The sequence below is a fragment of the Oreochromis niloticus genome, linkage group LG7, assembly GCF_001858045.2.
Source record: "Oreochromis niloticus isolate F11D_XX linkage group LG7, O_niloticus_UMD_NMBU, whole genome shotgun sequence".
Lineage (NCBI taxonomy): Eukaryota > Metazoa > Chordata > Actinopteri > Cichliformes > Cichlidae > Oreochromis > Oreochromis niloticus.
The window spans coordinates 42887637-43427261 of NC_031972.2; the positions used below are offsets into that span (position 1 = coordinate 42887637).

Sequence of the window (539625 nt, forward strand, 5' to 3'; positions counted from 1 at the left end):
CTGCATGACAGATAAGGAAAAAAATAAACCCTATATTCTGATAATTGAGGGGGGTGATAGGTTGAGGGTTGATTTGTGGGGTTGGTTTGGTTTTGGGGCTTTTTTCTCAGCAATAATCTTACAATCTCACTATGCCAATGAGAATAACAGTCATAATGGTATGCAGCTGCTTTTTAATGGGGCCCTTGCAATTGGAAATTAGACAGTTCATATAAGAAAACCAATCATTTGGCCCTCTACTCCAAAGAGAGGATGCACTGCTCGTCCAATTCCAAGAAATCTACACCACAAACCAATTTCAAAACCTGGGGTTTTGGACGATGCTTCGCTTGAACGATTTATTGGAATAGTTTGAAATTTGTGGAAAATGAGTCATATTTCAATGTATCTTTTAATCCTTGTTATTTCTTAACAATGTTTAATAAAACTTTGTCAGCACATACAAGCAACCAGAAAAATGTAGCTGCCTGGCAGAACTATATTTCCACCACCAACGAGGTTAGGTTTTTGGTAGGATTCTCTCTGTAAACATGATATCTTTAAAAGTTTTGAATGAAAACTAAGTAGGGGTGCAGAGTGGGGTCATGTTAACAATTCATCATAATTTGCCTTATATCCACCAAGGTCTTCAAGGTCAGCTTAATGATTTATCGGTCAAAAAATTGACAAAAAGTCTTAGAAATTAGAAACTATGATTCCCGTGTACTATCAACATATAGAAAGTACCGTATAAGGATTTTAAAAAAAATCATATTACATTTGACCTTTGACCTCTTATTCAAAGTGCGTAGAAGTTTTAATAATGCAGAGTTATTTAAAACTGTTTCTTACTGCTGTTGATTGTACTGAGGGCTTTCTAAATATCTCATTATTTTCATTATTTTATTTTGACTTTGTTATGAACAATACAGTAGCAGGTTATAACTGTTATATTATATAATGTAATATGCTACTCATGTACTATGTCCACATAAATAATAATAAAAAAAAACAATTGTACTCAAAATTATGTGAAGTATTTTAAAATGGGTTTCAACACGGCAAATAACAAAAGACACACATTTTCTGACTGCACCACAAACTCAATATTTAAAAAAAACAAAGAAAATAAATATAAAGAAAATACAATTTACTGTTTCATTTTTGTCACATTGAATTCTTTTTTTAGTATTATCATTGATGTCTTTTTTTTTAATATAGTAATGTGATTTCCTGCACGTATGTAGCAATAGCATCATAACATCAACAGTAATCACTTAGAAATATTTAAATCTTTAGGTACATATATCAGAAAAAAATGAAGGAAGTTTAAAATAATGGCTCTGATGTGATTTTGACTATATTTACAATTAAATTGTGTCTGGCTGAGGATTACCTTCACACATCGCAATGTGACTCTCAGTCTGCTTTTGACTCTCCTGATGGTTTTGCCAGGAAATGAGGTAAGATTTCTGAGGAAATTAGGTGTTTATGTTCAGATTTCAACTAAAGCTAATATTTATCAACACCCTAAAGTATAACAGGCCTGTGTTGTGGGCATGGGAGTGCGTGTGTAGTGGTACCCGCTTCATAAAGTCACATAATAATTAGTCACTCAAGAATACGTAGCAACACTAGTGGCAACAACCCAGACCAGCTGAGTCTCAGTTGTAATGGGAACCAGCCGACAGCCGTTTATATTTTCATTTTCCTTCCTCATTTTTAAAGCCTCGAGTTTTTCCATAAGGTAGTCATTTCCAAGGCTGACGTGAAACCAGACACCCATGAGTACTCATGGTAACGGTCCAGAAACAACATAAGGCTGGGCCCAACATCCTTTCACCTTCCCCAATCCCCCCATACCGTCTTGTGAGACTGCTCCTGAGAAGGTAAACACCCTTTCACTGCGTCAGAAATGAGATTTCTTTCTGCTGCGATGGCAGTTCCTTCAACTGGCTTTCTTTCTTTCTCCCCCTTGTACTTCTCCTCCCCTCCCTCCCTGTGCTGCCACATCTGGAACCCAGCTCCTCATTTATTTATGTGGTCTGTTGTGTTTCTCTTTTTTTTTTCCAAGAGCCTTATTTTAAAGTCCTTTACCTTGTCTTGTTGGCAGTTTCTCTATATCTGATGAGGTCTACAATTACATCCCACCATAACTGGTCACTCTGCAATTACATGCTCCACCACAGAATCCCCCCCACCTCCTCTCTCTGAAAAGCACCACTGCTCATATGGCAGACCAAAATAGACTAGTTTCATGTCTGTTTGGATGGCAGCCCAGCTGAAACTATGCTCAGCTGCTTGACTGACAGTGGGATGTGGGTTTGTTCTCCTCAAGAAAAACCTTTAAGGCCAGTCACGTTTACACTCTGAGCAGTCTTACTGCAGCAGGCTTCAGAGGTGGTTGGTCCAGCTGGGCTCCGAGAAGGAAGACAGAGACTAAGTCAGCGTGAATGAAAGTGAAGACACACAGAGAGAGTGTGCTGAGAAGTACTACGAGCTGTAACTATGAACCCGACTGGACACGCTTAAAGCTTTCAGTTGCTGACAAAGAGAATGGGTAAGTTTTGCAAAGAGTTCAGTCTGATCTCAAATTCTGGGAATAGTGAAACGCTTCTGTCAAGGAACTTTGGGAAACTTTAGCTTGCATGACTTAGCTGTGAAGCATTCAAATACAAAACTTAAAAGAGAATGCAGGGCATCTGTGGCAGATCATCTGGTTTTTTCCAAGCGCTCACAGACTTTTCCAGTTGGCGATGCTGTTGCCGTGTTGAGTAAGGTGCAGCTGGAAACTCATTAGGGATGTGAATTATTTAAATCTCATAAGCACAGGAGACGTGAAAAGCAACCAAGCTCAAAGTGTCAGATAGGAAAAGGACACAAAATTAAGTTCGGATCTCTAGAAGTCCTACAAAAGTGTAAATACTTTTGAATATGGTTATTAATGATCAATACATAATACTCACAAGTCGTCAGCATATGCGCTTCCTGCTGTAGGTTTTTCATTACCTTGGAACTTAAAATGAATGTTATTGGAATTTTGGTAAGTCCAGTGTTTGCTCCCCTTTTGCTCTGTTTTTGGTCTCTACCAAGCTGATAGCTTTAGCTGCTAAATTCTGCACTATTTTCTTCAGTTTTAACATCATATTATTTTATAGTGCTACTTAGTCATAAAAAGAATCTACAGGATAGAACTTTTTTGCTGAATCAGCCTTCATACATGCGCTACAAAATGAATCATCAACATAACCAAAGAAAAACTCCTCTCTTTCAAATAACAGTTAAAACCATCATCATAGCTGACTGACTCGTACACTTTACCCCGTCTTCTAAATGCTTTTGTTATAATCGAATTAAGTATGAATGGTCCTTTTGGGATACAGCAAAGTTTTCTCAGATGCGAGGTATTCTGCGCGTTTGTGTTTGAGTCACATTGGAGTTGAACTCCACCGTGTTCAACTCCAACTTTCTGCTATAACTGTTTAGAATAGGCTGACCTGGTTCGTGTGGGAATGATGGAAGCTCAGACTCTGCAAAACAACAAAGATTACAATGAGGCCGGTGGTAATGATGAGGACACATGCCTTTACTACAGGCTTCTGTCTGTTTGTGATGTGGTTGTGAGCAATGTGTGTATGCATGACAAAGGCAATTAGTGACTACATGAGAGATGTGTCATGTTTTTTCATATGAACCCTGAGAGTTTATAGGCGCTACCACGCTGGTCTGTTCACCATATCCATTTTAGGAGATGTTACCTGTGTTCTCAGTAGAAATGTATGAGTAGAAAAAAAGACCACTGACCAGCAATATTCAATCTGAATCAGAAGCATTTCATGTCCAAGCAAATCCCTGTGTAATTATGTGCAAAACAACAGCACACAAGACCTAACGGTGAATCTCTGTAGATTCAATACATTATGATAATGCAGTGTTGTAATGGTGCACTCTTAATTTATGCTCCAAGCAAACGATAAACACCCAGTTTTATAAACCATGACACAAGTTGACTATTCAGCTTAAAATAGGCCAGCAGTATTTGTGGATGATGATCGAACCTAAGCTGTTTGTCATTGGAGAGTAAACATTAATATGAAGTCAAAGCTGAGGTGCAGATTTTTTAATAAGTTCTTATCCACAGACTATAGACTGAGACAGCTACATGATTATTCATTTTAAAGAATGATTTCAGCTTCCGTAATGTAGGCTATAACCCAATGTGTTCATTAGGACTGTCACGATGTTAAAGATCAATGTCAAGCATTAAGAAAAAGTACTGAAAAACTATAAACTCATATTTAAATTTAACAGAATGAAAGACGTTCTCATCAGGTTATAGCCTGATGAACATACTAAGCACGTGTTTTTTTTAGCTAATGTTTATGACTAGCTTGGCTCCCACCTCATTTTCATTGCTAAGCTTAAGTGTGTTGATACTAATAAGTACTCTACTGCAGTGCACAAGTACCTAAATGAAAAAAGTCCAAAAGTTGGTTGCCTACAATCTGTAATTGTAACAGAAAGGAAGAGATTGCTCATCAGTTTTCAGAAACATGGCGATGCCAGGTCTCGCTAGCTAGCTAGTAGCATCATTCCCCCCATGTTGAATTAAATAAGTGCATGGTGTACACTGTGTACTTAAAGTATCTAAATACAAGTAGACAAAATGAGACAATGTGCAACAATTCTTTCCTGTGGTTTGGGCCTCATAAATTCTCTTACTGGAGATGAATTTAATTACATTAATTTAAGTTGACTGCCATTTTTACATTTAAAATTTATCTATTCGGAGAGGCTGCAGTCTAAACAGAGCTCAGACCTTCCTCTTCCTCATTTTATATTTAAGCAGAACATTATCAAACGTTTATTCTCAGATGACAGGTTACGACTGCTGTTTCCCTTAATATCTGTTTAGCACTTCTTCTAATAATACAGTACATGGTTGCTTAGGGATAAATCTGCCATGATTCTCCTCTTGCCTGTCTGATGAACAGCTTAGGAGGGCGTGTTGTGGTCAGCATGAACCGCACATGCAGGTGTGGCCCTCACTGTGCTGCCACGCTGTTTAATTAGGTTTTCGGGTGTGGAATATCAGGGTTTCCGCTGTAAAAAATGTCGTCTCTCCACAGTCTCACCCCCACACATTGTCCTGTCACATTAAAAGAGTGCCAGTCTAGATGAACAGTTACTGTCACTGAGGGTGTGGCTGCTACTAAATCTGGAAACATGAAGCTGCACTTGACTCCACGGAAGTCTGGCTTTTGAGAGCTCATTGCCAAAGCATTATGCAGTCAGAACCGTGTCTGTGATGCTGAAGTGGTTTTTTATACTGAACATGAGAACTTCTTTCATCTATCAAAAACTGTCAAACCCTTTCAGTATATTTGCTCCTATAATTAAAGGCTCCTTAAAGTTGCTGACAACCAAGTCATTCTCTTTCAAGACTATATTACATGCCTGAAAGTGGACTTGGTCCAGTCATTCTCTACGATCAGCTTCTTTCTTCTGGATAAACTAGTTTCTTTCTTTGTAATTTATTTCCATTTTCCAGACCCTCATTCATGCTTCTGTGTGGCCTTGCTGGAGTCAAGAACCGGTCATTTTTGTTCTCCTCCCACTAGTCTGGTGCTTCCCCAGAAGCTATTTCTCATAGAGCCAGGACTGCTTTCTCACTCATGATTCAGGAGCCCAGGGAATTGCTTAGTACAATTCATTGGTTGCAACAGTCTTATATTTTTTGGCTCATATTTTTAATTCATTCATACTGTTCTTCGGTAAATAGGAAAACATAATGAACCGTCTATTAGAGAGCATCTGGATGGCTAATGCTTGTTGTCATAAGAGATGCTGTTATAAAACTCACATTTTAATGCATATTTTGCAGAAGCTATGGCTCACACTATTAGGGAATAGAGTTATTGGGAATTACTACAATTTTTTGCTGATATTTATGAAAATAAAGGGAACAAAGGAGGAAAGCAGGAAGAATTATGACAATACTGCATTTTGCAGAAGACTATAACTTTGTGGGAAAAAAAGGTTGATGTCTCTGGAGCAGCTGGGTGACAGCTGCAGGCGGCAGGAGCAGAAGGAAGAATATAAGCTCCAGGAATGGGGTGGAAGGTGGAGATATGAAGATATTTCTCATATTAGATTGTCTCAAGCTAAGCTAAATTACTGAAACATAATGTATAAATCAAACATGACAGAGCGACTACTTTGTTCAGAGTCACCGTTCGACCATGGAGAAAGAAAGATATATGTAAACTGTGATAATTGCAGTACTACATTTCTGGCAACATGGATAATGTGGTATATGCTGCCTTCCAGTTACCTTGAAGTTGGATGTTGGAACTCGGGAGGGACAACAATAGTGAGTTCCGGTAGTAAAGTTGGAAAAGCATGAAAAAGAGGATTTGCTTTGCTTCTTAGCTAGGTAGAGCCATTCATACATCACTAGCAAAACAGACTGTTCTGACTTAATCCGGGATGCACTGTCTTCATGCAATGTGTTCACTTGTCCTTTTTATTGCCAAGGAGCTCCTTTTGTGTCTATCTGAGCTTGATCAATGAAAACTGTTAAAAAAAGTAGAAAGAAAGAAATTCTCTGCAAAACTTCTTTATTTAATTTAAACACAGAATTCACTTCTTGAGATTATAAATATTTTGCACATTTTATGCACTAAAATGTGCAAAATATGTATGAATGTGCAATTGTAACAATTTTGAACCCACACCATTTTTACTGACTTCGTGCTGTTGAAAATCCACATGTGGCACATGTACCTCTTTGACGCTGCTTTATTGTGGGTAATGCTAACTGTTGACACATCACTGCAACAATGTTCATGACTCAGTGGAGACCCTCTCTTCAAAGTATGGACTCAATTAGAAGAGTGCAGGTATAAATTTTTGTGTAGGTGGGCCCAATATGGCAGACACATGGGGGCCCAAGACTGAAAGATAAATCAATATGAGACTGGTTGAATTAGAGCATCAGTTTGAAGCTTCCCTTGAGTTAACCTCTTTTTCTTTGCTCTGTCCATTTTTTTCCCCTCATCTCCATCTACTAATTGGAGGAAGGTCATGGCTTGCTGAGCTTTAGGCTGCTTTTTCTGTCTTTAGTTCAATTGACATGTGCTAAATCTGCTCTCTGGCCCACTGTTTTGGTCCACTGGGGAGATCATGAAAGGAAGTGGAGGCTTCAGTACATCTGTTTGTTGTAGGATTCACAAAGGTTACCGCTCACTCCTCTTTGTGAACAAGCCTTGGTGGTGTTTGGGAAAACCTTGGGGAGTCTTGACAGCTTGCTACTCCTTCGGTCTAGCGGTGTCATTTTCTGTTTAGATAACCCCTGCACCCACTCTGCTTTTGTCAGCTTGTGGCTTGCATTGATTTATACAACGGAGACAGAAACTCAGCAGCTTTCAGATTTGAATTTTGAAATAAAAGCCATTATTATGTCCAAAATGTTTGCGCTGACTGCACTGATCTTATACCCATTTCAAAATCAAGTATCTCATACCCACAACTGAATCAGTGGTTAAGAAAATTGACTAACGTTAGTTTGGGATCTTTCATAATCCCCACAAACCCTTTTTCTTTTATGTTCCTTTTAATTTGAACTTTTAAAAATAAATGAAAAAATGAAAAAAAGAAAGAAAAAAGAGGGTGAGGTTAAATGTCCACAAGAATTCTACCAGCGGTGGTGTTACACCTTTCTAAATGATGCATATCTCATTTTAAAATCACACTTTTTTATAGCATGAGAATACTTTTATATCTTAAATGAGAGTTAGCTCTAACTGTTTTTCAGCTCTAATTACGCAGAAAACTCTGCTGCGTGTTTACTTTTCATGCCCAAAGTGCAAAAAACAGCACTGAAATGTCTTTTAGAGGTGCCACATGTGTGCACGGTGGGTACACATGGAGCTTTTCCTGCATACCTTGAGATTTTTGCAGCCGATATTTACTTATCAACATGACCACTTGTGTCGTTCACTCTGCACTTTTAATGCAGTGGTGGAATAACCGTTAGAGGAAAAACAGTCTTGAAAAGTTCCACCCTACCCTGAAGTGGTTCTTGTGTTCCCTTGCTTAGGTCTGGGCAGCAGACCTATCCTCCACCCGGGATTCCTAGTCTTCTCTTCCTTTCTCCCTAAACCCACACATGGACCCAGCCCACCTAATTTACTCCCACCTCCTAATGTCAAACAGCTGTAGCCTTGAGTAGCATGGAATTACTGCTATTGCAGCCCTACTCCCATTCATGTGTCCATTCTTTTTCTCAGCCATTTTGCGTGTGGTCCCTAATATCACATCACTCGCATGCCCAAATACGGTGTGTAACTCAGCTTTCCTTTCATTGGTTTATTTATGGTCTGGGCACTGGATACATAGGGCATGGATTTACATTGCAGGTGGCTGTGGGTGGAGATAGCTGAGCTGACAGGTGATGATAAATTCTTCATACAGTGCGCTTCACTCATACCTTCTTGCAGCCGCGTGGTCTCCCTGACATGTAATGCAAAGTCATAACTGGTCCAATGCCATTTCCACGGCACTCCATCTAGCTGAAGGAGCTGTGTGACATAACTGCCATGAGGTCACTGTGTTTGTGATTGATAGCAGGAGACTGGGAAATGATGCTGAGGCTTGAAAGCTCTTGCTGTGGTTGGGAATCTGCTTCAAAGGAATGTTTTGGCCACATGTCAGAAGTCAAACGTGGCAGCTGATTTTCAGGGATTTTGTTGGTCTTAAAATCTGTAGCTTGATGCACCTGTATATTTTTTTTCTTTAAACTGCTACACCCCCATGGTAACTTGTTCACTTATTATTTTATAGAGTTTTCTCCTTCGGCTTGTTGCTTTACTGAGATCTCGTGCTGAGTCTGAGTGGCTCCACAAAGGCAGCTGAGAGTTCAGTGAACCCTCACGGTTCCACATGCACACTCTGCTCTTTGAGTTGCTGTGTTGATGTTCTGCACATAGTTAATCAGGAAGCGATGGATGGTTCAGGATTATTAGGCAAAAAATCACCAGGTTATGTTCAATGTCACTTTTGTATGCCAGACGCTAACATTAAGAGCTTCTTCTTTCACAAATATCTGCTTGTGTAAAAAGCGTATGGTAAAGATATTAGATCACATAGATAGATAGATAGATAGATAGATAGATAGATAGATAGATAGATAGATAGATAGATAGATAGATAGATAGATACTTTATACTTGTTTTACAGCAGCAGGACAAAGAATAAAAATAGTACAATCTACAATAAATAAACAACAAAGTTCAAGTAAAAGTGATTCTGTTGGCATCTCTGGCACTGATGATCTGTCTCTGGAAGTAGTGGAAAGAATGAAACGTCTTCCCATGAATGCTGACAACATGCTTGAGGAGGTCTATGAGAATGGAATTACTGGCACTGTCTCAGGCAGCAAAGAGCTGAAAGTAGGAATTTTCCATAATTTAAATACAATTCACTCTCATGATAGCAGACTCTGTGTTACAGTGCCATGGTTCCTAATCCTGATGATAATTTGTTCAGTTAACTGCATAGCTGTGATGGGAGATAACCCGTGAGAGCTGGACATACCACTACTCTGACCTACACACTCTGTATGTAGGAGGTAGTAGATTCTGTAGAACTGCAGCACCCGAGTTGGATGTAATTCTTAAGGAGACTGCGCTGAGTGGAAGCTATGGCAATTTTATGTCATATTACAAGGATTAGGGCTACATATGTACAAGATATGTACATATGTACAGTCAGATGCTAAAGTTCTGAACTTCTCCTTAAAAGACATGTGGATGAATACAGTAAAGTCATAGCAATAGTTAAAGACACACTTAAGAGGAAAGAGGTACATTCAAAGCATATTTGAATAAAATCATAGAATCACTAAGAGTTGTAAAAGTGATTGAAAAAACGTGGTGAAACCCAGAAGGTGTACTCGTTACTACAGGGATTTTCCAAGCCAGTGACAAATAAGAAAGTTATGACCAGGATGTAAAAACTAGCATGTCCTGAGTTGGTGGGCTTGCTGTCTTGCACTGTGTACATCAGATTTATAGATTCGCTGAGTGAGCAGCATAGCACTGATGATGTTAAGGTATGCAGTTCTCCGCAAGTTAATCGAGTTAACTGCTGCCAAGTTTTGTTTTATAAAAACAAAAGGCACATATCTAATGACAATGTGGTTCCATTTGATGTTGCTTTTGGGTTTCAGTTCTGGTTAGGTGTTCTGTGCCCACTTAATCTGGGTTTTCAGGACCCAGCCAGTCTGACCACACTTTTCAAATGGATTCACTTCTGTCTCCTGCCTTTAACCTCAGTGTTTGTCAGTCTTCTTGGCTCTGAGGTGACTCAGCTGATGTTTCACTGGAAAAAAACAGGTTTCCACTTTTGTTTCTTGAAGCAGTCTGCAGCTCTGAATTGGTTTTCCCCTCTCCTTTGCCACAAGAAATGCATCTCAGCCAATCAAAGGTTGTTTCTGAGGTGGGTGTGGTTGGGGTTAAGTCATACATGACAACACCCATCAATCTTGTTATTTTGAACACCACACTGGCCTGTAACTGAGTGATCTTCCAGTTTTCCTTTCTCCTGCTTTTGTCCTTTTTATTTTTTTATTATGCACTAAAACTGAGTAGAGAGGTGTGTAAGTTTCTTTTGTACTTAAACTTATGTTATAGACACGTTTGTGGTCCTTTCTGCGTAAAGTGGTTGCTGCCGAGTGATGACAGACTACTTTGTTAGTAACATGTGTCAGGTTGCTTCGACTGATTATAGTCATATACCCTGCTTTTACCTGACCACGCTGTAAGCCTGTCTTCAATTATCTCAGTGTGACTCTCTATTAGCCATGTGCTGTGTATGTGAGTGTGGTGCCTCTCTACAGGCTTTGCTCATTCATTATTAAGAAGCTCCTGATGTTTGCTGGCCGTCACTGCTCTGGTGTCAGGTACCCACACGATCCTCTTTACTGAACCAGCCTGACTAGGGATCCAGTTCCAGTCTCTGGCCTGTTGGAGCTGCTCCCAGAGCTGCTGAGCTCTACTCTAAAGCCTTTTGTTAGCTCTGGATGTTGCCTTTTCTCCGGCTGATTCCCCCTTGTTATTTCTTCGACTAGCTGTCAATGGAACTGGGAAGCTTAAAATGCATTTGGATATTTCTCTTGGCGTGATCTTGAGGCCATTTCATCTCTCGGGAGGTATGGTGCTGCTGTCATCTTTTTTCCCCTCTGAAAATGAGAATTATGGGTACTTTTATAGCTTACCATAAAGTATCCGACCAAGAAGATGGTGTGTTCACTTTAGCAGACTTGTGGTGAAGCAGTGTAGTTATTTATCCAGCTGAATGTAATCTTTTTGGGAGGCAAATGGCTCCTTTGGTGCCGGAGGATTGGGAAGCTGCTGTGATTACTGCTGCTGTGACGTGTAGGAGCTATCAGTCTCTGTCATCTGTCTACATTTATTAGCATGACATCTAATGGGGTCGCTGTTCTTAGACCACAACTCTGGCTACAGGTCTGCGCAAATGTGCGTGTGCAACTTGACCCCATCTGAATTCTCCATAAGCCACACGGTTGCCTAGAAACATCAGGAGGGCAGCAAGTTTAACTTCCATAATATTATGCCAAAGGAAAGAATGACCTCAGGCCCAAACATACTGTTCCTTTCTTTGGCCTTACAAGGGCATCTTCTCATTTAGTCCAGTCAGAAGTATGTCCTTGGGGAAGGAAGTTTTCATATCTCATACTCATGTATGCAGAGACTCCTGAGGATAATTATGATTTACTACACAAAAAAATTGACCTAATTTCCAGTTAACTTTTTATGGAATGTTTTTACTATATCAATTGCTAACAGTAGCTTTAATGGTAACTGAGGTTTAAGTGGGAAAGAGCCACACTGTTCTCTGCCATTAATACAAAAGGATTTTCCCCCTTCTTTTCTGAATATCCTTTAAGTTTTTTGCTCAACTGATAGTTTCTTGAAAAAGTAAGAAAACTTTTTTTTTTCCGGGTCTGGGTACAGTATGAGTGACGGAAGTACAATGAAGCAAAACTGTGGTTCTCCTGTCAAGCCACGCCATTGAGGGAGAATATCACATGCTATCCAAACTGATCTTGTCTGTAGAAGCTGGTGACAGAAGCTAAACGATATCCCAATCGTTCCTGCTCCAAAACGGATTTTTAAGTTACAAAGACTTGAATGACACACTCTAATACTTTCCAACTGCTGTCAACTTTCTACTACTTGCATTATGCAAAACTATCAGTAGTAGAACTGCAGTTTATATGTCTGCTATGTAAACTTTCTATTGCCTCTAATTCTCCCATCTTTTCTTTACATATCAGTTAGAAAGCATATTCTTAATATACCCAGTTAACTGATGAAAACCTTAAAGATAACTCTTATTGACTTCTCGTCAGCATGTTGTATCAGTAAATCGGCTTGTTTATTCCTGCAGTCATTCGATTAGTTGATTACCTTGATTACCAAATCACAATTCAACTTCAAAACAGTGTCAGTACATCACATCTGAATCATTTGAGTTTTTCTCATTGAAGAAGTATTGAATCAGAAAACTCTCTTTGGCGAGCAGGTTTGTAGCAGAAGTGTTTTTACAGCTCCGTGGCGGCACCTGTTTTACCCACAACCTATCACCCATTTTTCACCATCCCCACCACTTTCTCAACTCTCTTCACTCTTCACACTGAATAGCCACTTTTTGTTATAAAAATATATGGAAAGGGGAACGGTGCTTCCTCTCTGTCCTCCTACACATTTATTTCTGACATCACGGTGTGTCACACTCAAACTTGTGACGCTCATGAAGCCCTGTCACCGTCCCCTGAAACATGTCAGGATGTTGACACTGTTTTTCTATCATTAGCACAGCAACAATAGCTCTGCTGCAGAACGGGGTCTTGTGTCTTTAAAGGCAAATTTCTCTGCTAGCCATCCCACACTGATGCTGTGTGTTGCATGTGTTGTTACATGCCAAGAACACAGTTGTTGAGGATAGTGGAGTTAGATGCGGTAGCTGCTGAAGTTTTCAAACGTGCCTCCCTCAGCGTGAGATTTGGCTGATGCAGAAATCAGTAAAGCCGTTTCATGTTGACAGAGTACGGGGACGACAATGCCTAAAGACGGTGCAGCCTAAAAACCTGCAGCTCTCTTTGAGTTCATAGACCTGTATACAGTTTCTGCTTGTTGTTTATGTTTTATGCACAGCAATAAAAATCTTTTTCAGGAAGAAAAAGCTCTAAGATCCCTCCGTACACTAGCAGCTACTCAAAGTTAGAACAGAGACTAGAGCTAATTGGTAAACATGTCGCTAATCTGTAGCAGTTAGCAGTGTAAGACCTACACATATTCTCATTGTTGGCCGAGAACAAAATGATCAGAAAATTCTGGTAATATCAGATTTATCTCATGGCACATTACTCCCACATTATTGCTAGGAAGTTGCCTCAAGTGACCACTCTTGTTGTGTTTGCAGTTTCCAAAAACTACGGCTTCTAAAGACAAAATGTTTCCACGGTGGAAAATGTAGGATCCACTTTGGTTTGTCATCCATCTCTGTATGTTTCAGAAGAGACATTCCTCTTGGTTCTGGCTGTGAGCTTTTCTTTGAACAGTGCTGAATGGAGGAACAAGGTTTGGCTTTAGGCCAGAATGCTTGCTGAGAAGGTCATTCAGATCTCTTACCCGAAGTTAGCACTGTCAAGGAATGGCTTTAATGCTCATTGTGCTAAACAACTCTCAGGTGTCAGTGGAAGCTTTGTAGTGAATGATGCGGGACGATATCAAAGGGGATAGATTAAAGTTTTATCTACTTGATATTAACGACAGTGGAAACCCTAGTTTATTTTGGTAAGGTAAAACCACATAAGTAAATCAAGTACTCATAAACAGAAAAGCTCTAAAGTTGCTCGTACGACGAATAGATCTTAAAATCTGGCATCCAGTTAACTTTAGAAAAGAGATAAAGTCAATTTTTCTTCTCTTTGTGCAATTCAAATGACACCTCACGTCATAACAAGTCAAACCAAATAAACAAATCCCTACAGAGATGGAACACACACACAAAAAGGTGTGTGTAAGCATACCAGTAGAATCACTCAAGCTTTCACAAAAATAAATCCTTCAAGGTAAAGACCAAAGCTGGACTTTATGGATCACTTATGAGTAGCGTGACCAGGTGTCCCTCTGTATGTGTGACTGAACCGCATTTTTATCCCTTGTCCCACATTTTGACTGGCAAGTGCAAGATGTGCACTTTTTTTTTCAGTTAGTTAATTGTCAGTTACGGCTCAAAGAAAGATGATCTATGAATGTATTCCTACTTAAATCTAACCAGGCAGAGCAACAGCAGAAATAACAGTGACATAAATAAAAATATAGGAGTATATAAAGACTAATAAACACGAAACCATGAGAACAAACTTTCATTTATCACAAGAGAGCTGGAAAAGTTAATTCAAATAATATTACTTTGACCATTAACGTGTTGAATGAAAATTTGGTAATGTGCACAGTTTGGTGTATTTTTATTTTTAAGTTGGATATGAAAAAATTCAGAATTGCTAAGGTTTGCCACGCTGCCCCAGAAGAACATGCTTCACATTTGGATTTTTACAGAATCCACATTTAAAATAGGCTGCTATGTCATGCTAATGTTATCTGTGGAATGCCCTGCATTTAGACTCAGACTGAGATAGCGGACAAGAGGGTTGTGTCTGGAGAGTAAAGTATGCAGTTTCAAAATCTGCTTCATGTAAAAGAAACAATAGTAATACTAATAATCATTATTTATAGAATGCTGTGCAAAACAAATATACAAGTTTTCTTACATACTTTACCCCAAAGAGGACAAACTGGAGGATAATTTGCTATTTATGAGCTGTGAAATCCTGTCAAATTATTTAGACAAGCTTAAATTACTTATTAGATCACGTGGGAAATTCTGGTTTTGTGACTGTTGTGATTCCAGTTTGTATAGATCATTTTCACAGAACAGAGCACAGGAAGTCATGACTGAAGCATTTTCAGCAGACAAACATACAGTTCCAGTTGTGTTAAACAAGCTATTGCTGTTCTCTAGCTCCACAATTGTTCCAAAAAGTTTTACTCTACTCTGTTGGAACAGTTTAAGTCAACTGCAGTCAAATTACTCTGGCATAAATCTCTGTCTGATTAGCTCAAGAGTTTGAGCATGGCATTATCACTACCTGGATAATGAGGTGGGGGGTTTCTTAATGAAGCTTAAACAAATCTTACTGTAAGATTTAAAATATGTGTGAAAAGAAAAAGAAAATACAACAATATACATACACACATTAGTAAATATTTCATTATTGATAGCAAAATAGTGTAATGTAGTTAAACTTTGCAATATACTTGCTAACTCACCAAATGCCTAGTTCACATCAGACATTCTCCGTCACCCTTTATGGATTTCTCTCTGTCTAAAAACAAGGGTCCACTTTAAGCCTGCCCAGTGTGTGTGGGATGGGAATGTTGGGCCCATGGCTGAGCACAGCCAGCTTCCAGTTTGTTCCCACCCAGCCACTCATACAGTACCCATCCTGCTCAGTTTTCTTCTCCACATGACAGCTCTGTGGTGAGACTGTAACCGCTGTCTCCTCCTGTGAACCCAGTCTTCAGCTCAATGATAGGACGTGAGCAGGACGGCATGGCTGACTTGCTGATACAGAGCATGTCCACTGTATTTAAAGACCAGCGTCCAAAAGAAACTCACATATTATATGCTTTCTTCAGTCTGTGAGTTTCCGAGAGCATTGGGAGAAGAAGCCAGAGTGTTTAATCACTGGCAATTTCAAAATAAAGCCAAGCCATAAGGAACAGGCTGCACAATGACGGATCCCTGAAACATCATGGACATTAAATTTGGATTACGCAGCCTGACTCAGTTTGTCCTGAACACAATCACATTGAGTCAAGCTGGTCTTGGCCTCTCAAAATGGTGAGTGGCTTTGCTCGTTTCTTCTGTTTCTCCTCAGAGTTCAGTTTCTTGTATTTGCGTCGAACAGAAATTCATTGTTGTTGGCACAACACCGAAGCTAAACCGCAGTGCTGTGGTATTTTGTTTTCTGCAGAGCAGTTTTTGTATTCATTTAGTGGTTTTACCAAGAATCTGGCAAGAGGCATTCTGCTTTACCACAGTATATTCTAGAAAGACTGGAAATGTATTTTTAGTCAGTGATGTAGAAGTTATAGAGAGCACACAGGGAGAAGTTGGTATACAGTGATATCTTACGCTGCACATATGCTGAGTTCATCTGAGTCAAAAAACGTGTTCATAGCTGTAGTTGTCAAAAATAAACTACACATCATTGCTGTTCTTAAAAGTCATGCAATACGTTACATTACTTTCATGTCAGTCAGTAACATGATCTGAACACGGACACATATCCCTAATCCTAGTGAGGACACACGGATGATATTTCTTTTGACGTTCACGTATGAACACAAAACTGACAACACAAAATAAAGTTGACAACCAACCCAAAGAGACATGAAAGTGATCACCACAGTGACTTAGCTTTAGAAACAAGTACATATAAAGGTTTACAAAGCGCTTTATTTTCTTGACATCAAATGATAAATGTATCTGTATGGCTACTCTTCTCTTCCTCCTAAGCGTTGACATTTTATCGAGTTTCCATGAGAAATGAGGGTAGGAGCTAGTTGTACTGCTTCCAAAAAAAAGCTGTAGCTCACTCCACAAGGCGATTAGCTCTGACTGGATCAATCAGAACTAATAAATGAATATTTTCATCTCATTTTTAGCGTCAGTATATTTCGTTGTCATTTTTGTCGTTGTCCATTAGTTTTTATTTAGTTATCGTTTTATTTTCATCCAAATAAAAGGTAGTTTATAAAAATTACGATGAAAATTATTGGTCATAGAAATTAACACTGCTCTGACTTCTAGTCTGGTGTCCGTATACCCTCAGCTTTAACACCACCTTGGATTCTTTGCTAGTGTGTGTGCTTGTGCAAAGAGCTTAAGTTTTATTTTCCGTCCTGACAGTTTGCACTTTACTATCACGCCTTTTAAAAGTAAAACTGATGTCCATATCCCCACTCCTCAAAGGTTTAACTGGTAACACAAGCAACAAAATAACCTTTAGCTTTATGTACTGTAACACGTTACTTTTATAGGTGAACTTCCGTTTTATAGGTTACTCAGAAAATAGCTCAGGTACTAAGATTTATTTTGCAAAATCCATTAACTGTAGTTTGTAGCTAGATCAGCAACTATCAAACACTTACATTACATTGGTCTAGACAAATGGGAGGAACCAGTACTGACTTTGAAACTCAGCTTGCAAGTCTTTACACTTTGGAAAATTACTTTTGCCCCTTTTAAGCCTTTTTCCCAAGCTTTGTCAACTGGTTTTATATTCACAAACAGAATTAATAACGGCTCCAGTGTGCCAGTAACAAAGAATCAAGATTGCTCTCGCTAGTACAGATTTGGCATGACATTAACTTGAAACAGATACAGGACTGGAAAACTGCAAGTGACAGAAACATGCACACAAGCACAAACCACATTTAAAAGTCCTCTAAATTCCCACACATGCAAAGAATAAATACGAATGCTGCAGTAAATCTGAAAGGCACACCCTAGTGAATTCTCTTACACGCACAAGTCACTAAGTGGTTGTTATTTTACCCGGCATGTGACATGAGGCTGAGACAGAGTTGTCCTTTGTTTGGCTTACCTAAAACTGCAGCTGAATGGGGAAACTCGTTGGGCACTCAGGTTTCAGCTCAGACATGAAAAGAAATGTCCACCCCAGCAAGAAAATTAGCCAGGATACAGTCAAACCTGACCATCTGCTCACAGAACTCAAGTTTCTGTAGCACTTGCAGCATCTGTGCACTTGGGCATACTTAACCCACAGAAATATAAATCTTATTTATTTTATTTTCAAAAAAGACATGTAACAAAGATAAATTTGTTGTAAATACAAAATGCAGTTTTTAAATAATTATTTTTATTTATTAAGGGGAAAAGGCTATGCAACCTGACCTGCCGCTATGTGAAAAAGTAATTATTCCCTTTGTAAATCATGAATTAATTGTGACTAAACACATTTTTTGGAAACCTGAGTTCAATTTTAATAGCTACATCCAGGCCTGATTACTGCCAGACCTGTTCAATAAAGAAATAGCCTAAAGAGAGCGTGTTTGACAAAGTGAAGTAGGTTAAAAGATCTGATTTAAACTCAAGAACAAATAAGAAACAAAGTCACCAACATCTGTCAGTCCAGAAAAGCCATTTTATACCTTTAGCGAACCACAGTGAGAGCCATTATCCACAAATGGAGAAAACCTGGAGAGACTTCCAGGAGTTCATAAAAGAACCCAGGACAAAATCTAAAGAACTTCAGGTCTAACTTACCTCAGTTATAGTCAGTGTTCATAAAATGAAAAATAAGAAAGAGGAAAAAATGTGATCCATGAGAGAGTTCCAAAGTAAAACGCACTGCTGACAACAAAGAACACAGAGGCTTGATGATCGCCAAAACTAGACAGTCCACGGAAAGTTTTATTGATCCCATTTAGATTAGTCCACATCTCATCGCTCTCAGTCCACCTTTTGGAATGTCTGAGTCCTGTAAAATTAACACAGCATTTCATCAAAACAACATCAGACCAAAAGTCAAACATGGTGGTGTTGGTGTGATGGTCGGGAACTGCTTTGCTTTGGAATCCAAAACACACCAGCAACTTCACCGCTGAATAGCTCAGACAAACACAAAAAAAACAATTAATCATGAAATCATCATTTAAAAGCGGCATATTATATCTATTCAGGTTATCTTTCTCTAACATTCAAATTTGTTTGATGACAAATAAACAAAAAGAAAGGAGCCAATGGGTTTTTTTCACCGGACTGTAAATTTCTAGCATTTATTACAAGATTATGTAAATTAACAGGGAACTGCTAATAACAAAATGACATCAGTCCACAAGGCTGAAAGGGAGATTGTCTAAAAACAGCCAGTGGGCACTCACAGCAGACAGCAATCACTTTCAGTGCAATGGTCCTTAACACAGCACTTAGCGGCACACTCCAATTGCTCAGGACAATTGCTTGATTGGACAACTCATCTCCATTTGTAGGGTAATCCACTGAAGAGCACTGGAACAAGCCGCAAGCACATGTAATGGAATCTGCTGGAACTGTGACTTAATGGCTATGACCCTGTGCTCAATTATAGGGTCAATAAAATTCATCTACACCTCTATTGTAATAGCCTAACGGTTCAATTATATCAGCACTCATTCTATGATATTCTATTCTACTTTCATGACTCACTGCACCAAGTGTAATAGATGTGGGCTTTTCCCCAGCACAGGGTGCTTACTGTCAGTAGATTTCCATGGTCCTGGCACAGTATTGGTATAATTTCTGATTCACTGTGATGCTTTCTCTGAAAATGGCCCTAGAGGAGCCATGCCAAGACTGCAGTTAAAAGACTCCCCACCCCAACCCTCCTACCACTTTCCCCCCTCTCCTGCATCTTACTCTTTGTAGGTTTTTTTTCCTCCAGTTTTGCTTTGTGTCTGTATTACAAGTCTATCCCTCCACCCATTCATCCGTCTGCCTATCTCTTTATCTCAGTCGCTGACTCGGTTACTGACACCCAAAAAAGAAAAAGTACTCAACGGTAATCAAATATTTCTCCGTTTTCGAAGCAACTGAAGCAAACAGTCAAACGGAGTTGGTGACCCCGTTAATGTGCAGCCACTCGATCTTCAAACCCGACTAAAAGCAGCAGATATTCTGTAATCATGGCAGTGCAGCACTCATGAAGCAAGTCGACGTGGGATCCAATAAGCGACGCTTCACGTGCATCGTACATCCCTCTAGCCTCAATTACTTTATTGTAAGCGTATGTCTATCGATCCCGTCGCTCTCTGTAAGCATTTAATAAAAGGCAGAGCAAAACAGTTGAAATCTGCTCCACAACTCACAACATGGGGTAGTTGTGTATTTGTGTGCGTGAGAGAGAGCTCGTCTCACATTGTAACTACCTGCTAATTATATCCCCGCAGTAAACACGAAATTTGTAACCACACAACTGCAGGATATCATTAACTAAAAGGATTAGAGTGTGGTTCAGGCGGGAGGGCATCTGTGGCTTCTCCCGATTGAAAATGGACTAATCTAAATGGGATACATCAATAAAACAGCAGAATAAAGTTCCGGGCACTTAAGCCCTCTTGCTTGGGCTCAAAGAAGGGAAGAGAGTCACTGGCTGGCAGCCAGCCAACAGATTAGAAGATAAGAAATATTATTCCATGGCACACCATCAGCTTGAAGCTATTTAAAACAGTGAGGTTTATTGATAATTGAATTACTTAGGGAGGGGGACAAGAATAGAAAGCTTAGAGGTAGATCAATAAGGAGATACTGTAGTGGATGACAGTGCGGTGGTCAGCAGTACAGCTAGGGGGATGCAACGTGTGTCATCATGTGATAGCATATTTACAGTGTGTATGTTGAATGGTGCTGTGCAGTGGTGCAAAGGAAGTTTCCATTTCCAGCGCGACATTTAATGAAATTTGATATTCAACTTGATGGTATGACATATTCAGTATTGGGAGGGTTACTTTTAAAATGTATTCCACTACAGATTACAGAATAAATGCCCCAAAATGTAGTTTGTAACGTATTCCGTTAAGTTACTCAATGTGAGTAACGTATTCTGAGTACTTTGGATTACTTAATATATCGTAATGCTTTTTACAACTACATGAATGTACTATTGCTGTGTGAATTATTACTATTACTGAAGGCTACTCGCCACCGAGCTAACATTGTTAGCTGGCGTTAGCTGAGGTTAGTTCATAGGCTGCTTTCAGAACTGCACGTGATCATTTGCAGCTAGCAGGTTGTTAATGCTATCCATCAAGCCTAACAGTCTGCAGCCTATTAAATAACCTCAGCTAACGCCAGCTAACAATGTTAGCTCAGTGGCGACTAGCCTTCATTGATAGTCATAAATCACACAGCAATAGTACATCGAAGATAATGAAGTGGCACATAAGGTAGCTACCACAAGTAAAACAAGGTAGTTGCAGTAGGCTAACGTTAGTTTTTAAAAAGAACTTACTTCCAGATGGTTCTTTAGGTTAAAGTCTTTTGGAGTCTGTTTTGCTGGCAAACAGAGTTTGCATTGCACGGTCAGATTTCTCCCATCCCTTTCTTCTTTAAATGTGAAGTGGTGTCGAAATTTCCAAGTAAGAAATGCATTCCTGGCCTCAGGTCCATTGTGTAACTGACGCCACCAACATTAATAGGTCACTTACATTAGAGCGTCTTATTGCATGTTTTGTTTGGGTTTCCGGCAATGCATGGAATTACCAAAATTAGAGAGGGCATAGCCTCACATATGAAACAGGAAAAGACCACCATGTAATCCATTTATTTCAACAAAGTAACTGTATTCTAATTATCACCTTTTTAAATGGTAACTGTAACGGAATACAGTTACTTATATTTTGTACTTTAAATACATAATGCCGGTACATGTATTCCGTTACTCCCCAACACGGGACATATTGATAAAGGTAGACGTCCAAATTCGTATTCATTCATGTCTTGGTGTTTACGGTGCACATGCTGTATTTCAGGTGCTGAGCTGAAGTAAGATGGCCTCAGGCAGGATGGCAAGTCCTCAGAGCAGCTCCAGACAGAGCAGCTCGCTCTCTTCATCTCCAATGAGGCAAGTAACAACCCAGTGTGCACACTCTGGGTCTGTACCTCATGTTTAACAAGTAATGTTCTCATGTGTGCTAACAACAGGTCTGGTCGTTGAAAGCACAGATACACTTGGTTTATGCAGGTTAGGCTCTGATGTTTGGACTTTGAACAAAGGTTACAATGACACCAGTAATATACCCAGTCCATGTGTCACTTCTTTGCCTTAATAAGAATAAAAAATACACTCATTAATATTAGCTGTGATTCCTTGGGTGGTTTTTACTTTTTCTTCCAATTTACTGCTGAAAGTAAAAAATAAAATGCGGAAAAATGTGAATATTAGGAAAATACGTTGTAAGAAAGACTTTTTTTTTGTTATGCTTTTTTGTTTTTGTTATTGCTACTTAAAAATACATCTCTTTACCTGACCAAATGTTCAATGAATAATAATATTAATAACACGGTTTGTAGGCTACACCACCAAACATATGAACATATCTTTCAAATGACTGATTATACAAGACAGTGAATGTTAGATGAGAAGCAGAAATGACCTCAGTGTTCAATGCAGGCCTTGAATTCTGTGTGTTATCTGGACCAGCTGTTTAAAGATCATTGGAGAAAAAAGTCAAATTAAAAGAGGTTTGACAATGTGATAGTTCCACTAGACAATTTCCAGAGATCAGAGAGAACAATTTCCCAAACATATGGTTTGTTATTAGCAGTAGTTTATAGTCTCTCAGCACTACTCATGTTAATATTACGGCCACCGGTGAAGATGTGGAGAGTACTGTTCACCTTCATGCACAAAATCACAGCTAAACACCAACCTGATAGCAAGAAACTACCCTCCTGTTTCATCTGCAAATGGAACCTCCAAAAAAGCAGAATACTTTGGCCCCTTATCTTCTGCAGGTAATGCAGTGTAATGGTGGTGGTGTGAGAGATGTGTGCCACCTCTCATGGAAGCAGGGATTAAGGTTTGCAGTAGTGACAGGGTGCAGTTGTGTCATTAGTCATTCCCAGTAGATGAATGTATGAGGAGCTGTTTGGTGACATTATTATTATTTTATTATTATTATTGTTGTTGTTGTTGTTGTTGTTGTTGTTATATCAGACCCCTGAGTTGCTGAACTAATCCTTCATATCTGCCTTAGGATATATCTTCCACTTGATGTTTGATCATACTAGTATTTGCACCTCAGTGAAGATCCTAGATCAATATATTTGAGGTACTCAATTACAGGTAGTGCAAAGGTCAAAAACCTTCCCAACAATGCAGTCCCATGTCTGGATGGGTTCAGAGTTCCTGCCCACCCATAATACTGAGGCTACATGAAAAATGAACTTTACAAACTTTACTGATAAACACATAAAGCCAGAGCTCAAAATCTAAAATCCTGAACAATCTGTAGGACACATGTGGCCAAGATGCTAAAAGAGACGTCCACATGTAACAAGCAGTGACAAACTGAGCTGACATGGAGCACAAACCCACTAGCTGTTCTCAACTGATCACTTCTCACTGTTGAGACACCAACAACACAGAGTTCAGCTGGAGATCTGGTCTTTTTAAATGTAAAATTGGCAACTGTCAGTTTATTTAGCTTCTTCTCTTCTCTTTTCACATGTTTTAACTGAACTCCAAAGAAAACTCAAGGTTTTCAAACCTTTACAAAACTCTAAGTAAACTGCTGTTCTTGACTTCCAAAAACCCCCACCACTTTTTGGTCACAAATGCAAATCAGCTCTTATCACACACAGTTTTGTCTCACAGTCGACTGACAGTCACACATGCTGATCCTTCTTTCTTTTAACAATTACAAAAGCCGCTTTGTCAGCATCTGTGGTTTAGAATATTTCAGTCACTGAAAATAAATTTGAATATATATCTTCTGACAGTTTGGTGTTTACTAATGTTCGCAAAGCGTCTCAGAAGATGCGCAGTGAATGCACTTGGATATCAAATCAGGGGAACTCACACGCCATAGGCACACACACACACACACGCACATAAATAAAGGACAAAACGGTCTCGTACTTATCTCTGTCTGTGTCTCATGTACACACTCAAATATAAATTGGATTTGTGCTGCGCACGGTGCACTAACAGTCAGTAAATCAGCTGATGAAACGAGCCAAGTGGCTGAACTGCATTAAAATAAATTGCAAACACAGATGGAACACGTACATGAACTCAGCTAACAAACATCTCCACAGCAGAACCTTTTCCCAGATCGGCTTGTCTGCACATTCAGAGCCTCGGGGCGCAGTCTGAAAGTGGTTGGCGAGTCATTACACTGCAAACAGGTTAGCCAAGTGTCTGTCTCTTTATATTTGTTTGTGTGTGTATATTTCTAAAGTGAGTTGTGGCTGCTCACTTAGGAAAATTGGAAAAGTTGTCAAAAAGTGTGGCTTTAGTAATGTGGGGGAAAGTGTGTGTGAGACTAAGAAAAATGAGGAAACAAACCAAAGTGTAAGATGAATGGACTGGAGATGGTTTGAGACAGAGAGAGAGATGGATCATATTCTAATGCATTTTACATATGTCTGTATTTGTATGCGTTGTGCGCATTTAACACGGCGTGCTTAGAAGCCTGAGATAATTAAATTTGAGGTTAGAAGTCGGCTGAGACAAAGAGAGAGAAAAGAAAGGAGGAAAAAAAGGCTGTGTTTTTTGTCTTAGGAGAATCTAGTCTTGGCTACACATAAGAGGCTGTCTGAAGCATCTGGGAGTCAGATGTCTGCTTCTCTAGCCAGGATTCAGCTGTACCAGTCAGAGGCCACAATATCCCCTTTCCATGTGCTACTTCAGGAGGAGCACATGCTCAACCTTCACCCAGAAAATCGAGGCGTGACTTGTGCATTTAAATGTGCCATTAGCCAGATGCCTTAACCATTTTCTTTGCTCATCTGTCACCTCTTGCCACAGTGAAACTATATTATATAGAAACCTCCCCGCGTTTCAGTGAAGCTGTTTCTGTGTAAAAGATGATTCCTTTAAGCAATATTCTGGTTTTTAAGCTAAAGAGGAATGCATTAACATCGTACTTGATTATATGCCTCCATATTTAATTCTGTTTGGGACAAGAGTGTCCTTGTTTTCTCCTTCAGCTGAAGCCAAAGCCACAATGGCTGGGTCCTCAAAATCTAACAGCTCATTCTGCCCACATTTCCATTCCCTCTGCCCAGTTGGACTGTGGTTCTGTTGTGGTATTTAAGAAAGATTTCCATTTAGTTCCATTACATCAGTCATCAGATTGTGATATCCATGCACCCCAAACACTGGGTGACAGTGAAGACCTCCTTCCTGCTTATACTGTCTTAAATGACTACCATATCAGAAGAATATGCAGCGAATAATCTGAACTGAATGCAGTCAGATCCGAGACAGACGTAATGACACAAACCAACACATGTTGCTGTTTCTTTTCCAAGCAAGAAACACAAAGGATGCCAGTAATACTGCCTGGAGTTAATGGACAGTTCCAGATGTTGGTTAATCCTAAATTCCTTCTTGTACCATGAGAGTGTAAATTCATAACATTTTTTTTTTAATATAGAGAAAGCAGTCTGTGTGTTATCAGGTACAAATTATTTTGTTTTAGATGATTTTTTTTTAAGAGAAGTTTAAGACACAAAAAGCAGATTTTGGCAAGTAAAACAGCTTCATGAGAATGATACAAAGTGAGGAAAGATTTTTGTATGAGCATTTATTACATTAACCTCCTAAGACCCAAACTCTTTCATGGCATGCATTTTTAATTTCTCTTTGCTATTTGGGCTGATTGGGACCTGATGAATGTAAAAACAAAGAAATATCTTTTTACCTGATTTTGCTCTAAAAGGGCCTGATATCCACATATGAGGACATTTGTCTAAAATTTCGATAGAACAGTGGCAGTATAATGTCCTCGTAAGTGGACATCAGGCCCTTGTAGAGCAAAATTTTGTATTTTGGTCTGGACAACCCAGAATGTGATTTCCACATATGTGGACGCCAGGTCCTAGGAGGTTAAAAAAAAGTTCAAAGAACACAGTCATTACTTATACTGAGCTTTGTGATTAGCAGTTGTCTTATGTTAGCTGCTAGCTAACAACTTGCTAGTCACTGCTAGCAAATATAGCCTGGTATAAGTAAGTGTATAACTGTGGTTGTAGGTAAGTGCTAACGTTTCTAATGAGGTCACTATATGAACAGCAACTATTAGTTACCCACTAATACAACAGTACAAATTAAACAAACTCTCAAAGTTAAGTTGATATCGCCAACTTGCAATTGGAACTCTCTTTTTATTTTTATTCTGACACGACAAGAAGTCACGGCCGTCTGGAACTAGGGCTTTCATAGCATCTTTACTTGGAAACTTATTCGAAAGATGAATGACACATCAAAGGAAATGGAGATAGCAGTTTTGTCATTTGACTAATCAGTTGTCAGTGTCTGTTTGTGTGTTCGTATAACTTCATTCAGTCTCTTGTGATTTTACCCATAAAAGCAGAGGAGACTTATTTGTCTGTATTTTAAGACATGTTGATGTAATACACTGCCTTTAAATGTTCCTGAGCCACAGAGGACGTCTACCCTTTAATTCAAAACATCCGCGTGGGATCCTTTTGCATCTGACAGCAGGGTTACTCTACGTGTACGAAAGCCATTCATCAAGCAACGAGAAGCAGACATTACTCAACCTGCGGTCATGATCTGTGAAGTGTTGTACATAGTACCTGAATCACTTGAAGCCTCTAGCGATATGTGGAACAAGCCTTGTAATAGGCTTCCAGCCCTGAAGAACAAATTAGTTCCTGCTGTACAATAACTGCTATACTTGAGTGACAACAGGTGCTCCCATGCTTGAGTTCACACCTGCCCGTCTGCTTCTCACTAACTAGCAAGCTCTCTGTGAACTGATACAGCATTGAGGGGGGGAAAAATTGTGGCTCTCTGTGATTTGGAGCACATTTATATTATCTTTTATTGTAACCAACTTCAAGATGCAAGTGAAAGACCCACAGACTGGGTGCAAAGAGTTTAAAGTTTACAAAGTGCTTTCATGTGGATATGTCTATTTTTAGCCTCAAACAAAATGACTCACAGCCTCTAATGAGGCGAGAGTCCATACGTGTAAGTGATGCTTTTGTCATTTTTCACTGTGGTGGGTAATGATGTACCTCAGCAAAGCGTAGCTGTCAGCAGAACATTCCTTCTGCTGGGATGGTAGAGCGCACAGAGTGAGGGTATTTTAAATGTTATGACATGTTATGGCATATGTGATTGGCAGCTGCTTTGACTAAAGTTGTATAGGCACTGACCTTTGTATGAGAATTTGGCATAAAAGTTTGCCACCAGAACTCAACTTTCAAAGGCTAATATAGTTTGAGCAACACTATGAAACTGATATTTTTGCTTCTGGGTGCCCCCTACTGTTTCTCTGTAGGGGGCCACATTACCACCCACTGTCTTGTGTTACTTGCTGTCAGCAGGAAGATTGACTCAGCTTGTGTCTTGCCATCTTTGGGCTGATAAATCTTGTTGGTACAAGATTTGCTCTTACCTGACTTCTTGCTTATTTACTTTTTTTTGTATTCTTAGCTTCTTCAGTCAACTTCCTGTTTGGTCTCCTAGCAAATGCCATGCTGTCAATAGAAGGAGAAGCTAGAAGAAGCTAGGTCTCAATTCATGACAATAGAGTCCTAGCTTCTCCTATAATTAGCTCGGGTCTGTAATCTTAATCATGTGTGGCACTGTGCAGTTTTAATATTTTGGGTCAATGTAGCATCAAAAATGGCTTTGAAGCTGCTCATTTAGGTAAAATATTCATATAATTCTCAACTTCTTGAGAAGTATCCTTGATGTCTAGCAAGCAAGCCTGTTAACTAATATTCAGTTTGTTTGTTATTTTCATAAACTGATCGTGCAGATGATCAGAAAAAGATGGCAGCCTTTATCACTGGCATCATGTTTGCATGAAAAAAAAGTGTCTTTAAAACAAAAACATGCAAAAAACCTTCCTAAAAACAGTACATACATAATGCATTTTCTTGCGTCAACACAACCCCACTTTTCAAAACCAACACTATGACATTCACACTCACTTTCATGTGAAGTGGATATGTGGGGTTTGATTTTTTTTTTTGTCCCTTTCTATTTTTGTCGCTTTTTATTTCAACAACCGAGTACCACGGCGGCTGGCTTTTCATTCGGCCTTTGAGCATGGCAGTGTGGAACGTCCATGACGATTTTCCTATGTGCGAGAAAACATCAAACACACTGTTTGTGATTGAGCGTAGCCCAACTCTTACCCTTATCTTAATCTAAAGTCAACATAACCCTTCAAATAAGAAAAGCACAAGAACACACACTCGCAAACTGACTCTGCGGTCACAAGCTTCACTGTTTCATAAATCTGCAGTGGAGCTAAGGGATAGATCATTATGGGGCTCAACAGACAGCAGCAGCCTGACAGTGACTCATGCAGCAGAACTCCATGTGCCTCAAGTACATAAAAAGTTTAAGTGGGACTAATCTAAAAGCTCCGGTTATAATTCTCACCTGATGTGTTACAGGAAGAGTGAGTTCACTGTGGCGCACCAGCTCAGCACACCAGCCCGAACTCCTTCGCAAATCTATAGAGGATTCGCCCTTTTTTTGATGAAGCTCGGCTACTCATCTTAACATTCAGAGATCGTACTGCTCATTTTTTTTTACCAACTACACTTTTTTAAATAGATTATGCAGTCTCCAAGTTTACCCTCGTTTTAAACAGCAAAACCTGTTGATACTGCATGTTTTTCTATCCTTAAAGATGCATAGGTTGAAAAATGGAATTAGCACCATTGGACAGTAGCCCATGTCCCGCCTACCTCATCATAATGCAGAATGAACATTAAAATGAAAAACCGACAACAGCAGAATCGTGTAACAAAAACGCAGCTATCTCCTTTTAACCAGCTCCTGTCTCTTTCGTTGCCACCATCGCTCAGTTTTCTGCCAGCCAGCTGCTAGCAGATGAGAAGTACTGATGCTTCATCACTGCAGAGACATCCTGTCTGGGATAATAGAGTTGCTGTCGCCTGACCCTCTTTTGGCCCCACATGTAAATATTTGTCATGCCCTGCAAGCTGAAGTGCACCGCTTCCCCTCCTTTGGAAAACAAACCTATTATTATCTGCTTTTTTTTTTAAACATATGATGACGGGAGTGTTTCGGGGCTTTATTGGTTGTGTAAATCCAGATGGGTTCATCCTGGTGTGATGCTATGATATAACCGAGCAAATGGTTTTAAAATGACATTTTTGGACTGATAGAAACCAGGAGATTCTGGAAACAGTTTCAAATGTTCACATTTTATCATTAGGCTTTTTTTTATGCTTCTTTGTCATCCAGTAAATCACAAAAAAAAAAAAGAATTAATAATTAACAAACCTTTAGCTTTGTGACTAATCTGCCACTTGGGTTGAATCACTGTGTTATTCACCGCTGCCTGACAAATCTCCAACAAAGGACATTTCAAGAACTAGAGTGGTTTTTAAGAGGCTTTCAAATAAGCAGAAAAAACAGGAAACAGGATTCAGTAGTATTTTAAAGATATTAATATCTTTAATTGCCTAGGTAGAGTCAAACTAAAACTCATATCTTATCTGATGATCACTCTGAAGCTTTTTACCCCACTTAGCAGAGTAAGCGCCATATTAATGCTTACTATTCTGTGCAGTTACTTATTCCAGTTTAAATTTATAGCTAATTACATCTCCATTCTCTTACAATGAATGAGATTTATCTCTGCTTCAGAGTTTCGAACCACTAAGCTGCCTCTCTCTACAGCCTGCACATTTTACATCTTTCGCCGCGATGTTCCCCGTCCTCAGTTGGCAGATGACTCACTGAATGTATATTTATCAGCACATACATGCTTTGTCTTTCGTAGCCGACTCAATATTTAAATAAATGTGATATAAATCTGCTGTTCCATTCCCTAGTACACAGCTGCCCTCCAATCATGTTTAATATCGGATTAGCTATAATTAGATTTGTGGCTTGCTAATGATTTATTCTTGTGTAACCGGCTATTGCTAAAATACAAAGGTCAAAGCATAGCTCGAAGACGTCACTTAATAATGATGGCTGCTGCTGTTCAATGACAAATCTTTGTTCTAAATGTAAACACAACAGTGCTTCATTCAGATGATATCAGCCAATACTCAATACCAGTGCAATATCCCAACATGTCCCGCCAGTTGCCATTTCAAACTGCAGTGCCTGAGAGCCAAGAGGAAAATATTCATCTTCATACCCTTTCCTCTGTGTTCCCTCAAAGCAAAGGTGGCTGTTGTAGCCATCGACCCACCCTCTTTCGGGGAGCTTTGCCTCGTGGGATGCTGGCCTCTGGATTGCCCCCTTAAGCCTCCCTTCATTAGGGTCATTGCTGGGAGAGATTGAAGTGGGGAGAGTGTTTGCTCAGTAAAGCTGCTTCTTAAAGCCATCACAATCCTGAGGGGAAATGAGGGATTAGACTAACGAGGACAGAAGATGGCTATTATCTGTGAATAATTGACCTTGACAACACATTATTGATTTGGGTATTTTAGAATTAAATACTGTAGTCTCCAGTGACTGATTATCATGATACTGTGATGGAGTTTGCATGTATAACCTATATCAGTGGTTCCCAAATGATGTTTGAGCATCATTATTTTTCATGCTTTTTTATTTATTTCAATGCAGTTCAGTTCAATTCAACTTTATTTATATGGCGCCAAATCACAACAACAGTCACCTCGAGGTGCTTTATATTGTATGGTAGACCCCACAATAATAGATACAGAGAAAAACCCAACAATCATATGACCCCTTATGAGCAATCACTTTGGCGACAGTGGGAGGGAAAATCTCCCTTTTAACAGGAAGAAACCTCAGAACCAGGCTCAGGGAGGGGCGGCCATCTGCCGCACGGGTTGGGGTGAGCGAAGGAAAACAGGATAATAGACATACTTTGGAAGAGAGACATTTATGTGGAACACACATGTGTAGCAATCATTTCATTGTTTAGTAAAATACGTTTAAATGTTTAGTAATGAATATCAAGTGAAAAAAGTTTTTGATAACACATTTATTTTGTACATGTACAAAATTGTTATGTAAACTGTTCTGTATTGAAAGAGTTACTGTAACTAACATAACAAGTCAGAATAAGATATTTATGGTCCCCATATATCATTCCCTATATACTGATATGTTGTCAAAACAAAAACATGGGACTGAAAAATATAGTTTTAAACAGCTACTGCAATAGTATCGCTTTTAGATCAACCTAGTGACCTTCAAAGAGAGGTCAGAGGTCAAACGTAACATGATATTTTAAATCCTCATATTTTAAATTCCTGAATTGTTAACTTGACCCCACTCTGCATCCCTACAAACCTTTATCGGAATTCTCCAAAAGTTTTCAACCTATCATGTTGTATGAAATAAGTATGCATAAGTATGAAATGCACACACGCAAGTGCAAACATAACAAAAACTCTTTGCCGGAGGTCAGTTTTAGCTAACTAAAATTTAAGCTATCAATTCAAAGTCCAGCTTCAACAGACATGCACTTTTAGGGCGACCGTGGCTCAGGGGGTTGGGACGCATATCTGCAACCGGAAGGTCGCCGGTTCGATCCTCGGGCTCTCTGTTCTGGTCGTTGTGTCCTTGGGCAAGACACTTTACCCTACCGCCTACTGGTGTTGGCCAGAGGGGCCGATGGCGCGATATGGCAGCCTCGCCTCTGTCAGTCTGCCCCAGGGCAGCTGTGGCTACAACTGTAGCTTGCCTCCACCAGTGTGTGAATGTGAGAGTGAATGAATAGTGGCATTGTAAAGCGCTTTGGGTGCCTTGAAAAGCGCTATATGAAATCCAATCCATTATTATTAGGTTTATTTTTCACATTGCTTAAAAGAGCCTTTGTTAGACCTCAGCTCACCTTATATTTATTGCAGCAAGATTTGCCAACAGGAGCAAGAGCTCCAACTCATGCCCCGTGGCGCTGTACAGTTTGTTTGTTAGCTAGATAATTTTCTGACTCACGAGCCAGGTGGCCAGTATTGAAGTGAGCAGGTTCCGTCTTTGACTCAGACACTGTCCTCTCTTTTATCCAACAATAAGTAGCCTGCATCAGAGCAGATACACCTGCCATGATGGGATAAAAACAATTGATGTTTGTGTGAGGGATTAGCAGTGGCCCTGTTGGCAAACAAGTGTTTGTTTTGGCATAAAAAATAATGATATATCATGTACTTTTTCCAAAGAAAAAATGAAAAAACAACAGGAAAATTATATAGAGATGACAAGGGTGGCACAGGCGAGTAAGCTTCCTAACAACCAATTTGAATTTCCGTAATTTTCCACTGATTAACCATGTTATTTCTTGTGGAGGAGGCAAAGATGATCAGACTTTTCTCATATAAATGTGCTTAAGCTACAGTGTAGCAGGGAGGACAGTCAGCATTAATGAAGTCCTCTCTAGCATGACACTGCCCTCGGTACATAGTAACCGGTGCACACTGCTACATCCATGAAATGAATGTTTGTTTAGCAATATGTCTTCGATTTTCTAATTAATAATGAGAAACCAAAAAGCCAGCTCCTGTCGATTTAGTCTGCGCAAACAAGAAAGAAATTTTCTTTGCATACCGCAATCAATAGATGGCAAATGAACCCTGGTCTGTGGCATCTCCCTTCATTTTGTCTCTGCAATGGACCAGATATACACAACAAGCTGAATAATGCTGTTGTATCACTAACAAAAATACAAAAATTGGGACACCGCTGTCTTCAGGATTGCTGACTCACTTTTAGTCGAAACTGGAGTTATAAATGAGAACATACAGCATGTAAACATGGGGAAAACAGGGGGATTCCTTGAAATTGTGTTAAATCTACATCTCTGCTCTAAATTCTTTTGCCTCTGGCTTAAGAAAAAGTCCTGTTCACACTGAGACCTTCACATTAGATTACATTTTTTAATCTATTGTTCTGTTTGTTTCACTCACAGTACCCGTGCGCAGTCTCTTCAGGTTGACTCGGTCCAGCGCTGGATGGAAGACCTCCGTCACATGACGGAAGTAGAGTGCATGTGTGTCCTCCAGGCCAAACCCATCGGGGTAGAGGAGGACTCTCAGCAGGGAGAGCTGATTGTGGGCTCTGGGGTTGGTGCAGGGGACCACGTGGCTAGAAACAACCTGCAGACGCTCCTTCGCCGAGCTTTGGTGGTCAGCACAGAGCTAGGAAAGATGTTTCAGCGGCTGGAGAAGGGGCGCTGGCAGAGGGTCCACAGCACGGCTGTACGGGCAAACTGCCATGTTCGCTCACTGGTACATGAGTACAGTGCAGCTCGAAGCACGCCACCGGAGATGCAGAAGGTGATGGTCGACTTTGAAAATTAGGTTTGCATACATAAATAAGTGCCCATTTTACAGTAATGAAAAAAACTGAACGATGTTTCTTTTTAACTGGAGCTGTTTGACATAAGCTGAGCTTGCATTACTGAACATTATTTCCTTATCTGTTATCTACAAATACCTGAAGCTATACCCCACTGACAGGCTACTTGGAGAAGAATGCCATTTATGTTTAGAACTGTGGAGGTCTGACCACTTAAATGTGCATGTTTTGTTGTAGTATGAGAAGTCTTTGCTGGAAAAGTGTATGGAGCTGACTAATATTACAGAGAGGTAAAATCTACAACGTTAATATGCAATAATTAAAAAACTCCCAAACAAATGCTTTGTTTTTTAAATCAAACATTTGATTTGCACCCACAGGTGCCTTCACACTGACGATGAATTCTTCCTGAAATCCATGAGGGAGGCCATCCATGAGATCCTTACAGATGTCAGTGACTCGTTCAGCAACATGATTGACATGGCTTTAGCCAATGAGATCCGGGTATGTAGTTTCTGTATTTGCGTATATTTCATCTTGTGCTCTGCAGTGTTATGTGTTTATAATTTTGCTTATAGGTTGAGGTGTTGCTTTGCCTAATTTATAAGAGTGTTATAATCAGTGGTGTAAATAATTTAACTCTGAAGTAAGAGCCAAACAGTCTCAGGGTTGAATTTAGCAAAGTATGTTGTTATGGAGTGATCAAAAGAAAGAAGAGACTTTTGGCAATGGGGAAGACCAAGATTTCCACAAGGAACATACATAGTTTGTGACTTATAGTTAGCACGAGGAGCCTGATCACCACGGCTACTTTCAACAATAATCTGGAGAAGAATGTGAGCCTGAGCTGGTCCTTAAGTACTGGCTGGAAATGAGTGAATCCTAAAAGGTGTGTTTGTTGAAGCGTGGGAAATCGGTAGGCACCGCCAGCAGGCGGAGTCCCACAGCAGAACCTGCCCATCTCCACCTAAGAGTAAGAAAGGCTGAGAGGAAAAGAACCAAAGCAAAACAAAACCCTAAATAGTCCCCGATTATGATATCATCTTTACACTGTCACATAGATAAATCATTTTTGTATAACTAGAAGAATTAAAGAGAACTAACAGGCTTACACTTTCATACAATTTAAAATACAAATGGAAAAAAATATTGATTAAAGTAGCTTACACATACCTACCCACTGGTAAAATGCTTCCACCTGGTGGTCAAGGCTTTCATTTAAATTTTGCAGAGGGTAATTGCAACAAATGCCTTTAATCATGGTGAACAGTCCTGCAGATACTGCTGGCTACTCTTAGTTCTTTTTTTCTAGACAGAGAGTTAGGGGCAACAAGAAAAGTTGCCAGAAATATTATGTCAATCAACCAATCAGTCAATCCTACATATGCAGTCTATTGTTCTCTATCCCACTTTAAGCAACACCGACTGTGATGCCGTTAAAACAGATACTGTGTATAGTAATATTTTGGATCCAAGCACACATATATAAAGTTACACTCCACGCGTGGGTCAGATAAGAAGGGGAGAAATTGCCCCTTGATTGTTGCACACATGTAGAAATAGACTTAGAAATGTCTGTCATGTTTGTGCTATCCAGTGGTTGTATCGAAATAAGATGACACAGCTGACACCATAACAGTATTAATGAGCCACTAGAAACAGATTTTTGCATCATGTCATCAAAAGTGATGATTTGAAATGTGTTGATTTGTGAATACAATGACAAAGATTTCAATTTCCTTGCAGGTTCTGATCAAGCAGATTGAATCATCAGACAGCCTTCATACCATTGGTAGTGCCATTAGCAACCTGCTGTCCCTAACCCAGGATGGACCTCAGCTCTGCAGCATCATTGCCAAGGTACTCGGGACATAAAAATAGACTCTATGCTATCCTTCTTACTGCATTTAGAGAGCAGATTCACTTTACAACTGGGACCTTGCTTCCTTTTATTCGCTCCTGTGGAAAGTCCACCTATACCAGTGTTTGTCATTCTAACCAGCAGACCTGCGATTGCCAGCTATCTTATTATACATGCCTCTATAAAGCTATTTCACTGTGAGATAAGAAAAGACAGACTGGACAGCAAGTCTGTATTGGCCATTAGTTAGCTGACCGCTTTCAGGATGCTTTTGATAAGACACTTCCTGATGGCCCGCTCATACACACACATACACGCTCTTTGCAGCCAGATTGTAAGATCAATACTGTCAGCTCTCATTAGCCGTAAGTATTGATTACACATTCAGGTTGCTCAGGTGTCTTTACCTTTTAATCCACTCTCGCTTTTTTAACCAAGTAGCAAGCTCCAGGGCTAAGTAAGACCATGTAAAAATGAGGCTGTTTCCAAAAGCAAGTCAGTCCCCATGGATATTGTTGAGCTTTGCAGAAACAAATTAATGTTTACAGTGTGGTACTCTAAAACGCTAACAGAGCCTTAATAGCACTCATACAGTGGTACATTGTCAACCATTTATATCTAGTTTAAAGATGAGGTCGCCTTAAGTGACAGGTTACAGGTCATCTTCACTTCACTTCCACATAAATTATCTGAATATGTGGCTTGCTTTGTGCTTAATTATACCAACAGCCTGTCAAGGAAGTCTGTGCTCCTGTTTCAGTGCTCAAGGACCCCAGTATTATTTTTGCAGTATGTTATTTTTGCAGTATGGCACATATTTTTGTCTGTGCAATGATCGCATGTAGTCTATTTATGCAATTTGCTAATTAAGCTTAGTGATCATTAAATAATAACTTAGCACTCCACTCCCCTCCAAACACCAATCTCAATGCTTCAGAACTGGGTTTTACAAACCAAAGGATGATGTCACAGTGGCTACATCCATCCTTTTAATACAGTCTATGTTCTTAACTTGGTGTGTAGCAGAGCTGGACGAACCATCTCAGAGGAATCCTGAAACCAACCACAGCAAATAATTAGCTTTCAGCTATCTGTCTATTACACTTTCTCACACACCCCTTTGATGCATAACATCAGCTCATATTTGAACATTTTGCTCATTACAAATTTTCCACTACTGCTGACTTCACTCGCGCACTGAATAACAGCAATTAGCCATTTAAATGTCTGGGTGGGGACCTGATATTTCCACCCTCTCCATCTCTATGCCAGTCTTTGTTGATGGGCTGATTTTAGTGTGTTAGATAGAAAGGTTAAAGAAACAGATGGGTGGACTCCCATAATGTTAAAAATCATTGTAGCTATCATACAGCTTGAGGCAGTGAGGTACCTTCAAAGAGGAAATAGTGTGATAATGATAACTTGTAATTTACATGACAACAGGAGTGGATATTTGCTGGTTTTGCTTAGTTATTGGTTGTTGATGGTTGTTCTTGTTATGTCAAGTGTCATACTCTAAGATTTGTCGTGGAAAAATCACATCACACATAATATAAAGTAAATAATCGGGTTGTAAAATCTGATGTGGCGCAGGGGTGGAGTCTAGCCTTTAATGGAGGTCCTGTGACCCAACCCATGATTACACAAATGACTTGACTACACAGTGGGAGCGGTTGTGGCTCAGGACTTAGAGCAGGCATTCTAATAATCAGAAGGCTGGTGGATCCAGTCTGCATGTTGAAGTATCCTTGGGCAAGACAATGAACCCGAGTTGCCTCTGATGTGTCCATCAGAGCGTGAGTGTGTGCAAATATTAGACAAAGCACTTAGGTACAGAAAAAAGTGCCTGCATGAGCGTGTGACTGGGTGAATGACATTTGTAGTCAAAAGTGCTTTGAGTGCAGTTAGAGTAAAAAAAAACACTTTATAAGTACCAGTACTTAAAGTGCTGGACCTACAGGGTCAGCACAGCCAACCAGTAAATCACTGTGGGTTTTTCACTATGAGTGAAAAATGACTTTGACACACAGAAAATCATTTGATCAATTGTAATATTTTAAGTTGATTATAGAAGCTATAAATAAAATGTACAGTGTTCAGTACAGTAAGTAAATCACATGTAACTGCGCGTTTCCTCAACTTGCAGATATTTTATTAAACCTACACGTGAGCAGGGTTTTTAAAAAAGCGAATGGTTTAAATTGAAAAGATTAAAAAATATGTGTCAACAAAATATTGTGAAGTCTATCAACTCTCATGCCCTGATTTTAATAACCCATTATTTCAAAACATGTTAAGTATTTTTTTCTCTTGTGATTTTAAATCCTTGTAGGTGATGTTTTTCCAAAGCACTTCTCTGTAATTGACAGCTTATCAGACCCTGAGTATTCACGCCATCATGGCTGACTGCACACATCTGTCATACCAAACAGATCAGAACAAATCATACAAATTATCGCTGAACACTATTCATGCCTGCCTTTAGCTCGCGACCCACTCAAAATGACAAAACAAACAAAATAAATGCCCAACATATTCATCTAAAAGCATAATTTATTCTTTAATCCATCAAATTCAAACTATTTTCTTTTCTTTGGTCTTTCAGAGATGAACCATAGTTATACATGTCTACCTTTTTATGGTCATTTGCATTTTTCATATTTATATTTTCTGCATGTCTTAGGAATAAAACACATCAACCAATACAGTAACAACATTCAGCAGCCAGGCAAAAAGAGCAGTTGTCATGGATTTAGCAGTGTCTGCGAAGCTGGATTCAAGAAGTGTTTAAAGTTGACGTTTTTAGAGCATTTAAAGCGCCATCTTGTACCAGTATAGAACGTGACGTCACTAGGTATATTGGTTGGTTGCTGCTAATCCTGTCTATTTACACTATTTCATGTCATTTCTGTGCTGGTTAAGGTTAGGGTTAGGGATAAGGTTAGGTTTAGGGCTGGAATACATGGCTGGAACGTATATTACCACGGGACCGTCATTCCACTGGAATTCAGCCATAACCCGGCGCGTACCATCAGAACGCAGAATGTCACCTTTCGCGTTCCTCAGGAACGCCGCAGGACGTGACAAAACGTCGGGATGTTACGCCTCGGGCGTGAGAACGGTCTGAAATACACAGTGGAGTAATCAGGGAATAGGAAGCAGGAGGGAGACACAGCTGGGAGAAATTATGGCTAACGAGACAGGGGGAAGTAAAACTGAATACACTGACATAAGACATGGACCTTTAAAGTAAAACAGGAAACAAGAAACAAATCACAAAGACGTAGACTTGACACTGAACTAGACCTACACTAAACACGAGGGCACAAGAACAAAACCTAAGAACTCATAACCCGGACCAAACTGAAACCTAGAATAATAATAATCAAAACAGCACAACTAAAGAATCAAAACATAAATCATAATACAGAAGAATACCAAAACACAAGAAACTGAAAATGCTGGGTCAAAGTGACCCAGAACCGTGACAATGACAGCATCCATCTCGCCACAGAACAACTAAACAGCTGATACACAAAATCATTCACAAACTTTCAAATTTGCGCATTTTTATTTCCTTGAAATCAGTTTGTCCTCATTTAAATGCCTTTATATACATTCATTCAAGTGGCTCCAAAGTGTTTCAAACACTTGACAACGAAAAAGTGTGATATTTAACAATATGTTCACATTTAATAATATCCAGAGCACCTCTAAGTTAGAATTACTGCCTCAGCCAAACAGTTAAGTTGTGGTTTACATCCATGTCTGTCCACTCATGATACAGTACACACATGTAGTCAGTTATAGCCACTCACCTTTGAGTACTGACATTGCATTCACTTCATCAATGAACTGAATGCAATTCACATTGGTGTGAACATTTTTGAACTTTTGGGGGTCTTTACCTTACAATATAACATCATTTGAGTCCAGATTTGTTGACTGTTTAAGTGGTGCTACATTAATAAAACTGAACAGATCTAAAGAAGGTATTCCTGAAATTTGGCTTTATTAGAACAGGATGGATGGATGAGCACAGCCCTCTCAGCACAGGGTTGACAGGACTTATAAACTTATAAACCATAATATACATAAAATACACAGTGACTTAAAAGAAATCAATAAATACACAAACATTTCAACCGGTGCTTCCCCAGACTGCATGAGTAACAGGAACCACTCACTGTCGGATCTGTGGGTGCTAAAATTACACTGTTACTAGAGCCATCCAGTCGTTCTCTAAAAGTGAACATTAACTTTCTTAAAAGTGCTTTAAAAGTCCAAACACCCACAGCTACAAACATCTGACTGGCACTACCCCCTTTAGGTATCCTGATCACAAGGGGGCAGTATATAACAGTATGCAACAAACATAAATAAACAAAATCACTTAAACTGCAAGTGAACAAAAGCTGAATTTGTGTTAAACAGTACTTGCCTGCACATAGAGCTTACATCATTGTCTGTATATGTCATCATCATCATTTATTTGGTCAGTAGCAAAGTAACCGAGGTATTTCCCTTTTTGAAATAAAAAAATGTGTTAACCCCTGGACTAAAAAAAAATGTTCCAAGTGAGCTAGGTGCTAATTTTCAGATGGCAGGTCTACATCTAGAATCAAAATGAGCACAAACATCAACAACCAAAGTGAAGCATTAAGACAAAACATAGCAATGTCAAACAGGATCCACACATTTGGGCCACAAAATAGATGTAAATTGACTAAACTAAGACACAAATCAGACAAAAATAGATGCAGCATGATCACAAACAGACACATATAGCCAACATGATTTTAGTCATTTTGCATCAATATGTATACATATTGATGCAAAATGACTAAAATCATGTGCAACACTTTCTACATATTTGACAACAGAAGAAAAACACAAACAAAGTTGGAATGTATTTTTGATTGAGATTTTTTTTATTTCATGCCAAATTAGATATTTTAAAAATCAAGCGCCAAATCACAAAGTCTCCTCCCTGTGTGTACTGTAAGGTCAAAACCCTACAGTACTACAGAGAACCCCAACAATCAAATGATCCCCCTCTGAGCAAGCACTAGGCGACTGTGGGGAAGAAAAACTCCCTTTAACAGGAAGAAACTTCCAACGGAACCAGGCTCAGGAAGGGGCGGCCATCCGCTGCGACCGGTTGGGGGGGATGGAAATCAAAAAGGAGACGAGATGGCGCGAACTACAGTTGTTAAAATTTGGATTTGGTGCTAACATTCTGCTTCAAGATTTTAAAAGAAGCAGGGCAGTGGGGAAAAGCCAGAATGGTCATTTTAATCATCTCTGGCTTTAGTGAACCACCTAAAGGGTTTTCGCAGAGCTTTTCCCACAGCTGAAAACAACCTGGAAATTTTGGACTTTTTGGGAGGACTGGGGATGACTCCAAGGCGGATTTTTAGATGCCTTATCAGAGCCTCATCAAAAGACGAATCATTTGCTATCGCAGCCTTTAAGACATTGTCTGGGGAGCCAAACTCCTTGATGAGGCATTTGGCTAGTTTCTTGATGAACTTTTTCTTGTTATTTGTCAGACTTGTGGCAGACTCTGTGCTGCTTAGTTCAGGCTGTATCAGATCTCTCAGACGGTTGATGACCGTCTCTAGTTCTTCTGACAGAGACATAAACGGTTTGGGCTTAGATTTAGATTTTTTGATGACTCTCATCATGAGGAAAAAAGCGAGGTCATCGGAAATTTTCTCAGCATCAGAAGATGACACTGACACAGAACGCATCTCTGACATGTGAGAGGAATCCTTGAGAGAGCGTGAAATGCTAGCAGAGCATTTTTGCGGAGAAATGCTCCCAGGTTTTGGTGTTTGAGTTGTTTGATCGGGTGCAGGAGAGGATCTTTCTGGGGAAATGCTCCAAGGTCTTGGTGTTACAGGCTGATCAAGTACCACAGAGGATTTTTCTGGGGAAATGCTCCAAGGTCTTGGTGTTACAGGCTGATCAAGTACCACAGAGGATCTTTCTGGGGAAATGCTCCAAGGTCTTGGTGTTACAGGCTGATCAGGTACCACAGAGGATTTTTCTGGGGAAATGCTCCCATATTTTGGTGTTTGAGGTGATGAAACAGATTCTCTTCCACTGCCATCTGAATCTGTGCTTGTTTCCTTTGTCGGCGTCCTTGTTCTTTTAATAAAGTTCTGGATGCCTTCCAGCACCTCAGAAACCTTGTCCTCAATCATTTGATTTTTGTCTTCGTTCTCCACCCAGAGTAAAAGCTTTTGTAAAAACTTTTCTACTGCGTCTTCTACGAGGACATAGAGGACTTCAGCAGAAAAGGGATGCTTTGAGCCATGTGCTGGTTGTGGAGTCCTGGAGATGACTGTATCTGAGAGGGATCTACCCATTAGAGGTTCGGGGATTTGATACAGTCGATCCGTCATAAGTAGATCAAATACTTTTCCCGTCAACTCCACAGTAAAATCTCTGGTTGCCCCACTATTTCTGAAGTTGTCCAATGTTTTATGGATGATGAAGAGTTCTTCCTTCTTTGTTAATTTGTCAAACAACTGATTAACGTCTGACCTAATGGTGTCAAAGTCGGCTGGAGAAGAACGTATGTAACGAAGCAGCGTGTTTCGGGAAGGGGCTCGATGAGCCTCTTTACTCTGGGGACGAGTTTCTGGGACTGACCCTGGGAGGCTACTTTCATCGGAGTCCACTGTTTCATACTTGTGGAACTTGCAAATGTTTTGTAGATAAACAAAAAATTTCCTGTTTGTCTTTATTACTTGTCTCAGCTCTTTTTTCATTTTTTCAAACTGTTTTTTCGCAAACATGGAAAAGCGGTGTTTGCGTGCTTTGAGCCCTGAGTGTGAGGTGGATGGCAAACATCTGGAGAAGAAGTCTCTCACCTTGTCCATGATTAATCCTGCATTAAAGGCAGGTTTAGGTAAGCTACAGCTCTCACGGGGCTCTTCACTGCTTGAATTCATGTTCCCAAGTATCTCATTTACGATGTCAGCTGCAACCACTTCTACTGGCGTTGGAGCTCGGATACTTTGGCTCTCTGCAGTTGTTTTTATTTTGTCTTGTTCTGTTAGAGCTGATTCGTCTGGGAGCTCAGTTTTTTCCTCATCCTCATCTTTATCTTTTTCTGTCATCTCTCCATCTGAGCTGCTTGATGACAGAATCGCAGAAATCTCTGCGATTGCTGATTGCACTGATATCTTTGAATCCGTACTTTCTGTACTGGAATCAGACCCGCTTGACACGCACCGGGAGCGCAGCTTACGTATATGTATTTTAAGGAACGAGGCAGCGTGACAAACCATGCGGTGCAGCTTTTTAATATTACTACATTTCCCGCTAACATAAACGGCGGGGTCTTGCGGGAGATCGGGGCTTTTTGTAATGAGTTCAACTGTTGAGCTGACCTTTTCGGAGATCTCTTCCTCAACCATCCGTGTCAGCTCGTCAGCGCTCTCATGTCGCTGTTTCGGGACATTAAGAGAGCTGGCGATGGCGGCTGAGATCGAGTCTCCGAGGCACGGGATTATTTTCCCTGCATCTAAAGGCTCTGGATCTTCCTTCGTCATGCAATCCTGAGTAACAGGAAGGGCAATTTTGAGGATTCTGCTAGAGGCGATCTGAATGATTTCACAAATCATATCAGCGAGCACCGCTAGGGTCCCCGAGTCGCATGTGCCATTTTCTATCATGACCCACTGAAGTGCATTGAGCCTTTCAAAGCACCTGTTGATAGGTGGCATGATCTGGTCTGGTGTGACCACAATCGAATTTTCATTTTCGCTGCGTGTTGACATGGTTGTATCACACATTTGATTTTCCGGGTTTGAGAGAACAGCGGGAGAATTTTCTTGTTTTGGAGGACGCCGACTGTTGAACATTTGCAAACAGATGAGCAGTAATTTTTCTGTGTGAGAGCCCCTATTTATGGGTTTTGGCTGCCTGTCACGTGGCTGACGGATCAAAGCAAAAGCAAATTCCTTTGATCTGCCAGTGACGTCAGAAACGCACGCGCACACGGATAAAAGCCCCTAGTGCGCGCTCACAGCTGCGCAGCAGCAGATTTGAGTTGGCCCACTATATCCCAGAGTTCATAGCGCGACCCAGCCAAATTTCAGCTACCAACAATGGCGGCCGCTACTAAGTTTTAAAATTAGTCTTATTAATCTTTCTGGGTCACAAAATAAACTTTTAACATATTTTCAGGCTAGAAAGTAGCTGTGTAAACTTCAAATATCTGCTTGGTTTATCAAGACATCGCATATTTGCAAAAGTGTGCTGACGTTTTCGGAGACGTCTGTTACCCAACCGCTCGATAGCAAGCTGGGGGGTTCAATTGGTCGCTCGAGCCGGCGAGAGCAGCAGACTCCCGGCTTCATCGTTTTTAGACCCCCGCTCTTTCGCTACTCAGGTTAAACATGATATATAAGTCACTCGGATAACTTAAAAATGTAATTGTTTGCCTTTTTTCGGAGTTTTATTTGTTCCGGAGTAAATCGGTTTGGCTGAGATCAAAGTTATTAGATTAAATAAAACTTTATTAATCCATCGGGTCGGTTCTTCCGGGATTTTCACACAGCTGAATAAACGTCAAACAGAAAACTGATTAAACCGAAGTGTGAGACGGTCGAGAATTTACGCCAGTGTCCTGTTATATTTTAGATAGCAAGGAGCAGACGGCCGAGTTTATTAAACTCCACCGACACAGCGGTGACGCAAATCTGAAGGCTAGACCGTCCCATTTCACAGCCTCGCACTTCCGGCCTTCTCGGTCTTCGAAGGACCCGGCCCACGTAGACCACGAAGGCCGGGTCCTCCGAAGGATGCAGCCGACGTTTTGGGACACAGCTAGCGTGCACGAGAAAATGCTAACATCCTGGTTTGAGGCCGGATGTGGGGTTTAAGTGATGAGGTGATGAACCCTGCTTCTGGGTTCAAACTACTCTGCGTTTTTTAAGGCTGTTGTGTTTTTAACAGTGTTGGGACTAACGCGTTATTAAGTAACGCGTTACAGTAACTACGTTATTATTGTGGTAACGAGTACGGTAACTAGTTATTATGCCAAAACCAGGAACGCGTTACTCGTTACTGGGATTTAGATAGGCTCGTTACTCGTTACTTCGTGTGGTGGATATCGCGGAGCTACCACAGATTCAATAACATTAGCAAGTGGTGGAAGCCAGCAGGTGGATGAGGGAAAGGGAGGTAAGAGGAGAGACCCGAAGCGGCCGCCGGTCCGCGTGTCAGGTGAACTGAACTTCAGGTAAGAAGTTATGACCTGCAGTCTATCGGAGTCAGATATAAACCAAGTTTAGGTGGAGTTTATTTTCAGTATGCTGACATTTTCGTACTGCGTGCTAGCTAGCATGACGGAGTTTCTATACAGCTGGGTGGGTGCTATGTTACTGATGTTGAACTTTATTTTGTTCATACGGTTAATTATTAGAGTTGCCAACCGTCCCCTAAAAAACAGAATCGTCTGGTATTCAGAGAAAATATTATGCGTTTCGTATTGAGGTGAAAAGGAACACAGTTTGTCCCGGACTTCAGCTACAATGAAAAAGACACAAAGCTGAAGCTGCACAGCTGCCTCTTCTTCTCTCATTCTCTCCCGTTTCTACTTCAATCATGAAACTGATCAATGATCAGCTGATCGGCTTTTCTCTCTTGTTTATTTATCGCCCACTTTGCGCCAGAAAGAGGAAACCAGCGGATGTCGCGCTAAACAACAGCAGCACGTTTAAGCTTGATCAGCTGTTGTTAGAATTTATTTAATATTAATTTCTAGTATCAGCTGATGTTTGCTGGAGCCACAGCTGTAAAGCTGCTGGTCATGATATCGGTTTGGTTATCTGGTGAGAGGGAAACATGCAGATGAAACCAGGAGATGTCCTTACTGAATCATCAGAGCTGAACAGGTGATGGAGAAACAGGTTTACCTGTTAGGTGACATGGATGAGTTGAAGGGAAGTTATGAACTGTTTCTGAGAGACAAATAACAGCAGCATCCTTTTCTACGTAGCTGACAGCTGGTAACTGTGCAGGGGCGGGTCTAGCAAAGTGTTGCCAGGGGGCCAGGTAGGGCATTAACAGGGAAAGGGGGGCCACAAGGAAATACTTTTCTTTATTATTCTCATTTAAAATGTCTCACTTTTAAAAAAATAATTATCTGAGTCTTACAACAAACAATTGATAGATTGATACATATATACCATCAGAACAGTGTACATCACTGTCACAACAGTGTTTATTTTCATTCAAAGGCTTTATGATTTTTCCTATAATGGTGGGCCGGTCTCTAGTCAAGATGCCCGGGACGATTGTTTTGTCCCAGTCCAGCTCTGTATGCAGCTCATCTGCAGTCTGGTGTTACCTACATCTTCCTATTCAGAAGGCAGAATTTCCAAGTTCTGAGTACAATCGAAAGCACCACGACTGCAGTTTTTGTGTTGGATGTAAAAAGCAGGCTAGAATCATGGCGGCGGTCAACGATGGTCCAGGCGTGGGATTTCTCTCGTGGAAATGTGCACATTATTTTTTCCTTTCTATTGGTAGGTGGCACAGTGCACTTGTGGCAAGTAAGCAAGCTAGAAGACTGGCAGTCTGGCTGGGTATCCAGTTACGGAAGCAACACCTTAACAAGAGAATTCTGAGTAAAACCAAAGTTACTTTCCCTAGTAACTAGTTACTTTGAAAGTAACGAGTAACTTGAAGTAACTGAGTTACTTTTTTAGAGAAGTAACTAGTAATGTAACTAAGTTACTAATTTAAAGTAACTTACCCAACACTGGTTTTTAACATGTTTTAATGCTTTGTATCTTGTTCTATTTAATCTGAACAAGCCCCTAAAAAAGGCAGCGATCATTGTTGGCCTCTCTTGGTTTTTATTACCACTATTCAGTTTAAAGCTCAGTTTTTAAAACCTTACGATATAACTACAGCCCAGCTCATGCAGCAGTATATTAATGACTAACCTCGTATTGTGGATGGATTATCTCAATTGTTCTCCTGACTTGGTCTGTTTACAGCATCCTGCCATGCAATTGTGTAACCATCGGGAATCCGCGTATTAACTTTTATTGAGTGGAATAAAGTTAGCGTTCATCCTCCAGCTTCACTGTGTTTACATTATGCTAACATAGCTGGGTCGCTAGCGACCACGTAGCACATCAGCTAGTCCAACTTCAGTAACCCTACAAAAGTCACTACTGTTTAGTTTTCTGTCTTCATTTCTGTCAGAAGTGATAGCAGAGCTGTACGTTTTAATTTTTTCAGAAATCTCTCAGTCAGAACATGGTATATCATATTTAGGTGGAAACTGGCGAGCTAACTTCCTGCTAACTTCTAACTCTGTTAAATTTCATAAATTCTGTTTTCATGGATGCCTGGATTTTAAACTTAATTGTGACACCTGGTAGAGCAGCCACACTGATCATTTTATTAAGGATGAAAGAATTTAATCAGTTTGTAATTCTCAGTGATGGCGCAGTATTTGACTTTGGGACCTGAAGCAGAGTTTGGACCCGGAAATAGCTAATGATGTCAGACTTAGCTAACTGACAGCACTGATAACTCAGTGGAAAAAAAGGCAATTAAAACTGAAAAGAAGTCTAAAGAGGTCAGTTTTGTAATCCCTTTGGCTACAACAATGGCTTTTATGTTAAAAAAAGAAAAGGATACACCGTCCACTTTTACTTTCTGTCTTTAAGGCAACAAGTTTTTCATTCTTTGCTAGCTGCACTCAAACTGGAAATGTTTGGGTGTGATGTTTGGGTTTCTAGAGCACTTTATAAATGAGGACTGTATGGAGGAGAACCTGTTTGAGTCAGGTGCGCTGTGTCAGAGTAAGACTCCATGGTGTAAGTTAGCCGTTATAAATGTAGTGTTTCATGTCAGCTTTAATACTGAGCCATGTGCCACACCATAAATCAAATAGCAGCTGGAATGCTGGAGAGTGACTGTGTCATGATGTGCAAGGGAGTTTGCGTCCTTGGTGTTTACCTACTGTCATGATAGATTTCGATCTAAATTTGTCCATGTTGGCAGACCTGTCATATGTGTGTCCTTGCTCTGATAGCTGTAAACTGCAGGGCGTGTAGAGCATGAAATGGCAATAACTCAGGCCTGGTGAGAGCCAGTGTGTCATCAAAGCTCTGTGGGTAGAAAGAGGGCCTAGAAATACTGTAGATCCCACGATGCTCTCTAATTTGACGCCCCTTTTAGGATCAGATGGCTGAAAGACACCTGCCAGTCTCCCTTCATTTTCATCTTTCTCATCCCTTAAATCACAAAGTCTCTATATTTCTTTCTTTCTTTATTTCTTCTTCTTTTCCTTTTTTTTAACAAACCCTGCTGAAAACTGCCTGTTGCTGCATGTTTGGTGTTAACAAGCAAAACAAGACCAGAGAGCACAACTCAGGAAGTTATAAGATGGAAATAAATTATACACCGTGTAGGGTTATACATGCAAACACACAGATAAAGAAGCATTTTCCAGTGAGTAGTCAAGTTTCACTTGATGTTATTGCAACAAGAACCAACATGCGTGAGTGTGAGAACAAATGTGTTCTGTGGGCTTAATTTAAGAGATGGGGATGAAGTCAGTGGAAGCAACAAGTGCAAGTTGTTTGTCAGAGGAAAGAAACAAGCCAACAAGCCTAATAATCTGTGAAAAGAAAAGTCTGTGGGGATGAAATAATAGAAAGGTGCTTCCACCAGAGAGTGAAGATTGTCTGAACAAATCTCTGTAGTCTGTTCCTCTGAGCCATTTCTACCATTTCTATTTTTTTTTCTTTTTTTTTTAACAGTATATTAAGTAAGATCACAGAACTATGAATCTTCATCCAGTTATGGTACTTTGCTTGAAACAAGACTAAGGCCTACAGTATTGTGTATTTTTGTAAGTAGGTGCTAGTATTAAAAAAATTAAGAAATATAGTTTTCAGTTTTATTAAACCTGCTGCCCTACAATACACATATTACATTCAGTTAATTTAAGGTAGATTATATTTTTGGCAAGATGATGCAGGGGATACAGTTTAAATATAGCTGAAGCTTAAACAAAGGGTACATTTACAACATCTCATAACAGCTGATCTAGGCATCAGCCAATGGCACACATCCTATGGGAAAATGTCATAAAGGGCACGCCATCTAAGCTGATTTAGTTTAACTACAGTTGCTGCTGTCTCTGTAAGTCGCTTTGCAACCCACCTGCACCCCAGCTCCTCCTTTCCAAGCTGCATCTGACTTCAATTGAGTTCAGTTTTATTTATATAGCAGCAAATCCAACACACAACAGTCACCTCAAGGTGCTTTATATTGTACATGATAATAGGTAAAAACCCTTAATACTTATACATAATAAAATGTATTTCTGATGCTGGCTGTGGCACTGGGAGTCTTGATATTGCTCTCCCATCCTAAAGCTTTGTGTGCTAATAGAAATGCAGGAAGTTCCTGGACCATACTGCCAAATATAAATGACTGCAGATTAAATCATATTTTTTTACTGCAATGGCCTTGAGCGAAATTTGTGTATAAATACAAAATGTCACTGAAGACATAATTCGGTTGGTTAAATACTTCTGGACATCAAATGTTTTTTTAAAAAAATAAATAAAAATAAAGCTAGCTTTAAATAATTTAAACCAAAGAACTAATGCTCGGTGTTCAATCTTTCATCACCACAGACTCGTTTTGAACATCAATTTTAAGTGAGATTTGCGTCACAGTGAAGTAACAGGATCAACAGGCTCTCCAGCACCACCCAGGCATTTGGAATCAGCATGTAAGCCTCTCAGTGTTTTAGAGGGTTTACTGAAAACTGTCCGTCAGTATTGGTAGTTCTTCCAGGTATGGTGGTCCGATACAGCGTAGGCAGCAAGCGGGGAAGTAGCGGTCAGGCTGGAGGGCAGGATGATTAACCACTCCAAGCCCTGGCAGCATGGCCTTAGCAGCATATGAGACATGTCAGCCCAGTATAATTGCCTTATTAGGATAATGGTGGTAGTTACAGGCTTCATCTTCCTCCAGGTAATTCTAGCTATCTGCACAGTGAATAGAATTCAATACCTGCAAGTGTTTTTTGTCAAAGGGGTCCTTTAAAGTGGACATGCAGCCAATACAGGAGGATCTGTTTTTGTTTGTTTACACCAAGCATACGCAACAGAAAATGCTCAGTTATTATGGCTAGCAAATCATCTTTTTTTCCCTTCAGTGTTTTCTATTCATGAAATATATATATTTTGGCTGTTTTAACCTGACATGATAGATTGTGTGAGCTATTTGATAGGTTCTGTGGTTGGCAGGCTCACTGAATGAAGCTGGCCAAGTCCATCGGTCATTCCGGGTCTCTTGGACTCTTTAAAACCAGTATGCTGCTGTTGGCTTAAATGTGTAGGGATAGTTGGCTCTCATAACACAGTCTAGCAAGAAGTAATTTGATCCATTGTTTTGCACAGTAATGTGTGCTTCAAGGCAAGAGCTGACAATGATGCATCCTGAATAATTTGGCGTTGAGCAAACTAATGTCAGGCCTGTGAAAGTTTCAAGTTGGACTCTAAATGAGTCTTTTACCAATTTTTGTCCCACATTCACTAATGCTTTGAAAAATAGTAAAGTGTCCCATTGACAAATTTAGAAACTCAGGACAGACTTTAAGCAAAAGAAAGGATAAGATTAGGGAAAGACATGGTAGCGTGATGGTTAGCACTGGGGTCCTTGTTTTGAATCAACTGTCTATTAAATAACAGCACACATTTAGCCTAGAATTAACCAGAGTTAGGATTGTCTTGTTGAAATATAAAGTTTATCCCAGCCGTCATGTGAACAGCTTCTGCATTTTCACTTAGCAGAAATAAACCAAGTGATAGTGTTTAAGCCCTGCGTCAGACTGCCACCCTGTCCAGGGTCTACCCCGCCTTTTGCCCTAAGACAGCTGGGATAGGCTCCAGCTCCCCAACCCTGAATTGAATGAGCGGAAGAGAATGGATGGATGGATGGATGATAATGATTAATAATCATAATGATCATACTGTCTCACATGAGTCTAGATAAACAGTTTTTATTGTTTATATTGCTATTCTTGTTTTGCAGCTTTCACAAAGCATTTGTGAAACATTGGTTTTATAAATGTATCACATTTTTTAAAGTTCTTTTTTGCAATGACTTAGCAGCTTTAGCTTGTTCCCCTGATCAAGACTCGCAAAACAGATGATGCTATTGTGGGACCTGAATGTGACACTGAATAATATGAGTGCACATTACTGATACAAGTGTGCACTTTTCTCCTTAGGCTTAAATATTAAAATGACACGTTTTCTTTTCCTACAGGAAGGAGCTGTGGTAGCCCTGTTTAAGATCTGCAGACAGGACCGCTTTAGAGATCTGTACGCACACGCTTTAAGAACAGTGGCCTCCATCTGCTGTGTGGAGGAAGGCATTAACCAACTGGACAAGGTAAAGTTCTCCGACTTACACACTCAGGTACACACGTATGTGTATAAGGGTGCACAGCGATTTACAGATAAACTGTGAATAAGTAAAGGTGGCCCCAAAGGAAATTTGTCATTAGTTTGTGGTTAGATGGAACAAATCAAATAAAGTGGGGAATAACAGTGCGCAAGGCACTATTTCCAGACTTTCATGTAATGAACAAAAACAGGTACATGTACGTATTTAAGATAAAAGGGGAATGAGAGATGACATCAGTCTGGAGTAAAAGTAAGTCAATAAAATAAATCCAGTAAAAACCGTGAGTAGCTCCAGTCCAGCCAGATTATGTTTGGCTGAAGTTGTAGGTGAGACGCTTGATTGTTCCTCTTCCCAGCAGCTCATATTTTAGCCAGAATGAGCCATGTTTCCGGTGTTATGACTGGAAGGTTATAGTTTATTTTCACAGGTGAAAAAGAGGCTCAGGTACATATAAACAAAGTGCGTAATCATGAAGGGGCAAGAACAGAGTATATATATATAGTCAATGCTTCATGCTGCTGATGGTCCTAGTGTTTAAGCGGTAATTAAAATTACATTCCCTAAAAATGTTGCTCATTACTGCCGGGCCATATTTGAGACTCCCCACAGGTAAAGAGTATAAACATACTGCTGCTGGTTTCTACATTCGGCTGCTCTCAGACTCGATTGCAAAATGAAATGTGGAAGCTGTCAGTCAGTTCCAAATTTAACAGCAACAGCATTGTGTCTCACAGTAAATAATTGATATTCATGTGGCAGCTTTACATTCTTCACAAGTCCATTTCTGACTTCTGAACAACTGCCTGTATTTTTAGGGAGTAAACTTTCAACAGCGGTAGCTGAGCTGCGCACTTTTCTTATTTACTTGATTAAATTTTCATGAATGAGCTCACTAGGTCCAGTTACCTCAGAGCCGAGGACCTACTATTAAACACTGCTGTGTAATTTAAAGCTGAGGAAATGCTATATTGCGTAGGTGAGGTAGGTACAGAAGTGAGGTACATGTTTTGCTCTTCTGGAAAAATTATATAGTGAACAGACCAAAATATAACTCATGAATGTGCTTGTGTGTGTGTAGGTGTGTGTGTGTGTGTGTGTGTGTAGGAAATAATATGAGACAGGCAGAGGAAAAACTAACGATACAGCCATCTTTGTTCGTCCTTGTTCATTCTCTATGGAGAATTCAACCAAAATAAACAACAGACGCACCTGTGTGGGATCAGCGTTTACAGAAAGACAAATATAACCTGATTGCAGTGAATAATGATGCCACAATGGTGTCTGTTCACATATAGAGCAGCTGGGACAGCATGAATCATCCGAGCATGAAAACTCTTTAATGGGAACCAAAGTCCGCCCCAGATTAGCAGCCTCTTCCAGGGGGAAAAGCTGTCAGGCAAGTCTATGCTACCAACCGCTCACTGGCGATTCACTCAGGCTTGAGAAACACAACTGTCACCGTTGAAGGATCAAAGAAAGGGGGCCCATAACGCACCTGCAGTGCTCACTGGTGGCTATACTTCTTAGTTTTATCCCCAGCCGGATCATTATGTAATCATAACATTTCCAGGTGAATTCAGGAAAGGCAAGGTTGCTTATTGATTCAGAAAAGATATGCTCAATGAACAAAGAAAAGGAACAGCTTCACATAGTGGGCAGAGAGCATGGGTCAGTGCGATATTTAACTGACTTAAAGTGAAGGTTTCAGCCCACACTTGTAAAATTTCAAATAAGAGTTCAATAAGCAGTGGCCACACTCGGAAAATATTTTATACCCAAAATGCTGACTTTAACTAATCTGATTACATACAAATGTTCCATGTAATTCTTTTACATAGGTACCATATAAAGTGTTAAACTTAATGGAATTTGGTAAAATGAAATTTACTTGATTGGTATACATTTATTTATACCAAGCATATTTCCTTAGTGATGAGTTATTTCAATAAATAACACTTTTATTTCAGTTGCATTTTACTCAAAAGTATTCCTTCATCTTTATTGATGGTAAAGAATCTTTTCAGTGTGTAGGGTTGTACCGGGAGATTTAGCACACTCCAGAAATTTCATCCAGACAGAAGTGTCATGGTACTGAAGTGCAGCTTTCGCTTCTGTGCCAAGTGGGCTATTCATGCAGCACCAAGACTTTATGAAATTCTCTCTGTTCTACAGTGTGTCCTTTCCGTGATCTCAGTCACAGCAGGGATCTACCACAGAAAAACTTCAAACTGTGAGCAGGTGTCTTAAACTGTCTTTTTAGTATTCCTAGTAAATTTATTTGTCATTGATCCTGATGATAAATGAGACACATCCTCTGGTCTGATAGACGAGGAGCTGGGGATCATCCTATTTTAGCGAGGAGGAGGAGTTAGGGAAGAGGGGACAGGGGAGCAGTCGATGAACGGAGGTGTAGAGAGTAGATTGTTCCACGTCAGTGGGCCGCGCTGGCACAGTGCTGCTGACGTCCACAGAGACAAAAATAGGGAATTGCCCTGTGAAGCTTGGTGCGTTGATGCTCGTCAGCAGATATGACTGACAGGTGTGGCTGGCTGAGTGCTCCACTCGAGATGTGCGTCTGCAAACTTGTGTGAACTGTTTTCAGGAGTGACGGCTTGGTGACGGCGAGCAAATATTTTTTCTTATCATAAATGGCAATAATAGCTGTGATTGAAAAATGACTGCAAACTCTAAAGTAGCTGATGTCTAGAATACTGCATTTTTCCCATGCATAAATTCAAGTATGATTAAAACTTTTAACTTGTAGTTCTGACTTTTTTCACAGTATCTTCTGACTTCCAGCTCTTACAGATATGAAAAACTTGATCAAAACTACTGCAGAGATTTGCGGAGTAGCCGATAACATCAGTAGCAATGTTTGCATGAACTGATCAACACTGCCCCCAAGTGGATAAAAACCTGTTCTACTCCTTTATTTCCTCGGACCTCTACAGTCTTACAGTCACGTACAAACAAATAAGCAAACACAAATTCATTAGAGCACACATTAAATCAATACATGACCTCATGCCCACAAGAAAAGTTTTGTTTATAGGGATGAGTACTTCCTTCTCTCCTATAACTCTGAGTTCCTCCCTCGCTTCCTCACCGATGATGCACACGCTCTGGGTCGATGCCAGTCAGATATACAAGTTTCTCAGCGGCACATTAACTCTAGTAGTTGGCCATTAAAAGGAAGTGGTGTTTTTAAAATATTGATGGCTTTATGGGCAGAGGTGCTGGCTTTAGTCAAGCTGATACCATGGAAACGTCACTGTCCGTCTGGACAGCCACTGCAAATGTGTTGTTAGTTGAAGTTGTTCAGCTTAGGAATCAGAAATGTGCTTAAACAACCACATTCAGGATTGAACATGTTTAAGTTTTCCTTACATCTGTCTTGTTTTGCCAGTGCCTGATCCTGAAACAAATTCTATTAAATAGAATCTTTAATGAAATATTAGTAATGAAATGACAATGCAGTCCACATCGTTTACATTTTGTTAGTCTAAGCTGTTTGATCAAGATTAACAGTGCTAACATGCGAGACCAACGATGACTCGGGCCAATGTATATCATGTGACGATAAGCCATCAGTTAAAACCTCTTGTCTCACAGTGAAATAAAGTACATGTACATAGTTTCCCCATTCTCCGAGCAGCTATATTTCTGTTTGCGCACAATTTTGGAATAAAAGAAATAAGACAAATAAATGAGTATGAAAAGAATATGACCGCGTGTTTCCACTGCAGCAGTAAAACACTCCCTGCTGTATGTCTAATAGGTGGACGGGATCCTGTGCCTGGCAGACATCTTGACTGATGAAAGCAGCGTGGAGGCAGCCAGAGCTGAAGCGGCAGCTGTTGTAGCTCAGATCACTTCGCCTCACCACACATCCACTCAGCACCTCGCCAGCTTCCTGGAGAGCATGCACGACATTGTCACGGCGCTCATCAGTGAGTGGACGCAGTGGTGATGATCTCACCCTGACCACTGATTTATAGGAGGAAAAAGTTGTTTTTATTTCATAGAAAATTATGATTGTTTTAGCACCAGGCTAAACTTTACTACCTTACTGAATTTCTTTTAAACCTCTATAAAACTCTAAACAAGTGAAAGAGAGGGGGTCAGCCGTATATTTTGTGGTTTGCTTTACTTGCATTTTGGATGTTACGGTGTATTATTAAAACCCCTGCAGTTTGGTAAGTTACGTCTTTTTTTTTTTCTCAGAGTTATGTGAGACCGCGTCCTGTGGTGAAGTGTTCCTCCTGGCGTCGGCTGCCTTGGCCAATATCACCTTCTTTGACAGCATGGCCTGTGAGATCCTCCTGCAGCTTAATGCCATCCACATCTTACTTCAGGCCTGCAAAGACCGCCAGAGAGTTGACACACCCTACTCCAAAGACCAGGTACACGTTTCCATGTATGCAATGTTTCTCTTACCCTAAGTGCCACATAAAAGCAAACATGCAATATAATTACACTATTACTAACAATAATGCAAAAATCAACCTGTTTTCAAGCAGTGCTCTCACTCTAGTTCTTTGCCAGACCTTTAATCATTTCATTTTTGTTTAAATCGTAGGTGGTGACGATCTTGGCAAACCTGTCTGTCTTAGAGCAGTGCGCATCTGAAGTCCTGCAAGAACAAGGTAGTCTGTTTTCTAACTATGGCTTTTTATTCCTTTTTACCCATATTTGGGATTTTTTCCTGGCTACACTGCAGTTTAATGAAGGTAATACACTCACAGGCCTCTTCATTAGGTACACCTGTAAAATCTAATGCCCGCTATTACAGCAACTCTGAAATAAACTCTCCTTTATGAAGCCTCTACATTTTCAGTTTTTGCTAATGTTTTCAAAAAGGTGATAATTTATACTGGTGGGTAGTGTTGTTGTACAGGACTGGAGCATTCCTACACATTTGTTTCGCCCACCTCTTGTACCTAAGAGGGTTCAAATATTAGGAACTCCTTTAAACCTAATACTCCATTGTGACCTCCGAAATGAAGATAAAACTTTAAATTAAATTAATAGTAGTGGAAACTATCAAACTGCTGATTAGATGAAAGTAAAAGTGAGATGCTTCAGTGTAATTCTTTTCTATTCCTCAGGAGGGCAGCATCACTTTAATTTCTGTGAACTAGCTTAGAAGAGCTGAAAACATCAGACATTGAGCATAAAAATCTTTTTTTTTTAATATAGAGGTATTTTTTATTTTATAGAGTTAGGTAGAGGTTCAGTAAAAGGACTCGATGTTACAGTCCCTAATAATGTTTTGTATCATTCTGTAATCCTTTCATCATTCCATTTGTATTTTTTCCAACTTCATTTCCTTTTTCTGTTTAACATATTTCACTGGCTCCATGCTTCTTATACTATAAAAGAATGAGATAGATGGGTATGTGTGCTTTCACAATGTGTCTGAGTCACTGTCTCAGTCTCACACTATCAAAATGTTGACAGTATCAGTCTGTTCCTGTGCCCACTAAGACCAGTTTGATTTTATTTTTCATAATCTGATTTTTTTTTGTTACAAAACATTTTATCATATATTAAGTAGCTAAACTGATTGATTGATTGATTGATTGATGATTTATTATGTCTCAATGTCACCTTATAAGTTTTGTCCTTTGATTTATACAGTTGCCCTTAGGGTGTTAGCCTTATAACTTAGGGTTATTTTACAGAATAATTTTGAATAACATTATTTAACAATAACCGGCTGAAGGGCTGACTGACCGCCTTGTGTAATTTTTTTCTTTATTATACTAACTGTTTCTAACTGCACTTTTTCTATATCATTTCTCACAGGCATGTGTAGAAAGTTTTGCTTCTTTCTTTTCACTTGAAACCTTGACTCTTGTGTAACTTTTTGTCTGGAAACTCTCAAGTCTTTCTAAATGTGTTGTGTTGTTTTGTTCCTGCTCTTATATTACATTTTACATTTTGCTGGTTCCTGTGTGTTATTTTCCTACCTAGCTAACCTGTACTGAATATTATATATTCAAGGTATAGAAAGACTGCTACTGTTGCTGGGAGAAAAACCATCCTCTTCCAGTCCATCAGAGGGCGCTGCCTGTGAGCGTGTCCAGCAGAAAGCTGCCGTCACACTGGCCCGACTGAGCAGAGACCCTGATGTGGCCCAAACAGCTATCCAGCTTAAAGGTAGTAAGCTTTTGTGTCTTTTGGAACAATTAACAATTATCTTACTTATTAAATATCACACTGTACAAAATGTACAAAAAACTTTGTAAATGAAATGCATTTTGTACAAGGTGATATGTGTATTTAATAAAATAATTGTTAAATGTTCCAAAAGACACACACGTACAATCCACACATCTGGCATAAGTAAACTAATATATGAAACACACACACACACACACACACAGATATATATATATATATATACATATCTATCTATCTATCTATCTATCTATCTATCTATATATATATATATATATATATATATATATATATATATGTATATATATATATATATATATATATATATATATATATACATGTGTGTGTACATATATATATATATATATATATATATATATATATATATATAGATATATGAACTATGTGCTGTAAGTCTGTCTGTGGCCACTAGAGGGTCACAGACAGACAGTAGGAAAATGAAAGTATTTTGTTTCCGTTTTATCAGTTTTGTAGCTTTTTTAAAAAAATTGTCTGGTTTTTTTGGGTTTTGTTTTTCCCTATATTTTTGCAAACATCTTAATACAAACATATGCATTTATCCAATTCAATGAAATCTATTTTACATTGCGCCAATTCACAACAGTTTTCTCAAAGAGGTTTATATTGCAAAGTAAAGCCACCACCGTAATCAGATGACCAGCTGGTTTTGACTGACATAAGTAAAAATGATTTTGGCCACATAAAGATATTAGTTGGATATCAAATCCTCATTATCAATCCTCTTTAAAAAATGTCTGATAGACCAGAGGGAAATATTTTAAGAGTGTTGATTGTAGGTATGTTATTCTGTAGTCCTCTTTGTCTCATGGAAAGCTAATTTTTCTGAATCCTTTAATTTGAATTGGAAAATCTGACGTTTGGAAATTGACATGTTTCATAGTCTATCAGAAGGGATAGAGTGACAGAATCTCTCTTCTTTTTTAAAGGGGTGGTACTCAATTTATTGATCACAGAATACTAAAAAAGACTTTTACCCAGAAGTCTACAACACTCAGCTACAGTTGCGCTGTTTGACATCAAAGAGTGGGACAAGCTGCTAACTGAAATGTTCCTCTGTTGTCTTTAGCTGTTCCTCGCCTTATTGAACTGTGTCGCTCCCCTACTGAGAGAAATAACAGTGACTCTGTGCTGGTCGCTTGCCTGGTAGGTGTAAACCGTGTGTTTTTATATGTGTGTGCGCATGCAGACCTTTACATATGTGTAAATTATTCTGTGTACTGAATACAAATACATCATTCAAACTCACAAACTGCCTATTTAAATGTGACTCCTGATATACTATATGTATTCAGCGGTAAAAGTAAGCGCATTATACCACAAGCCCACAACATCAGTGCTCCAAATATTGTCCTATTTAATTACATTTACAAGGCAATTTTTAAAAAGCTGAAAATATATCAACCTTATCCTCTCTAAGCCACGTTGAGAAAGCTGACCGGTTCGTACCATTTCAGACGCTGCGTGTTTAAATATGTACATATCATGAATAATATCTCTGTTCATACATTATCATTCTCTCATTCTGACCATAATTATTGAGACCAGATCTTGGGGCTGATGAGGGGATTTGAAGCACATAATGGTCAGGAGCTTAATTGGGCTGCCTCGCCGCGCTGAGAAATGCCTTCTTCTTTACTGTAACCACACTCGTCAGTCTATTCAAATTAATGCGATTCCATCTTATCCTTTTAGCCAAGGGTTAAGTAGCGCGTTTGTAGATGTTGAAGTTTTACCTTCAAAAGACGCCGAGCTTTCACAGATCATTTGTAATTTTCAACATAAATGTCGGAGGCTCTCGTGGCTGAATGGATTCGAGGCATCATGTGTAAAACTTGTACGCTCTTCAAACAAAGCGAGACACTGGGAAAAAAAACAAAAAACAGGGTGATTTTAAAGAACTCCTGGCCCAGTAAAGGTTATAGGACTGAATTTGGTATTTTCATTACAGTTTCTTGCTGATAACCAAAGGATGCATGATTGCATATTTACTGTATGTGTGCAGTACAATGATGAGATATGATAACATGAATGTCTGTGTGGTACTTGTGTTTGCTAACACGCTTACTGTGTCTGTGTCTTCAGGCTGCTTTGAGGAGGCTGGCAGCAGGCTGTCCAGACAGCATCGAGGCAGCCGACCACCAGCAGCTGATCAAACCACGTCTAGTTGACTCTTTCCTGCTGTGTTCCAACATGGAGGAGAGCTTTGTATGATCCCCTGCACACCGAATCACTGAGAGTCAAGAACTCTCATTGTCAGTACAAAAACACACGTGTTCTGAAGGAGTGTATCTATTTCATGACTACAGTCTAAATTTCTTGTTCAGTTAATAGGAAATAGCTGAATAGATGCAGAGAACATATATTAGTAAATGTGTATAAATGTGTTGCATAGTGCAACTCAATTTTCAGATTAAATGCAACAAACATGTACGCTGTTTTAGGAAAAAGTGGGTCATTATTTCATGTAATTCCACAGAGAATTTCATTATTTCATTAATCATAACAGTAAGTGTTTGTATAAGTAGGTGAAACTGTTTGAAAAAAAATGCAATGAAATGCTTTAAATGTTACCACTGTGCAGTTTTTTTTCTTATATGTTGATATTGTTTCCGAAGCTTTTTGACTCTATCAAAGGAAAACTGTCAATCTGAAATGTTTAGCATTTAAGAACTGAGATTGAGTTCTGGTTAATCTTTTCTCAACTGTTTAAAATAATAAACTTTTTCAGTGAGCAACCATTTTTTAAAATAACCATTCACAAGTAAATTATTACCACTGTTTGCATGTTTTTGTTTGCTTTTGTTACAGTCAAAAGACTGTTTTTCTAAGTACGTAAACTAAGCAACCCCATAATTTAATAGCTTAATTTAATAGGAAACAACTCTAGCAGCAATAACTTAAAAGATGATTGAAATATGACCTTATCGGTCTGTCAAATCATTGTGGAGGAGTTTTGGTCTATAGGCATTTGTTTATACACGGCTCTCTTAAGGTCCCCCCCACAGTATTTCATTTGGGTCGAGGTCTGGACTTTGGGTCACTGCAAGACCTTGAGCCATTCCCTTTTGAGCCATCCTGTTGCTGATTTGTTGCAGCGCTTGGCATCATTGTCCTGCTACATGAGCCAATCTTGACCAAGCTGGAGCTGTCAGATAGAGGAGTTTTTGATCAACTCAGTGAATGCAAGGTCATCGTTAATTGAGGATTATGGTGAAAACCACACACGTAACTAACAGAGAAAATAAAAAGTCCATTAATTAATTAAGAAAAGGGTTAACCGCTAACAGTCATGGTTAATTTATCTTTCAAAGCTCCCAGACAGGCAATGAAAAGGAACCCAATTCTCCTATCTTCATTGTGTCTTAGTTAAAAGATGCCAAAAAGATGCTTTAGCCAGTGCCTTAGTGTAGGTCATTTTGGTATTTTTGAATGCTGTCACTTATTGAATGCTGTAAAATCTTCTGTTTTTTTTTTTTTTTTACAAAGGAATAAATTGTCTTTGGTCAGTGCCTGTTATGTGGTATGACAGTACATGGTAGCACAAGAGTGTATACCACACAGAAAGAGAGAAATGTTTTAGCCCAGTAGTTGAGAACAGGAGAATAAGTTATGAAGCACCACAGCCTGACTTTTCATCACATTTTTCTGAGGTCAAGAGCAAGATTCTGTGAATTTTAGGGCTGTTAAGAGTGCTCTGTATTTATAAGCTCTATCATTATAGGAAATTAAATCACTAAACAATAAATACAAATGTCTGGTTAACAGCCTATTATTGAAGACTACAATGCTTACTGTGTATTTAAATCTTAAAGCAGCTTTAATAAATATATTTATAACAATAATAAAAGCTTTTCTAAACCTAAAGAAAAATGTCACCCCTGGATTTAAGGTGTTTATCCAGTGTATTGTATTCCCAGTTGTTTTCATTCAAAAGTCTGTACACCGCCTGCTCAGCTACGAACTGCAGCTCAACACAACAGATAGCTCGCAAACTTTGTGGACTATTTAACAAGCCAGATATTTCCCCTGTAGTTGGTAAAGAGCAAATGCAGAGGCGGAAGAAGGTAAATATTAGACTTTTACCCACCAGATGACACAAACGTACCTGAAAGAAATCTTTCGCACTGGTTGGGCAAGTGAGTAACTGCTAAAAATGTAGCCAATTAAAATAGTACTGGCATGCCCCTTTTAATTAATTGGTTACATTGTTAGCAGTTACTTATTTGCCCAACCAGATGACAAAAATATACCTGAAAGAAATCTATCACACTGATGATAATTAATTAAAAGGGGCATGTTAGTACTATTTTAATACAGTACTTCCTATTGCTGCTAAATGGGCAGAAAACAAAACACCATTCAAAGTGGGTTTAACTCTTTCTAATTACTTACTTTAATCAGCTAAAGAATGACAGGTGAAGAGAAAAACATTCACCAACATCATTTGTATTTAAAAGTTTGACATCACCTTTATAACCAAAGCTTGGAGCTAACTTTAACAGACAGCTAGCTGTTAGCCTAAACAAAATCCATATGTGTGCATGTGTTTATCTACCTTCAATCTTTGACTAGTCTTAAAAAATGTTCGTGAGGATGAAAGTTAAAGTTAACTATTTTACATTTAGTCTAGAAGTAAAACAGGCAGCAGTTTCTGTTTATGGGTCAGTGCATGTAGTTTCCCAGTAGCTAAAGCTCCCACACTCAGCTTTACTCAGAGAAACAACACTCACTCAAATATCTGTGTTGTCACACAGATATGTGAAAAGCTTTTGAATGAGGCTCACAGGGAAATATCGAAGTGACGAGACTAAGAGATGGTGGATCCAAAGATTTACCTATTGGTCCTCGGTGCACCACCGAGTTCTCTCAAAGAGAATTTTTCCCAAGTTGGAAAAACTGTCATCAAAAGTTTGAGAATTCATTCATTTACAATAGCGTTAAAAAGGACCTAACGCCTCCCCATTATTGAAGAGTTTAACATTAAACTTTCACTAATGATTGGGAAATACACCAAGTAATAGGAAAAAAGATGTCTGAGGGTCGATCTGCAACATGTGTCCTTTGTATTGCTATCCCTTTGATAAAAAACACTCAGCTTTTTTCATAAGCCTTCCTCTCCTTGGAGAGACAATTGAGGGTCTTCTTGCTTTCACTGTAGCTTCTTTTTCACCTAAGGGCACTAATGCTGAGCCTGGACTTGTAACACTCCAACTCAGCACTGAGACAATTGAGTTGCTTTGTGTGTGCGCATGTGTGTTGTCCAGCATACACGTGGGACTGTGTTCACAGGCTTTTGTGATAGAATATGCTCCTGCCTCGCTTTGTTGAAACCTGATGAAATATGTATCAATAAAGAGGAGGACTAAGCAGACGGCCTAAAAAACACAGGTTCTTTTGATATTATTTTGGTTTGACCATGATCATGAGACCAAGTATTGTAGCTTGTCGAGTTTTTCTCAGCTTCTTAGCTCTTGAACTTTCACTTTCCTCCCTCTACATCATCTTCAGTAGTCTCTGTATGTTGTTGCCATTCTTTTGTTTTCTTTCAGTAGCAATTTGAACATATTTAAGGGGGTAATTACCCCCTTAAAAAACTAATAAAAAATCAGCAAACCATCCATCTCTATTTTCATCAAAAATGGAAATGGAAATATTTTTACCCCAAACTATAGATATATATCCCAGGCGTTTTGGGAAGGAAAGGGATCAGAGGACGTCTAATGCAAGAAGACACTTCTCTCTGGCTCCCATGAGACCTGAATACTTTATGTGTCACATCTTTTGCTTGGAAAACTTTTTCTCTGTCTTCCTCTTTTTACTTCAGCCAAAAATGATTGAAAATTCTGCTTTCAGAAGTTGATATGTAGAACTTCACTTCTCCAAAACGCACAAATTAGGAAGAAATAATGTGTCCAAACTTTGTAGATAATTTCTTTTGGTCAAGGGATTAAAATGATGCAAGTCTGCATATTTTCAAGATGCAAATAAAGAAAGGTGAAATCTTGTTTCTATTGTTAGACAAACTGTATTTTATGCTATCTAAGACCCAAGGTCTCCATCTTTAACATGGAATAACGTGTTTTTTTTTTAAAATAATTATAAGATTACTATAGCAGTAGGTGCTTTTTAATAAGGCTTTGAAAATAATAAAATCAACAGCACAAGAGCAGCAACTACATCTTGAACTAACATGCTTGGCTCAGTTACAACAAACTCACATTTACCTGTAACGCAAAAGATCAGCTGTTCAGTCCTGGGCGGAGACAAAAATCCCTTTAGGGTTGCATCATGAAGGGCAACTGGTGTAAAAACTAAAATCAAACATGCAGTGCAACCTGCATCTTAGGACATATCTTAGGAATAAGAGAGCAGCTGAAAGTAACTCTAGAAATGTACTTTTATTAGGGTGTGTTATTTGCATATTGTTCCGTTGCATCAATGAAAGAAAAAATGTACTTGCACTTTCAGCAGATCGACCCGTAGTGTTTCTAATTGTGGTCACATTTGCTGTCTGGTTTACACAGACTTTCGTTTCCTAAATCTTTTACTAAGTGTCTCAATAAAATGTTGGGAACATTAAGTTATTGCTGTTGACAGCACAGATAATGTATTCACCTTTTTTTTAAACTCAAGAGATGTAATTTACATGACTTGCAATTTTCCAACAGCGACAGACTTTAGCTTTAGTTCTACATTCTTTCCATGATTCTTCCAGAGTAAAACAAGCTGCTGTGGAGAGACTTGTACTTTCAGACTGGTTTTGCACCATTCCTTTGGTTGAATGAGCTCATTAGAAAAACCTAAATCAACAAAAACCATTAGTATCTGTTTATTTATCTCAGTCAATGCACTGTTAACATTTCTGCAAATGGTGGCGTACAATGATACACGCACGCACACAGACCCACACACAATCCCACATTAGTATCATCCTGCAGCACATATAGACCTCAGAGTATAACGACTAATTATGACTTAAGTGCCATCACTGTTGGACAGCCAATTAAAGAGTAATATTCCTGTTTACTGATAACTCCCCAGTTGGCCTCTTTTGATGACCCAGTGGGATTTTAATTGCTAAAATACAACCACAACGCCGAGAATAATTAATATCTGCACTTGTGGTTCCAACTTTTGGCCAAAGGCAGTGGAGGGTAAAAGCTTAATGCCATAAAAATGTCCAAGAATGTGTGCAGTGCAGAAGCTCCCTTTCATAATTTTCTTCTGTGTCTTGAAACTGCAGAATGAATGTAAGAATAAATGTTATGCAATGAAAACAAATCACGCGTGGGCGAATGGCATTTTCTTCTCTTTCTTTTTGTTATAAGTACTTTGTCAGAAGGTAATTGACCACTAAAAACATTTTGTATGTCAGCGTCTGTTTTTGTTGGTTTTGTGATTGTGAATTTACTAAGAGTTTTACATGAGCGAACACTTGGATCTGCGTGTTATTAATTTCACAGTAATCCATTAATCAGTCTTTACAGTGACTGATCATGGTTGCTTTTTTTAGGGGTACTTTGGGAGGCAGAGTCCCATCACCAAGTTGTCTTTAAATGAAATCTGAGTGGTCCCTAATATACATTTTAATTCAATCCAGTTCAATTCCATTTAATTTATGTAGCATCGAATCACAACAAATGTTACCTTAAGGTGCCTAAGTATTGTATGGTAAAGACCCTACAATAACATAGAGAAAAGCCCAGAAGAAGATCCCCTATGGGCAAGCAATTGGTGACAGTAGTAAAGAGAAACTCCCTTTTAACAGGAATAAACCACCAGCAGAACCAGGCTCTAGGAGGGACAGCCATCTAACACAACTGTTTGGGGGTGAGCGGACATAAACATAGGGGCACCACTACATGTATGTAAAGTAAGTCTGTCTGAGGCACAAATGACAGCTGTGTCAAATTCTGAACTTTTCATAACAGTTTAAATAGAATCAAAAGAAGAAAAGACTAAAAGCCTTTAGACTTCAAACCTGTTGCAAAAAAACTATGAAATTCCACATTTTTTGGATGCAAATGTGTCGTCTAATGTATACATACACCTAAAGCGTTGAAATTTTGTGAAAAATGTGACCCAAAAAACACACTACAAAAAAAATGAAGTCAACATTAAGAGATGATGAGTTGCGCCTGATGTTTCTAAACAAATTCACTCGTCACTCGAGTTTGAGATACTTAAACTCGAGTTTAAGTATCCCCCAGGGTTCCGACCCGGAGTGGGCACTGACCACCCAAGCGGAAGCCTTCTGCCACTTGTCTACACCTAGGAAATTATGAACAGAATTGGTGACAAAGGTCAGCCCCCGGCAGAGTCTATCACCCACCAGAAACGAGTCCGACTTATTGCTGGCTTTTGCGACAGTTGTATAAGGATCAACTAGCCCATAGCAATGGGCCACACACGCCATGATCCCAAAGCACCTCCCACATGACACTCGGAGGGACACGGTCGAATGCCTTCTCAAAGTCCACAAAACACAAGTAGACTGGTTCAGCAAACACCCATGCACGCTCAAATATACTCAAAAGGATAAAGATCTGGTCCAGTGTTCCACAACCAGGACAAAAACCACATCGTTCCTCCTGCATCCAAGGTTCAACTAATAGATGGACTCTGCTTTCTAGCACACTGGCACAGACTTTCCCAAGGAGGCTGAAAAGTGTGACAAGAAATGTCATGAAATTTTTATTTGTCCAGTTCTAGGTTTTACACTTTACTTGTACCTATACTGATCTTGTACTGTATTGAAGGATCATATCCAAACCATTAAAACTAGGTGTTTATCTTATCAATGAACAATTTGGTACAACTATCAACCACTTTGTACAACTGTCAGACGTTTGACGTATATTTGGCGATGTTTAAATAAAATTGAGTTGAATTGAATTGAATTAAACAAGTATTCCCAAAATTGCATCATTTTTACCAGAGAAGCAACAATTGATAATAACTAAACACATTTTTTATGTGGCTTATGTTGTTTTGTTTTGTAATTTGCAATCACTTGTCTAAAAGCTTCAGCTGAGTTTTAGAAAAAATTTCCATCCTATGTAAAACACACTGTAGTTTTTCCCTATTTTTTTGCCCCTTAATAGGACAAAGAAACTTTACACTGGCCTACCACTTTTAATGTAGCATTTTTTAGTGAAAGAAACTTTCCATTGCGCCATTCAAAATTCAGCTAAATGAAACAGAAGAGGTTTCTTAGGTGCAATAGCAAGGACCAAAGAACATGAGGCAGTATGTACTGTCAAGCAAACTTTTTTTCACCGGCCTTCAAGGTGAAACAAAACCCTTTTTTTCTTTTGTGTTCTACAAAATGATTGGTGGATCACTGTGTTTCTGTTCAGTTGTTGCCTGAGTGTGCCTTAATTTGTGCGTGCCAGGTGGCACAGCAGGAGGTCCCTGTGTGGGTCATAACTGACTCTCAAATAAATACACCAAGCCAAGGCTCAAAAAGCTCCTTTTTCTTTTTTCTTAAGACCTGTGGCCTTGATAAAATGTTCAGCATATTCAGTCATGTAATTTATTTTCCACAGTAAAAGTAAAAGATAAACAAAGGTGATTAATTTTCATCAAAAGAAAATTAACATTTTGAATCTTTTTCTTTCACTAAAATCACTCTTCAGCGGAGTTTACAGTAGGTCATTGGATGGAGACCAGCATGCTTCTGGAAAAAGGAATGAATTAATGAAATGTGGTGATTAAAATTTGAGCAGCTACAGTCTAGTTTCAAAGGGTGTTTTTATTAAGTCTGTATTTATGCATTTGAGTGAATCTGTGTGTGTGTATGTGTGTGTGTGTGTGTGTGTGTCTGTGTGTGTGTGTGTGTGTGTGTGAGAGAGAGAGAGAGAGAGAGAGAGAGAGAGAGAGAGGACGAGAGAGAATGAAAGAAAGACACCACTGGTCTACAGGGACTGGAAAAACTCCAGCAGAGAGAGACTGCCTTGAACATCCTGTGTGCAAACACATAATGTATGAGCAAACATGTTTGTACCTCCAAACTCAAGAGGACCCTCACTGAAACTATTAATTTTATGAAATTCACATATATATATATATATATATATATACACATATATATATATATATATGTGTGTAGCGAGAGAGAGAGAGATACACACATAGCTGTTTTGAGTGTACCCTACCTCCTCCTATGACAGATGGGACAGGCTCCAGCCACATTAGATGGGTGGATGTTTTAAAAGATGTTTGTCAAATTTATCAGATATTGCAACTCCAACAGAAGAAGGTAATAGGAGGTAAGCGAAATTCAGTGAGCAATTCTTATTGGAAGCACCTGAGAAACAGAGCTAATGTTAACTGCTGACAGCAAAGTGCAAGTTGACTCAGTTGTTTTAATTGCAGTTTTACAAACTACTATAGTGTAACATTTTCTCATAAAACAGTTTCTCTGTTTGTCTCAGACTATGTGTCATGTTAGGTGTGTGACAGGCAGAGAGAGGGCCCAAAATGCAGGACTTGGCAGACTGACTTAACGGACAACTGCTTTATTGTAGGTTGAAGGTTGACAGAACAAAATAAAGAGCAGAACTAAACTGGAGAAAGCTACTGAAATACAAATACAGACTAAGGAGCACATATAACATGAGGAGAAGACGTGACAACTTGACAGCGTGACAAGGAACTGACACAATCTGAACCGAGGACTTAAATAGGCATGAGGTGTATTGCGACACAGGTTGCATTCTCTGCATTGTTCTGCACACAGAGGAAAACTTGCTTTTTTTGGTTTTAGTTTTTTTTGTCATTTGAAAGACAAAAAAACTGAAAAAGTCGATATATGTCTTTTCTTTCTCATAGCAGTATGCTTAAGTTAAAAAGAATATAGGGCTATTCACTGGAGGAACATAAAACTCAGCTATATTTTCTTACATACTTACAAGTATGTGAGTGGTGAAACACATTTGCCATAAAGTTGAGGAAAAGTCTGTTTTTAGTTTTACTCTGACTGAAATGACTAATTAGCGGTGTACCATCTCTCTGGAGAAAATGCGCCTTTGGTTTGCGAGACAGACACAAACACAGATTGATTCCAATCAAAAGTTGTTACTGATCATCAGCCCCAAGCAGATATAAGAACTGAAACAAATTTCGAGATAAACATCTGTACATATGTACACCATGGTCTTTTAATACATATTTAATCAAAGGTATAATTCAGAAAATTCAGACTCAAGTTTGGCTTGCATAGTGGAAGCCTTGTTCCTCCTGACCCCATGAATCTCTGTACAGGCAGCATGCACTGGACAGCAAACACTGTTACAGCAATGTTTGCTGTCCAGTCCACTGTTATTGTGAAGCAGCCAGTGACGTCAGAGTACAGCAGTGCTGTCGTTGCACTGTATGTGAAAAAGCCACTCAACTCACTAACTGCCTGTTTCCATGACTAGTCCTCTCTCTGATAGTATGCACTAAGTTTCTAGTGACTTAGTCAGTGTAAAGTCATAACTGCATTTTTGCTCATCGTACTCTTTGTTACATCAACATGGGTATGAAATATGCTTTGAAGATTACAGTATGATTTTCATGAGTGATTAAAAGTTTGTTTCAAACTATTTCCTAATCAGACTTGGAGCCATTTACTGTAATTCTGGAGGAAGCATGGATCAGAAACCCTTATTTTGTTATTATTTCTTAAGTTACAAAGTACCCTGATTAAATGTGCTGCTTTCCACCCCCATTGGTGCTGCTCAAACACTTTTGAGGCCTAATAAAACTGCTGAGTGCATTTTCTATCCCCCAAAACACTTTTCTTTTTTGCATGTATGTTTACTGGTTCTTGCCACATACTTGAAATTAAAGCTTTAATAACAAAAAAAACATCAGAGACCCGCCTTTCAAAACTGTAGCATGATGAGGGGTCATATCTGTGAGAAAACTTATCCTTAATCCTGAGAAGAAGCAGCCAAAATATATACTCTATCACTCTTAACTCTCAAACTGGTCTTTACAAAGTATTTCATTTACACATGAAACATACTTTGATTATTGATTTCTTTTTTCATTCTGTCTTCACCCTTACAGTTTTTGATACACTCAGCTGTGCTTCAGCAAATGATTACTACACCCACTTACATTCATTGGCTGGAACCCTAAAGCTAACTGACCTAGAATCCACGATCTATGCTACCTACAATTATAAAACTGAATGTAGTTGAATGTCAACAATGTCACCCTGCAAACAGACTAATGTCCTCACAACATTAGAAATACATATAAGTACATGAACAAATATAAGTACATGCGTTCCTCTCTTTGGTCCTGTGAGCTCCATTCAGCATTTACAAGCCACCACAGCACGCTCTCTCCACTTAGGTCTTCCATTCCACCCAAACCCACACACCCCAACATACACACACCCACAGAGGAGACCCTTCTTTTCTCTTTCTATCCAACACCTCTGAGAATTTGTGGAGAGATTGTTTCTCCTACAGACGACCAGGCAACAGAACTGTATTTGTTTTTTCTGTATCGCTGCCCATAACTGCAGACAGTAGCAAACCGCCGGGCCGCGTTTGTGTAACTGTCTGTGTCCACAGTTATGACGGAGCATATCATGTAACAGCCTCAGAATCCATCGCCTTTAGTTTTTATATGTCTAACAAGGCAGAGTTTGTTTGACACTGCTTTAGACTGGCAGCAGGCGCTCTTGTTCTCTTGGGTATTTATATTTTGAAGAACAAGATTTTTTTTTTTTAAACTTCCATAAAAACTATGGTAGTTATGCTAACAAAGTTTATATAAAGAAATAAGCGACCATAGCTTTTTAAATTTACTTTATTTAGATTTTGGTAGTCATTTGAATTGCTTTTTGATGTGCTTTAAATCAACATTTTCCAATTATAAACATAATTATATGACAGCGTGCCAACTAAGACATTTGCCAGCTGATTCCCGAAACTTTTCCACAAGCAGAAAAGTAAACTTTGCCTTATCTACTGTAACCTCCTGTCCCCTAAAATGACTCATCTGGTTAAAAATTAACAATGGTTTGTTGATTGAGTATGACTTCTTGGAGGGCACATCTGATCATGTGTGACTGTTGGTTTATACAGGTGTGTGTACAAGTATTTTCACACATGTACTGTATAAAACAGAGCTTTTGGATTTGTTAGACTGTGAATATTGACACAATAGCAGTATATTAAGAATTTAATGATTAACCCACTCCTATATTACATTTATTCTACTGCATTGCAGGACAGGTCAGTTTCTAAGAGACAGGTTTTCAGACAAATAGGGTTTGACCATTACATAACTGAACATTTGTTTTTTATGTCTTCTTTTTTTTGTATTGAGCACTTTGAGTTTTCATATATTGAAATGTGCTACATTAATAAAATTTCCTGTGTAATGAACCAAATCCAGCTCAGTGTCTGTGTGTGTGTCTGCGGATTTCCACTTCCTGTGTTTAGATGTGCTGGATTCCAAAGCCCCTCTTTTGCTCACTTTATTATGATGAAATCAGCAGCCAACAGACCCCTAATCACAGGTAACAGCAAGGTAAATAAAATAAAAGAGAAGAAATTAAAACAAGACAAAGTAATTTAACCATGTTAAATTATTAACTGAACTCACTGAACTGGATCTTTGTGCTTTTGTGACATTTTTATCAAATTAGCTGATACACAATAAAAATACACTTTGCTTTGTGGTACAGCCTATGCTGAAAGTTTTAGATAGTGAAATTGTGTGTTTTGTTTGGCTGTTACTTAGTACTAATTAGCTAGCATGTGTTTGTGCAGCACACATAGCTTGCTAACCAGGCTTGCTAGCACTGGCCAAATATTGTATCTGGCTTCAAAAACTAACATATTTGTAGCCAAAACAGTGATTTTGAGGCTTCAAATTGCCCAAAACCAGTGGGTGAAGTCATCTAGGTCCATCTGTCATAGCGGCTACATATATGTGGTTGCTCTGGCTAGAAGTCTAGGTACATTTGCAATAACAGAGGTAAATGCACATATTTTGTGGTTAGTTTCTTGTTCTTACTTTTGTTATAGACTTCATACTTTTATTATATTGTTGTGTGTAGTTTTGTGATTTTTTTAAAAGTGATAGGATGGCATAATGATGGCTGGGGCTTCAGTTGGTGCTAACCCTAACCAGGAAGTATACACTGCCTTTTGGTTTATTAGTCATGCCAGAATTCACAGAAGTATAACGTCCTTCCAGCAGAGCATCCCTTCTATCTTCTGTCTTCTCATAATATCTCAGGTTATCTCTATCTTCCACCGTTCCTATCTCTAATGCTTTTATTTTTCTGTTTTTCTCTCCCTTTCCCTTTAAAATGCACTCATGCAACTTAATTTTGTTTGTTGCAGCAAGAAATAAATAAATAAAAAATTGCTTTTGACATCAGAGAATTGAAAGATGGCACCAACAGGGTAGTGACAATGCGATTTGGGTAGACTGCTCTTTAGCACAGAATAGAATAGCCTTTTATTGTCATTGTACATGTACAATGAAATTGTGGATTTTGGGGGGTTTTTTAGAATAGAATTTATTAACACACAGATGTGGGGGGATGGGGATAACAAGCCCAACCTTCCTCCTGCATCCTGACAGAGGAAATTATAATAGCCTCTTTTGAAACTGGCTAACCTTTCCTTTAAGAGATACTGTATGTGTCAATGCACCAGTCTAAAAATAAAATCCCCACTTTCATCGTGCTGTCTGGAGAATTTCTGAATGCCAAAAAATGAGGAAACACAAGAAGTAAGAGTTACTGCGTGTGTCTGAGTGCGTCCCTTAGAGACGCTGCTTTTTTTGTATAGTTTTTTTTAAAAGATGGAAATAGATATACATCATTAACCATTCATCATTCATGAAGCTCGTTATATATCCTCCCCACCCCATGCCCTCCTCCCATTTCAGATGTCTTCTCAATTAAACAAGAACAGCGCTTGCATCCAAAACAGGTAAGAACAAGTAGATATTAATAAGACGGGGCTCCTGACAGATGTTATCTTATTTTATTTATTTTTTAATACAGTACAGTACTTTTCCCCTCCATCAAAAGAAACCCAACAGCCACATTAAGGACAGATCTGTGTGATTTTCTAACAGATGAAAGTGAATGTGTAATTAACATGCTAGATTTGCGGGCAGTCTCTCTTTTTATTTCAACATGAAATGATGCAAGCTTTTTCCTGAGCCAAGGTCAGAGGCCCAAGCCCATGTAATACATATTTAATGGAGAAAGACAGAATGTGAAGCTGTGTGGCCGGATACTTGGGTTATACTGTCTGTAAAATATCATTCACAGCTGCCGTTGCTCATTTTGGGTTGTGAAACGAATTATGTTTAATAAATTATTGCATAGCATTCTTACACTGCATTATTTATTTTCTGTGTCAATAACATGACTTTTTTCAGTTTGCTTTAGTCGAAATCCAGAGATGGATTGTTCATTTCCTCCACTTCCAACATAATTCAGTAGCCAGACCACAACTAGAACACACTCTACTTAACATAAAAGTAAATGGGCTATCTTTGCCTCATGTGCTGACGTGTTTTGGTGGCTCCTTCTCTTTTTCTATATTGCTTATGCCATTCCACCACGCTCAATAAACCAACCGCCATACAGCTCTTTGGAAATGGCATCACAAGAACAAGCTTTCTACAGACTTCAAAGGTATAAACTGAGAATAATTTAGCTTTACGAGCAGATCTAAGGATCTACGAAGGCTGAGACAAGACAGCATTGTTGGATGATGAGCACCCCAAAATAGTGTGGCCAGAAATGGAGCTGGTTAAGTGTCTCGCTGCCAATGATATCAGATTAAGCAGAGCTTTCAGGGACCGGTACTAGCTGCATGAATGACCTCATCAGCTGCGGCTTGGGTGGTTTGGCAACGAGGGAGCGTGTATAAGGTATGGCAGGAGATGACAGAAAATACAGCAGAGACACTTTATGTGAAAACGGGACGGAGTGCGGATGCAGGGAAGGCAAGCTTTGGGACTTGGATGCTTTGTTTGGTCAAATTAAGGCAAAAGTAATGCTTCTGAAGACATTAAACACATGAAATACATTAAATACAGTCGTTTTGCTAGAGATGGTTAGACTTGCATAGTCCTTAAATAACAAAGCAACCTATTAGCTATCCAGCTGCTGGCAATCAGCAGAAACGCAAGCAACCTTTGACACAACTTCCGAATCCATTTCTGTATTTATTTACAGAAATATAGAAAGTGTGAGAATAGCAAACCTTATTTTTGTGTGCTGTGTGGACTATTTGTGAAGGTTAAAAAATAATGAGTAAAAACAAGAAGGACATTTTGACTCAAATATATCAGGAAATGAAACTAAGACGGGACTTTATTATTCTCCCCTGGACAAAATCTGATACTGTGAATGCATGATGTCTTCTTGAATAGATTAGGATGTGGTCAGTTAACTAACCTAAAATCAAAGTTTCATCTTCAAAATGGAAATTATGCAGTATTAGTAATTTATGAGCAAAAGTCCCCAAAACTATAAAAAAGCTGCAGTATTATGCGGTGCTGACAGCAGTGGTGATTTTTAACTTCACAAAACTGCAGCAACATTTAGAGAAGGCCCAAAGTACGGCAGTAAAAATCAACAAATTTCTATATGTCTGCAAGCGCAACTCTCCTGCACATATATACATGCTACTGCAAAGAAAACTTAACATAAAGCGTCGACATCTCTGATTTGTCAGCAAGATTTGACAACAATTAATTGCACTTGCAAAGTCAACAATGTCTCAGGCAATTAGCCCATCACCCTCCTCCCCCTGAGGACTGAGACATGAATTCTGCATGTCACCCTCTTCACATAATGAAGAGACAGCGGGTGTCATGTCTGGACTTGGCAATCTGCTACTGACATGAGAGTTAGAGTATTAAATGGACTAACTGCCGGCTTTACCGCAGAGGAACACCGGTGTCTGAGCCCAGTGATTACCGCGGCCCCAAACAAAAATGACATTTGTCTGACAATAAAATTGGATACTAACCTGTCTGAAAGCTGTCTCCATTTGCCTAGAACAAATGTTGGCGTTGGAAAACAGTTTGACACACTTTTCCCCTTGAATGCATAGAGAAGGCGAAGCCATCCTTTGGCTCACGGTAATGGCCCTTCATTGTTGGCCACAGAGGATGTGGCGCTATTCATACCGGTGGATGATTGAAAAGAAAATTGAATCTCTTTTGATGTGATAAATGTGTCTATTACTGCATTTGCACACAAAATGTCGGTGGAAATTATAGTGGGGAGGCAGGGCTCAGAGGGGAAAATACATAGTGATGGCATATTGGCTAGCTTTGATTGGAGCTGAAATATAAATATACTGTACCGGTAGTGAAATGAGTCCAAGCTCCCTGATTTTTCCACAGGATCTTCACAAATGAAAGGCCTTGAGAGCCCCAATTGTAAGACTATATAAAAAGGTTAAATGTCTGCACAACGCTCTCTCTCTTTTTCTCTCCAAAGAGCTGTTTGATAAAGGAAACCAACAACTGTTTGCCTTGTAATAAAAGAGAATTTTCTCTGACCTGAAGAAGCCCAGGGAAGAAAGGAGACGATACATTTAGTGTTGCGTGAAGTCTTGTGCTGCGATCGACGATTCATTTGAAAATATTAAGATGGCTGGTGAAGTGCTCTGGTGCACACATGCACTGATATGTGCTCTTGGTGGAAGAAACAAACACACCTTTTTTCTAATATTGGAGACATCTGAAATGCAGATATAGTAATATAATCATATTTACATGTTTCATTTGTTTTATTCATCTACATTTAATTTTCAGTAGACAATGTGCAGTATTACTAAATACAGCGCAATCTCATGCACATGTTGTGGTATGTTTGGGAAAATTCTAACAAAGGAAAATAGAAAAAACAGAGTAAACATTATTTCAACAAGAAAAACATCCCTGCACTCTGCAAGATATTATTAATCCTAACTGTCAGCAGTACTGCAGAGGGACAACCAAAACTTGTGTTCCAGCTGTAGTACAAAAATATTACATATACAAGATATTTGCATGTTTTTTTTAACTTGATAATATTTCACCATATTCAATAAAAAAACACAATTTATACATTTATAAAACATTTGTTGCCTATTTGCAACCCAGTATGTTAAAAATGTTTGCTCTTACATTATGATGATTTCCCCTATTAAGTTCATGTTAAAATCAACTTCTCTTGAACACTTGTCCCCTATCACAATAAGTCATTTAGAGCAATGTAAATACATTTTTTGGTATACTGTGGAAATTTTTTTCTAAAGAAAAATATAGCATTATAGTCTTCATTTTAATCATTTCATTAAATCACAGACTTACCATTTGATTTCTTTGAAAAAAAATCAAAACATATTCTCCACACTGTGAAAGCATGCGCGTGATTACCATGTGTAGGACACACGTAAAGCATGGGACCAGGTTTGTGTAAAATTGTTACAAATGTGTACCAAGTCATGGTCATGATTTTTTTTTCTGCTAATTTTTTATAATTTGTTGATGCAACATAACAATCACTTCCTTCTCCTTTAATTACAGGTCTTAACGTTAATAAGCTGTTTGGTATTCATCAAATTTGTCATCTTCAGGCATTTGTGAAATTCAGTTAACATACCATACACTTCCGTTTATTAATTCAAATTTGTGAAGATCTTGCAAAACATTTAAAAATGCTACTGATTGAAACATTGTAAAAATAAATAAATAAATAAATTGAGCCCTCCTGTAAAGTTCAGGTCAAATTGAAGGTCACTGTAGGAAAAACAGTAACATGGAGAAATTTCAAGAACAAATCCCTCCCATTGCACAGATCCTTTCAGTTGGGATATGCTAGAGACACATAAATACCAGTCACTAAAGTTCTTAAGGAAGATGAAACATTTAAGATTTAAGAAACTTGAAAGAAGCTGGGGCCAGCATACTATTGTTATTCTGTTATATTCCATTTTTTAATCCAAAATAAAGACAATGGTGATTGTGTCTGAGAAGATGTCTTTTCAGATATTGAATATATTGCTATGCTACTTAGTGCCCCCCTAATTTCAAATCACAATAATGGCATGGATTGAGCTAATATTCGCAGCATTCATGCTTTCCTCAGCTGTACTTGTATGTAAAGCTAATTAGCAAATGTAGCCATGTTAGCCTAGCCAAGATGGGAAATATAGCAAGCATTACGCCTTCTTAGCATTAGCAATTTAGCATATGGTTCTTATCAGTTAGCTTAAAGCACTCATTATTTTTTGCATATAATTACATAATATTCTGAAATTAGCAGTTATGAACAATATGAAGAGCTGTCCTTTTCATTTGCATGACCAGCTCGTGGTAATCCTTGTTTTTGTATTGTTGTTAATTCTAAATGCTGCTAACAGGGAGTTTTTTATGCTTTTTTTGTTTGTTTTCACAAAATGAATCTTACTTTAAAGTGATCTGCAAGAGAAATTAATGTAAATAAAAGTCAGAAAGGCTGACAAATTCTTGGTTTTGGTTTTTTCACAGTTTTAGTGACAGTCGGTTTTACTGTTCACCTTCTACTTATTTCCAGATTTTTAAAAAGCAGTCTGTGGTTCTATTGCTTTAATCGCTTAAGTGAATCTGTTTATGGTGCCAAGATGTCAAAAGATTTCTTCAACTCCCAGATTCTTTTTTGATTCTTTCATAAATAATTAGTTTTCAAGGTTTAATGGTGAGGAACAACAAGATAATGAAGCTAGACACATAGTCAAAGAAACTTTTCTACAAAATGTCATAATTGTATATGTATGGGTTAATATATCACATCACCTTTTTTGTGACTTATAAAAAATGCATATTTGTACCGCGTTTGAGAGGTACAGCCAGTAAAGACACACCAGCTCTATTACTCTGTTCTACAGCCTGACCCTTACATTTTTAATCAAGTCACTCATCTCTCTTTCAATACACAACATCTTTGATGATGAGATGCGCTTTGATGGCAAGCGAATTTCATTTGCGTCTAAAAGCTTGCAAAGTATTCGGTTCAAGATGATCACCACATTCGTGACTTCTAGGCAATTACTGTAATGATGCTAAATGGTAAACATTGGCCCAACATCTAAATAATTTAACAGACTGAAAACACGCTGCTCCAATGTTTATTAAATTCATTTTGTGTTTACAGAGTGATCATACTGAAATGTTCCATGGCATTGAGCGAGCATGAGAGGTCATGTTTGAATGGACTAATTGTATGAAATTTAACATAGCTTGTCTAGATTACATGATTACATCAGTCAGACAATAGAGTCAACCCTTTTAAAGTCTTTGCCGGTGCACATGAACTAAAAGTACTACATCTGCAAAGTATTTAGACATTCAAATGCAATATTATTTGCCTGTTCTTGGACATGTGGCTATTTCTTAGCTGGTATGGAGCTCAATAAAATAATTGTGCATAAGGCCAGGGGAAATTTTGCAACCCTGTTTACTGTGTGTTCAGTTTTCATGTTAAAACACTGAGGTTGGTTATCAAAAGTTGTGCTGAAACTGGCTGCAAGCAGAGCTTAATTTGGTATATGCTGAGCTTAATTTGGACAGAAATGTCACAAATATACATTTTTAAAAAGTTTTCAGTTCAAGTGTTTATTACAGTTTTACATGCAGTGGTTATTTTACATCTTACATCTTACAGTAAATCTTATTCGAGTCCTTATTTGATCCATCTGTATTTGATATTTAAAAACTTGCCTTTGGTTTATTGACGTGTGTTTAACAAATGCATACTGCATAGCAGGAGCTTCCTGTGGTTAATATGTAAACTACAGCAGAAGGGATGAAGATGCCCACAGGAACATTGGACCCTGATAAAGTGCTGAATAACTGGACACGTAAGTAGACAGCTTCAGTGACTGGCAAATACCAGACTGCTCTTGACTAGATAGTTTTACATCATACTCATCAAGAAATTTGCGTGGACCTTAATTTTTTTTCCTTTTGCTTTCTTTTGCTTGGTTTTTTTTTTGTGCCTTTTTTCTTTTTGATGGTTTAGATTTAACTTTGACTCTGCCTGCACTCTGTAGCACTGGGCTTTGCTGAAACTTAACAAAACTGGCCCAAGTCTAGACATAAACTCATATTTACTACTTTAATCCTTGTCAGTGTTCAAAGTATAATCCATTTGCATTGGTGAAAATGGACAGTGGGCTTGTTGGTGCTGGAAAACAGCTTCTCCATGTGGACGTCTATATTGATGAACATCAACCTTCTAGAGGAATCCTGGCTCTTCTGAGCAGACTTCGTCCCAACTGGAAGGCACAAGACATTCAAATGAAGGCAAGTGAATGTTTGTATCTCTAAATGTATGGATTACCAAGGACTGATTATTATTTTTTAAGAAAGCATGAAATTCACACATTTTCATTTGTATTTCTAATCTTACTCTCATGAACTTTCAAATTTAACATGCTGACTGGGGCTTGCAGCATCTGAGACGTAGCTTTTGTTCTTTGTAAAGTTCCTCAGGGCGTTGCATGGTCTGACCTTGGGATGAATTGGCTGGGAAATCCACTCCTGGGAAGATTGTGGCATTGCATTAACATACTCCTAAATACACCAGACCAGCAAAATGAAAACATCTGCTTTTATAGGAGTAGTCTAATAGCCCTGGGAAACCTTTTGATTTTCACATGTCTGTTTAACCTGTATTCATCATGTGTTAAAGCGTATGCATAAACTATGATTTATATCTAAATGTATTGCCTTTTTATGGCAAAAATGAACACATCTTATAAGAATAGGGAGCAGGTGGAAGAGAACCTGGAGCAGTGCTGGTATGAAAGTCAGTAGACGCAAGACAGAATACATGTGTGTGAATAAGATGGAGTCAAGTGGAAAGGTGAAGCTGCAAGGAACAGGGATAGTGAAGGTAGATGAGTTTAAATATTTGGGGTCAACCCCCCCAGAGCAACAGACAGTGAGGTAGAGAAGAGAGTACAGGCAGGAGGGGGTGGGTGGAGACAGGCAGGAGGGGGTGGGTGGAGACAAGTGTCAGAGGTTTTTTGTGAGAGAAGGATAGCAGCAAGAGTGAAAAGGTAGATTTACAAGACAGTAGTGAGGCCTGCTCTGATGTATGTTTTGGAGACAGTGGCACTGACAGAATGACAGGAGAAAGATTTTCATCCCATTCGGGAGTGACCTGAATGGACAGGATTAGAAAATACACATACTTATTAGGTTAATTGGAGATTCTAAATTGGCCGCAGGTGCTAATATCAGTGTCTGTCTCTCTGTCTTAACTGTTTGATAGACAGGCGACCTGACCGGCATGTATCCTGTCCTTCACCTTATAACAGCTGAGATAGGCTTCTGAAACCCCATGGCCCTGAACTGAAGGGGTTAAGAAAATGGATGGATGAATGAAAAAAAATACAGAGTGCAGTATAAATGCAGTATCAAATTTAAATTCACACATAGTGATAAAGTTGTGTCTTGTTTTGGCTGGGCGCCATATTCCACTGTACTGTAAACTGTAGAAAGACACATTTCACACATCAAAATGAAAAGAAACCCAAGGTAACTAGACAACAAAAGTAGACTTTTAGGAAATTTCTTTTAGTAGTGCTGTCAAAGGGTCTATTCACAACAGGATAATCCCATTCTGGTCCCATGTGCAAACACAAGGTCCAATATTTCAGAGAAATAGGGTTTATGTTTGTTAGGTGACCCCACATTGGATGGATGACCTCTCAATCCTCACCAGGTCCAGTAATGTACACAAGAGTAGATGTTTCTCTTCAGCTCTCGCACTGCAGCGGCTCCTTTAATGGTGTATTGTGTTCGGTAAGGAATGGATAGACAACTTCTGCTGTTACATGTGAGCTTTAACCCAGTATACATAGCACTCCTTTCAAATGACTGTCATTGTTTTGGGTTTTATTGTTCTTGACCCCAAAAAACTTCAACATTTCTATTTTATAACAAACTAACAGAACAAGATAAAGGCTGATAAATACACATTAAATGATTTACATAAGATTTTTTGTAGAAAGTGTGATAAAATGTGTTTCAAAGATGGAACAAGAGCACATTTGTAGAATTTTAAAGGCATCCCTGGAATTTGAAAAAAAAAAACCCCAAACAAACATGTTAAAGCGAACGCAAATTTCATGTCAAAAAGAAGTGCAGATCAAAGCATGCAGATTTATCTCGTGTGTTTTATTTATTTATTTTTAATAAATTTTGGGGGATTTTCAAATGAATTGTAAAAATTCAGCACAAAAGAAAATGTAAGATACAGAGGAAGAAAGAATTTAATGAAAACCAGCCCTGCATCCATATAAATACTGGGTCAGATGTCAAGGTGGGCATGTTTGTTCATTTTCCATTTAGATGAAAAACTGTGTTGTGTGCAGGTCCCATCTGATGCTCAGAAAGTGCCTTGGGGACTTTGACAGAAATTGAGAGACTGAGAAACCACAGAATGACAACAAATGTCAGAAAAAGCCGTTGCAGTCAGTGGTCTCTGCGGAGTTGTTGTGTACACATACTGAGGAACAGAAGCTGTTCCAGAAGTGGGATTTTCAATGTCACCATACTTTATACAGCTGTGTCTGTAACTATGTATTCATCTACCTGTTGTTGCATTGACTCTACACAACAAAGATGTATCCATACCAGTTTAATTTTGTTTGTTATTTTACACTGGATAAAATGGTAACCAATATTCCAAATTAATATGGAATATTGGTTAACATTATTGGACACAAAAGAAATCAAACCATGCCAAACCATACCAGCACTGCTCCATGTTCTCTTCCACCTGCTCTCTATTCTTGTAAGATGTGTTCATTTTCCAGCATGTATAAGGGTGATCACCCAAATCTTGAACTCTAATATATGCTATTAACAGAAACTGGAAAATACACAATACACAATAATGCAAAGACATAAAAACAGACAGGGCAGCATATGAAGAACAGACACAAGGGTCATATCTAAAGTAAAACCATAGCTGATGCTACAACAAAGACTGGGGGGAACAAAGGATTAGTTACACAGATTAGGATTAGGAAATGGGAAACGGGATTTGTAACAAGACACAGGTGCAAACAATCACACAAAAATGAAGCTAGTCATGGAAATCAGGGGGAAAACAGGAAGCAAAACTAACCTAGGACACAAAAGAAATCAAACCTTCAAAGTAAAGACAGAAAGTAAAGTACAGCAAAATCAGAACACAACACAGAAACTTTGTACTAGGAAAATCTATCCACACTTACAGATTTTCCAATCACCATTTCACCTAACCCCACTAACTTTATGTCTTTGGCCTGTGGGAGGAAGCTAGAACGAACCCAGACAAACTCGGGGAGGATTTCCAAACTCCAGATCTCAAGGTACTGAGTTCAAATCCACCATCTGGCCAGATGAACTCTTTATTGCTGTGAGGCAATAGGGATAATCACCAATTCTAAACTCAACCTATCAGATAACAATCAAAACTTCAAACTCTTAGGAAAACATTAAAACTAAAACTCTAAAGCTCTTAACTCAAACATATTCACAAAGGATTAAAGAAAACCCTCGCACGAATAAAAAAAAAAAAGGACCATGACAATATTTGTAATACAGTAAATATATACATTTCTCAAATTTCTGTTAAATTACACGCACTTCAAACAACATACAGTACATATGTCATCTTCATTGTATAGACAAAATAAGAAAGACCTGTAGTTGATCAGCAAGAGTTTATGAATCTTTATGATATTTTGCAAGATACTCTTCTACTCAAAGATAAGAACAAGCTGAAACAAAACACTAAAGAGAAACTGGAAACTTTGACACAAGGTCCTTTTACAGTAGATGTCCATGATACAGATTAATTCAGAACCCAGCATGAATTATCTTGCAAATAAACATCTGAAAAATTAATATAAAAGACCTCTGCCAAATGATTCTTTGACTTATATGTCTCATCTAGCTGCTACCTGTTGGTTGTCTAAACTTGTATGCTATGATAAAATCATTTTAACAAAAAGCTGTTACTTGAGTAACCTATTTGTAAATGTAAGTATTCATGTGGCAACACGTCACAGAGGATTTTCACATGCATTCTAAATTTTGTATTACACAGGTATTTTCTCTAGTTTCTTTTTGAGTGTACTGATGTGAATTTGCTCTGTTTCTGTGGTTATATTTTTCCCTTTTCTCCAATAATGTGCATTTAATGGAAGGTTAGTGAAATTTTTAAATGAGCTATAACAGCGGTAAATTAGTGGCCTGTAAATCAATATGGTACTGAAAATGTAATCCAGAATCCTGAAACCAAACTGGGGTCTGCGAGTTGTCTGCTATTTACCTTCACAATTAATGAAGAATAGTATGATTTTCCAAGATTGTTATAAATGTAGATGTTTTAAGGAAAGTAACCAATTAAAGTTATAGTTACAGAATAATTATATGACTGCCTGCTGTATTGACAGATGGTAGTGAAATGTTATTATCTTTTTTTTTACAGTAGGATTTGTTGTGATGGTATAATTATGATAACCACCATCCTGGGTTTTATGGGCTCTTTTGACAATACAGAATGCTAAAATATGGTATAGCAAAATGTTTCATTTGCTGTGTTCTATCTGTCCAAAACTGCATTTTTCTTGTTCTTGCCCTTTGGATTTCTTTTCATTCCAGACGTTCACAGAAGGCATCACCAACCAGCTTATTGGCTGCTACGTGGGCTCTCTCCTGGAGCCTGGTTGTGTCTTGGTGCGACTATATGGCAAAATGACAGAGCTCTACGTGAACAGGGACCATGAGGTGGAGATGTTTCAGATCCTCCACGCCCACAGATGTGGTCCTGAAATTTACTGCAGCTTTCAGAATGGCATCTGCTACGAGTTTGTAAGAGGAACCGTGCTGGATGATAAGCTGCTTCGGCAGCCGTCTATCTACAGGTCTCTGCAATAACACACACACACACAGATAAACATTATGTAGTTATATTTGTATAATTTTTTGAATGTCTTTGCTATTTTAATGTGTGTGAATGGAGAAAGCTTTACAATCTGTATATTCAAGTTAACAATAAACCTGCCCTAATTTAAGAAAAATGAAAGAAAATAATGACAATGCTGATTATTGTCTGGTATGCAAAGTTCATATCCTGAGTACAACTACTGTGTAGGTTTGTAATTATTTAATATCATAGTGTAAGGTGAGATGCTATGGGCAGGAGGTTTATTTGTTTATTTATTAGTTTATATGAATAGAAGATTTTTGGCTTTTTTGCCTCAACATGTTCTCTTCAAATCTTTTTTTTCAAACTAGTACAAAAAGGTTTACAAAATTATCCACTGTAAATAATCAGTGTTGATATTTGTTATCCCTTTAAAGCTAAGTGTCAAATATGATACTTTGCATACTTAATTTTAAGGCAAGAAATAACAAAAAAAAAAATGGCAGATCTGGCATATATGACAGAAATCAAAACTAAAATATACAAATTAATATTATTTTTTTAATTATTTTCTTAGAAGGTTCAATAAACACACTAGAAAAATAAAAAATAAAAATAAAAGAACAACATTTTGAACTTCAGCAGCACTTACGTCCACAAAAGTCAATAATCTGGAGCCTGATTTGTATAACATTTAGCACAAGTGGAGTCTATCGTCAGTGAATGCTACGTCCAGATGAACAGAATCAACTTTTTTGGATTTACTTACCTGGATGATTGAACATGCATCAAGACAACATTTAGCGCTAAAAAAAAGAAGCAAAAACACATGTCTGGGCAGGACTCGCGGAGTGATAAAGAGAGATATCCAAAATCTCCTGAATTAAATGTAGTATGCACATTTTTTTTACATAATTTTATGCAACTTTAACTTTTCTTTCTGAGAAAGTGAATATTTATTGATAGGACCTCATTTACACATCATATCATGAATTTCAGAAAACTTGTAACTCAAAAATATTTTTATTTTTAATTGAAATAATTAACTTTGGACATTTCATTTGAAGCCATCATTGTACATCATCATCACTTTTTGAGTTCAGGTGTGTACATGCAAACCAAACAGTTCATTTAATATGTGCCAATGTGGGAGTTTCTTATTAGTAATTAGAGTCATGTTTCATGTTGAGCAATGATGTTTGTTCATGCCCCCATTACATTCATCATTCCCATGATAACAGCCTGTCATCATTATTCACAATTCGGGACAGTAGAACTCAACAGAGCCAGCCAAGGTTTCACATCCAGGGCCACAATAGACATCAATCAACTGCTCTGCCTGATACCCTGTGTGGGGGATACCCAGAAAACTTTATGTCACCATTAAGATGCCTTGAGAATGAGCGCTCAAATGGTCAAAAGGTCATAATCACAACAAGGTCCATTTTTTGAAAAGAAGAACAAGATAAGAGCACTAAATGTGGAGGGAGTTGTGTTTCTGCTCTGATAATGATTGTTTGTGCAATAACAGCGTCAGCCAGGCTCATCTGAGAAAATGTTTTCTCTCTGCAGATTGATCGCCGCAGAGATGGGAAAAATCCATTCGATCCAGCCAAAATCCGGTCGGCCGGTCGAACCTGTGCTGTGGACAAAAATGTCTCATTTCCTCAAACTAGTGCAGAGCAGTGTCAGCAGCAGTCCAGCTGGGCAGTGGTACATAAGCAGGTACAAGTCATGATAGCCACAGAGCACAATATAATATAAAATGCATAATTTTTACAATACATCCACTTGTGATTGACCCATTAAGCAGCTGCACTGGAAAAAGACAGGAAGATTTGCACTACGCAATAACATATGGGCGGTAGCTAAAAAAACGCAAACTACACTTTTTGTTTTGCCAAAGAAATATGCTTGGAGAACGGCTTGGTTGTTGATCACCTGGTGGGGTCATTCAAAGTATTGTTGTGTTGCTAGAGAAAAAGACGAATCCCCAAATGACATCAGATCTCACAGATATACTCAAGGAGTTCTTTGGTATCAGGTGACAGCAGGTATCATTCCCATATTAGTGACATTATTAATATATCCTAGTAATAATCTATTAGCCGTCACATTATTATGAGACACTCTCTCACTCACTGATATGGAGAGCTACACATTAATGTTACCTATCATGCAGCAGCTGCACAACACTTCAAAGGTAAAACACGTACTGTAACAGCAGCAGTCATTTTCCGATTTTCCAATTCAGTTAAGTATAGGAATACACACCTCTGAAGTGCTGCTGGCTAAATCGTTTTCAGACTGTACAGGAGCAGACGCACACGAATGCTTGAGGTCACCAAAATGTCACTAGCAGTTATTAGTTAGGCTAAGAAATGTAGCATGGAATGATGTGTCCAGCGATAAATGGACCATTAATATGCAATTCTATATTTCTTGTAAAAAATCAAGAGAGGTGAAAACCAGAGATGACTTGATTAGTTTAATTAGTTGCTTATGTGACATCCGTTATTACAACAATGTCTTATAGCAATTAATCTACTGCTGTAATCATAATAAAGTATAAAGTACAAGGGCTGAGAGCTTGACAGCTGTAACAACAGTAACTAAGGGGGTGGGGCTTGTGATTAGTCAGTCATCCTGTCAGGAAGGTTTCAGCTTAATGTGTGTGTGTGTGTGTGTGTGTGTGTGTGTGTGGCTGTCAATTACCTACTATACTGAAAATACAATGTTTAAAAAACAAAATACCTGATGAGTTTGAGACAGGAGGGCACGCCGATGTTTAATCGTGCTGTCCTCTTTGATAGAAACCAGCTTCATTTTCAACTGTTTTATCTTTTAGGCAGCAGCTCTTTCGCTGATGTCTTATCATTTTCTCACATTGCTCAAACCATCCTAAAATGCTCTTGTCCATCCAAATGTTGCCTGGCTTAACGGGCAACAGGCATTTACCCCTCCTTACGTGTATGGAAGCCATCACTGTGAGCTGTCATTGGTCAGAGAGATGAGGCGGGGGAGTGGCCTCATTGCCACTGACAGCTCTCATGGGTGAAGGGGTGAGAGGTAAGAGGGGTTACAGGCAAAGACACTACAGAGAAACAGACTCTTGGCTCTCCCTTATCGGTCAAACGCTGAACCTTATTTGTGTTTGCAGCAAAGGGGTCGGAAGTCCATGCAAACAGAAGCTGGAAGGCCCCAAGGTTTCTAGTCACTTTTCTTTTAGCGTGCAAGGCAGGTAGGAACTGAATGAGTCATCCATAAAGTAGAGGCTTGGAAGCAGAGGGCCTTTTATGATAAGAGGTACTTTTAACATCCAGGATTCACAAAAGCAAATATCCGTAATTAAACATCATCATTTTGGGGTTTGGGGTTTTTTTTGCTAGCTAGCTAGCTAATATGACAATGTAAGTTATAAACTCCCTAGGATAAGCTGAAATTTATTTATTTATTTTATCACAAACTGCACAGATAAAAAAAATTGTGTTAACACAAGACACCAAATTATGCATGGATGGGTTCTCTGCTACTGAAAATTAAGGCCACAAAGGAGTAATAACCTACTATTTAAGTCCTGCAGCTCCACACACCGAAACATTTTTAAAGTTCACTTTTGCTAAAGTTGCATGCATAACCTGCTAAACTTCAGTTTTCAAGAGAACACTGAGAACATTGTGAGCTTTTCCATTTTACCCACTAAAAGCAGTGAATGCATGTCTGAATGTGGCTCACTCTGCAATATACAATAGGAGACTGCACCACATTTCCAGGCCCAATAGATGGTGCTATATTGTGAGACATTTTTGAGACTTGACAGCGCTGTGCAGCTCGCGCTCAAGTAGATACGGAGCAATTTAAAATTACCTGGAATGATCAGTATTTAGGAAATGTATCATAACAGTGTGGGAAAATAAAATAATGGAAGGAACACTACAAATGACTCTGAGGTGTCAAATACTAAAAATTAGAAATTGGGTTATTTTAATCTTACCTAATGTCTTCTGTGTGTGTGTGTGTGTGTGTGTGTGTGTGTGTGTGTGTGTGTTTGCACGTTAACTGGTCTCTTGAGTGTGAAAACTGCGTGCAAAACATGGCACAGAGACAGAAAAAGAAAAGACCAAAAAAAGGGTTTTAAACAAGCATCAGAGAAACTTTTGTACTTGAGACTGTATGAGTGCTGATATGAATGTGATATTCAGAGGAAATGGTAAAAGAAAGGCAGAGAAAGAGAGAGAGCAGGAAGAGGCTGCACCTGCAGAGGAGGTCTTCAGCTCTCAAGCCACCCGCTGTGCAGAGGGAGAGAGAGGGGGAGAGAGACAGATCGACAGAAGGAGAAGCGAAGGAGACGAGGGAAGGGGGAGCGCAAAAGAGGCTGCAGCAGCTGCAAGGTTCAGAGAGAGGGAGCACAGTAGAAGTCAGAGCTGGGAGAGAAAAGAAAGAAAGGCAATGGAAAGCAAGAGTGCAACCTCTTTTTCTTCCAAAGCCCCCCTGCTACGTCTCCCGTTTGCACTCCTACAAATTGCATAAAACTGCAAAAAGAGAAAGAGTGGGGGAGAAAAAAGACGAAAAAGAAAAAAAAAATCTGCAGTGCTCGGCTGGTGTTTGAAATCATATGTAAATAAGGCACATTGATAATGAAGCGCCAGAGGAGGAAATTCCACTAATTACCTTACAGAGACTTGACAGGGAGCAGGAGGCGAATGTACTTGACGCACTGTTTTTCATGAAAAGGACAGAAAAGAGAGAGGAAAAGATCTGATGGCAAGACGACAGGTTTCCATTTAAAGTCAATGTAAGTCTTTCATTTAGCTTTTGATTCCAAGTAATCGTGGGTTCCTATGTGAACGTCGGGTTGTTAGGTTAAAGGAATGGGTTGGTTGAAAAGGAATCAGGGTGATTCACCATTCAACTGCATGTTTTATTTCATATTAGAGAGGAGATAGATAAATTATGCATGTCAGAGGGGGTCGATTTTAAATAAAGCTGTCACCGGCAAGTAGCTGTGAATCGAGTGCTCTATTCTGGGCCTATATCTTTTTTAAAAAAAGGCAGTTTGGTGTCAAAATGTAAATCATTTGTACACTGATGCTTGAAAATAAAGTAAAATAAATCTTAGTTATTTTATCAAAGATCTTGTAACCAGGAAGTTGGTATTTTAAAATACTGCATGTGCCACACTTGCTTGCAGGTACGCACGTTACAATTTAGATTGCAACCTCTTTTTATTCAATCCATGTATTTATCTCAGAGGGAAGCGAGACTGACTGAACAGAGCAAAGAAGATAACATACAAAGTGACTTGTTGTGTAGTGGAGGACATGTAGACAGCAGAGCCTCTGTGCCGCGGCTATAAACACTATAAACAAGGCTCATCCTCCTCTGCTTTTATTGTGCGTTCCTTGCAGGCCTCACTAAATTATGTCTCCAAGTGTGTATAATACCGGAGCATCTGTTTGTTCCCTTTTCGAATAAATAGGTAGTGTTTAAATTACACTGTTTAAAGTACCCTCTTGCCGTGGCAGTCGTGGGGACTGGATAGGAAACACAAAAATTAATTAGGAGACGGATGCTTGCACAGCATTTCTTCCAGGTGCATTTTGCACTGACGTCCAAGGACATTAGTGCCGTCTTTGATAGATTGAATAATCAAGAGAGTGAAAACAAGGCATGTGACCTCTCAGCGAGGCTTGCTGAACCGTGTCAGTTTACAAACAAGTTCTACTTTCTTGTCTCAAACTCTCTTGCTCCTCTTACCAAGTGTACGGAAGACTCTTATACAAGTTTAGTTCCGATTTTCATTGGGAAAAAACAATCCCATAGACAACTTCCATCTATCCATTTTCTTCCGCTATTTAAGTCAGGCCTGCAGGAGGGCTGGAGGCCATCTCAGCCATCATGGGATGAGATGCAAGGTTGCACCCTGGACGCCAGTCTGTTGCAGTGTTAACACATAGAAATAGGCGACCATTCACACTCATATTCACACCTATGGTCAATTTAGAATCACTACTTAACCTAGCCCGATGCATGCTTTCTTCATGTTTGATAAGACAGATTTATTTTCATAAACCGGATGCTCTTCTTGATACAACCCCAAGTTGATTTTGTGTCTCCTCCCAGTGTTAAACTGGGGCTCTTTTGCTTGTTAAGCAAGTGAGTAAACCTAAAACACTAGAGAACCATTGACTTAGCTCTAACAAAAAAAGAATAACAGTACCACTTTATAAAGGCAGACAAAGCACTTAAAACATCTCATATAATAGCTAAGCATGTCTTTTCTCTGATTTTCACTCGATTGCATTTTTTAAGGAGAAAGACTCCTCCCATGCTAGACTATCCCAGTAGCAGAATGTACAAGGACATGTGCTAAAGTGAGTTGAATAAAAGTGTGTTATTGTCAGACTGTGAGCATTTTTACCCAATTATACATCAGATGAATTGGGAGGGTTGTATTTCTAAATGGAAATCAAAGTATTTTTCAACTTCAGTGATTAAAGCTAAATGCCGAAGTTCTTTTTTACAGTATTTGGTGTAAAACATCACACAGCGTTTATGACTTTGGGTGTTCAACTTACTACGCTTCTTTACCTATTTGCCAGAGTTAAAGACATCACTCATTCATGGGAAAAAAGAGCCCTTTTCCATCATAAAAAATAAATAATTTCAACGTTTTACCTCTTGCAGTTCTGCAGATCTACAAAAGTTGCCCAGCTTTAAGACTTTGTCACAGGAAATGGAGTCACTGAAGAGACACCTCTCTCAGATTGACTCGCCAACTGTCCTCTGCCACAACGACCTCCTGACAAAGAACATCATCTACAACGAAAAAGAGGGTGAGGAAAATTCTTTGGTTTTTAGAATTTTATCAACCTGAAAGCAGTAACAAACAAAAGAAGGCCTAATGCTAAGCTAACTTAATTCTAGCTGAAAAAGCTAATGCTAAAATAGATAAATGTGTGGCAATATTCACATTACTGAAAATGCATTGTCCCTTATTTAATATCTTACCTTATTTGAAGTTATTCTGTTATAATTTTTTTTAAATATTCTTTTTTAAAATATTGCCCAGGGTAATGTTCAGCAAAAGAGACTCCCTGTTCCTTTGACTCCCGTAAGGTTCCTCTACTTTCCATAAAAACACGAAGGCTCATCAGTTGTACATCTATAGCTGAAATGTGTTTATCATGTTGTCCTAGTAACTGCTGTTGCTTTTTTCCCCCTACATCCATCAGGAATGGTGAAATTCATTGACTACGAGTATGCCGATTATAACTACCAGGCCTTCGATATCGGCAATCACTTCAACGAATTTGCTGGTGGGTCTTTCAAAATAGCATCAATTTACCCCCAAATCTTTTTCACAGCCAGGACATATAAGATTCCTTAATGTGGAATATATGACTGCAGTAAATATTGTAAATACAGGATGTGATATTTTCAACGTTGTGTTTTCTCTGACTACATCATGTTATGTGTCTGATATAATGTGCTGTGAAACAATCTCCTTCTTGTGACACTGCTCAGAAAAACTGCTGCATTCAGTATGTATTCTGCACAGTGATAAAAGTGGCTTTGACGGACCAGCTGTGTAAGAGCAAAGCTCGACAAGGACTGTCCGAACAATCATCAATGCAGTAATTTTAGATTATTCAGCTTTCAAGTCATAACTTGCAAATTATCCACAATTCTCAATGATAGCAGCTGAAGTTATGTCTGACAGTCTTATGCAAGAAGGGGCAGACTGGAAGGGGCAGACATTCTCCACATGAATCACATGCTGGAATGAAAGATACTGCACCTTTTATTCAAAGAAACAAATATTACAACTTTTTATTGTGTTCTTTGCTTTTTTTAATCCTGATTATACCTCAAGCAAAGTTTGAAAATTAGCCGATGGCATGGTCTTGAATGATACAACTGTCTTGCAGACATTTGAACGTAATAGTTTATGTATGGAAGCTTTTATACTGGCAACATGAAAAACCAGTCTAGCTGAAATAAAGCGTTTCATTATTGTCTGTACAATGTACTTCTAATCAAAACCCAGATGTTATACTATTGCTGATGTATGTAGAAGTCAATTTGTCTAATTGACAGGGTGCTTATTTACACTTCACAACATTTTATGTAAATCACGTTTTTTTTGTTTAAGGTAGACTTGTCAAATAAATGCAGTGCAGCAAAAAGCACAATACTTTCTCTGAAATTTAGTGGATAACATGTTATCCACTAAATTTCAACATATTGTTGTCAGCATGTTGTCATCCAGTTTCCATGCTGCTTTCTTATAACTTGTCCATTTGGAGCAAACGTTTCACACTGCTTGAGTGGATCTGACAAGTGTTGACCAAAGAGCTGTTGCTCCACTCAGAGTAGATATAGTTCACTGGCACGTCTTCAAAACAAACAGTTATTTTAGGCATTGTGTTGAATTTTAGCACCGACGGTAGTTCCACTAATGTGCACGTATATATGTGTCGCATTTCAGGTGTGAATGATGTTAACTACAACCTCTACCCGAGCTGGGAGCTGCAGAGGGACTGGCTGACGGCCTATCTGGAGAGTTACAAGCACAGCACAGGACGTGAGGTCACAGTCACGGAGGCAGAAGTTACGCAGCTCTACATTCAAGTCTGCAAATTCTCTCTTGTAAGTGTCTGCTCCCACTGACTTTGTTGAAATGTTGAAATATATCATTATGTAGTGCCTCAGCTCTTTGGAAAGACTTTGGAAAGTGACAAATCTCTCAACAGTTATTTCCTTTTCTTAGGTTTTGCTCTTGGAGGGACTCGAATATCTCAATATTATGAGATTAGTGTATGCATTTCAACAACATCCATATGTCTGCAGAGCTCTGGAATGGCGGGGTGGCAACACCTCACCATCATATTTTAACAATTTACTTTTCCAGCGCCCGCCCCCCCCCAACCCAAAGAAAACCAAACCATCCACAGCTGACCCACCACTGTTCAAACTTTGATGGACTCCATCTGAGTTGATTAGAAACTACCGCAGGGAAAAATGAAACACAGCAGCCAAAATTATTTTTCTTATGACCACAATTTTCATTCTTTGGTGGCTCAAGTGGTGCTGGACTATCTGTCTAAAAGTGCTTTCATAGCTCAACACAATATGCAGAATTGTCCAACCAATTTTGGGGTGGTGTAAATGTCTCTTGAAATAGCACAGAATTGATGAGAAGGCATATTACTTTTTAAAATAACTTGTGCTTCTGCCAAAAAACCCGAAAGGGAAATGTGTGTGTGTGTGTGTGTGTGTGTGTATAAGGGGTAGAATATAGCCTGGAACTGAGTGATAGAAGTGATAATATCACGTTGATTGAAATCAGATTTTCTGCAACAAACCGAGGCGGACTCTTGAGGGTAGTAGGAGAAATTGATCACTGACGCTTAACAAGCCAAGTTTCCAGCTCAACTCGCTTTGACAAGCTGTGTGTCAAAATGAAGCATACAGGGCAGAATACTGATATGTTTCTGCTTAAAAATATTTACAAATAGCCGCATCACAATTAAATAAATTGATTACGTCTGCCTTTAATGAAATCAATTACAAGTTTATCAGTTTGTATCACCTTAATATAACTTGGTAAACTGGTGAATTAACAGTATGTTAAAATAATAGCACGCTCCGTAGTTTATAATATAGACAAAAAGTGACACTGTAGGAATTGAGGGAAGCCATCCTGCACTGTGTGGCATCGACGATGCCTGGCCAGTTGCCAGAGCTCTGCGGCGTGAAGCTGCCTCCTTCCCATCTTAATCCTGGCAAACTGTGCCAAGACGCAGTGGGGTCCTTACAATTCGTCCTCTCCTCCGCAGGGATCCCCCATGATGTTGAAGCTGAAGCCTGTGGCTTGATGATGTCACTCTTCCCACACATTTATCATCTCCGTTTTTCTCAATGGCTCCCTGTCACCGATAGTCTCTGCTTAGTGTTAGATTAATGCTTTCTTAATGGAGAGCAGTTATTAATCATAATGGAAACACGCTCAATCTCCATCTCCAACTAAGGACAGAGATTAGAGATGAAAATCTGCCAGGGCGAAGGAGAAAAGCCAAGGGAAACCGCACATTGCTCTTCAAGTATTTCATTCCACCCTTTATTTGATTATCAAATAAAAATGTGATTATATCACTGGGCCACAGAACAGAGGCCCTTCTGGATCTTATTAAGACTTGCTATTAGTGGCCTTACCATGAAGATTTACAATAAGGGTGGAGAACAACAGAAATTTATGGAGGCATGGAAGTCTGCAAGACTAAGTGAGCAAAACCATTAAGGAGGGAACCATTCAATACAGAGGTTTGTCATTCTGACTAAGCAGCGTGCAACTGGCATGCAGCGGGAGCAGCGGCAGCAGTTATGGGAGCAGTTACAACATGACAACTGGAGGTCACTGAAGTGTGTTTTCACAGTTGTGCGCTATGGCAAAGGGGAATGTTGCAAGAACATAAAAATGCAGCACCTGCGATTCTGCACTGCAAACACAATGCGCAGTTTTACACTTCTCCTGGGACTGGCTGTGTGTTCTTAATGAGCCTGTCATTCAAAGAGATTCCTTCAGTTCATTGTCTCAGTGAGCACACCCTACTGAAGTGTTCCTGAGCAAGGCATAACATTTGACCTCACTGTGGCCTCTGTGTAGGAGGCAAAGAATTATGCTTTTGAAACTTAGTTGTTTCAAAAGGGCGTTTGAGAATCTCATTGTGGTCACATTATGCTGTCATGTTGTCATTCCTTTGATGACAGAGTCCAATATTGTACTGACCGTGTGAGCTTTAATACCACATGTAGGCAGTACAACAGATAACTGTATTTTGTTAAACGGTACAGTCCTTCAGTTATTTTTCCATTTTCCTATGATATTGCAATGTTCTTCTTTTTTCAATATTCAATCTTTTTATTTTTTATACACTGGCTCCGTGTAAAATCAATTTAAATTCTACAGTTTTGTAAAATACCTAAAAAGTAGCACCAAATCAGCTCAGACACTAATATGAACCAGTGTTACGCTTTTTGAAACTTTACTTAATTAATTTTTTTTTACTTCCACCAGGCATCCAACTTCCTCTGGGGTCTTTGGGCCATCCTGCAATCACGTTTCTCCTCGATTAACTTTGACTTCCAAAGGTTTGTCCAACGTCTGACAAAGACATTTAAAACTCCCACAACTCAAAGTATCACTCTGCATAAACAATGCTCAAGTTTCATAAAATGTCCTGGGTGAGATGTCCCATCCATCAAAAACATGTTGAGTTCATTAGTATTTAAACTGATGTTCTAATTATGTTAAGTGACACCTTCACATTAAAACACTCTCAGTAAATGTTTAATAAAGGAACCAATGTAACCGCAAATAAGAATTATTACTTCACTGCAGTTTTTTTCTTCAACACTTAATGTCATCATCCATCACTTGAAATACTCTGAAAAAGAAAAATATTTATAGGACATTGAATTTAGGCTCTCTGTATATTAGTGCAATGTTTAGACAAGCAGGATCTTCATTAGAAAGGAATGACAAAGAATTTGTTGGCAGAGAAATTGCAAAAAAAAAAAAAACGGTTTAGAAAACTAAGCCTAGAATATAGAAATATTTCATTCTCCCCCCCAATGCTCCAAGTCTTTGTGTATTTAAAATCTGGCATAAAAAACAGGCGGGACAAACACACTTCTTCTACTCTTCATGTCACAGACAAAATATTTACACATGAAATTCTCTGCTTTTCTTCACTGATAAACCGCAACATCATAAGATGAAAGCCTCGGTTTTCACAAAGACTTTCAAAGGAGATCAAAACCAACGTCTTTTATTTTTAACAGTGATCACCATTGAGGACTAGTTATCTTAAACAAGTCCAGGAGACATTCCTCACCAGCAGCAGCACTCAGACAGTTCAGGAGGGCAAAATGTTTCCCTCAACCCCCACTTTTTTTCTGCCTTTCTCCTTTTTCTGCATGCCCCACACCCACAACAGTTGTGATCATGATCCTAATCACTATTGACACACGGCACCCTCCCCTCTGTGTGGCTTTTTCTACTCGCTTGCAAGATCAGCGACAGGGCCCCCACCTCATTTCAATCTAGACCTTGGAGGAAATGTGATCCAGAGGGGTGCTGAGGCACAGAGGCACTATTGTTCCAGTGCCGTCGTTCCTGCCTTACATATACATCTCTCATCCCCGGCTGGGCCACATGTGCCTGCTGAACATCTACTCCTTTAAGCTACCGGCTGAGGTTGTCCTAAAGTGGATGGTGAGGGTTGGGTTACCTTTCTTTAACTGGAGGGTTAAACTGAAATGAGCTCTGAGTGCAACAACAACAATGGAGAACCAAGTCTAATGTTTAAAAGCAGGAGGCTACTACCTAGCTAACCTCTGCTCCACGCCCATCCCTATCATGCAAGACACATTCATACACTTAAGCCCCCCTTTCAGGCAAGAGATACATAACGTCGCTGGCTTCATCCATCTGTTAAAGTGACAACATTATTACATTCAGACGTAGATAAACTTTGCCTTAGTGCAGACGTACACACGACAGACAGCCTCAGTAATTGTGCAATTTTTGTACAATGAGTTTTGTTCTTCAAGAAGAAAAAGATAAGAAACTATTTAAACCTTGAGCTGTTGCATGGGTGTGCATACTTGTCTGTGTCTGTGTCTGTGTGTGTGTGTGTGTGTGTGTGTAATTTCTCCCACTGCTATCCCCCTGAGCCAAATCTCCAATAACTTCCCAACGAGTGACAGGCGTCACCCAGGCCTTGTGCTCTAACCAGACCCAGATGTAGATGTGACAATAGGGAGCCACAAGGGGAACGCAAACCCGCCCTCCTTTTACCATCCATATTTACTTTTCTTATATGATTTTATTCATGTGTTGAAAGTGTCTGCAAGTCAGCGGTCTAGATTTGTGGACGTGCTGGCAAGGCGAGCTGTTATTTGACAAAGACATTATTATAAGGAAATGAACAAGGAGGAGGCCCACTGTTTGGAATAGCTTGACTACAAAATTGAGGGAATTGTGCACAAAAGCACATTGTGAAATGGAATACCTGCATTGGCAGGAGATCATTTTCCCCTACTCTTGCTAAATATAAAAAAGCCTCCATTCATTTCTGATGAAGATAAACATTAAGTATGCTAGTCTTAGGTGTCACCCTTAATAAAAATAGGGATAAAGGGGATTGTCTGTGAAACTTGCTGTTCTTATAGGAGGGTGTCCTCAAATAGATTCTACCTGTGGAGGGTGTAATAGGCAATTACATTAATAGCATAAACTACTGGAGTGTGTGTGTGTGTGTGTGTGTGTGTGTGTGTGTGTGTGTGTGTGTGTGTAAATTGAAAAATAACGCTGATTTTTTATTGACTTGCTTTTTCTTTACTGGATTTTGTTGGGAAAAAACTCATAAGTGTGGATAAAAACAAGAAGCTGCTGCCTGGAATTCTTTATTGAGGAATGTTTTGTATAGGAATGGTAAGCGATTCAATAAGAGAGCAATTAGTGTTCAGGTATTCGGTCAGTCTGTGTGTCTGATCTTGCCGGATTTTTCAGATTCACATAATTTTCATTTACACACATCCAGTGAAATGAGTGCATTCAAAGAATAGCAGAGAAAAAAACAAGGTTGACATTGATTGCATTTGTTTCCCAATCCTTTTCACAAAAAAATAAGTTCAGGACCGCTATAGGAAATGAATGGAAATCCACTACCCCTCCCCACCCCTCCCCCACTGAATGAATGACCCCCTGAATGGCCCACTGAGCGACCCACTGAATGACCCATTCAATGACCCACTGAACTAAATTTGGTGGTGAAAAATGTTTGTTATGCTAATTTAAGAGCTGTTAAAACTGACCGGCCAACTACAGTAAGGGTTGGCGGGGTGACCACAACTGGAGGGCTAGAGCAACATACGCTGCCATCTAACATATCATGCCATAGGAAATGAATGGGAATCCATTCCCATTCAGCGCTGTGCAGTTACGTGTTACCCACCGAAAACTTTTTGTGTCGTGTGAAACATCAAGCGTGTTCCAGCAGTTGTGTTACTGGCATCCAAAACATAACCTAGTCATTAACATACACTGGGCAGCAGGGTTTAGTGGTGCCACCCCACAGGGAGCATGCTAACTGCTAATTCTAAATTAGCTGTATTTCACCACATAATATATGAAAGTCATGTTCTGATTCCATTCGCAGTTTATACAGCATCCAAACTTGTGTGGAAAGCAACTTGTTCATAGCTGTACAACCGCTCTACCTCCCCCACCTCCTGTATACAGAAAATGCTGCTATAGCAGTCAGCAGAATCTGATTCTAGTGGGTCATTATGAAAATATGAAAATGAAAATGATGAGCAAACACTTTACTTTTCTGGACCAATAAGGATAAGGGAGGCTTCATTCTGCTGTCTGAGTAAATGAAAGAAGTGTCAGTTATCAACTGTAGCACGACTTGCTTGAAATTAAGTCTGTCCAGAGAAAACGCCTGTTGAGGCTCGCCAAACCACAGCGAGCGAAGTGAAAATTGTCTGCTGGCCTCCGCCAATGATTTCTACTCCCCAAAATTTTATTATTAACTTTTTTCTTTCTTTTCTTTTCTTTTTTTTTTTTTTTTGCAGTGGCAAAGGTTATACACACAGTGTACCACCTATCTCTATCAAACATCTACTGGTAAATCTAAAGGTCAGCCTTCAGCAAAGCAAAAACCAAAAGAAAGGAGAAAATGATGAACAAAAGCAGACAAAAAAAGCCAGGCTTTGACACAATAATTAGAGTGTAGCTTTACCCAGAGATGCAGGTGGGAAAGAATAACTAAAAGGCATGTGACTAAATTATCGTTTTGTCTCACAACACAAGAGCTTGAAAACTGATTTGGCATTGAGGAGTTCAGTGAAAGCACTGATTAAAGGACAAACTCCTCTCTGTGCCTCCATTTTCTGTGCTTTTGAAACTTCACTTTATTTCAAAGGGTATAGTATAATGGCCAAGGGCAACAGCGTACTCAGACATCAGATTTATTGAGGCGTTCGATAATACGGTTTGAACAAACACAAAACCACTTCTCTTGCTGTTAAGTTCTGAGATGCGCTGAAGCTTTGGCACAGCTTTCAGACTCATTGCTTCATTTGAGTGTCTTGATGCTATTGTTATGCAAGATTGACAAACAAAAAAACAGTACCCACCTATAAGCCAGACAGAAAGAGCGGCCAGTAGCGAACAGTGAAAAATACATTATGGCCACAGATATATACAGAGGTGGGAAGCAACAAAGTACAACTACTTTGTTTTTGGACTTCTGTAGAACTTCTAGGTATGTGTACTTTACTTACTTTTGAGTTTTACTCCCTACAATTGAACAGAAATACCTCTATTTTATACTCATATATTTTCAAATGATGGAGTAGGCAGGACAAAAGACAGGGGTCAAAGTGGGCTGCAGTGATCCAGAACAGAATCTTCAATGTAGATGTGATCACTACATATCAGCTTCTAGCTAGACTATAGAAGAGAAATGAGCATAAAGGGAGCATAAAGTGAGTAAAGTGGCAGCTAATTTCAGCTGAGCTAATATCATGCAATTTGTCTCAGAGCATGTCTGCTAGCTAAACGTGCAGCTGCTGTATTTCGCAGGGAGAGAAAAGAGTGTGAGAGAAGCTAAGTCAGAGATGGAGAAAGACAAGGCTGACAAAGACAGGACAAGAGAGTAGAAGACAGATTTCTGTTAAAGCTAAGGACTAGTCAGTGAAACCTGATAAACTGGAAATTTAAAGCCTACAAGTAATGTCCACTTTCATTTTGTGAATATATCTGATCTGTACACAATATCAAGTTGTGTTTTTTCACACTGTGAAACTTTTTACAACACAAATTGTAAAATGTTTGAATAACTGTCTGTTATTCAAAGGTTCAGTGAACATGCTAGGCAGGCCAAACAGGTTAGTTTGCAGTGCTGTGGTGAGGTTTCAAGAGATGGACTAATGCAGTTGGCTGCCATGTTCATGGTCAATGTTAGGTTACATCAGGAGCAGCAGATATCAAAGTCAGCTTAGTCTGATGATGCTGATTAGATTCACTCAGCCCAGCTAATCTCAGGATCCCCACTCCTGCTGAATCCCACTTTAACCCCTGATTATATTCATTTTTCTGTTTAAATGTAGAGGCAGAACCTGCCATTTACAATGTAGGTAACCACAATTAGAACTTCCTCTTTTTTTATTTCCCTTTGTTTTTCTCTGTTTCTGTTCTACATAACAGATGTTTGAGATATTCATTAGAATAAGAATTTACAGTGCATTACAGCAGTCACAGCACTTCACCTGATCCACGTTTGTCTCATTTTGTTGCAGCCGTGAACCAAAATGGATTCAATTCATTTTTCAACTCAAAATTCTACACACAATATCCCTTATTGACAAAGTGAAAAATGTTTACTTGATATTGTTGCATTTAATTAAATGTAAAAACAAAAATATAACATGTGCATATGTATTCACAACTTTTGCCATGACACAAAAAACAGGTACGTATCCTGTTTGCAGCTTGATTTGAGTCTACCTGTGGTAAATTCAGTTGTTTAGACATGATTTGGAAAGGCACACACTTTTCTATATAAGGTCCCAAAGCTGACAGTCCATGTCAGAGTGCAAACCAATTCAGGACAATGATTTCAGCACCGCCCCACCAATCAGCCCTGTATAGCAGAGTGGCCAGGCAGAAGCCACTGCTCAGTAAAAGGAACATGACAGCCTGCATACAGTTTGCTAAAAGGTACCTAACAGATTCTCAGATCATAAAACAAATATTGAACTGTTTGTCCTGAATGCCAACAGGGACACCGTCTAGTCAGGGTCAAGGGAAAGATAAATATATAGCAATGTAATGACACATCTTTGATGATGACCTGGTCCACAGTGCTCTAGACCTGTGGCAGGGGTGAAAGTTCATCTTCCAACAGGACAATGACCCTAAGCCTGCTGCCATGATAACAAGTGTGTGACCTCAGGACCACTCAGCGAATGCCCTTGAGTTACCTAGCCAGAGCCCAGACTTGAACACAATGCTGAAAAAATATGAAAATGGCTGTTCACTGATGCAACCCATCCAACCTGATGGAGTTTCAGAGGTTCTGCCAAGCTTGTAGCATCAAACTCAAAAAGACTTCAATACAAAGTATTTAGCAAAGTCTTGTAAATACTGTTTGTATTGTCATGAATGAATAGTTGAATTGTAAAGCGCTTTGAGGGTCTCGAAAAGCACTATATAAATGCAATCCATTATTATTTTTATTATTATTATTATGTACTTTTTACTTTTATGTTTGGAGCACATTTCATGGACTGTACTTTTTCAGATGAGTAAGAAGTTGAATCAGTTATTCAGCTTTTACCACATAATCTTTTTAAAAGAATCTATAATTATATTTAGTATATAATCTTATTTATTATAATCTGTATTAGAATATTATATTTAATATATCATATATTATATAAATGTAATAATTATATAATAATTAAATTACACATTTATAGAATTACGTGGAAAATGTCTGTAGTTTTGCCCCTCTGGACGTATACACTGCATCTTGAATAATGATTTTACATTACAAGTATGTTTCAAGTGATTAAACAGTTTGCAAGTTGCCAATATGTCAAAGAGGCTTCAACCAAAGAATGTTAATAATATTATGAATATTAGATGTTTACTACAGGCAAGTAGGGTCAAATAAAACTGTCTTGTTGAGTTGAATTGTGGAACTGTAGCCTCTCAGACACCTTTTAGATGCTGTTTTTCTGTCAAAGCCAGTGGTTCACAGGTATAAACAAGGTTTCCATTGTGCCATGATGTCATGATGGGTATTGTCAATAGTACGACAAGTCTTTTCACTCCCAGTTTGTCAATATGAATTCCAAATTGTCCCTGATGTTTCATGGGTGTGTCTGTAATTGGAAAGTACTGTGTCTAATATTAAAGCACTGTACAAATGGGTAAATTTTTCTTATCATGTAAACCATACAAGTGGAGAGACTATATTTAGATTTATTTTTTGTGAAACACCAGCAAAGTTACTTAGTAAAACATACAGCTACGGTAAAGAGTGATCTTAAGACAAAATTTGCCATGAGTCATGTATGCTTGACTCGTCATATATAGAAACGGACAAGTCTCAGTTATTTGACATACCTGCCTGAGCACATTGGATCTAATGTTGACACATGCCACCCTTAGGCAATGTGACTTTCCAGCCAACAGATCAATGTACAACAGTAGTCTTTAAGGCCCATTTAGTTTTTGTATAGTGTGTAAGATTTTTTTCTGTTATCTAATCATGTGTTTTCTGTCTCCTGCTGTTTTTTCAGATATGCCACTGCACGACTCAACTACTATTTTGAGAAAAAAGAGGAATACTTTGGACTGGCAGTGAACTAATTAATGCCTCTACTTTTGCAGAAAAGTTTTGTGTTTCTTGTGTCAAGTGATGTGGTCCATATGTCAGATGGTGGAAATGGAAAAGCATAGAATAACCTTATAAAGCCTTATAAAAGTGCTCCCCATTGTTTGTTATTTCAGGCTGTATAGTGTGAGTTAATATGTTTTGCTATCACTGTGATTTTTAAAATATTTGTTTTACCACAGTCAGTATGCCGATAAGCCGATTTGGCAAATCGAGAAGAGGCTCATGCCAGAAATGAATTAATTGTTCCCACATTTAGCCGAGTCACATAAAGCCACAAAAATTGAGCTTGATCATAAAACACATAAGAGGGTTATTTGCAGGCTTATTCAGTGTGTACCACAGCTCTGGTGGAAAACAAGCTTTCATTTCAACTTATTTACTGTAGCAAGGGCATTATTTTAATGTTTCTCTGCTGTAAAACTATCATGTGTGACTTACAGGGTGTTCGTTAATGTTGCCATAAAATGAAAATTTAAAAGAAAATATTTTGTGTTGACCAACATTATTGAAGCTGTCACTGTGTGAAGACAGGCGAAACCGAATCAGGAGTTATATATAAAAGTTTTATGCACATGAACCAAAATGCAACGCTGACTGATGTCAGTGCTTTAACAAGTAGATTTTACTTACTCTCTTCATTTTATAAGGTGAAAATGTACTTTAACTCCTAATAGCGATCTCTTTTCCTGCAACTCTGAATTGGATACGTAGAAGAGCATGGATGGATGGATGGATAGAGATCTGTTTTTTAAAATTATTCTTAAAAATTTAGGCCCACAAAGATTGTATGTTCTTGGTGTAATCTCCTTGAATATGTCTCACAGGATGTTAAAAAAACCAAAAAACAAAAACAGATTAAGGGCGCACACACTAGGGCAAATCTGTAAATAAGCAATTTAAAATTGTCATAGCATAACAGGCACAGCTGTAATTATTGATATTTTATTAGGTTTATCTGTCAAGAAGCAAGTATAATTCTAATAGACTGTGCCCACAACAGAGCTTCCCTGGAATCAGCTGACTACAATTCAGCATTTTATTGCAACAATATTCTTTTTTTTGTCATAGAGATTTGTAGGAATAACTAAGCATTCACCCTTTAACTTATATTTAAATGCCATGTGCCATGCATACATATAAACAATGAAATGATTATGATTGACCAACACCAGGGGATTTAATTGCAATACTTTGCTGTTTGCTTTTCGGCTCAATTCAAATGCACTTATATAGCTCCAAATCAGAATAACACTCACCTCAAGGTGCTTTATATTGTGAAGTATAGACCCTACAACAAAATAGAAATAGAAAATAAATAAGAGATGTTAACAAGTACGCTAAAGCTACTAGCTGAGGACATTTTATTGTAAAAATACATTCTGTCATGGATTTAAGTGCACTTAAACTGTAATTATGAGGCAGATCGCTCACATCTTTATGCTTCTAAAGTATATAAATAACAGAACATAATGATATAAAGAGGCAGAAACGAGCAGTCAGATCCAGATTCAACTTTGTAACTGTAAGAGCTTTTCAAATTAAAGCTTTCTTTATTTCTCTGTTTAAAGGAATCTGGTATTGATCAAAAGTGCTACACTGATTGTTCATATAGGTAATGTAATTCAGTGTTGTATCATATGTACATGATCACATGAAATAGAACTTCAATTGTAGTTCAATTGTAGTAGAAAACTGAGTAATGGCCATTAAAACAATAACTCTGGCCAATATCAGGAAGATGTTCCCCTTTCTTATGTGCAGCATAAAGCAGCAGATTTGTCCTCACTACTAAAAATATTAGTTTAGTGAGAATACAGCCTAAGTAGAGCGGGCAGGAACTTGCAAGAACAGAAATAGTTACATGTTAATAAGACAATTTCAGCTCTTTGTAGCCTTCTGCACAGACAGCACGCTAATACAAAAGTAGCAAAACACCTAGGATGTTAAAGTCATTCTGTAAAATGAAATAACATACTGATTACTTTTAAGAAAAGTAATTGGTTATGTGTAACACATTACCTTTGTTGAGTAACAACAGCAAAACTGAGCAGAGTGATGTAATTCTGTTGTGAGTATTTGTTTAGGCTAAAGCAGGGTGGATGGCAGAGACTCCATAGCTCATTAGTACAACTGTCTGACTCTTTAAATCAGCAAATACTTTTTCAGTATTCTACCAAAACCACATTTTATTTTTCTCAAATGTTCACCAAGTGCTTATGGCCTTGTGATATATCTCCCACTGCCACAGCATTTTCACAATTGTCAAAACAGTATTTCCAGAATTGTCAAAACAGTTTCACCACAAGCTATATTTAATGGCTGTTCTGAAGTTTTTGATCCTATCACAGTATCTTCGGTGGATGGAGCAGCTTAGATGTCATGGAATTATCGATTTTTCTAAGCACTTAAAGGCAACTCTAGAGAAGAATGTCTGCATTTGGATGATTCACCAGAACCTCAGACTACTTTGTTTTCTAACATTTGTAATGTCATTGCTTGGATTCTGTAACAGCATCTGCGGAATAGCTTGAGGGTAGAGATAGCTTGAAGTTATGGCACATAAAATATCATTAGGGAATGGTTAGGCTTAGGTAAGTCAAAGCTGGTTTTTATGCTTTGGCTCTGTGGTCTTACATGTTATTTAGTTTCAAGGTACCCAAAAAGTGAGTGACCTGTAAGCAGTGTAAAGACATATAAAGCTACTCTGATCACTGCTGTATGTATTCTCTCCAGACACAGAAGGTTTGAGAAAGACATCACATTATGATTAATAAAATAGTGAAACTTTGTAGCTAAGTGATACCAAACTCCTGTACTAAAGTTGGTCTGCACACCACCCCAGCTTCCACACCCTTGTAATGTGCATTATTGCATAAAAAGAAGAGTACCTCCTGCAGGGGCATTGAATGATGGCATTGGGCCTAAATTTTATAACGCAAAAGGCATTGGCCAGTATACGCATATAAACGCTTGAGATGAAAAGCTTTGCAGCAGAGAACAAAAAAGGGTTGAGGGGTCAAAAGTCTTGAGACTGATTGAGAAAATCAAAAGCAGGAGGCAAATATGGAATCTACAATGGAAGAGATTAAAATATGACTACAATAACTGGAAATGTTATGTTAAGTGAGAGATTTTATCCATAAGACTTTCTTTTTCCAACGTTGGTTCCTTGTAGGATAAATGGTAGGTAACTTGTCCTTCACACAGTTTTGATTGGTAAATGATATGTTTGTGTGTACTCACAATCAAACACATCAGTCTTTACAAAGTACATGTGACATGCTCAGAAATGTCAATGAGTCCTTCCACTATATAACTGCTTCTACTGTCTTTATCTGTGAAGGGAGCACAAAAGGGAATGTGATTGTAAAATCAGTAGAAAGGATTATGGCGGGTCAAATGAGGGGAGGACTAGCTACAATGGCGTTCTTTACCTCCTCATGGTCGCGCACAGTTCCGCTCATCAAGGCTGCAGCCGTGTCTTTGAGTCAAACAATCCAGCTGCTTTCATGCTGGCATTTTTCGTTAAACATATAATATTTAATTAGCGGACTAATGCACTTAAAAAGACCCAAGGACTTTGGATCAAAAAGAAAAAAATTGGCCTTTTGTCCATTGCCTATTTTCCTGAAAAAGTGCTGTAGATTTTTTCTTTCACTTTTAATTGCATTAAAAAAGAAGTATATGCTTTTATGCAATGTTTCAAAGACATAGAAACCAGGAAAAAAACTGTGAAAGCAATTCCTTTCAAAGGGCTTTTTTGTATGATTCTCTTTTATTCCGACATTGCATTTAGCTTTTTAGTTATTGTTAAAGGACTCACAAGGCTGTTGACCCTTGGAATTCTAATAAGTACCCAGTTTGCAATTGTAATCAACTTACATTAGCAACAATATGCTCAAGGGAAGGTTTTACTATAAATTCACTTGTTATACATGTTACATACAATGCACAATGCATGCTTTTTGTTCCTATATTATATAGAGTCCTGTCGCTTTTTCAGTTCCATTTATAAATTCAGAAAGGAAGTCAAACTTTCTCCTGTTTTTTCAAAACACATGAGCCACATCACCAACTATTCAGTATAGCAAGTTCAAAACTAAAGGCATTTCCATCAACCCCAGCTGTTCTTTTATTTTTTTCTACCTGTTTGCAAACAGTATGCTAACAGGCTAACTTGAAAAGATGTCACTTAGCGTTTAGAAATCCTTATTATTTAAAATCGAATCAAATAGGTTGCAGCTCCCTTGTTCACAAAAAGTTATATTTTAAAGAGTTATGTGAGAAAAGTATGAAAATCATATTGCTTCTTCATCTATGACTTCCACTTTCCCTGTTAGTTTATCAGCTCAATTGCTCGTTTGAAGTGTTGTTAAATACCGCCTTATGTAGATTTGTATATTAGGGCCCCAATTAGGATCCAAAAGATAACACAGGGCATTGCGTTTGATGAGTAACTACCTCAGTTTCTCAGTGAAGAACCATAGCTCACCCATGATAAGCTTCAAAAAGAGACCCACTGATTATCTCATGATGGGTATGACCATCTTCTTTATACAGTCTGTGGTTTTCCATCAAGACCTACAAGACTGCAGATGTCTGATAAAGTGTGGAATTTGTGTGTTTTGTGTATGTGGAAAAAATTTAATTTAACAGTAAAGTGCAAACATATATAGACTATAAACTTTCATTTGTGTCAAATTGAGGGGAAAAAAGCCATGTTTCTGCCCCAAATACCCTGAAATATTTAAATTTATTAAGACATTAAAAAAAACTCCATTATACTGTCTTTTTTGTTTTGTTTTTCAGTTGGGAAAATAAAAACTCTGGTGTATGTAAAAGCAAAGGCTTGTTTTAGATATCATATTCATGTGACCATACAACCAACTACACCACTGCGCCGCATTAGGTGACGGAAATGCAGGAGATCAAAAGCCAGGCAATATCACAAAAACAGTGAGCATGGAGAAGATTCAAGCTGTGCTGTTGTTGATTGTAATTTACTGTTTTTTATGCTATTCTTGAGTTATTTCAAGAAAGGAGCTTCCTCAATCTAAACACTTACCAGCTTTTTACAAACTACTGCAGAGAAATAACATGAGAGAGATAAAATACTGGACTCGGAAATGTTCATGGCTGCAAACCAAACCCAAGTGCACCTGAACTTTCAGAGAAAACAACTTTCCCCCTGACAAGGAATTTTTCTTGGGGGGAGTTCCTCTTTTTGCCAAAAAGTGCAGTGGAAATATACCGAGTTGCTACAAATGCTTGTAGTCCATGAGGAAAGTTTTTGCAGGGGAAACGCTGCTGCCTAATTTCACAATGTAGTTAAAAGAACAGTTAGGAAAAAACAACCTCTAAATCAAATGTAGACTTCTAGACGACTTTTTACCTGATACATCACACAAATGGCACCCGTTGTGAAACATGATCAACTCGACAGAAGTGAAAGGGTCAATTTGTCTCCTTTAAATCAAAAGCATTTCAATGATTAAGCATCATAAGCTCAAAGAGGATGTAGTGTGCTGCAGCACCATGACCATTCTGTGTGCTTTAATGAGTAGTGGAGCCTCAATGATCATAAACGGGGTGGCTTTGATGCCTCATTGAAAGAGCCTCTCCAACACGTCTGAAGGGGGCTCCTCCTTTGTAATAACAATTTATAATTCTCTTGATCTAAATGCCCAATTGGTGGGGAGGGGGAAAAAAAGAAAGGATGTGGTTCTTTCTAGTCTTCAAGATGGTTTTTAAAAATCAAAAAGTGAATTTGCCTAGAGGGCCCAACAGAGACCAGGTTTCCATGAAGAAAGCATCTCAATGTGTCTCATCATCCCCCACACTCGAAACCTATGAGAAAAGAAAGGTAAATTCAAAGTCTATATAATCACACACTTTAAGTTTACTAATAAGTACATTTCTGCCTTATATGAAAGAAACGGTTGCCAATGTTATTAGCCAACGTGTAGAGCTTTACTACAAAACATCTAGTTTTCTTTTGGTGTAGCTTGTTTTTACAAGTCATTTTTGGTTATGTCCATAAAGTTCTTTGATTGATATATAGTATAACTGATCCTGTTATGGATGACACAGTTTGTGCAAATGACCATAAAAAATATATCACTGCAACCCACTGCTGCTAGTTGTGCATTTAGCTACCAGTAGCTACAACAACTGGGAAAAGTTAATGGAAACAGAGGATTACATCATTTTCCTTCAGGGATGAAATGTTAAGGGATAAATAAGTTTGTATACATTACTGCAGGCATGTACTTGAAATTATAACTGTGCTGTAACAAGCTACACTAAGCTTTGTTGAGGTGCTGAAAGCTTTGCTTATGCTCACACCAACTGTGCACATACGCCAAAAAAAAAAAAACCCTGTCAACTTGAAAACAACTAAATGTTCATCTTGAAGAAAGGAAAAAGGAAATGTAAGTTATGATGACTTGTTTAAAAAGATTAACATGGCAACAGTGCAAGTATGATTTCAAACACCCCTCCCAACTAAATGCTATAGCATAGCACACACACACACATGCTCACGAAGGAGTGTGTGACAAACTTGCCGGCGCCCCTCGCTGGGTGACGCTACAGTTGATTTGGGAATTACAATTAGATTTATGATGTGGCTGCATATGGCTAAGCTCTCTGTTTCTCTCTCAGAAATACTGGGATTGGCTGCAGCGAGCACCGGCGCCGTGGCGTATACACCACAGCACAGTCAGAATGTGTGGCGTTACCTCACACACGCACGCACGCACAATGGAACAATAGGCCACATTTACGGTAATGGGCCACCAAAATATAAAGAGCGAGTGGAATAGCTCAACTTTGGAAACAGACAGCCTTGTGTTGGAAATTATTAGATCCCTGGAAAGTAAGGGTACTATTTAGAGCAATGGAAATAAAAATTCATGCAGCACTACCTGTAAAGTTGTGCACATCACTTTCATACGCAGAACACAATATGTTGGTGGGGTTTTTCTGCAAATGAACAATTTTACAAAGCATTCAAAATATTTTTTTCCCAAAAAATTAAATAAATGAAAAAAATAAAAGCAAAAATCTCAAGTCTTTACTTTTTTTTATTTATATATATTTTTTGATTGTCTTTCTCACCAAGTTGTACTGACACTTTTTAGAGCCAAAGCTGGCTAATAAATACAATGAAATGTTAAAACGCACAATTGGATTTCAAATACAATACTCATCACAAAAAAAAAATAAAATAAAAATGTGTGTGACCAGGAAATGTTATGTTCTTCCTCTGCGGGTCACAACTGACAAGAGCATGAGGTTACCTTTCCAAAGAGAGGCGATGAGACCCCTTCAGGTGATACTAGAGCTGCGGCAACAAGATCTGCTTAAATAAATGAAATGCTTCCAAAGAAATGGCAATTTACTGGTGCCTCGCATGTACCAGGCTTCAAAAAATGTGACTTTTAACTGACTAATATATCATGTTTAAAAATCAAACAACAACTTCACATTAGTCAATACTAAAAAACAAAAACAAACAAAAAAACAGATTCATATCCAGTGCTTAGGATGTGTATGAGACTAACAGAAATGTCTATGCACGAGGCTTTTTTTTATGTAACACAAGCAAAAATCAGTGTTCAGTCCCAGCTTGTGAAGCATTTTCCAAGTAAAAACCGCCAGATATGGTCGTGAAGAGAAATTTGGGATCAAGATGACCGAAGCAGCTGAACAGAGCACCCAGAAACCACCCGAGGTCACACGTTTTAAGAATGGAAACATTAAAAATTTCAGAGAATGCTTTGAAAAGAGTAAAAATAAGATTTGTCTGCAGAGACATTTGAGTAAATCAGAGACTGCTGACTGCTGTGCTGCATCAAGACAATAGAGAAACATCTCGCTTCAGATGAGTGGAAAAACTTGTGTGCTCTGACTGGGGCGGTGGTTACTGAGAGGCAGACTGGTTAAGCACCTTTCCCCTTCTCTAATGTTTTCCTAATAATTTGCTCATGTTCAAAATACAAATGCACTGTAGAAAAAAAGGTACCCTTTTGAAACAGCGGACCTATTAAACCCATTTTTTTTGTAACTATATAAATAATTTTTTAAAATACAAGTTTGGCATATATTTCCAACATAATGCTAAGAAGACATTTAAAAATTAACAAGCTAATAAAAGAAGTAATATTTGTTACATTTTTGTACCAATGCTAAACACAATACAGTGAAGGGATTTATGATATTACAATTTCTTATCCTACAGTAGGGTCAGCCAGGGGTGCACCTTCATCTTCCTATTCCAACTGAATGAACAGATCCAATGGTACACTTTTAAGACTAGGGGGATTCCTACAGTGAAACTAAGCTAAAGGCTACCTTTACCTTTAGCCTGATTTAAAGGGACAGAAACATTTCTAATACTGCACTGCACTGCACTTAATGCATTTGGCCTCAAAGAACATTGGGCAGTGTGGTTTATGGAAGCATTAGTGCAGTGGAATAAAGCAATAGGCGCCTTCGATGCTGCTCTTCTAACTATGTCTCAGAGCCTTAGGGTCTGCCAGAGAACGACATTGTGTGTGTCTGTGTGTGTGACTAAGCAAGTGTGATGAAAAAATAACCTCCCTGAGCACTGTTTGTGTTTGGGCCAGGAGGGGAGCCAGCAGTTGATGAGTAGGAACCCACTTCATCAAATAGAAAAAATTGATTGTATAAGACTTTTGCAGCATTGGAAATTAAGACTACAACATCCCAAGTGAATGTGAATGTTTGGCACATTTGAAGAAAATCTGTACAATTTATGGGTACTTACTTATTTAATAATAATAATAATAATAATAATGATAATAATAATAATAATAATAATAATAATGTAAGGGAATTTGCTCCCTTTATTTCATTGACAGTCTGAAAAGTCCTACCACTCTTTTTGTATGAAAACAAACAAAACAAATAACACATTCACAAGCTGGCACATCATACCTGAGCTGGGATATTTAAAAAAAAGAAACAGTAATGTAAGGTAAGCAGTTTGTCAGAAAAAAAAAGTGTGTAGCACTGTAATCGTAAGAAACAAAAGTAAGACTATAAGGTTACAAGAGCTAGGATTTATATTAAAAACTTTCCAGATTTCAAGTTCTGACAGTCTAGAGTTTGTACAGGCAGTGACCTGTCAGAAAAAAAGTCTATAGAACAAAAAAGCAAAAAGGAAAAAAAAGACAAAAAGTAAATACATAACAATGAAAACTAAATCACTCCTTAAACATTTAAGACCAAATAGCTGTTGAAGACCGATTCCTAATTCTTCGAAATCCATGCATGCCCTTTTACAAACCACACAGCAATGTGTTCGTCGCTCATTTGTTCTTTGTCCCATTCTCTCTCTCTCTCTCTCTGTTGTCTAACTCATTTTTTTTCTCGCTCCTGTTAAGATTGTCAAAGTAGAGGAAACTGAAGTTCATTGTCAGCTGGACGTCTGAAGATTGATCAGACTGTATTCTTGGGTCACGTTTTTCCTATTCCTTCGTTTTTCCATTTCTTCAAATGGGTGTCCATCAAAGATACTGTCCCAGAACTTTCTGAGCATGTCTGAGCTGATCTGAAATCCTGTTGGGGCATGCTCAGTGCATGACCCAACATGTCCTGAAAGGTTTCACTGAAGGTCTCAGTAATAAAATGTCTTTTTAAGAAATGTCTCTGACTATAATGGGAGTTGTTCTCTTGTTTTCTCTTGTTTTTTTGTTTTTTTACATCTGACACCCTGAGCTTACTCAGTTGGCACTGACAGCCTCATGTGTCTCGTGGTCGCTGCTATAGTCTGACTTGGGCTCATCCTCAAAGTCCTCATACATGTCCATGTCATTGTCTCCATTATTGTGGTCGCCGGGCAGATCCAAGGCTCCGATCCCACCGCCATTGCTGCCTCCTCCACTGCCAGGCTCAGACTTTACACCGTACGTGCTCTGAATGACGGGGATGGCAGGATCAGGACTGGCCGAGTTGCTGGAGCAGTCTGAGGTCAGATGTGGGGATGGTGTAGCTGCTGTTGCCATACTTATGGCACCCGGGTAAACTCCTACACCTCCAGGACTGTTGCCCAGAGAAATGGGTGGCTGAGGCCTGAGTATGAAGGAAAGAAGATAAGGAAGAATTATATTATGTAGACAACATAAAATACGCTGCGTGATCGAAAAGCTTTGTAACTTTCACAGTGAGATTTAAGTCTAGCAGCAATGCTGGAAGCAGTCAAAAGGTGCACAAGGAGATGACCTTGAAGGGGAGATTAGTTCAATGAATTTTTTTTATTTATTCATTTAAGTCTCAACAAGCATGATCCAAAAATTACAGCGTTGAAGAATGTTAGAAATGATTGTCACTTCGTAATGAATGATTGGTCCTTTAAAGTTAAAGAAAAGACACTAAATCCCAGAGCCGCTGAACATTACAAGAAGGACTACTTGTAAATGATAAAACTTCTAGCTGACTGATAGAGATCCATTTGTATTCTTCTGGGAGGCCAAACATGGCAATGAATCTTTAAACCAATAAAAACTGACCTAACTCGGTGTTCAGAACAGAAAACTTAGGAAAGAACCAGTTTTTAAATTTTAAAAACACACAATTTGTTAGACTGGCATAAAACAGTATTTTTGTACCAATAAGGTGATTCCTAAAGTAATGATATACTCCACAGTATGCTGTGTGCCCTTTAAAAATTAAATGGACAAGTGGAGAACAAAAAACAGGCAGCATATGGACAGTATCTGAAAGTCTGAAAGATTTAAGAAATAGGGAAAAAAATCAGCCAAAGACCTGATACAGAACTTGGGAGATATATCTGTTAAGCATTTTAGACAAAGGCTCATCTGTATGCATGCATGTTTGCTCATACGAGTATATTTCTGCACCTATTTCTTTGTTTTCCCTGCAAAGTATAAAGAAACAGGGGATGGCTCAAGACCTTTGCACAGTTGTGTTTTGGTACAAGCTAGACAGATCAGACACTGACTCGTTAGCCTTTGAACAACATCTTTGAACAAAACATGAATTCTTAAGCCATTTAAGTTCAACCACAACGCTTTTCATCTGGCTGAGCATGTCCTAACATAGAGCTCTACCTGCCATATCACAGCAGCATTAGCATTGTAGATGGGGGGGGGGGGGGGGGGGGGGGTAAATGCACATCATTCAAACAGGCCCCTCAGGCTCCTCAAATGAACCGCATAAAGTGGGAAAATTACTGTCACCTTTTTCACCTAACAGTTTTCTCTCCTCTGTCTCCTGAAACAATTACTGCCGTGTGCTCTGACAGACTCATTTTCACATTAAGCATTTTAAAATAACACTGGTTTAACAATCTGGAATGTGCCAGAAACTAGTTGTGTACTGGCTCCTGTAGATGTTTGATTTAGCAACAATTGAAAACCCAGGCCCGGAGAATCTAAGCTTTCCTGCTTAGCGTACTTGACCACACACAGTAAATGTGGCATTCATCCTGTGACGTGTGCCTTGCGCTCATTCCCTCTCAAGCATGTGCTTACATTTCATATTCCACTGTGTCTGTCTGTGTCCAATTTCACTGCCCGCAAGCGCCCAGCATTGTCCTAATTTAATAAATGACAAGCTATTAAAAATCGCTCCTATTCAAAGCTGTGGCCTCTGGTAAATCCATCTCACTCACAGGCCACTGTGATGGCTTTAAACACATCCATGACTGGTTCCCATTAAGACAATGCCACCGTTTTTCCCCTTGCTGCACCGACTGCAGTTGAAAAAAATATATCAAGCTCTTCAGCAAATGTTTAAGAGCTTTAGCAGATAGAACCTCAAGAGGTTCCCAACCTTTCATAAAGGGCCCATAAACCTTGATGATCACTCCACTAACATTAAACAAATGGACGCGGCTAAGAATTCTTTTCTATTCACACTGAGACACATTAAGGAGGGAAAAAAAGGCCTCTCGTGAAACGCAAAGTTGGTTTTAATATATTTCTATACAATCAAATAAACTAAAAGAAGATAGATAAAATTACACAATGATAAATTATCTTTTTTTTCCTTTTTACTTGGACATATTTGGGGAGAGATGTCTGCTGGCTTGAGAGACAACTTTATCGAAGGCCACAGGTGCATTGTAAATGACTCAAATCCATCTACAGTGAGACACAAAGACTGTCTGTTATCCAAGGCTTAATAGCGTCAATGGCTTGTGGTTCTTGATGCAAACTGACCTCTTTAAAGTTTTAATCTCTCAGTTTTAATCAGTCATAATATACACTTTAATGAAGATGTAACAGTGTGAAATTACCCTGCAACCATGCCAGCATTCCTGTCCTAGTAATGGCCCAGTATTAGGTCATGAGGCCAAGCTAAATAGCGACATGACATGGCTTAACCTATTTGGGATTATAGGACTGAGGAAGTACCACCGACAAAGTCCACAGGGCTTCAAACAACAGTCAGTCCAGGAGAAACACCACCATGTTAAATTATGTGGTTTAACTTTTCTTCAAATAAATTTTCTTCAAATAAGCAACAAATCACACTGTTATAAAGCAAAGTTATGTCAAATTATACTATCACTGTTATAAAATCTAAGTTCAACATAATTTGGTATAATGCTGTCTAATATATTTTGGATCAAATGACACTAATTGCATTTCCTAGTCAAGCCATAATTCACACATCGTCTAATTAGAGTACGAGAGCGTTTGTGTGCTGTTTTATTAAATTTCTCTCAAAATATGGTTTGTTACATCTTACTAGTGTTCCATAAAATAAAGTGTGACCACACAACTCTCCTCTGAGCAGCACTGAATGCTGCATGACCCTGAGGGCGCCAACAATGCCAGAACCTTTTCACCACCTCGATTCCTACCAGTCACTCAGAAAGAAAAAAATCTGTTCAGTGAGAGAAGGTTTACTTTTGACATGTTTAAGTATTTCTGGGATTTAAATCACAATTACACAGTGCTGCCGTCTGAAGGTCCTTCCATGAAAAAAAAACTAATTCGAAATTCAGTTCTAAAACCACGTAACTCTCGCCGACACGCTGCAGCTTTCCTTCTAACTCGTGCGATCACTCACTTTATAGCTTTGTACTCACCCCACAAAGAACTGCCTCATTTCCTGACGTCGTGAACGCATCATCTGCTTGTACTCCCCGATGCGTAGCTTCTTGCCATCAATGATGCAGGTTCTCTTGGGCCGTGGCTTGTACTTGTAGTTGGGATATTTCTCCAAGTGGATCTTGCTTAAGCGGGCCTGCTCCTCGTAGTATGGCTGCTTTTCCTGGTTTGTCATGGCTTTCCAGCGAGAGCCTGAAGCAAAACAAAATTTAAAAAGCAATTGACACTTCAATTTAGGTTATATTTAAATATTTTAGTGTTACTAGTTAAGAGAGTGACTGAATTTAAATATCTGTACATTATCAAATTTTAGTGAGTGACTAACGTGATTTCAGTGAGTTTTTTCAAAATAGTTTCAGTGTAAGTGGTGAATCAAAGTTTTTCATAAAATTCCTGCAAAGTAAACATACTGTCACAGCTACATTATTCAGTCACACAAAAGAAGCACAGCTTTGACAATTCTGGTGTCTTCCTGAGGTTGGATGCCTTCCTGTGAGCAGGCTCCATTGAGTGTTTAGCCTAGAAGGCTGTTTAAAACCAGGAGTGGATTACACTCTGCTCCCTCTTCGCTCAGGAAGAATGATACATTGTGTATGGCTTGTTTTCCTCTGTAAGAGGACCTTCTGAGCAAGTGAACAGGGCCATTACTGCGGGAACGCAGCACATCTGTGAAGCACTTTGACAGCTGATTATACACACTCTTCCTTGCTCTTCTGTTTATCAAGGTTTATCACAAACTGTTCTTGTACTTTTGTGACACAGGAAACACAGAGACGTTTTTCTTTCTTTTTTTTTAAACTTGCCACCCACCTACTCCCTTAAGTCCAGCTGTGTTATTATTTTAGAGATGGATGCATTGTATACATACAGTCATATACACACTCATAATTCCACTTTTCCTTCTCGACTTGTCACTGAACCCTAATAAAAATCCAGCAGGAGCGCGCGATTAAGCAGTATACTTAATCAAATGATTTTCCCCTGTAATATGTTTCCACTGTAATAAAAAAACAAAGAAAAAAAACAGGACTTTTGAAAGCAAAAAGATTAATCGTCTAAATTCAGGATGCATGTTAAGAGCACAAAACATCCATTTATAGGACCCCTTTCAGAGACGTGAGTCAATAACACAGATCCACCTTAGAAAAAGCAATTCATTCACAATGCTCAGAAGTAGCATTTACGGCATTCAGCAAGCCTCAAGCTCACTTGAACTCTGCATTGTATGGTAGAAGTCTTAAGAACATTTCAGGAACAACCGTTATGCTCAGCATCATGTGAATGGATATCTGTGTTGAGGAGGTATTTTAACTGAATGCATCCATCACACTAGTCAGGCTGACACAGTGGAGCTCTGTGTGTGGAGTGTTCCAGGCTGAAAAACACACTAGTCATTCTTATAGTACCCACTTGACAGTAAGAAACCCTGTGAACTGCAGTATATAGCGGTAGGGTAACCTAATGAGCAGACAAGCTGACCTTAAAAAAAAATCTGCCGTGTCACTTTATAGTCACTTAGAAAAAGAAAATAAAAAATTAAATCAAACACGGGCGTATTCTTTTGTACAAAACTTAAAGGAAAGCATAAGTATTCACCCTTACAACACCAGAACAACATATCACCACAATATTGAGGTTTAGCTTTCTCACTCATCAAACATAAACCCGCAAAATCTCACCAAGGATCTTGCTGATGTTGGAGTTGTGCATGTCGGGGAAGGTCTGCAGGATCTTCCTCCTCTCATCTTTTGCCCACACCATGAAGGCGTTCATGGGCCTCTTGATGTGGGGCTCGCTGTTGTTCCTGCCTCGTGTCTCTCTGAACACCCGTGCCTCTGCGATGTTACTCCCTAAAAACAAAGAAATCACTTTTGCTGTATGTTCACCATTAATGAGTTCGCTGTTCATACTTTCACACTTCAAATGCAGTGTATAACAAGGTGGCTGCTTCTTTGACTGAGGCTTGGTGGAGTATTCCGGGCATAATGTCCTTCATATCATTCCTACACACAAACACACGTGAACTTTGCACATTATGCTTAGTTTGCTTCCTCCTGATATTATCTCAGTGCTTAAGCTCCTGTGTTTACTCCTCTGACTCTAAACTAAACCACGATGAGCACTCCTTGGTGCCTGTAAACAGAATTGCTTTATGAGAAACAGGTGGGCTAGAAAAAAATCGGAAAGACTACATTACAAGGAAGTACTTTAAAAGAGCGCGTTTAATGACTACATTTAGTTCATAGTACATAAAAATCAGCTCTTGTGATAAACCGATTCATAATTATCTCTGTGACCAGTCGCTACAGAAAACTTACCGCCCATTTTTGGTTTGCATACTAGGACCGGGTCACAAAAACTAGTGAAAAACATGAAGACAATTCATCCTCTTTTCCTACACTTGCAGTAATATTGACATTTGAAATTTTCAAGTGCGCAGAATGTTCACCGTAGTGTCCTAACGTCCAAAATAAATATTTGTATTTTCTGAATACCTGCATTTGTGAGCTTTCTGGTAGATGACTTATTGAGTATTAGTCTTAGTAGGAAGGCCCACAGAGGTAGGGCCTCTTCTAAATTTAACTGTGTGAGTTTTCCGTCACTGGTATCAGTTTTATCTGAACAGGATGTGACTCGCTCTCTATTTCTGAAAAAAAAAAAACATGCCATATTGCATGCCAGTAATCAGAAATGTAGGTAAAAGAGTAGCAAAGGGGTAAGAGACAGAGGAACGTACCATCTAAATCTTCTGGTCTTGTCAGGTCAATGACTCGATGGACCATCTTCCCAGCATCCTCTCCGAGCTTCCCCAGGTGCTGGCTCAGTGTCTCATAGTGCAGCCGCTCCTACAGTAGAAAAAAAATGCAGAACTGCTGAAGTCTGAGGAATACTTTAAAAGCTGCAATTCTTTACTCTGCATTCAGTTATTATTATTTAACCACTAGATCAAGTTACCTGCCATCTTTTGAAATGGGCAGCCATTGATGGCTTTGATGGTAATGACAGTTAAACTAATTGCTGGGTTCAGCTAGCATAAAGGAAACGTCCAGCACTTTTAGCTTTGCTTTTTTTAATGGAACCTGAACGAAATAAGTGATGATGAGGTTTAATTCATGTAATAAAGTAATAGGCAAGGCAGAACACCTCGAAGGCTGCACTTATCCTCAGTGACTTGCCCACCTTATGTTATCATACGCTCCTCATCTGTCACTCCACCTCTAAGACAAAAAACTCCTACAAGCAGCTTGCCTTGGAGCCTTACAGCTAAAATTACCCCACCACGCTCTCAAACTGCAGTGGAAAACATGGTACGCTCCGCACGGCTACCATACATCCACACTCCTCCTCTTCTCCCTCTTCTCCCTCTTCTCCTCCTTCCCTTCCTCCCTCTCAGCTCTCCTCCTTTTTCTGGTGACAGAGGCATTTTGTTTGACGCAAGGAATGGTTGCCGGGTGAAGTCATGCCGCGGTAGCCGCTGGCAGCGGTGGTGGAACTTAGGGGCCGCGTGTATGTGTGTGTGTGCATGTGTGTGTGTGTTTATAGACAAGAGTCAGTGCGGGCCAATGTCAGCACTACAGCAGGGCTGTAATCAGGCCTACCACAGAACATGTGCCTGGGCAGTGCCATGCTCACCGCAGGAAGCAACCGCCTAACAAAGGACTAAAGAAAAGAAAGAAGGAGGGAAGGACGGAGATAGAGAGAGGGTCAGAGAAAAATAGAAAGGAGGAGATGGAATGGAAAACGAGTGTTGAGACAAGAATAAGATCTCAAGTCCCCTGAGAGCCATCCTTTGAGCCCAAAAGACCTCGAAATGAGTCACAGTTTGACTTTCTGTTATTTGAAGGCCAATGTCCTACAGTACATAATTTCTCTGCAATCGAAGTGAAGATTTTTGAAATGTTCCCGGTGATTAGATGAGACCAAATGGAAAAGTAAGAATAGAGTTGGGGATTTGGAAAATGGAGTGGGACAGCATCAATAGAGGCAGAATGATCCAAACTACAGATTAACAGCAGATCTGGGTCACAATTTGCAAATATTCCCTGTGGTTGGTCTACTTTTGGTCTTCTTAAAAGTTCTTGTGGCAAATGCAATAAGGAGCTGTCTTTCCTTTGTTTAGTCAAGATTGAAATAGGTTTGGCCCGTGTGCCTGCTGGTTTCAAACTGGACTGCTGCCTTTTGGAGCAATATTACAGACTTTCTTTCCCCCTCTCTTTAATTGGACTCCATTTGTACTTTGTAGAATTAAACTGAAAAAAAAAAATAGCAGAAAATAGGCAACAATCACTTTTAAACATTAAAGCTGTGCAAACAACTACCTTAAAAACAAATCACATTAGTGCTGCCACAGTACTTTTAACGCACGTTTGCTTTCGCTGGTCTCTCAAAGTGTTGCTGCTGGATGTATGCTTCTAAATTTAAGAGACACCCGACTCTTTTTGTTCTGCTTGGTCTGTTCTCTTCTTGGCATCCGAGTCCTCGCGTCCCTTCACTGTTGCTAAGGTAACACTCCAAACATTTTTTTTTTTTAATCCATACCGTATTGAGCTCATTACCACAGTTACAACTCGCCTGCTGCCAGGACGGCCTGCCTCCAGCTGACCCGCAACCGTTTACTGTCTCCTCCCGGACCAATCAAGTTTGGCAAACTCCTCAGTAACCCCCCCCCCGGGGTTTCCTCTCTACTCCAATTTTCTTCATCTTTCTTCCTCTCTTTCCTTCTCCATGCCGATAGAGCTGTCAGTCAGCCCCCTCTTCTGTTTTTTTCAACCATCCCTCCTATTCATAGCCCTTAACACCCCTCCACCAGCCCTCTACAACTTGAGGCTCCAACCCCCAAAGAAGTAGACACTTAACAGTCTATTTTGCAGGTGCCAGACTCAGCTTTATAATATTTATTATAATGTATATCACTCAGACTTCAATAGCAGCAAGATTATGTCGACGTTTAATCAAAACTTGGAACCATCTAAGCTTCTGGTTTCACAGGCTCACTTCCTTCAAAGACCAAACTAACCGACAGCGGAGCCAATATAAACTTCTATACAACCATTTCTCTCCTCTCTTTCTCTTTCTTCCAGACTCATTCAACGACAGAAAGCATGCTGACCAACTTTAACTTTGTGTAGACAAAGGGTATTCTTCTATAATGGGATACTGTTAAATTATAGTCTCCAAAATTTAGATTTCTGGTCCATTTCAAAACTGTATAAATGCTATGTGAAAGTGTCCAAACCTACGAGGAATGTGTGCAATAAGTTAAAGGGTTCTGAACCATTTGTGGAAAAATACACATAAAGAGTGTACGATTGATATAAAGTATTTTCAAATTAGCATGCTAGGAATGATATAACTTCTTTAGAAACTCAATTTGACTGACGTTGTTTTTGTTCACTGAAATGTGTGTATATTTATTTTTGAGTACTGGATATTCTAGATTGTCCAGTCTCCAAGCCCACCTTTGCATAACTGCTCACAGATCAGCTTACAGCATTTGACTCTACTGGAGTACAGCACAGACTGATGCCCCTTAGCCCATCAGCCAATGTAGAAGTTAAATTATACTAGCACCAGGGACACTAGAAGAGTCCACATTATTTACATCATTATCTCTCCACAGCATCATCCAAACAGAGTAAAAAGGCTATTTGTGCTTCTTCTAATGTGACCTGTACATTTACCATTTCTTTCACCTCCACTGGAAACATAGAAAAGGAACTGCTCAGAATTCAGTGTGTTTTTTGTACTGTATATCTTGTGAACGTTACTCTGGTTTTTTTTTTTTTTTAAGGCAACTGAGCAATACTGTAACTAATGTAACTGTGTAGAGCTTCTACATGTTTTCCTACATATTGCAAAGAGACAGATACATGATTTGGGGGTTCATCATGTAATATGTACGCTAAATAACATGCTAATCTATTACTGTTTTTCTTAACGGCATGTGTTGTGCCTATTCTGATGAAGAAGAAAAAAATCTACATATATATATATATATACATATATTTAAGTCTTAAGCGTCACACACACACACACACACACACACACACACACACACACAAACACACACACACCCACATGGTTATACACAGTGGCTATTTCAGTGAGCTTTGGCAGCCGCAGGCCAGCTGGAAGCAACGTAAGCGTAAGGTGATACTCAACAATGCCACTAACTGGCCAGGCCTCTCGTCTGTACACCAGCTATAATGACATTAACATGGCCAAGGCCAGTGCAGAGCCAGGACACGCACGCACACACACACACACACACACACACACACACACACACACACACAAAAAGGAGTCTAGGATCACTTTCAGCTCATAGCGAAATGTCTGTGTCGCTTATGTTTGAAATGAATGCTGTGGGACAAAAATACACAAACAAAAAGTGAAATACAGACACAACACACACACTTAGACGTCACCGCGACTCTCTTTTGAGTGGAATCAGTGCGGGCAATAAATAGCTCAACATTCAACATTACACTGAGATACCATTCACAGCAGTTGCCTCATTCCCTCCAAGGAAGCTGAATGTGTTGTGTTAGTACAGTGTCATAAAACAAAAAAGATTTGGGAAGCGCTTCAAAGTTTCGAAGGGGAGGATTTGAGTAACAAATTTATCCATTGAACTGAAAACTACCAACAAATCCAAGGTAAAGAAAAAGAGCTGGTCTCGCTGCCTCCTGAGGTGGAACGGTTGAGTCACACTTTCAGTATCCAGCAAGTTCCATCCATGAATTGTTTAAGACAGAGCAAAGCTTTTGAGCACTTCAGGAGAAAAAAAAGCACACACAGATGAAAAAAATGTTACGTCCCAATGAAAAAAATTATGCATTCAAAGCAAAGAGAAAGAGTCTTTGAGCTCCTGTTGTTAGGTAACGAATAACAAACTGACAACAAACAGCGAGGCTTGCTGTCGTCCTCGAACCGGAAACAATTACTTTGAGAGTTTCCAAGTGAGCTTTTTATTAGGAAGCATGCAGCTATAAACCAAATTACTGCATTGCTTTGGTTTTGTTCTTCTAAAGTTGGAAAATATAGAGCTTTAGAAACATGGAGGGCTCTCCTTGCAGCGCACTCACCTCAATCTGTTGAGCGTTTCAAAGTGAAATTTGTGCAAAAGTGGTTTATTTCGCTGGACCTGCAGCAAGCAACTCATATTAAATCTTAATAAACAATTTATCAGTATAGGCTGTTGTATAATTTATATTTATGAGTTTCTCAGTGTTTACTAGTATAATGACTTATAAAAAACAACAACTTGGGACTGAGGATAAGTAAAGCGGAGATATATTTTGCCAGATTTTGAATGTTTTCTTCCTGAAGATGCAAGGCAAACAAGTCCAAAAAGAAAAAAAAGAATCAAAACAACCTATCCTTGGAGTGCACCAATCATGACCTACTTGGGGTTGGTGGGTTCAAAGTCTCCCCCCCTAAAATATTAATGAGTTCTGCTCCTCCTCATTCTCCTTGTAAGCAACATGGGATCAATTGCACAGCAGAATTGGTCTAATCATGTTCCGTATTTTACTTAATGTTTGATCCTCAGAATTTATGATTGGTTGATCAGACCGATTGAAGATGTTTTGGAATATGAATTTCCCCCTGGATCTTGGTACAAAGGCCCTGTCTCCTTTCGCCCAAGGGAAAGAGATGAGCTGGGCAAGAGGTGAGTGTGGACAGGGGAATTCTCTGAGAAAAGGCCTTTAATTGGGCTAAAACCCTGAGGCCGGGATCGCCCCTCCAGGGCAAGTGGAGAGCTGAACTCCATTAAACACACATATACACGCACGCATGCACGCACGCACACACTTACACATACACACTAATCATCTCTCCTCTTAAAAAAAAACACCCACTCAGTCAAGGCAGGCACACTAACACGCCAAAACCATCACTTGTCATTGGCCCAGCTGCTCCCTCTTCAAAGCTGTTGGCTTCTGGGTGGCCGTGGAGATGAGAGGAGAGAAAAGAAGTTCTCAAGAGCTGCAGCCCGAGCCAAATGACACCAAATATCATCCATGAATATTCTTCAGACTCATGTACGAGCTGAGAAGAAACCTTGAACTCTGAGCCAATGAAATAGTAGAGAAAATGTGACACAGGAGCAAAGAGTTTGCAGACCCACAGAGGTGTGTGTCTGTGTTTTCAAGTTTGTGTTAAGGAGCAGAAGAGAATACTTAATGGATCCTAATAGCTAGTAGGGAGCAATACAAAATATTGTCCAGTTCCTCCTTACCACCTTGTCTTTCAGGCTGTTGCTGGCAGTTTAAGAAGACAGGTTCACATCTTTTAGTGAATGAAAAAATACAACAAATTTAAAAGTGTGTCTGTTCATGTTGCACCATGAGTGATGTTATGTGCATTGTTAGTAATCTCCATTGGTGGCAAGGTATCAGTATGTTGTTCACGTGTTCTGGATAGTTAATAAACAGTATTTGAACCCAGAGTCACTGTTCTAGGAAAATAACTCTTAGATTCTTCCAATATGATTTAACAAGACTACTAAGCTTTAATTGTATTTAAACATAAATTGACTCACAAATTGCCCTTTTTCTAATCATTTTTGAGTTTTAGTTTATGATGTTGTAGAGTTTTTGATTCCTATTTTGATTTTAAGCCAATGTATTCCTAGGGCTGGTCCTAAGCCCGGATACTTGGGGAGGAGATCCGGCGTAAAATCTTTGCCAAATCAAACATGCAGATGATTAAGAATGAGATTTCCATACTGGGTCGGTCAGGGCCTGGTTAACAAGTGCCTCAAGTGTTGTTCGCCAACACGGTGCCAGAAGAAACCGCTACTGTTGGCCCAAGACAAAGAAAGAGGAAAGGGGGAAGGCATGTTAGGAGGCAGTGAGAGACAAGGAAAAGCAGGAGGTGTAAGGATAGCTGGCAGTGGATTTAACCAATGGAATGGAAATGGCTCTTGTGAACATGTATATCAAGAAGAGGGCAGAGCATTACAAGAGTAGAAGAATGTGCACACAGGTGGGACAACATGCTATGCAGAAGAGATGCAAGAGATAGCAGAATGCAATGTGTTGGCAGGGTAGAATGTAGCTAGACACCGTTGGATGGTAGTTTGCAGGATTACTTTGGAAATCAAGAAATGCAAGGAATTTTTAACCAGACTGCTCAACACAATCTTTTAAATATACTTATTTGGCCCTTTTGGACAGATACAGTGAAGACTGACAGGAAAGCGGAGGGAAAGACATGCGGCAAAGGGCTGCAGGTCGGATTCCAACCCGGGCCAGCCACACTCAGGCATCCAGCATATGCCCACCTGCTCATCCAACTGAGCTAAAACAGCACCCAGCTTAACACAATCTTGAAGAGTCAGAAGATGCCTTGGAAATAGAGAAGAAGTGTACTTGACAGATGATGTAAGGGGTGGAAGGGTGGAATATGATGTTTGCAGATGATAGTGTGATCTGTAGTGAGAATAGAGAGCAGGTGGAAGAGCCTTAGAAGAGAAGAGGACTGAAAGTCATTAGAAGCAAGACAGAATATATTAGTGAATGAAATGGAGAAACACGAAGTGATAAGGTGAACATGCAAGGAGTGCAGATAGTGAAGGTAGATGGGTTTAAATACCTGAGGTCAACCACCCAGGCAGGGTGGAGTGGGTGGAGACGAGTGTCAGGGGTGATTTGTGACAGAAGGATAGCAGCAAGAGTGACAAGTAAGATTTACAAGATGGTAGTGAGGCCTGCTATGATGTACGGTTTGGAGACAGTGGCACTGACAAAAAGCCACGAGGCCGAGCAGCAGGTTTAAGATCCTAAGATTTTCACTGGGACTGAACAGGATGGAAAGGATTTAGAAATGAGTAAATCAGAGGGACAACTCAGGTTGGAAGACAAAGTAAGAGAGGCAAGGCTGAGATTGTTTCAACATATGCAGACGAGGGACCGTGGGTATATTGGACAAAGGATGTTGAATATGGAGCGGTCATACAGGAGGAAAGAGGAAGACCACAGAGAAGATTCATGAATTCATGAAGGAGGTAATGAGAGTTGGTGTGACAGAAGAGGATGTCAGAGATAGGGTGAGATGGAGTCCCATACTCCTCTATGTCCTTGGTAAATCATTTGTTGATGCTTGTAGTTGTGCTGCTTGTGGTTTCTGTGTGGTCCTTGTTTCCAGTTTGTTTGTAGTCTTGATTCCTATTTTGTTTATTTCATTTATTGCATTAGCCAAAGACCGCTTTGGTCTTTTTGGTTTTTTGATTTATATTTGTGTTGAATTAACAGTGCTGATTTATAACCTCAAAATCTGAAAAGGCACGACTGGAATTGTAGCCAAAAATATTGAGTACTGAAAAAGAACTGAAAAGTTTATTTAGTTATTTAGCAAATCTTTATGTTATTTATTTGACGGTATTCTAGGACCAGAAATTCCTTTATTCCTTTATTCCAGGAGCCAAAAATCCTTCTTTAGAAGAAAAGTAATCGCTATGAAAACTGCATTCAGTTCATGTAACTCTTTCAGACCTTATCAGTAAAAAGTGTGTGTGCATCCTCTTATGCATCCAGATGTGACCCGCCTGTCCTTCTAACCTTGTTGCCGTTGTTGAGGTTCATGCTGCTGAGGGCAGATAGCTTTGCTTCCAGACTGTGGTGTCCTGGCTGCTGCTGCTGTTGGTGGAGCTGCTCCCTCTGGATCTGCTCCCTCATGCTCCTGGCCTCTTGGATGGCCTTCATCACTGCATCCTGGTCCCCAAACAGTGCTGTGGAGTTGAGACTGGACAAGATGTCTGCAGATGGAGAACAGACGAGAGACAGCCATATGTCACTTTGACTGGCAATACAGCAGTGGGGACATGTTTGGGTAGCATAAAAATGAATTGCACACATTTAATACTATTCTGGCTCTGATGTGAATAACCACTGAAAAGAAAAGGTTATGTTCTTTTTTTGACACTTTGTGTAGGGAAAAGGATTTGCAATCACGCATACATAAATAAACAGAAAACCTTTATGAATATACCATGTGTACAAATGTACTGGCCTACCTACAAATTGCCAACAAGAGCTGCTCAGTCATGGAACTCCATGCCGTGAAGTTCCCAGCTCACAGATTTTGTGCTGACGTTAATGTCAGAGGAGGTTTGGAGCTCTGCAGTTATTGAGCAGGCACCCAAAAACCCAGATCTGTAATTTTACATGGTCTGCCACTTTGTGGCTGACTTGCTGTGGTTCCTAAACACTAGCACTTTGCAATCATACCACTTATAGTTGATCGTTGAGTATCTAGGACTGAAAAAAATTTCACAAACTGGCTTGTTGCAACGGTGGCATCTTACACACATTACCACATGTGGCTAGGAGCTTGACTCTATACACCTGTGGAAATGGGACTGAAAAGACCTGAATTCAAAGATTAAGAGTTGTGACCCAAGACCTTTGTTCTTATAGTGCGTTCATATTTGATCTGTGCTATTACCCAGTGCTACAAATTTCTATTTGAACAAACCAGGCCAAACTTTTTAGAACTCAGTTTAGTGCTTTTACTTTATTTAGTAAGAGTCTCCTGATACTAGAACAGAAAGTGTAAGTCCTTATAGTCAAACGTTCAGAAAGGCTGAATACAAATTCCCATTAAATAACATTTCAACTGTATAAACATGAGATTTCCAATCTTATATCAGCTCCAAGTGTTGTTCAAGTTTTGTTCCAGGCCATTTGTGTCAAAACATGACTGAGCCTCCTCCCCCTTGTTTATGCACCACGCTTCACACTTTTGAAGCCGATGCACATTTGAAGAATAAGGGGAAAGAAATAAATAAAAGGATGCAAAGTTTCCGTCGCCCTCCTCATTTAATTAGCAGACAAGTAGGAAGCACTGTATGCTTGGGTGGCCGTTAAAATGGGCAAAAAATAACTTTGCAGGAACACAAGCGTCGCGTCCTCAAAGCCACTCCAGACGAGCTGGTGAAATTGTTTTCTGGGGGGATATAATGAGAGGCTTTAGATTGGCCTTAATAACAGATAGCAGAGGTAGGGGCATAAAAGGTCTAGCGCGGGCAGACAATGATGTGAGGAAGCTCTTAAAAACCAAATAACGTGTGCTGGGTTTCACTGCTTCCGCTGCCAGGGTTTTCATTGGGGCTAAATACAGGGCTTTGGACTCCTGTAAAATACAAATACACACACAAAACGCACACACACACACATACACAGGTCTCCTCATGGGGTTTAGGTGTCTGCAGTCTATCAGGCACATGCGACGCTTCTTGGTTTGTCTGTGGGTGGCAGTGGGAGTGGGAGGTGTTTGGGTGGGTGATGTTTTTGTTTTTCCGGCTAAGTTGAAGGCAAGGCTTTTGTTTTTTGCTCGACGTGTTTGCTTTGGGCGGATGTACACTGCAGATGTGAGCGATACATTCGTGCACAAATGCATATTAGTGTTGGTTTGTGTGTGAAAGAGAATGCATGAGCAAAAGTACATCAGTGTTTCGCCTCAGCGTTTTTTCTTTGCAGCATTTACTCTGTGTCATTCTAATTGTAGATGAGTGTAAGGATAGTGTTAATGAATGTTAATGAAACGTAGCAGTGCTAGTAGACTGGGTGGCCCACCCCAGCTAGCCAGTGGTAAATGGTACTCTGGTGTTAAAGTGCATGTTAGTGTTTGTTACCTACCCAGGGAGGTGTTCCGGCCCATGCTGGGAATAGGGCTGGGGATGCGGCCTTTGCCCATGCCTGTAGGGCTGGTCTTGTTTCCAGAGAACAGGCTCTGTGTTGGGGATGTCGGGGAGCGAAGAGGTTCAGCTGTCTTGGGTCTAGCTGAGAGGTTCAGTGGCTGTGTGGATCCTTCCTCCTGTTAGTGAAACAGGTGCAGCAACCATTTATACAAAGCCCTTCCAACAGGAGCTAAATTACCAAATGAAGGGTTAATAAAAAGGCTATAAAATAAGAGTTAGAAACTGATATAAAGATGAGCAAACCTGCTGATGTTGTGCAGTGTTACTTGTAGAGCCTAGATCCTTAAGTTTTTGGCCTTTAATAAATGAATTCTACCGATCAGCTCTTTAAGCCTCCTTACTGTATATAAACAATGGCACATTTGTTTGTGTGATTTCTTATTTCTGATCAGATCTTCATGACCACACTAATCCACATAAAGAATTCTTGGAAATGGAAAAATAGTAGCATAAAGTAAACTTCAGCACGCCAGCACAGTCTGACTGCGGCTCTTGTGTTGGCAGAAAACATTTAATGAACGTGGCTCTAATTTGGAGTTGAGCCGCAGCTGAGGAAGTTTTGAGAGGGGAAGGAGCACAGAACGAGCTTTTCCATGGGGAAAGGGGGTACGTTAGGATGCGGGTGGCGTGCTGAGGGTGGGATGAGTATGCGTGGGGTTTACTGTGGAGGATGAGGAGTTTGGAGGGCACGGCACTACTGTTTGAGTGCGGTGAGCTCTGACGCCGGTCTATTGTGACGCCGGTTGCAGCTGTGCCCCACACACACACATGGCTTCCATTACTGCCTCGTCACCGAGTAAAGATCAGGCGTACGCTGCCAAACAGCAGCCAGCGCCAGTGTCAGCTTGTGAGTGCGCATGTGTTTGTGTGTGCATCAGCCTGTGACATTTAAATAAGCTGTTTCTAATTGACAGTGAAGAACACAGGGGCCAATGTGCAGCTCATTGTTTCAACAAATTCCATATTTCCAGCTTTCACTTTTACTTGCAGTGACCATCAACATTATTATTACAACATTTGGAGTCCACTTTGTACTTCTTCTATTATGTTGTCTGCTAATTTATCACCATATTTTCCTGCACATACCCATAACATGAAGAGTCTAATTCACTATTGTAGCAAAAGTCAGCAAAGCCATTCACACACATTTAAATATAACATCATCAAGAGAACACACAAGAAGCTCTCGGTACATCTAGACTGGCTCCATTCTCTTGGCAGGGCGCACTCATTTAACAACATTTGAACAAAGTACCTACCTTAATCTGAGAGACAGGGCTGGATGCTCGCTTCTCGCTCTTGAGGGTGGAGGGAGAAAGGGGACTGGAGGAGTTGGGAGCTTGTGGGAGGGGAGCCATCTTGGCTCCTGGTGAGATCTGCATGCTTGCCAGCTGGGCGGCATACAGCTGCTGCAAAAAAAGGGAAGAAACCAGCAAAACCGACAGGCTATTAACATCGCGCGCCAGCAGCTAGTCAGTGGCTTTCCTCTTTCATTCTCTCTCCTCTTTTCTTTTTCATGCACACGCACACACACACACACACACACACACACACACACACACACACACACACACACACACCCTTGATCCTGTCAATTTTATTTATTTATTTATTTATTTTGGTTTATCCTTTCCCTGGTACTGGCTGCATCTTTTGAGCCAAAGACACACTGTACTTAGATGGAAACAGGCACACACACACACACACACACCCACACACACACACATCTACATCTGAAGTTGACAAGAGCATCCCACACAAATGTAAGATTTGTTTGAGGTATTATTTATCAAGGAGGGATTCCAGCAAATTATTTTTTTATGCTAGATTATCTACAGTACTTTTCTGACAGTTATTTTTTCAACAGATGTTTGGAGCAGCTTGCACAAAGATCAGCATCTTGAAGCTTTTGAATAGGAAAAAAATGGTACCTATTATGAAGCTAGGTTTAATAGCCTTGCTTCAGTTTTACTTGTAATAAAAGGTTGGTATTGTCCTGATGTTTTAATGTTAAGTCTTGGCTATCTTAGCAGAGACATAATTTTAAATGGTAAAAGTCAAATAATGTAAAATTAGATTAGGAATATTATATTAGGAACTGCTTCATGGGTCTAAATAATCTTGTCACCTCTGGTTTGTCCTTGCATTAATGCTTCAGGCAATTTCTTTACTTACTTTAACCCAAAGCAAGACAACAGTGGATAATCAGATTTAAGCAGGTGTTCATAGTTTACACCTTGGACCAGTGATTCAATTGAAAAAATGCTTAGAAATAGCAGAGAAATAAAAAAGAAAACCCTCAAAGTATAAGCCGTTAGTGTTGGATGAAAACATTAAATGACAAAGGGGAAAAAAGGAGAACTGACTTTTCATCCAAGGTACTTAGCAAAAATCAAAGAGTCAAATACTCGGCCCACAGTCCAGGGTCTTCTAAATCAAAGCTAGCTGGCCAGACAAACCACTGCCTGAAACCACTGTCAGCCCCTGTCTAAATGCATTGGAGTGTGAGTGCTGGAGTATCAAAGAGCCTGTCCTCAGGAAAACCACCCAGACGTGGCTGGCCTTCAGTAGATTCCCTCCTTTCTTTCTGACTTTTTTTCTCTTTTTTGCTTTCCTCTCATTTTTCATTACTCTCACCTCATCTGTACTCCTCCCTCCATCTACAGTTCTGTCTTTATTTTGTCCCGCTTTCTTTTGATCTCCCTTTGACTCTCTCCACTTGTCTTCTGACTCTTAGTTTAGGTCCAGAAATCATTCGTCATATCTTTCAACCCCATCTCCAGCTCTGTTTTTTTCCCTTTCTTTCTCTGTTTTTACGTTCTGCCCCCTCAGCCTAAATGACCCCCAGTGTTGTGAGATCTGATTTCCCTTCAGTCAAAACTGCAAAGCCTCCCGGGACCAGAGATCCAAAGTAAAGAAAGCACAATGGAGAAAGAGAGAGAAGGACAGAGTTTTGCACCGCAGACACACGAGACCACCGTCGCTTCACCGCCAAAGCGCCAGGCTCAGCAGTTGGGGCCAGAGAAATTGGCTGGCCCTCTCTCCACTTCTCTCAGAGCGATATTAAACACAAACAGAAGGGGCCTCGCCGCTGAAACAAAGCCCTGATGTCACGCCGCTTATTTTCCTTGGAAGGTACCGGGAGTGCTCGGTCCAACCCCTGGCGATATGAGATCCCTGTAAGAATGTGCCTTGAATGACTGGTGGTGAGGCCTCTCGCGTCAATCAAGCCGACCACAGAGTTACTTCTGGTGATGCCTGATATTCTTACAGCTCTAAGGGGAGCAGGGGCTGGGGCAGACACATGAGTCCTTGAGGTAAAACACACAGTTAGGATCTCACACCCATGTCTGCACAAACACACACGCAGTGCTTTTTTTTTTCGCAAACACACCCACAGCTTTTGTGCTGCGAGCAGCGATTCTGTCAACGGTTACAAATATGAGGAGGGAACTGTTGAACAAACAACAGACTGACAATAAGAGCTTTTACCTGATTTTTTTTTCTCTGCTTCTTCAAGACACTCAGAGATTGATTGTGGACTGGGGAAACCAATCTGCAGCGTAAACAACACCAACCAGAGTTCCTGCCATTCAGCCAACTCCCGAGGGAAGACAATGCTGCAATTTCCTAAATTGCAAATTGACAAAGAGGGCTTCGAAGTGTGTCTCAGCTCTCCAGACTATTTGACTTTGGATATCAGTGCCCATTTGACTAAAATCCAAATGATTAGTCATTTCTGACACACGTGATTATTAGCATTTTTGCTGTCTGTTGTTTCTTTTTTTGGAGGGGGGGGGGGGGGGGGAGGGGGGGGGGGGGCGGCTACATCACTGTAATCCTTTAGAAAACAAAGAGAAGGTGATGATGTTGTGGTCTGGGTGTCTGCACCTCTGTTTGGACTATTAGATTGTAGTGCACCAGCAGCCTCCTCCGTGCTCAGACTGCTCTGTCCCATTAGGGCTGAGTGGAGACTCCCTTCAGCTGGCCTCTTTTAGTGTCCAGCTGCTATCGATCTCAGGAGTGCACAACACAAATGAGGTTTTGTCTTTTTTCAGCAGGTTCCGGGGGGGGGGGGGCAACGAGAAGGAAGAAGAGCATGAAGTGGATTGACTGTCAGTGAGTCGGCCCGGACAGAGGGCAGACTCTAAATATTGCACTTTTGTGTTAAAAAGATAGTAAGACAAATGGAAAGAGAGACAGGCTGCATAAAGACCTCTGGTTCTCGGTTTTATCAGTCAGTATCAAACATTTTTCTCAGTGTATGACACAGAAGGTCATTCATGCTTTATGTACAGTGTGTTGGCAGTCGAGCAGAAATCATTACCAGGGGCCACATTAAGTTTCCTCACCTTTGTCTCCGTGCCTAACACTCACTAAGCATGGAGATACAAAGTGAGAGATGTCTTATGATTTCAGCAAGAATGTCTGCTAAGCAACTGTATTTCCCTCGCATTAGCGGCGCACAAAGAGGGCCTTTCTTCAGCAGAAATCTACTGTTGTGAAGGGTCTATTGCAACGCTCTGGAAACAATTGGATGGATCAAGTTCCCACGCCAATAGTGGAACATTTGTGCTATCAGAATTGGTAGGTCAGTTCATGATGGGTCAAGGCTTGCTTAACAGCCTTTCCCAGACAGCTTAGTAATGCAGATTTAGATGACTTATAAAGGTGTATAGATATAGATATACAATATAAAACTTTTCAGACGGCGCTTTCTGACAGTATGGTGACTTTTCCTGTGTGAAATTATTCTCTCTGACCTTCAGTGCCAGCCAGCTGTTTGAATGAGAGCTACAGGGCTCAACTTTGAAACATCTGGAGCAGTCTGACTACAACATCTGTCTATCCTGAACTGAGCATCGATTTGGCATTACAAATGTTTGATGCCAGCTGGTGTGTTTTGACTACAGTATGTAGCAGAGGAGGTTGATAACACAGAACAAATATAATATAATTGTCTGTTTATAATGCTAACACGATAATGCACAGTTTCCCTTTTTCACAGTTAAAGCTGCATCCAGACTAGAACTGATTTGCCCATCGTGCAGTACTTTAAACCTGGCAGCTGCTATCTGGCTACCCGGGTAACCCTCTAATGTATTTACTACAAGGTCACATGTTAATTAGTGAAATCCTGCGTTTTCAGTGGTGGTTGCTTCAGTCGCTTGCCTGCAAGTTGAGAAAAGTTTATCTCTGGTCCCGCTCATTTCGCTGTGCCAGTGATTATCTGTAGCCACTGTAGAGAAGTGCCATTCGGTTTGTATAGTCTCTGGTTGCTACGTCACTCCTGCAACTTTACTGAGACTATCTAAAATTAATAGAATGGGTAAGGCCTCAGTTTGTGGCCTGTCAAGACATCACATCAATTTTACAGTAAATGTAAAATTCATGTGATGTGAAAGAGTAAAAGTAACTACTGTAACCAAAGATACATTCAGATTTTTATATTCATACAGATTTTTTATGTATGCATCATCATCATAGGTGATGTTTGCAGTAACAGCTGCTCAGATGCAAATATGGATCGATCACAACAGGACAGATGAGCAACAAAATGTGTCAGCTGTCACTGCTGGATGATCGTATGTTCACTGCATATTGAAATATTGAAAGCAATATGCTGCAATGTTGGGAAGAGCACCAGAAAGCTGCAGTTTATATACTGAATGCTAATACTGCAAATACAGCCAGGCCTTGTAAAAACACTAACTGATATCATCACACTACGCAGGTCTTTTTGTACATTCTGCCGCCCACGTTACTGCGCCGTGTCACAAAAGGTGCACCTTAAACATTTTATTGATGCAAATGAACTAACTAACTAGACAAGTACCATTATTAAATCTCATCATCAGGATTTCTTTTGACATTATTGTCAAAACAATATTCAAATATGCTGGAAACCAGCACTCCATCTCCTAAAAAATTCCTCAAATAATAGTTTTTTTTCCCAGCCTAAATACTTCCTCGGTCTCACTGCTTTTTTGCATTTTTTCTTGGCAGTCTCTGACTTGTTTTCAACCGATGCCTTGATGAGAAACTTCCTCTTTCATTCAGGTTGCTCTCTCTGCCTCTTATTCTCTGTGTCTCAGGCAGTGTTTAAACGTGAATGAGTTTGCGTCTCTGACATCACTCATCCTCTTACCTCTCACTCACCGTACAGCTCTTTTGATAATTTCAAAGCCAGGAGTGGAGCCAGGAGGCTCCGATCCCCTCAGCGCAGCACGGCGCTTTGCTAAGTCAATAGCGGCTAATGAGTGCCTCGATAAGCGAAAACCACAATACAAATTGAATAAACTGAGATAAGGATTCTTGTTATATCCAAAAGGCACGCTATGGTAACAACTGACATGATGAAGCAGTATTGTTTGCCAGTGAAAAAGCTCGTGAGGGCTTTTGTTTTTTCAGCTGACGGTAGGTAAAGCAGGAAGTGTTGATGATGTGTGATGTTATGTTGTGAAATTCCAAAGCATCTTTAGGGAGTCGAGGTTTTCTTCGTTTTTATTTCACTGATTTGCCCCCTCCCCTGGAAATGTGCTCTGTGATAACCATTATGGATAAGTGCTATTCTCAAAGCACATGTGTCAAGCAATAAAATATTTGATGAATTGTGTGGGCCAGGTGTTGTGCTGTTGGGTTGGAATTCCTCTGTGATTCATCATAACAGCTTTTGTCTGACACAGCTGACAAGCAGCGGATAAGAGGGCTAGCATTTTGGCAACCTATGGAGCATCATCTTCAACCAATGTGTCACGTTGCTTTATTGAAAAAAAAATCAAATGTACAGGAACTCTATTAAAAGTATGAAGAAAGCTTCTGTTTGTATTTCAAGTTCTTTTACAATAATTATTTGAGCTTGTATGGAATTTTTTTGAGGTAGTTGCAAATATTTTAGAGAATAAAAAAGATGGGAATAATGGTTAGGTTTATGAAAAAGCAAAATCAGAAAACAAATAATGGCAGCAGACAAATTACTGTGGTTGCAGGTAATTCGTTTGCTTCATTTTTGTGTTTTTAAGGTCAGGACCTACAAGCTGCACAGAGGACACCTCCAAGTGTGGCATTTCTCTCTTTCTCTCAGTTCTTTTGATAACAGTAGACCTTCTGTCTGCTTATTTAACTATGCAGCCATTGTACGTGAAGTTATCACTTCACATGCAAAGCATCTAGTTCTTTTCTATATTGTAGCTGTTGCCAGAGGCTCTTCCAAGGTTAGGTCTACCAGACACTCAACAAGTTGCACAATAGCCTTGGCTTCTTACTCATGACGTGCAAAACAGAAAAGACTTCGAGCTAGATATAGATTAATAGACTGCTGTGTTCTCTAAAGTTTTTATTTTAATCAGCATGTCATGTTATATTTTTTTCTCATTTGGAGTCTTTTTTAAATTTATCTTAAACTTTTGGTGTTTTTCTTCCTGTTCTTTATTCATTCTCATTAGACCCTCTCCTGGGGTAAAAGAGAAAACATACACAAACAAGGCAGAGGTCATTCAATACACATCAAAAGTGGATAAATGATTTACATATTTCACTCAAAAACAGTCTAAATACCACTAACCCCATTTCTAACCCATCCTAAGTAACAGCAAATAGATTCATATAAACTACTCAACTAGTTCAATTTTTGCTCTCATCTCAGCTGCTGCTTTTATGTACCTGACAAACAGTCACCCTTTTTTCTTTGTCTTATTTTCCAGACGTCATTTAACTGCAGTTGTTTAACTGATTTTAATGCATTCACTTGAAGAATAGACATAGACTCTGTTCAGTGACAGAATTAAAAGAATTATTAATTAGTGGCACTATGAAAAAATATACAGCACAAGTTGTACAAAACATTCTAATTAGGTCACGTCAGGTAAAGTCAAATCTTTGACAGCAAAGGCAATAAGACGTTTGAGTCATCGCCAAGCGTGCAGGAGGTTTCACATAATAATACTATTATTAACTGAATCCAGGTGAAAATGAAGCATATCTCACAGAAAAACAGTCACACCCACCAACTTCCACACCCTTACTTTTCATCACTTCATTGTCAGACAGTTTCTGGTCTTGTCTCATGTGATCATTTTGTTCTGGTAAGCCATTACTCACACGTTTTACACAGTTTTAATTTAGAGGAAAATATCTCTATATATTCCAAGTACTATTAAATCACATACACACACATTTTTGCTTGTTTGTTTTGATGAAGGTGTTTGCATCTTACCTGTAGTTGCAACGGGCTGAGTCCAGACGCTGCTGCAGCTGCCATTGCAGATGGAATGAACTGCATTGGGTAATTCTCACCTGTTGAATAACCAAAACAACACATATTGTAGAGCGAGGTCGTGGGGGGGTGTACTGCACAAGAACTAACCTGCTCTTTACCTTCAGTTAGGCCTCTCTGTCTCTTTCGCTCTGTCTCGCTCTTTGTCTCCTTCCTTACTCTTCTCATGTTTTTATTCATGCCAAATGAACCATGAAGGGTCACAGAAATTTTATTCAAAGGTTATTAACGCTTGCTGTCGGCACACTCGAGTGCTTGAGACCAGGGCGAGCAGAGTTCAAGTCCAGAGCTTCCTCATTGTGATGCACTCATAAATTCATATATGAGTATGTGTATAACCCCTACTGTTTGTCCTTAAAAGGCTTTCCATGTCCAAGCCTTTGTTGAAAACAGACCAATGTCAAAGGAGAGTATACAATAATAGCTTTTTAATCCCTTTCTTCATTTCTTCCTCTTATTGCGGCCTCACGGGAGTGCATGCTCATGCAGTAGGAATAATATTCGTATGACGGGTCAGTGCTGTACTGTGTCAGGCAAGCACCAGGAGGGATGTTTGCAAGAAAGGAATGTGCAAAAGACTTGATGAAAGCAGGTGGTGCAGACAATCCAATGAAGTGCGGTGCATTTCTTTCTGTGGGCGACTTTAAGTGTTTTCTCTTTACCCTGTTTGTGCAAAATCCTTACGGTCTGCCGAAACATGCAGTATGCATGCCTTCATTTAAGTGCAACGTACGTGATTTTTCTGAGTGCGTCGCCCTTATGTCTATATTGTTTGGTTGGTGTGCAAAAGGTGAAAACTCTTGGGAGAGAGAGACGGAGAGGGAAAGCGTGAAATTCCATGTTGCAGGATGTGTTGTGCAACTGACATGCTTGCAGCATGCCATGAAGGAGACATTCCAGTCCTAACTGTGTCCAATGTATTGATCCTGAAGTGGGTCTTGTAAATCTCTGCGCTAATTTTCAGAACATTCCTCACCTGACACATCTAATTAACATAGATAGGGATTCCACTGTGTGCGTGTGTGTGTGTGTGTGTGTGTGTGTGTGTGTGTGTGTGTTGGGGGGGGGGTGTTATACCTGGCTTATAAGACATGCCTGGTGGAAAAAGGAAGCCTTGCTGTGCTGCGGCAGCTGCAGCCAGAGACCGCTGGTCATGAGGAAACACTGGTATCATCAGAGGAGGCATATGACCCTGGACCTGGGAGAGAGAGACAACAGATGAGAGATATCTGCCAACTGCTGTATCCATTAAATAATACTGAGACAGATGCAGATTCACAGACAACAACAGAAAAAAAAAGCTCCAAGATTTACCAAAAAACTCAAAGATTTTTAAAGAAGAATAACAATCTTGAGTGATGATAGAAAAGGAAGATGAGAAACGAGAAAATCACAAATAAAAAAGGAAAAAAAGGTAGAAACAAAAGCAATAAAATAAAATAAAACAGAAAGTCAGCAGAGAGAAAGAAAGAATGATTTAAAATGAGAAATCACAAAGGAAGGTTAAAGTGAGGAACGATAAAGATCACGATGAAAGGAAGGGGAAGACAAGGAGAAGGGAAAAACAATGCAGGCAATGACATGATCAACTGGTGCATCGAGTTGAAGAACAGAAGCCAAACAACAAATTAAGACATATACTCTTAAGAGACAAGTGTAAAGATGCCAAGAAAAGGCCTTTAAAACAACAGAGAGGTTAACAGCTGCCTTTCATGTCAGCTTGAAAGGCTCTTAAAATCTGTGGGTTTGACTAAGTCAAGACCCCGAGGGCTTGAACTGAAAAGAAACAAATCAAAGATGAGCCTGCGGGAATCTATTAGGGCTGACTGTGTTAAACCACCGGACGGCCCCACTTTCTTTCCTTATATCTCTTCCCTTTATCGCAGTCTTTTCTCTTTTTGTGTTTTTTTTTCCTTTGGTTGCCTCTTCTTTTTCTTAAAAAAATGCCCCCAAGGATTGTTTGTTCAAATGGCTTATTAAGAAATATAATTCGTCTTTTTAAATTATTAGTAGAGCTCTAGAAGTTACTGGATAACTAATGTTTCAAGTTTAAAAAACAAAAACCCTTGAAAAGGAGAAAGGAAAAAAGAAAGCAATGTCAAAAAGGCAAAAAGTCCATATTAGCGAGGTCAAAAATCAAAGTCAATCAAATAAATGTCTGATAATAACTAACTTTACTAAAAGAAACTTTACTAAAAAATCTCAAAATTTCTTGTCATTTCATATCTGCTCTTCATTATTCTGGTTTTATCCCTCTGTTTTCAGCTTTTCTTTTGTGACTATGTTACGCTTTCAGATAAATGTTTTTAGACACTTCCCTCCTTCTCCTTCCATTTCCCTCCTCACTTCAATGCCATCTACCTCCATTCGTCTCCTTTACTACCAATTCATTAACAACGCTGCCCTCTCCCCTCCCACTGACCTCCCAGGGAAGGTTCATCGCTGGAGCTCAAGCATACACAAGCAACATGTTGCATGATTTCTGTGCATATGTGCAGCGGGATTGCCTTGCTGAATTATTTGAATAAGATGACCATCTTATGCGCTGTTCGTGGTTAGTGTGTGGATGGATTGAAAGGCTTGAGGTAGGGAGGTTCAAAGAGCATAATTAAATAGAGAGAGAAGGAAAGAACTATTTCTGAACTTACTGTGTTTGCTGAGGGGATTAATTGATCAACAGAAAGTACATGGACTGATTTTTTTTATACCCGATTAATGCTGAAAAGCATTTTGCATTCAGAAAAAAAGAAATGGCCTAAGCTTCTCAGAATTCATGAGAATTTTCTACTTTTGTTCAAAACTCTTTTTTATCATTGTTAATTGGATATCAACTGGCTTTGGGTTATTGAGTAAACCAAATAGAAATACACTGCTTTGTCCATTCAATCCATCCTCTTTCACTTATCCAATTCAGAGTCACATGGGGGACTGGAGCCTATCTCAGGTACCACAGGACAAGATGCAAGCTAGACCACGGACTGGTCACCAGTCTGTTGTAGGGCTAACACAGACAGACAGGCAACAGTTTGCACTCACATTCTCACCTACGGTCAATTTAGAATGACCAGTTGGTTTAAAAGTAGTTAATTGGTTTAAAAACGGGCTTCTGCGCATCGCTTCAGACAGCTACATGGAACAGAGCCGTAGCGCAGCAGCCCTGGTTCAAGTCTGACCTGTGGCCCTTTTCTGTGTGTCTTCCCCTTCTCATCACTGTCCTGTCTATCTTCACCACTAGACTCTACAATAAAGATAAAAATGCTCAAATGCGTGTGTGTCCACACATAGCTCTGCCAAAACAGAGCAAGTGCCACCTGAGCAGCTCCTCTGACAGCATTGTTTAGGTCACACAGATAAAAAGCCTGATATCTCAGGAGGCAGTCATCACACGCACAAGCAAACACACTTGTAGGTCAGTGTACTTTTGAGGCATTCCTATAAACACATGCAGGCAGACAAGAGGGCCGACGTCTTGTGACACGGACAAAAGAGAATGAAGAGAGAAGAAAAACAAGTCTGTGTGTCCGAATGGCTAAAAAAAGAAGAAAAAGAGCGAAGTTGGGGGGTGTAGGTTATAGAGTGGGACAAAATGCCCCCATTCATTGTATTCCTCTGGGAACACTGGGACTGACTGGGGCTGCTTCACTAGCGCAAACACACAAAGATCTCCTTTTACCAAGGGGAGGGGGGGAGGTTGGATGAATGGACTGGGGAAGGTGGTGCTGCAGGGGCCCCCCTCTGCTCAGCCACTAAGAAAACACAAGGTCCCCTTCCTCTAACTGCCCACCAGACACATCGACATACACACCTAGGCAACAAGGAACATGTGTACACACGCAGACACACACAGAATTAATGGTCCTCTTGTGTAAGGGCAGCAAGGTTAGGGGGCAATGAGTACGTATGTGGTCTGTCTGTGCGCTGATCTGTTTGAGAAGGAGAGAAGACAAAGAAACGTAGTTGCCTGATTGCAGCAGGTATGCACAAGTGGGTTTGAACCAGTGCGACACTAAACTTGACATTCACAGCGTCATCCACCGCTGCAAAGTATAAATGTAAAGTATGTATCCAACTGTAAACATTAAGCCCTGAAGATTTTGGTGATGTTGCTCTTTGAGTCAACTTTAAAATGAACACTGGAGAGCCAAATAGATCAATATGTTTTTACTGTTATTTTTAAACTTAGGTTTAACATACTGCACATCATCTCGCTACCGTTCTGTCAATATTTAATCTTATCTTATAAATATTGCAAAATGATTTCCACCACTGTCCGGTGCATCCCCAAAACAGGCCTAATGTGTAGAAAATTGCATACTGATGTTACTGCATAATACAATAATTGCAGGTTACTGCAATTATTGTAATTTTTGGCATCATTTGGGAAAATTTCCTGCAACAAAAGCTGCTATTCCAGCACTGCCAACAACTGCATACAAATTAAATTAAAAGAAGATTGACTTATCAAAAAGGCACGCTTAAAGAAAGACAGGCAATACTTCAGACAACACTTACAGTTACAGCCAGCAAATATGGGTTTAGAGATGCAAAATAGCTTACATAGAGAATAAAACTATAAAAAACACTGAAAAAAATACTCACTGAAACACATAACCACACATATAACAAACTGTACAAGAAGCAAGTGCTACAGCACATGTACGCACACCCACCCACACACACACACACACGCACACAGTAATTAGGCCTGGAAGAATAGGAAAGTTTTTGAGTTTGATTTAGAATGTGGAAACAGTTGTGATGGACCTCAAATCAGCACACAGCTCGCTTCAGAGAGCAGGACCACAGTAAAGTGAAAGCACCCTAACAGACTTGGGTCTAATTCTGGGCACTACTATATATTCCAAGTTTGCCGGTCTTTTCATGGACAAGCTCCTAACCTAACTTTCTTGTAACATCTGAACGTGTTGCAGCAGCTGAATAGGTTATAGGTATATTTACTATGAAAGGAAGTAGTTAGTGACTATGTCGAGTATTTCTAATAGTTCCGTTTTCAGCCAACCAACAATCTCACACTGTGGCTCTGGCTAATTCACTTCTGTGTCATATAGGACAGATAACTGTGGGGTAAAGGCTGGACTTTAAAAATCCAGATTTATACTGAATGCAGTTTTAATCAAATGATTTAGTGTAACTAAAGTTCCACTAACATATCTGAGAGCTAACCAAGTGTGAAGCTCATCAGTGGCTATAGCTGGTTTTGGACAATGTTGTGCCACTTAGGTCTTCATTTGGATGTTCCAGCCTATATATAAACTCAAGTCAAGATTATATATCATGATTTATATATTACAAAAAGTAGCAATTTTGTTGTTGATTTGTTAGCTTTAGATACTTGAGGAACTAATGGTGTATTACAAAGGACCAAATATCAGATCACAACGTGGTGCATCACTCCTTAAAATGAAAGCTGCTCAGTAGCTAATACCTACGGTGGCCCTGAGAGACCAAACGGACTGCAACTTAAGAAAACACCAGCAATAAGAAAAACGCTGCAAAAGCACACAAAACACAACGGAAATAGGAAAAACAAAACAGAAATAGGAAAAACGACAATGGAAATAGGAAAAAAGAAAACAGAAATACGAAAAACGAAATAGGAAAAAGCAGATGTCCAAAAGCACAAGGGAAGTGTTTCTGGGGAGACAATAATCCGACGGACCAGTTGCAGGAACCAAAATATACTAAGAATTGCGCTGGGAGACACTTAAAAGAAGTGGAGGATCTATCGGTTTTGTGAGGAAAGAAAAGATGAGAGGTAAACGTGTTAGCCTAACTATTAGCCTAAAAATCCGTCATCGGTATTATATGAATCATGATAAAACACACCTACCATGTTTTGGGTTCCTGCAACTGGTCCGTCGGGTTATTATCTCCCCAGAAACACTTCCCTTGTGCTTTTGGAAATCTGTTTTTTCCTATTTCTGTTTTGTTTTTTGTGCTTTTGCGGCGTTTTTTTTTTATTGCTGGTGTTTTCTTAAGTTGCAGTCCGTTTGGCCTGTCAGGGCCACCGTATAATAGAGTGGTTGTTGTGCATGCTTAAAAAAAGTTAGGGTTCACATTAGCATCATTCTCAGCTGAAACCTTAGAAAGCCATACACAACCAAGATTCCCACCAGCTGGTGTGACTAACTTCTTCTTTCCATCACATTCATAAATGGGTTTAAATTAAACAATCATTGCTCGGACAGACATCCAAAAGTTATTGCACTAAACGGAGCAAATTCTGATACTAAAAATAATCATTTTGTAACTTGGAAATCTTTATTCACAGTTTTAAAGCTGTTACTTTTTTGGTAGCTGTGTCCATAAACTGCCTTTTTGAGGCAGGGTGTATCACGTGATAAATGCAGAAGCAGGGCTAATACAGTTTGGCCTCCAAGCCAAAATCACCACGAGAGCAGATTTTTTTTTTTTTTTCACTATCTTGTTACACCCACGTGAGCATAATGAAAACACACTATAATTAAAGGACACAGAATTACTGTATGCTGCTTATAGGATTTTTATTTAGGCTAACACACAGGTTAATAGATTGGAGGCAGGGCCACTGTAAAATCGGGAATTAGGCATTTTCCATAGCTGGTGAGTCCAATCGACGTTATGGGCTTTCCATGGCTTTCCGAGTCATTGTGTCTGAAGCTGTATGTGCTGATGTAGGAGCTGCCTGTCTATCTAAGCCATTTCCTTGCTCCATTAGTTCTTATGCATGTGTGTGAGTGTGTGGATTATTGTGTTTGTGCCTGTTTGTGTTAAGGCAGGTTTAACACCCCGGCAATCTCACCTTACATCAGCACTTTATCGACAAGGGAAAAGCTTTAGGTGATTAAGAGCAGCAGTGATGAATGTAGAGAGGGGAAGATCAAATCTATTGTGATGCATAAATAATTACATCTGAAACTTATTTAGCTGTCACAGACTGCCAGTACTGTGTCAAAATCCTAAATTATGAACGGCGATCAAAACCATATCGTAGCTTGTAGTTCATCACTGTGTAAATAGAAGGCCACCTTTCAGCAGAGGGCAGCACGCTGATAGAGCACAGGATAGAACAGGGTTGAAAATACGAAGCAAAAACAATAAGAAAGCAACGCTCGGAGACAAGATCTCAAAGAAAGAAAAGGAGGAGGAGGGCAGGCGAAGGAGGAGACAAGAGTTATAAATGAAGAACAGAGAGAGAGGGAGGAGGAGGAGGAGGAGTGCGGCTTTGCAGTCATTAATTAGCCCGTTAGCTAGGGCCCAGGCGGTGCGGTTAGGGCCTGTGCCTTTGTGGGCCTGAAGGAAATGGGCCACATATGAGAGCCATTATAGGAACCGACTTAACAAAGACACATGCCTGTCAGCCACCAGGCTGGGCTGGGCCACTCTGCCTACGGCACACAAAGAGCCCGCCACCACTGTTTGTGTGTCTGTGTTTGTGTGTGTGAGCACGCGCACATGTGAGTGTGTGTGTGTGCGTGTGTGAGAGTTTTTGCACATGTGTCTATGTGCACGTATGTATGTTTGGGTTGTGTATGTCCTAATGTAGACTCTATAATTTGATATCAAATGGCTATAATATTGTTATTGCATAAGTACCATGTGTGAGTTTTAATGCACGTGCAGGCATTTTATCTAATAACATCTGTTGTGTAACATATTTCTTCATACTTGTGTATATGTACATGACTCGGCGTGTGCAACCATATCAGAATGGGGCCTTCGGAAGCGTTTCTTTAACCCGTGGACATCCCCCGCTGGCCCTCCACACCATTTAAAACCACATGACAGGAAACCTGGGTCACTTTGAACTATGCTCCCCCACCACACTAGCTGACAAACACACTGACACCATCCTGGAACAGAAGCCAGAGAAGCAACAACAAGTTACAGAAATGGAAGAGAAAAAAAAAAAGCAGTGGAAAACAGCTACCACTGACTTTTCATTGTCTTCCATTCAGAAACCAGATACACATAAGTCACAGTTTTTCACAAGTCAGCGCTGATCTATAAAACTTTCAGAATCTATTAGGAGTCCAAAAAATAAATGCTAATTAATGAACGATGGTTGGTTGGATGATGCAATAGATAGCACGAGCTGTCTGAAAGTAAAACATCATGCAGTTTCAACTCTTGCACTTTTCTAGCAGAAACTTTGTTTAGGTTCCTTATTTTTTCCATCTGGATGGCATCTAGTGTTTCAAATTAAGATATGAACAACAACTGGCACTTCTAAAAAGTGGTTTTACCACACTGAGCCCTATTCTTTCAGCTGAAACAGTAGCATTTGGTCAGCTCCTCAGAGTATTGGCCTGAGAGGAGCTCAGGTCTGGATTTGATAAGTGGAAACAGACCAGTGCACCGCCGCCTGTGTGTTTAAGGCCAACACACATCCGACACAGCGTAAACAGCCCGTACCCCAGTGACTAAACCCTGGAGCTTAGCCATAATAATTCTAACTCTCTGTACAGTAGATGCACCATGTGCTGCTTACTGCGCTTGGTTTGTTTGCTGACAAATGCTATTGCCTTAAAGATAACTTAAATAACAATAAGATGCAGCACATTTTTCTCAGTGAAAACAAATGTTTAACTTTTTTTTTGGTGCATTCATTTTTGTGTATTTATGAAACAGCAGATTGCAGTAATTCTGGCCTTTTCAAATTCAATTCAACAAAGAAAATAAAAGTAAAATACACATTATGCCTTTTACGACAGATGGTTGCAAAGCTCCACATAATAACACTCTGCTCTCAAGAGCCATCTTCTGCATATCTCTTCATTCTAAAAAAACCAAACATGACACAGTATCCATGCTTCACAGTGTGGAACAGGATCAGAGTAGGAGCTGGTTTTTATGGTCTCGCTCTCCCTTGGGGCTAAGAGGGCTAATGAAGTCCAATCCGAGCTTTATTAACATCCAAGGGTGAGGCCTCATAATAAAAAGATGATGAAGAAGAAGACGAGCAGGGGGGAAAGTAAGCCCTCATTAACTATATCACACCTCAGGAGAGCAGGGAGATCCAAAGCTTGGGACCAACGGGGGGTCAAAAGTAGTATGGGATGGACGGATGGCAGAGGATTCAGATTGTCTGACTTTTTTAAAGTCCAACCACTTAAAAAAAATAAACCTGTTAAATTCCCACGTGACAGTCAGCCATGCTGAGCAAATTGATCAGCATTTGGCGCACAGCTGGCGGTAATTTCTTGGTGGGTATGTAGGTAAACAGTGAACACTTCACAAATCTCAGTGCATCAGATGGCTCACTGAAACAGATGTAGGAATAAGAGGAAAAGGAGAAAACTGAAAAACTGAAAAAGAAGCAGAAAAGTGAGTTCACGCATCTCCCTGCAGGTTTCTGTACACGCTCCACAGATGTTTATCCATTTATGTGCTTAAAGGTTAAAAAAGATTACAGTTAGCAGGAAATACTGCAGAGAAAGAGAAAGGAGGAAGAGGATAAGCCTTGAGCACCTTTGGGTATCAATTGCTGAGTAATCAATGCAACAGTGAATGATCCAGCTATAACCAGGGCAATCACTGAGTCACCGCTGTGTGTTTTATGTGTGTATCTGAAGGCCTTTGGTGTTGCTTTCTTAACAGCAGGCAGAGCACAAAAGTAAAGGCCATAACCTCTTGTATTATTTCCGCTTTCCAATTACACATGATAAGATGGTCACGGAACTGCTTGGACAGACAATAATTAGATCATCTGCACAAAGGACAAAAGATAAGAAGTTCTTGGCATCCTCACAGAGATGGACAAGAAACAAAACAAGAGGAGTCTGCAGAGGGCAGGAGGAGTAAACGTGAAGGCAAGTCCAGACTGAAAAAAGGAAGCGTGTGTGTCTGGTTGTATATATGTAGATGTTTGAGAAGGTGTGTTTGGCTACTAACCTGGATCTGTTGCTGAAGAATGTTTATCTTGTGCTGCTGCTGCAACAGCTGCTGCTGCTGTCTGGCAATCTGTGCGCGCGCACACACACACAGACACACACACACACACACACAGCAGAAGAGTGAAAATGATGATAAGAGAAGAAGGATAATCTGTATTTCTGTACCGTATTCATGTTTCTAAAATATTAAAGAACAAACAGTATGCATACAGGGTGTGTATGTGTGTGTGTGCATGTTTTAATTGGAAATAAAAGAAAAACAATAGAAGAAAATGTCCATAAATGGCTTATCAGAAGTGGTATGTTGCTCTGAGATCTTATGGAAGTAAAAAATAAAAAGTACAGGGGTTCAAGATGGTGATGATGAAAAACGGATCCAAATCTCTTCACTTTTATGTTATATCATGTCGATTCACACCGTCTTCTCCTGCCATTTTACATTTTAAGGTAAGGGCCTTACAATACTAAAAGGCAAGATTGTCATCTGGTACTCAAGATGATGATGAGGACGTATCTGTCCTCTACAGGCGGCAGCTAAAGTGATTTGCTCTTGAAAACTACCAGTGAGGTCAATCATGTCTCAAATGCAGTATAGTAAATCAAAAAAAGGTAGAGAGACTCTGAGTTATGTGTCAGTTTGACCTCAGATTATCATCTCTAAAAAGCCTCGGCTGGTGTGACGGATGGTGCATCCAATCCAAGTACAGAAGGTTTATGAACAATTCTCTTAACTGACACTGAATCTGTGAGATTGGCATGTTTACTACATCAGCCAACAACACCCAATGTGCCTGTGGAAGCCCGCCCCTCCCACGCAGACACACACACACACATATAAACAGGAGGGGTGATAATTTTCTCTGTTGTTGTTTTGATGTAAAATTCTCTAATGAAAAACATTCAGTGTCAGATGTTAAAAGGCCAAGCATCATCTGGTGACTGACATCTGGGAGCGGCCACTCGTGAGAGGTTAAAGTCCTAAAAGGGACAGTACGTCCTCGACGTGATCCCGCCCATTCTGAACCAGAAAAGTAAAGCAGCTGCCCCTCTTTTTTTTCCTTGAGAAGTCGTTTAGTATATTTATTCCGAAATGTAATTACAGGCTGCTGAATGGGAGGCGGCGCCCCATTTGCACACATGTCATATTTCATTAAAGGCAGATTTCTCGGGTTTGTCTGTAGGGCATTATCCTATCAAGTCTCAACAGCCAAATGACTGGCTGATATTGGAATCTGTCTTTCTCTTTGCGCTCTCCACTTTGCCTGTTTCCTTTGTAAAGCTGTGAAAGGTGGAATGTGTTGTGATGGGAGGTGTGGACTTGTCCAAACAGAGCCTGTCATATGCCAACCTACAGTAACGTGTCGGCAAACAGTGAAAACAAAGAGCAGCTCACCTAAACACTTCTCTGCGTAGGCTCTCGCTTTCTTTCTCTGTCACACAATGTTTTCGGTTTTTTTGAAATCACCGTCTGACACCCGAAGAGACTCTTTTGTTACAACTTTTGAAGGTGCAGTCAAAAGACATACAGATACACCTACGCGCGTTTTGTTAGGGACACTTTGTTTTTCCTTTACAACTATGTCTCCTTTGTGGCCATTATTTCAGTTATGATAACATTTTTACAATGCGGCTTTGTGGAATTCAAGGAATTACAGCAAAAATTACTAACTTATTACTGGAATTATTAAATATCAGGGGTTTTGTGCCAGATATTGTACACTTTCATAGGTTTAGAACCTTAATGTTCAATAGATCAAACAGTTTAAGAGGAAGGCATTCACAAGAAGACAATGCTTTGTATTAAGTGCTGTTGGCTTTCTGACCTCAGTAATTTGAAGTGTATATAGTTGCTATGGGTTCATGTAACCTGGTAAAGTTTAACATTTGTATTCATTTAAATGTGCTGTTTGCCCCGTTGGACTAATTTTCTGTTATTTTTAATAATGATAACCTCAAATTTTAGTATTTAGGTGAATGAATAAAATAATAAAATACCTGAAAGGAATCAAAGAAAGGAATTACAGAATATTAAAATTGAACTGTTGACAGTTTAAAGCCCTGCCAATCATATACTCAATTTTGTATTTATTTATGTATGTCTTTATTTATTGATTGATATTTGTCATTTAGTCATTAGTTTGCTTCTAAATATGATGTACGCACAACCAGGGCTGTTTTCAAATTTTTTTAAAAAATGGGGTGGCACAGGGGAGGGACACATCTCTTTAATGTTCCAGCTGTGGATCATTTTAATTACTTATATATTGCTTACTACAAAGTGCATTAAGTATGTGGAAATACTTAAGTACATTAGAGTACTTGAGTAAATGTTCTGGGGCCCTGGTGAAACTCCACCCCCACCCCCCTTCTAGACGCACCCCTGCACACAACTGCATAAACACACAAGAATGAACTATGTGTGATTCATATCACCAAAGCCCAGACATTATCCTGCACATAGACCAACACATGTACACTATTAACATTAATGTCTTTTTCTTCTTTCTTTTTACCCAACTACGCCTGTTGTACAGCCCCACATCCAACACATCCAAGGACCCCCCCTACCTGCTCCTGCTGCTGCCTGGCCAGCTCCATCTGTTGTCTCTGCTTCTCCAGCTGCGAGGCGGCCATCTTTTTTTGCTCATCATGGGCGGCAAGAAGCTGCTCCCTCAGGCTGATCAGCTGACCGATCATGGTGGAAAGCTGGCGCTCCTTCTCTTCCAGCGACTCTGGCGTACCTGGGCAGGAAATTAGCAAGTGTAGCAATTCAGAATTGATAACACTGCAAACTGACTGGATGTTCATAAGAGGTGTTCAGATCCTGCTCAGCTGAGGCAGAAAAATTAATACAAAATCTCAAGTGAACAGTTAATATGAATAAGACTGGGGGAAAATAAACGAGTACAAAAAAATCTCATGAAGGTCATGACAATGTTTCACGTAGTTCTAACCAAAGAGCCATGACTGAAAAGAAGTTTTCTTCTCTGGCTGAAAGCACCTCGAACATTTTTCATTTATACAAAATGTCCAAACCGAAGCATAGCCCACCCTCAGTCACTCAGTCATTTTGTGAAGAAGAAACAAGTTGTTTGGCTAACACAAGCCCTTTACAAACTCTCATTCCTAAAACTCCTGCAAATTAGCAGGCTTGCAGTTACATCTTACTACTTATTATCTTCTGTCTTGCCACTGCATGCCACCACTTAGCATCTGCTCCTGAGAACAATTAAATTACTTTGGCTTAACCTTTTTAAAATAAGTAGCTGTTACAGGCCTTTGTTGGGTTTATGAGTTTGATACTCATGGGAGGTTTTTTGGGCCTCCTCCAATGAGAATGCTTTTTGTTTTCCTACCTCCAACACATTCCTCAGATCTTTTTTTAACAAAAGACACTGATGATTTTGCCTGAACTGAACTCTTATCTTAGAATCACATGAATGAAGCAAATGAAATCCACTTTAAATTTTTCACTGGCATCTCCTCGTGTTTTTTTATTTTCAAAATCCTGATAAGTTATGTTAAAAAAAGCACATTCATTGACTGACCTACTGTCTGTTAACCAGTATATTGGATGCTATAACTGCTATGGTGCTTTTTTTCATAAGTATAAGTTTCTTTATAACTGCTGGCATATTTTAAACCTTTTTCCAAACTTTGGAACACCCTCTCCTCCACTTCAAAGTTTGTCTGACTTTCGACTCTACTTTTAACCTACCGCTCATGACACCAAGCTCTCATGCGGTTCCCAGTTTTTCACAGTACCTCAAGAACTAGCAAGAGTTTCTTAAGGAGCAACACAAAACGATCCCTCTCAGACATCCCATTAATAACATCTTTGGGGTGACATTAATAGAAAAAAGGATGGGTACATACAATTTGTCTGGTTGGTTGGGATCTATTTGTTGGGAGTTGCCACAAGCACAAAGAGTGCTTAAACCATCTCCAAGAATTTGTTCTATGGAAGAGACGGACTATCTGAAGATTTAATTAGGGAAAAGCAGGCAAATTTGACTTCACTCTAGTTACAGGAAGGTTGTGTGTTTGTGAGCATAAACTAAAGCACAACCACACTGAAGTATATCTTGTTTAGAAGTTCTTGCTCTTGTGTGTGTGTGTGTGTGTGTGTGTGTGTGTGTGTGTGTGTGTGTGTGTGTGTGTGTGTGTGTGTAAGGTCTTGCCCTGGGGCCATGTAGGGATATTGCAGGGTGGCCCCAACACTACCTGCATACTAACAGAGTCTTCATTGTAGTCCTGTCAGGCCCCTATTGTACCACAGAGTGCCCCCCCAACACACACACACACACACACACACACACACACACACACACACACACACACACACACACACAGAAATTACCCCTCAGCACCCCTGTATCAAAGGCAACATTCTCCTCTTCTTGTCTCTTTTCTTCATGCTTTCATTCTGTCTATTTTTTCTCTTTTTTCGGGTTTCCCCCAAAAGACCTTCCCATCAGTTACTCCGCTTCCAAGCCCAGATCCTCCCTATGGTGTATTCTCGCCAATCATCATTTTCCTCTTGTTTCTTTTCATTGTTTTCTTTTCCCACCTTTTTTTTCTGTCTTCTCCTCTTACGTTATCACACCTCCTCCTATAATCAGTTCCACCCTCCTTTTATCCCCTCTTCTCTTTTTCCAACTCTCTCGTTGCATCCTTCTCCTTACTCGCCAGCTTCCTAATTCTTATTCTCCTCCCCTCTTTTCTCATCAGATCCCCTCCCTTTTTCCTCTCTTCATCTCATTCCTCACATCATTTCTGTTGTCATCACCACTTCTCTCCACCTTTCTTTTAAGTTTATTTTTCCCTTTTCACCCTTCACCACAAATCTCTGGCGATTCAGTCGGCAACACTGATAGATACTTTATAATCTTGTCATGTCTTCAAACTTACAAGCTTAACACAGACTCCTTCCTATTCCCTGACATTCTTTACAGTCAAGTACAGCTTATTGTGTAACAGCAACAACTGCGATTACAGCTCCATGATTCATCTTTGTGGATTACGGGTTGTGCATTCCACACGCAACGCCTTGCGTTCCTCCAACACTTCTGGCACCGATAATCATCTCAGATGTTTCCGTTTTCCATCCGTCAGGATTATTCCTGACACCTGCCGAGGGGTCCAGCCAAAACAGAAAGCCATTAACTGTTTTCTCACTATGTTTAGATGATTGGGATGATGTGTTGATGAACCAGAACTCTCTTACGTCTGTATGAGGTGTCTGTTAATCGCTTACGTGATGTTTTCATTCACTGGAATCGCATCCCGAGCTTCAAGATTTCATCTGATTATCATATGATGTTTCATTACATCACAATAAATATGAAGGCACTGCTACATCAGAACATGCGCAAGTAACTATTCCACTGAATAAAATTGTTTATATTTGCATTATTTAATTATTTTCTTTTATTATTATATATTCAGTAATATAATGGCTGGCTGTGAATCCCCAAACCATATGACACAGTTATGTCTCAGGCTACTTTCTTTTAAACCCACACAAATGCACCAACAAACACATTTGAACACAAAAGCCACACATAAAAATACACACAAACCATCACCCACTCACAGGATCACACCTCTGACTAACATATTGATGTCTCTGACTGTGCTGAGCTTCTGCCAAACCATCATGTTTTACCACGGGATCTATGTGCCAGACTCCCAACATTGCTCTCTACAAGACTAAACAGTCTCCTCAAACTTACACCACAACAAACACTCTGACTCTTGACCCCAAGACAAACACAGTCACTCCATTTTGTCCAGAGACGTGCTCGTGCTCTCTGCAAGCCAACGGCGTGTAAAGATCTCACATCCAGTCTGCCAAATTTTAAGGTTTATTGTAGAGAAACAGCTCGCTTCTCCAGACAGACGGTTGCATATGAAAGTATATTTTAAAAAAAAAAGAAATTGCAATGTGAGTAAGATGCCTTATTTAACTGACTGCTGAATTTGAGTGTGATTATTGCTGCCAGATGTGCCTGCTCATGCATCTGACAGTAGAATCAGACACTTTCCATCCATCTGTTAATATGAGCTCATGGAAACATGGGAATGTCAAAACCAGGAATTCTAAGAATACCCAAATGTCAAAAAATAGAGAAGAGGTAAAGCTGGAAAAGAAAAAAAGATGAAAATGTCCACATACATATCCCTATTGCAAACAGCTAATTTATCTTCTGAAACCTTGGTGACACTGCTGAGCTGACAGGTGTCCAGGTTTTATTCTTTTTCCATTGCAGTTATTTTCTACCCAGCATCTTCTTAATTTGTTGTAGTGTAGTCTCATGAAGTTTAAGAATATATAAAAGAAGTAAAATCATTCTTCTCATTTTAATTTATCATGTTTTGCCACATACTTTTGTAAGTGTAAATGCATAACTGCGACAATTACAACGACAATTACAGGAGAAAATCTTTTTTTTTAAATCCTTCAAAATAAATCATTACAGTTGCACAAGATTCGCTAGCATCATCTTACAGAATTGCACATCTCTGCTTGATCAGTTCATCTTTTTTCTCTTTTTCTATTAAAAACTCATTAAAAGCAAAGCTATAGGTTGGAAATGGGGGGAAATACCAGTAAACTGCTGCCCTCTGTGACTAAAACAACATTTTTTCGTGATAGGAAGAAGAATAAGAGAGTGGAGAAGAGTAGTATTTAAAGCTTAGTGCTAGAATATTATTAAGGAGGATATCAGGACACAGTAATGAAGAGCAACTAAGAGCAAATAATTAGACGAAATGTCACGCACCTCCTTCTGGAGCTTCATAGTGTTTATATATTAATCCTGGGCACATTCCCAGTTGTTTTGCTGTGAGTCATAGTGTAGTGCAGCTAAAAAGTATTTACTCACACATAAACATAAATATATTGTACACAAGGCAAACTGAAGTCATACCTGACCGGTAACGAACATTCCAGTAAATAAAAGGAGGTCAGTGGATTTTTTTTTTACCCTAAAAATAACTGCGACTGAACAAATAGGTCCAGGTCGCTGTGTGAGGAGACACAGAGCAACAGTTGTGTTTGCGTATTTAGGTCAGCCAGACCAGGCTTCGTTTCAACCATCGAGAAATAAAACGCTTGAATTCAGCGAGAGTATTTTCTTTAGTGAGGACACAGCTGGATGAACAGAGACATCTGTGTGCCGTGTTTGTGTGATCATTTGTGTGCGTGCGTGCTGGTACATGCTATATTTATTGGTGTCTTCAACTAACACATAAGAATTGAGTCCAACTTTGTGGATTAGACAAGAATACTCTTGTCTTGTCTCCACTGAAGTGCTATGAAATATTTAAATAGATGGTAAAGGAGGGTTTCTGTCACACAAATGACAGAAATAACTTTTAAAAGTCACCAAAACTGAATTGCATGAAACACAGATCCATAAAGCTTTTATTTGTCATTATAAGATTAACTTGTATTTTTCAAACATAGAGCATCCTGTAAATTGTGAAACTTTATTGGGTGGGATTATTGTTGGCCATCGATATCATGAGAGTAGATTAGTTTAAAGAACTTGCACGCTAGTGTCTTTCTTCCCCAGGAAAACTTATTTGTGTGTTGTGTCTGCTCCAACAAACAAACTAAAAAAAGAAAAAAGTTCAATCCAAATCTATCAAATAGGTGTAAAGTAGTAATATGAAGCACTGTGCTTTTAAATAAGAGTAAGTGTATTAAAGAACACACAGGCACTTTAATTGAGGCTACTGAATGATCAGTTAAATGCTATTTAACTGTTATTTTTCAAGTTATTAGAAACTTTAGCAAATTCTGCCTAATCAACAAAAGTTTAATAATGCTGTCATGACTCCAGCTGATATATACTTATTTAAAGCAAATGAAAAAAAATATCTCAGCTAACGTTCTGCTAGTTCATGCAGTATTAGACAATTAAAATATTTGCATACGTCTTTATCTTAATAATAATATTTCCTCCTCTGTGTCATAAAAAAATTTCATCTGAATGCTGCTTTTCATGCAGAAATATAGTCACTTTCAAAGAGGCTGAGATGCCTCTGCATATCCTTTACCAATAAAAGTGGTACGTTTAATAGATTAAGACACATGTGACAGGCGCTAAATCTGCAAAGCACATCAAAACAAGTGGAGCATGAGAGGCTTAAATCTGAGCAGGAACGTGCCCTTGAAAATACTTTTTTGTACCTTTTGTAGCTGTCAAAAATGTTTAAATTTAATTAAAATGAACTGATTTATTCATTTTTTATTCCTAATTTAAGTTTTCTATCCTGTGTGTCTCCTCACACAATGACCTGAACCTATTTGATATGGCAACAATGGGAGTGATAGTAATACCAATAAAAAAGTAAGTAACAAATATTTATATAAAGGTTGATTAAGAAAGGTGAAAAGAATCGTTAAATGCTGATTGGCCTTGGCCTTGGACTTTGGTTTGAGATTAGAAAAATTGGAAAATCTGTGCAGACAAGAATGCGTATGTAACTTTCAATTAACAACCTTTTTGTATAAGAAAGATAAAAGCATTTGAGGGAAGCAGAGCACGACTTTTGGCTTAGTCTTATAATTTCTCATTTTCAGCAATCAGAGAGGACAGCTGTTTTTGTTTTCGTGTAAATATGTGCCACACTATAGCAACTACACTGTGATCGAGCACTTGAATGTCTCATTTTAATATTTCGCAGTGAAAACAGAAAGAATCCAAAGATAAAGATCATTTCTGCTGATGGAAATTACCTTCACTTCACTCTTACTTGAATTTCATCTTACTTGTTTCTTCTAGTTTGAATAACTTTACTGTATCTCTGCACTTATCTGACACAAGAGCACTCTTAATGAGTTGTGTAACCTATGCTAAATTATTACTATGCAAAGGGTGATTAAGGGTGTTTATTTTATCTGAGTAAGTAGGGTGCTTGTGGAGGTAGTCGGTATGACGACATAGAAAAAGCGTCTGATATGTGTCCTACAATAAAAGTCAATGTCTGCGCTGTTCTGCTGAAGAAGGTTCTCTGTAGTCCCCTTTTTCCACTTTCCACAGAGGAAATACTTGCCATTTCAGCTGGAGACGATCACAAACGGTTCCTCTCACTGAAGGCAGCTCGACTGCTCTGCCATTAACAACTTGTGTTACAGCACACAAACAGAAAATGCTGTCGCGATAGAAAGCATTTCCCTGTCTTAATATATCAGTTTTTAGTCATTTGTTTTTCTACCTCAATCTATTTTTATTATTTAACTACCATAAGCACATTTTAGAAATTTAAGAAAGCAATTTTCCTTCTTATGTGTGAGTTGTTTAGTCAGACGCGGTCACACACACACACAAAAAAACTACACTGTATAGTAGTTCTGTAAATTCAGAGCAAAGACTCTCATTGTTTTTTATTGTTGTATTACTTGTTATACTAACCAGTCAGCCTCACTGCCTGCAATCGAGGCTCCACACGGTCACTGCTCTAATATATTACAGCAGACAGGGCCTCCTCGTTATGACAGCTCAAAATATGCATGAACTTTACCAAGTCAGGAGATGTAAAACATGCCGGGGAAGATAATTGTAAAAGTAGATCAATAATATCGGATCTGCATTTCAGCGTTGAGAACAAGCACTATTTTTCTAAGTGGCTTTGACTTCATTCCTTTTAATAAGCGCTGTCTGCGTCACAAGTGGTAGAGCAGCACCACAGACGGGCAGAGGGTGGTCTCTTCATCGATTGTTGGCCAACATGTAACTTTTCTTTTTTTACTCCCTAAAAACCGGTTTAGGTATCAGCCCCCATGCGTCAGCAGTGTGTGATATACAGTGATGTCAAGAGAGGTAATACTTGTAATTTCATATTTTACTTATAGTATTTAATGTGTAAAGAACTGCTTTTCACACCGATCACCCATACATGATCTTATAGCTTTATTAGTTCTAAATTGCATATTGTAATGCAGTTCTAAAGCAAAATGATAAGATGTGCAAAGAATAAAAGTAAGGTAAAAATATATATACATATATGTTTTCGTTTCTTCTGCAGAATCTGGCTAAATTCTAACGTTTGATCTCCCCAAGAATGCTGCTATTTTCACTTCTGAGCAGGTCGAGAATTCATTTGTCTCTGTGTGATTTATGTCTTCGTAAATGCTATTTGCTGATGTGGACTAAAAAAATATAGGACCATGTGCAACCTCTCCTCTCATACACACCCTTTAATCAAGGGTACAATTTGGAGTACTTAGTGCCACCCTCACAGCTCGACAGGTAAGCCTGGCTACCGTTTACTGTGCTGCTTTCATATGCAGAAACATGAAGCAAGTATACACACAGAGCAGAGAATTGCAGCATATCTGACCGTTTCTTACCCTTGAATTTAGCGTTGCACAACAGTGTCTTTTCTGCGCACGTACCATTAGCTTTTATTTATAACACTCTTCATATTTGAGTGAACCAAAAAGAAAAAGGAGAGATTCCGCAGATGCTGCAGGTTTTGAAAAAGGCTCTACTTATTGTGGGGGGGAAAACACGCTTGCTGTCTTTCTCTTGTTTTGCCAACTGTGGCAAAGGGCACAGTTAAAGCAGGAACAGTATTTATCAGCATACACTTTGCATTGAAAGAGAATGTAGATATAGTAGTAGCTGCTATCTTTCTCACTCTTACCTTTAACCTCCCCCAAGAGTTCAGTGGCGTTCAAGCGATCCACGCGCTCCTTCCAGTCTTTAGAGAGGAGTCTTTCCATGCAAGAGGGTTCTACAAAAACAAACAAGCAAAACAATTAGTTTCATTTTATCAAGTCTGTTTCCATTTGTAACTTTCAGACAATAGCATCATATTTAAAACGAAATATGCATTTTACAACAGTCCACCTGTTCAGACACTAATGCTGGGGTCTCACAGGAGGCCTGACTGTCGCCCATGAACATAACACTGGGGAAGTAGTAGCAAGAGGAGAAAATTGGGTGATGATGATAAAAAGTATGAAAAGGACAAGACACAAGAAGAAAAAAAACTAAGAATGAGTACATTTCCCATCAAGGAGAGGAAAAAAACAATTCCTCCTACTTTATCTAAAAAAAAATAAAAAATTAAAAAAATGCAGCAGCTGACCAAATGAGAATGTCTGCATTGTTTAGAGATGGTTGTCTTTTTTTTTCTCACAATGTGTCTCATAGCCTCAGGATAATAGACATCAGAGACACGTGGTCTCATAAGATTCATAAGGTCCCATTTGTTCAACTGGAGTCCTGCTGTGAACTTTACTTAAACAATGGGAACTTTTCAATTCTTCACCAGGCAAACAGTAGAGAGACAAACTTGGTAGAGACAGATATCTGCACATGTGCAAGCAGGATTGTTTGTGTGCCTCTGTCTGTGTGTGCGACCTGTGAATGAAGAAACAGTAAAGTGTGCACATTGTCAGGCATCAGCAAATAAATGTAAGCAAGTATAGCCTGTTAAGTCTTGAGGTATATTTTGTGTTGTAATAGGTCTCCGCTATAAACCCTTTAAATTTAACAGTTTTTGTCTCCAAATGGAGGCAAAAAATATAGTTGCTCTATCATCCTCTGTTTAAAGGGTACCTATGAGGATGGGAGAGCATGAAACACAGTGCAAACACAACTTTTGTAATATTCAGAAGATGACTTTTCAGAAAACACTGCTGACAGCTCTCAGCCCTCAGTGTACCAAATTTTTCCAGCGTGTGCTAGAAACACATAAATACGAGTTGTTCTTCTGTTTCAGTCACCACCACAAACCAAATGTGAAGCCAGAAAAGCCTGAAATCTTAAGGATTATACCTTTAAGCATAAGCATTCAGAAATACAGCACCTGCACTACTTACTCTGTATGTCAAATTTCTGCACACGTTACCACACAAATCTTTAAGGTCCTTCATTTGTGTATACACTCTTGTTTTTCTGCCGGCGGATGTGTCATAGATGGTGTCATGGTCATGCACGGACCCATGAGGAGGCCTCAGTCACCAAGAACATCAAAAAGCGCACACACATATACACACACACACACTCGGACAAAAAAAGGAGACATTCTTGGGTTCAGTGTGGAAAACATGCCCCTAAGGGATTGTCTGATTTAGAATGGTTAAGTCAGACAATAGCTTATTTGTGGTGCCTTTATCCTGACAAAAGGCGCTATAGGCATTCATAAGGGCACATGGTCTATTGTGAATGGCTTAATGTTTAGTTTGTGCGTATGGGCCCATTGTGCGGTCATGAGATGCCGTCCACCGGCCGAGCACAGCTTCCTTATTAGGTCCATTAAAACCTTGCATGTTTACAGTCGGATTATGATTGTTGTAAATAAGCTGATGCAGCCGTCCTCGTCACATGGGTTCAATGTAAACAAAGAGGGGGGCAGGGGGCAATGGCACCGAGGTAGGGTGGCAGATATATACAGAACAAAGAAACAATTTAAAAATGACAGAAATTTCTTGTGGTGATTTCCCAAATTAGGCAATAAACAGCGGGTATTTCCAGGCAGGCGGACCACATTGAAGTAAAGTAATGTAATGAATATAGCTTCCAACCCCTCCGGACAATGGAATCCACCTGATTTTTTTTTTTTTTTTTGATTTTCTTTCACAGATTTACTGTACAAGTGGCTCCACAGGAAAAGTATGTGTGTACATTTGGTTCAAGGGGTGATATTTATGGAGGAAGGCTGTGGGACAGAGGCAGGATGAGGGGCTTTTCTTCTAATCACAAGACCTGAAGACGCCAATGTGCACTTGTGCAGTGCGCCTTGTATCAAACAATATCAAGGAACCCAATTTATGAGAGCACTTAGTGAAGAAAATACAACCTATAACTCCAAGACACATCTGCATAAGTCAACTGTATGTGTACTCTATTGCACAATTTACACTCCTCGTACTGATAAACAGATCAGATGAGGAGACTGCGGGGGGATGAGAGCGGTGTGGTACGAAGAAAGAGGGGACGAGGAAGAGGACGAGAAGAGAGGGATGAGAGAGGATGGAGGGAGATGTTTTACCCTAGATGGCTCTTTATCCGTCACCGCAACTGAGTCAGGGTTCAAGTGCTGTTTAGATTGGTGGGTGGATAAAAATTCCTTGCTGTCCAGAAACAGGCCTCTTTATCAAATGAAGGATAATACGGAAATTGGACGGGTTAAAAAGACGAGGGAGTGGGTGGATGCTTTGGGTGGCGAGGGAAGAAAGGTTACATTAAAAGAACGAAGGGGAAAGGTGGATAGTAGGGCAGGGGAGACAATGATGAAGATGATTGTTTCAGCAATTTGGAGGAATTATAAAGACAAACTGAAGTGAGTAAAAACAAATGGGAAGGACGACATAGAAAAAGTAAGAATAAGGAAAAACTTACACTACATCAAATAGTTGCTGATGTGTTCTTGATGCTTGAAGCACTCCGAGAGCGCATACTTCCAGCAAGTCAGCTCACTCTCTGGGAGGTATTTACTTTTAAGGGAACAGTATTGTATTTTGCATACATTCTTTCTTTGTTCTTTAAACAAACATACTTTAAGACGTTTGTTGTACAGTAAAAGTGCAGCGTGCAGGCTTCTAATTTTAAGTACAAATATTTGTTGTTATTATTATTTATGTGGATATAGTACATGTGCACCATGTATGTCACTGTTAGCAAACTGCTTTAAATGTTTAGTAATAAATATAAAGTGAAAAAAGATCACAAGTTTATATTAACCCCCACCCCAAAAATAAAATGTATTTAAGTTGTTATAAACTGTTAGTGTAATGTACACAACATTACATTATACTATTAATAAGCTATAGTCAAAAAGTATCCCATGCCAACATTATCCCTTTCACCTTCAGATTAGTCTATTGTCCATGACAGAGAGGTCAAAGGTCAAAAAACACTTGTAAGCACAGGCACAAGTTATACGTCTTTTTTTCCATTTTTGACCAATAAATCCTTCTTGAGTTGAACTTGAAGACCTCGATATATGTTAGTCAAATTTTAATGGACCGTTAACATGACCCCGCTCTACACCCCTACACAGTTTAACCAGAATTCATTCAAAACTTTTCGAGCTACTGTGTTTACAGACAGAAAGACACACAAACACTACCTCCATGCTGGAAGTAATAAAAATTTACTCTCCCAAATCAAAACAATTTAGACATTCCTTTTCTCAACTCCAAATCTGGAAATTCCCTTTTTATTTGTTGTAAAATAAAAAATATTTTCAAAAAAGACTTTGTCACAAGCAGGAACAAGTATGGAGAAGAGACAGACAGCTAGGGTGAATGAGCGATAAGATCAAGTGAAAGCGAGCCAGAAGGAAGGCGAAGAGGAGAAGAAGCGGTTGAAGAGATGGAGTCGTAGTAAATCAGCGCCGAGGCAGCTAGCAAGCTGGCGAGTGTTTAGGGTAAACACACTTTTATCACCTGTCCCCACGCCAACCTGCCAAGAGACAATGTTTTGGGTGTTTTACATGAGCCACAGGCAACTTACTGTGTTCTTTGCTGTGTGTGCTTTACTTAGTGTATGTGTGGGTATGTGGCAGGCAAGCATCAACAGTCCAAAAGAGCAACTGCCAAGAAATACACAGTGTGCCACAGGCTTCTACTATATGACTGTGTCACTCTCTTCTCACTCTTTCTTTTAGCTTCTCGTATTCCTTGTTTTTAAAAGTTGCTCATGAAATGAACTTTTCAGCAAAATGTTGGTAAGTAACAGATACGTATGAATAGGAGTAGAGAGCTATTTCTCTCAACCTAGAAGAATGGCTGTGTTGGAAAAACCACCACTTTACTAAACTTTACCTTTGTGATTCATAGTTTTCTAACAAGAGAGCTCAATATGAAGCAGTGGAATAATCTATCCTGCCAAATCCTTCATTAGTGCAATATTTATCTTAAAATTACTTACAACAGGTATGCACCATATTACAATGAAGTTTGTTTTCTAACAAAAATGTTTAGGAAATACATCTTTTTTGAAAGTTTAGTTCACTCACGCTGAGCAGATTTTTGTGTGAAAGCTTAAAATTAAGCTTTAAATTGTCCACATACATCGTCTCTTTCAGTCTCGCAAACAAACACATTATGCTTAGTGAGAGAGCTCGGGAACTCGGAGCCCGGGACTGTGCAGTCTAAGGCCAAGGTAAAGAGAAAAAAAAGCATTAATCTGAAAAATTACTTAATGTAAAAAATAACAAAATCCAATGTTCTAACCAGTGCCTGATGTTTGTGTAACACACCCACAGCTAAAAAAAAAAATGTAAAAAAAATTGTGTCTTCACTTCACTACTGAATGTGTGTAAATGGAAGCTGACAGCTACACTTTGCACTTCCAAATTTATGCCAGTGCTATGACTTCAACTGCAGACCCCACAGGATCAGAGAGAGAGGACGAGAAAGAAAGAAAGAATTTGAAGAGACACAAAATTTAAAAAATACTGTTTAGAAGAAGCAAAGAGAAAAGAAGCATAACATTTTGATGTTAAAGAAACATTAATGTTGAAGAAAAAAAAACAGAGTGAGAGGCAGACCAAGAGAAACAGAGAGCGCGAGCGCAAGACGGAGCGAATGATAGAGTAAAAGAGAGAAACAGAGCAGCAGAGGCACAGAGAGAGCAGCTGTCCTAACAGCTGGCCAGCAGGATTGATGTCTGAGTGAAATAAAACTCAACATATGTCCAAACACGAGGAGACAGGCTAGCCAGGAGGAGGAAAGAGACACACACACACCCACATAGACGCAAAAACACACAAACGCAAGCATACACACACTGATATGAGAACACTGAAGCACTCTGAAGCACTGAAACATACATCCACACCACACACACTGATTAAAGAATGCCAGTACACTGCTGAGACGTTTAATTGCACAGAGGGGGGCACGTAGATAACAGACGCATGTATACACACACACACACACACACATGTTCAATGGCCTAGCACTTCTCGCTCAGTGTTGTAAAACCATTAAACTGCAGCGTGGTTAGCCTGGCTGCGTGTTAGCACGGTGTCCATTTCACACACACTATTTTCATCTGTCAGATGACACCCGGACTCTCTTGTCAAAGAACATGGCCTGAGAAAGCAGCCGTTGATCCTGACCGGGGGGGGGGGTCTGCAAGTAGTCCTGTGCAAACCTCTTCACATACATCACCCTCCTTCAAAAACACAGACACACACACACACATTCTTTTGCCAGAGGGCCACTTGTAGGAGGAACCGAATATTGCAGATATAATTTAAATAAATACTCTGTTACATTTACAATCATAATCACATTACAACTAATGCTACACAACAGGACAACAGGACTTATGAAGTCATATATATATATATATATATATATATATATATATATATATATATATATATATACACATATAAAAAAAATTTTGTTGTGGAAGAAAAAGAAATGACAAGAAATTGCTTTCACCAGCTTGTCTATCAAATGTCAGAACACTGTGAAAATGAAAATTCACAATTGAGAGACCTAAATTCAGTATTTAGAAACAACCATAGAAACAAATATTGAAATATTTATTTGACACTCCACATCCAGTGAGTGTCAAAACTCATGCTAAAGAATATTTCCTTCATCAAGAAATGCATTTTGCTTCCTGTCTGATGTAAACCTGTGATGTTGCAGGAGCCTGTAGATTACCTAAACCCCTTTATGTCTACAAATTCATATGGTATGAAGCAGATCTTGTATGAACAAATCAGCTGACTAAACTGCAGTGTAAATAAAAAATCGATTGCAACACAAAATTTAAGAGGCCACCCGAAGACACCACTTTAGTAATGTGCCATAAATCTACTTGGCATTTAATTGGTATGAAATTTGTCCTTTGACAGTTAACAACAAAGTTTTTATTCATTTACTTTACCTGCAGCTTAGACAAAGTCAGTTTCCAACATTGCTTAGGTGGGGCTTTGATTCACATGCTAAAAATACTCATAAACTACTCCCCCCAGCAGTGTAAAGCACTTTACGTGATATAAGATGGGCGTACTGCTGAAGACTCTGGGCTGAAACCCGGTGCTGAATTAGATAAAGGATAGTGTTTCTACTGAAGGTGTGACTTTAATACTAGAAAAGCCCAGCTGTTGATCCCGGCGGTGCAGTCAGAGAGGTCAGGCCTGCTCTGAATTACTACACTGATATCAACAGCCGCTGCTGCCTGAACGTGAGGAAACAACAAGGTGAAAATTTGTCCTCGAAGCAAAGGTACTGCTTTCTACAGCCTGCTGCACACTGATGTGACGGCAGGATTTGAAGATAAAAGTGAAAGTAGTATAGCTTAGTCACTTTTGGAAAAGACTTGGACAGATGTCACACCTTACTTGTGGATGATTTTATTTTGTAACTTTCAGTTGTTTTAAAAGGTAATAAAATACACTTTATTTCTTTATCTCCACTCTTTATGTGAGTGATGGAGAATAGTTAAGCAGGTTTCGCTGGCAAGCGTTTAAAAACCACCACATACGCCACAGCTTTGGATTTAACTACACAACTTTGTACATTTAAATAAATCTGTGACCTGCTTTAATTTAAACTGCACTGACTGAAAGGTTTGTAACATCAAGTTCTGCGGATAAAAGAAAGAAAAAGAATGAGTTATAAACAAAATAGCTGGGCTTGACCACACTTAATAGGACTTTGGTTAACAAGAAATTTAGATCTGTAGTTTTTTAAATAAATAAAAGAAATTTGAAAATGAGGGCACTTATATCCAGGCAACAAAACTGCTTCTTTGTCAAACACACAGTCCCAAAAGATCAGTTCAAGGCCCAAGCTTCTGGCTCCACTTTAGATTTAATATATGAAATCTTATCCCTGCTAGCACACACACACACGGACATGAACAAATGTATACACACAGAAAGATGTGTTGTTCAGGCACAATAGAAGTGCTGTTTTGGGTCGGGCCCCCACGGGAGCTGGTTTGGGTGGGGCCTGTGGTTTTGGTGGAGGGAGAGGGGGCTCTGGGAGCTGACATTGAGTCTGGGCTACGTCCTCAATTATTTCACAGCAGACCAAAGAGAAGAAAAGGCAAATGAATCCAACAGAGCCGTCAGAACTCCCAACCATACCCACCTGCCCCAAGCAGATACTCTCGCATCACAAAAACAATAAAAAGAAGGAAAAAAAAGGGGTTGCATATGCATGTAATGCAGCTGCTCCTCAAAACATCAATGACAGGAGAAATCATCAGACACAACTCTTTATAGGTACTATCGGCACGCAGTTTTAACACACTTCCAGGGTTGACAGTGCCATAAAAATTTTGCCGTGAAAATAGCGTCTGGTTTCTAAGAGTGATGAATCCCTCTGCGTTAAAATAATTAAAAACATTTAATTTCATAGTCAACCTGCACTGCACTTGCAGTAGGACTTATTTGAATTTTTTTCCATAAATGTTCTTTGAAAAATGTCTAATATGTCTGTAGTTTAAAGCAGAGTGCAGAGTTCAGAATATGAATTCATTCGAAGGAAAATGACAGAAATTGAAATGAAAAAAAATGTAAAAGTTGGTCTGATTATCTACCAAAAATCTTTAGTCATTTAAGAAAAGAAAAAAGTATTAGTCCTGTGAAAACAACAAATATTGACCACTAACTTTTCTCCAAAACTGTGTTATAAACAAGTGAAATTAATAGATTAGTTCATTTTTGTTTAAGAGGAATAGCATTCAAATACAAATCAGACTGGAAATGCAGTATCCCGCATATTAATGCCGTGTGTGTGTGACGGTTTAGTCGAGACAAACAATTTCCATCGCAGTTTGTAACGCAGTGCATTAAAGTCCACATCTTTGAGAAGCCACGTCAAACATGCTCCACAGGCCTCAAGCAGAATTTATCTTGGCTGTGACACAGTCGGCATTTTTTTCCATTATGGTTATATCATGCTGGCCTTCACCAAATTATCAGGATCAAATTGGCACTTTGCTGAAATCCTAGTAAAAAAGGAGGACTTGATAAAATTGCAATTTAACCTGATTCTTTTGGACAACATTCAAAACTGTTCCGACAAACCACACTGCATGCGCTCATACCATATGTTGGCTGGCCTACAGCCAAAGTGAGCAGGAGAGGGCTACTGGGCATATCCCACTGACTGTATTTGCACTCAAGACTCACAGGCTGTGCCTGATCATTAGTAAAGAGATCCCTATCAATTACAGACGAATAGATTTAACCCAACCACAAGAAGCCCAGGGGGAGTCAGCCTGTTGCCAGAAACAAGGAAGTACTGACCAGGAAACACAGCGATATGTAAAAGGAGATCAAGTTTAAGATTAAAGAATGAGGTTTACTGAATTTTCAATAAAATCTAGCCTTTTTACAAATGCTGGCCATTGGCTATAATATGGCGAGTTCAGATGAGATGTTTATTGGTGTGGAAAGCTGAGCTACATGCACATATGCACAAACAAAGCTTCTACCTGCACACAATCACATCTCAAGCTGCCAATCCCATAGAGGAAGGCAAACATGGTGCCAGAGCCAAGGCTTTGTTAATTAGCTAATAAGCTTAACTCTCGGGGCCAGCCCAGCTTGCTTGTTAAACTGTCATCACTACTTCCACCTGAGTGTATGAATCCATAAGCCTTCACTCACAAACACACACACACACACACACACAGGTTGGGCACATGGGGTGCTGGCTCACAGGGCTCATACTCAAAATTTAGTCACAGTTGCTTCTTCTGCAGCTTAGCTGATGGAACGTACGGAGTATTTAACCTTCACACAATATTGCTGACGAGCAAGGGTAGCACCTAAACTGTTAATAAGATCAAAGAGTCATTCATTATAGTTACAAGTGAAATCTCAGAGGGAATGTTTTATTGAACATTATAGCACTCCCAAAATGCCCAATAGTCAGAGCGCACGCTCTCCCTTGGGGGGAGGAGTGTGCGCTGCACAGTTCGAGTGGCTGTAACAACAGAGATGTTGAAACATCTTTCAGCAGTCAGAAAGAACCAAGCCAGAATGTTTCTATTGTCACTGAAAAATGGGGTTGAGTGAAGGTTTGGCCTTGCTCTGACCTCCTCTTCCAGCTGGGGATGCCATTATATTGGTGATTGGGTGTCCAGCTCTGGCCTGGCCTCAGCACAAGACATAGTGCAGACACCTCCAAACTGGACAACATAGGCTTAAGCACACAGAACAAGGCTAATAAAAGTGTAGCTTCAAAAGAGCTGCAAATGTTGATGTCACTGTGTCTGCGTGGAAGATAAAGTAATGTTTTTTTGTGTACTGATTACACTTTAGATGTAGGTCAGAGTTTGCTGTTTTTACTATGTCTAATTAACATACAGTGGCTTTGACTATTTATTTTTGTGTAAAAGGTTTTAAGCTCCTCTGTAAACTTGGGTTTAAACCAGTTTTTCACATGAAATTAGCAACACTGAGTTCTTTATCCAATTCGCTGTCATTTTTAGGAGTTTAACACTTAAAAACCACAGCTGTCCTGCTTTATCAGGAATGTGTGGTTGTGGTTTATTCATAAGTTGATTGATAGTGCAAAGCGTTGATTGGTGCACTCTGTGACATCACATTTTTTCAGTTACGCTGCTGTCATTTCAAACCGGAGAGAGACGAGTGCATGCACAAATGATGTAGAACTCTCTGATGAAACAAGTCATATAACACATTCAAAGCAGGACAACGAACCAGAAAGAAAGACTGGAGGAAGTTCCGGCTCCACAAAAATAAATCAATGGAGGCAGTCACAGTGACTCACAAAAAGAAAGACAGATTTGTTGGATCGTAGAAATGCATCATCATCTTACCACTAATGTTAGTTTGGATGTTATGCTTTTGCCAATTTCCATATGATGTGAAGGCAGTTAGTGGCAAATCTGAAACTGTACCACCAGTCAGTACCAAACAGGCTCAGAGTTTACATGAAGGCTTAATGTGTACCTTGAGGTATTGCCTGCATCTGGTGTTTTTCTTTGTTACACTGGATGGATGCAAATATAGTATGGACATGCTGACCTAATGGAGCATGTTAAATGCATTTTCACAGCAGATGGCCGCCCCTCCCTGAACCTGGTTCTGCCAGAGATTTCTTCCTGTTAAAATGGAGTTTTTCTTTCCCACTGTTGCCAAGTTCTTGCTCATAGGGGGTCATCTGATTGTTGGACTTGTCTCTGTATTATCATAGGGGGTTTACCTTACAATATAAAGCACCTTGAAGCAATTGCTGTTGTCATTTGGCGCTACATAAATACAACTGAATTGAATTGAATCTTTTGTTGCTAAATTCAACTCCGGTTCGGGTAATAAATAAGTCACACAGGTGTCTGTTTTATAACCGCTCCAGAGCAGTGCAGTGTTGCCGTAATTGGACCTGATCTCATTTGCAAATGAAAGACATGAATTGTACAGTAATTCATACAGGCTCAAGTGTAAGCAGGGATTAGAGTGATGTTAAGTGTTTGCCAGGCACCAAAGCTGCAGTAGGCACATTTAGATGGCTGACTAAGTTGGCACAAGGACACTTTCCCCATGCCAGGCTCCAACACTGCAGGTCAGCCCCCGGGAGGCATGACAATACAGATAATCATAATTCACTCATCAAAACGGAGGGAGCTTGATTGCACACTTGAATGGGTTTAATGTCCGCCAGGCAGCAGCCCAGAATGGCTGGGTTTGGCATTCAGTTAAATGTGTCCACTTCTGAGCGTTGTTTCCCTTTTTGTAAAGAGGGCTCAAGGAGATGAGGTGAATTCAGATTAATGATGGCTAAGAAGAAAGGATATATCAGTGTTCAGAGACAGACAATTGTTTGGGTTATTACTGTAATTGTTTATTCCAGGCTTTTATTTCCTAACCTCTCCATCTCTTATTTTTAGCTGCAAATCGACTAAGGATGGAGTATTTCCATTCAACAACAAATCTAGGACCTGCTTTTTTCTGTTTGTTTGTTTAATTCTGATCTTCCGTCACCCTGGCCTTGAACATTTTATTCAGCAACCAGCCTACTAGTCTAATAAGTGCTCTAACGGTATAGAGCAACCCTTTTGTATGCAGAAAGCTTTTGTAGCTAAATCTTCACATAAGAAAGGCACAATTCAGCATAAATACAAAATTCTCCGGAAAACTCCCGACCTTCACCCTCTTGGCTCCCATGTTGTGAGAGTCTAGGTGAAAAGGATGCATTTTCAGCAACTTAGCTGTGTGGAAATACTGCTACCTGACACAGTCTTAAAGACTTCTTGATAAAGCTTTTAAAAGCTGAGGCTGTCTTTGTGTGAAGATATAAATAAATAAATAAATAAAGTCCCGCATAGCAAAGCGAGGCCATGTCTATTCAGTAGAGCTGTCACAGGCACTTAGGGCACCTCTGAGAAGCAGACTGCTAACAGCGTGCCGACAGGGGGTAAGCGCAGCACGAGGGCTAACAGCGACATCATCCACACTTTAGCTCCGGGCCACGGTGCATAGGGGTCAGCCACGTTAGGCTAAGTGAGTGCTCAGTGGTTGGATAGGGTCTGTTCCATTTGATCACACAGCCAATCTAACTTGGGAGAGCTCAGCTGACTGAGCCCTTAGCAGCAGGAGGCAGAGGACGAGGTGAGGGGCAGTATTGTTCAGAGCTTAATGTGCTTCCCATTTGAGTGGCGATGATCAAATCTGCTGGTGGCGTAAGAGCATTCTGAACAAACTCCATTTTAAGTGTGAGTCAAAGTGAACACACGCGAGTAAAGAGCCAGGAAAAAAAGACTTGGCTCAAATGCAGAATTCCTGAATATTTTAATTATACAATAACGCAAAAAATTATCTCCAATCTACTCCACACAAGAGCTCAGTATATAGGTCTGTTCACCACAATGGCCTTGCACTCCTTTCTGCTTTACATTCTTTTAACAAAACAAACAAATCAGACAGCTTATGCATTTGGAATGCTTCATCCTCACCAGTAACACAAACAACGATTTATTTTAGGATGTGAGCAAGGTTGCCTGTTGCAAAAGGATTTTTAAAAAATGTGCTAGAAGTGATTTGAAAGGCTCCAGAAGTTGAAGGATAGAAAGAAGATGAACTGGAAAGATAAATGGAAAAAGACAATAATCAACTAGAGAAGAGAAAGAGGCAATTAAATTAGGAGGCAGTATTCAAGCAAATTAACAAATGAGAAAAAAAAAGAAAAAGGGTGTGGAGCGTTATTGCTCATCAGTTTTGAAAGCCACACAAGGAAAGCTCACTCGATGAAGCATTCAGCCTCTATCAATCACCTCATTTTTGACTAAACTCATTAAGAAAAAAAAAGCAGAAGTACCCGTCAGTCTCCGCATCTAAGCATTACCAAAGCGCTGGATGAAAGACATTTTTACAATGCTTCTACAAGGATCACAGCAATTCGCATGAATGATTACAAGGCCCTGAAACACAATTACTATTCAAGCAAGCCCTGGATGAGTCAGTGTGTCTGGTTATACTGCACATGTTTGCCTTGTTTGTTTTTGTGTAAGTGAGTGCAGCATGATCAGTGCTAGTACTGCGGATAATTAGCAAAGAACGAGCCAAAGTCCCAAAACGAGATGCTTAAAATCAAAGTCGTTTTGAAACATCACTGCTATTCTTACTGTTACTAGCATTACTATATCTTTTAGCATAAGCATTGCTTCCATAGTTAACCATCATTGTTGATGATGTTAATTAAACTAGCATTTTTATGTTACAAACAATGATATAGTTATTAGCAATGTTTAATAATCATTAGTAATTACATTTCTTTGTCATATTTCATGGAACATAAAGTATTTAATTTATTAACAGTATATTATGATTGCATCATGACCCTGTGACTGTGCTGCTGACCTGCCCAGGATGTATCCTGCCTCTCGTCATATGAGAGATCCAGCTGCCCCACAACCCTGAACTGAATAAGTAGTTAGGAAAATGATGGATGAATGGATGGAATCGCATCATAGAGGTAGAAACAATTACACTAAACCGCAATATGTATTTTTTAATGATGAGCAAATGTTTTTGTTTTTTTTGTGATAAAGTTTTTTTTTTTACTAATCAGTAAACTTGTCCTCAGTCACAACATCAAAAAGTTCATACTGCTGTTTTGTTGAAGTGCCTGGTCTGTCAGAGATACACATAATGGTGTTCTCATCACCTATCACGGGATTTTGTTTTTGACATTTTAACACACTGGGAGCTTCATTTTTCAACATGCAAGACTATTGTTGTGAAAGCAAGACTAACTCAGATCCTGATCTTGTAAATGTACGTCAGCAGTCCTGGTGTTTAAACCGATCCAAACACTGAGCGAAAGTTGAAGAAAAAAGCAAACGAGTAACAAAGCTACACAGTTCATGAACAGAAAGTGGACTGTGAGCTCCAGGATCCGATTTCATCACACCAACTGCATACATAAAACATCATTTTAGACATGTCTTTCATCATAATACTAGTCATCCCAATGTTTTACAGATGAACTGCACAGTAGTAAACAACCATGTATAAAGTTTTAAAAGCATCAGTTTGACCTTTACAAGATAGTTTCCAAACCAATTATTATCAATTAATCACCATTTCATTTATTGCTAACTTAAAAACATTCTAAATAATTTATCATTTAATCACCGTCGCCCTGAATCACTCATCTGTAATAAAAGGTCTCTTTGTATAGTACTAATATAAGACTTCGCTTTTTCTGATGAATGTTTTTTTTAATAATGTTATATTTCTCTAAGCCGAAAAAGGGTGGAAGTGCTTGCAATCAAACGGGCCAAGAGCTACTTGATCACAATATCAAGAATAGTGGCTTTAGAATACGGCATAGCTTGCTCATATTCCTCTCATACAAGGGATATGAAAAGTAATTAATAGGAAAAAAGGGAAACCTAAGCAAATTCAATGAAGGCCTATGTTTGTTGCTGTTGTGTTGCTGCACAATCACTACACGCAGTAAACAGGAAAATAAGTTTAGAAAACTTCAGAACTAATTAAAAATGGCCAACGTCATTGTACAGTAAGCAAGGTCGGGTATTGTTGATCAGAAGTATACATGTGGTTCTGAAAAAAAATTAAAAAGAGCGACATTCAAAGGTGGGCTCCTAGCATTTTTATCCACTTGTGTCCTCTTTGATTTGAAAGGAAGGTGTCACAACACTTTTGAAAACACACACTCACAGATATGTGTGTGTGTGTTTTTTTCTTTTAAACCAGTTTCCCTGCTGAACATGAGAGGCAAAGCTTCCTGTCTTCGAGCTTAAGACACCGTGGACTGTATAACGCCTCAGGCCATCCAATTCTGGCCTATTTTACTGTATCAATAACAAAGTGAAACCTCTAAATGAGAGAGATCAAGCACTCCTCTGATATTATCGCGATTACTATGTGCACATAATAGTAAAGAGGGGTGTTAGATGGTTTTAGATCTGGTTTGCTTTGGGGAGGAAAAGGGCAAGCTGAGGCACGCTGGGAGACTCCAACCCTTTCCCGTGTTGGAGGTGTAGATCAGAGGAGCAGCGGAGAAAGGGAAACCTGTGTTTTCACTGATTGATACTGTGATCTAACGAGTGAGGGATCTGTCAGTTGTAATTTTAGATGTTCAAAGATCTTCTGGAGAGGAAGTTTTCAGAAAAAAAGAGAACAAAATGGTGAGCAAGTGTTGTTATTGCTTTATGTGGAAGGGAAACTGAGTAAAAACTGCATCACTTCTGTGAAAAGCTAGAATGAAGATGCAGTCCTATGTTGTGTTAATGTATCACTTTAAACAAAAATGTGGGGAGAGATCTGTGACATATTCACTCATCTAGATAGCTCTTAACCCTGCAACAAATGAGGACCTTTGCTAAAGTTTTAAAATCTGTTATTTTAATGGAAGACAAACAGTTCACCAATTGTAGGACTAGAAAATGGACAATATGGAAAATGTGTTTGAAATAAATAAATAAATGTTCCACTATGTGTTTAGACAATTTCTCTAACTCATTTAAGCTTATAAAACTCACCCAAAGCCCTTCAGATGAAGCCAAAAAACAATGGTTACCCACCCAAAGCAGTGTTGTTTCTTAGATGTATATAGTTATCTTCCAGTTAGCTACACAGAATGTTTATAAGTGGAAGAGCAGCTTTACTCCACAGCCTGCAGCTTCGAATAAAAGGCAAGGCTGAAATGTAAAGATTCTGGCCCACTAGTGGTAAAACATGCACACACATATACACTGAAGACCTTTTTCTTACCGTCCTGCTCTGTCTTGGTCAGCTCGACGAGCTTCTTCTGTTTCAGTGTGTCCACCACGTCTGCCAGGCTCCCTTTGCGGCGCTCTGGCGTCCCAAAGGCGAGGCCAATCACAGGCTCCCCGCGATCCCTTGGACACTCCTCTGGCTTGGTTGGAGAGGTAGATGTAGTCCGGTAAGAGTAGACTGAGCCACCTTTACTGCTTTCATTGTCCTTGGAAGAAATAGAAAATGAGAGTTCAAACCCACGAGCCATAGAAAGTAATTAAGTACTGCATATCTGTGAGAGAGCATTTCAATTCATGCAACAGTTTATTTTTAACACAGCTCAGACAAATGCATCCCAAAGCTCTTTACTGTATCCCTGTAGTGCTATTTGGGAGTGAGCCTGTACTTTATTTGCTCTACCGCGCTTTGCCTGGGCACGGGTCAGCTGGTGTGACATGCCAAATGTCAGGTTTAGGATTGCATTTTGCTACTGACAGAATATGACGAGCACAGTACTTGATCTATCTGTCATCAAAAACAACATGGTGATACTCCATTACATATCTTTATACTGCCGAGGTCACATGTGTATAATCCACTGAGACACACTGTGAGAAGGCCAAGCCTGGCAAGTGTTTTTTCAGTTGAGGGTGCTTACACGTAAAGAGCAGCATGACTGCAGACACATGCAATCTGGTGCTGGTGGAAGTGGATTTGTGGAATAATTTAAAGCCAGTAAAGTGTTATAGTAGTTTGAGAAATACCTTGATTTGTGTCTTTAATAGATTCATAATATATTCATTAATTACACATCGAGGTTTAACCCTACAGTCATACACAGACATCTCGGGTGATGCATATGATTTTTTTATACCTCTCTTTAGAATAAGAATTAATTCCTGTTATGGTCAAGGTGACAAAAATCAGACCTTTTGATAATGAATAGAATAGAATAGAATAGAATAGAATAGAATAGAATAGAATAGACCTTTATTGTCATTGTACATTTACAATAACATGATGGGTGCTGGACACCAAATGTGCAGGAATAAAACATAAAAAGTAAGTCACCAGCAATAAATAATAACCAGGAGAAATATATAAACACAAGAGAGAAGCACACATTGGAGAACAAAGTGCTTGGAAGCAGTGCAAAAAAAAGAGTTGGTCTGAGTATACAGCTCATGTGTGAGTGGCCTGAGTGATGGGGTGATTGGTGAGGTGGGTGGGCAGGGGTGGGGTGTGAGGGGGATAGTGTTTATTGACAGTCCGAATGGTTTGAGGGGAAGAAACTGTTTGTGAGTCTGGAAATGTGGGACCTGATTGAATTGAGGTGCCGACCAGAGGGCAGCGGGTCAAAGAGGTCGTGGGCGGGGTGCAGGGAGTCACGTGTGATGGCCCTGGTTTGCCTGAGACAGGAGGAGCTGGCGATGGCCTCCAGGCGTGGTAGAGGACAGCCAATGATTTTTTTGGGTGGTGTTGATTACCCTCTGAGAAGGCTTCCTGTTCTTAGTAGTGGCCCCTGCATACCAAACACCAGTAGGAGGGCACACTCTCCACTGAAGAGCGGTAGAAGGCAGCAGCAGCTTCTGGTCCAGGTTATTCTTGCTCAGGACACAGAGGAAGCGCAGCCACTGTTGTGTTGGTGTCATCAACATACTTGATGATGACGCTGGTTGGGTAGGTTGGTGTACAGTCATATGTATGCAGGGGGGATCTTTAGGTGGTCCAGTTTGGTAATGAGGATGTCTGGTATTATGGTGTTGAACACATAACTGTAGTCCACGAAGAGCATCCTCATCTAGCTCTTCCTGTTCTCCAGATAGCTCAGTGCTCTGTGAAGGGTGATGGTGATGGCATCCTTGGTGGAGCACACGGGGTGCGGGGAAGGGGTGGCCTCAAACTGAGCAAAGGTGTTGAGCTCCTCTGCAAATTTGAGGCTGCTGTCGTGGGTTGGGGGCTCTGGCTTTTGTAGTTGGTGAGGGCTTGGATGCCTCTCCACACTTGGAGGAAGCCCTCTATCCTCCTCCTGTAGGTCTCCTTGGCCTGTTTGATGTCCCTGCTGTCCACTGTCACATTCTCTACATAGCACTTAATGTAGAAAGGGACAGACTGAGTGAAGGTCTCCAGGTCCTGCTGTTCAAAGATTGACCATGGACCAGATCAAAACAGTCCTGTAGCTGGACAAGAGCATCATCTGGCAATGTTTTAATGACCTGGGTGCTTGGAGGAGTTAGTTTCCTGAGGGGGATGTAGGCAGGGGTGCGGAGCAGAGAGAGGTGGTCAGAGTGTCTTAGGCTGTCACTCTGTAGCCATGCTTGATGTTGCTGTACACATGGTCCAGTCTACTGTCCCCCCTGGTAGAACACTTAACATTTTGGTGGAATTTGGGGAGTACGGATTTCAAACATGCCTTATTAAAGTCCCCAGCAACAATATGGGCACCCTCCAGGTGCTCTCTCTGCTGTTTACTGATAATAAGTCGGAGGTGACTGAGTGCTGAGCTAACGTTATATCTGATGGGTTTTTGTCGTTTATGGTGCATGACCCCAGCGTGTGTGTCCCACTGCTGTCTGCTCTGCAGGGTTATGAGTTAAGCAAGAGGCACAAGGACTCTATAATTATCAAGAAGATAAGCCCTTCAGGATGACCACATTGTCCCACACAACAGACACTTTAGCACAGGTGCTCTAACACTGGGGTTATTTCTGGATGCTTTCTCCTCCTCTTACAGAGTGGGGGGATCTCCAAGAACTTTAGGAGGCTTATGTTTCAAAGACAAGGGGCTTTGGCTAACAGCGGGATCTTAAGATGCCCTTGAAATGGCTCCAGGAGGCTCTGTTGTGCACTTTGTCTTTAAGCGGAAGATGCCTCTGTAATGAGGATTACAAGATAGTGTGTCACTCACGGATTGTTCAGGTGTGTTGGCTTTTTTTCCAGGTCTGCTCAAGAGTTATACAAGCAGGGTGGTGCAAGCTGTAATGTTTGATGCTCAGATCAGAACCTTGAATCACAAAGTTTTAAGTTGACCCTCACTGTTGGAGGCTGGTGAGGCAATGAAGTGAAGAAGGACGTAGTTTTACTTTCTCTGTCCACAGCACGGGGACCTCCCATGTTTCACTGGCCAGTGGCTGTTTTGGGCAGTGTTGCAGCTTTACCTTATGACTGAATTTAAGGATCGAACATATTTTTTCAAAAAACTTTTACAGTTTGAAACATTGCACTTTGTTACTTTCTGACCCAGCACTACCTGTCCTCTTTCAGAACACTTGAAAAGATTATTTCTTTATAGGTTCTCACCAGTGTCCTGTGCTGGTCCATGAGGGACAACGGTCACATATGTATGTAAGTGTGTGTAAGTTGGAGAGAAAAATAGAGAGAAAAAAAGAAAAAATGTAGAGCGAAAATTCAAATATTCATGAAAATTTTTGCCTTCAGGCAACTTTGAAGTCTGATATCGATGTTAAGTCGACTTTTTGAATATTGTTATTAATGAATTACTGCATTTACAGCTGTTATTATGCACTAGACATGGGTCAGTATAACTGAGTAACAATTTCAAAACATCTAAAGAGCCATAATCATGCTTCAGTAACACAAGTAATTTAAAAAAATGGGACATTTCTCGGCAAACTATTCAACTCTACCACAACAATGATAGCAAAGGAAACTTTCCCCTTTCCTCAGAGGGTGAAGCACATTTTGTCCATTAGGGACCCACAGAACCTGAAGCCAAGTAACTAACACCTTAACAGACACACTCAAACACACATACAAACACACACACCAAAGCAGGCTGTGGAGATGAGAGGAGGCCAGGGGTATAACTCTCTAAACGAGATCCCTCACTGGGCTGCCTACAGCACCGCCTGTAGCACACAGGCCAGAGAGAACTACCAGTGAATGCGTGCGTGGGTGCTTTCTGTGTGTGTGTGTGTCCACTACACCTTGTGCACACTCAATAGTGCACAAATATCACTATGCATGAAAATTTGCACACCCTATGTATTCCTGCATATGTTTTCACGAGTGTTTTATGATTTGTGAGCCCCGAGTGTGTACTCTGTGCACACACCCACATTTGTGTGTATCTGAGTTATAGTAATACACAAACTCTCAGGATAAGATGTGGTCAGTTTCTCAGCTCTTGGCCTAATTCACTTCTCACCATCACAGCAGGACTGACATTCTCCCACTCAGCGTCTGTTGGTTTCTCTCTGATTGGCTGCAGTTCGTCTGGGTGGGACTGGTCATGCAAAGAAGGTGACACCGTCTCCTTTGGGCCGTCGTGCTCATCACCAACCCAGCCTGCACTGTCCTGACCAATCACTTCCGCTTCCTCGGGCGGTGGATGAAAGGGAGGCGTTGCTCGCATGGAAGACATCATTCTGGGAAGGAACAAAAATGAAGGGTTTAACTTTGGTTTATGAACTACAGTTATATCAACCAGGATGGACGCTCACTGAAGTGACACATAAACAGCTGCAGACTAGTGCTGCTGTTCTCACAATGATAAAGACTAAAAGATATTTGTCACCAGCCAGACTAACACCAAAACCTTCCTGGAAGCCGTGATGCATTTTCTGTGGAAAACTGCAAACAATGACACACCAGCACGGGAAAATAGAGCAGTGTTTTGTTACATTTTGTTTTGACAGACATTCCTTTCATAACAATATTATCACGATTGGACTCTCCTTAAGTGCTGGAGGTTGGTTAGTGTAAATTAGCAGTATCATCAGTATCAAACAGTACCAAAAATGCAGTTTTCTACTTTTAGTGTGTTAAATAATTTTAGATTTTATTTTTTCCACCACTGACTGCACAAAAAAAGCCACAAAACACTGTTGGATAATTTCACAACCATGCATTTGAATCGATAACTCAAAGCCACAACTTTATTTAAATGCAGAGACATGAATGTGAAATATGTAATTATGGTTTAGTCACACACAAACAATTTAAAGTACATATCATATTTTTGGTATTTACTCAGGCACTCATGCAGCGCGACTGACATGTTTTCATCCTGAATGTACATCAAGCGTGCAAACACACACAAATCCACACTCGTGGGGATAATCTATTAATCTATTATGCAGCATCAAGGCCTCTCATCACCTCGGAGCTGTTACAGAAGCAGACGCTATAGGCTGCCGAGTTTAAGTGGAAAAATCTCACTTTTTTCTAATATAAGTCTTAGATTGAGTCACCAGGCTAATGCATCATTTCCTGTAATGATTTCCTTTCATTTGACTGTACTTGTGACGACATTTGCTGACCACAGCGAAACCCTGCCTTCTTACTGGCTTAGACGAAAGGTCTAATCTAAACACGGGCTCACTTGTCCTCAACATATATACGAGTACACACAAACGCAAATACACTAAATACATAAACAATTCTACATTAATAAACACAAATCTAAACTAAACTGTTAGGTGACAACTGATGGATCAACCTGCTCTGAGCTGCTTTTGCTGTGATTACTATAGCCGGTGCCACCCACCCTTCCACACACATGCACGCAAATGCATACGCACAGCTTCAGTGAAAAACTGATTACTTTTTCAGCATCGGCTGCTCAGTAAGTCAGAGCAGGCTGTCTATCTCTGATATACGCAGCCTCCTGGGTGCTCTTAAGTGTTACGTCTGACCCTCAGTCAGATGTCTGAAAGGGCGGAGCGGGCGTGCAGTCTGAATGCATGAGGAGGGAGAAGAAGATGAAAAGGTATTTAATTGATAGAAGGAGTTAATAAAGAGTGAAATGAATCGAAGGAGCAAAAGGAAAAAAAAGAAAAATGCAAAGACCGAAAAAAGGATGGAGAGGACAGGAATGGGAAGCTCAGTTCCAGCGCAGGTCCAGACTGATTATTCGAGAACTGAGAAAACCGTCCATTTGTGTTTGCATGTACAGTCTAGCTGAGTGATTTGCTCAGTGAATGTGAAGGTTGTAATGTTCAGTGCATGTTGTCTCTTACTACTTCTGGTGGAACGCAGCTTCCACCAACTCTGTGATGCAGGAAAAATTAGAGGAGGGTGGATAGTGGCATGCTGTAAAAAGTGAGACCTGAAAACGTTAAGAATCATTAATAGTCCATGATAGACTGAAAACCATCAGAAATACAATGTAACTAATTTTACTGGGAAATTCTCATTTATGTTCCCTTTTTCTTGTTACTTTTTACTTTACTGAACCTTATTATTGCAGTTTTTACTGCAGTAATGAAATGCAGTTTATTTGCTGCATGCAGGTTAATCCATATATAAAATTCTCATATTTTTAGTGCTTATTTTAGCTTCTTTAAAAAAAAAAAAAAAAAAAAAAGCTTTCAAACCCAATTTTAAGTAGGTCTGACGAGCCTTCTTTACAAGTTTCAAAGTACTTTTTTTTAATTTTTTACAACTGGCCAACAGTGTCATCCATTCACAGCCAGATTTAAATTTAGTAGAATAGCGCGGGGTTTGAATTTCTCAGGTCTTCTTACACGGCGATATGAGTGTAAGAACCCAGACCACCAACAAACAACAAACCATAATCCACGATCAACTCATGGTATCCAAACTGGAGCGATGAGAGAGCGATGGGCAACTGGGGAGGGAGAATACAGAAGACAGCCTATATTTAGCTGACAATATTGCTGGTGCTGTGTTTATGAGGGAGCTTAAGACTTAGTTTCTTGGAACTGGTGTCTCATATGGCCAGGAATGCCCAGACTCTTAACTGCCAGTGATTGGGTTTCTCCATGCAACAGTACAGGGGTTTATTGGTAAGCATGGCAAGCAGGCCTTTTGTGATTAGAGCAAGAAAACGGTGTATTTCATGCACTGAACATTAGACACAGTAGCATGCTATACCGAAAAAAAAAAATGCTGATTACTTTAGTGCATGATAGAAATGTGCCTGATTTTTTTCATTTTTTTACATTACCTTCTAAAGCTACACTATTTCATTTTTGCAAAAAAAACATCACAGTGAAAGAAAAGTGTTGAATAATGAAGCCAGAATGGAAGAAAAACAACAACTAGACATTGCAGAATGCCAAGAGATGCCAGAGAAAACACCACCAGGAACAATGAGTTGTTACATGTGATCATTTTTCTTTGCGTCACTGTTTTCTAAAGACAATAAGAGATTTAGTGAGTTTGGTGTATTTTTTACTCATGTTAGACAGCTGGACATGACAGTATATGTTAAAAATCAATTATGCTCTCTAACTAATAACTAATCCTTGTTGTCTTTGAGCTGTATGGTCATAGTCGTCTGAGATTCTCAAAAAATATGAAACTGTACATTTATGTGTCCTAATTTAAAGAAGATGCATTTTTTGGGGGGGTCTTGACACGACTCATTAACAAAATGTCGCCTCTTTCCCGTTGACATGTAGGCAGAAACTGAGTTATTATGGCTGAAAAGAAAAAACCTTCCCCCAGTGAGACGGACAAAAAAGACAGTCTTCCTATGCTGAGGCCCTCTGAGGAAACAGTAATGTGATGGTAATGTTACACCAATACCTGAAAAACAAATTCATTTTCACACGCATCACTCCGAGGCTCTCCCAAAGTCTTTTCATATTGTCAGACATCTAGAAAAACATCAAGACTTTCCCCTGGAAACGGTTCTCCTGTCTGAGATGTTTCTTGGAAAGTGATACTGGTGAGATTGCCTGTTTGATAACTGAACAGAGCATGCACTGTTGAATGAGGAGTCTTAATTTTTCATCCTCGTGCATTTATAGTTTTTCTGCTTTGTTTTCCTTGTTTGCTTTTGTTATTGTTGTTTTTGTTTTTTAATGTGACTCCAGGAAAATCCATCCAACAAGCTGTTAATAGCCTCATTATTAAATCTATGTAATATGCACGTTTTTCACCTACTGTCTTTAATAATCACAATAAATGTATGCCCAGCAATTTTACCTCCTTTTTGGTTTATGGTCCTTTCTTTCCTTGGCTGTGGATGGAAATTTTTACAACCTTTAGCTCTCAAACGCACTCAGCAAATAAAGTGCTGCTGGTGGACAGCTATCTAAGTCTCCTTCTAAAACGTGGACAGTAACTTAGAATCCCTTTGTGTGTGGAAGAAAAACGAAAACCAGGGTCGGTATTTGGCAGGAAAGCGTTGTTCAGATCTGGCCTGGAACCTGGCGACTTGGCAGAAACAATCAGGCATTGTGGAGCGTGGACGGAGAGGGACCTGTGACAGATGAGAGCGGGAGAGAGAGGGCCCCCTCTTAGAAAAACAGTACACAAAGCGCCATTCAGAACCCAGGTCCCTTCTGCCACTTGTGGAGCTGGAGAAGGGCTCCGACAAAGGCCCCCAACTCGACCAATTGGGTGTAAAATCTCCAGCCGTCCCAGCTTTACAGAACTAAGGAAGTGGGAAATACCAAAGAGACAGAGAATAAGAAAAAAGGGAGAAAAAAATCAGGAGAAAGAAAATAAGGACTTTTCTTGGAATTGTTTGTCTTTTGGACAGGCCCAACAAGAAAATAAGGTGAAAGCGAGCAAACCGAAGATTTTAAATAGAACACTGAGGCCCTTCTCCGAGTCTTTCTCTGCAAGAAAGATGACATTATCAATGGCATTCTCACAATACCATTTTGCAGGTTTTCTCCATCATGTCTACACGTTATATGCCAATTTTAAACTCAACAAAGTAACGCAGGGAGACGTTTGCAGAAAAAAAGTGCTTGATGCTAAGAGCAGAGCAGTGGGCTAGTTTAGCCATGATGTTTAGCATTTTATTGGAGTATTAAACCACATTGTCATTAAAAGTTCTCGATTACACATGGAAAACTGTAGAAGCCATACATTTCAAGTTTCTCAAATAAGACTGTAAATACATGTTTTTTTATCAGCCGTTTACTGTTAGTTTGTCCTTTCTGCAACTTTTTCGTCACATTTTTGTCTCTCCAGAAACACTTAGGTCATATTTTGTAAAGTTTTTGTGCACTTCTGCAGCGTTTTTTCCTATTTTCCGATGTTTTCTTAACTTCCAGTTTGTTTGATCTGGCATACGTCAACATGAAATTCTGCATTGGCTTTCCAATAGAACATTCTCGTAATGAAATAATGACATTAAAAGTAGATGTAATATAAAATGAGCTGATATGAACCAGAAATATTTCTTAAAATTCGTGGACCCTTAAGAAGCAGATTTAACAAACAACAAACAATATCTAAACATACTTGATTTTGTTAGTTTGCTTTGTTGAAAACATGAGAAATTGTTTAGTGACCATCAATGAAGTTCGTTGAGAATTCACAGGTGTGAACGGGTAATGTGGTTTCTTTCACTGGATAAATAAAGAAAAAGAGGGAGAATTGGACTTGTATGAGAGCAGCTCCCCCAACTCCTAAATCTTATGTCTGTCTGGACTCTCATTAGATCATCGCAGAGTGCTGCAAACAGAGGGCACTGTCATAGGTCAGACATGTGGAATGTGAACACACATGCTGCCCTGTTTTCTCCCAGAGATTTCTCATCATGGGTCTTTTGCCCAAAATAGAAAAGTTCAATAGCAGCAGTAGTTACCCCCCCAAACCAGCCAATTTCATCACTGGCTTAATAGCAAGAAAAGCAGTTTTGTTTTCTGAAACTCCAACTCATTGGATTTCGCTTACAGAGGCAGCTCTGTAGCCGTGCAGCCAACAAGTAGCTGTTCTATTTCACTGCTGTAGTTTCGTATCACACGCAAAGGCAGGTATTCTCTGACCTTTTCATGACTTAGGTGAAACAATGAAAGAAGGTATACAGTGGGCGGATGCTGTGCATGAATGTTGGGTCCCAACAGTGTCTGCATCAATCAGCCATCACAGCCAAATCCTTCCACAAATCTCAGGTAAATAGAACTTATTGTGCGAGTATGTTACACTGAGCGGCTCTGTGTATTTACCACGTCAGAAAATATTTACAACCACAAGGCACTCAGAGGGGAAGGGTAGAAGAAGCATTTAAGCAAGGTACAAAGTACAAGTTTAGCTCTTATTTAACAGACTGGTGTGATTCTAAGCTGTAAGAATATAATCTAATAGGTGAAAGAAAGTTTTTTAAAATTTCTAACTTTATTTAAACAATGCCATTTGTCTCCGTGAGGGCAGATGACATCAATTTTTGTCCGCAACAGACACAACATGTTCCCTGTTTTTTCATATAATTGGTTTAACAACTTGGTGTTACACAAGTGGTGAAGATGTTGGTATACAGTTTACATACCGGTTATGCAATAGTTTGCAGGCAATGTTATAAATGTTTTTTTAACAGTGCCAACACAGAATTTCCACACTTGCTTTCAATTTAGAATCACAAATGAACACAAAGAACACAGGGAAAACCCACACAGGCACAGGGGATAATGCTGCCCAACTACCTTACATAGAAAACATTTTATTTCTATCACGTCTGGAAATAGATCATTCACACAATACTCTACATGTACCACTGGGAAATGGCCTTATTAACTTCTGATTGGTTATACGGTGTAGTTTGTAGTTTTTACCTTCAGTAATATGGTGGGGATGTTATTAAACTGGTTCCACACAGTGAGATCAGAACTATAAAATGTTCAGTCTGTCAGATGAGCCACTGAAAATTAATAAAACAAAAACAAAGACAGAAAAGGAAGATTTGGTGGATTTCTATCATTTAATTGGCATTAACATGCCATATCAGGTGCAATATGTTCATATACAATATATTTTAAAATAATGTTAATGATATAAAATGTTAAAATGATGTAATGTAATGTTAAAAAAATGTTTCCAAGTATAAATTTACACAAAAAAAAACCAAGAAATCCTTCCTACTTTATGAGAATGTGGAAAGAAAATATTTTGATACTCCCCAGCATGAAAAAATGCAGTTTAAGGATTTCATCTGTCATCATGGACACCTGGAGCAAACACAGGGTTTGATGTCTCCATTAGTCCTGCTGATGTAAAAATCTTAATCAAAGCCAACGATGGAACGGTTACCAAATTATGAATGCATCGTTTGTCAAGTGGGCGTAAACACACTTCATTATGCTCTGGGCCTGTGTGTTCGGCCTCTGTACCTCGATGATGCCGGACTAAAACCGCAGACCCCCAGAAATCCAGAAGTGGCCTTAGTGACCAACACCCTCCCTTGTGCTTTTTATTTTTCCTGGCATGTGAACACACCCCTAGGTAACACAAATACAGTACACATATACATTTATCTACTTCATGGCAACGATACAGCGTAAACCAATGAAGAGACCATTGAAAACCAAAGTCAACACTCAGTGGCTCAAAGGGACTGTTTGTGTGCAGCCCCTCGCTCACAGTAGTTAGAAGCCCTGGTCAGTGTGAACATTTTCTGTTCTAAGGTATGCCTCATAATATGTCGCATTAACAAAGTCAAACAGCGGACGTAATTATGCCTAAAAATTTATAATAACAAATACTGAAGGATTATAGAAGTACAAGGTATCTGTATAAGTTGGAAGCCTCCAAAAACTATTCAGAAACAGACTGTTTAATGAAGCACGATGTGAGGAATACAAAGTAAAGTGTCTTTTTAATTGCTAATCATGCTCAAAGGTGTAATTTCTTGTGAATATATGCATGCATATGCATATGTATTATAAATATAAGGCCACATCCAAACGCTGAATCAAAACTATGAGTCTGAGTATTATGTAACTTTTAATAAAACTGAACATTCATAAACGAGCAAACCTATCAGGTATTGAAATATTTTATAGTCAGTGCACACAAAGGTGGAAACAAGGCTTACGTTATGATGGCAATTACTTGAGGACCCTTGAAAACCAACACACTTTTGTTTCTGTTCTGCTCATTCGTTTAAATGTCTACACCAGCATGCGCTCGTCTATGGTCTCTCTTTCTGCTGACCTCTTTACACCTTTGATTTGTATCAGCTTAAAGCACACACAGCTTGCCATTTGACAAACACCTTATGTGAGGTATTATGCTACAGTATATATCTGCGTGAGCTGATGGCACTAATTGAAGCTGCCAATTACCTTTGACCTCTGGAAGACACCGGAAACCTTTCACCCCTTTGGGGATGAACATAACTCCACTGTGATGCACAAATAAGCTTGTTGCACAAGTTTTAAGCCTTGCTATGCTTTGACCTCCGCATATAGTCACTGAGAAGCTGTAAAGAAGGGTGAATCCAATTATCTTAAGAATATAGACAAAACCATAAAGTCTCTCTTTTTAAGGAAGAAAGCTATTAACTGTACTTGAACTCATCCTTAAGAACTGAGTCAATATTAAAGTGTTTCCCTCTGCACAGATGCAACTGGGTGTGGTTAAAATATCTCAGAAGAATGCAAATATATTTACTAAATCAAATACATCAAGGAGATTAACCAATCAAATAGGGTTCATTTTCCAGTGGATTAAGTTTCAAAAGTATATTTCAGGGTGACAGCGGCAGTACAAAGTTATCACAGAAGCTTGTGGCGATACAACAGCTGCCCTCACACATGAGTGATCACATTAGCCCAGAGGCAAGCAGCAGAAAAAAGCTTTAATAAGTAATTTTAGGACTCGAGGGTCTCGCTAAATTTGAGAACAATCATCAGACACGCTCAGACATGTTCAGTGTTCTTCGGTCCTAATTTACTGCATTGGTTTACCCTGTTCAAAGTTATAATTCATAAATTGTTGACTTAAGAGGATATAATGGTCCCGAAGAATTCAGGTCTCAGAAACAAGAGAGAATTCTCACTTTACATCACTGATATGAAGTGCCAAAAAAAAACGCTGAAAAATGCTCTTCGTTAGGAAAAAAAGTCACAGCAATCCTAAAAAACAGTAAATGTTCATAGCGACTTTGAACACAAGGGTGAAAAGACATAATCAGCGCTAATACCCAGATACAGTGCTCTGAAAAAGGACCGGACGACCTCAATTAGTGACAAAATCCATTTGAGCAGATTTTCAGCAATAGTATTTTTTTAAATGCTTCCAATGCTTTAAATGCTTAGATCGTGCCATTGTAAGGGAAAACCAAAATCCTTTAAAACTTTGATGCAAACAAAAGAATTAGAATCAAACAAGCAGCTCTAGTGTGTCACATCATCTGCAGGAGCGTCCAAACAGGTGGCTTTTAGAGCACCCGGGAGGCGCGAAAGCCTGCTAATCCTAGATTAGGACTGACAAGTCGTTTCACTGCATGTCCCCATTGTAATCCCAGTTGCCTCTCTATCCGCTGACAATGAGCTTTGTTCCCTATCTGAGAAAGAGCTTTGACGATTTGTTAGCATGAAATGAATGCATTATTCAGACGCATGCTACTTTCAGTCAGTCAATAAAAACATAGTTTTATTCAATTATTAACCATTTTAAATGCATAATGTGTACAGATGGCCCTGCCAAGTCATCTTTGCTAAGAACATGGGGTTTTATTTCAACTCATTTTGGTAATGGCTAACATGTACGCAACATGCAAGGAGTAAAAAAGCAAAGATGGTGGGAATGTGATTGCATTTTTAATGTATCAGATGCTCATAGATGCATGTAACCGAAACTGCAAATCCAAGAATATAAAAGCTTTACATTTTCCTAAAGTGAAGTTAATATTATGACTCTTCCGATTAAAGCATACATTGTGTGTCTTCCTCATCCTTTACAGCAGGGAATGTCTGTTCTATGTGCGTTTGTGTTCCTCACATTAACACTGAAGGTACCAGGTACCAAATTTCCCACGTGTGGGACTAATAAAGGTTATCTTAAATCTTAAATAAAAGTAATCTTACCAGCAGGGAAGTTTTCAGTGCTGCTTTTTGAATATTTTAAATGTTTCATTCCTTTTTTTTCTTTGTCCAATTGTGTCATTTTTACACTGAATTTACAATGTGGCTTATTTTACAATAAAAAGCAGCAATAACAAAGAAACATTTCCTCAGTTATTTACTTTAACACTTTTTAAATTAAAAGGGAAATTTTAGAAAAGGAAATTTTTCAAACTTTTTTAATTACTAAATTTTCCTAAATTTACTTTCAAACTTGCTTGCCATCTGTTTTTTCATAAGAAAGGCTACTTTGTCTACATATGCAAAACCTCATGGTTAAATTGAACAATCAAAACTTAACAGTAACTGTAGAGGTCAAGTAGGGAAATTATTGGTGATACATATATATATAAAAAATATATATATTTCAATGTGTGTATTGTGTGTGTGGGAAATGATTTAAATGATAGTTATGCATGAAGTGATAGTTAATATTTGATACCTTGGATGAGCCAATAAACACTTGTATACTGTAGCAGAGAGAAATGAAATACTGAAGAGACAGCCCTGTAGCTGGTTTAGAAAACAGGCAGTAAAAAACTGAATAGGTCACGGTGGATTTTTTATATGAAGTATGTAAAAACACATATACAACTATACACAGCCACAGCCTTGGGTGTCGAGAGGTGTGCGTGTGTGCTCCAAGATCAGAGCCTCTTTAAACCACACAAAGTATCCATTGTCCTACCTTGCAGAGAATACACATTGTTCATTGCGCACAAGGCCTAACTTCAAACTAGGTTGTTAATCTAGCCAATCACAGCAGCCGATGTTCACAATGACTTAAGTCCTTGAAACAGGGCAAATATTTAATACTAAGGTGGAGTTAGTCGTTGCAAAAAGACTGATGTCAGCCGTGGACAGTCTATCAATTGTGCATAATATAATGAAATCCATCTTACATTTGTTTATCTGAAGGGCTAGTGGATGATATGAACATTCAGGCACACAAGCAACACGAGGCATGTTTTCAGTTAGTTTGGAATGGACAGGAAAAGGCAAGTATAGCAGTAAGAAACAGAGAAGAAGAAGGAGCTATAGCACGTCTTCCACTGGAAAGCAAAATAACCACGGGCAATGAATCAAAATAATTTACAAAAAGAACTTGGATTGGGTGGAGCGCTTTATGCGAGTGTGTAAATATCCCTCTCCTGCGCTCCCTGTTCGTGGTTGGACTGGAGTGCGATGGTTACTCGTCCAGCTGCTTGATTTTTATCGCATTAAGTAACATATCTGGACAAAGGTCTCACGGGACCCGCGCAAGAATTTCACAGTTGCTGGAAGGGAGCAATGTTTTTAATACGGCAGAGTTTCTTTTCTGCCTGGTGCCACTGGATGATTCTCGTCCTCTGTACGCTCTCTCTCTCTCTCTGTACAGCTGTTTTACTCTCCATCACAGCACAGGGCATGCAGGCTGTAAATCACAATTAGGGGCTTCATTAGATATGGCTGATTTATTAAGACCCAGGGCTTGTCTCTGAGCCTTTCAGCCATATATTAGCTAACTAAAAATCTCATACATAGTTATGAGACATGCTGTTTACTGTATGGCATATAGGGTCATATGCCAATAGACATTAATTATTGAGTAAGACTCCATAGGTTAAATTAATAGCATCCAGGCGATAAATCATTTGGATTTGTGTATTTTTCCTCAGCGACGCCTGTGTGGCACGCTTTTTTCCTACATATCTGAGCGTGTATCTTTTTTATATAACAACAAACTGGCAGCAGCATCAAAAATCTGTCTCTATTATCAGCAAGCAAACCGGCATTTGAAAAGGAGCCAAGCATTTTGGAGCCTTATCCAAAGGCTTTAACAAACATGCTCTAGAGCTGCTCGCCCTCTTAAACACAAGCACATAAATTTGGCCTGCATTCATTTCCCAGTTACTTCAGTCTTAAGTGTCCCTGGTATACATAATACAGCATTGTTTTCCCTGTAAATTATCGCATTATGTGTCAGCGTTTGTCAATTGCCTGAAAACACAAACCTCGATAAGGTGGCGTACATACTCTGAGTTATTTAAATTTAAATGTTCCGGCCTGCTATGCTTTGTCTGCCTGTGCTGAATGCCTAAACTTAGTAAAGTACATCAGAAAAGCATTGCGAAAACATCCTGAAACTGCTAATCAAACAACTTTTGATTTCGAAAACAGCCTTTCACAAACTTGGGCTGCTATCCAAAATCACTTGTGTTATTTCTTGTTCCTCCTTACATACCAGCATGCCTGCTCATCCCGTGTCACCTTATAGGCCGAGATAGTCCTATGATTAGTTACAGCTTGAACAGGTGAGCCTCAACTTGTTCAGACCTACTTATAGTGAAATCCTATTGTTAAGAATAGAAGAGGGTTAACAGACGCAGAATAGATGGGAAGAAGCAATAAAGAAAGTCTTGATTCCCTCAAAACCCTCACAGTACTTAAAAAGACGCTTATATCATAAGATCAGTCGGACATAGCCTAACTGCATATACTCGCCTGCAGGATAAAATGAAGCTAAACATCAGCTACAAATCTATGTCAGGTGAATGTGTGTGATGGAGTAACTCATGGAAGCCTTTAATTTTATGGAGCATTTGTAGCATTTTGGTTGAGTCAGTGTCTAACTTTTTTTCTTGATTAAAATGCTAACTATTATTGTTGTTTTCAAAATATAAAGAAAACTGTAACATAAGCCAATCATAATTTCTCACCATCAAGTTTACAACGTTAGATGGAACCTGCGTATTTTGAGGCCCTTTGGTTTAAAAAAACAATTTCTGTCGATTAATTATTTCAACACCAACTACTCACTTATTGTTACAAGAAGTGAGTAGTTAAGCTCCTAAGACTCATAAATGCATACAGCATTTAATGGTTACTAATCTGAGCACAGGCATGTACTTGGAAACTCAGCACATACTTTCTTCTCGCTGACTCTTGCTGCATAACTAATCGAGGGTGACAGAGAACAAAGGAGAAGATTAGAGGATTTAACGTGTGACACAGCCACAGGTCAGGAGGCGGTTTAGTCTCTAACTGTGATTATGGGCAGGCAGGTGTCATCGGAAGATGTTGCCAAAGACAGCGCATCTATGCCCCGCTGAACTGCTTGTTTCAGTCCCAGTGGGTCAGGCCTGCAGCACAGGGATGTTGTGTAGCTGGGTAAAACTCAAATACATGCTTTAAACCACTGAAACTGTTTGACTGTGACAGCTCCAGTCAGTGTAAGCCTTCGTTTGGTACTAAATAAACATTCAAATTTACTCCAAGGACTCTTTTATTACAGTGAAAGGTACTGTCTTACTACTGCATGCCTAATACAATATGAATAACAAGCTTGTTATTTGTAAAACCGAAGCGACTCCTTGAACTTAAATTCTCATTTCAAAGTCCTTTCTGAAAACTTTCTGTGTACAAAGTCAGATGAATGGATTATGAGACGTGGCTCAGTTGTCAGCTTGTTGTCTCACGAGCTTTGAGAACATTTGTTTCATTAGCTATAGTCGTCCAGCTACTTTATCAGCGTGGCCTCTAATTGCTCGACAGCACGGTTGATGTTGACGCTAACCAGGAGCGATGTCATCCATCCTCTCCTGCTACAATGGGGCTCATTGGATTAAGTTCGAGCAGGCTTTGTTAAAAGCTGGCGCAAATCTAATCAAGGAAGAGACCTCAATTATGCTAGCATGTACTTAAATGATCAGATCACTAAATTTGGAGGAGGGGGTTGGCCACTGCAGGAATGCAATCAGCAGCCATTAGGGCAAGTTAATTTTAGCTGATGGCAGCTTTCAAATGAGATGCAGGATTTTACTTTAATGAGAATACTGTAATTATGAGGCTGCTATGCTGTTGCGTGATGCTGCAGTGAACTGTATTCAGGGTCGCTTTAATTTTGATCGCAAATATAAAGCTGAGACAAGTCTCTTAACGGCAAGTGTTAGCACTGCGGGACAGCCATTGTTGCAGATGTGCTGTTTGCTTTTTGACCTTCCTTCTTTCCACCTACACAGTCAACACAACATTCAAACACAAGGTATTTAAAACCCACTGTTTTTAATGAAGTGTTGAAGGAAACCAAACAGCTGAAAAAAAAAAACTCATTCCAGCTACGGCATGTTCAAGAATGCAAAGAGGTATAGAAGCATATTGTCTGGAGAGAATAATACGCTGGATCACTGTGATCTAAGGACCCAGTGACATCTCCAGCAAAAACCACAACAGAGAGGCTGACCCTGGCCTCAGACCTCCACGACCCATGGCAGGTAAAACAGGAAGCAATCATTCTTAATGTCAGTGAGTTTGCTGGCACTCCTTAACAGGAGGCCTGAGGTCTGAGTGTAGCAGCAGTTACCAAAGAAAAAGATATAAAATGGGCAAAAATGCATTGGAAACACTTACAGTACAGACACATATGCAAATAACAATGAGCGGGGTTCCTGTCCATTTTTTTTTTTTTGGAGTGGAAATTTGCACATTAAAATCACACAAAACCTTTGACACCTTTTTTAATCTATGAAGAAATTCTTAAGTAGCAGCTGAAACACAAAGTGAATAATGGGAATAATGAAAGAGCTGCTTCATTTCACAACAGTTCAAGACAAGATTTGGATATCTGCAAATATTGAAATCTTTCTGTATATTGATGCAAAATGATTGTGTAACTTTTGCAGCAACAAATATTTAGGAATATTTTTTGCTGCAACTGCAGAAACAAACTCCCAAAATGATAAAGAGTTACTGATTACTAATGGAGCCAATAGCAGAGGAAATGCAAGAAATATTCCCGTGTGCTAAAGCTTTTTTCACAGACGCTCTCGCCACTCATCAGTAGTCTGCAGTTCAACTTTGCCAACTGTGTCTCTGATCCAAGGATTAAAGTCACCAGGCAGGATTTTCTTTTAACCAAAGCTTTATACAACGAGGAAGTCTTGCATGAAAAATTAATTGTCACACGTTAACAGAAAATTAGAAATACCAGAGTAATTCATTTCTCCCCATTTGATTATGAAAAATGACGAAGACAGCTCTTCATCAGTTATGAAGACTGTTCCGTAACTGTGATCCAAACATGACTACTGTGCATCTGTTTTCACATTCCCATCAGGAATGTGTTACATAGCCTGTAAGTGCTACGTAACACATTTAAGGCCACGCATATAACAAACACTTTGCTTTACGTCTGCTGGCTTGATGTTTAGTTATTACTGTATGGGAGATGCACAACTGGAGTGTTTGTTTTTTTGGACAAATTTGTTATGTATTCACTAATAGCTAAGAAGAACAAGCTTAGGGGTTATGATCCCCCACCATCCTGCCAGCATCCTACCCAACTGCCAACACTGTCTACTGTTATTGCTGTGCGACCTCTTATTTCATCTAAAAAGTTCCCAACATTCCCAGTTTCATTTTCACTCATGAACTTTGTTGGGAACCACACTGCTCACTCCATTTGTTTCCTCTCTGTTCCTTTACGGTTCTACATAGACAAAAACTCAAAACAAGATCACAAGAGAAAATCAGTTGGTCTTCTATTGGCAACAACCTCATTTAACTTGCTTTATCTAGCATCTAGCTTTAGTGAAGCTGATTAGCAGTCACTAGTTGATAACTGGTGACACTGGCCCACTGTGTGTGTGCCGTGGCTTCCATGTGAAGCAGGATGTGGATGTAAGAAGCAGCTCGATAAATCAAAGGTTAAAATATAGATCCAAACTGAGGTCCCTCTCCTACACCTCCCTGCTTTCTCCCTCTGCCTGATCATCCAGCTTGCGCATTACCTCATCAGAGGAGGATCTGCCTAAAGCCACAGCGGTCACACAACAGACAAAAGCGCTCATCTCCAGGAAGCCGCTGCCGCTGCCTGTGGTTTTGGAGAGAGGAGAAGAGAAGGGAAAAAGTGACTAAGCCCCACGGCTCCTTTCTTCTCTCTGCAGACTTAGGGATAAACGGAGGGATAAAGCACAGGGGGAGATAATATTTAGAGCAGGCCCCATTTCAAGGGCAATAGAAGAGAGAAAGTGGGGTATGAGCTTGGGTGGTTTGGGAAGTAGCCACAAGGGTCGGTCTATAATGTTACTGGCAGAGGGCCTCGCACCATGGACTTATGTGTAAGTGGGGAGGAACTGCTGCTGGCTTGGCCCTGCCTTAAAGCCAGGGCTGCTGCAGCTCCACGAGCCGCTTCAAAGAAAACCAGATGGGCCTCTGATGGGATGTTGATGAGGCATGAGTGTGCAAAACACCAACGCACATGCGAGCACAAACACATATAGGAAACAACAACATACATAACACTCGCGCATATGTACTCTAGCAGTTCACTTCTCTTTTCCCATCCCAGAAAATGTCCTTTCAAGGTATCCTGTCCACCACAGAAAAGTCATATGTGAGGATAAATCAGAACAGTAAACTAACTGTCCAACTTGAAGAGGACACAACAGAGTTCTGCTAACATAAGATTAACGTGAGGTTAACTGCGTAATGTTAACTAAGCAACACTAAATGTTGTTAGATGCTGCCCATTAGCAGTAATGCAGCCGAGTTCTCACACAAAGCTAAAGTCAAATGTCGTGGAGCAGATAAGGACATTTTCCTGGGGGAGGCCAAACAGGTAACCTCAGTGGGTTCATTAGCTTATTAGCTCATTTGCTTACTACGAATCATCTCAACAGCTGCTTGCTGTCTGGTAACTTGTCTAACTCTTTGCAAATGACTTCTATTACAGCAGCTATGTGTAACAACAGAGCTCTGAACACAGGGCTATCTTTTTGCATAAAGTGGTTGAATTATTTTCCTGAACTCTTTCTTACTGCTCATTACAGCTCTGATTGAGATTTTCAGAAGACAACACTAATATCGCCTACAGCTTGAAATCCCGTGCTGTGGACATGTTGTGTCAGTTTATTTATATATAAGCTCTGATCCTAATTTCCTCATGGAAGATTAAAACATTCTGGATTCACAGAAAAACGAAGAAGAAAAATGTAGTTTTCCACACGCTAAATGTGAACACGCGATAATCGACATTATCCTGTTTCACATTTGGAGCACTGCCCAGTGACGCCACAGACACAGAACTGCTCTTCTGATCACTCGCTGGATATTTATAGCAAGTTAAGGCTTCAATTTTTGTAACTCAAGCACACAACATCCTCTTCCTTCCAAAGTCCTGTGAAACAAAGATGCCATAAATCATCGCTGTCACGACAGGATTGGTACCCAATAAAGACTGTGATTTTGTTACGAGGGTCCACTTGTCATCTTACCGGTATGTTATTGGATTTGAAAAGCAATTGCATGTTAAAAGACACAATAATTTGATTCTGAGTTTGCAAATCAGCTGATGAAATTAAGGATGTTTGATAGAATTATAAGCGAGCCTAAGTCACCTGGGTTTTTTTCCAGTCTTTATACAGTTCCTTACTTCAGTGCTTTTATCTATGATAAAAAAAAATCTGTGAAAGGATTCCACAGATCCACAATATTGCTCCCTAAATTGCTCTAGATTGATAATTCTTTTTAGTTTAACCAAAGTGGTTCTTTCTTCTTTGATTTTTACTGGTAATTCGGAGGGATGAAGGGGTAAGTACACTCAGTAATCAATCCATCCATCTTCTTAACCACTTTCTTCTCTCTTCATCTTTCTTTCCATCTTTCTCTCTATCCTTCTTTCCATCCGTAACCTGGCTTATTTATCTTGTGACCTCTTGCACTGGTCCCATACGCAGGTAGCAAATGGCAGTTCTAGTTTGTGATAAAAGATGAATTATAAAAATGTTACTTTCAGCTGCTTCCTTATTCACAAGGAGTCGCCACAGCAGGTAGCTCCGCAAGTTTGATTTGGCAGATTTCTAGGCAGGATGTCCTTCCTGATGTAACCCCAAAAATGATTTACATGAGCCATAAACCAAGTATTTAAAGCTAAAATGCTACAAGCCAGTAGGATACAGATTACCGCTCACAGCAGAACTCTGAAGAGTTTTCATGTACTCTGTTAGCGAGATTCTAGTGAGGATCAAAGAGGCCACTGGCTGACCTACCAGTGACACAAGGGGCACTAGACAGGGCCTTAATAGGTATTCTTAAACAGGGGGATTAGCCAGATGGTCAGATCACTCTTTTCTTCAACCTCTCCCATCTGTACATTTCATATGTCTCTGCTGAAACCACTGAGATCAGCCCCAGCGACTTCACCCGATTAATTTAGGCTAGTGTTACCTGTAGCACTATTTGACTCCAGATATAATCTTTATTGCTCACAGAGAGAAAGTCCATTAAAAGGCACACTGTAGGTCCCAGCAGCGAGAGGTTCCTGGAGTGATGCCTGTGGGAGCCTTTAAAAGACCCCTTTCTTCACCCAAGTGAAAGCGGCTATTGAGGGCACACAGGGCAGAACACTTCCAGAAGTGGAGGTCTGCATTTGCTGTGAAACAAAATGAAAAGCAGTCTGTCTGTAGCAACGGAGGAGTGAGAGGTGGCTGACAAGCAAATAGCTGGATACAGTTTTGTTAACATGGGCTAGCATTCACACACACACACACACACACCTCAGGTAACACAACCGCTGGTGCAAAACCTGGCATGTTCAAACACCAGCGAGAGCCGCTCTGTGCTGCTCTGCCAAAACAATAGTGTTTTCCCTGCAACAGCTTATCATCTGCCTTGTTACTGAAGCTGTTATCCGAGGTGCCAAGCAGTGGCACAAAAATCACAAAGAAGCTGGCGGTGTTACAGTGCAAGAAAGTACTTGTCATGTCAGTGGATGAGGAAAACTTACAGAAATAAGAGGCTTCAGCTCCAACACCCTCTTCGCACTTAAGGATGCACTTTAAAATTCATGAACATCACCTAGAATAGAGCAAAATAGACAAAAACAAGGAATGTTTTGTCAGATAACATCTATGATGAGATGAAAACTGACATTTTATGTGACCCTCCACGGCGACAGCCTTGCCATGCAAATCAGGAAATATTTTTCAGTGCTACATTTTTTGCATCACGCCAGCAATGGTTTGACAAACTATGAAAATTTGAATTGGGATCTGTTCTTGGAGCACAGTGAACACTCTCAGCCCACCTGGGAGCCCTCTGTAGCGGATGTTCATGACAGAACAGAGCTCCTGTATCAAGTCCACAGCAGACCCAACAGAGGATCAGTGTATTTCTTTCGCAGCACTTTCCCCTGCACAAACAGCGGCGCACACTGAGCCACGCAAAGCCCAACAAATGACAAACAACGTGATACTTGTACGCAGCTTTGAAGTTTTAAAAAAAAGAAGAAGAAATTGGCTGAAATCTGTCTTAATGTGGTTAGCGATGTCTGATATTTTCTTTCAAAAGCCGATTCCAGCGAGAGCACGGAAAAGAAATCTCTCATCGGGTGGACAGTTCACCATTCTTAAAACAAACCACTCTCACTCCCGAAGCTAACCGGGGGTCAGCCTTATTATAGCCTCACTCACACACACACACACACACACACACACACACACACACACACACACACACGTGCAAACCACAAGCAGTCATTTGCTAAACCGGATAATAACAAATAATGACAACACTTTGAAGGTACTGTGATCAGGATGGAGGGAGTCATCACTCTGAGGGAGCCCCAGGTTGAGAGAGAGATAGTCATAATTAAGAGAGGAAGGTTGCTAATTTATGAAAGAAAGAACTGACCAGGATAAGGAGGCTCTTAAAGAGAGTGTCTGTGCAGACAGAGACAGACAAAGCAATTAAACACACCAAAGCAGCATTTTTCTGATGCCGCTCATCATCAAGTCACCCAAACACAGCATCTAAGTGGTACAAAGGGGGCCATACAAACACCCCTTTGATTCTACCATTTGAGCCTAATTGAGAACAACGAAGAAAAAAGCAAACACTGGGCATATATGATCTTTTATTCATGTCTTTAATCAGCCAAATGATTCTCTCGTAGAAGCATTTTTCTCTCAGGGCACAATTAAATCTGAATCTTATTCTGAACGGAGAAAATCAAAGAAGTTCTGATAATAAAACCGATAACAAATAATGGGTAAAAACACATTTTGGTGAAACATCGCTCCAAACATTTCTGTAAGATGCAACTCTCTTTGTCTCTCTCTCTGTCTTTGCCTTGAGGAGCCATTGACTCAAAAAGCCACTTTCTCAATCAAGTGACTGCGAGTTGGATTCCCCTGAGCAGCGTTCACACTCCGCAGCTCTCGCTGACCCGTCTGAACACGTTCCAGATGTCTGCAGAACCAGTTATTCTGTTTCCTCTCTTTCTTTTTAACCCCCCCTCTCGCTCTCGCTCCCTCTTTTCCCCCGTCATTCCTCTGCTCCACACACCCTGCCACTCATCTGCAGATGGCAGATCTGACACCGGGAGGATGCTGGGTAATCGGAGAGACAGCTGGCTGTCCAGTAGAGGAGCACTGCCGCAAAACATACACAGACTCAGCAAAAATCCTGTGTGCAAGGACCCACTCGCTTATGCTGGTGTGCGTGTTTTCTGCAGGATTTCTGCACATGTCCACATGTGCATATGCAATGTGTAAACAGTGTTTATACCAACGGAACTGTTATAAATGTGTGTACTGTAGAGCCTGAAATATAAAAGAACAAAAAGAGAGCTAGTCATCTGAAGTAAATTAATGCAGGAATTATTTACCAAGTTCTTCGCTGGAAGCAGTGAGCACTCAAATGGACGTTTATAGACCAGGTGACACACACTGGCTGCTTTTATTTTTTCCTCTAATATGTTGTGCTTGCACACTCATGCTCAGTTGCTGCTCTTCACCACTATGTCAGATCCTCTTCTCGGGGAGGACCTGACATAGGAGATCCAGGCTATAGAGCCATTACAGGCTTCTCCTGACAACTGCAGGAAGTAACAGCTACCTTTTTGGCCCACTGTCCAACAGCTGTAAAATGGCACATGTCACCCTACAGTTGAGCCAGCTGCAGGGGAAACAAAGTGTCTGATATTTGGAATAGATACTGAAAGCAGCAAAACAAAAGGCCTGAGACAAAAGACAAAAACCAAAGCTGTGACATCATTGCATTAGGGAACTTTTTTTTTTAAAGAGGTGAGCAATACCGTGCACGACAAGAAGATACCCTGTGTTATGTTCACAGCGAGGCCAGCACCTGCACAATGAATGCACGCATTCAAGCAACAAAATATGCGCAGTCCCAAATGTTGTCTTGTTGCAGCTGTCAATGCCACTTGTGCAATCGTGGACACACTGGAGAAAGAACAATGGAACTCTATTAGGCGGAAGCGCTCTCAATGAGCGTGGCCCTGCATGAGGCTCTGTGCTGCCACTTCCATGTCTGCACCGTAGGAAACAGTGCATGGTTCCAGCTAATCATATGGGCAATTAAACCAAAATGAGGTTCACTTGACCCATAAATGATGAGCTTATAGCGCACACTGCCTCTCTGAGGGCCACTGGCCATGTCATCCAGGTCTTGTAATGTTTAAGAGATTATTTTTTTAGTATTTTCACTCTGGGTGCGTAAGAAGGGAAACCTGCTGTGTGCAACTATTAGCACTGAACTCTTAAATCTGCGCACTATGAAACTGTGACAGACATATAGACAGTGTTTCTGAGGTTGTATGATTCACTGATCAGAGAAAAAAACTTTTACACAAGTTTTTTGTTCTATGAATTTAATTTTTTATGAATACTGCTGCTGTCTTTACTCTGTCCTTGAAGCGTGACATCCTAAATGAAACAACGTAGCTTGTACAACAAGTCCTAAAGCGAAACAATGTGCTGCTATTCCTGCCTTTCGCTAAACTATACACACCTAGATATTCAAGCAATAAAGTGAATATGTATATATATATATATATATATATGTTATTTTTATTTATTTTTTAATTTACAAAGACTTTTAGAATTCTTCCACCTCATAGGAATTATATGTTGATGGGTGGGCGACCAAAGCACAGGACTTTGACTTTTGGAGGTCGACATTTGCATCCAGCAGCTCTTCTGTGGCTGGTTTTAGACTGCTAAAACACTTAGTTAAGTCAAGGAATGGATAATGTTTCCTTATTATGTCAGCAGGAGAAGAAAGGATTGAAGAGTTGCACGTGGGTGGGCAAACTGCTACAGAATATTTTTTTTTTTTTTTAAAGGTGCAACAAGGGAAGGGGATGTTTGCATGAGTGAAAAGCCTTTGTGTTCCCTTCATGGAATACCTGGGCGAACATTACAGAAGCTTAAGTGACGACACGCATTTCTCTCCCAAGTCGCTGTTAACATGAAATATTGCTAAAGTTAAAGGTGGGAGGGAGACAGAGGACGGTAGGGGCAAGCGCCGGCACATATGTCTAAACCTCACCCCTCTGCTCACCACCCTTAGGAGATTACATTATGGTGTTCACCATTGTCCCGCTTCTTCAAGACAAAGCCTGTTCCACTGTGCAAACAGCGCGCCTTGGAAAGACTGTAAAAACAAGAGGTGAATGTCAAAGGCAAAAGTGAATAGGATCTCTCCCTTCTTTTGTCGAGCTGGTGAGGTATGCACAAACACATCGCTGCGTGACAGAGAAGAAAGGAGGGCCTTGTGAAGGAAGGAGCTGGAAAAAGTTGGAGCGTCTTCGCATGAAAAGGCCAAAACCGTGAGAAGTTGCCTGCCTGACTCCTGGGCCTATAGAAAACTTACATACGCAAGCATTTGGATGAAAGACCCCCAGAATACACAAGGCATTACTCTGAAGACAAAACACAAAGCCTGGAATGGTGACCTCTGGATGCCAAGAACACAGAGACTGCAAAATGCTTCTGTGTCCAAGAGAACAGAAAAAAAACTAGAACACAATAACATAGTCATCAAGAAACATGTTAATTTACCCCAAAATGATATCAGATGTATGAAGACACGCCAGTCTTTGCAAAGCTTCCAGTGTCCCGGCCTAAAGTCAACCTTGTCACGACCCAAACAAGGCTTTAACTGTCAGGGGCAATTAATGAGGGCGACCTCAGCTCCCTCTAATTTACAAGGCCAGCGCCAGTCTGTAATTAATTGCTGCGTGCATAAATGTAAATGAGTCCACTGGGGAAGTAGAAGGAGGGGGGGGGAAAAAGGGCTGTCAGGCCAATATTCCAGTGGGGAGCAATCTGCTAGAGAGGGAAATGATTTAGAGGACAGCACACAAATCTGCTGCTCCGTAAAACACGAAGAAGCTGAATGTGAGGGGAGACTTGTTGAGATGGAGGAGGTGGTCGTCAGGATTGGTAGAAAAAACAACGGGAATAACTGCGGTGGCAATAAATATCAACCGTTTTATTCCAGTTGTCTTTTCTCCATACGTCCGCTTCAAACACACGGTTTATCTCATCACCAGAACAAAAAGAAAAACACCATCTCACACTCCTCCCGAGTGCTACTTTGTGGTAAAATGTTTCTTTCTTTTTTCTTTTTTTTGGGGAAGAATTAATGCACACATTTTATTTTATAGAATTCTAAACCATGATGTCAACATTTATAAAGGACCAAGTCTTTTTTTTAACTTTATTTCTCCACAGTTCTGTAAATTTTTTTGACCTTTCAGTTTACCTCCCTTAATCTTAAAATTTCCTTTTCAGCCTAAAAAAAATAATCACGGGTTAACACACGTGCACACATTTGCATTTGGGTTGCACCATCCCAGGAACATCTTGTGGGCGTCAGAAGGAACTTTAGAGGTGGAACTTAAGCAACTTGATGCGACCTCTGACAAATCATTATCCCAACATGTAACCGTTATGTTCCATAAGATTTTGCTGAATATTTCATTCTCTCAGCGGCATGACTCACTCCATCGTCACCGTCCCTAAGTTAGATCTTATTCTCTGGCACAAAGGGTGGTGAAGCATGTTCACAAAGCACATGAAAAATCAAAGACAGGCAGGCAGAGGAAACGTGTAATCATTTATGAAAACTACAATAGCCACTGTCATGCATAAATCTCCTGCACAAAGGGCCGCCTCTTAACTTCTTTTGTTTGGGCCATAAACAAACAGGTACAGAAACCATTGTCTGGTCAAAGTTGCACAAATGTGAGGAAAAACAAACATTAGATGCACAATGTAGTGCAGAGACAGTTAAAGACACAGGCATGCGCACACACACACACACACAGACGTGGCGGGCGGCGCAGCAGCTACAGTAACATCTTTACAACATAAGCTCCTTTTCACTACAGCGCTCAACAAAGGCAAATGAGATTTTTCCTACAGCGGGCCTCCAGCAATAACAAGTGACATCACAGGCCAGTCTATGTATGTTTCCCATATTTAACGGGGAGAAACAGCGTTAGCTCCTCCAGAATGATACTAAACAGTTTGCTGAGGCAGCATGTTTCCCTCTTACAGTGGCAGGCACCATCAACTTGAAGGACTGAGGCAAAAGGCCATTTCATTTTGTCACACACCGGCTTGTGAGCCAGTGCGACTGCCCTGAGCGCTTCTTTGCCGTGTTTAATCATTTAATTTAAGTTCCTCTCAAAATACGCCGTTCATGTTAGATACCATCAACAGGTGGGGCTCCTGAAGACCCTGATGGCTCACAGCAGAGTAAACACACACAGTGCTGCTAACACTAGTCACCATATCTTGTGTATTCTTGTGTGTGAAACCGTCCAGCGTAAATGTCAGCAGGTGATACTGCTGTCCATCCAGCCATCTAAAATGCGTTGGCCCGAGTGGAGGAAACCTGATGTCTGAGCTCGGTCAGCTCGATACCCAAGCCAGCGCCACTCCTCTGCATCTCGTCATCGCTGAACACCACACACCCCATTTCTGCTAATCCAACAGTATGTGCAGAACATAGCATGCCGTATACAAACAGGCCTGTTTGTATATGTAAATAAATACACACATTAAAAAAAGGGGATGATCCTTATGTGTGTATGTTATGAAGACAGGGCTCTGTCTTTTCTATTCTGAGCCACACAGTTGATATCTTGTTTTCTCTCTTTTTTTCTTTAGTGCTGCCTATATCTCTCCACTTTGAGCCCAAGTGGTCACCACCATCCTATGATGACAACAGCTCGATTAAAGACTTCTTTACGGCTCAGAAACCATGGCAACGCCCTGTGTAGACAAGCTGGCTGATGACCAATTGGATTCGGTCCTGGGCTCAGTGGGTGGGACCATGTCATCCTGGCCCTCACTACTTTACCACAGGATCATTTCAGAGGCCTCGCACCCCGAACCCTGCTTCCACGCCCCATTACTCCAAACCACTACGAGTGGTAAAAGTGGAGGTTACCCAGCCTGCATTTAGAACAGAGTGACGCTTCTGCAGATGGGAGGAGCAGGAAAGAACCAAATCATAAAAGCAATGTAAACATGAACCCAGAATCCAGCCTCCCTGGGTTTGTTTGCAGCTGTTTCTTTCTTCTTCTTCTTTTTTTTGTTCTTTAACTTTAAAGAGGTTATTAATCTCTCTCAGGTTGTGTGGCCAGGAGAGGGAAAATAGAGTGACACTGGCTATGCAGCAAAAAACTACAGATTCCTGAAAAGGCAAGTCCTGATTGGCTTCCAAGGAAACTGTGATATATGCTGTTAAGAGTGAAACTATAACTGACAGTAATTTTCAAAAAGGAGTTCTGTTCTTAATCAGCGTGAACAGCACCGAGGGCAAATTACGAGCAGAGTGGAACAGATCAGACCCGGAGTCACCAAAAATGTAGATTCAGATTTCACATTTAATAAGTCATGACCACGTATGCACGGAAATGACATCTCAGTGGAATTTACTGTGTCATACTGTAAATTATCTTTTTTTTTTTAAATAAGAAACAAAAAACTAATGTGCAACATAAACCATAACTATGGTCAGAATACAAGAGCAAAATGACCTCAAATATAAATGAACATTTAAAGGGACACTGTGCCATCTTTACGTCAGCAGATGTGAGTGTTACAAAGGGGTTAATAAGAATACAATACTGCGGGAAATATAGTTTCCCTTATTTTTTAAACTTGACCCAAATCATCAACTTAAGCTCAACACATCTGAGCTTCTGTTGCTTCAGTTTGGACAGTTTTTACACTTTCTCCATTATGGAAATGACCCAGTTATTTTAAAAAGTACTTATGCAAGTTTTTCTTGTTTGTTTGTTTTTCTTGTCCATTCCTTTAACCAATCAGATCATGATTTACAAAACAGGCTACAAACCATAGATGATATAAAAGATGGATAAAGCTTTGGGTCATATAGATAAAACTTTAAGTCCATTTTAATTCTGGTCATTCTAAGTGTCAGAAACGAGGATTATCCAGTTCACTGAACGTTAGCCAATGAGCATGGATTTTAACTGTCCCACCCCCCTGGCTTGTCACAACTGGTTTCAAAACACCAAAAGACAAAAATGCTCATCTCAAGCTTTCATGTCACAGTGGCTACATCCATGTTTTTTCACTGTCTATCCTACAGACCTTTCTCCTATCCATGTCTCTATTTCTTCAAAATAGACCTAATTACTATGTAAATTTGTTTCCAGTTTATTTGTTTTATTATTATAGTTTGTAATTAGTTTTTTACACTAAAGTAAATTCAACTTCAAAGTATTGAACTAAAGCAAATTCTTTGCTTAAGGTCTGAGCCAAATAGAGCAGTGAAGTTATGACAGCACTCCCTGCATGTTTTGATAAACGCGTTGTATGCCCAAGGATGCATATGTGCGTCTGAGTATGAATGTGTGTCGACACTGTCCTATAGCCAAAGTACACATGCACAGTAGCATGTGGTTCTATTTTGTCAGTATGAGCATCATTTGCCACTTTCAGCAGTTCATCAAAATGCTCCCAGAAAGGTTCATGGACAGCACAAGAGGACTTTTCTCTCGCCACAAACACTTCAACACATTTCTTTTTTTCCCCCCATCCTTGGACAGACAGACTTGCAAAGCAAGTTCAATACGAAACTTGCCGTGTTGTACTAAAGTGGCCCTGGAAGCAATCTGTATTAAAAATCAGCAGATTAAAAAAAACAGCAAATAAATAGAGAGCACCTGGGAACGATTTGTGCAACATCAACAGCAGAGTTTCATCAAAAGGTAGTGCAAATAAATTCTTTTTGTTTGTTTTAACCTGTTGGGCGTGCCAGAGGGGTGGGGTCTATGTTGCATGACAATCCACAAACAGCAAGCTTTGCTGTTAATTGCACAAAAGTGTAAGAGTAAATAGATATTCAAACACTTTCATTCGCTTGATAAAACTTTCCAGCAATGGTTATTAGATATAATTAGTAATTAGATATGAAACCCCACCCTTCTGATTTAAAAGCAGCATAAACTACACAGGAGATGTTTGCCAATGACACTCGCCTTTATTCAGTCCTACAACAGTACAATCCACCCAAGACATTGTTTTTTTTAAGATGTGAGCCAGTACTAATCATTAACGTTGAAATCTTTCTTGATCAGCTTTACTGTTAAATTATAAAAATGAACCGCAGATAAATTAACATCTGAGGGTTTGGATCTTCCACGCAGGGAATTTTCTTAATCCTTGCAAACACAAAAAATAACAGGACAAACATGAGAGTATCAGTTGTGCACCGCACAACTTCAATCTGCAGAACTTTTATATCACCATCACAACAAGTATAACAAACACCAACCAAATACCATGGTCGTAGTATAGACAATAGCAAAGACTCTGTTTCCCACCAATCATACGACTCATGTCACGACAAAGTAGAGCACCAGCTAGTTGAGGGTTTTTTTTCTATGACAGTGTTTTTGGTTTACAGAAAGAAGAAAGTAAGTTATTTTTCTTTACATTTTTAACACAAATGTTGTTCCAATCTCTGGGTCATGGCTGATCATCTTTACTGTCAGCCACTTCATGTACCTTAGTTTGGAGTGTTCAATGTAACCCAAAAGGAAAGGAGAGAAAGAGGAAGACTGAAGACTGAAAGAGAAAGTGCGGATGCAAAAGCAAAGACGATGGACCAGGAAGGACTTAAAAACCTCCTGGAATTGAAAAACGTGCTTCTCTGTGTGATTTCCTTCTTCTGTAAAATCATCAGGAGTGTAATTGCCAAAGCATCTGCTGCCTCTGCTGCTACAGTCCAAGGCCACGACTGCTGACTGACAGATAAAGAGCCACTAGAGCACTTGTGTCAGTCACCTGGTAGCCCTCTAGTCTTATTAGAAATTCAAAAAGCTGGCGATCAGATAGGCCTGACCAAAAATAAAGGCTGACCACAATCATCTAACTTATCCCGATGTACTCTTTGTTTTTGACATTTACTTCTGGCACCAGCGTGTGCTGAAGTTTAGGGGGTTGGTCAACTTCAGGGGAAAAAAAACAGTCATGTCTTTTTCACAATGAGTCAGCCTGTTTTAAGAAACAATAAAGTTACAGTGATGGGTTTTACATAAGCAGCAGTGAAAAACTACTGAGACGAATCTCTTCTGCTGCAACATTACAGAATATTAAAAAATTCAAATGCTATATGTTCCTGTTTTTTTAATGTTTTGGTTTGGGGGGGGGTTTCTGCTCCTTTGGGTTTTTGCATTTACTGATTTGTAATGTAACTGTGTTGATTTTTTTTCACAAAATAAATAACATAATTCTGGGAAACAAATTTAAGTTCATGTGCTCTTCTTCCCTTTTATGTCCTAATGAAAAAGGGAACATCATCAAGTCACTTTTCACTACCTAACATTGTAGCCATCACATAAATGTAAAAATGTTAGTAGGTTGTTTCAGATGCTAGAATTTAATTTGTGATTTGCAACATGACTACAATGCAAAGTAAATAAAATCCCACTTTTTCTTTCACACATATGTCTCCACAGGGGAATCAGAATGACAGCTGCTTCATTTAAGGACGCATAAACATACCTTAACTGGGCACAAAGTGTCTCAGCATTAAAGTAAAATACCACCCTGCACTGCTTCTTATGTGTACATACCATAGGCTGGATTTGCTTGGTGATTTATGTTGCCTCAATAATTTAGTTCTTACATTTCCAAAAATGACTTTTTGCAGCGTGGAGAAAAGGCAGCTCTCTGTTTCGTGTCAGCGGTGATGGTAAGTTTTTCCACACAAGAAAAAGCAAGAGAGCAGCAAGAACGATGCTGCCATTTCCACTGCCAAGTCATTCAAATCTCAAAATGAACCAAAAAAATTACAAATGTTTTTTGTTTTACGAATTCATATCATATAATTAAAAAAAAGCTTTTGTTTAAAAAAGAACAGTAAGAGGTTTAAGGTGGACTGAAGCCACCTTTTAGAAGCTTTCCTCTCCAGGCAGAAGGCCTAGTCTATGTCCGTGTTAACAGTGCAACAACCATTTGTCAAAGCTCTCGTGTAAACCACATATTTAGAAGTCTTACTCTATCCTTTGCATGTATATAAGAACTATTGTTAATGTTGCAGACATCAAAGGTGCATAAAGAAAGAACAGTCAGAAAACAGCTGATGAAGGTGGAGAAAGCTTGAGCTCCTCTGTGCATCAAGAAACTCCAAAATAAGAGACGCAGTGAATCTGAGAAGATGCCATAATGCCGAGCAAAGACTACATGCTGTATGCAAAAATGTAACGTGGATGAGAGAGTGTGTCTTGTGGAGATTGTCATTAAGAAGTGTGTGTGTCAGGTAAGCTCTTATTTTGAGCTTTTAAAATTGGAAGGCTGGGAGCAGGTGCTGGAGATTCACCGGCAGAAAGAAAAGGTTACCCCGAGACCACCGAAAGAGAGGAGAGAGAAGAATGAAAATGGCACCCGGTTATTCTCTGCTCAGGGGAAAAATTAAGAAGCTGTTTCCAAGGTTATATCATGGTGGAAACATGGGGACGAATCCATAGAGCAGAATGTCCATCCAGTGAGGCCCACATTCACACACTCGCAATGAAGGAACATACATGCGTGCGGGCAGAAAGCCTTGTTATAAATATAGAAATTCATGACAAGGACGCACCATATAACACACCGAAAATCCTTTTACAGTATACACACCTAACTGTGCCACAAGAACACACACACTGCCGTGGTGCACGCTCATGTGCAGAAACACAATGTAATCAGTGAAAATACGCGTGAGAACAATTAGTCACACATTTGTCTGATTTCTTTCTGGACAAGCGCAAAAAACACAAAAGATGTGAAAGTGCACAAAACAAGCATACACATACATGCACTGTGCGCACAAACACACCTAAGCTTCCACTTTGGTTGTGAAACTTATGGGCATCTGCCAGCATGTTTCAAGTGCTCATTCTCTGGGGCCCCAACCTTTCTTTTTCAGCAGCAACACTGCAATTTGGGTGTGCCGTTGGGCCAGAGATAAGTATAGGCTGACTAATATGCACTTAGGACTCAGGGAGAAATACTTACGGCTAAATGTTTAATTTGTGTTTGTACAACACATGTCCAATTTGGGGGCTGGTGTCTTTTTCAAAGAGCCCGAAAACAAATAATTAGGACTCTCCAGATTGGCCACAGGCTTAAAATTGTGAAGAGACGGATCTCCGATGAAGGTGACTGACATTCTCCAAAAAAACAACATATGGAAACGTTCAGATCTGCTACAGTGCGGTCAGATGTTAGATAGATGTTAAGCTCAATATGCAGCTAAAACAACAGTAATGCCAAAGAGAGTTAACTTATGGTAGATTCTAAAAATCAAAATCGGGTCTCTTCTGCAGCGAGTGTCTGATTGGTGCCGAAATTCTGACTCTATTCGTGTCCTTTTTTCTAACAGCTGTAAGATCTCTTAATCTTTTGCCCCTCCGACTGTGCCCTCTGTCTGCCACTACAGAGTCTCTCTGAATCACACCACAGGAAAAAGGCCTCCCAGCATCCTAAAAAAAAGAAGAAGTATATGTGCAACATCAAATTAATGCTGGATTTCTAAGTAAGCCCATTTTTCAACACTTCACAGTGAGAAAACGAAAAAGAAGTGAAACCTAAAATTTTCAAACATTTCAGGTTTCATTTGAAAATAAACGTCATGTAATGATTTTTGAATCACAGCTAAAACAAGGAGCATGCCGAGGAAGTGATGACAGAGGAAGATGTAATCAGCAAATGTGACTGTCCACATCAAATGATGGTGTAATGTCATTGAAATAGAAATACATTTTTAAAAACTGCTGTAAAAAAAGAGGACGGAATTTTAAAAATTGTTTTATATTTTAAATCTGTAAAAATTTTATACAGACTAAATCATTTTTTAAATCTATTTTATAAGACAGGTGACGATTATTTCCCACTTGCTCGAGATCCGATGGACATTTCGCATTTCACATTGTTCAGCGGCCGGTCACTGTGTGGACCGGCCGCTGTGTTCACGCTTGTCCGCCTGTTGTCAGCGCTGATTCCCACAGAAGAAGAGGGGGAGGGAAAAAAAGAAAAGCTGCAGGTCTTCCGTCAGACAGCGGAGAAAGCGCAGCCATGCAGTCCTGAACAATGTGCTGAATTGGCAGCCTATATATAAGTCTGCCATTTGGACCCTCTAATGCCACTTTACCTTATGAGGGAACTTCAACTCGCAGCACCTGCTCAAAACAAAATACCACAGGAGATCGACTCCAGCGGACCCCCCCTTCCTCGGATTGTTTTTCAGACAGACACTCTCACTTACAAGAGAGTTAAGGAGGAGGGCTGGTGGCGCTGTGTGTTGTGTGTGTGTGTATGTGTGTGTGTGGGGGGGGGGTATAAATAGTTCTGCCAGAGTCCAAACAATTAAACAACCTGTTGGAAATTGTCATTATTGCGCGTGGGCAGGCCCAAACTGGCAACCTGAGGATCTGTCAAGCTGGGGCGATTCTAAGCTTGAGTAGAGGAGTGATTTGATGAGCAAACAAAAAGAAAACGAAGAAGAAGGAGTGAAACAATTGCAGCAGATAGTGGGAAATTGCGCGTTATTACTACGATTCCCGTAACAACAAGCGATGAAAATGTGGTTTCAGCTATTTAGGAATGAGTAAAACCGTTAGCCGGACACTCGGCTTCCTTCTCCAGTGGTTTTTAAACTCGTTTTGTCACGCGTGTGATCTCTCTCTCTCTCTCTCTCTCGCTCTCTCTCTCTGAAAGCTCCTTATCTGCCGGCCAGCAGAGGCTTATCTCGGAGGTGTAGCGTGTCTCTAAATACGGGGAACACCCTGAAGTGACTTTATCAGACGGTGCCCGCCGTTGTCGTGCGCCTTGTCCTCCTGTACCCTCTGTCACATCCCCACCGTGAACTCGGGGCCAAAAGCTTTCACACGGCACACAAGGTCCCACGCTGATCTGCCCGAGAAGCGGGTCTCTCTCCCCGCTCTGAATAAGAAACTGCCCCCCTCTTCGCGTGGCTCAAGTTCACGCACCCACGCAATTAACTTCACACATAACGAGTGTCAGGTGAAACTGAAACTCGTGTTCTCCCAGAAAGTTCAGATGCACTGTACGAAAAGAAAAAACGCAAAAAGCCACGTAAAGAAAAAGATGAAGGGGGGAAGGAGACTTACGGACTAACTTCTTATCTCGTGGGCCGTCCCGGGACGCTGTCATGTCCGGTTGTATTGTCTCGGTGGATCTGTGTGTTGGTGCTGCGGGTCTATTTTCATTTATGACTCACGGGTTTTTCTAGGATCAGTCTCCGTGACCCCGGAACAGCTCAGGCCCGGAGGACGGGGTTTCTCGCCTCTGTGGTCTGTTTTTCTTTCGGTTGTAGTCCAGAGCGAGTGGGGAAACGCAGGGGCACCACCACAGTCTCGGCCACGGACGGAACTGTACACTGTGGATGTGCGGCGAGCCCGTGAACGCGCACGAGGACCACAGAGGTCCGGCAGTAGTACCCGACGCGTTCGCGTTGACAGACGAGAGGGCCACCGCTGTGGCCGGAGAGGAAAGTGCTGAAACTGCAGCAGCCCGCATCCTCCAGCCGACCTGAGCGATGGGCTGACTTTAAGAGCGGCTTTATTTCTGTGAAGTGTTCTGAAAATGCTGCTTTCAAATTCAAGTTTGGGGTTCTTGAGAATTATCACTCAAGATAATGAGCTCAAAAACTTTTATGCAAAGTTTTTGAACTCTCGACCTCTTTCTAAATGTCTTTTAATGAGCTCTAAGCCTATAGAACAATTTTCTGGTGCTCCAGAACCGCTAATCCATTTCTGTTAATGGTGCGTGACAGGGATGTAGTGGAGGGTGAAGTTTAGCCTCTGCTTTTCTTGCACGATTGCATCCTTTATGTCTGGAAATAACCTTGAATCTGGATTACACAAACTAAGGGAAGACGGTGGAAATGCGCTGAAAAATATTGGAAAATGTGTATTTTGGTATTTTTTAAAGAATTTTTTTCTTTATTGTTAATTTTATATAATATCTAAATATGTATGTTCAGTTTGAGGCTCTCCTCACAAGCACGCGGTTTTACTGTGACTGTTATAAATATAATTACAGGTGAAAACGACCAAAACGTTTAATAATTTGCAGTATTATCATAATACAAACAGTGTGAAAACAACTATAACAGACGGCGAGCTCCTGACAAAGTTTAATTACAAACCTATTTCACTCTAATTCTGTGACTGGATCTAAATCTGAGTAATTTATGACAAATAAAAATGACTACAGAACTTTTCCCCTTTAAGCTCTACAGCACCAAACTTTTCTAAAAGAATTGCCCGGAGTTACTTTTTCAGGTGATGCGGTCCAATCACAGCCCTGCTGTGGGGTTTAAGCACAGTCCTGCAGCCCGGGTCTGCGGCTGTCATCGCGGTTTGTTGTTGAACAGAGATAAGCGGAGTGCGCACGGACTTTTCAAAACAAGCAGCCCCGGTGCTGGCGCGGGCTGACTGTCCCGGCGCCTCCACGCAGATGCAGCAAGACTGGTCTTACCTGGATTCAGTCGTTCGTCATGCGCTGTGTACTTCTTGCAAACTTGACGACTCTTCGGGGGGAGCGACGCTGACAGAGTTTTCGGCGGCGAGAACAGGAGTCAGTGCAAACAGCTTCCAAATCCCGTGCGTAAAGTCACCATCGCTGGAGCCTGTCGCGGACCTTGGTAACTCCGTGTTTGCGCTCCGCCAAGGATCAGAAAGTACACCGGGACACTTCGGCGTCGTCGTCAGAAGTTACGCTGAGTCACACCGGAGGTCACCCGGAGGATTTTTTTAATCAAAAGTATTTCAGGTTATTTCCCGGCCGGCGCTGTGTGGCGGCTTAAGTGAGAGTGCGGGGCACTGTCGGGTGAAGAGGCAGAGGCTGGATAACCCCTCCTCTCTCTCCCTCTGGCTCTCTCTCTCCTTTCCTCTCTCTCCCTCGGCTATTTATCCGTCTCTGTCCGCCTGTGTCACTTTCTTTGTTTATGTTTGATGAAACGTAAACCATTCTATATTTTTCTTGTTCACTCCTGTACAGGTACTTTTCCCCCCCGACTTTCCTTGTCACCCGTGTCCAGTCTTTCCTCTCAGTGTGTGTGCAGCCTTTGAGCGCACGTGTGTGCATGCGCGCGCCAGGCTGCCGGTCACCAACTCAGGATCACCCGCGCGATAAAAAAGTAATAAAATTGCGTTTTGATTTCTTTGATTCCTCCGTGATTTTATTCCCCTTGCAAACTTTTTTTCTTTTTTTTTTGTATCAGAAATCACCCAGAACTAAAACTCACGCAGTGATTAGGCTAAGCTGCTTGTTTTATATTGATTAAAAAATATATATTGATCAAAAAATGGGATGGGGGACATTTTAGTAAATAAACAGCAATGAAACGTTTTTTACTCTGTTTTGCAATAACATGAATATATATATACTATTTTCAAAATCAATTTATACATTATTTTATATATTAGATATAAAAATCAATTTGAACAGCAAATTGTGCATATTAATACTTCTCTCTTGTGTGTTTGTTTTTGTTTAGTTTTTTTTTTTTTAATAATAAAAGAGATCTGTAAATCTGGATCCGGCCTTTTCTTCATTTTCCTAAAGAAAAAATATTTGATGTAAATTAATACATGAGAGGGATGAGACTGGTGGATGCAACGTCTTAAGCCCATTTACATGAACGAGTTTCCCGTTTAATACCTCGTTGATTGTCCTTCGCAAAAATGAAGTGTGAGGTCCTGTCAGAGGTGTGAGCGCCTCTGGGCTCGGTCTTCATAATATTTACTCTCGCGCCACCTTTTGGCGGGTTTAGTGAAGGTCGATCATCCTAAACTTAATTTTAAACCAAACGTGCCCCCACAAAGGCGGCTTTGAAAACAGCTACATATAAATATGTGACGGTATAAAAATATCTTTCAAGCTTTAGTTTAACGAGATTAAGAGGGAAATGACTAATCGGATAAAAAACATAAATATATTAGAAACCACTCAGCGTGAGCTCAATTTTATATCTGCTCTAAAATTAACAGCATTGGTAATTACCAAAATAGTTTTTTATATGTTAGTGGATAATTAATCTAATAGTATGCTCTTTAATCAAAACGATATGTTTAATGTTAAAATATAACTATTGCTGTTGTAGTCCATGAAATTTCAAAGTTTGAAATTTCAAAAAGCAGAAAAATAACATAACACTTTGGGGGTTTTATTTATTGTTAAGATCGCACTACAGATATTTACTTTCATTCATGAATAGAAAAAATTCTTCCAGTTTTTGAATGTTTATTTAATTTCCGACTTCCGAGGGAAGTCCGGCTTGTCCAAGTTTAATTATAAAATACAATTATAATACAACAAAAACTTAGCAAATAAAAGTAGGAAAATTTATGTTGAGCGGATTTTATTATTATTATTATTATTATTATTATTATTATTATTATTATTATTATTATTATTATTATTATTTCAGTGTTCCTTGGCAATAAATAACCAAATACAGTTGGAAAGCCTGTTTATTCCAACTGCATTTGTGGGTTGAGCAGCAGAGTTGAGTAGGTGGGTTGTGCCCCTGAAAACCTTGCCATAGGCCAACTTCCGGGGGAGGGGGGGGAGTCCTAGTACCATCTCCAGATTAAAGGACAAGCTCCATGTAACGACAGATGACAGAAACAGGCCATGAAGTGGGCATCCCAAGAAAATAACATGACAAGAAGACTGTTTCCTCAACCTGTGAGCACTTAGGAACCGCCGCAGGAAGTCTTCTACAGGTCAAGGCTCATAACAACTTTTGATGGAGGCAGTGTGATGGTGTAGGGCGTCATCTCCCTCACTTGAAAAACTAAGCTTGTCATCACAGGAGGCAATCTCAATGCAGAGATATTGAGATTAGATTCTGCAACCAGAGGCAATCACTTGGCCCAATACTGCAGAGATATGGTCTCTGCAGTATTGGGCCAAATGCTATCCTCCAAAATGACAACACTTGCCCCCACAGAGCGAGGTTTGCCAGAGGCTACCTCCAGAGTTTGGGAGTGAAGAAGATGGAATGGCCTGCCTACAGTCCTGACCTCAACCCTACTGAACAGTCGTGGGAGCAGTTTGGGTGTGCTGTTTATTCCAGAGTGACCAAGCACATTGGCTGACTTTTGACAAATGCTAGTTGAAGAATGGGATGCCACACCACAGCAGTGTGACCAAGCTGGTGACCAACATGAGGAGGAAGTGGCTGGCTGTTGTGAATGTGTATGACAATTGACAGAGGTGATAGCAGCACCATTTAAGGGGGGAATAAACAGGCTTTCCAGGAGTATAAGATTTATTGTCAAGAAGCATTGTTACAACAATGCCTTACTTTTTGTACTAAGTTTATATCTAAACACATACAGAGAGAGACAGAGAGAGACAGAGAGAGAGACAGAGCGAGACAAAGAGAGAGCGAGAGAAAGAGACCATGAAATAACCGCTAAGTAGATTTGATGACGAGTTTTGGTTGTGAGGAGAACTCCTCGCAGTGTGGCGGCACAGAGTCGACACAACCAGCAGCAATACAAACGAAGAAGACTGCACAGGAAGTGGGGATAGCAGGATTGTTGACATAGCCTGCTAGCTTTTGCTAGGTGGCATGATATTTTGTCGATATTTTTCTAAAGTTTTCGTTCACAATGAGCTCTCCAGAGGACAGGCATGGAACAAAACGATCGGCGTCTCCCAGTGACGTGAGTAAAACGCTTAAAAACGAAACTAGTCCTGGGCGAGAGCTACGAACCACCAGGGAACCGCTAGCGTCACTGTAGCAGGTTTGCTAACGGTGGGATTCAAAGCGTGATTGTTAGAATAGGAAAGTTTATTGAACTCATTCCCCTTTTTAGAATGACTCAAAACTATATTACATGAACTACGATGTAATATTTACTATGTTTTCTCTTTGTTTTGGCCCGATTGTAAGCAGATAATATTTACTTATGTATTTTATTTAGATATTAAAGTCACTGTGGTGTAAGTGTTGGGTAATTATCATTTTGTGGATATCAAACAAAAGAATTTATGACACATTTATTGTTGTAGATAGAGATACGTGTAAATCGCCCCTATTTGAACCCGATTTTAATTACTGTTATTGATAAATTACACATGCATTGTTTGTTTCATATGGCGCTGTTTTACAGACTAACCTTTACAACCTTTATGGCCCTTACAAAAAAATAGATTAAAAAATGAAACATGCAAAAGACGAGACGATAATAGAATATAAAATTAAAAGAGTATAATATATATATATACAGTGTATATTTAACTTTAGAATTTCCCCTTAGAAAACTGCATAATAATGAAAACAGGAAGTAAGGAAACGCTTCACTGGTACAAAGCGTGTTACAGAAATGTCTGAGTGAACAGAGTTGAGTTTAGGTTCACAGAAACCTCAATATGCAGCAAGAGCATTTTATAAAAAGCTGCAAAATCCCAAAATAATGACACTGTAGTGATATAAGGCCATGTTTATTGTCTACGAGTAACACTCTTCAGCCATCAAATGCTTTGCATCTTTTCTTGAAAAGTGGCTTAAATTGCAACAAACAGGAAAAGGCTTCAGGCGTCATGCTAATAAACTAAACTAATGAAAACAGGACTGAAAGCAGGATTGCAGATAATGCACAACTTAACTCATAATTAATAAACAAAACAAACAAACTAAAAAACAGGTGAGTTGAAGTGTGGTCAGAAAAGGGGAAGGCTAGCCCTGCTGATCAGAAACATTTATAACTGTTTCAAAATAATCATTTTTACTTTCTTTCTTTTTTTTGATATCAGAATCATGTTTTTGATTCAGTCTGGCTCTTGATGCTCTTATTTGAACATCCACATGATGAGAGTGTTTGCCTTTGCAGGATGGGGGTACACAGTGGGCCTCTGCTGATTTGGGAAGCAATGAGAGAAAGCAAAAGTTTTTACGGCTGATGGGCGCGGGCAAGGTTTGTTTGTGTTTTGATTCATTTTATTGGAGACTCGCAGACCAAAGCAAAGTAAAAATAGGCCCTGTTACTTCATGCTTCACTGCCTGAAGTTGTGACAGTTAAGGTAAAGTGGGACTGTTGCTGTTTTACAGAAAGAACACACTGGGCGTCTTGTCATTGGTGACCACAAGTCAACGTCTCACTTCCGCAGTGGTAAGCTCGTTATTTAGTTTGTGGAAAATGTGGTATTTGCTCTGCTTTCGCAAACTGTCATCCTGTGCCTCTCACACATGCTGTGTCATCCTTACGCCCAATACAATTAAATTGGCTTCGCTATCACACATCCGGCGCACAGGTCTATCCATGCTTGGATAGAGCTGTACTGGCTGGTTGTGCCTGCTGTGACTGGTGTCTCCTCTGCAGGTCAGGAAGATCAGAAGATCAATGAGCAGCTGGAGCTGCAGTACCAGCAGGGAATGGATGGGAAGTTGTCAGGACGCAACCGAAGACATTGTGGTCTGGGTTTCAGTGAGGTGAGGGGTCATACATGCTAGACTATATAAAAAAAAAAAAAAGGCAGAAAACAAAGGTGTAGTAGATCCAGGAACACTTACTTTTAATTATAACTGGATGTTATGCTAAATCCTTTAATTTATTGTGTGCACATCCTGTAAAAGCTACATATCTTTTTTCACTGTCTAAGCATAAAAACTTATTGAAACCAACCTTAGAGTCACAGAGGGATGCAGTTAGTATGTTACTGTTATTACTTTAGTGCCAATACCCAATGAGTCCCAGCCCTAATTTGCACTCGAAGGAGACGCTCAGTGTTATTCACGTCAGTAGTCAGTGGTTATTATGATGTGGATGACTGGTGTATTGTAAGATACAATACAGCTGCATATCAGAAGTATCTTGTTTCAGTTTTCAAACTGGTTAGTTTGCTATTCTTCTGAATCTCAGATGACAAAACAGGCAATGCTTTGGATGACTCAAATCATTTTTCAGTGACATGAAATCAAATGATTTGTATTTCATGTTTGGTTTAAAACTGCAGCTTGATGAAGATACCGAGCATCCAAATTGTAATACTTTAGACTTTAAGATTTGACAGATTTGGAGGTAACTCTATATTTCTTTTCATGTAAATGTTTACATTCCTAAATTGTATTTAAGGTTTTTGAACTTCAACGCTCCATTTTAATTGGGAAATAATATTTTTCATCCATATTGCATTGCTGGTAATAATTTGTGACAAAACTTCAGCAACATGACGACAAGCGCAGTGTTTTTTTAATGGAAATTGTAACTTTTTGGGGCAGGCACATCTGTTTACACTCTGGACTTTTAGGATATTGTGTTACCAGGCAACCTGCTTCCATGTGAACAGAAGTAATATCATACTAATACTAATTATAAGTAAATCATCTTTTGGCTCTCTTATCCTCAGTCTGAAACCCAGCCAGAGTTGATCCCTTCGCCACCAGTGGATGGACAGACAAAAGAAGCTGAGCCAGAGAAGTCCACCAGTGAGAAAGAGCCCACGGAAGCTCAGGACAAAGGCAGCGATCCTGAGCCGAAAGAAAAAACTTCAGAGGAGTCTGAAACCAGTCCGGACAGTGGGAACGAGGAACTGAAACACAACTACAAAGCAGCTTTTGTGAAATCCTTGTAATGCTGATGAGACCGGCAGGGAGGAATTAGTTTTTGTAATATTACATTTGTAAGTTTTGGTGTTAAATGTTGAACGATAGGCCGTCATCCATCATAGAGCCAATCGTTAGACTACATTCTGGTGTGCATGTCGTCAAAGAATGAAGTCTGCAGGCTGAGTGGCAGTACCACCTGGTCAAGTTTTTATTTCGTTTGGACATTTTAACAGTCACTGCATTTGCCATGAATTGTGCTGAATGAAACAGGATTACTCGGCATTAGTTTTGATTGGTATACAAGTGGAGAATTTTGTGTTTTCTTGAAAACCAATAAAAATCATTTTCAGTTAAAACTGTGGTGGAATATGACATTTATAGGACTGAAAAATACATTTTGAACATTCTGTTCAAATTGCAGCCAAGTCAATTTTACACTCATTTTAAGTGTCTCAATGTAAAACCAAAATATTGTCTCTCTTCAGCACGTTTTTTTTTTTCTATCAACAGTTTTGGGCATCAGTATTAAAGCTTGAACAGCAAAACTGCACCACATAATGTCTGTCACAAAGTAACAGAAGTAAGTATTTGTTTTCCAATAATTCATTTGAGAAAACTTTAAAATTTCCATTTTGGGTAAAGATTTAAATTTTCACTCTTTTCAGATTTGGTTGATCTATTATGGAATAATGAAAAGTCACAATGTGACTAAAACGTGAAGAAATTTAAAGGGAAATCTGGTGTCAGAGTGGATCGCAAAGAAGTCAGTAAAATCAGGGAAGAGAATTGGTGTAGAAAATACTGGTTGTGATTTTCAGGCTCACGTGCAGGCCTGTGTCCTAATGCAGAGTTATTACAATAACGTTTTGTGCTGAATGCAGTAGAGCATCTCTGGAGGTACATGTCAAACCCTCCCTTGAAGCAGATGGGCTACAGCAGCAGAAGACCACACTGTGTGGCACTCCTGTCAGCTAAGAACAGGAAACAGAGGCTACATTCTAGCACGGGCTCACCAAAATTGGACGACAGGAGGATTTCTGGTTTGATGAATCTTGCTTTCTGTTGCGAGATTTGGATGGTAGAGTCAGAATTCGGCACACACTGCATGGATGTATGGATCCACCTTGCCTTGTATCAGTGGTACAGGGTGATGGTGTTGGAGATATTGACTTGGCACTCCGGGGCTCCTTGGCACCAACTGAGAATCTTTAAAACAGCACAGGCTGCCTGAGTATCCTTGCTAATCACATTCTTCATAAAGGGATCAGTGTACTCATCTTGTGATGGTTTCTTCCAAATGAAATAGAGAAACATGTCAGTTGATATAGATACCTTCTCAGTGTTCTGTAAGAATAAATCTTCATGGTTTCTGTGATTTTCAGGCACAGTCCTATAACTGTAAATGTCCTTTAATGAAACCTTAACCAGGGTGTTCCCTCAATTCATGCCATGGTAATTATTCAGTTATAGATAATAACCAATTGGATGGTGGAAAATGTTTGTCCCAAGGGGAAATACACTGGTGATACAGGAGATTCTTGCAGTTTTGCCACCAAGAGGTCAAAATTTCCACTCATTGACGACTCATAACTGGAAATCTGTCCAGAATGTACCGTGCCTCTCACCCAGTCCCAGCTAAAGTAGACTCCAAACAGAAAAGACTATCAGGTTAAAGCTGGTCTCTATTTCTAACAAAGTGTATACCAAGATGTACATCACACATGGAGTTGGTGAAACAGTGAACATGAGGATGGGCATATTGAGGCTGCATCAAGGGGAGTGATGACATAAGATAAACAAATGTGATGGTGAAGACATATTTAATTGCAGGCATTGCAAAAACTCTCTGTGCAGAAGTTTGCTTTTGCATGGGCAGAGGGGCGGGTTAATCGGGATTTCCAACTCCTTATAGCTTCCTCTTCAGGAGCTGAATTTAATGATGGTGAGATGATAAACTGACAGAGCTTCTTTGTCATTTTCTCACACAAACAAAACAAACAAGAATTTCAGATTTTGGCAAATAAACCTGTGCTGATATTTGATGCCCTGGATGAGTGGGGGCTGTCTGCTCTTGTATTTCAGAGCAAGTTTTGTTGGATGTTCTTCTGACAAATCTGTTCAAGGGGAACCTGTTGCGCTCTGTGCACATCTGGATTACCACCAGTCCCACAACTGCAAATTGCATTCTAGGTGACTGTGATGTATGAGGTACCAGGATTTAAGGATCCACAGAGGGAAGACTACTTCAGGACAAAAATAAATACATTTCAGATTAAAAAATTACCAGTAGAGTCATTTTGCATATTCAGTCAACCACAAACCAATGTGTCTTGTTGCTTCAGGCTTTAGTCATCCAATCTAATAAATACTGAAAGAGTCAATAGCAGAATAAATGGTTTGGCTGAGAAGATTTGGTAAATTTTTCATGGGCGCAACCCCCCTTACTTTTGTGCTAAGTTTATTTACATATATAAAAATTATTAGCCACCAGTAGGATTTCTTGGTGTCACCCACTTCCTCTGTCTGTCGATGGTACATTCCATGCAGGCCTTGGCTTCCACATGAGTTCCTCCTCGTGTTTCTTATCACCGTCTGTCTTCAGCTGAAGCACTATTCGAGGAGCTCATCTTTCTGATATATTCGTAGATGCTCCGTTTCATCTTGTATTGTGACTCTGACACTCACCACATATTCCCTCTTTCCGTTGCTCTTAGAGCCTCAGGAGTTTTCATATTTTGGCATCAGTGGCATCCATCTCCTCATGTGGCCAGCTTATTATTCCAGCTTGGATCCATGTGTGGGGTAGTGAGTCGTAAGCTTTCTTTTAGTCAATCCAGGCAGTGCTCAGGTTGGCATGTCTGGTCTTAGAGTCCTGGTCTACTATTCACCAAGCAATTCAATTTTATTTATATAGTGTAAAATCATAACTACACGCCAAAGCCTTACGTTTGTAAGGTAAAGACGCTACAGTAATACAGAGAAAACCACACCCTGTGAGCAAGCATTTGGCGACAGTGGGAAGGAAAAACTCCTGTTTAACAGGAAGAAACCTCCAGCAGAACCAGGCTCAGCGAGGGGCGGCCATCTGCCACGAAGACTTAATATTGTTGGAAAATAAATTAGATTATGTTTATATGTATGCTCTAATATGCTTTATTCAACTTAAGTTGATGAATATATATCCAGAAAATAATATTTTTTTTTAATGAAAAAAAGACAAGTAAACATGTTCAATCTTAATATTTATTTTTGTAATAACTTTTTTTAATGTGTTAAACTGTATTATTTTTTAATGCTTTTGTGATGACTGACGGGTTCTGGATCATCGAGTGACAGTGCTGGGAAAGTATACGAAGCCCGTGAAGCTAAAAGCTGCAATAAATAATGGTCAAAATGATCTCGCTGCAATTTAAAAATGAAATCCAGCTAAAACTTCATTTCATGTCACTTTTCAACAGTACAGGTAAGTAAATGTAGATTTTAAAAAAGCAAGTCACTTGTGTTAAAAAATAATTACTTAAATGTGCAGTGTAATTGCAGAAGCAAGAAAACCTGATACCACTTCAGAAATATGAATGAAAAACTCTTGAAAAAATGTGTTTAGTCCTCAATCATTAAAAAAATTTGTTATATGTAAATCAGTCCGTTTCCAATGATTAGATCCTTCCAGTTCAAGCTCCTTTCACAAAGACTCCGTTCTGTTGCACCGGTCGTTCCTGTGGATCAGTGGTCTGCAGTAGCTCTTGCTGAAGGAAAGAAAAAAAAAAGTTGTTTCATCAGTAGATTTTACTGCACTCATATTTTATTACCACAACACACACATATACATATATATATATATATATATATATACATATATATATATATATATATATATAAAAAAACACTGACAGATTTTCACAGTGATAAATCCACAAAACTGTTCAGGATTATTTCAAAGATGACAAAAAACAACCAAAGCCGCTGACCCAACATCAACACTTCCTAAATCCCAATCTGAGTGTCAGTGGGAGGCACCTGAATATGCTCAATCCACAGAGGACCCACCCAGCAACCCTCACGACTCAAAGTCTCCAATGTCCCAGTGCAATAGGCCACAGGACCACCCTAAGGTCTACACAGGTGTAGATTAAATGTACAAGACATTTAATCTACACCAGCAGATTGTTCTGTGCAGAATACAAACATATTTCCAGCAAACAAGATGTAGGATTATTTTCCCCTCAAAAAATATGTCCTTTGTAAACAGTTTATGCATACGTGGAGGAGCCCTGAATCAGGTGCCTATCAGCATTACTTTGAACATAAAACCAAACAAAAGACATTATTTGATAAAACTGTTTGATGCAGGTCAAACAGTTCAATCAACTGCTTTTACATATCAACAGCCCACCTGTACCAAAACACCACTGGAATCAGAAAGGCCACAGTGTTTTTACCAAAGCAGCATCTCCACTTCATTCGAAATGATTCCCGATGGGGAATATCAGGCAGGTTTCACAAAGTCGGATTTTGACTAGAGATGAGCTCCAACTGATCAACGAATTGGTCTTTTGGAAAATTTTCTATTGAATTTCTAATGAACTGCTTGCTTCCCTTCACTCCAGCACACTTCAAAGTTAAAAGGAAGATTCAGCCAAGAAATTTACAATAAATTATGAATAACCTATAAATTATGAGCCATGTTTTGTCAGCAGCTGTCACTGAGCTCTCACTGTGTTAAAGGGAAATCCAAGCTTTGAGTTCATCGGGGCTACGGTGGCTTTTTTTAGGCTTAAAATGGGTCATTTTATTTTGGTTATTAGACAAATTTTATTATAGAAGTCAAATATATCAATGTGAAACCTGCTCCCTGGGGCTTTTTGGATAGAATATCACCCGGAAATAAAGAAACCAGGACTGTCCACAGATGTTCTAGGGAAAAAGTATTAAATGGAGAGAAAAAAGATTTTTTTTAAAAACCCCAAGAACTTTTGTCACCAATCTGTGCACATTCCTTACCCTGACAAAACAACATATACTTAGACATACAACAACAGATACAATAAATTCACACAACATGAACTGGAGGTCAGGGCAGGTGTACCTGGACCAGATATGCTCACCAGCTCTCCAGTCTTTCAGTCCCTACACACCAGGGACAATGAAAAAAAATCACGTTGCCAGACTGAGATGTCGATCTAAGATTTTTCCTGCTAAAAGTCTACCACTACCAGTACACCATGAGTAAAACAAGAATTGATTGTAACCATAGGCAACTACAGTGGCAGCCACAAACGAAATCAGATGAGAGACTCAAGAAAAAGGATTTTGTTTTGTACTTTCTGTGAGAATTGTTATCAGATTCACATTTGATAACTGAGGTTTATTGGATAGTTCGGCACATCAAGGACTTTCTGTTTGGCCTTTACTTTGCAGTGGTCTCGTTTTAGGCATGACTTGAGTTTCTCGTAAAAGTTAAGGTATTTAAAATGTGTTAATGAAGCCTCAGGAGTGCAGTCGAGAAAAACTTTGCTGTGGATGTTTGTCTAACTAACCTGCAACAAGCTTGCTCTTGCGTGAGGCCTCTGAAGCCAGCATCTGGGACACATTCATGATCCTCTCCTGCTGCTGCAGAGCTGAATCCAGCTCAGTGAAGTCCAGCGGTGCAGATGGCTGTATGTTCTGGACACTGCATAAAAAGACACAAACGGGACTGACTATATAGCAGTGATTTGAACAGCACACTTGAACTAAGAAGCTTTATGGACCTATCGACCATGAAAACAGTTATGGAAATTATTCAGAAAGCACACAGGAGATATTTGGTACAATTACAGTACTTAATTTCCCTTTTAAATAAGTATAATGATTGTGGGATTATTAATAACAAGAAGCACTCAGAGAGCACAAACCTTATTATTTTTTATTAACTTTCATTCATTCTTTCTTTTGACAGTACTTTCTTAAAAGATGTTACGCATTTTGGGGTCCAGTTAAAAGAAAGGCAGACATGAAATGTAAAAGTGAGGTTGGAGGTCAAATGTGATATGATATTTGGATGCAAACTCTAATGTGATATTTAGAGTCCCCATAAACCAGTATCATTTCCTACATGTTGCCAACACAAACAAAGGCAGCAGAATTTTAATCATAGTTTTTAAGATAAAAGACATTTTTTGAAAGTTTGACCTTATTTGACCTTGAATGAGAGGTGAGATATAAAATATGATGTATTTAAAATCTTTATACAGTACTTTCTATGTGTTGATAATACACAGCACACTTTTAAGCACCATCTACCTGGATTTGGCCAGCAGGGTCTTGATTCGCTCAGCGCGACGGGCACGTTCCTCCAGCTCCTCTGGACTAAGAGGCTCGTCGGTGTCAGACTCAATGTAGCGCTCAGGGATGAGAACTTTTTCTGGTTTGGACAGCTGCATGTTGGACAAACAGTTAGTCACACACATTGGTCTGGGGTTTGAAAGGTATAGATTTTTATTTCAAATGAAACCTCTGTATTAGTGAGGCTGCGACTTTCTCACTGAGCTGCTTCTAACTGCAGTCACATGTGTGTGTACCTCTCTGCTGATATCCAGGTCATAGTCGAGAGGTTCCACATCCACCTCTCTTATGCGTGTAGCTGTTACTGTCACCCACTCATCTGACTGGATCCTGCCCCTCTCTCTGACTGGATTCCACCCTTCATCGCTTTGACCTTCTGCCACAGGTCGCTCCTCCTGCCAGTCAAACACCTGCAAGGGGGATGAGTCAGAATTAAAAGCTTGCCACACTGTGGGGGGGGGACCCTATTCTTATCATTAATAGAATCTTGAATCGTTTAGTTAAGTTAAGGAATAGTCTTGCATGTTAAATATTAACACCATTATTATCAGAACTACACATTAGCCAAATCTGATGTACACAGTGTTTATAAATAATGATTCCAGGTCAGATTTCCTGCAGTAACTGCAAGATTAAAGTTAAAGCATCAGCTGCTGTACATATTAGAAGTTCTTTTAGGCTGTAATGATTTTTTTCAGAGATGAAGACATTAGTAAAAAAGTAATTTGACAGATAAAATTTTTTAAATTACAAAAATGTATAAATTAATTAACAATAAGTTAAATATCTGGGTCACTGAAACATGTTTTTAAGCAACACTGCTAAAAGTACTGCTTCCACAAAAAAAATACAAATAAAAATATTGTGCAGGATAAGGCTGACTACACAAAGAAACTCTACCTGCGTGCATGTGTAATGTTACTGCAGTAAGCTGTGGTTCAGACAGAGAGAGGCAAACATAAACACATCACTTGTGTAACCAGGAGTAATTACAGCAAGTTCACCCAAGAATTTGAAAAGACTGTTCTTAGTATTGTAACCACAAGCAACTACAAGACAGCCAAATGATGTATGTGGATCTTCCCTTTCTTCTTTGTGTGTGTGTGTGTGTGTGTGTGTGTGTGTGTGTGTGTGTGTGTGTGTGTGGTGAGAGGTACTTGAGAGTAATCATCCAAGGAGCATCAAAGCCATGCATGCATCCTTCCCACTCCAGTAGCCTGCAGCAGGGTCTGAGCTGCTGGTGCTTTCACATGCTCTGAGAAACACTGCATCCCATGCCTTGTTGTGCTCAGGAGAATCAATCGCACACAGAAGGACAGAGATAAAAAGAGAAGACCATGCAGGCACAGATTCCTCAAACCCCCACCGGATTAGGAAGAACACAGCGAAGAACAGATTCAGAAGCAAGAAACTCTTTATTGTCAAGTGCAAATCTCTACATGATAGAAAAGAAAAGGGGAAAGAGTTGTGCATTGCTTCTCGATTACACAGAATTAGGTGGCGATTAGCAGTTCACTTCGTTAAGTTCTCTACTATATTTCTACTCTCCAACTGAGCATCCTCGTGTTACTACTCCACACTTTGATCTGATAGGCTTTATGTAGGTGTGAAAAGATAAAGACAATATGGCAGAAGAGCTTTCGGGGTGAATATCTGACTGAAAACAAGGAGTGGACAGCTGTGCCATTCGAAGCAACGTAACTAGAACAACAATAACAGGGGTTATTTGTTTCAAATGTTAGCAGGAAATGTGTCAACAATACACGGAGTAAAAATGACCAGTGATTGATGATTTTCTCTTTAATACATCTTTGTAAATCTGATAAAGACACATTTCTTTTTTTTCTCTCTCAAAGACATTAATGCCTCAGATCACTAAAAAAGTCACATTTTCCCACAAATCTCCTGTGACAAAGTTGTCCACTTTTTGTTCACATACATATTTTTTTATTGCATTTCAGCCCAGTTGCTTTATCCTGTCATGTATTATTATGCTCTATAAAAAAACAATACAGGCCAGCTTTCTTTTCCAACATTGAATATGTCAGTGTAATTATGAAACACAGTCAAAAGCTAAAAAGTAATTATGTAGTTAAAAATGATGTATAAATAAACGTTTTAATGGTGTAAACATGTCTAATGCTGGTGAAGTACATAAAAATAAAATATACTCTGGCATTATCATTATTGTTATCGATATCATTATTATCATGATCATGTGCACTGAAATCGGTGAAAATGATTAGCAGAAGGTGACAAGCTATGTATTGCTTACTGTTATAGGAAAATTTGATTTCAAGGGTTTATGGGAAATGTAGTTGATTTACAGGCAGCTCTCACAGCCGTGTGGTTAAACATTTGGTTAGTCTGCAATCATAACACCAGTACGGCAGTTATTGTGTGTCATGTAACCTTACTGGAAGACTTTGACATTTTAAGCTTCAATATTTTTTTTTCCATCCAAGCACATTAGCATCTACGGTATTCTTCACTGAGACCAAGGGGCACAGCTAGCTGTAAGCTAGATTTACTCTAAGTGTCAAATGCCAAAGTTTTCCTTTAGGGTTAAAAACCAGCACTGTCCCCACAACTTCCTGACTAAACTCTGCTATTGCACATAAAGATAGCGGCATCGTTTCTATGATTCTGAAGTGGGGACGCATGCTGTAAACACCACGATTAGCTAAAATGCTGATTAAGGAGGTACATTTGGGACAAAGGCAAAAAAGATCGTCAACATAACAAGGCACTTGGATTTTGATTGAAGAAAAGAAAGCAGGGAGGTGGGATCATGATTTCTTTTGTGCCACTAGCATTGCATCTGTCTTCATTTCATCAACCTGAAAATGTATATTTTCTTTTTCTGACATTTTCCCTCACTCTTTTATATGCTCTAAATACCAAATCTCTACAAAATATAACTGTACAGCTGTATACTGAAAATATCACTCAGTAAATAAATAAAAGTGTACAAGTACACAGTATGTAGATGTACATAAATGGATTCTTTTCTCTACTTTGTGGTGACTAAAACTGAGACAGGAAGGCAGATTGATGCCTTCAGCTCACTCCTCTTCTCAATGGATTTACATTCAGAACTGTGTCAGTGAGGTCCCACCAGGGAGCAGTGGGAATAAAGTTCACTTTCACCTGAACCTTTAAATAATAAAATAAAATAGACAGGGCATCTTTTTTTTCTGGTCTGAAACTAGCCAAGCATCACCCACAATCCCCTGTGCTCCTTTTCTCTCCAACTCTTCTTAAAGTATTAACCATGCTAGCTGCTAGCCAGCTGTAGTCAGTCCCGCCCTTTAGCTTGTTAGTGTTTTTGGCTACCATCAGTGGCTAGTGGTTACACAAGGCAGGCAGTGCTAGTGTGTTAGCATTTCCACTAGTATATTATGTGGCTGGGGGTTGGAGCATGGCATAGCAGCTCTGGTGGTGGAGGTGGTGCTCCCTGTGCCTGCTGCTGCTGCGGTGGGGTTGGGAGTAACGTACGGAGGCTGGAGGGTCGGAGGTGCTCGAGGGCAGCCTTGAGGAGGACGACGAGCGTTGGGCGGTGACGCTGGAGGCAGACAGGCCCGTGCTGGAACGCTCGCCCTGGCTGAGGTTCCTCTTGCGCTCCCGAACTAACGCTTTCTGGTGGCGCTTCATTCTCTCCAGCTGCTCCTCCGCAGTCATTCGGCCTCGGGGCTGGCTGCTCGAGGGCTGCAGGACTTCGGAAGTTGATGACAGACACTCCAAGGCACTCTTAGGTCTTTCCTAGTGAGTAAAGGCAGGGAAAAACAGAACAAGGAAAGCTTTGGTATGACATGGGGATGTTTGGTTAGTGCTATAACAGAAGAAGTCTGAATTCTCATCCTTAAATCCCAGTTTCTATCTTCACTCAGACCACATGTCCACTCTAACAGTTTCCCCTCGGGAGAGGATACAGTTCCACCCTAACCAATCATTAGAGATCAACTATCCACCTTACTATGAAGTCAATTAGATGCATAGCCATGCCAACATGCTGCTTTTTATTGAGATTGTAAGAGTGAAGTAGAGCAAAGTAAAAATTGTAGCTATGGCTGACAGCTGCTGAAAGAAAGCAAGCACTGGCTCTTTAAAATATCCCTCTTACAGCTTTACAGTGGTTTCTATCCCACCAAAATCCCTGACTGGCTAATCATTAGTCCTCACACGGTGCTAACTGGACCTAATCAAGAAAGCTTTTTTTCATCCACACTGCCAAATATATCAGTTAGACTGGACACATTCGAAGATCTGGACCCAGCCAATAAGACAGATCAAAAGTGGCAGAAAACAAAATTAATACAAAAACAAACAGAACAGTAAAATAGCAGAAGTAGTAAATGCAAAAGAAAAAACAATTTGCCTGGATACAGATGCAAAAAAATCTGTTTCTACTGCTGACACAGATGGTCCACAAACCGAGTGACAAAACTGGGAGAAAGTTGTAGTGGGAGATTTTTCAGTGGTGTCAGTTTGCAAACATGTCGTATTAAAAACAAACACGTAATTGAACATAAGATTAAAACAGGACTCACAATGAAACCAGGCTTTTAAAAACAGACATACCCTGAGTTTGTCCAGCTTATTGTCTTTACTCACCTTTGCTGCAGAGCTCCCAGGTCCTCTCCTTAGGGTGACGTAGGATGAGATGGAGTTGGACTGGTTCTGTCGAGATGAGGAGCCTGACAGACCAAGACAATAACAAGAGCAGTAAATTAATTTAATGTAAAAATTGAAATCTCTTATGGAATATGTACTAGGAATATGGACTTGAATAAATGAATACAAATGTTGTGCTGAATGTCCTGCTGTCTGAGGGGTCAGGTGTTATAAAAAGAATCAACATTAAAAGATACCTTCATGTAATTGCCAAACTTAAAAACTGTTTACAAAATCAGATTCTTTATTTAAAAAAATGTTACATTTTAGATTTTAAGAATGTTAATTAAATTCCAGATGATCATCCACTGTCAAACATCAGCCTCCAAATGATGACAATTCTATAACTAAAGGAAGGCTTATTAGCGAGATAAGCAGCTTTGTGTAGTCAGAGTAGACAAGCCCTGTGTAAGTACCAGTCCATGTACCATTTAATAAGAGCATTTTTCAAATTTTAACTGATGAATACTCAAGTCTAAAGAGACTTCATCTTAGTTATTTTATTAAAATAAGTATTTCCCACTACACACTTCTTCTTTTAATCTTTTTATGGTTACACCTCCATCTTTTACATCTCCATCCCATCACTGTCCATATGTATATAGCGCTGCAGAACTGTGCATGTTTCTGCAGCATGTTTGCACTGAGTAGGAGATGCTCTGCATCTCATTGTACAACTGTATAGTGACAATGAAGGCATTCTATTCTATTCTATTCTATTCTATTCTATTCTATTCTATTCTATAACACGCCTCTATTCTGTATTTTTTAATGTGTATGTAGCCAGGATTTCTTATGGTATTTAAAATATAATGTAACTAGACCACACAATGCTGATGGGAAATCACTGGCTGCATTAAAATTGTATAGGTCAACAGGAAACCTTTTCCAGTCAGATACCATATATCATTTACACATTACTTTTCAGATACCTTTACTTGAGAAATACTGATAGTCAGTGTCAGACCCAATGTTGTGGTGGTTTACTCCTGGCAGCTCTGGTTCACTCAGGTATGAACGCAAGTCAGTCTGAAACCAGAAGATTACACAGGAAGTTGGACTGGATAGATTTCTTTGGCTGCAGCGAACAATATAAAATGAGATATTTAACCGACCTAACCTGTAGAGAAAATACACACAGAGAATCAACACAACAACTGGGAGTAAATGGCGGCGTACCTTATAGTCTCCATTGACAACATATTGCCCACTTTCTCTGTCCCTCTTCCTCTCATCTGACTGGCGCTTCAGCCCACGCACCGATGTGTGGCGGATAACTGAGGCCTCTTTGGGGAGGGGCGGAACCACAGGAGGTATATCCTCATAGTCGTACTGGCGAGGCAGTGGTGGCCTGGGTGGGGCACTGTCCTCTGCCTGTGCAGCAACGTGGACAAGAAAGCACTGTTATTTTGGTGATAACATTTCATTTGTAAAATAGACTAAATCCAGCAACTTTGTGAAAGTTAACTTTCAGCTGACTCTGATGTTTTTACCAGCAGAGCTGTGGCACTCACCCACTTTGGCACGGTGCTGTGAGGCAAAGTATAAGAGTGGATGTTTGGGATGGAGCTGCGAGGAGGAGGCTGGATCTCTGCACTGGGAGAAGGCACTGCTGGTTCTGACACTGAAGGCACTAATTTCCTCTCTGGTGGGATGTGTGAATGCAGAGAAATCAGAATTTAGATTTTAAATGTAAGACGTTTTACACTGAGGTTTACACCCAGGCACAGGAAGAATTTCTTATTCATTTACACTGAGAGAAGGAGTAAGAGAAATACAGTTTCAATCCAAGTTTGACTGGAAAGTAGAAGAACAGGGAGTGAAAGTCAGTGACATAGTCAGAGTCACTGTAATAGTAATTACAGCACAATATGCACAGAATAGAAAATACTAAATATCAGACCATGTGACCATTTATAGCTATACACCTACAGGGTGTGTTGAGATCAAGGCCTTTATTGGATTTTAATGACTCTCTTCCTAACTGGTTATCATTACTAGTCCCTGCACTGGGTGCTCTGGTTTTGGGCTCTCTACCTGGGTTCTGTACAGAGTCGATGGTAATCTTGTAGTTGGCTTTGCTGGCACTCAGTCCGGCCATCACATCTTCAATCCTCCACAGCTCGCGCTTCATCTCAGCTTTCTCTTGCTGTATAACAACATAAAGACAAAATCAGCAGAAGGAATCTGACTCGGTTCACCTGATATTTGATGTGGTTTCATTTTGGCCTCATCTTCATTTACAAAATCGGGCCCGTAACTGTAGTTAGGTCATGTTGGGATGATTTCCTTCTAATTTGCACTGGACTGGAAAATAAACGATTGAGATGAGCTACTACTTGTAGTTTTAGCTGTCTAAATGTGTAAAACCAGTCAATGTTGAACCGGTGCCCCAGCGTTTCAAAGAAAAATAAAAGGGCATATTTCTGTTCTTGAATGTTTCTTGCTCATACATATGACATATGTACATATACGCATCTACTCAAGGGCTTTTTTTACTTGGCTACATCTGGTAAAGGCTTTATTTTTTTTATTACCAAGGAAAATGTTCTACTGTCTTCCACTTTAGCTCTTTTTGATTTTGCAGGTCTTTTGGTGGTGTTGTGTTTGTCTGTGCATTCCCTTCTAAGAATTTATCAGCTGGTGATTTCTGCTCTCTCTCTGACAGGTCTCTTGTTTTTTCAGGCAAATGATGCCCTCTTCTACTTGCATCAACAATTCTCTAGACCACAACTGACCTATTGATTAATACTAAAAAGAAAGACTATTAAACAGGCCACACCTGACGATGAAACGGCTTGCTCTTCAGTTGTTCACTTATGTTTGAGCATATTATTAAACTATTTTTACACAGAGACACACACACTATGTAAAAATCGCTGCAATTCTATAATTGCTGATGCAATGTTTCCATTTTACTCTGAGGGTGAGAGTCTGCACTCGAGTAATGTAGTGATGACAAAATACAAAAAAATAAAATAAAAATAGTCTTCAAAAACCAAGAAGTGCCATATAAAATCCAGGCTATGAGTAAATGCCTGTTTTAACTGAAAATCCAGAACTAGCTTGGCTCTGCTCTAACATGCAGTAACACGTTTTACCTGAGAGGTGGAGCTGTGGTTCATTTGTGCCTGCAGTGCTAGCCTCAACTGCTCTACTGAATTCTCAAGCCTGCTGTACTCCTCCCAGGCATGTGCCATCTCCTGCATTAAACAAACACACACATGCAGAAAGACTTAATCCATAGTCCCAAGGTAAACAGGTTCAGGTTCTCTTATTTGTGCCTGTAGGGAGGTTTGATCTGCAGTCATCCATCCCCACATGCCCATTTCAGCCCCCCCGCATAAAAAAACAATACAAACAAAAAACCAAAAACCCATAAGTCAATAATGGAGCACATTATAACATGATAAATAAATAATTAATCTACACAGTATCATGTAGGATATAAAGGCCATGAGCTTTTTCCTGTTAAGTTGTATACATACAGTTTGTATACACACACAAAGTGTATTAGAGGCACACTGTCAAACATATGGCACATAATAACAAGCAGCTGCAAGCATTCAAACAATTGCATTCCTAGAAATATGTGTGGACTGTGAAATTAGTGTTTATACAATAACACTCAGTCATAGATACCGTGGAAACGCGGGATATTTGCGCCCTGATGGTCACCAGATCTTCCTGCAGCAGCCTCTGCTGGTAGGCGATTTTGTGGGCATGAGCTGGTTGTTCCTGGTACTTCTCCATCTGCTGATGGGACAAATCTAATACACTCTCCAGCTTGTCCTGAAGAGACAAGGTTGAGATCAGCATGAGATGAACAGAGAGCAACCGACCCCTGGCTTGTTTGTAGAATGCTGTTCTATAAATGGACACTTACTATTCAGCAGATAACTATTTTAAAATACCTCCAGGGGGCAGCATGTTTCCACAGAGCTGCGCTGCCATGAGATACCGACTGACTTTCATTAAAGTAGATCCTGAGCTGTATATGGTCAGACTTTAACTGCAGGCCTTATGGTACCCACATTATTTTGCAAATAACACTTTGTTGTATTCAGAATCTCATGAGGAATGTGTACTTTCATGTGGGGTTGTAACAGTAAAAGCTGAGGTAAATAAAGCGTCTGTCACTACTTCAGTCGACTTTCCTAATTATGACAGTAAGGGTTACATTTAGCAGGAAACTTGTTTTGACTCTGATGTGTGCTGCCACATACTTTGACAGCTGCTTTAAGCTATTAAACTCAAATATATTTCAACTAATTGCAGTATGGGGCACTTTATGTAATATTTCCTAGAATTTTGTAACACTTTCCATTCAGACTGATAAGCCAGAATCAGGCTGACTCATCTGACTGACTACAGCGGGTAGAATGTCCTGGCATGGGTGGCTTAAAGTCTTTGTAACTATTACTGTGTACCTTGTCGTCCTTCAGGGAGCTGATCCTCGCCTCCAGATCCTTTAGTATGTTGTCCTGTTCACATAACCGACTCAACTTCACCTGCAGATGGAGACAAAGAGTCGAGTGGGCAGGGAAAGGAATGGAAGGGGGGTGCTTTGTACACTCACAGATAAAATGCCTCAAGTGCTCACCAAAGTGTGTGCGTGTATGTGCGTCTTGACCTCTGGTAATTAAGTGGCCCATTTGCTTAATTTACAACTTCCTCTTGCTTGTGTAGGTGCAGTGAATAAAAACGTCTCTGAGCGTAAGCGTGTGTGAGCATTATAGTAACATGAGGGCACACATACTTGTGTATACGTACGTCCATTTTAATGCATACGGGTTTAGCACACTTGAGATTTGCAGCCCTACAACTCTGCTGTCTCGTTTTGGTGTACTTAAAATTACTGTGAGTGAAGCAATTAAACAAAGTGGGTGCAACCCACCTGACATGTTTAATTACAGTGTCAGAGTCTCAGAGCCTTGTTAATTAATCTCTGATTGAACTGAAAGCAAAGGTGGGATCACTTCATCATCCTGCTTTAACACAGCAACACACCATGCATGTAATGAAGTTCAAAGTTAAAATCTTAATGTGAACAAAGTACTTCGTACTGCGTATATATTGTTTTTTCTTTTACACTCTACACTGGTTTTTATATTCCACTGAATAAATTATTAATCTACAAGTTGTCTCCATGGCGATGTTGTTGTTGGAGCTCCTCAAATATTCATTGCAGACAACATGCTCATAAATTTTAAATAAACAGTGTGTGTGAAGCAAATTGTGAGAAATACTTTCATAAGAGAAAACAAAGACAGTTTGAAAAGCTGCAGGGAATTATCAGCCTGAAAGACTATTAACATTCTCCGCAAGATTTTTTCTCCTTAAATCTAAGTGTCCACCCACACTTTTTTCACAGGATCCATATTTTGTTTTGCCTAAATTGCCCTCGCTTTTCTCCCAACTGAACCACAACAGTCAGAAGAAACTAGAATTAAGTGTTCCCTTGGCTGAAAGGCAGACAGCGAATGAGTGTTTGACCGTTTCATCTATTGCATAAAAACATTAAGCCTGTTTATGAATATTCTGAATATGCATCAAATAGAAAAGTCCTTGAATATATGTATATCTTTGTTCATTCAGGTAAATGCAGTTTGTAATAGAAACAAACAACGAAAAAAAAAACACACAGTATCACAGTATCCTGAAATGTCAACAAGTTCTTTGAAACAAACATTTTCATAACCAACACGCTTTTCACCGATCGGTCAAAAGGTTCTCGAGACATCAAAGTAACAACTGAATATTACCAAACACAACCTCATCACAGAGACTAAAGTGTAGTTTTGTTCATGTTTTTTTTCTAGTGCAGCCAACAAGCTCGTACTTACATCCACATCACTTTCTGCAACCTTGACAGGTTTTCCTGACTCCTTCAGTGCCTGATTTCCAGCTACCTGGAAATTCCAAAATTAATATTTTAAGATATTAGTGTTGTGGTAAAAAAAACAAAAAAGTGTACAACTCCATGGTACATCTGTGCTGAAGTAAGGGAAATGCAAAACACGGAGACCGGATACAAACTATTATGGGCTGCGACAGGCTATCTATGACACATTCCCTAAGCCTTGTGTACATAACAGTATGAGAGTTCTGCCACACAAAATCAGCTCTTGCCATGAACAACACAATGGCTATGGAGACTTTGAAGCTCTGCACAAAATGACTTATCTGTTTCCACTTGCTGTTTTTTTTTTGTGAAAAAACAGATGTTTGAGGAATGCACCATAGAGCGAATTTCAGGTGCCCACTGTGAAGTTTACTGGCGTTACGCTCGCTAGCTTTAAAAGTATCAAAATATAGCACATGTGCACCATGTTTAACACTAAAGGTCACTGATGACAGCTCTTTTTTATTTATGGTTAGAAGTTTTTCTATTTTGTTCATTTTATTTTAGGAGTGTCTTCCCTTTTTTAAAAAAATAAAACAAACAAATAAATAAACAAGACACAGTAGAGCCTTGCATCATTGTCAAGGAGGTGCAGCGTTTCAGAGACGATGGTAGAAGCAGCTGGCTTTTCAACCACCGGGCCACAGCCACAGCCACAACACATGCACTGCCGAGCCATCCCATGCCCATTATTTAACAGCGCCATCAACATCGCCACATGGTGGGAGGGGGTTGTGTGAACATGGACAGAAGACATCATATTCAGTTCAAGCTGTAGATGCAGTGCTGTAGGCAATGGGATGGTCTTTCTAGAACACGCACTCTCTAAACGTCTAAACATACACACACCCCATACACACAGACTATTGAGCTTGTGTCCTTCTGAACACTAAGCAAACATGCACAAGCAGGAATCACACCCACAAACACAGCCATACTACAGACAGCTCTCCATCTTTTAATATAGTGCACATACTGGACATACATACATACATGCGCGCATACACAGAGCTTACGTTCATTAGAGGCCTGAGAGGCCCAGCAGTGCAGTGCAGTAGTAAACTGTGAACTGCGAGGATCAGGGGCTCTAGAGCTCTGATCTGGGAGTCAAAAATAACAAAGACACAGAGCCGCAATCACAAAATGGCGGCTGCTTTTGTGAGATGCTTCTAAAACCACTCAAAGAGTTAGAAGATCACTGCAAGGATTTAGGGATGTTTGGTCCCACACAGATGCTTGAACATCTCCTTTTGTAGCTACAACATTTGTAGCTGTCTCCGCTCAACAGATCAACAAGGGCCAGAGTGAAGGAAGTGGCTGTCAGTAAGAATCACCACGTGTGTTAGATTACACTAGAGACATTTCAAATCAGAAAAGGCGCAGCTGAAGGGAAAAAAAACACTTAAAGGAAAAGATTTATTAAAATAGCTAACGGGAATCAGCTGATCAACTTTGTCCATCATCATCTTTCTCACCTTTAGGTCCAGATACTCCAAGTCCTTCTTCAGCTGCATATAGGTGTCATCAGCCTAGAAGATGACAAATATGCAAGCTTGGATTACTGATTTGTGCCAACAGGAACTAAACAATCCACTGAAACATCAATCTATAGAAGCATCAGAAACAATTAATTTTGTATCCCGGGAGATTTTGGTATCAAATATGATGTGTGACTTGCTGTTATATGTCTACGCGGACATGCACCACAATACACTGAGACACACAGTAAAAACGTGTTCATTTATTTCATGATCAGAGAAGTTGCAATCATCACAGGACCAGCAGAAACCAGATCTCTTAGAAGAAGTAGAAGATCTTGAGATATTGTTGAATTCAGCTTTGAATTCAGCCCGTATGTGTCACTCAAAAGTAAAATAGAAGCAAGAAGTAGAAGAAGCAAACTTCTATACAGCCGAAAATAAGACTCACGCATCAGAGGACCAAGCTGAACAACACATCCACAGGTTGCCAGTTTGCTAAAGCATGGGATGGCTTTGTGGACGTCGAAAAGAGAGCAACACAACATGCCATGAACAGTATCAGTAGAAGCACGACATGGAAACTGACCAGCCAAGAACAGCACATGGACAAGAGGCGGATGGTTCTCGATGCTAAGCAAAGGAACTTTAAAGTAGAAGTTGCCACTAATATAAGGATACTAGGATCTTATTGAGTCTTTTGGTTGGGCTTCATTCATCATCTGAGTTTTCTTGATCACCATTTCAGATTTTATATGTTTTTACAGTTGGTAACTTTTCAATACAGTATAAAGACTGTTTAGATGTGAATGGAAATAGGAGATATCAGTATCGGTGAACACTGAAAGCCTCGGTTCAATTAAAGTATTTTTAGGCAGTATAATACCCTTGGGATGATGGCGTGTTTGAGACTATAAGCTGATCCGATACTGTATAACCTGTGTATTAATGTTTTTGGGTTTCTAGTGTGAAAAGCACAATCACTGAGCATCCAGAATTGGTGATGCATGATCGGCAGGACGAGGAGGGTTACAAAAATTACTTAGGATTGGAGAAATGCAGCTGCTTTCACTATAGAGAACTTCACTTGACGTTTCACTTGAAGTTATATAATAGAAACCCATAGGCACTTTAAAAATAGATTTTCTGAAAATTACCACCTGACCTTGTGGTGTGGTGTCTCAAGAGAAAATGTCAGGATGAACTGGTGACTAAGATTACTTACAGAAATTTGAATGCAAAATCAAAAGGTTATTTTCACAAAATCTTGTCAAAGGTTTTTTTACACTGACCAAAGAAATCACCACCAATGCAATATTTTTTTTCTGTAAACCAGTACTGTAACCACTTATCTTAATTAGGATTGTTTTCTACAGGGCAACACTGTGGTCTGATTCCTAGCACACACAAAAAAGCAGTTCTGGATTTGAATTTCAAACCCAGAACCTTTTTGTACCTGTGCAGGTTCTCTCTGGATACCTCAGCTTCCTCCCACAGACAAACTGACTAACCCTACCTTCCACAGTGGTATAAATAATGTGCATAAATATTGAACCAGAAAATGCTAATAATGCATTACATTAGGAACAAATTAAAGAGTTATGTGTATAAAATAAGCTATAAAACTGAAATGGTATTTATGATTTAAGACTAATGCAGCCCTGCACAATTTTTAGTGGCAACCTCTACAAGTCCCTGGTAAAATGAGGGGCAGACAGGCAGGCGTGCCGCATTAGCCCCCACCTGGGTGTTGCAAGGGCCAAGTGATGCTGAGAGGCCCATGTGTCCAACATGGGACACGGGAGAGGGGCCGGCGCTGAGAAGGGGACTGGTGCTAGTGGTGGTAGCACTGAAGAGGTGGTTGTGTTGGAAAGGATCTTTGGGACCATTGAGCCGCTGGAGCTGGGCTAACGTTTGCTGGCGTGCGGAAGCCATCTTGGCCTGATGGCGGCGCAGCTGAATAAGGAGCAGAGTGAGCTCCTCGGGCTGTCACATGCATCACAAGAGATTCAATCTAGCAAATCTTAATACTAACCACAAAAGCTTCGCTCAGACTGCTCTTCTTTAAATACTATAGGTCACTTCACACAACTAATTGGCAAATTGTTACGTCGATGGCTAATTTGCAGCTAAAATAAGGAGGATGAATGGTGCTGAAACAAAAGGCAGGAGGACAACAACATAGGCTACTGCCAACTGGTCAAGAACCACAACAAAAAAAGACTTATTAATGACTGGTTTATAGCAATCAAAATTCACTCATAGCAGAGAAATATTCCCCGAGTCACTGACTTATTGAGATGGAAACGCTATGTATAAACAACAATTTTATACAACCTTTAAAATTCCCATTTTCAGCGAATTAACATTATATTTCAACTAAAAAAAACAGTTTCTATGTTTATTTGAGAAACTTACCGTTTTGCCATGAAGGCTGGGTGCACTGACTGTGTGAGTGATGTAGCTGGATGGAGGCATTGATCGTCTCTCAACAGTAGCAGCCTATAACACACAGACAACACATTCATGCAGACTGTTTGAAGAAGTAAGATTAAAATTTCATATTAGACTTCATTCTTATTAAATATTTATTACAGATTCAATGCAGTCTTACTCTAGACGCTATTTTCTATAACAAGAGTGAATGCAGCACGCCACAAATCTTGTTTTAGAAGATGCAATGTTTGATGGGATCTTAACATCAAATTGCTGTAATTTCTTTAAATCTCAGGGCAAAATGTGTGTGGATGTAATTATCCATCATTTTTCACTCTATATTAAAAGTGGTGTATTCACACACAAATGGGCAGATGTTAATTTACATGCTTTGAATAAGTGAGAAAATGTGTTGTCAACAATGTATAATGTATACGTTTCAAGTCTGCTTTTGAGTGAGTGAGGATACAATGAGGCACAGTTCCAACATGTGCCTACGACGTTCAGAATGACTAACACTTTTCTGAATAAGAAACCAACTGATATTGCATTTAACAGGGGGGAAATCAGATAATGGTGCAATCTGGGAAGTAAGAATTAGATGAAATACATTCATCAATATATGCAACAGAATGCTGTAACAGCAGTTTGTGTACTGTCATCCTAATCAAGAACATCTACACAAGCTATCATTACAGAACATAACCCTCGTACATTACAACATTTCTTTGGAATACTTCTCTTTTTTTCCCTTTTTCTTGTATTATTATGTGATTAAATCTTGTGCATCTGGGGATTTGGGCATCATAAGATGATTCAGAGAGTGTAAGCTAACTACCTAAAATGTAATTATGATGCCAAAAAACGGTGCTTCTTCCCTGTTATGTAAAGTTTTAATCTCATTCCGTTGATTAAGAACTGCCTGTAATTTTCACACTGTGTGTGGACAATTCTCTGTGCACAGTATCACCACTTTGCCTACAGAAACGTGGACATTATTAATGTTATCCTTTCATGCATTAATTTCATCCATGCATTAATTATAGTGTATCTGGAAACTACAGCCACAATTACAGCCTAAAGTCTTTTTGAGTGTGATGCTACACAGTTGACACACCTATTTTTGGGCAGTTTCTCTTGTCAAGTGCACAGCCATTTTCACATATCTCCAGGGCTGGGCTCTGGCTAGGCCACTCAAGGACATTCACAGACTGTTCTCTAAGACACTCCTTTGTTATCTTGGCTTGGCTATCTTGGCTCATTGTCCTGCTGGAAGATGAACCTTCACCCCAGTCAGATCCAGCACACTCTGGAGCAGGTCATCATCAAGGACGTCTCTATGAAATTCTGCATTCATCATTTATCTGCATTTCATCCTGACTAATCTCCCACATCAAAACATCCTCACATCATGACGCTGCCACCACCATGCTTCACTGTAGGGATGATTATTACGATAAGCTGCGCCCGATTTCCTCCCAATGTGATACTTGGTATTGAGGATATAGAGTTCAATCCATGTTTCATCACACCAGAAATTTTGTTTCTCATTGTCTGAGAGTCTGTTAGGTGGCTTTTACTAAGGAGTGGCTACAGTCTGGCCACACTGCCATAAAAGCCTGATTGTGGAGTACTGCAAAAATGGCTGCCCTTCTGGAAGGTTCTCTTTTCTCCACAGAGCAACACTGGAGCTTTGCAGAGTGACCATCAGGTTTTTGTTTATTTCACTGTCTAAGCTTTTCTGCCTTGATCGTTCAGGCTGGCCAGGCTGGTAGTACAATACTGGTAGTTCCAGACTTCTTCCAATTACAGACAATGGAGGCCTCTGTGCTCATTGAGCCTTCAATGCCGCAGAAATGTTTCGGTCCTGTTCCCCAGATCTGTGCTTCGATACAATCCTGTCTCAGAGGTCTACAGACAATTCTTTGCACTTCATGGGCTGGTTTGTGGTCTGACATTAACAGTCAACTATTGCACCTTATATAGTTTTCTTAATCATGTCCAATCAACTGAATATATCACAGGTGGACTCCAATCAAGTTGTAGAAACATCTGACTGATGATCAGTCGAAACAAAATGCACTTGAGCTTATGTTTGAGTGTCATGGCAATGGCTGTAAATACTTATGTACATGTTATAATATAGGTTTAAATTTTTTTTTTTTTTACAAGAATATCAAGCAAACTTTAGGGTATTGTATGTAGAAAATAATTTAATTCATTTTTGGGATAAGGCATGACAATCTGGAAACTCTGCACTGTAAACATGAAACCTAAAACCTAAAAACTATAACAACACTGAACCACTATAACGAACAGTATGGTAGCTGGGTTATCTTACCTTAAACAGCTGAGATTTGGTCCTACGAGGGGAAACAGTGAAGGGGATGTTCAACACGGATATATCACTCACAGGCTTGACTGTCACCCGCTCAGCCGGCGTGTGTGGCCTCCGTGCGGGGGACAGGGTTCGGCTGATGCCAGGAGGAGGGCCTGGTGGAGGGATGTCTGCAGATGATGGTGGTACTGAGACACAACGAGGAGCGCCCTCTGACCTAGGTGCTGAAGAGGAGGGAGGCACAGTAGATGGTGGGCGGGGGCCAAATGGATACTCTGGGGCCGGGGTGTAAAGTGGTGCGGTAGGGCTGCCGTGACGGTACCGGTGGCGCTGCTGCCACTCATACAGTTGCCAGACAGTGTTGGACGCCGGGCCCCCTGATCTGGGGTCAGGCGGAAGTGACTCAGGCGGTCCTGGGCGTACTTGTACTCGCCGAGTCGGCCAGGTGGGGGACTTTGGCGAGGAGTTTTGGCAGGGTTTGGTAGGCGTCCATGGAGGTGTACTTGTGTTGTGTTGGTGGTGTGCGACGAGGGAGGGTGTTCTCTCTGGATGGGGGACTGTTAAGTAGAAACAGCAAGAAAACATTAGGCTACTTCTAAGGGCAAAAAGGCAACATTGACACACCATTAGCACTTAATTTGATATAACTCATAACCCAGTGTTGGATCCTCTCTAACACTGGGTTATACGTGTTTGCATTTCAACTTCAGTTTTAAGGTTTAGTCTTCAGTCAACTTAAAGAAGTCCAGACGTTTTTCTTTCCAAGCTCCTTAGACTACGATGACCTGGAAGACTGAGAGGCTTCACAGACAAGGTTCAGTCTTATTTACAGGATAGGTCTTTTAGTGTTATTTCGGACAAGTCTCAGTTGTCCTCAATGAAGATGACCTGTGGAGTACCTCTATGATCTGTCCTTGGACTTTTCCTGTTTACTTTATTCGTTACTCCTGAGGTTCATCATTTGAAGGCATAGTGTGAGTTTTATCTCCTATGCAGATGCCACACAACTCTACATACAGAAGTAAATGTTACTGGCATACTGCCTCTAACACCTGAGCTCCATATCTGTAAAGTTTGGCCAATACTGTAAAAACCTTGGGGTGACTTTTAACAACCACTTCAGGTTAAACAAGCTTGTTATTTTAGTTGTCCAGTCTTGTTTTATGCAGATTAGGAGACTTAGTAAGATCGGCTCAATTTTATCCAAAACAATTGTAAAGATGGTCATACATGGTTCTATTTCCTCTTTGTTAGATTATTGCAATTTATTCTATACGTTTAAGCTACAAAAACTACACCAACTTATAGCTGTTCCAAAATGCAGCCAGACTTCTTACTAAACCAAAAAAAGAGAACATTTCACTCCAGTTTTAGTTTCTCTTCATTGGTTACCCATTAATTTTAGAATTAAGATTTTAATTATAAGAATTTAGTGTTGATTTTTACGGTTCGCTCTGGGCTCACACCAAAGTACATTTCAGATCTTCTGACACCATACGCTCCTGGTCATAGCCTTAAGCCCTTACCTAAAGTTCTGCTGCCCATCACACAACCTTGGCTGAGCACCAAGGGTAATCAGGCTTTTTCGATCAGGGCACCCACTCTTTGGAACAATCTCCCTGAGGAGAAGGTTTCAAGGGGAGCTCACTATCATCTTTTAAATCCCTCTTAAAGACATATTCTTCATAAGCAGGCTTTTTCTGTGCCTCCACTTTCACCTTCATAACTGTTTTATCATCTTCTCCTAGTGATAATTTTTAATGTACTTTAATTTTTCACATCTGCTGCTAATTCACCTGTTTTTTGTTTTTGTTTTTAAATTGGCTTTATCTCTCACTTTCATCTCCTTGCGCTGCCAGCATTCCGATACCTTATAAAGTTTCACTTTTATCTGTTCTTAAATTTTTTATTTGTTTGTTTCCTATCTTGCTCTGTGAAGCACTTTGTAACTTTGTTTGAAAAGCTACAAAAAAAACCATTTTTGTATATTGCAATGACCTACCCTTTGTACTCAGCCTTCTGTACTTTGACCCACTGCTCCACCTGTTCAAGGGTACTTCTCCTCTGAACGTGCTTTTGTGTGTTATTAGCAGGTGGCTCTGGGGCCCTTTGATACGTCCCTGCTGCGATGCCGTTGGGTTCCAGTATGGGGCTGGGTGTGGAGACGAGGCCATTTCTTGTGCAAATGCTGGAGGGCAAAGTCGAAGCAGCTCGTGACGGAGCACGGGACGGCACCCTGGAGACAGGCGCTGAAGCCGAAATGTGATCTGGCTGTGGTACGGCAGAGGGTGCGGGATTAGATGGGAGGGAAGTGTGCGTGTCCATTTCTAGGCCAGTGCTTCCTATGGGGGGATCCAACATGATGGGGGGATCCAACATGATGGTGGCAGGAGAGTCTTTGTGAAAGCTGCAACGTTCCTCTGCGTCACGGTGTATGGGCTCCAGGAGAACCTCATGAATCATCTGTCTTGTTGTCTCAGAATCAGAAGTCTTGGTCTTGTGGTGGCTTACATGGTTTGTCTGTGGGACAGCCTGCTGCGACAACTTCTCAAACTGATCAGCTGGTCTGTGGAGAGTGGAGATGACAAAAATCAATGAATGCTGTCGTTTTACACTCTTATACCCTTAACATTGTAATTAACAATATCTGTAATTAGGATAGCAGTTTGGTTCCTCAGGCTTTTCGAAGGATTGTAGTTGTTGGGTCTGCGCTTCAGCAGGCCTGCTAGTTCAGACTTATTCCCGTGAACAAAGCAAGACAGAACTTTAACCAGTTTTTTACTTGCTAGCAAGGGGAGCCGGACGGCAGCACTCCTGCCTTCGACCTCAAAAGACTCCAAAGAGCCAGCCCCCCCCCCCGCAGCCTTTTATTCTGTGACACAGTTTCACAAACACCCATTGTAAAACCCCCCTATGGTGAGTCATAAAACTAAGCACTGAGTGTGTGTGTGTATGCATGTACGAGCATGTGTGTGTACGTGTATGCATGTGTGTGTGAGTATGTATGTGCACGTGAGTGAGTGTGTGTGTATGTGTGTGTTTGTGTGACTTCCTGCTGATCACAAAGAGTCATCTCCCCTCACCCCTGTATATGCTTAGCTTCCTCTAACGGTTTACCATACATAAGCACAGGTGAGGACATAAAGGCAAGAAGTAAACATCCTCACTAAATAAGGACAGAGACAGAAGAATGTCTTTGATCATACAGCTTGAACCAAGACTTACAAATTAAAACAATGACAACATTAACAATTTCAACCTAACAGTAGTGGCTCCTCCTCAATAACAACCAAGTCTGTTTCATTTAATTTCACTGATACCCCGTACACATCATAATCCAAAGTTCCAGCATTTTAATCTTTTTTTCTGTTGTAGTGAACTCAATTTGCACTAGATGGTGACTATCACATGAAAGGGAAACTTTTCATCAACATCCTTAACTTTATGAGCAGGGCAAAGACCAAAGAAGTCACAAAGCAAACAGATGACACTCAAAGCCTGGTAACCATATCTCTATTTCAACCACATTAATGAAATCCCATGTAAAAAAAGCACTCAGCCAGAAGAAATAGGCCAGTCTCTGGCACACCAAATCATAGTTAGTTTAGTTTTAAAGAGGTGTTCAGACAAGCCCAGGTGATACTGTCCCTGTCAGTGGCTCACATCTGAAAATATCAGAATGAATTAGCACTACAGTGAGTGGTTTCTCCTCATTACTGTGGACTGTGCTAAATATAGTGTTGCTAGCTATGCATTCCATCCATTTGCAATGAAAATAAATATTTGCATACTGTAGATGTAACCCTTTTAAAGTACTTTAAGCATGCAGTCACAGTACTTTTAGTTTAGCTTTTACAAACACTGGAAAACAGGTGAAAAAGAGGTTAAAGAAATTCCCATCTGGAAGCTGTCTTCAGCTACGTTTCCCTTTCGTTATTCACAAACAACTAGTGTAGTCTTGTGGGACTGCCCCCAAAGAAAAAAAACAAGATAATGAAAATAAAGCGGTGCCAGCGGCGGGTATCTGAGGTTGCTTGTGAATGATGGACTTATTTGATCTCTGCCCTCGTAAACATATTAATAATTCATGAAGGAAGCTGCTGTTTGTTAAGAAAAAAAAAAAAATGCACCCACATCAGCAATCAGAATGTATTTTTTGAATGATACTAATATTACAAACAAATTCACTGCACTCATATTTTGGAGAACCAGGAGTGGAGCAGGACATTTTTTTATATTATTCTGTGAATCTTTAGGTATGATAAAAGACAATACAGTGCAAAACCAGCACATCTCAAATTGCGAATGACAACATTCCTATTTAAACTATAGGACTGTATTCATCTGTGTTACACTGGAAAAGAAAAAAAAAATGAGATGAATAATGTTAATAATGACCTGATCATCGCATCGCTGTGGTTCTGCATCCGCGCGGCCTGGTTCATGGCACTAAGCCAGGTGTTCATGTCTTCTTGGGTGTCGGCACTGAAGTAATAGGTTCGCATCCCAGTGTGCTCAGCCTGCGAGCCAATCACAGAGGTCTGCTTGTAAATGTACGAGCGCATACCAGTGTGGCTAGCCTGTAGGAAGAGAAAGGAGGCTAGGTCAAGTCGTGGTCAGAGAGGCACAGACATTACCCGAGAGACAGAGTGCTAGATGGGCTTCAATTCTGAGAGACAGGGTGATATCATGCTGTCCAACAAGAGAAACAACATCAAGGCCAACAAAAGCACTGACCAGTACAGAAAGAGTGAATGAAGGAAATCACACAGCAGAAATACAGAGACAATAACGCCAGCCAGTTACAACCCACAAAGGCACAACCTGCAAGCAATGAGAGGAAAGATACTGTGCTATGATGGAAGACAGAAAAACAAAAAGTTAGTGTCAGGGCAAAGATCCCTAACCCCAAATTTTCTTCATGAACTTGTCCCCATTTGAACCTTTTTTTTCTTCCTACTTACATTTCCACAACAGTAAAAATACAACAGCTTTTATAAGGTGCTTGACAAGACAGGTCCATAAATCACAGTGGACTGCAAAGAAAAAGTAGTTGTCCAATAAGGCAGCAAGTCTACTGAGTTATTATATTTAGCACTGATAAATTTAAAATGAATATATCTTTATATACCTTTAAAATTTAAAAGGATATTAGTTCACATTCACTTAATTATTAGATTAGATTAGATTAGATTAATGTAGCTTCAGTCTAAAGACCAAACATTGAAGTCTGCAGCTGTTCAAATGTAGGTGAGCATTTAACAGCTAGAGAGTTTGATATTTCTCTCAAAAATTATACAGGACAGAAATAGAACCAAAGGTGAATGAATAATTGGACTCTCTTTAAAAAAAAAGAAAAAAAAAAGCAGCTAAAAGCACAGCTGTAAGCATGAGTGCTGCTCTGTGCCTCAACCTACACTATAGTAACTCTAAACTTGATGATATCTCAGCTTGTTCCACTTCCCCAAATAGCCCTAAAATCATTTAATGCATCTCTAAATAATTTGTCTGCAGATATCTCCTACATTTTCCCTTTACTGCGCCCTAGAAAACACATGCAGAATAGTTATGTTCAGCAGGTCTTTCTGTTTGTGTAGGAGGAGACAGCAGTAATACCAGCACTAGCACAGTAAGTGCATAAAAGGGAGGTTTTTTTTTTTTTAAGTCAAAGTAAAAATGATTTTTTTTCTTTACTCAAAAATCAACATGTTCTTGGCTGCACTGCACTGAGGTCTACTGAGAATACCATCAGAATGGAAGTTAGCATCTCTGCCTCTCCTGCCAAATCCCAAAGTTTTGCTGAACTATGAAACCCAAGGAAAGCCTAGAGATGCTGAAGCCAAGTACTGTTTGATAATTCATCTATAATACACACTCAGAGAATATTTTTGCTAAATAACTAAACATTATGTCACTGATACTGTAATTTGCCAGCAATCATCAGCAATGGGATAATATAGCATCAAAGAAGCAGACCGGCCTTAAATGTAACGAACAGTGTATCCGTAAGGCAGTTTTTAATTAATGAAGTCTAAGTGTTTAGTATGCTCAATAAAGATCTCCGTGTAAATGTGGGGTTATTAGAGCTCCTTTTAAAGTGAGCTGCACTCCATTGAGCACAGCTCTATAAATGTCCTACTTTTCCCTTTCCTTCCTTTTTTCCTTCCTGCAGTGTTTCAGTAGTTGGGACTGGAAGACAAATGAGAGCACCCACTCAACAACAGATGCATTTTAATTTAAAGTAATTAGCCAGTCTTCCCTGTCCCAATCCACTGTCTGAATAATGAAGGCAGGATAGAGCAGTGTGTACGGCGTGTTGTTGTGGGATCCACAGAATTTCTCTGAGATTTTCTTACTCGGTTTATAATGTGATAAAATGAATGTGATTCTTGCATTCTTGTATTACAGCGTGACAGTCGGGAACACACAAAGCATCGCTCCCACACCGGCTGTTTAATGTACACACTTAACACGCTCATGAATAAACCAGACTGTCAGTCCTGCTGTTATATCCCTGTTAATATAAACTCTAAATAAACCCTGGCAAACAGACGCACACATGCACACACACAACATGAGAACTCACCTCCCCTCTGCACTGCAGCTTAAACAAGCTCATTTCGGCGGCTGCAGCGAAGCACTACTAAAATAACTTGGAATATAATTCTAGTCACTATGCTAAAGTGTGGGCTTGACCCTGATGCTGCTACATATTTGAAGATCTGGGAGGTAACTGCATCCCTCACCTGATGCACACAGGACTCAATAACCTGGCAGCTAAGCAAACACTTTCATGAGCTTTAGGCAGATGGAAACAAGGGAGAGGTATGGATGAGCTACGCATTGAGGAAACCTTATTTGGACTGTATGGAGGTGATGATAATGCCCTCATTATGAAGGTTACAGATTATGGTTGCTGAGCTAATACATATTATCCTTTGACATATAGGATGATCAATTAAGTAAAACATGTGATAGATGATTTTTGTGGGTGACTTTTTCTCATTGTAACAAGGACTAAAAAAAAAGTACTATTTTCCGCACTATAAGGCGCACTTAAAATCCTTTAATTTTCTCAAAAATCGACAGTGCACGTTATAATTCAGTGCGTCTTATGTATGAATTCTGGTTGTGCTTACTGACCTCGAACTGATTTTATGTGGTACATGGCACTCAAAAATCTGTCAAAAATGTTTTAGTATGACTTTGGCAAGCTATGAAGCCGCACTGCTTGATGGATTGTCGGAGCAGTAAGGCTACCGTAGTCAGAAGCCTCGCGGAGTAATCCGGTTCCAAATTCCGTTTCAGGTCCCAAAGTCAAACAAACACTGCAGCATCACTGAGAGGTAAAAACTGTCTAAATTCTATCATCTTTAATAAAACGATTAGCGTTGCTGCTTTACCAGGTTTAACAATTAAGTTTAGCATCCAGGCATCCATGAAAACAGGATTTATTAAATTTAACAGTTAGAAGTTAGCAGGAAGTTCGCTCGCTAGTTTCCACCTAAACATGATATAGCATGTTCTGACTGAGAGATTTGTGAAAAAATTAAAACGTACAGCTCTGCTATCACTTCTAACATAAATGAAGACAGAAAACTAAACAGCAGTGACTTTTGTAGGGTTACTGAAGTTGCGCTGGCTGGTATATAATGAGGTGATACGTGATCGCTAGCGACACAGCTATGTAGCATAACACAAACAGTGAAGCTGGAGGATGAATGTTAACTTTTTTCCACTCAATAAAAGTTAACGTGAGGGTTCCCGATTGTTAGGGACAAATGCAATCGCATGGCAGGATGCTGTAAACGGACCAAACTTCAGTCAGGAGAACTGAGATAATCCATCCACAATACCAGGTTATTAACTGAAGTACTGCAACAACATGGGAATAGAGCAGCTGCGAGACAATTCAACATTAATGAATCAATGGTACGGAAGTAGAGGAAGCAAGAACAATGAGTTGAGTAAAGTTTGACTTATCTGACTGTTTTGTTTCGCTTAATGCGCCTTATAATCCGGTGCGCCTTATGTATGAAAACAGACCCATTCATCGACAGTGTGCCTTATAATCTGGTGCGCCTTATGGTCCGAAAAATACTGTACTATTATTTCCCCACACTGGATCATCTAGGACAGCTATCCTGTCCTATCATAACAAGACTAAAAAGTCCCCAAAAGCTAAAATAAAAAAGAATATTATCCATTGCTCTTTAAATGGTAATGTTTTTGTATGTCATTGACTTTTCTGAGACTAAATAGTATATCAACAGATGGAAAAATAATCAGATTAACCAATAAAGAAAAAATTAAATGGCCACCCTAGCTCATCTTTAGTAATCTCCTTGTAACTAGTGCAAACATCTCAGACCATAGCGTAAAACAGTAAACTGTATAATACAATATAAATGTGCTATATCCAAGCATTTGTATTCAGTACAGCTGATCTATATGTAAAGAAACAATTAAAAGATGCACACTACAAAAAGAATCCTGCCACCCTTTCACCACAGGTCACATCATTCATTTAAAATGTGCCATCAAAAATTTTCATGTCTCTACTTATTAAAAAATGAAAAGCACACCAGATTGAAATAATTTTTCTTTTAAGGTCATTGTGTGTCTCGTTACAGCTTCAAGTGCTCCAACTATTTTTAGATTGCTCCCTGGAAGTGTGGCTGTGACCACTTGAACTCATGAATCTGAAATGGCTGCTAGATTTCCTCTATTCAAGAAAAGGGGTGGAGAGGCTCATGGTGCCAACTCTGGAGAGTAACTAAATATTGTATTGGTTCAGCCAAAAGGATTTTGCCTTTTCAGTATGACAGGACACTTGGTTTGATGATTTGTAGTGAATCTTCATATTCCTCAGGGCATTACAGTAACTACACACGACTCAACAAAGGAGTGGTGGAAGGTGGGAGAAAAAAAAAGAGCATGCTTCTGTTCACACTTCTACCCTGGCCTCTGGATCTTACCTTAGCAAGGCCTCAGGTCCGACAACGTTTGATATTCTTGGCATAAAAGTAAAAGTCCCTTTAACACAGAAGTCAATGTTTTCTCTCTGCATAAGTTTCATGTCCAAGGTGAAACTGCACATGTGTGTCTGCAAGTGGTCTAAACAATACTTTAACAAAGTGATCCAAACTTAGCAGGAGTCCTGGAAGTGGCCCAGACAAATTTTAATCAAGTAAGGTTTTTGCTTTTATCAAGCTTTTTATAACATTTCAAATGATGTCTGCTTGTTTTGAAGATGACTTTGCACTTGTTTGCTGCGGTGTTTGGTTAAAAAAAATATGTACGTTTGCCATGATGTTACCCAGAAGAAAACCACAGATGTAAATTGTGAAGGGCTCAGTTGGCCTTTCACTGTCAGGGCTGGAGATGTGTTAAGGCATTTCAGGGGCCCGGAAACAGGCACGGAAACTAGTTAACAACTACTCATCATAAAAGTGAACTCTAGATATGTCCAAAGAACATGCTAAATATCTTGATGAAAGCAACACAGCATCCTCAGGAAGCAGCTGTCAAAACACGCCTGTTCACTCACCGTCAGCACTCTGACAGATGGCCTCTTACAGCTACAATGGGACAGGCTGCTTGATGAGAGAGAGGGCGGACTGTGCTACTAGTCAGATGTTTAGCCACGTGCAGGAATGCAGAGAGCACAGATGCAACCAGAGGTTTAGGCACACATTTGTATGGCAGTATGTTGGAGAAAGCAAATTCAGACTCTAACGTAAATGATAGAAACTACAAAGGCTTAATTTTGTGGATCCTCTGCGCACAACTTCTACCGGACCGTACACATTTAAAAGAAGAGAGAACTCCCGTCTCAAATCGCCAGCTTTAAATTTTTCCTCATTTATTGATACATCAGTACTCATGACAAATAATGACACAGTGCACACATCACCAGCAGTCTAAATTAACACTGGGAGTCTCTGCCTTTAACGGGAATGCTGAGTGGGTCATTCAGCACTGAGAGCATGACCGATACGCCTACACACCGAGTTCATACACAGCTCAGGCTCTTTTTCTCTCTGTTGTTTGTGTCTGTGTGGGAGTTGGTTTCAGTTTAGGGTGTTTCTGGGAATTTGTTTCCTTCACTATGTTGTTCAATTGTGCTTTATTAATTTAAAAAAATTTAATAAATAAAGCACCATTTTCTCACTACTTGTTTCTGCTTCCAATTCACAGCCACCAATAGCTGCTATCACTTCCTTCCTCTCCATATCTTATCCATTCCTTTCCTCTCTTTATTATAGTTTCCAGTTTGAATCATTTCCTATCCCTTCCTGTTTTCTCTCTCCTTCAGCTTGAAAATATCACTTACCACTTGCACTAACATAAGCTTACAATAGCGCCTGCCCCATTCCTGTGGACAGCCCCCCACTCCAAAAAAAACACAAGAAAAAAAAAAAACACAAAAAAAAACACGCACACATGCACTCTCTCTTTGTCTCTCTCTCTGGCACTATTTAGAGAGTCATTGTGCTCATAAAGATAAGCCTCAGCATCAGCCAGAGCACCACAAAGCTCCTGATAAGGCACATTCTGCGAAACTTGCTACAGCAGAAATTGAATCTACACAAAAAAAAGAAAAAAATCCAAATGAAACAAGAACTTGTGGTGGCTCAGAAATGTCACTGTTTCTGCAAGCAACATGCCAAATTATTACATTATTCTTTACTTTAAAGATTCCCTAAACAGCAGCTGTTTTAAAGAGAAGAGAGAAAAAAATGTAACGTTTAGGTGACTGAGGGGTTACATAAACTGCATCTAAAGCAAGAGATTTCTTGCAGCTTTTTAAAATGACTTTTTCCGCTCTTTCTCACTGGAACAGCAACTTGAGGTGACATGACTTCCAAATAAAGCTTTTCTCCTTGCCATCAAAAAAGATTGCATGCTGGTACAGTCGATGTAACAGATGGGGCAGAAAGCAAGAAGGGCGCAAAGATGAACGATAAGCTCAAAACCAGATAAGGCAAATACAAAGATTCACACTGCGATAAGAAGTAGGCGAAAGTGAAACAGGAAAAACAACAGAGGGGAAATTAAATAAGAGAACACTGATGAAAAAAAAAAATGAAAAAGACACAACAACTTCAGCCAAAAGAAGATGTTACTATCAAGACATGCATCAGAAATCAAAAGAATATACAAGGTTGCTGTATATTCTGTCCAGTCTGAATCAAAAGGCCACACCAAAGGCAGACAACATGGATATATAAGGCTTACATCTGGCAAAGTGAGAGAACATGAGAGCATAGAGTACCTATTTATGGGAGGACTGTCACTGGATGGTGCGACACTCTCAGGGCGGGAGGGAAGTCCCAGTCAGGCAGCCAGCCAATGGGAACAAGAGAGGGAAGAGCATTCAGTGAATAGGGGAAGGAGGGGAAAGTAGGGTGGGAACTTGTCGTGGGAACCCGAAGGCACAATTTGTGCAGTCCCAATGGGTATACGTTGATTTAGTAGTCAGCAGATGCACCGTTCAAAAACTGTAGTTCAAATCAAATACCCACCATTATCTAGCACAGGAAGGTAGTGGTCTTCTTTTTGCTTTAAAATCGTTGTTTTGATGTTGTGATGCATGCAGTGTTTAATGAAGTGGGGCACTCTGCATATGACCGTACATACTGACAGTGGTGCTAAAGACCAACTTAACACCAGGTTGAGTATCAGTGCGTCGGTTTAACCTCATCAGCATCCAGAACAAGTTATGTGCATAGTTCAATGTTTTCAAAAGGGTGAATAACTGTATATACGCCAGAGTGACGTCACACTGTACCTGGGGTGCACTTCCACATCACTGCATCAAGGAACTATTGGAAATCATCACTAGTATATTATAAGCCGATTTAAGGTTGCTGAAAACATCATGAATAAATAAAAAAGCAAGAGAACTTCACCGCTTCCTTTAGGGTTTCCAGATCATGGTGTAAGTAAAAATATTTCATCTCTGAGCCAAACTGATGTAGGATTTTTAAGACCAATATCACGACAGATATTTGGTATTTTAAAAAGACGACATATAAGCTGATATTTTTGTTCATTTCAGACAGTAAGTTGTAAGTAAGTAGTATCAAGTAATATTTTATTTCAAGGCAACCAGAAAATAATCACGAGAAAGCACTGAACCACAAACTTAACACATTTTCATGTAAATACATATTAGCTACCCATCTTAATCTTTTCTGGTGATTAAGAGCCCGGTAATGTACTTCATATGTTTGTTTGTTTGTTGGGTCACTACTGACTTCTTGGTTTTAAATATATTATTATTGATTATTATTTAACTATATAATTATTACTGTGTCCCTTTCACTGTTTTGAGAGACAAAGTGTGAAATGGTTACGGTATCACTGATGTCAACAGACACACAAGAGCCTGTTTTATTAAAAAGGTTCACTTTGGCATCTAAAACAACACTAGGTTTGCTGAAATAACAGTCTCGAGGAAGCAAATTATATGTTCCACAGTATCTTAAATTCTGAAAATAACGTCAGAATGAGCAACGGTGCATTATAATTACCAAGTGTCCCTGAGAAACAGTTTTTTCACACCTTATGGCATGTCTAAAAAAAATTAAGTTTAAATTGCAGAGAAACAAAATGACTAAATGGCTCCTGATGTGTCTTTTTAACATCTAACTCATGCACTGATTCAGTTTGTCAAGAAAACATTGTAAAGATGGAGAAAAAGCTACAGTAAAACGTGGTTTTACTGGGTTTATCCCCCACTACAGCACCTGTTGGTTAAGGTGAGACAGGTATGTTTGGATTCCTCCAAAACGACTCAAACGACTGAGTACAGTTGTTTGAGTTTAAATAGCCTTCGGATAAATAATAGGCGACCCATTCTGCCCACTGCCTACTCGACGGGCAGTGGAGCACTTTGTCTTACATGTGTTTGGGCTCTTCTATCACAAGGACAAAAGCAGAAAATCTTTCCTCAGTGTATTTAGGTTTGGATCTACTGAACTCTTCTCTTGTTTCCATTTTCTGTTTTTATTGATTTCTTTTTGTGTAACCTTTTACATTTTGGGGCTATTTTGTTTTGTGATATTGTATTTATTTTTATCAGGCTATGTTGTTTTTAATGTTTTTAAGCTGCAGTGCTACAGTAAATTCCAAACTTTTGGGATAAAGTATCGTATCCATCTTTTCTATTCATCTAGTTTCAGCATGTGCAATGCAATCATAAGTTTTATGAATCTATTCATTAAATTAAAAAAATAAATAAAACAAAAAAGGTGATTCAAACTTTGCCAGTCTTGTTTCCGAGTTCATCTCCATGCGCGCCTAACGCTGCTTCCAGAAATGCCATTTTTAGATTCTTCCTTGGATGTCCTGCTCTGAACATCTGAGCTTGAAAATCTGCAAAGTAGGCTCCTCTACTTTGTCAAAATGAAATTTAACTTCAACTTTATTTGGAGAAAGAGGGCACAGGTGCAGGGAGCCAAATCTGGCAAACGATGCAGGTGGTCAGCAAAGACTGTGTTGAAAAAGCCAAAAATCTCACATGGTTTAAGGTGCTGCTGTGAAACAGCGCACAACAGTGTGTGGCATCATTTCAGCAGCAAACATCCTCCCTCAGTCTTTGCAAAGCTCGGCACTGACAGCCTGACCCTAGGGGATAAATTCATGGTGCGCAACCTCTTGAATGTACGAGAAAGCAAAACACCTGCGCTTATGCACAGCCTCTGGGCTTGGACACTGTGGTGCTTTCCAGAGAAAACCTCCTGTTTGGTCTCTGACTCTTTTCAGCTGCAATGGTCCTTCATGTGAGCTGCATCACTTTCATTCATTTGACAGAGAAATTTATATTTGATCTCCATGCAAGTTCAAGATCCATCGTGTAATCAAAAAAAGCCAAAACAAAACAAAAAACATTCAGAGTATCTTCATACTGCAGCCAAACTGGAAGAGATGCAGATTTCCACAATGAGGAAAGACAAAATCTGCCAAATTTAGATCATGCATGATTTATTTATTTATGTATTTATTTATTTATTTATTTATTCATCTATGTATTTGGGGGGGGGGGGGCAGCTGTCAATTCAACTAGAAGGTGCTCAACTTCAGTCACCTCAATGACTATGTTTCAATGCGTAAAGACTCAAAATATATCTCGCTAAAGAACAATTTATGGATCTTTTGCTTATCTCTGGTCGCAGGAATGTGTCTTTAACGGCCAAGAAAACATGTTTCTTGGCCACTGAACCAAAAGTTCAATTAACCATGTTCGCAAAAAGCAAATAAAAACCCTGTGCTTATATTGTATCTTCTTGCAAATGCGCAATGAAATCCCTCCTGCAGTATAGAACAGTGCGTGCTGTACAGTAATCCAGCCTCTTAATTTTACACATGTTGGACTTAACTCAGAAACTTGTGCCTCAGGGAACAGAAAAGCTTCATGCCATTCCAGACACGCTTGTCTGTCTCAATAAAGACACTGACAGACAATCAGTCGTAATGGACATTACTACAACAGCTGGTAAGTGCTGCACAATGAAGCTGAGTGGTGGCTTCACTGGCAGGTTATTACTGTAGGAAGATAACAGTCTGTTAAAGAGAAAGAATTGTATTTCATTTCATTTCAATTTGAGAAGGTCATGATTTAAAATCGGATAAACATTTTAACTGTAGAGAAATATAAACTCTGACTTTCTGTTTTCAACCCAAAGACGTGTTACTGCTATGAAGTTTACCATCAGACAAAAAACAGTGTTTGCACACATAGATCACAAACATATGAATAAATATGTTTATAAACTTATGTTGTATGTTTTCATACAGCAGGTGTTACACAGGCCTTCTGCAGTAAAGCAGTTTTTGTGTTGTTATTTCAAACTGCTGTCAGTGATGATATAGACCACTTCTTGGAAAGTGCTTTAAATAGCAGGGGCTGTTTTATCTCAAGTGGCTCCTGTGGGAATAAAACCCATTATCTATACCTTATACATGATGCCTCTTTCAATTTGTGGCCATGTTTAACATTGTCACGGCAGAGCTGAAAAAATATTACAGTCTAATAAATTTCTCTTCCCGACACACCTTAAATTTTAATGTTCAGATGGTTTTGGTGGTTTAATTGGCTAACGGGACATCAGTATATGAGAAACACCCAGAGGGAATCATTCCAAGTTTTGTTTTTAACCAAGAACCAAGAAAAAGCGCAACTATAAGACAGAAAAAAAGATAAACAGCAATCAAAAGCTGATAAATACTCTGTATAACAAAAAGAGGCGTACCTTAAAGGCATACTTGCGGTTGATGTGATCCTCGAGTCCCACTGGTGAAATGACATAGCTGGGCAGAGGAATACTGCCCAGGACTGACTCCTCTCTGCTGTCTGGAGATAGAGCGGGAAAGAGAGAGAGAAGAACGAGCGAGGGGAGGTCAGCGGGGTAAGGTGAAGGGAAAAAAAAAAAGACAGGCAAGAGATATAGAGGAAATGAAGGAGCGACAGAATAAATATCACTCATCAGCCCACTAATTTCATCACTGCCAGCCACCAGTATCACAACACTGACAAACACGCACTCGTATGACATCACTCATACCACAGTGTATGCCAAACAGTAAATGACCACTCTGGTATGCCAGTGTCACAGAGTTAAAGCTCCTCTGCTCCAGCTGGCAGCCGGCCACCTGTCCTCAGCCTCTGCCCTGTCCAGTTTACACGTTGAGATCACAGTCAGCACACGCACACGCGCACACACACACACACACACACACACACACACACACAGAGATTTGTCCTTTGTAAGAACCATCACTGACGCAATACAGTCTTCAACTTTTACCCTTTAAAGAAAAAAAAGTCTCCAAAAACACTTCACAGTGTTTTATAAATAAACATTTATCACATATTTGTTTTCCACTGAATATTGTGATAGCATGCTAGAATGTGTATGGTAAGGACAGTGTCTATGTGCAACGATTACCACATCGTAAAATTTAGCAATAGTATGAAAATGTGTGCGTGTGCATGCAGCACCTGCGTATGTGGGCGGTTTGGCTGAGAGGTGATAAGACGACGCTGTAGCTAAAGGGGTAATTGGTTAAAAATAATTCAAGGACCTTTGAAGGGGACATTCCCTAAATGGTGGGCAAGATAGTAGGGTCTTTTTTATCTGCTCTGCCACGTCTGTCTCACTCACACACTTTGCGGGGTATGACATACAGTGTACAGCCCCTTGAGGCAAATTTGAGTTGCGATATTGGGGTTTAAAAATAAAACTGACTTGACTGAAAACAGACCACAGAAGACATATGAGGGGAAAAAAGAGGAAGAAACAAAGGGGCCTCATTCATCAATGATCCCTGCACACAGTCACAGTCATTTGTGAAAACAGTGCGTACAAATATTATCTTGTGTGTGAGAGTGTGCATAAATTTCGAAGCACTCAGCACCATGCGTGTGTAGATTGCTCCCATGAAGGACTACTTACAAAATGCAAATGCAGCTCACACAATAAAACTGCTGGAAATGCAAAAGCACAATACCAACCAAATAATCATCTCTAATCTGAGAACTTTATTGGAGAGGACATTTTTAGTGACAGCAAAGCCCTCCAGAGACTGATGTGCAATCACTAGATTCAGTTTGCTGCAGCCAGTCTTTCATCCCAAGTGCCATCAGCTTACTCCAATATTAAAGAAGGACAAAGGCCATGCAGGTGCAAACATAAGACTTACTGATTCTGGATTTTCTGCACTCTCAGATGGGTCTGAATAAAATTGTGCATTTCAGTTTTGTAAGAGTTGCTCATAGGTTGTTCCCACAAATACCACTATTTTCTTTTCTTTTCATGTAAGCAGCAACAAGGCTATTAAAGTGAAGTGGGCTTCCATAGATGGGTTAGGGTTAAAATACTGAGAATTTTTAATTTTATTCTAATTATAATCTGAATTTCTAGATCTCAGTTTAGCATTTTCAAATTCCTGTTTTCCCATAATCATCGGATCAAAACCAAAAGAAACCCAGAAAGAAAATGACAAAGAAAAGATGTGAGAATCATTTTCAGCAACTGCTAATTCATTTTTTTATATGCATTTAATTGTGTGATGTTGTTTTAAGGATTCAGTATTTTTATGCAAATATAATGTTGTATAAAAAAAAGCTCTGACATTTATCATCAAAACAAGAAAAGTCCTAATAAAAAAACAAAGATAGCAAAGGAGTATTTGACTGTTTGGGTAGGGAAGGGAGGAGATAAGTCGTGTTGAAGAGAGAGATCAAGTGTGTTCATGTTGGGAGGAGAAACCTTTGAACTGAGCGAGAAGACAGAAAAAAGGGAAAAAACAAAAACATTTTGTTTGATTTCACCCTCCTGTCGAGGTGAGCAGGCAGAGCGTGTCCCAAATGTTTGGTCACAACCATGGAGATAAAAAAAGGCGTGGAGAGATAGATCGCGACAAGCAGGGAATGGTAGACCAATTGTGATGGTGTGTGTGATGTAGAGCATCGGTGTAAGCAGTGTGTACATGTTCACTGGTTGGAACCAAATAACAGATATAGAGATTATTGCTCACCTAAAGTGAATTTCAGGCTGCTTTGTCAGCTGCAGTTTACCGAAAACTGTCATAGTCTACTTTAATCTTTGTCCTTTAACCTTTTGCATTGATTGTGGATATTTCCATCCTCTTACAATAAACTCTCCTCACTGGAAGTGTGTCATTTTATGCATTTAATTTTTCAATTAATACCCAAGAGAAACATGCAGAGTATAATACAGCCTAATGAAATGGCCATTTTCTCGTCTGCATCAAGTTCTACAAAGTTTGGACGAGACACTGCGAGCTACTGAATCAATGATAAGCTACTTCATGAAGGCTGCAGAGGCATGCCAGTTATGATGTGTGATTTCCTTTAATGATGTTTCAATTATTTTGTCTTAAAAGGAATTTTTGAGGATTAACAGATTATAACTTTTCATTTAAACTGCTCCTTCTTACACCCTGCTTGGGCTGGCTCTGTCCCAGTGTCACAATACATCAGGTTGGGATAGGATGGAATTTTTTTGCTTGCTTTTCTCCTTTCTTCATAAATGTCAGTTCTGGCATTGTTATGCAATACACATATTAATGTGAATAATAATTAAAAAAACAAATATAAAACAAAAAGAAATTGACTAGAAAGACAAACCTGTAGTTTATAGAGCTCTCTTGGTAAATCAAATGTTATTAGCACAACAGGGCATTCAGATCCCACACTACTTTCACTTAACATTCCACAAAGACTTACCTTTGTAGTAAAACAGACAGAAATCAGCCAAGACAAACCATTTCCTCTTCCAAAGACGCATCCCAGAGCTGTCCTGAAAAACAAAGAGGTAAAGAGTTTAAGTGAAGAATGCATAAATAATAAGATGAAAAGTACCACTAACTGGAGTAGATAACAAGCAAGACTAGAGAGCTCTTAAATAAGAAGAGAGAGGAGGTAATGAGAAAGGAAGGAAGAGCCTGAGAAATAAGGATGCAGAAAGGGGAAGTGAGGGACAGCCAAAGCTAAAGCTAAAGTAATGAAAGGATAGTAAGGTGGGTACATGCAAAAGAAAAGAGAAAAGATAGAGGGGGAAGGGAGTGATCATTTGTCCTCATTCGCCGGCTCACTGAGTCTGCCATGAGTGCTTTACTGCCCATTTTGTCTTTTATGTCCTTTGGCTGAAAATAGGTCCATTTGAAGAGCTGAGCAGATACAGCAGTGGCTGAAGATGTATGATACTACGACCATATAATACAAGCATGTGAGTGGATGAAAGGCATAAACTGCATTATGTCAGTCTGGCCATGATAGTGGACATCTGTGCATCAGTGTGTATAATTATTTATAGCAATGTGCTTATATTTATGTGCACCAAAATAAGATTCAAATTGTGTGCATTCATGCACCCCACAGCATTTTAAAGGGTTTCTTTCTAATTAAAATATAATTTAATTGCAGTAAATAGATCGTGTGCACAGTTGCGAGTGTGCTACTGTCTGTGTGACTGTGTGGGCATGCCTCTTTGTGTGGTCATTAAAATATTGCTTCATAGTAACATCACTCACTGTTTGTCTTGTATGGAGGCCAAGAATCTCCCAGTGGGATGATGCCAACAACAGATATTTTAAGTATAACTTCAAATAAACAAGTAGTCTCTAGTAACAGGCTGTCTGTGATTAACAGCAGGTGTTCTACATTGCTAAAGCAAAGAAATAAATCAAGAAAAATATCAAACTGGGTTACTGAAGGAAATGTTAGAGAATCATGCTGGATTAAGGGATTGCTGACTAAAAGAAAGCACAGTACCAGTACTCTGATAAATACTTAATTATACAACAATTATTTGCTCCATAACTACTATTATCAGGCTAATTGCAACTTTTATTAGCATGACAGTATTTCATTAAGTGTCTGCAGGCTGTTTAAGAAACTAGCCTAAAAGCTATGTTTTATATATTTATAGACATAAAAGTTAAAAGCTATATATCTATAGCTGAATTTAGATTTCAGTTAGCTAGCTGATTTATGAGTTAGCTGATCAAGAGAAAAAAGAAGCTATAATCTGTGTTTTCTGACATTTTATATAAAACGTATTTGGTTACTTTAAAATAATAATTGCCGAATAAATAAACAAAAGTATTATCTAATGTAGTAAACACCTTTTTACACTATTATGTACACTTTTCACATTTATTTTCATTTTTAAATCTTAAACTATCACAAAGTTGTCATATTCAGGAGTAAAAAAAAAAAGCAAATCAAGCAAACCCAGTTCAAACTTTATCAACAGTAGTCTTAATTTGACTGTATGTAAGTTACAATTGGTGTTTCCGTTTGAGTGTCCCAACCTGTTTGTACAGCCATCCGCGGACCACCACAGGGACATTGGGATTCCTCTTGATGGACTGCTCTCTCTTCCCAAAGCTGTGCACCTTGCCACTGGACCGGGAGCCCTGTAAAAGACAGAAAGAATATAGAGAGATTTTATGTGACATGCGTTAAGTTAACAGTTCATCTGTATATTTTAATACAACTTCTGGAGCCTTACTGCAGATTTTTCTCTGTGTAAAACCACTTGCTTAAGGCTGACAGCAACTGTCCTATTTTACATGGAAGCAATAACTGCAGCAAACAGGGGTGAATCTAAAGGGAGCCATGGGGTGTACTAGACCACATGAATTTCAAGGCTTTTGTAATATTTTTTCAGAGTAAATGTGAAATAATATACAATATTGTGTTAATTAAATTGTCTTAACATTTAAAAATATAAGAATAAAAGCTTTTTTCATAAGCCAATAAAATGTACATGGGCCATTAAACTCTGAGCCACTGATTGTTAGGCTGGATACTGAATTATTATTAATATTAATCAATGTTTGCAACATAACAACATCTGTTTTCAGCAGCAGAAACACTTGGTTCCTATTAATGTCAGAAAGCCTCCAAGATGACAGAGCAAACTTATTTTTTTTTTACTTTGATCTTTGACTGTACTTAAATAATTTATTTCAATATGACACGTACATAAAAGGGTTTAGTTGGCATTTTTTTGGCAGATGTTGTATGCAGTTAAACCTTAAAACACTCCAATTTCTGAAATGGAAACCAATGAGCAGTTCATTCTGAAAGACCTGTGTTTTTTCTCTTTGGAATATTTATTATTTCTCATTAATAAGACAAAAGTATTTTTGACTCGATTATACGATGGAATAAACAACAGATTACTCGATTACTAAAATAATCGATAGCTGCAGCCCTAGTGTGATTGTCAGACCAAAGAAAGAGCGAGGAGGATGTAAAAAGAGAGAGAGAGATTATAGAGGACTAGGAATAACCAGGTGAGTAAATTGGCAGAAAATTAACTTTAGTGAAAAAATTTCAAATTTACAAAAAAAGAATTATTTTTCACAACATAATTTTACATGTGCACACACACTCATACACACACACACAGACACGCACACAAACTACAGATCTTTTGATTTCATTTACTTTTCAATTTAAATTAAAAAAAACTTCATATACATTTCTTATGAAAAATGAGTGATATATCCTCATTGAAGCATGATTTGTGAGAGGTACAGAACGCCATTGCACTAATTATTGACTGAAATGGTTGGTAATGGAGTTAATAATGAGATGTAAACAATCTTCATTCAAATTTTTTGGTTTCTCGCACTTTTGGATAAGTAAACATGCCCAGAGTCAAACTGACCCAGAAACATTATACTGTACCTGGGAAACAAACATAACAGGAGGGTTAAGTGCTTGATGATTTGGTGGACTGACTGTACTGCATGTGGTTAAGAAACTGAAACAGTGTTTGGTCAGCACCGCTGAGTCTTCGCCTCAGGTTGAATAACTTAAGAGTCAATCCTAAAACTGGTGTATTATACTGAAATCTGTGATTAATAATTCTGAATTATTGTTAGAAACTGCAATTGTCATCCAACTAATGAGACTGTTTTTAAGGCAAGACTGTAATGTGTACCCACTGAATTAAGGTTTGCAGAGGTGAAAATGGTTGACTACATTTGCAAACAGCATATTCAATTTATATTATTACATGGCATTGTAGGCACAACAATATAACTGTTGTTCATATTTAAATTGAAAAAACTTTATTAATAAAAATATGTGCATGTGTATGAATATGTAAACAAATATATTTGGCTATTTGAAGACTGTTTGAATTAATTGAAAGAGCAGGTTTTGTTTGTTTCATCAGGGCACTAAGACCACTTTTCTAAGGTAATTATCATGCTATAATGATTGTAATGTATGCATGTTCCCCATCTCCTAGATGAGAAGACCCATCTTGATGAAACTTTGGAAAAAATATTGCCTAGTGCACTGTGAGTGCAAACACCTATATGACATACAAATATTTTATACAAATCCCACAATCACATATATTTTTACATTTAACAGTTCAAATGAGCATGAATGGAATGTCAAATAAGAATGGTGTATCACAATATAACGTATCATAGCACACACATACTTGCATGTTGACTATTTCTGTGACATTTTTGTGTATGTATGTGTATTGGGAACATAGAAAGGACTACAAAGGGGTGCATAAGGTAACAGGAGGCAATGGTACTCCAAAAGTCAACATCCAGATGTCAACTTCTGCTTCACGTTTACCAGCAACTGTTCGTGAACAGCTTTTTCCTTGATGGGAAGCGTATCTGCTTAAATTCTGAACTGCTTGAATAAAGCCTGTCTGACTACATTGCGGATCGGAAAATAACCAGCTTCTCTACATAAGAGAAATGAGGCCAATTTTACATCAACTAGCAAATGCACTGTTCCACCTAAGTTTTCTGGGAATAGTGCATGCTGACCTCAAACCTGGAGACATAATGGTTGTGGACCGCCATCAGTCTCCCATCAAAGTCAAAGTTATTGACTTCCCCCTGCACTGACATGAGGATCTCTCATAAGGGACTCAAAATTGCTGCTTTCACTCAGAGATCTGGTAGCCACTGATAGCCAGCCCTCAGCTGAATGTCAGCCGCCAAGTGTCCCCCCTCTTTCCCTTGGGACGTATCTACTTTCCACTATAAACACGCCCCTTTCACCCAATTGCAGTGTCACCATGAGATGGTGCTTTCTCCAAAAAAAAAACAACAACTTTGACTTGTATAGTTAGCTATAGATGATTTTCTCTGTATTATTGTAGGGTCTTTGCCTTATAATATAAAGCTCATTGAGGGTACCGTTTTGATTTGGCGCTGTTAAAAAAAACAATGAATTGAATTTCACATTCTTTTGACAGCTTTCGTAAAGAAATAAAGAAATAAATTTTTTGCATACAAGCTTCCTCGTAGATCCCAAACCAGATGTGGAAGTTAGTTTTGAGACTGATAGAACTTAATTTTTCATTTAGCCTATTGCTTGCTGGGTCTTATTTCTGCAGACCTCTGTTTAATTATGAGCATGTCCTTCATTTTTTCTGTTAGGCTGCAACTTAATATTTTGATTTATTCTTTAGATTATGTTAAAATCTTATATTGTGCAAAAGTCTTGCGCGATCCATAATTTCTCTAGATTTTACATAATAGCACCCAGACTTTCACCTAGCTTGTTTTTTTTTTTAAAGTGCTCTCTGGCTTTATGAAGGCGTTTCAAAGCTGTTCTTTGGACACAGACTAAGTTTAGAGGCAGACAACTTGAGTAAGCAAGCTTGAATGGGATCATTAGATAATACTGTTAATTTAGTGGGAAAAGGTAAATGGCGACAATTACCAATAGTTTTAAGCACAGTAGCTGAGCTATTGAGTTCACTCCTACAGCAGCATTTCAATGACCTTATTAATCATCAGAAATATTCACAACAAAGTGCCACATCCCCAATAAGGGCGCATATATATATTAGTGTAGCAAGCCTGTAAATGAATGCGTCTCCACACTGCTTTACCATTACTACTGGTTTTCCTAAATGCCGCATAGGGGCGTTACTACTCATGATTGAATCATCCAGGCGTCCTAGATGGGGGATACCAATACGGTCACCCATCATTCGGCAGTCGGTCAGGATTCAACCAGGGATCCATCATGGCCCTGTTGCTGATGAGGTGGCCATTTTAAGTGGCTGTATCTTAGCTGCTGCAGCTCATCAGTACCATTCATCTACTGTGCTAAATTAGCTTGGTTAATTACCTATATGACTGCACTAAAGGCACCTTGGCATATTTCTTCTCCTTAAGACAACTGTGGTAAAAAAGGCAGCAAGCAAAAGCGGGACAGTTTACTGTGTTACAGTAGGTTATATTTGGAAATAGGCTGTCTGTGTCTCATCAGACCATTCAATCTTACTTATATCACTGAACAAACTTTCACCCACACCATGATTTTCTCTTTTCGGCTACCCTTCTTTTTCTGACCTAGTTGTGATATAATTACAGCCATTATATGAGCGCAGACAATTTTTCCACCAGATCTCTGTGACAGTCACTCTTGCTATGACATTTTTCTGACATTGACAAAGCCTCTTTAGACTGGCAGGCAGAAGGTTAGGCACGTGGGCTTGTAACCTGCAGGTCAATATTTCAACTGCCAGACACAGGAAAGTCTGGCCTTTGAATCTGACTGACTACCATCAAAAAAAAAAAGTGAAGGGAAAAACTGCAAGAACACTGGGAGTATTAAAAGACTGTGGTGATGTGCATTATCTTTGGAAGAATATCCAGATTCTTTTTTACAAATGACCAGAGTAAATTAAAGTTCCTTAAAACAAGGTAAAACCTCTGTATCCTCATTTATTTTAAGATGACCTTGAATATCATAACTAACTTATGCAGCTGTAATATTACATTTGGGGTTATAATACTGGAAGGTGCAATATTAAAGTTTTTTTAAACCAAGGTTATTGAATAAATTCTTTTTAATTAATTTATGTAAATATATTATTATAACTGTCATTCTCATTCAGAGCCAAGGAGACCTTATACCAGCTTCCACTGGGTGAAACCAGGGGCAGATTAATAAGATTTAGGTGGCCCTGGGCAAAACTTTTGATGTGGACCCAGGTGACCTCCATGTTTCCACTGTGTGATTTTGTTTTTTTCTTGATTCTTGTTTTGTTTATTTGCATATATTTAGTACAGTTTTACTAACTGGAAGACATCAAGCATGCCTTAAATAAATTGAAATAATATTTTGGATATGTAATAACAGAGGTGCTGACTTAAATCAAGACATTTTAACTTTGGCTCAGCTACTGCAGTGCAGGTGGTAATTACAGGAGACTAGCACATTAAATTCTGCAGATTTGGGGTGCTGGAGGGTATTGCAGTATTTAAAAGTGAGGGGAACACTGTTAAAACAGGAAAGGACTTTGACAGAAGATCATTGGAAATAAGATGCAGTAGGAAAGAAAATAAAAAACAGCTGTGATATCACCCGCCATGCACAAACAGTAGCTCATACTGAACACATCATTATGTCAGATAACTGCAAGAAAAAATGCCTTGAAAGCAGGTAGATTTTACTGTAAGGAATACCCTGACAGGCCAGTTCTTACACGCATTTAACATTTTGTTAGTATTCAGTGCCATTTCAGCCCACTGACCTATAGCTGTCATTACGAATGTTCATTATACATATTCAAGTAATACAGTGATACTGGGTGCTGGTGTTTCTTTGGCTAAACAAACCTTTCTTAGATTCTTGTTTGTGCCGGCCTGCTGGATAACATACTTGTATTGTACACTGTGCAAATATTCAAGAAATCTCATTAGACCATCCTCTACTCTCAAATCCTCAGAAGAAGGCCTGTTCCCCCGGCACCACATATACACATAAAGTAAGACGTGTACACCCTGTCACCTCCCCTGCTGGTATAATAAAACATTTGGCATGACGGCTGCATAAGTGTGTGAATGGACTGGTAGCAGCACCAGGAGGCATCAGCAGCTGGAAAACAAAAACAAATGCACTCAGTAATTAGTGAGAGGATTGGTTGACAGAGGATGACACAGTTCAATCATGTCACACTTGAGTCCCATATCTGTAAATATACTATATGTGTATTTCAGAGATATTTCTTTCTCTGTTATATGTGTGTGTGTGTGTGTGTGTGTGTGTGTGTGTGTGTTGTGTGTATACGATGCAGTGGTCTATTTTTAGGCTGAATGTAATTTTGTGGAACAGACTGTGGTCCCTGCTGCACAGTAGCACTCTGTCTTGTAGGTGTGTGACTGAGAGTCAAACCAGCTATTTGCTATTTTAATGGCACACAATCAGACAATCAGACAACCAAAATGCCAAGAGACGCCCCTCTGAGACCCGAGGGCTACCGGCTCCATTCCCTAGCTAGATGAGAAATATCTGGGAGGGTAAGGTAATTAAACATGGGTTGTGATTCCCACTCCCTTTAGAAAGATGGCTGAGCAATACCAGTACAAGTGAATCAAATCAGTGGTAAAGAAAAACAAACAAGAGTCATGCCAGGTCAACTTAACCCTTAGATGATCTTTAAAAAACTGTCTGTTTTTACCCTAGGGCGACAAAGGCTACGTTCACACTGCAGGCGAAAGCGCATCAAATCCGATTTTTTTGACCCTATGCGACCCATATCCGATCATGGTATGACAGTGTGAACGGCACAAATCCGATATTTTCAAATCCGATCTGGGTCACCTTCATATGTGGTACTGAATCCGATACATATCCGATGTTTTAGAAAGCGACTGCTGTTTGAACGGTCATGTCGCATTAAATCCGTCTTTTACGTCACTGACACAAGACAGACGCCAATTATCAGCGCCGGAGAAGACATCGCGAACGCTTCCTGGCCATCCAGTGTAGATGTCAGTTAAACTGTTGGGAAGACAACGTTGGAGAAACGTGAACATTTTATTTGTACTGTATAATCTGCAGATTCTGACAGAAATCTGCAACTATCCTTTGAAGCACCGCTCCTCTCTAAAACAGCAATAAGGATAATTATTAGCTTATCTACATTATTATGTAAATAACAAAATAACTTAAAGCAAAAATTGGGAAACGTAAAGTCTGAAGTCTTTATATTAAGGGCCATCAGTCAAACAATATTGTTTGCTGTGGGTCTAAACAGAGCGCGTTGTGTGTGACATCTTCTTTTGCGCATTTTTTCTACTTTATGACTCACTCTTTAAAAACTACATCAGCCTGAAACACTCATATAAAAAAAGATTCGTAATTCTTTTTATTTTAACCCTTTAAAGGCCATTATGTTCACATAGCTCCACTTTTTTTTAATTAAAAACAACAAAACTAATTTCCATAAAATACATTTAAAGGAATATTTGATTGTTATTTTTATTAGGCCCTAAGATCAGATTTTTTTTACTAAAGTACTTTCTCATAAATAGCTCTAAAAATATTACAGTTTTGCCCACTTTAAATGACACGGTCAATAGAAATATCAAATATGAATTATAGTTTTTGAATTTTAACCCTTTAAAGAAGAGCGACTCCAGCTGAGGTGGAGCACAGGCTGCAATTGGACAGATTTGAATTTGAATGTTAATTTTTTGACCTGTAAACACTGTCCAAAATAAGCATCTCTATATAAACCTGCAGTTCCTCTGTGTCCACATAAGCCACTGAATGTTTCCCATGCAGGTTTGTCATGGCCACAATTTGCTGGAGGATTTCATCCATCAGCAGCAGTGCATAGCTGGTGGCTCTGCTACGTCCCAGCAACCTCTGGCTGCTGGGACGTAGCAGAGCGTTGCAGACTTTGTTGGAGACCAAAATATGGAGATGGAGAAGTTCATCCTGTCACTGCTTCAACCATCTCCTTTCCACTCTCACCTTCAGATGAGTCAGAGCTGGTCTGAGGCCTCCTCCATGTCAGCCTCCAAGTCCTCTGAGGAGGATGAGGCACCATCTTGACACTCATAGTGCACGATCATTTCCAGAGCTCCCTGTGTGCTGTAGGTCTTGCCATCTCCAAAATGACTGCTCATACTTCTAACCATGGCTGCAGTGCAGCTGCATAAACTACTTAAGCAAGAACCAAAATGAAGTCCAATTTTGTTTTGATTTTTGCTACTGAGACATCTTTGAAACACACACACACACACACACACACACACACACACACACACACACACACACACTTCAGCAGCTGAGTTGAGTTACCTACTGAAAAGAGACACGTTGCAGAGAAGTTGCGAGCCATCGGCACAGACTGACTTAAACTGCCTGCAATCTGTTGCCAATCTCTCTGTGTTTATAAATTAGGTAGCAATTAAAACATAATGGAAATACAAATTTTACCTTTGAGTCACATATTAGCTTGACAAACACTATATAAGTTCAGCTTCAGAGGACATAACGCGTTTCCTGCATCTCAATGTAATCATCAGGTCTGTTAGCTGCATTTCCACCACAGTAAGATATAAAAATGTTTTTTTCTACTTTCAAGAATTTTCTTTATACCCAAATTAAAAATATACTCTTAAAATTGCACTAAGCTTCAATCTGGAAAATGCAGCTCTCTGTTCTAAGACCCTTCCACACAATGAGCGCTGTCATACGCCTATTCATCTAAAAATAAATCATCTTGACTTTTAGCTTCACATGGAATTTGAACAATGTCTCCCAGGTGATAGGCCTCTAAACTATCCTACATTAGTCAACCATTTTGGTCGAAGCAGATCTGTGACTGCCGAACTCTCCTGTCAAACCTAAAGACTGTGGAAGACTCTGAAGAGCCAAGCTCGCTCTCATATAACTGGATATACTGAATAGTTATTATGGGTGTTTTGGTCAGTACATCCTGAAGATTTCCTTTAGGTAATTTTTAGACAATGGTGAAATATAAACAGATTAAAGACTAATTAAATTATTTGCTGTCCTACAACTTTTTAAAAAAAATTAATAAACAATATTTGACTTAACACTGTAAATAAAACAATTAACCGGTGTAAAAGGTCAGAGGTAAGTAATTTACATCCATTTTACAACCAGGACCATCAGTGTTGCTAACACTACAGAGTCATGCCACCAATTTTTGTGGCTTTTTCCTTTTTTCTCGTTGTTTCCCACTTAATGCAGGAACTCAAATATGTGTTTAGTCTGTAACAGAACAGCTCTTTACTCTGCAGTGTTCTCTGTTCTATTATGTGTTGGTTTTAATGCTCAAAGAAGCACCTGAAGAGCAGAGTTACTTTCAAAAGTGAGGCAGCGAATTAATGAGGCATATAAAGGCAAAACAATTCATAAGAGGATACTGGGAGCCAACAGAAATATCTAAATGACACGGACTTTGATAAATCCCAAAGAAGCTAGTTGTGAACACAACATCACTAAATATGCAGCCAGTGAACACAAGCGCTTACAGGAGAACGGCGAGACACAGCTCATGGGGAAAACGGGACGTCTCACTGCTTCTCTGATGTTTTGTCAGAGGCGGAAGAGATGTGACTTACTCAAAATACGGATTCATTTTAAGATTGTGCGCGAAGCAAGGGGGGTAGGAATGACTCATCTTTCCTCTGAGAAAAAGATTCTTTTGTTAAGAGTTTTTCTTTTAAGAATAAGGCTCCTGTGCCATTTCCCGGCTGCTTAATGGCAGGGGTGATGAGCCAGAGCACCTGGGAGAGCTGCAGACCAGAAAAACACTGGGTGTGGGAATGGTGATGGGGCGTTGTGATGGATACTCTGTCATCTCTGTACCGTACACGATGACACATGTTCAATCTTGGTCCCGAGGCACCTGTTGATAGGGCAGGATGAGATTTCACGCCACCGTGGAGCTGAATACATGTGTGAGTATAAACCAAGTGTAAGATTTATACTGAAAAAAGTGGCATGGACATCTTTCTGGTGTACTAAACCAGATGACAAGGGATGCAGCCTGCATGAGATCTGCATTTGGAAGCTCAAATTGGAATTCATTAGCACTGTCTGTGCTGATTTGCTTCAAGTATTTTGTAATTTTGCCCGAGCCAAGGACGACCAAAAACAAGGTTAAACAGTCAAAAGAAAAGTGCTGTCTCCACTGCAAACATAATTCAGTTTTGGTTCATAGATACGATCACTGTGCAATAATACACTGTGCATTCTAGAAAGTAATCCTGAAGACCTGGAGTTTAAATGTTGCCAAAAACCCCAAAATAAGCTCCAATAGAAGAAAAAGGGGAAGAGGGGGGATATGAAAACAGACCAAATCTATTTTTCATTGATGTAGTATAGTGGTAATACAATATACTGGAAGGAATGTGGAATCAACTATATACCATAAATAACTTACAAAAGGAGTAATCCTAATCATAATGAAGCCTACTGTAATACTGAGTTCACTAAATCAAATGTCTGAATCTACACAGTCATTTTTTAGCAGAAAAAAAAAAAAAGGTTGTGAAGGCTGATATTACATCTCCATAGACTTCAATGTTTAAATACCCAAATTTACAGAAAAACAAAACACATTTGCATCTTTGCACCTTGCATCCTTTTGTCCTTTATAGTAACTGTGAGTTGGGTGAGTTCCTTTACGACTAATTAATTCGTATAGTACTGGGACTTATAGTGATGCAGGTGAACTGGACGTCTTAACCGTGGTTGTGTTGTTTGTGCTTTCTGGAGCATTTTGCTGCTGTTACTTATGTGTACTAAGAGCCCATCCAAGAAGTTTATGCTCCAGTTTTAGTAAGTGTAATTCTAGCATTCAGTTTCTATGTTACATAGAAACATACCTAATCTTAATCTTGCTAACCAGCAGACAACTTTGCACTTAATCATGGTGCAAACCTACAACCTCTACCTCCATTTCAAACTACACCTCAGGTCTATATCCCTGCATGGCCATAATAGAGTTTGATCAGCTGCAAAAAGCTTTTAATTTCCATTTTCTCATCGTCATCCATCATTCCGTTTTGCTGTGAGTCAGCTGAAAATTGCTGCTAATCAGGTCAGTCACTGGCCACAAATAATGTTTTTCCCCCACTAGCCCAGGCTGCTGTGATCATTCTCGGGGCTAGCCATGGATAACCAGCGCTCATCTCTTGACTGATTCTAAAGAATGGATTTCTCCTGTACCAGAGACTAAAAAGACATCTCTGTCTGTTTGTCATGCCTCACTGTGTTCAGTGGTTGTACCTGTGTTTGTTGGTATATTCAGATATTAGCATTGTTTTCTTGTTTAATGATCATTTTAAACCTTTGCACTGGTGAATTAATAGAGTGATTTTCTTCATTAACAAGCTGCAGAGAACATCGTAGGTTTACTACAGAGCTAACAGAGCTTTATTGATGGCTCACGTACTACTTGGCTTTTCAGTGCAGTGCATTTAACACAAAACTGATTGTGGATGTTAACCCAACTGAAGACTCCAGGACTGCCAATGCAACTCCTTTCACAAACTCTCACAAAACAGGACAAAGACATGAAGCCTCATAATTGCTAAAAATTTCACAAGGCAATCCTCTCTGTTGCTGCTTGAAAATATTCTAACTACCTCACAAAAATGCAGGAGCCAAAATTCAAAGACCAAAAAGCCTGGATGGTCACCCTTTAAAAGCATAAAATCGGTCTAGAACAAATCAAGAAAGGACATTGTTTGAAAGCGACAAATGTGGAACTAACACACAAACACACACATATACAGGTAAATACTGAAACTACAGACTAACCTTGGAGGCTGAAGTGTCCACAGTGGAAGAGGTGATGGCAGTGGATGCTTCACTGACGGTGGTACTGGAGAGCTGCTCACCCGCAGGTTTTGACATCATTCGAGTACCCTGCGGCCTGCACGCACACACACATACAGAAAACGTCACTATACATAACCGGGAGGACTCGAAGAAGCAGTGAAGTGTAACCACACCTCTGATGTAGCCGTTACATATTTCCCAAGTTGTTACTGCAGCGCTGAAATCTGTACATTGTGTCACATTTTTCTTATTATGGGCTGGCATATTAGGCAGACTGTTAGAGAGCAAATAAACATCGTGTTTATACTAAAAGTGTTGCTGGAGTTTCGTTCACCTAAACTCAGGATTCAGACTGCCCAAAGTGCCTGTTTTCCAGTTATTTTTTCGACTCTTAGATTTTGAGGGATATCATGAGTGTGAACACAGAAGCACCCCACACTTGTGGTTCAAACATTCTATTTGCAAGGAGCAGAGAGAAGATCTGGATAAAAAATATGGAGCATATGAATACATAATTGTTATTAATGTGTTTATATGGGACTCTAAATTAGGTTCACTTTGTGTTTCATGAGCACCTGCAGGGTTTTTGTTGATGAAAATAATTAAATCTGATGTCTTACGCTTTATGGCATCCTGCTATTCTTGACATTCCGATTTTCCCAATGTGTGATTTGAAGTCTATCAGAGCTGCTTCTGAAAGACTCAAGTATGCAAGTATGTAAAACACATAACGCGTTAAGGAGGCAAGGGTGGATTCTGTGAACTGGAAAAGTGTGCTTGGGGACAGTTTCAGGTTTTCATACAGGCCAGTGACAGATTGAGAGCATGCATGTGTGCGCGTGTGTGTAAAGAAAACACCAAACATCTGACGAAGGCAGCTCAATGACCTGAAGACAGACTGTCCTAAATTTTTCATTATTCTCACCGTACACACCTTGGAGGGAAATGAATAAAAAATCCTTCCACAGTGTGTGTGTGTTCACACAAGATCCATTTTCCTTTTCTACCTTCAGGTCAGCCAAGACCTATTTCCTTACATGACCTTTTCAGTAGAGAAAGCGGTTACCAAACTCGCAATGCAGACAGAACAGAAAAGTGTGGACAAAGCACTGGGTTGTGTAACTGTTTACTGAATGTAAATTAGCACCATTACGCCTTATTCCAAAAGGATGTCAGACACAGCAATCCCAAATTTGAGACTGAGGACTATTAAGTCACACAGTCAAACAAAAATAGCAAACTTTTTTTCATTGTTCTGATGTTTTATATCCAAGAACAATTTTTCAGTTCAGGATCTTTTTTTTTCTTCTTCTTCTTTTTTTTTTTAACTGTTTTAACATTTTCAGATATTTGTGGATGACACAATATTAATCTAATGACATAAAGCTTTTTCTATTTATAAAATATGCAAGGGAAGTTAGAGCAAATTTTCATTCACTAACCACTGTTAAATGTCCACCTGAACAGCCTCTCTGACATGTTGCAGTCACCATTTCAAGGTCTATTTCTGCTGGAATTTGAATTATTAATACATCTTGAGTATTTTATAGTTTTTCAGTTCTTTTTTTCATAAACACATATTAAAAAGCATGTTTTTTTACACTGACTACCATGTAATTTAAGATTCTTTATGACATCATTATGAAAGCTGGCAATAAAGATATAGGTTTTCCAGCCTACTGAATACCATGTAGCTTTTATTCAAGCTGTTATTATGACTTATTAATTATCTGTCAAACGCAACGGTTCAAGAAGGAAGTAATGTGGAGCATGGCATCTCAACAGACTGTAACACGATAGCTAACGGGACAGGGCCAAGAACTGGATAATCCTTTGAGTCTCATTCACAGCTGCCAAAGTACACACAACAAAGTACTCAGGGTTTGGTAAAGTCTTTTTCACATTACAGCACTTTGGTTTAAGGAAGCACACTCTACCTTGAAGAACAGGAAAAGAAAACATGGCAATCTACAGACTTTGAAAAACTCTGCAAAAATGGTTCAGAAACCGCTGTGAGTTCAGGTTTTCAAACCTTATTTCACAAGCTTCTGCTTCTAAGAGCTGTAAATTGATCTATTCACACAGCTCACAGTGATATCCACCCGACTCCATCGCAAACAGATGTAATAACCTGCAATAATAGCATTTTAACGCGTCTCTTTGTCGGCAGACTTTTTTTGTGCTACTTTTTTCTTTTATTTCACCTAAACCTTCAGGAAGAGCCAGAGCAGGAATTACTGGAGTCGTGTTCTTATTTGTTTTTTAGATAAGCAGCCTGATGTATATGTTTTATTTATTTATATAATTAATTATTTAATTGTTTGTTTGTTTGTTCTGTGTGTTTTTTGGCCATCTCATATCACTTGTACTTTTTTTTTTTACTATTTTAAAAGCAACCTTGGGCACTTTAAAATGACTGAATCTAAGAATGCTTTGGCAGTTTTAGACCTACCACCTTCACTGTGTTCCTGTTAGAAGCCTGAGGCACTGATGAATTAGAAATGTTGTGAGTGCCTATCATCCACATTTGTTTATATGAGCATCAAACATGTTATCAGGCTAAATGTCCATCAAATAGGAGTTGTGACTGCTTCTGATATTTGGATGTTCCTGATTTTAAAGTGATTTATGAGGACCAGTGATTGTTCCACAGTGCTAATTATGTGCCTGCCTGTAGAAAGATTCCTTCTCTTCCCTCACATTTTTTGGGGGAAGCCAAACGGTGCTCAATACACCATCCTAAAATCATTTTTACAGTAGTCAAGCTTTCACTAGTATAGAGTTTCTTCTTTTGTAGATTTACATGTTTTGTGTGTTTTCTTCATATAATGCATAACTGTGTTCAAGAGTCACTGCAGTCCCCTTAAAGATTTATCCTCTAAATGATCCTCTACAGACCCTTTTTACTACCTACAGACTTTTTGCTGTCCTCAATCCCAGCTACGATTTTCCATATTCCACATGTAACCTTGTAAGCTACCAACATTTGTGTGTGTATACTTTTAAAACCAGAGTACACACAAACAACTGAGGAAACAAAATGAGCCTCCCTGCATGTGGTCTTCACTGAGTATCTATTTGCATGATGGCACAATCGCTATTGCTGCTGTCTTTTTGTGGCGAGACAGATGAGACTTTCTGTGCTGTATTTTTATATTCAGTGGAATAACACCAGGCACAGTAAGTGTCTGTATCTGTCTGATTAGTTTCAAAAGAGAGAACAATGGTAATATAATACATTCTTTCATCCAAGAAAATTACTAAGTGTTACATTTCTTTCTGACTCCATCTTTCTCAAATAAATCCATAGTTTTATTCCTCTAAGCACATTTTCGTGTCTTGGAAGCGTCCCTCTTGGTAAAAGACTTATTGAAGGGAAAAAAATGCTTTGATTATGTCTGATTTGAAAATATTTCCAGAATGAGACGAATATTGGTTTTGATACTACGTTATTTTTGTTGTTTATCTGAAGTATATTTTATCTGTTGTGCTCATCTTCTCTGTATTTCTCTTTTCTTTTTTCCCAATAAAAACACTGATCTCGCTCCCAGCTCTGCTCTCCACATTACAGGCTGAGCTGTACCACACCAACCCTGCCAACAGTTTCTGAACATCACTAAATTTCTTTCCCACATATGCATAATGTAAATCATTTCAATGTTGTGTGGGTGGGTTCAGAGAGCTCGGTTTTTATTCTCCTGTCAAGAGAATTTCATGGAAACTTTTTAAAGGTCACGAACCCTAAAATAAAAATGAATTGCATTTTCATCTGAATTCAAGTTAAAAAAAAAAAAAAAAAAAAAAGTATTCAGTGGAGTAATTGTAAGCAGAACTGAAGTTATAAAACATCTGGGGAAGTCACTGTTCTTTAATTAAAAGCTAATACTGGGCAGAATTTAAAAGCTCCCGTGATAAAAGCATGAACTGATTTTTGTGCAGTAAAATTAAACCATCAAATTTGCGTCTAAACAGGAGTTTTCTTGTTTATTTATACTTGCAGGCTCACAACGTGTGTGTGTGTGTGTGTGGCTGTGTGTATTTTGAAATCACACATAATACTTCAGAGTGATATTGTCAAATTTTGTCAGATTTAATTCTGTTTTTCTGAAACAGAAGGAAGATCAGCGGAGGGTTGGAAAACACGCAAAGCCAGATGGTAAGATGAAATAAAAGACCAGACTAATTAGAGCACAACTTTATTTCCTTTCTGTGTCATAAAGAACAGATTTTAGCATCTGTGACCTGTACTACTCTGAAGATAGAAAAAAACAAAGATCAGAAATGAGCACCTGAAACTCAGAAGTACAATCACTCTGGCTTTTCTGTCTTATTACACATGTAACACGGCTCATAGAGGTGCAGTGCAATACATTCTATTCTATTTTATTGTACTCTATTGTATGATCATTTCTGTTTAACTGATTGGTTCAGGCAACCAAAATAATCTAGCTGAAATGATTAAGGAAAAAAGAGAGAAGAGGAAAAAGTTTGAGTAAACAAGATGAAAAGCCACACTGTCGTAGTGTGCTGTGCAGTACAATACTGATATTGTATAGTATCAATGTTCCATGGAGCAGTTTTACCATGAACTATTAATTTGTGGTAATGATTTCATATTTTTAGGCTGCTTCCCATGAGTGTTTTGTGTTCACTCACCCTTTTCACTTACTATGTGCTTACACATCACTCTGTGTTTAATTATTAGATATTAATCTCAGTTGCTCTTCCACAGTGTGTCTTTTGTCCTGTTTTCCTTCCATCACCCCAGCCTGTCGCAGCATATGGCTGCCCCTCCCTGAGCCTGGTTCCCCTGCAGGTTTCTTCCTGTTAAAAGGGAGTTTTTCCTTCCCACTATTGCCAAATCCTTGCTCATACGCGGTGGCTTGATTGTTTGAGTTCTCTCTTTATTATTGTTGAGTCTCTACCTTACAATATGAAGCGCCTTGAAGCACCTGTTGTTGTGATTTGGCACTATATCAATGAAACTGAATTGAAAGAAAATGAATATTTTGCTTTGATATCTGACTTTTTAAATGTGACTTTATTCTATGACACGAGATTAATATCTGTCACTGGACATTTATGTTCATGTAGAATAATACATGTTTCTTCGTGTTCTTCATTTCTGGCACAACACTTGTACCACAGGGTAAAGACTTCAAGGTTATGTTAGATTACTAAACATCCCCACTTGATTATTGAAATAAGTCTTCAGTTGTCACAATAGTATATGTTCACTGCATGATTATCAAGGACATAAAATCGCATTACAACAATGATGTTATTAGCATATCAACAATCACTTAGATTCATTCATAATTTTATTTACTGGAGGATCAAAAGGTTTGGTATCGTGATAATGTGGTAAATCAAATACCCAAATGTTAGTTTTAGGTCACTATTTTTACTGCATTTTTATGAAGTTAAGCTAAAGCACTTGAACACTATATATTTCTCTGTAATGAAAGTTGCATAACTATAATCATTACAATTTTACTGTAATGTGGCTATTAGAGATGGCTATGAGGAACAATAAGTGCCTTAGCTTACTACTGTTACCTGCTTACACAGCCTAGTGCTGAAACAGTCTTCTGATACATCAAAATCTGCTAAGTGTTATAGGGCTTCAGCACTCAGTCTGCAATGATGTGAGATGATGACTATGATCTGTCTCCATGGACCTCCAACTTCTGCAGAGAATAAAAGTCAACCTCGGCATCAAATTTACTTAACTTTAATGTTGAGGCTCATCTCTAGCGATAAGTGCCAAATCTCCGGCAATGACCCGAGACCAAGCATCAGTTTTAGAAGGTAGTGCATCAGGTCAAGAGTACAACTAGAGGATCAGGTTTTTTAGACTGCACAACATGGAGGAAATGTGATTTGTGAAGAACGCATCACTGAAGTATTCGAGCTCTGATTCATGACTGATGAGTGCAGGAAGAAAAACTGCAAGTCAAATATACAGCATTGCTTTTGCTTCATATTCCTGTTACCTGATCTCAAAGTACTTGTTGCCTTTTTAAAATGTAAAAGGCACTCCAGTGATTTCACACTTGAAGTTAGTTTGCTCATCACAAGGGGTTTGAAGAGGTCATAATAAAAAGTGCTAATGGGTTCTCTTTTGTTTGCATACCATATTCTCAAACTGGAACCATACTGGAGACAAAGGAGACAGCGCACTGATTCGGTTTCAAATTTGACAAATTTCCATGTCCTGTAATTCTACAAATTGATTGTAACGGAAGACTAAATCTCAAGAGAATTTCTGACAAATAAGTTTGACAACCAAAATGATGCGGTGAAGGGATGCAACCTAATGGGGTGATACCTTCAGAGAAATCAACTCATCTACACAAGACGATTCTTTGAAGTGACTTCAAAAGCTGAAGGTTTAGAAACAAAGGATAAACTTCATAATCACAGCTCATAATTAAAATAATAAAAAACAAACATGGAAATAAGGGACTAGCTATCACTAATGACGACTTAAAGGCAAACAGAGAAAGGACAATGTTTTGTCTTCTGTGAAATCTTTCAGTGGAAGGAAATATGACATTTTCCCTATGGTCTTGGTGGAAATATACATGGAATTCTTTCTCTCTGATGCGAACAAATTACTGTACAGAAGAAAAGGCAGACTCACTGGTCTGAACTTCGCTAGTGGATGGTGGGATCCCATGTTGCCTTCAGAACTCCCTTACTTCCTTATGGCATTGAGTCAACATGATGCTGGAAATGCACCCCCAGAGATCCATATTAACATGATAGCATCACCCTGTTGCCAGTTTCACCACATTCCACAGGTGTTCTATTGGCTTAAGCTCTGGTAACTGTGCAGGCCAGTATAATAAACTCATTTTCATGTTCAACAAACCAGTTTAAGATGATTTGAGCTTTGTGACATGGCCCATTATAATAATGGAAGCAGCCATCAGAAGATAATGTGGTCTTAAAGGGATGGACATGGTCACCAACAGTTTTGAAGTAGGCTGCGATGGTTCACCAATACTCAGCTGGTACGCAAAGGGCCCCAAAGTGTGCCAAGAAAATATCCCCGAAACAATCACATCACGAGGAGCAGCCTGAACAGTTTATAAAAGGTAGGATGGATCCATGCTTTCATGTAGTTTACACCAGTTTCTCACCTTACCATGTGAAAGCTGCAACACAAATCGAGACTCAGATACACAACAATTCTCCAGTCTTTAATTGTGCAGTTTTGGTGAGTCCATGGAAACTGTAGCATCAGTTTTATGTTCTTAGCTGACAGGTTGTGGTCTTCTGCATAGCTTGGTTGTCTTCTTAGCAGATTGAAGCAGCCTGGCCATTGTTCTCTCACCTCTGGCATCAGGGGCACCTTCTTTCCCCCACTTCTGAAGCTAGGTTGAACATCAGCAGGTTGCCATTACATTGTCACCATACTGAAATGCAGTGAGCTGCTGCCATGTAATTGCCCGAATAGATATCCACATTAACGAGCAGTTGAACAGATTTACCCATTAAAAGTGAGCATTAAAGAGCAAAACTGTATGGTCAAAGCATGACAGCACAGGAATCACAACCTTAGAAATAGCACATACTAATCTCACTATGCAATACAGGCCATGAGTTGACATTGAAACTAAAATATGTGTTGGAGAGCCTTTATTGTCTGCCGAGAGAAGCGCCTTCCCTCCACTTGTTGAGAGGAAAATAGAGAGGTCACAATGGAGATTTAATCACACAGGAAAAGTAATTGTCATAAAGACTGACATTTGACCATATGACTTTTTTATATTTTAATTGTACCACTCTCAAGAAAACAGGAAAAAAGTCACTTTTTACTGCAAGATACTGCAAACTCCCACATTCACGCATAAGATACAAAAAGCAGGAAATGAAATATGGGGAAAATGAAAAGCAATGGCATCCCACACAGAGACGGCTGACATTTAAACAATCATACATTCATGCTTCAGTTTGCATCCTGAAGACCAAGGCAGTCAGAAATACTTCAATCAATTACCCAATTAAACTCAGTCACTGTCTTTCTCTGGTTTGTTTTTTGTATGTCCACACTGTTAGACCAAACGATCCCTATAAAATAAAATAAACAAAACAAAACAAAAAAAACCCACATCTGGATAAACAGTAAGGACTAAAAACTTTCTTCTAACGATGCTGGAAAGGACAGCCCGTTTCTCCACTGCGCATTCATTTTTTACTTTGAATTTTGTTTCCTTGGCACTTCTGTCTTAAAAAAATCATCCAATGTGATGTCCTTTTTTGATGTTCATGGCACTAAATTGCCTTACACTACACACTCCTTTTTTTCTCATATTATTAAATACTGGCTTGAAATGGAAAATCTGGTTTGAGGTTCAAAGTTTGCTGTACTTACTCAAGGAAAAGCTAACACTTAACACTAGGTAATATATATTTTCCACCATAAAATGGGGATAAAATATGGAGGTGGAGTCACAAAAGGCTTCATTCAGTTAAACATCATGACCGTGAATAGAGGGATACTATCTTGAGCTCGATAAGTGGCTCCCTAACACTGTGTTGTCAGGCAACTAATAATTATGTACCCTAAAAAGTCCTTAAAAAAAGTTCTGCTAAAGAGAACCTAAGTGCATTTCCACAGTTGCCAAACTCTGGAAATTATGAGAGCATGACAAATCCAAAGCCCCTGACTGACAGCAAAGAGAAAAACAAAATCTGGGATGGAAGAAATGAACCGTTTTCCTGTGTGGAGCGAACTGCAATTAAACACCAGTGCAACCTACCATGTAAAGAAAAGGGAAAAAAACCTTCTGAACACAGTATCGTGAAAGCTGTCTTACACCATAGCTTCAACTGGCCTCAGTCAGATAGTGTCATCTGTCAGGGAGAAGCTTCCTGGTGCTAACATGGTTGAAAGTGAGCTAAAGTGGCACTTGGGAACCAAAAGAAAAAGAAAAAAAAAAATGTGCTGGACCTTAACTGTAGTCAGCAAGACGATTTGTGGTTTGTGTGAAGATGTATAATAACGTGACGAAAGCAAGGTATAGGATGAGGCACTGTTACAAAAAATCCATAAAACAACAGGGCTCATTCTTATGATATATAACAATCAGAGGAACTGACAACGTGTCAGATAACATGAAGGCTATTTTGAAACTCTGTGTGACCACTTGGTGCGTCTAAGGTTCAAAATGTTCAAAACCTACTGGTTTAGAGATGCAAAGCATTCACTATGCTCAAAGATGAAATTAATATTCTCGTCACAATTTCTAAAACAAATTAAAAGAGCATCTTTTTTCTGAAAGAACGTCAATTTATTGTGTCATTTTAGGAAACCTTGAATCGTCTATAAGGTTTTCACAAAAGCAATCAGCTTAATTAATCAAGCTTAAATGTACCGATTATGTTTTGAATACTGATGCGGGTCTGAGATTTGCCCAACAACACATTTCATCTACAATGCCCCCCCCCGCCCGCCTCCCTGCTCCCTTCCGCTTCAGCTCCACAAAGCTGCTATGGCAACACTCAACCAAAACGTTGCTGTGCCCTCAGCGAAGCACCATGTGAGCACTCATCACATTACTGGCATAGCTTCACTTTAATCACCAAATCCAAGATCAATACACAGAGGATGGGTCAAAGACACAAAAATATGTGTCTAAGTAGAGCGAGAACAGGAAACATTCACTGAGAGGGACAGAGGGAAATTACATGGCATGGAGAAAGGTTTTAGAAAAGCAAGTGTGACAATGAGAAAGACATGCCAAGAGACAGCAGGAGTTCTTTTTTATCTCCAATTGTAGAGGGAATTTTTTTCATCTGGCATACATGCTCTATTTTAGTAAAAACAAGCTTGTTTTTTCAGCATCTGCTTGATAATTACATTTAAATGTTTGGTTCCCTATATTTAAACAAATCAAGAGCGTTCAAAATTTCATAACATTCACGCAGAAGAAAACAACAACACTATCGTGCATATATTAAGAAATATAAAAATTCATGTGAAAATATTTTTTGGACCAAAACTGGTCTTACAACTGATGCTTGTGCATGACAAACAGGAGTTAGGAGATTTATTTTATGCCATGCAACAAGCTGTGCAAGTCTTGGGATTAACCATGCATCCCAGAATAATACAAAACAAAGTTAGGAAAGCTGAAACTGACAGTTCTTCAGTCTATCTGCAAACAGCTTGAATGTCCCGCTAGCTTCCGAGATACAAATTTCAGTGTATTCCAAAACCTTACACCCAGTGACAAGAAGACAGACAGATAGATGTGGTGCAAATAGACTTAGACACACTTCAGATACTGAGACCTAGACAGCAGCAGCCATGGGAAGTTATTTTGTCTCTCCTGCTGCCAAAATAAGAGCTGATAAGGTACTCCTAGAACCTGTAAAGTCCTGACACTTTAGCCCCTTTAATCCACGATAACCCCTGGTGAGCAGGCCCGCTGACGCCAGCCTCTGTACACACACACACGCACCACACCCTGCTGCTAATATCACTCTCAGATGGAGCTTTGACTCTGCTTTGATGGTCTCTGAGCTGATGCCGCCATCACAGATCATGTTGACATCAAACCAAAAAAAGAAGCCTGGCTGGTGCGGGTGGAGCTGCAGCTGATGATGACAGATATACACAGTAATATGAGCTCCAGTGTATTCCACAGGCAGTGTGCTAGCTTGAGGCAGCGACATGGTGGCAGTAACCTAAAGGTTACCTCTGCTCCATCTGAGTGCCTCACTTATTAATGGTAAAAAATATTAATGCGTGTGCGTGTGTGTGTGTGTGTGTGTGTGTGTGTGTGTGTGTGTGTGTGTGTGTGTGTGCTTTGCAAATATGTCCTACAACAGCACTGCAAATATTCTGAAAGGCACAAAGGGAAATGGCTCAAATTGGTTTTCTTGTATGAGTGGTGGAATGGCACCACTGAGTTAACAATAGAACTGGGGAGATTACCAAAATATATCTATATATACACACAATATCATTTCATATGAGAGTTAAGAAATGATCATGTTTGTGATACTGAACATGCTTAATAGCAGATTGGCCAGTATTCAGTCACTACTGATATCTTGGATACTTTTCATTTATATATACAGATAGTATTTTTTTTATTTGCGTTCAAAAATTTATTTCAGTGCAAAGCTGTGGTTTGGATCTTAAAAAACTGCTGATATCTTAATATTAAACTCAATACATCAGTATTTCTCTTAATCGTATCAATATACGTATGAAGCGTGTTCAAAAATGAACCTTTAAAAAGCCCTAACTGTCAAGTACGAAGCTAATTAGGGGTGCCAAAAGACACTAATGCTACAGATTCTAATTGACTAAAAAGCACTATTGGATCAGATACTCCTTTGCAACACTATCAACACAAACAATTGACTTCACAAAGCACTGCTGCAGACAAGCAAGCACACCGACCCTCTCCTCACTAACGTATGTGATATTCAGAACACAACACTGCAGCTTTATTTACCATTTAAGGTAAGTAAAGCTGCTGTTTCAGCAACACTGAAGTGTTAAACAGTTATCATAAATGTTAACCTGGCCAACACACATGTTAATGTTAGCCACCTAAATATTAGCAGTTACCAAATAGCCATAATCACAACCTCAGGGGGCCACAGCTAGTGTACTCCTAGTGGCAGTCTAGGATAATTGCCATCTGCTTTGGCAACACCCTGCAGAAATAAGGAAACAATTAAGGTATTTTTATTTGAGAGCCACATTAGCCATCCGTTAAGCTATTGTTAAGGTAGAAGCTAGCAGCTATGGCTAATAATAAATAGATAATGTTAAAAAGGTTATCAGTCCTGTGCATCTGTAAAGTTACAATGACAGTGTTAATTTAACAGAATAGCACAATTATGTTGTGTTATATTTCTGTTAAAGTTCCACACTGAAGCTGACAGGAGTCTACAAGAACCTGGACAGAGACTGTCAGGCTAGCTTCCCAGCTCCATTTTACCAGCAATGAAAACACAGTGTCAGGTTACCAAAAGCACAGCACCACCTCAGACAACTGAAAAATATTTTCTCTTTTTTTTTGTTTTTGTTTTTGTTTTTTGGCACTAAGGTAAAGAATCTTAAGAATCTTAAGATTCTTAAGAATCTTTAGGTAGCAAGACAAAACTTTTAAAGAATCTTAAGATTCTTTAAGGTAGGCTTCCCCCCCAGGTGTCAGTACCAAGCTTGAAATTCTAGTATTGTGACAAACCTATATTTAAATCCCAAATGAAAGACATCCTTTGTTCCCATTGTTTATCAGTCGCAAATGTTCAGAGCAATTAAAGTGAGTACACACCCGCTTTGTGTTGCTTACTTATTTTCCCACTGGTCATTGCTAGAAGTCTTCAAATTCACTCTTTCTATGGTCCTTTGTGGCCACCTCACCACTAGTATCTTCCCATGTATACACCCCTTAAAATAACGTCAACCAATTTGGAAAGTACATTTTTAGATTCATCAACCAACCTGGATACCTAATAACATTTAGGTAGCAAGACAAAACTTTTAAAAATGTTTTAAAAGTTTAAAATCTGCTCCAGGACTGTTTGAAGAATATCTTAGTTTAAAATTTCCTAATACAAAATGTATGTGAATGCAAACAAAAAACAATAACAACAATAATAAAGGGACAATTTCATGATATAAATTGCTTTATAAGTTGCTTTTATTTTATTGTCCTGTCTGGAATTGACTTCAGTCAATTAAGGTTTAATTGGTCTTTGAATGCTTCAATACATTACCCTCAAGGTTCTTCTTTACAGCCAGTATGAAGATGGCAATCGATGCTGCTCAGCTGTGCCCTAAATAAGCACAGCAAAGAACCTCCTTCGTTGTTTTAATACACTGATTACACCGAACTACGAAGCATTTCCTGTTTAGCAGCTAAACAGATTTAATTTCTACTGCCTCCCTCTTTAAAACTTGTAGAAAAATTACTGTTTTCATAGTGACACATATACACACACATATTGGTAAAATGTGTGTGGGTTGGACTGACACATTATCATAGTGGTTTGTACAGACCTGCTTCACGCCTACACAGCTGCTAATAAGACAGATCCATCAGAACATAGTGAGGAAATATGGAACCAGGTCCTTCATCATTTGGGACGTATGGAGGAAAGAGAAGAGGAGAGGGAGATGATGCATAGGAATGGGTTGGGTAGCATGGGAGGGACAGGAAAAGACAAGTGAGCAAGAGAGATGGGGCAAGTGGTGCAAAGAGAAAGCAAATGACACGGCGAAAGGAACCACAGTGGTGAGTGGAAGGACCGGTGAATGGAGATATAGTGTACCTTGCAGTGTGGTCCATGCCAGACAAGTCAGGCTGGCAGAAAAGCACTTCTTGCCCACGCAAAACAAAAAGCAATCTTCACTTCACTTTCAGTGCTAAAAGGAAGTACTGCTCATACCAATATTGCTTCTCTAGCAGCCAGGTAAATCAGACTCTCCAACCGGTGGGAAGCTAGAGCTCTCAGCAAAAAGCTATGACAGGATGTATGGGGAACGATGGAAAGTGAAATAGCAGAAACATTGATTGGGTGGGACACAGAAATAGAGGAAACAGGAAATTGAAACCAATGAGATGATGGCAGAAAGGGAAAAAAATGGAAAGAAAATAGGCTGATAGAAATTGCGCCTGTGCCCTGAAACTTGATTACATTTTAATGTGTTCTCTCATTAGATTAGCTGCCACAAAATCTCTATTAATTGTTCTTCACCAAATCAGTGACTGGATTTGGCTCTGATGCATTTAGGAAGAATTAAACCTAAAAAAAGATTCAACGAAAATGCAACCAATAACCAAGCACATGAGGTAGATTTTTCTGAGTGGGGGAAACTGATATAAAGAAAATCTATTAATCCAATCAAACAGTAGCAAAGGTACCTTAATGGGATTTTTTGTGTGCAAAAAAAGGTAAAGTATTTCATGAGACAATGTTTAACTAATTCAACTTAACATCTTGGTTTTAGAATCAACACTATTTTAGTAATATTGACATATTAATGTTACAAAAACAAAAATCTGCCTATGCAAAAAGAATTCGCAAAAAAAAAAAAAAAAGCCAAATAGTGGTGGTAATCTGTTAACCAGTGTATTACATTTGAAAAACACTGACTGTACTTGTGTAAATGATGATGGATGTTTTGTGAAGAAATTTGTAGAGGGGTTTAATTTAGTCATGTTAGAAATATTACCTTTCAACTGTCTGTCAGCTGTGAGCACCTCTTGTGCTGTGAGTTTTTAACTTAAAAATCACACAAAATTCTCTTCCAGCTTTATTCTTAAGAGCCATTTTGTCTTGGATATGCCATCTGATATTTAAAGGCAATTCATAATTACAGAGATTTTGTTGACGAACCAGATTTCAGCTTTGATGTTCACCAACAACAAGACTCATAACTTATAAGTTGTCATGATGTGTGTACATGCCCACACATACTAATCAGCAAAAACATGCATATTCAGTCTAAGCTGCGTTAATACCCATAGTGCCTGAGAGCAAATTACATATACAAAACACAACAGCAAGAAAGGTGAGCCACACAAATGCATTCACCACACACCCAGAGATACTAATTAAAGGATTACAGATATTGCTTAAATACCAGGAAGCAAAACTGCACCGCAGTAAATGACACCGCTGTGAAGATACAGTATATACCCTCTTTGAATTTTAAAGTTTTGACTGAGATGTAGGTTTCTCGCTATCAGAAAATGCATCAATATTTTTAACACTGTGTTATATTAATTCGATTCCCTACTCCAAGAGAATGAGTTTATGTAGGATAAAGGATTAAATACTTCTATATAGTTTAACTTTTGGAATTTGTTTCATTTAAGTTACTCAATGGTCACGACAAAGCTAACTTTATAATCCCTGACTTACACGATGGGTTAAAAAGGACTGATTATTAGCATGTTGCTAATAATGTGGTTACCACACCGTCATATGTAAATCAACAATATCCTTCACTCTCATTGGTAGTCTTTTTAACTTATTGCCTAGAAGCTGAGAAAAGTTAAACTCACACACACACTTCACAGTGATTATTTTCTCCCATCATCACTTGAAATTGTTAAATGTCAGTAACTTTCTGCGTTCTCTATTTGCCATTTCACTGCTCGTCACTTCCTGTGTGGCTGCCTCTTTAGGCTCTTCATATAAAACCCATCAGAAACAGGCTGACTTTTTGGAAAGGGGTTAGTTTTAAAAGGTTAAGTAAGTAAGTAAACAAATGGATGGATGGTGTGAGCAAGTAATAAAGCCAATAGTCTGACAATGTCTGCTGAGAATGGTATGAAGACCTTTGGACATGAGTCATGCCCTCTTGACTCATGTCTGTGTTCTGACCCCACCTATCCTCCTAGTCCTATGAAAATCAAAGTTCAACTGACATAAAATCTATGACAAAAATATTTTAGTATTGATGGGTTTTTTTCATTATTATACAATTTCACCTGATGTGCTCTGTAAGCTGATGTTCAACTTTAACTTTATCTCCTGAGGGTGTGTGCAGGTGGGCAGAGGAAAGATAGGAAGATACAGAACCGGCCACAGCATTCAATAAAACAATGATAAAATAAATAACCGAAAACACAGGAAACTGTCAGACATTGTGGCTACATTTTGATTTATATCCTACCCAAACCAAACTGGTTTATAGAAAAGTGCCACAATCAAGATGTGGAATTATTTTTCACACAGGGATGAAAAAAAAACACATACACTGTATTTCCTCTATTATCACGGGGGTTATGTTCCAGGAGGTGAAAATACGCCAAGTAGAAACCATATGTTTATTAAGTTAACTTAAGTTAAGTTAACCTTTATTAGTCCCACACGTGGGAAATTTGTTTTATTACAGCAGGAAGTGGACAGTGCAAAGTTACATAGCAAAAATGAGAAAAACACTGTTTATATATGTTACGCCATAAAAACCCTCCCCACACTCCTATAAACCATTTTCACTATCTTAAACACACTTTTGAGATACATCCTTACATACTGTTACTGTCTGTGTCCGTACCCTTGACGGAGGTTCATGGCGTTTCACATATAGAGCACCTAAAATGCACAAATAACACCTTGATTCGTATGATGGATCAGTGATGTAGCGTTATATTGTTATTAATTTTTTTTAGGCTTGAAAATGTTTATTTTACTGCAAAAATAATTAAATCTTTAAAAAATAAATACAAACTACCTATAGGCTGCAGAATATAATTAAATTCCAGCAATATTTATTTACAGATTATTTACAGATAAACCCATGATGTAGCTAGTCTGAGAAAGGTGAACATTGATGTGGTCCTAAATTCACTTATCCTGTTGAACTGTACAGTACAAATTGTGCTGTGGAAAAGAAAAGAATATCTAGTCTCTTGTAACAGAGACCATAGAGTTTCCCTGCTCTGTGGTGAAAGTCTGGTGTCAGGTTCACTCATTGGCAGGGAGTCCTTCCCCCAAACAAAAGCCATTAGAGTGCAATGCAAAATGTCTCCTTAACAGTTTTAAGTAGGCACTCTGACTTCTTTATTTCGGGGAGACCCACACAAATCAGAGTTTTTAAAGTCTGAAAGCATTCAGGGATGTAATATTTTAATATTTGGATATTCAACCTGAAATTGAAATCAGGGTACTGCTATGGTAGCTGTAGTTACTGTGCTCATCTCAGGTTTGTACATGACATGATCTATCTCGCTCAGCACTGACCCAAAAGCATAACGTTCAACCGGGCAGCCAGAGCAGTGCAACAGGCTCGAGAGGGTAAAAAAAAGCTGGGCTCTCCTTCCTCACTGCACACATATTTGCACATATTTGCCATTTCAAATTCCAAGTTCCACCAAATCTTAGTTCTATTTTGTGCATCAAAGCCTAACTTTATCTATGCAGTATATCATTTGAAATCATCAGTTTTACACCCCATTGACTAAAAATAAGTGTCTTCTCTTAAGTTTTGATGGTTGTGGGAATGCTGGGAAATATATTACTTGTACTTCCTGACCTTTTTCTCTGTCATTTGTGGAAAAAGCTCATGATGCTATGAAACATGGTTACAAATAGCACTGTTTAGATATCTAGAGAACTGATGGTAATAAACAGCCCCTGAGAGTTTATCAGTGACATACCTAAAAACCTACTCATAGTCACCTAAAGCTATACATTAATGTCCTAAAAGCAGATAATTGATCATGTATACTGTGATATCTGTGTATTTAATTTGATACTTCAATATGAAAACATGTAAAATTGCTACCTGTGGTATCAGGACTGGATCTATGTGAAAGATATTACAAACTCTATTTTCCCTTTTATATCACCCACATAGGTTGAACTGTAGAATCCAGGAAACTTCAAATAGAAACACTGTTGAGTTTGTATATAAATTTATATTTAGTATTTTAAGAAATATGCTTATTGACTTTTAGTAAAGAGATCAATAAGATCTACAACTCTTACAACTCGCTTATGGATTCCAGATCAGCATCTATCAAGTCCATTTTTTTTTTTTTTAAATCTTTGGGTTCACCCAGGTTATCCATCTCTCCCTGCCTACAGTTTTTGTGCTGGTTGAGTTAATATTCAAAGGCTAGAGGTCTCATCTAACTTTCAGCAAGGAAAACAGTTGGAGCTAAAAGAATATACATTTGCACCTGCCAAATCCACTGGTTCACAGAGGAAGAAAGAAATATTTTACTCATTCTTGCTATTGCACAGATAGCGAGAACACTTCAGTAACATTGCTTGTCCTTGGCAAGACCACTAACACTTTCATTCCTTTACTTAAAAGGTGTCCTGGCAAAATAAAAAAAGTTCACAGCAGTAAATTTCTAAGAGCTTGTCATCTACCCACTTCAGAAGAAAGCATATCCAACTTAACTTTTAAACAATTCAGGTCTCCAAGATGCTTCCAAAGTCACTGTCAGGAAGAACCACTCTAATAGAAACTAAAGTTACAGTCTGTGTGTGTGTGCACGTGCGTGTGTGTGTGCACGTGCGTTAGTCACTCACTGCAGGATAAAATCCATGTTCTCTGGGGAAATCTGTCCGGTCACAGGATGTCGAAATGTGGTGGTCCTCTGGTTGTGACTGAAGTAACAGAGGGACAAGAGAGAAAACGAGAGAGGAGACAAAATTAGCAACTTTGGCTGCAATACAAACCGTGTTAGTGCATTATCCTGGATTTTCACCCTACTTTGTTTACAATTTCCACACAAGCCGAAAATTCCCCGGAGGAGTACACTTAACAGCTCTGGCCAACATCTCCACCCTGACAGGCGTTCGTCTCTGACTTTCCCAGCTCAGTGCAGAATGTGACGGGTGAATGCAGGACTCATCCCCACCCACTCACCCCACCCAACCATCCTGTACAGCCTGTGTGAAGTAAAGTGTTGGGCTCAGCACAAATGTCAAACAGTGCAGGCAGGCATGGGCCTCCATCAGTTATAGACTCAGTCTTTCTAACCCTCAGCTAGAGGGTAAAAGCATTCGACTATGTAAACAACACAGGATGGCATGACGATCAGAGTCCGTGTGAGTTTGTGTGCGTACATGTGTGTGATGTCACTTTTTCAGAATGTTTTTTGCATTGAGAAAATACTGACAGAAAGCCTTACTCTACACATTTTTAGACCCACAATCACTAATCAATTTGTAAGCTGACAGAAAATAAATCATAGGAACTATCGCAACAAATGAATAATCAGTTTATTGTTTCATGCCTCATAAATTGGCAAAAAAAGGAATATTTATTAATAATTAAATAATCATAAGGTACAGCCCTCTATTTGTATTTTTTAAACAAACTGCAGTATTTTTGATGATCCTTATGCTTTATTTGGAAACGTTGTCATGGCAGATACCCTGTCATCTTACATAATAGGAAAATCAGAATTTTTTTAGAAATTCTAAAACAAGACCTTTAGGTATTATGTGCACCCAGCCTGAATGTTGCAAAAGATGCTACTATGAAAGCTTGACAGAGAAACCAATCCAGGCCAGATCATCAGCAGCTTTTATCTGAAAAGTGGATCACCTGGTTAACTCCTAATTATTTGGTTATATCCAGAGGTTCTGTAAGAATAATAACAAGAAGTCCATCCATTCTCTTCTGCTTATCCTTATCAGGGTCACGGGAGGTGGGGGCTTGAGCCTATCCCAGCTGCCATACTGCGAGAGTCGGGGTACACCCTGTACAGGTCACCAGTCTGTCACAGAGAGGTAGACAACCACACTCACATTCATACCTATGGGCAATTTAGAATCACCAATTAACATAACCCCACTAACTGCATGTCTTTAGACTGTGGGAGAAAGTCGGAGTACCTAGGGAGAACATGCAAACTCTACACAGACGGTGGAGTCGAACTCAGGACCTTCTTGCTGTGAGGCAAAAGTGCTAACCACCATGCCACTGTGCTGCTGCTAATAAAATGACATTCAAAAAAAATTAAAAAAGAAAAAAAGGCACAGCTCAGTGAGAGAAGTTGAAAGTTGCAGTGTTGTAATCAAAAGTCCAATTTTCAAAATCAAACAACAATGAAGGAGCTGGCAGGGTAAAGTACAAAAGTCTTCTCCAAATACAATCAGTGGGTCATGTCACAGTTTTCCATTCCACAGCAGCTCCAATAACTCATGCTGTAAAGAATCCTGCTTGATGTAGCGGAAGATCAAATCGTACAGGAATATAGGGCTTCCCAGGGGAATAGATGGCACGGCAGCATGCATGCTCCGTAACAGGGACCTACAATGTCATTATCGATTCACAGAACAACACTTACAAGACTAACACAAAGAAAGTTATCACATCTGAATGCAGCAGCTTCTCTACAGCTCACCTTGGCTATTGACTGCTGCTACAGTTTCCCTTTATGTCACGTGAATTACTTCCACCACTGCATCTACTATTGCTAAAAAAAAGAAACACTTCCAAGTTTTTTTTGGTTTATTTTGATTTTGGTTTTTTGTTTTTTGTTTTTTTACAGCCAGCTCTCACTCAGACTGCTTAAAAATTTAGCCATGATGTCGTTGTTGTTGTTTTTCTGCAGAAATGAAAAATTGAAAAGACATTAAAAAAAACATAGGAAAAGTTATTCCAACTCAAACTCAGACTTACAGAATGATCTAAGTTTCCCAAAAGTAAGGTAACAGCTTATGCTGTTATTGCAGTCATTTTTCACCACGCACAGGTACTGTTTGAAAAAAAACTTTCACTAATCAAATGAATTAAATACACTACCTAGTCATAACTGGTAAGATTAAGTTTTGTGTCTGCTATAGTGTCATGGAATTTGGCCTTGTGTGTGTAAAACGATAACATGTAGTGCAATGAGAACAGCACACAATGAATTTCATTCTACAGAGGACCATGCTAACATTTACACATGCAGATGGCCACAAAAAATACCTACAGAGTAAATCCATACTAATATGCTAATCGTGCCACACAAATGCATCCATGGGACAAAAAGATGGGACAGTGCTCTAGATAGCAGATAGATAGGGAACTATGACCATAGTTTTACCATAACTAGGATCCCTTTTGTTGCCTACTGTGTTGCAGGGAGAAGCACTAAATTAATAATTGTTTGATCAGCAAGGAATGCTAGTCTATCAGCTGTGGTTAGAATAGAGAAACAGAATGTTCTGACAGGCCTGTGAGCTATAAGTTATGCCTGAAACACTCTCCAGGCAACAAATTCGACAACAGAGTGTCATCCGAGTTTACCGACGGACACAAGTGATGATGTTTTGCAGGCTGCAGGAAGCAGATCCATTTTTTTTTTGTTTTCAGAAATAATAATGAAACAAAACTGTCAACATGATTTGGTCATGGTGGTAATTTTTGAAAAGGTATGAAAATGCATGAGGTGTGACAAATCGTGTAAATGGATTTCACAAAAATCTGTACTATAATGGCTGCAAGATTAACGGGACTAACGGGATAAATATACCATTAACATCATTAATGGTTTAACGCATTATGTAAAAGCAGTGCATTTCAACAATTTGCATTTGGCAAACTATAAATGCATGATTTATAAAATGATTTTATTTGCAGTGATGACAGGTGTAGGACTTTATGTCATTAACACAAAAGTGCAAAACCTAATAGGTACATGCAGAATTCAAAGCAATCAGATGAAATTAAATGCAGTGTGCTAAATCTATTAACACTCTCGTTTTAGCTCACCATTGAAAGGTCAAGAGGTGTTTTTGAATGCTGAGGTCACAGTCACCTCAAATCCTTTCAGTGGATGGAGTAGTAAATTTGATTATATATATTGATTGCACACATCCAAACAAAGGCTTGTTTACTTCGGAGCTGATTTGGTCGAGCTGATTCGGAGCACTTCTCCAGGGGAAATTGATAAAGCCATGTCGGACTATTCACAGAATATGAAGAAGAACAGCGTGTAAGTGTCCTGGAGGCTGTTTATCAGCGGCGGCGATTTCATTCAGCAGCGAGGTTCAAAATAGTACAAGATATAATAGGTGTGATAGTGTCACTTTAGAAAAACGTAGGCAATGATGACCTGAGCTGTAAAGGAAAAATGTTGAATCCAGTGCTAACAGCTTTATATAGCAAGCTTTTAATAATGTCCTTTCACACTGAAAATGAAAGACATTTTCGCAATGCACCTGATATCTCTGGGTTCTTTTGCTGTTAAGTGTATTTTGTGTATTTCCTTTCCTCTTTCACTCATTGCAATGTTTGTCATGGGGAGCTTTAGTAGGCCTAAATAACAAAATATAGTTATAGTATAGAGTTGTGGTTGTCTTACAGACACCAATTTGACGTTTAAAATTTGAAATCTTAACACAGCCATTTTATTAATATTATTAGTTCTTTATTTATCCAGGTAAAAAAAATGTCAACGAGATTAAAAATCTAATTTCCTGGCAGAGAAACTTGAGTTCCTTATATAAGCAAGATCTCTTTATTACTGCCAAACCTTACGGCAGAAGTAATACAAAACAGATAGGAATAACATTTTGGGTCTCTAGAACCAGTTTCCCTATTCTCAAAAGGGGGAGTTAGGGTTAACATTTATATAATTCACTGTTTAAAGTTATGCATAGCTCAGTTTAACACCATCTATCCATCATACCTAATATGGATGCTCACTGCTAACAAAGCTAAACAGCCAGCATTGGCATTAAATGATAACAACCCCCTCACTCTACTCCAGGGGTGGGCAATTCCAGGCCCCGAGGGCCGGTGTCCCTGCAGGTTTTAGATCTCACCTTGGGTCAACACACCTGAATCACATGATTAGTTCATTACCAGGCCTCTGGAGAACATCAGGACATGTTGAGGAGCTAATTTAGCCATTTAAATCAGCTGTGTTGGTTCAAGGACACATGTAAAACCTGCAGGGACACCGGCCCTCGGGGCCTGGAATTGCCCACCCCTGCTCTACTCTTTTGTCTAAATCAGGGGTCCCCAATCCCAGTCCACGAGGGCCGGTTTTTTCCAAGAGGGCAGGTTTTAAATGTGTCCTTGATCCATCACAGCTGATTTAAATGGATAAATTACCTTCTCAACATGTCTTGAAGTTCTCCAGAGGCCTGGTAATGAACTAATCATGTGATTCAGGTGTGTTGACCCAGGGTGAGATCTAAAACCTGCAGGGACACCGGACCTCGCGGACTGGGATTGGGGACCCAGTGGTCTAAATGCAGTCACATACAATTTTTAAAAAACAAGATTATCTATGTATATACAATAGATAAAGGTTGACTTCTTCTTAATTACATAACTTATTAAAAGTTATCATTAAAAATATTGTCCTTGTTTCTGTATGTTTTGTGTAAAGATATGCAGTTTCTGGATCCAAAGTGCTAATGTGGTATATTATCACATTTTACAAAGTGGGAGTTCAAGTATAAACTCATCACACTTAAATAAAAACCTTGTGAGAAGATTTGAAATGAAGCCAGGTAAGAATAAGCATGCTTGAGAGGTTTTTATCAAATCAAAGTCACTACTAAGATTTTCACAGAGTTCTTCATTTTTATTAGATCTCCCATTATTTTGCTTTAAAAATGGGCATCCACTAAAAGCATACCATAAACCTTTACTAATAATATTCAACTGATAAAAGCACACGGACATTTTCTGTTGTCCCATAAACTTTTATCTACATTAACAAACTAAGGACGCACGATCTCACCTTCTCCTGCTATAGCAGCTCTCCAGACATGAGTGTCTTATGTAACAACCATATCATTAAAGAGCTACCTCTTAAAAAGTCCAACACCCACAGATGAAAATAGCTCGATTAATGCTCACAGTGTCCCTGTAACTTTCCATATAAGGTGCGCCATTCACCTGCAAGATGTCAGAAAGATGTCAGATTTGATTCATTTAACTATGATAGTGTTAAAGACTTCCTCAGACTACCTGCAACAGGATGACATATACTCTATAAATACAAGGTCTTTCTCTCACCATTAGACTTAGATGTATAAAAAATAGAAATACTATATATAAATTTTGAGACACAGTTTTTGTTTGGGGAAACTTTTGAGCATTGGAGGGAACATATGTCTCAGTTAAACCCATTAACTTCATTACTTTACTCTTTTGTACCTTCTGAGATGCACATTCAAAGTCAGACCATAATTTCTGTTGACAAAACACAGCTGGAGTTATGTCTTTAAAAAACAGCTTATCATATTCCAGACATATTTGAGACAAAGTGTCCAATAACTGCTGAAATATCTCCCTACACTACAGTCATCACTGTCAGACATTAATTTGGGGTTTTGTGACATGAGGCTGACACATCTAAAGCAACATAAAAAAAAACACTAATGGGCCTGTGCAATGTAATTTTTGACCAAACACAGAAACCCAAAGAAGCTGTTCAGAGAAAATGGCTAATTTCTTTGTAATCAGAGAAAAAGCACAAATTCAAAGACCACTTTTCTTTTCCTTAATTTTGTGATTTATTTATTTATTTATGCCTTCTATTGATTTTCATTTATCAGAGCAGCTCCACTGCAACTCAAGCACATTTTGTTTCTCTGGTTAAGCCAAGTGAGGCTTTAGGGAATTAAACAGAACCTTTTTTCTTACGAGACATTCTTGCCCATTGAGCTGCTGTCAGCTGACACACTCTGTGCCTCTGTGTTTGACTTTTCTGCCCCTGTCACTGACCACATGGCATTTATGAAGGACGGGTGGTAAACCTCCAGGGTTACATAAACACTCGACTGTCCGTTACAGCACTTGCACAATACAGTTCTCGTGCAAACACACCATTACACATGCCAAACATGATGCCCCTCAGTGATGGACTGCACACTTTGCACCTGCTATATCATATGACTTGGGTGTCACAGGATTTCCAAGCACTTTTCTCCAGCACGAATAACAAGTAGTGGTGAAATTAAGCAGTTAATTATCAAAAACATACGACAAATTATTATTTTAGTAGTTTACGAAGAATGTAAAAAATAGTCATAACACATCATTAAACACTCAAATTACTACTGCTTACTACTTTTTCTTGACATTTACTCCTCTTATTTGGACATTAGGCCAAGACTGGCTGAAAAATTATGTTAGTTACTGAATACTGATAAATGATTACTAATTGAACAATACAAGGTTTTAAGTGGTGACAGACCAAAGCAGCATTACCTGGAGTGATATTTTATTATCATCAAACTATCCTATTTCTGCGGTGCCTCTAATATTTCTCTTTTGTTTTTTTAGTTCTCTGTAGGTGCACATCTAATGGGCACAATAATTATTTGTTGTTTACGTCAGGATATTCTTCTGAAGACAATGAAGTGTGTGCGCACATATGTGTGTAGACACAGCTGCTCATTGATTCCAGTGATACTGGTAACGGGGATGGTGCGTGGAGCATTCTTCTTATCTGTGAGCATCTCCCCTGAGCTGGGGGAGTCATGCTCTCAGTTCTCAGCTCTCAGGTGTGTGACTACTTTGAGTCTGGCCACAATTACAAGTCAAAAGACACATTATTAAATTCAAAACCAGTCTGTAAAACATAACTATTTCTTATGCAAGATGCAACCATGTGAGAAAAGCTTTAAGAGTCTCAAGAGCTGTGCTAAATTTACTTGAGCAATGATTTACTCAAGTTCAAACCCTAACGCACTTCAGCATTTCTTTTTGTTGAGGAAACTGTAATCAAATTTGTCAGCATCATCAATAAGCCACACCTGCATTTGACTTGATTGATGCTTGAAAAAGCAAAGCTGTTGGCACTGACTGTTGACTTTTATGTCTGATAAATAGCAGCAATTTTTTTATATAATTTGCCGCTGCACACCATGCCTGTGTTTTAACAGACATGTAGCAGACTGAGTGTTTTGAAAATGATGAGTACACGAGTAGGTGTTCTCTCAGTCAAAGGTCATATCTATTTAAAGGGATTTTCTAGATGAAATGTGTTTGAAGTGCAGCAAGAGAGAGCTAGTCGGGCTAGTCGGAGTGTTGTCAGTGCAATATGGGGAAACACAGCAAGGTCATTCCCCATTCAGTACACAATGTGCATGTTAAACAGTGTGTGTGTGTGTGTGTGTGTGTGTGTGTGTGTGTGTGTGTGTGTGTGTGTGTGTGTGTGTGTGCAACTGCACACTTATTTGTGTGTGTGTGTGTTGCAATCAAGTGAATTTAGCATAAAAATTCACCAATTTTCTTGGCTGATTGCAATTTCCAATTTTTTCTAAGTGTGACCTGCCGATAGCTACAAGTAATATCATATACAAACACACAAAAAAAGTTTGGAATATACAGAGGACACAAATTTACGGAAGCGTAGAGCTGCCACCCAGGCAAAAGAAAAAAAGAAGTATATCACGTTATAACGTGAAAAGTTTATTGTTCTAACAAGATACTTTTCACGTTTGTACAATATACTATCATGTTTGTACAATATACTTTTCACGTTTGAACAATATAATATCACGTTATTACAATATGCATAAATATCACGTTATTACAATATAAATATCACGTTCGTACAATATAAATATCACGTTCATACAATATAAATATATTGTACGAACGTGATATTTATGCATATTGTAATAACGTGATATTATATTGTTCAAACGTGAAAAGTATATTGTACAAACATGATAGTATATTGTACAAACGTGAAAAGTATCTTGTTAGAACAATAAACTTTTCACGTTATAACGTGATATACTTCTTTTTTTCTTTTGCCTGGGTGGCAGCTCTACGTTTCCGTACAAATTAGCCAACAACACTCATTTCACATATTTAAAAATGCATTTACACATCGGAACGTGCATGAACACACTTTTGCCAAAAACTGAATGCCACATTGGTGCACTGCCTGATCTTTAATTAAACATAACGTAACTGAGTTGCATAATGCCAGTGCACAAAAGTAGGTCACAAAACATCCTCATTGCTGATTTTAAGTAGCCTGTGAAGTTGGCTGTCACCACAGCTTTTTATTTTTTATTTTATTTTAATTTTTTTTAACAACCCATAAGTCCAAAGAGGTCTGTGATAACGATTTGTCCTTCCAGTCTCAATCACATGGGAATATTTTTCAAAAACAAGCAAAACTGACATTTATTGACTGGTTAGTTTAAATCAAAGAAGGGAATAAATCACAATTCTGGCCATCAAAGAATAATTGAAGTCATGTATCAAATTTTAAACCCCATATATGTTTGCTTTTATCAAATTCATTCTAGACCTTATCAATATTGTGCACCTAAGTTAGGCAATGTACAGTCTGGGAGCCCCAAAAGCAATACTGCCTGTCCAGCAGGGTGGTAATCCCATACTGGGGGTGCTTTTTACATGCAATCCCGTCTTACACGAACAATTCCCAGGCCCCTGTCAGCCTGTCTGTGCCGAGCGATGACTGCAAGCGCAGACAGGGCAAAGAGAATACAGGTGGCAGAGGAATTGCGTAAACTCAGAGCAGTGAGGGTGATCAGTAGACAGACAAAGCTGACAATGCTTCATGCCACAGAAACCAAATCAGGTGAGACTCTTTGTGATCCAGAGAAAAAGGCAGCTATTAATAATTCTTCCACAGGCTCACTGACAGGAAAATGCAAATGTTAAATCCTCTAGACTGAATGACTTAATGACCGAAAGCTCTCGATCTCCATCAGCTTGACTTAATCAGCGCAAAATGGCTAATGAGTTTAAGTTTTTATGTAGTACTATACCATACTGTTAACACTTCATCCAAACTAATACAATGTGTTACAGCTGTTTTGAATACAAATTTTATGGGAAAGTAATGTAATGACTCCTGTACCTATCATAAACAACGAAAAAATTAAGCTACAGAAAGTAATATTTTGCAATGACTGGAATGACTTCAATAGTTTTCACTTGAACGCAACATTGTTTCAAACATACTGTGACATAAGTGACGAGCCCACTACCCTCTCCATCAGCAAATGACCCACAGTCTGAGATATAAAATAAGAGCTTCTGGTTGAAGCAGTTCAAGTAACATCCACGAGACACCTTGTGCTGCTCTGCTAATGACTGGCAGTAGAAACAAGCAGCTCTGCCAGCAGCTCTGTGCTGCTGCTGTAACTTTAGACCCCACTTCCACCTTGTTCTCCCACTGGCACAGCAAAAATAAAACTATGAAAAGAAGAAACTTCCACAGCAGCAGAATTATTATGAAAAGCAGCAAATGCTAAATCTAACGCTACTTTATTTTTATTTTTTTTAAAACCTTGATTTTACTTATTTACCTGTGGACGAGGTCACTGCTTTGGCTTCATTAATTTTGTTCCATCCAAGTATGTGAATGTGAGCGAGTGCTGCCTGTGCTGCACAATCTTCCTGCATGACAGAAGGAGGTGGGAGTGCCAGCATGGTCTTATAAATGGTCAAGGGGTAAAGAGCTGGAACACAATCCACTACAAAACACACAAAATCACTGCTCACATGCGCACGCACACACACACAGACAGACACGCAGACTCACCCTGGTGAATTCCTAGCAGGCCAGTGTGCTGCCAGTAAATTCCTTCCTTGGCCGGGTGAGCATGACGCAGTGACACATTTGGTTCAGCTTCATGCTGCTGCCACCCTCTCTTGTTCAGGTTTCACAGCCATCCACTACCACCTACCCACCCACACATCCAGCACGCATCACAAACACCCTCTTTCATTTGATTTCCTCACAGTCCATCTCTCTCACGCTTTCCCCTTTGCTCCATTTCTCACTCCCACTCAGGCTGAAAAGCATTCAGAATTGCCTTCTTGTTTGATTAAATGAAGGTACTTTAAAGTCTACGTCGGTGTGTTTGGTGAACACAGACATATCCATGATGCACAAGTCTGAGCTGAATGTTACCAGAGTGCACACTGGCATGAAAATCACTCTAATGGGGGTTATTACACAGCTCTTATTTCACATGACAGCCTATGTGGCTGACTAGCAAGAAGTGTTTCAATACTTGTAATGCTAATCTTTTAAATGTGTTAGACACATAATTTACATTGGTGAGCTTTTGAGTTATATGAATTTGCTGCTATATCAGGGGTTATAATGTATCATGCTGATTTTTTTTTTCCATTTTTGAATGAATAATTTTTGTTACATTTTTCATTATCAGTCTTTAAATTTGGAGATTATTACTTAGAGATGCACCTTTCATAATCTAGCTAAGCCTTTATCTCATCAACGCTTTAACCTCCTGCCTCTTGTCTCATCCATCTAGCCATCTTTGTCACACTCATTGTTTAGTTTCAGACAGGACAAATATGCAGAGCCTGGTGTATGACCTCAAGACCCCCTCAGCTGATGCACAAAGCATCATTTTGTTTATTATATCATAGCTCCTTTATGTTGCCAGGCAGCTTTCCTGTCTTTGGTTTCAGCGTGACCCAGTAAAATAAAGAACTTCTCCAGCACCACAGAGGGATAAGGTGAAACTGGCAGAGCCAACACAGTTGCTCAGCAGTGCTGGCAGACTGAAGACAGCATGGTGCCAATAATAAGTGAGGAAGACACGAGCATCACTGACATTACTGGCATGAACAACCTGCTGCCAAGACCCAAATGTAAATATGCCCAGCACTTCGTTTACAGTCCTGACTACAAAACAGCTACACAGAAAGTATCTGAATCGGTTTTACAGCCACATGAAATCTGTTGTTAAGCCCAAACAGTGCTGTTGTTGGAACTTGACAATTTTAAATCCAGTCTGCATATACCTTAAATGTGAAAATGGGCCTCACCCAGTTGTAGCTGTAGTCTGGCCAGTGACCCTTCTACAATATTCTACAATATTTTAAATTTTACTTAAATAGCATGCAGTGTGGATTCAAGGGTATGTTCGGACCAAGTGTGAAGTAAACATTTTGATTTATGATTTCACTTTTCTTTCACAAAGCTAAAAGCCTAAACACAAATGAGCAAAATCATCATCTTACGCTTAAGCTCTAAAAATATCTTACTGTTACTTGATTCCGCCATCGGCTGTACTTTGGAACATAGTAGGTCTCCCAAAGTTGTTGGGGGGCAAACGCTTGTGGGTTGTAAAACGGTCAGAAAACATGACTGTATTTGCACAACTAACAAGCAAAACATCACATTTGGTCTGAACACATCATTAGAAGTAATAATTATTGGAATTAGACCTGTTATTTTTTTTTTATTAAGATTCAAAAGAAATTCACCATAAACAATTATGGTGGTTAGTTCAACATATTGTTTATTCACAAATTAAAATATTCCATAAAACCTCAGTTAGACCTAAAACTGAAACTCTATAACGCAGAAGCAAATATCTTCACTAACTATAACACTGTCAGAAAATATTATCCCTCCCTAAAATCTCTAAACTTGACAATCTCCACAGTCAAAGTGGCAGAAAAACACTCAGCCTCCACTGAACCACTCTCACAGCTGTACCTGTACCTCTTGTCTCACAACATAAACACTTCACCAATGCATCATTTTCTACCCACAAGGTAAATATTTCACAATGCTGCTGAAAAAGAACCTCAGCAAAACTTTCAGCTATTCCACACATGCAACTCTAACACAACGCAGGCTGACAAAATGACTGCTGGAGCCATTTGATGTGAGATGGGTGTGTTTGTAGTGCTGCTATGCGAACATTATTTTCGTACCTAAATTAAATTGAATATTTTAGAGAAGTTAAAAACATCAGCAGAGTCTTAGCAGAGAAATAACACTTAATGATAGCTTGAATGCTTAAATACATGCAGATAATATTTCCATTTGCCCTCTAGCAGCCTCGAAAATGATCTGCATTTATTTTTAAAAACCTTTCAATCTGCAGCGAACAAGGTTAGCGCAAGCAGCCTTCATTATTTTCAATGAAAAGTAATAATTCAGTTGAATCCTTCCCACATGGCTGCAGATGGCTACTGCAGAAATATATGCCTACGATGTAAAATATCAGTGCAGTCAAAGCTGTTTCACTGGTTGTAATTTTGTTTATTCATTGGAGCACTCGGGTGTTTTGTTCCAAAAATCTGTTTACGTTGTTGTCAAATTCACTGTTGCTTAAATCTTGTCAGCTGATCCACTGCTTTAGTCCAGACTAAAATATCTCAACAGCTGCTGCATAGATTGACATTTAGTGCAGACATTTGTGGTCCCCAGAGGACGTATCCTATCGACTTTGGTGATACCCTGATTTTTTCCTGTAGCAAAACCAGCAGATTGACATTTATAGTTTGCAGAGAAATGTCAGAAACACCAACACGGATGGACTGCCATGAAATCTGTTGCTGCAGAAATTTTGTTGAATGGCAACTTTACTGAATAATCTGACTTTTCACGTATTGAAAAGTAATGACAGTCCTTTAGGTCAGCCTGCAAACTGTAGTTTGGGTGTTTTTAGCATTCCCCATTGAATTCTGCCTGTCATCACCTAGTTAGCACTGTCATTGTAAGCTTTGTAACATGCAGCTAGAGAACTACCATGACACTCGCAGTGCTGTCAGTATGACCCAGTATATCAAAGATGGGCAAAGCTACTGCGACGTCATCCACTGGTTTATGAAGTCTCATTTTCTTGTTTTGAAGCGTCAAAGCCACCATGTCTGTTTGCTTTTCCCAGGACCACATTTGGACACGTGTAGATAGTGCTAATGTTAAGTTATCAGCTAATCCTAACACACTTAGCACATCCATAAACTATATGGGTTTATCACACAGACATAGAAGCCAGCTGAGATACCAGAAACATAAAAGGAGGAGAGATGGCACTAAAAGAATAAGGAAGAGAAATCGTTGGGAGAATTCTAAACCTCTGAAGATGATGATTAACCAGACACTGTCTACTTAAGAGCCAATTTATCCTTCTTATAGTAGTGAAGATGTAGGTATGTGGAATTTTCACAGTTTCTTGGCTTATTTTATCTGGACTGTGAATAAGCATGACATTCGTTCAGTGAGGATTTGTGGGATGAGCAGAAATCCTTGATCTTTCTATGGACTGAGCTATTAATGAAGCTATAATATTATTAAACCGTATGCACATTAGAAGTAAGCCAAAAAGCCAAAAGAACGCCACCAGTGGAGATGTCCACATCCATCGAGCCAGCTTCTTCAGCTGAGACTGAAGAAGTCACATGTGTGAGTGACGAAACGTTTTTCCCACTGAAAACTGTTCGTCCAGATGAGCAGAACCAACTTTTGGGATGATGACTGAACATGCATCAAGACAGTCAGTTAGGCTAATTTTCTCCTCATTTAGTCGACTAATAAATTAGTCGCCAGGAACATTCCTACTTAAAACTTTAGTTGTTTTTTTTTATTATAGTAGGAAAACACATGACATGCAGCTGGTGTTCATAGTAAGGTTAAGTAAATATCAAAAACAGATATTTGATCATTTCTGGAGCTGACTGTATTCGGGATATCCAGAAATGGCATCAACACACTGGTCCAGATATTTCAGCTGCCAGTGAAAAGGACTAAGGCCACTGCAAGGCCTCTCCTTCTCAGGTTTTACATTAAAACACACTCATTTCATATTCAAAAATGTGGATGAAAAACTTCAGCGGGATAAATGACAGCAAGTTGACATCTACAATGACTAGAAAAGTGCAGCGGGCATCCTGTCACGACATCTGCTGTTAGTACATGTATATCAATTCAACATTCATTATACTTTGAAAATGAAGCCACTGTTATTATCTGGGTCATCTGCAGGAACATTTCCTGACAGCACTGCACAAAACAGATCACTGCTTGTTTGACACTTGTCCACATTCAAATCAGCTATGACGTTTTGGCCCCCTGCCTCTGCTCCTGACTCACTAATTATAGCCACTTTTCACCGGGCTGAGGAGCAGAGTGCCTATTAAATGTCTTATTGCAGAGATAATGAAAATATTATGCATTAGCATAAACAGGAATGGCACTGGAATTGAGCCCTATGACTGCTAAGAGCTTGTGGAAAAGTGAACAATGCTCATGCTCATTGTAAAAGTGCCTGCACTGACTAAAAATTTGCCTCAATACCCCAGTTTGTGCCATCACAGCAAATAAGATTCACTGTAAGCAAATTGAAAAGCTGCTTGAGAAAGGGAGGATTTTAGGAGGCTATTTAGGGGGCAAAAATATGTTGCAAAAAACCCCCCAAAAAACAAAACAAAATAAACAGACTTACATGGATTTTATAATTAAACATGGACTGCTGCATGAGTAAAGCATTCTCTAAGCTCTTTTTGTGTTTTATAGACAATAAAGCCACAACTTACTTTATAATTCTCATTCTCACACAGTAAGAGGAAACAAACGTAGGACACACATCAAGTGCCAAGTGAACATAATCAGCATGGAAACAAGGCCCATGTACTAGGTGCTCTTCAGCTGTAGCTGTGCTACGTGGGCGAAGGTCAAAATCAAGAGGTAAAGTGGAGGAAAAATGTGTCACTGGTGCCGAATCCATAACGCAAGCAGTTATTCCAACCCTCAAAGCACCAGAAAAAACTGCCTGCAGTACACAAGGTTAATAATATAATGCAATACTTTATTAAACCCAGTTGGCAAATTCTACTTTTGTTTGGACTCCTACACATCAGCTCTGCTGCAGTGGGTTTGGGATTCAGTGGTTTGTTGAAGAGTCTAATGCATCCAAAAATTTAATTAAGCTCAAACTTGTGTGTAAGATGAACAAGTTTTCATTTGAACAAGTTATAGGAAAAATTCCAAAATAATGTTCATTGTCAGTCTCCTTGACAATGTAACAGCAGAATGATGGGTAACATTTGTTTTGGTTTTGGTCTGTAGTATCTGCTTCCACCATCTCTTATCCTGTCTGTCCTGACATCATGTGGACATGGGAGACTTCCCCTGTTCAAACAAATATGAGGGCTGTGACTAAACACAGCAGGACTGGTTCAGCCGGTGAATACAAATATGCAAATGACAACAACAACAACTACAACTGTAGAGAAGACGGCATGAATAACTGAACAAAATCACACTGATGATCATCACAAAAAGCGAGTGTCATTAACTTTTACAAACTAAAATTACACACTGAATAAATCAACAATTTTACATGGAGAATATAATATTTATAATAGCATAAAGAAGAAAAATGAGAACTGCCACAGAGACACAAATGTAAACTAAATATTAATATTTGTTGAGAAGTGTCTAAGGAACACTTTTAGAACTGGACACTTACGACTAACAGATTTGGACACTTTACATGTTTTAATATTAAGGGCAAGATCAACTTGGTGGTTAACATGAACAGCAGCTCAAAGAAAGCCTGGAGTCACTGGCTAACTGCATCTTCATTGTAGAGCTATTCCAAAACAGTTTGGGGGGTTTCGTTTGTACATACTCATGCATTGTGTGCATGTCTTCATGTTTTGACATTTCATTTTATAATGAAGTTATTATTTTGGTGCTATGGTGGTGCATTGGATAGTATTTATTCCAAACAACAAGAAGGTTAAGGGTTTAAACTTGCTTGGACTTTCTGTGGAATTTGTACATTCTTGCTGTGCCTGCGGATGCTCTGGCCCAAACACATGCTCATTAGGTTATCTGGTATTTCTAAATTTGTGTAAATTTGAGTGTGAATGCTTGCCTGTCTGTCTCTCTTTTTTAGCACCACCTCTTACACTGGGTCAGCCAGGATAGGCTCTTCCCCACCCCCAGGCCCAACCCCAGACCCACGCTCATGCCCTTAATTGGCTAAGAAATTTAGAAACCTGGATGAAGAAGTTTTCCAAACAATTTAAAATAATAAAATAATAACAAAACAACATCTCATACTGTACAAACTGAGAAGAAACTGAACACACGCTTCTCCTGTCTTTTACTTTACATGATGACATTGTTGCATCAAAACTTACTTTGTAGGAGTGTCTTACACTCTTTTGCTGATATCTTTTGCTGTAGCAAAACTCATAAAAAAGACAAACATATTGCATAAGTTATGGTACTAGATTTCACAAATGAGGGGAGGTATCATGTATACTGTAAAACTACATGAATTGAATCATTTGGGCCACACCAATTTTGCCCTTCACCTTCAGTTGATCATATTTTCATTGATTAAATGAAAATCAACCCTCTTGCCCCTCAAAATCACATGCACAAGGTTATTTATAGAGTACCTGGTTGCTGTGGCAGAAAAGCTATGCACAACCTCACAACCATGGCGTACCTCATGCCCTTTCATGTTCTCCATCATCAATCTGGTCAACTCTATTTTAAAAACACAATTTTATTTCTGCTCTTCAGCCATTTTTTATTAGTGCCAATCATGTCATACACAATCGTGTCTATTAAGGCTTCCTTTTTTTTCTCTCCCTCATAGCTCTAACTGATTGATATACTTTTTAACAGCCAGCTTTTACAAGACATGAATGGTACAAATTTCATTTTGCTTCACTTCCTCTTCACTACCCAGCTAGATTTTTTGATTCCGAATGACACGAAGCAACAATCTGCCTCCCCAGACGGCCACAGAGGTTATAAAAGTGGCCCTGGCACTTAATTGCAGCTCCATCAAGTAGCAGGATTGAGATTCTTCAGCCCTGATGAGCCATTCTATCTTGATTGTGGCTGTATTTGGACGGGTGTAGTGATGGTGGGGAGTGAATTGTGCTTTAATAGAGATGTCCATCACAACCAATCACAGACAGCAGACAGAGTGGCGTCCAACTCTTTTGCTGCTGGTAATCCCACAAGGAAGGGCCAGCCCCACCCCTCCCCAGCCCTTAAGTGACTGCTTCAGGACATTTTGTTGCTATGGCAACATTGAGATAAGGCCATCGTTAGCTTCAAATAAGGCCCCACTGTGATGCATTGCCATAAATACTGCTATATAGCAGTGGGATTTTGAAAAAGGAGGAGATTTGTGTTTACTGCGAGAAAACACCTCTTCTGAAAGTGTGCGTGCAGAACAGGAGAGCAGCTTTTAGCCGGACAGCAAGATAGTCGACGTGGAGACTGACAGCCTGGCATGCTAATGGACAAAATTTCTGCATTGCATTCGCATTCAAAACACCTCACAGGGTCCTGACGGGCCTGTCTAAGGGAGGCGAAGGGATTTTGGATGTGTGTGAGAATGTGAGTGTGTGTGAAAGTTTCAATTGAATCAAAACGGCCAAGTAAGAACAAAAGAAAACAGCCACGTGTTTAAATAATTAACTAGCCCAAAACTAAATAAAATATCACAAATGTAGTTCCATAATTTTCAAGAAGGAGTTGCAGCTCCACGGAGAGAAGACAGAAAATGGGGATTTTCCATTGAAAAACACCGCTGTAAAGACTCACGCAAAATGCAACTAACTGTCGGTGTTCTCGAGCAGTTTTCATAGCAAACATCCTTTATTTTTCAACATAACACGTAACTTACATGTTGTACTGCTACATTGTGATTTTATTAAATACAGCTATCCAAAATAATACTTTCATGCATTTTTTTTAGATTAAAAAACAACAACAACAACAAAAAAAAATACAAACAAGTTTAGGTTTTTCCAAAATTGTGTCTGATGTAAAACATGGCACTAAAACACTATTTGGGTAACTGCCAGCTTTCACTTCTAACAAACCGCTGATGTATCTTATTACCCTCTTCTTTCCATCAGCCCCTTTCACAAATAAAATTGCACAGAAAAACCATAAAAATGTCAAAAAAGGAATAAAGAACCAGGCAAATGTTATGACAGCTGATATCTTTCCACTTACGTCCAAGAATTATGGATCACAGTCGACTAAATCATTCATCACCCTCTTTCCCTCTCATCATTGCCTTCATTCAGGGTCTGGGAAATAACATCCACTGTGTGTGTGTGCAGCTTTCGCTTCACATCTGCGGCACACAATTAACGACAGCAGGTAAACATTACGCTATTAATCGAGTGCAACATTAAATTGCACCCCTTGCCCCATGAGCTGGCCTCAGCTGCAGAGGTTTATTTTCTAGTACATCTAACAACCCTCATCTAGTTCAGTCAAGTGCCAAGTGGCTGCACCAAACAACCAGGGTTAAAGTACGCTGGAACGATCCTGCTGCAAGTAAATAAATCTGATAGGCACATTATACATAACAACATCAAATGAGTTCACGTTTGGCATGCGGCAGCCTGGCGTACCTTTTCGCTCACTCTTACTCCATATATTTAATGTTACCCCATGGTTATTTTCCATGTTAACTACTCACTCTTCTACGAAAGTACATTATTGACGTTAATGTGAGATGACTTTTAGAGACGAAAGATCGAAGAAAAAAAGATGAAGATGAGAGATGACTTTAAAGAATAAGGCCTGCTCTGCAAATGGCATTTCCATAAGTAAAATCATTAATTATAGATTTTATTTTAAACCAACAGTCGATCTGTACCTGCAGTGTAGTAGAAGCTCTCTGGTTTGTAAAATCTTTGACAAAAGGAGGTGGAGGTGACTGTGGCTCATTGATAGACCAGGTCATCTAACCAATCTGGAAGGTTGGTAGTTCAAGTCTGCATGCCAAAGTATCCTTAGGTAATATACTGAACCCGGAGTTGCTCCTGATGCATTCATCGAATGCTAGAAAGCACTTAGATGCAGAAAAAAGTGCTTCTATGAATGTATGAATGGGGTATGTTGTATAAAGCACTTTGAATGCACATTCAGAACAGAAAAGCATAAGAACCAGTTCATTTACCAATAATTTAAATGATGAGATTCATTTAAGTTTGCCAAACTACTAAAGGTAGAGGCTAGAAAGCAACTATGACAGCGTGACAATCCATGTAACATCTGCTAACATACTGCAGACTGCTGCTGACCAAATCCACAAAGAGCCATGGTAGCAGCATAGGTCAAGCTGGTTACTTTGCCCAGCCGCAGAGAAAACAAGTCCATAGGAGCTCACAGAACAAATCAATTTTGGTGTTATTCTGAGGCGAGGCGAGGCGAGGCGAGGCAAGGCTTCCCCCCCCCCCCGCCGCAATGCTACACCCACCTGTCAAATCCCACTTTAACCCCTGCAAGTGATGTCCGCAACATGTTGAACAAATAACGCTTCTGACACACCAGTTCTAAGATTATACAGCAGGAGAGACGCAGCGAGCTTCTCATTCACATCTATTTAAGAAAGAGGGAGGTTTTAAAAGTGTTCATGTTTCCCCGGGTAACCTATAAATCATTAAGGGGAGAGACGCATAGATTTCACAGTTTAAGATACACACACAATGTGGTAGAGGGGCACAAAAGGTATAAAAGAGAAACTGCACACTCACACAGAGACAGACAAAACCACACCCACACAAATGTTATAGGCTTGAGGCCGACTGAGGTGCATTTGATTAATTCACTTGAAATAATGCCTCGAAATGCCACACAGTAATACCAAATTGCTCCCAGATCTGACTTCACAGGACCCTCTGACATTTAACAGGACTAAATAAAAGCCATGGTCTCCCACGTTTAATTTAGGTACTATATTGTGTTAATCCAGGCTATTAAAAGTGGTAGACGCACATCTCTGAGCAAGAACGAATACATGTCGACACAGTCTTAGAGTATAGAGTTAACATGTGGGGCCGCAGCTCTGGCCTAGCCACTTTCAGCAGCACAAAGTTAACTCTGTATAATGATAATAATCCCAAGCCATTCAACACTATCAGAGCCTGCAGGTGGTGCTTAGGTTAGCAATGACAATGATGTATTAGCAGGCAAAGGCTACATCAAGCCCTGTCTTAGCAGAGAATCCAGCTAAATTTCTGCTACTTCAGCTATTTTTCAGCATGCACCCCGAAAGAATAAATTATCACCAACCTGTTGTTGAACAACGGGCCTGAATTTTTAAAATATTGTTCAGTTATCTTGAGTCAATGAAAACCAAAGAAGAAATTAAAAATGAATTTACAGACTGGCATGAGCATACTTTGACTTTATTTTGAGTCTAGACTTTGATGACTCTGATGACTTGGTCTTTAAAAAAAAACAAAAAACAAAAAAACAAACACACATACACACACACACACACACACACACACACACACACACACACACACACACTGTAATCAGTAGATTACATTCTACAATCCAAATCAGATTATTCGCACAAGACCAGATCTAAAAACACATTAAGTACACATCTTCCTCCACAAGAGGTACACTGCTCTGCAGCTATATTCCAGCTATATTAATGGAACAACTGTGAACTAAAAAAAAAAAAAAAAAAAAAAAACTTTCACAGCACAGCAGAGAAATTCAGGCCCTAAAAATAATGTCGACCCTGGTTTTGAATCTCAAGTTTCACATGTGGCCATTTTAATTTACTGCATACACTGTAGCCCGAATCTAATTTTAAGAGCAACTGCTGATGACATACTGAGAGCATGGACCTCTTGGCAAAACGCAAGTATACAGTGGCATTTCATGTCTCATCACTGGGTGGAGAGAGAAATCTAGTCTACCCACTGCCACTAAGCAGAATCACTCCACTTCTGCTCCAGCCTACGCTTCCCTTGCTGAGTCCACTGAGACTGTAGTGAGACAGAGTTTCTTCTTGTTTGGATTTGCCAATGTGGGAAGTAAAAACGTGAAAAGGAAATGTGTTGTGGTTCTCCCATTTGTCCTATTTAACTGTTTTCTTCCACCACAGACTGTACTCAGTGCCTTGGACTGCCGTTTATACCACACTATATTTGGCTTCAAACAGTCACACAAAGTGCCACTGAAAGTAATTATTTTGCAAGACATATGCACCTCACTGGGTGTTTTTGGGTTAATGAAATGCACTCATGACTCTAACTCTCTGCTTGACACAGAAACATTAGAGTGATAATAATCTGTTCCATCAAAGCCAACTCTTATAGTGGTGGATATAAGAGAAAAGTGAAAACTGTGGTATATCCACAATCAGCATAGGTCATGGAGAGCCCAGTGAGTTTACCATACAACCACAAACATGATGCTAAAGTCATATAGAAATATAAAGATTAATCATATCTGAGTATACAATTTATTTTTAAATCTGTCCGAAATGAAACATAAACTGTAACCTTTTAGCATTTTTTCCACACAAATCAACCTCGTCATGGATTTACAGTGGATTCTTTCATTACACACAAAGCTGTCTCAGATTAGGTGGGATTACAGCCACGCTGCTCACATGGACTGAGCCAGCTGGGGAGTCATGTGAGACCTGAGAGACTGGCATGCTCAAAGGGTTTCAGTGACACACAGATGGAGAATGGAGAGCAGGCTAGTAGTGAAAACCTACATATCAGCTCTGGAATGGAAGTGTGGGCTCATATTTTTTTTCACTGATAAAACTGCTGTTTGAAACCTAATTCTTAGCCTTCTGCACGCGAGTGCAAACAAAAGAACAACAAACAGAAAAACGTGAATCCACGAACAGTATTCTAATAGGGGAGAAAATTAACTTGATGCATTTTCCGCATCAATTTAACAGCAACAGCAGCGCTGTTATTGTGTCCACACTGTAAAGACAAAAAGTCAGAGCAATAAAGTTTAGATGGCATTTGTCAAAGATGTCAGTTTTCCTTCATGAAACATTTATGTTTTGTAGTACTTCTATTACATCCAACAGAATAGCTGCAGCAGCTAAATGGATCAAATAATTCAAAAATGTCTGAAGCGAAATGCACCTGCCTTTTTATTACATTCAAAGCCCATATTAGGGATATTAGATATCTCATCATTTATTATTATAACTGTCTACTTTTTATACGTCTTTGTGCCACTAATAAATATTTGCTAGTTTTTCCATAGGCAATATTATCTTACCAGTATTCCCTTTGTAACTGTGTGATTAATTTACCATGCATCTTTACAAAAGAACAAACCCCTGATGGTCGTAGGTTGCTCAATCATACAAGTGATTCCTATTGTCTCCTACCTTCGGAGGCCAGGGCTAAACCCATTCTTCGCTATCAAGTGGTCAACATCTTTGCTCTTCTCCAGTGAAAAATCAACAAAGAAGCCGCCTTTGAAGTCAGTGGCCTCTGAGAGGTGCTTTAGGCTGGAGTCCATCCCTCTGTATGTTACCATCTGACTCTAATAAACCCATATCCACCAAGATGTTAGGTGAAATTTTAAAGGATGCTGGACAAAACCTATCTCACTGTAACTCTGTCTATACTCTTCACAGCTGATCCTTTCACAGCACAAGCTACACCTGAATGAATTCAGTGTACAAAAGCCCACCATCCGCAGCTTTCTCAAACAGATTCAGCCATCAAACCTTGAGTGCACTCTCTGTGTCCCTGCTACATAATAAGACCAACTTAGCTAGTCTTTTTTTCTCCCCATTTACTCCCGCCTCTCATGAATTAAGCAGGCTGAAACAAGAAGAAATTAGGAATTATAAGCAGCTTGACATTTGGACACAGGCTTCCATCTAAGAATGTGAAATTACCCTGCAAGTTTTAATATTATGCAAATTTCTGATCCAGACTAAAGCAGAATATACTGCAAGTAAGCAGAGTTAATTTGGTCAATTAGCTCAGAAATATTACTATCATAACAAAAGTGATGGTGATGTCTTTTTACTTCTGAGTTTTGCATTAAGCCTGTGTGTTAAGGGTTAAACCAACATGGCTGTTGCTACTATGTTAATATGAGAAGCACGCTTTTTACCTACCAACAAGAATGTGATATGCAGTGAAGAAAAATTAAAATAAAAAAAAAAGTTATATTGTTTCTTTTCTACTGGCTGGATGGCTAGACACTGTGCTAATTGTCATGGGGAAAAAGACAAGGGTACACTCTAGACAGGCTGCCAGTTTGTGAAACGACCAACAGTCAGACAATAATTCATGCTAACACTCACACCTACAGTCAAATTCAAATCACCAATTAACCCAAAGCATAGGAGGAAGCCATGCCATGCATGTTCTCCCTGCATCTGTAAACAACAAACAGAGTGGATTCAAATAATCCTGATGTTCCTGTGATATGAGTCAAATAAAAGACAAATAGAACTTATTTGCTCTTTTTGATACAAAAGAAAAAAAAACAGTGATATCTTTGTCTTGTCTGCAGGGCATGTAAGATCTTAGTGAATTCTGGTGGTGACAGACTGTCACTTTTGTTTTCCTATTTACATTTGAAATCAGGATTATTACTTTCCTGTGGTTTTTTGCCTTTGTTGTGAGAAATGGCTGGCATCAACAGTTAACACATGATCCTTTACCACATCATCAAACCACAGTGTCAAAGAAACCACAGCAATGACAGCTCTCTCTCCCTCTTTGGTGCAGTCCCACCCCAGTCTGCTGTTGTGACAGCCTGACACTTTGTGACATAAGGGCATCCTCCCTGAGAGAGGCTTGTGGGAAATTCATTTTGTCAAAGTGTCATTCGCGTCAAACATCCAGCCACAGCAGTGTGTCAGGACTCAGGAGGAGAGGACAGCTAGAGACACGAATGACACATTCTCCTGGAGAATCCTCAGATGGGGGTGGGGGCTCAGTCAGTATGGTATGGTACTATACTGTACCATAGAAAAGTGTGTGTGGCTGGATGATAAATCAACTTTTCTACACATTTAATCTGCTTTCAGGTTCATCTTATCTGAAATGTCTTTTATGTGCTCAAAAGTTTGCGTGACAACTAAGCCGCCTTTCTTGCCCAGTTAAGAAAGGACAACTTTATTTGTCACACTGTGTCGCTACAATCGTCTGTTGAATAGAGCAGTTCTATATCTTCTGTGAGTATGAAGAGGCAGAAATCCAAACTATCATATATATTAGCAGCACTGCATCATCAGGGACATTCATTCAATATTTCAATTAGTCTAGAAAGTGTCTATAAAGTGTCATCTGTGTCACCCAAGGTCCCCTAGGTTATGAAATAAACAGTCATAAGAGACTACATTAGTGCTGAAATGAAACACATAAATGTAAATAATGATGGATGGATATTATTTTTGTTTATTTATTTGTATGCTCTTGGGTTTCTTGGAAGGGCAGGCCACTCCTCCTAAGACAGCAGTAAGGAAACCAGCAAGTCTCTGTGATATTATCAGTGGTTACATCTGTAGCAGTGTTCCTTCTTTTACCCATCAAACTCTCCCTACAGTTATTGCTGCTTTGACTTCAGATAAAGTTTAACACTAAAAGCTGGTAAAGCTTTTATTCCTTTACCAGCGAGGAATCCTTTCATGCCAATGTTTTTACGAGCTAAACTAAAGATGATGGGGTTAGCACCACCTTAATAGATTGCCTTTTTGCTGAGATTCATTTATGATACGCATTATTCATTCCACGTTTCGAGATTAAAAGACAATCGCACAGACTTTGCTCTCTAAATACTTGAGAGAGGTTAGAGGGTCACTCTCGAATGAAACCAAAGTCAATTATGGACTGTTGGAAGTTGTTTTATGAAATGACTCTGTATGTATATACACGTGTAAGTGCAAGTGTGGTAGAGCACTTTGTGTGTGTGTGTGTGTGTGTGTGTGTGTGTGTGTGTGTGTGTGTGTGTGTGTGTGTGTGTGTGTGTGTGTGTGTGTGTGTGTGTGTGTGTGTGTGTGTGCGCGCGCACGCGCAAGTGTGTAGCACTGAGGAAAAGGCTTTCAGACGATCTGCTCCATTCACCCCCTGCTGGGCTACCAGCCCAAATCCATTTATATCCCTGAGCCATTGTGAGACTTACAGAGCTGTAGACATAGACACGTGCGCACAAGTATACACAAAATCCTCCCATGCAGGTTAAGTGGCCACAACTGTATATAGTCTTGTGTCTGGGAAATTCAGGACATACAGACTTGTGACCGACAATCTGTGTCATGACCTTTGTCACGTCAGCACTGTTTCTCTATTGTTTTTTGCTTCTATCCAAAGAACCCTTTCTGTAAATGCTGCAAAATGTGATGTTACTTAAATGACAACTGGTTAACGCATCGAACATTACCCCATAGATGATATACCCGCAGAAAACACACACACAAATAGAAATGCACAAACACACATCAATACTCTGAGGCAAACACAGACAGGTCGTCATAAGCTTTCACGCTCACCTCAAGCCTCCATGGCTGACTGAAGTTCCTAGCTTATGCTGGATTAGCGGACCAAACAACAGAGTGTAGCTAAGGACTTCTTTAAACACCGAATGAACACCTTGTCATTTGAATGTAAACACACCGGATTAGGCAACAGAAAGGGGTGTAGTCTGACAGAGTCAATGGCCCGCCTCTTGGCAGGTGAGAGAATCATTAACTAGAGCAGTGTAAGCAAGGGCACAGTAAACTTTCACTGAAGCATCTTTTTTTTTTTTAAACAAACATATTATATTATAAATTCTTCTATTTCACTCATACATTAGTATTATCTTAAGTTTAGCAGATGTCATTTAAGGACTCTGAATTGCTAAAGCAAACATTTGACAATTGTAGAGGAGCTCATAAAAATACGTGTTCGTGCTGTATAATTTTACTGGATTGAAAATGCATGATTCACTCCGTATCATTTTTTCCTCTGTGGAGAACAAGTCTATATTCAGTGCTCTTCCTCCTAACCTGTAAAATATCCCCCTTTACAACTTAACTTTAAATTTAAAAGCATTTTCTCCTTTTATCTCCTTTTGAGAGGAATTTCATCATTTTACTCAGTGGTCTGTTTTCAGGCATTTTCAGCTATACAAAATAAACCCTCAGAGGAGTAGAAATCTAAAGGAAGAACTTAAATGTAAATGAGAAGATAGAAAACATGACCCAAGATGGCGGACACAGATTTGTAATCAGTGCAAAAGAGGGAGAAATAAAACTGTAAATAGTTTATTTCCTGCAGCTATCCAGTTTGTTTGTATGGCATTATAAGCATGCTAGAATGCATTTATGCAGAAAAATGTCAAATTTAACTTGAATACATGAGGTGATTAGGCTACAGGTGCAACACTCAGAGAGTGACTCAGAGTACTTTACCATAAGAGACCAGAGTGGGAGTGAATAGCGATGGTTAGTTTGTTTTTGGAGCTCATGGCTATTTCCTGAATTCCTGTGTACTCTCTCCCTTTCTCTCTCTCTTTGCCATGAGCTGGATGATCTGACAGGTCATTGACCTGCCCAGTGGTCTGAGGTATGAGTCACTCATCAGCTAAATCCCCCTGCCCCCCAACGCAGACCTCGCCTGCTGCTTGTGAACCAACACTGGCAATTTTACATCCACTGTGTATATTATAGATAAAGATAAAAATGTAAGAATTACACAAGCACAAACTTTTTATAGTGCATGTACACTTGCTCAGATACAGACTAACCTAGAACTAAGAACATGTTATACATTCAATTTTAATCATTTTATTTAATATTTAAAATATGTTCTCATCCTGTTCAATCACAGAGATTCTTACAGACAACTACTCATGGATAATCGGTATTCTGGTAGTTGAGCTCCAGCAGCCCTCAGATGTTAGACACTATTACAGTATCTGACAGAAAAAGAGGTGTAGGGGATCTGGTCTGCCCTCGGGGAATTGGGACTGATGGTGTTCATTTGAGAGTCGGTCACGTCTGAAACCTGGTGATAAATGTAATGATGTCATTCCTGCTCCAGGAAGCACAGAAAGGGACACAGCACAATCTTACATAACCATTGTGTGAATTTGTGGGACACAAAACTGATTGTTCAAATACTCTTAAAGTAAGGTTAATGTTAGTGCTTCTAACATTAACCTTACTTTAAGAGTGATCTTGGGAACCTTGAATAGCTCAGTGCTTGAAAATACCACTGCTATCTTCAGCTTCCGTCACACTGACCAACAACCCTAACTAATCTCTATTATTCCACACAGGCAGAACCAGTTTCTTAGTTCTTTTAAAACAACATTCCAGACAAACCAGTGTGGCTACAAACTGCTTTACAAAATCATAAACCCACAGCTTGACTTAATCAACATTGCACAAGCACGGATTAAACCACAAAACCATCAAACATACTGGGCCAAAGCCAGTCCCTGTATTAAAACAGTGGGCCTAGCACTGAACCCTGGGGGTCACCAAACATAAGAAACAATGAAAACTTAAGATGTAAGTTCAAATCAAAAAAACATGCAATTTTAGAGCAAAGGAAAGCAAAAGCCAGCCCAACATACACATCAGGGTAGTGATACCATACCTGCATGGTGCATGGTAAAAAGGATATCCAGGGTGAGGTATGTGATTGCAGTATCCCGACTGATTCCACATGGTGCTTCTCTTGTTCCACGTGATGACAGTTCACAAGTGTTCACAAAGCTTTTTCTTTCTGCCTTCTACTTTAGTGCTGTGGAATCAGACTTGGGCTGCTGGGAGTCACATTAATTAGTGTCACTTCTCTTGTCATTTTAGTGGCTCCATGGGGAGAGAAGGAGAGGTGCTGGCAGGTCTGATAGCTGAGAATACTGAGAAGATGAGGTGAGGAAAATCAGTAAAAGAAGGGACCCCAGACAGGGATGTGATGATGTCAGGTGAGTCAGGTCTGTGTGGTTTACACACCTGGAAATGAAGTCTGCGTCTGCTGCCCCCAACCTCCTTTGACAAAGCTGTAACTACTCAGCAGAATGTACAACGACTGCCCCAGGTGGAGTCTGACATCACAGGTTACTCCTTTAATCCTGCCTCTAGCCAGTCATTTTCCCCCTCGTCTCAGGTGTAATCAGGTATAACAGATGTTTTGAGGTTAACCTTTCTGAGTTGTATCGGTTTCCTGTTAAATCATGCGATAAACCATGTGTCACCACCTTACATCTCAATGATTAGTAACGTACCACCAGAGTTTTCGACCTCTCGGGCGCAGATCGACATGAGACAGTTAAGGTAAGCAGCAGATTTCAGAGACATCTCTTCCTCCAGCAGACGCTGATGCCAAATGGGAGCAGTTCATGTCGTTTACACATGCCTCTCCAAAGTTCACACGTGCCACAAATCCATTTCTTCTTGATATGAGCGGCTTAAAATCCACAGCACCAGCGTCCCTTCTCTGTATCTAGTTTGTCTCGGAGGCAGCTGGCGTAGACACAAGTGCTTATTTCCCCAATCACAGGCTTCCCACCGGCTCTCCAGCCTCACGAAACAACAGCAGTGCACAGAGCTGAATGACTGAGCATACTCACAGAGAAAAGGAGAGAGAGAGAGAGAGAGAGAGACAGGGAGCGCAAGAGAGAGAGAGGAGGAGATGTCGTAGTGAGAGTGTGTGAATCTATAATGAGTGAGAGAGCGAGAGAACGAGGAAGAGGTAAACAGAGGAGCTGCATTCCTTTTCCCGCCTCATTTTCATCTGGCAGGATACACACTGCCGAGGAAGAAAAATGAAACTAGAGAATCTGTGTGAAAGAAAGGACGAGAGGAAATGTTAAAGGGAGGGAAGAATGAGAGATCGTGACACTGTACACACACACACAAACAAGCAAAAATATGTGAAAGCCTGAATGTAAAACGTAAAAACCATTCACCTATAGCCCCACCTTTTCCAGGGAATTGTGATTATGGTTAGTTTCAATGTACGTACTTACAATAAAGTATTGTACACTGGATTTGAAAACTCAGGCCAACAAGAAGCACTTCTGACAAGGCAGCTGACTCTATGTGCAGGCTTTACTTTTAAGGAAATGATATTGTATTTTGCATATATTCATTTTCTTTACTTTGTTCTTTTTAAACATACTTTAAGAAGTTTGTAGTGCGGCAAAAATCACATAAGGGTAGCATGACAGATGTTTAACCTGATTATACAAACATTATGTAGGAGTAGGTAAGGGATAGGGATGGGTACCGGTGTCCGGTGCCATGATGGGACCGGTTCTGACATAAACGGTAGTAACCAGACCGAAAAGCAGCGCACATTTCGGTGCTTTATTTCGGTGCTTTTTTTTCTTGAGCCAATTCTAGCCAATCATTTTACGTTTCCGAGGATAGTAGGCGGGGCCAGGTACGTACGTTCTTTTAGAGCAGAGCTACAGATTAAAAATGCCCAAGGCGAAGCGATCAAAAGTCTGGCTGTACTTCGCAGCAAAAGATGCAAACTCAGCAGCCTGCAACAAGTGCTTTAAGCTGATACTGTGATACTGTCAAAGGAGGTAACACCTCAAATCTGATGAAACACCTGGCGACGCATAGCGTTTTGGTTTTTTTTTTTAAAGCCGAGAAATGCGCCGTGTTTGATAGCGTGCTGCGAGACCTCACACCGTGCACATCTACTGCGGGTGTGGTGCCTGTTATCGGACCCGGAGTTAGCAACATCCCCCAAAAACCCGAAGAGTAGAGTCCTGGCCCCTAGCCCTGTCAGCGTAGCAGAAATGATGACGGATGATGATGGCAGCAGCAGCCGTTCTCCTCTGCGTGAGTAGCTTCATGTTGTTCGTCTGTAATTAACGTTGAGTACGCTAACCACATTATTACATTAATGCATGTAAGGTGAACTAGCAACACCGTCGTAGTTACATGTGGCTGTCTTCTTGTTTGATGGCAGATACTCCCTTCACCCTGGCCAAAAAGGCTAAAATGACCAAAGAAAAAGTGGGAAACAGTTAAACATGAGAGGTTTTTGGACAAAGTTTGTGTTTTTTCCATTGATTAAGCACTGCTTCCAGCCAAGAGTGATACCATATATGCCCTATAGCTGCAGAAAAGGCTAACATTGTTATCTTTTTACAAAAAAAAAAAAAAAAAAAAAAAAAAAAAAAAAAAAAAAAAAAAAAACAGCTGAACATGAGAGGTTTTTGGACCACTTTTGTGTTCTCCATTCTTTAAGCACCGGTTTGAGCACCGTTTAAGCACCGGCACAGTTTCAAAAGTACCGGTTTGGCACCGGTATCGGATAAAACCTAAACGATACCCATCCCTAGTAAGGGATGACATGTATTTTTAGATAACTGGACATGAATAACTTGAGCTTATATAATATATAATACACAGCACACTCTCTTAACAACAAATGCTGTAAAGATAAAACACATTCTGGGGTCAACTTTGGTGTTTCTTTGGTTGAAAGAATGTCAGATGTGAAATGTAAAAGTGAGGTCAGAGGGCAAATGTGGCATGATATTTGGATGCAAACTGTAATGTGATATTTAGAATACTCAAATATGATTTCCTATATTCCTATATGTTGTAAATACAAGCAATGGCAGTAAGAAACATGGTTTTAAAAAGCCTTATATAGCATTAATATCACTTTGACCTTCAGATGAATTTATTGATTTTGAAGGTGAGGTCAGAGGTCAGATTTTTTTTCTCCTCCTTAGTAGAGGTAACAAAAATGTGTGCAACTTCTGTGTTTCTTCTGGTACAGCTGACAAAGACCATTTTCTATCAGAAAGCAGGCACTATTCAAAATATATATATTTGTATATTATATATATAAAATATATATATTATTTAATATATTGATATATAGAGCCACAAAATACTTGTTATAATGCCATGATATTAAAGTTGAATTTATATGTATCCCATCTGAAAAAAAGTTTTAAAAAAAATCTACTGAGGCACCAAACAAAATGATGTGAGGTTATATGCAGAGTACAAACTGGAGGAGAAGCCAGACAAATATGCGAGTTAAAAGTGGACACAGAGGTCTGTTTTCGTCCACAGCAGGTTATTCACAGCAGCTCGCAACCTGACTCAAACAACCCAATCAGCACATGAAGCCTGAGGGTGAGAGGTCACCCCTGTGAAGCTAAACAGGGATGTGCTGTCTCCCTGGAGAGGTGGACTACTCCAGTGCCCTACTAAGCAGAGCACTGCCATGACCCTCGTGCAAGGACAACTCGGCTGCACCAGGGGAAAAGCTGGTGACACAGGCGCAAAGCTGGCAAAAAGGCAGTTTCACTCACTGCAGGTCAAAGTCCAGACATGTAATCTGATATGAAAAGAGAGTTTGCAAAGTGAGGTAGTGGATTTTAAAAGCTAAACACTGTAGCAACAGGATACCCTTGTTAATATTTGTTTTCAATCTGGCATTCCCATCCCTTCAAGCCCTGATAATTTGATGACAGAAGTTGTTAACTGGTGCAAAAGCATGACATGAACTCTTAATAATAAACAGATAATAATACCTGAAATCTATGTGTTATGTAACGAAATTCATGTTTTCACATCCATAGTCATTCATTTATGGAATCTTACACCCTGCCTTAAGAATCTTACTATCATGTTGCATCACTATCCTTTGTAACAATCCATCAGCATAATGAGTTGTTTTAGAAGCTTTTGGGATTCACGTTGCAGGAAATAGTTTCCAATTATGGGGAAAAACCCAGGCATTTATCACAAATAAAGCAACTATCAAAATGCATGATTTAATATGTCCAAGAATATTTTTGTTTTATTTAAATCAATGAAAATTAACCTATTCAGCTTCTGCAGATACTGAAACTCATGCTGATCAATGTCTAAGCAATTCATATGATGACATTTAACTTCAGTAACAGTGTTAACGCCTGGAAACTGCTCTAAATCGGACAAATTTTGCCAAGTAATGTGACAGGTTACACAGTATTTGCTGCATGGTGACCTCTGACATCATTCAGCCTTGAATTTATTCACAGTGCCTGAAGGAGCAATGTCATCTGTGGAGTAATTTGCTGGTTATGTCATGTCTCTTTGCTGAAGTGAGAAAGCTGATAGGAAAAAGCAACAAAGCTTTGGAAGGAGGTAAAGTAGCGGAAGTGAGGGAGGGAGGGAAGAAAAGATCTGGCCAGGGAGGGACTGTGAAGAGTGAAAACAACAGAGGGGGTGGGCCAGGCTGTCTCCTGCTGTTTGTTTTTAGCATAAAATTTAATTCTGGCAGAATCTAATCAAGCTAGGGAAACACAGGGGACCCTGATCCTTCCTTTTCTCTGTCCTCCTCCGTCTCTGTTTTTTCCTCTTGTTTGAAGGTGCAGGTGGACTGGTTTTGTTAGTCTATCCTCCCACACACAAACACAGACAACCATGAAAACTGGTGCACATCTTCAGCACAGATATACAATAAACTTAAAAAAAGACATTATGGTGCACCATTTGTGCATATATATGTGTGTGGATAAATACACACTGATGCCTCACAAAAATAGACAAATAGAAGTCTATAGGAAATGCAGTGCATGCACATACAGCACACATACAGAGGATGCTGTCTGGCAGACATTTGACAGCTGTGTTGAATCATTATGTCAGTGGGTGAGATGGCAGGAGCGTGATTGTGCCTGTGGTTTGGCTTATCTGGCTTTTACAGCCAAAACCCCTCTATTGCTTTAAAACACATACACACACATGCGCACATGCACACACACAATCTCCCAAAACACCTCCGCCTTCTTATGCCTCTTGTCAAGGTCACAGCTGAGCCCATATTCCTGAAAAATTCTTAAAAACAACACTCAGCTACACACTTTTCATCTTTTTCTAAGTGCAAACTGCCCAGGAGCACAAACATAATAAACTTAGTTGGTGGTCAATACCCTTGATTCAGTGAGTTTTCTACCTTTAAAATGCAACACCGCTGCACATTTCCACCTCAGAAATGATGCTTTATTTTTATACACACACACACACACACACAAGAAGAAAAAAAAAAAAATAGAAAATCAAATCTATTCCCATGAAATAGCAAATATAAAAAGACAATTGTAGTAAATAGTCCATCTAACAAGATATGCACTCATAATCCCTGCACTACTGTCCCCTCACCAGCAGCTCTTGCAAAATTTAAACCATTACTCCCACTGCCGTCTTAAAATGTTAACAAATGCAAGTTTAATTTTGGCCTTTTTCCAGCACTTTCTCCCACGCAAACGCTTGCTCTCATTCCGAAATAAGACACAATCTCACCACAATCTCTCTTCTCTTCTTCATTTGTTCCACCTCACCTGTGTTCAGATACTGCCTGGTGGGACTATTAGCTTTCTCAGGGGGACGAGATCAATCATACCGCTGGCCTGTACTCATGGGGAATCAGCTCCACGTGTCTGGATGAAATACAGGCAGATTGCAAAAACTCTCTCCATACAAACAGAAGATTTTTAATGCCCAGTTGTGTATGCAAGGGTTAGATTCACTTGTTAGGAATGATAAAAACTGGATAAATTGCTAGTGGGTATACTGTTATCTGGTTCATATATCTGAACGATGTGCTCAACTGTCTTGGGAGAAGCTTTGTGAGCTGGAATGATGCAATAACTTTGCTGTGACTGTGTATGTGAGTGTATCAATACCCCCAGGGATCTTTTGATCCAGATTCTTCAATCTTTAGTCACATACACACTCAGAAGACACAGTCCTACTATTAATATACCTCCCCTGAATTCCTTACTTTCATCATGCCTTAAAGCCTCGTATCTCTCGATCTCACAAGCTGCAATCTGACACCACAATTAGAAGAAATTGCGGTTCTGATCCAGAGTTAAAAAATAAGCAAGGACTAAGCAAAGACGTTTCTTCAAAATGTTTGAATGTATTGGATTTGATGATCTCTGTGTACCTGATTAGTACGGCATGCTTTGGGGCTAAACAACAAGAGTAAAACAGGTTTACACAGTATAAAGCACATCTCTTGGCTTTACCTACAGTGGAAGAATATTAGCAAGTAGTTGGAATATTTGCCAGTAACAATATTTTAGCGACCTAAAATAGGACCTAGATTAATGGTTCATAAAATGTGTGCATATATAAGTGTTTTTGAAATAATACAACTGCAATTACTTGTTATAATTGTATATATACACCAACTGTTATTGGCTGTTCTATAGAGTCAATCTTAAAATGCTCGTTTTGAAAAGAAGAAAGTTGCAGCAGACCACAGTCCATTGGCCGGTACTATTAGCAATTTAATACAGTGTCACAATATAGGATCCCTCTTCATTTACCTCTTTTTTTGATTTATCATCTGAAATGTCTTTGTGATTGATTTGCCTTTATCAGTAGACTTAGTGTTAAAGCAGGAAGAGATTCAAAGTTAAATGCTGCTCTGGTTTAGTCTTCTGCTCACTGTAGCCAAAGGCTATTCCAGATGTGGCAGGTTCAATTTGATATTTCAAATTCATGTAGCGTAGATGTGTCAAAATTCATCAACATAGTTTAATAAATCGAGAGAAAAAAAATCCAAAATAACGTGGATTATATTAGTGTATACTAGTATATTCAACTAGTGTTCAATTTGGACACCATTAAAGCCTCAGGAAAGGAAAAAGAAAGTCAACAAAATGTAATACCTTAACAGGTCATTATAAAATGTATTTAAGTACAACTACTACTGGCAGTATGTGGGAGGTAACAAAGAAATGGTAAATGGCCTGTATTTGTATAGCGCTTTCAAGTCCCTAAGGACCCCAAAGCGCTTTACACAACCTGTCATCCACCCATTCACACACACATTCACACACTGGTGATGGCAAGCTACATTGTAGCCACAGCCACCCTGGGGCGCACTGACAGAGGCGAGGCTGCCGGACACTGGCGCCACCGGGCCCTCTGACCACCACCAGTAGGCAATGGGTGAAGTATCTTGCCCAAGGACACAACGAACGAGACTGTCCAAGCCGGGGATCGAACCGGCAACCTTCCGATTACAAGGCGAACTCCCAACTCTTGAGCCACGATCGCCCCGAAAGAAAAATCAAATTTTGTTTTGCGCGTTTCTTAAAGCCTTGCATGACAGCTCAATGTTTGTGTGGGACATTTGAAAAAAACATGAAGGATCTTTAGTTTGGGGGAGGAGTCTCAAACGTAAGGCCCAGCAGCCAGAATCTGCCCAGTGAAGACTCAAATCCAGCCCACTGGACAGCTTAAGAAAATGTGAAGAAATGTATAGATTTAGAACTTTTAACTGTGTTTTCATGAGAGACTGACACTATTAGTAAGTCCAGAGTTAATTTAAAAAATATATATTTTATAGCTACAGGATAGTCTGCTTATATCAAATGTCTTTGCAATAAACCATCATGACTTCCTGTCATTTTACGCATGGAGTTTCACTGGTCTGGCCCTCTTCAGATCAAACTGGGCTGTATCTAGCCCACGATGTAAAATGGGTTTAAGGGATAAGCACAGAAAACGAGGGGACAGCTGTAGGAGAGGGCTCCAATTTCAAATACTGGCTTCTTTTTGACTCTTCCACATTTCTGTCTACTGCAGCAACTATTTAGCCAATTTAAAGCTTGTCTGATTCCATTAGCCTAATAATCCAGTGTTACCGGGTTATTTATGAATGCCAGAACTAAAACCTTCTAAAATTCACACAATATAAAACCCTAGTAATATGCATGTCATGCATGACAAACAAATTGTAACATTATGTTGACAATAATGGGATTCTGATACAGTAATGCAGAGAAAGACAATACAGAAAGCATCATATTAGTAATAACATTTACTGAATGCTTGTATTAATGTTCTTGCAAATGTAAAAACAGAATGTGTGTGAAAAGGTAAAGGTTATTAAATATGGACAAGAGCAAGCTGCCGGCACAACAGCAGTCTCATGTGCGTCATACTTATCCACTTCAACATAAAGTATATGATTCAAACAGAAAAAAAAACAAAAAAAACAACACACACCTCTTTATTCAGTGAGAATTTAATACACAAAGGAAAGAAGCAGCATGACTGCCCTCCTTGTAGATCAAAGCACATAAGCTCATTCTCAGTCTTCAAAGATAACCATGTCAAGCAGTTTTTGCAGCTATACCAACAAGCTGGTACAATTCCTTCTTGCAATTCCAAAAAACACTTTTCTTTTAGACTTTTCTTTTCTCTTTTAAAAGAAAAGAGTTTTTTTTATTTTAGACTTTTCAAAACATAGACATTTGAGTAACACAGTACAAAAACTTTAAAAAGGTCTTGATCCTCTTTCTCTCCTCTGAAAATAATCTGTGTGCTGGCCACTAACTGAGCAGCATACAATGCTAATCATAAGATCACTATCATCAGACTACATCCACCAACAGTTCAGTATAACAACACTAAAATGATCCTCATATAAAAATGTCAAAGATTGTATGGTGCTGATAATAACATTTAGCATGCAATGGATGACATAGAAAAACCTGATCATACCACCTTTTTGAACACACATGAAGAATGTGGCACTGTTTCGATCACATTACGTTAAAACTGGGCACCATGTTTATGAAAAAAAGCCATCCATTTTCTTAATCGCCTATCCAGTTTAGGGTAGTGGGGGTTATGGAGCTTATCCATCTGATCCTGGTTCAATCAATCAAGTTTGATCTTTATTATCAGTTTTAATTGTTTTCAGAGGGGGCAAAAGTACAGACATTCTTTACTGAAGTAGAAGTACAGATACCTGTGTTAAAAAAAAAAATACTCCAGTACAGCTACTTTGTAACAAAGTACCTGTACTTCGTTATGTCCCACCTCTGCTAGCTTTACTATGCTTGCTGTAATGTGACAGCGAAGCTAATGAAACTAGAGATTTATATGCCTTAGGTGACAACAAGGGACGAATCTTCAATCACCTCTTACAGCACATCACATCATCCTGTGCTTCCTAAATAATTTAATTTTCCCAATTTCCCTCCTCTGTCATCTCTAGTATTAGTTCATGTTGGAGAAAAAATAACTCTCACTACCTACTACATCATAGAACCCATTTCTAAACTTTGTTTTGCCAACATGTGACTTGCATAATGATTACAGTCATACTGGCAAGGCAATTTAGCTTGTAATTCTAGTGATATTACTTAAATTAAACAGAAATGAATCTTACTCCATTGAACTTCTATGGGGAAATAATTATATTAGATCCACTGCTGAATGTATACGTTTGCTCACAAAGAAATGAACAGTCTCTAATTTTTATGGTAGTCTCATTTTAATGGAGAGAGACAGAACAACAACCAAAAATCCAGTTATAAGTTATAAATTGATTTGCATGCCATTAATGAAATAAAAATCTTATCCCCTACAACCCCACCAGAATCCTTGCTCCCACAGATTGGAATTTGACACAACCAATAAAACAATCAGTCACACAGACTTGTAATTTCAACTTGAAATGTGTATAAAGCGCACCTGTCCACAAAGTCAATTTCTTCCATTCCAACCTCTCCACCACCGTGGGCAAGACCAGAGCTGTCAAAGGACCTAAGGGACAAAATTCTGTAAAGAGGAGTGGGCCAAAATCCCTCCCTCACACTCTCCTGCAAACTACAAGAAACATCTTACTGCCTACTTCCCAAAAAGTGTTTCTCCACTTAAGTAATAAAGTCTCCAAATACCAAGTCATGTTTTGCATGCGGATCAAATACTTCTGTCATTTACTGACATGCAAATCAATTTATAAATTTTATGTAATGGTTGCTTTTATTTCTGAAAAAAAAAAAAAAAAAAAAAAGATACAACAAGAAATAGGCATTTAAATCAAGCTTTCTAAATTAGGATCCCTCCAGCTGCTTCTCAGTGATTGCATGAATATCTTTTCTGTAGGGCAATAGAGACAAATAAAAAATAAAGATTCATTAGTTCTCACAATCCATATTGATTCTCCAGTGCTAACTGGAAATCATGCCCTACAGTGCATTGGATCTGCTTAAGATAGGCGCATTTCAAATTGATATAAATTGCAGCCTATTAACTTTGCCTCCGAACACAGAAGATATCATATTGCATGTACTGTATGTCCTTTATCCTAATTTTTGATCTGGACTCACCCACTCCCTCACTGAGTCTCCTCACCCAAACGTGACCCAGTTCAGTTGGCCTTCAAAGAGTCTTGTAAGTAAAAGCCAGTTAGTGCCAAGAGCAGAAGAAAAGCTCACTGTCTGACCATCACAGAGACCTGGCATGACTTTTGCTGCCATGATGATAGGTCTCTCTTGGAAATGAGATTTTTAATCTCAATGAATTTTTTTACCTAGACACATAAGGACTAATAATAAAAAATAAAAATAAAAAATCACTGACGATGGTGACACAAAGGGATACTCAGGGTCATTCTTTAAAGTTCAGTTTACTACACAGCTTTCTGTATCTGTATCTAGTAAGAGTCTCTAGGCTAGACCTCCCCATGTTAACCAAGCCTACCTTAGATATGAGCAAGAGAGAGATAGCTGAAGCCATACTGGTTTGGACATCACCTGAATTAAGAAGGAACCATCATGGACACAGGCCCATGTGTGGTATGTACCACCAGCAGACAGAAGAAGTGACTGACATCCAGAAATCCTACCACTGACAGGACAAAGCTGGACTGAAAGTCAACACTAATCACGGCAGCACAGGAACAAGCCGTAAGTACGAGATCCATAGAGGCAGGGGTAGGGCTGTGCGATATGACCAAAATCTCATATCCCGATATTAAAACATCTATCGTCGATATAACGATATAAATTACAAAAATGTAACAGTTCCTGTAAATTCTGTGAATGTCGGGCATCTCGACTTGCGTGAAGTGTTTCCAGCTGGGCGTCGCGTACCTGGAGTCAAGTGTTTTAACTGATGCATGAAACGATATATTTTTAGACATAAGTTGTAACGGCCGCCGTTTTCTTTGTGAGTATTTATTACACGGCGTGCTGCGGGGAAAAGCCTGTTCTAACGTTTGAGTCTAAGGTTTATTTTTTAGCACCTGGCGGCTCTTTTTTGCTTCTCATCCGTTAATACTCTGCATCTTTCACGTGACTCGTTTTATTTTGAAAAGCCTCAACAGGATCTTGAGCTTTATTGTGAAAGGTTTATGTGGAAAATAAACAAGCGGACACGCCGTGGTTTTACCGTCGTTGTTGCTAACGAAAACGCATAAAAAACAAGCGCTTGTCCTTCCATAGTGTGGTTATATTAAATATAAGAGAAAGAGAGAACTTTAGGAAATTAATATAGCCACTACAGTGACCATCAAAATGATGAAAAAATATTGCCGTAAACAGTTTATTTTGCGACACCACGAAACAAACGATAGCGTAAAATGAAACGATAGACGTTTTTCTATCGTCATCCGATATATATCGTTATATCGAACAGCCCTAGGCAGGGGTCTACACTCGAGGCAAGACCCCAGGTGCAGGCTGCGGAAAGATGCTCCTGAGACAATTCAGCACGTAACAGCAGGGTGCAAAAACGCCATAACACCAAGTGGCTGGCATAATATACAGGAACATGTGTGCGGAGTATGGCCTAGAAGTCCCGAGGTCAAACTGGGTGGGTGGTTGAGCATGACCGAGCTAAGATCCTGTGAGACTTTCAGATAAAGAAAAACTGGAGACAGACATAGTAGTGGTGGACAAGCAGAGGAAGACGGCCGCAGTGATAGATGGAGCCATACCGAGTGATATCAACATCAGGAAGAAGGAATACAAGAAGCTAGAGTACCAAATGCTGAGAGAGGAGAAGATGTGGAGGATGAAGGAAACAGTTGTCCCAGTGGTAATCGGAGCACTCAGTGACCCCCAAGCTAGAACAGTGGTTCCAGTAGATCACAGAATCAACATCCAAGATCTTTGTCCAAAAGAGCGCAGTCCTACTGCACAGAACCCTCAAGCTCCCAGGCCTCTGGTAGACTACCCAAGCTTGAAGGATAAAGACCGCCCACAGGGGTGAGATGGGGACTTTTTATATATTATATAAAAAAACAAGGTATACCCATATGTTGGCAAATCAAAGGTATCTAAAACAATTGTTTTATTCTCTGTTCATTAAAATACATCTAGCATAAGGTGTTCTTTTTTAACCACCACTCAGTGTTCGCTATAATGAACCTGTGTAATATATGGTGGTGGTTTAAATGAGGCATTCAAAATGCAATTTTGCAAGACAGAGTGTGGAGAGTTATGCATGAACAAAGGCTAAACTAAGCCTTTAAAAGAAGAAAAAGAAAAGAAATGGGTAAATTGTCAACTTGCTAAACTTTCTGTCATTGCCTTCCCATTGTTTGGAAATGTCACAGAGTAATACTGTGAAGGTCAATAGTTTAGAGCATACAGAAGCAGACAGATACTTAAATGTTTCTAATTATAGAGGTTTTCAAGCCATAAAGTTAGTCTATAAAGTTGCAAAATATTTTCAGGTACAGGATCAAAGTAGATGCAGAGCAGAAATACTGCCTGAGAATAAAGTGGCCCATAGTAAGAGCACCTCTACTGATTGTGACACACAGCCAATGAGAACTTTTTATTGTCCAAAAGTTTGCTTGGAGAAAAAGATGCTCATTATATTCATAAATAATAGTCTTCATAATGCTTACTTTAGCATCTTTCTAATTGTTTGCATTTACTGAAATGACTCAGTGGAAACATAATTCATTTGTTTCCATCTTCAAAAACTGGAATCATCCGAATAAAAATTGGGGTTATGATCAGCATGACAATAATCAGAATAAAAATGATAAATATGACAATGACAAAGTATGACCATGATGATGACGACTGCAGCAATATCCATCTATCAATCTATCAATATCAATTTCTTTCTTGATGCACCATCATTAATGTAGGCATTGCTACAGTTCAGAATAATTTGTCAATGCTGGCAAGAAGGACAATGACACAATTCTGTAGATAATTACAACAGCATTGTCACAAAGAAGATTTTTCTCTTTAACCGTCTCCTGCCACTGTGTGTGATTTATCATCACAATACCCCAGGGAACTGAATAAAAGCAGTCCTTTTCCTAATGAAATTATTTTTTTTTAACTCTGAACCTGATTCAGTCAAACACACAGTGCTTGGCAGCAACCAAACGACTGAATCATTACCTGAATATCAAACAGGCCAACCAATGCGTCGACAGTGTGTCAGCCACTGAGAGAAATGTGTCAATAAACGTATCCTGGGGGCTTGGCAACTACTTTGCACTTCTTACAGTAAACTTGAAGTTTCTGGTGGCATCAAAGGCCACATTAAAAAATTATTTAAAAATTTCCATATTATATATCCAAACTAAAATAATAAAGAAGCATTCCTTCTCATGATCTCAGACTTACAGTGTATGGACTTCATACATGATATGCTTGGGGGGGGGGGTTCTCGCTCTTCTCTACCGAATTCAATTACCATCCTGTTAGATACCCCATCTAGAACTACAGCCCACTAGTATAATTACAGAAAAAAAGTCTTGTCTTGTTTATGGCAAGAAAATTAAGTAAAGTTTCACAAAGAGTCTGCAATCAAAAGCAATCATATATAGAAATATTAGAACTAAGTGCTAGAGGCTGGTTGACATACCAGAGTAAGAAAATTGAGATTTCAGCTTCTTTAAAAAAGGACTTCGAAGTTGCTGAGTCTTACAAAATATAACTTTATAATATGAATAGCCAATTGTTTGGACAGAAACAAGAGCCCAATGCACCCCCAAGGACAAGGATTAAGATTTTGAAAAACAAAGACGATGTGGCTGTGTTAAGAGCAGCCAGAGCTGGAAAAACAAATTCTCTGCAGGGGTCAACCAGCATATTTCTACCTCATCATGGTGGCAGGAGTGCACAAAAAGCACAAATCTCAGATGGAAGCTCAATGTCATGCAGCATTCTCATCCCTACTAGACTACTAAAGACCCACAAAGACAGAGCACAGATTTTTGGTATACCAAAAGAAGCAAAAGCCTGCATTCATGAGACTGCTACCGTTTCACAAGGAAGCTAATAATGGATGAATATGGGGATCTGAAGACTGTGTCTTGAAACTTGTTTTGATATTAATTAAGTTGGTTTCCAATTGTCATAGTTTACTACATCATAACGTTTACTCTAACTCAAGTTATTAATGATGAGTGACTACTAAACAGGAACTTAGATTTTTTTTGATATACGTGGAATAAATTCAGTACATTTTCAGGGGGGCCTTTGGGAACTGGATTTTGTGGAGAGTTAACAAAGAAGGGGTATTCAGTTCTAGAGTTACAGGGCTTATATGGTTGATTGCAAGTCAGCTAATGTAAAGTTTTCTGATATTTTCTATGCATTTATTACTGATTATTATCAAAATGTTGAAAGTCAAACGTGTATATACTCAAAAATAAAAATTTCCAGTGTGCAACCTGGATATCATGTTAATGAGAAATGGAAGGACAACCTAATATATTTCCTCTAACTACAGCTGTTGCTGGCTCAGAGGTGTAAAAATATAGATATAAAATGGTTTCGTATTGATGTATTTTAGCATTTGTAGAAAAAAGCAGAAAAAAGAAAACACTGGGGCTAATGGGAATGTCATTCAGACATCTGATGCCTGTATAAAATTTCAAGGCAATTCATCTGACAGCTGTTAAGATATTTCAGTCAGGGAAAAAGCATCAAGCATTAGCAATAACAAAACCATCAGCACTTTTCTTTCTATCATAACTGAAAAAGACAGAGAGACAGAGCTGGCACAAATATCTAAAAGATAAATTGATAACCTTTTAAAGTGGGATAAAAATATATATGTACTCTATTAATTTTTAAGTAAGTCTGAAACACATCCATTATTCCACAAACTCTGAACCGTCTTTTCTTTTTCTTTTTTTTTTTTAAACTGTTGAGTCATCTTTTTATTACTCTTTAATCTCTTCAGTCTTTATCTACCACAGGATCTTACCACCACCCATCCTTGAAACAGACTACAGAAGGGACTTTGTTCGGTCCTTGGAGTGGCTGCACAAACAAATCTGACATCTAACCAGGCTAAACTCTTCAGGGAAACTTGGTGACAGCCGCTTCCCATTACTCTCATGATTGGATCAATATTAATACAGCAAGTGAGTCAGAGACCTTTAAAAAAATAAAAAATAAAAAAAAAAGATGTGGAGAATGGGAGAAACGGTAAAGCAAGTCCTTCCCATTTTGAGTTGTTTTTAGTGATAATCAAATGTGTCACCTTAAGAGAGCATTTAGTAACTAAATCCTCCTCCTGAATAATTGACTACATCTCCAGATACAAAAGCAACAGCTCTCCACCCATAACAGACATTAAAGCTAAAAGCATTAGATGCCTCCAGAGAGCTACTCCCACTACCGGTGCAGGGAGAAACACACAGAGAACAAAGTGTTTCCAATGTCAAACACGAAACACTCATGTTCTGTGCTGTCAGCTGTGGCTGACTGATAATACACTCAGTGCTGCTGATTTCCATATATGCACGGATATTTCATATTCACATTCATGCATTTTAACTACGAAACCAGAGAATTAAAGAACAGCGCCTGGCAGATAGCTGATGTAAAGCACTGTTGTAGTTCTATAAAAAGTTTTACTTAAACATTTCTATATTGTGTATATAAAATATGGACAATGTCATGCACTGGTTCCATTGTGGCCATTTGTCAGTCGCAGTGTAATAACCCTCTAAACCATACACTGATTTGTCTATTTACTTAAAACTGGACCATCATTTACAAAATTATCATCATGCTATATTGATTAGGACCTGAATCTAGCAACTAAGACAACAAACATAAATCAAGTGATCACTATGGCCACTTTCTCAAACGTCTACACATGTATTTATTTATCTGCTTTTGGCAATTTTAAGAGTTGCCCCCATGACCATACGGGTTAGGGTGGTAGGTTTACAGCATTTCTAGAGCTTATGCGAATCCTTCATATACAAGTATTCGGTCTTGTGCATTTCTTGTTGGTTATGCTCTGGGTTTCTGTGGGTAGGTTCATCTTCTGAATGCCTCCAGGTCAAAATGAGGCAACTTTCTCCCTCTTCTACACAAGACGTTTGTTTCTGTGTTTCATGGTATTGCAAGCTGGATTTAAAATGTAAAAAACAGCTTGAACACTTCACAGATGGCTTAAAGTATAACTTGATGAAGCTTATAATACTGAATTTTGTTCCAGCTTTAAACATAGGGTGATGTCTTCTCCACCAACCTCAAAGTTTTAAATTAAAACCCCAGTTTCATTTTATTAATTCATTTTTCTTTGCATGTCTATAGGCACTCCAATGTTTACACTCCAATAGACATTATTTACTTAACTTACTGCTGGCTTGACTTTAATCCAGAAATCTGTATGTTGACTTGTGACTAGTGAATACCTCGTAGCATGTTTAAATAAAAAGAAATCTACATGAATCTACTTTTCATATCTTCTTTTCTAGCTGCTGTAAAGCACGATTCCCTTTCTAACTGAAGGCATTTCTTTCCCATTGAAAAGAGTGAAGCAGATTTAGCCAACACCCTCCTTGGTTTTTTGCCAAACTGGTGACAGGTTCTGTCTTGATTTAGGTATGTGAAAGACAATGGGAGATTAATAAAGATACAGTCAATGATCTCTAGGACAAATCACCCTCCCGTGTCATCCTTGTTTCCTCAGCCTTGTCCTTGTGCCAAGGCACAACCCAATCCAGCTTCTTTATGGTCTACCAGCTGACTGAGAGTAAGGAAAGCGCTGAGTATCCCACTAAAGCTGTCACACACCTCAAGCTGAATTAATCTTATGTTAACATTCAGCTGACGATCTGTCTGTTTGTGTGCTTACAGTAAAACACTGTCATGCCAGACACAGCAACAACTGGTGCATTATGACTACACTCATGCAGGATTGTGTGCATCTTCAGCTGTTTGTCAGTTTGAAGCCACATTAAAGAATGCCAGTAGACACACCCACAACTTGCTCAGTGTGTGTGTGCCTTCTTTTATGCCTCTTGTATAACATTACAATCCCATAAAACTGACAACCACCACCACACTCAACGTGTTTCATTATGTGCCAGCAGGGCGATATACTGTACCGAAGGGAACTGTTGTTTTCCAGAAACAAAAAAGTTAATGAGCTATAATGCACTTCATGTCCTGAGGAATAGCAAAAAAAAACAAAACAAAAACTGGCACAAGAAAGAACTTTAATATGGGACCACAGTAACGGCACCTCTGCAGAGGTCAGTGCCTCACTCTGGTGTGTTGAGAAACTGTAATGTACGAAGGCTTACCTTGTGTGACACGTGAGATCCCACGTGGAGAATTCATGGTCATTAAGGTTAGTGACTACCTTGGCTGCCCTTGGCCAGACGGCGTGACGTTTGATGGGAACCAGCTCTTGACCGATCTCCCGTGTGGGGTCACGACTGCAGCAGGCACCCATCCTTCGACAGCAAAACACTTCTTTGTTTACTGATTAGGTGGTTCAACTCTTACTGGTATCTCCTACGGACTCCTGATTTGCTTCCCACCATGTCAGCTGTAAGCATCTTACTCCTATTGTCCTGTCCAGTGTCACCAGTCCTCTCTCTGTCCACTCCCCATCTCTGACCACCCTAGTATGCGTCAGATGATTTCGCTCTCCAGGCTACATTGCAAATGTTTTGGTGGCCTGCCCCAGGCAACTTTGCCCTCCTCCTTATTCTGACAGAAGTGTTACTGTCTCCCACAGCTAGCCAGACTTTAAGGGCCACAACATTGTATCAAGCATCTTGTTGTTACTCTCTCTCACTGTTTCCATCTGAGGCCTTCAATCCCTCCTTTGTGTCTGTCCTCGTTTTCTCAGTGAGGGACACAGATGGACGCCCCACACTTTCCAGTCCCGAGCTTTGCTTTTTCTTCTTAGACAACAGTCATGTAGAAAAGAGTGAGACGAGTCAATCCTACGCTGCAGCGATGTGTGGGCTTGTCATGTGGAGAAATTCAACAGTTGCAATAAGATTTGGCTCCATGTTTCCATTTGTAGGCTCTACATTTCATGCATTTTTTTTCCATGTCTGAAGTTTGTCAATTTATTATAGCACAATCTTCTGTACACCTTTAGAGAAAATAAAAACAGACTCTTTCTAGTCTGTGTTGAGTACAAGGTATTAGAATTCTGCCTTTTTAAAAAAAAACCAAAAACAAAACACATCTTTCTTGTCCTTTATTTGCCATTTTCAGACTCGAAAAGCTGAGGATCTTTTGCAGTTTCTTCTTATGGATAATTGATCTGCTTTGCTATGCCACTGTGAGCTAAAATTTTACACTCAGTGTATTTATATATATTGCTATATATTTGTAGCAATTCACCAAACAACTGTTAAACAAGCACAAAATACCCTTTCTGCAGTCAACTCCCCTCTCTTCCACAACTTCTTAAAATACATGTTTTAAAATACATATCTGTCCTTCAAACTCATCCTCCCTCCTACAAACACCCCAACAACATCCTTTTTAGTGTTGTAACAAAAAATACCTTCCCTTGTTAACTGGGTTTATTTACTCAAAGATAATGGACATTATTGTTTATTAAATTATGACAAAAAAAAAAAAATATTTCTACCAAATACAGCAACAATGCCTTTCACTTGGATCACTGCTGTGCAAATCAAGACACATGCGAGTAACTAAGAGAAGTTACTCGCATGTGTAAGAGAAGCAAATACAGTCAAGACATAAAAATTACTGTTGTTTTTTTGGTTTCCTCCCCTAGAATCACCTGCCTAAGAGAGATCATGTTGACTTGTTGTTCACTGCCATGACTGCGTTATATATCTTTCGTCATAGTGTGGCTTGCTAGTGTTCCACACCTGCTATTTTCAGGAACAGGCAAAACAGAAAAATTGAATGGGGGGGGGGATCAAAGGATACAGAAAACATGCAAGGGAAAAGAAGGGAAAAATCAATGTTACACAAAGCCAAGGTGACTTTAATTTATGAAGATCCTGGGATTAGGAGAGGTTCCAACAATCATTCAAGGCCACAAGAACACTTCACTGTTGTAAACAATAATTAGCACATCTTAAAATTCAGGTAGTGTAAAATCAAAGGATTTATTTCATGAAGTCTACTATTGGCAAAGCAGCTCTGTAACAGGAATACCCAAAGAGAATGGCACTGCTAATGCTGATGTACTACATAGCCAAAGGAAAGTAACCAAATCAAAGACCCCGTCTTTTTAAGTTGCTTTTTAAAATAACGCAACCTGATACAAAGCAAACCATATACTTTGTATAGAAGATGGATGTAGCCTCCATACATGAAAAATGATGCCCTGAACCTGCATTCTTCTTAGGGCCTGCAAAGTATGACAGCAAAAATATTGTGTATAGATAATTTTCTATACACAAACCAATGTATGACCTCAATATATAGTTTTATACTGATTACTAGTTTCAAATACTGACTTTAGCACAGCTTTTTGTTCATTCTATAAATTACAGTCCCATTTAGAATACAAAGACAAAGTATGGTATGTTTAAGGGTACTGGTATTGAATGGTGGATTTCCTAGACTGAGCCACCCCTCGACTGTAATGTGTAGATCATGATGGCATGCTTGTTTTTTTATTTCCCCTCTTTGTTGTGATCAGTGTTGGAGTTGTTACTTAAAAAAGTCATTATTACACATATTACACAGAACACCTTTCTTAAACGTAATGTAGTACATTACTTCATTACTCCCGGGAAAAAGTAATTTATTATTCTACTCGTTACATTACTTTCATATTACTCTGTAAAACAGCTGAAACACACCGACTGCTTGTTACCTGTTGAAGTTCAGGGTCTGGCTGCTCGGGTCGGCATTCACTCAGCTAGGCTAGCCAAGGGTTCTTGGCTAGCTTAGCAGAGCCAACATTCTTACACAAGGAGATGTTTTTGTTTTTTTTTTAAATGCATTTAAAAAAAAAAAAAAAAAAACAAAAGGAAGAACCGAAGTTGTGTTACCAGAAAATAATGCAGTCGTTTCCTTTCTGGATGCAATTTGCACTGTACCATTTATCTCGTCCTTTTATGCAATAAAAATAAATGTCCATATCCATGCCAGAGCCTCCGTCGCCATTTCCCTCCTCTGACACGTCAACTGAAATTAGATGGCTGCAGCGCGAATGCAAGAACCGATAAGCTGGATCGATACGCAGGCAGACTAACACTTCAAAGGAACTGGACTACCAGAAACCGGTTTTCTACAAGAACCGGTTCTGGAGTCCCATCCCTACTGTTAACAGTGTTAAAGTTCATTTTTCAAGCTCAAATAAAAATTTAGATTGACTGTGCAAAATGGGAAGCAGCAAGAGGTTAATGTTCTCTGATATGTAAAGTAGCTGTTGAGTTCAGTGGCGGGAAATGACATAACTGCGCTCTCATCTTTCAACATGCAGGAAATCAGATGTGGCTGACATTTCAATAAATGGTATGTGAGTTTATGAATGTTTAAATGGTTCTTTTTTTATATTTCCTTTTCATAATAGAAAACAAAAAAACTCATTTTGAACTTTGTACTCCTACACACTGATTAAGATGAATGAAAAAGACACCAGTCAAAAGTCAAGTGTGTTCAGAACATTCTGGACTTTGTAAATGATCACAACAGGAACACTCTTTTTTTTTTTTTTTTTGATAGGACCAGCTATGTTTCAACACTTTGTCATTAAGAGTTCAGAGAAGATCTGCAATTACCAAAAGTATTATAATGTGTAGTCATGTTTTGGATCGCAATCCCTTTTAAAATGGAGGACCATTTGGAGCTGTCATTTTAAAATTGTTCACATGCACATAATCATTTTACGGCTGTAAGCCTCTTAATCATTTTAATAACTTTTTGGGGTGCCTGTGGCTATTTATCCAATACCAGACCCCTTTCTATGTTTATCAGTAAGTGTATGAAATGAAAAGCACACAAAAATGTTATGTGCAGCTTGTCATCCTGCTTTGTTTTTTTACATCTTATCCATCATATTCCCATTAAATATCACAATAAAGCACATATCAGCTTGCCAGATCAGTGCTGTACTCAGATTCTCTGTAAGAGTCCGTGGATTAATACCACAGCCTCAGGGCAAGGTTAAATATTCAAGAGATCCATTTTCAGACCAACTTCAAAGATGGTGTTGAACACATATACACACACACACGCACACACACACACACACACACACGTTTGCATACTGAAATGACCCTAAAGACTAAGGTGTTTCCCAAAGAGAAAGACAAAAGAAGAGGAAAAGAAGAGAAAAGTCCCCTAAGAATAATGCAGGTGCACTGTAAGGAAAACTACTCCTTGAAGAAAGTACCAGTATGTGGATTGTGGAGTCTGTTTGACACAACAATGGGTTGAGGAAAAGCATAAATTATAGTTAAGAGCAAAAATCTAAAATGCTGTGAGTTTGATGAGGGCCTATCACTACCAACACTAAAGCCCAGTGATTAACATATTGTGTTTCGCTTGTTTAATCCACACTAAAAACCAATGGGTAAAAAACAGCGAGCTGGGCATTTATTCCTTTTCTCTAAGTTCTATATAAAGCAGCACATACATGTCTCTTTTCTGTAGATGCTGTACTATTCTCATGATTTTAAGCTCATTAGATACAAGGGACATGAATCAGTTTTCACATATGTTCATCCATACACATAAGCTAACAACCTTTTACAGAGGTTTTAATTCTTTGCCTAGTCTTTTAAAAATGTTTTAGGTATGGTTTGATGCAAAGGAATTCATTCTTAATGTGAAAATGTAATTCCAGAAGAAACTGCAGAGAAACAAGTGTACCATGCAAATTAAAGGTCACAAATATCTGTTAAATTTTGTTGTGCTATTGTCTTTATTCAGTGTTGCACAAAGTAATATGTCATTCTCATCTTTGCAGGTCATGTACACTTAACATTCTGTAACACCGACATTTGAAAACAGTGCTTTGTGAGTGCAAAGACATAAACACCTTTATCAAAGTGCAGGTTGCACTAAGTATAAAATGAGTCTAAAAGGATCAAAGAAGCCTTTCAAGTTGGTCAGAGTTAAGAGTTTCTCCAGTAATATGAACCAGTGAAAGAAGAATGTGATTAAGCACACAAACACACAGAACCTTTTTTCAAATCATTAGCCAGTGGAGATGCTGTCTGAATCTCTGTGGGTTTTCAGTATGAATAAAGTGAGTCAGACATAAACACTGACTCATCTTGCGTCTTTTCATTGATACCTCCATCTGCAGCTCCAAGTTTTAAATCTCATTTTTTGATCTTACTTTTTTTGATCAGAAACTTCTTTATTTTAACTTAATCTTTCATTACCAAATTACTTCAAATAACTGAATTGGAATCATTTGAGAAACATTATTTTGACAGTTTCATTTTTCCACCCACAGTCCCTAAAACCTTGGTCGAAGGAAGAATTTAAGGAAATGGCTCATCGTTTTTTTTAGCTGCATGAGCTAAAAATGTCCAAAATGAGATGAGGTGTAATTGTCAAAACCTGGTGCAATATCAGCAATACTGAATAAGTGATGAGTGGATGAGTGCTCGACTCATCCAATTTATATAAAATTCGTACAACAATACCAGAAAAGTATTTTCATCAGGTGGACTTCTGTGAAGACTTGCTTATCAGAACATTTACTTTTTTATACTAAAATCATGACAAAAAGCAGTGTATTAGATCCCTTGGCAAGGCTTACAGGACTGAAATAACGCTTCACAATTCTCACATTGATAACAAAGAGTGGTGACTGGCAACTGAAGGTAAGAGAAACAGAATAGGTAAGACACTGACCAAAATCAGCTACTGAAACATCAAGATACCGTGTATGTGAAAAGCAGAGCCTGGAGGAAAACGTGGAAGAAAAGGAAACGGTAACAGAAGCAGCCTGAACAGATGCCATCTCATGGGAAGGCTTCTAAATTCTGATGAAAATGCACTCATCTTGTTTCCAAAGTCACTCACTACAAACACATCCTCATCCTATAAAAATCTCTCTCACCTTATGAGGCGAGCAAACATCAAATATTTGCTCCACTCCAGAGCCAACATTCTTGCACAAGAAGATTTGGGGGGTTTTAACGCATAAAAAAAAAAAAAAAAAAAGCATGGTCAAAATGAACTAGGTACTGCTTAAAACTATCATATACATAAAACTGGCATTGTTGTAGTCAAATACCAAAGAAAAAACACTGTGACCTCTACAGCTTTTAGCTATTTAGAAGCAAATAAGCTAAAGCCCAGCGCAAGTGAGGGAATTATTTACCTTTCGACACCTTGGGAAGTTACTAATTTACATTAAGTCTATATTAGGTGTGCTAGATGACAGTCTGAGAGGCAAAAGCATGTCAGAAAACCAGTATAATCCAGGCAAATGTTGAGAAATAGTCCTTTGTAGAGAAGCAGGTGTTAGAAGTAAATATCTGTAGGGAACACTATTAAGAATAGGAGAAAAAAGCCAGTGAAGACCACATTAGATATAAATGTTGTCCTTGGGCTGACATTTGCATGAAATAATCTTTAACTTTCCTGCTGTTCTAGGAAGAAAAGCAGAAATCGCTCAGCACTCTCAACCAATGAAAACAATAAAATTAAAAACAAAAAAAACAAAATCTGCTGTTGACAAAGCTTTCTCTTCCAGGCTTTATTTGTCTGCCAGAGAACTGTTGGTTCTTTGGTTTAGCCAGAGCTCCACAGCAAAACAAAGCTTCTTTTTCACTTAAGAACAAAGGGCTCTAGATGGCGAGCACAAACCAACCCTATGTTCTAGAGTTTTATTAAAAACTTGAAAAAGATTTTCCATCCAAATGAGGCAAAACATGCTTTTCCTGTGTATTACTACCCATTTCAAGACACATCAAAACGGTCCTTCATGTGGATTCAGATTTAATGCAGCAAAGCCTTCTCTGTACATAACACCTATATTTAGGTCCATTCAGCTTCGTGTTCACCTAGGGTGCAAGCACTCATCAGAAACCCAGGATCTGAGAAATGAAAAACACTTGTTAATACATCACCCAGCTTACATCCATAATACACCATCTTTCCAGGCAAAAATACCTTTTTTGCTGTGACTCATTACTAATCTTGTCATTGCTTCCTGTTCATTGTTTGCAAGGTTTGAAACATAATAATTCAAGGCTATTTTACAATGCAGAGAGAAAGAGTAGGAGCACTGTATTCTCTTAATGGAAATGCTCTTTTTTCCTTTTTCCATCAAGACTACAGTCATGCTGGGTGGGTTGAAGATCTGAATGTGTGACACTGATAAAAACTGGAACCCACACACTGCTGACAAAAAAAAAAAAAAAAAAAAAAAAAAGCATACCCGTTCAGCAAACCGTTTGAAGGTTTAACAAAGTCAACATTACAGGACAAAAACTACTCAGCAGCAGTTCCGATGGTATCTACAGCCAATGTAACTCAGAGCCTTAAAGGGTTTAAGTCTTGCAAGGCCATATTCCCGACATTATTGTAAGCTGCTTTGAGATAAGCTTCTTTGTCACGGCTTCGTGATACTATCATTGTGCTTACCCCGCCAATCACGCCGAACTCAAATGACAGAAGAACCAAATTCAGTTTGGAAGATCATCACCTCATCACAACGTGCATCCTTAGTTTTTCAGTGTCACGGTCGTTCAGGCAAAGCTTGAGTGTTTATAGTCGTCGCATTGCAAATCTATTTTTAGAGTCCCCGTCAATGCACTGTGACTGCAATCTCGATCGATAGTCTTTGTTTCCGATTTTAGATATTATTTTTAAAATAATGTGTTCCTTATTCTTTGATTACTGTCCAATTTGCATCTTTATTGTTTATACTCAATAAGACAGTGTTGCCTCCTCTTTGAATTATTCTCTTCCTGTCCTCTTCCTTTAGACCCCCACAGTTAATAACACAGGTTAGAGACGCTTCTTTCTACAAATGTTAAAACAAGTCCAGACTATTCTCACTGTGCTCAAATACTTGCCTTAACTGTATATCCTAAAAAAAAAAAAAAAAATATACTGTCTCTAGCTAACAGCACCCATATACCAGCCTAAGCTTGCTCTCTAATGTTGACTTTTTAAACTGACCTTAGATACACAAATTGCCTTAGGAACGTGATATTTTCACTGCTAAATGTTTAATCATTTAATCTGTAAAATGTCACAATACAAACAAAATGGAGTCAGCAGAATCTCTAACAGGCTAAGTTAACATTATTACATTGCTGGTTTTATCCCCACAGACAGACAGGATTTTTTTTTTTTTTTTTTTTTTAAAGTAAAGGAGCTACAGTTTTGGTAAAAATAAAGTTCCTCCTTCAGTTCTCAGATTTTACATATCAAAATATAGCTATATCCAAATATGATAATAAATCATCTGGTCCTTAGCAGGTCTAGAAATTAAGTAAATACAATCTCAGATGAACAACAACAAGATCACATATTATACCAGGTCATTATTTCAAAACTGAGCAAAGATGCAGAAGCAGTATGTGAAAAACTAAGTCCACATTTACTGCTTCCATGAGAATCAAGAGAGAAAGTGGGAGCCAGGTGCTGCTAATACAAATGTACTTGATAACTGATTAAGTGTACCTACCTCTATAAAAGCAGAGGTGTTGGCAGTAATCAGGAAGCAATCAGGTTTCCAGGAGGAAATCAATGATCTTAGAGAAGGAATTGTTGGTTCCTATCAATGTAGGTAGCGTTATAAGCCCACTTCCAAACAATATCATTCTATGGTCATATTATTCACAAACAAGGAAACATTTAACACAGCTGCCAGTCTTCCCAAGGGTGGATTTCCAAGCAAATTTACCCCAGAATCTGATTTTGCAAAAAATCTAAGTGCTACTCTCAGGCCCGGTTACGAGTTAAATATTAATATTCATTACAGTACACAAAGAAAAACTGAACAAGTGCCAGGAGAAGGCTTCTTCTGCCTAATAAGAACATGAACGCAGGGTGTGCAAAGTTGCATCTGAGCAAACCACAAAACTTCTGGAAATTTCCTTTGGACAGGCAACAACAAATCAGAAATGTTTAGCCATAATGAACTGCATCACATTTGTCAAAAACTAAATACAGCAGTACATCAGTACAAACAACTCATACCAACTGTCAAGCTACTGGTGAAGGTGTAATAATTTGGGCTTGCTGTGTGGCCTGTGCAAGTCCAGACCTCAACCTGATTGCCATAAGAGAGCTGTGCACAAGTGAATGCCAGCAAATCTCAATGAACTGAAGCAACTCTGTAGAGTGGGCCACAGTTCCTCCAAAATGATGTGCGAGACTGAAAGTTATACAGAATCATTCAAATTATTGCTCCTGATGATGGGTCTACAAGCTACGGTATCATGGGGTATACTATTTCGCATACTGTTTCAGCATTTTAGCTTTGTACTTCCTAGATAAATAAAGAAACTGTAAAACGTGTTGTGTTTTGTTCTATGTCTGAAGTTAGATTTAAGTAATTTAAAGAGCTCCTACGAACCAGATAATTTATTATGAGGCACTGATGGGTTAAACTTTTTTTAACCATGACTGCAAACTTTACATCTAAGAATCCTAGAACATTTGGTATTTTTGTTTGATAGAAGAAAAAAAAAAACACTTAAAACATTAACAAGTTGGGAAAAAGCTACTTCCAGATAAAGTAAAATCCAGGACAATGGCAAAGGACAAGACTGAAGCTTGCAGGACTGGGCTAGCTGATCTACCCAACAGGAATCTCTGACATCTCTCAGATCTCCTCACTTACTTCTTTGTTTCATTGTGTGTGTATGGCATTGGTTTCAGTTTCCCTCACTGCCCCCCTGCCTTCTTTCAATCCCCTCCAGTGAAGCTATAGTCATGCAGCCTTTCCTGCAAGAATTTTATCCCTTCTTGGACCTGATTGGCAATGCTCCCCACCTCCCTGTACCAGGAGCCCCCTGCTGGGTGTAGCTGCAGAATAAGGAGGAAGAAAATCCGTTTGTTGGCCCTTCAGGGAGAAGACAGAATCAGACATCATGTCTGTGTGCATGCACATAGCTACGAGGGCAAACAATCACAAAACAGGGGTACAAACAGGGAAATATTTAAAACATGCTTAAACAAACAGCCTCGGGACAACTTCTGAAGAGAGGTTACGTGAGAGGGTCTTGTCTGCACCAGAGGAAGTCGTCAAACAAACCCAAGTCATACTTACATCCCCCTTGTCCAGGGGAGAGTATAAGAGGGGATTATTAAAGCAAGTCCAGGCAAAGAACAACTGTATCTGAGTTCGGGGACAGACGGAAATGAAGCAACCAAGCAAACAGCCAGGGGCAGACAAACGATCTGGCTCTTGATTGTTGTCTACAGTGAGCTCATCAACAGTTCTGGGAGCCACATAGATATATTGAAGTCGATCACGTTCTTGTGTCTCTGTGACAAAAAAATTTAACATTTTCACCTGTGACTATGCTCACACCAAGCTAGGCGCGGGTTATGCACATAGACAACAATGAATGAAAAAGAACTGGTTTATAGGAGGTTACAGAGTACACTTTCACGCAGTCTCTCCTAAGAGAGAATTCATAGCACTGCATTTGGTTAAAACTGTCAGAAATATCTAAATAATGCAGGAACAGAGCTGGAAAAAGATGTTCAAACCCTGCCCGTTTCCTCACCTCCACAAATCTGCAAGCAGACTTGAGATTACATGTGATCCATCAAGTGGTCAGTACATCCAGTCCACCTTAAAACAGGACATCAATAATAGGTGCTGTAATGGGGAAAGGAATAAAATTGAGCTGTTTTTCTTAAAAACAAGCAGATAGCAGTGTCACGGAGTGGCCAAACAAAATCCGCACAGATACACAGAGGGAGCTGCATTGTCCTTTTTGCAAGTAATAAAAACATGAAAAGCATTTTTCCAGATAGATGAGGCTCCAACAGTGGAGTCCTGGGGGCCTGTTATATAAATACGGCCTCTAGATAAATAGTATGGCTTTCACGTGAAAAGGATATTAGATGTCAAGAGTGTTATTAATTCACCAGGTTTTTTTCTGTTCAAAAAATATCATCCATAAGCCAATTAAAAGTTCACCGACTGAAACAAGGACAAACTAAAATGTTTGTTCCTGTTCCAGACGTATCTCTATCATCTTAAGAATACCTGAAATACCTGAAGCTTGACCCTCCCAAAGACTCAGGAATGTGCTTATTGTTATTTCACTTGAACGCTTGAGCGTCACTGAAGAATGATGTGCATGTAATGCTATAAATTACTATTTCTACTGCGCTTAACCTAAAGAGCTGAAAGCATTGTATGTACTTTGAATGCCAATCGAGGTATAATGAGTTAAAAAAATACATTACAGATACATGTTCACATAGTTTTCAGCAAAGCAGGAGGTTTCTTGTTTTCAGGAGTTAAAAATCTGGGTTTTTTTTTTTATCTACATTTGTATTTGCATATTATTCCAGGTATGTTTAAAATTGTATTTTCTTTCATTTTTACGAGTTATCTTTATCTAAAGAAAATTTGTTTAAACTGAAACAATGTAACAAATATTTTTTTCACAGGACTGTATGTACTACAATTTATATATTTATATCCAGTTCCAAGCTTGGAACCTGTCCAGAAACTAAATAGCTGGAGTCTGACTTGGGCTAAGATTGTCATAGGTTTGCAAATAATTGCTGTTTAATAGATAAATACAGATAGACTGCCAACAGGTTGCCATCAGTCTGGAAGAATCAAACATCACAGAGGGATCTGTACTTCTTAAGGTATTGCTAGCTTTGACACTTTACACTGGCTAAGTCTATTTTTGTCTTAAATCTCTAATCCAAACCCAATTTTATTGTGCTCTGTATTATGGCACCAAAGATCATGGAGTCTTTAACCATCAAACAGGTCAACAAATCCCCACTACAACAGAAAAATGAACTAGCATTTCTACAAACGCACAGTTGCATTAAGCTCAGAGACACCCTCCTATTTTTTTTTTGTTTTGTGATGACAGACCAGTGAAGTCACTCCCCACATTCATTTCAAAGAGTTCAGAGATGCGAGTGTGAACTTGTATATGTGCACAGGAGAGCATGCGACCACATGAGTCCCAAGTGTGAGTTATATGTGGCAGGCTCGGAGGAGCTTTGCTACAAGGAGATCTACTATGAAACGAACTGTTGAGACAGAGGTGGCTCCTCAAGAATATGTGTCGCAGTGCGAGGGTGCATCACAATCAAGCATCAAGGCTGTGGTGGTGGTGGTTGCGCCACATACTTTGAAGACATATGCATCTCAAACATGGCAACTCCCTGGCAACAGCTTGATGGCCAATTGCATCAGGGATTGAGCGCTATGCTAAGCTAAATTGAAGTGTCACAAAAATGAAAGGTTTTATTTAAAAAGCAAATCATACACTAGACTAGATATTTTTTTAAAAAGGCAGTAATTGCTGATTTTAAGTATTTTCCATATCCCCATTCAGGATTATTTTTAGACAATCCCAGCAAAAATGCATATCCCCAGTCACGGTTTACAAGATGTTTAATTACTCCACAAAGATTCATCTGCAATGAACCAGACAGTATTTACACATAGGCAAAAAAAAAAAAAAAAAAAAAAAAAAAAAAAAAAAAAAAAAAAAGCGCTTCCACACAAAGAAAACCATAAAGTCTGACATAATCAACCATTGCTCTCTGTTATCTGCAACGCCACAATTCTTTGCCAGCACAATAGCTCAGCACAGAGAAACTATAAAGCACTAAATCTGCCTGAGGGCGTTTTAAGGACATTTCAGGACCTTAAAAACACTGATTACTGAGCAACTAAGTGGCCCATGAGCACTCTAATAGGTGTTAACTGTCCTTCCTACAGAAGCTAATGTAAATACCTACACAGAGGAAAAGAACATGAGCGCTAACTAGGTTTCCAAAGATATAAACAATCTGTAATAAATGGTGGTTAGCCATACGACAGACTGGCAATCTCTCTAGGGTTACCCCTCCTCTCTTTATGGCACCTGGGATAGGCTCCTGCCCTGCATGACCCTGAATTGAATAAGTGAAGGAAAAGGAATGGTTGGATGGATACATAAAACATTCTAATCGTTTTGCTTTTTCTTTGGGCTGCTCCCTTTAGGGGTCGCTATAACGGATCATCCACCTCAATTTCCTCCTATTCCTAGAAGCCTCTTCTGTCACACCAACCATCTACATGTCCTCCTTCGCTACATCGATTAATCTTCTCTGTGGTCTCCATCTTTTCCTCTTGCATGACAGCTCCATATTTCACATCATATATCCAATATTTGCACTATCCCTCCTTTGCACATGTCCAAACTATCTTTATCTTGCCTCTCTAACTTTCTCTTCAAACTACTCAACCTCAAAGCATACAATAACTCTGTCTACTGCTAAAATTCCAGCTAGTTCCAGCTGTTTTTTGAATTCCCTCCTGAGTTTCAATTCTCTCAAAGTTTGTGGGAAAAAAGCCTTTACATGACAGTTTGTCCAGTACTTGTAGGTCTCAGCGTGTCTTCACATTTGCAATCTAAACTCTCACGTTTTGAATGAAACCCGGAGTCAAATTCTGAGTCAATACCACCAGAGTCCTAAACTTTTCTGTTCGGAACTAAAGAAGTGTTTTCCTTCTCTGTCTGCTGGATTACACTGCCAAACACAGAAATGTATTCTGCTCAAATGATCTGGAGTCTTTACAACAAAGACATGGGTTGAATTTCCAAACTCTTTTTATGACTCTTTTTTTCATAAAAAGATCTTTTCAAAGTTTAAAGTCGCCAAATAACTGCAGCTTAAAGTTTTACCTCACTGAGAGGACAAAGGAGGGCCAAAGAGCATTTTTTTTCTAGTGAGAATTTTGCTTTCATTTCATACATCACTGAAGATGCAGAGATAAGCTCCTGCATCAGGGATAACGAGGCAGAACACAACACAGCCCCAAGACATTCATCTTTTTCACTTATCAGATATCAACTAAATAAAAAACAAAACAAAACAGTGAGCATCTTTTGTTGGGTTTTGTAAAACAGTTTCATTGTCGTTTTCACTGCAGTCAATTTTTGGCACTTTACTACAAGGATACAATTACACAGCACAGTAAAGAAATAATGTTTAGCAGCTAATGCACTGAGTTTAGATCCACACACCCACAGTAATGCACACAGTTATTGATTAAGATCATTCTGATATTTACAGTGTTTATCAATTAAGAAACACCTTTCAGTATTACTGTGCAATTTATCAGCATTGTCAGAATATGACAAACTTTAATCGCACTCAAGCAGTTTCAGCAAAAACTCAAAAGTGCAATCAAGTAGATCAGTATTTCTGGGATTTTTGATCTGGATTTGCATTTCTGATAATGATTATTATTATTATCATTATCATCATCATCATTATATATACACATAGATACATAGTCAGTTTCTGGAATAATCCATCTGGGGCACTAGAGACAAAGACAAAAACGTTTGTCATTATTCCTAATCTTATAATTCTGTCACTGACACCCAAAAAAAACCCCATGCACTGTTATCCAAAAAAAGAAGAAGAAAAGAAACCATACCTCACACTGCAGTGAACAGCTGATACCGAGAGAAGACTACAGACAGTGTCTCAGCAGGGGGCCCGACTCTGACATAATCTGACTTTTAATAAGCTTTTCCGACCCTACAATTCATTTGCTAAGAGCGCTGATTAAGAATCAAATGTCAGTAATCAGGTTACTAAGATTTCCTGCAAACCATCGTATAATATTTACACTGTTAAATTCTTGATAATACAGATTATGTCATGGGTGTAGGTGTGCATGTGTGTCTTCAGCTTGTGTTATACAGGATGTCAGTGTGCCAGAAGGGTTTAGCAAATGAAAGTCTATAAGAAATAATTGTTTCGTATGCAATGAAAATGAGGCAACTCAATAATTTTGACCGAATGTACACACAGACTTGCCTGTAGTTGGTTAGTAAAGAAACTCACTAGTGTTTGTTTACATTAACAGGAGCTGAAGTTGTGTTTCTTTTTTTCTACAGCTGTTTGTAGGAGTCTTTCTATTTGACTATGTTAAACTTATAATACAACTTTAATATGATATGAATGCATTTACAAAACAATGCATTGAAACAACAACAGTACTTATCTTGGGCAGAGCCCATCACTGGCCCATAGCTTTAAGAAGTCAATTAAATACTGAACTAATTAACAGAGTCATTAAGCCTTTACATTCAAATCTCAAGTTAAAGATATATGGTGGAAAATCTTCTATAACACATCTATAGTTTATTGTGAGCCCAACAACCAAACCATACAGTTCTATATAGTGGTCAGTAGAACCTGATCATAGAGGTTTAGTATTAAGAAGCTGCAAGTCTGCTTACTGGTAATCTTGAAAGAGGTCATATGTCCATCAGGATTTCTTTATTACATGGTTATCAGCCTAAACACCTATCTGCTGCCCTGTAGTACACAATAAACTCTGTAGGTTATCCACGAGCTAAAATATGCAAACAATTTCTGGGATATGAGGAAGTTAACCAGAGATCATCTGTTATCGCTGTATGACAAATTAACTCTCGTAAAAGCTCGCAAACACACGTGAGTGTGGGTCTGTACCAAAAGGCAGAACACGAGAACATGACAAACACCTGATAGCCGCTTCTCACGCACAGCACAAATGAAAGCAGTGAGGTCATTAGAGGTTCAGCAGGTTAGCCCCAGGCACACCCCATTTAAATCCACACTGTCCCAGCGGTAATTATTCCTGCTAGTAGCAGGGAGTTCGAGCCAGGAGCCATATTAAGCTGCACGGCAACTTCCAGTAACGCACAGGTAGCAGTAACGGAGACGGCAGCAGTATATAGTCTGCAAGGAACTTACTTTATGAAGTAACTGGCCCCTTCGTCCGTAAAACCTTCCTCCCATCCGCAAGGCAGGTCTAAAATAAAACCAGACAACAGACTTGTTCGTAACACCTGAAACTTTGTCGGGCCCGGACCGTATAGTGAAGTTAGCAGCGACAAACACCATTAAATAAGCAGAAATGCGAAATAAGCACAGGTGAAACTGCCCTGGAGACCTAGCTTAGCTAGCTACCTGAGCGTATCATGTGTCCAGAGTTTACAGGTTGACCGGAGCGGGGATGGAGCCAGGTAGTGGTCCGTGTCTCATCGCTGCAGCACAGACAGAGAGAGGAGGGAAAAACACCTGTTACACCGCCGGTTAGAAAACACCGGCCAGACCCCGCCAACTCCCGTTAAACCGGGAGAGACGGCGCGATAAGGCGCTTGTTATCCCACTCACTTGATGAAGAAGACCCTGCCGTCCCCGCAGACACCGTAAGACCAGTGTTCAGGTAAGGTGTCCCGCCCGAGAGGCGCCGCCATGATCCGGCTTCAAGTCCTATTTCATCTCATTCCCTCTCCATGAAGTCTCCCGGGAGCTCAATAATCACTGCTAGAGCCAGCGCTGCCTTCAGGGACTCATCGGAAGCCCGTACATCCGAGCATCAACATGATCAGGCAGTTACAGGGCTTTAAGCAGATGACGATTAACTCCAAAATTTCTGGAAAAAATTTTGGAGTTCTTAGCATTGGTGAACATTACCAATATAAGGGCAATAAAACTGAATATAAAACGGACAGAAGCTGAAGTATTATATAGCATCCAGGCTTTATGTATATGTATTGAGTTTGTGTATATATAGTGAAGATTGTAGGGATTTTTTTTTTAGTTTTTCTCAGTTTTCCCGCCTCGCTTCTTGCCTTCTTTTTTCTTATAACTAGTTTGCCCTTGTATTCTTTTGTAAAGACTCCTCTAACACAAAGACTCCTCTAAGTCTTACTCCCTGTTAATCTTTCTCACCTTCACATTATGCTGACACAAGTTATTTCTCATTATCTCTTATCTCATGGTTGTTACTTTCTAACCAATTACTTTATTGCCTATTATACAAATTTAAATTGAAATGGCAGCTCAAAGACTAATCATATCTTTGTTTGCTTTCCAGACTCAGCAGTCCGTCTTGCCTCCTTTTACACTCATAGCTCCAATTAATCCAAAGATAGAAAAGCTTTAAACCCTGAATTGTCATTGATAGCTTATTCCTTTCATTTATTATGACCAGATGCCTGTGATGATAGCAAACATTACCTCTAAACCTGTTAACTTCAGTCTGTGTATTCACATAGACACACATTTAGATTTACAGTCACAAAACATATCACCCAGTGTTTAAACAGATTTTAGACTAAATTTAATTTTCCACCACAGTTTATTCTTGTCCATTTCTTTGAGTGTTGAGACTCTGCCAAAGCAATCTGGACTTAACGTCTATAGTCCTGGCTGTGGTTCTGTTTATGTGCTGCAAGCTTGTATGAGAAGCAATCAGACTGGGCTCAAAATTGTGACTTTTAAGCGATTATTATTTTCACAGTTTCGCTGGTTCTAGTCCAGTCAGAAACCATCAGTCATCTTTCCAATGACATCTTTGTGTCTTTTACTAAATGGTCCCAGAAATCTGTATAAAATATACATTTTCCACAGGAAGCATTTATAAAGAAAAAAAGCCAGATTTATAGCCCTTCTACAGCCATATATTCAAGTGCTGGGCTTTAAGTAGAACGTCCAGGTCTCTGTACTTTACTTCAGTAGTACTTGAGACAACTGTTTACTTTTACTCCTTACATTTTCAAAATGGGCTTGTTACTTTTACTTTAAGTCATTTGAGGGAAGTTATTATTTCGTCAATGCGGGCCATTAAACATCAAACTGATCTGAGTCTGAATGGCAACACAGGAAAGGAAGTCCTGTTCATCTATTAGTCACCAGGGAATGTCACATAAAAATAGACGAAAGAGCCAAAATGGTGTGGAATAGTCAGGGGTTAAAGTGGGCCGGTGTTTTTATTTATTTATTTATTTTGCACAACATCGGAACGACTGCAGGTCGTGGTAGCAGTACTTCAGCATATAGCTAGCCCAACACAACATGAGCACAAGATGTTTGAAGTCTTCTAGTTTTCTCATAGTGGTTTTGAGTGTTTGTTTTCTTTGTATTCTTTTTCTGTTTCCCCAGTCATGTCTCTGTTTATTGTCTCCCTGTGTGTTTGTCATGTCTGTATGTTTCACTCTCAGTGGTAGTTTCCTGTTTTATTTTGATAGTCTCTTGTCCTGCTTGTGTTATGCTCAGCTTTGCTTCCCCTGCCATTTGTCTGACTTAGTTCACCTGTGTCTTGTTTTGCCCAGCCGTGTTACATCTTCCGAATTACCTCATGTGTGCATTAAAGTCCTCAGTTTCCCTTTTGTCTTCATCGTGTCATTGTCGTACTCCTCCATGTTGTGTGCTCAGCTAATGTTTTTTTTTAACTTACTGTTTATACCTAATAAGGCTGCACTTTGAGTTTACTTTTGTCTGAGGGTTCCTGCATTTTGGGTCTGCTCTCCACCTACCACCCAGCATGCCTATGCAATATTTTCTGCTACTGCAGTGTGCAGATGACTTAAGCCATGAAGTGATTACACACTGGATTGTGAAAAAATCTAATGATTTTCTTGTTACAGTCAATTTCATGTTCAGCAATCAAATTCATTCAATTCCAACAAGTAAAGTATGCATATTATGCACACACACAAACACGCATTCAGCTATTACCCATTTTTTGTTTTCATACTTAAGATGAATTATTGTTGAATGGGGACATTGATCTGACACAAGTAAAATGTAACCAATTGTGTTTGTTGTTTATTGAAATGGAAGGGGGGGGGGGCTTGTAAAGAAGAGGGTAAAGGAAAGGTAGAAGGGGGAAAGTTTTTTTTTTTTTTTTAAATTGGAAAAGAGGAAAAAGAGGAGAGAAATCCAACAATCCTCTCTGAGCAAGCACTAGGCGACAGTGGGGAGGAAAAACTGCCTTTAAACAGGGAGAAACCTCTGGCACAACTAGGCTAAGGATGGGGCAGTCAACTGCCGGGACTGGTTGGGGGGTGCGGGTGAAAAGAAAAAGGATGAAAAAGGGAGGGGAGAGGTGTTAGGAGAGAAAGGGAAAGAGGGCAGCGAAGGGGAGAGGAGAGGTGAAAGTTAAGATGGAACAGAGGTAGAGAAAAACAAGGTTACATCAGGTGAGGAGCAGCAGTCTCCCACCTCGGGAAAAAGCGGAAGCGTTTTTGCTATTTTTTCAGGCACTGTTCCAGCACTTTTTTCTCTAGGATGAGGGTTTTCAATTCATCGATTGTTTCTGCATTTTGTGTCTCAAATTTCTTGCATCTTTTCTCCACTTCTGCACATTTTCCTTCTTTTTCATCAAGCTTTTCTTTTAGTTCTTTAGATGTTGCCTCTTGTATTAGCTTTGCCTTGTGCATGTCTGTATTTCTCTGTTGTGCGTTGTTGTGCATTTCTTCTAACTGCTGACTTCTCCTTTGGATTTCTTGATTTCTTGCGATTTCTCTTGTTGTTGCTTTTGCACCTGTATTTCAGTGTTTTGGGACTTCAAGTTGTTAGAAAGTTCCTCAAGTTGTCTAATTTTCTCAGCATTTCAATGATCTTACTCTGCATCTCTGAGCATTGTTTTTCCAGTTTGTCCCTTTCTTGTTCCAGTTCAGTTGCTTTGTACTTCATGTTATTATAAAATTCTTGCATTTTTTTATTTTTCCTCTCAAAGTCCAGGAGAAGAAGAAGTTTGTCTTCTTTCTGTTTTATATCCTGTTGCTCTTTATCTTGAAGAAACTCTTTATTTTGTTTCATCAAGCGTTATTTGGAGCACTCTGTATTTTTCTTCCGTGTCTTCAACCTTGCAATCCATTTCTTTCTGTTTTATGTCATGTTGCGTTTTCTCTTGAAGCAACTCTTGATTTTTGTGCAGGGTTTTATCAAGGCTTACCTGCAGCCCACTGTATTCTCTCTCCGTGTTTTGGAGTTCACACTGCATCTCTCCCTGTTTTATGTCCTGTTGTTTCTTCTCTTGGAGGATTTCTTTATTTTTTATAGAGCTTCATCAAGCTTTCCTTAGAGCTCCTGGAGCTTTTTGTCCATGTCTCGGAGATCCCATTGTTTCTCCTCAATAATACCTTCCTTTTCTTGAAGTTGGTCAGACAATTTTTTTAATTCAGCAGTCTTTCTCTCATTTTCTTCCATCAGGAGCATAATCTAGTTCTACTTGTTCACCCCAGGGAAGAGAGCTGAGGTAAGGGTCTTGTGGTTCATCCCAGGGAAGAGAGCTGGGGTCAGCTTCTTGTCTTTTTGGATCTTCTCTCTGAGACATATTGGAGTCTGGATACAGTGACTATGAAGAGGATCCGAATGTTTCAGAATGCTTCTCTGGCAAACGATTGAATGCTGCGAATAACTGGACTAAAAGTTGCTGCTTCTCTCTTCACCAAAAGCCAATATTGTTCCATTGTCATTCACGCCACACCTTAGGGTCGCAATTCATTCGTTTTCCAGATGTTCACGTATTACTCATATTTTAGTAATACGTGAACATCTGTTATAGTTACCTGTTTTCGTATCATGTATAACATCAGTTTAAGTGTTTTTCTTCTGCGCTGTCTGGAGTATAACGTGTAATGTTGATAATGCACAATGCAAGGTGCTGCACAGTCAAGCGGCATGATTCATTATTGAAGAATGTCATAAATGGTTTAAAACTATTTTCTTATCAGTTTTCTGACATTTTTCATTAAACGATTATCGAATTTAACTTAATATTTGAGTGTTTCTTAGTTTCAGACTAGCTGGTTAGTCTGCTTCCCCCCCCCGTCATTTAGTCAACTAAGAAATGAATGGCCAGGAACATTCCTAGTGTGCAGATGTTTTGTTTTGTTTTTTAACTGAGTGGAGATCTTGTCATTGAGAAACTGATACTGCGACCCTGAGCCACCACTAGGCAGAGGTGGGAAGTAACGAAGTACAAATACTTCATTACTGTTCTTAGTCTCTGTATGCACACAGAAATGCTTTTAATAGGTGAGAGAATAATAAAGGTGATACTGGAAATCAAATCAATCTCACTCTGATTTACTGCTGTATTCCTGTTTGCACCCAAACCTTACAAATATGAGGCCACCAATGATGGGTTTGGTGGTTCTACGACAATACAGAAACCCAAATTTCTCCTGACACTCTGCCGGTGTATGTGTAGGAGGAATGTTGGCAAAGCACATAGCGATTGAATATAATGTAAACACAGAATTACACAAAATTTCTTCATGTAACTATTGTTGTCAGGTGGTACACTGACCTCACTGAACGCTATTATGATATAACAAACCCCAAGAAGTCATTAAGGTGAAGAGATTTGTGCTCATTTCTGTTACCCGTTACCAGTGTTACTAGTGTTTTCATGATTACAAAATTTTAGCCAGTACTTAAAGGCATCACGCTAGCGGGCTTCCACAGTGAGAAAACAGCAAAGCAAGAGTGGTGCTCTGCCAGTGCTGTTTCTGAAGGTAATGGGCAGAGGGAATGAAAAATGTGCTGATTATGGGCTCTTTTGAATATTTGCCACTTAGTATTTAGGTGATTTAACTGGGAAAGGTCTGATTGTGAGATTGTAGACCTCCTCTAGCAAATTGAGAACCTCTGTAAGAAAAGCTTTGATTTTATAAATGCTGCACACAGCTTGATTCCCAGCCAAGTCAGCCACTTGTTGCCCACTTCTTTTTTACAGGGTCTTTAAGTAGGGCTGTTTCATTGTAATTAAGCCTTAATGCTGCTATTTTTGCAAATTAGTTTCACAAGGTGAAACGCCGTTGTAACTTTGGTTTAAAAATAAAGTTTAGTATTATCATGAAACATGGGAGGGACACTTTGATTATGTCTACATTTACATGTTTAACTTTGCTTACGTTTCTTTGAGCTTACCATACAGTTTCATTGTTTTTAGGGATTTGTTATTGTTCTACAATTTACAAAATAGTTTCTTAAAAATAGATGTCTTTAATTTTTTTGCATGTGAAGTTGGCAATGTAAGTGGGAAGCTATGTAATGACTGAACACACAACATGATAGATACATCCATCCATTTTTCTTCCAGTTCAGGGTCACAGGGTTGCTGCATCCTATTCCAGCTGTCAGAGGGCAAGAGAATGGAGTACATCCTGTAAAGGTTGCCAGTCTAACACTGAGAGCTAGACAATCATTTATGCTCACATTCACACCTACCACCAACTTCAAAACACCAGTTAACCTAACATGTATGTCTATGGACTGCAGGAGGAAGCCCGAATAACTGGAGTACAAACTCCATGCAAAAATAACCAGTGGATTCAAACTTGGAACCTTCTTTCTTCCAGGTGACAGTACTGACCACTGTGCTGCCTGCATGATAGATGTTAGATTTTTTTTTCATAAATAACTGTATTGTCATTTAATTTTTTCCCCCAAATCTATGATTTGATGCCTAGAAGTGGGTTTTAGAGACAGAGTTATCGATTTTAGAGTGCTTTCTTTTTGTTAGGCTTGGTGCTGTCTTTACTGTTACATACAAGATATTGTTTGGAGTCGTGTTTATTCAGCTTTTAACATTTTTTTTTTTTATCAAAATAACTATGAAATCTGGTACTAAACATACAAGATTCCTCTGAAAACCAAGTAGTTGTTGGGTTTCAAAAGAATCTCCTTGAAAGAGATTGAGGTGCCTGTAGCTCAGGAGAGCAGGTCATCCACTAATTGGAAGGTTGATGGTTGGATCCCTGGCTGCTGCAGTCTGCATGCTAACGCTGGGCCAAATATTGAACCCCAAGTTGAATGTAAGATACAAAGGATATAGGGGGGGAAAGAGAGAAAACAAGTGCTTGTATGAAAGGGTGAATGAGATATGTTGTATAAAGCACTCCAGTAGAGTGGAAAAATGCTGCCAAGAACCATCCATTTACCAAAGAAATGTCCAATTACACCTCCACAAAATGGGTTTAGTTTTAGTAAATTTAGTATTTATTATTGTCTTATCTTCTCCTTCTGTCTGTAAGCTCAAAAAAGTTTTACAGTGATTCTAAACAAACTTTGTAGGGGTGTAGAGTGGGGTCATGTTAATTTTTTAAAATTTGCCTTACATCCACTGAGCACTTCAAGGTTAACTTAATGATTTATTGGTTGAAAATTGGCAAATAAAATTTATAATAACTTACAAACTATGATTCTTACAAGTGTGGTGTGTACTGTACATAGAGAAAGTACTGTATAAAGATTCAAAATATGTTTCATGTGACCTCTGACCTCTCCTTCAAGGTTAATAGATAGGTCAAAGTGATAATAATGCTATATAGAGCTATTTAAAACTATGTTTCTTACTGCCATTGATTGCAGGTTTTCGGTCTTTGAGTGCTTATTGTTGCAATCTTATTCAAAAACAAAAACAGGAAGAGAAGAAAAAAGAAAGAAACTATGGACCAGCGTATTTGCATACACTTAAACCCATAATAAGATGACTGTCTAGACTTGTAGTTTGAGACTGTAATGTTTACTTGCAGCAAACATGTTATCGTTGGTTTTCCTCGGTGGCTCATTAAGATAAATACGAGCCTCCGTCAGCTGTCAGACGCTGTTGTTCTGAGTCACTCATCAGGAACTCTGAGCTCACTGGAATTTCATTTTCCGATGTGACTCCACATCCATGAGACATGTGATGGCATGCTTATGACAACATTCTGACACACTTTCCATGAAGACCTGTTATTTTGAAGTCCACATTTGGGAGAAAACAAAACAAAGCGTTCCGTGTGAGCTGTTGTTAAGTTCACAGTCAGGAGAAATCTTCTGACCAAAAACAGTCATTTCCTAAAGGGTACAATGCAGTGTGAAGAACACAAAGCCTTTGTTGATATTTGTCACAGTGGTCTTCATTCACCGCTCCCTGGAGCGTATTCTAAAAACAGAAAAGTTTTCCATTTATTTCCAAACACTAGAGCATGTTAAACTCCATTTTGATTTTGATTTTGTTGTCGAGTTATATCAGTTTTCCAATTTCAACACTTGTTTCCAGCAGGGAAGCTTGTCCAAATAATCCGCTGGTTTAATTTTGCACATTTTTCACATCTGGGGATTTTCAAGTACATGTGTTTGGTACCCTCTCCCCTGTCTGGTTTCAGTTGGCAGCACTTGCTTTTTGGAGGCACCGCCAAATCAACAACAGAAACTCCTGACAAGGCAGAGTGAGCTGAAGGGCAGGTAGAGGTCGGCACGCACAGCCTCGGCCACTGAAATCCCGGGGGATTTTTCTACCATTTGGAGTGTATTTGTGTGGAAAGATAAAGTGCTCGCATATGAAAAAAACAATGAGAGACTTTTCCAGCCAAGTCATGATATCACAGGCTCACACGTCAGGAAATTGACGCTAATAGCTCTGCAGCACTATATGTATGTATTGAGGTGCTGGCCCACCTAACCCTGAACTTACAGTATGCACATAGTGCAGATTTGCATACCAGAACATTAAGAAAAGGCACCACTAAAATTCAATATTTGAGATATGAATAATGTTTGTGTGATACTAGCTGTCTGCTTTCACTTTCCAACTCCATTTAGCATGACTGCAGCAGCATGATACCGGCCCCCAACCAGTCATGACAGATGGATGCCCCCTCCTTAAGCCTGGTTGTGCTGGATGTTTGTTCGTGTTAAAAGGGAGTTTTTCCTTCCCACTGTCACCAAGTGCTTGCTCATAAGGGAGTCATCTGATTTGGGGGGGTTTCTCTTTATTATTGTAGTGTCTTTACCTAACAATATAAAGCTCCTTGAGACAACTGTTGTTGTTTTTATAATGAACATTTTTTTCCCGCTTGGGGGGCGTAGTACAACAAGCTGTAAAAACAACAGTCGCCTATCATCACTTGACAGTTGTTGCTGAACTTGTTAGTAAGTGATTACTCTGTTTTACAAATATAGCAGACACAAAGCAACATAATTATCCCAGTGGAATGTTTTTCATGGAAACCCAGTCAGTGTTTAACTGTCATCACTAAATAGAATCAGATGCCGGTTCTTTGTTGGGTCTTTGAAATATTTTGTTTTTCAGTTATAAATATAAAATGTGTATTACTGCAGCTTAACATCTGTCAATATGCAGTACACGGTACCATGATTTTGCACACTGCTGTTGAATCAACAGTTGACACTCTCTCAACAGTATCTGTGCATATCCTCACTGGTAAACCACCTAGAAAGAGGCCCTGGATCCTGCATGATCTTCTTCTTTCTTTCTCTTCCTGCATCCTTCTTTTACATGAGTGCACGCAATGTCTAATACACAGTGACACACACATAAAAAGATACATCCGCTCACCGACTGCCACACTCACTTCCCCGATGACTCCATTTCCTGGATTAGGGAGACTTTCAATTATTTTGAATTTTCTTTCATGCATTTTATTGTAGCATTTGTCATCATGCTGACATTTTTATTTTACTGTGCTTGTCCTTGTCATCTTGTGTTCACTCACTGTAATTTGTTGCTTCTCCACTCCAACGCATTCTAGAGAATGCAGTTTAATTCCTACTGGTTTTTGGCCCATTCAAAAATTATGTTATCATCTGGAGGAAAATATCTACTATGTGAAAAAAGTAGTCTCATCTTATGCAGTTTGACTAGAGAATACTGTGGGTTTTTTGGGTTTTTGGGTTTTTTTTACAAAGCAGACAGCAGCCAGCTGAGGTGTTTATCAGCCTGTGCCTGTTGCTCCCCTTCTTTCATTTATACTGCACAAAAACAGCAGTCACCAGGACATCCATTATCGCCAGTAGTGTGTGAAGCGCTGAAAGACACAAGAGAAAACAAAGAAAGCAAACACAGAGAAACAAGATACCCGGATCTGGATGCAGGATGGGAACACTGTGGATCTGTGTGTACACAAAGCTGCCAGCGAGGCAACAAAAATGCAGATGTGTGTCAAAGAAGCGGAACTGTTGTGGACTGAATTTTGACAATTGTGACGATACCTCACATAGAAAAGTATGTTTTTATACACATGAAATTCAAAGACTGAAATGAGTGACCATCTGTGAAGATTTTAAATGGGAAGTATGCTTGAATGAAATGACTCATATTTAATTTTTGAACCTCTAAAATCGTCCACCTCACTTAAAGAAACAGTCTCTTTTTTAGAAATTATTTTCTTGATGCATGTGTCATATCAAAAAGTTGTCTCTGAAAATAGCAGGCCAGTGAGGTAAAGAATAGTTTTCAAAATTCTCAAGCAATAAAACCTGCCTCAAGTAGCAGATCAATGTGAGATTAGTGAAACACACACACACACAGGAACCACACTAAGCAAACGCCACTCTGCTGACTTTCAAGAAGGACTCGCTGTTCCAGTCCAGAAGAGAAACTGCAGCAGCAGTTTTACATTAGCGATGTAAAACTCTTGATGTGTGCCATCTGCAGGTAAGGAAGGCAACAGCTGCAGGATTTTGACAGCTGTGCCACCTACAGACGGCTGCTGGCTGTTTTTGTCAGAAGGCTGAACAACAGAAATCTAAACATGAGTAGTAGCAATTCACTGTGGCCAGTAAATGGTTTTTCAGTGTAGAAGTGTGGCTGTTTCCCCAGAAGAATGTATCTTGGTAACTGCCTGAAAAGCCTTAGTTTAATGTCAACTTCAGTGTTTTTAATAATGCGAAATAAATAATAATAGATCCAGTCTCCAGGTTGAAAGAACAACCAAACAGATGCAAAAATTAATTGAATTTGACAGTTCTGTACCTTTTGGTATTTGAGGCTTTATTTCAGGTTTCATCTGTGGGGTCTGAGTCATCACTTTAAGTTTAACCCAAGATTTTTGGGGGAAACAGGACATTTTTTGAGGGTAAAGAATGTCTTCTTGATCATTTGGAAAGTTAGAATAACAAATGATCAAGAAGCACTCCGAGAGCACAAACCTCCGACATGGCAGCTCACTTACCTTTAAGGAAATAGCACAGTGTTTTCTCTGTATTCATTTTGTTTTCTTTGAGCTTTTTAAAAATCATTTAAGAAATGTTAGTGCAGTAAAAAAAAAAAAGTGCAAAGTGGAAGCAGTTGTTGTTTTCCCTGTTGAAACCCATTTAAATATACCTGACATAATTTCGACTATAATTATTTTTCATGTGGATTTATGTGGACATAATACATGTGTAGCATTAAATTCACTGTTTCGTAAACTTTGTTTAAAGGTTTACATGAAAACATGACAACCAAGTGAAAAACTTTTTTGATCAAAGGTTTATTATGTTTTCCAAAATAAAAAATACTCAGGAACATTGTACATGTATTTAAATATTTGTATTGTAACTGTTATAATGTATTTAAATGGTTATAACCTTTTACTGTAATGAACATAACAAAGTCATAATAAAATGATATTTAAAACACCCATATATAATTCTCTATATGCAGTCAATACAAATAATGGCAGTAAGAAACATAGTTTTGAATAGCTCTATATAGCATTATTATCACTTTGACCCATCTATTGACCTTGAAGGAAAGGTCAGAGGTGAAATGTGACATGATATTTTAAATCTTTATATGATACTTTCTATATGTTAACAATACACACCACACTTGTAAGAATCACAGTTTCTCAGCTCAGTTATAAGGCTTTTTGTCCATTTTCAACTACTAAATCATTAAGATGACCTTGAAGAACTTGGTGGATCGGAGGCAAATTTTAATGGATTGTTAACATGACCCCATTCTGAACCCCTGCAAAGTTGGACCAAAATTCATTCAAAACCTTTTGTGCTGTTGTGTTTACAGACGTAATGACAGAAGGCACGCCAGCAAACGCTAACAGAAAAACATAACCTCCATCATGGAGGTTAAAAATTATCTGTATCTAATTGCCTGAAGGTAGCGCAAGAGTTCAAATTGTTGTAACAACAGATGCAAAGTACCCTTGACTGCAGGAGGAAACATATTTAGGGTATATTGAAGCTGCTGGGGCCCTCCTGAAAGATAGCTTGCCCAGTGATCACTTCGCCTCACAGTGAGCATTCTTTTGTGGAGAATCTGTTTCCTGTCCAGCTTTCTCTGACACTTATTCTGGTGCTTCTGGGACTATTTTGTAGTTTTGTTTTAAGTCTTCAACTTGCTCATTCACTCTGGTGAAACTGCTAAACTCGGTTAATGTGTTTAAAATAGCAAAGCTAATATCAACACTTGAGCGCTTATCTGATTACTTTCTGACTCAACACAAAGGCATGCCATCACAGGAACATAACAGTATTACTTTGTGATTGTTTGAGCATCATATTACATCATTCGTCACCGTGAAGGAATTCTGAAGTAAGTCATGGCCACTCTGACCTGTGTTTTTTCAAAAATGCCAGAGAACCTGGTTTGGCTTTAAGTCCTCAGTAAACAGGGCTTTCAGACAGAAAGATAAATGTGCACAGAAACAATATCAGCCTTTATCTGCCCGCTCCCTCCTTTGCTCTCTCTTCTTGTAATGGGTAACCAAAGCTTTCAGGGATTCGAGGATGAGCCTTGGGGTCTGTGCCCTCGTCTAGATTGCATCAACAATTGTTGGCAGAACAGCAAAAACCTCAGGTGGCAAAGAGATTCACGGGAATGCTCAGAAGCACCCTTGATACGCCAGATAAACACACACAAACACACAGTTCAGCCGTACACTTTTTTGGCACCGTTCTCACTATTGTGTCTTATGTAAATGTGGGGTGAATAATGCATGGCTCTGCTCCATATGAGGGTTTGTAACTTGTGGAACAGCCCGCAGGCCTGGCAGAGCCTCACCCATCCTGTGTGGACTTCCTAAATGTTACAAACATCACCTGGAAAACCAAATTTGGAGCTTAACTTTTAGACTCCAACAACACAGGAAAAAAAGTAAAGTCATTGTTCTGTTAATTTCAGTCTTTCCAGCATTCAGCTGCTGAAAATGTGGCTATTCTGGCAGTATTAGTGAAAACATGTAAATACAAAGTTTACAGTCAGTTTAATGAAAAAAAAAAAGTCATCACAGTTAATTGTGCTTTCTTTGCTGTCTGTGTTATATAAGTCATAGTTAACTTTTTTGTTTTGTTTTTTGATTATCACCCGATGACTCATGAAATGTGTTCCCTTCACCAAGGCTGTTAAATGTGATCAAAACCTAAAAATTTGTGTTTCTCTGTCAAAAAAGACAAAAAAATGTTTTCTCCTTAGAAAGAAATCTGCCTGAAGTGAAAAGGTCAATATTTTTGAAACAATTTCACTATAAGTGTGAATTCTCTCCACTATGCTGCTCATATTTCCATTTCTGTTGTGAGAAATTATCCAGTCAGTTTCTTCAGAAGCCTTGCTGATGCCTACCGGACCATCTGGGACATTTTCAGCGTTATTCTGTCTCCCTCTGGTGGAGTTCAGATGGCATCTTCAAGCTGGCTATAGAGCAGAAAGCATATTAAGCTTATCATAATTGTCTGTTTTAGCTGATCTAGTATCCTGTAGCATATGTCCAAATTCAAAAGGATATGCAAAAATGTGTAAAAATTGTAATATAAATTCTACAAACAAATAAGTTAATTTACATGAAAATATTGGCATGTAGCTTCCTTTTACATCTCTGTGTGTGTTTGTGTGTCAGATCCAGGGCTCAAACGTAGGACTCTTAAGGCAGCACAGCTGAGTCAAAAAGTCTTCCTGAGCAACACAACACATGACAGACAGGCAGTAAAATACAGACATTCTGACAGAAGACAAGGAGAGACTATCATTACCTTCTTATAAGGAAAAAGAATTTTAAAAAATCCCAAGTAACATATGCACTGTACGTTGCAGGTTACAAAAAACACACACACACACAATCATTAATTAGTGAGCCCCCCATCTGCATTGATCATTGCACTAATATGCCTCATGGACAGGCTTAACCTCCGGATGTCATCCAGTGGGGCGGCTCCCGCTCTTCAATCACTGCTTCCTGGAGTTGCTGCTGAGTCTGTGGAGGAGAAACTCTGTTACTCAAGCGACTCTACACGTTGCAGGGCAGGCAACATGCCTGGTTGCCAAAAGTACAGGCAAAAATACAGGTATCATTTTGGTTATTACTGATTCATGACATATAATGATACACATGATATAAAAGGATACTGGGAAAGCCTGGAATAAATGTAAAAAAACAATGACTTTAATATATCTCTAAAGGCCTTTACTGAAAAAAAATGTATTGATTGAGTTAGCTGTAGGATAAACATCAAAATAATTCAATTCAGTTTTATTTGTACTGCATAAAATAACAACAGCAGTCGTCTCAAGGATCAGTAAGTTACACGATAGGGTGGGGCAAAGTCTCACAATGGGTTCACCTGAAACCTTGGCTGATGGAGATCCACACTTGTTTTCACACCCTGGCTCATGTGATTAGGCAGATGATCAATAGTGGGTCCACGACCCTCTTAGGAACGCTCCCAATAGGGCTTAAAAATCTGACACGCTCTACCATTTGCTCTTAGATCTGAAGGAGCTTTTCGGATGAGAGGTGAAATATCTTCAAGAAACTGAAAGAACTGCAGTCACTTTTCTCTCCAAGCTCCTTAGTTTATCATGACCTGGATGACTGAGAACCTTCACAGACATCATAAACTTAAATGTGAGGCTTTATGGACAAGAGCTCACCTTTTTAATACGACAACACTTCTAGTGATCCTGGTCAATCAGAAGCCTTTCCATCAGCTGGATCAGTGCAGGATCTCACAAAAAGCAGACTGGATTTGATTAAAGGGTAATTAGTTCTGTTTTCCCTTTGACAGCATTGAAAACTGGTGAACATAAAGAGAGACTAATGCAGTCTTAGTGCCGAAAAATCATGCTGAGCACTACTGTCACTACTGTAACCATCACCTTCTCAAACACCAGTGGATTAGTTGGTTTTGCAAGTTGGAAAAATCATGATCATGATAATAATTAAAAAAACAAAAACAAAAACAATAACCCTAAAACATTTCAGTAAAGTACTGCAAATGTCATTTTGTGCCACGGGGATTGACCGAAAAATGAACTTCCTTGTTTTGTATCCAGCAGGGAATTTTGTTGCATGTCATTACCTCTCTCTCTCGCTCTCTTTCTCTCTCGCTACATTCATTTCCTGTTAAAAATTAAGCCAAAGTCTAGTTCCTTAAAAGTTGTGAAATGTGCATGCCTTTCTGTTTATTTGCCTTGCACAAACAGCTGTTCCCTTTTGTATGCAGGTCCAAACAGATTAAAACTCTGCAGATGCCTTAATCTAATTTTAGACTCAGGCCTAACATTGGCCTAAAACTGGGTTCTCTTTTGAGTTAAATCAACAGCAAGTCATAGAAAAAACACCAACATGAACAACAAAACCCCTTTGGCGTGATGTTATCAGCTTCACCACATGAGGGCAGCAGACCTACATCATTTCTTTTTGTCCACATTGCCTTGTGCATCAGAGAAATGACTAATGACCATACTGGATGTCCAGATATGGTCATCTAGTTGCGGAAGTAAGCACCAAATATACATGCCATTACAGGAAAGACTATTTTGAGTTACAGATTAATGTTTCAGAGAAGGCTGGAAGCTAATAAAAAAACAAAAAACAAAAAACAAAACAAGAAGTCACGTTATAAATATGCTGTTGTCGGTTTTAAACGGCGAGCCCATGAATGTGAATAACATGAATAACTGATGCATTCACGTGACTCTTAAAACAGCGCGACAGGGGTCTGCAGCACATCTTGTAGCCGTTTCTTGCTGTCATCAATTAGTAACCATGGTGCCTATGTGTGCTATGTCACGTACCAGAAGACAGTTGAAGAGGGCAATGTCCCCTAGTGGTTAAATTTAAACACGACATCTAAATTCAGCTCCAGCTTGAACCATCTGTCTGTGTATCGTCTGGGTGTTGCTCAGACGCACTAATCCACATAAATGGGCTATATACGGCCATGGATCACTGTTTACCACATAGCTTCATGTCTGACTGTGCAATACTTCATACTTACTTAAGGAGGTGGATCTTAGGGAGAAAATAATAGGGAGAAAGATAATAACAGTAAGCATTTCTTTGATTACTGTTTTCATCCATGCACTTAAATTGGTGGTGAACCACTCCTTATGTTGCTCTCTCTGGAGCCGGTTGAAGAAAGGACCGTTTAGTTGATTTTGTTGATCGGTGAGTGAGACAAAGAGTATTCTCCGTGGCGCATTCAATTTCAATATTGAACAAAAGGGTTGTGAAATCATTTGAATCACAAACAGCAAGTTTAAAAGGGAACATGTGTCTCAAAGAGAGAGTATAGATGAACCAAACAACACATCTTATTACACAGACAGCCTGGATCATGTAATCCATGTAATGGGCAGGACAAACAGACTTGTTGCGTTTTGTATTTCATGCACTCTGTCTGTATGAGGTGGTGTCAGACACAATAGCTGCTGGTAGGTTGCATCATCAGCTAATTGTGACCCAGGAGATACCCTTCTCTGGCAGGCGAGTAAGAGGGGGCAACCGAATGTTTGTGTGTGTGTGTGTGTGTGTGTGTGTGTGTGTGTGTGTGTGTGTGTGTGTACATGTGCGTGTGTGTGTTTGACTGAAAGCCCACTGCCTCTGCTGTTGCTGCTGCTTCCACCACTGCTGCAATCACCTGCAATCCTTTCAACGCCTCGCCACTCCTGCCGGTTGCCTGGAGACGGGGTCGCCTAGGCCACTGAGCTAATGGTACTGGGAGCAGATGAGGAGGAGAAAGATGGAGACAGAGATACAAAGAGAGGGGAGTGGGTTAAAGAAGAAAATGGGAAGAAAGGAAGGGATCGACAAAGGAGAAGCTGCTATATTCATCCTGGAATCGTGAAGTGATGAGCTTCATTTGGCCCTCATAACTGTCTGTGTCTTCTTGTAGTGCCCTTGAGCAGGGCATAGAATTCTTGGTTGGTTATTCAGTGTTAAGCCAGTCATGTCATGTCTGACTGTGAAATCAGACAGGCAGGCTAAAGGAAATTAGAGGGACAGATGCACCTCCCCCACCTTCACCACCCTGTATGCAAACACCAAAAAAAAAAAAAAAAACCCCATAGATGTGAAAATTTGTTTTTCAGCTTACAGACGATGTTATCAGGCCAGACTCTGAGAACAAAAGCAAAGCATCCAGAAAATGTACTCTCTTAACAAAATTCATTCCACAGCCTTGCACTCTGAAAAACAAGCATGTTTTGATGTCTGTAAAGAACATGGACGGTCTGAGCACATCGTGTGAAAGACTTTCACATGTTTTTAGAGCTAAAAGAATAAATTTAATAGCAGATCATATTTAGATGAAAGGCCATCACAAGCAGTACAGAGTTCTTGTTCCCATAAAAGCTCTCAGTGTGTCTGTCTCGGTCGTTTGGATTTCTGATAAATGGATTTCATACTCTTTTTCAGATTTTTAGACTGAGTTAAAATAAAGTTCTGGCTTGAACTATTTTTGGTGCTGTTAAATGTATGAAATAACCCAAGTTAGTGATATTAAAGTATAATGAACTCCACTCATTATGGGGGTGGGCAAGACTGTAGCAGATGGTGAATAACATACACAACATGCTGCGAGGGGAGGAGGTGGTGGGAGATCAGCAGTAGGTTTACCACTGCGTTGACACAGCAACAATGTCAGCGATTGCTCACCTTTGCACCATGGTGTGTGCACATATGGGAGGGGACGGGGATGGGGTGGGGAGACCTGCTAATTGATTTCATCCCTCAGGAAAGTCATTTCATCATACTTTGTGTTTTTAACCCTTGTCTTACGACAGCCTTACGGCAGCCACTCTGCACGGAGACTCACATCCCAGTGGGAAATTATTAGCTCCTGTGTGCATGTGTGTGGTAACATGCAAGGGAAAACACATAAGAAGGAAGTGAAATATATATATTCAGATAGGGAGCAGGTCAAAGTCATCACTTTGTATACAATAAAACTGTCTTGCAGACCTCCAGTTACCAAGCAACTGTGATCCCCTTTTGAACTGTAAATCACCTTATCAGTAATGCAAAGCAAGTAATGCACTTACCTTTATCTCTTCAGTGGTTGAAGTCCCACAAAGGCACATGCTTTGTTGGAAGTTTCACACCCTGGATGACCACACTGGGTGTGTCCAGATGGGGTCAAAAGGTTAAACCAGTTTGTTTGGTCAGAATCAGGCTGGAGGTGCTGATATCCACGCTTTCTTTTCAGAATGCAGAGAAACTCGTCTTTCTCTGCATGTTTATACAACCCCACACCATGTTTGTGTCATTCACACTTTGAATCTCATCACTTTTGCAGTGATTCACTTATTTTTCAGCATTGTGTTGTTTGCAAATTTCTGGGACCTCAGGGCCATCATTACTTCACTGATTTCTGATACATGAACTAATTTCTTTTTTGTCCAATCGTTTGTCAGGTTGTGACAAAAGCCAAACAGGAAAAAAAAAGTTACAATGTAACAAATTTTATTGATTCAGAGGACCCAATGATCAACTTGCTCGGGACAGTCTGGCTACATGATGTTATCGTGACAAGTTGAGTCACAGAGGACAAAGTGTTCTCCAGCAAACACAATCAGATAAACGCCCATCTTCACATTCAGCACTAAAAGCTGCCATTTATGTGCAGGAATATAAGAAAATACAAGACAAAAACTGAAATATCAAATCCTAAAGTTTTAACAGTAAGACAAGAATTGCACCAGAACCTGACGCGTATCCATCATGCTTAACAAAACTTCTCAAAACACTTTGCAATATAGAGCTCTGCTTTTTTTGTGATATGATTTTCTACTTTTTTCTACAGTCACCACTGTGGTTTCTTCACACATAAAAACTGCTGAAAACAAAAGGTAAAAATAAATGGCAAACTTCACCAATAAGTTACATTACTAGGTCATTATATAAGGCATACAAAAACAACATTCCACACAGTAATGCTGAGCTTAAAATGAGAAAGTGTCAGTCAGTGCAACAGTTACACAATGTATAAAACCTTCTGAGGTACAAAGTTGTTCAACTCGACACCAAACATTTTACGTTGGCCTAACATCAAAATTCTAATTGGCCTAAATCAAAAATCACTGTTGCATTGCAACCAATCACAAGTTCTCATCCTAAAAGGAAATAAAACATTCAGTGTTCAGGACCCTTTTGTTTTTTTCAAGGCACTGTCCAGGTAGGCCCGCATGTTCTCTCTGTGGGTCTGGGTGAAACAGTGGCCAATGACCTGCTCCAATTTATCAATTCGCCTCCGGAAGCGGTCACGGTCTCGTGCCATCTCTTCCCAGTGTCCTTTACGAGACGCCTGTCGCGCAAACGGCCAGGTCCGCATGACATGGACTTTGACAACAGGAGAAAATCGAACCTGAAATTCAGAAGAATTATATTATAGTTTACTGAACAATACTGGATGTCATATGATGTTTAAGTGCTTGTATTTAGGGATTATAAACTTTAAATATCTAAAAGCTAGTGAACTCTTTCCAACTCCAAGTACTGATTTTTCTAATATGACGTGACACTGTCTAATCATAAGACCTCTGTGCTAACTTTGCAATACTGCTGCAACTCGATACACACGGAAGTTAGTCTCTCCTGACTCGCTGGTGTCACATGACTGGCTTAGTCATGACGACCAGTGTTGCTAAGCGAAAACAAACAACTCTGCTTAAGACACTCAGTCTGGAGGAAGGAATAAACTGATATCTTTATCTCTGTGTCACACACACAGTACGTGAGTCAGCAGTAGGCCCCTCCTCTTCATGATATTAACATTCTAACTTTAAATATGAGATCACCTCCTCTTCTATATATTTGTCTGGGTCAGGGATGGGCAACTCTAGGCCTCGAGTGCCGGTGTCCTGCAGGTTTTAGATGTGTCCTCGATCCAACACAGCTGATTCAAATGGCTAAATGACCTCCTCAACATGTCTTGAAGTTCTCCAGAGGCCTGGGAATGAACTAATCATTTGATTCAGGTGCGTTGACACAGGGTGATATCTAAAACCTACAGGACACTGGCACTCGAGGCCTGGAGTTGCCTACCCCTGGTTTGGGTCAATGAACTGAGTGTTTTCATGTGATTTCTGACAATATGTTTACACAATCATTCGGTTTAATATATTTAGCCCACAGCTAAAAAAAAAATAATAATTACACCAAAACTTTTGTATTTGGGTTCCTTTAACATTTCCATGTGGAAAAAGTGTAAAAATAAGAAGAAATTATCAGATAATTACCTTCTTCTGGGTGGTGTCAGCCTTGCTTTCTTTCGTCTCTGAAGTTGGTGTGGGTGTTTGTCCAGATCTTTTCCAGGGCACTAGTATAGTCTCTGGATGGGAGTGATGCTTTGTCTGCCTCTCTGGCAGCACAGGCTTCTGGGGTGCTTTTGCCCATTTCTTTGCTTTTGTGGATGAATTTGGTGTGTGTTGAACATCAAGAACATCTGAATCATCGTCTTGCAGGAGTGTTAGTTTTGGAGAGCTCTGAAGGGGGGCCTGGAAGTTCAAAGGGTGGTAAGGGTCATCCTTTAGGCAGAGAGATTTCCACAGTGATTCTTCATCATCTTCGGATGAAGGGGGGATGGTGCTCTCCTTCTCCTCTGTGTCTGTGTCAGATTTTGGGGTTTCGCAATTAGAGAACGTAGTGGCTTGGGGAGCTGTGCTGCTGATTGTGCATGCAGTGAAACACATGGGATTGTAAGGGTCTTCAGGACTGCTGAAAAAGTCCCAGAGCCTCTCACTTTCCTCCTTGTCGATGTCAGGGCTCGAACCATCTGAACTGGCCCAACTGCTCCAACTGCTTTCGCTGTCGGAGCGACAGACCCAGTTCTTCAGGCCTTGAGACCCCATCATTTCCTCACTGGCCTTGCTTACGGACATGAGGTCGGTATCGCTACAGTCTTTTACTTCACTTTTTCTTTTGTCCATATCTGTGTTAGTTGAAATGCAGGCGGAGAAAAAGAAAGGGTTGTAAGGATCACTGGATTTTGACAGAGATTCCCAAAGTGCTTTACTTTCGTCACTCTCAAATTCTACTGTGTTCTGGTCTTCCTCACTGCTCCAGTGAGAGTTTCTATCTTCTTCTGATGTGTCCTGCTTGAAAACTTTTTCCTTGGAAATATCCCGTTTGAGGTCTTCCTCACTACTTTTTTGGAAGGTGTCGTTTGAACCTGAGTCCTCGCCACTCGACACAAAGAAGTTCCAGTCGCCAGGGAAGCCCATTTTCCAGCCAGACTGGTGTCCAAGAAAGATGCCCTCTTCGTTGCCAGCTGTTCTGGACACAAACTCATCCACAAGCCCGCAACACAGGTCGTCAGCACGGAGACTGGACAGCAAGGCTTCAGCAGTGGATTTCCCAGCAAAGGGGTCACCAACGTCAGCACAGAAGTTGGAGAGGGGATTTGAACCACCAACCATGACGCCGTTGTCTCCCTCAAACAAAGAGGTGAAGAGGAATGATTCTGTTGGGTTTGTGGCTGTGGTCATGTGCTGGATATGCTGACCAGTCTCATCTGTGATTCTCACGTGAACCTCAAATCTGAACATTTGGAAAACTGGAAGAAGAAAACAAAAAACACTTTTAAGTACAATAAAAATTTAATCAAGTTACATTTTCTGAAGAAATAATTATTCCATTCATGCTATGACGTCAAGACAAGGTTTGTGTTTGTACTGCAGTTTTACGTATTATTTCAAAGAAGGTTTACTGAGTGTAACATACAAGTCCGTGTGTTGTACTTCAAGTGTTTTACGGGAAGTGTTACTGTGATGGCTAAACAATGTTCAAATGCTGAGAACGCACGTAAACATCGCGGAAGTTGGAAAAGAAACACCTCTACAAAGAAATTAAATCGAGGAACTATTCAGTAGACAGTAAAACACAGCATAGTGTCACCCCCATAGAATATTAAGTTTGCTAAAACGTATGTCGTTTAATGACAGTTACTATATTTAAAAAACTAAACATATCTTACACCTACACAGTGGTCATTGGACTTTCCAACAGTAAACACACCAAAGGTTAACCTTAGCAGCCATAAAGTGGGCGTAAGACGCAAGGGAAAAACTTTTGATTTCGTCTCACTCTTACCTGACACGAAAGTGTAGTAAATGACTTGAACCAGCAACCGAAGCTGTTCCCACAGCACGGTGAGCATCTGTTTAGTCCACGGCAGAAGCGCCATCCCTCCGCTGCCAAACCTTTCCATCGCCGTGCGCTCAGAGCTAGTCTGGGAACCAACAACCGTAGCCATTTTCACGTCTTTCTTCTCGAGTTTCGGCGGCTGTGTTGAACACAACTCTTCACGTATTCTGGTATTCCTCGTCGAAAACCAAGAGATTTCGCGTATTCGTCGGTGACAGATATGCGTCGATGTTTTGTCGCTTCATTTTTCGGCAAGACTGTGCCATTTTTTGGTCTCCTTCGTCAAATGTTCTCATGTATTTTCTCCATGTTCTTCAGTTGTATTTTCATCGTTGTAGTAGCAAGAGTTGAATGTCGCGAGGTTGCAACACCACCCGTTAATATAAACATACTGACGTCACACCGCACCGTGATTGGACAGTACCCTGCTCGTCTGGTTACGCCTTCCACAGGTCACGTAACGTGACGCATAGAAAGTGCCCGTAATTTCCTCAGCTTCCTGGAAAACCCGGGTTTAAAAGTGAAATTTAGATAATAACGAAAACTTACCCAGAGATAAAAACAAAATATATATAGATTGCAGCATTTCATTCATTGAATTGACTTTCACTTTCCTTGCGTGAGACGTTTTTTGGTTGAATGTTTTCCTTTACAAACGCATAAAGTGATGCAGATATCAAAGCGGGGAGATCAGTGTATAAAATGGAAATTTACCCAATAAATGTATTTTTGTTAGATTTTACTATCACTTATTCCACCTTTTGTCCCAGGGAAGTGGAAAAAGAGTTAACTTTGGAATTAATATTTAAACATTAGGCGCAAATTATGTTTTAGAGTAGAAACATCTGATGAGTAGCAGCTGTGCTCAAAAGAGTTGTCATGCTGTTATAAACAGGCAACACTGGAGTGTGCTAGCTCTTTATGTTTTGTGTGTACATCCACAGCCTACTGACCAATCAATACTCCAGAAAATAGCATCATCGTTCGTAGAAGATCCCTTGGACCTCTGCAGGGAGATAAGGGGGGAACGTCATTCATTGAAGGCAGTTTAACTTTCCTTTTGTGACACTTTCTTGGTTGAATAATTTCTTTTTCAAACCCATCTACATAAACAAAAGCCTATTGTTTGGCATAATGTAATGCAGATATCAAAGCAGGGAGATCAGTGCATAAATGGCAATGTACCCAATAAATGTATTTTTGCTAGAGTTTACTTTCTATGTTATTTATCCCACATTTTTGTCTCCTTTGAAATGGAAGAAGAGTTAACTTTGGAATTAATCTGTGAACATTTAGACACTGCAAATTATATGTAACAGTTGACAGTTTCCCAGATGAGCTTCATATATAGATATAGATGTTCAGACAAATTTATTTCTCAATTTCTTCTTTCTCTTGGCAGCAAGTGATATTCCAATAATTTAATTTAATTCAAAAAGAAAAACACCTACACTGTACTTGTTGACTTCATATAAAATTGTGTACGTAAACTAAGCCTATGTTTGAATTATGTTTGTTATATATCATCTTTACTCTCAAACCCTTATTCAGCACAGAGTTTGCAGCTGAGAAAATAAAAACTAAAAACTTTTGGGAGCAGGTTAGGTTTATAATAAGTGCTGATTGATCCTTTTATTCACAGCATGTTTTAAAGTGGACATGAAACACTACATGTATTGAGGCTAATTACACTATGGAGCCCACCTCTAAAATCGGTCATAGATTTAACTCTGTCTGTAAGCTGGATTTAAGAAATAATTGCTCTGTTTGAAGTTTCTAGGAAATGTGTAGCACCATCTTGTGCCAGTACAGAATGTGATGTTACTACTAGGTTGTTTGGTTGCCGCTAATTCATTTTCCCTTTACACGTGATGTCAGAGCTACTGGGAAACGCCCACCTGGCGAGCAACAACAGTATTGTGTCCCTTTGCCTTACAACCAATCTTTGACCACCTTCCGAGTTTAACTTAACCAAAATGCCAGATAGTTGCTATGCTATTGGATGCACTAAAAAGCAATCTAAGGGGGGTCGTTTTTGTAATGATTTTTGAGTTAAAAATAAAACAAGGACATGCTGTCCACTTTCACTCTGTTTCTTTAGCACTAAGTGATTGTTCATTGCTGGCTTGCTGCACTGAAACAGTAGAATCCACCTGTTAGCCATGATGTTTGGGTTTGTAGAGCACTTTATAAATGAGGACTGTGTGGTGGAGAGATTGTGATTTACCAGACTGACAAGCTGACGTGCGATACTGTCCCCCCCCTTTCATTTTTCCTCACTGGGTGAGCTGTACAGGCCGAGGCGCACAATCAACTAGCAGAGTATATATCCTCAAGATTAAATATATGTAAAGAAAATGATGAGGCCCCAGGTACAATTTGGGGTAAAAAGCCTGAAAAGGTAACGATGGTCTCACACTAGACCATATGACTAGAATAATTCCAGACTCTATGTGCTCCCTCAACCTAAAAGGGCATTCAGAGTCGTCATAACAAGACAATTTCATGTAACATCTGAAGAATTTTGTCGTATTATCGTCACTTTCACTCTTAGCTGTTTGTTGTGCTTGCAGCATTCCAAACATGTTTTCTCAACAGGAAAGTTGCAGAGTGCCCTCTGGTGGACAAATTATACAATGTCAACACTCATAACATGGTTGAAGGGTGTTTTTCTTTTGGATTCTTCCTTTTAAAATTTTGTCTACGGGCAGTTATAAATGTTGATACTTTTGCTACTGTAGCCCATCTGCTTCACTATGGATTACGATGTCCTAATGTTCATCATATACACTCAGAGCCAGCCACCAGACTATGTCCTAGACTATAGTATGAGTAATAATTATTTTATAGAAGAAAGCTGCAGCGCTAATTTCAAACAGATGAACACTTTGAATATGAGACAGTGTAATGCCACAAAAACCCAGCATTTATTACTGACTGAGCCTAATTAAAGTGATGTTATGCTTAGATGTCAACAAGTGCATCGCGCCTGTGGAGGTTCTCCATCCCTTCTTTGACTCAGACCAGTGATCAACATTCAGTTTGAAAACCACAAATGGGGTTGGGTAGGTCAATTCAGCAGCAAAATTACTGCTCCTTCTGCTTACCTATCCATTTTGATCAAATTTGGTTAAATTATACACACTAAATCTGTAAAACCAAATACTTATTTAATTCTGATTACAACAGCTTAATATTTCAACAAAAAAGGAATAATGATTGTATTGTTCCAACAATTATCAATTTGACATTTATTATATTTTACATTTATTATTTTTACTTTGTCATCATCTTCTAACCAGTCGCAGCAGATGGCTGTCTACTGAGGCTGAGCCTGGTTCTGCCGGAGGTTTCTTCCTGTTAAAAGGGAGGTTTTCCTCCCCACTATTGCCCCACTAAGTGCTTAGTCATAGGGAATTATCTGCTTGTTGGGGTGGCCAATACTTTAGAGCAGCCATTCCCGAAGAATACTGCAGTCCACTTGAAAAAAAATACAAAAACAAAAAACCCCTGAGGCCCACCGAATCTTAAATCTTCACTCTGATCAAAATACAAGATAAAGTGATGCATTTCCTTGAGAATTTAATTAGAAACACATCAACATCATAGGCTGTTGGTTATAAATTGCTAAAGCAACCCAATCATATGCTAAGTGATAAGAGCAATGTGTGACCCACTAGCCAGTGGGACACAAAAGTAAATTTAACTTAAAGTAATATCCTCCTATTAACAGTTTTAATTCACTGTTTAATTCACTGTTTCATTGTTCATACTTGTAATTTCAAACTGCAGATTTGCACCCCACACTTTGGGAGCCCCTGCTATAAGGGGAACCCCCCCCAACCCCGAAAAAACCCTATATGATTTTGAACTTGGGTGTAAGCCCAGTAAGTAATCACTGTGTTCAAGTTTCACTGTTATAAGAGGAGCAGCAATGTGGATTACGGAGGGATCAATGGGCGGACATCTTACCATTGCATAGCTTCATCAGTCTTTGCTACACCACGTTAACACAGACAATTTAAATACAACTTACTGTCTTATGTCACGATGAATAAACCAGTATGAACTAAATGTTGTTTGTAATTCTTAAAAAATGCATGCAAAGGCCTTGACACATGGCCTGAGGAAATTCAAATGTCTCTTCTAGAATCAATAGTCTTTTAGTATCTTCCACATATCATGCTTGCACACTGATGCCACAAATAGGATGAAACCTCAATACTTCAACTGTGTTGCTCTAACCGCTGGGTAACTGTTAATAGTTAAATGATATTGTTACATCTTAGATTATTTAGTACTTCAATTTTGTTTATAGACACAAGCTTTAAAAAGAGATCCTGAAATTCATCATAAAATGCTGTGAATGCAAACTACTTTTCATGTATTCAGCTGCTAGTTAGAAGGAGCTGTATGCCTGCCGGTTTTCAATGGTACCCTGTGAAGTCAAAGTGGACCCAAAAACAGCACTGTTGGTATAGATACTATTGCGAATGAGTATCTAATTCAAAAGTAATTTTCTTAGTAACCATTACCTTCCAAATATATTGATATTTTGTGCCAAGCCTGAAGGGATCCTACCTTCCCAAACACATCGGCAGTGTTTCAGGTAGGTCTCAAAATTTGCGGCCATCTGAACTTATAAAAGTGTAATAAAACTAGTGCTTACTTTGTTCCTTTCTTCAGTTTAAATTCCCCACTAACAATTAAATTAGGACATACTGGTTAGTAAAATGTGCAAAGACCCACATAACTCTGAAATCAGTCTGATCCACAGTGGAATTTGGCCTTTGCTTACAGAAAAGCTACTCCACTTTATATTATGTTAAATAAACAGAAACAGCCACTGTGGGGAAAAATTAAATTCACAGAAAATTAGATTATTAACCTTGGGTTTAAGTTAGCGAGCTGATATGTGACCTTTTATCCTGATGTTGGTAAGTGAATCCAGATGATGGAAAAATGTCCTGGGTATGTTGAACTTTCCCTGTAGTATAGGGCCCTGCTCTCAATGGGCATGTATTGCTGCAGTTTGTTTCCCCTAGGTGGTAGAGCAGGTCACCTACTATTAGGAAGGTTGGTGGCTTGACCCCTGTCTGTGTGCTAAATATCAGTGGGCAAGATACTAACCCCAAGTTGCTCTTCCATGAATCAACTGGAGTATGAATGTGTTACAAAGCACTTATGTAGAAAGAGCATCAAAAAAAAAAAAAAAAAAAAAAAAAAAAAAAAAAAAAAAAAAAAAAGGCTTGTGTGAATGAGGCAAATTGTGTAAAGCGCTTTGAGTACTCAGAGTAGAAAAGCACTGTAAAAGAACCAGTCCATTTAAATGTATTCTTTTTTGTATTCAGTGTTTGGCCTGTATTTCAAGTGCATCCCTAAATCTTAACACACACACAAAAACACAAACAAACAACTCCCAATTTAAACTGTTTTATTAATCCAAAAGTGTAGAATTTATGCCACCAGAGCAGAAGCTGTAGAGGACTCACTGTAAACAGAAAGGGGAAAAAAAACATTAGTAAACAAAAACTTTTGACTTAAAAACAAAACCCATTAATCTTCATATATATTTTTTGGGGGGAAAAGTATAACCATCCCTTTCCTATTACTCACTCATGATTTTTACTTTGTTGTAATTATTAGTTTATATTCAAAATTAAGTTCATGTTGGCCACATAAATTATAACCTGCTTAAAACGCCACATATGCAAACCTATAAAACTATAGCTGAATAAAAAAGGGCCAAGTTGTCTTTTTAGAACATCAATGTGTCCATCCACACTAAACCACACACGTACACAAATAGTTTCACTGTGTGAAGGGGACTGGCAGAGACTGCACCAAGTAGCTGCTCTGCTAATTTACCTCCAGTTTTTCTCTAGCACAACAGAAATATCACTACTCCTAATGAACAATGAGGAGCATGACAATGAATTGTGCATTTCCATGTATACACTTAATGTTACATTACAATACAGTTAAACGATTAGTATTGTAATACAAACTACCATTTGTTACATTTTTTTCTTCTTCTAACAAACAGGTAACAGACTTGCAAAAATTAAATTTTCCAATCCAAATAACAAGAAAAGCATCTCAAAAGCATCACAGATACATACTACTTCCAGTTGGGGGCCAGTACTCTCTTGGTCTTGTAGTAACGGGCCAGCCTGTGGATCCTGCTCTCAATGAGAATCAGGCGGAACTTGGCATCCTTGTCCTGCAAATATAACAACAACGTGTTGCATTCAATTGCCATTATATTTCAAATTACGTGCATTCCAAAGAATAAAAATCCTTTAAACTGTTGATGACAACATCAACATTACATTTTTAATTTTACATGGAAAACAAACTTCTCTTCCAAGTTATGTTATAGGATCTTGTTCCAGGTCATTGGCCTAGCTTTGCTGTACCTTTCTGTTTCTCTCCAGGTGCTTCCTGACCGCCACAGCCTTCTTGATGAGGTGGTACAGATCCTCTGGCAGGTCAGGGGCCAGACCCTTGGACTTGAGGATCCTCAGAATTTTGTTGCCAGTGACAAAACGTACTTGGGCAACACCGTGGGAGTCCCTCAGAATCACACCTAGAAAGGTTTATAGACATGATAAAACTGAAACAGGCATGGGATTTTGCTAACAAATTAAGTTTCGCATAAATCTGCCAAAACAGTCTTAAAACAGATTAAAAATAATTCCAGAGAAACGAAGACTGCATATTGATTCAAAAGCAAATCTAAAAAAATTTCAAAGTGAGTAAATTGTGTTTTCTGGATTTATGTAACACAAGTGGCATCTGGCTAATGTAATTTTCCTAAACAGAGAAAGAGTCTAAGTTTTCTCTGAATGGCATCACATTTTTTTTTGTCACTGACGACAAATCATTTTATTCAATGATTGTTTGCACTGTAAGATAAGTTGGCAATAATCTTTGTAGGACTTTTCCAAACCTTTTGATTTGACATGAGTTTCTGTGGAGCCTTGAGGCCTGTAGCTATCAGTCAATAGGAAAATGTATATCTGCTTCATCTCGTCTTTACTTTACTCACAATACAATCTATCCTAATTTGTAAATATCAGAAAAAACTACATACACTTCTTATTGTATTATAATGTCTTAGAATGACTTGGTGTAAAAATGAGACTAGACAGTGTGTAATACATCTGGTTTACATTGCACTGAAGTTTGGAGGACAAAGAACAACAAGAACATGATAACAGCAACCCCAACATTTACAATCATGAGAAATTCTGAATTAAAAATTACTGCAGAAATTTAGAATAATGGTATCAACATCATGGTCAGCCAAATATCTGGAAAGGCATCTAGCACAGCTAATGTGCAGCCAAACGTTTTTAAACTGCTCAGCAATATCTGAGTCTGCCAAAAGTTGTGAACTGAACTGTGGTGCTCTTCAATTATTAAAGTCATGTGATGTAATCAATCTCAACATATGCATGTTGCAGGGAAGAAAAACTACATGAGTGAATGGTAGCACTTACCAATCTGAGAAGGAGTCAGACCCTTCTTGGCCAGCTTGAAGATCTGCTCTTTGACATCATCAGATGTGAGCTTCAGCCACTACAAAAATGGGGGACGGTATTAAAATAAAGGACGTGTGTTCAAAAAATGTGCAACAATCACTTCGCGTTAGCGAAATACAATGAATATGTACTCACAGTGGGAACACTGCGCCTGTAAGGCAGAGCTGACTGGGACAAGCCCTTTCTGTAAGCGAGAAACAAAATCCCGTTAGTAGTGATAACTTGACAGTTTGGTCAGAACAACGCAAAAACTATCGTCAAGTCAGCAGGCAACGGGGGAAAAACGTTAGGCCGGGTTATGCTCGCTTCATACTCGTGCTGGCTTACCGATCATGAATCTTAACTAAATGATCAGTTTACAGTAATTTAATTTTGTTATCTGTAAGAAGAAACGCGTGTGGCTTAAACTTTGCAAGTTATACATTTATATGGAACATGATGTACAACTCAGGGAGTTCAAATCGTTTCGATGCGCAAATGTGCTAACTTGGCTACCACAAGCTAGCTAAAGGTGGATGTCGACTGTCTGTGTGCATGTAAGTCAATTTCTCACTTTTAGGCTGAATTCCAGATTTAATTTTTTGTCCCCAGTCAGCCACAACATGTTTAGAAGCTATCTCCTGGAAACAAAACCTGTCTACAGAAGTAAAATACCAACTTTAAAAGACAAAAAGAGAGCTCACCCGGGAGCGTGCATGCGACCCATGATGGCGGTAGAGGAAGAGAGGCCGCACACGCGACAGAAAATGGTATTTTGCGCCTGCGTCGGAAATGACGCAATGACGTAGACCGGAGTTTTGTTGACGCTACCTGACGTCGTACCCTCGATCAGCTCAGTTTCCCTCCTTCTTCTTCAGTCTGGGTGAATTCTTGACGATACCGTGTAAAGGAGGCGAATTTTTGTCACACTGAAACCGCTTTAGTCGGCGCTGTTTTTTTCTTAATGCAAATAAAACCTTGAAGAAACTGGCTGCTGACATGTGAGCGGAATTTGTGGGTCACCAAACTCAGTATACTTTGTGGAGGTAAACACAGACAGTGGTCCACCACAACATAAGAATTTTTCGTAAAATAGCTTCTCTTCATATCTGCAGAAATGAAGGTATTTCTCATCCAGCTGTAGTGTTATGTAGTACTGTGCAAATGTCTTCATCTACTCCCGATAAAACGGGAAATGGGAGCAGTAATTTAATGAAACGTGGGAACACATGGAAATCCAGAATATAAGGCTGTAATAGAGTCTGTACAATTTCAAAGAGTATTTGTATTTGTTGATCACCTTTATTCCTCACGGCAGCCTGAACTCTTGAGCAAGCTTTCTTATAAATTCTTCAAATATCTTCAGAAATAACTCCAGGCCTCTTGAAGGACACATCCTTTGGAATTTAACTGCCTTTTGTTCTGTTCTCTGTGAAGATGATCCCACAACGCTTCAATAACATTGAGGTCTGAGTGCTGTGGAAGTGCGAATGCCAGTCCATGACCAATGGATTGGAAGTGTGTTAGGGATCATTATTATGTTGAAAATTATGCTGTTGCCAATCAGATGATTTTCAGCTGGTATTACACGGTGGATGAAAGCCCCCACAATGTTTTAGAAATGTGTCACTCTTTTCTGACCTTCTCCATAAATAATGACAAATACTTAAACCAGTCATTTGAATTTAGATTTAATACACAAAGACCTTTTGCCACTGAGTTTCAGTGCAGTTTGTAATTTGCAATACTTTCCCTTCATTTCTCTTAATAGTAATGGCTGTAAACCCTTACATTGAAACCATTTCTCAAGAAAACAGATGTACCCCCCAGACTCTTTATCACTTATTAGATTATTTTTTTCCAGTTTAAAGAATACCGTTTACAGATAATGTTTATCGGCACGTTTCCAGGTTTTCTCAAATTATCCATAACCATGACAAGATATGCCAAGTTTCTGGTTAATAGTCCTTTGGGAATCAGCTTGTTGGAGCAAAAATACTATTTTACGCCTGTCAAACTGACTGATCTTTGGCAATTTTCATACAGTCAAATGAAGTAATGTGAGCAAAATACATGCAAATAAGACAATGGAAAATTGGTTCTTGTTCAACATGTAGATACCATACTGGTTTCCATTTTTATGCTTGAATGACTCACAGGTCAGAGTTAAGTAGCTTAAACAAAAACATTCTCAGAAGATGGTTGGGTACAAGACTGGATTCAAATTGAGGGAAAGAGCAGCTAACGTCCAAATAAAAACTTGAAAAAGGCCAGGAAGCCTGAAGAATTATTGTTCAAGAACAATTAAAGAAAAAATATATAATAGAAAGGTTCTTTAGCAAAATCTAAAGAAATTAGGGGTTGCTCAAGACATTTGCACAGTACTGTATGTGACTTGCAGGCAAAAAAAATTGAAATAATAGAATCAGTAAGCAAGTTTGTGTAATCTACCTTCAAAAAAATTTCACACAAAGACCACAATTTTGACACATACGTTCCAAAAACATTTAATTTGCTTTAAGAAAGAAGGATTACAGTACACACTGATCCATTCAGGCAAGAGGTCACCAATTAGGAATAAATAACTGGCCATGTTAATACAGACTCTGCTTCCTTTCTTTGTACAGCTGCTAAAAGAACGAATGAAGCCACTAATAATCATAACATGACGTTGTCTTGTGGATCTCTAAAAACCTTTTTAGAAACATTTATCTTAATTTCTTTATTAAACATTAACAACAACTTTAAATTCATAGTTAGGCAAGTAGAGAAGAAAGCAGCTAATCTCATGCTCAGGATTCCTGTTCCCTTTTTTGTGAAGACGTTTTAAGGTAAAGTTGTCCTTTCAGTATCTGATTTGTGTTGTTTTGCCAAAGCATTCCCTCAACTAAATGTCACAAAACCTGACTTGTTCTGGACTTCACTGGCAGCTATTACCATCCAGTGACTCATTATGGCATCGTTACACCAGTATTAGGCACTAGGAGTGAGTGTGGCATTGCTGCCCAAAGGTGAAACAGCCTCAGGTCCAGACTCCAGAAGAAACTCAGTTCCTGACTTGTGGTTTTGAACCACCTGAAGGAAGCACCGAATAGACTACCAATCAGTGTCTTCAAACAATCATAATCTTCAACCCGAGCATGTACAAAAGCATGTTCTGAAGCTTATTATACAAATTCCCCTTTTAAAGTGTGCTGTGTGAAAACAGTCAAGTAATACCACGAGCGAAAGACCTAGTATTGTGCATTTAGTGGCACTCCACTGTCACAAAAGGTTGCACTCCCACACTTAGACCTGCTCTGGAAGAACTACTGAAATAGCTTTATAGAATATAGATTTTTCTTTAATAAGGACATCATATTGTTAATAAAATATATCTTGTAATAAGGCCAAGTTGAGCTTGAGCACAAACAAAGGCACCTTGATGGAAGTGTGGTTTAATTTACTGTCTTTTTATTACTTTTGGCACATTTTTGGGGAATATTAAAGTCATGGTTGATTTCCTGGAGCTCTGCTCTAACCAAGAAGTATCTGCTACAAAGCAGGAAACCCTGATGCCTCCTATTTGTCTATATAGAAAATAAACAAGGAAAATGTAAAAATGAGCCCCCTTTCTATTACTTAAAAAATAAATGTGTCAGCCTATTTATACTCTTCTGAAAGTAAGCCGTTTTGGTCCTCTAAAATCAAAATGTACAAAACATTACAGCTCTTTGTTACACTTTAGGAAAACCGAGACAAAAGGAGGAGATTGTTTGTCACAGAAACAATCTTGATTAGCTGTAGAGGGAAGAAAAAAAAAAGAAATGGTGAAGAATGAAGACCAGGCTTCCCCCGTGTGAAGATTTGTGAATTAGCCCGAACGATCGCCCTTTGAGGGCACGTCTGAAGGAGTTTTTCACGCATTCACGTCATATGGGAATAACCTCCGCGGCAACATAATTACATGCAACCTCATGGTAAAATTCAGCAGAATGTTGTTGCTCGTGGTACATGTTTGTGAGCAATGAGAACATAAGTATTCTTCTTATGAAATCTTAAGAATACTAATTACAACACGATTCACGTGGAACAAATTGTTAATTTGGTTTAATAGATTTGAAAGTAAAATATTGCTGATTATTACTGAACGATCGGAATGGTAGGAAATCCATCCATAAAAGAAAAGAAGGAAAAGAAAGAGTAGTGCTGAAGTGAACTGCAAGCTGAGGTGACCACCATTTTCAAGTAAGCATCTGCTGCATTTCCCATATGATTTGAATGCAGCGCTGTTTTTTGTTTGTTTTTTGCTTAAAGGGGCAGAGTCAGAACTGTTGCTTCGGCAGAGGGAGGTGGGCAGGGGTTAGAAGTAGGGAACGGCCGTTAGTTTGTACCACTTGACCGTCTCCTTGCTGAGGTCAAAGTCTTTGAGCCTGAGCGTAATGCCACCCAGGAAGTAGTTCTCACGCAGCGACTCAGCACTGAGCACGCTCAGCTGCAGCTCCCGAAGGCCCAGAGTTTCTTTGCTGTAGCCACTGTATACCAGCTGTGGAAAAAGAGAATGAAAAAGTTAGCAAAGTGAGTGTCTTTAGGCATCTGACCATGAAGTTCTTCAGTAAAACATTTTCATATCAAAATAAATCAGTAAATATCAAAATGGTCTAACATTTTTTTTGATCATGGTTCTTAACAATGTCATACTAGATAATAAACATAGCTTATCATATTATTTCCTAACCATCTCATTGAAGGTAGGGTTCCTGGTTTTCCTTGAGATCTTTGTCTTGCGTTTGGAAGTCTTGTGTGGATCTGGAAGCAGGTAAGTCTTCACATACGGGTTGGGATCTGTTCCATCTTCAGAAACCTGACAGGAAAGAGACGGATTAATTGTATGACAACAGACAGAGAAATAGAAAAAGAATGAAATGACATGAACTGATCAAAACAGTATTTTAAAATATATATTTAATTCTTGAAGCCTACCAGGTCTCTGATGTGCATGACCATGATGAATAGAGTACTATTCCTGTAGGAGATTGACAGCTTCACTTCTCCTTCCACCCGACCAGAAGTGGGACTCAGTGGAGGCTCTGCAACAGTCACACGCCACACATAACTCTCATGAATCTGGAATAGCATGCTAACACAAGGTCTTCAACAATCATGCTGCTATTTATACTAATATGAACTGGGTAACGTATTATGTGTAATGCGTCACACCTACAGAGGGTTGAATCCAAAGACAGTCCAAAAATGTGTGAAAATGATGTGGCAGGCTATCCCACCTTGCCAAACCTTCACTGCAGCAACACAAAAATCGCACCTAGTAGTTTTGTATGCCCCCCATGTGCTTTTTTAGATTCCGGACAACAACGGGGCATGGTTCTATTGAGAAGTTGGATGGTGTCCTGGGTGATCTCCATACAGATCTGGACCAGGGCATCATGGCGACCAAAACATAATGTCGCAGAGATGTTGAATTGGATTGATCGTGGGGGCCAGTCAGTGGTATCAATTTCTTCAACCTCGAGAAACTGCCTGCATATTCTCACTACATGAGCGGGGCATTATTGTGCACCAGGAGGAAACCAGAATCCACTGCACCAGCATAGGCTCTGACAACAGGCTCAAGGATCTCATCCCAATACCTAAAGGCAGTCAGTGTGCTGCTGCCTAGCCTGTAGAGTTCTTTGCATCCCTCCATGGATACACCACCCCAGACCTGGGTCCTCAGACCACTGTCATGAAGTCTGTTTCTGGTTGGTAAAAGACATTCACACCAGTGTTGATCTGGAGGTCATTATGTAGCTCTAGCAGTGCTCATCCTGTTTCTCCTTGCACATTGCAGATACCAGTCCTGCTGATGGGTTAAGGACCTTCTACAGCCGTGTTTAGCTCTCCTCACCTGCCTGTTTCCTAGAATCTCCTCCATACTCTTAGGGCTTTGCTGGGAAACAAAACAAACCTGCTGGCAATGGCATGTATTGATGTGCCATCAATAGGAGTTGGACTACTAGTGAATCCTCTCTAGGGTCTTGGTATAGGCTCATATCACCAGCAGTGACATTCACCCTAGCCATATGCAAAACTAGTTTAAAAAAAAAAAGTCAGAAAAGATGAGGAGGCAAATATGTCACTGGCCTCTAACTTTAAAAACATTCCTGTTTTGTGGGTTGTCACATTCTTACTCATCTAGTGCATCTGTTGTTAATAAGTTTGTGCTGCTTTGCTCTTAACAAAATTATCAACCTCCTTTGGATACTCACCTGACCAGATCAATATCCCAGAGATTTAACTGACTTAATACTATACTGATTAAAAAGTGTTCCTTTGATCTTTTGTGAGCAATGCATTTCACATTTTTATTCAATGAACCATTAAATATTTTTGCCTACAAACTCAACAGAGTGACTTGACAAACTGGTAAATTACTTGTCGATATTTATAAACAGTACATGGCTTAATGATAGCACAGTAATGAAAGCAAAAGCACAAACAGTGTCAAGACAATGACACACAGTAAATGGAAATGAAAAGTGAAGGTATTTACCAGGTGCTTTGGCCATGGCATCCACACCTTCTGTCTTGTCATCCCGCGCAATTGGATGAAAGAATGTGTAGATCAGGTCACACTAGAAGAAGACCAGAAAAACTGAAAATCTATTCCTGATTACTATCATTCCAGTATACTGAGTGTGTTTGTTTGTGTGTGCGTGTACCTGGGTGACTTCTGTGGAGCTTCTCATCAGGTTGTGGACATAGTTATTGAGCTCCAGCTTCCTCTTGGCTGCTACTTCTTTAATTTGGCTTCGGCCAAGCACCATTTTGCTCGGGAAACTAGAGAAAAAGCGAAGCAAGGTATGATTAGCTGATCTACTTTACAGAATCTGATATAACACTTAGTCCGGTAGTCACAACACTGATTACAAAAACAAAACATCAATTCATTATTAGGCTTACAGCAGGATGACATTTTGGGAGTGTTAGCGAAGATTGTATCATCTCCAAAACATGATAATTACCTGGCCAGTTCAGTATCTTACAGGTTTTAATGAAGATGATAACATTGTTGGATGATAAGGGAGTGAGTGGGCAGTGACAAAACTACCTTGGCAGCTTCCAGAGAGGGAAGAGGATAGTCAGTTTATTGTGGAGCTCTTGAAACTCGTCAAAAGTGCGGAAGACAAACTGTGGCTCATTCTGACCTTCCCTCAGGAGTCTCACCACATAGATCTGCACAGAGAGGAGAAACAGCCAGTTTACAGTCTGGGGAAAATCCAGATATGAGACGAAAACAAAATGAGACTTCACTGGTACTCACATAGTGCTTGTCTGGGTTATATCTCTTCTGAAAGGAGAAGATGGAGGCGTGGACAATGCGTCCCTCTTGTTTCAGAGTGTATGTCTTCGGTGAGAAAGAGAGGATTGGCTCGTCATTGGCCGGCAGACCAGAGAATCGTAGCTGGGCAAGGTTGTGGATGAAGAAGTTGAACTTGGTGGCCACACTTCCCAGACTGGACTCTATGAGCCTGGGACAGTTACAGTTAGAAAATAAGGGGAGGAAATCTGCATTAGATCAGGTGAAAATGAGACTAAATATTTAATATGGCAAAAAGTATTAAATTTTAACTATGCTCCTTTGACCTTTGGTTATTTGAAGAAATAAACATTCAAAGCACATTTCCAGTTTCAATCCAGCCTGACTGATCTTTCAAAAAAACAAGAATGCCTTGTTCTGGTTGTACTTTTTGTTTTGTTGTTGCATGGTGAGATAGCAGCCATTCCTGTTTTGCTCCTAAGCATGTACTGCCACCTGGTGGACTTTTAGTTTCTGACATCATAAACCATACACAAAAGTCTGGCTACAAAACCTGCCACGTAGAGTGGAATGAATCAGAGAAAAGCATTAAAGTTGAACAAAAATGTGCTAAAAAAACAAACAATAAACATGTCAAAGAATTTAACAGAATATTGTTTTTAGTGTTTTGTTTTTTGGACTGGAGGAGAGAGATGTTAATACATTTACCTGGTAAAGAAGATGGTGGCTTCAGCATCTGTGTTGTGCGGCTGCAGTGCATCAAACACATACTTTAGATCTTGAGAGCCGGTCAGCTCTGGGAGACCTGATGACATCATCTACAACAGACGAAGAGATTTTTGAGGTGAATACAACTTGGTGACTTTTTTTTAAGTTATCTGAAGCAGTTTTCTGCATGTTGACCCACTTATTACTCAGAACTTTCTAACTCTGCTGTGTGTTCAGTTTGGAAGATGTGCTTACTGGTGCTGCTTAATTGCACCGACAGGTGTGTCTACTATTTTGTCTGTCCTATGTATAATCAGCGAGGTCAGGCAAAGAATCAGTATAATTCAGTTCAGTTCAGTGACACCAAGACTGTCTCCTTTAGAAATGCAATAAACAGAGGTCTTTTCACTTAAGTAGAGCCTATAAGTTTATTGCACACAAATTTCTAGGACAGAGAGGCGTTGATTTATTATGAATGTTCTTGATTTGCATATCTTGTTATTTTGGCTCTTGCAGGTGTAAAAGAAAACAAGGTGACAAAAAGGAGGCCAAAACCAGTAAGAGGGACAGATAAAGATGTTAAATGGCACAGTCAGCAGTGCAAAAGTACAAGAACAAAACTCGTTTTACCATCTATGTGTGTATGAACAGCTAGAGTACTATGTACTATGCACATGTGTGTATGTACTTTTTTTTGTGTTTTCTCTCTCACCAGTGACAACAAGTTAAGGAAAAGCCCAGAGTTCTTGCGGATGAGGTTGTAGGCTTGGCAACACAGGTCCACAAACAGCTGGAAGCGGCTGGTGGGCCGCTCGCCTCCGTTAATGACGTACGCCATGTCAGAGGTCAGAACAAACGGAGCTCGGTCTCTGATGGGAAAAAAGGGTGGAGACAAGATTTGACATCAGCTTCTCATAAGAGAGCAAAAAGTTTTTCATCACTTGTTTAAACCTCTGGGAAAACATGGCCTAAATTGACATCCTCTCTCACGTAAAACACTCGAAAAAGGAGTATGTATGAAGTAATAAATAAATAAATAAATGAATGTATAAACATTTCAGCAAGAAAATGTTCCAAGGCCAAAAATAGAAGAGTGTAGTTGTAACAGAGCCAACCTGGACACTGTGTGAAAATCTCAGTTAAGAATCAGGTCATGACTGAAAACACACATTAATCTTACTGTGCTGAAAATCATCATCCTCTGCTCCTGAAATACGGTCACCCACAAAGGAATTGTGGTGCCTTTGAGCACAGGGATGTACTCTAATATTTTACTATGCACAAAGTCTTCGGTGGGGTAGGTATATAATTTTGGGGATTTGTTTGTTTTTTCACCTCATCTTGGGTGAAAGTTTGATGTCAGTTTAGTTTCTGACATCATAAACCATACACAAAAGTCTGGCTACAAAACCTGCCACGTAGAGTGGAATGAATCAGAGATGAAAAGTATGCTTGACATACTTTTCATCCATAAAAGTGAAGATCACACTTTTTAAATTGTTTTTGACAACTTGACACTTCAGTTCTAAAGGCACTCAAAACAAACAACAACCAAAAATCACCTGTGTGCTGTGGGAGTCCCCTGGGAACTACGAGGGTTGTAAATCAATCATATCACTACGGCACACCTTCAAAACTCGATAGCGCGACAAAGCATACTATATCTGACAAGCAATTTCACACATGCATCCATGACACATGTGATTTTATCATCACCTCTTGAAGCTACCAAACATCTGGGCATGGCCCAGGAATTTGCCAAAGTCGATGTGAAACATGTGACCAGTGGAGCGCAGCATGATATTATCATTATGGCGATCACAGATGCCAAGCACGTAGGTTGCAACACAGCATCCAGCACAAGAGTAGATGAAGTTCTCCGAAGCCTAAAGGAGAGGAGAAAAGGGTATTTTAAGCATGGCTAAATAAAGCGAGTACTGCAATCGAATAAAAAAACAAAAACAAAAAACGTTGCATGTTTGGATTAAGGATTCACATTTATAAGGGTCAAAGGTCAAACAGACTAACAAGTGCTTTGAATTTCATGAGTATATGTATCACCTTCTCATACTCATCCTCAGCAGGGTTGTACTTGCGAAGCCATTCTGCCAGTGGTTTGTCCTTAAAAGATCCTGTCACGCCGTCCTCCACCTGGATCTTTCTGAGGGTGTCAGAAGAAGGCACCAACTCTACCATACCTACACAACAGCAAATCTTTTATCAACATTACACCGGTCATATAGTATATTTAACTGTAAATGTGGTAATTGGTTTACTCAACAAATTAGCTACATGGCAGGAATGATTTCTATTAATGCTAGGAGCAATTTCAGATTAAACAGACAAAAAGGTGTAGGAGTATTTTTAGTACACATGTGTGCTTAGTTTGTAAATGGATATTTAAAGCCGACTGACGGGAGTGTGTCTTTATGTGTTTGCCTGTTACCTTTGTCCTTGCCAGTGGAGATGCATTTGAAATTTACAATGCGGAGGTCTAGACCCTCGTGCAGCCAGATTCGGTCCATGATGCGAATCATCTGCAGAGCCAGCATGTCCTGCCTCAGGTCTTCTCCGACCTGATGCATGCATTAAATAATAGATCAAGAGAGAGCTAGTTTATACACACATAGGAAATCTTTTCTACTCTGTGCAATAAGTCTTTACAAAATTTGTCAATCAGAGAATCCGTAGCACTCCTTAGCACTACATCTTTTCAGTTCAGTATAGTATTTATTCAAATACCTTGCACTGTTTCTTGCAGTATGCACACTATACACAAGAGTCATGACATATTATTTTCACCCATTTTTATTTTATTGAGGCACTTTAATTATCAAGTCATTTGTTCTGTTATTCTTTTTCTGTCGATATATTTAATTTTATTAAAATACATTATTTATGGAAATATTTATTTTTTTTATTAAGCCACTTTATTTTGCATTTGTTGTTTGAGTAAACTGTATCTATCAATTACTGGTTGGTTTAAACTTCAGCCACCAGGGGGGTGCAGTGTTCAGCTCAAGACTATGTAAACAGTTGGTTACAACATGTTTGTGTGCTACTGTGGACTCGCTTGATTACACTCATAAAACATGCAAACATGCATGAAAGATACACAGGAACCTGTTCTCAGGTGTTGTTTGAATTACTGATCAGTGTACTCATTTTCAGCATTTTACATTGTGTGTGATTGTGTGTCTGGTATACACTACCTTGAACATAACATTGATCTCTTCTCCCAAGGGGTCGGCGTTGACCAATGCCAGTTTGAGGGGAACAGCGTTGGAGTTGAAGAAGGAACAGGCCTACACACAAACAGCAATATCCTCTGCATTACATCACACTGTTATGTTGTCTTCGAGACACATCCCAAAGTGATTTAGTGATTAGTGATTTCTCTATGGTTTTGATTTATTTGAGGATGTTTTTAAACCTGCATGTTACTCAGAAAAGACAGCCTGTAAACATTTAGCATTTTCTGAAATGTTATCATCCAGTAACTTCAGCAGGATGAAAAAACAGTAATGACTTTGAATAATGTAAAGACAATTAATTATTTCTTTTTAAAATTGTGACAAATTATGTCTGCACAAATCATACGAGACATATAAAAGGTACAGCAAGGTTTTGATTAAGGCTCACAGGATGGTGGCTCACATTGGCAGCTGCCATTTTTGTCCTGGTTTATAGTTGAAACCATTAGAGAAGCAGCTGTAACATTTCTTAATACAAGCTACATTTACCAGTGCTAGAAAGCTTTATTGTGCAGTGGTTGGTTGAAGAGAGCAGCTACAATTAGTCCAGTTCTGGACTTCTTCATCAAATCATAATGTGTACTTTTAGTGCATTTTGTCCTTTTTGCATTCAACAGGACAGAAAATGTTAACAAAGACCAAACTTTGAGAGCCATGGATGTAAAACGTAATATAAATTTATATTTAATTGCAAATTAACTTATAGCTGGCTCTGTGAAAGCTAAAATGTGCAGATGGAGGCAGGCAGCATGAGTCACCAAATGTAATCCTTTGTGTCTCATCTCTCACAATTCCCATTGTGCCAAGCAGTGATCCTCCTCTTACTTAGAAGAGTACAGCACTTACAGAAGTTTAAATACATCATTTAGGGGATCTCATTAACCATGATAACTATCTCTGTAATATTTGGGAATATTTGTGCACATGCTTTATATTTTGTTGAAGTTGTAACTTAAGAAGCTCATTGTTTGAACTGAAAAATTTACAGCCTCAAAATTCAGCTGAGGTTTTCTTCTATTCCTGCTCTTTGTTTAGTTCCATTAAATGATGATTTTATTTATTCTCTACACTTGATAATTTTGTCAATCAGATATAGTCAGTGTAGTGTAAAAGGTCTGCTGAGCTGAATACAATTTTAAACAACACATAGTTAATGCATAGAGCGCAATCCTTTTTCTTCAGGTACAGCTAATGCTTTCAGATAATTATTTAACTCTGTGTTTGTGTGTTACCTTAATGTTTAGCTCCTTTGCCACCAGACTGGGGCTGAGGGGCAGTCGGCAGCTGTTCCTCTGGAAGAAGTTCTGAACGTTTTCAAGGCCCTCCTGGAGTGCAACCTAACAAACGCAAACATGCAGATAGGCAAATACACACACGTTTAGAAAGGACATTCTACATGGCCTTTAACACACACACGAACACACATGTGCACACGCTAACCTGTCGTGTAGATCCACCAGCCTGTCGGACCCTCTCAGCAACGGCTCCCAGCAGTGTGACCAGGTGAGTCTGTGTCTCCAGCTCTGCCCTCAGCTTGGCTCCGCACAGACACAGCAGGGCACCCAGCACCCGTTCATAGCGCTGTCCCCAGGTGGAATCTTGCACAGCATCCTTTAGCAGCCTGCAACCATTGTAGATCTGGTGATGATCGCTTTTTAAAATACATTTCCTTCACATCTATCACATGATTTCTCTTATACATGCGCTTAAAGCCTTTAGGATTGTATTTTTTTTTATTTTTTTGCCGTAGACTTACCAGTAGAGGTAGTGTGCAATGTTTATGTTGCCTTGTGCTCTGGACAACAAGAACATGACGAGGGCATTTTTTAGGTGACACTCAAACTTTATTGCCTGGTGGGCATATGAGAAAAAAAACAGACAACTTTGAATTTTAACTGAAGGAATTGTGAGTGAGTACATGAGAAAAAGAATTTTAATAAAGAGGGAATAAATATATTTAAAGTGGATGTAAAGCACATATTTTAGTGCCAGCCTTTGTACATATAACTATACCTGTACAAGCTGTGGCAGGTAGTCAGCCAGCTGATCATCGCTGCTCTTCTCAATCCAACTAACAGCCACGCTTCTCACCTCAGTATCTGCAAACCTACACAAACATACATTACGATGAGAGATGGGAGACAACGCACACATTCTATCCTCTTTTATATAAGAAAGGAATTTCTGTATTCGTAAAAATCTGTGTGCGTCTAAGTGCTGAGCTCACGCCGTACTTTGAGTCAAGTAGCTCCAGCGCTGTTACGGGGGGCAGGGTGGGCCAGTGGTGCAGCAGGGAGTGAATATGAGCCATGCTGGCCCAGTCCCAGCTGGGCGCACTGGCCAGTACCTTAGGGAGGCTGCTGGGGTGGTCCCTCCGACAGTGGAGCCTATGGTCCCACAGCAGCTGGTGGTCTGCTCGCTTCAGCCTGGAGACAAAAAAGAGGGGGGGAATATGTCTGAATGCGGTTTACATAAAATTGAAAGAAAGACTTCAACTCAAAAGTTTTTGAGCTACACACGTGTTTAAAAAGATTTGGTCATGACATCTCAAAACGCCTAAATCTCAAAATCATCCTTAAAACAGAGACTGAGCACTTTCAGCAGAGTCCTACATAATGCAAAGTGAGCAATAAAATCTCTATAGTTGCAATGCACATTTAAACAGAAAACTGAACACAAATTGGAAGGACTTCCTCCTTTTATGCTTACATATCTGTCACATGTTGTACAAAGGTGGTCTGCTGGTCCCTGAACACCACTGAATCACTTTTTGATGCTCTGCTTTAAACCCAAATCCCGGATATTATCCCCACCCCTACCCACCCACCCCCGACCCCTCAAATAAAAAACTCCAACTTGTACCTGACCCAGACCTTGCAGTAGTAATAAAAATTAAACTGCCTGCTCCAGGGAGTAAAGGAGTGTTGCACACACAAAAAAGACAGCACCCGCTACATCAGCACTGATGTGGCTCCACAAGCCCTGTGTCCACAGAGGCTACAGAAATGAATGGACAGGACAGCAAACAGGCGGTGAGAGCCCAGTGAGAGAGAGCTCTGCGTTAAAGTGCCGGTTGAGTCTTGCGGATGTTGGCAGCATGGAGAGGAGATTTGGCTGGCAGCAGGCATAAGAGAGCATTTAACTGGGCTCGGAGCAGCTGGATGAACACAGACACGCTGGAGCAGACAACAGAGAGGCATGTACTGGGAACTGTGGCTGGCAAAGTCAGCAGCATCTTTTTAAAATCCCTTCTTAAATCTATTAAGTCTAACGGTTTTTGGGTGGCCTGAAAGAAAGCCAAAAAGCTGCCTGCTGAATGGGACAGACTTAACTAGAAGTACTCTTTCTGTGCATATCTTTTTAAACTCTCATAACCCCAAGCACTGTAATTCCAGTACAAGCCAAACTGGCATCAACAGGGCAACAATTAGAATTTGAAAGTGTTTACATTAAATTTGATGAGGTGAATTCTATTACAAAGACTGCCTTACACATCCTATTTAGAAGCTTTAGAGTCATTTATTCATTTGCAAGAAAAAAAAAATCAAAAAGAATATCGGGTTTTGTTGGACTTTGGACACATGAAGACAAATTAATTAGAAAAATTGAGAAGTTAATACATGCAGCAGTTGCTTCGAGCCTCTTGAATAACATCTGTTATGTGCATCAGGCTGAGTAACTCCAACACTAGCTCTCTAGTGGTTTTAACTGATATCAGTGCTTTTATTTGACACCGCAAAATGCTGATACATTAACTGTTAAATACTTCTGAATTCTGCATTACAATCTTTCCCTTATACTTAAACAGAGAATAATCTCCTACCCAAAATTGGAAGCTCGGCTGCAGATTTTCTCCAGTTTACGTCGGAGGTCAGGGTCCAGCTCCTCCAGTGTGTGGGGCTCGGGGCTGGGGGCTTCTTTGGGTCCAACATATAAAACATCCACTGGCGAGTTGGGGAAGTTCACCTGAAGGTAACAAAAAACACCAGAGCAGGGCTCAGTTTATTAATAGGACTGAATTTTTAATCCGGAAGAAATTTTGAATCAAGGTGTACAGCAACCTCACATATTCCTGCACACCGGCATCTACTAGTGTCTTTTAAAGACATTCACAACAAGCAAAAGCTGAAGATGTCTGCAGTTAAAACTCCAAGGAAATTACCAGGAAAGCTGCAAAGTGTCTGTTGTTGTTTAGGGGTCCAAGACTTTAGGCAGTCATTGCCGGCAACAGATTTCCTACTAAATGTGATGATCCTGTTTGACTTAAAATGTGTCCATTTGGTTGTAAACAACTACAGTTGTACTATGTGTTAATCCAACACACTGTTCTTTGTATTTGATGTAAAATGACTTAGTTCAGCATCATGAGCAGCAGTGCTAATACCAATCATATCCAATCACGTTTCCAAAGAACATTTGTGACTGTGTGTAAAAGATAAAATAAATAAAATGTAATGATTTGCACTACAAAGACAATACATCAAAAATGGAAACTTAAAAAAAATGATAGTTGGGAAGAAGTCTGCACTAATGTTGTTGCCAACCTGCAGTACGATTCTTTCTGTTGGTACCCTTTTGCGGCTGCCTGTAGAGCCGGCAGCAGCGGCCGCTCCCTGGGCAGACGTCCACAGACATAACAGTCGGGTGCCCCTCGCAAGCACTCTGCAAAAACAGTCGGCAATAAACAACAAGAGCAAGGAATCCTAAGAAGAATGGCAAGAATATAAAGTTTTACGATCTTTTAATGTTCATTTCTGGCTTGCTAATTTTGTTTACATTTTTCGTTTTAGAGATTCAAAAAAGTACAAGTTCCTTTACTTTCATAGATTACTTTAAGTGAATAAAATAACATGTAATAATACAAAACATGTGATAAATAATATGAACATACTAGGTAAAATAGGTGAAACACATTAAAACATAAGTACAGCCACTACCAACTGCTCTTTTTTCCTCACCGTCTGAAATCAAAGAGTGGCATTGAGACCTTTCCCAGCAGCTCTGGGGCTTTCCTTTGCTTGTTTGAGTCTGGGGAGCCACTGGCATTCTGATTCAGCACCCCAAACAGAGCCAGGCTCAGTATGGACTCCAGTGGGAGCACAGCTACTGCTATGGGGAAATTGATCCTTGGACAGACAAGAGCAGTGTCAGCAGCATGGACAGACAATACAAATATTACATTATTGTTTGAAAAACAGAGAAAGAAAGTGAATTGAGTACACTGAAAAGGAAAGACTTACAGTTCATCCCATTTGATGTGGTAGAAGAAGCTCTTATACGTGCCCACTCTCTTGGACTGGACTGGTTTAAACAAGTTCTTGCCATTGTGGGTGAGGGAACACACCAGGAAGTACTTCTCATAACTGAAACAACCCAAAAAAACTTGTGTGGTTATTTGTCCACAACTAATTACATGTTCTACTGAACACAGAAAACACAGGGCAAAACACTGAGTTCTATCTAGTAGAACTCTAATAGCCTGTTGATGGCATGTTGCTAGAATAAAGGTATATTTAAGAATAATACAGTTAAGATATGTCCATATGGGAACAGAGGGGGACTCGGCATTACTTGGCTGCGCTGAGAGGCTGCAAGCCTTTCCATCCATCACAAACAGGCTGCAGAAGAAGGCACGAGGCCCAAGCAAAATGCAGAAGATGGGTAAACTGTTCATGACAACACTTAAATGTTACTTGTGTTGTGTCCTCACAGTGTGTAAACCTTGATTAGTCTCATATACTGACAGATATTCCAGTTCTACACACATAATAATCTTGCAGTTGTATTCACACGCACACATTCACACACCAGTGTGTGAATGTGTGCGTGAATGGGCGAATGACTGGATATGTAAAGCGCTTTGGGGTCCTTAGGGACCATAAAAGCGCTATATAAATACAGGCCATTTATTTACCATTTATATTTCTCTTAACTTGTGTGTTTGTTTAATTGTAAATAGCTTTATAAGAAAACAGGCAGACACAAGAGTATAACAAATCATTTCAGCCTATGTGAAGCTATGTTGCAGCTTAATTTAATCTGTTTGTTTTTTTTTAAAGACCAGAATACACTGAAAATGTTTGCCTATATTTAGTAATGCACTGTATCACAGCTATACAGTTAAAAAAACCCCTTTCAAATATGAACAAATGAGGCCGTCTTCTTCAAAGGTAACATCTAAGTGTGTAGGGACAGGGGGGCGACTTCTTCAAACCTTCCAACAAGTTTACTGATAAAAATACTGACAGTAGTGCATACATGCATACTGCTATTATTAAGCCATGAACATCCATCACAGGTTATGCGAGTCAGCCTGATTACCTTAATCAGAACAAAAGCATGTATTCAAGGAATATATTTAGTACCTGCCCACACAGAACTAAAAAAAACATAAAAAAACCTTTCCCAGACTTTCTCAAAGGCACCTCAGTGATATTCATATCATAGATTCAACCCACTACCACTGTGTCAACTTGTGTCAAGCAGAGCTTTGCTAAGATCACGCTCTAGAAAACATCTTTTGTTATGACAGGGAAGAAAGAAAAGGAGAAGAACAAACCCCCAAACAAAACAGGTATATATGATTACATTTCTGCTGCCTTAATTCTACTGAAGAGTCCCAGAAACCCATGATTAAGCCAAGCTATGAAATACCAGGCCCTGAAACTGGCGCCAGTTGTACCTGTGCTTGGATAGATCAAAACTATCTGCTGTTAAAAAAAAAAAAAAAGCATAGACAAGTGCAGTGTTATCAATGCTTGCAAACCATTAGACCAGAGATAAGGTCTAATCAGCTCACACCTTTGTGACTGAGCCTGTGACTATATAAAATGCTCTAATTTAAGTAAGACTTCCGTTTTCTTGATATAAACTAACAGCAAAAAAATAAACTGCATCTTCAACACACTGCATCTTGGATGCATAAAAAAGTCATCCAGTATTTTATTTTTCACACAAATCTGTTTTCAAAAAGTGATTTCCACAGGTGCACCAGAGCATGTCTTTTCTACCCAACAGAGAGAAAGTAAATTTGAATGGCAGTGGTTGAAACTGAAGGTGCCGAGTGGATGTCACATGTCCTATCTGCAGCACAATCTAGTTGGTGTTTACAGTCATTACTGTTTTCAGTAATGACTTTTGATGCAGACCATATTCTGTTGTATACTAAATGAATAAAATGTACATGTAAATAAAAGCAAACTGATAATGTATTTTCACTACAACCAGCCTCATCTGCTGCTCAGAGCCATCTGTGCTGGCAGCTCTACCACTAGCCATGGTGTCTCAATATGCTGGCGATGCTGTGGCCTCTACTGACGCTCCAGATGGAGGACATGCTAGCAACAACAATGCCAAATGCTCAGCTTCAGTAAGGCAGCACTGCTATAACACCACAACACAAACATACTCAGCCACTAATCCGGGACCAGAAATATTGGAATCACTGTGTCCCTCTGCTATAAATATTTTTGGAGGGATCCTCGGAATAACTGTCACTGCAGCAATGTTTGGTGCTGGCTTAAAACAGCTGCTGGAAGAGGCCGAGCCAGAGTAAACAGGCCTATTATTAGGCAGTTCCTCTCTTTATAAAAGGCCTAAATGGATGACCAGAAAATTACTATTGAAGGCACACTGCAAAAATCCAAAATGAGAGATTAAAAACTCTTCCCGTCTTACAGTCAGGGTTACAGCTCCTTTTTTCTTTGATATGAGCATACAAATTATTTTCAGATGTTTAGAGATCCTAACGTGGAGGGGGCTTGTCAGAAACGCCCTGATGCTGTTCACCAATGCGTGACAGAGCTGGGAACAGAAAATTCGGTTCAACTGTGTTCCAGACACACTGAAACTGGACACTGGCATGGAAAAATAAGATACGGGGAGCAACACCAGTGCCATTTGTTTAGTAGAAGTAAACAAGACATTCTGTGACAGTACAGTTTGAGTGACTACTGCTTATTCTGGCACCAAAGAAATATGCTCCACATTCCTAGCTGCTAAACAAATTGTTATTGTATAACACCACATTTGTTGAATCTTATATTGCTATTTGCTAAAAGAGAATTTATCGCTTTTTTGTTCTTGTAAGCATTGCATGCACCTGCAAAATGAAGCAATTATAATTTCACACTGCTTTCCACCGCCTTCTGTCTTCCTTTGATCTTATCTTGCATAAGTAAAACTGGGTGAAGTGTGGGTGGTACTAATAATACCAAGCAAGTGGGTGATTGTTCATCCATTTGTTCTTACCTATAGGTTTTAATTATCCTACAGGAAAGAATAAAGTTGTTCAAAACAGCAGCCTGGATAAGGTTTGGCAGAAAATAAGATGTTTTGTTGCAACAAACTTCAGGTTTCATGTGGTTTTCAGCTGTATGAACAAATGACCAGCAACTGGATTATAACAAAGAAAATGCTGAACTTTATTCAAATGAGAAATTTGTACTTTGTAAAGTGTGACCTACTGTATCAATGAGCAGGAGTTAGTTTGTTACAAACACCCAAAACATGTAGTTTTAATAGGTGTCCCGCATAAATATAGTCACTCCACCCAGTATGTTTATATTCAGATCTGCATTCATCCACTGAATGCTTACCTGCTGACCCAGTTGGCTGGTATGCCGTGCAAGGCGAACAGCGTGAACTGAAGGTGGTCTGTGGTGCCAGAAGCTTCTTTGCTTCTCCTCGCTTCCACAGCGTCTCCATCGGTAACCTGGGGCAATGGAGGGGAGCGGAAGGAGGAGGATGGAGGGGAGAAGGAGCGCAGGTAGAGCTTGGCCAGGTCATAGATGGCCTGTGTTAGCAACGCCATGCTTTCCTCCACAGGACTGGTGAGACCTGTGGATCCATGTTAGGTCAATATGTTATTAACAATGCATCTTCAGCTCACTGTCGCAGTGTGTTATAGATGGGAGAGCAAACACAGTACATGATTTTAACTTCATTTTCCTTAGACTGCAAAAAATTTGCCAAAATTGTAACACTTTTCAAGAAAAGCTGTTTCACTGTAAGGGGTGACAAAGAACTTTGAGCTGAGCTGTTTGAGTCTCACTGTATATTATTTATAGAACTTACCATTTGATGACTGGCAAGATGACGTCGATCCCATCTAGAAAGGAAAGTATGTTGGTCTTAGAAAGGCAAATGAAACTAAGCAATGGTATGAATGAGCTAGCATGTGTATGTTAAATATATATGAAGAGCCAACCATGGGTGAGCGTGTCCTGGGTAAATTGACAGAGTGTTTTAGTCTTTTGACTGCCTCTGTGATGGCTTGGGTCTCCACCTCATCTAAAGCACAGCACATGTTCTTTACAGTCTGCACCAGCCGATCCACTGTCTTATACTGGTTACTCTAAACATAGACACAGAGCAGTTTAGTACAGTAACAAACTTCTGCATGCTAAAACTGCATCATTTAGTAAACATTATTTAGTTCTGGAGAAGGTAGCTCAAACACATCTTGAAGCACTCATCAGCGACATGCCAGTTTTAGGGTTGTATTGTCTCACTCCCCCATTCAGGCTGCATTCAATTAACCCACAACAACAAGCAATGGCTGAAAAACATTTTTCTAGAAAACTGCCTTCCAAGAACGACCTGGTTTACTAACATGCATTTCAACAGACACAAAAACGGGCAGGAAATTTGAAAACAATGTTTGGGGTATTTTATGACACTATTATTTTTTATTAGACTAAACTTTGAAAATGCGGTATAAGTAGCTGGCTTACACACTAAAGAGCCAAATAAAATTTCATTATTTCTCTCTTTTTTTCTCTTTTATTTTATTTTTTTAAACAAACTACCATCCTAATCACACGTACCTCATTCTGTAGGCAGATGTTGACTTGATTGTGATAGCCTTCCAAATAATCGGCCAGGCCTTGTCTGCATGAAGAGACACAGATATTAGGTGTGATCAAACAGTTCTTGAATCAGAGACATTAAAAAAGACACAAAAAACCCTCTCCAAAAACAGATGAACCTCATGTGATTTAAATTTGGCGAATCTCTCCATCAAGACAATCTTCTTGCTGACTTTTGCTTTTAGTGCAGCTGCCATTTCTGGATCGCTCTGTGAACATTCTGCTTGTGTGTCTCTCCATCGTTTTAAAACCATTACCTTTCAACTTAATTTCCATTTTGGGGAACGCAATGAAGTAGTAGGGATACAAGTCTGGTGAGCAAGATGGGTGGTACGGGACAACTGTGCTTATGTGGCAATAAAAAAAAAAAAGAAAAAAAAATCATATTTGTTTTCAATGAGTCGTGTTTGACAAGTGCTATAGTTCTTCTCCCTTAGACACCTCAGGAAATTACACAGGCGATATCGTCACACTGCTGCCTTCTTCTCATTGAATGAAAGCTGCTGAAAACTGTTCCATTCAGAGCTGGGGACTCAATTTTCAACACCATCTGATCCTCCGAATGAAACAAAGTCCTTTTTAAACAGAAATGTATATTTGCTCTCGGCATACATTTGAGAACCACAGAGGTAGGCAGAGTGCACAGTAAGAAAGGGGTGAGAAAGAGACTCCCGGGGAGCAATCTAAAAATAGCAGCAGCACTGGAAGCCATCCAGAGGAGCCAGTGAAGTAGACTTTGAAAGAAAGCCAAATTAATATCAGAAGACACCATATGTTTCTTCTGTTTGTTTGTTTTTTAAGGCTGGCATCAATAATTTTTTAAATCACATCTCACTTTTGATTTATTGTGACTAAAAACCAGGTCTGGAAAGAGCCAAGAGATGATTTAAAATAAGTAAAATAACAGGAGGAGTGAAAATACAGGACTATTTATGCAACTGAAAATGGAATACCAAGTCTGCTTGTTCTGAAGTTGTTTGTAATATTTTTAACTAATGTAGGATGCTCAGACCTTGTGACATTCTCCTTAAAAGGCCTCTCCACCAGGCCCAGGTACTTCTCTAAGTCTATGGTAGACTTGTCATCTTCTGCCTAAGAAGAAGAAAAAAACAGCAAAAGTCTATCAACCAAAAGTATATCAGTCAAATCATGATTTTACCATATGAAGACTGCATGTTGTTGATTTTCAGGAGTGGGAAAAGAGTCCATATGATAAGATGACAGAGTAACTCACAGTGCGTGCCAAGTCCCTTCTCATAGTTGAGTGAGAGAGCAGTTGTAATCTGATCTCATTCTCCCACTTCCTGCAGTTCTGAACGTACTCATGGCTGCCCAGGCTGTGTTTACTGTGGCACATAGTGACAGATAAGAAAGGTTTAAAACAAAGAAGAAAAGAAAAAACAAACAATTATATGTTAAGAATATTATAGAGCAGTTGTTGAAAACATTTTAAAGGAAGGTTTTAACAGAAAAGAGTTAACCCACTGACGCTGTATACATTTCTCTATAAGACAAAATAATATTTGCTTATTTTTGTGCCTATTTTTAGCAAATGGGTCATTCAATGAAAACAAAATCAATCAACACCAGTGACAGTGTTACAGACCGTCGAAGTAAACGGAGGTGGGATGAAAATTTGCACTTATTTTTTCCAGCATTTTTGAACCATAATAATTTCCCAACTACAGGAGATAGACAGGGCTAAAAAACATGTTTAAGCTCTGTTATAAAACTGCAAAAATAAATAAATCAGCATTTTTATACCCGCAGTGTCAGATTCTATAGGAAAAAAAAAAGTTTCCTTTTAAGTTCAAGTCTTTTATGTCTGTGTGACAAAAACAAGCACTGGTAGCTCACATATTTTTATCCATTTTTGAAGAAAACTCTGAAAACTGTATTTTTGGTAAACTCTGTAGGATCATATTATCAAGCAGGATATGGTGCGCGTCAAAACAAGTTAACAGTCTCCTTAAAGGTCTTAAAACACATGTTGATACCAGACCCATCTTTTTTACTAATACAGTCATAATTTACCTTGCTAGCTTACAATAAATACTGATAATCCAAAGATGTAATCCATAACAAGAATACAAGCACTTAAACATTCAAACAGCTTATGTTTAAAAGTATAAAGTGATGGGTACATACATAATGATTTTACAGTAAATAGTATTGTAGTTCTGAATGTAGCCGGTGGAAGATTATTAAGATTTATTCCAGCAAATGGTCGTGCAACAAACACAGCATTAATTTAGCCAGCAGTTGATGATGACAGATTAAACATGTTGCCAAGACAGGAGACTCACAGACAAAGAGATGAAAGAGAGAAACTGAGAAAGAGAGAAAAAAAAATGCATGAAAAAATAAACTTATTAGAAACTCCTGGGAGAAGTGGCATTTCAAATGCCAGTGTATTAGAAATACTCACTTTTGTAGCACCTCCTCCCGGCCACAGACTTTGAGCAAGTAGCTGGAGAAGTCTACCTTGTCCAAGTCATCATGGACCCAGCACAGAGTCTGACTGATCAACAGCTCCACTGGAGAACTCACTTAAGGAGAAAAAAAAGGCATGATTATTATCCAGAGACAATAATGAAGAAAAGGGAAGAAGGCAATCATGAAAGAGAGGTAAACGTGGAGGAGAGACAAAAGATGGAAAGATCAACAGACGGAGAGGGAAAGGTAATTATGGAACAAAGATGAACACACTACCTACTGGGTTAGCTAAAAAAATAAATTTGGAGCATTCCCAAAACAATTTACCAGCATATTGAATAGCTGACAAACAAAAAATGACTATAATTTGAATTAGAAAGATTAAAGGTAAATAGCCAGTTCCAATCTTGCCTTTTTTTGTGAGACTTGACCACAATAACTTTCTGAGGCTGTTAAAAAGCTGCTTTTGCAGGTGGGGGAACTGAACTCTTATAGTGATCAAAATTCCTTTCTAACCACAAAACACATCCTCCCAGGTTCTGAACAGCTCGTGTTTCATATTTCAAATCAAACCAGTTCTCGAATCAAAGGCATTACCGCAGAATACTGTGAAATAATATTAAGTGAGGGGGATTTGGGTCAGCCCTGGGTGTTTGCGTGTCCTGCGATACCTGATGTGTCAGGCCAAGCGAAGATTAGGTGGAGAGCGTAACTTGACACAGCAGATTATTCTGCTGTTTACCTACTTCAAATGAGTTTTTAAGCACACTGAATATACATAAACACAAGCTGACAGATAAAAAGACAGACACAGACTCTTCACACAAGGATACATCTAGGCGTTGGATTAAGTACACATGCTCAGGTTACTTAAAAGAAGTTCATATTGACACACACGGAGCTGGACCACCCCTGCCTAAAGCAATAACACACCACCCTCCACCCTTAGGAGGAATGGTGAGGCTTTTCTTGCCGCTTAAGCTAGCACTGCAATGCCTGTGTGGCAATGGTGGTCACATATGTGCTACAAGAGCATTTTGTAACAATGCAATTACACAGTCCATGCCTCATTTTGGAAGTATTCTGAACTGGTAATGGAATTCCCAGCGGGCATATTTGAGGGCACAAGTTACAAGAGGAAAAAATTCCGACGTCAAATACTGTTAACCATTTCACACATGACTGGGGAATGGTGTTGGTGGAGTCACACTCGAACAAAAATATTAATGGTTGATTTAGTGCACGTGCACACACACACACACACACACACACATAGAACCGAGAACAAAGTGAGACCAACGAAAGTTACTTTTTGTTACAGTGCATGTCAAATCCCTTTTATGTAGGATCCAAGTAAGAGGTTCAGAAGTCACTCTGCACTTGTTAAATCTACAAGGCAAAGACCATAAAGATGTGAAGAGAGGAAACAGAGATTTATGTTTCAGTAACAAGTCCAATTGTCAGAGAGAATCAAAGAGGGAAAAAAAGAAGAAGAAGAAGGAGGAGAAAGAAAAAAAAAAAAGAGCCCCACAACGGCAAAGGAAAAACCACGATTGGAAGGAAAGTAGATGCTAAAGCATAACAGAAAGTGGAGGAGTTTAAGCCTGAGAATTAAGGCATACTGTAATGGTGATTCTATGATACTAAGAATTTCACGCCATCAATCCGTCCCGTGGGGGCAGCAGCCTAAGAAGACCTCCAGACTGCCCATCTCCACAGCCACCTCCTGTAGCTATTATGGGGCGAACACCATGGCATTCTCAAGCCAGCTGAGAAATGTAATATCACCAGTGTGTCCTGGGTCTAACCCAGGGCACTCATTCCAGTGGGACGTGCCCAAAACACCTCACCTAGGAGGCATCCTAGGCAGAAGGACTGGAGAGGCCTGACAGCTTTCAGAGGAAACCAATTTCCATTGCTTGTATCCACGCTCTTATTCTTTCAGTCACTACCCACGGGCCGTGGCCAAAAGTGAGATTGGTAATGCAGATTGAAGAGTACATCTATAGTATCAATTCACCACAGCAGACCGGTACATCACACTCATTACTGTATATGCTGCACCAATCCATCTGTCAATGTCTTGCTCCTTCTTCCCTTCCTTGTGAAGGAGACCCTGAGATACCTAAAATCCACTTGGCAACTTATTCCCGACTCCAAGTGGGTACTCCACCCTTTTCCGGTCGAGTACTATGAGCTTAGACTTCTAGGTGCCAATTCCCATTCCAGCCACAGCCAGTTTGATTTCTGCATCTTAGTTTAGTTAGACTTTACGTATTAAAAGTTCTTTCTGATATGTGTTTTTTTTGTGTAGGTGAAAGATTTAAGAAACATGGGGTTGTCTCCTCTCCAACATCCTCCCAGCAACAGACGACAACCCAGGTCTCTTAGAATTTAACTTCTGTCATTCTCTGCATATTTACTTCTCACTTCAAGCAATTCTCATTCTCTTACGCAAAGTGTGTACCTTTGTCACCGAGTTTCTTCATAAATATCATTCTTTGTTTTCTTTCCTTTATAAATCATCTCTTTACTCCCTTTCATTTGTCACATTTTTTGCTCCGTCCTCTTTTGTAATTCTTAAATGTATTGCTTCCTCCCCTTCTTACTCTCTTCTATCTTCCCTCTTCAGCCACAGTATGTAAGGAATCCCTGAGAAGGCAGCAGCAGTTCACAGCCAGAGATTACAACAATCAGTTATTTCTCTTTTGGTCTGTTCTCTACAATATGAGCACAGTCAAAGATTTCAGAAGGGCACAAACATTGTTTTTAACACAATACACTTTCATTTATAATAAGAAAATCAGCTGCAAGTGGATACAACACTAACAAATTCACTAAACTTCAAGGCTTCCACAGCAGATAAAGGAAGACGAGCTACTGAGTGATAAATAAGAGAAGATGAAAATAAAAATAGAACAAATAGAACCTGTGAAGAAAAGGAAAAAAATGAAAAGAACGAGACAAGAAGGTGCAGAGCGGACAGGAAAAATTTCTCATGTGGCATTTTTAATTTGTAGTTTCTATAAAAAAAAAAAAAAGGACAAGACCAAAAAGTGGGGGAATGAAGAAAAACACTGAGAAAGGGTTAGGGTTAGAGTAGGTTAGGGTTAGCTTTGAGTTGAACTAATGAAAAAGACATCACACATGGACAAAAGAACCCTATTTAGAAAGTGACTGTGGCTTTTAAGGAGGTGAAATTAGCTGTAACAGGAAGACAATGTAAACTATGATAAGAAGCAGGAAGCTCCAAAAAGCAAAAAAGTATTAGATACGTTTCTCATAGGTTTTTGACTTTGAACTGGGCTTTTCAGAGTGGTGCCTATGTCATAAGTTCTAGGTCATAAGTAATACATACGGACACACTAAGGCCTGAGAACTTGTCTATGTCTAAGAAAATAAATTTGGTGTTAAAACAAAACAAGTGTCATGTTTATTTTTGGGGTATGGACACAGTAAGATGCAAAATATCCTAGATGTACACTCACATACAGACACACTGATCCTCAAGGACCCAGACAGTGGTGAACTTGGTCACGCAGTTGGAATAATATGTCTAACAAAAGAGCGCAGTGGACTGCCTGACAGCCTCCAGTGTGTTTGGCTTCAGATCCTTAAAGACATGTCAGTCAGAGCGGTTGTAGATTTGTATGTGAATAAGGAGGGGTCAGCCAATTACAGCTCCCCAAATAAACAGGGAACTAAACCAAAATCCTTAATAGGACCTTGAGAAGGGAAAAAACACCAAACCAAACAAAAACTAACTCAACTTCCTTTTACCCAACATGGCTACTGAATGGTGAGGGGACAAACCTTTATCTGTGTGGAAAAGGAACATAATATAATTCCCACGACAGAAAAAAAATGAAAAGAAAAATGTGTGTGCGAAGAGTTTGGCAACTGTGAATGTCGTTTCCTCCTTCAGAGCTCCCTTATCTGCAATCGGAGCTGCTTGCTCTTAAAGGCATAGGAGCACAAGTTTCCTTTTTAGCCAATTCACATGGTGTCCCATCGGTACAGGAATTTGGCAGGAAAATTGCTTCATTTTGCACCAGGAAGCACTGTTTTGAAAGTCGCTAAGAATGGATCAAGCGATTGTCTGAAGAATCTGAACCACAGGACTGAATCATTATCAGTTTTTCAGCTTTCTAACTGACAAAGACATTGCCCATGGACCCTCTACAGCAGGGGTGTCCAAAGTCCGGCCCGTCCATTTTTAATTGGCCCTCAAGTAATTTTATAAATAGAATAGAAAATGGCCCGCACTTCAACTTTTGCTTGAGTGTATTGCACTTCTTAGTTTTAACACCACTGGTGCTGAGTGAGAGCAGAAATTAAAGCAAAGGGTAGCTATCCTGCAGGGTCAGCAACAGTATTTTTTTCGTGCTCAAATTGTCCAGGAAAAGGCTCCAATAGCAGCTATGAGGTCGCCCAACTCATCGCAAGACATGGCAAGCCTTTTTCAGATGGAGACCTCATAAAACGCTGCCTCGTTAAAGTCACCGAAATAATGTGCCCGGAAAAAGTGCAGGACTTCAACAATGTCAGCATGTCCAGAAATACAGTTGTGCCACACACTGAAGACTTGTCCGCCAACATTAAACTGCAACTGTCTGATAAAGCTGTGCTTTTGATTTTTACTCCATCGCATGCGATCCGAGCACTGATGCCACAGACACCGCACAGCTGCTAATTTTTTTTTTGCGGGGAGTGGACGAGAGCACGAGCACTTTAGGTGAGTAAAAAATATATTCCACAGTACCGGTGTGTTAATAAGCATGCATGTGCAGGTACACATGCTTCAAATATCAATAATGCGCATCAATTCTGTCACTACCCTGCTTTTGCGCACCACTTTCTTATATGTGTTTTTCTTGTTAACACACAGAGTGCACAGCGCACGCACACGCAAAGTCAGCTGATCTCATCTGATGCAGATCTGCTCCTTGATCAAGTGACATTTGTCCGGATTTTTGGCACGAGTGGCGTACGATCAGCACCGCGGCTGGATGGCCCGATTTACATACCCAGCGCAGCTGATACTCACCAGAATAATTTACTAAAATTATATGGACTCCTGTTATTAAGTCCAGTTCAGTCTGTTAATGTTGATAACCGTTTCAAACGAACGTTAATAGGTGTGTTGCTAAGCCTAAGAACTTAAATAACAAGCTTGAAATGTACCCGTCCCATTTTCCCCTTTATTGTTTTTTCTCTGTGCTGTAAATCTTCTGTCCAAGAAGAAATCTGCTGCTGTTCTGAGAATGAGCTACCAAAGCTTTTTCTGAATAAATCAATAAAGATCCATTTATGGAAAAGCTGTGATGAAGGCAGTTTTGTCTTTAATTATATTCAACAATATAACACATTTGACCACTTTTAAATGATTTTTCTAACTTTAATACACTACAGTTAAGGTTATATACCTAATTTCTAGTAAGTGGCCCAGCCCCTCCTATATTTTTATGTATGTGGCCCTCCGTGAAAAAAGTTTGGACACCCCTGCTCTACAGTAAGGAGATGTGCCAGTGTATAAACTGGATTTATGACAGTAGCTTTTTTTGTTTTTGGTTTTTTGCACTAACACAAACTTTTTGGGCTTCTTAACAGGTTATTATGCGACAATTTCAGAACAGTTGGAGATCAAGCTCATAAGCTAAAATAAACTTGACACTTCTTTAGTTCCTTCATAGTAGCATTTGTATCACGTGACATATCAAGTACATATTCTGCCCTTTCATCCGGTTAAGAACTGATTGAAACATGGCTCATACAACAGACAATTTCTTACTTCGTTCAGATGCTTACCATCACAGGTGAAGGTTACAGGCTGCTGAGAATCAGAGATTTCGATAGAAACCTTGACAGAACAGCTATTATCACCACCACCATTTCTCTGGGTAATGACAGGGCTAAGGATGAAGCCAGGGTTGGTTGCAATGTCATCATGAGGGAATTTGGAACGGAGGCTGGTAGGGGGGAGAAAAAAAATTAGTAAAGAAAAAAAAAATCAGAATAGAAACATGCAGCACTTTCTGCTCTTCATATTTTGGTCTATTTGGCCAGTGAAAATACATTAGGGGAAGCCAAGGCCAGCCAAGCATATGAATCAGATGGCTTGGATGAGACTACTAAATGCAGGATGGGCAGCGTAACAGGAAAAATGGATGGAGGGGAGAAAGGAGAGCAAATCTGAATAGCACATTATGATTACACACATGGAAAAGATCCTATAAAATGACTGAAAACTAATTACTCTCCAGTCCCAAGAAGCTTCCATAAGGCCTCAAATTAGTTATCTGTAAGTGTCTGATGTTGACAGACAATGTTATGAAAAAGCCCCCCCCCCATGTTTTCTCAAAAGAATCCATGCAAACCATTTGTTGACCCACAAGCATGGAGGGAAGTCGTTGGGCAAACAACAGTGGGTGTTGACTTTATTAACACAATGAAAGTGGATTCTCCAAAGAGAGCGTCATCTTTACTCCACCCAAAATAACTACCGGAGTGAGAAATTCTGTACAGCCTCAAGCAATGAAGAGAACTGAAACCATACAATTAAGCAAATGCATGCATGAAAATGTCCAAGTATGCACAAATGCTATATTTGGTAAAAGCATCTTTTTAGGCAGTCACAACCAACTAAAAGTAATTTCTGTGGCCGTGTGCTTCACTGCCTACAGTCCATGCTAAAGGGGGAGCCTTTGGATCAAAAGAAATGAAACCAACATCAAAGTGCAAAAAAACTGCAGTTCCTGTAAATGTCACTTAAGACTGTCTTAAAATTGACAGAATCCTACATGCCTAACTAAAAATGTTTATTTATAGCCTGGAACACAAAAAAGGAAGCCTTTGGAAACTGTGGATTGTTTCCTTTATAAAAACTCTGAGGAGGGTGAATAGATGCTTCAACAGACAGGTGTTTCGACAAAGGTAGCAGTAGCCTACAAGGACTCCCCTTAAACTTAACTATTGACTTGTGACTCCACTCTTTCATCTAAAGATGGTGATTCTTTTGCTCTGAAAACCAATATGGCCAAGAACTGAGACTGCAACGAGTAACATCATGGTGGCTACATCCATCATTTACACCATTTTAACTTATCAGTAGAACTAATGGCTCCAACTTGTGAAGATACTGTGGTATGTGAAATGTGACTTTGTGAGCAGTTTAACAATTTTTCATATTTATATTTAAACATATAAGAAAGGCAATGGCAAGCAGAGGGATCTTACGATGCTATGTCTTCACAGAAGGCAACGATCTCCAGGTTCTGTGCATCCTGTTCTTCCAGGGCGTCATTCTTTACCAGAGCGTTTCCTTTTCCCTTCTCCTACAGGAGCACAGTCAGATAAACATGCAGATACAGAGTCAGAGAACTAGAATAAAACATGAATGACCTACTTACATATTTCAAAAAGAAGGAGACCACAAGACGAGCAGGGCACAAAGAAAGCAGTGGCTTTAGTGGCATTCGCTTTTAGTATGTTCAATTGTTCAATTAAAATCTCCATATATCAGTGTAAAGGTGCTAAGGTTTAGCAATGCTAAAGGTCTTCACTGTGATTTGTGTTGATTGTTGGTGGTGGTGGACTATTGAAAGGGCAGTTTTATTAAAGACAGCTCAGAGCTATGAATCCTACATGGAATGAACATGTCAACAATGGCAAAAGCTTGACACCTATATAGTTTCCCAGCTATTTTATGCTGCTGCCGCCTCTTAATCTATGGTCAAGCAGTAGTTTGATTCAAGTCAAAATAAACATGACAACAGCTGAACTGGTTATTTCTTACACACATTTTTTTTCTTTTTTAATCTCAAAATAATTTTAAGAAGTGAGAGTTCTAAATTTGTCTTGATCCAGCTCTGTCACTCACAACCCAAATCCCGAGACAGCCCACTGGGAGTTACTCCAAGATTCCTGGAGGCTGGCCCAGTGCCGGGAACTCACAGTTACACTGTGCTCTTAACTGTAGTTCGACTGCCAGCAGCCGAGGAATGCACTTCCCGTGGTACAGGAAATGAGAAGTGAAAGGGTCCTGCCCCTTCCGGTGCTAGGCTCTAGGCGGTCTAAATAAAGTGCTCAGTCATGCGTTGGAAATCTGTGACTCTGACATCATTCCCAATGAAGTCTGAGGACTGTGGGAAGGGAAAGGAAGAAAAGGGATGAAAGAAATATCTTAAATGCCATAATAAGAGTTTGGTTCTCCCCTCAGAGACTTCTGAGGAATTCTGAATCCAGTTTTTTGAGGAGCTTCGTGGGGAGTATGGAGCTGAGCTTCTATGTTTTGATGACAATAAAACTGGACAATTAGCCTTTTTATAGCTTGTAATGTCCTGCTAATTTAACCCACACAATTCCTTTTACGGGAATTTTTTTTTTTCCAGATTTTCTTGAGCTGCTCCTGGATCAAGTCTTGTGGGTTTTATGGAAGTCATCACACAAGACTTGTGTAATGATTGAATAATTAAACGATGCAAATTAAAAAAAAAATTAGTCAACATATAAATGAAAAAGAATAATAACAAACAAACATATGGTAACAAAGAGAGGGAACGTAGTCAGAACTGATTGGATTGCACTACCAGAAGGCAACATTGCAAACATTGAGGACAGCTACAAGTACCTGGGAATCCCACATGCAAATGAAAACCACTGAGAGGCCGCTGGGAAAGCTGCAACCACCAAGTACCTGCAGTGGGTCAGGCAAGTCCTGAGGAGTCAGCTGAATTGTAAGAACAAGATCATCAACACCTACACCCTGCCGGTGATCAGGTACGCTGCTGGGATAATAGGCTGGCCGAAGGAGGAGATGGAAACCACTGACATCAAGACAAGGAAGCTCCTGACCATGCATGGAGGGTTTCCACCCCAAATCCAGCACCCTGAGACTTTACGCTAAGTGGAAGGAGAGAGGCTGGGGGCTTGTGAGTATCACAATCATTGTCTAGGATGAGACAACAAACATTCAGGAGTACATCAGGAAGATGGTCACAACCGACTATGTGCTTAGTGAATACAGGCAGCAGAAACCCAAAAAAGAAGAGGAGCAAGGGGAGGAACCATCATGGACAGACAGGCCCCTGCACAGTATGTACCACCGGCAGATAGAGGAGGTGGCTGACATCCAGAAATCCTACCAGTGGCTGGACAAAGCTGGACTGAAAGACAGCACAGAGGCACTAATCATGGCAGCACAGGAACAAGCTCTGGGCACAAGATCCATAGAGGCTGGGGTCTATCACACACGGCAAGACCCCAGGTGCAGGCTGTGTAAAGACGCCCCTGAGAGAATCCTGCACACAACAGCAGGGTGCAAGATGCTAGCAGGGAAGACATACATGGAATGCAAGTGGCTGGCATAGTATACAGAAACATCTGTGCCGAATATGGCCTGGAAGTACCGAGGTCAAAATGGGAGACGCCCCCTAGGGTGGTCCAAAATGACCCAGCTAAGATCTTGTGGGACTTCCAGATACAGACGGAAAATTGGTGATGGTTACCTAACTGGACATAGTGGTGGTAAACAAACAGAGGAAGATGGCCGTAGTGATAGAGCGAAGCGATACTGAATGACACCAACATCAGGAAGAAGGAACACGAGAAGTTGGAGAAATATGAAGGGGTTAGAGAAGAGCTCAAGAAGATGTGGGGGAAGGCAACAGTGGTCCCAGTGGTAATCGGAGCACTCGGTGCAAGGACTTCCAAGTGCCTCCAGGAGATCCCAGGAACAACATCTGAGACCTCTGTAAAGATACTGTTCAGGACCATCAAGCTCTCAGGTCTCGGGTAGAGGACCCAAGGCCAAAATTTGGGACCAAAAATCCCTGCAGGGATGAAGTAGAGTGGGTTTCTGCCCTGCAGTTTTTGGTCTCAAACTTTTTCTTTTTTTTTTTAATATATATATATTTATTGAGATTTTTTGATATAAGAAAAAACAAACAAACAAACAAAACAAACAAAAAAACAACAGACAACACAACAGCAAGGGCTAAAACACACAAATAAGACAAAAGTTTACACTGCAACGACAAAAATACTGCTTCAACACTGGCAATAAACAAAAATAAAACGCTAAGGTGGAAGGCTAAGTTATTGGTGATCGATCAAATAGGACTTTGTTTTAATACATGGTCTAAAAATGGTTGCCACACATCAAAGAAATTACTAAGTTTGTCCGCTAATATATACCTAATTCTCTCCATATGTAGTAGAGCAGTCAGTTCTGTGAGCCACATTTTGAATTGAGGTACAATATCTGTCTTCCAAAGAGCCAAAATAATTTTTTTAGCAATTACCATTCCGAACAAAACTGTGGTTTGTGCAGCAGAGCTAAGGTGTAAAAGGGAAGAGGAAGATCCAAACAATGCAATTATTGGGTCCGGCTCTAATGTGCAATTATAGATATCAGAAAAACAGTTAAAAATATTCAACCAATAGTTATACAATTTGGGACAAGTCCAAAACAAATGAGTAAGAGAGCCTTCTCCAAGTTTACAACGATCGCATATCGAACTGATAGAAGGAAAAATCCTGTGCAGTTCAGTTTTTGAATAATGAAGTCTGTGAAGCACTTTAAATTGAATTAACTGATGCCTTGCATTTATAGAGCAAGAATGGATCCTACACAGACTCCTCTCCCACACCTCATCTCCAATCAGCAAACCAAGCTCTTCCTCCCATGCCATCTTCAAAAAGTCAGATTTAGAATTTAAATACTCAGAAAAGGCTTTCACAAAACCAGAAACCAACTTTTTAGAATCCGGGGAACTCAGAAGAAGTGTAAAAATTGACCCCTCTTCCGGAAGAGATGGAAAATTAGCAATACTCTGACGGACATAGTTTCTTATCTGTAAATAATGAAAAAAATGTGACGCAGGGAGAGAGAACTTGTTCTGCAACTGAGTAAATGATGCAAACTGCCTGTCAATATATAAATCTTTGAGAGTAATAATACCTTTCTGTGTCCAGATATCAAAAGAGGCGTCTAAACATGAGGGTGGAAATGCATGATTACCGTATATTGGAGTGTGGATCGAAGTGTCTGGTCTCAAACTTTGTCTTAGTTCTTAAATCTTATCATCTACACATTACTGGAGAACAGTAGCAAATGTGTCAACATGGTATGTCTGAACAAAACATAATTATCAAGGTTGACTAAAACAAAAAATAAGGGTCAATTCTCTAACCTGAAAAGTACTGAGTGATCACATTTTCATATGTTTTACTTTCCGTATACGTGAAGGAATCTCCTTTGGAAGAGGAAAAAAAGATTTAAACAGCAAACAAACAAAAAAAAATATCAATAAATAAATAGAGGACAAACAGAGTGAGAAAGAGAAAGGTATCAAACGAAAAAAAGAGAATGAGGCTAAAAAACGGTCTGGCTAAAAAACAAAATAAACCCAAAAAACAGGATCAAAATGGCAAAAGGAAAAAAATGCGAGGAAAGGAACAAAGTAAACCTCAGAAACCCAGCAAAGAATGAGACCAGTAGAGCATATTGAAAGTGTTTATGTTTGCAGCAGGATTGCTGCACCAAAAACAAACATGAGCAATGAGGTCGTGTGAGCTGATAGTCATAGTACAACACACTCACACTCACACACACACAGCGGGCTGTACAGTGAGACAGGCCAGTCTTTGTTTTGCTTGATCAATTTTGTTAGACCCAGACTGAGAGATCCTGGTGTCCAGAGTCATGGGAATGGCTTCGTATGCTTCACGAGCTGATTAATCTTTGATGCTCCGCCTCCTTTTACTGTGATGTTTGAAGACATTGTGTTTCTGGTTTTACAGTCAGAGTACAACAGATTATGATCGTCATGGTGGCTGGGCTTAAGGGACATAAGGAGTATGCTGTGGGACTGGTCACATCAAACCTGTCAGTCATGTCTTGAACCATTACTTTCATCTCAGATTCTTACTGTGCAGTTTGAGCTTGTTAATGACAAATCAAATGCAGTGCTAAAGACCAACTTTTCCTCAAATATACTGGTGTTGCCAAATTTCTCCAATGAACGCACCAGTACACAAACTAGTCACACACCTTTTCCTTTTGGCACAGCATGGTGTTATTCAACCTTGCACGCTAGCTTTATTTGCATAACCTAGTTTTGCATTGATGGTGAGTCGATACTAGATAAAAATGAAAAAAACCTTTAATATTAAAAGGTCATGGATCCCATGGCCCTTCTGCCATAAACAATGGCTGACAAAATAGGTAATGTCTTAAAAAAAAAAGAAAAAGAAAGAAAAAAGAAAAGAAAAGAAAAGAAAGGCATGTTTGTTTTTGCCAGCTGAAAAGGTGCTGGGATAAGTCGATTTTTCTCCAACTTCAAAAGGAGATTTTCAACAACATCGGTTACCAGCGTTGTCTCACAGCGAGAAGTTCAAATACCGTCATCAGGTCAGGCTTTTCAGAGCATAATTTGTATGTTTTTCAAGTGCCCATGTGGGATTTTTCTGGCTACTCTGACTTCCTTACACATATCCCAGGACCGTCATTTTAGGCTAACTGGTGACTAGAAAAGTGATATATATGCAATAGTATAGGGGAGTAATGGTATCCACAGAGAATGTTGCGATCTGCAGTGTTAGCCACTGAAGTAGCTTATGTGAACCCCTCCCTCTGAAACTGCTGACCTTCACTGTTGCTTTCAAAGAGAGGAAAAGCCAGATTACAAGCAAGATGACAGCCAGCTGCTGCTGGGATTATACTCTGCTGTGTACATGAACACTATGAATAATGACTTCTTTGAAGGCCACCTGAATGGCATAACCATAGATGCTGCACTACAATTTTAGTGTCTCTGTCTAAAAGAACCTTCCTGCTCATTCATTTTGGCGCACACAGGCTCAAAAATTACATGAATGTTTTTTTCTGAAACCCAGCTTTGGTGAGAATTTCTTCCAGCTAACAGACAAAAAGACTGAAACTTGTTACAAGTTATTTCTCGAAACATTCCAAACCTGCTGAGAGGTTTGGAAAAGCTAGAAAAATAAATACCTCTCATATAACCATCCTGAAAAATGTCACTATTGGCTCGATTCAGTTCGGGGAGAGGCTTGTTTGTCCTTGATGTCCAGAGATGGGCAGTAACGCGTTACTTGTAACGCGTTACTGTAATCTGATTACTTTTTTCAAGTAACGAGTAATGTAAGGGATTACTATTGCAAAAACGGTAATTAGATTACCGTTACTTTCACGTAGGAACGCTGCGTTACTGCGTTACTAAAACCGTGATTTTTTGCGAGAACGTCTCATGACAGTGACGTAAGCGAGTGCGACGTTCGTGACAACAGCTGTCTGCAGATCATAATATATCGAGTGCGGGACAGAGTGTAGCATGCAGCGTTTAAAGCGTGGAAGTACTGACCTTATTTTGAGTTTGATTCCATAAAAAGTGACAAAAACATTAGTGTCCGTTGTGCGTGGGAAGAAAACTTCTTTTTACAGCGAAAAAACCCCTAAACTTCCAAGCAAGCACCGAGTGTACTACGACGTAATGTGAAATTCACAGAGAAACTCGCGGATTCTTCCACTGACCGCTGCAGCACACCTGCACCAGGGTAAACCTCCTCCGCCTACCCCAGTCCTGCTTTACAGGTGAAAATAGAGCAACAGGACCGCTAGTCTTTGATTTTATTTATTTTCTGCTGTGTTTTACTTGCATCTATTTGAAAGAGTGAGTGTAAACAAAAAAAAATATTTTATGTGCTGGAATGTGCAGAAAATAGGTTTAAATGTTAAACAAATTTCTTCCAGTCAGAGAATGTTGCATATAATTTAATTTTTGCTTGATGCATAAAGTTAAAAGATTAAAACTAATAAAACAAGTTTTAAAAAGAGACTTTTCCATTTGATTACATTTTGTATGATGAATTATGCAGAAAAAGTAGAATTGGGCTGAAAGATCTATCGCTTTATCACCTATTCAGGTTGTAAATCGTGTTTTTAAAAAGTAACTAAGTAACTAAGTAATTAATTACTTTTGAAAATAAGTAATCAGTAAAGTAACGGGATTACTTTTTGGGGGAAGTAATCAGTAATTAGTAACTGATTACTTTTTTCAAGTAACTTGACCAACACTGTTGATGTCACGCATCAGTTAGTTGGCCACATTCTGCTTCAGACTGAGACACATCAATTATAAAACACAAGAATCCTGCTTAATCAAAATGACATAGATGTAAAACTATCTGTAGTTTTTCCTGGGGTTATGCAACAGTTATACAACACAGGCATACTAAATAACACTGAAAGACATAAAATTTCAGTAATATCTTTCTCAGCAATTGTTTAAAGAGAGCACCTAAGGGCTTGAATCTATCTACTTTTTACCAACATTAAGACAATGACTGACCAGAGTTATTTCTGAAGATGAGCAGCCATCTAAGGAATGCGAGACACATGGCCTAAATGTATCAGAGCACTTCAACTAAGTTCTTGTCAGACGGTCAAAAAGCACCTTTCCAATGTCACAATTTGTAGCTTAGATAATGTTGATGAATGCCTTCAGGAAAAGAGTACTTGAAAGTCTGCCTTCAGTCACAATCAAACATTTACTTACATTAACTAATTTTCCTCTAGGCTAAAGCTAAGCTTTAGCTTTCTCTAAAGCTAAACTTGACAAATAGTACCAACTAATTCTGGCCTAGCTGACTAATATTAGCATTCAGGCAAATGGCAAATACTTTGACCCATATTTATGTGCTGTACCACATTGATTTTACACTGGTTGAATGTTCGATGAACATGTGAAATGGTGAAACACTTTCAGAACAGTTCATTCTCAAGGGTGGACAGACAGAAAAAGACTAGCATGGATCTGACAATTAGAAACCATGGCATGTCAATGACAAATGTGATGTGTAGTGTTGACAGATGAAATAACTGGTTACCAAGTTATGCAGCGATAAAAGCCAGCACCAATGGGATACTGCTGGTTAACATATAACCAGGTGGTGTAGTTGAGGTGTGCAGAAACAGCCATCTGATATATGCAACAAATGACAGCCCCCTGTTGCACCTTTGTGATGTTTAGAGTAAGACAGATAAAACCCTCTGCAGAATAGTGCGGCCTTACAGCACTTAGACCTAGAAAAGTATGTCAGCTGTCTAGAGGCCATGTCACATTAAAATGACATGACCACATCCTGAACAGACATATAGATGCTAACCTGCCAGAAAAGATGGCAAATTGTGCGAGCACTGCTAACATTTGCCATACTCTGTATACTAATCTGACATCGTGTGTAAAATTTTGTGCAGCAAAATGCCACAGATATTAGCATTTAAAAGATGTTTATGAAAGAAAAGAAAGAAAAAAAAAAGAGTGTGAAAAGGCTCAGGAAAAAACAAAAAAATCCCTAACATTTGTGTATGTTTAGCCATCTCTAATAATCTGATCTCCATTTTGATAGTACTGATAGAGCAGCCAGGAGAGTGTTAAGTGTCCAACTAGAGTGGTATCTGCCCAGAATTTCACAATTGATGCAACCCTCATTTTTTTTTTTTTTGCTTTTTTGTCCAGCTGCTGAGAGCAACTATTCACACTTTCACTTGTGGAATAACTGTAGCACTTGCCCTTCCCTTCAAAATTTAATTTGGCATGCTGATCCCATAGAGAAATGAGCTGAAATGTAGCACAAGCAAAAGAAAATAATAAATTAATTAATTAAATTATCATTCAACCATGAGCAATAAATAACTAAGAAAGGAAAAGCTAATTTCTTAAGTGCATGAATCAAGGACCATGTGCGTGTATACTACATACGCAGTCTGTTCATGCTTGTTTCTGTCTGAACAAAGTGGCAGTACAGGAAAGCAAAGCACAGTTTCAGCTAGTGGCTGGCAGTAATTCCATGCCCAGCATCAGCATTGAGTTACAGTGTGTATCTAGACACCAGATAAGTCCTTACCTCCATGTGCAAGCCAAATGAGAATTACCCTAGACTGTCAACATGAAACCTGCACTCAAATAGTATTTGGCAAATATGGATATCTGACTAGCCATAAAGTTTTGAGAAGTTACAGAGTAACTTGAAACTGCTTAGCAAAAGAAGGCTGGCCAATTCAAACTTCAGATTGTGTCAGAATAGAAAAATATTGAATAATTAATATTTAACCTGCAAATGACCGCGATTCAACATGGAGGGCAAAATAGAACTACATTAGTCATCGGCAAAGGCCAAGGTGTAAAAACAGAGACAGTCTGACTTACTGCCAACATGTTGAAACATGGAAAACCATTCTAGACTCCCAGGTGTGCTTGTCTGGAAATGCACTCAAGAGATGCTCACAGAAAGTTTGTCTTCCTAGAAGACTTATTGCCCTGAGTCTGAGTTGGTGTAAAAAATCTTTAATACTATTTTACCCCTTCACCTCTCTTCTTGGTATTTACCTGAAGTGTAGATCTAAGGATAAACTTTCTTGCCAATGCCAAGAAAATCAATTGGGAAACCCACACCCAAGTTTTTAAAGATGGAACTAGGAGGAAGGTAATGAGTAACCTGGCAGACAGATCCGATCCTCTGAGCTGTGGGAGATAATTCCTCTGGCAAACAAACACATATTTACATACTTTAAACCAAGTGCCACTAATATTTCAAAACTCTCTAGTTCTTGGTATTGTCTAGGTTTTATATTCCAATATAAATTAACATAGGAAATGGTAAGTGACGCTGTCACAGTGTTCGAGCAATTACTGATAGAATATTGCTTCCTTTTAATGGGTTGTGTATACAAGCAGCTTCCATTAAGCTAAAATGTTTAAGCTTCATATACAAGAAAGTCTTTAACAATTTGGAGGCTGTTTCAACAAGAAATGCTGAGCTTTACATCAGAGGAACAAATGCCTTCGAGAACACAAATCTACTTCTTCTTTCAATAAGGAAGTGACCAGTGTCTATCGAAGTCATACTTCCTGTAATAAACTGAAACACCTAACTTTAAAAAACCCAAACAAACAGCATCTTAATGAACAAAGTGTTCATGAAGCAGAGACTGTGACATATTCGTAACTGAAAAAAGGACTTTCTCCAAAACATTTCCTAATTTCTCTTACACCTGTTAGCAGGATTATCATTGTGTGCATTAGTATCTCCCTTCTAATTGCTTAATTACTCTTCCACAATACTCTTCTTTTGTACCAGTAAGGAAGTTCAAAGGTTAGAAGACAGACAGCCGTTTCCCAGTGAGTCAGATATTTAACTGGAATGCACGTCACATCCCAGCACTGCAACATGTTCTAATACTGCATTTGGTTGGAAAAGAAAATTACGTCTTAAATGCACTTTAGCACTTCACACTTATTCACAATGTATAATTAGACAATAACAAGAGAAAATGTGGCAGTGTGGAGGTGTCAGAGAAGTAAAATAGGTTGTGCGAGTCTTTAGATATGTGGGGGAAGAAAAGATTTGTCTGTGTGATAGATTTAACAAAAAGAGAAAAAAAAAAGTACAGTGCAGGCTTCAATACACACCACGCATTGCGATCTTCTTTCACAACTCACGTTCAGATAAAAATGGCCAGTGGAGATAAAAATCTCCCTGCAGGTCTTTTTAATAACAAGAACATGAGCAAACAGCCACACACATGCTTAACTAACCTGCACTGAAAGGCCAGAAGTGTTTGTGTAATTTAACACTACTCCTCTAAATTTAATATTATCTACTAACAATAGTCATACTGTTCATTATCAGTTATAATACTAAAAACTAGGAGTTATTTAGGCAACATACAATATCTAGGCTAATGATTTTTTTAAAATCTTTCATACATCTTTCAATTCTCTGTAGATTCAGGAGTTAGCCTCATTTCAGATAATTTATGCGTACAGCTAATGAAAATGTATATGGCCTTAATACGCTTGAAGAATGATGCATTTCAGTGCCCCTTTGCAAAAAGCACATGCAAGGCCTGAACAGACACTGATGCTTTAGGGTGTATCACCGGTTCTAAAGAAAGAGAAATTACTTTGCTGATTATCATTAATTTACACATTTGATCCTAAAAAGCTAAACTAAGAAATCGTAGCTGAGCACTGTAAGCCATCAGTTATTTAACAGACTGAAAACTATAAGAAATGGAAAGGAATGAAATTGACACTAGTAAGAAGTAACATACTAAAAGAATGCAAGGACACAGCAAGCAAGAGACAAATAAAAATAACAGAATGAAAAAGGAAAGACAGAAGACAACACAAGACAAAGGGTAGGGGTGGTGGTGTAGCAAAGGAAACAGGGGCAGACACAACAGCAGATCGCTTGATTCTGACTCAAAATCTTCAAGTTCAAGCACATTTGTTCCATCTCACACCCCATCTGCCCACACGACCGCATCTTACAATACATTCTTGCCAGATATAACAAGGGCTGGCAACCACAGGCTAACTTAAAGACATCCAAACAATAATCTTGGGAATGCCTTGTGATTTGTGACATTTGCTGGTATAAATTCAGCTCATACACAACAATAAAACAGAGCACTTACAATCACAAAGCAAGTGAAACCGATATTTCAATATATGTTGCTGTGCTATTGAAGCTTTAGAGGTAGGGCTGTGTTTAATATCTGGATGTGTACTGTGTACGGCAGCGGTCCCCAACCTTTTTTGCGCCACGGACCGGTTTATGCCCGACAAGGAGTCGTGGATAAATACAACAAAATAAAACTAGTGCCGGTACCGAAAAAAAGAAGATTTATTCATAACACGTGAAAAGACCCAGGAAAACCGAGTTAACGATAAAAACGATAACAAAATAAAGCTGAAAACCGATAAAAACCCTGAAAACCATACATTTCACACCTGAGCCTCAACTCTCGCGGCCCGGTACCAAACGACTCACGGACCGGTACGAGGCCCGGGGGTTGGGGACCGCTGGTGTACGGGCTCTACTGTAGATGTTTTCTGTCATAACAGATACTTATTGATGGGAAGCTCATTATATCATATTATTGTCTATTTGTCGGTAAGTTATCTAGCATCCGGTTGTCCAAATGAACAATATAAACAAGGTCAATGGCTCCTAATAAAAAATGAGTTTACAGTGGCCCCTCGCTATAACGCGGTTCACCTTTCACACCCTCGCTGTTTCGCGGATTTCTTTTGGTGCAATTTTCCATTAAAAAAAATTTTTTTTTTTTACATTTTTTTTTTTAACAGTGCATTGTGTTCTGCGTCCTGATTGGTTGTAGACCATTGTCAATAAAACTCATGCCGTGTCTCCTGTACAGTACAGAATACGTTCAGCTTGTCAAATTCACATAAATCTTCGATCGTTAGCAATGTGACTCTGAAGTGCTGTACTGTATGTTTAAGTTTTCTCCTCAACAAACACAACACTGTCGACAAAACGTTTTGCACCTTCAAAGGTACCTGTGGGTACCTTTGGTTTCATTCTATAATACTGGACTTATTTTTCTACGAAAGTTTGAACTTTGAGAGTATTTAAAGAAGAGAGAAAAGTGTGAAAATGTTCATGCCTGTCTGAGAAAATTGTATAAAGTGTGTAGTGAGGGGTTTTACAGCCTTAAAACATCTATAATAATTGTAAAAAATAAAGCTGGCTACTTCGCAGATTTCACCTATCGCGGGTTATTTTTGGAACGCAACTCCCGCGATAAACGAGGGACCACTGTATACTCAAAATGTTCAAAATGCAGCAGTAAGGCTTTTACATAAAGTAAGAAAGGAAAGAAGAAAGAAAAGTTACATGAATTTCACTGACTCCAGGTGTGCTTTTGTATTAAGTATTAAGATTTCACTTGTTACTTTTAAATCATATCATAAAAAAAAGTTATTACTACTACTACTAACTACACACTGCATTTTATTGTTATAGTTCCACTTGTTTCTTTTCAATAAGGTATGGTGTTATTAACATTTATAATTTAAAAAGAAATGTAAATTTCTTGCATGCTTTCTATATTTTATTCTTATAGGGGTTTTGATCTTCTTGTAACATTATTTTTATTGCCTTTTATTCTTTGTACTGCATTTTTGTCAACCATTTTGTAATACTGGTTTGATAAGTGCTATACAAATAAACCCCCATTATTATCATCACTGACTTAAAAAAATATTATTACTAACTTTTAAAAAAATTAAAAAGTCTTAGACAGGATTTGCATGCATGGTGTGGAGGAAATTCACGCCCTAGTGTGCAGTCTCAGACATGGTTTAGCAATTCCTGCACAATGTGGTTTGAAGTCTAGTTTCACTACTATGTTCTTGTTCATGTCTTACAGACTACAGCCTCACTGTTTTCTGTTTGTCTTCCAGCTACTTTCTTTATTGGTGGCTCAATAATAAAGAGGTTTATACATTCACCTGACATGTGAGAAGACAATAAATACCTGCTAAACCAAATGTGCAGTGTCACCTGCTGTGGTGTTCTCTTGTGAATAAAGGAGGAGTAAAAAAAAAAGCTAGCTAGCCACTTTCTGTGTCAAAATACATTTAAAGAAAAAGAAAAAAGTAAATGAAAAAATAAAAATACTGTAAGGTGGGAAATGTAAGCCAATTTGTTTTCATTACATGCTCAGAACACAGCAGCTAAGCAGTTTTCCCTCGTGAGTGTAAACGAGTGGAGCTGGCATAGAAAGCCAAGAGGGCAATCTGTTAGGTCATTCTGTTGCTGCTGTAGGGCACTGGGGATCTGTGAAGACTTGTTCCTGTTTATAACAGCATGGGCACCAACAAGCAAGCAAGCAGATTGAACAAGGAGAGATGGCAAGTACACACATCATCATCGGCTCACATACACAAAGAGAGCAGACAAGATCGAAGCAGATAAAAACAGAGTGTAGAGGGACATATCTGTAGTAGGCTAAGCTTTAAAGGCTCAAGTTACACGGCACAGTAGACTCACCACCAAACACACGCTTGACCCTAGGCCTAATATACATGCAAGAGTAAGCAAGCAACCACCATTTTATCCACCCGACCAAAAAGAGATCAACTGTGGAATGAACTGTACACAAGCTGCCTTTGATAAACGGCAAGGTATGTCTGTATGTCCCACATACACACTTAAAAAATCTACCAGAAAAGCATGTTGAAATCACTCTTGTTTTTGACTGTTCCTACAAGAAGCCATTACATTTTACTTTATTCATTTGACCATGCCAAATTTTGTGTGAAATCCTTAAAAAAAAAAGGGGTTTTATGATCCTCTATATATATCCTGGTGTGAGAAAGGCACCCAAGACCCATTGTTTAGTACTGACACACTGAAACACAATGACCAGGAAGTGGGAGCTATGTCTAAATAAATTAATTTTTTTTAAGAATCAAGATTTGCGGGTGGTTTTGCAATATTTGAGTAAGAGGATCGGTGTATTGTCTGCATTTATGTTACTCGTTTTAACCAGCTGTAGACAGTGGTAACTAAACATACCATAGCACCATTTCATATTCCAGTATGTCTGAAAAGCACTGCCAATTAAACATTTTCATTTCAAAGTAGGAGAGTTTCAGAGTAAAAAGAGGAACATAGAATGACACATGTATATTTTTGCTAGTAGGCCTCAGTATGGCTATTTTACTCTGTATAGAAATACTTGTCTCACAACCACAACTCAGAGCTAAAGCCAAATGATGACAGATGGTTGTTCAGTTTTAGTGAAGAAAAAAAAAAAAAAAAATTTTAGAGAAAACCCATGCCACTTGCCCACAGCACTGTCCCAAATGAATGATCCAAATAATCATTTTGAGAAATTAGATCACTCCCATCCAGTACGGCAAAATTATTCAGAAAATGGAGCTGTGAGGAAATTGTGGGGTGAAACGGTGGGCAGCTAACCACAATGAAATACTTAATTACAGGGAGCAGAAGTAAGGAGGATGTTTGCTTGTGAATGACTAAGGAATATAGATGCAGTTGTAAGCAACATGTTCATGGGTGTTTTGGTTGAACAAGACAATCTGCTATCATCTGCTCCAAAAAAATATTTAAACCCACTCACTCGCCAATGTTTCAAGACCACTGGTTTTATACCCTCATTCATTCTAAAATGCGCATTTGCACTTATGCTGTGAGCACTCTTATAGTGGATGATAAATAAGGTCTGGATAAGGTAAATGGTTGGAAGTGACGAGTAGCAGTGCTTAGTATAACTGCTGATATTTAATTGATGGTGACCTGACTAAACAGGCAAATAACTAAACAACTGTCATCACATCCTGGATAAAATATTCCTTAAACTAAACCATATTCAGACGTAAAATGATAACAATTTCTCCTCCTTCATAAAACTTTAAATACTAAAAAGATGATTAATAGATCCCCAATAATTCCAGAAAGATGTACTGTGGTTAGGCTTTTAGCAATCACTGCGGAATTTCTGAAATGTACAGGTTAAAAACAATTTTTTTTTTTTTTTAAATTTCCAAACTTTTCAATTTTACCGTGTTCCCACCTGATTGATTGTTTTGTGCTGTGACGAGGTCTCGGGGATGTTGAGTGAGTGACTCCTAGCGACAGGCGCTCCTGTTGATGCCCGCCTATGTTGTGACCGACCTGTGTGAGAAACTCTGCCTTCCAGTTTGGGGCTGCTGCTACTACTACTGTTCCCTTCAGTCTCAAGCACTGCATCCCAAGGATCACCCGCAGCAGCTCCTGACACAGTCTGTGAACTATCTACAGATTCCAGAGGTGCTTCCTCATTCTCAGACTTTCGCTTTGTAAGTGGGTCCAGATCCAGCCATTCAAAACGGCTGATAGAAGAAGATTCCATAATTGCTGGCTGTTGTGGTGGTGGGTTTGGTGCCAAAGAGGCTATACCTGCTTGAGAGGAATTTACATCAGTGCTGGCCAATCTACCATTCTTCAAGTATTCTGAGGTGCTAGCAATCTTGTCAAACAACTTAGCCATCTCTGGGTCTACAGTTGGCTGTGGGAAGACCATGGCAGCAGCAGGCTGGATAGGAGTGAAAGCCATGGTTGGCAAGGCCATGAAAGGCGTCATGGCTGGAGTGAATCCATTTTGAAATGTTCCTGGTTTGGGAAATGGAGCTGATGGGAACATTGGTGTGGGCTGAAGGGTGGGAGTGGACACACCAGAGCTAGATGGATTGGACAGAGCAGGTGTCCACTGGCTGCTCTGGAAAGGAGATGAGCTACAAGCATGGCCTCCGGGATAGGAGGCACTGAGGTTAAACCCCAGAAGTGACGAGGGGCGGGACACTTTGGAGCTGTTAGCTCCAAAGTTTTCATCAAGTAGGAGCTTTTCGAGTTCCTCATTGGTCAGTTTTTCAACATCAATATCCCTGAACGTATCCTGTTCTGCCGGTTTCTTGGTCTCTGGGAAAACAATGAGGTCCTTGTCTGGTCTATTAGTATAAGTTGAAGGCTGAGGAACAGTAGTGGTAGATTTAGATGGTTTTGGCTTAGAGGAAGACGAGGATACTGCTCCAGAGGAAGATGAGGAGGCTGTAGCTGAAAGAGTGTGTTTCTTCTCCCTTTGCAATTTTGCTAAAGCCTCTTCTTCCATACGAAGGGCTTCCTCTTTACCCACAACCCCCTTTGGCTGGGGGACATCCGGCTTGAACCCATTACCACTTGATATCTGGGCCATTTTGTCAAGTGGAAGGTGCCATGAATATGACGGCTTTTAAGTCAGCGTGGCCCAAAGGGTTGAGGAACAAGGTTTTAAACACCTAAAAAAAGAGAGAGAAAAGCTATTTATGACAACAGGATGAGGTCAAACAGAATCAAAGCAAGGAAGAAGGAATTAAAATATTAACCTATAAAATTATTGAATAATCCTACTCATTAAGCTACAGATATCCAGGGGCCACAAGTAGTTGCATAGAATGGAGACTGTGTGCCCACCATGCTTTTTTTGTATTGATCAACTCCTAGTTTTCACATATGCAGAGCCAATAATTACTTATGTGTGTTTTGAAGCTAGGGGCATCAATTAGGTCACATAACTAGCCTGGGCTACATCACAAGCCTGTCACACTGACAATGAAACTGATTCACTCACTCATAGCCAGAAATCATATTTTTATGCACTTCTATGTGGTGTACATTACAAATATTTGTAAATGATCATAACCAAAAATCTAAACAATATTTGCATTTTACTTTTTTTCCCCAAATCCAAACTATTTATGGCTAACCTTCCACAACAGGAAAGGGCCAAGAGTATCCCACGTCTATAACATGTGAAAAATATTGCTGCAAAGAGTGCTTTGTGATTCCAAAATGACACAGCGCCTACTCAAAGCAACCATTCATCGAACGATCACAGCCCTGGGGTTGAGTGAGTTCCTTCTCTCCCCAGGCGTCACCAACCTCTCCTGAGCTTCCCCTCCCATTGTGGTGGAGAAGGCTGGCTGTGCTGGAGCTCAGTCTAGCCTAACACTATTGTGCAGCTGAGGAATTTGGCATGCTAAACAGCCCAATGGCTCTCTCTCCCTCTCTCTCTCTCGCTTCCTCTGGCTCTGTCTGAATCTGTTAGCATTATGTTAGCATCATGGCCCAAGACTGTCTTATCAGCTGTGCGAACCCCAGCACGCAGTGACAATGTGGCTGCAGTCACTGAGCAAATGACTTGGTTAGGTTGGTGCCAACTTTGCCAAGAAAACAGCTCGGAGACATTAAATGCATGAAAAGTATCATAATCCTTTGGTCCACGCTGCCATTGATGTCATAACTCCCTGCAGACATGCCAGAAGATTTAGATATAACTGATATAACGATAAAACTCATATTTTATCGTTCTACCAATGTAATTCCTAAAGTTTACACAACATATATTTTTTTGTTTTGCCAATCAATTTCCTAAACCAAACAAATATATGTTGTGTCAACTTTAGGAATTACATTGGTAGAACAATAAAATATGAGTTGAGAAAAAGCACAGTTATTAGTGTTGTAAACACAAAAACATTAATTGAAGCAACTTTTCTCCTAAACTTGAAATTATAAGTTATCCATCAGAACCTAAAAACGTAAATGCAGTCAGTTGCCTTGAGTTTTTACGTTTTCGCAACAATTTTTTTTTACAGTGAAGTCAAGCACTGCAAATTGTGTCATCTCTCTGTGGCAACTGATGGCAGATACCAGGATGTGCTTAACCTTAATTCAACATCTAAGCATTACTTCACTACTGCTAAATTATTCAGAAGAGAATCAGTTTGCTGAGTCACATCCAGTAAAAATTACTGCTTAAGTGAAAAGGTTTACGGACAAAAAAAATCCACAGTAAGAACTTCAGGAAATGGTGATTTCAGAAAGCCTCAATCATGATTTTAACGGTCTTCCTTCATTTTAATTTACCTTTTAAGAAGCTTTACTTGTCACTATTATCTGCATTTATATTGTTTATTAGCTTGTTTTCATGGAAGTAGATTTTTATACTGAGATATACACATTTAAAAGTTTTTTTTTTTAAAAGTTGTATTGTTTTGAGCAACATTTGGCTGCACAGCATAGCATGATGAGGTTGAACTCACACTTTGAGTTCATCCCTAATGAGTGACAGGCAGTCTACGCATCCAATAACTAAGAAAAAGTGCATTAGTAAGCAACACATTGTGGAGCTGTTCAAAGTTCAAGTTGTTTTTAATAGTAAAATAAGGAGCAAGTTTTTTTTTCCTGTTTTCTGTACTAGCCACTTTATTGCCAAGGCAGGAATCCAAGCCTGTAAACTAAAACGAAAGCTGACAGGAGTATGCTGAAAAGCCAGTGAACTACTGCCATATAACCAGGTGTTAAACTTCTAACTAGTTCTATTCTATGCCATCGCTATGCTTTGGGTGCAAATAATGTACTTTGCACATCATACCATATATTTTAAAGCTTAAGTTACTTACTATTTTGCAGACTTAAAAATATAAAAAGTCAAAAAGCCATATAATATTATATTATATAAAGAAGTATATATATTAATATATACTTCTTTATATAATAATTGATTTTATATTGGGTACTTTGAGTATATTTTCATAGTTAAACTTTTTTATTAGGATTTATACACTGTATATTAAACGATTTATTTTACAGCCCCTATTTAAAAATTCTGGGAGCGCCCTTGCTCCACAAGGAGTTCATATTCAGCTTGAATTGATGATATGTTCAAAGAAGGTATGACTCTCAATTGATAATCATGTTATAAGACCCATCTTAAGAGTGCTGAGTAGTTTTTCTGATACTATTAAGATCGTGTTGTCGTAACCCCCCGGCTCATCTTGTTGGGAACTTCAAGGAAGACACAGTTTGGTCCCATCCCCTTTGTTTGTAGCTCAGATCTGTAGTTAGAAGCTTAGCTCTGTGGCAAGCCAAGAAATGTAGTATTACGTAACACTTAGGAAAAGATTGTAAATACGACGCGTTTGATATAGCATTATCTGTACCTTAACAGAACAATATCGAGCAATTTATGGCGTTAACAAACACACATATATTATTTACAGCTTATTTTGACAGCTAGCTAACACGTCGGCTGATGCTCACCTGACACCAACATGATGTGTACTGTCAATAAATCACGAACATTTACTATTTTCCCATTGTACGCATCTTAAAACAAGAGCCTTCTCGTGATAAACAAGCGAGAACAGTGACTTTTAACCAACAATAACAAACTTCTCTCGCAAACATTCGGTTAGCTCGGTTTAACTCCACTCCTTGATACTTTTAATGGCTGTTTTTTAGTTGTTTTTTTTAACTATAACTTTTGCCTGTGTTGGATGCTAGGTTAGCCGCTAAACCTGCTAAATGCGCGCACACAACAACCAAAAAAAGGAATTGAGAGTAAACATAAAACATATTTGAATTTAGCCATACAAGGACAACTTACAGAACTGTTCCGTGAGAGACAATGATTTAATAATTTAAAAGTAACCGGGCAACTGCTCTGGTCCTGCCAAGTACCCACAGTAATGAAGAAATGCTGATTTCCTCAAACGGGAAACGGTCGAACGCGACTCAGACACAACCAGTGACTGCAGGCAACTACAAGATCAAACTTTTACAGGCAGACATGGGCTGTAAAAAGCTTTATTCCTCACCTTTTAGCGGTGCGGCGTTTGGAGCCATTTTTCCTGCAGCTGCATTTTTCCATCCACTTGCACAGAGGGAACGTCAGTTCCTGTTGAGGTCGTTGGTGGAGTTTTGGTTGGACACTGTTGGGTAGCTTTTCTGCCTGGCTGGGTCTCGTTTTCGTTTTGTTTAAACGCGACAACAGCACCACTGTGTGGACTAAAGTGGTCGGTGTCGAAAGATTTTCACATTTCTACTATTTATAGAAACTATCATTTCTGAGGGGTGCTTTGACATTTGCACAGTTATGCTCCAGACCATAATAAAAAGATAGTACGTGAAATCTGGTTCTGACTAGGAATGACATTTATTTTGCATTAAAAAGCTGTTTTTCAAAGTTAAACAAGTACAAGATTCTTTAATTAAGAAAAGTGTTGGAATTTGTAAAGTCCCTAAGTAAAAAATACATTATGCAGAATCATATACATTATGTTATTGGATCATAACTATTATATTTAACTTTTCTACTCTGCTTGAGCCTTCAAAGTGTTTTATAAAACATGCCTTATTCATACAAGCACCTATTTTCTACACCAAAGTGCTTACTACCCAACACTCATACTTTAATGAATACATCTGCTGGGAGCAACTTGGGGTTCAGTATCCTGCCCAAAGATACTTAGGTATGCTGACTGGAGCAGCCAGCCTTCTGATAACTAGATGACCCACTGTACCTCCTGGCCCCAATACTTTAGCAATGCACTTTTAGAAAGTTATATTCTGTGGTGCATGAACACTTGAGATTTTTATTTAGATCAGTTCAAGTACCAGCATAATAACAGCTGTTTTAAGATTAAGGTCTTATTGTATTAGAGAGACAACAATCAGATCACCTATGAGCAAGTGCTATGCGAAGGTGGAGAGAAAGAACTACCATTTGACATGAAAAGACTGCCATTAGAACCAGACTAAGGGAGTACGGAGCCCCTTAGGAAATGAGGGGAATGAAGAGCCAAAAGAAGAGCATAGTGGGACCACAAACAACAAACAGAGCAAAGCGCAAGCTTTGGAAACGTTTGTTGTTGCTGATTTCTGTTAATTCACATCCTGGCCTGTTGGCCTATTGTTACCCAACAAATTGTTTATAAAGACATTTTTAATACTCTTTTATGTGTAATTCAATGCAATTCTTATTTAATACAGTAAAAGTCAAGTAAATGAAGCACACATTTAATTAATTCATGTTGTGTTCTTACTGTCTCAATGCACGGGATGGCTGAAGCTCAGGAGATAAAGCAGGTTCTCCACTAGTCAGAAGGTTGGGGGTTTGACTCCTGGTTGCTCCAGTCTGCATCTATCAGAGTATGAATGTATGTGAATGCTAGATAGAAAGCACTTAAGCATAGAAAAAGTGAACGTGAATGTGGAATATATATGAACGTGTATATACTCCCTGACTAATGTTTGTTTAATGTCCCTTAGCCCTCTACTGCATGACTTTTTAATTTTGATGGAAAAAAATATTTCTCCCTATTTTGGGGGAGCTTTAGGGTCCCTAATAATATATCAATCAAAACATTTGACCCCCCCCCCAACAGATATTGGTTTGTTGCTTCAAGGCAACACTGTGTGACAAGGGTAGTAAAACGGCAAGTTATTCTATAATAAGTTGTATTAGTACAACAAGGATGATGAACAAATAAATAAACAACAAATAAACAATGTAAACATTTCACAGAACAATAAAACACCAACATGACATGACATTAACATGACATTAACTTACATTCAGTTCCTGGAGACTTATCCTGACCCTACCCATCACAAGTCCCTGCCTGAACCTTACCCTAACCCTGACTCAAGCCTTCACCCTAAAATTGAATGATTTACCTTGCAATTTGTCCCCATAAAATAGGCGAGACCTCACAATGTGAGTGTGAAAACAAATTTGTGTCCCCACAACAATAAGTAATACACGACCACACACACACACACACACTAACACACACACAGACACAGTTACTTTACCAACTGACCCCTGACCCCTGAGCTCCTAAGTGTCCCTCAAACCTCATTCAGGGATCCACTCCTCTACTTCACTGTCACTCCCTGAAAGCTCCCTGTCACTTTCTGAGGACAGAAAGTGCACATTCCCTTGGTTTCCTTCCATAAAAGGTATTTACATCCATGTCCTGTAATTATGAGTAGATTGTAAAGTAAAAAACATTGATTATGATCATATAAATGCACATAAACACATCTCTACGCACATATGCAAATGCATTATATTGCCTGAAAAAAATTGGGCTAACTGCGCAGTGTTGCCTTGAGGCAACGAATGAAAATTAAAAGTTTTACTGTATAAATAAATTTTAAAAAGTAGAACAAACAATCAAATATGCTTCTTAACATATTCATGCACATACAAGTATTTTTTTTTAATATACATTTATGTCACTATAAACATGTAAAAATGTGATCTTTATCTTGCCTCCTAATGGAGATGTCTCTCATGTAGTGCAGCTTGCAGAAAGGCCCCCCCCACACCACCTTCAACTCATCATTTTATTGGAAAGAGATGTGCCTGGTAGCATTATTTGGAAAAAAAAAAAAAAAGTTGTTTTTTTTTGAAGGGCCAGTGTAAGGTATGAAAATGTGGTTTGTTGCCTCAGGGCAACGCTATGCAGTAGAGGGTTAGCAAGTTTCACTTTTATGAGGTGCTTTTGGTAGCCATCAACAAGCTTCTGGCATAATTCTGGCTGGATATTTGAGCACTCTTCTTGGCAGATAGTAGTGGCATTCCACATCTAGCACTGAGAAATGAGCTTCAGTGATTTATCATCATAACACATTCGTTTTGCTAACCACCTTGGCCCGTTTGTTTTATGTAGAGAAGATCAATAGTTTAAAAGTTTTATTGCTTCTTTTCCTAAAGGAGTGGTTTGAATAAATGTTTATTTGGTAACTTTGGGTAAATTTGCCTTTCCGTAAAAGTAACCATAGGCCACTGACATAAGTACAAGTTATTCAGATATGTCACCATCACTTTGCAAAGGTCTGGAAGAAAACCCAACTATCACCCATAAATAAATAGAAATTAGTAAGGATTTTCAGGTTTCAACCCTGGAACCACAAAGGGTTAAGCCTGCCATGAACTGGAAACTGCTGGAAGACCATGGATCACTATCCAAACGGCATCACGGATCCATCTTCAATATCCATGAAGATGGATTACCCTCCTAATTGGATGCTGACCAAAAAAGAAGCCCCTACTCCAAAATTAACACCTACTTTTAAATTGAAAATTTTAGCTGGCCACATGAACACCCCAAATGCCTTCTCAAGAAAAGTTTTATGCTTAAATAAGACCAAGCTTTGGCTATTTGGCTGTGATGAAAAGAAATATGTTTAGAGGAGCACACGTGAAGATTCTAGCCTAAAAGACTGTACCAGTTGTCAGGCATGGTGGGGGTAGCGTCATGCTACGGGTCTTAATTGGTGGTAGTAGTACTGGTACATTGCACAAAGTTGTGGAATAATGAAGGAGGAGGACTACCTCCAAATTCTTCATCTTCACCTCAGATCAACAGCTAGATAGTGTGACATGTGTACATTGATAAAGCAGGCTAACATTAACCATTTGAAATGGTCTTCCCAAAGCCTAAAATTCAACCTGTTGAAAAATGGACATGGATCCATGCCAGGAAACCAGCGAATTTAAATGAACTGCCAATTCTGCCAGAAGGTTGTTGATGTGTACCAAAAGTGCCTGGTCGAGCTGTAGCTAGCTAACAGCCAAATATTAGTAGGTGTGTATGTATACTCTTCACCCTGTGAGGATTAAAGAAAATGCTAAATAAATACAGACTTGATTAACTGATAAACTGCATTTAATTTTTACAAGATACATTTGAATATTAAATGGAGAATCGTGTTTTGGTTGACTTTACCTTTCCGTTAAGTCATTTCTTACTGTGAACTACAATTCATTCTTTACTTAATTATTATTATCTACTACCACTACTACTTTTTAATAGTAAAAGTCGTAGTAGTGGTAGAAGTACTTCAGCTGCTCCTCTTAGAGATCATCAATATCAACAGATCATTTACTTTCAACTCACCCTGTCCATAGCATCCTCATATGTCACACTGACCCGCTGCATGTCCTGACCTTCACTACATCCATGAACCTTCTGTGTGGTCTTTCCACTTTTCCTTGCTTGGCAGATCCATATTCAGTATCCCTTCCCACTATGTCCACTAACCCTCTTCTGCACCTGTCCAAACCATGACTGATTGATTTTGTCTTCAAACTGCTCAACCTAATCTGTGCCTCTGATGTACTCATTTCTAATCTTGGCCTTTCTTAACATCTTCTGCTCTTCTACTTTCAGCTTGTCTTCCTTTCTTTTTGCTAGTGGCACCATCTCCAAATCATACATCATAGCAGGTGCCACTACCATCTTGTTAACTTTCAGTTTCCCTCTTGTATTTCCCTCTTGTCCAAGTATTTAGACTTGTCCACGTTCACTATCTCTTCTGTTGCAGCTTCACTTTTCCATCTGTCTCTCTTTAATTTACACAGGTATATCTAGCTTCGACTGACTTTCATGTCTTATCGCTTCAGTACATACCTTCATCTCTCCAGACTCTCTTTCACTTGCTCCTTACTCTCACTAGAGATCACAATGTCGTCTGCACACATGATCGTCTGTGGAAACTCTTGCCTGACCTCATCTGACAACCTGTCCATTACAATCGCAAACAAGAAGTGGTTCTAAGCAGATGCAACCCCACCTCCACCTTGAACCCATCTGTCACTCCTACCTCACACCTCACCTCTGTGCTGCTCTCCTCATGAATGCCCTGCACCACCCTCACCGCTTTTTTGCTACTGCTGACTTCCTCATGCAGTATCACAGTTCCTCTCCTAGCACCTATGCTTTCCTTGCATCCACAAAGAAACAGTAAAACTCCTTCTGACCTTCCCTATACTTCTTTATCAACACTCTCAGAGCAAAGAACTGTGGTTCTCTTTCTTGGTTTGAAGCTGGCTGCTCATTGATCATCACCTTTCTTCTCAACCTAGCTTCAACAACTGTTCCCCATAGCTTCGTGGCTCAGCAGCTCTACCACTCTGTAGTTACTACAGCTCTGCACATCACCCTTGTTCTTAAAAACCGTTACCAGTATACTTATTCTCCATTCCTCAAGCATCCTCTCTGACTCTAAGATTATTTTAAACTGCTCTCTCTCCCCAAAGCCTCGACCCTCCACAGGTATGTCATTTGGAGCAACTGGCTTTCCACTCTTCATCCTCTGCACAGCTCCCCTCATTTCCTCCTTACTAATCCTCTGCACTTCCTCTCATTTTCTTCATTCATCAGCTTCTCACAGTAATCCTTCCATCTTCTCAGCACACTCTCTTCAATCATTAGTACATTTCCATCTCTATCCTTAATCACTATAACCTCTCTCCAGCTCAGTCTGTGCTTTTCTCCTTCCTTATTGTTCAGCCTCAATAAGACTTTTCAATTGCTTTTGCCATCTCTTTTTTTGCTGAACTCATTGATTATTAGTACCCATTTCTACTTTCTTAAACTCACTCTCTCATTTTTTCTTGCCAGCTTTTTGCTGAAATAAATAAATAATTGACTTAATATTATATTTAAATGCAGGGCGTTTAAGAGTTTTTCTACGCAGTTTCATTGCTTTTTTGGCCATCAAGAATAATAATTAAATAAGGTTTCCTGCTATGTTTTCGAACGAGTGTATTTTCAGCTCTATGTTGGTCTGCAGCATGTCCAAGTGTAATCTATATTTAATTAGAATATCTAAATGAAATATAAGATGAAATAAAACATTTATGTTGTGTATCCCTACGCCGTCTGGACTATGGGCTACTATTAAATATCATTGTTAAACAGTTTTATAGTATGGGTAGTGTTTCTCTATCCAGTGTTCCACACTAACTCCGCCCTCGTCTGGGGTTGACCGAACGCCACGTACAGTTTGGCTCAACGCACCTTAAGCCGAGGGGGGGCGGTTGTTGATACACTTTGAGTGACAGGTGTATTGACCAATCGCCTCTCAACGCGACTGTTTTGTGAAAGAAAGTATACTTTCTTAGGCCAATAAGAGAAGCCAGAGGCGGTGCGTTGCCATGGTGAACACAACCTTTTTATATAGGTTGTGGCCAAGGGAGGCTTGTATTGGTGGTTAACAGATGACGGCTGTAAACAAGCTCCGGTGAAGCTCAGGCACTTTGAGGAACACAAAATCGTGAAAGCCAGGTGAAGAATAAAAAAAAGAGGAGAGCAAAATAAGCTCCACGTTACAAGTAAGTATTATTTCACGCGAGGTGACGTTTACTAACGCTGTTCTCTCTGTCTGCTGAGGCTTAGTTAGTGCATTTTCTACATCCATGTAGGTAATGAATTAGCTGGCATCCTCACTGCATGATCCCTACTGAACAACCTGTTCCTTAAACTACACACTCAGTCTGTTTTCTTCACTGTGACTAACAGGTTCACAGCGTTCAACTTAGAAATCTCTAAGAAAATATTCTAAAGCCACCAAACACGTGTGCTGCACGGGCCCTTTCTTATGTGAATTGCTTTTGAGATTAAGATTTATTTGCATAATCTTATCAGTGTTCTGTCTCTATTTGAAGTGTTGACTTGCACCACTTGTTTTTTTTATTTTTTTTATTTTATATAATATATATGTATGTATTATATAAAGATAAGGCAAGTGCTCATTTTGTTGAAACATTTTGTCTGAAACTAACTCCTTTTTTTTTTTCTTATCTATTTTATGTATGCTTTACCTGACCAGATGGTGAGGAGTGAAGCCTTGGCCCGCTGTGGCCTTGTTCTGCTGAGTTTGTGGCTGTGTATCCAGTCAGTGCCTATCAGTGTGGACAAGACCAAAGAAAAGCCTAAAGAGGAGGAACTGGGGCCACCCGAGAGTGCTGTGAGTCACACGGGCAGTGTGAAATAAAGGGATATCCTATTAAAATGGGGTCTTACAGCTAAGTAGATAAAGCTCAGGGTGATCCAGACATGAAGTCAGCTGTTTCAGACAGCTTTCAGAAATGCTTGCTGGCTAAAGATAGATGGAAAAACAAACAAGAGCAGTTTCTGTTAAATTAGGTGTAAGTTTTCATTAGAAGAATTCATTGACTGGAAAAAAAAATATCCATAATCGTACTGAATAATGTTACGCATTAACCAGCTAAATGTGGTCTATTTCTCAGGACACTGGGCTGCACTATGACCGCTACCTCAGGGAGGTCATTGAGTATCTTGAGAAGGACCCCCACTTTAGAGAAAAGCTCAAAAATGCCAATATGGATGACATCAAGGTGCACACTCGCAAAAACAGCCCAATATTTTGTAAGCTGGTTGTTGACGTGGACATTTTTTATTGAACTATGGTATGTTGACTTTCTGCTTGCAGCAAGGCAAACTTTCCAAAGAGCTGAACTTTGTTCAGCACAATTTTCGGACCAAGCTGGATGAGCTAAAGAGGGAGGAGATGAACAGGCTGCGAATGCTCATAAAAGCTAAACACGACATCAAGGAAGGAAATGGTAAGTATCCTAAAGAAAGGGGGGAAAAAATGACGTGTCACTGAGAAACTTGAACTTGAAACTTCATAAGTTTGCACAACAACTTCCGTAGTGTAAGTCAGTCCATTAGTTGTGTCATTAAATGCAGAACTTAGCTCTTGAAAGAAAATTATTATCCAAATTTAAATTTTGATCATTAATAGAAGAAGCAGTATAAACGTTCATACAAAATAGATTAATGCATTAAGTGTAGATAGAGAAAAGAAGTAAAGATAGAAGTCATAGGTCAATTTCTTTATGCATTGATATTCATGTAACCCTTTAACTCTTTCTAGAATAAATGTATTTAGTTTTGATACAAAATGTGTTGGTAAAACCCAGCGGAAAAGAATAACCATGACACAACTCCGAAAAACCAAGTGTCTTTGTTTTACAGTTGAATAAATCTAATCATTATTCCTTTTCTTGCAGGCCAAACAGTGGACCACCAGGCCCTGCTCAAACAGTTTGAGCACCTGAACCACAAGAATCCACACACTTTCGAGGTGGATGACCTGGACCGTCTCATCAAATCGGTACACATACACCTAGCCATTAGCGCAGCTACTTGAAGGTTAATACTGACCCTGTTTCTCTGCACTGGTATGGCACAGTCACATTTATAATGACAATTGTTCATGCAGAAATATTGCCATAATTAGCACGGCGTATAGGGAATTCCAGTGAGGGATGTTTTTCAAGATCGCTCGTATATCAGCTCTGTTAACTAGTCTGGCTTTTTTTTAATTTTAGATGTAATAAGTTGGAGGCATTCACAGCTTTGTTCCCTTTGTTGGAGAGTGCTGACTCATTAGAGGTAAATTTGTAAGCTTTGCGAGACCAAAATGTTTCCTGTGTGTGAAATGAGTATAAAAGAATAGTAATGGGGAGGTCGGCTCAATGAGTTTTGCATGCCTCTGTAGTTTTACAACAAAGCTTCCAGTCATGCAGATGTAAATCCTAAAAATATTTTATATAAGTTTTACTTTTCTGTAGCGTTGAGCTTTGCTCTATAATCATCGACCTACTATTTTGCCTTGGCACTGCTTGAGAAATGCAAAGAATGGTGATAAATGAGCATTTGCTTTGTTTTGTATTACCATAGCATTTTCATGCACTTTATACTGAGCAAGTCCTTGCAGGGTTCTAGAGTAAAGAACCATCCAGAGGTTCTAATACAATCAGGCCCAAAGAATAATTTTAAACTCTCAGATCCAGATTTTGAACTATGACAACAGTGTATTTATAGTACTCAGCAAAAGAGTGACTGTTCCAAAAAGGGTACAGTCACTATCAGAAATCCATCCATCCATCCATCCATATATCCATACATCTCTTTTCTTCCACTTATTCATGGTTGTGAGGGGCTGAAGCATACCACAGTTGTCATAAGGCGAACGATAGGGTCCACCTTGAACAGGTTGCCAGTCTATTGGCTAACACATAGTAAACAAGGAGGTACAGGGAGCACTTCAAACAGAAACGCCCTCATGCTGTGAGATGGCAGTACTAAGCATTGCACCACTGTGGGACATTGTCTGTTATTAAGTCCTACCAATACAAAGAGCTTTTAGATTCTAGATACACACACCAGATTACTTTTGCAATCAAACCATTTGTCCAAATATTTTTTTTTTTTTACAAATCAACTTATTATTACTGCAGCTCTCAGGTTTAGGAGGTCAGCTCAGAGGTGCTGTCAAAGGAGTTTGCAAAGAAAAGCGTCTGGACTTCTTTGAGTCCAGACGCTTTTCTTTGCAAACTCCTTTGACTACGATGACCTGGATGACTGAGAACCTTCACAGACTCAGAGGTGCTGTTTATGCATACCCAGTTAGCACTCACTAGTATCCACTAGTAAGCATGCCAGCACTAAATGGATGTATAAATTTCACCGCATGAGCTAAAAAAAGAAGCATGCTATATCTGCCTGGATTGTCTCTGCATTCAATGCTGAGTGATGCAAAGACTGTGACATGGCTAACAAACGTTCAGCTCAACAGTTTGCTTCATCCTCAATGGAACAACTCTGATCAGGCATCTTGATGTTGAATAGAGTCCATCTGTTTCAACGAGGTGCATAAATCTGCAGAATTCAGATGTGAATTCCCCTTCTCAACTTTTTGTTTTTACATCTAGGCGACTAATGACCTGGAGAACTTTGACAAGGACCGCCATGATGAGTTCAAGCAATATGAGATGATGAAAGAGCATGAACGACGGCAACGCCTGAAGAACTTGAATGAGGAGGATCGCAAGAAGGAAGAGGAACACTACGAGGAAATGAAGAAGAAACACGCCAACCACCCTAAAGTCAACCACCCTGTAAGACGCCAGCTATAAAGCAGTTCATTACGAATGCTAAGATTATAGCCCATGCAGGGGAACAAATGACATTTAAGCTGAATGCCATTATTTGGGAAACATGAATGACTTTTTTCAATGATAAAATTAAACTCATTTAGTTGGGCCAATTTTATTTAGACTTATATGCAAGCCATAGAATAAAGATGCTAAATAGTGCTAAATACAAAACAAGAAAAAAGAGAAACCTTGTTGTGTACGTCTGTGTGTGCAGGGCAGTGAGGACCAGCTGAAAGAGGTGTGGCAGGAGGCAGATGGTTTAGACCCAGAAGATTTTGATCCAAAAACCTTCTTCAAAATGCACGGTAACCATAGACCATACACCGAAGGTCCTTTAAGAGCAAAGAATGAATATAGCATTCAGATGTTGTCTTATTTGCTAGTGTGCCAAAACTATGTATGGTTGAAATGAGACACAGATTTCCGTTGTTTGTTTTGTGTTGCAGACAGCAACGGAGACGGCTTCTTTGATGAGAGTGAGCTTGAAGCTCTCTTTACTAAAGAGGTATATGTTTCATGTCTAACTCTGGTTATGCACAGTCTGGGATAATGTAATCTGCAAACGAACAAGTCTCTGAGGTAAAATTTGTGCATTTCATTAAGCTGGAGAAGGTTTACAATCCAGAAAATGAAGAGGATGACATGGTTGAGATGGAGGAAGAGAGACTGCGAATGAGAGAGCATGTTATGAACGAGGTGAGCCACCACAAAACTATAAAATGTACAGATCATTGTCATGTTTATTAGCATTTCTAAAGTATTGATTAGAACTAGCATGTTCGGCTAAAGCACTTTCTGGATGGATGCAAACTGCATTTCGTTGCCCTGTACCTGTGACATGTGCAATGACAATAAAGTTGAATTCTATTCTATTCTATTCTATGTTATGAAGGCATTCCCTGTTGTCAGAATACCATCATAATGTATAATTCATAACAAACGTGTGGCATTGCTGCCTGAAATCTAATGAATGAATTTAAACATCTGTGCATGGAGTAGCTATTTTAGCAGGGAGCTAAAGGTCAGGGCTTTTGGGACGTATCTGGTGAGTGATTTATCTCGATGACAGTTGTTGATCAAAATTGCTTCATGTATTGACATTCAGGTGGACACCAATAAAGACAGGCTTGTATCACTGAGCGAGTTCATAGCAGCCACAAAGAAGGAAGAGTTCTATGAAAAAGACGAATGGGAGGTAAGAGCTAGTAAGGTTTGGCTTCCCTTGGGACATTTTTGTTTGCAGAGTAGTATTAAAAATTAATGTGAACACAATGTTATGTTAGTGTATTAAAATTCAATTCAATTATTCATCAATATGAGCTATGAAACTATGAACTTAGACTCGCGTAAGTGCAACACAATAAACAGCTGTTTTCAGAGATTGTCTACAAAGGGTGAGATTCCAAGTCATTAAACTCCTCAAAAGATTTAACAGCTGATATTATATAATGAAACCAGAAATGTATATGATTTCTTATCACATCATTTAATTCTGTGCCCTCTGCAGACTTTAGATCAGAACCCATTGTACACTGAAGAGGAGCTGAGAGAGTTTGAACAGCAACTGGCCAATGAGAAGAATGACATCAATAAGAAGTCAGCTGAGCTGCAGAAAGAGAGAGAGGAACTTGAAAGAAAACAGGAAGAACTTGATGCTCAGAAGCTGGGGCTGAAACAGGTGAATTATCTGTCAACTATCCATAGCAGATGAAATACAATCTGAAATTAGGATTTTTCTATACAGTTGCTTGACCCTTTCTACAGATGTAAGAATCTGGCCTTACGGCGTGAAACATGTATGGCCTTGCTGAATTGCACTTAAATCTTGTTTTAGAGACTTGTAGACCTGAAACATGCAGGCAATAGCAAACAGTCCTAAACCATTTTTATTTTTCCTAGCAGCATATAAAGGAATTTATAACCTGAGCAGAAATCCCTACTTTTTTTTATGTTTTTAACATTTTTTTGTCCCTCTCTCGCTGCTCAGGCAATGGAAGAAATGGAAAGGGTTAAATCCCAAAACTTAAATGCTGATGTAAAACGTGAGTATGAAATTTATGATAAATAATGCTGGAAACAACAAATCACATGATATTAAAGGTCTCTTAATTGCACTCTCCTTCCCTTTTAACATTTTTTAAAATCAAGTGAAAATTAACCACCCAGTCGAAAACCTGCATCCAGATCCAAAGAACAGCTAAAACAGTTATTTACTTGTGCATCCCGAGTCAAAATACACTTAAAAAGTTGTAGTGAAGGAAATGATGTAGTGATGAAAAGCATTGTTATCCTTTTTAATAAGACAAGATTAAAAGCTTTTTATCATATCCTAATAATCATTTAAATACATCTCATGATTGTATGCACATATGAATCTTTGTTACAGAGCCTGCAGCTCCTCTAACTGCAGGTGAACATGTACCAGGAAACAGTCAGCCACGTCCGCCTGGTCACCAGCAGCAAGATGTACCCGTGCCTGGACATTCTTAGCAGGCCTCACCATCCTGTGTGCGATATGAGTGAGCATGCAAGTGTGCTTGTGTTTTCATGATTTCAATTTTGGGTTATTGTTTAGAATTTTCAAAACACACAGCAACACATAGGGGGGAAAAAGATCTCTTAGTGCCAATGATGCCCTTCCTTCTGCTGGTTAAACCAACTGAATGAGCCAGCCTGGAAATGTGGAGCTGCTCCAGTTTTCTCTGTGGACAATCAACCCTTTTGTTTTTTTGTTTTTTTGATCTTGTATCACAAAAGGACTCTGTTCTCTATTGGAAGTTCTTTGGGGTGAAATGGGGAGGGCAGCTGGCCTGATAACTGAATGTTTAGTTTTGTTCACACTGTAGTTTTACTGCCACTTTGTCCTTAAGGAAATCCTTTCAAAATATTATTTATTTTTATGGTAAAGTGTGAATTATTTTGGAAAGAATAAATGCCAGAAAAGTAAGATTAGAGCCAAAATGAAGTTTTATAGAAAAAGTGTTTCCTTCAATGTGTTTTCAAGCTGTTGTGACCTCTGGATCAGATTAGTGCAGAATAAGAGATTAAGTTAAATATATACAATATGTATTTAAATGTTATAATTTTTAATAATTGTGTTTGTGACAGTTGTATGGATTATGAAGTGGTTGCCTGGATGTCAGTGGTCAGGAGTGTCTGTGAATTTGTGTTTATTTATTCTCGAACCACTGTAAATGAAATGAATGCAGTAGGTTGAAATTTGCCTTGTAAAAATCAGAATTAAACTCCAGAAGGAAGCACAAGGTAAAAAACAACAACTTATTTTTTTCACTACAGACTAATAGCAAAGCAAAGATGGACACAAAATACTTTGAAGAGTTAATGTAAAATACACTGGTTACTTTATTTTCAAACAACAACCTCTCTGCACCCTGGTATATGTGCCGAACTGTTTCTGTTTATTTGATTTTTTTTAAAAGTACTTAAATGTCCAACCAATGTCCTGTGTGAAAAAAAAAAAAAAAAAAAAATCATGAAAATGATGTACAAGGTTTGAATGTCTAAAATTAAGGTGAACGAGCTTGCAGATACAACGTTTCTGTCTCTTATTTTCATCACAAACCTCAAGTTCATCATATGAACACAATTACAAGTTAACATTCAGTTTTATAATTACTGTAGAATCTGAAGTGACATAATCATACTTCTGACAATAACTCACTGAACATGATTTAGAAACCCCCCCCCCAAAAAACTTTATTAATCAAATGGTTAGAATGGTGGGTTCAAATTCAGCTCCTTCCATATGATTCGTTGAATCGTTCAGTGAGATAGGCGCCTGCTGTAACTGGCGGATATTTGTTGGAGCCATCACAGCAGGTGATCAGAGCCTCGTCATCTGGCTGGACAAAGTAAGCCAGAGACTGCCGTGTGCCGGAGTCTCCGACAGGGGGCAGCAAAACCCTGTGGAGCTAAGAAACAACAAGCAAAACTAAACTATAATCCTAATGCCATGGCATATGCAAAAACTTTTTTGGGAAGCATTTTAACTCTGTTGGCTTCAAAACAGATCATGGGTCACAAAAACATATCTAGAGTTAAAGTAGGTGAAACCTTTCTTATTTCCTATAAATGACCCAATCTGACATATGTAGTCGCATTTACTTTTCCACTTACAGTGCATTTTTATAATCTTGTCATAAAACTTTGGGGCGAAAATATCCCCTTCACTCACCACAGAGATGAACTGATCACTCGTCCAGCGCTGCATCAGGTCAGCGATATTGATGAGGATGGCTCCGGGGATACAGGGAACAGGGATGAATTCACCTGAGCGTGTACGCACCTGACGGTCAAACAGTGTCAGGAGGATAACAGGATTATTTGATGCTTTGCTTGACTTTAACACATAATGTGTTACTGACTAAACAAAACACATCACTGACAATTGAAGAAACAGTGATGAAGGCTGTTTAAAGTGGCACACCACAGGAATTCCAGCTTAAGTGAGTTTGTAAATTAATCAGACCTATTTTCAGTATGTTACCAAGCAACATGTGCTTGTGTGTCCCAGTGGTACAGGTGGATATACGGGCTTACCTGCAGACCTTCTGAGCTCTGGAACAGCAGAGTAATGCTGCCATAGTCTGAATGCTCTCCACATCGCAGCTGGCCTTCCTTTGCTTTCTCACAATTCACTGGTGGGTAGTAGAGAGATCGCAGTGTAGTGCCATTTTTGTCAGCTAGAGGAGACACCGCAGTGTTGTCAATGCAGTATATCTCTTGTTTGTTTGTACCAATGTATGGACCAATCCTCCAAAACCGTAATCTGGTCTGCCTTGAGGTTACACTTTACAAAAAAAAATTATCTTCCAGGATTAATTTTTGTTAGAAGTTCAGTCATTTCCCTTGTTTGTTACTCGCATTTACATGTGTCTTGTATTTCTATTCATTTTTTTAATTTATTTTGTGCTGTACTTTTATGTTATTTTTTAATTTAAGTGAAGAGCTATATAAAGTACTTATATAAATATATAATATATAGTACATAAATTAAGCTAACATGTCTTGGTTGAACATTTTGCCCTTATTAGAGACTCTGAACTACCGTTTTGGACTTTTTCTGAATGCTTCATGTAAAATCGACGACGAACAGGATCAGGAAATTGACGCTCTGCGCATTGCAGTAATGCAACACAGGGTAGCATTGGACATGATTCTCGCCGAGAAAGGAGGACTATGTGTCCTCTTTAACAACACATGTTGCACATACATTCCAGATAATGTGCACTCACCGAACATGACTGATGCTCTGAAAACACTCAGACAACTTCGGGATGCACAACAACGAGACTATGCCACAAACACAGAAGACTGGCTTACGTGGCTTTTAAGCGGCTCTTGGAAGTCCCTGCTGATTAAAGGACTTGTTTTTGTTGGTGTTCTTCTGCTGTTATTGTGTCTTTTCACTTCATGTGTCATACCTTGTTTGAAGAACATGGTGTCAAAAATGGTAACTGCTAACATTTCATTCAGTTTTTCATTATGTTTGATTTTCATTATGTTTATGCTTAAAAGTACATTTCATTATCTAAATGTGTTTGCTCTTTCAGTATTCAGCTTAAATGGGGAAGTTACACTCTGTGCAGACTCCTAAATGGGGAAGCTACACTCTGTGCAGACTCCTAAATGGGGAAGCTACACTCTGTGCAGACTCCACAGGAAGCCTGCACGCAGCACAGTTCTATTTTATCTCTTCCTGTACATGCTATGAAAAAGCTATGAATAAAGGCTGCTTTTACTGCAGGGCGCGAGTCTCCCTGAGTCTCACCCGTGTACACGTTAACCTGTCTGAGCGTTTTTATTCTGACCTGAGTTGCAATACAGGAAAACTCCTGACAGTATTCTTCCTAATTTTGTAGAATTAGATACTGCCAGTTTTTGTGTGTGTGTGTGTGTGTGTGTGTGTGTGAATAAAACCTTCTCACAAGGTCCATACGATCTGGGATCAGTGACCGCCCCTCATGACATGTAGCTTGAACACTTAGTAAAACTGATCCTATGTCACTGTACACTGGGTACAGTGTATGGGGTAAACATACTTCCTATTAAACGGTGTGCACTCAAGAAGACTTCTGGGTCGAGTCCCAGACTGTGGGCCATCACCCTCAGCAACCGCAGACTCAGCTCTTTGCAGCGCAGATAAAAGGATGTCTGGAACTCCTGGAAACTTTTCAAACTGCCTGACGATGGCCATTTCTACAACAGAAAACAACAGAACCACATTAGAGTCTGACTAGTGATAATACTGATATTGATATCTTAAAGTACCCATACTATGCTCATTGACCTACTTATAGTTTCAGTGGTACAATAGGATAGGTTTATGCTTTAATGTTCACTACATAAAATTTTTGTTATCCTGGACTTTACTGTATCAGCTCATGTTGTTTTGTTATAATGTGTATTTAATGTATGAGAATGAGTCTGTAACCTTGCTGGTACTATTAAAAGTGCATAGCAGCTGAAAACAGATTCCAACCGATGGCTTGTTTGTATTACTCTCAATGGGGTGTGTTTGTGTCACTATTTTAATGTTTGTTTTCTTGTCAAATAACAAAAAACGAAATATCTAAAAAGAACAAGTTTATCTGGAATTTTGTGATATTAAGATGCAGGACATGTCAGTGACTTATATTTGGGCATAGAGGTGAGAGGGCTTGATGTTGATTTTGGCTTTTAACTTCAAAATTCAAGAAACAAGGACACTCTGGAGTCCAGAGAAAAACCACCCATGTTTCAGCACCTGTGGTAGTAATATTCACTCTTTCAGATAGTGTTATTCTTCACACTCTTCATTATAATGTTGCTCCAGTTCATTGAGGTGTGTGGTTGTTTTGCTTATGCACAGTTCTGTTAATGTCCAACCACATAATTTCAGACAGGTTGAGGTCTGTACTTTGACCGTGCCGTTACAACACTCTCATTCTCTTCTTTTTCATTCATTCAGTTGTAGATCACCTGGGATCTTTGTCCTTTTGCATGGCCCTATTCTGGTCAACCTATAGCTGTTGGACAGATGGCCTCACATTTGATTCTGTCAAAGGATTTCAGGATTTTGGGATTTTTATTATGTTATGCTTAAAAGTACGTTTCATTATCTAAATGTGTTTGCTCTTTCAGTATTCAGCTTAAATGGGGAAGTTACACTCTGTGCAGACTCCACAGGAAGCCTGCACGCAGCACAGTTCTATTTTATCTCTTCCTGTACGTGCTATGACAAATAGCTATGAATAAAGGTTTCTTCTACTGCAGGGTGCGAGTCTCCCTGAGTCTCACCCGTGTACACGTTAAACCTGTCTGAGCGTTTTTATTCTGACCTGAGTTGCAATACAGGAAATCTCCTGACAGATTCTAAAATACTTTGGCATGCAGAGGAGTTCATGACCAACCAGTGACTAAGGGCCCAGATCCTGTAGCTGCAAAACAAGCCCAATTTATCACCAGTGTGCTTGAGAGTTAGGATGAGGTGTTTGTGCTAATATGCTGTTTTTGGTCCCTGATAAACAAGGTGCTGTACACTGTAGCCAAACATCTCTGCTTTGCTCACGTTTGTCCAAAGAAGAGATTGAGGAGTCTTGGACAGTGCAAACCTAAGCCATGCTGTCATGTTCTTTTTAGTGAGTAGAGGTTTTGTGCTGGAAACCCTTATGAACAAGAAGCCATATTTTTTTCAGTCTTTTCCTAACTGGAACTTCATGAACTTTAACATTTAACTTCCAACTGAGGCCTATGGTGATGTAACTTTATTTCACTAAGCACTGATTTACAAGTACAAAATAGTTATGACCACATTTTGAGCCCATATGCATGCTCTGACCTTGGAGTGAACTTGCTAGGATGTCCATTCCAGGTATTGGCGACCGTCAAGCCTTTGAGTCGCCGAGCAGCTGAATAGGGGAATAATGTTGACGCGCCCGCTGATCAAACGTAAATCAAAGTTCCAGATTAAAAACTTCTTTATTTGTTATCAATCCTTAAAATCCGTAGAAAAGCAGTGACAAAAACATTCTAAAATGGGCGGTCAGCAAAAGTCGACTTCCCCCATCACCCACTCATTCACAAATTCCCTCACGACCTGAACAGGTGATATAGCAATCACTATTACTATTACCGACACCACGTGACCCAAAGCTACGCCTATCCACAACACCAGGGATGACTGTGTAATTGTGTTAAGATTATGGAATTGCCTCTGGAGAAAGCCTCCTCCAGACCAGCAAACTGCCAAAACCTCTGCTCATATAGAGTTGGTTACACTTGCTAATTATCAGTTAATTATGTGCATTTGATGCAATCAAGTGTATTCAATTAGCAGCACCCCTGCTGCTACTTGCCCTCTTAATAGGTGTGATTGTGACTGATAACCTTATGGCACCATGCAGTTGTTGTGTCTGAGCCCACATTCTTAAGGTTAATCATAAAATAAATAAATTGATGAAAAGAAACGATCAAGGCTTTTGCCTCCGAGTTATTACTATATCAGGACGAAGGGAGGCAGTGTTGAAAGACTCCTTCAGGTCCCCAGGTCGACGTGGATTCAACCTATAAAGAAATTATCCGAATTTAAACTCTCTTCCGCAGATACGCATTAAAGTATAAAACGTATGCTTCCTACCTCTCCGTCTCCAATGACACCCATCCGTGGTTAGGGTTGTTCACGAAACTTTTCCTGCTGAAGGGTTGCTTCAGTTCATCTGGCTGCAGGAAGAATTTCTTGGATATGTCCATAACACAGTCCACCTATCCAAACACACCAGAGGAAAAAGACGGATTCCAGTGTAAGTTCCTCGTAAATAATTTGATTCTATCTAACTGGCCTCACCTCCTCCTGAGTAATCCCCGTGTTCCTCAGAAATGCAAAACCAACATCTGTAAAAGCTGATTTCAACTCTGTGCTTAAACTCTGCAACTGCTCGTCAGCGACATCCTTCTCGCTCAGTCTGTAGGCGCCGAAATCCACAACTGGGATGTTCATTGTAAAAAAAAACACTAAAGTTTCTTCAGTAAAAACAGCGTCGGGTTAAAAGACAGCCTGAGCTGAACGCGAACTGTAAAAGTAAATCGCAAATCAGGGGCGATTTTAGCCCATTTTGGGAGGTGCTTCAGCACCCCCAAAATGAATCAAAGCACCCCCAAAGATTTCTTACTTTTTTTTTGACAATATTTGCTGTTTGTGTGACACACTACTAAAAATATAAAAAGCATACAGTACTTGGTTGAGACGGAACATTTTAACAACAAAAGTATAGATAACCCCTTCCCCCTCCCAAAATGGTTTGTTCCAGCTCGCCCCCACTCTGGCTCTAGGGTCGTTGCTGCCAGAGCGATGGTAGCTGAGACGCAGCAGAGCGGAGGTGGAGTGCATTAACTTTCAGTTACTCTTTATGTAGTTAGATAGGAGTCATGTTTCTGTTTAGCTGAAAAACCTTACACCAGGTAACCTGCAGTGTAGAAAACGTGTTTTCCGACGATGTTTGCTACCCTACAATCCGTCCTACTCTGTAGTAAAATCAGCGACATTTGACCGTCCAGTTGCTCCCACTGAAATGTATACAGCCTATTTAAAATCTAAAACTTAAAATTGTCCGTAGCCTGCTGTTGTTACCACTGTCCTGTTTGAAATGGATACTAACTAGCTAACTGACTGGATGCCCATTAACCTTATAACTCCTGTTGTGTGTGTGTGTGTGTGTGTGTGTGTGTGTGTAGAGAGAGAGAGGCAGCCAGGTTCATAATGGATATAAGGAAGTTTTTTCAAAAACAGGAGCCACATTCAGGTAAAAGTGTAAGAACAAATGATCCATCAATAAATGATAATGTTGGATCAGTGTTTCAGTATTTTATATCTTTTATTAGATGTTCATGTGGTTTGGTTATTTGCCTTTTGGTTGAAAGTACACTGAGAGAGGACTTTTTGTTAGTGATCTTAATAAAAAAATTTTTCATATTAATGTAATTTTTTCATCTAATTGAATACAATCTATTTGTGTATGATTGTCAGTCCAAAGAAGGAGAGAGGAAAGAGGAGAACATGAGGAGAAAGTACAAGGTCAGGAAGAACCAGGTAAGAAAACAGACAGGGAACAGTGACAGGCAAAACAGAAACTGTTAAACTGACAAAGAGAAAAAACCTGATTTTACTCGTACAGTCTGGAAGTTGTGTCCTCCCTATATTAAAGCTGCTATACAGAATCTGCAAAACAAACTGGGTTGAAACATTTTTGACCCTCTTTAACAACATTCCAACATAACATTATCATTGATTGGGGAGATTAAAATTAATGATATATTTTTATGTGGTTCAGCCACAACTCTACTAAAACCTCAGCCAGTAATAGGTAGGCCAACTTTTGGACCGTCCAGTTGTCTGTATGACTGCCGCATACAGACTTATGCGGCAGAGAAACACTTATCAGTGTTTCTCAAACTTTTTACAGTGTGTACCACCTGAGAAAAATGTCAAGCTCTCCCAAGTACCACTATGAAAGCATGAAACTCATAAATCTTACAACACAAAATTAGTATCTGCAGTAAAGATTTTTTCATACATTGTATACATTCTACCACAGGCAAAGTTGCCTCCATTTTTATAGTTTTTTATTAATATTTTGTAATAATTTATTCTGTTTTGGGAGTGTTTTTTATGTATCTGTATTATATTATACATACACATTAAAAGTGAATCTCTGTCCAAAACATGCACTCAGTTTACTTCTTACTCACTATGAGCATCATTTAAATAACCTTTATCAGATTTATGATTTTGTTACAGACTTCTCAAAAAAGTGTTTTGCTTTTCTTTCACAAATGTGGGGGTTGTGTTAAAATGTACAAAACGGTGATGTCATGTTTTGTGAGGACCCAGGCAGAGAGACTTGATGAATTTAAGAATCTTATGATTTAATAAAGAAATTTGCAGACTTGCACAGAGATGGTAAAATTATGATGACTGATAGCAGAGATGAAGACAACAGACGATGAGAACAGAGAGGATGCAGGGACCGACAGAGACGGGGAAGAAGTCTCATCGTGACGAGTAAAGTTTACCTTGATTGGATGGGCAGCTCTCTGGGTGCTCAGCACCCCCAAAGCTCTGAACCTAGAATCGCCCCTGTCGCAAATGTCCACCACTTGTATCTCCTATCTAGTATCTAGGCTTTCGGTCACATGACATTGTCTAGCCAATAGGAAAAATTCTCTTAATCTTGCCAAATTGTGCAATAGCGGACTATCTTCTCACCTTTGGATGTCCTCAGGTGTGTTGTTGTAAATGTGGCAGCGGGCAATAACTGAGCTAAAAAAAAAAAAGAATTAGCTTCTGCCGTACATTTTTCTTCTCGTGTTGATAAGAACATTAATATCTCAAATGTTTGATTTGAAGAAAGAGTGGAGCATCTCGTTTGCAGGATGCGGGTTCATGGGGATTTACTATGTTGGTGCCACCAGTTGTATCCTTGAACGGTTCCCTCGGTTCATACAAGACGCCTCTAAAATCTATGGAGCCTCTGCAGGGGCTTTGACGGCTGCTGTTCTTACTTTGGGAATACCCCTAGGTGAGTTTTTAGCTTCTTCTATACCTTCACGACCTCCATTTATGTGATTATCTACTATGTAGACAAAACATAGTATCTACTTTGATTATCTAATAGGCATTTATAACAATAGTGAAGAAAGAGGCAATGCCGCTATCAGCATAATATATATATATATATATATATAGTCTTTGCAAAACTGCAGTTAAGTCATAAATTACTTTTTTATGATAAAATGTATTGCTGTTCCGATGGTGGAAAACTGAGCACAAACAAACATTTGTGGGAAATTATAAAGTATTGCTAGAGCTAAATCAATTGCCTGAATCATAAAAAAACAACCTTTGCTGTTTAGTTACAAAAACTAACTAAAAGATTTGTGTCCTATGTAAAAGATCCACTGTGATGTTTATGAGAGACATGGAAAAAGTGAGATATGCAATGTTCTTGTATTTGTCTGATATTATTAAAAAGAGAAGAATTTATATGCAGATGTTGGCCCTTGAACAAAAATGACTTTGGCACCCCTAAGTTATTGTTTTAATTCTCACAAAGTATTTCCTCTCTCGCATCTTTGATTGTCTGCACTTTGCCAGAGATGGTTCTAGTCCCCTCTGCTGTTGCTGCATCTTATTTGATTTAAGAAAACACATACACAGGAAAAGTAAAGTACATTAGCCTAGTGAGCTTACTCGGTATCTCTGATTGGTGACAAGGGAAAGGAAAACAACTTTAGTACAGTGACTGAAGAATTGGCTCTCTGAGTCTCTGTAACAGTTATCGGCTATGATTTTTCTAACATCTTGTTCTGTATTTTTTTTTTTTATTTTTAAATCTGGTGATGTTTTGAATCTGGTGAGTCTATCTGATATTGGATTCACATCATTAAGACTTATCTAACCGTTCAGTGACCCCTAGCACCCTATGGATAGGGAATTGTCTAGCCAATAGGGCGGGGTCTTTTCCAAGCCTGGAAGACACTGCTCCCAACAAGCTATAAATGTTTAATCAGAGGATAAAGGTAATTATTCAGAAAAACTTTGCATTTATTTACAGCAACCCTTATGTCTTAAGGCCCAAGTGGACCCAAGGATCAAGGGTTCAGATTTTTCCTTTAGCTAGATACAGAATCACTCACGCGTTACACAGTCATAATGCGTCACTTTATCTCAAATCAGCCAATTCTTAAAATCTCTCCTGCTCGACTATTTCCATTTTGCATGAAGATTTTATGGTACACAGTTTCTTAACATCAGAATGAACCAGGCTCTGTAGTTTGAGATGGATACATTAAAATGTGTGATAACTTGCTAGTTAAAATATGAAAAAAGTCCAGTGCTCCTGCAAAGTCCCATATTTGATCAGTCATTAATAAAAAAAATTAAAAAGGCAATTAGTGACAGTTTTTGAATGAATGGAGCTGAATTATACAATACTGCAAAATAAAGCATGTAGACTTCTTTTTCACCCAAGACTCTTAGCCACAAACATGAAGAAAAAAAAAATCCCCTTTTCATTCAACTTTCATGCTGGATTGAGCAAATGTGACAACATGTACAACAAAAAGAAAAATATCAGAAGATAGTCTCATCCAAATCAAACAAAAATCCAGATGGTTTCCAGATGGTACTTTAATTATATATATTTTTTTATTTTCACGATTTTAAATTTTCCAATTGTAGAACATTTACTGTTAAACCTTCCCCAATTTGCATAAAAATGTTATCATTTAAAGTGTGGATGTAGAAAGAAAAAAAAGTAAACTAAACAAAAAACACCATGTTTTACAACAAATAACCATTCCAGTGCATGTGATATTGAGTTACTTTTGTTTATGCAGAGAAGTGCTGTGCTGACTTGATGTCAATAGCCAAAGAGGCTAGGAAGCACAAACTGGGACCCTTGCATCCATCTTTCAAACTGCTTCAGAGAGTGCAGGACACTCTGCTGAAGCATCTACCAGAAGATGCCCATGTTCGAGCCTCTGGGAAGCTCAGCGTGTCCCTGACCAGAGTGTCTGATGTGAAGAACGTACTAGTGTCAGAGTTTGACAGCAGAGAAGAGCTCATTCAGGTATATTTTACAGCTTGGAGCCATTTTCATCCAGCAAAACTCTTCAAGGTTCAAGATACAATTTATTGTCAGAATTCCCAACTTTATAAGTATACAAAAAAAGGATCAGATATGACTACTGATTATACAGCTATCACTGTTTTCCTCATTGCTAAAATGGATTTAAAGGCACAGTGTGTAAAATCTCAACACTAGATGTCAGTAGGGTAGCAGTCAATTGAACTCTGTTTTATGACTCCTTTCCTGAATTTCTGTTTTCAAGTGCATAATCAGAGCTGCTACAGAACAAAAACTCTGTCATTCATCTCTTATTACTGTCAGTTTGCTAATTACCAATCTGTGTCCACATCTATTTACACTGCAGGAAGCTATAAAACTTTGTTACAGAAGTCAGCTTGCTGCTGTTAGCTGCTGTTAGTAAAACTTTCTTTAAAGTGGATCTAACATAGTTGGACTTGAACAATGAATAAACTCTCATATTATGTGAGAATGTAATCAAACTGTTTATTAGACGGAAAGTGTGATTTTTAGGATACTCGAACCTCACATTAGTTGGCATAATGTCAGCTTACAACCAGCTATTGTTGTTGTTTAGCCAACTCATTGTCAGCTGTGCACAGACAGGAGGGTCACATATTTAATCTTCTGAGAATAAGTAACTGCAACTATGTCAGGAATAAATAAGCATGTTTATACATGTTTTCATGTGATAGAAACTTGACTTCAGTTCAGGAGATGAGGCCTGAGGTGAGAAGAAAGAGGCTGAGGTAGAAATGAGGGAGGAGAGAGCAGTGGTGGAGGAGGAGAAAGACATGATGATGACAATATACATACTCATGAGTTATATTAGGTATGCGCTTGATCTCTAGCTGCATCGATTAGGTGGATCAGTGAGGTCCATCTCAGCCACTGTATTCCCGATGACAGAGCAACATGGCTCTAATGTATTTTTAAAGGATAATGAGTACATTTTCTTCTGTTAAATAACCTGAAAAAGATCCTACTGTACCATTAAAGGCTGACCAGAAAGACAAGAGACAAGAGACAAGACAAGTAGAAAAGATTTTTTGAGAAACTAGGTAGAGGAATAATTCTGTTGTCCTCTCTGGCATGGATGAGTTTGTGTTTCTACATCCAACATGACATAATATCTGACCTTTTCTAGGCCCTCATATGCAGCTGCTTCGTCCCTTTTTACTGTGGTGTCATTCCACCCAGATACCGTGGAGTGGTAAGTATATTAGAAAGTTTGAAATGACAACCCAGTTGACATTACAGCACATAAACAGAGTTACACTTAGTTGTGTAACGGTATTCTGGTTTCTATCTGTGTAGCTGGCAGCATATGGAGACATCTCAAAACTCTGCTTGTGTCTTATCCTGATTTGTGAAACCAGGTTGAATTAAGGTTAAAGTAAATGTTATCTGGATGACAGATATGCTAAAAATGATTGAACCTTCATCAGAAACTGTGTACAGATTTTTCAGTGTTAAATAATCTGAATATCTGATTCTATGTGGTTGTGACATGGACCAAGATTATACCTAATGACAAACAGCTTACCTTTCCACTCAGCACTATGTGGACGGCGCTGTCACTGACAACCTGCCGGGTTGTCAACTGAAACAGACAATCACATTCTCACCATTTGCTGGCGAGAGTGATATCTGTCCCCAGGCAAGCACACTAAACCTCCCTGAGGTGCGCTTCAACAATGTCAGCATTCAGGTCAACTCAGAGAACCTCTACAGAGTAACCAGCACCTTCTTCCCTCCAGAGCCTGAGGTGTGTTACAGATTTGTGTAGAATTCTGTTATTTTCATCAGTTTTCATCAGTTTGAATTTTTACAGGCAATGGCTGAAATTTGTCACAATGGCTACAGGGATGCTTTTCGTTTCCTACAAGAAAACAGTAAGGACGTTGATAATGGCTGCTAAATATTCATGAGAATAAACTGGCTCCAAAAGATTTAACTCAAAACAAAAGATACAAAATAGACTGGGAACCAGTCCATAGAAGCGTTTGTCAGATTTTTTTTCTTTACTCCTTATCACATTGGACTTCTTTGCTTATCACAGATCTGATCAGCAGTGAGTGTCCCATAAGAAATCTGGCGATCGATTCATTTAAATATGTCTGTTGTGAAGTGGTGAAGGAGTCCAGTGTGAAGGCGCAGCAGGATGGATTGAACCCACTTTGGGAAGATCACTCATGGTTGGATCCGCACCTCGTAGAAAATCTCCCGATTGAAATTCAAAGGGGTAAGGACAGTTAGCCTGTGATGAGTTCAGCAGGGAAAATACAGCAGACAGATAATATACCATTGAGCCAGTGCAATCATTTTTTTAATGCAGTCGAAGTAAATATGTTTGTCATTGTATTTGTGTCAGTGCTATGCGTGGCCTGCAGAGAGACACGTACTACTGATGGTCTGTTCTCTTACATGACTGGGTACCTGCCAAAGAAAGTGACTTCTTACATACAGATCCCCTATTCTCTGCCTGTTGAGTTGGTCAGCTCTCTATCCCAGAGGTACTTACTTACTATTCTTTGTTGGATCCACCACATTCAAAAATAAGATCAAAAACTGTTCTTTTGTTGTTGATGCCAAAAATGTATTTTTCATTCTCAGTAAAAATTAAATAGGGATTTTCATTCTGGACTAATATGTCAGTCTAACCTTGAATGTAGGATTTTCTACAGATTATTTCCCCTGTAGTGATAATGCAGATTTTACATCAAAGTGCCAAGTGCTTTGACCTTTCACAGCACCATTATGGATTAATGTCTTTCTCCCTCTCTCTCTCTCTTTTATTGCTTGTTTCAGATTAGTTTACTGGATTCCAGATCTACAGAGGGACATGAGCTGGCTCTATAGCATGGTTGGAGACATATACAAACAAGCATTGAAGGACGACAAAGAGGAGAGTGATAGGTAGGCAGTGAAATGAAGATGTGCTGTACATTCTTCCACTCTTGATAAATGAGCAAGTTGTAATGTGATGTCACTGGTGCAGACATGATATCATATCTCAAAGTACAAATGAGATAAATGTAGTCCTTGGTTTTATAGATGTCCTGAACCAAAGATTTGGATAACATGATTAAAATCTAGATAACGTAACTGTTAAAAAAATCTATGATTAGATTTATTTCTTGGAACAATGGCCATGAGATGTTCTGACAGTGGATTCAGAAGATTTTCCACATATTAATTTCAATGTACTTTTTTCCAGTGAACCACCTCTGCACAGATCTAAAAGCCTGCCGTTAGGCCTGAACCTGTGCAGTGAAGGAGAAGGAGATAAAATCAATTCCTCAGTGACCCCAGAAGCCACTTCTGCCTCTAGCCGTACCTTTACGTGCAACACACACAGTACATTGGCTCACATGCTTCTGATACCACCCACTGGTGGTGGCACGTCTGGGTTTAATGAAACCACCCTAAAACCAAGTGCAGGTAGAGGCTGGGGTTTGGGCAGAGTTATGGGATGGTTGGGAAATTCAACCAAACAAACTTGAAATCTCAAGAAAAGAAAACCCCAAAACAAGGAAAAACAAACTGTGATTGTGTGTAGCCCAGTCTGAGAAACTGCAACACAATTATCTTTTTGGCAGCAGCTGGCAACATCAGCTAAACAAAGAAAACAAATAAACAAATAATGACTTACAATAATCTTTTTTGCCACTGTAATAGGATATAATGAAAAATCCATTTATTTGTGTCATCATGCCTAGATTACTGCAATGCCCTGTTTACAAGCTTAGATAAATCATCTCTTTCTTGCCTACAAACTATGCAAAATGGCATGGCCAGATTACCATGTTCTAGTAAGCAAGCTCACATTGCTCATTTTTTTTATTTAAAAGTATTGTATTTACACTAAATAGAGAGGCTGTAGTCTGTTTACCCCATCTTCTCCTTAAACACACTGCTATTGGCTGTCTTTGATCACAGGCTCAGTCAGTTGTTCCTCACACATCACTGAACACTAAGGGTGGACAGAGCCTTTCAGACACTGGCACTAAGGGCTTGAGATGGTCTCCTACTACAACTATACAACTATACATACCTGATTCTGTGGACTCTTTTAAAATGCATTTGCAAACTTGTCTTTCGTATGTATATATTCCTGCTAATTTTTGTTATTGTGATTCTTCCAAGTTTTTATTCCGTTTATTCTGTAAACTTGTATGGCTCTTTGTGACTACACAGCTGTATAAGTGTTTTATCAATAAACTCCTAATATTTTACTTATGTATGAGTATTTAATGTTTACTTGGCTTTCATTTGGATCCATTCTTCTCACATCATGCCCTGTTTCAAACCACCAAGATGGCCACAGCCATAATGCTCAAATTGGAGCTTTGAGCATTAACAAAAAAATGAACAAACCAGTTTGATGTAAGGTCCAAGTGTCAAATAAATAAATAGAAAAGAGGGTGTGTGTGTGTGTGTGTGTTTGAGCGAGAGAGCTGGGGTGTATTACTGGAGCTGTAAAAGTAAATATGTATCTTGTGGTATTTTTGATTTTGATTTTTTTTTTAAAAAAAATATCTATAGCTCTTGTAACCACATAAATATTTTTCAGATATAAACAATACAAATGAATCAGATATTTGATTTGAACAAAGTCACACATTTAAGTTCAACATTGGGGCAAATAAATAGAATCATTTTGTTTATTTATTTTACCTAATACAATGCTCATCCTCCAGCAGCCACCAGGCCCAGGATCCTCCAGCAGGCACAAACAACTAAGCAGCTTTTTTTGGTGAGTTGCCATTAACTACTACTTCAGAAATGGGGCCTAAGAGAACACCGACCGCTGAGGAAATTGAGGACATTAAAAAGTCACTGGACTTTTTAACTGAAGAAACACCAGCTATCAAGCTACAGCAGAAATATATCCTGGACATTGTCGAGGAGATAAGGTCGCTTCGCAATCAGAATGCAGAGAAGGAGAAACGGATTGTCTATCTGGAGAGCAGGGTCGCGGACCTGGAGCAATACACCAGAATGAACGATGTTAGATTTGCATTGTTGATTGTCATTTATGCTTAGAAATATCTACTCATATATGCTTAGAGTTGTATAATCAATGTCATGTTGGTAGAGGTTTGATCCTTAATAGTCTGCAAAGACTTTGTGTGCATTCCAGAGTGCTCTGGCATTCACACCCACATCCTGGGAGCATGGGAGAGGTCGTACCTTCTCTTATTGTTTTGTGGTAGGATAAACGTATCTATGTCTGTTTTAGGCTAAGTGCCTTTTGTTTAGATGAACTGCTGGACTTCCAGACCAGCAGGTTTAGGGAAGTCGTTTATGGGGTCACAAAGAGTACCTTGCCTGTGCGTTGTGTAAGTATATGTGTGTGTGTGTGTGTGTGTGTGTGTGTGTGTGTGTGTGTGTGTTATGGGGGTCACACTCTGACCACACACACACACACACATATACTTACACAACGCACAGACAAGGTACTCTTTGTTTGTATGTAGACGTCATATGCATATTCATGTAACCTCAATAAAAGACCAGTGTTACGGGGGAGCGGACGAGAGCGACTGGGGTCAAGCGAAGGAACGGCGCTTGTCACACACACACACACACACACACACACACACACATATACTTACACAACGCACAGACAAGGCACTCTTTGTTTGTGTGTAGACGTCATATGCATATTCATGTAACCTCAATAAAAGACCAGTGTTACGGGGGAGCGGACGAGAGCGACTGGGGTCAAGCGAAGGAACGGCGCTTGTCGTGGTTCTCTCCCTCATATATGAGTGACACAAAGAACTTTGCCTACTTGGTGTTCAATGCTTTTGCTGTGTAGTTGAATTGTCTTGAACATTCCAGCGAATAGGTTTAAGCTACGAACCTATCATTAATTGGTCCTCTGAGCCGGAGCCCTGGAGTCGACATTCACCGAGGGGAGAAGAGACACGCTGAAAGACTGACGTCAGCCAGGAAGTTCCTGTAGTAAAGTCCCGAGACGTGAGAATTTGTCATCGGGCCGGTGGATTTAGCTGTCTGTCTTTTCTCCTCCATAGAGCAGCATCTGCATTACAAAGGCAGTGGTATGTGGAGTGCAATAGAGTTAGGTAACGGTTTGTGTGGGTGTGTGTGGTGGGGGGGAGTGGGAGAGCCGGTAGTGAGTTCAAGAGTCTGATGGCTTGTGGGAAAAAGCTATTTCGCAGCCTGGAGGATTGGGCCCCGATGCTGCGATAGCGTCGGCCAGATGGGAGGAGAGAAAAGAGTGCGTGTGAGGGGTCAAGCATGATGCAGGAGGCCTTGCTGATGCAGAGCTTGGTGAAGATGTCCTGTAGCAGGGACAGGTTCAGGGACAGGTTGTTCTCGCTGCACCAGAACGCCAGCTGCTGAACCTCATCTCTGTACGCCGACTCGTCGTTGTTGCTGATGAGCGAACCTGATGATGTGGTTGGAGCTGTGTAGAGCAGTGCAGTGTCAGGACAGCGAACAACAGTGGGATGAGAACACTGCCTTGAGGAGCTCCTGTTCTCAGTCTGATGGTGCTGGAGATGTTGTCGCCGATTCTGAAGAGCTGTCTCGGTTTTACTGACCTGCTGGGAGGCAGATGTTCAATCTTCAATCTTAGGCAGAATATCCAGTGATGAGCAGCTTCTTTGTACTTCCTGTTTCACTGTTGTTTCTTCTCCCAGCAGATGACTTTCTTATTTTGGAATCATATATTATATCTGAGGAAACCTGCTGTAAACTGCAGTCTGTGCACTTAATAAACAATGAAAATATATATTTTATGTTATTAAAATAAGATATGTAAAAGGACTTTGATGTGTGTGAGTGACTTCTATTGTTATATCATACACTGATTAGTTTTCTCTGAAATCTAAACAGAAGAAACAAAGAGGTATTCACCCTCCGCCTCTTCCTTTTCTCTGTACAAATATTATATTTTATTATAACTTTCTTGTTAAACAGAATTCAGATGATGGTGACAGTCTCACCCTGGCGGTTCAGCTCCTTTCCTCGTCCATCAGGTCAGAGGTCATTTCACTGTCTTCCATAAACTGCTGGAAGCCCAGAAGATTAAGGCAGCGGGTCCTTAAACTGAAAAGAACATTGATTACGACACAGAATCACAAACATAATTACATACAGTAGTGTGCAAAGGTTTCATCAATCAACAAAATGCAGTGAATGAACAAAAGAGAAATCTAAATCACGTCACATTTTGAAGGAACTCAGCTGGTCGGTTGTTCCAAAGATCTTGGAGAACTAACCACAGATTTTCTGTGGATACAGGCTTCCTCAACCCCTTCTGTCTCTTCATGTAATCCCAGACACATTCGATGATGTTAAGATCAGAGCTCTGTGGGGGCCGTACCATCACTTCCAGTACTTCTTGTTCTTCTTTACACTGAAGATAGTTCCTAATGACTTTGGCTGTGTGTTTGGGGTCGTTGTCCTGCTGTAGAATACATTTGGGGTTAATAAACAATCATTAATCATTCATGAACTGAATTGAATGGAATGAATTGAACTGAAGATTGCTATACATGCATTTATTTCCTCACGCTTGGACTACTGTAACTCACTGTTGATGTATCTAAGCAAAGGTTCTCTGGATCGTCTGCAGGTTGTGCAAAACGCTGCCGCTAGGGTTTTGACAAAATCTGTATTCACATGTGACACCGTTCCTATCTCAGCTACACTGGCTTCCTGTTGAATTCAGAGGCCATTTTAAGATCCTGGTCTTGACTTTTAGATCAGAGATGTTGGCACCAGCCTACATCTCTGATCTGCTACAGCCCTACATCCCTAGCAGGTGCCTCAGGTCATCTGATCAGGGCTTACTTGCTATAAAACAGACTAAGATCAGAACTAAGGGTGATGGAGCTTTTGCCACTGTGGCCCCTAGACTGTGGAACTCTCTCCCCCAAACCTTAAGAATTGTGGACGCAGTAGTTGTTTTTAAAAAAACAACTCAAAACTCACCTTTTTAAAACTGCTTTTGGTTAATTTTTGCCTGTTTTATATTGTCTGTTTTACCTTTTTATGACTGGTTATCTTATGTGCAGCACTTTATGACTCTGTCTAGAAAGGCGCTATATATATAAAATTTTATTTACTTATTTTTCTGAACGCATTCTTTGTTTACAGCATTGTTGCATACCTGCCTAAACCTTTGGCACACTACTGTATATGTAACCGCTGTGTTCCTGCGATGAAAGGTAAAAAGAATGAAAGACCTCCAAGTAATTAACTTACCTGCTCCAGTTCCTCTCCTACAGGGAATTGTAGGAGAGGAAAGGGGTACCCCAAATTTAAAGGGTTGCACCAAAAAGGTGTAACAACAGGTGTGTTACACAGTGTGGGTATTTACAGAGGTGTGAGCAGTCTGCAGCTTGTTGTGGTGGGAGATGGCCGAGTCCATGTGGATCAAACAGGGGAGGAGTGAGACGACAAGACAGCCTGCAGGAGGAAAACACCACAAAGTCACAAAACCTCCATCAAGTTGACTCCTCCATTATCTCCGGGTCAGCATCTGGGTCACATGATATGTTGTTTAATAACATGTTGACTCACTACACAACTCTCTGTAGTTTGTGTGCTTTAAGAAAATAAGAGGAGACTTTAAGGTCTTTTGAAACAGTACAAATGTTCGCCCTGTATATGAGGAGGAACATTCCCGAAAGAAACACGTGTACTTGTGTCTTCTCTTGGTTTACAGGGATGTGTTTCCTCACCCTTTCCTCACCCTTTCAAGTACCCTCACAGAGTGGAGTGTCTTTGAACATGATGACCTACAGACTCACACAACCACAGGTTACATCAAGCACTGCATGGACACTGTCTCCACGGAAAAGCCTGTCCGGGTCTACCCCAAACGTAAACCCTGGATGACGAGTAAGGTTCAGGCATTGTTAAAGGCATGCAACTCAACACACAAATCTGGGGACCAGGACATGTACAGCAGAGCAAGAGCAGACCTTAAATAAGGCATCAGAGCAGCAAAGCTGGACTATTCAAACAATCTATCAGACCACCTCTGTGATAACAACTCCAGAAAGGTATGGGAAGGCCTGAAACACATCACCAATTACAAAGGCAATGGGACAAATATAGATAATATGGACATCTCATTAGCAGAGGAACTTAAGCACTTCTTTGCCCGCTTCGAGAAAACTGCAGTCACCCCCACCATGCACGACGCCCTGCCCACAGCCTCCTCTGAGCACAGTCCCCACACATTTAGCCTCCAAGAACATCAGGTCCGCAATGTGTTCAGAGCAGTAAATCAGAGGAACGCAGCTGGCCCTGACGGAATACCTGGTAGATTGCTCAAAGCCTGCGCCGACCAGCTGGCTCCCATGTTCACCAGAGTATTCAATCTCTCCCTGTCACATGCCACTGTCCCTCACTCTCTGAAATCTGCAACAATAGTCCCCAAGTCCACCACCATCAGTAGCCTCAGCGACTACAGACCCATCGCACTGACTCCAGTGATTGCACAGTGCTTCGAGAAGCTGCTCCTAAGGCACATAAAGGACTGCCTCCCACCCTACAAGGCAAACAAGTCCACAGAGGATGCAATTTCCACTGCCCTTCACTCTGCTCTGCGTCACCTGGAGTATCCTGGGAAATCAGTAAGGATGCTCTTTATTGATTTCAGCTCGGCCTTCAATACCATCATCCCAGACATGGTATTGAAGTATAGACAAGCTTTTAAACCTAGACCCAGACCCCCCCGCTACATGTCCATGGATCAAAAACTTTCTCACAGGCCGTTCAAAATCAGTCAAGGTTGGCAACCGGAGATGATCCACCCTGTCACTCAGCACTGGCTCACCACAGGGATGTGTGCCGAGTCCACTCCTATACACCATCTGCACCAGTGGCTGCACCCCCACGCACCCCTGCAACATCATCATCAAATTTGCAGACGACACCACTCTGATGGGGCTCATCACCAACGATGATGACACCTCCTACAGACATGAGGTCCAGCGACTGTCAGAATGGTGTAACTACAAAAACCTCACCCTAAACACCAAGAAAACAAAGGAAGAGGTCATGGACTTCCGAAAAACAAGAACTGATCCCCCTCCCCTCTCCATAAAAGGTGACTATGTGGAGATGGTGTCCTCCTTTAAGTTTCTTGGCACCCACATATCTGAGGACCTATCTTGGTCCACAAACACATCAGCCCTAGTGAAGAAAGCCCAGCAGCGCCTCCATTTCTTGAGGGTTCTGAGATGGAACAGGCTGCAGACTGACCTCCTAGTGTCCTTCTACCGTTCCACTATCAGGAGTGTGCTGGGGCACGCCATCCCCGTGTGGTACGCTGGTTGCACAACAGCTGGCAAGAAGAGGCTACAGAGGGTCATCAGTACTGCAGAGAAGATGATCGGCTGTCCACTCTCCTCCCTGGACCTAATTGCCATTCAAGATGTCTCTCCAGAGCCAGAGCAATTATAAAGGACCACCTCCATCCTAGCCACCATCTCTTCAACATCCTGCCCTCTGGAAAAAGGTTCAGATCCATCAGGTGCAAAACCAACAAACTAAAGAACAACTTCTTCCCGTGGGCTGTCAGAACTCTTAATGCAAACAAAGAGTGTGAACAGACTTCTCCAACACATCCACTCTGACGCTGTCTTTCCATGCTCTGTGCAATATTTTTGGCTCATGTGCAATATTTTGGTCTCATTGGAATCACCACCCCCACCCTAAATGACCATGGCCCCTCCACCCTTATTTTATTTATTATATTATATAACTGCCCTTGTATACAACCACACAATGTTTCCTACGCACACAGCATGTATATAGTTCACTCACACATATATGGATACATATATATTGCTTTTTATTTATTTATGTCAGGGGTCGGCAACCCTGGGCACGCCTGCCAAAGTTGGCATGCGAAGGGTTAACTGATGGCACGACCATAGCTGGACTGGCCATCGGGCATACCGGGCATTTGCCCAGTGGGCCGATGGCGATTTTTCGTTTTTATGGGCCGATGGTTTTTTTGGTTTTTTTTCGTAACGGTATAAACAATGAAAGATGGTGGATTGGCCAGATGCTGGCAGATGTGTAAAAATAACTCAGTTGTTTGGTGGTGGCAATGACGGAGCTTCCACAGACGCCAGCAGGTGGATGAGGGAAAGGGGAGGCAGGAGGAGAGACCCGAGGCGGTCGCCGGTCCGAATGTCAGGTAAACTGAACTTCAGGTAAGAAGTTATGACCTGCAGTCTATCTGGGTCAGATATAAACCAAGTTTAGGTGGAGTTTATTTCCGTTGTGCTGACTTTTTACAGTCAGTTACAATAACTCGTACTGCGTACTAGCATGACGGAGTTTCTATACAGCTGGGTGGGTGCTTTGATGTTAGTGATAGTGAACTTTATTTTATTCATAAGGTTAGTTAGTAGAGTTGCCAACTGTCTCGTAAAAAACGGAATCGTCCCGTATTCAGAGAAAATATTACGCGTTTCGTATTGAGCTGAGAAGGAACTCAGCTTGTCCCGTATTTCAGGTAGAATGGAAAAAGACACAAAGCTGGAGTTATTCTGTGTGTTTACGCTGCACAGCTGTTTCTTCTTCTCTCATTCAATCATGAAACTGATCAATGATCAGCTGATCGGCTTTTCTGTCGCAAGTCCCGTCTCTCTTGTTTGTTTATCGCTCACTTTGCGCCAGAAAGAGGAAACCAGCGGATATCGCGTTAAACAACAGCAGTGCGTTTAAGCTTGATCAGCTGTTGTTAGAATTTATTTAATATTAATTTCTAGTATCAGCTGATGTTTGCTGGAGCCACAGCTGTAAAAGCTGCTGGTCATGATATCGGTTTGGATATGTGGTGAGAGGGAAACATGCAGATGAAACCAGGAGATGTCCTTACTGAATCATCAGAGCTGAACAGGTGATGGAGAAACAGGTTTACCTTTTAGGTGACATGAATGAGTTGAAGGGAAGTTATGAACTGTTTCTGAGAGACAAATAACACCAGGATCCTTTTCTAAGTAGCTGACAGCTGGTAACTGTGCAGGGGCGGCTCTAGCAAAGTGATGCCAGGGGGCCAGGTAGGGCATTAACAGGGAAAGGGGGGCACAAAGAAATACTTTTCTTTCTTATTCTCATTTAAAATATCTAGCTTTTATTAAATAATTATCTGCATCTTACAACCAAAGTTTTTATCTGGCATACAACGTATAGAAATCATACATATACCAACAAGACAGTGTGCATCACTGTCACAACAGTGTCTGTTTTCATTCAAAGGCTTTATGGCTTTTCTTATAATACCTGGTGGGCTGGTCTCTAGTCAAAATGCCCGGGCCGATTTTTTGCCCCAGTCCAGCCCTGTGCACGACACGCAGTGAATTAATCTGAGAAGGTGCATTAAAAAATAAATGGCCGGGCCAGCGGTGCACATCGCAAATTAGCTCACATAGACACATTAGTTGTGCCGCTTCTTAATGACGGTATCTTAGCTAACAACCCCAACTACCAGATTCAACTTGTAATTGGCTAAAAATCACTTAGCCTACTGGTGAGAGGGACGTTGCTAGCTGGCAGATTTTTCAAGCAATGTTGAAATTTCCACATTCCAACACTTCAAATGCTTCAGGAGCTGTCCGCTCAGCGCAGCATCAGCACCGCGGAAATACATGGATACATCCGAAGACTCGAGACAGAATTCACAATGCATTTTCAGTGTATGGACCAATGTTTTCTTTTCTAATCAAACCAGAAAGCTTTAACGAGCAGCTGGGTTTGTCTTGCATTAACTGCCTGGACACAGAGAACATCGAAATGCAGCTGACTGAACTGAAAAGCTCGACTCTGTGGGGGTCAAAGTTTGCAGAACTACACTCTACATATCTGTGTGAGCAGATTTTCTCTCCTCAGGTAGCCATCTGAATGCTGGACACTCAGAGACCTGTGTCTCAGAGACCTGTGTCTCTGAGTGGGAGACCAGAGATCATGTGTATCTCTGTATTAACAAACATGCCATATTGGCCCAGTTTATTTTTCTTATCATTGTTGTGAGGAGACCATAGATAGCATTTGCATTTTCTGTTGTACAGTTCATTTGCTGTTCTAGAGTTCTTGTTATGGATAAAAAGTGTCTTTTTTTTGGTTTCAAAGTAGCTGATAACTATTCGCTGATAGCTGCCAACATCTGCGAACAAATATAATTCTATAAAGTTGTTCTATATAGTGTGTAACTGTTAATATAGAGCGTTGTTAAATTTATTGCTAATGCATTTACATGGCACATTGACTTCTGAGGAAATTTTAGATGGCACTCATCATCAAAAAGGTTGCCTACCCCTGATTTATGTGTTTCCCCCTCATTGTATATTGTTTTCCCTTTGCTTTTTCACCTTGTGGTCCAGCTACCCAGTTTCGCTGTGTAAGAAACCACACAATGACAATAAAACTCTAAGTCTAAGTAAATACAGGTGCAAAGGAAGAAGATTGTGATGAAGCATGCCATCTGGTGGAGAGAGCAAGCATTACGAGGCAGTGAGCTGAACAAGAGGAGCTCAGCGGTCTGAATGAAGTGAGATCGTGTTTCAACAACGAAACACTGAAACACACATCACATGTCACGTTTCCTTCATTGTAACACAACAAAGACTCAGCTGTGCAGCACTCCATCACACAGCAGCTTTAAACACTTTTAGAGGCTGTATAGAAATATGAAGCTCTGTGTCTGACGGTTTGTGTGTAAACTAGCGTCTGCCCTCTCAGGCTCACCTCGATGTACTGGTAGTTGTAGCCTCTCTCAGCCAACTGGATGACAATCAGCGAGAGGACGGGCTGAAGAAGGTGCACTTGGACCAAACCACAGCCACGCTGAACAGAGTGAGGACGACGGAGAGGAGGCGGTAAAACCAGGGCTTCAGGAGGCACTCCTAGTACTACTCTGTGACACACACACACACACACACGGGGCGGTGTTTACTCTTCGATGTCACTGCCACTAGCACCCAAAGGAAAACTGTAGCAGGACACCTGTGCAGGTGATCACAGCAGGAATCTGATTACACCCACCTACAGTCGGGATGTAGATGTATCTGCTGAGCCAGCCGGCTGGCTCTGACAACGGGAAGCTGTGGACGAATAGGTGGGTGGAGCTGTTCTCCTTCTTGGCCACATCGTCCAGGTGGATGGCGTGCCGCAAGAGGATCTACCACTGCACACGAGTCCTGTTGTGTCTCAGCACGGTGTAGATCACCTACACATGACGGGTTCAGACATGAGAGCATGAAAAACACAAAGTTACTGCTAACATTAACCAATCCATGAGAGCGTGACAGCAGGTGACTTATTTATTACCTTAAAACCCCTGAGGAGAAAACCAGTACTTTAAGAGTGCACAGGAAACAGAAGATTTCAGCTGTGTGCAGCCTGAGGAGGAAACTACGAGCACAGAGAGAAACCTCATCATCACCTCGTCATTATCTTCCTCTTTTTTTTTGCTCTGTGGTGGAACGAGGAATATCTTTTCTCCTCTTCTTCTGCTGTTTACCTGAACCACCATCAAACAAAGCTCAGCTGACAGCAGTGATTACAAAGATATTGAGTCATGTCTTTATCGCCTTTCGCATCGTATACCTTAGTTTGGTTGAAGTCTATGGTACCGTCACACTGGTGCTCTTTCAAAGAACCATCACAATGAATAACACGTGTGACACGCCAGCACAGCTGCTAGGAAACTAATACTCTCCCCATGTTTTACATACAGATCTTTCTCCTGTGTGATTTCACTGTTGCTTCTTGAGATTAAAAATATAAATAAAAAGCTTTTCTTTGCCACTTTGTGTCAGGTTTATATTATTGGATTGTAATTTATGCTTAGAAATATTTACTCATATATGCATGTTGATAGAGGTTTGATCTTTAGCAGTCTGTAAAGACTCTGTGTGCCTTCCAGAGTGTTCTGGCATACACACTCACATCCTGCGGTCACGAGAAGAGGTTGTACCTTCTTTTATTGTTTTATGGTATAGCAAACACAAGTATAAGTGCCTTTTGTTTAGATGAACTGCCGGACTTCCAGACCAGCAGGTTTAGGGAAGTCGTTTATGGAGTCACATTCTGACCCCCCCCCCAACACACACACACACACACACACACACACACACACACACACACACCGTAACATACACACAGACGGTACTCTTTGTTCACAGGTATACCTATATAGGATGTCATGTGTTAATGGGTCTATGCATATTCATGTAACCTCAATAAAAGAGCAGTGTTACGAGGGAGCAGACGAGAGCAACTGGGGTCAAGCGAAGGAACTGCGTTTGTCCAGTTGGTCTTCCTCGTATACGAGAAACAAAGAACTTTGCCTGCTTGTGTCTTGCTTTGCTGTGTAGTAGAATCGTCTTGAATGTTCCAGCGAATAGGTTTATGCTACAAACCTATCACTTTGAACTGTTTCCAGCCAATGATGTTGCCAATGCAGGATGCAGATGGAGCACAGGGAACGTTTTAAGTGACAAAGTTTATTTAGAAAAGAAGTGAATGCAACAAGGCTATTCAACTGTGAACTAAGCAGCGAGTTTACACTTGTGCCGTGAACAAAGCCGAAACTATGGAGCACTTATGCAATCTGAGCTAAGCAAACAATAAGTGAGATTTCAATTAAGGAAACTTTTGGGGCCAAAGGGAGAGTCAGACTGGATGGAGGGTCGTGGGGAAGGGTCAGAGTCACTGAAACAAGAGTAACCAAGTTCAGGTATGGTTCCAGAAGAATGCTGGCAGATATTGGCTCTGAAAGTTCCTGTAAACTGCTTCCTTGTCGCAGGTGGATCAGCAGCGTGGAGGGGAGAGTGATCCGGATGAGTGGTAAGAAATCCAAAACTCCTGATGTTGAGGCATGCAGGTACAAGGTCAAGGTAATTTACTATGACGTTTACAAAACACAACAGTGGCCTGCATTAACTGTGGTTAGCTGCGAATCTAGCGAAGCGAAGTTGAGAGCGCTGGCCTTATAATTCGATAGCTTTATTACCCACAGGTGAAAGCAATTAGCAGGGACACTGTGGCTCCTCCCAGAGTGAAACTCCCGGCTCAGTGAAAAAAAAAAACTGGCACACACCCAGACCATGACAGGTACTGAAGTAGATCACCATCAAAAACTGGGATCTCCTTTTTAGGTAATGAAGAAAAACCATGCTGTTGGATTAATCAAGCAGTGAGTTCATTTTGCTTACTTGTGACAGATAAGATGTAACATTCTTCTTCATGACTAGAAACTTGAGAACATTGTGACAAAGTGGGTGAGAACACCACTTGTCCATATTCTTAGTTAACGTTCTTGTTTTGATTTAACCATATTTCATATGTAGTCTGCAATAGGCAAACATCTACTATCCCAGGTTTGTTTATGTTTTGCTTTTTTACAGATTATGTAACATAACATCTTGGTTTAAATCAATTCCTACAAGTTTGTTAAGTTAACATGTATTTATTTTAACTGTTAATTGGTTTTGTTTGAACTCACCTTACCTACCTGTGTTCTAGGAACAAAAGGAGGAAATATTGTTTTACTTCCTGCATTTATAGCTTCCTGGTTAATCTGAGGTCACAGGAAGAGACCAGGAGAAGAAGGGGGAGAATCCCTGTAATTTAATAAAGCTGATCTTAGTAGAGAAACAGGATTTGTTGTAATATGTCTAGAGTATACCGTAGAGTTTTATTGCTAGGAAGAGTAGCAGTATAGGTTGGAGAATATCTTTGCCTTACCTACCCTAATGGAATAGTCCAGGGTGAATTGACTATTTAAGCAGATGAACGCAGGTGTTCAGGAAAAAGAACAACAACAAAAAAAACAGGTCAGTTTAACTGTGTGCAGTTTGACCTTAAATCCGTTGATTTAATTGGTGAATAAATCACTTGCTACAGTGGACAGCATTTTTCTCCTGCACTTCTTTGGCCACTTAAGTCAAGTCTTACCACACACACTTTTATTTTCATGTGAATTTCTAATGTTTGACTGCTATGTCAAGGGATCTTCAGAAAGAGTCTGTGGTTGACTTGGAACTCTGCCTCCAGTTAAGAGCGTGTCAATCTGCAACATTATGCTCCTTAAAGATATGCACATGTTGCTTTTCATGTACAGGATCATCAGGACTAGTATTCAATGTTTTAGTTACCTTTTGTCCCTTTTCAAAATAAGACTCCATACCATCACATATTTTGGTAAGTTTACTTTTAATGCTGGATCCTTTTGAGTCTCCAAGTACTTTCATTTTTGCAACCGTGGCAGCTATATTTGTTTCCAGCTCCAGTTGCTCCCGCTGTCTCCTCTGCCTCATGCTCCTCCAAGGCATGCTTATCCTTAAGCAGTTTTTGTCTTACAATCAGTGCAGCTGCTTCAGCTTCAGCCATTACCCATGCTGATGTTGTACATGAAACTCTGGAGTTTGAGCCTGAAGAACTTCCTTTACTCCTCTAGCTTCTTACTTGTGAAACACTGTCACCTGGTTGTAATAACTAACTACTCCTGACATTTTGGACATGTTAGCTCTTTATGCAGTAAAGTTACAGTGGGATACAAATAATATCAGGCTGATTCTGCCGTAATTTGTTCCCCCCGGTTCAAATCACGGACAAACAGTATCCCACAGCTGTTTATGTGTTTAAACCCATTTTGCACAGACAGACATTTTTTTGAAAAATGTATTGATAGCAATGTTATTACACAGAAAAAAAACAACTACACGTAAAAGAATTACACCGTGACGCCTCTGCCTTTCTAAATGGAGGGACAGTAACTGCGTGTGTATATGTAAGCGTGTAAAACCTGCAGATAGTCAGATTAACAGTATTTTGTCTCTGCCATTCTGCAATTCATCTCATGTAAACAATAACGTGGCGCACAGCGTGACGTGAAAAGAGGCACATACCTCTGACGTTGCGTGACGAACTCTGTATTCCTCGTCCACGTAAACGCAAAAAAGGAGTTTTAAATCTCCTTTTTCGGTGAATCGCAACGCCGTTTAGGTGTTGACGAAAGGCCCAAACGCATAGAAACAGCTGAGTTTTCAAAAATACCCGTGTAGGTGTGGACGTAGCGTAAAAGAGTTAGTAGTATATTCTATTACTACCTGTAATTTATTGCCGTGTACTTGTATTTGCTTAATTGTTTACTAAATATTTGAGGTGTGAAATAAACCGCAATGGAGTTTGTAAACAAAATATGGGGGTGTGTGTGTTTGGAGGATGTGTTTGTGCGGGGGTGGGTGGAGGGAGGGTTGGGTGGTGGGGGGCGCGAACATTTTTCTTGGGGGAGGGGGGCTGGCAAAAAAAGTTTGGGAACCACTGCTTTAAATGATCCGTCAGTTTTGGAATACAACTTATTTTCATCAAACTGAGCACTTTTTTTCTTATATAACTAGTATATTGTCTTTTAGAAATCAAAATGTAAACATAATTAAAGCTCAGACCTAACGCCGACTCCATGGGACTAAACTAAACTGACTGGAGTTTTTGTTTACGCATCAAATAACGTCGGTCTGCTCTTGACGCTCAGTGGAAAAACAAACAAAGGAAACGTTCGCTGTTCAAACTTAACAAATATAAAAATACACTTTTATAGTTGTGGTGTTGTCTTGCACAACAAAGAACTGGGGTCCGTTCTTCGTACCTCGCTTACTACATCCAAGATCAAATGACACATCCAAGATCAAATCATCGCGCCAACTTTGAGCTCGCTAATCCGGTTCTCTGAACACACCTGTTGTTGACGATTAGTACAGCTGGATGAAGTAATCTGAGATCACTGGGTGGCTTAAAAGGGGCTACGCATCGATAGTAGAAACATTGGTTGGCGAAGATGTCGAAGGAGCGCGCTCAGTATTTCACGGCAGCAGAGCAAGAACTCTTGATTGAGGGATATCAGGAGTTTCAGAGTCTAATTAAAACGCAGGGGAACACTGCAAAGGCTGCAAAAGCAAGGAGAGAGGGCTGGCAGAAAGTTGCTGACAAATTAAACTCGTAAGTGATCCATGATATTACATTATATCATGTGATATTATATTATACCACATTATATTATATTACATCATATCCTCTTTCACATTAGAGCCACAACAGGACCCACTAGAACATGGGAACAAGTAAAAGTGAAATATAAGAATATTCTACAGAATGGTAATATTTATCACTTATATTGCTTTTAGTCTCTTGAAAAGAGACCCTGAAATAATCTGTTTGTTTGTTCATAACAGCAACCAAGAAAAGGGCAGAGCAACAAAAGACAGGTGGTGGTCCTGCACCCCCTCGTCACACCCCAGCTGAGGAGCTGGCCCTAGGGTTGAATGCCACCAGACCCAGTGTTGAGGGCATCCCTGGGGGCAGCTCTTCCTTAGACCAGCAGCCGGGGTGCAGTAGCAGCAGCACCTTCATAACTGGTAAATGAGCTCATAATTCCATTTGTACAATGCAAAATATGTGGTTGTTGCCTTAATCAAAATGCTGGGGTCCGTTCTTCGTACCTCGCTAAGTAAGTTAGCTGGATTTGATTGTTGACGATTTCGCGTGATCTTGGATCGTTCGGTTCTCCGAAGCTCATCCGGGACTTGCTGTCATAGCAACAGATCCGTAAGCGTAAACCTGCTTGGGAGCAGGCTTACTTTATGTAAACAGGATTAGATCGCGGCCACTCAGGTATGTCCGCTTCATTTATACGAAAGCAACAGCGATATTTCTCCACTGTTTTTCCATAAATAAATATTATCAATGTAACTAAAGATAATGCAGTATTTGATTCTTTTACTGATTTCATACAGATACATACAGGTCATTTCCTAAAAAAAAAAAGGGAAATGTACTATTAATCATTCTATTTCATGTATTTGATTATTTGAGATGTAATTCATATTTTAGAGTAGTAATAGTAAAACACTTCGTGTAATCAAGATGAGAGACCACGGCTATAAAAGCGAAGGTGGATTTGGGAAGTCTGTCGCAGCCATGTCCTGTCCGTTTGTACGCGAGCATTGCGGAAGGTGCAAGATTGATAAGGAGAGTTTTCAGAATTCAGCGGATATTGCGGGATAGACAGGATCCTTTAGCTCAGCGCGACAGTGTGCTCATAGAGAGATATCGATTTTCCCGTCAGGGTATTATTTACTTAAAACACACACACTCACTCACTCACTCACTCACTCTCTCTCTCTCTCTCTCTCTCTCTCTCTCTCTCTCTCTCTCTCTCTCTCTCTCTATATATATATATATATATATATATATATATATATATATATATATATATATATATATATATATATATATATATATATATCTCCCAACTTACTGTGCATGCTTCAGTCACCCCTTGCATGGGAACAGGTAAAAGTGATGGAGTGTTATGTAAAACTACACACAAAAAACCCCACAATGTCAATAAATGTCACAGTACAAAACGAGGGGGTGCAGGACCACCACCTGTCTTTATTTGCTCTGCCCTTTTCTTGGTTGCTGTTATAAACAAACAAACAAACAGATTATTTCAGGGTCTCTTTTCAAGAGACTAAAAGCAATATAAGTGATAAATATTACCATTCTGTAGAATATTCTTATATTTCACTTTTACTTGTTCCCATGTTCTAGTGGGTCCTGTTGTGGCTCTAATGTGAAAGAGGATATAATGTAATATAATATAATAAATTACTTACGAGTTTAATTTGTCAGCAACTTTCTGCCAGCCCTCTCTCCTTGCTTTTGCAGCCTTTGCAGTGTTCCCTTGCGTTTTAATTAAACTCTGAAACTCCTGAAATCCCTTAATCAAGAGTTCTTGCTCTGCTGCCGAAAAATACTGAGCGCGCTCCTTCGACATCTTCGCCAACCAATCAAAGGGTTGCCGATCAATGTTTCTACTATCAGTGCGTAGCCCCTTTTAAGCCACCCAGTGATCTCAGATTACTTCATCCAGCTATACTAATCGTCAACAACAGGTGTGTTCGGAGAACCGAATTAGCGAGCTCAAAGTTGGCGCGATGATTTGATCTTGGATGTGTCATTTGATCTTGGATGTAGTAAGGGAGGTACGAAGAACGGACCCCTGGTTGTACTCTGACATTTATTGACACTGTGGGTTTTTGTGTCTGTAGTTGTACATGACACTCCATCACTTTTACCTGTTCCCATGCAAGGGGTGACTGAAGCATGCACAGTAAGTTGGGAGACACACACACACACACACACACACACACACACACACATATATATATATATATATATATATATATATATATATATATATAGATAGATAGATAGATAGATAGATAGATCTATGTGTGTGTGTATGTCTGTTGTGTAATTATGTAGACCAATAGGCTGTACCACATCCCTTTGTAACACCATTTTGTTCCCATTGCACAGGACAGTGAACCAACCCTGTCAGATGACTGTGGTTTGGAGGAAGTCCCTGTAAGTGCATGCATAATTTGGCCTGAATGTGTATCTACTTGTGTACTTCTATGTGTTTCTGACTGCAGTATGATTTGCAGGCAAAGAGGCCGGCAGAGAGGCCTGATACAGAGGTGGGCAGTCTTGTAATTAATTCTACCTCCTATATGACATGTATTGACCGTCAAATGTTGTCTCTACAATTGAAACAGGGTGACATCCGTTTGCTCTATAAGAGAAGTCTCCAGCAGAAAATAGAATATACTGAGCTAAAGAAACAGAAGCTTCTAGGTGAAATCGAACTTCAAGCTCTAATGAGGCAAAAAGTTCAACTGGAAATCGAGTTGCTACAGAAGGAACTACAGAGTAAGTAACAATACACTTTCATACAGAGCACTATTGGTGACCTTGCGTGGTACAGTATATATGATTTTCTTTTCCAGGCAAATGATGACTGGCTTCTGTTGGATGAGACGGCAAAAGATGCTCAAATAAATCTCAATGGAAAATATGTTTTGTCATGTTTTTAATATACGAAATTGTGTTGCACAATTCTGTCCCGTGCAGCTCTGCCACTAGGTTGGTCCAAGTGCACTGGCTGGAGGTCATCAACAGGCTGCACCTCCACCACGGGGGTCCTCTCCTTTCTGATGGTGGCAATGTTGTGCAGTACGGCACATGCAACAATAATGTCACATGGCCTGTCAGGTGCAACCCTCAGACCTTTCAGACACTGAAATCTTCCCTTTATTTGCGCAAAGGTCATTTCAATGCGTGCCCTTGTCCTGGCTAGAGCTGCATTGTAGTGGGTCTGTGGCCCAGGGTTGGGGTCAGGGAACGGTGTCATGAAGTACTGCCTGCATACATAACCCCTGTCTCCAAGGAGAATCCCATCGTAGGCCCCTGTGTAATGGAGAAATGCTGTTATGTTAGGCCCAAAATAAGTATGACATATCAAAATAAGTCTCTTTTTCTTACCACGCTCAAATAATGTGCATAACCCTGACTCTCTGAAGATTCTTGAGTCATGCACTGATCCGGGCCATTTAGCTTCCACATTTGTGATATGGCACATAGAGTCACACACCATCGAAGAGATTTCATTATATGTGAACACACTCATTTCATTATATATTACCATCTGAAATATTAGTATTACTCACCTGCACATTTATACTGTGGACCCCCTTTCGGTTGACAAAATCCCCTTCATTGGGGCCTGGGGGGGCCTTGATCGCAATGTGTGTGCAGTCTATGGCACCAATCACATTGGGGAAGCCTGCGGACAATCGAGCTACAGTTAAAGACATAGGTCATGATTGCATCACATTCATTATCGATTTTCATGTACCTGGAATGGCAAAAAAGCCCTGTTTGACAACCTGTGGTCTCACGTGGCTTGGGAAAACCACAAACACACCCAGGAAATGCTTGAGTGCCAGGTATACTTTGCGAATGGCACGGCAGACAGCACTCTTGCCAATGTTCTCTGCGTCTCCAACAGCGTACAGAAACGTGCCACTCGCAAAGAAACGCAAGGCAATGCACACAGTTTGTGCAGTTGTTAATGCCCGACTACGGTGAGTGGAACTCTTAACATAGGGATCCAACAAGTTGGTTAAGTAAATAATACCCTCACGGGAAAATCGATATCACTCTATGAGCACACAGTCGCGCTGAGCTAAAGGATCCTGTCTATCCCGCAATATCCGCTGAATTCTGAAAACTCTCCTTATCAATCTTGCACCTTCCGCAATGCTCGCGTACAAACGGACAGGACATGGCTGCGACAGACTTCCCAAATCCACCTTCGCTTTTATAGCCGTGGTCTCTCATCTTGATTACACGAAGTGTTTTACTATTACTACTCTAAAATATGAATTACATCTCAAATAATCAAATACATGAAATAGAATGATTAATAGTACATTTCCCTTTTTTTTTTAGGAAATGACCTGTATGTATCTGTATGAAATCAGTAAAAGAATCAAATACTGCATTATCTTTAGTTACATTGATAATATTTATTTATGGAAAAACAGTGGAGAAATATCGCTGTTGCTTTCGTATAAATGAAGCGGACATACCTGAGTGGCCGCGATCTAATCCTGTTTACATAAAGTAAGCCTGCTCCCGAGCAGGTTTACGCTTACGGATCTGTTGCTATGACAGCAAGTCCCGGATGAGCTTCGGAGAACCGAACGATCCAAGATCACGCGAAATCGTCAACAATCAAATCCAGCTAACTTACTTAGCGAGGTACGAAGAACGGACCCCTGAAGCCTAAGCAATGGCTAAAACGGAGGTAAACAATTGAAACCAGTGTTGCCAACTCCTCAGTAAGGAAAATCGCTATTGGTTGTCCTAAAGTCGCTAGAAGTCGCTAAATGACGTCATCACCTAATTTGCATAATTGGTCATGCTAATGTAATTGTAACCTATGTTGTTGGAGAGAGAAATAACATCGTGGAAGAGACATAAAGTGAGTAAAAAACGTCCTAAATGCAGTTAGAATTTATTTAGAACTACAAATTAAATTTCTTTTAGCAATTATTGTTTTTTTTAATGTCACAATTCCAACCCTGCTCCTTTACCCGGGCTTGGACTGGCAAAAGTGATCCGAAATAGGCACTCTGGTGGAGTTACTTTGTGTGTGTGTGTTTATAAGTAGTTTTAAACCTTGTGATCCACAAAACAGCATAAGAGTAAAAGAGTAAAAGAAGAACTGACTGTGTTACAGCACCCGCTGCTTGTTGAGAGTAAAAGCGATAAGCGCTTTCACGTCTTTTTTTTTTAGCGACTTTTTTTCTTAAAAAAGTCGCTAGGGGGTCTGAAAACTCGCTAAATATAGCGACAAAGTCGCTAAGTTGGCAACACTGATTGAAACTCTATATTCCTGCAAAAAACCCAAACACACTCCCGTTCATTTCGATACGCATGATCTGAGCATGCGCGGAATGCAAATGCTCCACTTTGATGGGTTCCAGCGCTTTGATCTTCTTCTTTGATCTTCTCAGATCAAAGCGCTGACGTCACTGTCGCCGCCACAGAAACTTTTAAATACCCCACTTTCACCTTCCTAAACAGTTTCACTTGGAGCATTTTCAGAAACAGTGAGTTGTTTTTGCAAACCAGGAAATTTTGAGAAAGGGAAGGATTTAGTGATTTATGCGTTAAGCTCTTAAAGAAATGTCACAGGAAAAATTCAGTTATTCACCTTCTGACAAAGAGAATCGAGAGGAATCTCAAAGACATACAGAGGCACAGGTATCTCATAAGACAATAATGCAGGCAAAGATTAAAACAATTAAGATGCATCTGCATGAGATTCAGAAAAGACAGTTTCTCCTTATGCAGGAAATGAGCATTGCTGGTTTAGAAAGTCTTGAATGCCAAGTGGGAGAAGCTCAGTTTTTCATAATTAAAAATAATGTAATAATAGAAAGACAGAACACAGCAGAGATTAAAACCATTAATCTGATGCTCCATGAGCTTCAGGAAAAGGAAGAATTTCTCCTTGAGGAGAACAGCAGCATTACTGCTGAGCTTTCCAATGTTGAAAGTGAGAGAGATGGACAAAAGAAAGATAACACAAATCTCAGGAAAGCTTTGGAAAATCTTGAGTGCAAAGTGTCAGAAGCACAGGATTTAATAATTAAAAACAATGAAATAATAAAAAAACAGAACAGGGCAGAGTTTAAAACCATTCAGATGCATCTGCATGAGATTCAAAAAAAGCAAGCGTTTCTCTTTAAGCAGAAAAGGAGCATTGCTGCTTTAGAAACACCTGAGTGCCAAGCGGGAGAAGCTCATCGTCTAATAATTCAAAATAATGACATAATAGAAAGACAGTACAGGGAAATTGTGTACAAGTGGGAACTGATAGATGACCTTTATAAAGTTTTAGAAACAAGGCTACAGACGGCCCAAGATCTTAAGGATGTGCTCAGTATGGTGCAAAAACAAAATGTATTGGCTGATGTGAAAAATGTGCAAGAGGAATGTCAGATTGCTGGTGAACTTCTGCAGCTGGAGAATCCTCCTGGCGAGGTTCAGACTAGTGATTCGTGGCGTTGTGGTGCCAAACGACTACTTAAAGTAGGTTTAGGTCTTGCCACAGCGGGCCTTGTTGCTTGCTGGGCCTTCTCAAAGATGTTCAACTGAAGTGAATGTCCAAGCTGCTATTTGTGGAATTGTGCTTATTATCTACTTGAGCCCTACTGCAATTGTCGATGTGCACCAGTTACATTTTAAAGAACAGTAATGTTTTCCAACCATGATCTACTAACCATACCAACCTGTGGTAACTATACTGTGCTCTCCTTTAAGTGTTATTTGGCCCCTCATCCCCCAACCAGTCATGGCAGATGGCTGCCCCTCCCTGAGCCTGGTTCTGTCATAGGTTTCTTCCTGTTAAAAGGGAGTTTTTCCTTTCCACAGTTGCCTAGTGCTTGCTCATAGGGGATCATTTGATTGTTGGGGTTGATAATTTCAATCCAATTGGATTGAAATTAATTGGCTTGAAGTGGAAAAACTTCAGGTGAAGGGTTCACTTGATGGGGAGCACTAAAAAAACTACGGAAAAACATCAAATGTAGTTATATGCAAATCAAAATAAAGAAAACAAATATTTAAAAATCCCCTACTGCTTTGTTTATTTATTTAAAAGAACAGTTTTACATTTTGGCCACTGTCTCATTTACTGCCAAGTAAATGGTTTCAGACTTGCCAGAACGTCACATGAACATCAGCCTGCTATAACTAAATCAGTGACTTAGGATGAAGTAATGGTCCTATAGACAATGCGTGTGTGTGTGTGTGTGTGTGTGTGTGTGTGTGTGTGTGTGTGTGTGGCCAAACCACACAGTAAACCTGGATTAGTTGAATTTATTAAAGTAAAGAAAAAAAAACTGTAAAACAAAATTCAGTTATCTCTTTCCAGTAGCTGTCTCCATTTGATCATCTTTTTCCTTTTATTGGCTTGGCTGCTTTGCCACTCTGCCCGGAAGCGCAGCAGCCCAGAGACGACTCTTCAGTGTGCATGTTGTGACAAGCAAGAAAGGGAAATATTCAAGTCTGAATTGCAGGAAAATAGAGTTCAGCTAAGGGTAAAAGACGTATTTCGAAGGAGTGCAGGGGATGTAATCTATAGGGTAGATTTTTAAGAACGACAGGTGTTTATCTGAGATTGTAGGCGGAGAAACCTCTCTGACCCACACTCCAGTCCAGAAGGTGGCGATAATGCAAATAAAAGTTGTTTGCCAACTGCCATTAAAATGTAGAAGAAGGAGGAGGAGAAGAATTCCCCCCCCCCCCGCTGGTTTGCTGAGTAGAACTCGTTAGTACAGCCCTGTTACTAGTACTAGTCTGTAACTAAGTTTTCTTGTATATAGATTCCTGGACCCATTTCTGTTTCCTGATCTGTTCCCCTGAGTCTGGCAGTGAGGTGTGGAGCAAACGAGAGCGTGAGTGGTGAAGAGGATTGTGAAAGTGGAGAGTGAGGAGCCGACGTGTGGTGTGTTTTGGACCCGTTTCCCTTCCATCCCTGGAAAGCCCAGCCCTGTGCACTGTATATAGTTTCATCTAGTGTTGTTGTTAATAAACTTGTGACTTTTATTCTGAATTCAGCTGCTCTATGCCTGAGTCCATTCCTCCCTTATGACAGTTTTCTAGATAATCGAATATTAATACAACGATAAACACTTGAAATTGGAGAAAACTAATGAAAATAGGGTCCTGACATTTTTGCACATTTCCTAGTAATTAGTGCATCTTTCCCTGGAATTAATTCAAGACAGACTGGTGATCACAGTCTTGATGGAAATGTTTGATGGACTGAGATGGAATGACCCACGAGTACATAAGAGTCCCACAGGTCTTAAACTAACAGCTTTCCTTTATGTTTTCCACCAAACACCAGTCACAACATCCACACTGAAGAGTGGTCTCCAGGCTGCTGCGCTTCCGGGTAGAGCCAATAAAAGGAAAAAGTTGAGATGGTCAAGTCAATTGGCTTTTATTGTCATTTCAACCATGTACAGTGGTACAGTACAGAGTGAAACGAGACAGCGTTCCTCCGAGACACTGGTGCTACATATGACATATAACAGACAATCAACACAGGACTACATAAGGTGCAATGTGCAAAAATTGCAGAAAAACAAGACAGTGCAACACTAGACAGAACAGGACGATACAGACACAAGACAGTGCGATGAAAATGTGCAAAATACTGAGGACAAATGTAGACAGCTACTGGAAAGAGACAGCTGACTTTCTCTTTACAGGTCTGCCAAGAAGGTGACTTTTAAGTAACGGATGAACAGCTGCTAATGGAAATGTTACAGTACCTGGTAACTTTCTGGAGATGACAAGCTGCCACTCAGCATGGCACTATGTAATTACCAAAATCTCCACAGATGTTGTTTCAACCAACAAGACTAAGTATAAATGTGGTTGAGTCTGAAACAAAACCTTCAAAATGCGTTTGAAGATTTCAAAAAAGTCAATGAAAAATAAAATATTACTAATAAAAATATGTAATGTGTTGGGTGATGTGTGTTACATGAAGTGGGTGAACGTTGGTCATCAAGTTTTTCTGATGATTTGGTGAGCATACATACCCACAATAGAAAATGTGTCCCAAATGGAGTTTGACACGTTTACACATGATGTGAGTTCTCTACAAGTAATATAAATTACGAAAATGATTTCTTTACTTAATTCTTGCAATATAGGTCTATATATGTTTGGTTTTTTTAGCTCAAAGAGAAACTTTTCAATGATTATACCATATGTTGCTTGCATTGGCTAACATGAACATCGTATGGTTTTCTGGACTATGAATGAAAAGAAGTCCATCGTTAATATTCTTTAATAGGGAACTGATTCATTATCAAGGTAGAAATATGGTTAAAGGAAGCCTTAGTCCTTTAGGTATTAACAAAGATACTTCACCACATTGAGTAGCATATATTAAAACACAAATACACACACAAGCCCCTTTTAACTGCTTTTCAGTTACCAGTGACACTGTCTGTTCTGTAGTTCCAACATAACACCCCAGCTTGTGTCACTCAAGAATGCGAGTTTGATTGATGACCCTAGCCTTGACCTTTGACCTTACCGGATGTACTCTGGAAGTGACTAATCGATTCCAGATGTGTGCATCCGGTGGGGTGAGGTAATCCGGAAGTGACTAATTTGACGTGATGAATTGCATCCGTTGGGAAAAAATTTTTATGTTTTGTCCAGAGAGAGAGGGGGTCGTTCCTGGGGGGGATGGAAAGTTCAGGGGGTAACACAGCAGATTTCTGATGAGTCAGTGGAGATCAGAGCGCATGCTGTATAGAGAGACAGAATGATCGCAGCAGTTAGTTTTTCACAGACAAGAGTTGAACTCATAGTTTGAATTCTGTTTAGTACACCGTTTAAATGTTTCAGTCTCTATTATTAGTATCAATATTATGACAAAGATCTTGAAAACCATTTTCTCAGTAAAGACTCAGGGCTATTTATTGTTTTACAATAGCGGGTTTAGATTTAATTTACTTTCTTATATTAACCTTATTACAGATGCAATAAAATAAAAACCTTTAAGATTATCTGACTAATAATGGATTGCATTTATATAGCGCCTCAAAGCGCACACACTGCTGGAGGTAAGCTACACCAGTGATTGTAACCTACAGAGTACTGTGCAAAGAATATCATACAGGCTGCCAACTCAACTCCTTGTGTAAAATAACCCAGAGTGAAAAAAAAAAAGCACCGTGCACATATTCAGAACTCGGTCCTATTTAGCGTCCCAAATAATTTTATGAAAACAATTTCACTCTCGGATGAAGTATTTTGGTTTTGTGAGGTAAAGAGTTTTTCTTCATTTTTTAGAAGTAATTTTACAACAGGTTTTCTCATTAGCAGACAACGATCAAGATAAATTTGACCCTCAGAAACTAATAACTAATAATGTGGATATTTTGGGTAATGAAAGAGCAGATAGGCTGGCCAAAGCAGCGGTTACAAAAGTCGATATAGATGTACAGATACCACTGTCAAAATCTGAAGGGAAAAGTATAGTTTAGACAGAATGTAAGAACTTTGGGCAAATGGCAGGGATAATGACACAAAAGGGAGACATTTATGTAGGGTGCAAAACACAATAGAAGCTAAGAGGAGTAGCGGACTAAAGAGACAGGAGGAGGTTATTATCAATAGAATACAAACAGGCCACTGCTTTTTAAACGCATAGGTGCTCCATAGTTTTGGCTTTGCTCAGGGCACAAGTTTAAACTCACTGCTTAGTTCACAGTTGAATAGCCTTGTTGCATTCACTTCTTTTCTAAATAAACTTTGTCACTTAAAAGTTCCCTGTGCTCCATCTGCATCCTACAATGGAGTCCTTTTCTCTCGAGTTGGCTACGACTGTGACACTGCCAGACTTTTATTGAATGATTTGAACACAACATTCCTGCTGTGATCACCTGCACAGGTGTCCTGCTACAGTTTTCCTTTGGGTGCTAGTGGCAGTGACATCGAAGAGTAAACACTGCCCCGTGTGTGTGTGTGTGTGTGTGTGTGTGTGTGTGTGTGTGTGTGTGAAATCAGATCATCTTTCCCTGGAATTAATTCAAGAAAGACTGATGATCACAGTCTTGATGGAAATGTTTGATGGACTGAGATGGAATGACCCACAAGTCAAACACCAGTCACAGCATCCACACTGAAGAGTGGTCTCCAGGCTGCTGCGCTTCCTGGCATAGCGGCAAAGAAGAAGCCAATAAAAAGAAAAAGTTGAGATGGTCAAATTATTACTTTTATTGTCATTTCAACCATGTACAGTGGTACAGTACAGAGTGAAACGAGACCACGTTCCTCCGAGGCTGGTGCTACATATGACACATAACATTCTTATTGTATTCTAATTTTTGCTTCAGAACTTTTGCACTGTCCACTTCCTGCTGTGACAAAACAAATTTCCCACGTGTGGGACTAATAAAGGTCATCTTATCTTATCTTATCTTATCTTATTTAAACATGGTGAAGGTGTTGATGAACTTACAGTGATTACATGGTTTCACACACAATCACCTGCCAATCAACTTTAAATGACATAAATACAGATGCAATTAAACTGCACATGAATCCCATAAACATGAAGCTCTGACCTCCTACATGACTGAAGGACTTCAGGTTTATCAGTGACTGAATCAGTTGATCCTAACAGCTCCCATCGTGACAGACAGATAAATAAATCTACAACATTAAACACTAGAAATGAAATATATTAGCAAGACCTTCATAAAACCTGCGTTTAAAGTGATTCACATTCATGTGCTCAGACTGCCTCTCCTGCCTGCATGACAGGCAGTAAATTGAGGATTTGATCTGTTTAGAAGCTCAGGCCTGCAGTCTGTCACATCAAAGTCAAGCCGTACCTCGACAGCAAGGGCCGCGAGCTGCCGTCAGCTTTCGACTTTGTCGAATTCACTCGCTCGCTCTTTGTCAACTGATCCTTTCCCCAGCCTTTATTGTCATCTCCGCTATATACAGTACAGTATCTAGAGATGAGATGATGAGGCTCCAGTTACATTCAGTGCAACCCCCCAGTGGAGGCGCTGCTAGGCTATTTTGGTGATGGAGGTGGTGTTGGTGGTCCAGGTGAGGTTGTCTGAGATGTAAATTCACAGGAATTTGATGCTGTTAAGAGTCTCTACCATGGGACCCTGGAGGCTGAGTGGTGTGTGGGTGGAGCCAGTATTCCTGAAGTCAATGATCATCTCTTTGGTTTTGTCCACATTCAGGGACGGGATGTTCTCGCTGCACCAGAACGCCAGCTGCTGAACCTCATCTCTGTACGCCGACTCGTCGTTGTTGCTGATGAGCGAACCTGATGATGTGGTTGGAGCTGTGTAGAGCAGTGCAGTGTCAGGACAGCGAACAACAGTGGGATGAGAACACTGCCTTGAGGAGCTCCTGTTCTCAGTCTGATGGTGCTGGAGATGTTGTCGCCGATTCTGAAGAGCTGTCTCGGTTTTACTGACCTGCTGGGAGGCAGATGTTCCATCTTGAATCTTAGGCAGAATATCCAGTGATGAGCAGCTTCTTTGTACTTCCTGTTTCACTGTTGTTTCTTCTCCCAGCAGATGACTTTCTTATTTTGGAATCATATATTATATCTGAGGAAACCTGCTGTAAACTGCAGTCTGTGCACTTAATAAACAATGAAAATATATATTTTATGTTATTAAAATAAGATATGTAAAAGGACTTTGATGTGTGTGAGTGACTTCTATTGTTATATCATACACTGATTAGTTTTCTCTGAAATCTAAACAGAAGAAACAAAGAGGTATTCACCCTCCGCCTCTTCCTTTTCTCTGTACAAATATTATATTTTATTATAACTTTCTTGTTAAACAGAATTCAGATGATGGTGACAGTCTCACCCTGGCGGTTCAGCTCCTTTCCTCGTCCATCAGGTCAGAGGTCATTTCACTGTCTTCCATAAACTGCTGGAAGCCCAGAAGATTAAGGCAGCGGGTCCTTAAACTGAAGAGAACATAGATTACGACACAGAATCACAAACATAATTACATACAGTACTGTGCAAAGGTTTCATCAATCAACAAAATGCAGTGAATGAACATAAGAGAAATCTAAATCACGTCACATTTTGACGTGATTTACACATCATGCATTTATTTCCTCACGCTTGGACTACTGTAACTCACTGTTGATGTATCTAAGCAAAGGTTCTCTGGATCGTCTGCAGGTTGTGCGAAACGCTGCCGCTAGGGTTTTGACAAAATCTGTATTCACATGTGACACCGTTCCTATCTCAGCTACACTGGCTTCCTGTTGAATTCAGAGGCCATTTTAAGATCCTGGTCTTGACTTTTAGATCAGAGATGTTGGCACCAGCCTACATCTCTGATCTGCTACAGCCCTACATCCCTAGCAGGTGCCTCAGGTCATCTGATCAGGGCTTACTTGCTATAAAACAGACTAAGATCAGAACTAAGGGTGATGGAGCTTTTGCCACTGTGGCCCCTAGACTGTGGAACTCTCTCCCCTAAACCTTAAGAATTGTGGACGCAGTAGTTGTTTTTAAAAAAACAACTCAAAACTCACCTTTTTAAAACTGCTTTTGGTTAATTTTTGCCTGTTTTATATTGTCTGTTTTATATTGTCTGTTTTACCTTTTTATGACTGGTTATCTTATGTGCAGCACTTTATGACTCTGTCTAGAAAGGCGCTATATATATAAAATTTTATTTACTTATTTTTCTGAACGCATTCTTTGTTTACAGCATTGTTGCATACCTGCCTAAACCTTTGGCACACTACTGTATATATAACCGCTGTGTTCCTGCGATGAAAGGTAAAAAGAATGAAAGACCTCCAAGTAATTAACTTACCTGCTCCAGTTCCTCTCCTACAGGGAATTGTAGGAGAGGAAAGGGGTACCCCAAATTTAAAGGGTTGCACCAAAAAGGTGTAACAGCAGGTGTGTTACACAGTGTGGGTATTTACAGAGGTGTGAGCAGTCTGCAGCTTGTTGTGGTGGGAGATGGCCGAGTCCATGTGGATCAAACAGGGGAGGAGTGAGACGACAAGACAGCCTGCAGGAGGAAAACACCACAAAGTCACAAAACCTCCATCAAGTTGACTCCTCCATTATCTCCGGGTCAGCATCTGGGTCACATGATATGTTGTTTAATAACATGTTGACTCACTACACAACTCTCTGTAGTTTGTGTGCTTTAAGAAAATAAGAGGAGACTTTAAGGTCTTTTGAAACAGTACAAATGTTCGCCCTGTATATGAGGAGGAACATTCCCGAAAGAAACACATGTACTTGTGTCTTCTCTTGGTTTACAGGGATGTGTTTCCTCACCCTTTCCTCACCCTTTCAAGTACCCTCACAGAGTGGAGTGTCTTTGAACATGATGACCTACAGACTCACACAACCGCAGGTTACATCAAGCACTGCATGGACACTGTCTCCACGGAAAAGCCTGTCCGGGTCTACCCCAAACATAAACCCTGGATGACGAGTAAGGTTCAGGCATTGTTAAAGGCATGCAACTCAACACACAAATCTGGGGACCAGGACATGTACAGCAGAGCAAGAGCAGACCTTAAATAAGGCATCAGAGCAGCAAAGCTGGAGTATTCAAACAATCTATCAGACCACCTCTGTGATAACAACTCCAGAAAGGTATGGGAAGGCCTGAAACACATCACCAATTACAAAGGCAATGGGACAAATATAGATAATATGGACATCTCATTAGCAGAGGAACTTAAGCACTTCTTTGCCCGCTTCGAGAAAACTGCAGTCACCCCCACCATGCACGACGCCCTGCCCACAGCCTCCTCTGAGCACAGTCCCCACACATTTAGCCTCCAAGAACATCAGGTCCGCAATGTGTTCAGAGCAGTAAATCAGAGGAACGCAGCTGGCCCTGACGGAATACCTGGTAGATTGCTCAAAGCCTGCGCCGACCAGCTGGCTCCCATGTTCACCAGACTATTCAATCTTTCCCTGTCACATGCCACTGTCCCTCACTCTCTGAAATCTGCAACAATAGTCCCCAAGTCCACCACCATCAGTAGCCTCAGCGACTACAGACCCATCGCACTGACTCCAGTGATTGCACAGTGCTTCGAGAAGCTGCTCCTAAGGCACATAAAGGACTGCCTCCCACCCTACAAGGCAAACAAGTCCACAGAGGATGCAATTTCCACTGCCCTTCACTCTGCTCTGCGTCACCTGGAGTATCCTGGGAAATCAGTAAGGATGCTCTTTATTGATTTCAGCTCGGCCTTCAATACCATCATCCCAGACATGGTATTGAAGTATAGACAAGCTTTTAAACCTAGACCCAGACCCCCCCCCGCTACATGTCCATGGATCAAAAACTTTCTCACAGGCCGTTCAAAATCAGTCAAGGTTGGCAACCGGAGATGATCCACCTTGTCACTCAGCACTGGCTCACCACAGGGATGTGTGCCGAGTCCACTCCTATACACCATCTGCACCAGTGGCTGCACCCCCACGCACCCCTGCAACATCATCATCAAATTTGCAGACGACACCACTCTGATGGGGCTCATCACCAACGATGATGACACCTCCTACAGACATGAGGTCCAGCGACTGTCAGAATGGTGTAACTACAAAAACCTCACCCTAAACACCAAGAAAACAAAGGAAGAGGTCATGGACTTCCGAAAAACAAGAACTGATCCCCCTCCCCTCTCCATAAAAGGTGACTATGTGGAGATGGTGTCTTCCTTTAATAGTAGAAGTTTATATGCCAACTTTCACAACATAAGAGAATATTTAAGCAAATTTGCACATCCATTCAGTGTGATTGCAGTATCTGAGATGTGGATTAATATGGAGAAAGGAGTGGACTTTGAAATAGATGGATATGAACTAAATTTTATGAACAGAAAGAATGGTGGGGGTGTGGCTTTGTTTGTGGACAAAAATTTAAAATACAGGGTGGTGGAAAAAATGACAGTGGTGGTGGACAACATATTAGAGTGTGTAACAATAGAAATTAGTATGGAAAAAAAGAAAAATGTCGTTGTAAGTTGTATATATAGAACACAAGGTTCTTATATTGAAATATTTAAGGAGTGGGTAGATAAAACATTTATTAGGACAAATCAAAAAGTTATGTTCATTTGTGGGGATTTCAACATAGACCTATTAAATCCAAACAAACATAGTATGACAGATGAGTTTATTAATACAATGTATAGCATGGGACTCTGTCCAGTGATCACTAAACCCAGCAGGATTACAGCACAGTCGGCAACCTTAATAGACAATATATTTACTAATGAAATAGAAAACAGATCTATAAGTGGTCTCCTAATTAATGACATCAGTGATCATCTACCTGTTTTTGTAGTGTATGACAGCAATTACAGGAAGGTCAAACAGGAAAATACAACAAAATACAAACGAGTGAGAACAGAGGAGTCCATAAATGCATTTAAAAGTGATTTACTTAAGCAAGAATGGGAGATGTTGTATAAGGAAAAAAATATTGATAAAGCTTATGAGACTTTTTTAGGAAAATTTAAACTGTTATATGATAGCCGTTGCCCAGTAAAGAAATATAGCAAAAAACAAAAATATGCAGCGTGCCCATGGATCACAAAAGGATTACAAAATGCATGTAAAAAGAAAAATACCTTATATAGAGAATTTATAAAGAACAGAAGTACAGAAGCTGAAAATAAATACAAGAAATATAAAAATAAATTAACTAGTATTTTGAGGTCATGTAAAAAGGAATATTATGAGAAATTATTAAATATGAATAAAAATAACATTAAAGGGATTTGGAAAACATTAAATACCATCATTAAAAATGGTTATAGGCAGTTAAATTATCCTTAGTATTTCACTGATAATGATAGAAATATTAGTAACATGAGTGATGTGGTTAATGAGTTCAATAAATTCTTTGTAAGTGTTGGGCCAGACTTGGCTGATACAATTCCTGATATAACAAATTCTGCAGAGAAAGAAACTAAACTCATTGACCGTAATCCTCATTCAATGTTTTTAACGGTGGTAGAAGAAAAGGAAATCATTGATATTGTTGGGAAATCACAAACAAAAAATTCTACAGACTTTGATGACATTAATATGGAAATCGTTAAGAAAGTGATCGATGGCATCTCCAAACCCTTAACATACATTTGCAATTTGTCTCTACAAACTGGTGCATTCCCAACACAAATGAAAACAGCTAAAGTAATACCACTGTTTAAAAATGGAGATAAATGGAGACACCAATTCACAAATTACAGGCCTGTTTCTCTACTTTCACAATTTTCAAAATACTGGAAAAAGTTTTCATTAATAGACTTGACAAATTTATAGATAAACATAAAATAATAATGGACAGTCAGTATGGTTTCAGACCAAATAGATCAACATCTATGGCATTAATGGAACTAATTGAAAATATCACCAACAATATAGATCAAAGAGAATGCACAGTTGGTGTTTTCATTGACCTAAAAAAAGCTTTTGACACAATTAATCCTGAAATATTACTTGATAAACTGGAGTACTATGGCATTAGAGGAGTGGTGCTAGAGTGGGTAAGGAGTTACTTGAGAGACAGGCAACAATTTGTGAAGATTGGTGAATATCAATCAGAGTGCCTGGACATTGTTTGTGGAGTTCCACAGGGGTCAGTATTGGGACCAAAGCTGTTTATCCTGTATATCAATGATATATGTAAAACATCTGATATATTACAGTTTATTTTATTTGCAGATGATACAAATATTTTTTGTGCTGGAGAGAATTCACAGCAGCTTTTGGAAATTGTCACACAAGAAATGATTAAACTGAAAACATGGTTTGACAGAAACAAGTTATCACTAAATTTGAAAAAAACTACATTTATGTTATTTGGAAATTGTAAAAAAGATGCTGGAGCAAAATTGTTAATAAATAATGTTGAAGTAGAGCAAGTTTCTCATACAAAATTTCTAGGTGTGATAATAGATAACAAAATCTGCTGGAAACCTCACATAAAGCATATACAAGCTAAACTGTCAAGAAGCATCTCTGTACTGAGTAAAGCTAAACATTTTTTGCCTTCCAAATCACTCCGGGTACTTTACTGTTCACTTATATTGCCATATTTGGAATACTGTGTGGAAATCTGGGGAAATACATACAAAACTTCACTTCAACCATTATGTAAAATTCAGAAAAAAGCAATCAGGATGATTACTAAAGCAGGATTTAGAGACCACACTAACATCATGTTCTTGAAATTAAAAATTCTGAAGTTTATGGATCTTATAAAATATAAAACTGTAAAAATTATGTACAAAGCCAGATACAATATGTTACAAGGAAATGTACAGAGGATGTTTTTTGACAGAGAAGGGGACTATGAATTGAGGGGAAAATTAAATCTGAAGACTCTTAAAGCACCGACAAAGGTTAAAACCTTTTGTGTTACTATTTGTGGGGTAAAACTGTGGACCTACAGCAATGTTCAAGCATTAGTAAGTTCATAAAGATGTTTCGAAAACTGCTTTTGGAAGAATATGAAACTGATAAAGTTGATCACCCATTGTATATATAACTATGCTAAATTGTATCTAAATTATATCTGTCACTATAGCTATGTTTATACATGTCCTCCTTGTTTATTGTGTGGGGTAAGTGATGATGGGAATTAGGGGTAACAATGAATAGTGGGATTCAATAGAATGTTGAGCATGGGGTAGGGATTAATAAGTATGTTATACTTCTTCCTACTCCATTTCAGACTTAATAATTGTCATTTCATGTCATTTAGACTCTGTTTTATTTTATTTATTTTCTGTTTTTTGTTTTATCTGAGCACATACATGTGTGTATTTACATATATATTCGTATTTGTAAATGCAAGTATGTGTACTTGTGTATATATTGTTTTTTCTGTATATGTCTGAAATAAAGATACAATAACAATAACATTTGCTAATATGATGTAACACACATGTTTCTTGGGGTTTTTTTGTATCTCATAAATTATAGCCCTTCACAAACACCTACTAACCAGTCAGAATGGTCATGGCGTTTTCCCACTTGTACCTCCCATATTTTTGTACACAGTGCGGAGTTGTGTAACTAATGAAAACTGTATCACATGTCATACAGCGGGCCAAATTACAGTTAGTGAGCAACTCCAGCTTGTTTTCTATTTTGAAACGTTTGAGCCTAGTAGGTTATGCAATACCACACCATAGCCAGCTAAAACACTCCCCGTTTACATCTGACTGTAGTGCAGATAACGCAGGTCAATTCAACCCTGGGAGGCTCCTAAATGCACCAGCTGAACTCTGAGACACGACTGACAAAATGACAATATTATAGATATCGTTCTGAGTTTTAATCAATCTGACAGTCAGTGGAGAAACCAGATAAGATGTTTAACTGGGTCGAGGAGTGGAACATCTCTTTTGCAGGCTGTGGATTCAGGAGCATTTACTACGTGGGAGCTTTGAGCTGTATCCTGGAGCGGGCTCCACAGCTGGTTCATGGTGCTTCTAAAATTTGTGGATCTTCCTCTGGGTGTCTCGTGGCTGCAGCTCTCACTGTTGGCATTCCCATTGGTGAGTCACATTTAATGTACACTGCAACTTACAGTTTGTCCAGCTCTTCAACAATTTATTTCTTAAAGAGAAATTAAAGAGGATTTCATAAATAAAATGTAACTGTTGGTATCATTCATGATACCAATAATTGATGTTTATTGCACAGCGTTGTATTTTTGTATAACATTTTTGTCTTTTTTTTCATTTGCACTTGAAGTACCTGTCCATTCATGAAGTTCAGGCATATCTCAAAACAAATGGTGTTGTAACTGACACTAGGCGGTGTATTTCACAAGTTCACTGACACACAAACAGCTGATACAACAGAGAGAGCAAATTCCATAGGTCGCACAGAATTCATGGTCAAGAGAGGAGACTGTAGGGAAAACAACTGCTGCACAATAAAAAAAAAAACTTCCAAAGTCTTTTAGACATGTGGATAATGCAATGATACATCATAATGTCACTGGTTCTCTACATTAGCCTGAACATTTGGTTCTGCTGCATTTTCTCCCTCAGAACAGTTGTGTGCTGATATTTTAACCACAGCGAAGGAGGCCAGAAAACACACCCTTGGAGTTTTCCACCCAACCTTCAGCCTGCTCCGGACAGTCAGGGACTCCCTGCTGGAAAAGCTTCCAGAAGATGCCCACCTCCGGGCTTCTGGAAGGCTCTGTGTGTCTCTCACCCGAATAGCTGATGGGAAAAATGTTTTGGTGTCCGAGTTTGCCAGCAGAGAGGAGCTCATTCAGGTTGATCAGATTGGTGATTTTACAGAAAAATTGTTGGGATCTTTTAGGCTTCTCTGTTCTAGTGATCTAACCTCTTTACCTTTGCAGGTTCTCATGTGCAGCTGTTTTTTCCCTGTTTACTGTGGTTTCATCCCACCTTCATACCGTGGCATGGTCAGTTGAGCTTAACTTTTTTTGTATGCTTTCTTTGCTTTTACTGGTCTTATTATTGAAATAAATGAGTAGCGATTTCTGTGCCATAGACCATAGAGAATGGGAAAGAAAAAAATATCTGACCGCTTCAAAGCTACAGGAGCATTTTATTGCCAGATTTCAGGGGCAGGTTAATTTGGGAATCATATAAGTGGAACGGGATATCATTCATATATCATATCAAATCCTTTCTCATCACGCCCAGTTGCAGTTGAGCGAAGACAACCATCTCAGCAGTCTCAGCAAGTTTCATAACATAACCTTACTGATCAGTCGGTGATGTTATGGTGGGCATGGCCATCTTATACAGTCTATGGCTTTCTTGGCTAAAAGATGCAATATCTGGAGGCTTTGTTACAGCCAAAGCTTTTAATTTTTTCTCCACTCACACTTTAATTTTAAACTCATTCAAGGTTTACATAAGGTAAATGGAATAGAGCACACAGGTAAAGAGGCAAGCACACTGAAAATTATGATTGAGCATACAAACAGAGCACACAGCATACGTGTGATCTTTATTTGAGAGTAGTAATCCACCTTTACTTTATAAACGCTGTAGATGCTTTGTATATGAGGACAGTTCATGACATGTTTTTGTCACACTAGATCTACTTCGTCATCTCAGCTTGCCATCAATTTTGATCAGCTTTTCTTTCTTCTAAGCGCTACATGGATGGAGCACTGAGCAACATGATGCCGTTGTCCGAGCAGAGAAACACCATCACTATGGCCCCGTTCTCAGGCGAGAGTGACATTTGCCCCAGAGAAGGGTCCTACAATTTCTTTGAAGTCCACTACGGAAACGTCAGCATTCAGGTCAACACTGGGAATGTATATCGAGTCTGTACATCCTTCCTTCCCCCCAGACTTGAGGTGGGTTCATGTCCAGAGCTCATGACTTTAAAGCAGTAGAGTGTAAAGTAATGTTTAACTCTTTTTTTTTTTGTGAGACAGAAGCTGGCTGAGATATGCCACAATGGCTACATGGATGCTTTTTGTTTCCTGAGAGAGAAAGGTGAGATTTTTCCACCTTCATTTTCTTTAGCTTTTCTGGTTTACACCATAAAGTGACAGCAAAACATGTTATCAACCAACTGTCTCAGATCTGCTTACAGCACAAAATATTCACAGCAGTGCAGTGGTAGGAGCCAAATCTCCTTGCTGTGAGCAGATGAAGGAAGTGGGTCGAGCAGAAGAGAGGATGATGAAGTGTCACAAGGAAAACCATCAGTGGCTGGACCATAGAGTCATTGAGAATCTCCCAGTGGCTATCAAGAAAAGTAAGGAGGTCAAGTGAGACAGGCTGATCATCAGATGTACAGAAGTTTTTCAAAAGAGCTATTGTAAGACTTTATTTTAATTGAAAAAAAAAATTGTCATTGTAAGAGTGCTGGTTCAAATGGTAAAGAGGACACAGAAATGGAACAGGTAGAGTGTAATGATTTGGAATGAACATAAAACAAAACAATCATCTTTATGTTCGACTTTCATGGCCACTGGTCCTGGATAAACCCCAGTGGAGGTGGGTGCGTTGACTCACAAAACACCAGTTGTGGTGTACAAACCTAAACAAGGGGTCCTGAAAGCCTTTTCAAAGATTAACTTCTGACAGTTAATGACATTTAGATAGTTAAATTGATTATGTTAATGCTAACAAATTGAAAAAGTATTACATTAGGAGGGCATTACTTGCATCCACCATCTTGATACTGCTGTATTCTTCAAGGTAAGAAGATAGAGGAATCTAATGTAACTCATAATCAAATAATCATGAACTATTTCTTTACATTAACTGTTAACCAGATAAATAATCTAAAGATTAAATATTAACTTTCAACTTACGAAATCCTCACTGCTTTTAGTACAATGGTAGGGTAGGCTGTAACAGTCTTTCTGATCTATTCAGTGGATTTATATAGACTGCCAGGTCTGTCCACTGAGCAGCAGAATATGATGTAATCTTAAGACTTCAAACTAGTGATTTAAATTTCCCATTTTATGTAAAATGTATTAAATTGAGGTTTAAATGAACAATGTCATTTATCCCACACACTAGGTCTCTCACAGGTAGCATGATACATAATTTTATGTAATTTCCACCCTTTGTGTGTCTGTGTTAGTTCTATGTGAGGCATGCAGGGATAGTCATGATGGTGGCAGCAGGTGGCCGCATTACAGGGACTTCCTGACAATGAATTTGTTTACGTATCTACTTACCTTCCTCATCTTACCTGTTGAGCTGACCATCTTATTTACCAAAAGGTAAAGTGTGAACAGTTTGATCCGAGACTAATACCCTATTCTCTACTGGACTTTGGAATGAACTTGGGTTAACAACAGCAATTAGTACTTCAATTTCTTTCTTTTTTCTGTGTTTTACTGTGACAGCATGGTGTCATTCAGCTGTACAGCACTTTGCAGACTGTTATTGTGGTCTGCAGATTTCTACAGGCAGAAATGGAGCATTAGCAATGATAGTATCAACAGGTATGTGTACATAAAAATTCACAATTTTACCTTTAAAAAAAACAAAAAACTGATTTAACCTTAGGACTATTAAATCTCATTTTTGGCTTTTACATATGCCATGTCTTTGTCACTCCAACAAACTGTATCTGTTGCTAATATTATAAGGAGGTAACATTAATGAAAAGCTCATCCTTTGTGTGATGATGATTTTCAGCTTTTTCCTCTTCATATTCTTCAGCGCATCTCGAGAGACTAACTGCATCTGCAGGTCATCTGGTTCAGACAGCAGGAATCAGAGAGGACGAGACATAAATACACAAACTCTGAAATCAAAGATGACCTCAGATTCTAAAATGAATCTCTGCTGGGACACCAATGGCAACATGGATCTTATGCCCCCAGTCTCAACTAGAACTGTATCTGGCCAGGTGATGTTAAACACACCAGCAAAGGGACATGTAATCAACCATAAACAAAGTGGAAAAAAGACTGATTAAAGGAAACCAACAAAGGAAAACAAACAAACAAACAAAAAAACTTCAGCATTTGCTGAACTTATTGACATCTTATCAACACCATGAGTCGAAGTGTAATGTACAACAGGAAAATAAAAAGAACGCCTTTTTCTTCGCAAAGATTGAATAGCTACCATGTGATATTGAAACAAAGGTAAAACAAAAGTATAGAAAAAGCATCATCAGTACATTTTATTGGACAAATGAGTCATTCCGTGTGACCGATATAATCATAAACATAACATAATTCTACAATTCCTAAATCAAATCAAATCAAATAAAACCCATTAAATGTTTCGTAACATATTTAAAGGCTGGTGAGACGATGCCTCTGCAGGACCTCTGACATCGAGTCATCACTTTGCATCTCATCAGTTCATAGCACCATGAATGTAACATATTAATGCTAACCAAGTCCTCCCTGCAAACAGAGGATCACACAAGCTCACACTGATCAGTCAATTTATAAAATAAAATTTCTGGAGTTTATCTGCTGTTTAAACAGCAGATGTGAAAGTTCTCATTTACTGCATTGCAGTGCAGTGCAGTGCAGTACAGTACAGTACAGTACAGTACAGTAAAAAGGCAAAACAAAGGTTTAAATGATGTGTGACTGTCTTTGAAAAGACAGTCACACATCATTAGCCACTTTCAGACAAGTATTAATTTGCATTCATCTAACAGCATCTTATCAATGTGCACCCCTGGTCACTCTGTTATAAAAGTCAGAAGGGCAATCCTTTTGGGCCAAACCTAGTAATATTTACGAATCAATTTAAGAAACAGACAGTATAAAAATTGGTGCTGAAGCGCCTTAAACCAAAGGCCAGCATAATGATTCATGTGGTTGCCAAAAAAAATTCTCTGGAATAACGGTATGTGTGAATAAAGCTCTGAGGAACATTACCATCACTTATGTCAGGACAGAGCACCATCGATGTTGAACGCACCGTGTCTGAAAGAGGCTATTGTCAAGTCCCTGATTTCACATATTTAAAAAGACTGCAGTGAAGACGATCATGCTGTATATGTTTACAAGATCACAAAGAATTAAAAAGGTGCAGAAAATATATTCTGCAAATTTTCTAAAAAGTCCACTACATGTTTTTTTTTTATATATTCCACTCAGACATTAATTAAAAAGGAATTCTAAAACCTGACAAAAAAAGAGGTAAGAGCTAAGTTTGCTCAAGTCTCTGTGTGTAGCACAGGCAAGCCCTTTTCCTCATATGCTACCATCTTTTGGTCCGCTGCCTATGTCTGGAATCTGATCTGCAAACGACTGGGTCATCCACTGTCCGTCCGGGAGCTGGCCATCAGCTGTTTGTGATACAGTCGCCTCCTGTGCTCCTTCTGGGGGTGGAGAACACAGAAACAGAAGCATTTTTCTATGCATGTAAGATGTGAACTAATGATGTCTGTAGCAAAGTTAATGCTCATGGTTACTCCATCTCCTGGCCAGGATTGTGCCATCACTTTAAGACAAATTACACATGTCCATGCAATTACATAACACTACATTCACATCTGAGTAACAGACGGACTTATAAAAACTCAAATTTATACAAAGATTTATGCAAATTATACAAACTCGAGTGTCTCAACAGGTGGAGAATACAACTACCTGAAACTAGAAACCATAAGTGCTGAGCACTGTAGATGAATGTTGGGTGCATCCGAGCTCGCCCTCAGGCTCACCTATCTGAATGACTTGCCTGTATTTTCAGCAGATGAAAACGTGCAGTGACCGTTGCTCTGGCTTTCAGCTTGGCTTCCTTCAGGTCCCCTCTCGACATATGCTCCGCCATAGGCATCTTCATAACCAGGATCATATTGTTCTTCCTTTATTGCCAGCCTCTTGGCATCCTCTGTTGATATAAAAGGGGAAGAAATAACAAAATGCTTTAAAAAATTAATAAAATGGACAGGATATTAAATTAATGACTTCACTCATTTTAGTGGCTTTGAGGCATTTCTACAATATTAAAAGTAGGGAAAGTATCTATGGTAAATAACAGCGTAGTAGTTTTACTTTAGATTTTTTTAAAATTGAATTTTAATTAAAACTTTTAATTAAAGCCGCTGTAAAGGTACTTAGTGGTGAAATTCAGGTTAGACAGGCAAGTAACACATTTTTTTAAAGAAAAAACAAAACAAAACCCAAACACACACACACACACACACACCCCTGCTCACGCTTACCCTTGGCCAGCTGAAGGTCAAATGTGTAGTTGACCTCTTGGATCTCTGTGCTTTTTTGGACACCCTTCAGCTGGTCTCTGAGTTCTCTCAGTTTGATGTAGAAGTGGACTTTGTCCTGAGCACGAGGGAATTGGGCGCAACGAGCGCTGGATGAAGGCATCAGAAACAAAGCCTGCAAAGAAGAAACAAACTCTTATGTCTTCAGAATGAAGTATCAGTTACTTTTAAGTATCACACTTTTTTAAAAAAAATTTCTTACAGTTCTTAATTTTCTACTTGTCTATATTGATTTCCTTTGATATGAATATGTTGATCATATCACTTCTATCACAAAATATAAAGACTTGCACATTCACTTTTGGGTCAGTTCCTATAATTACAAATTTAAGCCTTTATGAACAAAATACTAGAAAAATCCTACATTTTATTTTTGGCATCTTAATATTATTTTCACACTTTGAACATTCTCTATTAAATTTATTGAATAAATACAAATAAAAGATGAAAATATTTCTAAAATATTCTTGAAGAACAGCATGTATCTGTATCATTTCCACCAACATCTGAAGAAACCTTTAAAAACTTGACTGAAAACTGAGTTCTCACCACGTCACAGTCGGGGATCTTGTGTGGCTGCAAACCAAATTCAAGTTTTTGTGGTTTTTTACCAAACAGTTCTCTGCAGAACATTTCATAGATGCCTGGAGACAAAAGAAGATTACTATTAGCTTAACTGACTTAAGCAAACCGTTTCATGGTCACCATTGTTCTTTGTTAGTAAGTGGACTTACATTTTCCATTGAACACAGCAATAAGGGGCTTGTATTTTTTCAGCTTCTCCACAAGAATTTTGCCTCCTTCACGCAACTCTTTACTGGTGAGATGAAATGAAAGAAAAAGTTTTATGAAACCTGTAAAACATTTTTTTTTCTAATATGATAACTGAAATCTTTTACAGTCATATACCTTGAAAGATCTTTGCTCCCTGGTGTTGCCCTGGCCACCATGTTGGTGAAGCCCATTTTATACTTAACAGGTAGGACGGTGTCATGCATGTGGTTGAGCTGCTCATCAGTAAATCCAGACAGAAACAAACACTTCCCTGAAATCAAAAAGTGACCAGGTGATTCAGCAACAAAGGCTAATAAATACTGACATTTTACTGAAGCTGGAGTACCCAGAAGAATTCCATACAGGAAGAGAATTTACAAACTTCACAGAGAAAGGACATGCTTTATTCTGTAAGGTAAAAATCTGCACCACTGTGTCAGCAAATCAATAACCTTTCTGAAGCCCAGGATCCATTTTTATGTTACCATAAGACAACTCAAAATAATTACAGTATCATAACTTACAGAAATGATTTCCAGGACCTGGAAACCATCGTCCAATGAAAGCTGCCATCAGACCTGGATTGATACCAATCTGAAAGCAAACCAGTGATGTCAGCCAAGCTTATGTTCACATTATGGTCTAGCAGTGAACTAGATATGATATATAATTATCCAACTAAAAAGTAAATCTTACAATGACATAGTCCAGGTTGTAGTCCAGTAGGTCTGGTAGAGTCTTTTTCATGACCTCCTCCTCTGACATGCCCTTGAAGCGGTCTACTTTCCTCTTCACCTTCTTGAAAGTTTCATCAATCTTCTCCTGTTTCCCATCAGCCTGAGCTGCCTTTTTGGGCTTTGGACCTGGTTTTGCTTTAGGTGCATTTGGGTCTTTTGGTGGCTTTCGTGCCTTCGGGACTTTTGGTGGTGTGGGTGCCCCTGGTTGCTTGGGTTGAGCTGCTCTGCCTCTCTTTTTAGCTGGAGCTACAAGAATTGAAAAAACAAAAATAAAAAAAAAGGTAAGAGACCATGATGTAAGTACTGTTGTAAGTCATTTGCTCTTGTGTGGTGTTAAACTGCAGTTTTGGCAGACTATTTCTATATATCATCATGCCTTAATATACAGCAAATACATTATATGAAAAAGAAAAAAAACATCATATATAATGGTAAGGCTGTCACATTAAACTAACATTAGGTCCTAAACTGAGGTTAAAGTGCAGCAAGGGGAAAAAAGTTTATAACCCAAAGTAGATTTTTCTTTGTGAACAGGCTGCGGTCAGCTGCCCTAGCAAAGCTTCCTCCTTCCTCCAACTCATCAATGCATACTTTACACAACTGACTTACTGACTACACAATATTCATGCTTTGGTTAATAAACTTACTTCCCTTGTCACTGTCTATGAGCAAAAGGAACTCTGAGCGACCGTAGGAAGGAGGAAGCTTTTAAAGCTGAGCACATCATGCTTAGGTATAGCTCCAGCCAATTTACCTGTTCCTGCTGAACATCATGGAGCAGAAAACAAAACATAAACGCCTAGTGCCCAGATAGGCAATTTAACTCATAATGTTTTGATGACCCCTATCAGACTAAATTACCTATTAACTGAAGGAATATCATTCCAGCCCATTTTAAACCCTGATCCTAACTTATAACTAGGTGTTAACGCAATAAATATATCAAAGTACGTTTTGTCAAGTTGGTAGGTTCTAGCTGATCCATCATGGGTTCCGGATTAACCATGTTTGCCATAGCTGGCTCTCCAACTTGATGCTCTGTATAGTGAAACTGATGTTCAGGAATGACGTCTGAATATTGAGCCTGGAGAGCTTGAAACTGCTGGGCAGACCGAACCCTGAGGTGGAGGGAATTCAGAAAAACAAAACAAAAGCAAAAAATGGGTAAGTATTATTACAACAATCAAGCTGGCTGTGTGAGATTCACTGTGGAGTTAAAACAGATGTTAGCTGGATTACATAAACCATGTGCTTTTTGTTTAGGTCTTTTCGTATTTAGTTGAGCGGTGATAAAAGAGCAAACACATTGATTTTAATCATCTAATTACAAGATCCCACGTTTAATTTCAAGCATTTCTGAGAGTAGTGCAACTTCATAAACTATTTGGTATAGCACAAACAGATTAAATCTAATTAAAACTAAACAAAAACATCAAAAGCATTAGTGGTTCTGCTATAAAGTAGGTTTATTGTGAATTAAATTACTTCTAAATATAGTAGGTAGAGCAGAGAAACTGGCACCTGACTCTATACTCCTTACAAAACATTTAATATATATGTCCATCAAGGATTGCAGAATGGGAATATATAGATCACCCAACTGTTGGCAGAAATAATTCCAATGTTAGGCTGAATCCACACTAATGTTTTCATTTTAACATGTTCACCTGGATGTTGTATTTTACCACAGTTTGAGATATGATCTCCATCTAATTATAGATGGAGATCACATCTGATAATGATTGTCAACACCAGAGTTTCTACTCATGTGTTACATGACTGGATTGCTTGACAGTTCTAAAAACTGGAAATTTTATTTTATTTTTATGATTGGGGTATTTTTTCCCCAAACACAAAGATCTTTAAATGGTATTAGTTAAAATATCTTAGTATCTATAAAGAAGCAAAAAATAAAATAAAATAAAAACAAATGGGTAAAGGCTGTGATTTACTAAAATCATAGGTAGCTTTGTGCTGGTGTAAAAGGTGCAAGTACTACATAGGAAGAACAGTAGCATAAAGTAAGACCAGATTTTTTCTTCCTTGGACCAAACAATGAAAGAAAGGCATCATAGCCCAGCTGAGATTCTTTGATCATTTTCTGTGATCAAAGAAAAAACAAAACAAAACGTCAAACAGGCAACTATGTGCACATGCTTTCATTTCATAGCATCACACTTTGCCAGTTAGAGGGCTGCTGACATAATCTGGGTCCAGTCTGGCCACACTGTGGTGAGGAGGAAGACTCACCACTGTTGAAGGTACTCCGGAGATACAACAGGCAGTGATCCATTCAGCCTTTCTTCCATCTTTTGGGTGGTTTGACTTTATTAAATAAATCAATACGGATGTTGAAGAAACACAGCTAGGTAATGTACATGTGGTTTAACATATAAGAGTTTGGCAGTACATGAAATTGAACGCATGTGGCAGCATACTTTAGTCAGGCTGTGGAGATGTACAAAACATAAACCAAAACACAAACACCAACAAAAGATAACTTAAATGGCCGTGACACATTAAAGTAAAGTCCAATTACTAATAGCCGAATAGATTTAGTATTTATAACAGTGGATATTTTAAATAGAGCATACAGTGTACACCTGCTAAAATGTTTACCCTTTTCTTCCATGGCTATGCTAACTAACAAGCTAACATGAATTAAAACGGTTATACATTTCCTGTTTTAAAACAGGTTTAGAATACGATGCAATGAGGTAAAAGTTCGCGTTTGTGGCTATCAATTCAGATAATGATGTCTATTTGTGGTAATATAAATGTTAAGATGTAATGCTATTCAGTAGACGTGCCACAAGTACAGCTAATGTTAGCCAACAGCTAGCCGGGTAGTTAACTTAGCATGGATGAATGGCTTCGCTTCCACTAAGACTTCTCCCCAAGAAATTGTAAACAATTTCTTAATATCAATACACGTAAAACATACCTGTTGAGGGCACGGATGAAGCACTTCTTTTACGGTAAAATGGTTATTTTTTTTTCCATATATTCACACACTTCTATTCATAACATTTGAGGTGGAACAGATGCAACAAAGACATGACAATCCTGCTACTCAACTTTGACACCGGAACATCTTAAGGTTAAGATGTAGGGGTGACTAGGAAAACTGTCGGTTATTGTAATAGGGGAAAAATAGCCCTATTGAATATTTCTGCGCCATGAAATATTTTCTACATGTTATTTTTATAAGCATATCGGAGAATAGTGTTTTTAATGCAAATTTGACTGTATAAATCGTTAGAAATTAAAACGACACGCCCCTATTTTCGGATTGGTATGAGCTGCTCGGTTTAAACTCCGTGAGGTTGCTGTCTATTGGTTGACATCCGTGCCTAATTTTGCAATTTGGTGCAGTATTTCTATATTTAAATATTTTATTTACAACTAACATTACTACAGCTATGACAAAACAAAGAAAAATAAGAGGACAGTTTCGTTGTTTTTACAGAATTAATTAGAAATGATGATTCGTAACAATAAAGTAGTAACAGCTCAGCTACCACAATTGCAGCATCTTACAGGCTTAAAGACTGCATTGACCTACATTTCTTGATTATTATTATTATTATCATTATTATTATTATTATTTATTAATTAATTAATTAATTAATTATTAGTTATTTATTATCTCCATTATTAAATCCATACTGGATGCAAGAAGTTGTGCAAAAATCAGTAAATCTAGCCTGCTAAGAGCATGTTTTCAGGAGACTATATGCAAATTAACAGTGACTATCCCGCTTTTCAAAATGAGAATCATTATTCACTTTAGAAGCCTAAACATTTTCACACTCAAATGTTTTTTAAGACCAGTGCAGAATAAAAATGCACAATTCTCACAAAATCATGAATCAGGTATTTTGATGCAAGTATTTCATTCAAGGCTTTCAATAAGCAAGAGAGAAACTCTAAATAACAAAATGCTCCTGTTCTCATCAAGCTTTGAAAATATGTATTTTAACTCAAAAATAAACATTCTTCAGTTTTTATGAATGCTTGACTGTGTTTCTTTTCTTATAGGTTATAACACATTTATAGCTTCTCATGATAACTCAAACAATCAGAGAATAGAAACACCCCAGCGTTAATTTACAGATTTAATAACTCTGCACTTACACATTAGAAATTCCAGAGTATACAGTCAATAAATGAAAAAAATACGAGCCTATGAAAATACAAAATAAGTCACTTGAAACATGTTTAATAAAAATTCAATAAATAGTGTTTAAAAAACAATAACACCAAAAACATGCACATGTCTGAGTGCTGTGGGGGCTTTTCTGTTTTGTGCATGACACTATGATGTCTTGGGAACAGAGGTCTTCTTCTCTCACAGTGTTACTTCTCATCCTCGGTGAGGCTACTAAGTCAGCTGGTATTTGGTATCTGTTGAGCAAATGTCCCGAGGTGTTACACATCATTATAAGCTTATGAGCATATAATGTGAATGGGCCTTTATATGTGAGGTTTACATGTTTTCGCCATGCTCGCATTGGGTTCTCTTATGGTACTCCAACTTCCTTTCACAGTCCAAACACATACAAGGGTTAGGTTAAAAGAAAACTCTTATTTGGCCCTAGATGGGAATATGAGCATGAAAGGTTGTCTGTCTCTAGCCCTGTGATTTACTGGCGACCTGTCCGAGGTGTACCCCGCCTTTTTCGCTGTGACTGAGATAGACTCCAGCCCCCTTCCAACCCTAAATTGGATAAGCAGACAAAAAAAAAACAAAAAAACGATGGATGGACACATAAGCTACTTTTGAGTGAATAAACACACAAATAATTTCAAGTTGTCAAGTTTCATGTGTTTTATGTCATTTGCTCCAAACTGTTTAATCCAGTGGTTCTCAAGCTGTGGGGCAGACCCCACTGATGGAGCACAGAGCTACTGCAGGTGGGATGCGATTCCAGAGTAAAACCGTGAAGGGAAATACACTGTATGAATATTATTCTCTTCAGGTAAAAGAAACAAACAAAAGTTCACTAATGCTACTGTGCCAACCTTTATTTTACTAAAATTCACACTTAGATTTTTTTTCTCTTTTTCTGAAAGGAAGTGCCAGAAAAAGTACATAAAAATCTCCTTAGATTTTTATATAAAAGTTGTTTAGTTGTCCCATTTCATCAACTTCTGACTACATGATAACTACACTACCTGAGTGCTCCAGTAGACAGGCTTGTTTTTTCTCCTCCCCTGAATCTCTTTTAGTTCGAGGAGTTGTTGCTGTGCCTGGTTTCTTCATGCAGCGCACTACAGCTTTCATACTCTGGATCCAGCTGCTCCTCTTTGATTGCAATCCTTTTAGCATCCTCTGCAGAACAAAAACATCAGCAGCGAGTTAATGATTTATTTAAAACAAATAAATCTGTGAAAATTGAAAAGATGCGCATCTTTTTAAGCAGGTCCCTTTCTGAATTTGACTGAGATAAAGACGGAATAGCAATCTAATGCCTCATGTTTCAGCTGTACTGTGCAGCTGTGATATTTACCTTTAGCTAGCTGCAGGTCGAAAGAGTACTCTGTCTCTACCACCTCACGGCTCGGTGCCAGGCCTTTCATCTGGTCTCTCAGTTCCTTCAGCTTGATGTAAAAATGTACCTTATCTTGTGCACGGGGAAACTGAGCACAGCGGGGGCTTGATGACGGCATCAAGTAGCACACCTGAAAAGAACATCAAATGCTACTAAGACTGTTGTTTGCATAGCTGAGCAGATTTACATTGAACTCATTTCCTGTTTCCACCTACCGTTTCAGTTTCGGGAATTTTGTACGGCTGTAGTCCGAACTCAAGGTTCTTGGCCTTCACACCAAAGGTTTCTTTGCAGAAGGTTTCATAAATACCTGTAAAATTTACACAAAAATACCTTCAAAAAATAAACTTAATCAGGTGATATCAGGTTAATTGATAGTGCTAGTATCAAAACACTTCAACAAAAATGGAAAAAATACAATTGTTCGCATCATTTTACCTTTTCCATTAAACGCTGCTATTAATGGCTTGTATTTTTGTAGCTTCTCAAGTAACTGTCGGCCTCCTTCACGGATCTCTTTACTAGGACCAAAAAAAAGAGGACAAGTCTTATTTTAAGTTACAAACTGTCTGTTTTGCATTCAGTTGTAGTCAGCTGTTGCACCAACTCTGATTCCCTTTAGGTAACTTTACCTGGAGAGATCTTTGCTGCCAGGTGTGGTCCTTTCTACCATGTTGGTGAAGCCGATGCTGTATTTCTCTGGCAGGCTCTGGTCATGCATGTAGTTAAGTTGCTGGTCAGTTAGACCCGACAGAAACAGACATTTCCCTGGACAGAAAAGAGGAGTTGAGTGTAAAATCAACCAAGTGGCCGTCAAGCACAACACTGGACTCAAACCAACTTTTTTCCTCCTGATTAATCATGTTTTCCAGTTGTAGAAGGTCTAAATTTACAGGACTGTTATCAGCAGACATTGCTACTTTTTTTTGTTTGTTTGTTTTTTATACCATAACACAATCATAGCTGATCAACACTACTTTGTAAGGCAATAAGCTTGCAGAACAAGCATGGATCTACTTCATGTGGGATGCGGTTCCGGTTCCAGAGTAAAATATATTTATTTGAAAGAAATGTACCATGCTGATATTTTACGTCCTAAAGTTGAAATAAGCAACAGCAAATTTTATAGCTAATATTTCTAAGTAACTACATCTAAACATGCCTTGATCCATGCTCAATCATCCACGTAAGTAAATCCCCAAAAGTTGATTCTGTTCATCTGGACGTAGCGTTTTCAGTAGGAGAAAGTGCATCCCAGCCACGGAAGCGTTGGAGGTAGTCCGTAAGAGATTACAGGATGACCCCAACCTCAGCAACAGGACCACTCCCAGCATCGACCAAGTGTGTTTGCTTTAAAACTCTGTCTTAATTCCACCTATTTCACATACAAGGGTCAGTACTACAGGCAGAAACATGGGTGTGCCATGGGTTCCCCAGTTTCACCCATCGTGGCCAATTTGTACATGGAAGAAGTGGAAAAGAGGGGTTCAAGTATGTGGATGACACCTGGGTGAAAATCAAATCTCAGGATGTACCACATTTCACGGATCACATTAACTCGGTGGACCAACACATCAAATTCACCAGGGAGGATATGAAAAGTGGCAGGTTAGCCTTCTTAGCGTATGAGATAGACTGTAAGATTGCATTTCGTTGCCTTGTACTTGTGATGTGTGCAATGACAATAAAGTTGAATTCTATTCTATTTTATTTCCATCAGTAATGGGGGACATCTAAAAGCTGATGTGTACCGTAAACCTATGCACATGGATCAGTATTTAAGGTTTGACTCTCATCATCCACTGTAGCATAAACTGGGTGTCATCCAGACACTGCAACATAGAGCGAACACCATCCCCACAGACACAGTGGCCGGGGAAGCAGAAGAACATCACATCAACCATGATGGGAAGCAGGGAAGCAAAAGAACATCACATCAAGAAGGCCCTATGTAAATGTGGTTATCCCAGCTGGACTTTTGTCAAAGCTGAGAAGGCACCTAAAGAACGCTCCAGCCAGTCCAGGAGAGAAGGACAACCGCTGACTAAGCGAAAACCTGTAGTGATCCCATATGTGTCAGGAGTATCAGAACAGCTGAGATGCATTTTTTCTAAACACCGCATCTCTGTGGCTTTTAAACCCCAAAACACGCCGCGCCAAAAATTGGTCCACCCCAAGGACCGGGTCCCCCGACACAAACAGAGTAATATAGTGTACGCTGTTAAGTGCCAGGAGGATTGCCAGGATTTATACATCGGGGAAACCAAACAACCTCTGGCGAAGCGGATGGCACAACACAGAAGAGCTACCTCGTCAGGCCAGGACTCTGCAGTCTATTTTCACCTACAGGCCAGTGGACACTCTTTCAATGATGAGGATGTACACATCCTGGACAGGGAGGAACGCTGGTTTGAGCAGGGAGTCAGGAGGCCATTTACATGAAAAGGGAAAGACCATCTCTGAATCGAGGAGGGGGCCTAAGAGTACATCTTTTGCCATCTTACAATTCTGTGATTGCAGCCATTCCCCAACTCTCTGTGAATGGTACTCATGGCCATTGATCAGTGATCTTTGATCACTGAGCTTTGATCAGTGGTTGTTGATCAGTGGTCATGAGAATTTGCATAATTATGATGAAGGAACTGACCTCCCTGCCCATTGTTCATTCAGTGGTGCTAGTCTCAGTCATTATGCAAATGTACTGTTTACAAGATTGGGGAAACCTGCAGTCAGCTGATACTGAAGAAGGATGGGTGAGTGATGAAACATTTCTCCCACTGAAAACGCTACGTCCAGATGAACATCCAGAATCAACTTTTGGGGATACATCTAAAAACTTCAAGGACTTCTGCAAACTCTCTTATTCTGAAAACCTACCTAGCAAATCCTAACACTGTATGGGGGATAAATCAGAAATAGTGTTGCATAAATGTTTTGCTGACTCTTTAAACATCAAGTTTCACTTTTGAAAAGCTCTTTAAAATTTGATGTATTCTGTTGCCTGCATTCAAACCTAACAAGTTACAACATTCAGCTGCATTTCATCATCATAATGGCATCTTGGCCTTTAAGGTCTCTTAGAACAAATCTTAGCTATAAAACAATTGTGACAATGCACCTAGAGTGGGACAAACAGGGTAGAACTGAAAATGAACACTGGCTCATATTTATTATAGTTGGTGATGAAACCGAATTTAAACGTACAGAAATGGTTCCCTGGGTTTGGGTAATGATGTCCTTTGTAAGCTGACAATAGGCCTGGATTAATTCCAATCTGAGGAGAGACACAAAATAATTAAAGACCCAAAGACTGCAAGTTGGTCATGTCACAAACCTAAATCACAATTAGAACAAACAACAAAAACACAGAGAACAAAACTGGAAATACAAAATAACTCACTATCAAAATGTCGAGATTGTAAGTAATCACATCTGGCAGTGTTTTAGCCATAACTTCAGCCACTGACATGCCGTTGAAGCGGTTGAGAGCCCTCTTGGCTTTTTTGGCAGCCTCAACCTCGTCGTCCTCCTCACGTGTCTCACCATCCTCTGCTTGTTGTTTCGGAGGTCGACCTCTCTTCTTCTTCACTGGTGTCACGTCTAAGAAAGAGAGGAGGAATTTATTGACTACTGAATCAAAAACAAACAAATAAAAAAAGACAAATAAAATACAGGCGACAGGATCTCAGAGAACGTATATTGAACAACCTATTGAGGAATTTTGATTTGTATTTTATGATGCCTTTTGTCTGGTTCATATGCAGCTCATTCATTTAAACTGTAGTTAAATGTCTCCAAATTATTCTATGGGAAAGAGAAGGCAAGAGTAGTTTTTGTACAAATGGCAGCACACATATTTAAAATACATCAGATTTGAAACTTCTTGGGAAGAACTACTGTGACTGTAGCGTCTTCCATTACCTTTAGGTGGACCTGAAGACTGGTGCTGAATACTCGGCCCATGCTGCTGTGTATGCTGCGTGTGTTGTGCATGCTGTATGTGTTGTGTATGTTGATGCTGTGGGTGGTGCAGGAGTGCAAGATCTGGGTGCTGCTGGTGCTCTCTGATGTTCTGCTGAGACACCTGCTCCGGGTAATGATTTGGGGCTGGAAGGTAGTTCGGGTAAAAAGGTTCCTGATAAAAATTTGGATCCCGGTGGACAGATAGCTCGGCCATGACAGGCTCATCCACGGGGCCTTCGGTGTAATGGTCCATGCTGGGATAGGGTGCCACATGCTGTACCTCAGGGTACTGCTGGCTGGACTGGTACCTAGTAGAGACGAAGACGTGAAGAAGTTAAGCAAAAAAAGAAAAGAAAAAAAAAGAAGACATGAAACAGGATCCAGATACATCAGGAAAATGTGGTGTGTGGAGAAGTGGGTGAATAAAACTTAAACACAGGACACAATACTTGCAAAATCACATGCGCTGACATCCACTAGATCATATTTTCTGCATTCATTTACTGCTTTTTATGTAAAACAGGCACCCAAATTATTGTTCATTGCTTTTATCTAGTTTACTGATAATTTCCAGTGATGCAACCTACAAAACTAACCCTTTTGCACCTCTAATTGTGTATTTTTTACAATATTTACAAGGTTGACCAGAATGGAATGAAGATACTTTTGCAGAATATGACGATACAAAGACAAACAGAGGCCAAATATGTTCATTTTAACCTTGCGTGAACTGATGTGACTCTCTACAAGTGACAAAGTTTACAAGTGCAGTTAAAAAAGGCCTGTAGCAAACAAAGGTGTAATAAATGCTGGATAATGCACTGGCATGTTAAAAATGTATGAAAAAAAATTATTTTAAATTAGTCAGACAAACATAACAGAATATATCAAGATATTCAAATTGTAAAAGTATTGTTTTTCTTTTCCATGCCTAAATTTAAACCCAGAGTATTTCTGTTTCATATTATTCCTACATAATTACCCTTACTTCCCTTTAATCAGAGATCATGGATTACGGTAGTCAATTATCCTTCACAATTACACTTATCAGTTGCTACAATCCTAAATATAAAGTATACAAATGTGTAGGCTATGATGTCGAGTGTCAGATGACATTTATTTTCCTCCATCATGCATGAAAATGAAAACGAGTCGAGGAGATAACATGACAAGTTTCCCCAGACCTCCTGCCACCTCCAACACCAACTCACCACTGCTGAAAATAATCCGAGGGAACCGTCAGTGAAGTAAACTGGTTTTCCTCCATCTTAACTGTTGACTTATTTGAATACATTAACATTTATTCTGCTGCCAAACTCATGGATCAACATTAGAAATGTAAGCGGTAAAGCGCACACAGTAGCTTGTTGGCACAAAGGCTGATGCTAAAGGAAGGTTTAGCTAACAGCAAACTGACGAGATTTCGAAGTTCTACAGTTGTTTAAAAAAAACGCAATTTAATATTAACAAACATAAATGTAAATGGGTAAAGTAACATACCTGTCATACATTTCTTTAGCTTTCAAATAAGGAAATAGGGACTGGGAGTCTTCCCAAAACAAAGACCATTTAAACGCTCAACATTTCGATTTGATCCGGTTGCCTGAAATGCTTACCGCCGCCTTGTGGTCACTGTGGGTACTGCAGGGATCGGATTTCGACGAATATTTCAAACGCATCGGTGACGTCATATATCGATAGAAAAATAGGAAGAACATTGCAGATCGTTTAGAACTGTATTCGTGAAATCTGACATATAACACTGATTATAGAGCCTTGTACTAAAACTTTGCGAGATAACGGAAGCTACCGCTAAGCGGCGACAGACGGCACTTATCTCCGTGTATCAATACGAATTTATGCTGTAGAAGAGTACTGCAACCAAAGATGGTTTATTTACGGAAAGTTCATTACTTCCCCATAAAAACAGAGGCGGATTCATCGTACAATTGGGAGGAAATAAGAGTCCATAAAAAACGACTGAGTGAGGACTCTCTATCAAAGAATTTCCAGTAGTTAGCTAAACGTCACGACCTGCTTCTGGTCCTCAATGACAGACGCTTGACTTTAAGCTAGTAAGAATGAGCTTTAGGCTGTGAACATTTACTTATTTGTGACGGGAACAAGTAAGGTATAGTTTTAAAGTGTGGTTCTGTGTTAACAGTCTCCGTGTTTGGATCTTTAAACAGCGTGTTTTATGGCTAATCAGTCGCATCCTGTGAATGGATGGCTGCTGTGAATGTGTGAATTACAGAGCATGTGTACAATATGTGCAGGCTGCTGTACATGTGTAATATGAAAAGGGATACTTTAGCTACATGGTAGTGCTTTGACAACGCTGCATGCACAGCGTCCCGGTGTTGTATTGAGTTTTTTAACTAGTCACATGTTCAACTAAATGGCAGTGGTGCTAATTTTAGAAGACAGCTATAGTTTTATTTAAGAAGAAAAGGGGTGGCTTATATTTTTAGCACCAAATTGAAAAGGAGAGCTGAAAATGTATTTTTTATCTATATTAATTTCTATCTCTTCTTATACTGTGTGCTGTTTTTGACCTGTGTTTTAAACCTGGTCACTATCTTTTCCTCCAGGTTGAGTCACATCAGTCTGTGAAGATGCCAGCTGGGGTGTCTTGGGCTCGGTACATCCGGATGTTAGGAGCCAGTGTTTTGGCCATGTTTGCAGGAGCACAGGCAGTCCATCAATACTACCTGCCTGACCTGGTGAGGGACAAAATTAAGCCTAGTTATCAACAAAAGTAAACAAAGGCCCAAACTGGCAGCTTCTATTTGCCAAATCGACCCAGAATTGTATATACTGTCTAGTATGGGAATGTCGAAGAAAGACTTCAGTCTATCCCATGCAGAGATCTTCATCAAGGACGTCACGATTTAGGTTTTCTGGTCACCAGAAAAGTGAATCCAAAATTCAGGGAGTTGTTTTCTTTGGTCCTGAAATCTCTGAACTGGTGCATGACGATGAGTTCAAAAAGAAAATGAATAAGCAGCATGGGGAGCATTTGTGCAGGATGTCCAGAGTTTTTTACATTCTCATCTCTCCTTTTTATCTGGAAATCTTGATGATGTCAGCAATGAACAGGGGAAACGATTTTGTAGAAATATCAAACTAAAGGAAAACCAATAGCAGTGAAAATTTAATCTGAGCATAAACTGCTTGTTCTTTGCAGAGAGAGACGAGTGTGCAGTTCAAGCGTATAAGCAAGTTCCTCAAACCTTTTTGGAGCACACGACTTCTTTTTATTTGGAAATTTAAAAAAAAATGAACAGAAATCATCTTTAAAACAATTGGGGTGGGACATTCTTTAAATTCCAGACATTTTGTTATTATATTACACTGATATTGAAAAGTTTCAGAATGTCAGTGACGTGTGTCTCTGAAATCTGATCAGTAAGCTTATATCGGATCGATACAGGGCTGACGTTCTGAAGTTTTAAGTAGCAAACAAAAAATATTTTTTGTAGAGCAGTGTTATGGCCAGTTTTACAGCCTCCTTACTGACAAAGACATTATTATTGGCCCACCATACATATGGAAGTACATCTTTATTGTTTCCTTTGATTCCAGACTGCAGCCTTTCTTTGGATTGATGTTGCCTTAATGTGGGAAAAAAGATAATGTTGAAATAGCACTTATTTTTAAATACATCTCAGTATGTTCATCTACAGTGGTTTATTAAATGTGAATATTTTTTAAATGTATTTAAACATGTTCAAAATGAAGTGGAACAATTTGGCAGTAATCTAGTTTTAGTGGTCCAGCCCACATAAGATCGTATTCGTCTTTTATGCGGTCCACAAACCAAAATGAGTTTGACACCAGTGATGTAGTGGAATATGGTTTTGTGTAGCTGATGTTTACCTGTGCTATGGTGATGCCGCACTGTGGTCGTGTTTCCACTAGTTTGCCTTGACTATCTGTTGTGGTGGTCACTCAAAATCCATTAACTCAGCCATTCTGCTGAGCATCACATCAAAAATGGCATCACTGCCTGGTGTCAACAACCCAGACACCTCGAGCTGCTGTCACTGTTTTTCAGCTGGAAGTATGTTGATGTCGGATTCTTTGGTTAGAGCTGACATATTTTGCAGGGAGATTCTGGTAGAAGTTTGTGAGCAGTTTATTCACAGATGCATCCAACCAACGAGCTTTCACCTGTCAGGCTGAGTTAAACGGTGCTTGCTGTTCTTTTTCAGAGTATACCAGATGTCCCACCAAAGCCTGGTGAGCTTCGAACAGAGCTGCAAGGCTACAAAGTCAGAGAAGAAGCCTTAAAGAACGTTAAATCTGAAGAAGATACCCGCTGATGTGGATCTACATCCTCTGTGTGACAGACACTGAAAGAAGCAGATAGCACTAGCCCCACTATGTCATATGTGGGATGTCTGGACATAAATATTTTCTGTATTTGATGTTTTCTTCTAATGGGACAAACCGAAGAAGAATAATGTGCCAAGCGTGACTTGGAAAGTGTTATTCATGCCTTTATTACCTCACGTTTAGATTATTGTAATTCTCTTTTAATAGGGGTTGGGCAGGGCACTTTGTCACGCTTGCAATTAGTGCAAAATGCTGTGGCACGATTTTTAACTGGCAGAAGAAAATTTGATCACATCACTCCGATATTGGCCTCTCTACACTGGCTTCCAATTGAATTTAGGATCTGTTTTAAAGTCCTTTTATTGGTTTTTAAATCTCTAAATGGTCTGGCACCTGTTTATTTGGCTGACTTGTTGCTTTCTGTCCCAAAGTCACGGCGGAAACTTAGAGGAGACAGAGCGTTCTCTGTTGCAGCGCCGATGCTTTGGAATAACCTTCCTCTCCATATTAGACAGGCTACATCAGTGCCAGTTTTTAAGTCTTTATTAAAAACCTATTTTTATTCCTTGGCTTTTAACTCTGTGGGTAACTGATTTTTTTATTTTTATTCTTTTATTTTTTATTTATTTTATTTTTTTATTACAATGTGCATATTAGTATTGTACAGCACTTTGGTCTAGCAGGTGTGTTTTTAAAGTGCTATATAAATAAATGATGATGATGATGATATTTTGGCAGGTGTAAGGTTTAAATTAGGGTTAAATAACAATGGAAATAATGCCTTTCAAGTGATAAGTGTTACAGACAAATGTAAAAGTAGAGTATCTAGTTACTTTTTATGAGGAGTACATGAGTAAAGTAATAAGACCCCAACACTGATTGTTTGACGGAGCTCCCGTCTATCAATACAAAGTGACATTATAACTGAGAGGGTTACACATAAGCCAAGATGGTGTTATAATTTCCAGAGGAGAAAGGTTTTTTAAAAACTTTAATTTGGCCCTACCTTTTAAACATTTATTAATCGTGTTCAGTTGATAGTTATACAAATGCTGTTTAAATGGCTTTACCATGCAAGTATTGTAGATTATGCTTCAGGCAGCATATTTAAGGTTTATTTATTTATATTATTTATTTATATAGCACATTTTAAAACAATAGGGTTGATCAAAGTGCTTAACAATCAGCAAAAAATCCAACGAGACACAAACAAGCAACAAACACACCAACAAACATCAAAGGTGACAAACATAAAACAGGCCTGATGATAGTTTTATGATAGCACTGGCTTCCCATCAAATATTGCCCTGCTCTTCTTCTGACCAGTAAATAAGCAAATAAGGTTTATTTGCCCCGCCTCTGTCAGTGCGCCCCAGGGTGGCTGTGGCTACAACGTAGCTTGCCATCACCAGTGTGTGAATGTGTGCGTGAATGGGTGAATGACTGGATATGTAAAGCACTTTGGGGTCCTTAGGGACTAGTAAAAGCGCTATATAAATACAGGCCATTTACCATTTACCAAAAGTACTTTACAAAATGGTAAAAACCTAGTGGTCACAACAAAAGCATGGTCACCAGTACTTGCATCACTCAGCACTGTTGGATAAGAATATGGCTAAGACCGAAGGAATGTAACTTAGTACGTTTACCCAAGTACTTTACTGAAAACAGTACTTCATACTTTATTTACGTATTTCTGTGTTGTGCTAAGTTCTGCCTCTGCTCCACTATATGGATGCATAGGGTGACCAACTGTCCTCCATTTTAATGCTTGTTGACTTGTAAAAGCCTATATGACATTTTTTATTTCACCATTCATTACCCGCACAGAGAAGGCATCGTTTAAATATGTTAAAATTTTCTTTAAACAAACATTATTATTAAAGTTCTTCATGACTGGGCCAAGTGTCATCTTTTTTGGAAGTCAAAATATGGTCACCCTATGGATGCAGATGTAGTATTTTGTACTCCATGCCGTACATTTTTAAACTGTAGATTAGATCGTTTACAGACAGATTATTTCTTCCCTGGTCATGGTTCCAGTGTGCCAACCCAGTGAAAACATCCTGAACACAGCCCTGACCCCGACCTGCGTATCATAGCAACAGGTTCAAACAAAAGAGGAAAAGATGGCGACGCGGAGGGAGGAAGACGCCGCTGTTTATCTGGAGAAACACAAACTCATCGAGCTTATGGACAACCTGACTAGCATGCTCTTCTTTTACAGACCCGGTTAGAGCTTATTTTGGTCTTTTCTTATACAGACACTGCATCCGGTTGTGCTAAAAACAAAAAAGTATTGCAAAAGCCGGAAAGCTAGCTCATATGGGAAACTATCGAAAAAGACTGAAAGACCTTTTTGTTTACCCAGAACTTACATGTACCTTAGGCAACTGGTTGTGTGCTGGATTAAGTTTTCATGCATCCAACTTTTCTTGAGACGACTAACATTTTACTTTTAATTAATCATCACCATATTTCCACCATGATTGGTTTGTTTTAAGTTGTTTTTGTGTGTATTTTTTTCAGAGAAACCCCGAGAGTTTCTTATTGAAAAACTGGAGCAGCTGAAGCTGTCTCAACAGAGTGGTGTGAGGGGGCCAAATCTGTTCGATGACTCTAACCTGGATGTAGTCTTTAGGATTATGGACCCTGATAATAAACAATACATCACTTTTGCCCAGTACAAACAAGGTGAGTGCTGAACTACCGGGACAGGAAGAGACATCTTAAATATATGGGATAGAGCTGAATGAGACAGAAAATGAAGGAATAAACAATAAAGCACTGTTGTCTCAAGATACCTGAAGATACTGGGTTCAAATCTAGTCTGGGGCCTTCCTGTGACGAGTATGAACGGCCTCCCCTTATTGTTTCTCTTCACATGCCTCAAAATTATGTAGCAAATTCATTCATTCTGTATATAGCAAAATGTTATTGTAATAATAATAATGCAGAACCATTCATCCGCACAGCTTTGACAATGATGGGCATAAAAGACATCAATGAATGTCCTGATGGTGTAAATGAAGATCGGATATCCCATGAGACGTTCAAAACAGAAGCGTAAGTACAGCTTAGCAGAGGCACAAACACGATGTTTACCAGGATTTTAATACTCAGCGTTTTGCGAGGGCGATTGTTGACTTATTTTTCTGTTACAGGACACAAGGTCTGGAGAGGTGCTCAGCAACTTATGTACAGCTGTGAAGTGTTGATGTTTTACTGACAGTTGCATTTTGGTTCAAGTATCTAGCCATCATTTTTACAGCACTGATGTTTGTACATCAGAGCAGAATTTCTTCTCAAAAGAAATTCTGTTTATATCATACCGCATCATTCTGATTTTGAAAAATGAAGTCCCCCTTTGTCATTGTTATGATAAAATGAAACAAAAAATATAAATCCAGCCCAGCTTTGAACTGTTTAGTTTGAAACGTTAAAATGTCTATGTCTATCTTTATCTACCAATAAATTCAAACCAAAAAAGGCACAGCATTAATGGTTTGTTTTTGCCTTTGTTTATAGTCAATACAGCCTGTTGAAATGACCTCTATCTGTCATTATCCACATCTATGTTCATGTTTAACATTATATTCACGATTGTTATTACTTCTGCTACCACTAGTACGGCAGTAAAAACAGCATTTGTGGAATAACGATTGTATTTATTCCAGTTTGACTGCTTTCCTTTTAGCCATCGTGGTTGTCTTGAATGCGCACCGGTAGAAGGCGTGGTCAGGAAGTGACATGTCCGCGTCCTTATACGGAGGTTCCTCGCCTTTCTCCGGTGACTTGTAGGTTAAATTAGTTTATCTTTTTCGTCTCAAAGTTTCGTCATTTTTTGCCGGGACAGCGCCCTGCGGAGCTCAGCATGGGCACCGTCCATGCCAGGGTAAGCAAAACTCCGCTAAACGTGCGAACTGGGACTTTGACCTCCGTGTCTGTGTTTAAGTGAGTTATCTGACAGAGCGGCTGCTGGAGTGAGAGGCCCTCTGCACTGTAATTCAACAAGATACAAACAAGGCTCAGGCATTCAGCTCACTACACAGAGACTGGATTAATCCAGGCCACAAGTTGTAGTTTTTTATTAACCACGGTAAAATGCTAAGAAGCTATTCCAACTGTGTGTTTTAGACTCATAGCATGCTAGTGGTGTCTTTTCTTTTGCTGCAGTTTGAAAGGCTTTCGTGTGCTTAATGAACATAAGTGAGGGTTTTTTTGCACTGCTGTACCTATTATATTATGTATTTATCTGGTACAGGGCTGTGGGTATGGGTTTATTAATAAATGGGTCATATTTGAATAGGGTAACGAAGTGTCCCAGTTTGTGTGGGACTGCACAACATTTTTGTCCCTTGTCACCCACATATTCAGGCAATGTCTCACATGTTTGATCTATGATACCATATCTTTAAAACTGAGACTTCTTGTCAGCATTGGTGATGTGCCCCACACAAACATGCTGTTTACCCAATAAACAGTTTATTGAGATGTGAACTGTGGAGTTAAAAATATAACTACATACTTACAATAATGTTATTTTTTTGTTAAAGATGTGAAATTTATTGTGAAAATGAAGTATAGCCATAAATCAAATGTAGTTTTACTAATGGCAGGACTGGGAAGTTGGACTCACATCCAGGGCCTGAGAGATGCGGTTTACTGACATGCTTTAATAAGTTATAATAACAACAAAATGGTAATCTTTTTGCATTAACTATTTCAACTATTTACATCCAATTCAGTTGTAAGTAGTTTAAATAGTTTGGTTGCCAAACTTGCTCTTTTTCTATGTTATCCAAATAATCACATCTTCCTTGTTTGTGTTATTCAGCTATTGGGCTGTTTTGATTTTTTTCCTCTGAATTTTGGAAATGATGGAGAACATTTTTTTAAATTAATTAATTAGTTAATTATTATAACTCCCTTTATGAAACCTTTTAGAAGTATTTCCACAGACCTGACCTCAGTGTCCCCAACAGTATAAAAGAGCCCCAAGCCTGAATCACCCTGTAAAAAAATTAATTAAATTCTATGCACATATTCACATATATGCACAATTAATTTCACAGTCCTTTTTGTTTGTTCAGTAAAACATTCTCTGAAGTAATTATATATCCAATTGTCCAATTATCCAATATATCCATTTTACTTTGTCCTGCAGAGCCTAGACCCTCTGCCCATGCATGGGCCAGAGTTAGGAGTTCAAGCTGATGACATTGATGCTCCGGAGATGGAGCAAGAGCCGAAGCAAGAAGTTCTTGAAAATAAAGATGTAAGATTTATTCTGTGCCAGATTGTAAATGGGACGTACTCTGATTACCACTGTCAAATTGCCATACCTGTCTTTACACTATAATTACACTCTGCTTGCTAACTCTTAAAAAATGTGTTTTCTTGCCAATATCATTATTTTAATATTATTTAGAATTATATATATATAAATTACAATTAGCCAATTTATGTAAATAATAACATTTTTGTAAGTACATACAAATATATAAATAAATGTGTATTTTTTTCTCTTATAATTTTTTTGTGCTTCTGGCTTCTCTGTTTTTCAGGTTGTGGTTCAACGAGTGCATATAGACGGGCTTGGAAGAACCAAGGAGGACCTGCTGACTTATGAAATCTCAGATGTTTTCCAGGCAAAGAACTTGATTGATGTAGGTACATGTTAATTTGTGTGAAATGATTGTTTCCTGTTCAGCTTATGCTTGTGAGTAGTTGTAACACATGGTTCAATCTGTTGTGCAGGTTATGCGAAAGTCCCATGAAGCCCGACAGAAACTTCTGCGTCTCGGGATCTTCAGAAAAGTTGAAGTTGTTATCGACACCTCACGAGGTACTGGCAGTCACTGTGTGGTCTTCAAAAATGTCTTTGTAATGATTACATATCAGACATATTACAATTAAGTCTTTATGTCAAACATATAAGAAGAAATGAAAGAAAGCCAACCTATTCACGTGATGAAAAATGTTGACCATGGAAGTGCTTGTTCATTCATATCTCTATTTAACTCATATTTCTTTTTGTTAAAGAGTCTAATATATACATGCACACAAGCTGTAAATATGAATAGTTCTGACACTAAATTTTGACCATTGCAATCAAGTGTGGAGTTTAAGTATTTAACATCCTGCCTCATACTTCTTTGTAAGTGTTTTTTAATATATTCTTTTAACTGATTAACACACAGATTTTGTGCATCTGTTCAAATTCTTCTCCACACAGATTTACTCCATAGACAGCTATTCACATGCTCTTCTTTGTTGTCCACACATAAAACTAAAAGTTATGACTGTCCAATTGCAGGCTTATTCATGTGAGATATAGTGGCAAGAAAAAGTAACTGAACCTTTTTGAAATGCTGTATTTATGAATACATGTGTCTTAAAATATGGCCAGCCCATTTTCTGAGTCACAGTAATGTATAAACACAAGTTATTTTGACTAATAGCAGACAAGTGATCTTACTGTTCAGACTGAATACATTATTCAAGCTCATTTTTAGGTCATGGACCATATACATGCCAATTTGATCTCAAGTGGGCTGGAGAAATAAAACCAATGCATGATAACTACATAATTAAAAAAAAAAATTTCCTCCAATTTTCCCCTTTCTGTAAATGCAAAATAAGTATATTCTTAGAACATATAATCTCATCATATTTAAAGCAAAGTAAAAGACACCCTAGTCCCTAAAATCTGTGCAAAAAGAGGATATTATTTCTTGTTAATTTGTTTTTCATTTTAGCAATTAGCACTCCATCTACAGAACAGATGATGAACACCCTAAGATATTGTTGCTTCTCTTTCAAAAAAGAATGTGAATACCAAGACTACTGACATCTATAGTGGCAACTAGAGTTAGCAAAACTTGAGTCCATGAAGTGAAACAACATTGGTCTGAGGTCTCTAGTTTTAGCTAAAGGCTTAAATGAGTTATAGAAGCTGGTTAATGTGCCAATGCATGTCTCTACCATATGAAGGTTGCTGTGTCTACAGCGGCACACAGCAGAAAAAGCTGTTACTCTCTTAAAAAGCAAATTGTTGGACTTCTGCAGTTTGCTCACACACAGTCCACATCAGTTTATACAAGTAGTTAATACGAAAACTAGGTAACTAGAAAGAACTCGAATACTTCCTTACTGGTACTGCACTGATGTCATTGCTTCTGAGTAAATGTATAGCAGTTAGATATTTTGATTTTCTTTCTCTTCAGGGGAGGATGCTCTTCCTAATGGCCTTGATGTGACCTTTGAGGTCACAGAGCTGAGACGTATGACAGGCAGCTACAACACCATGGTTGGAAACAATGAAGGCAGTATGGTTAGTGCCAAAAAGGGCTTATGTCATCTTCCACTCTCTGAAAGTAATGCAGTGTTGTACATTTTTCTCTGTATGTGTTTATGCAGCTGTTTAGTTAAATGTGTTTTGAATATTATAAATATTAGGGAAATGCTGATCAGTTTGTTGATTCTCCTTCATTTCAGGTACTGGGCCTGAAGTTACCCAATGTATTGGGTCGGGCAGAAAAACTGACATTCCAGTTCTCCTATGGTACCAAAGAGACATCATACGGTCTGTCTGTCTTCAAACCCCAACCAGGAAACTTTGAACGCAAGTAAGCTATGAAAATGATGTGCACATAGGTATTGCCTGTATTGAGTCACCCAATATTAATGTAGCAACAAGTTAAACAGTAGAATTTTAATTTTTTTAGTCTAGAAAATTAAAACTTTTAAAATGTACTAAATCATAATATTATACATGTTTCTCTACCCTGTTGGCATGAGTACTTGTTCTTTTGCTATAAGTAACCTCACTATGCTGTTGACATTGAGGATTAAGTAGGTAAATGTTTGAGCACTCTTTACCATAACTGTCAGTAGGTGTATTTTGTAATTGCAAAGAAATTCTAGCATTATTGTACTGATGTTTTCCTCTCTTCATATCATTTTCAGTATCACTTTGAACGCCTACAAAGTCACAGGTCAGTTTCCATGGAGTTCATTGAGGGAGACGGATCGAGGCATATCTGCAGAACTCAGCGTAAATACCTGCCTATTTATGTTTTGTATAACTAAACCTATTTAAACTGGAACATTCATGAACACGGTTTTAATGAATTAACACATTTTAGTAATATTTTTAATAGATGAGTTTAAGAAAAATACCAGAAAGTATAAAAATGTTTTAAGTACCATAAAGTTCATTTCTGAGTTGCAGTTTTTCTCCAAAGACATAGTTTGGACAACAAACATGTTGCCTCTAGCATTTCATATACCTTTATTTAATCATTATTCTTTATTACTTGTAAGGAAACTGCTATGTTATACATGTAGACATAAAAAAAAATGAATGTAGCTTCTGGAAAGTCAAGCAAATTCTGAAGAGCCATAAACCTGATCACCAGCAGCAGGCACCTCCTCTGCTTGCCAAAAGCAGTTTGATTGTATAGAAGTGGAAAATGGATCATTTGGCTTACTCCGTAAACAATTTCCTGGTAAGTTTAAAGACTAGGTCACATGTTTGAAGTCTTTTCAACAAGACTTTGATTTTGTACATTACAGCCGCTATTAACTGCTTTAGGCTGTGCCGTCGTCGTGTGATTGACAGTCGTTACCATTTCAGACGCCATTGTTCTTTTGTTTTTCAATCAGATCCACCCATCGTTCGTTTCATCCACTTCCTAAACAATCAGGAATCAACCGTGAAAATGCTTTCACAATAGGGCCTCACTAATCGATCGCTGATATCAAAGTGGCCTTCTCTTATGTATAGACTGTGGTTATACAGAGTTGAATTCTATACAAACAAAAGTTATTAACTGACATCTGATTATCAATTTACCACCCATAGTTCCCTGTGTGGAAGACCAGCCAAACCCTGAAGTGGGAAGGAGTATGGAGAGAGCTTGGCTGTCTGGCCCGCACTGCATCCTTTTCTATACGGGAGGAGAGCGGCCATTCTCTGAAGTCCTCACTCTCGGTAGTTGTTTGTTTGTTTTTTGTTTTTAAATTAAAATTTATTTGATTTACAATGAGGTTTAAAATCCCTGCATATTTTCATGAGCTTATCTGTCAGACAATTCATGCAAACCTGTTCTTTAGTATCACGTTAAATGCTTATTTTGAAAAATGGAAAAAGCCCGAATCTTCTCAAAGGCTCTGTAAAAATAAACCTGCAAATATGATGTTTTGAATTTCAGCATGCTATGGTGATTGACACCAGAAACTCCTCCATCCTTCCCAGGAAGGGTGGTCTGTTGAAGATCCATCAGGTTTGTTGTTTACCGCTAAATTGGATCTATTTTAAATGCTATGTAGAAGGTTAGTGACTATTATCATACACAAGTTTGACATTTTGTTTGGTGGTTGCGTAGGAACTTGCTGGTTACACTGGGGGAGATGCCAGTTTCTTAAAGGAAGACTTTGAGATCCAGCTCAACAAAACACTCTTCTGGGACTCAGTGAGATTTTTCATTTTACATTTCAGTCAGTTGCCACAAAATCTTCCCTAAAATTAGCCTGTTATAAAGGCTGTTATGCTGATTAGATAGCTTTACTAGCCAACTCATTGACTATTTATGGTTAATGATTATTGATGTGCAATAATAAGGTAATGAAAAAATAGCCTGTTAACAGCTGGCCTCTTTTTGCTGATTCAACTTGACTAAACACTGAATTTTTCCCTCAGGTCCTTTCTGCCTCATTGTGGGGTGGTTTGCTTCTACCCATTGGTGATAAGCCAACAAGTATAGCAGACAGGTAAAAACTCACAGCACACTGGCATTATTAACCAGAGGTTTGATTGTCCTAGAGCTTTGTAAATTAGACTGTTGAAAGTGATGTTGCTGTCCATATTTGTCTACATAAACAGCTATAGGGGTTAGCATTTAAATCTTTAAAAGATCACTTTTAAAATGGGAAACTTGGGCAGCTTCTGGAGTTACAAATAGCATATTTTTTTCTAATTCAAAGCAGATTTATCTGACTCCCTTAATGACTGTCTGACTCTGGTGTGGCTCAAAATTTGAAACTATCTGGTCTTATTCCTAAAACCATCCATCAATCCTTTTCTTCCACTTATCCAATTCAGGGTTGCGGGTGGGCTGGAGCCTTTTCCGATTGCTATAGGGAAAGACATATAAAGTTCAGTTTAATATAAATTTTTTGTGTGTTTTGTACTTTTTTGATATTCTAGGTTCTATCTTGGCGGCCCCACCAGTATGGGCCCACAGAGTGAAGGTGAGGCATTACCTCAGATAAGCTGCTTGGTAACAGAATGAAGTTTGATGATTAATTGAAAGGTTATGTGCTGGCTTTACTGGTATGGCAGGCGACTACCTGGGGGGAGAAGCCTACTGGGCTGGAGGCCTCCACCTCTACACCCCTCTACCCTTCAGACCAGGCATGGGAGGCTTTGGTGACCTCTTCCGAACCCACTTCTTCCTCAATGCTGGGAACCTTTGTAACCTCAACTATGGTGAGCTTTTAAAACAGTTGAGCACCTGTTATTTAATCATGCTAGATCTTGGTCAGACCTTGAGATTTGTGACTGAACTTTTTAATTCAGTTTGGCTCACTTTGAACTTGGTTAATGTGCAATAACACTAAGTGTAATTTTGTTTTCTGACAACATAGTGTTTTTTATTCTGTTGTATATAGTATCTTATTCTATTATATATCTTATCTTATCTTATCTCTCTCTTAAACTTATTTCTATCAAGAGCAGATTGGGATTTTATGTTGTTAGGACAAGTATTACTCAGATTATGAATACATGCATTTGCCTATATGGTTGAGTTCATATGTACATTTTTGCTCAGGTGAGGGTCCACAAGCACATTTGAAGAAACTGGCTGAATGTATACGTTGGTCATATGGACTGGGCATTGTGCTGCGCTTGGGGAACATTGCCAGGCTTGAGCTGAATTACTGCATTCCCATGGGAGTCCAGAGTGGAGACAGGTAATGCTAATTACATCAGCTAGTCTAAGATAAGCTGATTGGGACTTTACGGTTTCTTTAAAGACATATTAGGCCAATAGAATTGCTGTAAATAGATGATGAATGATGAATTTTAGTCTGAAAAGAGCAACACAGTCTAACTGACAACAATCAAATTAAGTATAGTGGTGGTTTCTTTAACGTCACTAATTAATTTACTGTACATTACAGATCTGTTTAAATGTGACACTAAAGAACTTATCACTCTAAGTTTGGCAAGTATGAAACAGTGTCAGAACATTGCTATAGGAAAATTAAGAAATGGATTACTTAAAAAAATTCTGTATGACATTGCAGTTGTAATGATGTGCAACAGAAATAAGATAATAAGTGTCTTTCAACTACATTTCAATGATTCTTTATTGTCTTTGCAGGATATGTGACGGGGTCCAGTTTGGAGCGGGAATCAGATTCTTATGAAACTGCATTTCTTTCCTGCCAGATAATTGCTTGTACAGAATTGTTGCAACCAGTTTAGTTCAATAAAACTATTTGCACTGACTTTCTGTTGTGATCTCTGTTTTTTTTTTCCTTTTTTTCTTATCATTACATTAGTGAGAGCTGACCCTGAGTATGCCACAAAACTGGTTACGGATGGACAAAGAAAGCTCTATGAACCTGGGTCTTTATTTCCAAAGACTAAATTAAGACCTGTAACTTTGCCATGTGGTCATATACAAATACATGCTACAAACTGATGGGCATTCAGCCTTAAACCACTGCCTCCTTCCTTTTGTGCAACTAGAACTTTTGTGTGGCTGATTAGAAATATTTTTTTTTTAAAAGAAACATAAATGTGTAAGTATATGCCTATACAAGCAGTGTAAAACAAAAAAATATTTATATATAAGGGGCATTACACCCAAAAAAAATAGTATTACGTTACCCGTACTTATTAGTTAAGGTATTACCTGTTTATGCTAGGTTTAGGTCCACAGACCACACCTCTTCTTAACATGAGTAGTTTGTGCGCATCGATTTGGCGCACACTCATGTCACGTGCCTGCTGGCGCTATGCGATTGGCCAAACCCGCGCATGCGCTGTACTCGGTATTCCGTAGCTTTTTTAGCCAGCACGCCAGAGAGTAGCGCGAAGAAGACAGGCAGTAGGGGGTATTCATTCACGGAATTCTCGAAATTTCATCTTTCCGTCCTGTTTCCTGACAAGATAACTCTCCACATTACGGCGTTGTTTGTTTCGCAGTCGTCCGACGCGGAGCAAAAGCAACCTGCGACGGGTTTTACTTTGTGGATTTTTCAGAGGTCTTATCTGTGAGCAGCAGTCACTTGAAATCACGCTGATGGCGGTCACAATTGAGGATCTCTATCGTAGCTACGGGATCCTTGCTGATGCCAAGGACAACCTCAGTCAGGTAAATAAACGTCGCCTAGTATGTTTTAAACTGAACATAGTTCTGTTACCTTGCAGCAGTGTATTGTTTTACTTTCAACGTTGCTAACTTTTCTGGTTTACATAACATTTGTTTGTGTGTGCTAAGCTAACTGTAGCTAGTTATAGTAATGACCGGGCTAATGTTAATAGCTTCGCCGTGGCGATCCATAAGCCAAACCAAGTTTACTACTACATTCATTATTTTTAAGTTGAAGTTTAAACTTTTCCACTCGCAAAATACTTTAGGCCACAAATGGGAAGTGGCTATAGTTTGATTCAGATTTCACCGCGATCTATCTCATTTAGGATGTTATACTATACGTGTTCATTTGTTGTGATCTACAGAAACAATGATAAATCTCAGCTAAATGAAAGCGTTATTAAAGACTCATTGTGTAATGTAGACTGTAATGTACCATCATTTTGCAGCACAAGGATGCCTACCAGGTAATCGTGGATGGTGTGAAGGGTGGCCCCAAGGAGAAGCGTCTGGCAGCACAGTTTATTCCCAAGTTCTTCAGCAGCTTTCCTGAACTTGCAGATGCAGCTATTAATGCCCAACTAGATCTCTGTGAAGATGAGGATGTTTCGGTGAGTATTAACTAACACATGTAGCCATGAACCTAAATACCGTCAACAGTAGCTGCAAATTTTGATTTGTCTGTTTCCAGATTGATATTGGACGTCTTTCAGGGATTGAATGTGTTCACAGTATTAATTTTTATTTCTCTTTCTGTGTACTTTTCATTGACCAGATCCGACGACAGGCCATCAAAGAGCTCCCGCGCTTTGCAACTGGTGACAACATCCCCAGAGTTGCAGATATTCTCACCCAGCTTCTTCAGACAGGTAACAATTTTTCACAAAAGCTACTCATACCCCAACAGTATTGTTGATCTCTGCTAATGTTTGTTGACGTTTTTGTGCTTCCAGATGATACGGCAGAGTTTAACCAAGTGAATGCAGCACTTATTTCTATCTTCAAGATGGATGCCAGGGGTAAGTTTCTTTTTCCCCTGGGGCAAAACTGAAATGTAGCTAGGCCTGTTTTAATTATTAAAACTGACTTTTTTTGTTGTTGTTTATTTTGTTTGTTTAGTGTGAATAAAATAATGTTAACCTATCACAGCCATGGTTCCAAAGAAGTAAAATGAATTTTGGATATTATGTCACTTGAGCAAAAGTTTTTAATAGAATGACCCTTTAAATTTTTACAACATAAACACAGAAACAAGCCTGACACAAAGTAGCAGGTCAACATCAAGAGCTGCAATGGGGATAAAGCCTTTTGTATAAAATTCTTATTCTGTACAAATCTTTGCAACCCTGCTTGATCAGTCAGTCTCACTCAAATCACATTCAATTACATCTTGAGAGCCAGCACAATGGGCTCAATTACACTCAGGATCAGGTCGATTATCCATCTCATATAGCTTATAAGCCTGGGATATTGGAGTGCAAACATTTACCTGAGAATATATTTATATATTCACACTATATTTGTGCATGATATCATGCTGTGACACATGTGTTACCTGTTTATTCAGAGAGGACACTCCATATATATCACAATATTTTTAAATTGTTTTTTCTTTTTGTCATTCAGGAACCCTTGGGGGACTCTTCTCTCAGATCCTGCAGGGAGAGGATATAGTGAGAGAAAGGGCCATCAAGTTTCTATCAACTAAACTGAAGACCCTGCCAGAGGATGTCATGACAAAGGAGGTGGAGGAGTACGTCTTTGCCGAAACAAAGAAGGTTTGTAGATTAACGAGTGATCGTTCAGGTGTAAGTTTCTCTGTGCCTGAATGTAACACGGGTAATTTACATGAGAAGACACATGGCTGTCCGGACTAGGGGTGTGTATAGAGTACTGATTGTTTTGGGTGTGGCTGATAGTTTTGCCTTTGTTTTGTTAATTAATGACATTGACTAGTGAACCTGTGATGTGAATCACTCAACTCTTGTTTAATCCATTTAAGTGCAGTTGTTTAGGGTATGACCTTAAAAAGCAGAGGTGAGTTTCTCTCACTTGCCTATGGGCTACTTTCATTGAAACTGAGCTATCCTTAGTGGTCCTTTGTTGGGGGAAATCTGAAATTTTTTTAATGTTGACACTAAAGCTGTCCAGGAGGTATTGGACCATACATTTAGCATTGCAAAAAAAATCTTTGTTGACCAAGTTTTGGTTGGCTGCAGGAACAAAAACCGACAAGTTGCAAAAAGTCACAAATGAACATTTTTGCATAACACATCCAAGATAAGAACACATTCTGAGCAGTTGTTTGTCTTCTTTGCAGGTGATGGAGGATGTGACAGGAGAGGAGTTTGTGCTGTTGATGCGTGTAGTGTCGGGTCTACGGGTACTGCAGACTGTAAATGGGAGGCAGCAGCTGGTGGAGCTGGTGGTGGAGCAAGCTTTCCTGGAGCAGGCCCTCAACCCAGCTGACCCCGACACTGTGGACCGCCTGCTGCAGTGCACACGCCAGGCCCTACCGCTGTTCTCTGTAAGTAACTTATGCACTTTAAAGCAGAGGTGTTTAAAATCAGATCATTTCATTATAAGAAGCTTTTGTTTTATCGGTCTATTCAGTTAAAACTTTTACTTTGAGTTATGTTACTTTATATAATTAGTCATTTTTTTGTTTTTGTTTTTTTTTCCTGTCTCTCTTTTGTCTCTTGTAGAAAAATGTCCATTCCACACGTTTTGTAACCTACTTCTGTGAACACGTCCTGCCAAACCTCAGCACCCTGACAAGTCCTGTGGCTGAGTTGGACATTCAGTTGGAAGTGAGTACCTTTTTAAACTGTAAATGAGTGATCCTGAAGTGAGTTTAAAATGTAATGCTGGTTAGTGTGTCACGCTCACTCTTATGTAGTTGTATACGGTTGTTTATTGTCAGTATTAACTTGTAAGAGGAAATCAACCTGCTTAGTGTCCCTCTCTGAGATCTCTAAAGATGAGAGCACCTAATATGCAAATTGATGGCACTATGTTGAGTACAACATAAACTTCCTCAGCCACATTCAGATCACACCCTCTCAGACTTTTCTGGTGGAAAACCTGTAATTCTACCCAAAACATTCTGCTGGTGCTTTGCCAGTAGCGGTGCACACAAAGCAAGTAGACTGGCATGACAAATATGGTGACTGGTGTGAGGTCAAGATTCATAACATTTGACATTTGGTGAGTGGTTGTAGTAGTAAACAAAGGCAGCATGACAGCCACCTGTTAGGGGTGTTAGCCAAATGCATGTTGCTAATGGGTCGTTAGTCTGCACCATGTAACAGTGCTTCTCATTAGCAATGCATATTACATATTACTGAGATCTGCTAATCTCTCTCTCTCTCTCTGTCTCTGTGTAGGTGCTAAAGCTGCTGGCTGAGATGAGTCCGTTCTGTGGAGATATGGAAAAGCTGGAGGCCAACCTCAACATGCTGTTTACCAAGCTGCTGGTAAGACTTGTCCTGTTTTACTTGGACTGAATAAGGAATACATGGAAATGCACCAGAATCATCCAAATCCACCAGTAGTTTCCCTCAGATTCTGAAACATTGTTATTTATTTTATTTTATTTCAGTTTTTTCATCTTTACTGCTAAGTAAAGATGTACTAAAGAGGGCATCCTGGGCTTTCCATTGATATTGCATGTGTTTGGGTGGCCTCTTTAAGCACTAAAGAGGAAGGAAATCACAAAAAAGTGGGAAAATTATTTTTTCTCCTTGGTTCTTAGGAGGATATGGTCTGTTTTAGGGATGTCAAAGTACCAAATATTTAGTCATCAGTACCAGTACCAATAGAATTAAACCATTCTCAATACCAAGTTAAATATATATATAAAAAAGGAATGACCTTCCCATGTACTTAAAAAGAAACTCCTTTTTATTAAAAAGTTGTCTGAAAACACTGACATGCTGGCAGATCATTTGTTTGAAACGTTACTGTAATATTTTGTTGACCGAAATGTTTGGATGTTTGCCAAATACCCCACTAATGTTACATTCACATTATGTTAGCATGTGTCATATTTTGCCACCACTGCTTCATGTCTGAATCAACACCCTGTTTGCTTTTTTCCTAAAATTCTCACTTATCTCAGACTGAGTAAAATTTATGAATTTCACCACTGTACAGATCTCAGCTGCAATAATGGATACATACATGTACATCATTAGTTGTTGTTTTAACAGATAAATGTTTCCAGTGTCTGAATAGGGATCAGTCTAACATTGTATTCATTTATTTCAAGTCACCATAAAAGTTTGAAGTTCTCAGACAAATGCTGCGCTAATCCAAATAATATTTTCATTATTTTTTATGCTTTTTTGTTTATTTAGGAGTTTATGCCGCTGCCACCAGAAGAAGTGGAGAATGGTGAGAATTCGGCAAGCGAGGAACCCAAACTACAGTTCAGCTATGTAGAGTGTCTCTTGTACAGCTTTCACCAGCTGGGCAAGAAGCTGCCAGACTTCCTTCTTGACAAAGTGGACGCTGAGCGCCTGAAAGACTTCAAGATCAGGTGAGGGATGAACTCAGTTTGTTGATAAAATCAAATGGTTTACACAAATTGTGAATTTTAGCAAGTCTGTTGTGTTTGATGTAGATCATCAGCACACTTTTGACTAAATTAATAGAGTCACTATTAATTTAAATGTACTTTCTGTTTGACAGGTTACAGTATTTTGCCAGAGGCCTGCAAGTTTACATCAGACAGCTGCGAGTAGCACTGCAAGGAAAGACGGGAGATGCTCTAAAGACTGAAGAGGTAATATCTGTCAGCTGACATGTAATTGTTTAATAAACTAGGAACTAGTTAACTAAGCAATCAATGACAGCTCAGAAAGGGGGAATTTTGTTCTTTCAACAGCCCTGCTGTAAAGTATCATTGACTAAGTTGTGTTTATGTAATCAGAACAAGATCAAAGTGGTGGCCCTCAAGATCACAAACAACATCAACGTCCTCATCAAGGTAAGGCGTTCATCATGAAACACAGAGTGGCCAGAAAAGAAAAGAGCCTGTCTAATTTAATAAACCACACTAGGTTTCTTATATTTTGTGGTCAGTTAATAAACCAGATGAATAAAATGTAATTTGCTGATTGCTGTGTTCTGTCTTCTAATTGTTTGGGTTTGTTGTTTGTTTTTCATTGCAGGATCTCTTCCACAACCCTCCATCATACAAGAGCACAGTCACTCTGTCCTGGAAACCTGTACAGAAGGCAGAGGCTGTAGCGTAAGTCAGCTCCTCCTTCTTGTTAATGCTACTTCTAGTCAGAGATGTTAGAAATACTTGTAGTGTAGCAGTGAGGCTTCATGTGTGGAATCTGAATTGAAGCTTCATATACCTTTCTTCTTGTTTTTAGGCCTAAGCGCCCATCAACAGAGGAGATGGGATCAGGAGGCAGCACAAAAAAACAGATCTCTCCTCAGTCCCGGAGGGACGCGCGACAGATCTACAATCCTCCCAGTGGCAAGTACAGCGCCTCCATTGGAAACTTTAACTATGGTGAGTGTTTGGTGGCACTTTGGGGTTTTTACACTGTTGTGTCACATGTTGAAATTATTTATTTTATGTCACACAGCAAGAGGAAACAAATAGAATTTCCTTTCTGTATCTGGAATCTGCAGTATAACTTTGGATAACTGCCCATATCTTCACTTCATGGTTGATTACACTAACTTGACTTTGGGTTAATCTTGGAACCCTTAACTTGAGTGGAATTCACGTGTGGGTCATTTTGTGGACATCTTTGGCTAGTGAAGAATTACTAGTGTGCAACTTACCCAGACAGTCCTCCAAAACAAAACTGTGTGTAGCCCCATGATATTGATTATACACTACTACTCGGAGAAAGTATACAGTTAAAAGATACACTGCATCTGAACTTCATGTAGCCAAAGACTGCTCAGTGACAGTGCTTAGTACTGCTCTGACTACAGTGTAATGTAAGCCAGAACATTTCCACCACCAAATATCCTGCCCTTTGTCTACAGATACTGACACTACTATACAAATAAGTTCACAGTACATTGACACATAAATATCAGTTTAGGTATCAATGTTGGGCAACGACCCACAACTCTCCATCAGCTCATTGCCACACTCATGTTAAGACATTTTTACAACCTGATTGAAGTCCAATATGACACTAACCTACTTGTTTTCGACATTTTTCACTCTAGAGCAGCGTGGTGGCTTCAGAGGAGGCCGAGGAAGAGGTTTCGGAGGCAGAGGCAACAGGAGCCGAGGTCGGATCTACTGAGGCGTGCGGACACACAAACGCAGAGTACATATTGCTCATAGAACTGCATCACATCAGGATTTTTTCCACACAAACACGGACTATTTTTCATCTACTTAACTTTTTTTTTTAATGGTTTCCACCCTTTACTTTCACTTGTATGGAGGATTTTTATTTGCTTTGTTTCGGGAGGGGGAGGGGAATTCTGCCTTCAGAATATCAGAAAACAGACTTTTGTACTTGCCACTTCAGCATTTACTTCCTGTATTCTTCTCATGTGTGATCATAAAAAAATGTAAATGTGTTTTTTGCCCCTCGAGTTTTAAACATTATTCTGTGTATTTTTGTGGAACAAAAGACTGCCAAGTTGTAACCGATAAATATTTTTGTCAGATTGTAGTAGAAAAAGATGATGATCCTCTTGTTTTGCAACATATTAATGAATGCTTTTTGTTTCTGTTTTATTTAATCTTGGTTTTCTTTTTTTATTTGAGTTTAATTTCAATTGGCTGATTGTGCTACTTTGTATGAATCAATGAAGCAGTTTCATTGGATTTTTATGATAAACTTGTATGGAAGTATGAACTATAAGTTTTTGTTGTATTTGTTGTCAGATTGCAAATTTGGTATCGCATCAGGATAACACAGAACACCTCCACCCTAAATCTTCAGATTTTTATCAGAGCAAAACTTGAATCAAAGTTTGAAACCTTTTCCAAGCTTGTTGAATTCTCCTCCTTCCATTCTTTCTGCCCCACCACCTTTTCACTCACAAACCTGTTCATCCCATTTGGCATTTCCACCCTCCTGTCTTTCCTTTTCCCTTTTTCTGTTGGCTCTCACATAAATCCGTACCAAACCAGAGTGAAGACGGGATAAATTTAGCCCACGATTTCTGGCATCTACAAATAGAATACACACGAGTACCTTCTCCCCTGTCTATATGACTGCATCAGTCTTCCCCTCCCCAATCTGGTAAGTGTGTGTGTGTGTGTTTGTGTCTCAGAGCTTTGAAGAAGAAAAGGGTAGAATTTGGCTCTCAGTAATAGAAAGGAATATAAATAGTTGCTGCCTTGTTTAAACACAGACTTTATTTAAACACCCAGGTGGTGGAGGATGTGCTTCTTTTAGGCACATTGAGACATGCACACATTTTCCATGCACGCAGGCGTCATAATAATAAGAAGGGGCAATTTGTGCATTTTTAGCTTTACATTTTTAGTCTCAGGGTCAACTACAGTAACTTTGGTTTACAGTTCAACATAATAACTTAGCCTTTTCTGGTGCTTGATATAGCCCCAGTTCATCTGTGTGTTTGTGCTTGAAGCGAGTTGTGACTTTGCTTTTGCCCAAATACTTCACCTTATAATTTGGAACTTTGGTCACCATTGATATGACTGCCTTTCCTGCACAACTTGTGCTTGTGATAAGATTAAGGAATATTATTCCTTGAATATAATTGAAACTGGTGTTTTAGTACATGTTATTTTTCAACACACATTTAACCATCTCCCTCGAGTCAGTTGTTTGGATTCACAGTTCAGTGACTGAATTTTTGAGGATAAAGGGTTTTGTACGTTGTTCTATTTGTAATTGAAGCAACACACGAAGCAAGCCGTACTGGATGACCTCATTCCATCTCTAAAGCAAACCTAACTTTGTGCATGGCTGTCGTGATTTCTAATCTCTAGATAGATTTGACCATGTATTTATTTGTTTAATCTTGCTTCTTGTAGTTTAATAGTAACTTTAAAGCAAGTCCTAAAATGTGTTCGGGAAAAAAACCCGTTCAAAACTTGTTCTAATAAAGATTCAAGACACAAACACATGCACACGGAGTAAGCTCTCAGTGGGCGCTACAGGTCCTCATGTGAAAACACGTGTGCTGTGTGTGTAGGTGGATGTTTTGAAGCAGTGGGGGCGCTCAAACTCTCAATTTTTCTGAATCGTCTGTGGCAGCTTTTTACAGTGAGAAAATCAAATCGTCCGAACGGTTAAAAACAAGAAAATGTAAGCCTACAGGTTGAGTGAGGTGCGCAACACAACATTCAGGTTGTCTCACTGCTTGAAATGCGATCCAAGTATAAGGTGAAGGAACATTTAAATTACACTGAAAGAATGATCCAGCATTCAAAAGTGATGATTATATAAATGTGGCATCTTTTAATATGTTCTTTCTGGTTGCTTTACTGCAGCACAGCTGCTGCAGGAAAAAATAAGCGTTAAATACAAACCAGACCTGTCCACAGGTTGTCTCTTGTCTTTGCAGAGTTTCCCCCCTAGAGGGCGACCCAGGCCAGGGTTTTCCTCCCAAACGTTGCCAGATCTATTTTTATTCCACCGAACGAGTCACTTAAACCTTCCACGGTGTCTTTTTTGTCTCTCTTTGTATTGCTGCTCGTGTTCAGGCGCATGGAGGAACACTGAGATCCGGGCAAAGAAAATAATAATATTACTAAATCACTCACCACCACCCTGCTCCCCCCAGAAGCATCGCCCCCTTTGTCATGACTGAAGATGAATTATTTACCACCCGGTCTGTTTGTGTCGGTCACTGCTCGCCATGTACAGTGCTGGTGTACTCTAGAAAACTGCTAATGGTCCACGATTACCAACTGCTTGCCATATGTGCAAAATAACCGACATAAATGTCTGTGATATAATGGCTAGTACATTTTCGTCGTAATGTACATTTTCTTCCTTTCTTTATTTCATTATTTTTTTTTCTTGAAAAAAGATATTTACACTAAATACAGTCTGGTTGTTTCTGTTTGCTCTTACTGTACCGTTTTTGTCTTTATGTAGCGTTTATGGTCTAAGTTTATGTCTATGGTAAGCCGTTGGGGCAGAGTTTGGTTGGGGACAGTAGGGGGTGCTATGAGACCAAGAAAAACCCTACCTTCATTGATCGTGACCAGGTATTTCCCAAACCAGCCTGCCAGCCGCCAGCCAGCAAATGCCTGGCACATGCGTTTTGTGTGGCACGCACGCACACACGCACGCACACAGACACCAACGACGGAGCTGAAAATAATCAAGTGGTGGAGGAGGAGTGGGCGGCAGCAGCGGGAGAAGAAGCGAAGACGACCCTCAGAGAGAAAGAGAGAGGGAAGGAGCGACTGTACGAACCCATGTGAGAGTAGAAGTAAAGGTAAATCAACAGTCTTGAAGCTCTCGGTGGAACTCGATGGGTTTCCTCACTTTATTAACAACCTTTGAGAGGGGGTGTTGTTGGTGGGGTGATCAAGTAAGGCCTTCATACCTCAACGGAGCTGAGACCAAATCTACACCTGTCATGAATGGGTGTGTGTTGGCAAACATACTGCAGTTAAGCTTCTTCCGTGTATTTTATTGTTTACTGCCATGAGCATATATATGACTTTGTGTATTGTGCACATTTAATGGTTGCAGTTCTGACAGATGTACACGGTTTTGTCGTGGCACCTTGTATCATGACTTTTAACATGCTCCGTGTTTGTCCTCCAAGCTCCACTTTTGTACACTATACAATGCAGAATTGTGATTGACTGCAGTGGAATTTTGTTTGTGATTATTTTTTCAGAAGTGCATGCATGAAAAAACAGAATTTAAAGTTTGAGTATAAACTGCAGCAGCTGCCTCTGAAGTTAAGGAACAGACATGAGGGAGAGCAGTAGACAGCAACAGGAAGACTGCTTCTTGGAAGTAAAGCAGTTTATTAGGTTTTTTTCTCTATCTATTCTAATATTCAAGTGTCCCCTCTATACCCAACAGCACGAAAAGCCTCATGTGGACTCTAAATTTAATTTATAGGGGTGCTGTTTAAATACAGAAGCTAGAATGAGAATAAGAGTGAAGGGGATTTTTGCGGGGGGTAAGAACATTAAGACATTAAGAATGACCAACCAAAGGTATCCATGAGAAATCCACTAAAGTAATAAACTTAAGTGCTCCAGAATTTTGGCATCAAGCTTCATTACTAACTCTTTAATGTAAAGAAATGTCCACCACAGATGACCTTTCCTGGATTTTCACCCTTCCCTGCCATCATGAATGTCTGTGTGATTCAAGAGCCTAACAAGAGCTGTCCAAGGTGCTGAAGCTCTCTGGGCGTAGATGGAGCCTGAAGAAGTTGTCTTCGATGCTGAAAACACAATGTGTAAGATTTACCTCAAACTGCACCTAAAAGAAGCTTTGCTTGCAGCAACTTTTTTTTAATTTATTCAATCATTTTTGCTCCGTGACAGCAGATTTTGACTAAATTGTCGTAGAACTGCTCGAATTTAGAGGACAAAATTATGTGTCTTTTCGAAGTGTAGAAGGTGTGAGTTTAACAACAGTGTGCTCATCCAGAAAAAAAGTGTAGTTTGATTCTTTCAGCTGTCACCTGCAGACTACACTTTCTTTGCTGTTGCCTTTTTTTTCAATCACACATCATATTTTTCTTCTTAAATCTTAAATCTTTTATCTCATCGCCCTTTATTATTGGAATCGTGACAGCCTTAACTGCAGCGTCCCTGAATTAATAAGGTGTCAGTGGCAGAAAGCACGCCGGAATGTGCGTGCAAAAATAAATCACTTGTGAGAAGGGAACTTTTTCTTCCCTTTAGAAAAAAAGCCCGCACCGTCCGCCCCCTCATGTACAATGCTGGGAATAGTAACAGCACTGTGAGGCTGGGCTAAATATAGCAGCCAGTGAGTGTTAACATGTCAACTTCAGCAGGAGTGCAGAGAAGCGGCTGCTGCACGTGTGACCGCTGTGGATGTACACAGTTTCGCTATAAATACTAACTCGCCTTTCTCTCCGCTGCCGTGTTTTAGACACACGCCAAGCCCGGGGAGGGTTTATATGTGTGTGTACGCGAAGGCGCGCTTTAATCCAGTAGGTCGCAAAAGACAAACGCAAATGGCCAAAGAGGCAAGGATGGCTTGCCTCTTTTGGGCAATCAAGAGAACCTTTAGACCCTATAAACACTATAACCAAGAAGCACGCATGAAATATTTTTAGACAAGAGAATGGCTTATACGCCTCACAATAGAGCCAAAGTCGTGCTTTAGGATGTAAAAGAGGGGGATACATCGATTTCCATGTTTCTCGTTTTTGGGCCCTTAGACACCCCCCCCCCCCCCCCCCAAGAAAAAAAAAATATCACGCCGTAAAGCGATAAAATGAAGTGCATCATCTGCAGCTAGGAATTTGCTTGCACTATCCCGTTAATGAAGGATGTGTTTGAAAATATGCTTTCTGAATCTGTGTGTGTAAGGGTGGTGGGGGCATGAGGAGTTTATCACGAGCTCCTTTCAGAAAAAAAAAAGGTAGTCAGAAAAAAGACCCCCCCTCCCTCGCAAAACCCCCCAAAAAACAACAGCAACAAAAAAACTTATGAGTTCTTCTCAATCGAAGAGACTTGTGCAGCAAACCGTGTATTTATTTGTGATGGAAGGAGATTTAAAACTCCACCCCCCCCCCCCCCCCCCCCCCAAACCCACCACCACCACCACCCAACTACGTTACGTAATCTAGCATGTGAATGTCAAGAGACAGAGCGGCTCGTGTAGAGACAGAGACAGAGAGAAAGGAAGAGAGAGAGAGTATTGGTCTATGCGTACAGCTCCCAAAACCCATACCCAGGGAACACTATGTGCTCTGTAGTCCCGTGAGACTTAATATGTAAGACACTCCTCGACCCCCGACCCCATCCCCCCACACGCGCACGGTCATGCGTGTGCACGTGGACACGACCTGGAGATTCCAACGGCACGGAAAGTATACCAACTAGAAATGACAGCAGGTTTCTTCAGCGTTAAAGTCATTTGTCTGTCCATTCACAGACTCCGCGGGAAGAATTGTGTGAATGAGTGAGCGGGAATGGGATGAATGAATGAAATGAGTGAATGAAGAGCAGCGACAAAGAAGAATAAAAAGAACTAGGGGGCGCGCTTAGCTTCTGTCCCTTTCAATGGCTTCTCTCTCTCTCTCTCTCTCTCTCTCTCTCTCTCTCTCTCTCTCTCTCTTTCTCGCTCCCCCCTCTCTCCTTTTCCTCCTGCAGAGGGAAGTGCGCCTGCACGGACCATAACCAAGCATGGAAAACAAACACATACAGTACACACACGACCGATGCTAAGGATGCCTAGCGTTATGTGTGTGTGTTTGTGGTGGTGGTGTGTGTGTGTGTGACAGAGAGAGAGAGAGTGAGAGTGTGGGAGGGGGGTGTTCTATAAATAGCACTATAACTCTGCTTCCATTGACATCATTTAGGCAGGAGAGATGGAAAAATAAATAGGTGGCAGGGAGGGGAGGGGAGCAGAGGGTGCAGGGTTCCTTAATCTGGGCTTGAAATTCAAACAAAACCTGGCCAGCCATCCCTGTGTACACACTCTCAACAAAAAAAATGGTTCTACACAGTAAACATGGAAATGCATCTTCTGGTCAAGACTCTTCTTTGATTTTGGGCTTCATTAAGTTTTTGAATGAATCATTAGAACCAGAAACTTGAACTGCCGTCACCCAAATGTTACATGGATTATATGCTACCAATCATCTGCTTGGACCTGGCAAAATAAATAAATAAATTGCAATATATATATATATTTTTAGATCCTTATTTATATCTTAATTTCACTTCAAATTCATACTCTTTTATACATTGTCTTCATTGTTTATTTATGTTTTGGGCATTTTTTTTAGACAGACCTATATCAAGCAGTCTTTCTATATTTGTGATGGTTGCAGTGCCTAAAGCATTGGTCTCACTAAGAATCTTTTGTAGCCCTCTTTTTTTTCCATGTGCATGCTTGCTTTCATCTCCAGGGCCCAATAGTAAACATCAGATCAAAACACCGACTGTTTCCTAGAGAGACTGCAGCCCCCAAGTTGAAATGGAAAGCCACGAGGCGATTGGGAGGCGACATCAAACAAATTAAAAGGACCTGTGTGTATACAATGGATACACAGCCATATACACACATAAGATCCAAGTGGAAAAGATGTGGGGCCATCACACACCCAAAGCTGATGTTTTTGGAAGGTATTATTGTTGACATGCCCTAAAAGGGGACAAGGTGGAGGGTTGAAGCTTTATAGGCTACAGTGAGAGAGCGGTATTTTCATTTTGCTCAAGACTAACATTTCCTCTCAAACAGCCTGAGTCGTGTGTTTATGTTATTATGGAGGAGGAAAGGACAGCACACTGTTTTTTCCATGATTGGAGTGTCTTAGTCACACCCAGGATCACTCTCTGTCTTTCTATCACTGTCGTCAGCCTTGGCACTGACCCCTGAGTGCTGCGTGACTTCCACTGGTGCTGATGACGTCTTCTGTGATACATTTCTCCCCATGTGGGTTCCCCAACATGTCCTGTGATTACACATATCTGAGCCCCACATCCTGTACCTGTGACAATACTTCTTTCCATGTTGTTTCATTTTTTCATTTCTTATTGGATAATGAAAGGAAACATTTCATGCACACAGAGGTTGGAGGTTAGGTGCAGCTACAGAACCTCCAGAGCAAAGATTCTTAAGGACACTTAAGATGACCTATGTTTGCTTGATAAACCATCAATCTGCAGTTTCTTTTTGGTAGTAACTTAAGCTGCTTAATGACACATTCACGAATTTAGGTGAAGAAAATCTTTCTTCCCTGTTGAAGATCACATACTTCACCTTCCTCCTCCCAAATAGCACTTACACCCTTTTTTTAGGATATTTGGCACACAATTCTCACAGGATGAACCTAAGAATTGTAGTGTTAAATGGTTACAGTGTTTGAATTGTGTGCTTCTCAGTTCAAGATGATGAATCATAAGGTCTAATTCAGTTGTGATAGTGAAGTATTTTAGCCATGGTCTCTTGGTTTGCCTCTTTTTCTACCTCTTGTCACCACATTTTCTCTCATTCATTTTTTCCTTCTCTTTCATGCTGACTTACTGAAGGCTGCGTGAATGGCAGAACAACCTTTCAGAGGAGACATGAGTCTAAAAATTCTTAAACATCATCTGTTTGCATTTGTGTGCTTTATCATGTGTCATTGACGCAAAAGTTGGCAATTACTTTTGATATCCTTACTGTTGTATAATGACAACAAAGATAGCAGCTTGTTGTCAAAACTTACTGGAATTTCTACTGATGCTTAATGGAAATGTTGTTTTTGGACCCTGTACTGGTTAAAATGTCCCACTGAAAACAGGACAGTACCCTTTACAGATCCAGCATCTTAAAGGATCTGTTAAGTGCTGACATTAACAAGTGTCCTGTGGTTGCAGGCATACATTAAGAATTTAAGCCAAAGTTAAAACAGTGAAAACAATCAGTCTTATTTTAAAAGGAGTTGCCTAATTACATTGCTAAGCATCCCAACAGGCTGTAAAATTATTGTTAGTGAGACCTGTTTGTCTCTCTCTCCATCTGTCTTTCTGCATGGTGTTCCGTCCCTTGACCTCAAGAGCTGCAGGTTAAATGGGGAAAAGGTTGTCGACATAGTCAGCTTGAGGCTGGAGGATATATTTAGACTGGAAAGACCAGAGGAAGGCAGGGAGAGACAGACAGGCAACAAGGAGGGAGAAATTCATTTTGACCCACTTTCTGAAGCTGTTACTACCTGTATATCTTCTGAATCATTTGTATTTGAATCAGTGTTCTCCTTATTTGTGCTGTAATATATCCATGCCTATTTGTGTATTTGCGGCAACAGTGGCTAATAAGGGTATATGAAATTCAGTTTGAATTAGAGTTC

General features: G+C 39.4%; 19 protein-coding genes, 1 long non-coding RNA gene, 1 other non-coding gene and 1 pseudogene across 46 annotated transcripts; 10 read left to right on the forward strand and 12 right to left on the reverse strand.

Annotated features, from left to right (window-relative positions):
• The first annotated feature begins 2276 nt into the window (after positions 1 to 2276).
• Positions 2277 to 59843, forward strand: insc (INSC spindle orientation adaptor protein). 5 transcript variants are annotated; one of them, XM_005459956.4, is made up of 13 exons: positions 2277 to 2539; positions 21669 to 21760; positions 32775 to 33141; positions 33401 to 33453; positions 33544 to 33667; positions 34910 to 35023; positions 50355 to 50480; positions 54274 to 54445; positions 54720 to 54898; positions 55075 to 55141; positions 56502 to 56657; positions 57787 to 57863; positions 58803 to 59843. In XM_005459956.4, the coding sequence occupies exons 2-13, from the start codon at positions 21687 to 21689 to the stop codon at positions 58929 to 58931; spliced, it is 1638 nt and encodes a 545-aa protein (XP_005460013.1). In that variant the 5' UTR covers positions 2277 to 2539; positions 21669 to 21686; the 3' UTR covers positions 58932 to 59843. The 5 variants fall into 5 exon arrangements, with proteins under 5 accessions (XP_005460013.1, XP_025764941.1, XP_013119661.1 ...); XM_025909156.1 differs by lacking the exon at positions 2277 to 2539 and adding an exon at positions 10913 to 11191; XM_013264207.3 differs by lacking the exon at positions 2277 to 2539 and adding an exon at positions 15559 to 15975.
• LOC106096494 (uncharacterized) lies at positions 39949 to 42934 on the reverse strand. The gene is made up of 2 exons (XM_013264206.3): positions 40981 to 42934; positions 39949 to 40920 (listed from the first exon to the last, which is right to left on the reverse strand). The coding sequence occupies exons 1-2, from the start codon at positions 42899 to 42901 to the stop codon at positions 40319 to 40321; spliced, it is 2523 nt and encodes an 840-aa protein (XP_013119660.2). The 5' UTR covers positions 42902 to 42934; the 3' UTR covers positions 39949 to 40318.
• A 17744-nt stretch (positions 59844 to 77587) lies between the features above and the next one.
• On the forward strand, positions 77588 to 105254 carry zgc:113516 (ethanolamine kinase 1). The gene is made up of 8 exons (XM_005459957.4): positions 77588 to 78041; positions 82401 to 82663; positions 84238 to 84390; positions 89353 to 89501; positions 89901 to 89984; positions 91157 to 91317; positions 93746 to 93819; positions 101053 to 105254. The coding sequence occupies exons 1-8, from the start codon at positions 77901 to 77903 to the stop codon at positions 101120 to 101122; spliced, it is 1095 nt and encodes a 364-aa protein (XP_005460014.1). The 5' UTR covers positions 77588 to 77900; the 3' UTR covers positions 101123 to 105254.
• Positions 105255 to 108217: 2963 nt separating this feature from the next.
• LOC100695872 (transcription factor SOX-6) lies at positions 108218 to 209785 on the reverse strand. Of its 8 annotated transcripts, none has more exons than XM_019361678.2 (17): positions 208936 to 209785; positions 193887 to 193957; positions 190891 to 190973; positions 175501 to 175720; positions 171348 to 171558; positions 155796 to 155885; positions 147705 to 147877; positions 145135 to 145203; positions 136318 to 136438; positions 135181 to 135260; positions 128225 to 128371; positions 126904 to 127081; positions 124825 to 125021; positions 116994 to 117102; positions 115936 to 116106; positions 114235 to 114448; positions 108218 to 111248 (listed from the first exon to the last, which is right to left on the reverse strand). In XM_019361678.2, the coding sequence occupies exons 3-17, from the start codon at positions 190893 to 190895 to the stop codon at positions 110900 to 110902; spliced, it is 2334 nt and encodes a 777-aa protein (XP_019217223.1). In that variant the 5' UTR covers positions 190896 to 190973; positions 193887 to 193957; positions 208936 to 209785; the 3' UTR covers positions 108218 to 110899. The 8 variants fall into 8 exon arrangements, with proteins under 8 accessions (XP_019217223.1, XP_005460016.1, XP_013119655.1 ...); XM_005459959.4 differs by having other exon boundaries at positions 128225 to 128374; positions 208936 to 209784; XM_013264201.3 differs by lacking the exon at positions 208936 to 209785 and adding an exon at positions 207564 to 207946 and having other exon boundaries at positions 128225 to 128374.
• Positions 209786 to 211924: 2139 nt separating this feature from the next.
• On the forward strand, positions 211925 to 215376 carry lg7h11orf58 (linkage group 7 C11orf58 homolog). Its single transcript, XM_003455418.5, has 5 exons — positions 211925 to 212135; positions 213306 to 213389; positions 213524 to 213584; positions 213795 to 213904; positions 214822 to 215376. Exons 1-5 carry the CDS (start codon positions 212082 to 212084, stop codon positions 215044 to 215046), a joined length of 534 nt encoding a protein of 177 aa, XP_003455466.1. The 5' UTR covers positions 211925 to 212081; the 3' UTR covers positions 215047 to 215376.
• A 2873-nt stretch (positions 215377 to 218249) lies between these two features.
• Positions 218250 to 348861, reverse strand: LOC100696302 (pleckstrin homology domain-containing family A member 7). The gene is given in 30 exon segments (XM_013264183.3): positions 218250 to 218766; positions 220126 to 220147; positions 220558 to 220691; positions 221303 to 221436; positions 221581 to 221754; positions 224843 to 225106; positions 225959 to 226041; positions 226951 to 227047; positions 227198 to 227392; positions 227533 to 227663; positions 228056 to 228167; positions 229120 to 229221; positions 229661 to 229810; positions 230449 to 230529; positions 231865 to 231930; positions 233399 to 233452; positions 235820 to 235903; positions 238179 to 238543; positions 238546 to 238644; positions 238647 to 238732; positions 240178 to 240741; positions 242574 to 242755; positions 253436 to 253536; positions 256435 to 256507; positions 258024 to 258128; positions 269311 to 269425; positions 287362 to 287439; positions 348231 to 348288; positions 348447 to 348523; positions 348654 to 348861. Coding segments are annotated over 30 exon segments (3933 nt in total). The 5' UTR covers positions 348737 to 348861; the 3' UTR covers positions 218250 to 218702.
• A 10817-nt stretch (positions 348862 to 359678) lies between these two features.
• Positions 359679 to 364820, reverse strand: LOC106096492 (uncharacterized). Of its 2 annotated transcripts, XR_001222895.3 has the most exons (5): positions 364284 to 364820; positions 362935 to 363008; positions 362191 to 362257; positions 361848 to 361959; positions 359679 to 361701 (listed from the first exon to the last, which is right to left on the reverse strand). It is a non-coding gene; the product is annotated as an uncharacterized LOC106096492 (long non-coding RNA). The 2 variants fall into 2 exon arrangements; XR_002062995.2 differs by having other exon boundaries at positions 359679 to 362257.
• A 1911-nt stretch (positions 364821 to 366731) lies between these two features.
• LOC100696563 (protein phosphatase 1, regulatory subunit 15B-like) lies at positions 366732 to 370801 on the reverse strand. Its single transcript, XM_003455390.5, has 3 exons — positions 370376 to 370801; positions 368524 to 369839; positions 366732 to 367649 (listed from the first exon to the last, which is right to left on the reverse strand). Exons 1-3 carry the CDS (start codon positions 370536 to 370538, stop codon positions 367425 to 367427), a joined length of 1704 nt encoding a protein of 567 aa, XP_003455438.1. The 5' UTR covers positions 370539 to 370801; the 3' UTR covers positions 366732 to 367424.
• Positions 370802 to 375846: 5045 nt separating this feature from the next.
• Positions 375847 to 378781, reverse strand: rps13 (ribosomal protein S13). The gene is made up of 6 exons (XM_005459966.3): positions 378660 to 378781; positions 378112 to 378160; positions 377935 to 378013; positions 376849 to 377018; positions 376552 to 376652; positions 375847 to 375920 (listed from the first exon to the last, which is right to left on the reverse strand). The coding sequence occupies exons 1-6, from the start codon at positions 378680 to 378682 to the stop codon at positions 375887 to 375889; spliced, it is 456 nt and encodes a 151-aa protein (XP_005460023.1). The 5' UTR covers positions 378683 to 378781; the 3' UTR covers positions 375847 to 375886.
• LOC112847620 (small nucleolar RNA SNORA19) lies at positions 376242 to 376374 on the reverse strand. Its single transcript, XR_003221256.1, has one exon. It is a non-coding gene; the product is annotated as a small nucleolar RNA SNORA19 (small nucleolar RNA).
• A 1665-nt stretch (positions 378782 to 380446) lies between the features above and the next one.
• On the reverse strand, positions 380447 to 428706 carry pik3c2a (phosphatidylinositol-4-phosphate 3-kinase, catalytic subunit type 2 alpha). 2 transcript variants are annotated; one of them, XM_005459967.4, is made up of 33 exons: positions 428555 to 428706; positions 423952 to 425191; positions 408756 to 408853; positions 407328 to 407488; positions 401512 to 401632; positions 400318 to 400429; positions 400096 to 400175; positions 399042 to 399105; positions 398423 to 398569; positions 398290 to 398323; positions 397812 to 398052; positions 394455 to 394577; positions 394173 to 394340; positions 393759 to 393876; positions 393038 to 393180; positions 391449 to 391640; positions 391228 to 391321; positions 390971 to 391065; positions 390655 to 390835; positions 390447 to 390551; positions 389173 to 389265; positions 388407 to 388536; positions 388022 to 388158; positions 387677 to 387846; positions 386673 to 386829; positions 385961 to 386070; positions 385256 to 385463; positions 385043 to 385167; positions 384654 to 384771; positions 384485 to 384566; positions 382918 to 383024; positions 382673 to 382798; positions 380447 to 382480 (listed from the first exon to the last, which is right to left on the reverse strand). In XM_005459967.4, exons 2-33 carry the CDS (start codon positions 425107 to 425109, stop codon positions 382298 to 382300), a joined length of 5181 nt encoding a protein of 1726 aa, XP_005460024.1. In that variant the 5' UTR covers positions 425110 to 425191; positions 428555 to 428706; the 3' UTR covers positions 380447 to 382297. The 2 variants fall into 2 exon arrangements, with proteins under 2 accessions (XP_005460024.1, XP_025765153.1); XM_025909368.1 differs by lacking the exon at positions 428555 to 428706 and adding an exon at positions 428344 to 428463.
• A 6000-nt stretch (positions 428707 to 434706) lies between these two features.
• LOC100704555 (nucleobindin-2) lies at positions 434707 to 441448 on the forward strand. The gene is made up of 13 exons (XM_003455419.5): positions 434707 to 434865; positions 435363 to 435500; positions 435784 to 435891; positions 435987 to 436119; positions 436570 to 436673; positions 438277 to 438462; positions 438716 to 438806; positions 438948 to 439006; positions 439105 to 439197; positions 439607 to 439696; positions 440009 to 440179; positions 440489 to 440543; positions 440888 to 441448. The coding sequence occupies exons 2-13, from the start codon at positions 435363 to 435365 to the stop codon at positions 440989 to 440991; spliced, it is 1332 nt and encodes a 443-aa protein (XP_003455467.1). The 5' UTR covers positions 434707 to 434865; the 3' UTR covers positions 440992 to 441448.
• Positions 441053 to 447701, reverse strand: si:dkey-10o6.2 (2-oxoglutarate-dependent dioxygenase htyE). Its single transcript, XM_003455420.5, has 7 exons — positions 447347 to 447701; positions 447140 to 447264; positions 447000 to 447066; positions 444564 to 444720; positions 443062 to 443204; positions 442697 to 442807; positions 441053 to 442433 (listed from the first exon to the last, which is right to left on the reverse strand). The coding sequence occupies exons 1-7, from the start codon at positions 447497 to 447499 to the stop codon at positions 442254 to 442256; spliced, it is 936 nt and encodes a 311-aa protein (XP_003455468.1). The 5' UTR covers positions 447500 to 447701; the 3' UTR covers positions 441053 to 442253.
• An 842-nt stretch (positions 447702 to 448543) lies between these two features.
• LOC100697369 (patatin-like phospholipase domain-containing protein 2) lies at positions 448544 to 456098 on the forward strand. Its single transcript, XM_013264200.3, has 10 exons — positions 448544 to 448588; positions 449906 to 450077; positions 451897 to 452129; positions 453295 to 453360; positions 453706 to 453915; positions 453982 to 454042; positions 454210 to 454392; positions 454522 to 454663; positions 454959 to 455066; positions 455368 to 456098. Exons 1-10 carry the CDS (start codon positions 448556 to 448558, stop codon positions 455651 to 455653), a joined length of 1494 nt encoding a protein of 497 aa, XP_013119654.2. The 5' UTR covers positions 448544 to 448555; the 3' UTR covers positions 455654 to 456098.
• An 18175-nt stretch (positions 456099 to 474273) lies between these two features.
• LOC112847455 (putative nuclease HARBI1) lies at positions 474274 to 475297 on the reverse strand (annotated as a pseudogene).
• A 15082-nt stretch (positions 475298 to 490379) lies between these two features.
• LOC100697903 (patatin-like phospholipase domain-containing protein 2) lies at positions 490380 to 495079 on the forward strand. Of its 3 annotated transcripts, none has more exons than XM_005459968.3 (9): positions 490380 to 490721; positions 491223 to 491455; positions 491543 to 491608; positions 492311 to 492520; positions 492602 to 492662; positions 492751 to 492927; positions 493768 to 493909; positions 494036 to 494134; positions 494355 to 495079. In XM_005459968.3, exons 1-9 carry the CDS (start codon positions 490535 to 490537, stop codon positions 494611 to 494613), a joined length of 1434 nt encoding a protein of 477 aa, XP_005460025.1. In that variant the 5' UTR covers positions 490380 to 490534; the 3' UTR covers positions 494614 to 495079. The 3 variants fall into 3 exon arrangements, with proteins under 3 accessions (XP_005460025.1, XP_003455442.2, XP_013119666.1); XM_003455394.4 differs by having other exon boundaries at positions 492763 to 492927; XM_013264212.3 differs by lacking the exon at positions 493768 to 493909 and having other exon boundaries at positions 494355 to 494567.
• LOC100698171 (G/T mismatch-specific thymine DNA glycosylase) lies at positions 494938 to 501504 on the reverse strand. 3 transcript variants are annotated; one of them, XM_025908661.1, is made up of 11 exons: positions 501346 to 501504; positions 500652 to 500726; positions 499353 to 499519; positions 498361 to 498647; positions 498189 to 498258; positions 497800 to 497935; positions 497625 to 497707; positions 497440 to 497534; positions 496834 to 497005; positions 496347 to 496499; positions 494938 to 495981 (listed from the first exon to the last, which is right to left on the reverse strand). In XM_025908661.1, the coding sequence occupies exons 2-11, from the start codon at positions 500708 to 500710 to the stop codon at positions 495857 to 495859; spliced, it is 1347 nt and encodes a 448-aa protein (XP_025764446.1). In that variant the 5' UTR covers positions 500711 to 500726; positions 501346 to 501504; the 3' UTR covers positions 494938 to 495856. The 3 variants fall into 3 exon arrangements, with proteins under 3 accessions (XP_025764446.1, XP_005460026.1, XP_005460027.1); XM_005459969.4 differs by having other exon boundaries at positions 494938 to 495984; XM_005459970.4 differs by lacking the exon at positions 500652 to 500726 and having other exon boundaries at positions 494938 to 495984; positions 501346 to 501501.
• Positions 501505 to 502505: 1001 nt separating this feature from the next.
• Positions 502506 to 509648, reverse strand: LOC100698435 (G/T mismatch-specific thymine DNA glycosylase). 6 transcript variants are annotated; one of them, XR_001222901.3, is made up of 11 exons: positions 509420 to 509541; positions 509131 to 509198; positions 507878 to 508227; positions 507357 to 507556; positions 507161 to 507230; positions 504589 to 504724; positions 504395 to 504477; positions 504172 to 504266; positions 503915 to 504086; positions 503580 to 503736; positions 502506 to 502808 (listed from the first exon to the last, which is right to left on the reverse strand). XR_001222901.3 is itself a non-coding variant. In XM_005459972.4 (10 exons), the coding sequence occupies exons 2-10, from the start codon at positions 509184 to 509186 to the stop codon at positions 503630 to 503632; spliced, it is 1269 nt and encodes a 422-aa protein (XP_005460029.1). In that variant the 5' UTR covers positions 509187 to 509198; positions 509420 to 509541; the 3' UTR covers positions 502507 to 503629. The 6 variants fall into 6 exon arrangements, 3 of the variants coding, with proteins under 3 accessions (XP_005460029.1, XP_005460030.1, XP_003455444.1); XR_001222900.3 differs by having other exon boundaries at positions 502507 to 503121; XR_001222899.3 differs by having other exon boundaries at positions 502507 to 503312.
• Positions 509649 to 509789: 141 nt separating this feature from the next.
• On the forward strand, positions 509790 to 512834 carry uqcc6 (ubiquinol-cytochrome c reductase complex assembly factor 6). Of its 4 annotated transcripts, none has more exons than XM_005459976.4 (3): positions 509790 to 509903; positions 510511 to 510642; positions 512134 to 512834. In XM_005459976.4, exons 2-3 carry the CDS (start codon positions 510535 to 510537, stop codon positions 512242 to 512244), a joined length of 219 nt encoding a protein of 72 aa, XP_005460033.1. In that variant the 5' UTR covers positions 509790 to 509903; positions 510511 to 510534; the 3' UTR covers positions 512245 to 512834. The 4 variants fall into 4 exon arrangements, with proteins under 4 accessions (XP_005460033.1, XP_005460031.1, XP_005460032.1 ...); XM_005459974.4 differs by having other exon boundaries at positions 509870 to 509994; XM_005459975.4 differs by lacking the exon at positions 509790 to 509903 and adding an exon at positions 509912 to 510050.
• Positions 512835 to 514182: 1348 nt separating this feature from the next.
• On the forward strand, positions 514183 to 515759 carry efcab10 (EF-hand calcium binding domain 10). Its single transcript, XM_025908662.1, has 4 exons — positions 514183 to 514489; positions 514787 to 514951; positions 515233 to 515323; positions 515422 to 515759. The coding sequence occupies exons 1-4, from the start codon at positions 514387 to 514389 to the stop codon at positions 515465 to 515467; spliced, it is 405 nt and encodes a 134-aa protein (XP_025764447.1). The 5' UTR covers positions 514183 to 514386; the 3' UTR covers positions 515468 to 515759.
• A 227-nt stretch (positions 515760 to 515986) lies between these two features.
• On the forward strand, positions 515987 to 523778 carry samm50 (SAMM50 sorting and assembly machinery component). The gene is made up of 15 exons (XM_025908660.1): positions 515987 to 516152; positions 517425 to 517535; positions 517825 to 517926; positions 518018 to 518105; positions 519487 to 519593; positions 519758 to 519888; positions 520229 to 520316; positions 521127 to 521255; positions 521476 to 521547; positions 521650 to 521736; positions 521964 to 522034; positions 522471 to 522514; positions 522606 to 522752; positions 523096 to 523237; positions 523651 to 523778. Exons 1-15 carry the CDS (start codon positions 516132 to 516134, stop codon positions 523694 to 523696), a joined length of 1386 nt encoding a protein of 461 aa, XP_025764445.1. The 5' UTR covers positions 515987 to 516131; the 3' UTR covers positions 523697 to 523778.
• Positions 523779 to 524320: 542 nt separating this feature from the next.
• On the forward strand, positions 524321 to 531497 carry api5 (apoptosis inhibitor 5). The gene is made up of 14 exons (XM_003455424.5): positions 524321 to 524649; positions 525099 to 525260; positions 525425 to 525518; positions 525603 to 525668; positions 526276 to 526427; positions 526970 to 527176; positions 527355 to 527459; positions 528036 to 528125; positions 529008 to 529189; positions 529342 to 529435; positions 529583 to 529639; positions 529824 to 529903; positions 530034 to 530176; positions 530854 to 531497. The coding sequence occupies exons 1-14, from the start codon at positions 524578 to 524580 to the stop codon at positions 530931 to 530933; spliced, it is 1584 nt and encodes a 527-aa protein (XP_003455472.1). The 5' UTR covers positions 524321 to 524577; the 3' UTR covers positions 530934 to 531497.
• The last annotated feature ends 8128 nt before the right edge of the window (positions 531498 to 539625 follow it).

What these genes read in the sequence shown, in the direction of transcription:
- insc (XM_005459956.4), top strand. Translation starts at nt 21,687, where the DNA reads ATGGCCTCAGGCAGGATGGCAAGTCCTCAGAGCAGCTCCAGACAGAGC. An exon ending in CGCCACCGGAGATGCAGAAG is followed by an intron (nt 33,142 to 33,400) that starts GTGATGGTCGAC and finishes GTTTTGTTGTAG; the next exon opens with TATGAGAAGTCTTTGCTGGA. An exon ending in TCTGCAGCATCATTGCCAAG is followed by an intron (nt 35,024 to 50,354) that starts GTACTCGGGACA and finishes CTTTTCCTACAG; the next exon opens with GAAGGAGCTGTGGTAGCCCT.
- LOC106096494 (XM_013264206.3), bottom strand. Translation starts at nt 42,901, where the DNA reads ATGTTCAACAGTCGGCGTCCTCCAAAACAAGAAAATTCTCCCGCTGTT. An exon ending in ACTTGATCAGCCTGTAACAC is followed by an intron (nt 40,921 to 40,980) that starts CAAGACCTTGGA and finishes AGCCTGTAACAC; the next exon opens with CAAGACCTTGGAGCATTTCC.
- zgc:113516 (XM_005459957.4), top strand. Translation starts at nt 77,901, where the DNA reads ATGGACAGTGGGCTTGTTGGTGCTGGAAAACAGCTTCTCCATGTGGAC. An exon ending in CGGCAGCCGTCTATCTACAG is followed by an intron (nt 82,664 to 84,237) that starts GTCTCTGCAATA and finishes TTCTCTCTGCAG; the next exon opens with ATTGATCGCCGCAGAGATGG. An exon ending in CATCTACAACGAAAAAGAGG is followed by an intron (nt 89,502 to 89,900) that starts GTGAGGAAAATT and finishes TACATCCATCAG; the next exon opens with GAATGGTGAAATTCATTGAC.
- LOC100695872 (XM_005459959.4), bottom strand. An exon ending in AAGACCAGAAGATTTAGATG is followed by an intron (nt 116,107 to 116,993) that starts GTACGTTCCTCT and finishes CTTTGTTTTTAG; the next exon opens with GGAGTAACATCGCAGAGGCA. An exon ending in CAACATCAGCAAGATCCTTG is followed by an intron (nt 114,449 to 115,935) that starts GTGAGATTTTGC and finishes GTTTTGCTTCAG; the next exon opens with GCTCTCGCTGGAAAGCCATG.
- lg7h11orf58 (XM_003455418.5), top strand. Translation starts at nt 212,082, where the DNA reads ATGAGCTCTCCAGAGGACAGGCATGGAACAAAACGATCGGCGTCTCCC. An exon ending in GGCTGATGGGCGCGGGCAAG is followed by an intron (nt 213,390 to 213,523) that starts GTTTGTTTGTGT and finishes GCTGTTTTACAG; the next exon opens with AAAGAACACACTGGGCGTCT. An exon ending in AACGTCTCACTTCCGCAGTG is followed by an intron (nt 213,585 to 213,794) that starts GTAAGCTCGTTA and finishes TCTCCTCTGCAG; the next exon opens with GTCAGGAAGATCAGAAGATC.
- LOC100696563 (XM_003455390.5), bottom strand. Translation starts at nt 370,538, where the DNA reads ATGGCTACGGTTGTTGGTTCCCAGACTAGCTCTGAGCGCACGGCGATG. An exon ending in TTACTACACTTTCGTGTCAG is followed by an intron (nt 369,840 to 370,375) that starts GTAAGAGTGAGA and finishes TTCTTCTTCCAG; the next exon opens with TTTTCCAAATGTTCAGATTT. An exon ending in CTGACACCACCCAGAAGAAG is followed by an intron (nt 367,650 to 368,523) that starts GTAATTATCTGA and finishes TCTGAATTTCAG; the next exon opens with GTTCGATTTTCTCCTGTTGT.
- rps13 (XM_005459966.3), bottom strand. Translation starts at nt 378,682, where the DNA reads ATGGGTCGCATGCACGCTCCCGG. An exon ending in TCTGACTCCTTCTCAGATTG is followed by an intron (nt 377,019 to 377,934) that starts GTAAGTGCTACC and finishes AAACCTTTCTAG; the next exon opens with GTGTGATTCTGAGGGACTCC. An exon ending in CTGGCCCCCAACTGGAAGTA is followed by an intron (nt 375,921 to 376,551) that starts GTATGTATCTGT and finishes TTCTGTTTACAG; the next exon opens with TGAGTCCTCTACAGCTTCTG.
- pik3c2a (XM_005459967.4), bottom strand. Translation starts at nt 425,109, where the DNA reads ATGGCCCAGATATCAAGTGGTAATGGGTTCAAGCCGGATGTCCCCCAG. An exon ending in CTCCACTGGCAAGGACAAAG is followed by an intron (nt 388,159 to 388,406) that starts GTAACAGGCAAA and finishes GCTGTTGTGTAG; the next exon opens with GTATGGTAGAGTTGGTGCCT. An exon ending in TGCCATGGCCAAAGCACCTG is followed by an intron (nt 383,025 to 384,484) that starts GTAAATACCTTC and finishes TGACTGTTGCAG; the next exon opens with AGCCTCCACTGAGTCCCACT.
- LOC100704555 (XM_003455419.5), top strand. Translation starts at nt 435,363, where the DNA reads ATGGTGAGGAGTGAAGCCTTGGCCCGCTGTGGCCTTGTTCTGCTGAGT. An exon ending in TGGACCGTCTCATCAAATCG is followed by an intron (nt 436,674 to 438,276) that starts GTACACATACAC and finishes TTTTACATCTAG; the next exon opens with GCGACTAATGACCTGGAGAA. An exon ending in ATGAAAAAGACGAATGGGAG is followed by an intron (nt 439,697 to 440,008) that starts GTAAGAGCTAGT and finishes TGCCCTCTGCAG; the next exon opens with ACTTTAGATCAGAACCCATT.
- si:dkey-10o6.2 (XM_003455420.5), bottom strand. Translation starts at nt 447,499, where the DNA reads ATGAACATCCCAGTTGTGGATTTCGGCGCCTACAGACTGAGCGAGAAG. An exon ending in CCTCCCTTCGTCCTGATATA is followed by an intron (nt 444,721 to 446,999) that starts GTAATAACTCGG and finishes TTTCTGTTGTAG; the next exon opens with AAATGGCCATCGTCAGGCAG. An exon ending in TGCACACCGTTTAATAGGAA is followed by an intron (nt 443,205 to 444,563) that starts GTATGTTTACCC and finishes TGTCTCCTCTAG; the next exon opens with CTGACAAAAATGGCACTACA.
- LOC100697369 (XM_013264200.3), top strand. Translation starts at nt 448,556, where the DNA reads ATGAGGAGAAAGTACAAGGTCAGGAAGAACCAG. An exon ending in TCGTTTCCTACAAGAAAACA is followed by an intron (nt 454,043 to 454,209) that starts GTAAGGACGTTG and finishes TGCTTATCACAG; the next exon opens with ATCTGATCAGCAGTGAGTGT. An exon ending in GACAAAGAGGAGAGTGATAG is followed by an intron (nt 455,067 to 455,367) that starts GTAGGCAGTGAA and finishes ACTTTTTTCCAG; the next exon opens with TGAACCACCTCTGCACAGAT.
- LOC100697903 (XM_005459968.3), top strand. Translation starts at nt 490,535, where the DNA reads ATGTTTAACTGGGTCGAGGAGTGGAACATCTCTTTTGCAGGCTGTGGA. An exon ending in CACCTTCATACCGTGGCATG is followed by an intron (nt 491,609 to 492,310) that starts GTCAGTTGAGCT and finishes CTTTCTTCTAAG; the next exon opens with CGCTACATGGATGGAGCACT. An exon ending in AGCAATGATAGTATCAACAG is followed by an intron (nt 494,135 to 494,354) that starts GTATGTGTACAT and finishes CATATTCTTCAG; the next exon opens with CGCATCTCGAGAGACTAACT.
- LOC100698171 (XM_005459969.4), bottom strand. Translation starts at nt 500,710, where the DNA reads ATGGAAGAAAGGCTGAATGGATCACTGCCTGTTGTATCTCCGGAGTAC. An exon ending in CCGGAGTACCTTCAACAGTG is followed by an intron (nt 499,520 to 500,651) that starts GTGAGTCTTCCT and finishes CCTCCACCTCAG; the next exon opens with GGTTCGGTCTGCCCAGCAGT. An exon ending in TGCTGTGTTCAATGGAAAAT is followed by an intron (nt 497,535 to 497,624) that starts GTAAGTCCACTT and finishes TTTTGTCTCCAG; the next exon opens with GCATCTATGAAATGTTCTGC.
- LOC100698435 (XM_005459972.4), bottom strand. Translation starts at nt 509,186, where the DNA reads ATGGAGGAAAACCAGTTTACTTCACTGACGGTTCCCTCGGATTATTTT. An exon ending in GTCTTCAGGTCCACCTAAAG is followed by an intron (nt 507,557 to 507,877) that starts GTAATGGAAGAC and finishes TCTCTTTCTTAG; the next exon opens with ACGTGACACCAGTGAAGAAG. An exon ending in ACAATCTCGACATTTTGATA is followed by an intron (nt 507,231 to 507,356) that starts GTGAGTTATTTT and finishes GTCTCTCCTCAG; the next exon opens with ATTGGAATTAATCCAGGCCT.
- uqcc6 (XM_005459976.4), top strand. Translation starts at nt 510,535, where the DNA reads ATGCCAGCTGGGGTGTCTTGGGCTCGGTACATCCGGATGTTAGGAGCC. An exon ending in AATACTACCTGCCTGACCTG is followed by an intron (nt 510,643 to 512,133) that starts GTGAGGGACAAA and finishes GTTCTTTTTCAG; the next exon opens with AGTATACCAGATGTCCCACC.
- efcab10 (XM_025908662.1), top strand. Translation starts at nt 514,387, where the DNA reads ATGGCGACGCGGAGGGAGGAAGACGCCGCTGTTTATCTGGAGAAACAC. An exon ending in TTTTGCCCAGTACAAACAAG is followed by an intron (nt 514,952 to 515,232) that starts GTGAGTGCTGAA and finishes TCATCCGCACAG; the next exon opens with CTTTGACAATGATGGGCATA. An exon ending in GAGACGTTCAAAACAGAAGC is followed by an intron (nt 515,324 to 515,421) that starts GTAAGTACAGCT and finishes TTTCTGTTACAG; the next exon opens with GACACAAGGTCTGGAGAGGT.
- samm50 (XM_025908660.1), top strand. Translation starts at nt 516,132, where the DNA reads ATGGGCACCGTCCATGCCAGG. An exon ending in GTCTGTTGAAGATCCATCAG is followed by an intron (nt 521,548 to 521,649) that starts GTTTGTTGTTTA and finishes GTGGTTGCGTAG; the next exon opens with GAACTTGCTGGTTACACTGG. An exon ending in AAACACTCTTCTGGGACTCA is followed by an intron (nt 521,737 to 521,963) that starts GTGAGATTTTTC and finishes TTTTTCCCTCAG; the next exon opens with GTCCTTTCTGCCTCATTGTG.
- api5 (XM_003455424.5), top strand. Translation starts at nt 524,578, where the DNA reads ATGGCGGTCACAATTGAGGATCTCTATCGTAGCTACGGGATCCTTGCT. An exon ending in CCAAGGACAACCTCAGTCAG is followed by an intron (nt 524,650 to 525,098) that starts GTAAATAAACGT and finishes ATCATTTTGCAG; the next exon opens with CACAAGGATGCCTACCAGGT. An exon ending in TGCTGTTTACCAAGCTGCTG is followed by an intron (nt 528,126 to 529,007) that starts GTAAGACTTGTC and finishes TTGTTTATTTAG; the next exon opens with GAGTTTATGCCGCTGCCACC.